Source organism: Buteo buteo, chromosome 15 (genome assembly GCF_964188355.1).
Source record: "Buteo buteo chromosome 15, bButBut1.hap1.1, whole genome shotgun sequence".
Lineage (NCBI taxonomy): Eukaryota > Metazoa > Chordata > Aves > Accipitriformes > Accipitridae > Buteo > Buteo buteo.
Genome location: NC_134185.1, coordinates 26,051,048 through 26,534,427, shown reverse-complemented (window position 1 = coordinate 26,534,427; position 483,380 = coordinate 26,051,048). Strand labels below are relative to the sequence as shown.

The 483,380-nt window shown below is 42.2% G+C and overlaps 5 protein-coding genes and 1 long non-coding RNA gene across 9 annotated transcripts; 1 reads left to right on the top strand and 5 right to left on the bottom strand.

Moving 5' to 3' along the window:
* Nucleotides 1-11,801: 11,801 nt before the first annotated feature.
* Nucleotides 11,802-24,426, bottom strand: LOC142039653 (uncharacterized). Its single transcript, XR_012652997.1, has 3 exons — nucleotides 24,252-24,426; nucleotides 19,889-20,020; nucleotides 11,802-11,938 (listed from the first exon to the last, which is right to left on the bottom strand). It is a non-coding gene; the product is annotated as an uncharacterized LOC142039653 (long non-coding RNA).
* A 23,074-nt stretch (nucleotides 24,427-47,500) lies between these two features.
* On the bottom strand, nucleotides 47,501-301,324 carry SLC35F1 (solute carrier family 35 member F1). Its single transcript, XM_075046836.1, has 8 exons — nucleotides 301,008-301,324; nucleotides 153,908-154,083; nucleotides 101,181-101,308; nucleotides 89,165-89,324; nucleotides 83,710-83,866; nucleotides 78,829-78,881; nucleotides 72,752-72,906; nucleotides 47,501-51,703 (listed from the first exon to the last, which is right to left on the bottom strand). The coding sequence occupies exons 1-8, from the start codon at nucleotides 301,208-301,210 to the stop codon at nucleotides 51,479-51,481; spliced, it is 1,257 nt and encodes a 418-aa protein (XP_074902937.1). The 5' UTR covers nucleotides 301,211-301,324; the 3' UTR covers nucleotides 47,501-51,478.
* Nucleotides 301,325-357,550: 56,226 nt separating this feature from the next.
* NUS1 (NUS1 dehydrodolichyl diphosphate synthase subunit) lies at nucleotides 357,551-375,243 on the bottom strand. Of its 2 annotated transcripts, XR_012653071.1 has the most exons (6): nucleotides 374,579-375,243; nucleotides 365,211-365,333; nucleotides 362,640-362,792; nucleotides 360,225-360,400; nucleotides 358,513-358,612; nucleotides 357,747-357,783 (listed from the first exon to the last, which is right to left on the bottom strand). XR_012653071.1 is itself a non-coding variant. In XM_075046835.1 (5 exons), exons 1-5 carry the CDS (start codon nucleotides 375,000-375,002, stop codon nucleotides 357,693-357,695), a joined length of 891 nt encoding a protein of 296 aa, XP_074902936.1. In that variant the 5' UTR covers nucleotides 375,003-375,229; the 3' UTR covers nucleotides 357,551-357,692. The 2 variants fall into 2 exon arrangements, 1 of the variants encoding a protein (XP_074902936.1); XM_075046835.1 differs by lacking the exon at nucleotides 360,225-360,400 and having other exon boundaries at nucleotides 357,551-357,783; nucleotides 374,579-375,229.
* A 2,060-nt stretch (nucleotides 375,244-377,303) lies between these two features.
* On the bottom strand, nucleotides 377,304-396,248 carry LOC142039652 (nephrocan-like). The gene is made up of 4 exons (XM_075046396.1): nucleotides 395,891-396,248; nucleotides 387,211-387,355; nucleotides 381,338-382,239; nucleotides 377,304-378,082 (listed from the first exon to the last, which is right to left on the bottom strand). Exons 1-4 carry the CDS (start codon nucleotides 395,911-395,913, stop codon nucleotides 377,635-377,637), a joined length of 1,518 nt encoding a protein of 505 aa, XP_074902497.1. The 5' UTR covers nucleotides 395,914-396,248; the 3' UTR covers nucleotides 377,304-377,634.
* A 792-nt stretch (nucleotides 396,249-397,040) lies between these two features.
* Nucleotides 397,041-425,138, top strand: GOPC (golgi associated PDZ and coiled-coil motif containing). 2 transcript variants are annotated; one of them, XM_075046830.1, is made up of 9 exons: nucleotides 397,041-397,441; nucleotides 410,970-411,134; nucleotides 413,687-413,710; nucleotides 417,434-417,609; nucleotides 417,893-418,058; nucleotides 419,288-419,383; nucleotides 420,218-420,382; nucleotides 421,067-421,247; nucleotides 421,769-425,138. In XM_075046830.1, exons 1-9 carry the CDS (start codon nucleotides 397,163-397,165, stop codon nucleotides 421,885-421,887), a joined length of 1,371 nt encoding a protein of 456 aa, XP_074902931.1. In that variant the 5' UTR covers nucleotides 397,041-397,162; the 3' UTR covers nucleotides 421,888-425,138. The 2 variants fall into 2 exon arrangements, with proteins under 2 accessions (XP_074902931.1, XP_074902935.1); XM_075046834.1 differs by lacking the exon at nucleotides 413,687-413,710 and having other exon boundaries at nucleotides 397,051-397,441.
* Nucleotides 425,139-434,655: 9,517 nt separating this feature from the next.
* DCBLD1 (discoidin, CUB and LCCL domain containing 1) lies at nucleotides 434,656-483,043 on the bottom strand. Of its 2 annotated transcripts, none has more exons than XM_075046829.1 (15): nucleotides 482,731-483,043; nucleotides 466,748-466,960; nucleotides 456,385-456,522; nucleotides 455,767-455,818; nucleotides 454,971-455,040; nucleotides 453,127-453,260; nucleotides 448,347-448,387; nucleotides 446,847-447,062; nucleotides 445,985-446,115; nucleotides 444,034-444,181; nucleotides 443,829-443,945; nucleotides 442,220-442,310; nucleotides 441,147-441,196; nucleotides 439,441-439,560; nucleotides 434,656-437,018 (listed from the first exon to the last, which is right to left on the bottom strand). In XM_075046829.1, the coding sequence occupies exons 1-15, from the start codon at nucleotides 482,972-482,974 to the stop codon at nucleotides 436,501-436,503; spliced, it is 2,283 nt and encodes a 760-aa protein (XP_074902930.1). In that variant the 5' UTR covers nucleotides 482,975-483,043; the 3' UTR covers nucleotides 434,656-436,500. The 2 variants fall into 2 exon arrangements, with proteins under 2 accessions (XP_074902930.1, XP_074902929.1); XM_075046828.1 differs by having other exon boundaries at nucleotides 454,971-455,043; nucleotides 482,731-483,042.
* Between the last annotated feature and the right edge of the window lie 337 nt (nucleotides 483,044-483,380).

Genomic DNA, 483,380 nt, shown 5'->3' with positions numbered 1-483,380 from the left:
GTTAGCACAAATGGATGGATGGTCAGACGGAGCAGTAGTTCAGGCAGTCAGAAATCCCTGCTGCATGAAATTCTGCAGGTCAGTATAGTCCAACACAACCAAGCAACATTGACTTCCCTTCCATGTCAAGTTAGTGCAGCCTGAGCAAAAGTCAAAGGTGAAGGGTTTTAATCAACGTAACAGGAGTCTTCACAAGTGCCAAGGGAAGTGGGGTCACCCAAAAAAGGGTTCTGTTCTGACAGCTCTCTGTGAGAAATCTCAGAGCCTGTGTGGAGCATCGAGTGCAGAATGAACTTTGCGTGTAGAGTGGTGTTCCCCTCTTCCCCCTTTGTCCTGCATCATGCAGAGCACAAAAGTTGACGCTGCCTCTTCTTTTCAAAGACACTGGGAAATTCACTTTAATTGGCTAATGCATTATATATGGTAGAGATCACTTGCTTCTCTCCAGCCTTGTGACTAAACACTGAGTGATGGGCTTCTAACTCAATTAAAAGCATTCTGTGCCCTGCGTAAATGTATGTAAAGGGCTGCGCAGATGCCAACTTTCCGTAAGATTTCTGAGGGTGACCTTTTGTGAACTGCTCGAAGTCAGGTTTAGGTTTCAAAGTATCATGATTAAAGCACTGCTAACAATAGTAGTGGTAGAAAATGTTCTGTTGCCTTATACCACAAACAAAATACAACTCCAAATGTGGATAAAAACAAAACCTTAAACAGTAACGCTGGTCGTAACACTGCAGCATCTTGAATGAGGACAACTCGCAACAGCTAAATCTGCAGTAGATCGCCTACATTATGTAAATTAAGCAATTCTGCAGGATGTGCTAGCGACACTGGGTCATTTGTTTTGTAAATGAATGGGTTCGGTATACTTGGAGAATTTCCAAGTGGCAAGGGAAACCGTATACTATGAATGATGATACTTAATTACATTTTAGTATGTGCATATTTCTCCTCCTACTTTGTGTGAGTTACCCCCCCCCCCCTTTGGGGGCAGCTGCTGCTTTTCTCCTCCTTTCCTTGGCGTCGCAGGTCTGAATTTCATGGAGGTAAAGGCATGCTTCAAGTCACAGAGTTGAAGCCTGCTCAGTTTGTGGGGAACCTGATAGGTTCAGCTAATGCTTTGGGGCTCTTTCATGAGCGGTTTGGCAGCTCCCCTGAAGAATGCAACCCGTGGGTATTAATAGACCAGAGAACTGATTTACTGGTCTGTGTACCTGTGAAGGCATTTGCCTGGAGGAAGGCAAAAGGAAACCATTGTCAAGTTCTGGTTGAGAAAAGTGGTATCTCTTGTCGAGAGAGTGAATTGTAATGCTAAAGGTTGTGGTAAGAGAGTTTTCTGACTGAAAACCCCTCCTCAAGGGGGAACCGAATAGAATGTAGTATCCAAAAAGCTTGTCTCCCCTACATTAAAACCAGAATACAGGTAGTCCCTGACTGCCACGAAGGTGACAAAACCCCCTCCCAGACGAACGTCTTGCACCGAGCTCTGCGGTGGCCGCAGGTGCCAGACTGGAGGGTATTTCCAAGCCCCGCTGCTGTCAGCCTGCGTCGGGGCGAGGGTCCAGCCGTACCCTGACCCAGCGCAGGGCCGGTTCCCCACTGCCCTCCTGCCCGCCCTTGGTCTCACGGGCACAAAACTGGTCGCGGTGCTCCAGCGTGGGCTGAGCCAGAGGCCAGCTTCTCCTGGTTTCTCAAGAAGCCAGCTTGCCCTTTCCAGCACCAGCGGGATCCAGCTCCTTGAGGATTTTGGCTAGCTGTGGCACAGGTGCTGCAGCCTCTTGCTTCGATCACAGAAAACATAAACCTTACACTTCCTACGTTAGCACAGGGAGGAAGAGGCAGAGTGTGAAACCAAATTAGCTTTCTGCCTGTTCCCAGGACGGGCATACTGAGCCAGCAAAGTGGTTCAAAATGTCTGCATCCGCGACCGACCACTTTCTCTGATGAGACAACAGTTCCTTATACTTATCACTTGTCATGATTTACTATTAGGGAAAAAAAACCCAAACCTCTTTAATCATTACAGTTGAAGGGGTTAAAACTTTTTTTTTTTCTTTTTGGCTATTGATTCTCTGGTGACAAATTAATTGCTGTTCTTTTTTTCATGGCTGGTATTTATGACTCCTGTGTTGTGGAGCAGGCATATCACAGAAACTGATTTTCTGAGATCTTGAAGCTAATGCAGTAATTGGGGCAAGGACTCATTACACTCTCTGTAATCATCCGCTTTCATTCATTTTATTTTGCAGAACTCTGCAATCGCTTTCAGACTTTTTTTGAAGTTTGGTTTTGTATTTCTGACCGTAGGGGTCAGGTGTGTTAAGTCTGGGCTCGGAGCTGGGGAGGGCAGGGAGGAAACACCAAACTGTCTGCTTAGACGTGGCCGTTGACGAGAGCAGGACAGCGCGCCTTTCTAAAGGCAATTTGGACAACAGGACTTAATGGACTCATGCACTTTCTAACCTCCTGCTATTTTTGCTCTAGTAATGGTTAAATAGGACAACGCCTAATTTATTGTCAGTTAGTTCGGGGGGGGGAAATCCAGCAACAAGGAGGGAGATGAGTGAGCGACGACACAAACTTTTTGAGATGATCCGTCTTCCCCCAATGCCTGGACTCTTGAGCTGTTCAAGAAGCTGGTCTTGTGTTGGTGCATTTGAGCCCCGTGCTTTAAGGTGGCCAAAAAGCAATGCCTGTGCCTGGGGCAAGCCCAGGGCTGCGGGGCAGCCACGCAGCGGGACAGGGTGGGCCGGTGAAGACCCTCGGTCCCACTGGAAACAAATCCTACCCGAGACAGAGTCTCAAGTCTGACACTCGCACCCCAGCCCAGTCCTTGAACGCCCCACTGGGGCACACTGGTGGCTGTCGCTGTGAGCGCAACCGCCCGGCTCTTCAGTCAGTTCAGCCGCTTGGAAGCTCCCACGGGATTTCAGACCGAGCTTTCTCCTCTGCAGGCTCAGCCATGGCATGTTGATGGCTCTCACCTTTCCATTACTCCAGACAATTCCTTGTTGTCCTCTTCATGTCAGAGCTGGGGTGGCAGGACCCGGTTTCTGGACCCTTCTTTGGTCAGTGACTCTTCTATGATAAATACGATTTACTTGCAGGTTAAAGCCACGAAAAGGTCACCTCCCAGAAAAGTCATCCCTGAAGTAGTATAACAATGACTAGAAGATATCGGACTTCGGCTGGCTGCAGTCTACCTTTTGCCCCCCTCGTGGGACCTCATCACTTTGGAAAGAGAAAATAAAGGTTACAGCTGGGAGGGAGCTGGCACAGGCGTACACCCCGCTGCAGGGAGCGCTGCCGAAGGAGGGAACCCTGCAAAGGGGTTTGATTGATGGCATAATCTGATCGGCCCCCAGACAGGCTTCATTAGACAAGCCGGTGACAATCAGATCATTAGTTACATTATCGCCCGCTGCCTTAGTGCCTGTGAAATAGCAAAGATAAGTAATAGGATATTTTTAGTTTAAATTATGGTTTGAACATTTTAATTAAAAGCCGATTATAATCAATCTGTTTCTAACACCCTTTCCCTCGCCCTCATTCATAAAAATCAATTACCACCATGACGAGCCACTGAGTGAGCCTGTCCTGCTCCCGGCCAGTGGCAGCTTCAGAGCCTGGGTTTGCCGCTGCCCGGGTGGCTCCATGCACGGAGCCAGCGCAAATTGTGTGCACAGGCGAAACTAGTCACACAGGGCAGGTTAAAAACCTTCCCGGCGCTGGGTATGGCCCAGCATGGGGTGCGTTGCAAGTCATTTAAGCAAAAGCGGTGGTCTGCTCAGACCCTGGTATCTCAGACATCCATTTGTGTCTTGGAGGTGAGAGGAACTGACAACACCTAGATTTTCACCAATTTAAAAAACAAAATTGTTTTCTCAAAGCACTGGCGTTTTCAAAAAGTCCCAAATCTTCCCCAAAGTGCTGCTGCAGTGGCTATGAAGTCAGCACACAAACTACCCCATATGGCTGAGAGAGCAGCTAACAGCGTGGGGATCCCAGGCAGCTTAAAACTAAATATGTGCAGTGTGACTCCAAAATACATTGAGAATGTGAGAATAAATACAAAACTGACCCTTTTTTAAAAAAAATTAACCTCAAGTCATTGGCTAAACTTTGCCTTGACCTTCTCAAGGCTCATCACTGATCCCAGTCTGCATAAACAAAAGGAGATTTTGGCCTTAAAATACCTCATTTGGGAATTAAACTCTTTCAAGCAGCTCTGGAGTCTGAAGCAGAAATGCTTTCTCTGCCAAAGAGAAATCAGCAATTTTAACTGAGGCTTTTTCTTAATTGTTAAAAAAGAATGGGGGGGGGGGGGGTGCTGGATGCTCAGGAGAGCACCTGAATTATGAGATTATGGTAAAACGGGGGCAAAGCATCTTGCTGAAAGTCAGAGGCCAGCCAAAGAAGAGTAAATTTCAGAGGAGGCATCCTGCCCGTGACCTTCAGAAGTTTTGGAGGAATTTGAGCAAGCCAGCTGGCTGCATCTCAAGGGATGCTTGACCGTAGGAGTGCAGGACAGTACTGCTGCTGCAAACCCTCCTGTTAGCCAGGAGCATCTCCGGGAGCAGGTTGGTGCGGGACGGAGGCGGGAGGTACCCGGCTGGATCAGCTCGGGCATCTTTTTGCTCCACAGGGCAGGAGGCACAAACCCTTCTGGTGAGCATCCAAGCTGGGTTTGCAAATTCCCATGCCCAAAGCAAGGCAGTTAGGCAGCGCGACACTCAACATGGACATACCTTTATGACTGAGACCATGTGCTGGGTAATGGAAGAGCCAAAGCTGTCTGTGGTTGGGAATTAACAGCTTGTTTGAGTGTTGCAATTTCATGTAGTTTTCTAAAGCCCCAGTAGATTTGTTTGTATAACACAGAATTGGTAACAAAAGCCTCTACTATTTCCACAAATGAAACAAACTTAGATTGTTTGTAACACGCATTGCAAGCGGTGACTTTACAAAGCAAAAGAGTGAGTCAAAGACCTTGATCACATAAAGTAAGAACATCTAGTTCAGGAAAGAAATTCATGTCTTTTTTCTAAGTAAGCAAAGAACTACACTGTTACAGGGTACAATTAACTGACAATTGCAGTAGGACCCATAACCCATCAGTTTGTCCGTGAGGATGTTATAGGAAAGAGTGCTGAAACCCTTCCTAAAGTCAAGGTGATATCACCCATTGCTCTCCCCTTGTCCACCGAGCAAATAATTTTGTTGAAGTCTCTCAGGTTGCTCACAAATTATTTCCCCTTCATAAATCCACGCTGACTACTCCCAATCACTTTCTTGTCTTCAGTATGTTCAGGAACAGTTTCCAGCATAACTTGCTCCATCACCTTCCCAGGGGTCAAGGTGAGACCGACCAGCCTGTAGTTCCCTGCATCCCTCCTTCTTGCCCTTCTTGAAGATGCCAATGACATTTGCTTTCTTTCAGTCCTCAGGACCCTCTGCCACGACTGTCCAAAGATTGTCAAGAGTGGCCTCACACTGACATCAGGCAGCTCCCTCAGCACTCCTGGGCCCCAGGATTTGTGCGTGCCCAGCTTGTTTAAATGCCTAACCCGAGCCTCCTCCATGGTGAGTAAACCTCCATTGCTCCATGTGACAGTGAACAGCTCCCAGACCTGGAAAATAACTCATCTCTGCCAGCTGCCACTGCATTTAGTGCTGCTCTTCACTTGTTTGTGTACATCTTCCATTCACTCACAAGTAAGTCCTTCCCCAAGCTCTGAGGGTGGCAGACATTGCTCCAGTAATTTAGCTCATTCATTTATGTAAGTTAAAACTTCAATGCATTTTGCAGGCGATAATGCTAACATGGTTTTTTTCTGTCTTTCAAACAACTTGACCCCCAAAAGTGAAGTAAACCACTCTGAAAGTTCACTGTTACTCAGAACTTAAGCATGCGTCAAGTAAAAAAGCCACGGAATTCGAAGAGCTGTGGAGGCTGGATGTATCACCTCTGCGCTGATGACGTACGCCTTTCCCTCCCCATTTTGCCAGCGGTCTCTTAGCTCTGCTCAACGCCGGAGCGAAGCCTTTCTGTACCTTTGCAGGAGATGCACCACGTTGTGGGACCCTCCTGAAACGATTTGCAGCAACTACATTTCTGCAAGGAACTTTTTTTCTTTCTTTTAAGAGACAAGAATTGTGCTTAGTGTATACGAGGCAACTTAATGAGAAAAACAAACCCCAGTGTCGTCTTCCATTGCTAAGCACCAATTCAACCTCGCTCACGCTGAGAGCTGGCACTGTGGGGTTCTCCCAGCACGCAGCCCAGCCTGCTAGGTTGAATACACAGGAATAAGGTGAATTGTTGCTTCTCTCCCCCAGCCTGGGGTGGAGTGATTAAGGAAGCAGTAAATCAAGCGTTCACTGCCACGCCACCTCACCGCTGAGCACTTGTGGGCTCTTGATAAAGCGCTGTGGTACAGAGCTCATCATCGGGGCTTTCTTCCACTCAGGAAGAGTTCTTTACATCTGCAATTCTCACCGTTGCGAGTCAATTGCTGGTTATTAACATGTAAGCAAGGAGGCCAAATTCACGACGGATCAGACACAGCAGATAACAAAGCCTGTTTTTTTCCTGAAATTTATCCTCCCAGATTTCAGGCACGAAAGCACATTTGATTGCTTTTCATGACCTTGTTACGTAGGTCCTTTTGAAACATCACTTGCTAGAAATCACACATACACACACACACAGAGCCCACTTTGCAGCTTGGTTCCCTACAGGGCTTGGATTATTTGCATTCTGTTAGTGCTTAGCCTAACATTTCACCATGGCCATCTACAGTCGTCTGAGGGAAGGACCGGGAGGTCTGGATGGACTCTGAAACACAGAGCCAGGGGAGCACAGAGGAGCTGCTGAGGTCCATGCTGTCTCCGTGGCAGGAGAAAAGGGACGGGGAAAGTCCTTCGCCCAGCGATAGATGGGTTGCACCAGAGGAGCATGGCAAGCAGGCAAACCTTAGCTCTGCCTTGGGCATCTGGAGACAAACCATTTGTGCAGCAGTTCAGCCTCAACTGATTGAAACGAGGATAGAAGGAGGTTTGACGGTGAGGCAGTCTGAAGCTGCAGTAGTGACATTTTCCATTTCTTAGGTTTAGGGCTTCACACAGATGTCCAGCAAGAATTTCTAAAAATATCATAGCACCATAGTACTATTATTTATGTGCACATTAATATAAAGCACAACACGGTTTCTGTTTAATTAAAGCAAAAAAAAAATCTATTACATAAACTGACCTTCTAAAAAAAGAAATTAATTAGCCCTGCACTTACACATTCTAAATCTGACTTCTGAATGCTTTGAATTGTTTCGGTGTACAGAGTGAAGAATTTGGTTCTTCTTGACACAAACTAACCAAGAAGAGGTCAACCTTGCATCTGTGGCATGCCTGAAATGTATTTCAGAGGCACCATGTCCTGAAAATAGGCACAAAATGCCCAAATGTGGTGCTGCCTGTTCTGTTTGGGGTGTGCTGAAGAGCTTTGGGCAAGTAGCTCCATCTCGGTGCCTCGGTGTATGTGTATGTCAAGTGGAGACTGCACAGGCTCCTTTGGAAAGCATCTTGACACCTCTGGATGAAAATTTCCAAAAGAACTAAACAGCAACTCCATTAATCAGCATTTGCACATAAGACTGTGTATGTTAAATTAGATGCTAAAAAAAAATCAGTGGTTTTCAATCTACCCACAAAACTGGGATACTATACCTGTCTTGAATCCCCTACCACCCCACGGCAATCAATCAGTGAACCAGGAAAACTGTCCTACTCCCAGAATTGAGATTAGTTGAGCTGCACAAAACTAAATCCGTTCCTCATACAATGCAGGTGGGAAACCCTTTAAAAAGTTTTCTAACTAGTACCCCAAGGGCCAAATTCAGCCCCAAAGTTATAATTTCATTTCCATACAGCACCATTTCCCTGGATCCACAGGTACTACTGCAGGAAGACCCAAACTATTTTTCCCTCCTTCTTCTGTGGACCTAGCACAGAACGTAAGTTTTCTTTCGTCAAGTGCCAGATCAACCTGTTGATCACTGAATTCCCTGGGTTGGCTGAGTTCCCTGCGCTGGGGTCCGCTCAGCTGCGGTTCAGAGATCGTCACCCCGTGCTTGTGCATTGCGGCGGAGCGTTGCCGCCTCACGTCCTTGCAGAGGAATGACCAAGAGAGCGGAAAAAACCAGCGCATCGCTCAGGCATCTGGCTTTTTTGGGAAGCGGTCCCTTGGGAAGCAAGTGCCATGGGAGAGCATCATTCAACATCGCGGGGTCTGCTCGGAGTTTGCCTCCCGCCCGCTGCCGGCAGCTGACGCCGCCTTCGCTGCTCTCCCTTCCCGTCCATCTGCCCCTGAATTTACAGACCAGTAGCTCCCAGCACCCCTTCCCGGCTGGACCCCGGTGCTTTTCCTCCCTGTCCTGCAGTGCTGGTAGTTCCCCTGGCACCTCCTGGTGCCACTCGCCGCTATGACACGGACACGGGCGGTGGGTACCACCGTGGCAGTGGCTGCCGTTGCACTCCGGTGTTACTTCGTGATTTAATTCTCCTAATTGAAAGGCCCCCACTCGTACGTTCAGCGGTCTGTCAGAGCTTCAGGCCGCATCTGTGCAATGTTAAATGGAAAATGAGCTAGAAAATGTTATGCAAAACTCCAAAAGCTCAGGCAGAGCTGTTTGATCCTTTGACAAACAGCGGACAGATTACGCTCTCTCATTTCCAACCAGGAGAAGGAACATCAGAATTGCAGAAATAAAGTAGTTTCACAAGGAAGAGTCCTGGCCAAGCAAACAGAGATTTGCAGCACCGATGAGGACAAAACGTACAGAACAAAATATACAGGATTAGTTTAAGTGGATAGATCTCGGGACTGTGACAGTCACAAGTGGTGTATTTACAGTGCTCTCTATTTCCTTCAGATTAAAAAGGAAAAAGCAGTTGACTTTGTCCCCTTGCTTTGCACCTGAGTGCCAGCTGTGGGGGATCTCAGCCCCACTCCATGGGATCTTAGCCCCAGCCCCCTGGGAGCAGAAGGCCTGTCAGGAGGTCCTTCTACCTGCATATCTCAGTGCATTTTAGGGACCGATCCTTAGCTGTGGCAGATGAAGAATTCTCTCCCTGCTCTAAGCTACATTTCCTACGCTCCCCGGGTAAACGGCTGCTGATGCACCTGGAGCAGCAAATGCTCCCAGGCATCGGCGAGCCCTCTCTGCGCAGAAGCAGCACACCTAGCAGGGGTTTGTCCCCAAGGATGGGCAGGCAGCACCCTTCATCTTAGTCCAACAGCCACGGTAAAAATATTCTTCAGCCGTGACGCAAAGATTTCCATTGCCACTTAGCAGCGCTTTCCCGAAGCGTTAACAACCCTCGTCACCCTCGCGATACAAGGGAGCACGGCAAAGCCTGAGCGCACATCCAGTGCCTCGCCTCCCGCGGATCGCCCAGGTTCCCTGCCTCTGCTGCACTGCAGGAGCTAAGGGGAGAGGTGAGGAAATACTTGGCTTGGTTTGGCTGGAGCCAAAGAGTGGAAGGGAGCTGGGTGAGCTCTGGCTGCCCACACCTGGCACAGACGAGCCGAAAGCAAGATCAAAGCCAATCCTGACTTAAATCCCTGCGCGTTCTGCTCTCATGCACCTTCTTGTCCCATCAATCACTCTTCCACCCACTTGACGTTTTGCTAGCTAATGAATAATGTGTCTGGCCTTCTCCTAAGGCAGATTCAGCAGCACAACCCTTTCCAACTATGGCACGCAGGGGCAAAAGGCGACGCTGTCACAGTCCATTTCAGAAACAGCCCAGAGTCTCTGGCTGAAAGCAACACAGGCTCCATTCAAGTAATGGATTCTCCTTTACAGAAGCAGGGGCAGCCTTGAGGAGCACGACTACAGAAAGGGTTATTAGCTAATCTAGTGATGGACTGCATCTTCAGAATGGCGATTTTAATTTTTGAATGCTTTTGGTTCAGCATTCAGCGATGGCACCCGTCACTGGGCTGCCCAGCGAGGAGCCTGTCCTCACCATGGACTATGTGTGTACCATTGCTTGTTAAAATGGTAACGGCACGTGAATACTGACCAGGAAGAAAACTTACTCTGCAAGTGAAATAGTAAGTCATTGCAAAAGAAAAACTGGAGAAATACAGCTCCCTCATTCAAACTGCTGGCAGTATATGCCATCAAAGTCTTTCTAACAAGCAGATCCTATTCTTTCTCCAAAGGGAGAAAGGGAAAAGGCTAGAGAGGTTTCATCCAAAGCATCACTAACACAGAGATAACCTGTTCAGTACACGTCAGGATTGCTCATGCCTGGGTACTTCACTATGGCTTGGGGAGAGCTTCAAAGCATAAGGGACCTTCCTGAGATGCCCCCTGTCATTCAGGGAGTCGTCACCTGTAAATAAGCACATTGTGGGAGAGGAAGGGAGATAAAGCAAAAGGAAAAAAAAACCCCGAAACAACTAAGTCCCAGAAAAAACTTGAAATTTAAAAACCCACATCATGGATGTTATGAGTCCGGTGTTTTGAAAAACCTAAGGCTGAATATGTGAATGCGGGGATTCCCACAAGCAGTATCATTTTGAACACACACAGCCCTCCTCTGGGCAGAAAAAAATATCTTTGACCATTGGGCTGGCTGGAGGCAGCCACGAGCCTTTGGAGTAGGACCCTTTCCCACTGCTCAGTGAAGTGTAACGAAGGATGAACTTCAGAGCGGGAGCACAGTGAACCTGGGGCACCGTCACCCAGGGGAGGGACCACAGCTCTCCCAGCTGGGATGCGGGAACGCTCACTGCCACCATCAGCCCTCATGCTGGCTCGTTCCATCTCGCCCAAATGTCAAAGTCCCTTTCTAAGATGACCTTTCTCTAGTCCTTGTGGTGCCTCCTATTACAGATAGCTACAAAGGGCACTAAAGTGAATGGCAAGAAGTCTTCTTAAAAGGGACTTTCACACCGGGACATGTTTGAAAGCAGCAGCGATGCAACAAGGAGCTCCCCTGGCCCGCGGGTTTTCCACCTCTCTCTTGCTCTCGGTGCGGACCTGTGCCGTCTGTCCAAGCTCTCGCGTCTCACCACGTTTCCCATCCTCATCTGAGCAAGGCCCCACGCAGGAAAGTGGAAACGCTCGGGATGGTTGCCAAACTACCCTGGATATGACCTGAGAAAGTCGTTTCTTTCCCGGACCAGTGCGTTCCCCACCACACTATTTTCCTGTGGTCGAAAGCTGTTTGGGAGGCCCGGGGGGGCCACGAGGAGCCCCCCCATCCCCTCCCTGCCAGCTCGAAGCCCATCACAGCCCAGGGCTGCTCTCCTTAACTCACAGAGAGACTCTTCAGGTGCCTTTGCTTTCTTTAAATAAAATCCACTATTCGTGCACTGTGTTCCCTGTCTCCAATTACCCGCTGCGGCTCTCAGCAATTATTCTGAAGGCCGGTAGCGGTAAGCATACTGCTGTGTACAAGAGGAACAAGGCTCAGCCTTTCGACTCAGCCGCCGGGTTTATTCCCAAGCTCTACTTCATACCATCAGCCGGGGCGGCCCCTGAGCAGGGCAGGCACGCTCGCAGCACAGCCCTGGGGAGCAGAGACGGATTTCTGGTCTCCTTTTAGTCAGCAGCACGGATGTGGCTGTAGAGACATCTTTGGGAACAATGATAGTAATAAAAAAGATTCTTTCTGCAGCCTTCAAGCTTCATTTCTGCTCTGCAATTTTCCCTGAGTACCAGCAAAACTGTTCGGATGCCTGGACTCTACAGTAGAAAAGGGCTTGGATCACCGTTTGTCTTGGATGAACATTTATCTTTATTAGTGATTTATCACCAGTCACTATTTAATCACCAACAACATTTACCCTAGCAATGGGCACATCAGCTACATTATTAATGTGGTAAGGAATTCGGTTCCTCCGTTAGCTGTTCTGTTTCTCCTGCAAAGACAAGAAAAAAAAGAAGTATTTAAAATCAGCCTTTGGTCCCAATTTTTCTCCATAATAACAGCTGCAAACTTGTTTATCTTGACAGCAAACACGGGTGGTGCAGGTGGCCAGGCTGATCTGCCCTGTGCCGCTCCCAGGCTCCTGCTGGTCTCTGGCATCGACCGGCGGAGCGGGGAGATACACAAACAAAGTTTCCTCACGATGACACCAAGTCAGCGCTTACTTAAGGAAAACTGCCCCATTCCTGCCGGGAATTTCTCTTGGCTGGAGACGGAAGGCACAAGAGGGTTACACATTTTACCAAAACTTAGGTTATCGTATAGAGGAGAACGGTCCCATCTTGGTTCTCCATAAGGAAGTCCAGTAACTTCTAGAGATGTTTGGCACCAAACACCATCCACCCCACCCCCTGGCCCACGACCTTTTTGGCAGGGATACTCAGGGACCCCTATCGTTTAGCAGTACTGAAAAAAAATCCACATTTAATTGCAGTAGGCTATTTATAAACCTGCTCTTCCAAAGCAAGATGTGCAGGGAAGCAAACAAAAGGAGTCCCTGCTTGTGCCTGGGAGGGTTCGGTCTCTCTTCCATGAAACTTCTGAAGACAAACGATTTGGAAAAAGCCACACAGGTCTCAGGGGACCTTGGGGAGGGCAGGAGGAGCTGGGCATCCCACCTAGCTGGGCCAGCACAGCTTCTCCTCGCGCTGCCCTGTCCCGGCTGTCCTGCCCATCCCTGGGCTGAAGGGCAGAGCCCGTGTCCCCGTCGCTCCTGCCCACGCCACCGCTGCTCGCTGGGAGACACCGTACCCGGCTCTGGGAACACACCGCCTTTTGGGGTTTTCAGGAGGGAGTGGGGAGCAGGGAGCAGAAGCAGCTTGTCAGGGCTGTGCCTGGCACGTACACATTCGTATAGCGAACACTGCTTCTCCCTCACCGAGTTTTTAACCCTGCCGATGAGACAGGGGGTAAAGAAGGTCGGTGAAGGGCAGAAAGGTGTTCCTCCCGCGGGGGTGAACACAGTGCTCTGCTCTCTCAGAAAAAAAGATAAATAAACTCAACATTTGTGCAGGATGACCCAAATTTCTCTTCTAAAATATGCATGAAGCTTTAATCTTTTTCTTTCCCCTGACATATCATTTAAATTCAGAGCAATGGAGGTGTCTGTATCCTGACAGACACTCAGCCCGTTTCATTCAAGGTATTCATAAAATATTTCACACACTAAGGATGGCTGTCACTACAAAGAGCAATTCCTACATAACCACAGAAGTTATTGTGATAGCATTGCAATTCATGTATTATTTCACAATAATTTATATTTTCTTGGCAGGGCAGAAGATGCTAAAAGAAAAAAAAAAAAGTAATATCAAACAGGAGTACAAATGACTTCACACTAAGTACCTAAGCTTCCACCCTGTAAGTTACCGACAAAATATAATCTGTTTGTTCTTCGCATCCATATTGGATGCTTCTGTTTTCAGCCACCGCTCGAATAGTCCTGGAGGTAGGGACGGGTTTGTGGCTGCCCACCTGCAGCAGCTGAGTGCAGAGAGGCAGCCGCCCTGAGGTGGGCTCCCCTTCCAGACCTGGCAAACCTTGTCTCCTGGACCGCACTCACGGCTCCTCCTCAGCTCAGCTAATCACTGGTTCGCAAACTCACCGGGGGCACCAGAGTCGTGATGGAGTCAAACCCACTTTGACTCCCAGAGAAGCCAGAACCCAAGTGTTCCAAGTCCTGGGCAAGTGTCCTCTAGGTTGTTACGAGGGAGGAGGAAACAGGGCAAAATGCATAAAGCCAAGCCCTTGCCTCCTTGCTAAGGAGCTACTCTGAAGACAGTTTAAGACGGGCAGAGGTGTCCACTGTGAGGCTTTCGATCAGGCAACTGGTCGGATTTACTTCCATGCCTAGGACAAGGTTAGCAGAAGACATCTGAGAAATCACGGCTTCAGATTAAGTCGGTTCATGGCACTTACTCCATCTGTGGCCAGTGGAGAGAATTATGCCCCTAACATGAGGCTCTCCATCACTCCTCATAGCTTCCAGGTGCTCTGAAATTTCTCCGTAGATTACCCACATTACCTGGGCAGCAGCCACATTTTTCAATCAGTGGAGAGAGAAGCTTTGAACTGGTAAGTGTACCTTGACAGGTCTAAGTCCAGGCTTTCTGGGCCCCACACCCATGATCATAAAAGTCACATAAAATCCATCAATTTCAAATCTGCTTGCCTCAGTGTAATTAAAATGCAAATCTCAGCAACACATCTTGGCTAGACTAATGAGTTTCTCTTTCAATCACGCAACGATGCCATTCTTACAGAACAATTTGTTTGACACAAAGCACACAGGCTCTGGAGACCTCAAAATCTACCAGCACTTAAGCTTATGAATGATAAAACTGCCACATCAAAACATGAGAAATTAATTGCTACTAACAGCAGGACTTGTCTGATGTACTCAATTAAATCGTACATCTTTCAGAATAACATGAATTGCTCATTTAATAGACTTTTACATGGGGCATAACTGTAGCAACACCTTTAAGACCTCAAACATTTGCAAGAGCCTCAGAAAAAAAAAACCAACAAATACGAGCTGAAACAATATTTGGGACACGTGAGACTTGGTGAGATGGAGTCATTTTAAATGACCTTTCCAGTCTAAACAGAACCAGAAACAGCGAATTATTTTTGTTTTAACTCATGACACCAAAAAATTGAAGTGTCTGAATCACTAAATATCAGCATTTCAAAGAGTTCACTGCAAATAAGAATAAAAAAATCTGGCATATGTAATACACTTACAAGTGTAATACATTATGTATAAATATGCAATCTAAATACATGTATATGTACACATATATAGTGGTAATTATGCATGCACAATAATGTTTAATGAAAAAATCGAGACTGACAACTTGTGACATGATTCAAAGATTCTTGGCAAAAAGTATAAAGATGCTTGAGTACCTATACAAAAGCCAGGGCCCATTTGGATGTTGGCTCATTCTGTATTATCTATATGGTTATATCTAATAGTCTCTTTCTTATTGTAAAGCCAGCACCTCAAATGCTCTTGAGTTTCTTCAATGCAAGTTCTTTGCACCTTATCTTATAAAGGACTGAGCCACACTAGTAGAAAAACTGACAACAAAGTCTCTAACCCAGTGTGGTTGATATCGCTGCAGGTCTTGGAGAACCCAGAGAAGAATGCAGCTCCCCTCGGAAGTCACGGTACAAACCCAGCCAAGACATCCCCCAAGATGAAGCGCTAATAAACCAGAGACAAGACAGCAAACAAATGGGATGATTATACGAGTATTCACCATATACAGGAAAGACAGAGGCAGAGCTCTTTAGCTGTTGCTTAGTGCACGCCCCGTGTGTTAACCTCCGTGAAGCCATCTCCCCTGCCTACCTGAAAAGATACTTGCACTGACCGTCATTTGGGGCGTTTCGTGAAGAGTATTGCCCAAATGGGAAATAATTTGCTGTCACACAGCATTCAAGGCACGCCCTGTGCTGAGATTTAGAATGTGTCCATGAAAAGGACTTTGAAACTGAGGATGGAATCAGAAGAAAAAACAACTGTTAAGTTATGCAGAAATCCTTGATGGAAAAATGCTAGGAACTACATTGTTCAGTAATAGGCTACCAAAGCCTTAGAAAACACTGCAAATGTGTCCTACAAGTGGGTTCTCTACTTGATCTAATGCTCCATGGTCATTCTTTATGAAGACAGGGATGGAGCAAACAGGCAACAGCAATCCCGACCTCCAGGAAACAACCTACCGCAGGCACAGAGAGCCTGTGGGTGGAACTGTTATGATGCTAAAGAAATGCTGAACAAGACCAATGGAAATGCTGCCATAGACTTCCCAGCTACCACCTGTGTTCGAAGAGAAACAGGACAGCTGTCAACCTCTGGCTAATGAGCTGTTCACATCTCACAGCAGAAGGATGGTGTATTCTTCAAGTTCCACTTCAAAACTTTTGGGACTTTTTTTGACATCTGAAAGGCAGAAAATAGATCAGGGCAAATTCACCTATGGTGTAAGCCTATTTATTTCGCTTGATTTACATTAGATATGAAATTGGTTCCTACTGGGATTTTAAATGATGATTAAATTTGAAATGTCACTATCAGGCTTCAGGAAAGTGAGAGCTCCTGCAGTTGCATACGGCCCATGGAAGGAAGTGGTGCTGAGCCACCTGGAGAGCAGCCATCCCTCTTCCTGAAAGAAAATCATTAAATTCTTCGACCAGAAGCTTATCACGTTACCTGACTTTTAACAGAGCAACCTGCTAGGTATCGTACTTTGTCTCCCTGAGAGCGGCAGAAATTTGGCAGTTGCCAAATTTCATTACGGCAGGGATTAGATGGTTGGACCTTGTGTCCAACGAGCTGTAGTGTCTATACGATACCTGGAACAACCGCTGCTCGAAGGAGTGCAGTAATTTCTGTCTTCAGTGCTGCAGCCGGCTGACAGATTGCTGACACAGCTCCAGATGTCGGCAGACAGCTGTTCAGGTAGTATAAAATGTGTAGAGGTTCTTGTGGCTTGAACATCTTCTGCCCCCATGTCCACCCTTGTCCAGTCTCAGCCAGGTGGCTCTCACCACCTCCGTGGTGTTCATCGGTGGCACAGGTGGGAAGGAAATACAGTTTTGACTTTATTTAGACAGTTGTTCAGCAGGGTCTGGACTGGAATAACCTTCTTCGCATTATAAATGAGTCATTATCGGGGCAAGGAAAATACTAAGACCTAATGGCTGTCACTCTGTACCCCCAACCTTGCCGGAAAACATGTTCTACTTTAACAGCAAATGAAAACAATGATAAACCTTTAAAAATTTGATAAAATTCCTGCCTTTACAGCCCTATTAAGCCACTGCCCACCCTAAGCTTTTCTGACAGGCAGTATTGGAAACTTGGTTTCAGCAACTCCTTTTCCAAAATCAAAATTAATCGCCTTTCTTGTGTCAGCAGACGGTTATGTTTGCCTCCCACTGAAGATGAGAGGCGCTTCGGTGTGAACGCATTTCCCCCAGGCGATAGCACTGTGGATTTGCACTATGCTCCGTATTTCATGACAAGTGCCCAGTCTCACTTGCAGTGCAAAATTGGTGAGTGCTTAACAGTGACCCACCTTGCCTTTACCGTGGAGCTGACGTGTGTCTTGCAGAGCAGCTCAATGCAGCGTGGATTCAGATCTAAGCTTACTCACAGCTTCTTTGTTTGCGTTTTTCTTTCCTGAAAGCTATTTTAACCTTGCTGAATGCTGATCAACAGCAGCTTGGGTGCTTTCTCCCCAAGCGCTGGGTTGCCAGTAATGAAACGTTTTGGAGGCACAAGTGCCCCAGAAGGCCCCCACTGGAAAATGGGTTGTCTGGGAAAGAGCACCCGATGGGCGGGTGGGAATGCTGGGGGCATGGCAGTAGAATGCTGGGGGCATGGCACTGCTCCACCGAAGTTTGGGCAAATAAGTTTGCAAAACATACTTAGGGACTGACAAATGATAGCATCAATATTTGGACTGGAGGTTTGCAAAAAGTGCTTCAGAGTTGGTCCAGTGTTGGCCCTCATAAAAATGAGCGCTTTCCCATGAACCATGATAGGAGAGAACTCTGAGGTTAGTGCTTAGTTCCTCTTGAAACAGTCCAGCACCGATGTTTGATACACTGAAGTATTATTACTGCACTCTCTCAAAGAGAGGTACAAAAGTGCATAAAAGCAGGGATAAATTTGTTTCTGGAGACATATGCAAATTTCCAAGGTGGCAAGGAGATCAGTGGAGGAGTTAAAATCAAAACGACAGATGAAAGGCAATACAATTCTATCTTATTTTGTTTTATTTAAAGGACTAGAATACAGAGGAAATCTTGTTAAGAAAATAAGGTAGAATGGGTAACTGCAAGAGTCAAATCTTTAGAGAGGTATTGAGAAAATTTAGATTTGCCTATTTGGGAGCACAGAGCAAATAATAAAATCACAAAATAATAGAAGAAAATCAGGAACATTGAAAGGAAATCAGCATGGCTATGTGCAAGGTGAAAGACATTACTAAAAGCAGGAAAATATCTTTACAACACCACCCCCCAAACCCCATGGTGTCTTTCTAATGAGGATTGCAAACTCTGGCAGTACACAGGCTAAAAATGTGCAAGGAACAGCATGTAAAGGGTATTAAAAAAAACCCAAACTGTTTTTAAACTCATTAAGGTTAGCACCTAGATGACATGCAAATGATCCACACGTGATAGAATTTCCTGCAGAAAATAAACCGTGGACAAACACCTAAGTGAATCTCTTCACATCTGCAATTACCATTAAGTAGCTTGAAGAAGTTCCGGTGCTATACCTACTCTCTCTTGCCCACCCCCCTGCCTTTTTTTTAGTAGAAGCCACAGAGGATCTCTCTCCAGATGCAAAATTGGCAGAAGGGCTGTGGAATAACGGACAAAGAGAAGGGGACGTGAACAAGCAGTAAATGGACAGAACGAATGGTAGTGCATGGCCAGAGCTTAACTGCATTCTCAAGAAACACTGAGATAAAATAGCTGAACCGCTGCCAGCGGTGCGCACCCTCTCACCTGGCGTCGGAGGGAAGGGGAAGGTGGTAACGTGATGACAAGATTCCTAAGAGGTGCCAGGAAGGTTGGGCCAGTGCAGACCAGGGATTCCCAACTGACAGGGAAAATGTTCTGTGCTGTAAAGAGCAGCACCGCTGAGCACATGGGGCACGGCACGGCAGCAGCGTGGAGAAGACTCAGCCTGGATTTTGTGAAGGGAAGCTTTCCTCAAGAGAGTAAAAGCCCAGACCTCCTCGTCCACCTTCTTGGGCCAGTTCCCTGGTTTTCAAAGAGGCTTTCTCAAAGTCTCCAGAGCTTCTTAAGAGACTCTGGTGCCCCGGTGGTGAATGGAAATGGCCTCACACAGATTGACAGCTCGTTACAGGATCAGAAACAGAGAGCAGAATTGAACAGATTATTTACAGAGTAGAGTGAGATCTCACACAAATCTGTGCTCAAGCTGATGCGATGCAACATATCCACACATGACCTGGGGTGGGGGGGCAAAGTTATAAAGGTTTTCTTCCAGTACTAATTTAATCAAGAGATTAAGGAGGGTCAGGCAAAGAACTATAGAGGACTTTGTGATACTGAACAACTGTATTATGAAACAGAAAGTGAAGCGCAACTTCCCACTAAGATGTCAGCTCAGTAGTAGTGACAAAAAAAAAAAAAAAAGAAGAAAAGGAAGAAGAAAGGAGAAGGAGGAGAAGGAGAAGGAGAAGGAGAAGGAGAAGGAGAAGGAGAAGGAGAAGGAGAAGGAGAAGGAGAAGGAGGAGTCGTTTGGAACAAGATACAAACCCAAACATACAGCTGGGACCCTGGGTACATCTGTACCCTGAGTGCTGTAACGAGTTCGTCTCAAAGTACCATCTCAAAGATGGTGAAGGAAAAATGGATGAGTTCCTTAGAAGGACAGTCAGATGTATGGAGCAGCTTTCAGGTGAGGAATAACTAAAGCCACTAAGACTCTTCAGTCTAACAAAAAAATACCCCAAAGCCCCACAAAATTGCTTTGTCTATGAAATTGCAAGTGTCCTAGAAGAAACAAGTAGAGATATTTCCCATCCTTTCCAATACAAGTAAACAGGGCATCAAGTGACACTAGTGAGTGTCAAGTTCAAAAACAAAACAAAGTTGAAGAGGTTGATCCACACACAGGATGGAAAGAAGATGATAAACTCCTTGTTGAATGACATTGTGGATGCTGAAAAGCTTCTTTGGGCTCAAAAGAGCACCTGGAAAATTTGATGGAAGAAAAAATCCATCAGAACTTATATAAAAGTCACCACCTCTTGCTTAAAGTTCTCCCATGGCATTTCTGCCCATGGCTAAAAATGTGTTCAGGGAATTATTGCTTCTGGCTTACCTTGACCTTATCATCTCCTCTAGGCATCTGCTGCTGAAGGCAGGAAACTTGGCTATGGGTGTCTTTGCTCTGGCCAAGAAAAGCCTTTCTTTTTCTCTGATTACTCTAGCCTACAGGAAACACAGTACAGACCTGTACCAAGAGGAAAAACAGAGAAATGTGTAAGTGCAATTGAAGAAATCTTTTACCCCAGTGCAAGACAAAAGATCTCATTGCATCCGTGTATGAAACACCATGTAAGCAGTTTCTGTTTGCATATTTAATCAGATTCTGTTTTCATCTTTCACTTTGGAGTCTCAAAGGCATTACTAAATTTCAGATAGGATGCTAATCACTGGAACCAGGTATACGAGCACTTTTTTTCCAAAAATGGATCAGAAACAAGCACAAAGAAGGCTAGAAGAGTGTATTAATTATTCTTTCCAGTGGCAACCTTATCCAGAAGATGTCACCAGAACACAAGTAGTGCTCAGAGTTCCTAGAACGAGGAACATAAATGGAATGACTTCAGACTTGTATAAGAACCACTGAAAAATCAAGAAGGATGTTGAAAGAATACCTTGAAATAAATATTACTTCTTTTCAGAGAGAAGATTAAACCTTCATATCATCACAGCAAGAAGGTCAGCATATGGATGAAATTATGTACAAACAGCAAGTCACGTAGGCAAAATATCATGACATTGTTTTGAGCAGAGACTGAATTCTTGTCAAAATTCTTTCCTTATATTAACAAAGCACAGGCATAGCAACCAGAAACCCGATTGCTCTATTTTTCCACCCTTGCTGAGTCCCTTTGCTATTTGTCTTCTCTGCTTCCTTCTTATCGATACCTTACTTCCATCGGGGACTTGCATGTTAACAATCTGCTCCTATCTCAGCTTGTGTGTCTCTACTGTTAGGGAGTATATCCACACACATACTGAATCAATACCTAATTGCTGCACTATAACGATCAGCTTCATGCTTCAGAAGATCATATTCACCAAGTTTTTTCCTTTTGCGCTTGCACTGTGAATTTTAAAGCACCGAAGATCACCTTTGACTGCAAACAAAACTGAGTAAAGAAAGAACAAAGGGATTCATAACCTGAAGGAAAGGAAAATGCATCAAGTGCAGCAACTAAAAACATTAGCGCACAAAAACTCAGAGCTACTCTAGCGGCACCTGTTGTGTGATAGCTGAACCCATCCCAAAGCAAAAACCAGGCGGTTAGTTATGGTCAAATCAGTACCTGGAGCAAAGTCTCTTAGTGCTTTAGTCTAGCATGGCAGAAATGTTGCCACTGCTGCAGGCTCAAGCAGATCAGCGATCAGCAGCTGATATCTGACAGGTAAATATCACTTCACTTCTTTGTGACAGCTGAGTGCAGATATGAGCCAGCATGGCTCGTGTTGACTAACACGCCACGGCCCAGAAGAGATGCTATTGCAGGAACAAGGTCAACATAAAGCACACAGACCAGAACATCAGCCAGCAGGAATTGTCCTGAGTCTTGAGGTTTGGGTTTAAGGGTTCCCTTGACCCTCTCTGGCACCAGGCGATAAGCCCCATGCCATCATGTTTATCCTTCTCTAAGAAGAAACAAACAAACAAATCTACCTGGTAATGGTAAACCCCACAGATTCTTTAGGACTGACAACCTATTAGGGTGTAACATCTTCTGAGTATCACTTTCCACAGACCTCCCTGACGAAGGTGTTCTAGGAGCAATAACAGTATGTATCACAGGGCTTTTAAACTCAATAGCTCTTTATTCAGATGTTATTTGTACACGTGACTGCCCAAACAGTTTGCACCTCTTTGAGCATGAAGTTAAAAATAACATTTGCTCCAGTGGTATTTGCACTGTTATGGGAAAAGGTTTTGTAAGAGGTTCTCCTAGGAGATTGTGCATAATAGTTGCATAATATGAGAAATCACGTTTTTATAATGTCATTTGACAGGTTTAGCCTAATCTCTAGGAAACTTAGGCTGATGGGAAGTGTAACCTTTCTGATTCTGTATTAATCAAAACAATGGAATGAGGCCAGGTCTACACTAAAAAGAAAAAAAGTTTCTGTTACCTTGAAATCTGAAGGTATTTCAGCATGGAGTTCCAGTGTCCTGAAGCTAGCTGTAGTCTAGACAGATTTCGTTATATGCTTCTATATTAGATGTGTATATATGTATACACACTATTAGGAACAGTCCATTTCTGTAACTAGATTTTCAATCTGCCTGATGCAATAAGCAAGTCTTCTATAAAAATTAATATTACTTTAAAGTCTGGACATCTAGCACCTACTAAACTGAAAAGTTTTTCAATTTCTAAAAATTCATAAAAAAACAGTTTAGCCAGTCATGAGGTGAAATGAGAACTCCTTTAAAAGTGGAATTTATTTGAGGTTCAAAAAATGAACAGCATGCTTCTTGGCTGAAGAAGTTCAAATTAGAGAGTCCTTTAAAAAAATCAATGCGTGCAACCTAGCCTTGTTGCTTGTGTCTGAACAATCAAATCACTGTTTTGCTTCAGATAAAGAGAAGCAGTTTCCTTAGCAATCTCTGAAAGTTAGAAAACACATCAACGGGAAAAAAGGTTTACCTGCTTAAAGTAGTAATAAAAATGCTGTTCTACTTCACTAGCATGTCAGATCCCAAGTCACGACTAACAGATGAAATCAGCATCTTAGACACCACACAGTCCGAGCTCCCCCCCAGGGAAGAACCTCAACCAGGAGAGAGGGTCGGGAAGTTAAAAGCGATCCCTGCAGAAGTCAGCTGAGCTATCAAGGTAATTCTCCAGTGCTTGTGGGGAGGAGCTGCCTGGTTCAGAGACGCCTTTTCAGAAGGCTCTCCTGATTTGCCTGTCTCCATAAGAAGAGTTTGCTTTCTATTTTTCTGAGTGAGAATAAACAGGTGGAAGGAGTGGGGCAGGTTGTTGTTTTAGTGTAAGCTGGGACATCAGGTCGAGTTACTGACAAAGATTCTTTTTTGTCAGACATTAAGACGGCATAGCTTTTTATAAGGGTAAGTTTACATCAAAATCTAATGCCTGATTAGACATGATTTGGAAGACCAGGCAATGTAAACAGGCATCCAGCCTTACTGGGTAGAACAAAATGAGAATTTCAGGCCCTGGGAAGCTCCGTTCGCAGATCTATCAGGCAATGAATCATTGGAAATGCACAGGCTTTTTTATGACAGAAATCCTCCTCCATTCCATAAAACCATTTCTTGCTCTCTTTTTCATAGCCTAAAAGAGGATGCTTGATAATAAACACAATTCTCATGAAGTTGCTGCTGTTTGTGCAAAACCTTCCTGGTTTCACACAGACTTGGACAACCAGTATGGTTAGGAAGTAAGATGTTGGGACCAACCAGAACCAGCATGGTTATCAACCGGATAACCGATGAGATCTTTGCAATTTTCAACTTCAATAAGCTTTCAGTACATACTTCTATAAGCAAAGATACAGAGATATGAAAACAAGTCAGGAGATGCTGAAATCCACTTTTTCCTCTTTTGTTATTTTGCGAGTAGATCCAGATCCTATTCTGTGTAGACATCACAGTTAGGCTTGCTGGTAGATCCCAAGCAGAGCATTTACCATCCTAACACACATTTTTGGGGAAAAAAAAATGCTTCCGAATGCAACAGTGAGTAACCTGAGCTACTGTCAACTACAGGCAATTGAAAAGTCACATTTTACTTCACATGCTGATCATTTAGTCTTCTGTATTTTCAACCTGTGCTTAGCAGTATTCACAGGTTGTCATATACATTGCAATTAAAAAGAAGACATAGTTATGAGAAAATTACTAGTTCTTCACATCTATCTTCTATTCTGTACTGTTGTCTATATTGGTAGAGAATACAATATTACATATTGCTCTTTTATCAGATTTCATCTTACAGCACTTGCTGGTTTGGATTTCTTATATTCTGAGGAGCTACAGTCATGGAGTTTCTGTAGCTGGTGTACCCACAGCACTGACTACTTAAAAATGGGATGGAAAATATAATTAAATAAGTGTAGCTTCAATTTAATTCAGAGCCCTCCTTCTTGAGGAGGTTACATTAAAGCTGAATTCCATTTCTTCTCTGAGTATTTCACTGCAGGCAACAAACCAGAAGTGTTAGTTCAGGAGCTACACTATCGTGGTGATGGTGATCCACTGCCAAATTTGGCGCTGATGCCACGGACAGAGATTCAAGCTGACACTAAGTCACAAGGTCTTTTAAATTAATTTGGCTTCAAACATCAAAAAGGTTTGTCATCACTTTCCTGTAACACAAGTACAACAGCCTGGCAGACACAGTAAAGGCTGTGGTATTTTTCTCCGTCAGCCTGGTTTCTCAATGTTCATTTTTCAAACATACCTCCTTTATCTGTGTTGCTCTGTTGGAGCTCTTTGAGGATGTAGACCCTACCCAAAATACAGTGGGTACGAGGCTGGGTGAGCTTCTCCTCCTGGCAATTTGCTTCCTTAGCTGAGACTCTGTATTAGTGATTAAAAATAGCAGACTTGAGGGTAATTCGAGACGAGTCTGTATTTCACTGGCAAAGAAGAATATTGGCCGTGTCTGTGATGAGATGTGGCTCTGACAATCGCCACCCCAGCTGCAGCACTTCTAACGCCAACTTTTTGTCCTTAAATCAGGAGTTTCTCAGGGGCAGGTAGGTGTCTCCTCTCAAAGTTCAGAGAGGAAAAAGAATTCTGAACAGCACCGTAACTAATTAGAGGCTACTGTCAGGGAAAACGGAAAAGAAGGTTGACCGAGTTTCTGTGACCATTCAGATACTTAAGGATTTGCTAATTAAGAGGCTGGATAACTCACAGGGTTAACCTGAAGTATATAGTTAAGTACATGACTGCAGGAAAGCCTGTATCATCAGCCACTCTGAGACACTTGGAGCATCTTGTATTTACAATGTTTTGTGGTACAGAATTCTATTTACTAGTCTGAACCCTTAGCTTATTTTATAAGCAAGTCAATGAAGAAACTTAGATTTTGATAATTTTCTTTTAGCATGAATGTAGGATGGTTTTAAATAAATCACAGTAAGTAGGAAGGTATTCGATAACCTATAGGTTTAGCCATCTCAATTTATATGTCTGTCTTGTTTTTTTAAGAAAACCCAACAAAGTAGAAATATGCAGGATCATTCCTTTTTATCTGGTAAATGACAGCATTGTTTCATATAAAAAAAAAAAATAAAAATCGTGCTGATCAGCCACCCACACACTTTCTTTAAAGCTCTCATAAATTGGATCAACATTTAGAAAGCATAGCAAGTACTCGCATTTAGGTAATGTTATAAAAACAGTCAAGTTACAATAGTGAATATGTATCCTTCCTTTGTACGTTAGCTTCCCTACGCTGTTATGATGTTACGAGATGCTGCTCAGCAATACAAGAACATGATTTTCATGGGAATTTCACAGTTAGAAATCACCTCTTTCTTTACGTACATGAACAACGCAGTTAAGCTGGCCCTCTCCCCAGCACCAGCGATTCACAGAGCTGCTCCCTCATCCTGCCTCTGGTTACGGTTACGCTCCAAGCCCAGCATCTGCATCTCCCAATTAGCCATGAGTCCTGTGCACGGTTGGCTTCTTGGTCCTCCCACGCCTCAATTTAAACTAAATTGGATCCTGACATGCCTTGGGAACAGCTACAGCTATTGCTGCACCATATCCCTGCTTCGTCCAAAGTTCATTGCTTTATCAGTGGTATGCATCCTCTGCTTCCAAGAAAAGACAAATTAAATAAGATAAAACACCAAAACACACAGTTGCCATTTCATCCTTTGTCATATATAATGTAGGTGCATGAAAACAAGCTTGGGTTGTTTTTTTTGACTTGGTATTTCAGGGAAGAGTCACTGTGAACAGACAGAGTGGGCTCTCATTCTGCTGCTCTGGCTGTGGCTAGTATTTAAAGTTTGCGTAGTGTTCACATTCTTCTACACTTATTTTTAATGTAGCTGTATTTTGAAACACATACACATGCAGAAACTCAAATTTAGGATGATCTCTTTATTATAAAGAAGCTGGCCAGATGCATTATTATCCTTTAAAAGAACACCAAGTCTTTAACATTTACCCTCTTTATTGCCAGTCCCTCCTTAGCTCCAGTCTGATCTTCTCCACTCGTTGGGATGTTTGGGTCAGGGGGATTGCCGTGAATTTTCAACAGAGCGGAAAGTTAGCAAGTTATCGTGATCTTGTTACTACTCCAGCTGAACCCCTCCAAGCCAGCATGGGTAACCCTCACAAGATGCATTGCCCAGGAACGTGAGCTGGCTACCTGCTTCTGAAGCATCCTAAGGAGAGCACAGTCTGCCCAGGAGGCCGCCCATGGCTGGCCCAAAACCCGAGCATTTTTGCAAATGGAAAACCTAACACATAAACCGGCATTAGCATAGGCAAGAAATATGTCAATCAACTTGAGTCTTCAGCTACCTCACACTTCAAAGCTGGGATGCGCACGTTAAAACATCGGACCTACTGCAATCGTCTGGGTGGTCGGCTTTCCACTGATGTCCTTGCAGTCCCCTCCGGAGCACATTGGCTCCCAAAGGAGGGCAGCCAGCAGGGTTTTGAGTGTAGTGAATGTTACTTTCTAGGGAGGCAGAAGCTGAAAAGGTTTATAGCATTCTCTTTCAGCTTGCATACCGCTGCCGTTGGCGTCAGAGTTGTTGGTGAGCGATCGTTGCAAGTCGTAATTCTGATTTCTTTGATCTGTATTGTCTGCCTGCATAATCTTCAGAGGCTCTGAGACAGGCAAACACGTGCTCTGTGAATGAGCACCCGCAGCACGCAACTTTGGGTGGTTTTTTTTTTTTATTCCCTCAGGGAATGCCAGGGCAAAGGGACTGGCATGGGCCAAGGTCTTTGTAACCCTTCACGCCACCAAATTGGGGGGTAGCACACCCTTGGCTGGCTGAGGCAGGACAAAGATGAACCCTGGGAGGAGAGTTCCCAGGACTGCAAGGCTTCCTGGGGTGCAGAAAGGACCCCTCGCTCCGCACCCCCCAAGCAGCTCTGGGCGATGCTGTTCTTCCTCCCCACCACCTGAAAAGGCGCATGAAGGCTTACACGACTTGTAAACCACATCTTGTGAAAGTTAAGGAGCTGCTGTGGCCACGGGCGTGTTCTCTCTTTAAATAGAAGTGATGATGCCTGCAGTGGGATGCTGGATCCTATTATCTGCACTCAAGGCAACATCTACCCACTCATTAAGTGGCCCAACAGGTTTGGTCTGCTTGGGCTAAGTGGGGACCATGCAATTCATTTCACTCAGAAGTGGAATTTAAAGCAGAGTTTAAAACTGCAGACCCAGAAAATTGATCTTAAAAAACCGCTCAACTCTGAGAAGAGCTCATAAACCTAAAATTAAAGCTTTAAAATAAATGCAAAAGCCATCATCTACTGCATTATGTTTCTCAGTTATACCAATTTAAAATTTTCACACTGAGATAATCTGAGTAGCCCAGCTCTGTGTCAGTAATATCACCTATGCTAACACCCTGCAAGCACAGCAACAAACCCTCTCAGGCAGGAGGCCAGGTGCCAGCACCAGCTACTGAACTTGAAATCAATTTTTTCTCTCAAGTGTAACTTTATTCTTGTACTCTATGAATACATCACTGTGTACAGGGACAGCTGTACACACATTTTACAGAGATAAGTAAGATGAAACCACTGACTTAATAAATTCATTTTTTATAGATGTACAGTATTTCTGTGCAGCTGTGTAACACAGAGCAGGACTGAAGCAAAGTAATGCAAAGCAGGAAGAAAGTAAAGACAAGGAGACCTTTAAGATCTGTTACGGTTTCTTGCTCTGAAAAAGGAGCCCCATTTTTTTCCTGCAAGTTTATTGTCTCAGTGAGGGATTGCTTTGAGGGTTTTCACCATTGTTGTCTCAAGGGGGTTGACTAGAGGCTTTATTTCTTCTCCTGTCACCCATGCAAGCAAGCTGGTATTTGCATCCCTAGTTCTCCTTCTTCCATGTCACAAAGGTTTAGGTTTACCTGGTCTTTAAAAAGTGCCCCAAAATAAGCTGGACTTGGAATATCCTTTGCAGATTCCAAAAAAAGGAAAAAACACAGATGAACTACATTATCTTCTGAGTTAATAGATGTAATTCTTTCTGATATTGAATTATGGCATATGAATTCGCTCACCAAATATTTACTTGGAATTGGAGGGGAAGAGAATAAGGAAGGAAAAAACATTTTCAGAATAAAGAGAGCTGACTGCAGATGCCAGCAGTTAATGCTCTGCTGGCAGCAGGCTGAGGTATCTGCATTTATTCTAAAAACTAGCAAAATATGAATAACCAAGTTCTAATGTACCACTGAAATAGTAGAAAATATCCTCTTGTAACCTTCTGTTTGTAGTCATATCATTAATAATATGAATACCTATCTTTTCACTCATATTAGACCACTTGAGCCCGACCCAAAATTCTTTAATGTCCTTCTTTTGCCACAAGAGTTAGTTAATGGCTCCCTCTAACTTCAGGGTCACACATCTCAGCATAGTTCAAGATCGCGCTTTCAGCAGAGGTATCCCTCGCAGGAGGCAGATCTGCTCACCGCTGTGACCATTCAATGATTTTGGAACAAGCAGAGGCGTTTAGGCAGAAGTGCTGTGGTCGTCTTGCTCTAATGGCTTCGTTACCTGGCACGATGCCTGGCATCTTTTGATGCCTCGTTATCTTGTAAAAGCAGAACAGCTGCACACGTGGTACAGTTTTTCCAATGAACAAGTCACAAGACTCTCAGAGATATAACTGGCGAAAGGCTGTTGAAATGCTCTTAGAATTATAATGACAACTTATCAATGCTTGGAACAAAATCATCCTTTTACTGATTAATTCACAGGCTCCGGGAAGAGTGTTTGCTTGTGAAATCTCTTCTGCCTTTTTGGTTTTTTTCCTTCCTTATTTTCCATTGGTGATCTGTAAAAAGGGAATGTTAAGAACAGCACAGCCATGGCCTCTTCTGAATTTAGCTCTGTTATCAGATAGCTTTCTTGGGAGACTAATAGATAAAAGCAAAACATGACTTTTCTCACCAAATAACAACTCCTTTGACATGCACAGTTTGAGAGATAAGCTGCCTGTCCATGTCATCATCTACAGACCTGTGATCTTTATACTACAGCTCTGTTGCCCACTGGGTAGCCAACTCTAAAATGTGGGCAGCAGCCTACCTGTGACCATGCAGAAAAGGAAGCTCTTTAGGACTCTTCAGCTGAGTAGAGATTCCCTCACCTGAGAGCTGGTAATATAGAAGAGCTCCAGATGAAACTGCATTTGGCTTTTATCGGCAAGTAATAGTGAGAGCCTGTATTTCAACCAGTAGCTAGTAATGAAAGATCCCTTACTCAACATCAGGCAAAAATAAAGGTCTGAAACCACGTTGTTTGTTAGCAGATATTCAGCTGATGGACTACACCCTCTAAAAATTATGCTCTAAGAAAACAGAGATGATAAGCAGAGGAGACTTAATATTAGATAAATTTACACATGGAGCAGAACTTTCCTATCCTCTCCTGAATCACACTCTCCGAGGACATACAATTCCACCTCTTTCCAAAATAAGCTGCAACACAGCTTCTTTCAAATAAAGGAATGACTCAGAGGGAGCCGCTGTCACCACGTCTGGCTGCGAGTCCTTCAGAAGTCACAGTGACACCCTCTCTGGCTTTGAACACTGGATGACAAAAGCCAGAGTGATCTTCACACTTCAGGCTGCAGAACAGCAGGTGGTTTGCGTTTGTATTTAACCCAAGTGGTACAACGGCAGGGTTTATGTAAGCTCACACAGCTGATAATTACAAAGTCCCCTATGGTAAACCAAAAAAGCCCCAGAAGCCACCCCTCCCTGTCAAAAACCCGCGACAGGGAGTCTGTGCAGAGCAGCTCCTGTGCTAGAAAAGCCCCGTATCCTGAGACCTGGCCCCTGCCAAGGCTTGCTCTGTTCGCAGGGAAATCACCGGGAGAAGGGAAGGACACAGCGACATGGTTCTGCGAAGGCAGATTAGGGACTAAAAGAGCACTAAACCAACGTTTGCCTTGGCTGGAAGTGTGCGGTAAAGACAAGTCTCCGAGTTTTGTCTGTGCCACTCCTGCTTGTGTCCCGCAAGGGGAAGTAAGTCCCTCAGGCCAGTGCTCTATCACAACACTACGGTTACCATAAAGTTATCAGAAGTTTCTTGTTTTCAGTAGTGCTCTTCTCTTCAGGTCCAGCTACAAGGCAGGGTGAGTGCTGGCAAGAGGTCGCAGCATCTAGAGGGACTCTTACCTCCTTAAGGAAAGGAGCCCAGTACCTGTTTGTCAGCCTTTTGAGGTTACATTTCTAAGCAGAGACAGAAAACACTTTGCCCTGGCTCCCCAGGACAGGGATGAACATTTCTCAGTGTTGAAACCTCTGCTTTACTTGCTGCTCTGGTTACAACTTTTCATCTTTTACCCTACCTGAACCAGAAATCATCTACCGTCCCCACTCAGAGCAGACAGTTTATGCAACATCTTTCCCAGTCTAGGCACTTGGTCCACAGAGAAAAAAAACCAAACAGAGATGCTGACATCCAGAGACAGCGTGCACAGGTCATAAAATACAAAGCCCTCTGCTCTGTAACTGGTCACAAACTGGCCATCACGTCCTGCATGTAATCTCTTCTGCTAAGCTCCCAATCTCTTTTGGTTTTGTTCCTTTTAGCAATTGACTTCACTTGTTATTTCAGTTACAAATACTGAACATTATATTTTAGTTTCTTTGCAGAAAACCTTCTGCTTACTGACCATTATTTATCAAGCGTAAATTGTCTGCAGATGCCCAGTATGTGATTATGAAAGATTAAACAAAGAGTATGGGAACAGCTTTAGGAATCCCAAGTGCCAGTGCTGATGATGCATACAATCACGGCTTTATTATCAAAGAGAGCACAACATCAGTTTGAATTTTGAGTGCTGCACGGCCTCAATGGATTTTGCATGTTACAGTAGCTTTCTGCTGGTGCCTCACAGTGGTTCAGGAAAAAAGGGGATACTTTTCTCTCCAGCAATATTTGCAAAGAAAAATGTACTTGGTGCTACATCTCTTCCCTACTTAAAAATCCTCTGGCAATTACTAAATACTGGAAGTATATTAGAATTTTTTGAAAACAGCAACACCCCACTAAAAAGTGTTGCTTGTTGATACCATTCCCTAAATTTAAAGGGCTTCCTTGATTTCTAAATTCCCAGTGATCTTAAATAAAGCCATCACCTTTCTCAACATCCAAGCCAGGTCCCTAAAAGGTGAATAGCACTGTCACAAAAAAAAGCCCTATCCCTTCATAGATGAAAAAGCAAATAACTCTCCCATCTCTAGGATGAGCGACAGTAATTTCTCCCCAACTGGTTTGCTCATTATCTTTTCTGACATCCACACAATGTGGGAAGCTGAGCGCAATCAGTGCTGCTTTTTGCTGAGTTATGCAGCAGCTGAGTCACTATGGAACGTGTTGGCTCACTGCTCACCTTTCATTGGTTCCTTTGACATTTTGGCGAGGTAGATTTTATGGAAGTCCTCCAAAATAATACATATTGGGTGAAAGACTGAGTCTGCAACTGCTGAAAGGAAGGTAGAGAAGTTGCACTTTCCCTACAATGGCAGAGCTCATAGGAAGGCAAGCTATGCTGACACAAATGGGGTCATCTACAGCTTTTTGTCTGTTTTACCTTTTTTTTTTTTCCCTGGCCTTGCCCTTCCCAAATCTTCCTTATGCAGCCTTTGAAAAGGTACAATAGAATGATACCACACTGGTAATAATTAGAGTGTAAGCAGATGTACCAAGCTCTTTCATCTCAAAGTTGTTTCCAAGAAACTGAGGTACATATTGATTAAGATCGTAAATTGCACACTCTCATTTGAACACTGACTGTACAGTTGAGAAGGCAAAGGAAGTACTTTATGTACTAAAAATCAGTTTTGTTTACTTACACTGAAAAATACATTACCCCAAAAGACATCTTGCCAGTATGAGTAGGATGCTTAGGTTTTCAGTCCCAATAGACCAGCCATTGGCTTATTTCTAAAGAGAGATGGTCTGAAGAGTCCAGGTTGAAAAGACTTAGGTGTGTAGCTCCAGAAACAGCTCTACACATTGAAAAGATGCTTACTAGAGTCTAAGTCTTTTTATCTTTTTAGCAATAATTAACCTCAATAAACCGCAGGAGTTTTTCAACTTGGTAAAACAACTCAGGCGAGAGTGATGTGGCATTTCTAATATGGGAAGGCAAATATTGTATTAGGATGTGAAATGTGGTGAACACCATGCACATAATCTGGAAATCACAGCTAGGTGCTGACTTCTAATGAGGTTTTTGCAATTGTGCTAGAAGAGGCTTCCCCAACAAGGGAGTAAAAATCTGAGCTGTTTCACTTCTTAATAATACGTACCACAACTGTTAGAGATAGCTTCTTCATAATCTAATATTTTGACAGCCGTAATCTTGGGATAAACAACTCTGAACATAATGTGATTAGCAGCTATAATTTCCATTTGATGTGAAAGTAATAACCTTAACTCAAATCTAAACCAGAAAATGAGTAACTATGAAATTCTCAGCCAGTCAGACCTGGAGATAAAGTTAAACAGAGAGTACCCATCTCCATTGTGGAAACTGTCTGAGGGTCTTGAGACTGACTCCGTTGAGCCCCAAGAAATACCACTTCCAATAAAGCCAATCTAAACATCTCATGTCAATTTAACTGTAAATTATAAAGAGTGCTTATGTTAGCGAATAGCGAAGAATTTTCCAAAGCCTCTGGGTTTTTTATACTGCATAGGAAGAACTGATTCCTGAGTAACAAATATGTTATTATTGCCAAACAACACTCTTGGATATCAGAGACAACAAGCACCTGGTATGTTATTGACAGTGTGTTCTAATCAAAGAGATTTTTCTTCTCTTTTCTTTTCTTTCAATTTTTATTTTTGATGCTTTTTCTTATGTTGCTTTAAATACCCTAGGTAATGTGGCTTCTTAATCATGTTTTAGGAAACCATCCTAATTTGACAGGTAATAATTACAAATTTACCTGCAGGCTAAATTTTTTGTTAATTAGTTTAATGCCATTGATTTCAGAGTATCATCTCCCCCCTTTGAGTGTCAAGCCTTTCAGACACTCAGGAAAACTCACAGCTATGGACAGATAGCGTTATTTTACCTACTTGTATAAAGCCTTTTTTTTTTTTTGCACAAAACCAATCTTTCCACATTTCAGACATTCCTGACGGTCCCTCTAGGCTTCTTACCCTTCTGCAATTACTCAAATTTGCCAGAGCCAATTCTTTGGAAGTCAGAGATCAGAGCCTAGTCTTGGTGCAGCTGTACATAAAGTAGCCCTGGCTGAACTCTGCTTAATCACACAGTGCAGCACACATCTGAAGAAGCTAAAAATGTTTCAGAGATTTTTTTCTATTATTACTTCTTTTATCAAGGTGAATTCTTCTCACAGTGAAGAATTTTTTTTCCCCTCCCCAGTTTTTCTCACAATCTGAAATTGAACAGAAAATTTTTAGTCTCTGAAAGATGCAGTTGCTATTGTGGAGTGAAATTAAATAGAACTCAAAACTGAAGGGTGTGTACTGGAAAATAAGATCAAAGACAAACATGAGGAATGTACAAAAGGTTTCCAGTGGTCTTATATGCTTCGTTATGCATTTAATATAAGATTGCAGAGAGCAGTTCAACCCTCAATTTAAGAGGTCCTGTGCGAGCATCAGCAAAAGACAGTTGATCAATTGTCCTGAATATGCACTGTAGAAAAGTGACACTAATGGCTATGACAAATTGTTATCTAAGGAGACTGTCAAAAAAGCTGACTCAGGACCAAAGCCGTACATAACCCTGCAAAGTACTCTAGACACATAGGATAAATTAATCTTTATTTAATAAAGTCAAGCAGACAGCTCCAGTAACACCACGTTCCTACGCATCAGTCATCGAGCTTTTCGGCAAGCCACAAGCATTGTTAATTAAAAGACAAAGAACACAACCGTTTGGCAAGAATTACTTTGAACAGTTCGGGTTACAGTTGCGTTGTCCTAGCTACTGCCACCGTTCCCAGAGCACACATCAGAGCCCTCTGGCTAGCGGCGGTATGCACGTCGCGACAACTTCTGCCTTGTACGTTATGTTCAGCTCTTTCTCTTGCTTGCAAGGGCTCATTTTGCTGTGTTTTGGGGACCCCGTTCCTCATGACTGGGGAGCCGCTGGAGTACAGTATGTGCAAACCACAGCCAGAGAGGACTGGTGCATCCCAGACCTTCCAGCCACGGGGAGCTGATGTGTGGGTAGGGCGTACCTGCAACCAAAGCACTTCTGACTCCCAGCTCGGATGTATCCTCCTTCCACCGCTTCTTCCCTTCTGTCTCTTTTTTCATAGCATGCAGTTTTATTCTCACGTCTCCTGTTGTTGTCTCTGTCTCTTCATAAACAGTTGTGTGGTGTTTAAAGTGTACATGTTGAGCATGTGTCCATGTAGTGGGGTACTGCATATACTTGCATGACTGAAGAGGGGAGACATATATATATATATATACACACACACACACACACCCCCTCTTGTATAAAGCATCTGCTCCTTGCCTTATCCCATGAGAACCAAGACAAAAGTCAGATGCTAGACATCGCATTGCATGTAAATGCAAGAGGCCGTATTTTCAGGAGCTGCTGTGTATGTCTGAGGTTTTCTTACATATTTAACATTTAAAATCAGTTAGAAAAATAAATTTTGTTGACTCACTTATATCTAAAAGTCTATTGTCAGAGAGGCTCTAGCTACTTCTTTCACTTTTAGAAAAGATTCTGCACCCAGGTACTTCAGTTTTCTATTGCATTTCTGCTAAAACCAGTCATATCTATAGAGCACTAAGGCACTCATTCATGAACTTCTTAAGGAATAAATCTTCTGTTTGAATAATTGCAAATGAAAAGTTAAATCCTGAAATTCAATTGCAGTCAGAATTTTCACTGCAGGCCACGATGTTCTAATAAGCTGAACATTAGAAAAACAGAAAATCTACATAGCAATGTAATCTCTATGGAGAAAGGGAACTTCCGATTCAGCACAAGCATTTCTCTCTTACAATTAAGCATATCTTGTTGGAATTTGTAATCCCCCATTGTAACCCTATGTTAACTCTTTTGACAGAATGAATAGTGTTTTCAAGACATATGTTTTTGACATAAACCCAAAAATATACAACAACAACAAAAAGAGAACAGATGAAAAGCCACCATTTGATCCATAGTGAAGAATGGTCCCGTCACAGCCACTGTGTGGTAATCAATTAAAAGTAATACAGACAAACTCAGATTTAACCCTCACTTGCCTGCCTTTAATCCACAGGTAGTTTGAAAAGGTTTCAGGCTGAATGGCTGATAGACAGAAGTTTACAGAATGCTTTCATTAACCCACGACAGTGTCATCAAACTACATGTTTTCCCAATGTGAGGTAAGAAGATGAATAGATATTAAAGTAAGGGAACTGAAAGCTGTTGCTCATTCCTTTTTGTGGCAGGAGCCGGAAAAGTGTTTTGAATGGAGTAACTGCAAGAAATTTATAATCTCAAATGCTGTTGTAGAAAATAGAAAAACTGAACTATAGCAGCAGAACACATCATGGCAATTTCTCTGTGCTGGTTTTGGCTGGGATAGAGTTAATTTTCTTCATGGTAGCTGGTGTCAGGCTGTGTTTTGTATTTGTGCTGAAAACAGTGTTGATAACCCAGGGATGTTTTTGTTCCTGCTGAGCAGGGCTTACCCAGAGCCAAGGGCTGTTCTGCTCCTCACCCCACCCCACCAGCGAGCAGGCTGGGGGGGCACAAGGGGTTGGAGGGGACACAGCCGGGACAGCCGACCCCGACTGACCCAAGGGACATCCCAGACCATGGGACGTCATGATCAGTAATATAAAGGTGGGGGAAGAAGAAGGAAGGGGGGGATGTTCGGAGTGATGGCATTTGTCTTCCCAAGTCCCCGTTACGTGTGATGGAGCCCTGCTGTCCTGGAGATGGCTGAACACCTGCCTACCAGTGGGACGTGGTCAATGAGTTCCTTGTTTTGCTTTGCTTGCATGTGCGGCTTTTGCTTTACCTATTAAACTGTCTTTATCTCAGCCCACGAGTTTTCTCACTTTCACCCTTCCCATTCTCTCCCCCATCCTACTGTGGGGGAGTGCGCGAGCGGCTGCGTGGGGCTGAGCTGCCGCCTGGGGTTAAACCAGGAATTCGCTTCCCTGCCCCCAAGCAGATGGACCAAGCAGAAATAGCGAGTTCTGGGGAGCAAGGTAAACATGGAGAGATTAGCTGTATTAATGACTTTTGTTTTAAAGTATTGGAGTCTAAAATAAAGATGCTTTATTGCTGTTGGGATGAGAGTCCGATTCTTACATACAAGGACTCCAAAACCAGGGAAGAGGATTGTCAGATATTTTTTCATTTGTAAGCCAAAACCCAGTCTAGTAGACAGGAGCAGTGAATGCTCTAAATTGATGGGGTGAAGCAAATGTGGAAATTACTCATGATGAAAGAGACCGTAGCTGCTTATACTTTTAATGTTTCACTGAATTTTTGGGCTTGTTTTAATAGCTGGAACTTCAGGTTTGCATTTTAGTACAAGATAAGGAGAAAAAAATCAAGCCTTAAAACTCATATAAACAAAATTCCTATAGCTCTTAGAAGGTTTAGAACTAAGACACACAGGAATGAGGTCTTTAAATCGTCTTTTAATCACTGCTTTTCATATCTATAGAACAATAATAAAAGTATTGGGGTTGAGGGAAAGGCTGTATTGTCAAGTTGCAAAAGGACAGCTTAAGAAAGGTGGGTTGGAAAGAGACCCAGCATAGATCTTTTCTACCAAAAGCAGTGTTCAAATTATTTGATTACTGTGGAAAATAAGGTCAGAACCAGACTTATTTCATTGGAGGGAATGGAGAATTAATGCTACACGGGACAGGACACTGGATAATGAACATTTCCCTCTTCACACGTGAATACCTATGGTATACGTATCTCTTTTCGACAGCAATTACTTCACCTATTTGAAACAATATCAGCTTTGAAAGAGCCAAAAAGGCTGCTTCCAGGGAATCCACCCTCTGCTCAGCACTAAGACTGCGGACCTCTTCCCCAGGCAGACTCCTGGGGACTGAGCCAGTGTTGAGCCACTACTTCATACACACAATCGCAGCTGACCTGCTGCCAAGGGATACTAATCACTTCATTTTCCAAATTATCTATCTGCATAAAACCGCAAGTGTCTCTCTTTTATACTTCAGGAAAAAAAAGTAGTTGCATTAGAAAATTATGAAACAGATGCTAGAATTATTTATGCTCAAGAAATAACTTCCAGAATTTTAAGGTTTTTGGCCATGGTGACTTGTTTCAAGTTTGTGTTGCCATCTTCTTTAAATTTTTTTATAGGCCCTTACAACAGGGGAAATATAAGCCAGTCAGGTAAAAATCAAAACAAAACTGAAAGCCTGTACATCTGGTTTATGTCCTGTAGTATTAAATATTCATATACTAGCAAAAGGCCAAATGATCAAAACAAACCATCATAATTGCAAAATTTAGCTCTACTTCTCCATTCAGACTGTAGGCACAGAAATATTTGTAGCAGAAACACCAAGATTTGTCTGAATGTGTCTGTGTGTGAGGGCACCAGAAGAAAATGAAGGGTTAAACCAAAAGCATATAGCACTAGATAACTGAGTCCATGGGGGGACAGCAATCAGAGTCGTAAAGACAGAGGACTGTGTTGCCATCAGGATGCAGGTCATCTCATCTAGATGTAAATGAGATGATGGCACCAAGGCTACATCACATGTGCCATTCCCACCCCTGTCACCCAGCCAGAAGTCCAGTTATAGCCAGAAAGATACCTAAAAGAGGGAAATAAAGGCAACAGGCAGCAACTGTGCCTAAGATCAACAGAAGACAAGATAAGCAAGGTTCAGAGGCGAAAGCTCATCCCATGATAACTGTTGAGTCTGCAGAGGCACATCACGTCTGTCCAGAAATGAGGTTTCTCTCCTGAGAGATGTGTTGAGGAGTTGGAAGCTGCAATCCTAGTTCTTGGTGTTGTTCACTACTGATCTTGGGTGGCACGTGAGTACCTGGGTGTGAATGAGTGCAATCCGTGAGGCAGAGAGTGTGACTGGTGGCAGCTGTTGTTTAAGGCATCTCCTTCCCATTCCATAAGGTCTTACACAGACTTCTCTTACATTAATTTACTTCAAGATGTCAGGTACTAGAGGATTGTTCTACTTGAAATGAAAGACTTGACTAGCTTCCTTATACTAAGGAAACCTTAAAAAAGAACCCCAAAACAACATCCACTTGCCTGACGCCAGCTGAATACACAACACTTCAGTGATAAACAGTGAGAAGCCTCTGCTGCTGGAGACACTTGTGCTAATTACTTCTCCCCCTGCTTATCTGCAGCAGAAGCAAAAAAAGAAGTGGAATTGATCTCTTAAGTGCTATGCCCAAAGAACAACCTTTAAGGAGAAACTACTTTAATTAAACCAAGACGAGCAGCAGCATTTCTTCAGGACAAAACTGCACACCCATCGAAAGGAGCAGCAGCTTCAGGACTGCAGAGTTCACAGTAATTAAGAGCAGAGATGAGCAGCTCCAGTGGGAAGAGACTGAGCAAGGCTTCAGCCACGCTGTCACCCACAAAATAACGTCAAAGAGACCAGCAGACAGTTTAGTCTGGAGAGAGAAGGCTGATCTGAACTTCAGAGGAAGATTTGGGAGTCATTAACATTCACCTGGCAGATGGTATATGAACAAGTTCACCCGTGAATAAGATGCAGAAGGAAGGGAAAAAGCAACCAAGGAATTAAATTCTCTAAGCCTTAGAGGAGAGCTGGAGGGGGCACGGTTAAGAGCATTCAGAGGATAAATTGTAAAGCTGAGCAGAGACAAAAGAGAAGAATGACAAATTCCTAGATCTCAGGGGAGCATGCAATTGCCAGAGAGACGTGCTGGATGGTGTCAAGGTGATTGCCAGTAAAATGGGGAGACAAAGTGCAGGATCAGAGATGTGTTCACAAAGATCTTCCCCAGAGCTGGGCAGGAGCCATCCTGAAGCTTCAGCAACATCTGGCAGCTGGGCAGAAGGCAAGGGGATTAGCTCCTGCCCAGCCAGTGTTTGCACAACACACCTCCAGAAAAGGTCAAAATTTGCAGCTGTCTGTTATCAAACAGCTTTCTGTTGAAGTTGTTCCATGTGTACGGATGCCTGAAGGCATCATCAGGGGATGGAGATGGGAGGGTGGCATCCAAAACAAGAAAGCCCATTTAAAGAGAAACATCAGTTGACAGCTCAGGAGAGGAATACATTTCAAGGATAATCTGTCTGTGCATATTTTCAGCAGTTCTCTTTTCTGCTTAAATGCAAAATCTATTAGGTTGCTCCAATTTTTAAATACAATCCATAGAACACCACACATTCATTGGAGAAACAGTTATAAATGTGGAAACCTCAGTAAGAGCAATTCAGCGCTTATGGCATCAGTTTTAAATAAAATGGCATGTTTAACTTTTAAGAGCTATGCCATATAAAATTGGGAAAAGGACAAATGTATTTCAAATACTTACTCCCTTTATCATTTTCAGTTGTGTCCTTTAAGGGCTTTTAAAAGTATAGGACTTTTATATCCCAAGTATATTCCAAACAGAGATGTAAATATACAGAAAAAATTGGATATTAAATCACGGCAGGATAAATGATTAAATCATCACAGTGGCAAGACCCAGAAACAAGACTTGGCTCTGCTGTCACTCAGAGTTAGCACTGATCACTTGCCTCAGTAAGAAGAAAGTGCGAAGGCCAAATGGGCACGGTACAAGTGTCGGCCACGAGATACAGGGAGCAACACTGTATATACAGCTCTTACATATAGCTCTGCAAGCCTATTAGAAACATTCAGATCTAGTTATAAGTACCATTTTTCTCCAAGTGACAAGTCAAAGTCTTAGACTTTATAAGAAACAAAGGAAATATTCTTAACAAAGAAAATATTCTTTCTTTTGAAGCACTACTGGGTAGCACAAGCATCTACAGTATGCAAATAAGCATCACCTACTACATCCTCAGCAGGCTGAAAATTATTTTGCCTCGTGTCTAGGTAATATAAATACAAATAGTAGTATGTTAAATTGCTAAAGTGAAAATCATCTTTGCATATGCAAAGGCCAGGTAACTGATTGTGTTCAGGTCACCAACTCTAAGTGAAAAGCCCCTACAGAAAGATTTGTTCTGTGGAGCTGTAGATAAAGACCATTCCCTCAGAAGTTTAGCAGCTCCCATGGAAGATGCACTGTCATCCCCAGTGATGCATCACCATCCACCATCTCGTCCCCCAATAGCAGATGCTATTGCAATCCGGGGACAGTTCTGCGTAGATGTCTTCCATTTGGGGATTACTCCTTCTGCACTCTTCAATGGATGGTGTGACCATTCGGTTCATTTTCTGCACATCACACCTTTCATTTCATGGAAATCAGAATGCTCAAGCATTTTAGCTGTGTTATTTTTTCAAAATGCATTAGTGACAATTACAGATTGAAACAGTTCTTGGTTAGTGATTACAAGCTTCTGTTCAGTGTGCTCTCATATGTGCTGCTTCTCTCTTTTTTCTTTATTCTCTTTATCAAATCTGTATCAAAATGGACCCCTTAGGCTCTGCTATTAAAGACTCCGGCACATCACTATGCCTAGGGAGAGGAAGACCCAGAGCAATTGTGGCTTCACAGCTATATGAACCCACAGTTACAGAGGCAAAACTGTCACACAAGAGGCCCACAGAGCCCCAATAGTTTTTCTTCCTTTTTTCTCTCCCCTTGTCTTTTCTCTTTCCTGCAGAATGAGCAGCGAAAGAAGTGACACCTTCATTTCCTAGCTCTGTTACAAGCCAAGCGCGAGGCAAGTGGGAGAGGAAATGTTGAGCATAAGAGCTGGGAGTTGCTTTTGTCCAGAAATGTTGATATAACAAGAATGAGTTATTTTATAAGTCTTAAAGTTCTTCCAAACAAAATATTTTGAAATAACCAACAGAAAGTGCCTGGCACTTCTCATTAGATTAAAGTGTCAGTAGCAAACTCCAGGCACTCCTCTTACAGCACCTCAAATATACACTTAGCAATTGGCGTTCAGCTTGTGCAAAGAACAGTCAGAAGACAGCCAGTATCAACACGGTGAAATACAGAAAAACAAACTAGGGTGGGTTATTTTCCCTCTGCTCAGCCATACTGACCACCTCTCATGTTCACAAAGAGGACACCTCCCCAGAATACAAACATCCAACACAGCAACAACGTCCCCTCATACGCTGACGTATGTTTTTAAAAGTCACTTTGGGGTGGGGGCCATTGATAGGAAAAAAAAAAAAACCAAAAGCAAGGCAACTAGAATACCTTGCCTGACAACAAGAATAAAGTCCCCTCCCACACTACCATTCTTGTTTGAGAAATTTTTCTTCTATCTTGAGTAGCTGGGAGGGGTTGTTTGTTGGCTTTGGCAGTGTTTTGTTTTAGGTACGCACACATCCAACACAAGCACCGCAAGATACAGCTTCTAAGGAGGAGCCACCTACAAATGCAGCTCCTTTCTATTTCCACCGTGATTTCGGAGGGAGGTATGGGAGGTATGGAAATGGGAGCCCCCAGGCAAAGCGCTGCTGCGTGGGAAGGCAGGCAATGCCAGAGCACCATGAAAAGTTGGCAGGAACAGCTAAGAGTAGACGTTCCAACTTTCTAGTGTTAGCAGGAGTCAACAGAAATGGCATTGCAGCGTGGAAGAGACCTGTTGCTTTATAAAATCAAGAGAAGTCACAGCTGGCTGCCCGCAGCAAAGGGCAGACGCTCCTCTGGCAGCGGTGAGGGCAGAGCACGTTTCCCCCACCCTCACTGCTGATGGAGGGGAGAGCTAGAACCTTGGATTTTGCAGCATTTGGGCAGCAGGCAGGGCAATGGACCCCTCTCCCACCCCCCTCCAGCCTCCCAAATATCCCCCCAGACCATGGCCCCTCTGCTCCCAACCTTTCTTTCCTTCACAATTCACGTTCCTTCTCCAACCCTTTTCCATCCCAAGAGACCCCCCCCCTTCTCTCTCTGCCCATTATCACCAGTTTCCTCTCTTCCCCACCACCATGGCTTTACCTTTCACGACGGTGAGCCTTCTCCCTCACCATCACGGGGGCTGCAGGGGTCTGGACCTGGCCTCGCAGACACCTTCTTGCCTGGAACGCTTACTATGTGAGCGAGGTGCAGGAATGAATTTCATGTGACTGAAAGTCTCCTGGGCTGCCAAAGCCTTTTTTTTTTTTTTTGGCCTTTTTGTATCTGCGTTTTGCTTTAAGTCTCAAACATTGATGTGGAAAAGATTTCTTAGTGCCATATGTGGGCAAAGAGCATGGCAAACTCACAAGGAAAATGCACAAGTTAAAAATGGGGTCTCTATGGTATTTTTTTAATGAACATGTAGCTTCTCCCTCATACTTTGTGATGCACACTCAGGGCAAAGTCCATCAGTATTCCCTTACCGTAATAAAATACCTGTGCTGTAGCTGGCAGTGGTGTTTCCCCTTCCACAGTAGTGGAGACAAGCCCTTGCTAGTGCAGCTGCTGCAATTACTTTAACCCAGTAGCTTACAACGATAATTAAAATAATTAATTTAATTAATTAATTAAATCAATTAAAGTAAACCTGTGGAAGGTGCCAGACTGCTGGCTCTGCTAAGCACGGCCCAATATCTAGCCACAATATTTGAACTCGAGTAGCTGTAGCAGCCCAAGCTTTCTCATGCCGTCTTTGAGCACACGCATCCTTCCCTCCCACAGCCAGGGGAAATAAAAAGCCCTCGGCGGGGTCTGTCCCTCCATGCTCTTCATGAAGTGAGGTCTGCAGTAGAAGTGAAGTTTAGGTTTGGGGGGCTGAATATTCACAGTCCTGCTCCCAGCCTGTGGTAACAAATGCCAGCTCAGCCACAGTTCATGTTTGCACCAAATGTTGTACAAGGAGAAAAGAAGCTGTGAGCTATCACAGTTATACCTTGGATAAACCCTGCTCCCCCTCCCTCCTTTTTTTTTTTTCTCTTTTCTTATTTTTTTTAAACAGAATTCAGCCTTTCCTTGGTGTGACCAGCTGCAGAGAGGCTGGAGAGGAAAACACAAGCTGCAGGAGAGAAGCCTTGGGCAGAAGCAGCCAGTCTCTATGTATGTGAATGGACTGCCAATGCCATCTCTGTAAATAATGTAAGTAATTAAAAGCTGGAGAGGCATTTGCTTTTTATGTTTGTCTTTTCCATCAGGAAGGGGTGACGTGGGTTACTGTCACTCGCTCAGTCCAAATGTCACTTCACAGCCTGAAATTATACGACTTCTTTTGTTACTGACTTGTTAGAGCCAATGACTTCAAGGATACCTACAGTTCATTCTCCTCCAGCCACCCCTCAGTTTCAAAGTCAGAGACAGCTTTAGCAAGCAAGTTTTCACCTTCCCTGTAAGTCAAATGGCAGGCAAAAGCACATCATTGGTTTTCAAATCTCTCATGACTGTGGTAGCATCCTATATTGGCATACCATTGGCTGAATATCATATAGTAGAATAAGGGGGGGCATTTTAGATTTTACAAAATTTCTTTTTAATACCTCCCATTGCAACGGAGCAGGGCTGGAATCTGACATTCATACAGATACTGCAAGAAGCTCCTGCTCAAACATTCTGCGACCAGTTGCCCCCTCCATGTCGAGGCCAGAAGCCCATTTTGGTGGTCTACACAAAAAACAAAGCAGGCAGATGTCTGTCCGAGAGGTCAGCGAGCAGGCAGGGGACCCACGCTGCGGGGGCAGACTGGGAGGGAGAGGCAGGACAGCTAAGGGTCTTGAAGATGCAAATGAATTCATTCAGGTCAGGGATTCAGAAGGTAGCATGACTAACTTAGAGCAAAAGGGCAGAGAAGATGAGCTTAGCAGTTGTCTTGGCCACGTGGAGGTTGGTGGATGGCGACTTGGGGAAAAAAGATCGTCAGACAAACTGCGTAACAGAGCACAGGTACTAGGGAGCTCGGTGCTATCCTCTTCTCCTTCAATACCTAGCTGCTTCACTTTAAAACCCTGTTTCCTTTTGTTGTATGTTGTATTAAAGCCCAAGACTAAAATAAAGACTAAAATTTGGGGTTTTTTTCAAATGCTTTGCTGGCCAGCGTGGCCTGCTTGCAGTGCCGCAGCACGCCCTGCCACAGGAGGTGGGGAGCTCCGAGGGTGCAACGACAAACACGTCCTGCAGCACTAAAGTTCCTCATCAACTTGGTTGTTAAATGAATTCTGCTGAATGGAGGCTGAAGCGTGGAAGATCTGAGCTGCAACAGTTTTAAATGAATAAAGTTATCATCCTGTTTTGTGGGTGCTCCGTTTTCCCTATAATTAAAGTGAAGGCTCACAGAGGAAGTATGGGGACGTAAAGACTTGTGAAATCCACTCCAGTGGTTGCATACGTGTGTGACCTATTTAGCATTTGCAAATCTTTTTAATGCCAAGAACTACATTAGATAATTCAAGCCAAAGCTCACAGGGAGTCACATAATGAGACGCTTCAGATTATTGTCGTGATTAGTCCGTTCCCTTCCCCCTTCTCACTTAGGAAGTTCATTTAGGCAAGTAGTCATTTTAAGAATATGCAAACGCTGATTGCTAGTTCGCTATGGATCTGGCAAAAAGCCAAGCTTCTGTGATGCTGGCTACTATAGGCAGCGTGAAGTTAAATATGCATGACCTCACATAGCGTTGATCTATGGGCTCGCAGCCGTTCTGCACCTGTAAAAATCCAAGCCTACCAACTAGCAGAGTCACTATTCTGTATGCAAAGTGTCTCTAGCGTGGTAGTTGAATCACTTAGCATTTCAGTGCTCAGTGATCATGTAAACTCAGCACATGTTCATTATCTATCTCTGCTTTGGTCAGGTCTTGAATAAAAAAAGTCCTTTATTTATCCGTGGTAGATCCATTACTTTGCTTTTCACAAGGATGTACATTTTCCACATGGGAAGGAGGGGAAGATTTCATACTGACAACTTTGCAGTTACGTTAAAATTGGATGAATCCACTGCTATCAAGAGATGGGGAATAAAATGCAATAGTTAGTATAAATAATGTATTTGGCAGCAAGGAATTAATAATGCATTATTAACATCAGGGTAGCACAAGGCAATTGCCTGAGGGCATTGTACATTATAAGGAGTCACAAAAAAGTCAACTATAGCTCAAGGTTATAAATCAGCATCTAAGTAGAATAAAATTTATAAATCCAATAAAATCAGCTTCACTTAGTCTCAATTTACAAATATTTGTATAGTATGTAGGATTGACAGTATCTGTATTCTTAAAGAGGTTCTGCAATATTAGACTATCCATAAAGGGGCAAATTCTGACCTCACGAATACCAGAGGAACTCACCACATCATTTTCACTTAAAAATGGAACTTATAGGATAAGAAAAAAAATGCCCCCAAATAATAGCAAATGTATGCTTTTACAACAGAAAGGACTGCACAAAGTACTGACTTTTCACTTCAAGCTTCAAGATTTACTTTAAGCCACGGTTTTTTCCTCTGCCTCGTTGCTGCACGGTAGCAGCGGTAGCGACGGCTCCTCCGAGCCGTGGGAAATGCCGGTGGGAGGCAGCGCAGTCGTTCCTCCCTGCACCCAGCGGAGCGACCTCATGGGACCACGGGGCACCCACGGCGTTTGCCAAGGCTGTGGAGGCTGCTCCGTGCCACCCAGCCAGCGATGCGGCCTGAAGAAACATTGTGGGCCTTCTACTAAAGCTGAAATACCAACTGCAATGCAAACTTACAATGCCTGAGGGTTACAACTGGCTTTTTGTGGTTAATTTGTGGGTTATTGTCTCCTGTTGGGGGCTCACAGCCAGCCTGCGACTAATCACTGATTAGGGATCCCAGCCCTATGGAATAAGCATCCTCCATATAGCAGAAATTTTTATTAACAAGTACCGCAGTCCATGACCCTGCAGTTCAAACTGCACGAGGAGGATGACATGGCCAATGCTCTTACTCCAATGTCATCACCACGGCCGTGTTGTTAGCATTTGGTACCCGCTTTGCAAATGCTGTGGGAACCGGTCTGTGGCTGCACAAGCAGAGGTGTTCCCATTCACAAAGGTTTGGCATATTTTTTGTCTTAAATTGCAGAGCAGATTTAACAAAACAACTTTATAACTGTAAAAAGCATTGCTTCCTTATTTGTGTGCCATAGCATATTGCTGTTAAGCATTCAGCTCTGGATTTGTAGTATTTTGGAGAATTCATTCTAAATGAACAAAACCGAAGGGAGACTGGTAGGTTTAAGCTGACTGAATGTCCTTCAGTGTTGAAACATGTTTGATTTAAGCACAGAAAGATCCATTAATGCCTATTTGTGATCTATTTTTAGAGTAATTCCAAGCAATTACTATTCATATGACTCAAGCACCCAGGCTGAATTCTAGCCAGGCAATAAAAGGAGATTTTTGTAATGCCAGAGAGACTCTTGAGCAGATTTGGAGGAAAATAACAAAGCAACAGTTAGCATGACGCAGTCATGCACACTACCTCAGTTTGTGGAGCTCTTGATAACTTAGGAAACATTCGCACTGGAAAAATCAGACATAAACCAGCACATTGCCGCAGCACTGCTGGCTTTGTCATGTCCGGGACTCCATGTGGTTATGGTGCAGGGAGAGGCTGGAAATGAGCTCACCAGTCTCCATTCTCGTTTTTTACTCTCAGCAATGAAGCATGTGAGAAATACTGATGTGAAGTTTCCTGCAGGGACATCAGGCAAAGAGAGATGGACAGACGCATATGCTGGCACTCTGAGAGGTGAATAAATGTTCACAAAATCCCTTGCTCTCCCACACTCAGGATCTTCCTTTCCTTTCTTCCCACGTGGACTTTAAACAAGCCAAAACCCTCATTTTTTTTCTTTCCCCAACAAAACCTCATTTTTTTTTCTTTCCCCAATTCTGCTCCTCCTGACACTCCTTTTTCCCCCTGATGTCTGATTTTTGTCTCCATCCTTTCTTGTCCTGTTTCAGGACCCTGCTGGGAATAGTGCTGCAGCACAGGGCAGAGCAGCCGGGCGGGAGGGCTGGGCAAGGCAGCCGCGGTCACTCAGTAACCTCTGCCAGATAAGCGCTTCAACATCACACACGTGTGTTGCCCCAGATTAATTCTAGATGGATTAATCATTTCTGGAAGGCAGTGGGGGAATGCTGCTGTGTCCAAATGAGGGCAACGAATAGCAGGATACCTGAGCTAGCCATTGGGGAACGGCAGGTTAAGACAGAAGGTGCACAAGAGACCCTTTATCCTTCTGGAGCAGCACCTGGGGGCCAGCCAAGATACCGGAGAAGGTCTAATGGCACCTATGCTTAGACACCTTGGAAGGAGTTGTAGGTTAATCACCTCACAGGGGAAAGAAGTCCTCAGCACAGCAAAAAATTATGCCCTGTAGTCAAGATTTGCACTGTAGAAAAATCATTTTAGGCTAGGAAAGCAGAAAGGAAAGAGGCAAGGAAACTAATGACCCCGCTTTCATAAAGCATTTATTTTTTTTTTTATTTGAAAACATTATACAGGCATTACATTGCCACAGCCAGTCCATATAGGTGCATGCAAATATCAAAATGGAGAAAGGTTTGTTCAGCTTTTCGATGCAGGATTTGGGGTTGGGATTTTGTTTGCTTGGTTTTGGTTTTGGTTCTTCCATCTGCGGTGTCAAGATTAGTGTGCTTTATTATGGCATTTAACAATAAAATCCTACCCATGGGGTAAAATTTATATTTGTAGCTAGCTCAGGAATACTAAATGGTTTTTAAAAAAAGGAAAGAAAACGATACTACACGCTTGTCAAAATGTTAATAGCACAAGTTAGCAATCTCTACACTATACATTGAAACTTCTTCTTATGACACAGTGGTGCAAAATTTTCAATTGCTTGGTCTATCGTTGTGTGTTTCGAAACTTTATAGCTGGAACAAAGACAAGGTCTGTCTCCCAGTGAAGGTTTTCATCCAGTAGCAGAAAATGACATCAGTCTTGCTAAGGGCTGCTCAGGGCCAGCAGTGGAACAGACTTTCGGTTCCTTCCAGTTTGTTCAGGCAAGGAGCCATACAGAGCTAGAGCTGTCCTACGCCACACAGAGAGTAGCTGCCGGTTAGATAGCCGAACCTTTGCTGGTGCGTGCCGAGGTCTCAAACTGCAGAAAACAAGCGGGTAGAAGTAATGTTTTCCTTTCCTAGACCTCAGGTTTTCAGTCAACAGTTACTTGTAAAGCTATACTGCTGTTTCCCTTTGAGGTCCATCCAGCACTAGCACGCTGGTGCTTATCCAAGTATCCCCCTCGTTTAATGGGAGACACGGACGGCGAAGCAGCCCCGCTTTGCCCATCAAACTCCTCCTGCGCGAATAACGCAGGGGACGGTGGCTGGGCGCAGAGCGCACGCCGAAACTTTCGTAACTCACTCTCGTACAACTGAGCCTTTTAAAATAGCCTGTAAAAATGGCTTCAGATGGCACCTCTCAGCCACCCGTGGGTCGCAAAGCCTTGTAAGTAGGAACTCCCAGCCCAGGGACCCGGCCGGGAGATGCCTCCTGCCCAGCTGTTTCTGAGAAGACTCTAACAAACATCTACAAGTTAGTGTCAGAAAAATGAGGAGGGGGAGGCGGAAGGACTACAAACATTTGGCTTAAAAATAAATACTAAAAATGAAATTAACCAAAACAATTATGCAAAAGGAAGGAACTGTAAACATGAAACAAACACACACGCACGCGATCCTCAAGGTTCTCAGACCAACACGGGGACTAATGTTCAGAGAAAGGTATTTAATTGGTATAAAAGGTAGCAAAAAAGACTGAGATGACAGGTGCCCACCAGTGTGCCTCTGGGTACCTGAGGGAGCCGTGGCGGTTGCAACCAGAGCCCCTGCTCCTGGGGAAAGGACGAAACCCACCTCCAGTCGAAGCTCTCCCAGGGCTCGACCCGAGGACGCCTGCTGGCCCCTGGGCACGAGGGCTTCACCCGACCATGCGCTTCCCACCTGGACTTCCACCCCACAGACCTTACCCTGAAGTATCAGGTAATCCTTCTTGTGTGGCTTTTAATTTTGTTTTCTTTGAATCCCGTAGGATTTAGACTTTCCTTAATATCCCCAGAATACGGACTCTGTTTCTCTGTAGGAATCTTTTTTTTTTTTTTTTTAAATCCTCAATGGTTTAAGTGAAAAAGCTTGGAAACATGAGTGCTAAAATGATTAAATAAACAGAAGGCAGGGGAAAAAAAAATCATACATTTGTTATGAGTTTAAAACCAAGCCATTTTAACCGAGGTTTTGGGCATGGTTTGGCAATACTGCAGACCCTTCCCCCAGCTGCAGCAGGATTGTGGCAGACAGCCTAAACACGGTGGGACAGAAATCACCTCTTCTTCTCATCCACGGCAAGCATAAGATACAACATACTTCTGCTGTTCAATAGCGTTTTGGCATTTGCCACTTCACGTATATTATGCGTACATACTTCTCCCAGCCTGCTTCAGGGAAGTCCCTTCTATATTAAAGCAGAACAGGACTATAAAAGATGAATGTTACTTCAGCAGAAATTCATCCTGGTTGGTTGAACTGTGTGGCCTTTCTAATCTCCAGAGTACAGATTGATTTTTTTTTTCTTTTAAAAATAGAAATAGGTAAGTTGTATTTTTCAAACATGAAGCCCTACATTTTTGCTTGTGACAGACTTCTTCAGCAGAATAACATTCAAATCAAATTTATCTTCTATGCCCACAAGCAAAATATTCATCAACCCTGCCATAAACTCCATTTTCAAATACAACGAATGTATACGCACTTTTACAGCACTATTGTGTACTTCGTAAACTCCTTCCTTCTGAAGAGCCTGAAGCATTTTAAAATAACTTGGTCCCATAGCACCCCTGTGAGGTAGGTAAAATATCATTGTTCCCATATATACAGACTGGGAAACTCAGCCACACAGAAGGTTAAGTCATGCCCAAGGATCACGCAGAGATGTGGCAGATCCGTGAATAAAACCAAGCTCTCCTGGATCCCTCTCCTACCTGTCAGATGTAAGATCATCTCTCCTTCCTTAAATTAAAAATAGATGATGGATGTTTGATGAAATAATGATTTCCTCTTATTGGGCTCTCAGAAGAGCAAACATACAGGCAGAGATGGATTTTTCATGGTGGTGACTAAGATTTCCCCTTTCTGATAAGGCTCCTGGAGCAGAAGTACAGTTGTGGAACACACTCTTACTATTTTCACATGTCCCCAGGAATGTAAGAAAACTGCTGAATTCTTCTGCTAGTTTTGTAGTTAATGAAAAATAATTGCCTGCACCCTGCTGATATGAATGCCTTTATGCTACTGCAGCAACACCAGCAGATGGTCCAGTCTTTCTGCTCATGAATTCCTCACTTAATCTTCCTGATTTTTACAATTTGTGGGTTTTGGGGAAAAACTGACGCATTTCTAAATAGCTATTGTTAGCATAATGAACCACAGGAGACTAAGCAAACTGGAACAGCAGAAGGCGCCCTCGATGCACTGAGTATCTAAAATAAGTGCCCTGATCCACATGACATGTCATCTTACCATGGAGAGGTACAATACATAGGAAACTAGAAAATGCGTTTTTCTTTTTACAGATTAAAATTTAAAAAGTAAGAAATCTGTGTTAAGTCACGACTACAGAGAAACTAACTCCCTGTCACCTGATGCAGAACCTCAGCCGCTAGGAAATCTGCCATGGATCATAGAGAGGTCAATGCTTGAGTACTTCACTGCTGCAAATATAGAAAGGCTAAAATGCTCGCCTTATACCTATTCCTAGAATAGAGACGGATATTGTAAGTTGTCCCTTCTCTGGATTCATGGAACAGATTACCTAGAAAGGGCAACTAGACAGATAGCACAGATGAATTCATTGTCTTTCCCTCACGAAATCCAAGGTGCTAGCAAAAATGTGTCAGGGTGTTGCTACCACGAGTAACCCATCTATTTTGTGCAAACAAACAAATCTTAGAGAGAAATTAACAGTGACTGCACAAGTGTATTTGCTGTAAAAAGGTGGCTTTTCCACAACTGGTGTGGCTTAGGCATAATATCACTCAGTGGGTGCAATAACACCCTTCTATGAATTTCTTTTTGTAATTTCAGCTTAGATATTGAATATCTTTCGAAGGCAGTTTGACATTAACCGATTCATACACAGCAGTTTGTATTGCAAACATGCTGCTCGTATCATAAACGAGGGACTGGCATCTCCTTGCAATGAACACCCTGGAACGAGTAGTTTGTATTTTTATGAGCTTTCCTTATTTGCTACCTTGCAGCTCACCGGTGTAACTGCACCTGGTAAATACCTTTCTCTATGTACAATACAGAGATAATGGATATACGAGCTCCACTGAATCATCAGCAGGTGATCAACAGCCCTGGGTTTAAGCGACTCTAACGTGAGGCTCCTCTTCTGTCTCCTGCCCCAGGCTGGTGTATGTTACTGAAGGCTCCAGCTGGCCGGTGGCTGGCAGGTCTACAACAGGTCCTGAAGGGTTCCGAAACTGCTTGTACACCCGAGGATCCTGGGCTACGTAGGTGGACGTGGAGGAGTAGAGCACCAGCCCAACAAGGATAGTGAAGAATGACAACAAGTAAAGTCCTGAAAACTAAGCAGAAATAAGAGTAGAGTCATTAGACACAGCGCCGGTTATCCCGAGCTCATGAAGACCCACAGACACGGGTAGGCACAGATCCTTGTTTTGGCACGCACCGCACGGAACAGACCTCCTATCACTGGGATGTCGACTTTCTATGGGAATGTCTCTTTGGAAGCCGATTTGCTCCCATCAACTCCCCTGTCTTCCACAACCAACCAGTGCCTTCCCATGGCCCAGGCATATTAAGTATTGATCAGGTGGGACTTGGGAAAGCTGGGCTCTGGTCACAGATCCAAAGCTGATTTTGTTGTGCTTTTAGACAAGCCAACCACTTCTCTGAGTCCAAGTTTCTCTAGCTCCAGTGTGGAGTACTCTCATCTACAGCTGTCTGACACATAGTGGACAAATCTGCAGTTAATTACAGCTAAACCACACATCTGTGAAGTATGACATGCTGTTGGTAATACAAAAATATAATTAAATAAACATTTAAATATGCATTTAAAACACATATATTTTAAAGAAATATATATTTTAATAAAGGCACTTAAAAAGCCCACCTGCAACTTCCCTTGCTTGTAAACAGAAAGCAGACACTAAAAGATTTAATGTGAGTTTGGATAGGATGAACTTCAGCTGTGACACATACTCTGGGTTGACCTCAAGGAGTTTGGAAGTATGTATGGAGGGCAGTTAACTGAAAGCTCAGGTACCCATATTTTGGCACACAGCTCCTCTAGATCAAAGGTCAGTCTGAATTTTCTGACATAGCCAAACTCAGTGTGCCTGGACTAAAAATACAACACAAATAGCCTTTTTGGCAATACATTAGTCCTTGCAGATAAAGGTAAAGGCAAAAGCAGGGTTTCAAAAGCACAGACCACTGGATATCAGCTTTAGATACTGGGTTCCTCCTATGGGAGACACAAAAATGCCTTTAAGCCCGTATGACTTGTCTCCCAATCCTAGACTACAAATAATTGCTTTTTGCATGCTGTATGTGAGAAGCCATGAAGGACAAATTGCAGACCCAACTTGTTGGTGGGGATACAGAACCGATTTGTATTCAGTGGGACTTTAAAAAGTGCCTGTATTCTGCAACTGTCAGGGATCCGTACTTGAAAACCAACAACTGGCTGCAACCTGTTATTAGCTGCTCTTCATGAGGTACTTCACTATTTTACATGTTTTTTTAATCCTGACTATGCTTTGACAGATGCCCAATTTGTTTCCTCTGGATCACTTTAGCACAGCACAAAACGGATAGACTGGACTATATTACCTTGGAAGCTTTTTAGCAATCTGCCTTTTATATTTAAAGAAATAATCATTGTGGAGAAAGTAAATTTTACTTAAGCTAACTTTGTAGCTATGTTAATTCGTTGCCATTTAATAAACCTATAAAACCTGCGTCCAACTTCCCGCCTGCGGAAGCATTTGGCTTTTTTACAGAATGCACAGTATCTTTGAAAGCTTTGGACATACGACCCATGGTGATATATCTGTATGTGTTTTTGTTTCCCACAGCTAGTATGCAGGTTTTAGAGGGAAAGGACCATAATGGGGAGAGTTCAAAGTGTGTCAGAAGGATTACAGGGTAGGAAGAGTTCTGCTTTTCATCAGCTGTTAATTGCTTTTTCCCAGGAGTGTCACCAGGTCTTCACGTGTCATCTGGCAGTATGATTTGATGTAATCATCCAGCTGTCCCACCAGCCGCAAAGACAGTGTCGAGCCTCTCGCCCTGCGACTGCTGAGGGATTCCTCCCATGTGCCAAAGCTCTGAAAGGACTGTTTAGGCTTAGGTCTCCCCCATGTGGCAATCAAATCCCAGTCAATCGTTTCAAAGCATTTTCCAATTGACTTTTTTTCCCCATTTTCAGTTCAATTTTGCTCTCAGCACTTCCCCCCCGCCTCGCATGTGAACTTGGGTACCACTTGGCAGCAGTGGACTTGACTAAGCTGAAGCAGAACTCAGGAGCCAAATGAATCCAGTTTCCCAAGCTGGGAACTAGTTCCCTAGCTTCCCACTGTCCCTCCTTCCCACCTTATGCCTGAATTTCTCACCCCGGACAGCCAGCTGGCTTGCTCCACTATATAACCAGAGTGCCAGCCAGATTTGTGATTGCCTTGTGTCCTGCTGTGAGGAATCTGTGGGTCTTCCAGCAGCTAAATGTGCCCTTTTTCTTGCTCCAGCCAAAACCAATTCACTTTCATTTTAGTTCGTGGCTCCAGCTCTACCATATCCCCTTCCTCCCGGCCATAGCTCTCGTTCCTCTCTCAGGGGCTTCCTGCCAGTGGGCTCTTTTGCTCGATAATATTCTCTCCACGGCAGTATGTCCCCCAGTGGCAGCTCTCCAGCCTGGGAGAAAGGGTTTGGATGAAGCTGGGGGAAACCTAAACAAAGGCCTGTGAATCATTTGTCTTTGGTATCTATGCACAGCTAGTGCAAAGAGACCTGGATCCTGACAGCCCTATAACAATTCCAACTTTACCTTCCTTAGAAAGAAGTTAAGGTTCAGGCTGGATTGTTTTCTGCAGCGGCTCTCTGCAGCACTGAAGTAGAAGGGTTGTTAGTAAGGTTAATATGGGAATATATACTGTAGGTGTATGAGAAATCTCTGGGTTTTGTCAATACTCTGTCATATTGACCGAAAGTCCCTTGAAATCAATGGGTATTTTCCTCCTATTAAAACAGCACTGAATCCAGCAGTGTGATGGGAGGGTGCAGATTTAGTTCATCAAATACAAAATCTGTTGTTCACTGTACTGTGTTCCTCAGACTCTAGCAGAAATCTTTGTATTTTATTGAAGATAGGACTTCCAGGTACACTCTACTGCAATGTCTACACGTAGGTTTTGGAGTTTTTTTATCTCGACCTGCAAACCTCGTATGCTGAGATTCACTATTAATAGACAGCAAAAGAGACACATTCAAAACCAGCAGAAAGAGCTACTCCCAAGAAATGAAGTGAGAGAAGGTAATTTTTCATTGCTACCCTCTACACAACTGCAGTACCAAACTGCAGGCCCTCAGGAAGCGTGTAATTCCTCTCTGGGTCTAAAAAGCTACTTGAGAATGATTTTGTGCTTCATTTTTCTGACTTCTCTCTCAGTGTCTACAGAAACATATTTCCTCTAAGAAAAATATTTTTAAAATATCCAGATTTGTACGTCTCTCCAAATCCCACTTCCCTCCATGCTAAACAAGATAACTGTATGCTGCTCAAAGAGTAACATGGTCAGAAAATGTTTAGCTCAGATTAGCTAATGGGTGTCACACACCCTAGAGTAAGCAACCAAACAAATAACTCATGTTTCTAGATCATTAAATAATTTTACTATAGATTTTGTATCTACACATATAGGTACATATGTATATAAGCTTGTTTATCATGTAGTTTACTGAGATACCAGATGACTTCGTGATTAAATCAATGATCTAACACTCTCGAGACCTGGGATTGATTTTCAGCCTATGAATTTCTTTTCTGAATCAAAATGATTTTAGATGACCCTCAGTTTCTTACGCATTTAAGAGACAGTAACACTTGGTTACTGAATAAAGATGGGTTTACAGACTAAAAATGGGAAATAGGGATATCATCCTCTGAGGAGAAGGCAGAGACCTCCTTTACAGAGGAAAACTAAGTGTCTTAGTTACAACGACATTTCAGATTTCGTCGCTGACATGAAAGGCATCTGCCAAAACTTACTGAGCAGTCAAATTAAACAGCTAAATCAGCCCTACAGATCTCACCATGGCTGCTCCGCTCTGACATCTGGGTGTCTATAAATGCTTCCCCAACTGTGAGTATTCAATATGGAACATGCAAGGACATGGACATGTTGGAGCGAGTCCAGAGGAGGGCCACAAAGATGATCAGAGGGCTGGAGCACCTCTCATATGAAGACAAGCTGAGAGAGTTGGGGTTGTTCAGCCTGGAGGAGAGAAGGCTCTGGGGACACCTTAGAGCAGCCTGCCAGTACCTAAAGGGGGGCTACAAGAAAGCCAGAGAGGGACTTTTTACAAGGGCATGTAGTGATAGGACAAGGGGTAATGGCTTTAAACTGAAAGAGGGTAAGGAAGAAGTTCTTCACCGTGAGGGTGGTGAGGCACTGGGACAGGTTGCCCAGAGAGGCTGTGGCTGCCCCATCCCTGGCAGTGTTCAAGGCCAGGTTGGATGGGGCTTGGAGCAACCTGGTCTAGTGGAAGGTGTCCCTTCCAACCCAAACCATTCTATGATTCTGTAATTCCGTGACTTCGAAACATTAAAAAATTAGGAAAATGTAAAACATGTGTCTTCTCTAGATGTTATTGAGAACCTGTGGTGAAAATAGCTTACAGTAAACTACCATTAATTTTCAGTGAAGCTAAACATACAAAGCAAAACCTAGACAAATGTAACAAGATAACATGTATAACAAGATTTTCTCAGTCCATCAAAAGCCACACTGATTCTGGATGAGTGGATGTTTCTGGTATTTATTTAAGAGACATTCCTTAGGGACCCAGTACTTGAATGCCTTCCCCCAGCCAGGCTTAGCAGAAGAGCTAATGACATCTGATGGCTTTAGCTGCAGAAGCAGGGGTCTTAATCCTCGCTCCGATATGTGCTACTGCAGAACCCTGCCAGAAAATCACTGCAGCAGCAGTAAGGTCTAGCTGACCACAGAAAATAAACGGTGAAATCAGTCTGACTTTGTCATCCATGCACAAAGACTTTTACATTAAAAAAGAAGAGAACCCAAACACATCTGCAGTGTTGTTTGTTTTTCTTAAATAAAATACCTTACAACAGTGCTACATACAATTGTGGATGAAGTTTACAAAACCCATTTGAAATTTAGTTTATATACAGTACTTTTGTTCCAAGTGTATCAAAATTACGCATTTTGGGAGTAAGTCAAGTATCACAAGATTTCTAAAATACAGAAGATGCACATAAAAGCATTGGAAAACTTAAGATTTTTAAAGATCCAGCATGAACTATTAAGCCTTTCAAAATTTGCTCCCCACTAGTTCTTATTCTCTACTTCTATTATCTCTCCGTGCAAAACTTGTCTTTCATATATCCTTAAACCATTATGGCTAAACCACGTCTATTATTTCCACTTGAGATTCTTACGCATTAAAAGTAATCCACTTCAAAAGGTAGGTGCAAAAGAAACTTCTGGCTGGGGAGCAAACAGTGCAGCTGATTTCATCCTCTTGAATAGTGATAAGACAGTAAGAGTAGAAGAAAAAAAGAAAGAAAAACTGTTCAGAAGGCAGTACATTCATGCCCAGGTCTGGAGAGAGCGACTCGTTCTTCAGTACACAGATTATGACTTTAGAAGGGAAAGCACGAAGAAGGGGCATAGAAGAACGGCTGTATCACAGCGCGGAAACGCTGCGCTGACTGACTGACTGCTGCAGAGGGAATTTGCAGACAAGTAGTTCTGCCTGTCACAGATGTCCACATCCACTTTACCACTGACACGAGGGCAAAACAATATCCAAAGTGACAAAACGAGACAGATGTGAGTCTGCAGAGAAGCCCACACAGACAAAGAAATTCAATGATTTGCTAATTTTGGTTTTTCACTCAGCTATCATGATAATGATCATGACCATTATTACAATGGTTATGAAAATGCAAATTCTCTTTTACCCGGTCCATTGAACTGGAAATAGTCTGCCGGAGCAGACTATTGGAGCTGCGGCGCTCCAGTTCCATTTGTATTTCACAACAGCAGCTGTAGACTGAATCTCTTGGTAGGTAATATGAAGCCCAGCTCCTAGCCTGTGGCAACCCAACTGTGCTTTTTAAGTCTTTAAAAGGAATTTTTCTGTTATGGGACTAATTGAAAATTTAGAATTATCATGTTTCATATATTCAGTGATAAAGTATGAAATGGAATAACTACCTTTTCCCTTACCTCGTCCAGAAATTCTCCACATTTTAACAAAAATGAATAAAGAAATCAGGTCTATAAATTCAAATTTTAAACCTTATAGAGAAGTGATCTCCTCAGAACCACACTGATGAAGAGGGACAAAAAGGTATGTATCAAGCGGAATTCAGTTAGTCCCCTATTTCTGTTGACACCCTCCGTGCTCTCCAGACAGGCGGTTCCCACCACCGTCTTACTCCAATCAGTGGGTCTGTGCAGTCTGATGAACCTCTCTGTTTTCCGAACTAATTCCGTTTGTAGCATACGCTGCACAGCCCATCAAAGCTAAGGCCAACAGGGGTTCCTGCACCGACTTATGTCTCTTCCCCCTGGGTAATTTCACACATGAGTACCTGAGCGGGCTGAGCGAAGGGAGTTAAAACCAAATTTCTCTCATTATCTTTTATATACCAAACAGACATTTCCACTCGGTTTGATGAATTGATGGAGAGACTGAGCTTCTTTTCACACTGTTTTCTATTTTCCCCTCCGATACAGCAAATGAAGTTCACCGTGGCCAAGCGCAGAAGTTGCGCCGTGGGATGCACCCACTCTCCAGCCAGGAAGGGTGAGGGCTCTCAGAGCTATGAATTCACACGGTGCTTTCACTTGCATAGCTGGATACCACAGACATATTACTTTATTAATAGGAACGGGAGCCAGCGCCCAAGTCATAGCTCATAGTGCTCTCTGGCAACTCCCTCAGCTCAGACCCACGAGGACCTGGCCAGATTTGTCTTAGGTAGGGACTGTGACTCACTCAAACTATTGCTGACTATTTTTGTTCCAGCCTGCGAGGAAGATGTCCATTTGGGATTCAGGGTCTGCCCTGCTCTTTGTCGGGAGAATGATCTGCTGGTTTAGCCTCAATTACCGCTGTCTACCTTCAGGGGTGAAAGAGAAAGACCCGACCTTTGGCTGATCACTGATCCCAGGTGGGAGTTATGGGCAGAATATTTCTAGGAATACGTAGACATCTTTCCAAACGGACTGCAGAACTAAGCTTTAGGCAGGTGATGCTACATCTTTGTCATCAACAGAAACTGGGGCAGCCACCAAGAGTGAAACACAGAATTTTGTAAATCCCAAATGCAAGCAAACACCAGAAGGGCTGCTGTGAGTTTTCCAGACTGTGTTCGAACAGATAAAACTCATTCACCTGAACCTTTCTATGTCCTGCCAGCTCTCTCAGATCTTTAATCCAGAGATCCTTAAAGGGACCCAAACCACTGAGATTCGGTTTAGCACGCCTTCTCAGCTCTCCAACTGCAGAAAACTGAATGCCCAAGCCAAAGCGTTGGTTCTCTGGCTGAGAAGGGTACCAAGGGGTGCTGGCCAGCCTCAGTAACAACGATAACTTCTGGGCAGTGAGTCTGTCCGCTACCAGCAGGATTGCATTGTCTTCACACTTCAATGACCTCCAGCTATTTCCAAGGCAAACTGTGAGGATATATAGTCTTAAGTGATGACTTAAGGTTCTGTCTTGCCCTCTTAACTCAGCTGGGATGCAAAGTGAAATTTGTAGCTAGTTCCTCCACATCTTTTTTTCTTTTCTTTCCTGTCCATTGGCAGTCACGTAAGAAGGTTTTCACTGGATGAAGCTGCAGGGCATGTCTCAACACATCATTGTTACTCATGCCAGCCAGAATCCAAAGCAAGAAGCATCTGGCTTGCTTCAATAACAGTGAAAACCTGACATTGGCTTCATTGCCATTTGGTGAAAACAAAGAAGCCAAAAGAAGTTTTGCCTCTGTCCTTTCACGCATGAGAGAAAGGCCAGACTCCTCAGTTCCTGCTGCCTGCTTGCACCCTCAATATGCTGTAACCCGGATGAAATGCTGCCCGATACTATGTCTTATACTGAATCGCAAATGTTGCACAGAAATTGTGATGTGAAGTAATCATATGACACATTTTCTGTATCTTCCAGTTGATTCTCAAAGATCCTGTTCTAGTGTTTGCATGTTTTACTGTAGGTAAAACATAGTGGTCTATGCCTTCTGTCTTCTAGCAGCACCCTCTTTTTCAGTCCTTGCATGGTATCTGCTGGTGGGCACAGTTTAGCTGGTAAGACAGTGGTGAGTGGAAAGTCTTAAGCTCTTAGATGCTGAGGTTATCTATATGGGAGAAAAATGAGGAGCGGGTTACCAGAAAACTGTCACCACAAATTCTGTTAAGATTTGGGAAACTTCATAGTTTTCCTGGAATTAATTGGTGGCATAAAACAAACTTATGGAGAAAACTGATTGCATTTGGAGAAAAATCTCCAAGGTTGATGTAGGCAGCTGTAAGGCAAATACTGGTTTTGCACAAATCTGCATGATTTCAGGCTTCACAAATGATATCATTTAGAAAAAATTCATAATAGGCTGTACCTTCTAAATACATGCCTGTCAGGGCAAAACATTTGTGTGAAATGGCTTATCTTCCTTTCCCGGGTGCCGGGAGAGATGGGAATGCTGCTTTTTCTTCTGTTTCCCTTTGTTGTCTCTGCCATCAGATGTGAAGAAAAAATGAGCCTGTGTTCAGTACCCCTGCGGTACCAGCAGTCTGTCTAATTAAAAAGTGCAAGGTAGAATGAGTCCTGCAATCTGTTTTAATCTTATCTTATCTACATAGGAAAGAGATTTTTGTGTGACGTTAAAACACTTATATTACACTGCTTTAATTTCCTGTGAGCATCCTTATTGTGGGATAAGGGGGCTTCGTTTCTGGTTATTTTATATCAATCACTTGGCAAGACAGTGGTAAAGCAATTATCCTTTTAAGTGCTCTTAATACAAAAAGGAGAAGCACAACTATAAAAATAAAAACAATTTCCCCTCCCCACTTTTACCTTTCAATATTCTTTGCTGGTTTGCTCTATCAGCTGTCAGTTGCCATGAGTCTTTCTGGTTTTGCGTGTAAGTATTTAATACAGTAGCAGCTGTCTGCTGTACTCGATTCTCTGTTACTGTGTATGAGGCTAATTGTGTTCAGTGTGTTCAAAACCAAGGTTACAATAAATGACTCATCTTGGACCCTTTGTTTATATTTTTCTGCTGAATCTAACAATATATTCCCGCAGTAATGTTCTTCCAGAATGGCGTTCTTTTCTCTCAGCCATACAAACGGGGAGCGCTCCTACCCTGAGAAACAAGGAATACGCAGCTGCCGTTACCCTTACCACGAGTGACTATGTAAGTTGTCCGGAGGGAGCGCGATACGGCTGTTTCGCGTCGGGGTTCTCTGTGGTCTGGCGCGTTTGCTGCAGGCAACGTGAGGCCAAACTCCAGGGGCTCCAAGAGCTCTCAACTGAGTCAACTCACAAGACAGAGGCACCAGGGAATCAGAACAGCGAGCACGCCCTAAGCTGGCAAATCCAACTCCCCATTACCGCGTACAGTCAGACCACATATTCCATCTGGCAAACACGCCCCGTCCTCCTGCAAGCATTATTCAGGTTTTTGGCCACTCCCCCCTAATCTACTTGAAGTCTGTTCTGGAACCTCCCTGCTGTGATAGCCAAAAAGTCCCCCTAATTTCTATTCCAAATTTATGCATTCTCCATTTCTGCTCATATGTTCTTATGTCTTTAGCTCGAATAATTCTCCTTTCCTCCCTCTGAATTTATAGATTAATTTATATATGTTGAGCTACCATAGTCCCTCCCAGTCCATCAGAAATCAAAGCTATGTTACATACAGCAAACATTTTTTAGGATTTGCACATTCAGTACGTTGCTAGTGGACACATGCTTACCCAAGGCTTTGGAGCAGATAAGAGAAAAAGCTCTGTTTGGCTCTCTTGAGCTGACCAAAACTCTCTGTAGCTGCAGCTAGCAAAGTGCTGTCCTGACATGGTAAGTTGTCCTGTCCTACGGCATTAGCACTTCTCCATCAATACTAGAAATACCTAGACTGACCCATTTGGAAACAGCTTCGTCACAACCCTGCTCAAATTCCTCCCATCTGTTGCCACAGACGTTAACCTCACACTTTGTGCTTCATGGCATTTCTCAATGTCATCCAGTTTTTGTTGCCTAATTATTTTAATCCTTCTTCCTACTGAGGGTGCCAAAGCTATTACTACAGTCACTACGCAAGACTGGTCTTCAGACCAACTCTTTGGGACCTCCATCAGTGAGCTCCTTCTAGTGAGCTGTGTCTCTCTCGGCACGCTGCCTTGTCCTTTATCTTCACTAGCCAGTTTCTTACCTAGCTTCCAGTCTCTACAGTGCTAATCCTGTTCCTTAGCTTAACTGATAATTTTCTACACTGCATCGTACGAGAGCCTTACAGATTAGATCTGCCATTTGACTTTTGTCTACAAAAATCTGTTAAATTATCAGACAGACATCAGGTTTAAATTGGATGATTTACCTTTTGTGAACCAGGTTGCATTTTATCCAATTTTCCTTTTATCTCCACGTCCCTAATCATTCCTCCCTGGTGTCTACTTCTGATTTTAGTTTATTGCCTACTTCATATAAAATCCTTCCAACTGTCTATGTTCCCAAGCTTGAAAGTACTCAGATTATTGTGTTCTGTTTCTACTTCTGATGTAGTAATTTCTATTTCTATTACTTATTGTGCATTGTCTTCATATTTAACTCTTGTCCTTACTGAATGTGACAGAAGGTCCCAGTTTTGTTTAGGTGCCAAACTACAGGTTGTTTAATTTTGGCCTCTGCTGTCTTTGCATAGCGAAACTTTCTTCTCTTCATATACAAGAACTTTTTGCTGTTTGTTTCACTTTCTTCTTCATTGCCAAGGTCGTTTTATCTTTTACAGCAATTAGACTTTAATCCTTTTCTATTTCACCTGCACAGTATCAGTTTTCTTTTGTGATTATTTTTTATTCCTTGTTTTCTCTCTGTTTATTTCTAACAATTTTTTTAAAAGGATGGTTTGTCCAGTTGCATCCGGAGCTTTTCCCTACAAGTTCTCCTCTTGTACTTAAGATATAAAATCCAGATTACTTTAAGTCAAAGCTATTTTAAATCCCCTTCAGACCAATTATGAGCCTTTTAAACACCTGAAAGAGCAGGTACTCTTGCTTGCTAAACTTAACACATGCAGGTGGTAGGAAAAACTCCAGAAGTTTACTCCAGTTAATTAAGGTAAGTTGCTTAACAGCAGTGCTGATGACAAGCTTTTACCCCATATCACGGGTTTGAAAGCTTCCAGTTTAGTGGGAAGGGGGAGTTTAGACATAAACAAGATGCCTTTTGAAGACTTTCTAGCAGTTAATAAAATACCCTACTGCTCAGATTGAAAGCACATAGAAGTGATGTCTTCTGACTGATGTTAGGTCTGCCTGTTGACCCATTCCTTGATTTTGGTAGGAAATAGAAGGTAATTTGGATGTTTAACCCTGTATGTCTGTAGCATACATCGATTTGGCTGGTAGGAGGCACAACTGGAGTAAGCGCTTCAATCCAGTTAGTTAATCAAAACAGATAAATTAATTCATTCCCAATTTTACATATGTTTCTTCCTGGTGGCTTATGGACCATGTGGATGGCCAGGCATAATTCTTAACACACTTCCTAAATATTCTACCTTCTTTTCTGGTCACTTCTGGAAACAAGGACTTGCTCAATTCCATAAGAAATCTCCAAATCTATAATGCAGTTCTTGCATTTAACCCTTGCCATTTGCTTTCAAAGATGATTCCATCTATATCTCTGGGGAACTTCTAGCCTTTGCTAAGGTGGAAATTGCATTCAATTTGAAGAATCATAATTTGAAAATCGTTGTAGATTTTCAGTAACTGAACCTTATTTAAGCTTTTGAATGCAGCTGCTGCTTTGCTAATTCATGACTTCTTTTTTGGCTGTCTCCTCTGGGTTGCAAATTATTGCTGAGGTAGGTAACTCCACACATTCATTGTACTCTCTTGTCTTCAAAAGTATGTTCAACCTGGGAAATGCTGAGGTTTTCATTTAACCCCCCCCCCCCCAAATAATTATGAAACTAAGCCTTTTGGTCTTTGTTTTCATATTCACTGAGTATCATTTAGAAAAAGTATGTTGTCAGTAAGATCCAGTTCTTTTAATAGGATGCCTTTGTTATGTTTTTCTGTCTGCACTTTTTCTTGTAATAAAGGGCAGTATTTGTTACAATATTTTTTGGTTTCTGCAGTTCATTCAAACTACTTCCTTGTTCTCTGTTGTTATGCATTTGTATTGCTCCACTCTCCCCAAATTTCCTTTTTCAGCCTATGGTCACCAGCACCTTTAAAACCCACATGGTTTTGTTGAAGATTTATCATTCAAGAGTTAATTATTTCCAGTAACAGGAAGATTTCCACTAATATGCCTGCACTTTCATACTGGGTAAGAATTATAAGCAGTTCGCCTTTACCTTCCACATGACTCCTCTACTTTTTCCAAAACACTATTTATTTCCTTCAGAGTGTAAGAATTAAACTTCATAAGGTAGTCTGTGGTATATTTAAGAGATCTCTGAACAACTTTTTCCTTATATTGAAACACAAAACTAACTCAAACAAGGTAGTGTGAGATGACTGTTATTTGTCTCCAAGTGCTCAAAGCCCATGGTTATGATACTTGGCTTTTTGCATTTCTTTACATTAATAATACCCAATTATTAACTCCAAATGAAAATGACAGATGGATGGGGGCCTTATGCTAAACTTAAGGATACCATTGCATGTTCTACCAGTACAATGCTGTTGCCTCCCTTTGGCTCCTATAGTGCTCGTGTGTCTGGAGCGTTGTTGGGCCCAGGGGCAGAGGTGGGACCAGAAGAGACTAGTGGGATGGGACAGCAGTGACTTCAAATTACATGCAAAACGAAACAGCATTCTGAATTACACCCCCCACCCCCAATTCCCTAACCATTTCTCACTAGTTCCCTAAACACTGCTCTCCCTTACCTACCCCTGCTAAGAGAGCAGTGAAGACTTGGGGATGATGGACTCAGCATTCTGCAAGGTGTTGAAAATTCAGGTCCCACGACAGTGATGTGAATTACCTTCTTCAAGTAGTCAAAGTATATTCCTGTTTATTTACCCATGTTCAACTCATTCCCCAAAGACAATTCTTTGTTCAAGACACTTAAGAAAGACTATTTTATAATAACTGAAAGCAATACCAACCCTCAGCGTAACGTCATCCTTATAGAGAAATGTCAATGTTGGAAACTTACAGTCCTGTGGTTCCTCTTCATTTTGTATAAAAAATTAGAGGAAAATAATAGGTTCTATGCTAGGACTTAAAACCTTTGTTCATGATTTTGTTTGAAAAATAACAACTTCTCACTATAAGGTAGGTAAACGACTTTCCCAGTGCCTTGCAGGTCAGAGCACTTGAGTGGTTCATTGCAAGCAAGTCTGACCACCATTTGAAGTAGATTACACAGGCAGATATACCGTCTCTTTTCTTTCTCTGGGGACTGCCTGTGAACAGGCTGATTTTACACATTTGTTTACTACAGTTAACATTTACATTCTTTTTTCATTTCATGTAGTCTTTTGAGTAGGCAATATCCATCAGGCAATTTGCTATCCAATATGACCAAAGGCAGAACTCAGTCACATAGTGGTACTTTTTTTTCCCTGACTGGTTGGATTGTCAGTTAAACAACTTCTTACTTCAGTCTGAAATTGGTTCTACTTAGTGAGTACATGAGTTTCAACTGGTATCAAACACCTTTTATACAAATGAAAATTTACTTGTGTACCTACCTCATGCACATATTTTAGAAGAGTATAAATGTGTCAAATTGAAAAGCTCTTTTGAAATTGCAAACAAATCTTTTAACATCTTAACACTTAAGCTATGCAGGAAGATGTGATACAGAGACATAAAAAGATTTGATTCAAAAGTTACACACAATAAAAAGGGGGGAGAAATGGAGAAAGAAAAGAAATATTATGACCATCTAATCACTGATTACAAAAAACCAAACCCCATACTTTGAGCTGACAACCAGACGTGGAGTAGCAAGGCACAGAACAGTGCTGTTGTCAGTAAACCTTGTTAACCAGGCATTCACTAAGAATACTAAGAAATCTAAATTACACAGTTAAGAGAATATAAACCCATGCATAGGTAGGTAGATCAACTCCTGGCTGTTCTCTTGCTGTGATTATGAACTAGTTCCTTGCTAGGAAGTCAAACCGTTTTTCTGTAATTAAAGAAAAGAAAAAAAATTCCTAAACTGAGATGCAAAATAGAAACTGACACTCTTTCAAGAACAGAAATCCTGCATTTGCTTCTGTTATGAAACACCTAAAGCTGTTGTTTCTAAAACAAAGTATGCTTGCTGGAAACTCTGGCAACTGCTGACTGCAACTGCCAGGATTATCTCCACGGCAGATGCCTGGAAGCCTTAAAAACTCCTTCTTGGGGTTCTGGGCTGCCTGATGTAGAGCTGAGATTTGTTCTCTGGCTTCCAGAATCCATGAGCTGTGTAACTCATGTTTTCTCGTGTCTGAGATCTTCCAGTCCTAGCATACCTGGTTGAATACATTGGAAAACGTGTGCCGCTGCAACCTCTTGGATGAGCAGGCAAAACAACAGTCAGGGTCTGAGAAATGCCAGCTTGTGTTTCCTTAGGAGCATACTGAAAACGGGATGTTTTCACTTAGCATTTCTGTTTTGATAATTAGGCATTTCCAGCAAGAATGTATTTTGCTAGAAGACTCCTAACCAGTTCTGTTGTGAGCAGTCTTTTAACATGAGACCAAAAAAAAAAAAAATCCCAAGCTAAAAGCCCTGAAAACAACCTACTAAACTTGACATTTATGATGAGCTAGTGTCTGAAAAAATATAATTGAAATTGAAGCTTTCATCATAACTTCTGCATACGAATGCCACATCTTTTACACTCTTTTTGATGGCTCCAAAACAGTGAGTATCCATGTCTCACTATTCATGCTTTGCAACTAATGAATCTATTGCAAGATAACACTGTGAAAGGAAGAGATATCCTTTTAACAATGCAGTATTTTCACAAAGCTGCCATATCAGTGCTGTGTTGTTAAAAATCTACTGTCAGACTGTGCAACATCTTGGTGGGAGTCATTTCATTTTCCAGCTTCTACTTTTTTTCGTCATTTTACTTGATAGCTTTTGTATTCTACGGCATCCTGCATCCTCAGACAAAGGGTGAGTGGATGTGGCCCTTTCTGTCATGGGAACGTACATTCAAGTGTGACCAAAGACACAGCTAACTCCTTTCCACCTAAAAGTAGCTCTTCAAATACAGCTGCCTAACTATTTTCTAATTGATTATAATTTGGAGGAGGAAGTTTAAATAAATAAATAAATTAATTGAAAGAAATGTGAGAAAGAGGCTTTTAAAAATCCACTTAGATTAAAGGCATGGAGACAGTACAGCTTCATGGGAACAGAGCTGTTGAGGGGGAGTCCCACTGTAAGAAATGTAGTACTCTGGGAAAGAAAGGGAAACGTGCACATAGGTTTCTGCACATTACCAGTGGCATAAAGAATTAACTAGTAATATGATTTATCCTCATTATTATCAAGGGCTTAGAAGCCTTCACCAGGATAAAGGTCCTGTGAGATTAAATTCCATTCAGACAGAGAGTTTATGGGTCAAGCAGCTTGCATATCCAATTTCATCAGGAAAATATCCAAAAGTATATGACTGAAGAAGTAATAATGTAAAAAATAGTTGTTTAGCCTGCACTGCCTGCTTTACTAGAAATAATGATGCACCACTGACAACACCACTGTCAAAGTTTAAAATACGTAGGTGTCAGTCCCCTAACAAGTGCAAGCAAAGAAAAGGATCTTAATGACTTCAGCTTATACTAGCAGATAAAAGTTAAAAAAAAAAAAAAAAGTGAGAACATCATTTGAAGTATTTTCTCAGCTTGGTCAGATGATTGGGAAAAGTCTCTCAGGTGTTTATGGATGGCTGCCAAGTAAAAATCAAACTCATAAACAAACAATCCTCCCCCAAACCAATTCTACCTCCTGCTCCCAAACCACAGACTTCATATCCATCCTTCACTAACAAAAAAAAGGACTGTCTGAAGCATATAGAGGCACAATAAGACATGGTCTTTATCTCCACAGTCATGAAACTGAGTTTTTTTAAAGATTACTCCTTGAGTGGCAGACTTTCCCAATTCAAGAAAATGAACTGAAGCCAGCAGAAGAACTCATACTGGCTTCAGTGCTTTGGATCAGGACGGTAAAGTACATGCTTTTAATGGAGGCTCCTAATTCTTCTCCTTTGTTTCCAGTGAGGACCAAATTTTCATCTCAGTGAAGCCTACATAAATCCCCAACTTATGGGCATTGCTTAGGATCTGTGCTGGCAAAAATGAAATTGGAACCTATGGCCCCCAACTTGTACCCTCTCTTCTCCATCATGTCAAAGCGCAGACTCCTTCATGGCTTGTTTCTTGATGTAATGGGAAGGCTGTCATCTGTTCCCTTCCATTGGAGGGACTCTGCTGTTAGAATTAGCATTGAAAAGTCATTTTTAGAAGCATCAATAAGTATCAGCAAGTGAGGTTTCAGCTAGCATCATTTCAGATTTCTGGTGCTGAAAGGTTTCAAGAATTATATTTATCTGTGTAGCCAAGTCCTTTGTCACAGATACTCTCCACAATTCTAAATCAAGATATATGACTTCCTTGATTTATTATGAAATATATGCATTTTCTTCATTTGGAAATTGCTACTATATACAGAAATTCTGAATATTTATAGCTGCCACTTGGATAAAATAATGAATGAATTTGCCAAGGCAGAATGTAATTGATTGTGCTTGGCTTGCTAGGTAATGATACAATATAGTGTGACTCGACCTGCTGGCGCAGAACACAATCAGTATGCATGCTCTAGCTTGTGGAAAACATAAAATAAACTGCTTAGATTATTTAGTGAGAACCCAATTTGATTAGAATGACTAAAGCACAACATACGGCTTGCAGATGAAAAGCGTGAACTTTAAAAATTCACAGAAAAATAAAGCTAAGGCTGAGACTAAAATGTAAAAAAGAACATCTCCTAAGTTATACAAAACTTCCAACCCTGTACACCCGCAGAGCTGGCCCTGAATTTCCCAGCACCGCTGGTGTCAGTGTACCCATGACGGAGAACGGCTATTGCAGTCTCTGACAGGGCAAGGGCAGTCCTGTTACTCAGAACATTAAATTTCCTCCACGCTATGCCGAGGCATCTCTCTGCACAGCATATCTCACATGGCTATCGCATCCTTCTGTCTGGTTCCAAAGCTGTTTACCGTCATGTCTCTATACAGAAAGCATGGGTGAAACCCAACCGGGAAAGCAGCCCCTCGGCTCTGCTGTGCAGGCACGTTCCCCACACCGGGGGGGCACTGTGGACTCCCCCTCCCTGTGTGGCATGGGAAAGAGCCTTACACAGGCTGGCTTTAGTACTCCGAGGAACACTGAAGTTCATAGAAACCAAGAAATCAAGGCAAAGCTCAAACCAAAAGAGGAGTTTGAAAGACAAGAGGTGAAGATGGATGTGATAGTACAGGATTCATCATCATCATCATCATCATCATCATCATCATCTGTTAAGTTTTAGGACTCTGACAGCCTTTGTTTTTCAAAGCAGGAGATAATTTAATTGTGCTTAAGAAGAAGGTGAAATGAGAACAGATAGCTAGGAAACTTTTGAACATCAACACTGAATAAAAAATAGCAATATGGTGAGAATTTAAAAAAAGGACTGAAGATATGGAGTTGTATACTTAAATGCTATGACAGTGGGCAATACTCAGCCACCAAAGAGGCCAGACACATTTCCCCATCCACTGGAATATTTGGAATCAGTTATTGATTACAGAAGAACTAAAAAGAGAGTTTTTATTTGGGGGATGCATATAATTTTAAGAATTATGCACTACAATCTAATAATCTATCTCAAATTGAAAGTCATAAATCATTACATTTTAATACAATAACACCTTGAACAATTAACATCTTGAATTACAAGTATATCACCAGAGTTACGGCAAGTTAACATGCTGTATTTCTAGCTTCCACAGGCCTGGGAACTGTTCAATGCCCTACAAAGACATCTGCATATGGGATAAGAATATAAATGCAGCTGTTTATAAACTCACTGTCCTGCACATCATGATGTTGCAAGTCTATATTATAAAAAAAATGAAATGCTAAAGAGTCAAAACACTTCAAACGCAATCTTCTCCTCAGTTTGGTTTCAGAGGCTCTGAAGCCCAGTTAAACTCATTTCCTGCATTTTCCATGGATTTTCATAGATTTACTGCTACAGGTGCAATAAACCTGTCTGGTGATAAAAGTAGCGGTACAGGGAAAAAATCATAACTGTTTCTTGAAAGCCTCATAAAATTATATTCTGCAAGGGGCACTAAACCACTCAGTTGATCCTAATTCAGCATAAAACCATTTGCTTCCCAGTGAAGTGGGGCTGTGCCCATTGGCCAGTGCAGCAATAAGCAGAAGTTGCTGCGTATGTGAAGGAGATGTACAGCTGGGCTGGGAACGACACGGCTTTTTAGAGGCTAGGAAACAAGCAAGTGTACACAGTCTTAGGAGGGGAATTAATTTAGATCATTTAATGTTAACATATTAGACTTCATTACTGAGCGCAAGTTGCACGTTTCACAGTTCTACTTCCTCGTGTAAAATGATACCTGATAGTAAACCAGAAAGAAAAGGAGGAGGTGATCTGACTGAGGATAAAAACATGGTAACGAAAGAAGTAATCAGATAACTAAGTGGGCTTTTAAATCTAGATGCTCTCTGAGTATAGACTCTCTTTTCAAATTTCTTCTGCAACGTAAATTTGAAGGGTATGAAAGCAGACATCGACAGCTTGGGAAGTTGATACTACATTTGAGGTAAAGGCTCTTCCACAAAGTCCTGACAAAGGTCTTCTCCTTATCAGTACTTCAGCTGGGAAGAGCAAAGGAGAGCCGCACATGGGTTATATGGATTGCAGGTTAAGTACAAACCACAAAGGAAAAGCAGTGACGAAAAATGGAAATACAGTCTTACTACCCATGGGGTAAGAGGCTTCCTGGAGGAATGGAGAGACAAGAGCATTGCACCAGGCGCTGGAGGGACCTCTCCTGCTTCTCAAGTTGAAGGGACTATCTCAGGAAGGATGAAACCCAACCAGATGAGGTGCGGAGAAGGGCTTGCTCTGATTAGTGAACTAGGGGCTGAGAGGGGATATGACTGCTTTCTGTCGAAGTGCCAATGGAATAAAAGGAGACTAAGGAGGCAGGGGCATTCTTCATGCTATGGGATACTCTTGGCAGAAAGATGAGTGGACCAAAACCAGCCACAAGTAAATTTATGCTGGAAATAAGAAGGCTTGTAACTGTTGGAGTAGTGATGTTCTGAAACAGCCTCCCAAGGAGAAAAAACCAAACCTAAATAGGCTGAAGTAAGAGTTTGATAAGAGTTTATGAAGAAGACTGCATGACACAGTTAACCATAGGAGAATGAGATTTTCAGTTTTCTTATCAGATGAGTAAGGGGCAGAGGGGACCACCAGCTTACTTCAGAGGTGGAACTCAACCAGTTTATCAGGACAGATGATGAGACCTTGCTTTCAGCCAGAAAACCTTCCAGTTCTGAGCCTTCTCTTCTTGAGCACTTTATCAGTACAGGTCTTAAAGGGAGGCCAAGGTACCGCTGCGGTTGAGAGCTGGCATGCACTTACTGTAGCAAGACAGGGCATCGATGAGGTTAAAAATTCTGCCTTCCTGGCTCTGCTAACGTACCCAACAATTAGACACTGGGAAGAACTGAAACCTTTTATGCACCTTCTGCCTTGCAGGTGCCTGAAGTTTAAGGTTTGCATTTGCAAAATTGCCTTTTTAGTTAGGTTTGAGCAATGCTGAGCACGAAGCTGTCCAACCCCTGCTGCCTTTTGAGTCTCTCCCTCTAACAGAGTTTGATTTTGCTAGAACACCACCACCACTGTTTTCAGAATTAAATTTGTCTGTCTTTTACTGTGTAATATAGCCATTTTTCTTAGAAACAGGGGACTAACATCACTAAATATATTTTGCTATGCGTATCAAATAATATTATTAACAGGAGATAACAATTTTCAGCTAATACCGAATGTCAAACACTTTGGATTTGAAGTGTGGGGCAGAAAGAACGAGAAACCAAATCACCATGAGACAGACCTGTGAAGCAGCAGACAACTTCTACATTGTGTCCTCAGTCAAATTTTTGTCTCTACACTTGCTTTTCTTCTGTCCACAAAATTCTTAAAGCCATAAAACCAAAATAAAAGGCAATATCGAAAAACAGTTTTGTGTTGGCCTCTTAAGCTTTGAACTTTCACTGTCTCGTTCAGATTCATTCAGGTACCATTAGTATCACAAAATCTGATTTGAGCTGGTTAGCTACTCAGAATTTTAAGGCTTTCACTTACCTAACACTTCTCTGGGCCACCATTTTAGCTATCAAGTAACCTCCCTCTTATGAATAAATGATGGTACAAAGCAATTGCCTCCAGCACCCTGATGCTATTTTCATATGATGGAGACTGGGGGGTATATTTGTGAATAATGAAGTGCCATTCCTTGTAATCAGAGACCAAATGTGTGCCTGTACAACACAATGTTTTAAATATTAGAGGACCTGAGAGGTAAAAGTTTAACTTCAACACAAATCTGCTGCACATTTTGGCATTTACGCTAACAGGCAAGACATTGGTTTGGCTGACAAGAAAGGTGTAATTCACGTACAATTATGAGTTATAAATTCAGAATCAGCATGAATGAAACAACCTCGCTCCCAGGCAAAAAAAATCTATGACATTTCTGGAAGAGTCTTCCCCTTCATGCTGCCACCCTGGGTCTGGTCACAGCAGTTGGAAGTTACCTCTGATAAGTAAAATGAAATTAGTGATACAGTTGCTGATGAACAGGTACTCAAATCTTAAAACTCGTAACAACAAGACCAAATTACCTCTCTTTAAAAACTGGAAATCATAAAATAAAATTGGTTTTGGTGTGGGAAGCCTGAAGTATTAAAAAAATCTGCACTTTTCCTGCGTAGCTCTAACAAAGCTTGGAGGCTTCTTTTGTTTGTTCTGCACTGATGGCTCTTCAGGCACACTGCTATTACCCAAATACATCTCTCATTTCCACATACCTTGTAGTGGAAGAGGAATAATCCACAGAAGAGGCTGTACAGGTCAGCCGTGAGTAGGGAGAGGTTGACGGCAGTAGCACTGGTTTTCTTTATGACCACTGGCATAAAGCTGTAGAGGCCAAACATACAGGCACTAAAGCCAACATACAACAAGCCTGTGGAAGAGAAACAAGAAGCAACGTAACCTTTCATAGCCTGCAGAAATGGCTCGTGTTGGGAGGAAGAAGGCTGTGCTTTTAGGAAAGAATGAATAATGCTTTTTTTCAAAGAAACATGGATTCAAATTATTAAGATACACATATATATAGAGAGAGACTATGAACATAATTCTAAATATATAAGAAAGCCAGTGAAAACCATATCAGCAGCGGCCGCGAGGTCCTTTCTCTGTGGTCTCCATGATAGCAGTGCTGTTTTAAATTGGCGTCTTACACTACTGGTGAATACCTCATGTCCAACATAAATTTGGATGAAATGATGCACATCAGACCTAGTCTCTTAAGGAGCTGAATATTCCCAACACCAACTGAGTTCAGCTGAGTGGGATGGAGCACACAGTATTTTCTGGGACCCCAAAAATGAATGCAAAAGTATTTGCAGAGGAGTTAGTGAGCCAATGGATGAATGCATGAGGACAGCACTCAAGTGACAGAGGTCCTAGTTCTATTTTGCCACTAAACCTGACAAATCACTTCACAGTTTTGCACCTCTGTTCCTCTACCCCTTTTTGTCTGCCTTCCTCAGTAAAGCTTTCCAGAGCTAGGACTCTTTCTTGCTACATGTTTACAGAGTGCCTCACACAAATTAGATTGTTAGACACTAATATAATAAAAATACATTACAGTAAAAATCTAATTTCATTTAAAAACCTAAATAACTTACTGGGAAAGAATTCATTGCTTCAGTTATTACTTGATAAATCCCAAGGCAAATTAATCAATATGAAGTTAAAAAGCCAGCAAACACTTCACTCATCTGCTCTCATGCAAACAATATTTCTTATGCTGCCGTATGCTGCAGAATTCCCAGCTGATATGTGCACAAGCCTAAATTTAGACTCACGCCAGCTCTTCAGAGCATGTTGTTATTGACTAAAAGTTGCAGAAAATCTGATTGCCAAAGTCTTGAAAGGGATTAGAAGGGGGGGGAAAAAAGCCCATATGATTTGTATTTGCTTGCAGATCCACTTAGTTAAAAACTCTTTAGAAAAGCTATCTAAATGACAAAATCAGCTGTAATAGTTTGAGTCCTTCAGAAGCATCTGAAGTGTACATTCATCTGAAACAAATACAGCAGTCACAAAATGTCAGTGTCCATATACCAATTGTTATGGCATGATAATGAATTTGAATTTATATTCAGAATATAGATAATCATGGTAAGAACTTCTTTTACTAACAGGTAGCAAATTTTTAAGGTATGCATTGTATATGGGTAACAACAGAACCAGTCTTAGTGCTTGAAAGAGTTGCTTTATGCAAACTCTGCAACTCTTCTGTAGTAGGCAAATGACTGCATCAAACAGAGCGTAGTTTTGATCAATGAGAAATTGTTTGCATACATGAGCATTAAGTCAGCTTTTCTTCCAGGCTTAAATCAAGAACAGGTCAGGCACAAACCCCATTCTGCACCCGAAGTCAGCATTCTCAAAGTACAGTCTGCAAGTCACCAGCTGGTCCACCAAGCCCCTGCAAGTCGGTCAGGATTTAACACACTTACTCAGGTGCTTTGTTGGGTTATGGTCTCAACTAACAGTATAATTTTATGGTACTGCCTTGGTGTTCACATTCTTTGGCAGCCAACTACATGCACTTCACAGGCTGCTTTTCCAAAGGGCATTTCAGTTCCAGTGGAAAATTGCTTAAACTGTAGCTGTCCTATCAGAGGTGACTATAAAGTGGCATTTCATTTACATCTTAAAAATGCATGTAATACCCACCAGCTGGACGGCGTTTAGTGGTGACAGTAAGCAAACTGGAAATAACATCCTATGATCTTCAGATATTGCTTCTCAGAGGGCCAGTGTTCAGACTAAAAATGTGATTTAAGTCAAAGGCTTGGAGCCGCAGCTTCCTCGGGTACCCCTGCAGTGCAAACGGCAGCGGGGGGAACCACGACTCGTGCTGCCGCCCCCGGTGCTGGGACGGGTGTCTAACCCGGCACCGAGGCACCGGCACCGACTGCCCGTGGCGGGATCTGGAAGGAAGCGACCTGGTAAGTTAGGAGATGCTTTTGTAATGATCTGCTGATCCGCTGGTCTGTGTTAAACCCTGACAAGCTCATCATTTGTAACCGTCTGCTTTCAGACGTGCTGGCATTGTCCTGAACTGAAGGTTTACTGCGCGTGAAGGCAGCTGTGGGTGGGATTCGTGACACCTAGCTCTGGACGCGTACTGCGGGCTGGTGGTCAGTGAGAGACTGGGAAATTTTAGGGTGCAGATTGTCCAACCTCTTTTAGACACCAGCTTTAGCATAGTATGATTCCTGTCATGCCTGTTTATTGTTGCTGACGATAAAGGGACTCTATTTATCTAAATCAGATGTCCACATCCCAGGTATCTAAAGTCGGTGGAAGGAATTCCATCTTGTCGTCAGCGTTCACCCTGATGGGTAAGGTCACCAGTTTTGCCTGGCTGGGTGTGAATGCCTCGTAAGTGTCTGAATGGGGCACTTAGGATCACAGGACTGTGGGGAGACTCAGGCTGGAAGTAAGCTCAGGGGTCTCTAGCTCAAACCAGGCTCACCTGTGAGATCAGACCAAGTTGCTCAGGACTTTGCCCAGCCTGGTCTTGAAATCTCTGAGGATGAAGACTACACAACCTCTCTGAACAACCTGCTCCACTGCCTGCCTTTCCTCAGTGTGAAGAAGATTTTCCTTTTATCCACTCTGAATCTCTCATTTCAGCTTCTGCCTGTGTCATGGTTTAAGCCCAGCCAGTAACTAGGCACCACCCAGCCTCTCGCTCACTCCCTGCTTTCCCAGTGGGACGGGGAGGAGAATCGGAAAAAAAAAAAAGTAAAACTCGTGGGTTGAGATAAGAACAATTTAATAACTAAAGTAAAATAAAATGTAATACTAACAATAACAACAACAATAAATAATACTAACAATAATTATAATGAAAAGGAATATAATAAAATTAAATAATAATAAAAAATAAATCAAAAAACCCAACCAAACAAGAAAAGACAAGTGATGCACAGTGCAATTGCTCACCACCCACTGACTGATGCCCAAGCAGCGATCCACTCCTTGCAGCCAACTCCCCCCAGTTTATATACGGAGCATCACGTTCTATGGTATGGAATATCCCTTTGGCTAGTTCAGGTCAGTGGTCCTGGCCACGTTCCCTCCCAGCTCCTCATGCACCTGCTTGCTGGCAGAGCATGGGAAACCGAAATATCCTTGACTTGGGATAAGCGCTACTTAGCAACAACTAAAACATCAGTGTGTTATCAACATTGTTCTCACACTAAATCCAAAACTCACTGTACTAGCTACTAAGAAGAAAATTAACTCCACCCGAGCCCAAACCAGGACAGTCTGTTGTCTCTCATCCTCCTGCCATGAACAGCGGTGAAGACCTTGGCTCTGTCCTTTTGATAACCTCCTTGTAGGTAACTCCTCAAACCCTTCTCTTCTGCCAGCCGAACAAGCAAGCCCCAACCCCTCAGTATTTCCCCACTTCTCTTAAGACTAGGCATCTTCACACAGATGGGCAGGATCTGCCCCCAGGGACTGCTCTAAAGTAGCCCAAGTACCACCAAGACTAACATGCCTTGGCAATATCAGTTTTAGTTCCTGAGCATGCTGGTTGGAAGTTGCATGTTTTAGCCTTCGCATTTTTACTCCAAAAGCTATCATCGTGTCATTGGGATGAAATGGATTCAGTTACGATTTTTCATACTGCCTTCTTAGAATGAAGACCATTCAGAAATATTCAACCCCCCTGTAACAAAGGACACTTCCTTGGAGATTCAAATTGGCTTTTCTCTTAAATAAAACTGATGTTAGTTTATTTGTTATTATTTCATCTATCACTCTACAAAATGTGTCATGATCACATATGAAACCACTCAGTCAGAACAGTATAATCATTCTTCTTTCAGTCAGGTTGTCAGCAAGTATTAATACTTAAACCTTCAAAGATTCAAACAGAGCTACGCTGATTTATACGATGTGTGAAGATGATGTTATGTATCAGGGGAATTACCAAAATTAAAACCAGGAGGGCCACAGCCTGTTTTAAACATGATAGACGTAACAGATTGGCTTTAGATCTTTATATTCAAAAATCATTTGCATTTTACATCAGTTGAAAGGTAGCTCATCCATTCTTAATAGCACAATTATGGCAGATGGCAACAGGCCACCTTGAGTTATTTATTAGCTTGCCTGCTGTGACTTTATCACTACCATTCAGAAGGCTGATGATTTAACTCTGCTGGACTGTAGGTTTGAGTCTGTCGCAGTGGATAACTATTCAGGACAAGGCTGTGAACACCCTGACATAGATTTGTCAATCACTACTTGACAACCTTGTATCCCTGCCAATGCAATGGAAAGCATACCAAGTGCAGTGGAAGCCAGGGAAGAACACACTGTCACCATTTAATCCATGTTCAACTACACCGCGTTTCCAATTACTGCTTTAACAAAACAAGTACGTATCTATGATGCTCTTGCTACGATGATCTCCTCCTTATGAAGCGTAGGGACTCTTCAGAATTAGCGACTAACTTTCAATGACATTTTAATGGCATCACAGATCAAGTAAGGCTTTATTTTAATAGCACATTTCACTGATATTGAGTTACAACAGAACTCCCATGGAAGTATATATGACATTTACACGGATAGTAGATTAATTCACTATGACCATTGCTAGTTCCATCAGTACCAGATTAATTATGTCCCTGAGCTCCTTATCATGAAGTATAAACAAACACTGATGCAGTTATGCTAATTATCTCAGATTAAAGAAGGCCAATACACTTATAGTATGTAGTTGAGTGTGTTTCTCCATGGATACTTTAAATTGATTTGTCATTTAGTTTCACCGCTCAACCATCAAATCTTCAAGACTTCTAGGTGTGGTGTTTTGTGAAGGATGCACTGGTTTTATTAAGGTTTATGATGATGAGACGAAATGGTGAACTAAGTTTAAAGAAAACAACAGTGTATTCCATAACTTCTATCCCTTGTCCTCAGGGATTCCCCTCATAATCAGTTGCTTTTGCACACTTTTGAGCTGTCATTTCAACGTTCACTCTAAAACTAGGTAACAAGCTATTGTCAATGGATTGCCAAAGTTTGAATCCCCTGCCGAGTACATCAGCTCTATTCTATTGGTTTTCTTTTATTTCTGCTATTGTCATAAATAGCAAAAGAGTGATTATGGGACTCTCCTAAATGTTGATTTGCTTTTAAAGCAAATAATTTGTTGGACTAAGTAGAAGGGAGTCTTAGATCATAAATTCAGCTTCCAAACTGCAAGGGGAAAATGCAATCCACTGCATAGCAGAACACCGCAAGAGCTTCATTGTGCACGATGCTACCTAAACTTGTCTAAAAGACACATCTGAGATATTCCACCAAGACTACTTGGAAAGCAATTAACCATTTGCATACAGAAATGCTCCCCTTGGAAGTGAGTTTATGAGGCTATAATATGCACTGCAAGTACTTTTTTAGTTTTTTTTGTTAGGTTCCATTTTCTTTCTTTGGCATTCATTGAAAAGGTTTGGCTCTTAATGACTACCTCATTTATTTGTCCCAGTGTTGCACTGAATCTTAGGACTGGAACCCCATTATTGTTTTACTTCACGGCTGTCTGAATAATTATCTTATGGCATTCATATGCTTAACCTAATGGTGCAAGGGAGGCATAATACGGCAATGGGAGGACAGAACACTTAAGAAAGGTTACGAGGCATGTGGTTCAACCTTTGGCAGTAACTGGCGGAAAAGTCACAAACATTGGCTCCTGTGAAACTTTGTGCCTGACTCCCCAAACATTGGTTGTCTCCACGCCTCTTTCAGCAACTATTTTCAATGAAGTAAAGTGTTTTCTTACCTATTTGCCAATCCCAGGGAACTTTCAACAGCTCTTTGTGTTCCATGATTGCACTATAAGAGAAGAGAAGGCAAAATTTGATGGAAGAGAACAGAAGTTAAATTACTTCCACTCATTCAATTCAAATGCTGGACAAAACAACATAAATAACCTCATAACAAAAAATCTCTGTAGGAACCAAATGCAATCAGACTTTGCTAATCCACTCTGGCATTATCCCTGTGCCCGTGTATTTGAAAGATCTTCAGAGCAGTAATCAGACGTGATAGCATACAATTTCCACTGGTTTATTTCCAGCTCTCCATATACCTGCCCAAAGTGCCCATCCCCCTATATGTTCAATCCTCTTCTACTCTTCCGACTTAACATTCTGAAAGCTTTTGAACTTTAATGATTAATAATGTATCTGCCTGAGTTATTCACCCTTCAGAGCAGCTCTGCAGTGTCAAATAAATAGATATCACAGGCTGGCTTTGGGGAGAATACAGTGATTTGTTACACGCTGAGAAAGATCAAATAGTCACAGCAATGAAAGTCAGGAAATAAAGCAAAGGATGGGCCAAACCTTCAAACTTCCAACATCTTGTAAGTCTTGCATTGTAAATTAACATCAAAATCCCAGATCCAGAAAACTCTAAGGTGGCAACATGTCAGCTCTTCCCAATCCAAGCAAATAGACCTTTGGAGATTAGGTATCCCATGAGCTAGGTCTTCAATCAGCTAACCACTTTCTCTGATCTGTGATTTCCAGATAGCTCCTGCTGTGCAGAACTCTGCATGCTAGTCTGGACACTATTTTAAACAAGTATAAAACATGGAATTACACAGATTGAAAAACAAAATACCTAGTACAACAGGTGGTATGTGGAAGACCAAGTCTAACAGTAAAACTGCAGGAACTCAGTGCCTTCTAGATTAATCTGGTCTAGAGAGTTGCATCCTGGAAATTCTAATTTGCTTGCTGTTGGTGTGTGGCAAATCCAATACCGTGTACAGAACAATAAGATTATTTTGTCTGCAAAATAACTAAATTATAAGTGTCTTTGCATACATAATGCACATATCTCTTTATCAGCACTTCCTGAAGAATATCATGAAAACAAATTGCAACATCTCTTGTTCTGGCAAACGAATTTTGATATAACTTAAATGTAGGAACATCGCTTTCATATTATTGCCTATCCGATACAAAAGAAGTATAAAACAATATGCTATGGTCTGTGATTCATTATGATCTGTGAAACAAACAGGGGTAAGAACAACTTTGCCAGAAGTTGCCATTTAGTGATGCCAGATTCACTGAAGAATTGGAACCACAATGATCTTTGAAAGGTTGTGGTGATTAGAGGGGGTCCCTGATGACTGAAAAGAGACAAATTCAACATCCAGTTTCAAAAAGAGCAAAAACTACAGCCTTCCCAGCTTTACACTAACCTTTGGGAAGATTATGTAGCAAATCTTCCCAGAAGCCATTTGCAGGAAATGAAGAAGACATGACTGGAAACAGCCAGCACAGACTTCTAAGAGCAAACCATACCTGACTGCCTTCTAAGATGACATGACTGGCTCAGTAACTAAAGGCAAGGGAATGGATGAGAGGATGAGGTGTAACCTACCTTGACTTTAGCAAAGCTTCCAACGTGATTTCCCAAAAGATCCTTAGAGACTGAAGAGGTATGGACTGGATGGGTGGACTACCCACAATGTAGTCTGAAGAAAAGGGCCAAGAGAAACCTCGTGAAGTTCAAGAAAAGCAAATATGAACTCCTGCACGTGGGGTGGAATAACCCTATGCAACAGTAGGGAGCTGACTGGATAGAAAGCTGCTTTTTAGAAATAAACCTTGGAGTCCTGGTGGACACCAACCTGAACATGTCAGCAATGTGTCCTTGGAGCAGAGAAGGAAAGAGTCTGGCCAGCAGGTTGAAGGACATGACTTGTGATACAGCAGCTGGAGTACTATATCCAATTTTGGGCTGCCCAGAATAAGACAGATATTGACAAATTGGAAGGAGTACAGTGGAGCTCCATCACAATGGTCAGGTGGCTGGAGCACATGACGTAAGAAGAGATCCTGAAACAGCAGGGTTTGTTCAGTGTGAAGAAGAGAAGGCTAAGCCGGAGGGGAAGGAGGACAGGACAATAAATTTGCTGTCTCAACCACCTAATGGGTAGTTACAGAAAAGACAGAGTCAGACTTTTCTGGGTAGTGCACAAGAAAAGAATGAATGACAACAGACAGAAGTTGCAATGTGGAAAACTCTGACTATATATAAGGAAAAAAAGTAGTGGTCAAACACTGGAACAGGTTGCCCAGCAGGACTGGCATTGCAATTCTTGGAGATATTAAGAAGCCAACTGTAGAAGTTCCTGAGCAACCTGACACAACTTTAAAGTTAGCTTTGAGTCGCTTTGAGCAGGAGCTTGAACCAGATGACCTTCAGGGGTCCATTATGAAGTAGGTTATTCTATGATTATGTGATTCCATCAGACAGCATCATCTCCATTTGCTGCGTAGTTGCTATATCCCCAGCTCTTGTCAACTAATTTCTTCTCTTGTTTTCACATACAGTTCCCCCCTGCTTTAATCACATTCAACCCGCTAAATTTCTCTTTCCACCATGCCCAGGTAGTTAGCCAACTCTTTCCCTTACTTCACTGTTTGCCCTGACACCTTAGCCCTTCATTTGCTGTCCAACAGGCATTATCTGGGTTATTTTATGTTACAGTCTAATATTAAGCACTCTTGCTAAACTGATCTAGAAAACAACAGCCTACTTGTTGTAGGTCCTCTTGGAGACACAGCCCTGTACTAGAGCTGAGGCATGAACTAACATGGAGCACCCACACTTATGTAGATATTTGTAAACACACATGGAAAAAAAGGCAAATAACACAGCTTTTTGTTACTACATTATTTTGAGATCAGTGCATGTCAATAAAGGGGACATTCACTTGCGGGTACTGTTTTGTCTTTCCTACATTCAGAGTAGTCCTACACACTTTTCGATATTTTTCCCTTCTTCAGAATTGTACTGCTCCTTGTAAATCCTATGAACATAAGACTTACACCTCCAGTGGTATTAGCACACACATTCCCCATCCTCAATCACTTTGTGGATGCCAACCAAACTTTCACCAGTGCTGTGTCTAGCATGCCGGGAAATGGCACTATTTCTGAGACATTCCTTCCCCAGACTACTCCAGTTTACAGGACCTAAAGGTCCTACATTGCACCAAAGTGGCCAGTAGTGTTTCAAAGAAAGAGTCTGCAACTGTAACATGGGGAGCTGGCTTCTCTTTGAAACAACTGGTATATTTAGTCAGATTAAACCTCTGTGAACACTAACTGTGTGATGTCTGCTCTTCATTACAGGTACAGGCAAGAAAATGCTGGATTGCTTCATGGAACCATGTAGCAGAAACATTACTGGTCTCTCCCAATGTGCAAGCTTTTGCACTTTGTTTAAAAAGTACATATATGAGCTAAACGTGGTCGGGTCTCCACAAAGTGCCACAAAAGCACTAGCAGCAAAAAGCTGCAAAGGCTGGTGGAGAAAACCCTGCTGGCGAGAACTTTTGGGCCAAAGGTTGACTAGAAAAACCTTAGGGCTTTCAGCAAGGAAATGGTTTCTTATTGTTTCCTTCCAGTTGTGTCCTCTGTAAATAAAGATGCCTTGTTCCTGCACCAGTTTCTTCTCCCCAGCAAAACAACTCACAGACCCTGAATTGTGACTAACTGCTTGGGTCAAGAGGGGCTAATGGTACTATAATTAAATTCAGGAATACGAGACATGTACATGACAGTTTACACACACAGAGCAAGACAAGGGCACTGCTTTGATGCCCTCAGAATCAGTTAGTACCTACCCATCATGAACATGGTAGGTAACAAAAATGCTTTAGCCACATGTGCTTTAGGCACATTTATGTGCTCTTGAATTCTGTATTTTTAAAAAAGGAACTGCTTGTATGGCAGCCACTTAATATAAATCATTTTAAGTCACGTGTTCAGATCCCACATAAACATAATAAGCTTTCTGGCTTAAGAAATAGAACTAATTAAGTGGGAATTGATGGGTTATTGTTTTGACCAGTCTCTGTTCTTAGAAGCTAAGTAGCTCAGATGCGCAGGGAAGCAACATGGTTTTGACTAATAATCAAAAGTTATTCTGTGTGACAAGCACCAGTGACAGATCTGCATAAAATGTGGCAATCTTGCATGGTGACTTTTACTATACTTTCATCAGTCACAGTATTACAACACTGGAAGCTACCTTCCACCTCTTAGGCTTGCAGGTGAGGTGCTTATTAGGTACATGTGGATATAGACAGGACTCAGTAGGTCCTGAAATCCATGTGACAATCACATGAGTTCTAAACATTTTGAAGCAAAAAGGCCAGTTTCTCAAAGGCTTTTTCATTATTTCTGCCATATCATAATGTAGCTACACAGAATGAGCCAATCAGTAAAATACCTTCTGACTGGATGTGTTTTCTACCTGTTTAGAAATCTAAGTGACTTTTTAAAAGTTTGAAACACAACCAGAGAGAGTTCTAGATTTTGTTATTCACAGATCAGACCAACATGTGAAGTGTCCACTTGTCTTCCAGCAACAAGATGGTAGGATGTGTCTTCTACTCCTGCCTCCCCACGCAACTACTCAAGGACACCAGCCCTTGAACTAGAGTACTTTGGTATAAATTTGTGTTATTCAAATCCACTGATCTGAAATATGAAAACCAATGCAAATTCCAGAATTAGAGGGTATCTACTCTCCACAGGAAAAGGCTACCTTCGAAGAGAGGGTGAGGGTACCTCAACGGAGGCCACAGCTGCACTTATTTGAACGACCTTGGGGCTCAAACCTGCTCACTTACAGCTGAATTCCACTGAAGAAGGAGCCAAAGAGTCCGATCATGCCCAGGAATTCCACTCGACTCAGATTTCGGACAATATACTCCTCACAAACGTTCGAGATGCCGTATAGCGTTGCTCCGCCCAGTACTAAGAGATCCCCTATCAGTTTATTTTCACCTAGGAATAAACAGGGGAAAAATCAGAATGTCTCAAAACAACCATCTTTTGTCTAGAACCATTGCAAGTTCTTCCCTATAGATTTCAATCCTCAGTCACTAAGTAGCCCACATCTGGGTTAATAAGCTGAATGCAAATGTTCTGTCATTTTAACAGCTTCCATTCAATACCCCAGCAAAATCTAGCAGAGGCAAAATGAGAGTATTATCCTTGCTGTAGATAAGAGAATCTGAAAGAATCTGAAAAATTTGTAAAAACATATAGAAACCAAGTGGCATTCTTCAGTGACTAATCCTTTTTATTTTATTATTATTACTTTTTTTACAGAAAGAATGTGACTCAGCTATATAGAGCAGTTTGCATCTCATCTTGTATTCTTACTGGTCTAAAACATGTCCAGTATTTAGATGTGAAAACAACTGAAAAATTCCGTGTACCTGTGAAATGAGTGAAGAAATCATTACAACACCAATACTGACCCCATTCTCACATGAAGTTGTTTGACAAGAAAGAGAGGAGGAAGGATGGGGTGTAGACAGGGCGATGATAATGACAGATTTTTAAGAGGTTCAATTAACATAGTAGTACCTAATGCATGCAATGAACACCAAGATGTATTTTCAGTACCTCCAGGTATATATAATCACTAAAACATTGTATTATCAAAGACTGTTTGAAACCTTTTTAAGTCTTGGAGGTTTTTATTATTGGCGGGTCAGGGAGGGCTGCAGGGAGATCAAGCTCTGGCTTGAAAACTGAGGCCCTGGCATTGCAAACTGATGCATGCGATTCCCTCTGCACATATGGCTTGTTAAATGATTTCTACAAGAGCTACAGCTTCACAAAGCTGTCAGACATTGCTGCAGAACCATATTCTGAAGGGCTGGATATAATGGAATTTCCTTTGAAAAGGTTCAGTAGAAATGCTGAAGTACGAGACTGGTTTTTTTTTTAAGAAATCTAGTTTTCTTTTAAAATACTTCTTGATTTATTTTTTTAGTTCCTGCCTTTTTAAGTTTTATTATTATTGATTTGTAAATTACACACTGCAGTAAATAAAAATGGAAGCCAAACATTCTGAATGGTTCAAAATTATCTTTTCTACATTTTTCTTTATGGAGTTCTTTTAAGCCTTCAGTTTTCATTCTGAACTACAGCGCTGAAATTTCCAGGGAGATGAAATTTATGAAAATGAGAAAGGCCATAAGAGGAGAGACCAAGGGTTCATTTATCCAGCATCCTGTCTCCAACACTGGCTATAAGCACTAGAAAAGTATAAGTTGTTTAGGCACAAATAGGAATGGGGTGAAGTTTACAATACTCACAGCAATGCTCTCTTAATCTCCAACATTTTTTCAGCTCAGAGGAGATGTGGCTTCTGTGTGTTTAGCAAACATTACTCGATTTCTCTTTCACGTACTCATCCAGTCTCTCACTGAATTTCTGTTTTGCATGTACCTTGACTGACAGCATGTTTATATTTGACCATTTATCTTTTTAACATTTGGTACTTATTTTCCTTTTAGCCTTCTTCTGCAATCAGCCACGGAAGATGCCCTTAATTTAAAATAAGCATCAGCACTTTACAAAACCTCTTCATACCCCTGATGCATTTGATGTTCCACAGTGGCTCCAATCATCTCTCACTGAGCTCACTCATTTGGTATTTATTACAGCTACTCACTGACACTTCGGGGAAGTACTGCTGAAAAAACTTTTGACCTTAGAGCTTGGCTGTGCTGAACCGCCGAGACAAAAATATCATCCTTTTGCATCTGTGAAACAAAGACGGCTCAGAAGCTGAGCGTTTTCATAGAGATGGGATGGCCCCGAGCACCACACCGCGACGGCTCTCCCCAGAGCACGCTGATGCTCGGAGCGTGAGCCTCAACCTTCATGGCTTTCCCAGAAGAGGAAACCAAGATCTGGTCAGAGCACGGTCTGCCCAGCCCAGGACCCTCTTCTGGCACTGGGCAGCAGAGGGTGGCTGAGGAGAGCATCAAGAAATAGGGAAGAACAGTGGGATTTTTATCAGCTGGTTCTCAGTAGATTAGGGATTTTCTGAGATGGAAGTTGCATTAGACCGTCAAACTTAATAGATCTTGAGGGATTCTTCGTTAATTTGTGTAGTCCGTCTATTTTTGGCCTACTATTAAAAAGTAATTAATGGGTTTAGCTTTTAAGCCTGATACCTCAAAATTATATTGGGCATCCCATAATTTTCTGATTGTGAGAAATATTTAAGAATCACTCTGTATTGACCCTCTCCATACCACTGAAGACTTCATGTCCCTTTATCGTATTCTGTCTCTTTCTTGCCTTTTCTGAAAGATGAAAAGTCCCAGTCTGCCTACAGTCTCTTCATCCTGAAGCCATTTTATGCCTTTGAACACCTTCCTCACCTTTCTCCATTGCTTCTATAGGCTTATTTTCTGGTCATTTCTTTTTGAGATGCAGTGACTAGAGGAATACATGGTACTCAAAAGGTTAGTGCATCAAAACTTTATATACTGCCATTAAAATATTTTATACTATATTTTTTGTTTCCTTCCTAATAATGCCTAGCATCCTGGTTGTCAAATGCCTTTTCTTTGCTTCCTCAAGAGGCTGACTTCGGAACTTTCCCCCAAGATTGACATATCCTAATAGACATATTTTCATGGATGTAAAATCCACATGCATCTGCTGGTTTCATTGCTAAGGAAGTATGTATCAACTGACTAGAGGCATTCTAAAGACTTTTAGGTTAATACAGTTGTCCTTGACAAATTTAATGGTGTAGGTCATTCTTCTGAAGAAACACAACGCATAGCTTGGTAAAACACACTTTGCATTAATCATTCTTAGCATATTTAATGTTCTCTGGAAGCAGAAGTCATACAGTCCAGAGGGGAGTTGATCTTTTGGGGACTAGTTATATAGTACTATAGCGTATCATAAATCAATTAAATATGAACTATGTCTGACACGATTTCTTTTCACACTCTTACTAGGCCACTTTGCCACATTTTTACCTTAACCGCCAGCATTAAGAGGTGTTTCTCTTTCTTTGCTTTTGGTTGTAATTACTGATGATCGTAATATCTAAAAAGCGGTCTCAATGTGTCCCATCTTGGACTAAACGTACACTCATATACGTAAGCTAGAGCTGTGAAGTGCTTTGAAAAATCTGGGTGAAGCACTTAGACCTCTGGGTATTACAGGAGCACAAGTACCAAGGTACCTCAGGGTTATTAGTTCAGTAAAGTGTTATTTTAAGGTATACTTGGCATGTAAGGTGATAGAGCACAAAGTACTTGATAATAATTGCTTTCCCCATTGAGTAATGTGCAAAACATCAGCCAGGATACACTAAAAAGAGGTATACTACCATATATTTATTGGAAGTTGAGAGCATGCCTGTGCATTATATCTAATTCCTGCAGATAGTTTGGAAAATACCTGTTAATCTCACAGTGATGCATTTTAAATTCATGTTCCCTTACTGCAAGAGTTGGCAGGCTACACTGCTGTAGGCAGTAGGTGCCTAGCAAAGCCTTATGGCACTTCTAATACAGTAAATAGTACGGTCAACAGGGGCACACAGGTGTCAACAGATCTTGTCCCCTAAATATAGGATAAACAGAGGAGTTTACAGAGGACTAGTACAGCATCATTGGTTTTGGTGTACTCCTTTCTTTTGTTTGCCCAGTCCTAGGAAAAATCCTATAAATGGTGTGGAACCCCTTAATGAAGAGTTTCAAGATTTTTTTCTTTTGCTGCCAATACTTCTTTTTATTTGTGGATTTTTAATGTATAGTTCTACCCCTTCAGATAAATTAAACCAGCTCATCTATTTTACTCTGTTAAAGACAACATCATTAATAACATAATTTTGCCACTTAAAAATAAAAAGGTGCAGTCCTTCTGTGTAGCAATAAGCATGGACACAGTTTTTCATGCGTAGGTTGAATTAAAAGGCAATAATGCATGTTAACAGATTTTTCTGGACAAATTACCTAACAGCTATACCCTTGCTTTAGTAATGAATATGGTAAACAATATCTAATTATTGCAGTTGCATGGCAAAAAGTCAGTGTTCTTCAATCTGTTCCTTGACCACTGAGGTCCATTGCCCCACATCGTCCTGCTGATCTGCAACTCACCCGTGTTAGCATGTTACTCTCTAGATTACTGGGACACGGGATATTTCCTCTGGAACCCAAGGTTCAAATCCCAATCCCTCTGAAATCAGTCATTCCCAGTGCAGTTTTGGCTGGCTGATTTCATAGTACAGAGTATATTGTTTCCTTTTTAGCTGGGGCAGGGCTATTTCTGGAGGAGACCTATGAACTAAAAGTCTCCTTTTAGGATAAAGGACAGGGATAGAAGGGGGCAGGGAGATATGGTGAGTACTGTCACAAACTCCCTTGTTTTATATAGTAGCATCCTGGCAAATGCAGTTCTTGCAGCACTTGCATTTGTATTCAGAAAGCTGAGTCAAGAATTTTAAATCCCAGTGTATTATGCTCAGCTCACAATTCAGTGCTTTTAATTAAGAATGAAAACTGTGCCTAATTGACAATCTTTGAAAAGAATTTCCAGCCTTCCCACATCATTTGGGTTGACACTAGAGAAATCAATGTGACAGAGGAAGTTGATCGATGAAATCTAACTCTGTCTGGTCTGCATTAATAGCTACACACACATTATTCATATGATGCCACACATCAAAAAGAACATTTTACACACAAGAAGGTTCTTTTCAACAATGATGCAGGCAAATCCCAAACCTTTATCTGAGACTGTGTGCAAAACTCAATTGCTACAGTTAATATGTAGGTTCAGTGTCTTTTAGCATCTACCCAGCGACCCCGCCTCTGGACAAAAAAGGAGCAAAGTGGAGAAGTAAGAGTACACAGTGGACGTGAGAGGTGCTTATGACTCAAAGATGTAGCCAATTTGGAAAGTAAGCAGCTGAGGTTTGCAGTCAAACAACTAAGCCAAACCAGAATGAAACTGCAAGTATTTCGCTTGTCCCCCCAGCCTACATAGACGGTAACCTGCGTTGCAGAGACAGGGCCCATGCTGCCCATTTGCAGCAGTGTTGACTTCTAAGCGACGCCCCATTTTTGCTCTCTGTCCCTTCTGATGAATAAGCAACTTTGAATGGTGTGGTGCTTTGGATCCATGAAGGCATAGGGATTCTTGGCGATTTTCCTTTTTTTTTTTTTTTTTTTTTTGTCCCAATCTGACATGTTCTGGTCAGTGGTTTCTCTGAACGGAACTTGGTCATACAACCCATCCGTCCTTACTCACCTGCTCCTTGCTGTCTCCCAACGAGGACATCTGCTCCTGCCATGCAGCCCATGCCCAGAATGCAGACCACAATCCCAATGAAATGTACTGCCTTGTATCGTACCAGTAAGAAGAACCAGGAGAGCAGTATCACCACTGGGATGACAAAACAGTCTAGGAGCTGTCAAGAGAGAGAGGAAAAATCAACACATCAACCTGCTAACACTTTGCCCTAAAATACTAGGATAGATTCCAGCAGAGGGGAGCAGGGTTTAGTTAGTAACAGCACATCCTACAAGACAGAAAGTGTATTCAAGTGGTTATGTCATCCATCAGACAGAGGATAAGACTATTCTGTTCATGACTGTTCCACAAATTCAGGAGAGCTGTTGCTCTATGGTAACACCCAAAAGCACTGCCTTGCTCTTGGATTCAGATGCATATTTCAAATCCATGGGAAGGAAACCTGGGCCAAAAGAGAGTCACACCACTCCATCTGGTCCTCACCTCTGGTGATTAACGGACAAAGACTGAGGGCGGTTTTCCTGCAGTCTAGACATATGCTTTAATTCAGTCATTTCAGGTCCAATTAGCAGGAATGATCATAACGCACAAGTTGACCACATGTATTAAATCTGGCCATATAAATCAAGGGGTTTCTGCATGCAGAATACTTATGAAAAATCTGCCCCCTGTGGGGACTGTTAACTCCTTGAAAATACAGTCCCATATGCCTCTGAAGGAAAAAAAACCCAACCAAAACCCACCATGCCTGCAGTGCAAGAAACTCAGTCTTCTTGCCAATAGACCCTGGGTAAGAGCTTTCTCAAAAAAGTGTTATGAAACACAATCTTTAACTGTTTTTTTTCAGACACCCAGCAATAAACACAGAGAACCCGTGATAAAAAAAGAAACACACCAAATGTTCGTGAGAGGACCTTGAGATTTTCAAATTAAAATTTATTCTAGAAACTACCAGTATGTCACCAGGAAACAAAAATCCTGGGTAAGAAACACTCAAAGAAATGACTTTAACTCACAGTTTTCTGACCTCATCACAGTTTTCCACTACTTAAAGTGTGGCTACAAAGAAGATGGAGACTCTTTCTTCCCCAGAAGCCACATAGAGAAGACAAGGGGCAATGGGTACAAGTTGCACTGGGAGAGGTTTCATCTCAATATAAGAAAGAAATTTTTTATACTGGGAACAATCAGTCAGTGGAACAACCTCCCCAGGGACATGATAGAGTCCCCATCACCGGAGGTTTTTGAGATGCGGCTGGACAGGGTGCTAAATAATCCCATATAGGCTCCCTTTCCCACAAAAGGTTGGACCAGATGATCTTTGGAGGTCCCTTCCAAGACGGGCTGCTCTATGAGTCTCACTTAACTGGTAGTTGGTGTCAAAACAAGGTGGAGGAGAAGCTCACATGGGCAGGCACCTGTATCACCTTGGAGAAAGCAACCAAAATCTGTCATCAGTAAGAGCCACCTTTACCTGGCTCAGTGCACATGGCTTCCCTTCCACGCTGTCCTTCTGGAGTCACCAGTAACCAGTAGGTTCTATCAAGTCAATTAACTCTGCACTGGGGAAGAGGAGGCACCCTTACACTTAGAGCTGGACGTGAGTAAAATAGGACCAGCCAGTGGTACTGCACAGTCTGCCACCGCCTTCCTCAGGTGAGCACCTGAGATTTGAGCACCCTCTTCCCCATACATCCACAGACACATACCACCTCGGAGACAACTGTGCCCAAGACAGAGCAGAAAGCCTTATACAACAGTTAAGCACAGAGGTGTTTTAAGAAACCACTTATTAAGTAAGACGGTAAGCATCTCCAAGCATCTTTCCAGTTTTTTTCTGTGCAAAGGTAAGTGAACCCCAGCCGTTACTGTACCAACTATTCGATTTTGTAAAATCAGTAGCTTCAGTCACTCATGCAAACAGGATTTAAGACTAGATTTAAGAATATGAAGATGTCACCTTTAAGCCACTAATTACTATCTCTCAAGAGACACAGAGTGACCCAGTGGATAGTTTTAACCCCTAACATCTGGAACCTCTTGCCCACCTTTACACACAGGACATGACACTGCCTGTTCATTGTGGGACAGGAGCTCTGATGGGGGCTGCTTTACTTACTCTGGGCTAAGCACACAAAAAGAACATTTTCTTGTGAATATGAGATATATTATGTGACTTCAATAGCCAGTTTTAAAAACTGTTCGTACCCACAGCATGTGGACTTCAACATATAAATTCCCACTAACAGTCTTTTAGGGGAAGATTTTAAAAATTCCTCTTATTCCATAAATATTTAAATATACCTATGCTTTCAAGTATGTGAAGATGTGTCTTTTAAGCACTAACATGAAGGGATGCATGAACAGAACCTGTCACAAACAAACAACACTGACAGCAGCTGGAAAACGCCCCTTTGGGGCTGGTAGTCCAAGGTCTAATCCACAAATCGCTATTTGGAATACTGCAGCATCAATAGATATAAACATTAAATGTAGGTAATGTTCATTGACATTATACAATTCTTGAATTGTGCTTTTTTTATACCTATAATTAAACAATGGGGTAGACAAATAAATTGGATTACTACAATACAAGCAGTAAGATAACCCAGTGTATATTGCTTAACTATTTTTCAGGTACTGCTTTACATTTCATTTCTCTGGGAATAAATTCACTCTGCCTTTCTTTTTTCCTCAGATAAACCTGTCTAGTAGAAGAAATATGCACATATATTCTACAAAAAAAACATGTGCGATTGTGGATTACCTGATCTGCAATAGGGCTTTCTTGTTAATTTTTTTTCCTTGTTTTTTCTTTCTTTTGTTTGTTATTAGTTATTTCAGCTAGTCATTATATCTAATTGTCATTTTTCTGACATAAAGCTTTTACAATAACAAAGATAAATTTTGCTTAGCTTGAATTTCATTTATAATACATAAAGGTCAGTTGTTTAACAGTATTTCCCCAAGAATCATCTTCAGTGTTTTCCTTCTTTTTAATTGCTTATTCAAAAGGTACTGCCTATACCCTGTCATTATGTTAAATTAATGAGTGACCTGATTCTAATCAATGTTCCTGTTAATCACAGAAGTTATCAGATGTCGCTAAACTAAAAGAAAACATATTTCCTATTTTGCCATGGGAAGATAATACAACTGATAGGAGTGTGTGGTGCAACCAGGTTCTTTGCCACATTTATCTGTGGTTTTCTTCATCACAGCTCTGAATTGGGCTGCTTTAGAAGACAGGATAAAAAAATATATAAACTATTGATATACCATCCTACAGAAATGCCTTTCTATCATAAAAATGCTGTGTTGTTGTAGAGGTTGAAGATTATTATTTGACCCTAAAAGATATCACACTGCATCTAAGTCTGTTGACGATACACAATGTTGAAAAGTGTTTCCTCTGATTACTTGTTTGTTAAATTACGTTGACTCTGTTATACTTGTGAATCATAGACAAATACTCTCTTGCTAACAGTAAATACCCAGTCTCTGATCTCACAAATTCAGCATGTGTTTGCACATCTATAGCAGCAATGTACTGTTAGTCACTGGAAAGGAGAGCTGGCAAGCTTTAGAAGAAAGGTCTGTAATATAGAGGGTGACCTGCTGATGTGCAGCGATATCAAAAAGAAAAAAGCTGGTCAGCAAACTCCCTATGGGAGCAGCTGAGCTGAATCTCCCTTTTTAAACATTCGTTGGATTTTTTTTTCCCCCAGTTATAAGCCCTTTTTTTCACATTAGGGGTTTCTCATTAGCGCTGCCCTCCAGCAAATTATGCGGAGAATCAGCTGCACTCTCTACTCAGCCTACTCTCCAGAGCAGAGGGATCACTAAAATCAGCATTGTATCCGTCCAACCCTGTATGGTCAAGTACATGTGTTGGCTACTGAATTTCAGCATGCAACCTGCTAAGTTTAATACAACAGCAAGTGCTATATCCAGTAAGAGGCACACCTTCTGACACTTGCTTTGTTTTTTTCAAAGGAAGAAAGGGTTTGCTGCCCATTCGAGGGCTCTTTCTATTCCAGTTTTCGCACTACCTGCACAATACCACACACACTTGATTCAGCTGTACGAAAGCAGCCGAGTTGTGAACCCTCCCAGAGCTGGCTGCCGGCTGCCAAGAGAACTGCGTGGCAATTACAGTATCTTGTGACTGAAACCTTCTGCAGGGAAGGTGTGGATGCTAGTAGCATTTCTGACAGGGTTATTTCAAGCAATTAAAATAAAAAAGGAGCATTTTTTTTACCTTTCGTGTTTCTATTTGCTATCTCATCATAACTTAATCACTTTCTTGCATGGTTTTTATATAATCACGGAATTAATTTAAAAACTATTAATTTTTTCACCCAGCCAAAACGTAGGGTACTTCAGGTAGGGAGACGGATGAAAGAATCAGTGATGTCATTTGTTTAAAAAATGTAAAAATGTTTAATTTCCATGACACAGAAGAAATAAAAGCCAGAAGACTGAGTGCTGCCAGTCTGAAGCCTCTTTAAATCAGTATTTTGCCCACAAGATTTCTAATTTTTTTCTTGGGGCCACATGACCGATGCTTCTATAACTGTTCCTATCGGTTTCTTTAATCTGTTCTCGGGATTTTCTCTTTTTCCCTGCAGATGCAGAAACTCCCTCAAAACTTTCACTAGTGAAAGACCTTCACCTACATCTGACTTGCACACACCAACACCCGAGATGAGGATTATCACAGCTCCAGCTTTCTGTGTACATAGAAGGAATTCAGCGACTTCTTGAAGTTATGTTAAATGCAAAGTGGTGGTCACATCCAACCCACAGTTCCTCCGCTTTTAACTCTCTACACATGGACACTATTTACTACCAACACGAGTGACTACATCTTGACTCTTTTTTTAAAAAAAAAAATTAGGACACACCTCTTCATCCTCCCCTCTCATTAAATGCACGCCAGCAGTGATTATGCAAGATCTGCTCAAATACCAGGAAGAGTTACCAACAAACTGACCGCTGAACTGGCCTTTCCTGTAATTGCTTTCCTCCTCTGATTTTACATACTACTGTCAGAAAAAGATCATTCTAAGACAGCAGACAGCTCTGCCAGCAGTCACGTGTTTCTGCAGAAAAAAACTATTTTCTGTTTTGCTTTAAGTAAGATGACTGGATATGGGCTCTGAAGACCATTTTCTCAAGGTTAATTATTAGAAGCTTCTCCATGTCACCAGCTGCTGTAAGCTATGCAGGGGATTATATTTTGGCCTAGGAAAAATCATGGATGTGTCCTGCAGAAAAACTTCTGCTTTTGCATTTCACCTGCAAGAATATGCAAAATGGGCACAGAATGCCAAAATCTCTGCTCTTCTAATGGGCACAGGTCCACTGACTTTAATGAGATTTTGCATATTTATGTTAGTAAAAAGTTTGGCTCAAGGTGAATTTTGCCATTAGAGGCAGGAGCTCTGGATGCTGAGAGCTCAGTTGACTCCAAAAGCCTGTACAGAGACTAAGGATGCTGTAGGGGCTGGTTTGCGAGCCACAGGTAACAGTTAAAAGAAAAGAGCAACTTGAAGTGCAATGATAAATCAGATGCAAGATACACCCCACAGACTCTCAGTATAAATGTATGGCATGCAGCGCTTCTGCACAATGCTGATCTGCAAACCTTATCAACATCGCAGTATTCCCTCACTGCCCTGAAGCAAAACAGGAAAGTATGGTCAATCTTACATGCACAGGATGGGGGCAGGAAGGGAAGGAGTGGTATTTATCTCTGGTTTTGAGATATTTCGTGTTAGTGGGCACTGGACAAGATGGATCAACAACTTCAATATTGCACATCCCCTGCTCCTCACGTCCTAGATTTGCTTCAAAATTATCTCAAACCTTCTGCCTCAACAAACACTGAGTCCATAGGGACCAAGAACAAAGCAAAGTCTATTGCCATCCAGCACTCCTATAATAAGCACTTACTGCTGACTCCTTTCCTTTTCTGGTGGCAGTTGTTCAGGTATGAAAACTGCCAGAGGTAATTGGAAGTATGATGTACTGCTGAGCCTCACAGTGATCTAAGAGTAGCTGAGAACATCAGCATCGTAGTTTTATTGTCTGTCTCCTGGTGTCTATAAATCCCAGCTTTTACTACCTTTGTTTTCATCATGCCAATCAAAGGCTTGATTGCCCAAGGAATAAATTACCAGATAAATTGCTAATTGGAAACATAGCTCTCTCTTTGACAGTGCCTTATTTCTTGTGACATCATATGTATATTCTACAGTACCACTTTGCAAGGCATTGCAGAAATAGTCCAGATTTCTATGTGATGTCATACCACAGAAAAAGGATAACGACCTCTAGAGAGTGCCACGCAACAGTGTAATGTGCAGGTGAACAGAACATCATATTGCAGAAAGGAGAGCCAATTAATGTGGGGACGACGGGGAAGAAGGGAGAGGGCAGCCTGCCTCTTAATGCAGCTTGATATGATGAGAAAGCACTTACCTGGCAGCAAAGGTTACAAATATTAGTATCATAACAGGCTTAGTGGAAGACATTATGGGCTTGGTAGGATGTACGTGTGCAGTACACTGTAAATGCAGTACAGGGAAGTTGAAGTCAAAACGTAGTTTCAAACAAATTAAATATCTAGATGTAAATAACTGCAAGAACTTCAGAATCTTTTAATTCCCTCTGGGGGAACTAATTTTGTCTGCTGTGTAAAAGGTGTCTCTAACAGTAGTTAAAACACCCTTCTTGAATAGTTATTAAACTTACCACAGGCCTACGCCAGGGTTGTTTTAAAAACCATTAGGATAAATATGGAAAGAACTACCACAGGCAGTCCTGAAAGTTAAGGGTATGGTTTTTAAAAAAAGTCCATGGGATCAGGTGCTAGTGTACATGGGAACGTTTAATACACTTTCTGCATTTGCTACACCTGACGTGCAAGAAGGCTGCAAAATCTAGTGCAAGTTAGATTAAAGCATCAAAGAGAAACTAAAGATCATTTTGCAAGTTTTTTGCCATCTGGGAATCAGGACACATGCGTTTGAGAGCATTAAGAGTGACTGATCTCTGGCACTTCTTGAAATATGTGGGTTTGGATATCAAATTGATCCATCAACAAACTACTGTGCCTTTTACCTAGTGTATACTCAGTTTTTAAAGGTACCCTCTAGAGAACAGTGTTCACTTACTACTAGCCTGAGCATTTTCATGGCTGTGGGAAGCTTGAGTTTCAATTTCCCCAGCTAAGATGGAGTTAACTCAAGCTCTTTCTGTGGACTACTGTTCTAACAGTTATGACTTTATGTAAAAGGTAGCTTTACCCCTGCAATTTGGAAAGCACTCCAGGCTTTCTGTAAGCACTTGAGGCATGCTCAGATCACATCAAACAAATTGAGTTCCTCAGGGTACTTTGATGTAGGCATACTTAGCTTTTGAATCTTAAAATGGAGGCAGGTATTCAGGCATCTGTCTCCATCAATACAGAAGCACTCTGGGCATGCAAAGAACCAGAACTTAAAGCTACCAAAGAAGAAGCAACCTGAGAGGTTCAAACACACATTCTCATGTCCCAAGATTGTGCTCTGAGCAGCAGGTTAGTACCCACAGACCAGGGGATGTTAGATGTCTATGACATTTTAGGTATGTACACAATTAGGTGTGGGTTTCTTGGATTGTTCTATTAAATCTAGTTGCCCCAGGATTGCACTGCAGGTACCTAAAGGGTACTTTGCATTTTATCCTTAGCAATTGACCTACACCTTGATGTCTGATACATGAACAGTGTATTGGTTTTCAATCAAATTTTTTTATGTCACCTAGTTTATAAGGGAGGTCTTTTACTTTTAGGTTTGGGGTGTTTGTTTTGTTGTTGGTTTTGTTTTTTTTTTTACAGGGAAAATGATGTGTTTCTAGGCTTCACAGTACTTTGTTTTTATGTTATGATGGAGCCGAGTGCCACATTCTCAGACAGTAATTATAGAGTACATGAGGATTTGAAATAATCAGAAGCACACCCAAAAGTAAAGGTTAGGTACCATATTCATTTCTGATTTTTGCCTTTGTGGCCTCTTTCACTGTGGTTCTGAAGGCATCTGGTGAAAGACGTATAGGAAGGTTTATTAGAAAATTCTGTTTTCCCAGACCAAAACCAAATGGGAATTTTAAAGGCAAGTATAGGAAAGACTCGGGTGTGAAACAGTGGGAAAAGTAGGCATGATTTTCAGTCTTTTCCAGGAACCATGATGAGATAATGTCAATTACAAAAAAAGATGGAGTTATAACTAGAAACTTTGAGAGTCCTAAGAGTTTAAAGCTACTCAGCAAACAAAGCTGTTGAGTGCTTGGAATTTTTTGGTGAAAGCAGAACTGCAAATCAATTGCAATAAAGGTATATTTTTACAGTTAAACTTTGGCTTTTTGCTGGGAGCAGCTTAATGTTTTTTGCCTAAAAGCACCACAAGCCCAGTACACTCGCATGTTAGTTTTGCATGACAGAGCAAAGATATCATGTGGAAAAAAAGTATATGGTGTAAAACTGATTTCCTACTGAAATGGTCCATGTACTACCACTATAAAAATACTGCAAGATTTCTCATTTACTGAAGTGACAATTTCAAAACCTCTTATATAGTCCCCGACAAAAAAGCCTTGGTGTAAAACCTGTTGAGAATAAAATCCCCTGGAATTGACTTGAGTGGCTTGATTCTCAATCAATGTATATATCGGCATAGCTCCCACAGCCTTCAGTCAAAGCCATGCTGATTTGTGGCAGGTAGCAATGGTCTCGGGTCTCAGTTCTAAAAGGATCCGAATACTTCTTGCTACGCGTCAGCGAGCATTTATGGCCTCAGAGGTAGTGCTCTTGCAGGATCAGGCCTTTCAGAAGATGCTCTTGAGAGAGTGGTCCTGCTTGCTTCTTCAGAAATCAGATTCTAGGAAAAGCTTGCTTTTTTTCCATCTTTTACTTTCCATTTCTTCAGTCTTCATTTCATCCCATTATGCACTTTGACCAATGCTGTTTCAGGCTGAATAATCCCCTGAGCTTCTTCTGTTTCATCTTTAAATGAAATAGCGTGTTGTTTGGCTACATTTCAAAAAATGTGTCATTTGATTCAACATCTTAATGCACTACCTCATACTCGTCCCATTCTCACTGTATCTTTGGCCTTGCCTACACTTAGAAGCTCATTCAAATTAAGGCATGAAGTGAATTTAAAATGCAACAGGTATTCCCAGTCACACCATGTGTATCCGAGCAATCCAGGACAACTATGGGAAAAGGAGACACTTCTTTCCTTTTACTCCTGGAAAAAAGCTTGACGGCATCTGAGCTTCTCTCTCTTCCTTCTTTCAAGCTATGTGAGAAAGAGACCTGAACTCCGTTGTAATCTTTTTGTGGAAGAGGTCTAAAATGGACATGACACTGTCTCTGCCCTATGACAGTTCTCCTGTTCCACCCTTCCTCTTTCTCTCAGTCTAAAAAGAGACCGTGGCTCATTTCAGCTAATTCCCTGCCGATGCACAGGCAATGCCCTTGAACTCTCTTGCCTGCTCCCTCCTCACACCGTAGTTTTTGATCTCTTACACTAAAGGCCGTGCTCATTGCAGAAGAGCAGGAGGGTTTGCATCTTCTGGAATCGGTGTTTCGTGGGTCCTGCCAGATGAACCTCTGATACGTGCTTGTTGGTGGCTGTGGGAGACGGGATTTAATGACCTGGATCATCTTGCTCAGTCCGCTATTCCTACTTGCTATGAGTGCACACGCAAAAGAAGCAATTCAGCTTTTGCTTTTCTCTTTGAGGCTTTTAGTAGCTATAAAATCAGACAGTGTGAGGTTTATGTGGATTTATGCTTTGCTCTATACTGAGTAATCTGATTTGGAAAAGTGTTAAAAGCAGTATTACATTGTCTGGGCACGTTTCAAAGAATTCTCAAACCAAGATTCTGATGGCAGAGTCATTTGTGAATATTTAGCATCAACCTCACATTCAGATTCCTTGAATTCAGTTTTCTTCTGGTTTTGCTTCTTACTCAGCTAAACAAGCTCAGTATTTTCCAATATCACTTTTCAACTATGGAAGAAATATATTCCTAATTAGCTTTGATTCTGCAGAACATTAACTGGTGCTCCTCTATTTTACTGGCTCTAATGTAAACTTCAGGCAAGTAAGGTGTAAAATACACTGAACGCTACCTAGTGTTGCCCAGTTATTTAGAGACAGTGTAAAAAGGGAGTAGGTTTGTTTTTGAACAAGTAGCAATGAAGTATGCAATGATTTCCCAAGACAGACAATTTCCAGTCTCTTAAAAATGTTTCTAATATTCACTTCTCCACTTAAATGGGAAGAAGATTGATTCTTTTGTGTTTTGTATTTAAATTATACAGGTTGGATCTTTGGAGAAATTGCTACCCTAGCTTTTGTTCACTGCATGTATAATTTTTTAAGGGAGAGTACACTTTCTGATAGCTGCAGTTAAGCTGTTTATATAACAACACATCTAACTGCTTGCATTAAAGTAAGACTTCGTTATAACTACATTCATTTTACTTAATGACAACTTTTACACTCAGATCTAGTTATGGAATCCTAAAAATCCTGTATTGGGTTTGTGTGGCAAGGTTTTGGTAGTGGGGGGGGGCTACAGGGGTGGCTTCTGTGAGAAGCTGCTGGAAGCTTCCCCCATGTCCGACAGAGCCAACGCCAGCTGGCTCCAAGTTGGACCCGCTGCTGGCCAAGGCTGAACCCAGCAGTGACAGTGGTAGCACCTCTGGGGAACAGATTTAAGAAAGAAAAAAAACCCCACAATTGCAGCCAGGAGAGGAGTGAGAACATGTGAGAGCACCAGCCCTGCAGACCCCCAGGTCAGTGCAGAAGGAGGGCAGGAGATGCTCCAGGCGCCGGAGCAGAGATTCCCCTGCAGCCCGTGGTGATGAAGACCATGGTGAGGCAGGCTGTGCCCCTGCAGCCCAGGGAGGTCCATGGTGGAGCAGATCTCCACCTGCAGCCCGGGGAGGACCCCACGCCGGAGCAGCGGGATGCCCGAAGGAGGCTGTGACCCCAGGGGAAGCCCACGCTGGAGCAGGCTGTTCCTGAAGGACTGCAGCCCACAGAAAGGACCCACGCTGGAGCAGTTCATGAAGAACTGCAGCCCATGGGAAGGACTCACGTTGGAGAAGTTCATGGAGGACTGTCTCCCGTGGGAGGGACCCCATGCCAGAGCAGGGGAAGAGTGAGGGGTCCTCCCCCTGAGGAGGAAGAAGCAGCAGAGACAACGTGTGATGAACTGACCCCCATCCCCATTTCCCATCCCCTTGCGCTGCTGGGGGCGAGGAGGGAGAGAATTCAGGAGAGAAGCTGTGCCTCGGAAGAAGGGAAGGGTGCCGGGAATGTGTTTTAAGATTTAGTTTTTACTTCTCATTATCTTACTCTGATTTCATTGGTAATAAATTAAACTAATTTTTCCCCAAGATGAGTCTGTTTTGCCCATGACAGTAATTGGTGAGTGATCTCTCCCTGTCCTTATCTCGACCCACGAGCCCTTTGTTATATTTTCTCTCCCCTGTCCAGCTGAGGAGGAGAGTGATAGAGCGGCTTTGGTGGGCACCTGGCCTCCAGCCAGGGTCAACCCACCACACTTTTGCACTGAGATCTAATTTTGGAATCCTAAAAGAAGTGCTTGTATTTTTTCCAAGTACAACGTAAAGTGAGAAAACCATTTCAGCCCATCTGAAAATATTTCCTTAAAGGACCAAATTAAGTAGATAATGCCATGTGATTATGAATGGTTTAGCACAGGAAAATGAAATGAAAGCCAGTATGTTTTTGTACGGTTTGGAAAACACTGAGTAATAAAAATAGTCCAATATGAAAAAATGTGTCTTATGAGACAGCATTAAAAAGTACACAGAAGACAGAGGCAGCGACGAGCTATTAGAGCACTGATGCCAATGGACACTGCACCATTGACCCCATTAGGCCTATTATCTTACCACAAAAGGGAAGATCCTTTGAGTCCTTACCTGTACACTAGTAAGAGTGGTGTATTGATAAGCTTTGACTACCAGGTAATTGGCTTCTATATCTATTATCCCCAGGATCATGTACTTCCACCATCTCCTTTTCAAAATTGCCAGCAAGTTTTCTTCTCCTGTGGTAATAAACAAGAAGAATTATGTAACAGAGTTAGGTTTACATGCACAAAATACCTGCCCATCAAGAGAAATTATCTAGAAGATCTCTCGCATTTACAATATGCAGTTGAAAAGCACCATATATAAAAAGGTACTGCAAGGAGGTGAAAACTAACACACCCTACTTGTCTCGCAGATATTAAAACAGCCAGCTTGGTGAAGTAATATGTGAAGGTCAGATTGTCCCTTTGCTTAAGATGTAAACAACAACAGGAAAAACAAGTGCAGCTTGGGCAGACTGTAAATGTGTTCTTGGTTTTACTTTCATATATACACATATAAAATGCTAAAGAACAGAGCAGTTTATTACATACATGTATACTTTCCATACATACTGATAAATGTTGTATCACACATGATGCAAGAGGGTTTTGCCAGAGCAGGAGATTTCCAATATTTGCAAATATGATGGAATATTAGAGCAGGAGAGTAACAGCATCACCTTTGGGCAGAAATCAGATCCTGTTCCAAGGACGGTTATTACAATCCTAGAGGTTCAAAATATCAGACTTGTTTACAGAAAGGCTGCACTGAGACAAACAGATTTTACGTGACAGGTTGCACTGCTCCCAGGATCAATATCTGAAGGAGGCAGGTTTGCTGCCTTCTACAGAAGCCCTGCCAATCACCCAGTACTTAATTTCCACCACGTGAAGACTGACAGTACAATACGGCCTGCAGATCAAACCCACAACCTTCAAAAGGTCAAAGCATTCCTCACGCTAGGCTAGGGATTATTATTGTTCCCTGCTCCAAAGAAACCAGCTCATTAGTGAGGGTGGGCAAACCTGTTACTTATTTGCATTACAGTAAGCTCCAGACATGATGGGATGCCACTGTGAAAGGGGCCGGACATACCGACTGTGACTGAACGCAGTACGACTGGAGGTCTTTAGGAGTTTGTAGCCTAAACTGGGATCCAAGTAGGGTTGACCTGTACTGCCAAGGTACCATAAATGGAATTCAAACTGTCTTGCAAGTTAAAAAAACAAACCCACTGTTCTGAGATTTGTTTGTGTTGCTGCAGCCTTTCTAACTGCCTGTGATCATCAAAGTGAGTGGTGGAAAATACAGAAGAAGAGGAACATTATTGTCAATTGCTACCCAAACTTGCCCAGGCTTCCCAATTCTCCCTCACCTTTTTCCTTCATCACGGGTGTGTTTGCTCTCTGGTTCAAACAGACCCGGTGATATATGGGCTGCCGTGCCATCAGAAATGGCAGGCTCTCTATAGCACAGGAGTATCTCAGATCTTATAAGATACAATTACAGAAAAATGGATAATTACTTCAGAAGTTGATTCAGAAATCTTAAGAGGTTAAATCTTGGCCCCACTGAGAGACTTGAATGGGTATTTACCTGAACAAAATATCTGAAATATCTGAATCATCTGATGTTTGTTCATTAACAGATGCTTACATATACACACTTCCAGTGGGATATTATTAGGCAACAACCTAATTATTTATTATGGTGATAATGACACTGAGTGCAAAACTGTAAATGCTAAAAAGCTTTCCTTCCTTCCCTCCCTTCTCTTTTTCTCTATCTTTCTCCTTCTTTCGGTAAGCAGCAGAGAAACAGCAGAACCAAGGTGGTGAGTAGGCTAATTACCTAAGACCCTAAATAAGGAGTCAGTACATTCAACCATACCACACTTTCCTGTTACCATCGACTCACAGGACAACTCATGAAAAAGAAAATCCCACCTTTCAGGCATGAATTATGACTACATTTATGTATTTGTTATGATTATTTGAGCATGCAGAAAGAGGAATATTTTAGATCTTATTTTTAAATACATTCAGGAAGGTATTTTCAAAAAAGCATTTGAGATTAGATGTCCTAATTCCTACTAAAATCAGTGTAAAACATGCAGATAGGTCCTTTCCAGGTACCGAAACTATATCTCTAATTTTTATGCTGCCCAGACAATACCTTTAAAACGCCAACTGGAAAACATCAATGCAATGGAATGGCATGGTTAACATTTCAGAGTGATTTTTCGTTTCAACTGTAAAGAGAAAGTTTAAAATCAAAAGACATCAAACTGCAGTCTCTGTTCCAATAGCAAAAATCCCACTTGGATCTGGTTTTGTTACAGTAGGACCTTGGTGGTACCTACAAAGCAGGAGGAAGCAGCAGGCTCAAGAACTGCACTGGCATTAGGTTGCCTGAGCAAGGACACACCTCGAGGATCTTTTGGTGTCTTTGGTTTGCCAGTGCTCGCTTTCTCCAGCTTCAATTTCCAAGCACAGGTCACTGTACTGCTCAGATGTGGCCAAATAAGATAGCTTTAAATACAAATGTATGGCCGTGACTTCTGACTAAGGGGTAAAGTCAGAGTTTCCAAAGATGGAAATTAAATCTTCTACAATTTTAACTGACATACATGCGTCTCTCTTTTGCTTTCTCAATCCTTTCTTCGTTAATGACAGAAATAAGAAAAATATTTGGCAAGCGGTATTTTATCTTTGATATACAGCTCTGAGATATTCCAAACTGCAAAAGACCAGTTTCAGCTGAGAAGGTTGGGCAAAGCAAAAAGCAATGCTGAAATGAATTTATGCAGGCACTATACAGCTCTGATGAACACTGGTTTAGCTTCACAGCAAGTGTCTTTGTCTTGCCCAGTGGAAAGCAGAGAGATGTACAGGCGTTCAGCATGACAGAAATAAAATAGAGAATTTGTTCCTGGAAAACAATCTTGTGCAGGAGCTACAACTTTCTCTGTGGAACATACTTAGTCTTCGCTTCCCCTCACTTGCTGCATCTCCTGTTATTTAGTGTGTAAGAAAGGTCTGGCTTCTGACCAGGGTCCCTCTGCCCACATTATTATTATCATTTATCATTAACGTATCAGTTGTGCAGATCTACAAGCATTAGCAGAACTGACAGACCCCATTTGAGGGTATATCTGAGCAAAAAGCAATGCACGTTCAACATTGTTAATCTGGGGACTGTTATTTCTTTGGCATTGTCATCACAACTCATAGCAAGGAATGAAACCCTTCTAAAGTGGGAGACTTTCTGGGGAGAAGGGCAGGAGAAAGAAGATGATCATCTGCAGTGAGTGTTGGTCCAATGCTACGGACAATCAAGGAAGAGGCAGGTGGAATCCTGGTTTTGACATGGGCCTGAAATAAAGCCACCATATTCAAATGTCACATTTTTGCAAGAGTGGCCCAGTAGAAAGCAGCAGTGGAAGGCAGCCTGGCCAGCAGTCACAGATGGTATCCTCAGGGAATTCAGACAAGGAGAAGGGAAATGGGAGTTAGGGAGGCAAATGGGAAGCCTTACCTTAACCTGGGGAAACTAAAATGAGAAGCAGAGGGAATCAAGAGCTTCATTCAAAAGTCTACATCCTGAATAGAAATAAACATCACCTTTGCATAAAAACAAAGTGGGGGGAAAAATATCACACTTAATTAGGAAAAAAAGACACAACCTGGTTTTTTTTATTTTCCTTGATGACAACTCAAAGCAAACTAATTATGCAGGTCTTTTGAGTTGTAAGCGTTGTAGGCCAGAAGGACCGAATGTAGATGCCGACACCTGAACTAGCTGGTAAGGCATTTTTAAAGCTTTTTTCACCTAACGTATTCCAGGTGAATTGTTTAGGATGAGATAATCAGTGTTTTGAAAATAAACATCTCTCCCACTGAATGTAAGGGGAAGAGAGATTATGTCAGGTCATGTGTGTTTGTTATTATCTCAATGGGACCATGACTAAGGCCTCCAGCCAGTCATATAAACAAATATTAAACCATGAAGTGTTCAGGTTAGCTAAAAGGCAACATTTCCAGTGAGCCAAAGCACATATTGATGTCAGTGAACATGCATTTATGTGAGTGCACACAGTAATGCCATCTTCAGACACTGCCATCTTTTGATGGAGATGCCCTTTCAGAAAACAAACCCCTAACTTCTGTCAGCATTTGAGCTTTTGAAAATGTAAGCCTTCATATTCAGTCTAATCCAAATGCAATGTAGATTTAAAATCAAATTGCATGTTAAGAATGTTTTGAGATTCAGAAGTCTAACATACTGTTAACACAGAGAAATACAACCTCCTTCTCTTTGCCCTTTCTAGAAGGATAGGTTTAGGTTTTACATTTTTTACTGATTTTGCAGTGAGACACACACTTGACAGATATATACAGAGGAACTCTCAGTGTTTGGAAAAAAGCTACAGCTTTGCCTCTGCTGGCTCAAATTAAAAATCAACAAATAAGCTGCTTGGTAGAAGAGAAGATTTTACATCATATAATAAGGGTTTACCCCTGGGGGTTACAAAATTAAAAATAAATTAGTGAGAAAATTAAAAGAGGCTTTAGCTGTGCAGTGTCTACCAAAAATACATATATACATGTGCAAAACCCTTTTCACATTCACCCACGCAGCCGCAGAGGTACAATAAAAAAAACCCAACAGCCATTAAGACAGCAAATTCCCAATTATTTGTGTATGGGCTTGGGACACAGGTAGAATAACAGCACTGCTAGACCAGAAAATAAGCATATTGCTTCTCTTTCATCTGCTGCAGTCTCTCTCTTTTAGTTCAGATGACAACTTGCTATTTAGATCAAGATCATCAAAGGAGCTGCGCTCTCCTTCTGCTTTATAGAGCTCAGCAGAAGGGATCTAAACACGTGCAGGAGACTTGCAGGGGGGAGGCAGAGTGGAGAGGGAGGGCTGCCGGGAACGCCGGACCGGAGTGCCAGAGACAAGTGCTACATGGTACAGAAGCAAAAGTCTCACAGAGGATGAAAATTATGCCAGAATTTACTTGTTATCACTTTCTTTGAAACAAAAGGAATCTCAGTTACAAAGCACAATTACAGGATAATTGTTTCTTTTTCATTTTCACCCGTTACAGCGAGTCTTGCAGATACAGAACTTCACCAGTACCAAACGTTGTTTCTCTACAGCCTTTGAAGTCATCCAGCCCTGCCGCAGGACCAGGGAAGGAGGCAGTCGAATGGGGTAACACTGTGTAGGGGTAACACAGATCTCTGTACTCCTACGCCAAGAGGTTCCCATGCCTGAACGATTGAAACTTTGCATGTCTCCTGCTTGGTGAAGTTGCTGGTTCAGGGGACTTAAAGCCTGTCGTAGAAGGTTTGCAGCTCTCCACAAAGCTCACGAGAACTGTCCCTCTTCTGTGTGGCTTTAAATCCTCAGACCCCAAATGGGTTATCGCCTCATATCTATTTGTATTACTGATGACTACTTTATGGTAATACTGTTGCCTAAAGGCAAAACACCACCACTGCTTAATTATTTACACAATAAATTTGTTTTACAGGAACGCTCCTCCAGCCTGGCTTCACAAAACACCTGAATATACTCTGTTCACCTTACGGATGACTGCTTATAAGCTGCACTGCTTTTGTCCTATACTACCTTTTCAGTAAGCCTTTTGGGAGACTTAGATAATCTCAGCTCCTTTTGCCTCCTCAGAACATCTGATCTTATCCAACCTGATCTTATCCAGAGCTCCCTTCTGCTTCCTCTGCTGCAGTGGGAAAACTGCGTAACCCACAGACGTGCCGCTGGTGGAAGAGCCCCGAGCCCCTGCTGTGGGTGGCCACCGTGCTCTCCAGATGCTGGCCACGCGTTCCTGACGCTTGCCCTTGTGCCAGCACCGGTGCTTCTGGTGAACCAGGGCACAGAACTGCCTGGAAACAAAGATTTGGGGTTTTCTGGTCAATTTTCAGACCATGTCCTGAGCAGTCTGTGACCAAATTAATGTTAGTCCTGTGGGAGGTGAGAATCGAGAGCGGATCCAGGCAAGGGACAACTATCCCCTTCTCTGACACAGGCTGAATCGTGCATGCGTCCTACCCGCCCCAGGGTGAGGGCAGTGATTGAACAGACCCAGCACCACCCTCGCTGCGGATACGCGGCGCACAGTGAGGCTGCAGGTCGTCCTGCCGCGCGCGTGGAAGCAAACCTGCAAGGGGCGATGCTGCTGAGGTGCAACGCGGTCCCAGGACACGAGCTGGCGCGCACGCCTTGCTGGGGGTGAGCTACGTCACGGCAACGTGTCTTCACCTTCTTAGGAAGTAAATCTTATGTACCAGTCACAATCAACAGGATTTTTCAGTTTTGAAAGGGTTCTATTTGTTTTCGTTGTCTGCTTCAACTCCGTAGTGTTTGACCATCTACCTATCATACTAACATTTATTTGGCTGGCACTTTGGAAAAACGTACTTTATATAACCTTTGATCTCCAGATTATCACAGGAGTAACACAAACTGAAGGTAAGGTTTGTACCCTTCTGTCTGCTGCTTTTGTCATTTTGAGCCTCCTCTTTTCTATAATATGCTTAGCCTATTAACATGACACAACATAGCTTTCCAGTTACTAAATTACAAGCTCATCTGAAGTATTTAGACTTGTTATTTCCTTTTAGAGATTTTGCAGATCAGTCTGGTTTCACCCTGCATGTAAATCGTAACAGCTGAAGTCAGATCTAGGAATTTGAACATGCATTTTCATAAAATATGAAAGGATTAATTGCCGGTGCCTTGATTTTGATCCAGCCTAAGCTCTGTGGCTAGATCTGATAACCTTCAGATGTCTTCTTATTTCATGAGATAACTGCTCATACAATTTACTTTTAAGAGTAAATTACAACTAGAACTGCAACAATAAAGTAGCTGGCGATTTTGCAGAAGCCTCAGTTTCTCTCCACCTGCCCGCCCACTAGATTCTATACATACAGTTTTTCCCTTGGTGGCAGATACAATGCTGTACGCTATTGCCATAGGTTACTGCAAGAAACAGAGCACGTCAAGAACCATGTAAGACCTGAAGAAACCTCTGAACAGTGTACTGCTTCAAAAATCAGACCTCTAAACTCCCAGCCCTTTAAAATGTCAAGATAAAAAACACTGTGATGCCTAGCACACAAATTTTTCATTTAAGTTGTTTTATCTCCCAGCCTAAACTTGGGTAAGCACCCTTCTTGAAATGGCAGACGGTGTCCTGGGAGAAGTACTTGCACCTCTGTAATGCAGAGGGACATGAGCACATCGAGGAGCCAGAGCCTTCCCTCAACCCCGAGATTTGATTATATCCTTAGGTCTTCATGCATGAAATTTTCAAAATTGATTTCTGATCTACAGTACTCTCAGATTTAAGTTACCTCTGAGCTAACACTGTAGTATTCCAGCTTTTAGGGTTAAACCTGGCTCACTCTCACACACAACTACTTCAAAACAGGCAGCTGGACTAGATGATCACTGTAGGTCCCTTCCAACCAAAATATTCTATTCTATTCTAAACCAATCCTGTTCCTTTACTCTGTAAGCTCTGCAGTCAGGCCCTTTTTTCATTCTTTATCCTATTTTATCTAGTATGAAGCTACTTACAGCACTGCAAAGAAAGGTTTTCAGAAGAAAGAAAAAATCTCATTTTCAAATTTACCAGAGTGTTAGTGAAATTAAAGAAATTTGTATATATGTCTGTGTATCATTTATAAATGTGTAATTTGCATGAATAATTTATCCTCCTGGATAATCTTGGGCATGTTAATCATATTCACAAGACTTACTTAAAGTCAAATAATCTTAAAAGAAATAATGTTCATTGTTTAAGGCAGAGGAATCAGTTAGGGTGCATGAGCTTTCTTTTTTTTTTTTTTTCCCTTTCATCAACTCATTACAAAAAGTTGGTCCAGCCACCTACCACATTTTTTCCCCCAGCAGACAGATATGAATAATGAATTATCTACTTATTATTCGTGATTCCTATAAAGTATATTCCCCAAAGCATGAGATTTGCCTGAGATAGTAAAAAAAAAAAAAGACACAATGCAAATTGTCATTACTATTAACCACCCATAGATCAAACAGATCCAACTGAAGCTGAATTTCTAGCCTTGTCTTTAGAAGACAAAAACAAGAGGATAAGGAAGTCAAGGAGTGTGTATCTTTCTCTGTTCCCTATCAATAACGTTTGAACACACTGATCCAATTTAAATCTAATCTGACGGAATGCAAAGACACTAGTTCCTATAGGTTTATCGTGAATAGGTAACTGAGCAGAAGAGAGAAAACCTAACATTGCTGCCACTAAGTATAGGCTTGGAGGTGAACTCACTACTTATTAGACACCAGAGTCTGGACTCTGCATCTTTTAAGCACCAGTTCATTCAACAAGAGACATAAATCCCTAAGAGATCAGGCGATGCCGATTCTGGGGCTCACCGAACCACTACCTAGTAGCAGCTGCTGGCATGAAATACAAGGCAGGACTGTATACAATATGTGGTAAGCATGACGGAGAACCTGCTTTCTACAGGCTATGAAACCTAAAGGTATCTACAAAGGAAGAAATCTGTCTGCTGATGACTAAGAGGATAGTACTATTCAGATGAAAAAGGCTATTGGTTAATAACTGAAAATGGGAGTCTTGACTTTTGTGGTATGAACACTAAGGGCGCCTACGCACTCCTATACTGTGTACTGTGGCAATTCTTGTTAGTCTAGCAAGAGCTAAACTAACATTTAAAAGGACATTTTCAAGTAGAATAAGATGGGAAGCTGCTGTTAAAGAAGCACTGCTGGCAGAATTAAAACTTCACCTGGAGTCAGTAGCGTTAACTGAAAATAAAATCCCAATACCCAGCATTATTTCACGTCATTGCCCAGGGCCAAGGGGAGAGCTGAAGAGTTCAGAATACATTAGGGCTGGCTGGCTCAAGATAAATATGGCTTTACAGATGCTCCGTGATCTCTAGAGGTACTTCAGTATTCTTCTGTGTTAAAAGGCTGCAAACATGCACTCGGTCCTCTTGGAGTATCTATTTGTGGTAGCAGCCATGGGAAAAGCTAGCAGAGTTATTCCCCTTCTGGGACTTTCCTCACACCGCTGTTGGTGAACTGGAATAAAGTTTGCTAAAATTCCAAATTAAATACTAAATATTATCCCTGGAGGAATATAGAAGCTTTGGGAATGTGTTGCCATCATGTGTTATAGTAAAAGCCTCACATCAGAACAACCACAGATGATTCAAGAAATGCCACTAATTACACATGAAGCAGAAAGTGTAGGAGCTGCCACTTGGTTAAAGCAATTGTGGGGCCGGTCCAGGACACTTCTAGTCTCCATGGTGACCCGCAGCAGAGGCTCCAGAGAAGCATGCAAGACGCACCAACCCATTGTGGCTCCTTCATTGTGGGCCACAGCACGAGCACCTTGTTTTATGCACGGCAGTAATTCCAAAAGGCATGAGTAAACCCAGTTAAGAATAGAGAAAATGCAGGCATGAGCACATAGAAATATGTGAAACACAATGGCTTCAAATAACACGCAGAGCTGGTGCATTCAATAATTTGCCTATTTCATGATACTTTCAGGAGTCACACACACCAGAAATCTCAATGTTGCACCTATAATGCTCAAAAGTACTTAAACCCCCCCCCCCGTTTATATCCTTTACAGCATGACTACTGATGTATGTTACTAGAAGCATAAAACATCACTGAACCATGCTAATTAATTGGCATAAGGCATCACATAGCTGCCTATTTATAGGCAATTCTGCTGAAGAAACTGGCTATTCATTATTACTAATCCTGAATGAGTTACCCAGAATGACCATTAAGATTAGAAATCAGGCCAGATTTTTTTTGGATGATGAGCTGTTTGGATCAGGTGATATTTTGTTGCCAACCTGTTGTGTGCCTAAAACAATGGGGTCTCGATGTGACCTTTGGAAATTTAGCAATATTAGCATCAGACAAATAGGTCAGCATTATATATCCCTATTATATCTACATAAAGTATCAAGCAATCTGGGGACAACAGGAATGATGGAGAGAAGCCCTCCATCCTGGGTAGTCACCAGGCATGCAATGCACTCCCTTCCTCCTGAGCTGCCAGAACTGGACTAGAAAAAACTTTGAAATGGAGCCAGGTCTCCAGCATTTCTGACAAGAAAAATACAAATTTTCCATGATTCAAACTCTGCAACAAGACAACTTGTAGGTTTATGAAGCACCTCTAGCACACGTATAGTCAGAGTAGTACATTTTTGTGTATTTTTGCCAGCTTTCACAAGCGCAGTTGTCAGGATTAGCACCTAAGTACAGTCATACCCAGAAAGGTGGAGAGCGGCTCAAGCTGGTGCAATACAGTTCAGACATTGTTTTGCTCTAGGTAGAACATTAAACATTAATTAATGCTCAGTGTGTACCAGCTTAGCTTCAGTAAATCGGTCAAAGCAGCTTTGTAGCAAGGACTGAACCTCACCTGGTCTTGTTTTTTGAGCAAAATAATGACTGGCATACAAAATGATAACAAAGACCTACAGACAAAGGAAATTTTGTGTCCCTGCCTAGTGTAGTCTTAAGCTAGACTATGAAGTCTGAAAAATACAGAATCTAATTATTGTAGCTGTGCAACCGAAATAATGAGGAATTTGAGACTGGGACTGATAAGCAGTTAGATGCTATGCTAGCAAGCTGGAGGTCTGCAGTCCTCCAAAAGTCTGGCAAAAATTACCTGCAGTGCGATGCACAAACTGAGAGATATTCAGTCAGTGGTATTATAACCTGAATTATGCATCTACTGCTACTGATGACTGGAGATTGTGTGCATGCTTAAGGTATTGAAACAGTAATTAATGGAAGATAACACGTATTATCTTTCCGTGGTAGAAGGTGATCGTCAATAAAAGTATGATAGAGAAATCCAGGATCTCATCAAATATATACAATAAAAAGTCGTAGTTTAGATCCTCAGGTATCATGTAGCAGGAGAGCTAATGCCACTGTGCTGCTGTTTAATCACTGAAAGACTAGTATTACACTTGCTATACTACCATAATAAGAGAAACTCCAGTAATTCATCCAGTATGAAACTGAACTGTGCATCTTGGAAAAGCCAAGGGTGGTTTTAGGAAGAACTGGTGCCAGGGGCAGAATCTGGAGCCAGCACGTAAGCAGGTGCTGCCCAGAACCAAGTTTGGTGCCCACTGGGGTCCAGTCCCAGGAGAGCTGGAGTCCTGGGAGGGCAAGAAGAGATCAGTGGGGTGGCAGCTGCTGGAAGAAGCAGCCAATCCCCCCATTTTGGCTTCAGGATAAATGCAAGTAAATCGCAATGGTGTATTAAGATCCCTCCTGAAATAATCAGCACTTGGTGTTTGTCACCTCCGCCAGTCTCGGTCATTTTCTGTAAACTCTCCTGTAACATGCAGTACTGCATCACACGGTGCTCAGCAGGGCACCCCGAAAGTTAAACGTCTTCCACTCCTCCCCCCCAAGAATTCAAGAGACCGCGTAGCTGAAAACACTGCTGAGAGGTACGCAAAGCTGACACAGGAACTGTGAGGAGTAACTGCTCCTCTCTTGATCGCAGCTGATTGCCACAAAGCTCAAAAAATCTCCAGCAATAAACAGCAGTGGTACTCGCAATGAGCAACCTTATTACAGAAAAGCGTTTCCTTTACATGAATCCTGATTTATAAGCAAATTGCTGGTACCTCACTGGCGTTTACCCTACCGTGTTGCCTGTGCTTTAACAGTAATTGACACAGTAGCTTTTCCGCAACGTTGAGAAATAACAGCTAATTAGAAATATGCCCGAGTCCTTTTTTAGGAGGGGAAGTACTAATGTGTTAGGAAGATATTCTGGCTGATAACTGCAACATGAAGTTCTATACTGTGAAACTGCAGGGTTAGAGTAAGAGGAATTTGCATCATGTGCAATTAATATCCAAGCAGAAACTCCATCAGCTGATGAGGTATCCAACCATTAATGCACGAATTATGACCATGTATCACACCTACAGGATGCCCCCTTACACATCCAGCTGGTTAGTTACACCAACAAAACCTTTACTATTTTACCATCTACCATTTTGTTCAGGAGCACATCTTCCTATGCTTACAAGCATGCATATCTCACTCAGACACTACTGATATTCTTCGACAATTTCATCGATCCAGTTGTGAGAGAGTCATCATTTTTCTCCCTTTCCCCCATTCCACAGTGGAAGCCCAGGGGCAGTTCAGTCGTGCAACAACTGTTCAGCACGTGAAAGAGAGGGACTCAATGCACCTTCCGAGCACAAGCTGCTGATAAAAGCCACAGAGCACTGAGGGTTGCAAAGCCCAGAGAGAGAGTATTTTTGATATTTTGTACATGAGAGTGTTGTACTGATGCATCCAATGCTGAGCAATGCGTCAGCACAATGCTTCAAGAAGAGAAAACCATCCCAAAAGTAGGGGTCATCACCATACTAATCCCTTTTCTTCAGAAAACTCATCAGCACAGGCACAATGAAGGTGTAACACACAAGATCAGGCAGTCAGAAAGCCTGAGCAGGCTGTCTGACCCTCTCGGAGAAAAGATGTTACCTCATTTTCAGTGGGGAAGACTCAAACTTCGTCATAAAGGCCATGATGGCTAAGTATGAAATCTTGTTTGCCAGCAACAGTAAAACAGCCCCAGACTGTGAGAGAAGTAGAATAATAAGCTTTCAGAAGTAGAATAATAATGCAGTTAATATGATAATTCCCATAAAACACTGGGTGGCATCTAGCATCAAGAAAACCTTCTTCTTGTAAAGAAAACCTGGATGGATTTTTTAAATGGAAGACAGTTCACAGGTGATGAACTTGCACGTGAACTTGACGGGAAAAGGAGGTAGTAGCTGCTGCTGACCCCTGAAATATAGAAGGGAAAACCAAGGGTTCTGTAACCCCATCAACAAAGAACGAAGGCACCACTGAACATCCCAAAACTGTTCCCATTCTTTGATACTTAAATACACAGTCATAATTTTTTAGAATGATGACCTTAACTTTCTGCAGCCATTTGTCCAGTGAGTGCAGCCTGGGTGAGGATGAGGTACACCTACTTTGTGTGGTGTGGTAACGGTCCCATGAAGCGCACGACAGCAGAGAGGCAGGGCGCCCCGTGATGTGGAAGCAGCACTGGGGGTCTCCAGCTTACATCCTCTAGAACAGACCTGGAAATTGTGAAATGCATTCCTGCTGTGAAGGCTCAGCCCTTTCAGCCAACTTTACCGCCGACAGTAAGACGAGCTATGTAACGTGAGCACAGGTTTCAGGTGAAATTTATGCAGGGCAGCCCAGGTGAATTAGATCCTTGGGATATTCACAGCTGTGGGTTTCTAGCTGCAAGCACCAGGCTGAACTCTTCTAGTGAGAAAGTGCCAAAAGGCAATTAATATTTGATGGCATAAAATTCAGCATGCCAGACAGATGGCAAAGGAAGAGAATGAAAGGAGCACTTGGACATAACTATGCTGCTTGGAAATACGCATTCACCTGTTAAAACCATACATGCAGTACCTGCATAGGAAGGGGTGCTTATCCACTTTGCTAGCAGTGACATTGGGCTTACGCAAGAAGTAGAAACAACCTATAAAGATCTGTGAGCCCCTGTGATTTATAGGATGATCATGAGATCTCTATCAATCCCCAAGCAAGTATTGTAGCTGACAAGTAGCCACAAGTGCACTAGTAGGCGTTCAAAAAGCCCTTCTTTTTATTTTGTTTTCCTGCTCTCCATTCCTCTCTCTCTCTCACTCTCAAGATTTTCATGGAAAACCACAGACAGCCTTTCCATGATCTTATGGAGTGGATCAATTTATCATTATGCTCTTTACCATCTTCCATGCGTATGCAATAACACACACATATCGTCAGTAATTTCAGCCTGGCAATATTCAGCGTTTGCATGGGAGATCTCTGCTACTCCTAAGTCAGCTAGAAGACAACTTCAATGGGATGATTTAGGCCTGTTTATGGCATTAGTAACAATTTGTTTTGGTTTTAGGCATATAGATTTAGCTTTGTTTTCTATATAGGAGTAAGTAACAAGCCATTTTTAGTTTGAAAAATGGAAACCATCAGTGCTGTCTTGTGTTGTGACAGGAAAAGACTACAGAGCTCTCTTGACAACCTCTCCTTCCATTTTTCAGTCTCTCCTTACGCCCTGCTCTATTTAATGTTGCTGAAGAGGAGTGTATAATATTTGGGCATAAAAATATACAAATCCTCCTTTGGGAGATGATGTTCCTTTGGATAGAACAGGTCAGTATAGTTCATCTACATTAGGACCACGGTATTATATGATTACATATCTCACCTTTACATTGGTATCCAACACACCCATTATCATCCTGGAAAAATAGCTTTACACAAACAAGCAAACAAACAAACTCCTCCAGTATGTTAGCCTAGGAAAGCATACCCTAACAGATGAGCAAGCTATACATAAACATGTATGTCACAACCATACCCACTCAGATTTATGCCCTGGAACTTACACGCCACACAAACAATACCATATGCAGATATTTTCTTGTATGCTAGTTTAGTCAAGATATTGAAATACATAGGCTCATGTACTGCCAAATTCTGAGTTTCTTAAATACGTATGATCCATAATAACTATTCAGGTCTGCTGTGATCTGTCTTACACATCTCCTCTAAAAAATTCCTGCTTCAAAAGAAATGATTGCATTTATAATTGCACGATGCAATTACTTGTTCGATCCTCTGCATGCCGTACACGGACACGCACCAACAAGAGCCATACGGGCACAGTTACTCACCCAAAGAAAACGAGCACAACCTGCTTCAGTTTCAGTACTTCTGTAATTCTAACTCTCAGCTACCGGATTTGAACCATTTAGTTTATGTTTTTGTCTTTCCCTCCCAAGACTAGCTGTAACAGAGCCGTCTCTTCTCTTGGCTGGCGCTCGTCTGAGTAGCTGCCGTTGGGAGACAGGGAGGAGCGAGTGTGTACGTACCTCTGTGTGCACGCACGGACGGGTTACCACAAGCATATTTCTGGTGAAGGAGCTCTTCACACACGTAATACTGAGGGCATCTTCACATTTTGTCCTCTTCCATCCTCCTAAAACAACACTCATTCCTGGAACACGTGTCGGTGCAGCCCAGAAGCAGCAGAGGAGTGCAGCGACAGACCACACTCCGAACTCTCTTCCAGCCGCTGCTCCCTCCTGCATCCCTCTTTCCTCCCCTCACTGCCACGCAGCTGATCATCTCTCCTCTGACACTTGACAACAATTCAGGGCCCTTTCCAAAAAATCAATTAAAAAAATGAATTTTCCAGCCAGCAGGGGTCAAATGACTCAGCTACTCATAATATCTTTAGCACCCGGAGCGCCGCAAAGGCTCTGGCTAATCTGTCACCCCTATCTTCCTCACCAGTGCTGCTGCTCTTGAAAGTCAGAGAAATACTCTTAGCCCAAGCAATAAACTCAACACAAAAATTAGGATTTTGGTATGTCATTTTAAGGGCTACTTTAGAGATACATGTGTTTACTTTCACCCCACTGCAAAATACCAGTAAGTGCTTAAAGAGCACGATACACGACTGGACAATAAACCTTCCATCACAAGCCTGCCTCTCCCTCGTCTGTAGAAGAGAAAATGTAAGCTGAAAAAGAAACTACAAGACTAAGGAGTTGCAGCTGGGACTGGAGCCGGGGGCATCAAGTGGGGAGAAAGCTCCTGCATAACCATGGGAGTACCCCCACACTAACCCAGCACGCCTGCAGTATTTTTATTCTTTACATTTCTACTTCAGTAAAAGATAGTGGGTTTTCCCTTTCCCTTAATCGCTGTTTCATGCTGTAGCATGGAAACCTGGGGTTTCCCACACAAACTTTATTTAGATGGGAGTGGAAGGAGGTGAAGGATAGTGCCTGTGATCTGAAAGGTGACTGGTGTGGTAACTATACAGAGAGAACTGAAGAGCTACATTTTAAACACCGCAGCATATTAATACCACTACCTTCAGTTGAACCACACTCTAACTTCACCTCACTAGGTGAATGCAAGCTTTCCTATCTAACTATTCCTGCTTTGCAACTGTGCTTTTCTTGAGGCCAATCTGGACGTGAGCAGGGGGGAGCCCCAATTCCCAGGCTGACGGTCTGAAAAGTAAAAATTTCTTGTTATATGGGTCTGAGAAATCCTGATTGGGGAAATGCATGTAATGAAACCCCCTGACAGGTGAATTTCTCAGATCATGTCTCTTATAAATATTTGACAAAACATACTCCAATTTTCCCTTTGCCATGGTCTGGTGTCTTCTCACGCAACACCTGTCCCTGTGGAAATCTGTCCCTCCTGGTTTTCCAGCAGTGACTGCCTGAAAAGGCCATCAACCTGAAGCCTTTCACTCCCGGAGGGTTTGAAAAATTTTTCTGCTATTTCCTGCAATAGGTGGAGCTTCTGATACCAGGTTGCCAGCCCAGTGCACACTCTGACAAGGGTTTGCTCCGCAAGTCTCCTGCTCTTCCCCCCTGCAGGTCCCACCGCTGCCAGTCTGCTGGAGCTGCCTGGCTCCGTGCTCCGTGAGACTCCTCTCCCGTTGACTCTCCCCAGCCCCCCTTCCCTGATTTTATTAATGAAACCTCAAAAAATGCCCTTTTCTCATGTGCATGTTTAATTCCTCCTCACTAGACAAGCGAGGCAGCTCACGAGCGCTCACGCCGGCGTCCCCTGAGCTCTCGTTTCTCGTCCAACTCCATGTCTAGCACTCCAACAGAAGGCAGAGATTGAGAAGGGGAACAAGTGCCTTCCCAAATACTGCTATGCGTGCTTTATAGTTTTACCTTTAATGTACCTCCTTGACCATCAGCCTTAGCGTCAAGGTGCACCTTGAATGAACTGTTGTCATTTATATACAAGCTGCCACTATAGCTTAGCTGCTCTTTAGAAGGACACAGTCAGCTCTAACCACAAGTCATATTTAACGAAGGAAAAGATTGCAAGAGTGTGTTAGCTTCCCTTAATAACATCTTTCAAAAACCGCAGTGATATTGCTCTAAGAAACCTTTTGTACTTCAAATTCTCATCAACTCTACCAGTCCTAAGAGCATTAGCCAAAGTTTGAGCAGTTCATCATCTCCGTTACATTCATTTACATGCTATTGGGCTTGACACTGGATAATAAGGGCTTATCCAGCAATACTTCACTTTTTGATCCAGTAAATTCACTATAGGCCTTATTCTTTAAAGATTTTTCTTTTTTTTTTTTTTTTTTGCCACCAATTGCCTTTTTCTTGTAGCTCGCAGCAGCACTGGTTTTTGAATGTAAAATAGTTACGGGAACATTGATCTTTAAGTTATTAGGCTTCCTGCTCCAGTTGCCTTGACCAAAACCTCCCTCTCCAATAACGAAAGGACCTTCTGTTTCCTTCAGAGGTGGTGTGAAAGCTATTGTACATATCACTGACATCAATCATATTTCTAGTGTTTGGTCTATTATCACCTAACAAAGACAGACAACTGGCAGTTGGACCAGAAAAGATCCCAGGTCATGTTTTCCCACCGGGATTCACACCCATGTATGGTCTAATTTAGCAGCATGAACTTGCCACGACACACGGGTCCCCTCTGAAAAATGTTCATCTGAACCCTTAGAAACGTTTATGGTCTGTTTGCTGTTCACCAGCTGCCTGCACCAGGCAGGGGGGCTCATGCTGTGGGCATCACCAGCGTTCGTGGATACTAAAGGCAGTTGTTTAGGCTCTGAAAATTAATTCGGTAGAAAAGGACAACATTGTTTTAGGCATATGGCTGACATTCACTTCTCCTCTCAAGACAGATAACCTAGTAACTACGCAGAAGGCATTTAAGAGCTTCCTCCCTTTGTGTTTTACGGAAAACAAACATTTTAACATTACTGTAATTATTGTAAAACCTTTCTATAAAATGCACACCAGTATATATAATAAAGATTGAGTGAAAGGCAACAGGCCATTTATCTAGCTAAATCTGCAAAATTAAAGTGCTAGCTTGTACTGAATAAATATATACAGAAACACTGAGCCTGGGCTGGGGCATTAATTATTTTTACTGCTATTAGTCTGCAGTGCCATTTGTGCGACCAAGAAGTGACTTCTGGCTTTCTGCAGGGCACTGTACTAATTTATCTGATTTTTTAGACCACAGCAAGGTCACTAATGTCTGTTCCCCATCTTTCAAGAACGTGAGCTCTCACAAACAGCTGCATTGAGAAGGAGTGGAGCTGAGCTGCCAGGCGTGTGTATTGGGCAGAAAAGCAGGCAGTGGTGTGAGACTGGGATTCAACGGAGTGCTTGGCTGTGAAGGCAAGCGTACGATCAGTCAAGTAGGCGGCGAACAAGATGCCACATATTTTCAAGTATCATCAGCACTATTTTACACATGAATGGCTGGAAGATAAAGTTTAATTAGGTACGTATACAAGCAACCATGACAGTTATCATCTCTATACTGCAACTTCTTCCACTTAAAGCACATTTTGCAATGCAGCTAAGGATTTCTTAACTAACTAACTTCCTAATGCCCTTAACATCATTAAGAGGAATACCAAGATTAGTGGCAGCTAAAAACCACACTTAAAACTCATCCAGGCAGAAGTGGGCCTTTCTTCAGAGGCTTCCATACACTGAAACATTCAACACAGGGGATGTTGCCCATGACAATAAAGGTGCATGCTCTTTTTCAGTATGTTACGTGCAGGACTGTGCGAATATGGATTATCAGCAAGTTGTGATAATTTACCATTTATTTGTTACTTCATTCACTAAAATCTTGCTCCTATTTTCCCGAGATGCTCTGATGTATGCTGTGCTGCACCTGGGTAGTAGCTTACAAAGTAATTTTACTGGTACACAGCAGACTATCCCAGGGCAAAGGCAGAAAACAAGAGATTACTTTTTTCTGTTGCCTTGATATGGCTGCATATGTGTCCTGGAATAAAATGCATAGCGCACATACTGTTGTACGTGGATAAATATGGTGGGAGCGATCATACCCCTAACATAGGACTGAGGGTCCCTCACCTTAGTGTTCTTAAGCTGACACTCGCACCACAGAGATGTAGCAGGGAAGTAGGCTGTCGAGTCACCTTCAGCCTCTCACCTTCATCCTCTTTCCCCACAGGTATGTTTGAAGGAAACGGGAAAGCGATCCCACATTGGTTACATGCTAGAATATAAAACTGAATGGGGGGGGGAGAAAATGATCTAGTTTTTATGCTTGTCTTTTCTTTTACAACCAAGAATTAAAAAAACATTCAGATTATTTCACATTTGGAACTGTAATGTTAAAAAAAAAAGGCAAGCGAATTGCACCTGCTAGGTCAAGCTTCCCATCCACCACCCCAGAAAATCACCAACCCAAATGTCACTTGTCTGTGTTGGTTCTCACAGAAGGCAAACCGTATGTTACATTCCCAGTGTCCGTGCATTTCTGCAGCTTCTAAATAGCTGGCTCCCCCAAACTGCTTTTGGCCAGATTTTGGTTCTCTTCCAGCGCCGAAAGGCAGAGGGTAGGAGATATCCTGCTGTTACTCTCCTTTCATTTAGAAAATGGAGAGGTTGTCTGGCTGCCAACCTGTCAGTGCAAATAAGTCCCCTCTGCAGACCTTATCAGATGAATCCCAGTGTGAAAACTTTTTACATATGAATTGCTTTGGAAGGAATGCTCGACTCTTTTCAGAACAAATACGGAAAAGAACAAAATAAAGGAAATGAAAAAGTAAAGAACCTGCACTGAAAGGTCACTTCGAAGGGACAAAAGTCCACACGGCTTCTTTCTCCTGTTCTCTTTCTTTCTTTGCACTTGGCGCCCCAGCATCTACATGCTGCTCCCCTAACTGCAGCGGGCTTAGTCACCACAAGCCTCATCAGTGTACGATTAATTACTCCTGTTAATCAAAGCTGAAAGGCTGAAAGAACTAGAGCGCCCAGCAGATCGGTAATGGAAATTGGTGCTCTCATCAGTGCCAGAAGTCCACTGACAGCCTAGGTGAGCAAAGACGAGAACAGCTCATAGCTACCGGATTTTCGGCAGCCTAGGCAGAACGGCTAGGTGAAGGGAGTGTCAGTCTGTAGGAGAAGTAACGCTTATCCTGGAAAATCACCAGCACCATCAATGGTAGCCAGGACTGTTGGTTATATTAAATCAATATTGTTAGTTACGTTATTAAATATTAATCTGAGATATAAAAAATGGGGGGTTCTTCTGGCTCTGCCAGAGACAGATGGTGTAATCAGATGCAAATCACTCCGTTTCAGTTCCTCTCAAATTCCCATCTGTAAACCAGATAATAATATTTCCAACCGTCCACCTTTTGCAAGCTCGTCTCTCTAGGCAGGTTCCCTGGCCACCTCTCACATTACATATGTGTAGCCTCCCGGGGACTGGCACCTCTAGAAACCGCTGTAATGTTAGAGATGAAGAGACATAGCATGGAAAGGTCACACGGCTTGCACTGAAGCTCTAGGGTCTCACCAGCTTTTGGTGGTTGCAAAAGGGGAACAGCTTGGGTTGGAAGAGCAAAAGGATAGATTGGATCGCTTTAGATAAATTTGTCTTAAAATCAGCTGACTCTGAAGAGCAAAAGGATAGATTGGATTGCTTTAGATAAATTTTTTTCTTAAAATCAGCTGACTCTGAAGAGCGCTGTCCTCGGCTGCTAAAAAGAGCTGTTGAGACAGCCACCAAGTTGTTATCAGTTCTCTTCGAGGATTCATAGAGCTGAGGGAACGGAATGCAAGGATGGGTGACAGTGACATGGAGCTGTCAAAAACAAACAGCGTAAGACGACGCTTATTTCTGTCGCAGGGGAAGAAGCGTTAGGGGCAGGGGGGAGGCACGGGGCGTCACATTTGCAGATCTCAGCGAGGGTCCTGGCAGTGTCACTGTGCCACCTCTGGCCTCTTCCAGCGCCTGCTTGTGGCACTGCTATGGGGAGGGGGCCAGGGGACCCCGGGAGCAGGGCAAGGGGCTACAGCCCACGCTATGCTCTCATCCAGCACGGCGTGCCCAGCTTCACCCACTTTGCCTTTCCCGGCTTCTTCGTTTATGTTTGACGAATACAGGGCTACAGATAGATACCCTAGGTACACCATCCAGTAAAACTACTTGCAGTAGTTGAATCAGAGCACCTTGAAGCAAGATCGGGCCACTAGATAATGAAACGCAACAGTCACAAGTATAGACCCTATAATTATAATTCTGACTGCGTTACCCAGCCTTTGTCAGAATTTGCCATTCTTTGTCATTGCCTCTTTGTCATTCTGGTTAAGAGTCAAGTGAACCAAATGGTTGAGAACTGACAGGTAATTCAAGACCTCAAAAGGGAGTGGCGGACCTACCCTGAACACCTGTGTGAAGAGAAGAGTTAATGCTGCTGAGGTCCATCATATGGTTTGTCTCTTGTTAGGGAAGTCGACCTGAAATAATAGTGGGTCAAAAGTAGAGAAAGCACATGTAAACATTTCCTCCACATGAACAGAAAGGGCTTTGATAAGGGCGAAAGGAAAGAAGAGGTAACAATTTCCTGTTAAAAACAAGCACGAGAAAAAAATGACAAAAGGAGAAACCTCAGGAACAATTAACAGGAATAATTAATAGAAAAAGTGCAGGCCTCAACTGAGGTTCTAGCTAAACTTGTGCTTGAGTGATACTCTGACCTGGGGACAGGTATGCATGAAAGAACATAGATGACAAGTGGGATTAAAACATACAGAAATGCCAGCTCAGCACATGCATCCTTTTTCTGCCAACAGTACTTTACGCACTCCAGAATACTACTGAAGCCTAAACTGCTGAGTAAAGTTAAGCACATGGTTAAATGGCTTGCTGAATTGAGATGAGCTGATGAGATGTGATCCCAGAATATAATAACTGAAGGACAGGGAAACTTTAAGTTTAGGCAGTCATAGATAAATCATGTTCTTCATGCTCTTGAGAGATTCCTGTACCGTGTTCATTTCTGTCTTCCTAAGTACAATTCTGTGATGATAGAAAAATAAAAAATACAAGGCAGGACCACACTCAGACTCTGGGACCGCTCCCTTTCTCTCAGTGAAAAGCCCCTGCGTGTAGGCATTTCAGGTACCAGTAATTCAAATCCATTTTCCCAGACGGATGGTAAGCCAGGTGAAGTGACACTGGCTCAGCAGAAGGCCACCGGGCGAGGTAGTGCCCAGCACGGATTGCAGCGTGGTGTCCCATCCTGAGCTGTTGGGACAGCTTGGCGGTACCACCCCATCGGAGCTCAGACTTAGAGTCCAGCTTGCTTAGAGGGCAGCCGTGGATTTTCTTGTGCATCTCTAAAGAGCTTACTGTGTAGCAAGTAAATAATAATAGATTTAAGTAATAATAGGAGCTTGCTAATACTGAATATGAGGCTCTTGAGTTTTGCAACTGATTGAAGTCTCTCACCTGTACTGAAGTCAAACATTAAGCCAGATTTTAGCACTATTACAACTTTGAAACACAAAATAGAAAGTACTGCGTCTTGAGCAACCAGCCTGACAAGTTACTGTGTAGGGAGCAAAGTCTCTTATTGCTACACAAAAAATCAACTTCCCTTTAAGCTCAATAGCAGATAAAAGTGATTTGTGTTCCCTAATTTGTTTTGTTTCTCTGGACATATTGCCATTTTGTATTTTTCTATTTGATCGTTGACCCTTTTAAGGCTGGCTTACTTCTTTCTGGTGGTTTATGTTAATTTGTTACACTGTATTTTTCTTGGGTAATAGTTTAATAAATTTTTTAAGAAGCTAGTGATTGACACAGATCATGAGGCAGTAGGGAGATTAGCTTTCTGCGGCAGTCGTATGCTCACAGCGACTTACCCCATGGTGGGGAAACTGCCCAAGCAGAGTCAAGCTTGGACAGCGATGGACAGCAGTAACACTACAATAATGCCTGTTGATGGTGGTAACTACAGTACTCTGGGAGAGAGGAGCCTATGCTTTCCAGGATTTTGTGATCTCATGGTGCATTCTTAGCCATAAATTATTAAGAAGTTGTAGAGAAAGAAAACATGAGAGAAGGGACACTGTTGATGGGTTACTGTTACTTTCTTTACTACGGACAGCCCTGTCCATTAAAATAGAGACTTGATGCTGAACAGAAACAAGCAAGCTGATGTCTGTAATACAGTAACTGCCAGCATGGCATCCACTAGGAATTCATAAATCCGTATGTACGACATCTAAATCATAAAAGAAAGATTAGTTTTCATCGCATCTCTCCTAACAAGATAATTTCAATGGCTAATTATTTGCTAGCACATTTGCCACAGGCGTCACAGAATTTACATTACTTCTTTCAGCCAAGACTCTCACAAACACATATGGCAAGCTTTGTACATGATACTACATCTCATCTGCAGGCCAGGATGGGTAAGAACAAAGCTTTCAGAAATAGCTATTGATGTGGGGTGCTAAAGCACTCAAAAATAAGAGCATGAATACTTGCAGGTCAATGAAAGAAAATTTTGGCCACCAACACAAGTCATTGAAAAAAAAATGCCTGAGTGCAGGATCTGAACTTGAACTGGAAAGTCTCAGTGATTAAATGACTCCACAGCAGACAGGGTCAAACTGTTCCTAGTCCCCCTCCAAGGGAGAATGACTTTCCCTTCTTTGGGAGGCCTCTATAAAGGACACGTGGGAGATACAGGACTGATCTCTCACCCCAGGGAAAGACAGCAGGAATGAGGAGGGCTGTGGTGTGCCTACACTGATGTGAAGCTATGGGTCTGGTCTTCCAATGCATGGTGGGGACCACTAAACTGGGAAAACACCTGTGACACTGTCTTCATAGGAGGATGACTCCCAGTGCAAAGGCTGTGCCATAAGGGTATGTCATCCTTCAGCAAACAGCACCTTAACCTGCCCAAACAGGGCCACTTGCATTGCTCTCCACCCCTGCTGTCACTCAGAGGCTAAAGGAAGACTCTCACCACTTCTGGGACGTGACAGCAGCAAAGCAAAGGAGAGGACATCTGTTTTCTTTTGCGAGGTATTGGCTAGAGAGGAAGAGAGCAGCGAGCACCAGCTGAAACACCTTCACATCAGGACATCAGCTAGCAGCCAGCCTGCTTCAGCTCTGGTTTTGTGACTGGACCTACCCACGGTTGCTCCATCTGTACTTGTTTGACTGCCCATTTGGCTCATCCCAGCGTTGCTGCCCAGACTTGCTGCCCGTCAGCGAGCACTGTGCTGGGAAAGCACCAACTTAAAGGGATTTTATTGAATTTGGCAGGATTACAATGCAGGTACCAGTGAAGAGGAACTCAGCACCCGTCTTCTTTCTACCATTTACTGTATTTATTTTTTTCAGTTTATCTTGGTCCTACCTGTAGCTGTGACTATTTAGATACATTTACAAATGCTGGTCCAGACTTTCAGCCAGCCCTTTAAGACCTAAAGGGTTATTCCAACCTAATACAATTCTCCTTTCTCTATAGAAAATGATGACCTTCTATCTGTTCACCTGATAATTGTGACACCATAAACCACTGTAATTGAAGTCCAGGAGCAAGCCTGACACAGAGATCGGCTTTTGTACTCCTCTCTGTCAAGACAAACTACAGAACCAGAGACCGGTTTTGCAGCTAAGAACTAATGTAATTTCTCCACTGGTTCTGTCGTTCTGTTCAACGCTATGTTTCCTTAACCTGTATTAGATTGTTCAACAAAATGACTTCTCTTAATGGTGTCTGCCAGCTAACTGGTACCCAGACCAAACTTCCCCTAGCAGAGCATCTCTATACTCTGTGTGAGCATTTAATCAGTTCTCCAGCCCATAATGACAGCGTACCATCAGTTCTGGTACCCCAAATCTGACAAGTTTCTGCAGTTAGAGAAACCTTATAAATATAATGCATTAAATATAAGTGGTGAGATCCAGAAAATATTGTGCAGTTTTTTGCTCCACCATCTTGTTATTCCCAACCTGGAATGCTATAAAAAGTGATAGCCGAGCCGGTCCCCTGTGGGACTGCAGTCTTTAATTGGGAACGGGACCGCTTTCCTTCATAGCTGTTCTGGGAGGAGAGAAAGCCCCAATTCAACTCTTGCTTTTCCCCGACTGAGCCACAAAGAGAAGGGAGCCAGGCTAAACAACAATAGCTTCAATCAGCCACACACGCTGATTTTTTTGCTGCACAGCCAGAAGAGGAGGGGTCTGATTGGCATTCAGACTTTGCAGCATCTCACTGTGGGAGAGAGGTCTTCTGCAGTCATTACTCTCCTATGGTGCTTGTTATTGACAGCACTTTCGACTGACTCTGGCAGAGAATAAAAGTATCCCTCTCAGTAATATCATTCACTTCCCCCGCTTGCTGTTCCCCCTCTCTGTGCCTCATCCAGAGCACATGTGCAGCTGACACAGAGTGAACACGGTGACCTCCTCTGAATATGCATAAATGCTAAGGATCGCCTTTTTTTTGCTCTGCTGCCATGGCTGACTGAAGCAATAGCTTGGCCAGTGTTTTGCTTATGAAAGAGTGCACTAGTTTGCAACTGTTAGTCCACAGATGGTCAACTTCTGAGTCTGGCACCCAGACCTCATATTTAGTCTCACAAGTAATTTAGAAAGCATATAGCTAAAACTAATGAGGCACTGAAGTTCAAATAACCTGCGCCTGCTTTTATTTTCTTACCACAGTCTGGGAGTTATGTCAATATGTTGAGCATGGAGTAAAGACGATTTAAGGGAAGAGAAGATTAATGTTACCAAATGATTTTTTTAGAATTTAGCTCTCTAGCACTTGGCAGTCAGAGTTTGCATGACTGAATTGTACTAGATGTAAACACAGATTAAAGAACAGGCTTTATGCCCACTGGAGCTATGTAGATCCAACACTGCTGAACTTCTGTAGGTTATACACATGAAAAAGGGGGATTCGCCATCTCCGTTCCTTTAAAATCACAATGGGGGCTCCTTGCAACAATAAGAGTAAACATAATTAACTTTGCTCATAATTGTTGAGCACAATGCTCTTTAGTTGCTTTCTGCTTTTTAGCACTTATGATCTTATCTCAAAGCATTTTCTTTGTCCATGAAAAGTTAAAGGCTCGCTTTTTAGTTTTAAGAGAAACTGGCATATTATTTAGACTTTCAGACTAGAATTTTTCAAAATAAACATGAAAGTGATTAAAATACCAGAAGAAAGAGTACTGCAGAATATGGAGATAGCTCTGCTGAGGCTTATTTGCTTTTCTGCTAGTGATTGCTGGGAGGAAGACAAAGAAAATGGACAGTGCCACTGTCTGATGAGTACGTTTACACAGGATTTACTTCAAGGACCTTATAACATAGATAGATTTCAATTAATCACAGACAAAATTTTAAGAAATCAATAAGTCAGTGAAGTCTTTGGGAATGTCACTGTACTTTCATGATTCATGCTCTGCCTTCCTTGCAGAGTTCAAACCATTCTTAACTCATCTTTATATTGCTCTCCTCCCCCTTTTATCAGAGAAATTCCTACATTCTTACATTCATTTCATTTGTCCTTGTATTCCTACTAGTAAGCTCTCACTGGCTGTTGGCCACCAACTCCTTGCCTGTTTTAGCTGGAATAAAGCTTCGTGTAACCTGTAATCACCAGTGCCACAAGCAAACAAGGCTGCAACAGCTTCACTCTTCTTGGGCCTGTGATGCTGATTGTTTGCAACAGGTCTCCTGTAAACACCACCAAACACCCACTCCTCAGCCAATACAAACCACTGCAGCTGAATTGGGGTAAGTGTTGATTTACACTAGTTAATTCATACCTGTCCTGAAGTCCTAAACAAAAATCCTCCTGTAAGCAGCCAGAATAACAACCAATTTTTCCCCTGTAGAAGCTTAAAAAAAAAAAAAAAAATCTAGGTTTTCATTATAACTTTTTTGTCATTACTGTCAAAACCTTGGAGCTTTTCTAAGGAGAAGGTAGTTTAACAGAATCAAACACAAGAATATCACAGCCCACAGCAGGGATGAACAATCAGAAATCATCTCTGGTCAGTATTACTGCTAATAACAGACCCGTGTCCTAAAGAAATGAAAATAGTTGGCTGCCTGGTAAGAGAACGAGAATGAAGCAGGCAGATGGAGAAAGGGAGGAAAAGAGGGGAAAAAAAAAAAAGGAGTATTTGTAAGGGTTTGTGTCTGGAAATGGAGGTAAGGAATTTATCAGCACTGAGATTTTCAGTGAGCTTTTAGCAAACCTGCTTCTATCTCACAAGTAGTTAGATAAGGGGAAAAACCCAACTGAATATAAAACCCCAACTTTGGTTGTTCTACTAACAGTTCAGTGAAAGAGGAGTTGCTGGAACAGCTTTGTTCTCACAAAAGAAGTGAGGATCTGGTTCTGCAACTGTGACCCAAGAGACAGTTGTCCCCAGAATCAGCACTGCAAGGTCCAGATGAGATGCCTGAAGTGTCAGCCATTACTTCTGAAACACTTGGGAGCTTGGAAAAAATTAAAAAACAAACCCCTAATAAAATAAATTAAAAGTAACAGACAAAATCTTTACAGATAGGAGTGTTACCAATGCTAAAAGTAATTAAAAACTTTAATAGAGAATTCAGTATGTATTCTGCTGTAACCATTACACTGCCTTAGAAATCGGTGTGGTACAGCAGCCATGTAGCATTTCCTCTGCTTTGAGGCAAACAAAGAAAAAGAGTGTATTAGTGCAAAGTTCTGTAAATAATCCTTGAGAAGTGATAAGAAATTAAATAATTCATGCTTTAGTCCATTGTTAAGTATGTAACCCAAGGGCATGCGATGTCATATCATGCATGGCTGCACAGCACGCGAGTTGAAAGAAGCTGCTTGCAATTTATATTTATGGAAAAATAATGTATTACAATGCAAAAAGTTTAGAAAATTATTTTGCTTTGACACTGCACTCTGAAGTGTGTCTAATTTTCACTATTTTGATGTAGCCTATGATTTAAATAAGGTGATGAATAGATTTTTTTTTAAACGTACGAGCAACCTTAGACAAGAACAAAAAAAGATTTTGTATTGAAGAAAAAAAAATTAAAATTTCAGGAAAAATTTTTAAGGCTATTTGGGATTGAAGAAAACATTATTTAAAGTGTTTTGATTGTTAATTTGATCAAGCATTTTAAAACACAATTATACTATTTTTAAAAAGTAAAGCCTTTCACATTTAAGAAACCAGAGTTTCATTTTGAAAAACATTGAAAGAGTACTCTTGGACTTTTAAAGAATTACAGTGTGAAACATTTGAGAAAAATGACAAATTCCTAAAACATTTCACTGCTGCCAAGCAATATTTTCCTTGTAAAACACTGAATGCACAAAACCATCCCTTAGTTCTACTTACAATTATTTGATATTTCTCTTAACATACAGTTTCTGGCATCAATTTATTTTGCTTCTGTTGCAACCTCCATTAAAGCCTGAACCCAAGCACTCACTTCATACAGCAAAGCTTGAAAACATGGTTTACATGCATTCTAAAAGTTAAAACCTGCTATCAACCAAAAGGCATCCAAAATGCATTATTCTTAGAATTCGGGGGGGGTAGGGGTGTGTGTGTTTGGTTTTTTGTTTGTTGTTTTGGGGTTTTTTGAGGTCAGTTGCACGGTATTTGAGAAGTTAAGGCTGACAAATCTGGTACCATAAACAGAACAGAAATATAAATCCTCTGTTTCCCCAGGCTATAAGTAAGAGTTACTGCGTAAGTGAATTATACCCTGAAGTTTCTAAGAGAAACAGAAATAAGCATCACCTTCCTAGAAATCATGACCTTTGGGAGCATTGGTAGTGATCACTATCGTATCAATAAGTTTCTGTACAGTAAGAACTTTTTCAGGGGACAAAGCTAAATTCCAGAGTTAGTTCTTCAATTCATATTTTAATCAAAGAACTCAATGAAATATAGAGAAGTGAAAAACAATTTGTAGGTATATAAATAAAATTTGAAATGTAATCTAACAAGCAATACAAACAAAACAGATCTATAAAATACTTCTTCTCCTATACAGCTGCAAAAGCAATTTTGGTTTTTACCAGAAGGAAATGAAGGAGCTGCTATTTAAGGCAACACCTGCTTATATCTTCAAGTGCAATTTTTCATTTGAATTGTTTCTAGTCACAGCTGATTGTATTCAAGCACACAGAAGTAAATTAAACAGGTGAACAGAAGTAACTCAGCCTCCAAAAATCAGTATGTGCAAATTCTTCTTGTAATTAGTGTTAACTGGGGGGGGGGAGGGGGGGAAGGGTTGGCTGAAAGTGATTTTTAAATCAAGGGTCAAGACTATTTGTTGCCCAATGAAAAAACAATCATTATAGGATAACTGTGATCACTTCTATGATGAAGATGAGTAAGCCAAAACTCTGAGTAATCCCTGTGAACAGAGCAGCTAAAGAAAACTAGTGTCAATAAATGATCAACACAGCTTTTAATGAGAATGTTAAAAAACAAACAAACAAATTTAAGGCCTTTTTTTTTCTTACCTAAAAGGGACAGTTCTTCTCTGCTGAACAGGTGATTAATGGACCTGTCACTAGAAGATGAAGGCTGCATTTTGGTAAAAGATACATGAAACCAGGCCTGGTCACAGCCTTGGGACTGCCTTTCCTGCTCCCACGCTGCAGGATCCTGCTGACACATATATCAAATAGAAGATGAATCTTCTTCCTGATAAGAATAACCCTAGCTGATCCCAGACTTCATGCAGGAAGAAAAGCGCAAGCACCAGGAAAGATGGAGCAAGACTGAGTTTGCCACGGGACAGCTTATGCTGCAAGGAAGGCATCGTCTTCCTCCGCTTCGATGCTGGGAAGCAGCAGGGGTAGCTACAAAGTTCTGGGAAACTCTTCTAATGTGAAAGCTTCTGGATTCAAACTTCTCCTGCCTTAAAGCCCCCTTACTGGACACTATTTTGCCTGTGTGGTGTCATGTGCTTTATAACTCAGGATGTGAAGAACTCTATTGTGCATAACTATCTTATTATACAATTACATCATATAAATTTGCACTGCAGTAACACAGAAGTCAAAGTGTTTTACACCATTATTTGAATAGCCTGCTCCTTTGCATTTCAGACATACTTGCATTCCCTGTCTGTTAGATTATGACATATTAATCTATTTTTGAATAGAGTATTTCCAGTTGCTTGGTCAAACAAGCATTTTTGACATCTATTGCAAAAACAAATGCACTTACTTTTTTAAATTCTAGTATTTATCTGTTGGATAAGCAACATTTCTTAGATGTCTATAATCTAAATTTTCAATGGGAATAGCAAATTTTATTGCTTTAGTCTCAGAGAGCTTTAACTGATGGGACAGCTGTAAATGGAAACCCATGCATAGAACCTTATGCCTAGTGGAGCTAGGGATGTCCAACGATCCACTACACAGACAAACAGAAAATGCTTTTTTCTCTGTGCTCATAAAAATTCATAGTATATTAAGCAGCTATTCTACAACCGAACTCCAAAAAGAAGCTGCCAAACTGCAAACCATTAATAATCCTAAAGGAAAGTTTCAGAATATTCTTTGCAATGCAAATATGCATGAACTGTAAGTCAATAGTAACTGTCTTGTGGCGTCTGTCCGTTCCTGTTCGTAACCATATCGCATCTGGTTCAATTACAGCAATTGCTTTCATAGAACACCTGTCTGAGAAACAGAGCTGGTTTTAATAAGCGTTTTGTCTTGGAAAACTTAAATGGGCTGCTCTAGTTTGCTCTTCATTTCATCTCCTCCACTACTTTTCATCTCTCAGCTTAGAGTAACTGCACCACATAAGCTTATGGAGAGAGCTCACTGTCTCTCTCTCAACCACAATTTGTTGACTTCTGTATTGAAGGAAACTCCCCCAGAAGTGCCTAAAAACAATTAGGGTATTGGCTCTATCAGGAGGCCCTGAGGAGTTACAACATATCTTAGCATGAGATCAATTTATGGATACTTAAGTTGTAATGAACCAGAAATTGTAGAGAAAAATAAAAAATTTAAAAATCTTTAAGCTTTTGGAGCATGCTTTGAAATGAGAAAATTTCTGTCCTATTTTCCAAGCAGCAGAGTATTCTATGATTGAAGAATAGGCTTGTTTCTTGAGAAACGCTAAAAACTGCTTTAAAATTAAATCATCCCATGTAAAAGCCCAAAAGCAGAACTATATTAAGCTTGGAAACAGCAGGGGACAACCCTCCATCCAGCACAGAACCAATACTCCGTAAGAGCTAGAAAACTCTAGGTAATAGAGATGAAGGACAAAATTTGATCTTTAGACAAGCTGTCAAACAAAAATCTCATTAAATCCACAAGCACTGAAAGAGCTTGAACAGTAGACATCACGGCAGAGGAAGAAATGGTACTAACCGCAAGAATCCAGCAAATGCACTGAAGTTAAAAGTTCAACTTTCCCTTACAAATTTGGCTGTGATAATACCGACCATGATGTGTTCAGAAGACTAGTAGCATCACAAATATATTTATGTTTTGGATTTGGCTTTCTGATTTTTTTTGATGCAAGTAGCAAATCTTGACTGAAGAGATGATGTCCTTAAGAAACATGTACCAGTAGTTTCAAATACCCAAATAAAATTAACCAAGATTAGGAAGTGCTGAAAGGCCCTCAAGTGTGGAAGGCAGAAGGAGTGTTATGAAAGCATTTATGCAACTAAGCAATAACCTCGAAAGTCAGAAATCTAAAAGACAGTGACTATGTTCTTTGATATATTTATCACAACCTTGTGCAAAATACTGTAAAGATGGTGCTATTAAATATAACAGAAACTGAATTCTCACACAGATCTGTGTTTTATCTGGGAGATTTAGAAGCAGTCCTGAGGGGGCTATGTTGGAAACTGCTAAATAAACAGCCAGAGATGAAAGTCAACCGCTTGCTTCTTCAGACAGTCCCTGCTTCCTAACTTTCCTTGAATAAAAGTTACAAGAAAGTTCTCATCATTGAAATTTCCACTGGACTAGTTAGAAGAACTGGGCTGTTAGTGGCAAATACGGCTTTAGCTCAAAAGGATAAAACAAAGAAAAATATTAGAAATTGCCCAGATTTTGAGGCAGTCTCCTCAACGTGGGTAAATTAAATTTACTGCCTAAACACGAGTTTTGCCCTTGAAGCCATCTCACCCCGAGCTGTGAAAAGCAGAAAAGACGCTGGGCGCTTAGGGAGGCTCCACGGGAGCTGTTGTATTTCCACCCCTCAACTAAAAGCGACCTCGGAGGGGTCCAGCCTGTAGATCCAGGCAGCAGCCAGCCAGGTCCCCGGGAGCAGGGGACCCTCCTTCCCTCGGCCCCTCTTGGGGGGAGGCAGCGCTTGGCCCCGGCGGTAGGGATGCAGAAAGCCGCCTCCGAAACTGCGGCTCGGTCCTGCCCTTATGGGGCTCGTACAAAATGGGGGGGCCGCTATCGCCTGAACTGCAGCTGGGGGTGCTGTCAGGGGTGGTGGAACAGATTGGGTCCTCTTCTGTCTCTCACCTTTCGCTTTGTTTCAAACATGCCTTTAATTTCCTTTCAAATTGAGTCATCAGTAGTGACTTCTTTTTCCTCCCTGAAGTAGTTAGATTATTAATGTGGGAAGAATGCCCAAGACCCATAGGCAGTCATTCCAGGCAGCTTAATTAAATTTAATTTTATTCTGGTTGGACGATGAGCATTGACCAATTTGCTTGCAGTTAGCTCCTGGCCTGTTTCACTCCTTTCAAATGCCTGCTCACTAGCACAGTGAATCTTCCTTTGGCTATTAACGCTACAGGGAAATACCCATTTTGTTTTTGTGAACACCCTGTTCTCACCGGAGTTAAACAACAGCATTGAGGTTGGACCCGCTGACTTGCAGTAGAGGTCCAGAAACAGCTGGAAACACCATGAGATGGTGGTGTGGGCCAACTGGGCAGGACGCTGGAGCCGTGGAGTGACGCCCAGCGGGAGCAGCCGTTCCGACTCCTCTCCACAGGGCGCAGAAGCAACCTAGAAACGCGTTGCAAAGTGAGCTACGCTTTCCTTAACTGTGGGACATTTCTCCTTTCTACTCACCAAGGTACTGTAAATGACAAACAAGTCGCATCTTCTCTTCCCTAAAATATCGTCCTGATCATAGACTAATATTAATTCTATAAAACAGCACGGAACACAAGGCAATAAGGAGCCAATTTGAATAATCTCCTACTGAGAACACCATAACACTGGAAGAAGCAGCACACCTTTGATTTGCAGAAATAGTCCCCAAACTCTTTGAATCCAGTTCTTCCTTGCTATTTATTGCCTAATTTACACCTGTATTAGCACAGAAGCCAGCAGAGTCAGATTAGAGAAAGTAAGAGAAGAACAGGAGTTTTACGACCTTGTTTTCCATTAGAGAACCCTCTAAGGAGAGCATGCAAGTAAGTACCCACAGGAGAGGAAAGCTGTAGGATCCCCTACTTTTGTTCAGAAAGAGCACTCACTAGAGAAGACTAAAATGCTTGGCTTTATACAGTGCCCTTAAGCATTATTACTTATTATCATTTATGTGATTACAAGCTGTGTTCACAGCAATAAAATAAGGCTAAGCTTGGGTAGTATTAATAGCCCAACTAATTACACTACTATAAAAGGTTTATGGGTGGTATAAATTTCAGTATTATTACTACCATGCCATGACACTGGCTTTGTCTAAAGGAAGGCATTACAAAGCCAATCTCCATGTGCTCTGTTTTCGCTCTAATTCATAAACAATTAGTGAAGACAATAGGATATAGGAACATTCCCACCTGGCTGTAGGGCCAACTTAAGTCATGTCTAATCCTGCAGCTACAGTAGGAAAGCATTATCACTCTGGATTCCTGTTTGAACATGGAAAAGACCAAGAGGTTTTTTCTCATTTCTACGGTCATTTAAAATTCCAGTGGCGTTCCTTCAGCTGTGCCCAACCTTGTCAGACATCAAGAGCAATCTGAGATATTCAAGGGGAAAATTAAAAACTCTCTAATCTTCTACTTTGTGAATTTGTTCTTACTAATAGAGAGACATGACCCTACTATTATCTAGACTCGGAAATGGCAGAAGATCTCTTTAGGCAGGATACACACCAGCTTAATGATATTGCTTTGTGGCATACTTCACAGGTTCTACGTCATATTACAGATAAATTGAGAAATCTCAGAATGATGCTATTTGGTTTTAGCAAATCAAGATTCTTTTAGCTCTTTGAGCAAAAGAAGGCAGGAGAAGGCAAAATATTATGGAAGTGAACCTCAAGGTTTATATGTGGTATAAGAAAGAAGGATCTGAATTTGTTGAATGTTGTTCTACCACTTTCTATACCAAAACAGAGCTGTAAAAAATGGATAGTTGCTATTTCATTCAGTAGGGGAAGCAGTCTTCCAACAAGCTAGGTATACTTGCCAGTGGGGCATTTGAACCAAGCAGAAAGTGTAAAATGGAAACACAGGACTGCCTCTTGATCGGGTGGCTTTTCTTCCACGTTACCACGGCAATTGAGCTTTCTAATAGGATGGATTTAACAAGGCAACTGGGAACAGCAGGGAAGGAGGGGCTGCTCACTTACTGGAGTCAGAAGACGAAAGGCAGTCTGCCAAGGCCAGACAGACAAATATTGATGGTGATCATCCAGAATCAGGAAATGAGGATTCATCTGTTACTGGAAGGAACACATTGCCACATACTGCTGCTGAGTGGGAGGGCGAGATGGTACAGTCATTACAGCTGGTTTTAGAAATGAACGACTGGGCCCATTGCTGGGGCATCGAGCCACTAAAGACTGAAAGGGAGCTTTTAAATTGGATTGGAAGTGCATGTCATCCAGCGCATAGCTGCATCCGCGTTACCCTTTGCAAGACTAAGGCTGCAAGACCTGTAGGGGCTTCTGGTACCGGATTCCTGCTGGAGTGCTGGGCGACCCATAGTAGTCATGTGGGAAAACGGGACTATTCAGTATGTTCCTAAGAGTTTGTTCTACAAGATAACCGTCAAAAGTGGCAAATAGCATCTTGTCCTCCTCGTGGGCTGTACTTGATGCCAGTAGGCTTTCTTCCTTTAACAAGTGGAGGGAGCGGATGCTTTTGGTGGCATGGGACTCCTCTGCGCTCAGTGAAGGCTGTACAGGCTGTTATCCTTCTAAAAGCCAGGATCAGTGGGCAAACTGCTATGCATTGGGCATAATACTAGCAGCACTGTTCACAATAATATTTTCTCTGGTTCGTCACTACTTTCTCTTGCTCTGGCTAAGAAAAGCACAGGCAAATGTTGCCTCTTCTTAGGAGCCACAAACTTCTGAATCTATCCCTCAGGCATGTACTGCTCTCAGTACAGCCAACCACAGACATCCAAAAATTTCTTTGAATGAGATATCTCATTCAAAATTTGAGAGCGAGCTTTGAGAATCACATTATGCTGAACATACTAAACTTGAGATTAAAAATAAAAAGAATTTGAGATTCCATGTTTGAACACTTTTCTTTGCAACCGTGTAAGAAACATAGTTCTCGTAAAACTCAGAGGAGATATTCTTAGTTGACAAAACTAAATGAAGGTTTTAAAGAAAAAAACAGAGATTTATTAACATGAATCCCTTTAAATTACAAAAGTGGTCTATAAAAGTTGGCAGCACTATTCTGTACAAAGCACAATCTCTGGCAGTTTGCTTCACTACCTCTGCTGATTTTCCTTCCTGTCCACAGCAGAGAAACAAGAATAAGATTACACTTTAAACAACTTCTTCAGTGTTATACACTGAATCAAAGCTAGAAATAGAATTTTGACACTTTAAATGTGTTGTGTAATATATTTGAACATATGGGATCTAAAATAAAATAGCTTTTAAAGGCACTCAGCTACCACAGTAATGGATGGATGGACAGATAGATAATCGGTGTGCTTTTGATGTGATTTACTGCCTTCCAGGAACCTCTGCTCTCCAGCATTGAAACTACAAATTCCCTAAGACTCTGTGCTTGACTAAACTCTAACCACAAGGGGCATACCTTTCAAATATAACTTCATTGGTTTTATTTCCATGGCAGCAGCTATGAAAAGGTTATCCTGCTCAGACTAACTGCACCAATTTCATTTGTGATGAAATGTTTAATCATCAAATCTCTATAAGTTACTATTTATATTTACTATAATTCAAAAAGATAGAGATGCAAATTTGACTGTGTTCCTAGAGCACATAGCTCAAAAGCTGATCAGAATCTTCTGCACTAATAAAATGCCTGACTTCAAAACAGTCTATGTTTTCTCAGAATTCATCTGTATGAAAAATTCTCATTACAGCTTAAACATAAATCAAATCCTTGTGAAATTTCATTCAACTTCTGCCTGTATTTTAGATATGGATGTAATCCATTATTGATATACTGAAAATGCAGCTCTGTAACAGAGAAACACCTCGTAAAATGCAGGTTCTTTTCCTTTTTCTCTTGCTCTATACTACATACTTCTCTATACTATGATTCTTTCAGACAAAAGCCCTCAGAAATTACCTCAGAATTCAGTCTTACTGTCTCATCTCTTTTGATAACAGCATGCCTTGTACAACCTGCTATTGCTGCTCTGATGTTCATTTCATTTCTCTGTCTAAAAATAGTAAATAAGTTGCATCCATATGAAACTGTATCAGAATAAAAATTGTTCCTGACATGTTAACATGGAGTAGGTGGGAAAGAAGCTATCGCCTGACTCAGAATCAAATGCATCATTTGAGGATAGTTTCAAAGATGTGATCAATTGAGAAGCATTTTCCATCTATAGGCAATATTTGGAATAAATTCCAAAATGCTTACAGAATAAGGCAGAGAAGCAGAGTGGAGCTTAATGCTACCAAAAGGACTCGGTAAAAAAGAAAATCAGACCATCAGAAACCAGAAGAGAAACAAAGCTTTGGATGGCACTGATAGTAGGGACAAGCAACATAAAAATAATTTTGGTATGACAGGGAAAAATGGAATCAGCAGGGAATTCCTCTGATCACAGATGCAACGCAAGGCTCTCAAATTAAGTAGAGGATGAGAACTGCTGTTCGCCAGGCATGCTGACTCACTCAGCTTTCTGCAAGCCTACATCAGTGTTTTGGTCTCAGCTCCCACTGCTCATTACAGCTTTGTTTTCTTGATTTACATGTCTGTCTGTCTGTTCAGGCAAACCCTTCATAGATTTCTTTGTATGCAATCTCCAAAATTGCCCAGAAGGCTACATGAAGATCATATTGTATTTATGTTCTGAACTTAAAATAGTAAATCACTTTCTGCTGTACTTTGCTTTCTGCCCAGTCCATCCAAATCCTAAACGTAAATTCCATGTTCAAACTCATGGCCATCTCTATTTTAGCCTTAATTTCATTCTGTCTTTTCAACTGCAACTGGACAAGATCAAAAGACAATTTTTCCCTGTACAATTTTTCTCTGAGGGAGCCAAGGCGTTAGAAAGGGGTGCCATCAACTCTTGTCCTTAAACTGAGCTACTGCCAAAAAACCCCCAGAGATTTGCAGTTTGGATAGGGATGGTCTGCTTTGTAATAATATAAAACCCAAAACTGACTGTCCGAACAGCCAGCCACCATGTAACCATCTGGAGCCTGTGCCATCAGCAAATTCAGACATCCAGAGTGTATGGTACCGCAGCCTGTGCCCGGTTGTTGGGTCTGACAGACATAAATCACAGACACATCACAGAATGAGATTTCTACTTCCACATGCTGGAACCAAAATCATTTCTGTTCCTCTCGGCCATTTCACCACTGGAAAGAGTGGCAGTTCACAGCATTGACAAGAGTTGATCACTGAGCAGTGTCACTTTGTGACTGGTGCCATTCTGAGTGGGGAAAACCAAGATCAGTTCCCCAGGAAATGTCCTCGAGGAACTACTCCACTGAAGTGCTCCTCTCTGCAGTCCCTTTCTGCAGAAGTTCCCCCAGAGAGTCCTTTTCTCAACCATACCAGCAAAACCAGAGTTCCAGCAGTGATATTTCGGTGATATCCTCTTCGCAGTGACATACAGCTAATTGAGTATCACTCTCCCATGCTGGGAACACTTGATGACTAGAGGGGAAGAATGACCTAGGCAGGTCTTGGGAGGGACTTGGACAGAACTGGTGGAAACACTCCTGTGTTTTCTTTACTCAGCAGAAAATGCTGACCACAATCTGTGGGATGCCTGTTTTGTGACTGTACAACTCAGCCACAGGTGCCTGCCACGCACCTATCAGCCTGGTGCTTAGGGCATAGCGAATGACCCAATACAACAAAAATAATCAATCCGCTTGTTAAGGATGGTCCTGTAGTGCAGGGGCAGTTTCCAGAGCAAACGTGCGTGTCCTGAGCTTTCCCACCTTGCTGATGTCTGCCAACTTGCTGATGTTTGCCATATTTTCCTTACCTACTAGATGGTACCCTCCTTTGAGAGGAAGCACTGTTTGTTCTTAGACAAAGATTTACAGAAACATAAATCGCCCAATCGAACCCCTTGCAAGATAAACTCTTGTATCTGTGTATTCTCTCTAGAAGGTATGTTTCTAACACTAGTTCTTAGAACTGGTTGGTGATTGCTGATGTGGTGGTTCAATTGGGTCGCACAATGTTCGCTGCAAGTTTAACTTAGGAGGTCTTTTTACTTTTTATGATCATATACTTTTCACTAGGCGATATAATTTTGGAAGAAAGTGAAAAAACCCTTTCTCACAATCCTTTAAAGCTCTGAAATACTTATTATCAGTGTACCTATTAAAACACTTACTGCTTTGAAGTTAGCAATGTTAAAAGGTAGTAAAAATAATGTGTAATGAAGAAATTAGTTTACTAAATTCCTTGAAATGGAATGGTTTATTCCTGAATGCCACTCTGCAGCTAAACTGTTGATATGGGATATGATTTTCAGCTGAAAATCACTATCAATAATTTGCTCAAAACTCTTCACTAAAGACATAAATTTTGGCTTCTACGACTAATTAGTTCCAACCTAACAAATATGAAGCTTTGTCTGTGAGGCTGCAAAAGGCAATGACAAACATCAGTGCTATTGATCCTGTCATCTGTTACTTCTTAATTCTACAGCTCTTTAGAACTGCCAATAACTTCTCTCTCAATACCCAGGTTTTCATGAAAAATTCTGCTTCTTTTCAGTGTTGCTTACATCTATAACCAATAATCTGTCAAGTCCATTAAATACTTTTCAGTACACAACAGATTAAATTCAAAAAACATATTAAACAGAGCTCAAGGAAGTACAAAATAAAAGCAAGAGTGGCAGATATTAATACTATGACAGATTTTTTTTTTAAGAAATATACTCAAGCAGATTATCACTCAATATTGTCATTAACAGAAGATAGACTGTTCCCTCACCAATGCAGGATTAGTGGAAATTATGGAAATAAACACAAGCCTCATCAAACGCATGAGAAGAAATGCCTCTGCAATGAATATGACAGAGACAGCTGACAATGAATTTCCATTTTTATTCCACTGTTCAAAATATTAAGAAATAAGGAGATGACATTTCGTCACATTACTGACAAAATATGAAATATATTAACAAGGACTAACCCCCCGAGTCTTTTGTGAAAATTGAGAAGGAAAGTTGATAGAACCTGACAATTTGCACTAAGCAGCTTCCAATTAGGAATGAGCTGCTGCTGTACTATCAGGTGGGTATGTAACAGAAATTGAAGGCAACTGTGAAACTTTTAGGAAGAAACATCCTGTTTAAATTTGAAAGATGTGATTTTCTTTGTTGTGTCAGTTGGCTTTTGTTTATTAGATTGTTTAACTTAGAATTTTAGGTGCACGCATTTATTAACATCTATTTAAATGCTTGTTGTGTACATTTGCTTAGAAATCACTATTGATACAAAGCTGTGCTTTTCTATAGAAGTTTGTTGACACAGCACCTCTACATTTTAGACCCCCCCTCCTTTTTCCATGGAGAGGGCTATCTCTGTCTTTACTGCTTGACAAATGAAACGAGCACCTTGCTTTTAAATCAAGATTGTTTTTACATCTAGACGATTTTAAAGAAGAATTAATCAGCTGTAAAGATGGCATGTCTTTATGCAGCTTTAGGCAGGATACAATCCTTATAGACAGAGACACTGAAACAATCTATGTCTGAAATGAGTCAGCCCTGCTAGAAATGTGTCTATCGTCAAGGCATACTAATGGTGCAATTCTTTCACAGACGCTCTGGGAGTTCCTTACAATCGTGCATTTCTGTTAATGGAAATGCAAACATATACAGCAAGAAGTAGGTGTGTATACATGTCCAAACTTCTGTGTTGCCTTGTATCTTACGTTTATCTCAATGGACTGCATTGGAAAAGCCTTGGTGAGTGTGATCTCTATTTTGAAAAAGGATCCTATTCAGCAGTCATTGTATCATTGGAGAAAATACTATCGTAAATACTGTCATTTGTCTTCTTAAAGGCAAGCTGTTCTGAGATATGACTTGAATTCTCTCACCTTGAAACAACACCACGTTTTTTTCTGCAGTGTGCCATATCCTTTAAAGAAAAAAGAACCCTACTTTCTTTTTTATCAGTTTTATTTTGCTCCATACTTCAGAGAAATATTCTTCTGATAAAGACAGCCTATTTTATATTTTCTAAGCAAATAACAACAGAAGAAACAAACACATTCAAAATCCTTACTAAATTAGAAGTGACTGAATTCCCACATTCCTAATACCCCATTCACCAAAGAAAAAGCAGGTGGTTTTGAGCGTGCAGATCTCAGACTATCACACGGTGCAGATCCACAAGCATTCCCATGCAAATCAGTGTTACAGCTGCAGTGTGGGGAGAAAAGTTGAGAAAAGTTTTAGAGTCTTGCTTCTGCTCAGTAACTTCCAGCGATTATTGATTTCCCTATACATCCTCAGTAGGGCACTTTCCCACAGAGAGAGGCAGAGTCTGATGTAGGAAGAGGAAAACACCAGTGGGAAGAGCAACATCTCACTTGGGACACGACAGTGATGTATACCAACCAGATTATCATCTAAACAGGAACTAAAATACCAGGGCATACACTTGTTGGTACAATGTGCTTCTCCCTTGACATGATTTCTCCACCTTGCCCACCTGACAAGCTGTGGCTCCTCACATACCAGCGTTCAGGAGTGCACTGGGGCAGGACCATTTCCAGCCTCCGCTTAAAAAAATGTTGCACACTCAGATTTCTGTCTGTGCAGCTGCCTCTGTAACTTCATCTCCTGCCAGCCTGCTGCCCCCTCAGCTAGCCGGTTTTCTTAGAAAGCACTTGACCCAGTGATTTCAACCCAGTGACTGCTGGCTGCCGGGCTCAATGGCCCAGTCCATTCAGACCTCTTCTCTCCAGGGACCAGTTCCCAACAAGCATTTCTACAACACCAGGTTTGGCTCAGTGATGAGGGCATAAGAAATGCACTGGAGTCCTTCAAATGTTCCTGCTGCTCTCTTCAGCTTTGGAATACAGTCTTAACACAAAAGTCTTAACACAAGACATCTTTTGTCGTAACACAAAATTTAACCCACGGTTTCGGCATGCTGTTACAAAATACTCCATAGGATCGTTCATCAGTGTCCATGCGTTCAAGAATTCACTTCAGGGCATGCTTGGGAAGAGGTCACTGGCAACTTGGTTCACATGGAAAGCAGGGTTATTGGCAACCTTCTGTCCCCTTTATGGCATTTCATCTCTTTGTACTGACATAAAAGCTGTGAGCGGACATGAGATGTCCCTGGTTACACCATGGCCTGTTTCCTATCATACATCTGTCCAAGTAAGCATGAAGCCTAGGGCAGGAACACCTGAAGTTTACTGGGTACTTGAGATGATAAGCAATATAAAATAATACTAAAAATAAATTCTACTGATAATACATATGGGGTTTTGGATACATGTATATATATGTGTGCGTGTGTGTATATATGTATGTATGCATGTATATAATTATATGTGTGTGCATGGAAAACCTCTTAGGATCCCTCCATGAGGTCAAACCACTACAGGTCCTTTAAAATGGAGCCAAACCTCTTACGTGCCAAACACAGGAAATAAGGGCACTAGCTAGTTGTTCCTCTTGTACGCTAAGCAGCTGAAATCTTAATAGGACACTCAAGAACACGTTCAAACAAAAGATTTCAAATAGCAATGAAAACAAACAGCAGATATCATAATTTATGGTCATGAACATGCAACTCCTTCACTCCTTCATCACTGCTGCAAATCAGTGCAGATCCAATTCATTAAAGCAGTGACAGTCCACCTCTACCCTGGGGTATTAAAACCTCCTCTAGAATTAAACAAAACAAAACCAAGTATCAGATCGCAGACAGATAATCAGAGGAGCATGGACAAATTATATTGCGTAAATATTCTAGTAGCTGCACAGAAGCAAGTTCATGAATATTTAACTCAGAAAAGGTACAGATGCATAATTTTCCTTTGAAACCTCATTTGCTATGTTTCTGTAACAGTTACAAAAATATCCCTGTGAATTGACTGTCACTGTCAGATAACTGAAAACTAACGGATAAGTGCTCCTCTGAGACATGCACGTGGTCTCTCCCTCCTCTGTGTATTTGGAGCGCTCACTACTTCTGTCAGCAAAACTCCCACCTTCCCTCAAAGACTCCTCCTCCCATCAGGGAAATGTGTGCAAGAAATGGAGGAGGCTGCTAAATGGCATATATTATCCTTCTCCTTTTCTCCCTAACGCTAAATCCGGAAAGATAAGGTAGGGAGAGGTTCTAACAGGGCTGGTCGCTAATGACCCTGAGCTGCTCTATTCCGTAGTGACCTGAGTTTAAAGCATCCTCAGGGTTTGTGAAGCAAAGTTGCAGCCAAAGGGAGACCTAAGCCAAAAGGTGAGTCCCCAGGACCCTGAATTCTGAGCATCTTCCAGAAGTGACTCGGTGCTTCCGCCTGGGCTCGGTGGCTTATGAGCAGAAGGGAGAGCATACAGCACAACTGCAGCTTTTACATTGAGTGCTAAATGTGTAAACAATTTTTCAGATGAAGCTGCAATTATTATTATAGCACTGTCACCCAGAAATGCAACAGAAGTTCCAAGTAACCATATGCCAATGGCTAACAGCTCAGCCAAATACAAAGGAAAAAACATGCTTACAAAATGGTGGAAAAATATAGGATATTTGTATATTTTTTGCCTGAAAGATGTATTTAGTTATAACAATAATTAATGGCTTACCCTGGTAATAATGGAGATGATGGAAGAGGAAATTACTGCTTGTGTTAAATCTTGGTTGAAAATAGAGCTTTTTCGCACTAGCATAACTTTTTATTCCCTTGATTCATGTTGTCTCATATTGCTTATTTTAGAAAAGGCAGTTTAGTTAGATTAAGTTTTATAGCTATGGCTGTGAGTTACCTGAAGCATCACATATGCTCTTTGCTCTTTCCAGTGCCATCTTGTTAACAGAAGCTAATGAAATCAGAAAAAGAAATTGGAGAGGTGGACTATTTCCCATGTAAGAGAAATATACTGCACGTCCAAAACTTCGGAAAGGATGTGATCTTCATAGGGACTTTGCTGCCAGTCTTGTGTACAGTTTACAACTGGGCTCTGCAAAATGGGATGCTGCTGAGTCTTTGATTTAATGAAAACTTAGGAAGGCAATCCAATTCACTGCAGGGACCACTTTCTTCTTTCATTATGATTCTTTTTTAATGAGAAAGACGATCGCACGGATAAACTCTATTCCTCTGAATTTTTACACTAATTACATACAAAGCACCATTCTGGCAGAGCGGGACTTATCTCCTTCAGGCAATACAGTTATCATCTTGTAACCACACTTCAAATCTCCCGTATGAACGCTGGAGCTACGTGTGCTGAATGTGGATCCTGCTACCCTGGCTAGCTGCTTGAATTGGTGAATGTTTAAATATTCAATAAATCACAGGCAAATACTGATACTGCATGAAGTAGCAGAGACAACCCTTGCATTCTGCTTACAGCTGTAGGATCAAGGGTACACTATTGTATCAGAACCATTAACTTTCCTCATTGTGGTGGGAAGGGATGGTTGGTTTTGTAAACAGCACTTGAGATGTTTATGTATTAAGAAGAAGAGCCAGACGCATATACTAACACTACAAAGGACAGTTATCCCTTAATTCTACAGAAAATCAACTGTTTGTGATTCAGCTCACACCCTTAAGAGACAATTTATTATTTGACATACTGTAAGGCAATCTAGGCTAGATAGGGAGCTGCTTTACCCTCAGATAAAATTACTGAGAACCACATTCACCCCTGCACAGTACTCTGATACTGTGGACCAAATTTCAAAGCTTGGTAAGTGCTCGCTGCCATGGTATCTGAGCACTTCCAGGACCGTACCATGCAATGCCTGGCTTCCACATGCTCAGAAGCCTTGATTCTTTTACCTACAACATCCGTGCCCCTAACTGAATCTGTGGTATAAATACAAACAGAGGTAACGGCAGCTACAGAGATGGGGATGCAAATCAAGCAGCACGATGCACGAGTGCTCAAACTGCACTTCCTCAGAGCTTCCTCGAGCCGGCCCACTCATCATTCTAGTGAAGAGGTTTATCTTCTCAAACAGGTACTCACAGACTTGTGTTCAGACTAGCACTGTGTTTCAAAGGCTGGCGTGGCTCCTGGAAAAATGTGCATGGAGGGAGCTTCATAGGCTCAGCAACAAAATCTAAATCCTGATCCAAACATAAATGCAAATATGTGGCAGAGTTGCCCCAAGTCTCAGATTTAGGTGCTGGAATCACCAAGAAAAGCATCACAGTATAAAATGCCATACCGTGATCATTTTTTTGTTGTTTGTTTCTGCTAAATTCCACTAGCTACCTGTGATGCTGCAGCTGTGAGCTGAATAATTGCATCGCCTCCCATTTTATTGCATCTGTGGATTCTATTTATGGACTTACTGGCATGGAATGGCCACATCTGGCTAAATGTTCCTAAACTGTATGTACATTTACCTCCAGGGTAAAACTGCCTTATTCTCAAGTAGTATATTCAGTATAGACATTGCCTCACAGCGATGATGCAGCGTCTTGATGCAAACATGGTCCATCACCCAGGACTTCAGCCAGCCTAAAGCTTGGCATCCCTTTTACGCTCACTGCACTTAGTGCCTGCAAGGTTTGCTCTCATAAAATATGCACCAGTCTTTGAACCATGGTGCAAATCTGAATGCTGTTTCTAGAAGAAACTGGTTGAGGGCATAAACCTGGCAGCCAGAAACATGACCGGGTCTGAACTTCCCGAACTGAGAGTGACCTGAGCATCTGTGTGTTGAACTGTCTGATTTGAATCCTCCAGGCACTTCGTTGCAAGGAGAGGTACCCCTCGTTCACATGCAACCTTAGTAGAAATTCTCCTCTCTGTGCAGACAAGACCTCTCATTTCTTCATTTAGGTCAAGAGGATGGTAAGAGATCTCCCTTTCTTTTTGTCCCCCTGTCTGCATCAGCAGGCATAGGAAAAATGAGGTGCTCCTGTCCTTTCGCTTGATGCCCTCTTGCAGCTTCTTTTGTCTTTGATGGCACAAAGGATACTTCTTTGAGCAGCAGAGCTATTTTGAAAGCAACTTAGTAAAACCAGAGGCATCTCTGGACTGAATGAGGTGCATCAGGGATCATGAGATACTACTACAGAGAATGCTACAGCATGAATGCTTGATTAGGCCTGGCCTTTATTGCTCTGGGGTCATCATGAGTGTATTAGTGTTTGCATCATTAAACCATGACACACAGTGTTCATGCTTAACTGCTGCCACCTGCACCCTAAAGGAACAGTATTTTCCAATTTTCAGTTTGTATGTGCTGTGGGATGTACATGATTTATTCCAATGATACGAAGCAAGAGGAGAGACTGTGCTGCTTTGGCCAGGATTAACAGAAGGACACGTATTCTGTAACACAGGACACGTGTTGTGGGTTCGGACAGCAGGTGCCTAACTTAACAATCAGGAGCACAGAACCGAGAAATAAAAACACTAGAAAGAAAGGGATGAGGTTGCTTTTGTGCCTTTACCGGCCAACACATTTTCACTACGTTTGGGGCCGGGATTCCTCCCTGTCAGTGTTTATTCATACCTTGCTAAACAGCTGGCAAAGCAAAATGCATCTGATGAAAATGAAAATTGACTTAAGCCCTGAGATGCCTGGTCCCTTGTGTGGGTGGAAAGGAGCAGTAGGGCCAAAGCAGAAAGCGTCTGTCTGCTGGCTAGTGTAACAAGGACAGCTGACAATGAAAAACCCTGAGGACTGAAAAAACCACCCAACCTCTCCACTAGGAACAGCAAAACAAAACAGAGCAAAGGACAGAAAGGTCAAGTCTATTGGTTTTAACCCTGCCTTTGCATCACCAACATGGTCTGTTTTTTACCCTGCCTTCCTACCAGCTATGTGGAATAAGTCATACTCTATTGAAATTGCATCTGCTTCTGTATTATGGCTAAGAATGTGAGAAGACTTCATTGGACTGGGAAGGGAAATTCTGTGGGTTTGGGAAGCTATCATAAAGAATAGGATCCCTAAGTCCTGTATGGAAACTATACGTACAGGAAAAGTTTAACACTTCACTGAATTGTAACATTCTACGGAGTAAAATAAAGGTTCATGCAGTAGAGAGAGCAGCAGCGTTCAGCATTTTACAGCAGAAAATTTTTAAAACTCAGTTGAAAGTAGAGGGAAAGTTCAAACACAAACACAATGACTATATAAATGGGACTGAACAAGAATCTGGCTCTAGTCCTACTGTTTTTTTCTAGCTAGCTTGCTGTGGTGTCCATGATGTGATAGGCAAATACCGAACACGTCACACGTCATAATTCTTGCTCCTGTGAGCATGCTATCCAAAACAGAAAATTGCACATTACAAAAAAGATCCCCGCAATTTGAAGTGCCTGTAAATAGCCAGCATTCTAGTTTCATTTCTCCTAAAGTACAGAATTCCCTCTGAATATGAAAAGGGCTTTTCAAAGCCCAGACAAAAGGACTGTGTGGCTGACCATTTTCATAATAAACATATCCCACACAGTTTGGCATCCCTAATTAGAAGCCCAGAGTAATTAGGAGAAAGTGCACTGCAGATTGCAAAGCACAGCACGGCAGGGAGACTCTGCAGTGCTGCCATAAGAATACCAAAGACCTGAAAGATCATTATTTTTCACTGGTCCCAAGCCATGCTCACCGACGTATTTCATTTTTACAACCCAGGGTTAGCCTGGCCCCTTGCAGCGGGCTGGGCCAGCTTGACATGCCTTCCCCCTGTGCTTCAAGGGGAGCGCTGCTACTCTTTGCGCCGTGCCATGCGTTCTCAGGCCAGCGTGTGGGCTGGGTCGTCGCCTCGAGGGACCGAGGACCACTTGTGTCGCCGGCACAGAGGACCATAAAGCTGCTTGGCTGTAGCTTGCGCAGGTTTTGTTCAACACTGGAGGGATCACCGAGCTCTTTGTTCTACAACAGAGGCACGACCATACTTCAGAAGCTGAACGATGATGAAATGCATCTGTTCTAATCAAAATCACTCCCTGTCATCCTCGGCGAACACAAAGTCCTGTATTTCTGAATGCTTCTCGTTGAAAGTGCTGATGGGATCGACGTCTTTCCAGAAGACATTTCATCTCAATGGTACAACGCATATTGCCCAAAGTACATTATATCTAATATAGTTTGATCAGCTTATATCATGTACTCTCTTTGTTTTCCCGGCATGACATTATAGGCAGTCGACAAAAAAAAAGGTGTTAATATCGAAGAAATTCTGGTAGATCTACCTAAGTTAAGTGCATAATACTAGCTTTGTGTTAATATAACATTGCTAGTGGAATGAAATTGAGTAAAAAAGAGACATTTACCCTTTCTATCATTCAATAAATAGCTGACAAGCACGGCAATAAAACAGAGCAACTCCTATATTGTGCTCTACTTTTCTTCAAGTAGCCTGTTTCAGTCAATTTTGGGGAAGTAGCAAGGATGTTGGGGCGGGTTCATGTATCTAAATGGAGATACGTATTTGAATAACAGATGAATCAGGAATTTACATATGACTGAGATACTAATGTCATAAACCAATCCTAGATAGAAATGCATAAAAAATGATATTCCAGTAACAGGACTGCAATCCTTAATAGTCTCACAGGACTCTCTAGCTGATTTGGGGGCACAGATCACATCTGATGATATGTCAAATCTAAGACATTACAGTTACTCTAGGGAAAACCATATTTCCATTGACATATGCTGTAACCTCATCACTTAGCCTAGATGCAGAATTCATCCAGACATACACAAATTCATAAAACCTTTTCTGAACTAGCAAATTATTGCCAGCCCTCAGTAATGGTGGGCTGAAAATACTTGGTAACTTGTTGCACTAAAATTAAAGGAACAGCTTGCAATGTGGAGCCCTGCTCGCTGTGCCCTTAAGGCTTCATGGTTCCCTTCTGTTCAAAAGACATCTTTACTGCTCCCACTTTTCTTGTTTTCCAGAATAACAAAAAGTAGCAGTTTCATATTTTTTCTTTTTTTAATGATGTCTAGTAGATGTGTTGTTTTCATTTGTAGCATATGTGAGGTGGCTTTTAGAAGTAATTTATTTTTGGTGGCAAGCTGCTGATGCTTGCACCCATGTTGACTGTTAGTAATTAACACCTTCTGGTCCACTATGGACAATTTCCCACTTACTGCTTTTTAAGGTGTTAAAACTAATCTCCACCAGCTCTACGTCCCATAGCTCCATTTCACTGAGAGGAGGCTTTTCTTCCTGATAGCCAAGGCTTTTCCTTTCCTCAGTTAATAACAACACGCAACCCAAAGGAGTATCTGGAAGCGTCCTGACAAGATTCTGTTAAGCAGAATCCTCTGCCGACAGGGATACTGAGCTGAGATAATATGTGTTAAAACCTTCTTCTCAGCTCAGAGGTGTTACCACGGACAAATACAGGTTTTGGCTGTGAACACAAAAGGCATGAGAGGAAGTTACCTCAAGAGAAAGAACTGAGGAAGTCCTTATTACCTATTAAATTTTTGGCATATGAGCCAGATAAAACATACTGACAGTCATTGCCTCATAATGCTGCATTAGTGACATCAATTTTATAGCATTGTTCTCATACAAAGAAAACTGCTAAAGTATTATATTCGGACCTCAGCAGTGGTGCATTAATGAGCATTGGACTGGAAGCTCTAGTGGATACGTATTTGTGGGTAAGTGGCTACAGGCGTCTATGCATGCCTGAGCGTGGGCATTCCTAACCGTGAAGAACCTCTGCACTCACCTCTTCAGGGAAATAATAGGTTCAACTTAAATTTACATATAACAACAAAAAAATTAAAATTAGCATTTAAATATCCAGAATAAAAGAGAGAGTTTTCTAGATACCAGAGTCAACATTTAACAGAAACTTTAGAGTTCAACTGGCAGAAAAGGGGGTTAGATTTTGCATCAGAAAAATCCCAGTTTGGCCAAATTCTTTCCCTTTTCATGACCACTACCTGAGCAGTATCCACGTTTTAAGGCTCATACGAAAATCTCACAACAACAGATCTCCTTTAACACTTCTGTCACTGCTTATTTCTGGTCACGAGCACAAAATTGCAATAATGATGAAAAGCCTTGCTCACATGGACTTCACTGCTTAAAACTCTTGAGCCCACTTTTACTGCCTTCAAACCGGTTCCCCATCTACAGCTACAGGACAAGTTTTTCCTTCTTTTTCCTTTGTTTTTTCCTTTTTTTAACATGGGAATGAAACTTAAAAGTACTCAGAGATTCTGGCACCTGCAGGACTTGTGCATCTCCTATACTGTCTGATCATGTGTGGATTCATTGCAAGGTGGTAGTCCTAATTTTTGCACTCAATAAAGGGCTGTGATAAAATTCTTTTGGAAGAAACCATCTTGATCCACAATATAAAAAGTAGTGGAAGCTGCTGGTGTCTATGGACTAACTTTAGCTGCTGGAAGCTGGGGATTCACTGCAGAAGGATTTAGTCAGAACAACTCAGGAATCAGGAGTTTTAATCATCTGCTAATGATGATTTTCAGAGACTACTGCAAATTCTACCTTTTCAGTATCACTCAGGAAGTTTATACAGGGTGAGAAGATGAACAGTGAGTTAAGGCTAAGCCAAAGGGGATCCACAGTAAATCAAAATTTGGAAGAAGCCTCTAAAGAAAGAGGAGTTCCTTTATGTCCCAGGAAATTATAGTTTTCAGTCCTACAGTGAATTAAGGGTGGTTTTGGCCACCTCAAGTGACGCCTCCTTAGCCAGTACATTTCTGCAAAAACACCAGAGATTAAGAAGGCAAGCAAAGAATAAGACAAAGGGATGCAGTTATTTTTGACTACCAGCCAACTTATGATGGTTTGATTTCTGAAGAAGAAAGAGGATAATTTAAAGAATCTTAAATCTTGCATACAGAGTAAGAGAACCACACTTGGAAAAAAAGCCATCTGATGTTCCCAGCACTCAGAACAGAATCATCCCATATAAAATTAATATCATTATTATGTGATTTCCATCTGTTAACGAAGCCAAACGATTAGAGTTGCTAGAAAAACTGCCTTAGTGGAACAAACACAGATAATGAATTTGAATAAATACACAAGCAAAAAGACAATGTCAGGCTCAATGACTTGGCAATATTAAATGCCGAATAAATGAGTTGGCTGCGTAGTGCTATACCATCCAGCAGGAATGTTTTGCTGAGTGCCTGGATCATTGCTTTCATCACTTCTGTAGCCAATTTTGTTCTGGATTTTTTTGGACCAAAATGTCTTTCTTTTTTTGACAGCTCCTTTTCCAGACTATTCCACTGGTACCCTTTATGTTGTGCTCTGGTTGTTCGTATGGTCCATATTCAACCGCAGGCCTGTTCAAACACATTCCCCAATCCTCCTCACTTGTCCAGAAAGTATTTTTCACATATTCCTAACACTTTCCTCATTTGCTTCCCAAATCTATCTTACTGGCACAGCAGGTAGCTCTGACAAACTCTCTTTAGCCCACAACTGTATTTTTAAACAGAAAATTATTTACAAAAATAAAGTACAGTTTTAATACATATTTTTGTATGTGTAAAACGGAGCACTTGATAGCATTTTTGAAATGTCGATATATACCAGGTGTCAAACGTTATTCTAAATAAACCCCTGTAATGCACAGCAGTATGCTGGCCCATATATCCTCTCACAAGGTAGCATTTTCAAAAAAGTAAAATCTATTTAAAAGTCATAGAGACTTGGCTTCCACAGTATCTAAATCAGTCCCAAGAAGGACATTTCTGGGACAGAACTTGTGAACATCTAGGCAATCCTACACTCAGAAGAATTATTTTTAAACACAGTTCTCCAGAAAGATGCTACTAATACAAGTTTTAAACCTTTTGCAGAGCAAAGCACGTGGTGATGTTTTCCCCTACACAAACTGAAATACCTACACAGCGTAACACTGTCTGAGCAATCTCTCCTTATATAAGAGCTGACATTTCCTCCGCAGATTGGCCTTCATTGCTTCTGAAAAATGTCAATGGAGACCAAGGTTTATAAAACTTAAGTTGTACATTTAAGCGCTTAGTGCTGGAGCACAGCAGTATATTTTTGACTGTTCATTTTTTGCATGGAAACGAAATCCTTGCTGGTTTGGAACACTTTATAGTATTGTACCACAAGACCGTACTGTGAGTGAAGAACTTAAGCTTCAGGGTTGTTCCCAAATCATTAAAAGATGTAACATCAAAGAACAAACCAAATATATTTGTTCCTGTAAGAAAATGTGAACCTCTCAGTATGCTGATAAATGTACCACAGCTTAATACATTTTGTAGTTCTTTTTCTCCATAGAGACCTTCCCTCCTTATGTCAGGAGAGCCGAGTCAGGAAAGCACATGATATTTTTGCTCTTTTATTTTGCTTCTAATCCACGTGTTCTGTGAAGGTGAATAAATAAAACGACTACAAAAAAAAGAGTGGGTGAGAAATGTTCTTACATGCATTCACCTCCCACACCTCATCTAGACATGAAATCTCAAAGGGAGGGATGGGCAGGAAAGGCACAACCCCCCCTATATTATGCATAGACTGTCGAACAGAGGATCATTTGATACACAGTACCAAGGTGTACTGTGATGCATTTCTCACTTTGGAGGTCAGATTGGTTACACAGGCCCTGTCCCAAAGCAGTGGCAGGGCTATAAGGCTGCTCTGCCCACACAGCACCCCAGAGAGACAGCATCCCAAATTCCCTCCCTTCACCTCCTACTTCCCAACGGCTAAAAATTGGCTGCTATTTTTTTCTGACAGTAGGTGAACAATTGAATTGCCATGATCAGCAACTAGAACTAGCAAGCTCTTCTTTCCTTGCATCTGAGCTCTCCTTAGCCCATGTAAGATGTAAAGCATACTAATATTTCCCAGCAAGGCATGCAGTCAAATCCAAAACAAACCCCGAGTGTGTGGTTGTGGTGCCAGAGAGGCAGGTGTAAGAGGAGCATTCCCATAAGAACAGTTAGGAAGTCAAAAGCGCTGATGTTTCTTTTTGGTTTTAGGTAGCACCATTATCCTCGACATCTGCTGATTCATTCTTTGCTACTGAAGATTTGTTGGGTTTTTTTCAGTTCATCCAATATGTATTGCTAGGTAACGTAAATATGTAACAAAAGTTAATGGGTTATGTGTCTAAATCACATTGCTTCTTGTTCTGCAAAAGCCTTTATCCTCGCTGTTTTCTACAAAACAGTTTCAGAGGCACTTACCTTGTCTGACAGCTAGCGTTGTTGTGTAGACCAAGAATAGAAGGATATAATTGAGGAAGCTCTGAAAAACAGGTGTGTTGGCATGGAAATCTTCTGACAAATACTTGCTCGTGAGACCAATGCCACAGATAAGGAGGGAGAGTACCTGGCCAAGTGCCACAGACAGCAAGAGATCCCTAAAAGGAACGAGAAAAACACAGACATAAACCACTCGGCCTCTTCATCGAGGAGGAAATGCTCATCCTCCTCCAGGAATCATGTTCGACAGAGCTACGACATGGGAAGAAACATGATGCTTCAGTCAATGAGGGATCTGCTGGGTGTAGCCGACAACGTTTCCATTATTTCTGCTCTTATCACCGGCTTAAACATTGTCCAAACACACCAGCTTTTATTCACATATTAAGCAACAGCAGATGGTACATCTCTACCATTTAATTTTGTATTTCACATTTCACAAAGGATAAATGATAGTTTAAACCAACCAAAATACAGCACTGCTTCCTTTGAGTATCTTCCCTAACAGAAAGACCCAGCAGTATCATTCAGACAGAGTGGGAATCACAGCTCTTCCCAGACTTAGTAGCCACAGAGAAAAAGCAGAGAAAAGATTTTATTGTGTTTCACCATCAATGTCAATCTACCGTATAACTTCCTTCCCCTCATTTCACTTCCATCTCATCATACAAACTATTCTTTCCATCCACCATGCAAATATATGTCTCTTTTCTTTCATCTTTGTCACAGCTTACTTCCTCTTCTGTTTGGCAGGAGTGGGACATTCCACTTTTTCCCTTCCTGTCTCCTGGTTCTTAGAAATGCATTTTCTCGTTTGGCTTCTTGCTTTAATCTGTTTTCCTTGACTTCGATCGCCAGTCTCCTCTGCATTCCCTTATAACAACATTCCCCATTCTCTCTCCCAACAGGTGTCCGATAGTTGCTCCTTTTGTGCATGTTCTCTGTCTTCCTATAGTTTTCTCCTCTTTACTTAAGAAACCACTATATCTGAAAGCCCTTTTCCCTTCCAACTATCTTCATCTCTTTTACTCTTCTCGCAGAATTTATTACCTAAGCACACAGCCCAATTCAATCCAAACAATGCTCCTTTTCCATTTTTTCTCACCGGATCTCCTACACCCACAGCACAGGAATATGTGTATTTTTTAAATTACCCTTAAGAGGTTTCCCAGATTCCCCACGTGTCAGTACTTTCATGCTGACCAGGCTTGCTCCACAGCTAGGCTTTCCCATGCAGAAGCTGAAATGCAAAAGCGTTGGCCTGGAAGAGGAGCGAGCACGACGACTGCAAGGGAGAGCAAAAGGACATCCGACGGGGACATTTAGTCCAAGCCCTGCCGGCTGCTGTCACCAGCCCCCAGAAAAGAGGGGCTGTAGGTCCCTGGGGAACCCACGAAGGAGACAGGAAGGCGGGAGAGGAGCACGCTCTGCGGCGTCTCGTTAGAGCCTGGTACGAGGAAAGGGGATTAGGCAGTCCTAAGGGAGTAGAGGAGGGAGGGCAGCACTCAGCTGTAACAATACTTCATGTGTGTTCTCCTCTGCCTGACAGTTAAAAAAAATTACTTCAAGGCTGCTTTGCTTTCCCTGACAGATTTCCCTGACCTCGGCTATGCGTATTCAGTAGCGATGAGCATCTCTGCTCCCGCAACAAGTTTCCTGGTAAACTCAAGTGTCAAATTTGTTTCCCTGTTTCTCATAAACAATCCTCCCACTAATGTGTCTCTGTGTCAGTCATGGCGTGATTCAACCAAACAGACAGCAGAAAGCAGAGGGAGCTGGGTAGCTATATTCAGCTAACATACCTTGCTGACAAACAGCCTGACACAGATAGTAAGAGAACAAACTTTATTGTGCTAAACCGCGTGTTTTGACGGGAGACTGCTGGATAAGTAGCAAGTAAGGCTCCACAACTGCTGCCTCCACTTTCACATTACTCACTCTACTGTGAAACATAACCATGGGAAACAAACATACTCCACAGAGATGACATCTGAGACTACGATGCGAACGTTGCCAAAACTATGGAGCCTCAGTTCCTGCCGTTACCTGCTATGTGGTTGACGTGGAATAGGAAATTTGAATAGTGACGGCAATTTAAATCCACATATTAATCTCGTAAACTTCATTTAGTTGGATAGTGTTTCCTACGTCCTTCTCCTGCAATGAAGTTTCACACAGGGCTGTCCTCTCGCCTACTGCAATTTTTGTAGTTTTATTTCATTAGTAAATTAACGGTTCGCAAATCTGTATCTCTAAATGTGATGCCTGCTTTACACAGGATGCGGTGGTTATTAGCTGTTCTCTATATCTCAGCTATGCCCATGAGCTAATGTTGTATTACATCCATCATGGGACTGCATCTGTTCTGGAAAGAAGCATCTTGGATCCTACTTAGATTAACAGAAAGCTCAATATATCCTCACTCATGAAAGGATTTTCCCAATAATATATTCCTTGCTCCATATGGCAGTTAGCTGTTGGACATCACTAATCATTACATTTTTTCAGACTGGTGGGAAGTTTGATGAGGTCTTATAAAAGGCATAACTTTTTTATCTCAGCTCTCTATATTCAGGTGTGTCACCAGGCCTAACCAGGCAGTACTGACTTTTGTATTAAAAATCCAACCAACAAAAAATGAAAAATACTAGGTAATTTTTCAAGGCTGTATATAATAACTATAGCCCTCTCTGAAGTACATTTTGATTCCATCATTGCCATTTTGCAATTTATAAAACAGACATATTTTTTTCATAGTTGATTCTTTGGCAAGTCATTCAACCACATCTACAAGTGGCAGTTTTCCTAAAGAGTTCAAGCAGCTGTCTACAGCCTTATACATATATATATATAGCCTGTCGTCAGCTTCTATGTTTTACATTTCATAAACATACAAACAAGAAGGTAATTCAAGGTAATTCAAATATTATGGTCTTCTTCCTAAGCAGTCATTTAGAATAGCTATGTCTTCTGTCAATTACAAAATATGTCAAAAATTCCATTCACTATTATATTACTGAAGTCATCAATGAAGACAAAGGGTAATTAGGAGTTCAGTAAAAACAGACATGGACAAGAATCAAGACTATGAACCTGAATACCTCCAAGTCTGTAGATAAAGGTTGGATGTGGATCAGAGTAAAATCTCTGTAGCTTGAAATAGCCTTTAAGTAAAAATCGTCTTTTGAATAACAACAGAATGTAAAAAACAAAGAAAACTACTTTGTGGAAGACCAGTGCAAGCAGCACTGTCAGTGCCACCGGCTTTCAAAATACTGACTGCATGAATGATATTGGAATACGTACTGCTTGTCTCTTGATTTTGCCACACATTTGGTATTTTTTAATTATGTAAGAAAACTCATCCTGAAATCAAGATGTTGTGTTCCTCTTTCAGTCAGAACTTAGTTAAACATTTCACAGATGATGTATGACATAGAAAGATACATGTCTTCTTTTATTCTAATCTCGTCAGTGCAGAGTAGCGTAAGTTAGATGTTTAAGCAGAACTAATTCAAATGTCCATGAAGTGCTCAGACTTCAAGCAAAGATGATCCATTTTACACAGCATAGTTATTCCTAGGACTGTTCATGCCCACATTAAACTCTCCTGCCATACCTAAAGGTATGTCGACTACAGGCATGAATGACATGTAGCAGCACAGAAGATTTGGTATGCTCCCCTTGTCTCATCACTGTGGGCTGCAACAGACACTAACCACTACCATGGAAAACAGGTGAAATGAACAAATAAGAGAAATCAAAGCACAAGATCAATAAAATGCTGATTTTTACCTTGGATGAGTGGAAGAGAACAACCCATCTCTCTCCAAGCAGAAAAGTAGAAACAAATCTTAAATTATTTGTTTTAGTTAGGGACAATGTCAGCAGCAACAAAAAATAGTACAAAGTTTGGATAACCCTAATAACCAATGTAAGACACCTGAATTGTACAGAAAATGCCTGGTAGCATTATCTGTATTTAATTTCTCCTGCCAACAATGATCTAATAATACAAGAGTCTTAGCTCCTGAGCCTTTAATACCTGGATAAGAATAATGACATACCCGTTCTTTTTTAAGAAGAAGCAGCAGCAAGCAAACATTAAAAAGAAGCTTTCAATGGCTGTGGAAAACCTACCACTTCCTTTAGACAGAGCAAAAAGCCACTAACTCACTAGTATCTTTCCTAAATATCATAGTACTGTTGAAATATGCAACATGGTTCCTATCTGCAACACCTTCCCTGTTGGTTTTCATACCTTCCACCACTCAAAGACTGGCAAAAAGGATGATTTCCTCCCTAAGCCCTTAGTCTATCATGCTGGCTTCAGTAGGACGTTCATTCACTAAGGAAGCAACATTCATTCCTACCTTGAAGAAAAGCTGTATGGTTTGAGGGCCCTCAAACAGAACACCAAAAAGAGTCTCTACAAAAAGCTTTATAAAAGTGAGGTTTTCTGCCTTTCAGGGTCCAATTTCTCTTTAGTTGAGTGCTATTCTATTTCTCTACTTGTGTTCTATGTAAATCAAAATAAAGCAATTCTTCAAAAATCCCATTTTGACTCACTAAGATCAACAGCACCTTCTTAAGCCAAATTAAAACAGGTGAAGATCTTCAGCTTGTCTCTAAACTTTGATCTCATGAACACAGAGAATCATAGAGTCGTAGAATCACTTAGGTTGGAAAAAATCTTTAAGATCATCAAGTCCAACTGTTAACCTAACACTGCCAAGTCGACCACTAAACCATGTCGCTAAGCACCACATCTACCCATCTTTTAAATACCTCCAGGGATAGTCAGTCAACCACTTCCCTGGGCAGCCTGTTCCAATGCTTGACAACCCTTTCGGTGAAGAAATTTTTCCTAATATCCAGTCTAAAGCTCCCTTGGCGCAACTTGAGACTATTTCTTCTCATCCTATCAATAGTCATTCACTAATACAAAGCAAATAGAACACATTCTTCCCCTGTAAACCAGCAATTTAGGGCCTGCTCCTTGATTTTTTTTGCTTGAATTAAAATCCTTCATTGGAACCAAACAAATTCATTTCACTGTAGCCATGCTTGCTAGTTAATCTGTCCAACACTTCCTATGGAGTCAGATGGGTATTGTGAAGAAAGAAGTAAGTGAGAATTACTCCTAAACCTCCAGGTGTCACACTGCTAGGCATGTATCATGGGTTTTTCACGATATCGTAACAGAAATTAAACAATACTTCTTTATCGCCTCTTTAGAAGTGGAGCCAGAAGACAAAGCCTCTTCTTCACATTGGGAGCCATTTAATTCTGTTTAAATGCCTGGGCTGGTAGCTGCTGTGTATCATTTTCACTTGTTCCTCCAGGCATGTGGAAATTTCTGTTACTTGAGTTTCTCCTTGTTTATCAGCCATGATAATGCCATAAACTTCTGAAGGCAGACATTCTCATCAAAGAACTCTGAAGTTGGTGCTTGGTTCCTAGCACATACACACAGGCATGATATAAAGTATTAAACAGCTATCCTCAGGTTCTCCAGTAATTATTTTTCATAAAGTTAAAACATTTACCTTTGACTATGAGTTCATTTCCATGTCCTCCCCAGAACATTAAAACTCCATTCGCAACACAAAATCAATGCAATACAACATTCAGAAGGGGCCACACAATCACAGCTGCTGTATGCTGGAGCACCAGTGACATGCAGAGTGTGGCCAAGTGATTTAAACATTCAGGCCTGTTTTATTCTGACGCTAAATCCTGTTTTAAAGCACTCTCCATGTCAGTTTTCTTTTAACTTAATTGCTTTCTCTCCTCTCTTTTGTACTTTATTTGGCCTCTTTCCCCCGATAGGTCCCCACTGCATCAGTTAAAGAGTACCTCAGAGGGTAAGAACAGAGACTACCGCTACTTTTAATCTCTAGCATGAGGTGTGTTAATCCTTCAGCATGCCACAGGCTCCAGCAGATGAGTGATTGGCAGTCTGTTCCTGAGCTGAGATTTCACTGGAGGAACACATCTGTAAAGACTGCTCCATAGCACCGTTAGAGCGGGCCTGCAGGCAGGACCACGCTTTCTCCGTGGTGGTAATGACTGCTATACAAAGTTATCACTCCAAATGTTCCAAGTGTGTATTTAAAAACAGAAAAAACAGATACACTTCATTTAGAGACTTATTACTGCTATGCCATAGCGAAGTTGATGATGTCTGTGACAGCATTGTGATTTTGCCAAGCTTCTTCACTTGACTGCATTTTAGTGTGTTTCTATAAAAGCGCAAGGAAAAATAAAACAAGGTCTTAAGAACTTTACTTTGATTTAAAGTGAGCTGAAGTTATGCCCCTGTAAGAATCCAGTCAAATTTATTTAAATCCTTAAAGGTGGATGTGGAATCTTATCTTAAACACCTATCCCACCTACAGAAATGGTTGACACACATTACCGTAGGAAAAGCAGGAACCGCACACATGTCAAAACCTCCAATTCCAAAGCCGCCCCCCCACCTCCCCTGGATGTAGCTGCTTCCACTGTGGCTGAGTTCTGAAGTTCCCACACCACCCCGCATTTGAACGGCTGCTTAATGAGGACTTCGACATTGCTTGCTTATTTTGCTGTTCATGCTTAATGGACACCGAGGCAGCTTGTGAAAGAATAAATTAATAATATTTGGTAAAACTTTTTTTCAGGACAATCAATTGAACTCTCATTGAAAGCAAAAGCTGCTGATTTTCTAATAGGTCTTAAGGATATGAAGCCTCTTATCAGTCCTGCATTGCTGTGAAATCGATTGCATCTAGAGAACACGATTCTACACTAATTTTGCATCTTTTCTTATTTTCCTGTTATTCTGACATGTCTGTTACACAGGGGAGAAATTCTACAAGTTGGTACATGCAACCCTTCCGTCCTCTCTGCCTCTCTCAATAAGGTAAGGCTTACAGCAAGTATCTTCAATTAATGCATCAAAGCTGCTGCATGCTGCTTTAGAGCAATTTACAGAAGTTGTCACAATATTCTATAATAAAACGTTCATAGCACTGAACAGCAACCAAGTTCCCCCACATATATACTGATAATAACACCATTGGCACATGTACCACGTTTATTCTATTAGTCAACTATTCCCATAGTGTATGTTCTCCACAATCTTACTAGATGGTGTCTCAAGAAAATATAATGGTCTTGAAGGTCTAAACAAAAGATTTTTTTAAATAATTCTGGTAAGGAAGAACAAATCAACCTAAAATATTTTTAGAATATAAGCATCAAGCCATTGTGCAACAGTGAAATACCAGAGACTGAATCCCAGCTAAACTCTTATACTGCATTAGAATATGAGTAACTCTAATATTAATGTACAAATCAGAAAGTGAAACCCACGCAACACCGAGCCTATCCATCAGTTAATTCCTACTGAGTCACTATTTTGAAATCTTCAGCTGCACTTAAATGATGTATAGGCTTTGTACTGGAACTCGGCACAAAGGGTGAATTTTCTACGTGGTGAGTTGCAGAGTACCTCAAGCTCCCACTGATGCTCCAAAAAATGAAGATTCTCTGCAGTATCTTGAGAGGATTAGCTCTTTATTTTCCAAACGTGAACACTTTAGTCTCTATGAGAGGATAGTACTGTGGACTCCACACATCTCAAATCTGCAGGCTGGTCTGAAAAGCTCCAGGCCTTGACCACCCTACGCCTATTTTTTGAAGAAAACCCAGCAGAGGAGTAAAGCACTACCCAAGAGTTCCTCATCCGTTTTCTGCTCCATATCCCAACTAAGCTAAAAAAGACATGGTTTGTTGTTGTTTTTTTTTTTAACCAAGGCTTTGAGCCCTTCCAGGTGGGCCAGAAGTACCAGATCAATTCCTTCTCGCTGCAGTTAAAAGTCTCCATGCCTTAAGCTGGGGAGAGGAGGGGAGCTCTGTGCCTCCTTGGTCTCACCACCCTCTCTGGCCACCTCCCCAGCTCCCCACCGCCTCCTCATTCACACTGCAGCTCTAGACCAAACCCGACGGATAATATTTCCTCAGCGTAGCGAAGCTCCATATTGCACGTTCACAGTTACCCGTGACGTTTCTGTACCAAGTCACTGACTTGGATGGGCCCCAAAGGAGGGAAGCGGGGTTGCTTTTTCCTTCAGCGGCCCCAGGGAGAAGGTTCTGGGGACGGTAAGGAGAGTCCCTGCACGAAGCCGAGCTCATGCGGCGTCCCAGGGACGGCCGTGAGGAGCAGGGAAGGGACAACCAGACCTGGCCACGCGGCTGGTGCTTCCCAAGAGCTGGAGAAGCCCCATCAGTCACCGCCTCGACTGGAAGGACACACGGGGCCGGGGAGGGCTGCGCGCGTTTCTTAGTCTTCTTTTGGCTTTCCTAGTTGCTTTGAGGTTTTTCTAGTTAAAGCATTAAGGTTCTAATTTTTATTCAAACACAACTGGGCTTGAATTTAAGAGTGTTTTGGGGAAGCTCACTAAAATTCAAGGTCTAGGTACATCTGGCCCAAAGCTGTGGCTGACTCAGGCTCTGCTGCTTTTAAGTGACAGCTTGAGGGAGCAGCACAGATTGCTGGCTTCGGATGACAACAAAGCAGAATCATATTCAGCAAGTCTTGGGAGTCTCTGGAGCAGTTTCTTAAGATGAGGTCTTACCTAACAAATTTCCCAACTCTTGTACATTGCCAATTACAGCAATTCTTGAAAATGGCTTTCATTTATTATAAGCTTCTACCCCAAGTTCACACACACACACATGTGCTCATAAATATGTGTGGTTTACAATTCCTTAATAAGAAAGGAACTGGAATTTTTAAAAGATTATACTTACACATATAAAACTTAACCCTGCACTTAATGTTTAGCAATAATACTGCTAAGTCAATCTGCTGCACTGACCGTTAAGTGCAAAGAAGGCACTTTTTTTTAAATTTTGCAATAAGAAATAGATTTTAAAATAGCAAAGGAAAGCACAGGGACAAAATTTCCATGCTATTATCTTGACGAACTCCAGTGGTAAATCATTACAGGCAAATTGGAGGCAGGGGTGTGTGTTTGTCCAACTTGCTAATAGTCAGCTTCATCCTACCAGTGAGCCAACAAAGAAAAAAAAGCAAGTTTATCCTAAAAACATGCCTAGGTTTTGAAACAGCCAGCTGTCTTCCAAACAGCAATTTCCTAGCGCTTTTTCAGCTACTAATCACAGGACTTGGAGCACCACAGGCTTTTTCTCTTTAAGAATGAAGGTCTCTCCATATACAGTTCTTGGCAACTTCCCACTCTAGGGAGCACTGGATAGACTGAAAACATTCTAATCTTTCTGATGGAATAAAAAATATAATTATAGATGACCATGTGACAAAAGAATTGTATTTCAAGTTATTTTGGCCACGTAAACTGACTGAAGCTAGCTACAGCCCATAAACTTTTATAAATTGTCACTGTCTACCCAAGTATGACTAGAGAAATTAAGACTCCTAGATCTAAAGATTTGATCTAGATTGGAATAATAAATGACAGAAGTAACTTTCCACACAAGAGCTTACAAAACTAGTTACAGACACTAATTGAGGAATACAGTACTTTTAAACAAGTAACTCTACTTCCATAATTTTCCAGAAATTAATTCAAAAAGTGATATTTCCAGTCTTAGAAATAGAACAAGGGACTCGAGTATGGATAAAGAGTGAGCTGTAATTCCTCAGGCTAGAACTCCATATGAAATGTGACAGCTGCTGAAAATATGAAAGCTAGGCAGTCATTGGGCTGCTGATCACCGTCATTTTTGTAATTCAAGAATAAAGCACACAAATAGATGTCTTTTTATGAGATAGATATTTGTTCTTACTCTGTTCCAAATGCACCAGTTTGAGCTTTCAGCTGTTGGAGGTAACTGGGATGTGGTAGAACTGATGGCTGCCTCTTGGAGAAAACGAAGTTCTCTATCAAATTTCATTAGTTCATCTCACTTGCAGTGGTTTTTATGCCTGAGGCTCAGGACATTATAAATACAGTGATGAATGTCTTTAGATAATATGAGAAACAGTTTTAAAAGTTTCAGTTCAGTTAAGATCATCATTAGCTCCCAGTTTTCTCAGAGGAGCTGAGAGCCTACAGTAACAGACCTGGATGATTCCCAGCATCAAGAAAAATAGCTCACTAGTGCCCTAAGAAGTACAACATCACTTCTTATTGCTCTCTTGCTATTACTGTACAGTGTTAATACAGTTTAAACTGATGGGGGTTTATGGACTAAGTCTTACAGCTATTGGGAGACAGTTGATAAAGAAGGAGGTGAAAAGCATTACAGCTTCTGCTATACCCCTGCCACTGATAAGCCAATCTTGATTGAATGCTCTGATGGAAAAAAAGTTTAAATGACTCAAGATTCCTCAATTGATAGATGCCACTGTAACTTAATTCAGTGTTGTCAGAAACAAGAAGTACAGGCTTGGAAAATTAGGCAGAGTTCCTAGAAAATGGTATGTATGTGAGTCAGTATGATGGTATGATGGATGATTTCAGATTTTTCCTGATGCTCCTGAAAATTGCAAAAGTTGTTCCTGAATTTCTGTCCTTGTAAAATGCATAACTAAGCATATGCACTTCTGCACATCCACAATTAGGTCCTAAATCAATTATAGTATATTTGTTTCTCCAATAAAATTAGAAGTTAAAAATACGACAGGTATTAATATTGAAAGTGCAAAGGTGCATCTATGCAGATCATGGCTGGCTTCTGGAGAACTAAAACTAATTCAATTATTACAAGGTGTAGAATTTTTTCTTTTTTTTTTAATATCAGCACATCTGCAAAATGCTGATATTAAATAACAATGACTGTTCATTCTAAAGAGCATTTAATATCCAATGTAAAAGTTTAATTTAAAAATCAAACTGACTTGCCTGGATTTTGCAAAATCTTTTGCTTGGCTAAAACTAACTATATATAATGCTTCAGAACACAACTTTTTTTTTTTTTTGCAACTTTCTGGAAATTATCAACAAAGTTTTCAATAACATTGAAACATAGAAGAACTGAAAAATCCCTGCTTCAGTGGGCCACATTTTCTCCCCAGGTAGGCATGTGCAATTCCCATAAATTTGAATCTTTACAGCAAGTTGCAACTATCATCTACATACTTAAAATGCGTAAAAGAAACCTTATGAAAAACGTCCTTAAATTGGCCCCTGCATATTGGCCCCTTAATTGCACCCCTGGTATAGAAAGACAAAGGATACCCACATTAGCATTTCACTGAGGATGGCACTGAGCTGCTGCATGCTTCCCAAATCTTCAGCTACTTCAAAGCAGAGACGCTCATGTGCCTGTGGCTCGTTCTGACTTCAACTCTTCAAGGCCCTGACCTTCTTTCACTGTTTTCTATATGTGGGTTAGTATTGCTGCTGCCTCATTCTGCAGCCCCTCAAGCAGGAGTCATGCTCAAAGTTGCTTGCTCATGGATATTACGACGAACGCAAGAACGTTAAAATTTTATGCATTTTTTTCCCCAACAGTTCTTTAATGCACGGAGGCCAGGATGTTCTCCTTTTGGGTGAGTGCCTTTCTCTACCCTCTTCTTGCCTGTGAAGCTTGCATACTTAGTTTCATGGTGGCACAACTTCATTAGGGAGGAACAGAAAACAGCCCCATCAGATCTACCTCTAATCTGGTGGTTCATACACCACAGGAGGTAGAACACGTGAATCGGAGTCCTCAGAACAAGACTACTGAAGCCACTTAGGCAAACAATTTAAGGGTTCAGCTGTTCCACAGAGCTGGGTACCAGCTTCTGGAAGAAAAGTTTGCGCTCCAGCTCCAGAGGAACTTTGGAGGCACAGCTGGAGAGTGAATTCCTGGTTTAGGTAGGTAACTACCCCAGGGCTGCGGCAATGAAGGATTTCAGTAGGCTGCACCCTTCCTGGCCCACCTGGAGCAATTCTGAGTGCTCTTCTTACAGGACTTGAAAGGTGTTGAGTTTCCTTCTACATCTGCTACCGGTCCTTTCTAAAAACAAGGTCCCTCTAAGGCATTTCAACTTGGGTGCCCAGAACTGATACAGTGATAACCCGTACTTGCTTTCACAGGTCCTCTCTGCCTTTCTACTTCTGCGATACCACAGGTCTGCAAGGAAAGGAAGCACTCGGTGAAAGGGGCCACTGCAAAGCCAACCTCCCCAAAGTGATGTGAATTGCAGGTACTTCTCCCTCTCCTTGCTTTTGCTTTTGCTGTTTTCTCACTACACAGCAGTGATGGCCACTACCCAGCCAAAACTGCACGGGAGGTCCAAACTTCTGCATCTGCGTTTAAATTTCTATTCCATAAAATTCAAAAAGAAAAAAGATATTTTGAGCGGAAATTACAACTGGAGAGAATTTACCTCCTGCTAAATGAAAAGCACAGTTATCTGCAACACAAAAGTTCTTCGTTTTTAGGTATGAGTGCGATGGTTCTGGCTTACTGCTCTACCCCCAGGCTCCAAGATAAATCTCTCCCTTCCTCTCTTCCTTTCAATTTGGTGAGACAGCATGACTGCCTCTGTCAACACTGTAAATTTACTACAGACCTGACACACAATGATGGAACAGGCTCAGCTGTAAAAACATAAGGGCACTGATCTCATTTTTGCTGGTTTTAGTAGCGTTTAAAATCGCAAGGTGTTGGAAATAAAACACAAATGTTTGTGATCTGGGAAAGTGTCAGCTGTGCATTTTTAGAGGGTCAGGACCAAGATATTCCTGGCCTACAGGATCCTGCTGTGGTGCCAAACGTACGACCAAAGCCACTGATGACCTAAAAGATGAGAATGATGACTCAAAGTAAAACGAAACATGTGAAGAAAGGGGAGCTGTAAGGTCCTCTTGCAGGAGATAAACAGGGTCTGACATCTTGACAGAGCATTGATCTGCCTACACTCCCTGCCTCCCAGGTTGCTTTACTGCGATTTCTTCACAATATTAGCATCTATATTTCGGATACGCAAGAAAAGAAAACGCAATCATGCACAATAGATATTCTTAGTGGGATTTGGGTATATTTTTGCTTTCCCAGCACTGAAGCAGTGACAAGCGGGCTGTAACCAGGCCACCAAGGGTCTCCTCAGTGTGTGTGGCCGATACGCCATCTCCTTCCCACACACAGGGCGACGGCAGGCCAAAATGCACTCCTGAAGCGGGAGAACATAGATCAGAATCGACATCCAGCTGCAGTAAATGAGATCAGGCTCATGAGGCTTTCCCAGTTACGCTGGGAAGTTAATCAGCACCACGCTACTCTCCTGACAGCGGTGGGTATGGCGGAGGCATGGGTCTCTTCTTCCCCTTATCCTTCAGGTGTGCCAACCTGGAGAATGGCACTCCGGTATTATCCCCGGGGTGGCTCTGCATGTCGTGCTTCCCCAGCGGCACTCATCCTGCTTCACCCTCCTGCACAGATCAGAGCAGCCTGCACGAGCTGAAACTGCCCTCGGAAGCAGCCCGGCCCCTGTGAAGACAGCCACCGAGGATGCCGTTCCAGCTCCAGCATCGCTCCAAAATCATGGCTTCTCACAAATGGAATAAAAAGTCCATTGGGACGCAGGGAGGTTTCCTCACAGACCAGCTGCTTTTCTTCAGCAGAGGATCTTTCACCTCCCAGCCATTTACAAGCATGGTCACAACCTTCAGCTGATGAGTTTATTTTATTTCCCTTCCCAGCACAGCTTAGACCTGTGCTTGGAGCGAAGAGAGCAGGGGGTCAGTCTGACAGTTGAAATGAAAAGTGTGAGGAAAAATCAGGGATTACATCATTTTCTGTGCGTGAATGACATTTGAGACACTCTGTTCTAAAGCTTTACACAGCTACTGTTACAAAAATACATGCATAAATACACCACTAGCATTAAAAAGAAGAGGAAGAATTTCTGCGTTACTCAATAGCAATTGCTCTCCAGAAATCACCCCTCTGAAAGGCATCTAAGGCTGTAGGTGTAACTGATGGATGAAATCCCAGCCTTGGCTCTCTGTTTCCTTGCCTTTTCGAATTGAAGTTACCCATTAAACAGGATTTCACTGTAACAATATGTATTTCATTTTCCATTGATTTTTTTTTCTAGTCAGAAATAAGGGAAATGGAGAAAAGGCAGAAATCCTCTCATAAACCGCAGAAGTGAATCAAATGACATACCCATCACATACAGCACATGCGCTGGGTCAAGGGATTACATTCATGCAGGCCACACCGCAACGTGATTGCAAGTATCTTACACGTTGCTTTTGAGCAACATGGACTTGTTAATTTATGTGTGGAAGGGTTTATCTGACAAGGGCCACATGGGGCTGTAAAGCACCTAAATACTTCATAGATGTAAAAAAAGAAATTAGCTTTTCATTTCCTTCCTTAGTTTACTTATGGATTAAACTAAAATTGAATTCAACTGGAATTAAATTATTCTGTATAAGTCAAATGCTTTTGTTTATGAAGCCCAGTTTGAACGCACAGACCCATACTTATATCTGATTTAAGCAGGTGCAGCTGATCTGGGAGCTCCCAGCACCGGTGACCCGAGGCTGAGACAGGGCTCACCATGACTTGGGAGCACACTTTCCTAAGGCCACTGCACTCAATCCTCAGTTTCCCACACAGAAATTTGTCTGTGAGTCAAAATATCCTGGTGGCCTGCCCAAGCAGGAGCAGGGAAATCCAGAACAAGACTGAAAAGTTGTAGAGACTTGTGAAATAGAACAAATATGATTTACCCAACGGGCCATCATTCTGCTTTTTCAGATTCTGTTCTTTACAAAGATTTATTTTCTTGGGAAGACACATTAAGAGGACATCACAGAAGACTTTTTGCAGCTGCAAGAACATCTTTACCAACAAACCCCAAATTTGGCATGACAACGGCCCTTCACATGTTCAGCTTTACATTAAATTAATGAGGAGGATTTTTTCTCATTGTGACTGTTTTCCTATTGCTCCCGAAGTCTGATCATTAGGCCAAGTGCCTGAACAGACATCAGAGGGCTTTGCAGGGGAAATTATCTGAACAAAACAGTGGCAGTCAATGAGAAAGTTTTGGTATCGATGGCCATCAAATCATGCCACATTGCTGTTACAGCTTCCTTACTGCATGCATCTTACCATGCAAAGGTAGGTAGTATATGGCCCTTCAAACATGAGAGCAATCTGAGAACCAGATCCTGGTTTTTGCTAGTTTTCAGTTTACGCTGTTGGGAAGTATGACACTTCACCTGTGTGTACTGTACAACTATTAGAGGTACAGAATATCATCACTATCATATTAAGGTGTACATATAAATATTTTCATGCTCAACTAATATGATCATGTATATGCAGGCATACTTGAGAGGTATCATGGGACCAGAAGAGAGAGATTAATCTTGTAATTAATTGTGTGCTTGAATTTAATTTATATGCTTTTATTATTTAGTACCTGTGTCAACCACTTAATTTGCCTGCAAATCATTTTCTTATATAATATTAATGGAACATGCTATACTGAAATTCATCAAACTATGGAAATTAGAGATTAGGAGGACTCATTATATCATCAATTTATCCTCTTCTAGTTTTAAACAGTTCAAGAGCTGTGGCTTTAGAAACGACTCCTTCAGAAGAGTATTTCAGTTCAAGAAAGTGCATTTGTGACAGAATGGACAATGTTTTTTCATAGTCAGAGATCAGAATTAAAAATCTGATCTACACTGGGGAACAAACTACTTATGGGAGTCTAAACGTCATTTCTTTCCTCAAACAAGACTGTGAGAAGAATAAATAATAACAAGAGTAATATTCATTTCAACACAAACCTTGCACAAAGGTCAATGTTTTTACAGCTCTGTACATATGACATCCTGAGCAAATGAAGATCGTGAGATTTACACTATAATAAACCTACAAATTTGCCTGCACAACCTGCTCAAAACAATTCATGCCCAAACATGGAGATGGGACTGCTTGGGGTGCTGACTGAGCACAGGGAGAGATCAGATCAATGAGAAACATCAACGTAATCGCTTGCTTGATCTTTGCTAAAACGCTTGCTTAATCTTTGGGTTAGTCTAATGAATGTTCAGGGCACTCCTGGACTACTCAGTTGGGAGGGTGCACTGCCGTATTTCAGAAGTGAGAATGGCTGGGAGTTGGCACTGTTGCGAGAAGGGGAAGAAATTGGTAAGAACAACCTGTCTACAAGGTCCTTGGGGGGTCATACTGGGTCTGGCTGGGATGAACTACCTTTATCTCGTCCCATGAATTTTTTCATCTGACCTTCTCCCTCTGCCCTGCTGAAGAGGGGGAGTGAGAGAGCAGCTTGGTGGGCACCTGGCAGCCAGCCAAGGTCAACCCACCCCAGGGCTGGAGGAGATCTTGTTGCGGATGGATGTGGGAGAACACTAGGGAGCCTCACACAACCACGGGAGCAAAGTCCTCTCACCCTGAGAGGCTTCTGCCCTCCCTCTGCCTGTGCCTGACGCTGGGAACTGGGAAGGTGGAGCAGCAACCATGCTGAGGCCGCGTTACCTGCTGAGTTTGTGTCACAGCAGTGTCAAGCAGTGAAAAAAAAAGCAACCCTGCATCTTCTCACCCTCTGGCAAGCATCTGTTAGGCTTTCTTTCTCTGACTATTTTTGCAAGGCCAGGCAGAAGAATCAGTCCAATAGTCCAGCCTGGCTTGTGGGATAGAAATTATGGCCCTTGGTCCAAAGGTCTTACCCTTGCAGTGGGGATCAGGAAAAACAGGCAGAGGTCTTTAACTGCGGGATTTTTTCAGCAAGGTCTATTCCCAGTCCTACCACAGACATACTGTGGATATCTTCAGCTCTCCCTGCTTCAATTTACTTTTCAGTAATGACTGTTGTATCTGTCCAGGTTATAATATCTCAGAGAAAAGAGTCTCATATATTAAACCGGCACCTACCAGAAAGCCTTCCTTTATGTAGGAAGCAGAATAGGAACTGAGAAGTAACTCAAAAATAGAGTTTCCACAAGAACACCCAGTGGAAGGTGCCCACCAGTGTTGGTGGTTCCACTCCTCCTAACTCCTTGTGGGCAAGACCTTCTCATCCCTCAAAGAAAAGTGTATTATATTGTCTCTTTGTAACTGTGGTTTATTTTTCACAATTTTCTTGGAAAAGCTAAAGCCTTAAACTTCCCTTCTTTCCATTTTCAGTGAACCTTTTGTTGTGTGACGGCTTTTGGTTCTTTGTAATAAAAATGCTTTCACTGCCTGGTTATATTGATTTTCAGATTCCTGAAGCTTTGTGCTTTCCTTCTTCTAAGGTTTTGCTGACACAGCTTATGCTGAGTCTCACAATCCCATTCCTCTCTGCTCCTGACTGAAGAAACAGTTCTGAAAAAACTGGATGAAAATCATCAGGCATTTAAAAATGATGCCAGTTCAGCTCAAGCCTCCTATTTTGTCCATTCTTTTCATCTCCTTTCTCCTGGCATTTCAGGACAGGAATTGAATGCAATTCAGAATGTGTGTTTTAAAAGCAAACCTCTACCTTTGCGAACTTGTTCTGCAGACAATTGGCCTGTTGCAATAGGACAAGGGGTAATGGTTTTAAACTAAAAGAGGGTAGATTTAGACTAGATATAAGGAAGAAATTTTTTACAATGAGCATGGTGAAACACTGGCACAGGTTGCCCAGAATGCTTGTGGCTGCCCCATCCCTGGCAGTGTTCAAGGCCAGGTTGGATGGGGCTTGGAGCAACCTGGTCTGTGGAAGGTGTCCCTGCTCATTGCAGCGGGGTTGGACTAGACAACCTTTAAAGGTCTTTTCCGACCCAAACTATTTTATGATTCTATTCTATGATACAATTACGACAGTTACAGTTGTGATATATACACATGGGTGTTTATAGGTAATTTTTTTTTCTTATAAATATACAGGTACTGAGGTCAGAATGTAACTTGCAGGAGAAATTTACGTTGACAAAATTCAATGATGGCATGTCCAGTCTCACTAGAGGTGGACCTGGTGCTATGTCTCTATTTCTTACTTCGATCAATTGAAAAAGAACACAGAGAAAACCAGATTCTTTAAAGTGAAATCTGAGTCAGGCTTGAAAGCCTCAGCAGCCAAACATTTTTCTTGTCATTGAGAATTCCCTGGAGAAAATGGCAATGCAGACTGCCAGGGTAAGTGCTTTTTTGTTTCATTATCAAGCAAACAAACATCAGGCATAGTTTCATACCCAAAGTACACAAGGTTCACAATTTGAGAAGAAACTCCCAGAGAAGAAACTTCTTCATATGTCAGCTAACTCTACATCTAGTACCAAGAGATAACATTTCCATATTTTCATATCTCAGTAGGTTTTCACTGACTACCTGCTAGTGAGTCCTCTCAAACTCTCCTCCTGCACTTACTGTCTCAGAACTTTCAATGTTCAATGTAATATTTAATCCTAAGATCACTTTTGAGAACAGTAAACCATCATAGCAGAGATGTAGACAAGACAGAATGCAACCTCCAAATTATTCTTAAATTATTTTTTCATAATTCCTATCTGTTGCTTCCTTAAGAATTCTAGTACTTGCCTGTTTGAATTCCTTCATTTTTTCCAACAAAATTCTTTTGATCCCAATTCTAGCATTCAGACAGCTTCACATCAAACAGCTAACCTGAGCAGTACAGGACATCTAGAAAAATACACAGCTTGATACTTTTCATGCCCTGATATTAAAATTCAAATGGAAACGATCCATTCATGCAATCTAACCCTGGGTATAACACACACCAAAACGCTCTACAGAGCAACTCCAGGATAGAAATCAGTACTTCTTGCACAAAAGCCTCTTTCAGAAAGACATCCAGTCTTGTTTGACTTCAGGGCATGGGAACCCGTCTAATTCCTAATTAAGTTGCTTGAAGAAATGCTTATTTGGACCTTATTTCTAGCATGATTTTTTGTAGTTTCAACTTTCTACCACCAGGTCATATTATGGTTTCAGTCAGGTATCTATTATAGAAAAAGAAGTTAAAACAGGAAAAAGAAAAAATCTAGGTATAAACTTCAAGTTTAGCTGAAAAAATCAGAAATATAGCTCAAAATACACTGAAGGAAAAACAAGTTTCTTAGAAGAGCTTTATGAGGGACCAGCAGCTGGCTGAGCATGTCACCAATTGTGCTCGGTGCAACCTGGCATCCTGGCTAAGCTGCCTCTGGCTGGGAAGCTACCACAGAATGGTTTTTGCAAACAAAGGTTTTTCTAATGAAGCTGTCTGTTACAGTTACAGCTAACATGTATGAAAAGAAAACTAAAATGAATACAAGTACTGCAGGTAATTATTCTAACTTTTTTTTTTTTTTTTTTTTTTTTTGCATTTGAGTAGTTTGAGCTGTGTGTAAGTTCCAACAAAAGAACACAGATAAAGTAAGCTAAAATGTCAGCAGGGATCCATGTGACCATTTAGTTCAACCGCCAGCATAACACAGGCCGTGAGACCTCCCAGAATTAATTCCTGTTTGAATCAGAGTACATATTTTATAAAGGCATCCAATATTGCCCTAAAAATGTCCAGCAATGGAGAGACTTGACAAGTTGCTCCAGAGATTAATTACCTAACTATTAAAAATCTGTGTCTATTATTTCTAGGAGGAATTTGTCTAGCATCAGCTTTCACTCTACCAGTGCTTCCTGATGCTCTATTACCAATTTTTGCTTGACATAGATAAGTCACCCTCTAGTCTTATTTTAATTTAATTAAACAGGTCGAGCTTCTTCAGCCTTTCCCTATAAAGCATTCTTCCTTTTAGCACTCTTGTGGCTCTTCTCTTAAACTTCTCTAGTTTATCACTATTCTTCAATCTTGAACAATAGAATGGGACACACTGTCCCCAAACCGGTCACACCATAACCAAGAAGTGTGCTAATGTAGTCTCCCTCCTCAATATTCCCTTGTTCACATATCAAAAATCTCATTATCTCTTTTGCACCACAGACTCATAGTAGGAGGTCACACCCTGCTAATTCCACACGCAGTGTCTCAAGTACTGTTACTGCTTCCTAGGATAGAGTCAACAATCCTATCAGCATGGCCCACAGGATTTATTCCTATATATAGTCCTTTTACTTGGCCTTATGCAAACTCCTACTGCTTTCTTGCATTTTGTCCACAGCAATCAGGGCAGACCACTCTGTACAGCAACTTGTTCTGTTAACTATTACCACCGCCTTTAACTTTGCATCATCTGCAAGTTTTATGTGGAATATTTTTTCATTTATTCCACAACCACTGACAATAATGTAAAATAGCATGCAATTTATCATCCTGTTTGTTTAAGAAACTTATTTAGGTTTAGAAACTGCCACTAAGCCAGTTTTAAAACCATTTAATGTGTGTACAATGTTGATTTTGGGTCATTCTACTTTCCTAATCAAGATGTTGTGTAACAACAAGTTGAAATGACTGAGAAGAGTTGAAATACACAACTTCAAGACTGTCCCTAAACTAGCAACTGCCTCAAAAAAGGCATGAAGCTATTTTGACAAAATGTATTCACCATAAACCCACATTATTTAGAACTAATTATTTTAATGTTTCCTTACTATTTGATTAATCAGATCCCAGATCTGCTGCAATTTCAGAACAATGGCAAGGTGACAGGACAATGAATATTTGGATCACCTGTTTTGCCTTTAATAAACCAGTACAACACTAGCTCATTTCCTCTTTTCTGAAACCTCCCCACTGCAAACCAGCATTAGCAGCACACAGCACTCCTCTGGATGCAGACTGCATTAGCTTGCAATGCAGTTAGCTTCAGTTTTGTATCTTCCTTAATTACTGCTAGAACAGAAAGTATTTCATCGTTACCATACAATACACTATCTGGATTTTTCTCAGAGTCCTTCTACTTTTCTGATTTCTCTCTTGAAACAAAATGAACAAACAACTCCCCCCATCCCTGCAGGACATCACCACCACCGACCCCCAAGCAAAGCCAAACCAGTTCTCCTCCTGCTTTCCGCCTCCCCTCCCCTCCCACGCTTTCTACAGTCCTCAGCTTTTGCTGCACACAAATTCCCATCGGCTTTCCTTTTCTCTCATTGGTTACCCATTTTAAGTCTTTTTGTTGATTTTTTAATGTAGTCATGAAAGCACAACTGACTGGAAGGTAGAATATTTGGGGTGTTCTTTAAGAAAAGAGGTAGCCAAAGAAGACCAGAGAAATATCTGGAGAATGTTTGCACTGAATCAGAGAAATCCATTCAAATGCAAATAATGCCGAGACCAGTGGCATTTCTCAGCTCCATTAAATATCAGGGAACTTTCAACTCCTAGAAAATTTCACTGTAGTTCAAATCAAATTTAGTTTCACTGTTACCCATCTGCCCTGACCTTTCACTATATGGACTGATTATTGTTTTCCAAAACACAGTTTGCATAGGGATGAATACTTTGCCATGCTGATCAGTGGGAACTGTGCTTCTACAGCTCAGACTTTGAAGTTTTTCAAGATAGGGAAGAATAACACTTTTTAAATAATTCCCCACAGTAGATAATGAATGTTATAACAGTGAGAAAGCTTATTAGAGTTATGTGAGTCTAATTGATCTGTCCTGGTAATAAAAGACTCATTTTCTTTTGGCAAACCAGAGGTTTTGCACCTGAACATGCAAGAAGTCTACACTTTAAATCTATTACAAATGAAAAAAATCATCTTTGCACAAAGAACCAGCATAATTAGTTTAAAAATACTGTTTGAGCCATCAGAGAAGGACTTAAAAGGAAATTAATTGCTGTTAAGTCCTTGTGAGGCTCTTCATGCTATAGAATAAAATCTTGGTTTTCCTGAAATCGGTAAGAGAGAAATCAATACTGACTATTGAACCACAGGTTTTTAGTTCCTTATTATAGCCCACATTGCCTTTTGAATTTCACTGTAACAGCTAGATTCAAATTAAAATCATTCTCCCTATTGCTGCACTGAAATAACAGTTGTATTGCTCTTTAGTGATGCAAAGGAATAAACTTATCTTCACTATTAAAAAGGCTGGCACATTATCAAACAAAAATGTCTGTCGATTCTGGTTTAGTTTTCCTGTAAAAATAATGGCTTATACTTTGATCTTTGAGAAAGAGTGTGTAGCAAAAATGAGAGCATAGTTTATATATTTTTACTGAGAAAGCCACAGAATTATAGAAATGATGATTCAAAGGGACCTCTGGAGGTCATCTAGTCCAACCTCCTGCTCACAACAGGACTACCACCACCAGCAGATCAAATCAGCCTTGGCTTTGCTTATCCTAGACTTAAAAACCATCGTGGATGGAGATTCCGTAACTTCTCTGGATAACTTGTTCCTGTACTACAGTACTCTCCGGGCAAAGAAGCGTTGCCTAATGTCCAGTCCAAATCCGCCAAGCCACAACTCATCCTACTGCTGCTTTTTATGTTGAAGCTTGAGTGATTCCATGTACTAGAACCAAATCCAGTGCCTGATGTCACGGGGCACTGCTTGCCATACTCTCCTATATAAGTCAACGGGAAGTAAAAACCACTCAGGCTGTTTGCAGAAAGCGCTTGTTTTCTCGGTGGCTTTTTCCATAAAAGCCTTCTCATGATTCAGCAGTATGTATTCAGCATGAATAATGCAGAGGACTATCAGTCCCTATTTCCACAACAGCTAGGTATAAGCACGACCTTCCCCAGTCAATGCAAGTCAAGGCTGCGCTACGGGTAAGGTGCAGGGCTGGGCTCCATGGTTGTTCTGAAATGGCTCAAAAGACTGACAGCTGTTTTCATTCATTCAGATTTCTACAAATAATATCAATTTCTTCAAGCGTAAGGCAGAATGTTACAGATGTGTCATCTTTTGAAACACAGGTATGCGCTGTTCATCATTCAAAACGCAACTTACATCCCACTTGTCTTACTCATGCAAATAAATGCTCCTGATGTAAGTGAGTAAGTATGGCCCTATACATGCCTTATTCTTCACTTTCATCGCTCTTAGTTCAGCTTGCTGGCATGCACTAAAGGAAAGAAATAGTATGCCAAGATGTGGAAACCCATAATCTTGATAAAGAGGATCTTGTTCAGCTTCTATGGGAAGTTTAGCTGATGGAAAGAAAAAAGAAAAAAGCTTCTTTATTCCCCCCCCTTTTTTTTTTAAGAACTTGTGCCTGCTACAAGGGTATACAAGGCTAGCAGTAAATGGTGAAAAAAATAGCAAGGAAGTGAACCAAAGGGCGCCCATGCAAGTCTTACAATGCTATCATTTAGAATGTAATTAGAATTATTTCTATTCCTGATTTCAGCAGTCCCAGGAAGCAAATTTCTCCTCTTAACACTCGCGGCTTTTCCAAAGGCTACATATACATACAAAGAATGTGTCACTGCAGCCTGGGTTGACAGGCCTTCCTCAGCCATTACTTCCTGCTGATATTTTGTCCTCCATTTGTAATAAGCATGCTTCATCGGTCAGCCCTGAGCTGAACAAAGATAATGAAAAGAGATACGCTTGCAGGGCAACTTTAACAAATGTTAAATCTTTATTTATCCTAGGAAAGGGTGTTGAAAATGAAGGCAACAAACATTATGAAAGGGTCTTAAAATGGATGTGATGAAATGGGGACTCAACTCAGTCATTCGTGCCTCATCACTTTCAGTAAAAATCTCCAGCACAGGGGAGGATGAAGCCCAAATGGGCATATCCCTGTCCTGTTGGGTTATCTGCTCCAACCCCTTTTCCAGTCCAGGAACTTTATCCTCCACTCCATGAGCACCATTGTGAAAGGGGCCACGACCCATATTTTCTAAAGACAAGCACCGCGTTCCTGCCTCTCTTTATCCTCTTGACATTGGGTCTATCTCTAAAAGCAAACATGAAGTGACTTACCAGACACAGTGGAAAAGACAGTTGATTAACCATGTCCTGGATAAATTATCAGCAGCAGCGAGTGAAACCCACCTGCATGTACGAAGTCTATAACCCAGCTGGACTTCCGAAGTGTGATTTGAGTGGTGCCTAGGCTTTCTGACTTTCTTTAGCTTTTCAAACGGATGCTCTAGTCCACCTTAGAAAAAGTGAACAGACTTTTGAGGAAATTGCCAGTTGGCAACTTGTGAGAATTAGCAAATGAAACCGAAACACTCCCTGCGTGATGTGATCCTGTGCAGCTATAAAGCCCTCTCCTTTTGGGGAGCAACAATAGTTCTTTGTGTGGAACACAGCAATAGTTCAGTGAGCAAAACTACAAATTTTCCTTTTGCTCTTGGTGAAAGGTAATGATTTTACTGGATGAACATGCCTTTGACATTTTAACGTTTAAGAGAAGGAAGTATTTGCATATAGCGTTCCCCCCATTTTCTCTCTGGTTGATGCTAAGCTCTGGCGTCCCCCTCCTCAGGCAATTCTCAACACCCTTCTCTTGCCTCACCAAAGTCAGTTTTCCCATGTTGTGATCTGCTCATCAAAGCACGGCTTTCTGGTCTGAAAAGGGAATCTTTCCACTCGGGAAAAAGGATGGTAATTACATTAAATGAACGTTAACTTCTTGCTAATGAATGCATTACATCTCTCCTAAACATTTCTGGAAAAAGAAGCAAGCAAAGAAACAAAAAATAATCAGACATGCCATTCATTTACCAGAAGTATTAATTACAAGTAATTAGAAAAAGTGACTCATTTTTGATGTATACAAGATTCCTAAAAAGAAATACAAAGGTTTCAGCAAGAGCTGAATAGATGTATCTGTATCAAGCAGATAATACTGTGTAAAAATACAATATTACATATATAAAGGTTTTAATTTTGAAGGGAAAAAGATCCAGTCTTGACTTTTAAATTCCCAGTGATAGTAATCCACAACTGCCATAAACTGTATCAGTATCTCATTGTTTTCACTGTTCAAAAGATATGTCCAAGATCTAGTTTGCATTTACCCTGAATCACCTGCTTTTGGATCTTGTCCACCCTTGCTAAACCAAAGATTTCCCCACCATTTATTTCCTGCTGTCTAGGTCTCTACTTACAGATAGCCCCTAAGTAGGTTATCATCTTTTCACTCTACGGCTTCTCCCTTCCAGCATGTATCAGGTTAAATAGTGAATTAAGAAAAAATCTTCCTTTTTTTTCCCTTTGAATGCTATTGCAAGCTCCCACAGAATTCTAGCAACATCTTCTACATTTAGACTACGAATTTCCGCAGTTGTTGAGTCTAGGCGAAAATTAAACTGAACTAATCTAATTCATCAAACCTCTCCCTTTAATATTTCCCAGTCTTTCTTTTGAGCCTTTTCTGAGTCACCTTCACTGCATTGAAAGCCCGGCTGAGCTGTGGCCCAGCTCCCAGCTGGTGGATGTGGCTCTGGGACTCACAGCCCAGCCTGCCGCTCTGGCTTTTCCAAAATCCCTGTTTCACTGACATCCCTGCATGCCCTGGGAAGCTCCAGGTCTCCCCATCTCCTAACGACATTCGGTCAACATGCACACTTCTTCTTTTTTTTACTGCCGGATCACCCTATTACTAAGGCCCACGTAACTTCCCAGTTTGCAAGTATAACTCTTTTTAGCCCACTGGAACACAAAATACTTTCAGCAACAGCTGAGGGAAACATACGTAGGTATTAATCACTTCACCTTATTAAAGTCCATTCACATTAACCACCTCTAATGTGAAACCTCACAGCTATTGAACAGCACTGGGGAGCACTACAAAACCGGATCGGAGAGAAAATGTCCGGCTACGCACATCGGGAACCGTAGGGAATTCAGCAAGCGAGGCTGCAACGTGGGACGGGACGTTTCTGTCTGCCCCAGCCCTTGTATTTTCTTCAGCAACAGTGGAGGAATTGGCGTAACTCCCCAAAAGGTAGCACCCAGGCACTCCTACTTATGCGTACCGATGAATCTTTAATGGCTGTTCGCCCTTTATTGAATCTTTAATGCCAGTACGTATAGCATAACCAGAGAGCTGGAGCAAAGCTGCCAGGCTACTTTAATCTTTGCTGCATGTGAATTTTCTTGATACCCACCAAACAATAACAGTTTATGTTCTAATATTGTTGTACTTTAATTTCTATGTACAGGAGAGAAAAACAAATGAGGAGACTGGGGGAAAATTGCACTTACAAAACAAATTTGACAAACTCAATTATTTTATTATAATACACTGTTGCAGCATAATTTTGCCTTGGATGTGACACCAAATAAAATATCACTGCCTAGCATTGCAAAGGGGAAGCAGGAGATCCTTTTATTGGCTCTGCAATTCCTTAGGGCTTTATTCACTGTGTGAAAAACCTGCTTTAAAATGGGATCACTCTTTTCCTCAGAGGTCCTGGTGGGAACAGTAAATCTCTTTTACAGAAGTGCAAGATGAATTCCCAGAAGTGTTAGAGACAGCTCAGAAAATGCAGCAGGGTACAGTAGCATATCTATTTTTTAAGTTCTTAAAACACACGTACAGCAAAACACTATACACCAATTCATTGTAGATTCATACGCATACATTTTAAAATGGAGAAGAAATGTGGAAAACAGTGAATAATGTGAAATGCAAAAAGGAGGGAAATGCAAAAATCTGTGGAATCTTTTCTATCCTTGGTGGTTAATTTAACCTCACCATTTATCTCAATAGAAATGTTTTGTATTTTAAATTAAGTATGTGCTTCCAAACCATGTTATATTTAAATGTACAAGAGCGAGGTTCAATCAGGTTACTGACAGCGTTGCTGTGCTTGGCACTGTGACTTCCCTCCATTTGGAAACATTTATTCTATCATGACTGCTCAGAGAGAATGGAAAGGCATTATCTGACATAAAGATATCTACATTTGATCCTCAATAAATTTGAAGGAATAGGGTTTCTTTTCATGGTTCATTGCCTTTATGTGAGAGGTTGGTTTTCCGACATGCAGTTTTATTTGTTCAGCAGTTTAGGATGAAAGAAACATGTTAAACCATCCCTAGAGAAAGATGCACACAGTCCCTGAAAGGCTTCTCCTGTCATATGCTCTGCCCCGGAGGAGGAATGAAGTCTGCAGGATGAAGATTTGCTTTTGAGTCCTAACTGTATACAGCGACTCTCCTTTGATAACTTACCAGTAGCAGGCTGCATGCTTTGAAATAGTTTCCAAAGACCACACGTACTTGATGAATGATCACAAAAGAGTTTATTAATAGACTTGGCTGTCAATGCTCCCATCTTCCTACAACCATCCCCTACGTGTTGCACGGGGACACTGTTTTGGGAAGATCACATAAACATCCCTGGGCCTTTGTCAGCTAAAACACCACTAGTTCCCTGCTTGTTTCCACCTTTTTTACCCCTCAGCTTACCTGCCTTCCCCACTATCAGTTACTGTCAGCTTGGCTGCTTTGAAGTTCTGTACTCAAAGCCCTGGAGACATGAACAAATATTTGTATGTGCTATCAATAAAATTCAATGCTGCTTTTTTGACCACTATTTATCAAGCTCTCTCCCTTATGCTAATGTAATCTCTCTGCTAATGTTGCTGTGGAGGTTTTTCCCAATCTTTTACAATCTCTGGATTTGTTTGATCATGTCTCTCTGCTTGATATCAAATATAATATATATGTGTGTGTACATGTACACTGTATATAAATCCAATTTATTTTCCCATATTTTGCAGTCCAAATCTCATTATTAAAAAGACCAGCATGAATCTCTATTCACACTGGGACCAGAAAAGACAAGACCCAAACAACTAAATATAGAAGAAAAAATAACTCTTAGCTGAAATATGCCAATAGACCAAACTACGGTTTGAAAATTTCACTTTAAAAATCAGAACTATTTGTAGAAAAAAAATGCTATTAATTTTATACTCTGGAGAAAATTATTGTGATACGTGTTATGTGTAGTTCACACATTGAAAAAACGTCGCTTTTCTCTAGGGTACTCTCAGGGCAGTTCAGGGATGGATTTCAGTGGACAGCAAAGGTACATTCATGTTGGTGGCTAGCACGGCTCCTAAAGATCCTGCTTTTTTTTCCAATTTTATGAACTATAACACTGTAGGCCAGGCTTTTAGGCTTCATGTGTAAGTGATCTACTCCATTAGGTACATTATCTCAACTTCAACCAACTTGAAAATTATGGTTTCTTACTTTTGTTGACATAGTAATTGACCTTGAGAGGCAACACTTATACCTCGAGCACATAAAAGATTAATGTAATGATACTTCTTTCACGCACTGCCAACATGTGTATGCTCTGAAGGACTCGCAGGTGGCTCTGGACCTCAGCAAGTGTACGTTTCCTGCAGTCACCATTTAATTTGAAAGAAATAAAATCCATGTCAAATTCCCTATTTGTTAAGGAGGACAATCTTTGGGTTTCTGGTGTCATCCATTCCTGTTTAAAATGGAAAGGCTTGAACAAAATCTGAGATTTTTTTCTTCTGTAAGAAGGGAACACAATTCCCCTGGTGACCTGTCCTATTAGCAAGCGTTGAAACTCTGCATTAAGCCGTAGAGGCTCTGCTCTCACAGTGGGGCTGACGTTGCTCATTAGCTCTGCCCTGGGCACTAACAAAGCAGGAGTAATTCCCTCAGTGGGGCAGCCAGGGCAGCTGAGGGTCTTGGGAGAAATCCTTTGGGTCAGAAAGTTTAAGGTGATAGTGTATGCAGTAAGGATGCTGTAGGGTCTCCAGATCAGGTCTAAGGAATTATATTTGTATATCTAATAAGCAGGATGAGTCAAAACTGAATGCTCTTATTCAAACTACTCAAGACTCAGTCCACTTCCCACTCGGCTCACGTGAAGTTGGCTACCCACCTCCTCATTTGTTTTCAAAGCTCTCTAGGCAACCTGAGTTCTGCATTTAGGTAATCCCTAATTTACTAGTTGCCTACCTGCAGTTCGAAAAGTTAAAAGGTTAGAGCATACGTCTGTGATGTGACAGACTGGAGTATGATTCCTCACCTGCTTTGCTGCATCTTCTTTCCAGGACATGGGCTTCTACTGTGCTATGTGGAGGCTGTGGCATGATGCAGCAATTAAAGGCACACATGGGGAAGACTACAAGAAAGAGAGCTTAGAGAGTGATAGGAGGTTAGGGCATTCCTTTGGGTATATAAAAATTTCAGTCATATGAGGGGTTGTGGGATTTCTAAGCCACATTTGAGATTCCTTTTAATGTGATCATTATAACCCTTCCTCTCCACAGGTAGCATGGCATGTACTGCACTGTTCCTCACAAAAATAAAACTTTTTTTCTCCTTTCTAAATACATATCTCAACCTGACACGTATTCCAGGAAACAGAACTGCCTTTTTATTATCCAGCCTCCAAAACAATGTGTTTTCTCCTTTCTCCTGTTAATGGAACTTGGAAATGAAGACTTAAACAACGATATGGGAGAATAACATACCAGAAGAACTGAATAGCAAAAGATCTTAAATTTTGTCTTGTATGGTTGGTATATTACACAATAAATGCTATTTGTACATCCAGACCACTATACTTAGCTACGCAAAAAAATTTGCAGTTTGAAATACATTTGACAGGCAAGAAGTAAGATTTCACTTTAGAAATCTAGTATTCTGACAGCTGTGCACAGTAGCCTCATTTAACACACTTTTTAATTGTCATTTTGAAGTCTCTGCCCTTTATTTTGTCTGTGAATGGCCAGCTTGCTTTAGAAGCTGAGCACCAACCTTATTCTTTTCTTTAGCCCTTTATCTATCTAAATCAAGAATTAATTCTACGTTCATTCTGCTCCTTCTTTTGGCTGATTCATAACTGGTATAATTAAGCAATAAGACATGGCAGAAGTATACCCGTGGGTACCAGTATCACACCACGAATGGCAGGATAAGATATTAAATTTTAACCATCCAAGAAGTGCTGCAATTGTCCAGAGATATTGTTTGAATTTCCTGTGCTATTATTAAGAGGAAGAATCTACCAGACATTGAAAAAATTAGGAAGACTGGAAGGTTTGTGTCATATCCCTTCACAACAGGTAGAGATGACTGGGTCAACACTTTCGGAAGAGGCGATGGGTGGCCTGCCTTTCACTTGTGTCCAGCTTAGCCTTTCAGAATTTCCACAGAAATCCTCTGCTTGCACCTTCTCTCAGAAGCCCACTAGAAAGTCTCACATTGGGCAGATGAGACTGAAGGCATCCACGACTGTCAACAATCAAGTTTTAAACTCTGACCAAATATTTCAGCTAAAGCATTAATGATGGGAAGTAAACAGCTTCACAGGACACAGTGCTTCAATTAATCTTTCCTTAGAGTTTCACCCCAGTCTTCCCACATTGCCCATAACAGTGGTGATGCAGTTTCAGCACTAGACAATGCTATGGATGCTACAGGCACAGCATCCCGTCTCACAGCCAGTGGACCAGCTTATTCATTCCTGAATTATTTCCAACTGTGTAAAGAAGGGTAGCTAGGCTTGGATCCACTTTGGGCAAAGGCAAACTAAAGATGGTGGGAGGCATTTCGGTGCCAAACAGGGGCTCCACATGCATCTGTGTACTGGCAGGCATGTATTTCTGTGGGCTATTGCTATGTGGCAGTGCTGCCCTGGGAGGGAGGGGGTCTGGCTGCAGCCCTGGGGTACCAGGGGTCCCTGCAGGCAGGCAGAGGGCAGGCAGGCTTGTGTGTGGAGGAAAAGGAGCATTCCTGCTTCTGGTAGGTCTCCAGGCAATAACACAACTTTATGAAAAGGGAATCAGGGGAGAAAACTTCATTTTGGCCAGCTCACGGTGACAGCGAGCCCAGAGTGGTTTTGCCTAAGAAAGGGAGGACATGGGTGGGCAGGAGGGGCCTGGGGTGCATGTCCTGATCTCTGTTATTTGTGGGAAAGGAGGTATCAGTCTCAGTCCATAAGCTGCTCTCATTTTCAGAGCACTAGCATTGAGCAACCCTTGAGCCACTGCACGAGTAACCACAGAGAGCAGGCACTTGTTGCTGACCATTTATTTTCTAACTGAAAAAACCAGCAACAACAGGAAAGCACAGTCACTAAGTCTTCCCAGACCAAAATTTCGTCATGTTTGTTCTCATACAAAACCTTGGCTTCTCTCCACTGCTTCAGTTTCTCCTGAAAGCAGCTATTTTTCAGAAATTCCTCCCTATTTCCAGTTTAGCATTACATCAGGTTTTATTGCCTTTTAAACGCAACCTATTGTTAAATTTCTAAAGCCCAAACTCTCCGAGGTCCTGAGATTCATGGCCAATACACATTGCCACTATTCAGAAAAAGCTTTTAAAAAAAGCATGCTGTATTTATTTCCATAGTTGTGTTATACAGGTGTCCAGCAAAGAGGGACTCACTTTCTTCCCCCACCTGGCAGTCTCCTACTGATCTACAGCAGCTCTGGCACTTGCAACTTGACAGCCTCATCTACTCACCGAGACGGTTGGATTTTCTCACCGCATCCCCCAAAGAAAATCTTGCAGTAGCACAGAAGATGGCACTTGTCAACACCAAGATAAAAGATCCTGATGATGAGCCAGATTGCACTCAGGCATTCAGACTAGCCAGAAGAAAAGAAAAGGAAAAAAATACCCACCCAAGAGACATTCCTTTTCAGGATCTCACAGCCAAAGCAAGCTACAGCAGTCAACATTGCAGAAACGTTTGCTTTGGAGAGCTGGCATGTAGGTAGGCATGGGGGAGGGCCCTGACTTCTAAAGAAACAAAGTAAATAAACAACAAATACCACTTAACATTATGAGAAGCATAATTTTCATAGTATGGGAAAAACATTGTATGTTCACTAGAATTTAGAAAGCAAAACTCATTTTTTCAAATAGAATAGGAGTTGGCCAAATATACTTGAATGTGGACCACCAAACTGGTCATTTGCAGCATGTAGACTAAAACCAGTCTAATCAAATAGCTACAGACTGAAGGAAACCCTGAGTAGTTGTAGGCAACTAAGGTTCATTTCAGCTGATTCCTGAAAAACCACTTCCCATCCTTCCATATTACATATGAGCTGACAGTATATACATGCCAAAATACATGCCATGCATGGTATTTTTTATTTGGTAATTTGGCCTTCTCCCAGCACATAAAGCAGAGCTAGTAAGGGAAAAGAAAGATAAAGGAAGAAAGGCAGCCCCTGTTTTTTCCAATCATGCAACATCCTCAACAGGGTTAACAGGACAGAAAAAGAAAGGGAAAATTGGGGGAAAAGAATAGGAAAAAGCCTTACAATGGTCTTGTGGTGCCCTCCCGCTATTTTAGCAAGGCTGCAAACAGTTCTGCTTGTGGCAATAGCACAGCCCCACTGATGGACAACAGCCCTACCTATGAGCCACCAAGCTACAGACCCTAAGTTAACTGTTTGCACTATACCAGTACCCAACAGAAGAGAAGATATCATGTACAGTGTAGAAAATCCAGTAGCCACTGACTGACAGCAAACAGCAGGGATACAGTGCCTAGCAAGAGGAGAAACAAGTAAAGATGAACTAGGAAGGTGACACCCTGGTCTTCTGAAAGAGTGTTAGTCCTAACTGACTGGACACATCGGTCTTGAGAATCACAGCAGGCTGTCAACGGACACACTAAAAGCCACGACATTTGTAGTTGTATTGCCCTTGGCAGGTGCCATCTGTCAAGTAAACAAGAACGGAGACAACGAAAACATAGACCACAGCACAGCTACGGGGTGGTTATGATGGGCACTGGCACATCACGAGCAGAACTCCTCTTGTGCCACCGCGTGTTAGGACTCTGTGGGTTCCTCACTGCGATACACCAGCTGAACCTTGCTCGCGTATGGCAAACAATACACATTGCTGACATAATGAACAGGAGAAGAACTGCATGAACGGTGCCTCTGCCCTGCCTTACCGTCCTGCTCTGCTGCTTTCTCTCACAGCAACATTTCATGGTACGTCCTAAGGGTCAGCCGAGTTCATTCTGGCAATGCCTCCTGTTCTTAATTCAATCTGATCCACATAACACCTGCAGCAAATTTGTGACTAGACTCTTTACTTCGTTTCTGATGCCTTTATGTTGCTCTGATGGCAACCAGGAACCACCTTGGCTGCACATCCCAGTCGGAGCACTCCTTAAGACCAGACAAGCTCTCTGCCCAGTGCTACTCTGCCAGCTCTCGACCTCTGCCTCTGCCCCAGCGGTGTGAACGCAGCCTGTTCAAAACCCCTGGCTCTCCACCCCTTTATGTTGTTCTCTCACGGCTGCAACTTCATTGATGCTGGAAGCCTTCCTCCAAGTTTTCACAAACAGAAGTTAGGGGACAATCATATCAGCTATGGACCAAATTACATAGAGCATAAATGGCATTATTTATCCAGTAATAGTGGAGAAGCATCAGATAATGCTAACAGAGAATTTGGTTCTCCATACAAAGCTATAACTGTAATCTAGCATCTGTCCAGATTTTAGTAGGCTTTGATTTGGACTTCCATTGCATTGCATAAATGGACAGCACTGTCCAAAGTCTGCAGTCTCCTTACAGTTCAAATCCTCATTTTCCAGACACAGAAGATTAATTTCACAGGAGTCAGAGAAATGTTCTTTCTGAGCACTTCCGCCTCACACTTCTTTTTTCAGGGACCATTCAAACAGTCATTTCAGCTACCCTAATATCTACAATGACTCTACAGAAGGAAGAGGAGGACTAGGAAAAGAGATTAAAATAGCCAAGTAAGAAGGCATTACAAAGCAAACCTAGAAGTCATTAGGCAATGCACATTTGGGAAGACAATGTAAGATATTTGCATTTTTACTACCCGAGTGGGGGTCTTTTCACAACCCTCTCAGACTCCCCTGCCACGTGGCCTCTCCTGTTGGGAACCATTTCCACAGCTCGGTGGGCACCTTCCACTTCTGCTCTCTCTGGGCTTTACCCTGCTGGTGCAGAGCACGCTGTAACCACAGCTTACATCTCCCATCCCCGGACTTGGTAATGGGTGGAATAAAAGATGACCACAATTGGATCGCTTTCTCGCTGAAATGATGAATAGGTTATTATTTAATTAAGAACAGTGCATTATGTTTTTAACAATGAAACTTTACTTCATCTTGCTCTGTAACAGAGAACATGTCTGTGTAAGACACAAGAACTGGAAAGGAGGTGCTGAATGTGTGAAGTAATTGGTGCTTGCACCCAGAGGCAGCAGGAAAAGTCTCGCGCATAACAAATTTAGCATTCAGCACCACTTAATTTTCTCATCCTAGCTAACTGCAGTCAAAAGCAATGTACAGGCAGCTGCAGATGCTCCAAGTGCAGGCTCCAAAAGATATGAAGTGGAGTTGTGCAGGCTCTGAAAACAACATGTCCAAGAGCTGGTAACTGTGAGTTCTTCTTGCAGAGCTGTAGCTATTTTTCTACCTAACAAATTAAAGGATTCTACTTGTGTTATCAAGCAAAGCTTTAAAAAAATAAGCTTTAATTCACATCGTGTCTTTTAAAATTTGTTTCTACCAGATACTCATTTCAACTGTGCAGCTAGTATCATCAAATAACTTTCCATTTCATAAATAAGTACATACAGCGTTGCTATTGCAAAACCCAATCTGATGATAGCCAAAGGGATTATAAAGACCTCGCAAAGAAATCCATCATTTAACATAAAATCATTTTTTTTAATAACTGTTTAATACAAAGAAACAGAATAAACTGGGTCCGATCTTCTCCTCTGCTTCCAGAAGCAAAGCATGCCTTTGACTACATCTCACCCAGCTTGTATGAAGAGACACTTCCCCAAAGCACCGTGTCCCGCTTTCATCTAGAAGAAACTCTCCTACGGATCATCCAGATCAGACGAATGAGATGTGTACAGACAGGAGAAACAGATGTGGGTAATCTTCTTTAGAGCGTTCTCTGCCTTAAGACAATAGATTCTTAACTAGATATTGCAGCCCGAGGAAATAACCGTTTTGAAGCAATATCCAGCTTAGGCTCCATTCTTTTACTTCTGTCAGAAAGGGCAGCAGGCCATGTACATCAGGGTGGTTGAAAAATGGGTTTGTAGGAACAGTGTGAAAGGGCCAGAGATGTTTAGTAGCTTGGTAGATAAAGCAGAATTTTGAAAGCTAAGAGACATTTGGTCAAGTCTCATCATGGAGAGTAAAGAATGGAGTCTAAATACTTCACCAGCTACTTCATGCCCACCAAAAAAAAGAACTTAAGGGAGATACTGTCTCTGGCAGTTTACTGAACCTAAACTTCAGTGCGTTTAATTTCTGAAATAAAACTATCTAGTTGATAATTCCAACAGAATTAATGAACCGTTTTGTGACAACTGAAACTGCATTTTTGACAAACTTATTATTCCCTTCCTCTTCAGTGTTAGGCAGCTCTGATTTGCATGCTTAAGGATCACAGGTCTCCAGAGCCAGAATCAATGGGATTTGAAGGCTTCATCCAACACCTACAAGCTGTGCATATGTGCTAACACACAGGAAAGGGAAAGGAATAAGGATGTGGTTGATTATCCATGCTGCTAGGAGGGAACTTTGACTCCCACTTCTTCAGGGCAAAATCCAAGAGTTTCCAGTACTTCTCTAAGAGGATTTGCTTGACCCATTATCATTAATAAGAGATCATTTAGAAACTGAAGCTTTCTAGCGTCAATCCTGCTCAGACCACTATAATGGAAGGATTATCATCGACTTCAGTAAGAGCAGAATTAAGTCTTCTGTCAATATAAACATATTTATTCTATGGTAAAATTTTTTAATTCAAATTTCTATGCTTATCTAGAACATACGGATAAATATTTTTATATATGAAACACCTTCCAACAACAAAAAAAAATGTAAGTTCTTGATATTAGTAAGATATGACGTGGTTTGCTATGAAAATACTGCAATGTAGTATACACACATGTACATATATGTGCATGTGCATGTATGCATGTATATTTCACACATCTTTGTTGCTGAAAATGAGTATACAAGGTCCCTATGCAAATAAGCACACCACGACACCCATCAGCATTACTTCATCATGCAAGAACCAAAACATCAAATGGAAACAGATTTTCATTTGTACTGAATAGTGATTTTTCAAATTTCTTATTTGCATCACCATCCTTTTTGGTCTTCCCTAGGTCAAGAATGCCAACCCAGGATTCCTTGGTTCCTCTCCTCTGCCGTTTTACATGCTGACTTGGTCCCTCATACGTGAGAAAGAATAGAGTGTGGCATTGCACTGGATTTTGAGTCCAGACTGAGGCCAGACCCCAAGACATGCCTGTGTGGCACCCAGTGCGTTTCAGTTCAAGGAAGGACAGAGATAAGCATCTGCTGCTGCTGTGACAGATTCTGGGTACCCGGACACTTACCCCCCATCAATCAAAACACCTACAACTCCTCCAACCTGTCAGCAGCTCCCGCCACCAGAAACACTGACAACACTCCCTTCTCCTCTATAAATGCCTGAACTAGATTATCTTTTTTTTTTTCCCATGCCAGAACTCTGCATATGGATGACTCAGTGCTCACGGGCAAAAGCACACCAGCAGCTTGCTTGTGGTGCTCTGAGCTGCCCTAAAACTTGTGATCCCCTGCTCCACTCTGGAGAGCACAGAAGGAGACAAAGAAAGAGGCTCCCAGCCCCAGAGCTTCCCCGACAGACAGCCTGCAGTCCTTCCTCAGAGATACCCAGCTCAGCTGGAGGGTCACTGGACATCTGTAATTCTTCCTGCTGCGCACTAGATGCCACTACGCAGACTGTTTTTAGCAGCCAAACAGCCATTGCCTTTTCTCAGGCAGCCATGCTCTTCCTTTTAGAGGTCCCTCATTACGACTGGCTTGGAAGTTCAACACACTTAGCCTAGCAAAACTCTCATGAGTTAGGACATGACTATCATTGTTTTACAGATGGGAAACTGGGGTAGAGGGACTACGGCATGATCTTGTTGGGCATGGCAAGGCTGACAGAGCATGGGTTTCAGCAGCAGCCACCTGCATTCACCACCAGACTGAAGTCCCATCAAGCAGACCTCCTGGCTCTCTCCCTCTGCCACTGCCGAAGCCAGATACAGATAGGAGATCAACCTGGAGGCGGAGAGGATAGGGAATAATAGTCACAGTAGTGGCAACAACAGCAATGTGACCGACCAGCTAATCGCAAATAAATTCAACATTACATAGAGGTTCCCATGGCCAGCCTCAGTTTCTCAACGTCCTATTGCCTGCTCAAGCTCCTAGGCATCTCCTCAGGAACCACGTCCACAGGTCTCACAGCCAGGCAGCCTCTTCCCTCTGGGCACATCACCACGTTCCTTCAACAGCAAAAGTTTCTGGTGATGAGGAAGGAGAGCAGCAGGAGAGAATTCCTAGGAAAGCTAGAGAATCTTCATCACTCAAGGTTTTTAAGAGCGGGTTAAAGGCAGCAGCAGCAGGTGTCCCCAGATTGTGACACTGCCCCCATTACAAAGCAGCTCTATGGCCTGGGAGAAGGAGGAGCTACTACTGCTGCTAGTGGCTCCACGAGGCAGATGAGGGACTGGGAACCTCTGCAGTACATGATCTCTCCCAGCCTTACTTTCCTTTGATTCTGAGAACGGATACACAGATCGTGGAGGAACATCAGTTCCTCCTCCTCATCGCAGATTTGCTGACAGGACACTGTCTGACCCAGCCACGGCAGCTTCTCACTGATGCCATACAGCAATCCCAGACGCCTTCCAGCACACCCTCCCCTCCAGTCTGCCGCGGTGGACTCTTCTGCCTGAACCTACCCCAGAAAGACATGCTAAGCCTCGTGCATCTCCTTCTCCTATGCTTGACACAGTCAGTGGCGGAGCACGTTCACCACTAGCCAAAAGTTGTGTGACATCTTATTTATAATCTGTAATGTAGCTCACTGGAAACAGCTGTTTACAGCTGTGAGTGACAGGGGGCCACCGGTACTTCAAGGGCTGGTACCACTCCCTTCATCTGCTTCAGCAAGAGTGCATGAGCCTTGGCTGAAGGGGGTAGCTTTAAAAACACTAAGCCCTGCCTTCTACTCTCCACCTTCCAGCACAATCTGAGCTCTTGGTTTGGGGAACAGGCCAGAAAACATGTCTGTGCATTAACTCGGTGCCAAGAAATACAGCAGCACCCCCAGCATCAGTCGCGAGCATTTGCACACCTGCGCGGGTTTTTTATGTTCGTTCTGCCAAGTGAGCTCATTCGCAAATTCTGTTTCTACAGCAGATTTTACTGGCTTTGAGGAGCTGAGCAAATAAAATTAAGGACTCTGACAGAAGCAGGTTTCATCCCTAGGCAAAGCTGTGTGAAATAGGAAACAACCGCAGAGTCTAAATTGAGGTCTTCCTTCAGGTCTAAATCAATTAACCACAAGGTCTGTCAGAGTTAAAGCTGTGTTACCAAAGATTCAGCTACAATAAATACTTGTGTCAGCCCTTTCTTTCCCAAACAGTGAGTTTTTAAAAAGTACTTTTGTGGCCGTGATAATTTTCAGTTCTGCTTTTTTAATTTCTGCTTGCCAGCTGAAAAGTCTTGATTTTTTTTTTTTTTTGCTGTTGCGTGAATTTTAAAGTTTACCCTCACCTGGGCAGCCACCAGGTTAGGTCTCCATAGTGGAAAGAAGGCCGGTCCAGGAGGTTGCGGAGGCTGAGGGCACAGCATCACGCAGCCATCCACGTCAGTCTGGGTCTGGGCAGCTGCACGACCCAGGGCTTCGCTGCCGGTGGGTGAACGACCCTCGCTGCTCCTCGGACCCGGTACAGCAGCCCGTCCTCACGTCGCCCATCACGCTTCTTCGATCCGGTGTAATCAGTCACTGCCCTCGCCGCTGCGTTTCCCCCCAAGACCCTGCAAGTAGCTTCCACCATCCATGGGGAAGCCCCGAGCTTCCCCTTCCCTCCTGAGCCCACTGGAGCGAGCGGTCGTGTGCCGGAGCCAAGAAACTGGTTGTGCTGGGGCACACGCTCAGCGAGCCCAGCAGCGAGGAGAGCCGTGGCTGGAATAGCTGGAGGAAGCGCCGGATTGTCCCTGCCAGCTCACACCGGCCTGGGGCTGTGGAACAACTGCCATGAGTGGTATACATCCAAACCCTCCACGTGGCCACAACAGGGTTTACATCTGTACGCTGGAATAACTACCGCGTCATTGGTAATTTTTTTCTGATTATTATTAAAGCTTCTACCTGAGTGTTATTTGTTGATTTTATGAATTAGCATATATTGCATAGCTGGTGTCAAGTATTTCTGTTGTGGGTTTATCAGCTATCACTTGCTGCCAGCTGAATAATTCTGTAAGTGAGATTTGTATAAACTCTCCCATGTAAGTAAATCTACACACAAAAGTGTCGCTCGATGAAAGTGTTCTCTTGCTGGGTAGGTAAACCGTGTGCGCACACCTATCTGACATTCAGGCCATAAACAGCCCTTGCTGCTGCACACGGATTGTGGAAAAATACAAAGTAGCCTGCAGGAATGCATGTAGTATTTTTTTAAATCTATAGAAGAAAGAAGGCAAAGGAAACTGGGAATGCCTGTAGGCAAATATTCTTACATAAAACAGAGTGAGAGAGACAGAGTAGCTACTAGAACAAGAATTAGAACAGGTTTTCTTATTCTACAGCATTTCTAATGCCAAGCATCCAAATTATATGTTATACCACCCAAAACCAGGGTGACAAGGTTAGTGGGTCATTTCTTTAAGCACTCTTGTAAAATCTCTAATTCCAACCACACAAGAAAGGATGAGTCCAGACTTCAGAATATTATATTCCCTTTTCAAAAATAAAAATAAGAATCTGTCAGGTTCCTAGTTTTCCAAGTTTTCTTGAAAATAAGGATGTAGACATTTTCATTTTAAAAAATGAAAGCTAAGATCTCCTTTGAAGCCTAGTATTCCAGCAGCTAAGGCTTAAAAAAAAAAAAAAAAAAAACCTACACGATAAACATTAACAAACCTATAAATAAAATATCAAGCATTAGCAGACCATGGACCACAAGGTTTTTCCCTTTTTTCTTTTTTCCAGCAGAGCTGAATGTTCACCAGCAGCAGGCCTCGGGTTCTGCACAGTAACACCACACAAAGCTTAAGTGACCTTCATCGCCATTTGCGAGGCAGTTGCTTGGAAAGAAAAAAGGAGGGTGGAGGGCAGAGAGAAATGTAATCACGGTGGTGCTCTCAACTGGGTGAACTTCTGAGAGCTGCAGACAGTGAGCGAATTTACCTGCCAGGTCTGGAGCATGCTACGCAACACCACCAGGTCTCAACAGAATGTCAACTAAGCCCGTCTGAGTCTGTAAGTCTTCAAACTTACCCCAAAAAAGAGGGACTAAAATCCTAAGTATTCACAGCTAGGAGGATTTTCTTCCATAAGACAGTCTTAGAGTGTTTATTAAAAAAGAAGAATAATGTAAGTATTCCACCGGTACTTTGAAAAAAGGCATCAGTTTGACAATATAATGGTATTTCTCTCTTTGCGCTGTGAGAGCCCAGCAATTACCTTTGCTTTCTTTACACACCAAATAAAGGGCATGATCAATTAGAGGCTGACTCAATTACAAAGAATGAGTGAAACGTGATTTCAGATACCACATTGGTCCTTTTGTCCTCTGTTAATTTGGGGGGGGGTTACAATGCCTTCAACCTTGTAAAAAAAAGCTACACAAATTAAAGGAAGAAATGGCTGACTATACCGAGGGAAAAATGAAAGTAATAATATAGGGAGTGTAACTCACCTCCCTACAAAAACATTACCATAAATACGTCTCTCAAAATATGGAAAGTTATAAACTGCAGAACATGTTCTACTTACATGGAATGATTGCTTTCCTGTCTGGTATTAAACTTTTTGTTTTCATGCTGTTGGACAAATTGAAAAGCTATTTGTTACAGCAAGTCTCTAAAATAAGTAAATTTATTACATTGACTCAAGAGACGAGGCAAGCAGTAGCATACTAACTCATCTGATTTAGGATGTTCCAAAAATATGCAACTAACATCTGCTGATAATTCAGACAAATCCTGGTAGAGGTTGGAGAGACATGTAAGAGACTTGGTACTGTCTGTCACGGCAGATGTCCCACTAATACATGCTGTTCACTTTTCTGTGTCTCTGTCCTCGTTTTTTTTAAAGAAAATAAGTTTTCCTTACAAAATCTGGACTAAACCAAAATTTACTCTTGATTCTACACCAAATATTCAGGTATCCATATCATGCGTGGGCACAATTACTATTTCTTTAAATAACTGAGAGAATATTATTACAAATTATCAAGAACAAGAAAACATTCTTTGGTTAATAACAAGAACTGTTATGTATCAAGTCACCAGTACATGTTGGGTCTATGGTATAATCACAGATCCTCAGGAAAGTACCTTCAATATCAGTCAGTATTTATTGTTATTAAATCCAAGTGAATGACTAAGGTTTGTGCATGTTTAAGTGTTCTGTTGAGCAGGGAATAGCTACCAAATGAGGAGCCTTCAAAATAACCAATTAACACAAAAGTTGTTGCTAAGTTATAAAATTGTTGCTAATCAGATAAACAGCTTACAGATGTAGCAGAGACAAGTGTAATAGTTTACACTCATGTATAATGAGTGTGCTAATGCTTAGCACACTTTAAAAGAGTAGTCCATGCATACACAATATAGCTGCTAAATCATTAAAGTATGTATATATTATAGAAAAAATACTGAAGGTGGAGATGGGATCCTCTTTATGATCATGCCGTCCAAGCTTCCCTACTGCCTCTCCTATTTCAACACTTGACTACTGCAGTTAGTGAGAAACTGCAGTTGGTCAACAGGAAACATACGATTCCGGAGAAAATGGCAAGATTTAGGAATTTGGGAAGAAATGTTCAAATCTCAGAATTTTCACACAGCAAATAATTGCAAAATATTCAGTTCTGAACCCACAAAAGTGTTTCATATGGGCATGTTCAGTACTTATTTTATAAAAAAATACTGTAATATGATTTATCATAACATTACAGCTTACATGCGCTGACTGAATTTCAAGGAATGATTTGACTAATTTATTTCCACAAATCCAAATATCGTTGACATATTTCTACAAAATGTTTTAGTAAACTTGAATAAGGATTTTCTGTTGGTAAACCCCTCTGCGAGCTGGTTTGCAGGCAGTTGCAGATGGCACCAGGCTGGCTTACAGGGCCCAGGAGCAGCACAACGCCAGCATACGCAAACCTGAAGTTTCCTGACCATAATAGAGTGTCCCCAGACAAATGCACATGAGCAAAGATTTTAAGAAAATCTGTAACAGCCTGCTTGAAAACAAGCACTACCAAACAAAAACCACTCTCATCTTATACTCCCAGAGCTCATAATTGATTTAATCCGAAATTTCCAGTGGTAGTTTATCAGTGCTGCTCTGAATATCCCAGACACAATTCAGAGTGCCTTTTGTAATGTAACCAGCTCTTACAGAAGTTTTACTCTGTGTTTTGCTGCGTGGCAATGCTTTTAGCCCATGCATCTTATCCACAAGTACCAGCAAAGGCAGATCAGCCCCATTTAAAAAAAAAATGCTGCAAACACCGAGTGGTGGACTTTGTATAAACCTTCGGTTACCGGCTGTAATGCATTTTAAGCATGGAAATGATTAGGAGTCTAGGCAAAACTGAAGGGCCTCCACCTTCTTCTCAATCACCATTTCAACCACAGAGCAAGCACCAGCATATGCTGCAAGCACTTCCACGGTATTTCAAACCTGGCTCAGCTTCTAACAGCTCAATTAGGACCAGAAAAGCCGTTATCAATCAATCAGAAGAAATACCATCATGGATTTTGATAGCTCCCTCCAGCAGGTATCTGGTTTATTTTACTTTGGCTTCCTCACATTTTGTAGTCCAGCAAGGGCATGGAGGTTACTGTGGACGACGCACAGGGATACGATATGCAGGTTTGGAATCACCTTCTAATATTTGCATTTAGATTCTGCAATGTAAATGCCAGCTCCAGCATGAGCAAGACTCAGAAGAGAACCACAGTCCTTTCAGGTGAGACATCTACGGCGGCCAGGCCACAGGTCAACGTATTTCTTCTTTCCGAAAGCATTTTTGAGAGAGACCAATTTTCCAAGCTACAGTCTGCAATGTCCACAGTTTCAACAAGACTTCCAAGCTACTGCAAGAAGAGCTTTGACAATTCTCGCACTCACTGTAATTTTATTCACTGATTGATCCATTTAGAGCCTAGACTTACTTCTCTAAGGACTGGCTGTACTATAGTCTTCTCTTTTTTAATATCCTTATAGATGTCCCTTGCTTTTTTTTCTGTTGCTATTTAAGTGAACACACATGAAGAACAAGCCTTCTACGCTGCTGACCTTGAAGAGGGTTTTGCATAACCATTTCCCTTAAAAGAAAGGAAAGAGAAAGACTGACAATCTAAAAAACAACCCTACCAAATAAAAAACCTGACAACTGATGACATCAGTGAAATCCAACCGAGTGCTTTAAAATTCCCAGATGTCATCTGACAGTGCTCTTCTGAACTCAGGTCAACACAGACGTGTATCTCTGCTTGTTTTACTTGCACAGGTCAAACCCAAATTAGAAGCCACCTTTTTAAATGATCTACCAAGACTCATATAGGAGTATCTTCAGTTGGACAAAAAAAATTCATTAAATTCTATCAAAAACAATATACATTGTAGAATAAAGTTCTTTTCACTTCTGCCCTGTGAAAGGCAATGCAGCTGTTTTCTTCTGGCTAAGTATGCTGTTGTGTAAAGAAGAAATGCATGTCTGTATATAGGCCCCAGTTCACCACAATATTCAAGTACATACCTAGTTTATAATATTACATTAGAAAATCTCCTAATTAGACTTTAGAGGCTTCATGCAACCAACCAAATATACAAATTAATATATATTATAAATGTACACACATACACACACACAAACATACATACTCTGTTAGTCGGTGTTTTCCTGTTGGTGCTATTTGCACACCTAATTATGGCATTAATCATCTTAACATTTTCATTACTCTTTCTAGTGCATACTAGGCTGCAGTCATCTAAGTCATACAGCTCCTATAGGAAAAATGTGGTTTATGGGACCACTGTCTCCAGTGTACAGTTTAATAATGTTAAAAAGATACCAACATAAAATTAATGACTAAATTTTTCATGAAGGAAGCATTACATTTCCACTTAATGGAGGTTTAAGCACTTATTTCTCTATTATTACTATATTGGTGAAACTAACGTTCAGTAGCCCGTTGTATGATCCGACAGAGAATCCAAATTACTATTGGCGCTAATGATAAATATCCTTAGAGAGTAAATATCTTCTGAATGCTGTGCCAGTTCTAATCTGACTGATTGTATTTCAGCCAGTGTAATGAAATCTCTTCTGGTGGTGTCGGAAAGAAAAGGATTAAATGAGACTTCAGCTACTTTTCTGTGTCAAAGGGAATATTTTCAGGCTCTGTATTTTCAACTCACTACAAAGTGGAAGCTTCCTAACTGGCACTGGTCTTCAACGTTGACACACCTAGCATCAAACCCCTGCACATTTACCCTGGTGCAACCACACAAGCAGTCGAGAGCAGCATGCTGCAGTGAACCACGGCCGGCTTCGCTGCGGTACTCCTTCCTACTAAAGGGCAGAGCAATCTGTTCTCAGCACAATACAGAAAAAAGCCAGAAGGATCCAAGCATGAAAACAGTGTTTTCACTTCTTCTGAAATACACGTGGCAAATGTTTTACATTTCTTCTATGTTTCATCTGATGAAACTGAAGGTGTTTTAGATATCCATGTTGCCTATGTTCCATCATGCATAATCCAACGATGAGTGTTACATAAAGGGAGGACATTTTTCTTTTCTTTTTCCTCTCTCCTGTTCCCTTCCATGCAGTGTAAGAAGAGCTTATCCCAAAAGCCTGAGAAACCAAGTCTTGCATCTCCCAAGAGGAGGCACAGCTTGGACAGCATGTGCACAAGCTTCCCCACAGAGTCACACCAGGGTGCTTCTGCTCTGGAGGGATGCAGATATCCCCTTTTTACCTCCTCATCCTTTACCATGAAAGCAAAGCAGGTTCCAGCCTCCTTAGCCACTTCAGTTCCAGTTATTCCACACATCCCTACATATGTCTTATTTTTACTACTCATTCCTGTATGTCTAAAATCTACCCTTCCCCCACACACACTGCTCACATAGCATCTGCTCCCATTTAGCCCTTTTTCTTTCCAAACATGATTTCTGTGACCTTACGGCCTTTCTAATTCCCACATCTTGCCTATGTTATTCATAAAAATAGATTTTCTCCATAGACATCTTGCCTTTTGCTTTGCTCACATTACCTCCTCTTTCTTCACCACTCGCACTCCTTATCTTAAAATACTCTCCCTAAAATTTTATATATATTTTCTGAACACTCCTTTTTCCATCAAGCTTTTTTTGCTCCCTGCCAGACAGAGAGGGATGCTGTCTTACGCCTTTGTTCTGCACATTTCCCCCACTGCAGTCAGCGTCTCTGGTGCTGCACAAGTTGCTTTAAGCCACTATCTGTTTTCTCCTAGAATTGCCTAACCTCCACCTCCTCTAATGACCGCAGAGCCTAGACGACTGGCAGATCAATCATCCAGCTCTAGCTTCTCACTTGCACAAACACCCTTCAAAAGAAAAAGTTTCCTTTCATTAACTGGGATAATAGTTTCTGGCACAAACACTTCACTATCCATATCTCCACCACCTTGCCTCCGTGGTGTCATGGTTTAAGCCCAGCTGGCAAATAAGCCCCACACGGCCGCTCGCTCATTCCTCCCCTACCCAGGTCCTTGAGCAAAAACAATCCTGTGGGTGGGTTTGCCTTTCCACGAGGCAGGACTAACCCAGACTGTCTTCCCTAACATGTTCTTCATATGCACTACGGGGACTTTATCCCCTTATACAGTACATGTAAGTTTTGATCGGGCAGGGTCAGCTCAACTGGCAGATCCTCTGGTGTTAATTAACCAGCTGGCTTTTGCTAAATGTGTATCCTAATGCTTGAAGGTCCCACTCCCCATTGCTCCGAGCGTAGTCTTTAACAGTCTGTTGTATTGTTCCATTTTCCCAGAGGCTGGTGCTTGGTAGGGGGTGTGATATACCCACTTAGAATACTGTGTTCTTTGGCCCAGATGCCTATGAGGTTGTTTCAGAAAGGAGTCCTGTTGTCTGACTCAATTCTTTCTAGGGTGCCCTGTTGCCATAAGACTTGTTTCTCAAGGCCCAGGACAGCGTTCCAGGTGGTGGCGTGGGGCATGGGATGTGTTTCCAGCCATCTGGTGGTTGTTTGCACCGTTGTAAGCACATGGTGCTTGCCTTGGCAGGTTTGTGGGAGTGCGATGTAGTCAATCTGCCAGGCTTCCCCAGATTGATATTTCAGCCATCGTCCTCCCTACCACAGGGGCTGTAACTGCTTGGCTTGCTTAACTGCAGCACGTTTAACATTCATGGATAACCTGTGCAATGGTATCCATGGTCAAGTCCACACCTCGATCGCGAGCCCATCTATATGTTGCATCTCTTCCCTGATAGCCTGAGGTGTCACGGGACCACTGAGCTATAAATAATTCACCCTTATGTTGCCAGCCCAAATCCACCTGACCCATTTCAATCTTAGCAGCCCGATCCATGTGCTGGTTGTTTTGATGTTCTTCAGTGGCCCAACTCATGGGTACATGAGCATCTACGTGACCTACTTTTACAACCAGATTCTCCAGCTGGACACCAGTAGCTTGCCAGTGCGGCAGCCCAGATGAGTTTATCTCTGCGCTGCCCGTTGCTCTGCTTCCATTGCTCCAACCACCCCCACAGGGCATTTGCCACCATCCGTGAGTCAGTATAGAGACAGAGCACTGGCCACTTTTCTTTTTCAGCAATATCTCATGCTAGCTGGATGCCTTTCACCTCTGCAAACTGACTCGATTGACCTTCTCCTTCAGTGGTTTCTGTGACTCCATACCGCAGCCTTCCACCTCCGATGTTTTCCACAAATGCGACAGGACCCGTCAGTGAACAGGGCATATTGCCTCTCAGTTTCTGGCAGTTTATTATACAGCGGGGCCTCTTCAGCATCCATCGCCTCCTCCTCTGGTGATATTCTGAAATCTTTGCCTTCTGGCCCGTCCGTGACCACCTCCAAAATTCCTGGGCGACCGGGGTCTCCTATGCGAGCCCGTTGTGTGACCAGTGCGACCCACTTACTCCATGTGGCACCAGTTGCACGTTGTGTAGAGGAGACCTTCCCTGGGAACATCCAGCCCAGCACCAGCAGTCGGGGTGCTAAGAGGAGCTGTGTCTCAGTACCAACCACTTCTGAGGCAGCTCGAACTCCTTCATATGCTGCCAATATCTCTTTTTCAGTTGGAGTCTAGCGAGCCTCAGATCCTCTGTATCCCTGACTCCAAAACCCGGGGGTCGGCCTCGGGTCTCCCCGATGCTTTTTGCCAGAGGCCCCAGGTAGGGCCATTCTCCCCAGCTGTGGTATAGAGCACATTTTTAATGTCTTGTCCTGCCCAGACTGGCCAGAGGGCTACTGCATGAACAATTTCCCATTTAATTTGTTCAAAGGCTTGTTGTTGCTCAGGGCCCCGTTTAAAATAATTCTTCTTCCAGGTCACTTGATAGAGAGGGCTTACAATCAGACTGTAATTTAGAATATGCATTCTCCAAAAGCCCACAGCACCTAAGAAAGGTTGTGTTTCCTTTTTATTGGTTGGTGAAGACATAGCTGCTATTTTGTTCATCACATCTACTGGGATATAATGATGCCCATCTTGCTATTTTATTCCTAAGAGCTGGGTCTCCTGTGCAGGTCCCTTGACCTTATTTCGTTTTATAGCAAAACTGGCCTTCAGAAGGATTTGGATTATTTTCTTCCCTTTCTCAAAAACAATTTCTGCCGAGTTGCCCCATACAATGATGTCATCGATGTATTGCAGGTGTTCTGGAGCTTCACCCTTCTCCAGTGCAGTCTGGATCAGTCCATGGCAAATGGTGGGGCTGTGTTTCCACCCCTGGGGCAGTCGATTCCAGGTGTATTGGACGCCCCTCCAAGTGAAAGCAAACTGTGGTCTGCACTCTGCTGCCAAAGGGATTGAGAAAAATGCATTAGCGATGTCAGCTGTGGCGTACCACCTGGCTGCCTTTGGCTCCAGTTCCTGTTGAAGTTCTAGCATGTCCCGCACGACAGCACTCAGCAGCAGCATGACTTCATTCAGGCCATGACAGTCTACTGTTAGTCTCCACTCTCCATTAGGTTTTTGCACTGGCCATATGGGACTATTAAAGGGTGAGCGAGTTTTGCAGATCACCCCTTGCCTCTCCAGTTGACAAATCAGCTTATGGATGGGAATCAGGGAGTCTCAGTTGGTGCGATATTGCTGCCGGTGCAGCGTTGTGGTAGCAGTTGGCACTTGTTGGTCTTCAACCCTCAGCAACCCCACAACTGAAGGGTCCTTCAAGAGACCAGGCAAGGTGGACAGCTGTTTAATTCCCTCTGTCTCCAAGACACCTATACCAAAGGCCCACCGGTACCCTTCTGGGTCCTCAAAATACCCCCTCCTGAGGCAGTCTATGCCAAGGATGTACAGGGCCTCTGGGCCAGTCACAATGGGGCATTTCTGCCACTCATTCCCCGTTAAGTTTACTTCAGCTTCCAATACAGCTAGCTATTGGGATCCCCCTGTCACTCCAGAAATCCAGATGGGTTCTAGCCCTTTATAGTTTGATGGCATTACGGTACGCTGTGCACTGGTGTCCACTAAAGCCTTGTACTCCTGTGGGTCTGACATGCCAGGCCATCGAATCCACACAGTCCAATAAACCTGGTTATCCCTTTCCTCCACCTGGTTGGAGGCAGGGCCCCTCTAATCCTGGTCAGAGTATTCATTACTCACTTTTTGTAAACATGAATCACAAGTCCCATCAAGAGGATCAGAAGTGAGATCAGCCCTTCTACTCTGCCTGGGGAATCACCTCACTGGAAACTGGAGCAGCATGGTTCCAAGAAGAATCCCCTTTTGTGATTGTTTTTCCTTGCAACACATGTACCTGTGCCTCTAAGGTCGAGGTAGGTTTTCCATCCCACTTCCTTTTGTCCTCTCCATGGTCACACAAGTAAAACCACAGGGAACCCCGTGGTGTGTACTTTCTATATCCTCTCTCTTGGGCAGAGGAATGCTCACTCCTAATAGCTGAGATACAGGCCCGTACAGGTGGGCAGTAGGACATATCCTCTTGGAATTGCTGGAAATCCCTGGACAGTTTCTCCACAGCCGAGACACAGGCCCATACGGAGGAAGAGAGACTTCCTTTATATTGCTGGAGTTGGCCAGCCACTTCATCCACCATTTGCCCCTCGCTTTCCTTCCAGGACATTACTGCCAATGAGTTGGCATACGACAGTGGTGCACCTTGTAGAAACTTCCACCACAGGAGTTGTGTGCATCTGACTTTGTCTGGATTTGTGGGCAACTGCTCATTATCCGGATCATTATAAACCACCTCCAGCACAGATAATTCCCTCCGGTAGTGGATACCTCTCTCCATGGTGGTCCACTTGCCTGGGTGACATATAACATTTTCCTTGAAGGGGTACCTTTCCTTCATGCCTGACAGAAGCTGCCTCTAGAGGCTGAGGGCTTGTGTCTTTTTTCTGATCACCTTGTCAACGCCACCTTCCCTAGAAAGGGATCCCAGCTGCTTGGCTTCGCTACGCTCTAATTCCAAACCCATAGATTGGGTGCGATTACTAACAAATTCCAAGAGAGGGCGCCCGAGGTACGGGCATGACATCAATGCCATGCAAATACCAGCTTAACCTCATGACCCGTGATGTAATCATAGCTTAAATCGACATTACCCAGTACAGCAAAATGATAGTCCTGATCACTCTCCCAGAGGTGATAAACATCACCACAGGGAATACACAGTGCATGTAAGAACTTACATAGCACCACCATGTGAACAAATGAACCAACATTGTGCCCAGTGATGATTTAACTAATATAAGAAATGAGTATAACAAATTTGTTTTAACATTCTCTGGTCAGATCTGTCATTAACTCAACCCTTCAGGCCCTACGTTGGATGCCAAAAAGGACTGTCGTGATTTAGGCCCAGCCGGCAACAAAGCACCACGCGGCCACTCGCTCGCTCCTCCCCTACCCTCAGTGGGATGGGGAGAGAATCGGAAGAAAAAGTTAAAACCTCATGACTTGAGGTAAGGACAGTTTAATAAGACAACACAAGGAGAGAAGAAGTAATAACAACAGTAATACTAATAAAAGAATGTATAAAGCGAGTGATGCACAATGCAATTGCTCACCACGCAGAACCCAATGCTCAGCCCGATGCTGAGCCGCGATCTCCCGAGCATGACATCGAATGGTACCAAATATCGCCTTGACTAGTTCGGGTCAGCTGTCCTGGCTGTGCCCCCTCCCAGCTTCTTGTGGAAAATTAACTCTATCCTAGCTGAACCCAGGACACATGGCATCTGCCTTGGTTGATCCACAGTGCACATCAAACAGGGTTTGGGTTTGGTTTAATGTTCTGGTTGAGGACGCGGGTTAAGAAATGATGCAGCCCCCATGGGTAAGGGGCAGACACCTGCAGCCAGGGTTGCGGAGGACCGGGCACTCCTCCTCAGGGAAAAGGGAAAGCCAAGCAATGGGAGTTTCTCAAACTGCCTTCATCCCCAAAAAAAATCACAACAGTGAACTGCTGCCTAAGTCACCAGCTCAGTTTTCCATGTAATTTCTGGTACTGTGTAATACTGGTGTTTGCCCATGAGGCCAGTGTTGTGAAGCAGAGCTAGTGAAATCAGCTGTTTTCAAATAACCATAGCTGCCAAAGCTCACCAAAAATCTGAAGCTAAACTAATTTTGATTTGAGAATGACCCCTTCCTCTTCCAAATTGAATGCAGCAAGTCAGCACAGCTGGCCACGACCATGGCACAGCAAAAATCTAGGCTAGGATGTCACTTCTTTACTGACAATATTTTAGTTAATGCCATTTAAACCTAAACTTCTAGTTGTTGAAATATAAGTAAACTTAGAAGGATGTGGAAAACTAACCTGATACTTAACCTGCTTCTGATAAGCTAAAATATTGGCCCAGGGCAGTAAATGGATGACAACCCATCGGCCAGAACAAAGGCAAAAAACTAGACAGAGGGACTATGGGAAATGGTTTCTTGGCTTGCACACACACTTACAAAGGCCTAGTAGAAGGAAAAAATGCAGGAAAAAGCTATTCCTACACATGAATTTGCAGATTTACCACCTAGTTTACCACATTCAAAGCCTGTGATTCCCCACTTACATTTGTAAACAGCCCAAATGTTTTTCATGACATGACAAATATTTCCTCCAAATTTGCATTCTGTGTCTGATGACTTAAAGATGCTTTTGAACACAGTGACACCTCCCACTCTTTCTGTTAAATATTTGCTTTTATATGACTTGTTTTAATGCATCACATTTCCCCACATTGATATTTACAATTTTCCTGTCACTGACTTAATCACAATAATTTATTTCAATGGTTTGGCCCAACCTAACATTGTCTGGGATCCAGTCTTGCAAGAAAACAGAAAGCCTTTACCCATATTGCTCATTCTTTTTCAAATGGGCAGAGCTGTACCCCTTCATAATTACCCATTCATAGAAGGGCTTATATACTTGTGTCATTAATAACAAAATAGAAAGTTTTCATTGAATAAAATGTGCTGATTTTTGATCAAAGTGCCAGAGTTAATGCCAGTGCCCTTAAACTGGCACAAGAGACACACTCCATCACCATGTTCTGGGAAAGTTGGCTTAAGCAGAAAAAAAAATCTTTTCCCTCCAATTTAAATTGGACTCTTTCCACTGACTTGATTGTACTGGGCTGGATTGTACAGCTCCCCAGAGGCTGGAGAAGAGTAAAGAAGGTGTCTATCATGCCTGTCATGTACAGTTAGAAACCTGAGGATGAAAACAGGCAGTGACATTGTACTGACTGTACAGCCCCACTCAACAGATGGGTCGTAGTCTTGCTTCATATTTTTCACTTTTAAAAATTAACATTTTTATATCAGAATTTAAGAGAATCCCCAAGGCACTGGAGAAATTAGCCATTGTTCATTATTTTATCAAGTTATAAAAAGAAAAGAAAAAGATCTTTGTGGCCAATTCAGGATGCTTCAGCCAGGCTGTAAAGCGAAGGGTCCCCTGAGATATTCCTTTGTCTAACGGATCATTTGCTTTGTGTAGGATTCTTCCTCACAGCATGGAGCATGCAGCCCAGGATCCCCTTTCATTCTTCTTGACTAAACCCTAAGTCAGCCCTCGCTCCATGACAGAGCCATAGGAAGTATAAATCATTGCAGAAAACAAGAGGTAATTATCTGGCAGCTTAGTTACCGGTGTAGATGTCAAGTCGCAACCCACTTCCCAGATGTCCCTCTGCCACTTGCCCTAAGCATGCATTCCTACAATAAAATCAAAGACTTTTAAGTCCCATCAGAGCACTTGGAAAGCTAGCAAGCCATGCGAGACTGCCTGCAAACTTTACAGGGTCCATGGGACAAACAGCAACTGTAAGATGATAGTTACAATATCTGTAAGTAATAAGGATGAGAATTTCCTCTGTAAACCAGATATACACACCACTAGCCTAGTCTGAGCTCTGAACTAAGGGTCAGGCTTTTGGGAATGGTTTAGGACTACAACACAGTTCTCCCACTGAGAGAGAAGAAGAGAGAAAGAACAAGCTCTGCAGTGACCGATGCTCCCACACTACCTACCGTAATGCTACTTAGGTGCTGAGGGTGTAAGGACTTAGGTAAAGCGGAATAAAACATTCTCTGGACTTCTGACAGATTTGTGCCCATGGATGCTGGAAATGGCTTAGCTATGGACCTTAAATCAAGCAAAATGAGAAAGCCAAAAATGAATGGAAAACAGAGACGACACCTCTTCTTTCCTGTTGATGCAGAGCAGGCCCCTGCTCATGTCACTCTATCCACAGCAAGACTGTCTTCAGTGGGAAGTAACCGGAAGATCTTCAAGGGAGGCTACTGAGAGTATGAAACAAAGACTGGAGCAGCTCTGAATGGGAAAAAGAAAAAAAAAATCCCCCCAAAACCCCAACTTTCAGTCAAGAGTTCCACGTGTGTTCAGGATATTGGAGACAATTCAATTTCCTACATTTGCCATCACTCCTTGTAAACACTTCCCATCCAGTCCTCAGAGCAGTGCAATAGGAAGCCAGCACAGCCACGTCACCTGACAGACCAAAAAATACTTTCTGCCAAATCAGCCATCAGCAGCCCTGGTGAGATGACTTTTTCCCCATTTTATACCATACAATCTACAATCTCTGCTCCTAAAACTTCAGACAGAAACTGCAAATTTTCTTTGCCACGCATCCTAGCAAGCCTCCACCAGCAATGACTGTCTGATCAGAAAGGGTACCACTATTAATCACAACAAAAGTATATCAGGCCAGCTGACAGCAAGGCTGGAAGAAAGAGCAATGTCCCAACCATGAAATAATACAGCAACAAATTTTATGTATGGTTTCATTTGTTAAAGTCCTTTTGCCTGCTAGCATTTAGACCTTTTTCTCTAGCTTGATTTCTTATAACATGAGAATATGTCTTCAAATTTCAAGGTCAAGTGGAATGCGGTCTATACATATTCTTTGTGCTGGGTTCAACCTGTAAAATTTCTCTACTGTGGATACAATTACACCAATACAGGTTATCCCCTTTTTTGCATGCTAAAATATATAAAACACTTTTGTAGTGGCATAGCTGAACTCACATAAGGCAACAAAAACATTTAATCGTATCCATACTATATATTACTGTCATGAACTTAATTTTGTAATCACAATGCAAAGAAATAAATTGCAACCTTTTTTTAAAACCAGAACCATTTATGTGGTTAGACAAAACCTCTCAAAGCAATTAACTATATGGGAAAGAATTGGATTATTAGCTTGAACAAAACACTTCCAAACAAAATTATTGTCTACAGTAACTTCTCTCCCCTACTTATTAGAAAGATGGCAAAGGGAGGAGCTGGATGAACACTGTTTCTGGATGTGGCTGATCTCCTATACCTCAGAGGCAAGGAAAAAATTGGCTGCAGAGAAGCAACCTAGAAGAAAAACAATCCTTGGGCTTCCTGTTTCTGAGGGCCATATAAAGGCAAATCTCCTCTCAGGCGTAAAGTCTGCCGGGCTCTGACATATTTCTACTCATGGCCAACTGGCCAACTCCCCGGGAACGGCGGCCGCCTCCCCGGCGCCCACATCCCCGTGCACCCACGGGGCCGACACGGGCCATCGCTGCCCGCACCTCTCTGCAGCTCCGCAGACAGACCATGCTGGCTGCACAGCTACAGCCTTGCAGTGGGAACACAGGCTTCAACCTTACATTTGTAAAGTGTACAAAAAGCTTGACAGTATGCTCAAGGAAGAGGAAAACCTTTAAACTCTGTCACACTCTGGGCAAGGTGCTTTAAGGGTACCCGGCATACCTCTGTAAATAGATTCACCGCTACCTGAGTGCCTCCTGCCTAGAGAGGAGTTATCGCGAGATGACATTTAAGACAGAGCAGCTCAAATACAGCCAAGGAACAGCTTAGGGATTTGACTACAAACTGGGGAACAGCTAGAAAAAAGGAAAAGCAGCAAAATCATAATGGAGATCAACCTGAAACTCAGATGTGATGCAGTGGCTGTGCAGATTTCTTTCTTGGGGCTTGTCTCTCTAGGGAACCAATCTCAGCACATACTCCATCTTTCCAAATGTAAACTCGGCGAGCTGACCCCTTCCCATGGCCTCCATTTATCAGTCACATCCTACTTTTTGGAGTGCTCAGTCTGAGGAACTTTCCAAGCAGATCTAGATCTCTGACTTTTCTCTTGCTCCTATTCAACTCATCAATATGAGCTTATACTGTCATCCTCTGCCAGACAAAATGCCAGGGAAACATTATGTGACATGACCAAAAAAAAAACCCTTGGAAACTCTTTTGGATGCAAATGATTCCTTTTCAACTTGCTTTCCTGCCTACTAGCCTTGGTTTCACCCAACATCTGTCTTTCCCATGCAACGCAAATATGTCACTTAAGGCTCATCTGGAAGCTGTAAGCAGCTCCGTGCAAAGTCATTCTTGCACAAATACGTTACAGTTAATCCCATCACTGTACAAAACGTAGCCTTAGTAACCACTTATGCACATCTTATAGACGTACACACTTCTTATTGACTGTACGGTTTTCAGTTTGTCCCTAGCATTGCAGAAATTCAAAATGTGACACAAACATGGATCTGAGACTGGGGCTACAGGGACTGAGCAAATCCCTCCCTCCGTGCACAGACAGCGTTAGGGGAGTCAGCACTAGTTTGAATGCTTTTCCCAAAGCGCTAAAAAGAGAAATATTCCAAGACAGTTTTCTTCTTTCTCTCTAAAGGTCCCTTTCTTATGTCTTTTCATAAAACCAGAGGAAATACTGATGCAATGCTAGGGCATTCACTGGGTACCAAACATGACTTAACAGTCCTGGGGAAGTTTCTCTGAAGTTTTCCTTTTTTGCAAATAGTATCTTTTGAGTGCTTTATCTGTGCATGTCCTCATACGGAAGTCTTTTTTGCTGTAAAGATATTCCTGTTCACTCTTTGGGGATTATTTTTTTTAAATCTCAAGTTAATTGACTGCCAATTAACTGAAGCTATTTAGCGTCTTTGAAAAAGCAAGTCAGAACTCTCCCCAAACATTTGTAACGGGCTACAAATATTTGTAGTCTGGCTTAATCTGATCCCTAAAGTAAACTAGAAACATTTGTAGTATATGTTTTAAGATTGCACTAACTCATAGTTGACAGAGGGGTTTTCACTTTCTGGAGAAGCTCAGCATCGAGTTGGGTTGCCCTTTGGCTTTTTATACTGTGGATTTTTGTAAAAAAAAACAGTAACAAATTCCGAAGTTCCAGCTCTTGCGCCTATGCCTACACAGCTTTCTCTAAATAGCTTTTTCATTTAAAAAGCGCTGGAATTTAACTATAATAGATCCCATACCTGACCAAAGATAATTTTAAGGATCTTAGACACGACAATAAAAAAAATATCAGGAACCTGAATAGTGCAAGATACAGGGAGTATTTTTAGGAGTACCCATAAAACAGAATACATCATGAATATAAGCTACAACAGAAGTATTTTGTAATTTGTAATATTTGATTATATGCAACTCGTAGGAACTGATTATGAACACCCATTCCAATGCTCTCTACAATTTAATAATGTCAAAGCAGGAACATACGCAATCTCCTCTTTTGCTAGAATTTCATTACCATTTATGCTCATTCAGGCTACACATATGTTTATTTACTTGACTGAAGAGAGGCATCATGTGCGTTACAGCAACTAACTTCTATCATGTTACAGACTCAAATTGCAAGAAACTCTTCCTCTACCCTGACATGAACAGACACTTTTTTGTCAAGAAAGTAATTTAAAAGGGTTCATACAATTTTTTGTTTTCTTTTTTAATCTATCAAAAGTCTATCTCTTCAACTATAGCTAATGTATAAAGTAACTTCTTCAAGTTGAGAAGCATAATCGCTTTCTTGAATGCAGTAACTGGGCAGAAGAATGGCCAGTTAAAGTTAACTCTGATTTCTTTACGTGGGTGGGATCCATCTTATCCTTGTATCACCTAAATGTAGTAATTTAAAACTTCAGTAGCTAGTTTAAGATTGCTGTTTAAGTGCTTTCTCTCTATATAGAAACACATGTATATCCCTATCCATAGAAAGTAGTTGATGAGGTATATCACAAACCAAGTAGAAAAGGATTTCCAGAGAACAGGTATCTACTCAGCTTTGCATATAATGGTTTCTCTGAATCTGAAGACTCTGATGTGCGATTTGATTAAATGAGGGTTACTTGCAATGACTGGCAAAGTAGAAATAAACAAACTTCTAGCTTTACAGTAAAACTCACCAAAATGCAGCTGTATTTAATTCATCGTGTGGGTTGATCTACTGTTGCTTTGAGCCAGTGGAGTGATAGGAACATATAATACTTAGAACGCTAGACCAACCTGCTTAATGGGTACAATCTAAGCATCTATACTCCCAGACGGCTGGTGGTTTTTTTTTTTATTTTCCTATGAATTCTAGCCTTATGCTATTACTGATATGCTTTTAGCTGGAATGATCAGAGGATATGTTTGAAACATACAAACTATTGGTAAAACATCGATTTCAAGCTCAATTACTCTTCCTAACAAGAGACTGTACATTTCCCCCCCATATTGCATTTACTGTAGTCATCTGACAATCAAATCACGCAGGTCTTCAGGACTGTTTAAGATTTACATTTGTATGTAGCTTATAAATGTGTGGCCCATTTTAGCCAATAATGTCGTAACAAAATGACTTTTCAGAGACCAGAATATTTTCTTGCTAGCACATCTGATTGACATAACTCATACCCAGACATCTCACTTTCTGACAATCCAGGCTTTCTGTAGATACAAATGTTAGCAAAGCCTTGGAGTTCCATAAAACAGAACAGACACGTGAAATTGATTTCTTGTGTTCCTGCAAACCTGTTCTTCTGTCTAAAGCTTTCTTTGCCCCAGACAGTAACAAAGCCCTGTAAGTGAATCTAGGTGTATCTCAGCATATAAGGCGAGAGCAGAGTCTGCAATCATCTCACTAATTGCTTATAAAAACCTTTATATCACAATTCCGCCACAATATGGGTCGATAAGAAGTGCAAAGGTAAAGCTGTTTCCAACTGCAGGGAAAACATCACTAGTAGCTTCTGTTACAACCCACAGAAGTTCCTGTTGTAACCAAACAACATTAACATCCCTTCCAAGGAACCTACTAATACCTCCTTATTTGTTTAAAATCCAGGTGAAAAATTTTCTGGTCCTAGAGTTTTATCATTGTTCACATTTAGCATAGCTTTGAAGAATTTGCCTTCCAGAATTTATCATAAAGATTTTGTCAATATTTGCAAATGTCCCACATTGAGACACGTTTGTATAACTTCTGGTGGGCTATCTGAAATACATAGGTTTTCACCATGACCAAGAAAACCTAGTGAATGTGTCTGTTTGACAGACATACCTGCATTGATAAATACATGCTATTACATTCAGTTTAATGGAATCTCTGAATAAAACTAATGTATAGGTTAATGTATAGGTTAAAAAAATGCATGCCTGTAACATGCTATTACTCTGCTAATTTCAGGAACTCAGATAAAAATTGTCCATTAATACAATAAACAGCAAAGCCAAGTTTCTGTTTGTAATGGTTAGTTTTGCTTCTAATAATTACAAGCAACTGCCATGTGAATATTTTAAATTTCCTAAATAAATATTTTTTGAAAAGATAATACAGGAGCTCAAACAAGGAGGAGAATCCTATGGTCTATTTGCTTTTGTTAAAACCATCTGTTTGCAGATGTTTAGGATTATCGGTATAACTTTTGTTACGATCAGCAATGAAATAAGTCAGTAGTTAAAAATTAATTCTTGACTTTATTTACTGAGCCACTAAAATACAAGGAACCATCTACAGCTGAAACATGTTGCAGATCTGCTCCACAAGAAGTGATTTACAGCAAAAGCTGTGCGACCCGTGTGACCGGTGCGCCGGCCCATCATCAGTTCTGTGATACTGCTCCTCTTGCCTTCAACCTGTCCAACCCCACGGCATTGCCACCACTGGAAATAAGCACCAAGCATCTGGCCAGACATCCTCTGGTACAGTATTTAACTGCCACGTTGTTTTTGGTGCACAGACATGTGCATCACTATTGCATAGTGGCTGTCCTTGTAGATCAGAAAGCAAGGGACAGAGAGGGTTATTAATGGGGTTGCAGAGGTAGACCCACATATCTGCTCTTTATTGCTCATCCACACACATGCATATCCTGGAGTTCAGCACAGAAAGGGTTATTTGACAAACTGCAAGGCTCTGGTATCAATGTGGAAGTTTCACTAATCTTAGTATGGGATAGTCTGAAAACAACCATAAAGCCAAGCTTTTGAGGATGTCTGGACTATTTTCTTCCATGGAAAATTTCCATGGTGGTATTGACAGTCATGTTTTCTTGCCTCTCCTTTCTTCTTATTTCTTAGACAAGAAGATAGTGAGTTACAGCCCTAGCAGCTGAAGAACACTGGTGGAATGTGCTTTTAACACACTGAAAGATAGATGGAGAAATGGGATGCCAAGGCTGATGATAAATATCCACCTCTTATGACAAAATAACTGCTTGCTGTATTGCGTATGACCGATATGAGACCCACAGAGAGAACCTCAGAGATGGATGGTAGGAAGAAACAGGCAGACTAAGGTGTTTAACACCTGCTGCACAGGGGTTTTTTAATCCTACAATACATACCAGAAGATTTAGGCTATGCGGTTTGGGGCCATGGCTTTAATGAAGACTATGCTGTGATAGTCTCCAATGTTTTCAGGAGAACACCCACACGTTCCTTGACAGGTTGACGAGACCCAGGAATTCCTAATCAAGTTCCTCCCTGGTGGCACCACAGATGATAATGACAGCAGTGGCAGGACCTTCTACCAACACGCAGTCACACCGATCGTAGGAGCTGTGGAGCCTAAAAGCACACATGGGGGTCCTGTGACTACTCCTTATGCTGTTAACACTAACGAAGTTTTTTGGCTCTGCAGAAAGGAAAGTCAGCAGAACATACGGCAGAGAAGTTTGCTTCAAGCTACTCTAGTATCTGGAAAGGCCACAGCAGCCTCAGTCATGAGTTGTAAAGAAAATATAGACTTGTCATTCTTTTTAAGTGAGAACATCTGGAGATGTCCGATATAATTATCTTTTTCCTGGTGATGAAGCACAAGGTTAAGTGGCACAGCTTAACAGCTGATGTGAGCAATTTGTGCAGCCTGTAAGAATTGAGCATCCAAATGCAATAAACAATAGGATGGGGAAGGGCTTCTTAAATGCCTCCGTGAAATAAATAAGCTATAAATGGCACATTTAAGAAGCGATTATTTCTAACCAGGCCAAGTTAAGCAATGACAGGAACCAGCTTGAAGAAAAAATACAGAAGTACTAATTTGTTTTTGATAATTGAAAAACATTAATTGCCTCCGATTTCTGTGCAAGTAAAACCTGATGTTTTCCCTGAAGCAGAGGGAACCTCTGCAAGGCAGAAATGCTCAAATCTTAGGTTGGCCCTATCCAATCCTGGTGTAACTAGACAGCCATGAACACTGCTCCCATAACCCGGCCGCAATTCCCAGCCTCTCCGAGGGCAGCAGGGGAGGTCCCGGCGGTGGTAAGGCTCGCCGAATCTGGTGCCCGATAGAGGGGACCCTGCCCAAGATCCATGTCCCCAGGTCCAGGCAGAAGCCAGGCTGAGCATGCATTCCCAGTAGGGCACAGGCGCACATATTCGCACGTTATATAGACATATATATGTGCGCAGTCACGCACATCAACTCAGATCATGAATACAGTACTGACGCAGAGACAAACAGCTCTGACAGCCTGGCCAGACACGAGCGCTAACCAGCCGCTTGTTTACATGTGACCAGCCCCTTTTATATCCTTTTCCTCCAGTTTTCCGTGCTTGTTCCTGCCCCAGCCGCCCCCTTTCCCCATCTTTGGTAGTCTCCCCCAAGACCCCACAGTAAGTCCCCAGCAGCCAGCACACAAGCAAGGAAGCCGACACCCACCCAGAATAAGTCACTGAAGGAGAGGACAAACAGCAAGCGGGAAGGACGGACGAGCCACGCAGCCGGGGAGGCATGGAGGAGCCGGCAGATGCACAACAGCTTTGTCAGGAACGGGATGTGTGACAGTTGCCGTGGATAAGCAACTCCTGTTTCCCAAAAAAGGCCCGACAAACCCATGTTTGTGGACAGAGAAAGAGGAAACAATACAAAATAACTTGAGCAAACCTGTAAGAAATTTTGAGCGCACACGAGGTCTTGGTTTAGAACTAAACTTACTTAAAAAAAAGGCAGTTCGTGAAAACAAAAACACATTTCCAACTAAACCATACCAAAAGGTTGCACAATTCATTCCCCTAAAAAAATAAACAGAAGGGCTGTCAGCACGTCTAAACTATCAGCAGCTTCCCTTCATTAAATCTAATTGCTACGCATTAGCGATTCCAATTGATGCATAGATGATGGAGCCTCCAGCCAGTCTGGAGCAAAGGCAGATTCCAGGCATCTACTTACACTCCCCTTTGAAATAGAAAAACTGGTCGCTGATAACATCAGCCTTCCCCAGTATAAGCTAGGCCAACTCCATACTTGGTGGCAAATAAATAAAATTCAAAGAACACACAGAATTTATAAGAAGCAAACATCCTTCACCGATGCTTGGCCAATGGAGCAACTGGAGATGTTTTAATAGCTGCTGGTTGACATTTCACAAATTGATCGGTACGTAGATGAGACAGCACTTCTTTCTGATTTGCAAGTATCGGGTGGTTTTATAGACTATGCACACTGCATGTACAGACAATAAATTTACCTTTGAAATAGTATTAATGATCTGATATTAGAAATATTTATCAATAATCAACCAGCACTAGTGAACATACAGTGAAGAACTGCTTATCTTAAAATTTTAAGCCTGCTCCTTTGTGCATCTGGAGAGTATTAGTTAAGGAAATTATTCCAGCATGCGCTTAAATCCCTCTGAAGTGAAAAGAATATAAGTGCAAGCTTAAAGTTAAGTGAATACTTACGCAGCCTTCCTAGACAAGGGAGTGCAATTGGGGCCATATTCTTTAACTGTATGATCCTATATTCCTCCAGTGTTATGACATTTCTTAACAAGCTGATAACCATCTTTTTGTCACGTGTACTCTTTGGCTAGAGTTGAGCATAATTCATGAAAGTAATCTCATCCCACAGTTAATTTTACTTACAGGTCCGTCTATAAATTAATGAAAATTAAAGTGTTGCTGCAGGTTCGTTGCACACATAGCCCACTTTGGCTTGCACCCCTGAATTATCAGCATTTTACACATAGGGCTCTAAGATCCATCTATCAGCCCCTCTGATCTGGGAACTTCTGCTGTCAAAAGACCTGCAGGTGCCTCGCTCCCGAGAGGAACATCGACTGGATCCACACACTGCAACAGCTTGTGTGGTACCAGCTCTCCTTCCGGGGGATCACGAACGCCTGCAACCATTTTTCTGCAATTTACCTTTTTTCACACTAGTTTTTGATCACGGCTATCTCACCAACAGCATGTAACACTTCTGGCCTCTGTTTTAGAAAGCTGATTTCCATTCTCTTTCACCCCAGCCTCTTAACATCTCAGAAACAATGACCTTGCTCACAAGAAGAATATTCTGCAAAACCTGCACACACACGTGTGTGTATATATATATACACACACACATATATATAACCCAAAAGAAAATCATACAAGAACCAAAAGATACCACTCAAATGGATCGAAGCTATTCTTGTATCTGCCTTTTGCACAGAGAGGTGATTAATTTCTATTTGTAGAATCGAGGCAACTGGCTGCTTAACAAAGGAAGCTCAGTATATTAAGAAGCAAAGAAACAGCAAAAGCAGTCCTTGAACCTAGTCTGCTGCCATGACCAGCTGAAAAAGATGAAGGGATGTTTCTAGGTCTACCCAGTGACTAATAAGATTCATCCCACTGTTACGCAGATCGGAGGCAGCAGTAGCGACTCCAGAATTTCCAAGCGCAGTAGGGCTTTCAGGCCAGCAAGAACAGGGACACTTTCCCAGGCTGACATACTGACCACTGCTGGGTTCACAAGAACAAACAGTTTTCTTCTTGAGCATCTGAGCTAATCTTTGCTTCTCTGGCTGAAGCTATACAAAAAGCAAAGAAAACAAAGATAGATGGAAATAGCATATGCCCTGCCATCATTCATCTTACTCGGGGACTACTATCCGGCTTAACTAATAAGCATCACCAGCTCCAAACATTAACTTCTGCATCTTTCAGCAAATGCTTTCAACTGCTGGTAAAATTGGGGCAGAATACAGGTTACTGGTGAAGAATCCTTCCCCTTGGGCAGCCCCCTCTCACCTCCAGGCGGGTCTTGTCCTGCTCTTGGGACTGGTCCTAGTTTGGGGCTGCTCTTTTCTTACGCCGCAGTCATGCATGAATAGGGGCCAAACACAAAGGTGGCATTGTATCAGCTTTGTTGGGGAGGTTGTAGCCTCTCCTTCCTCCTCCAAGTCATCCTCCTGACGCAGGCAGCTCGCTGCAGCTGCACAGGAACACCACGTTACGGATGGAGTACTTTAAAAGTTCAAAAAATAATTCCTGTGAGGAGTGAGTAATTGTGTTTGAATCCCAACAGAGTAACAGACAGGCTGAAGCCGGACGGATGACAAGTAGATCAGAGACAGAGCAGTCACGACAATACTATGCTAGTGAAAATCGGAGAACCTAGACAACGTAGAATATCTGCAGTCTGGGGGAGAACGAGGCGGGTTTTTTCTCTCCTACACAGAGCTAAAAATACCTGCACCCAAAGCACACCAGCCAAGCGCTAACTTTTTAATGAAGTCCTCAAAGCCTGCTGATAAACAGGCTCCAGGATGAAGAGCACTGCCGTTAAATGAAAACAAAAGGCGATCAGCCCATCAGAGAGTCAGACCCAAGGCATTTCATATAAGCATCCCAAAAGGCATCCACTCAAAATTCAGAGATTACTTTTGAAAAATTTTGAAACAAACCATGCCTCGCACTTGAGCAGGTAATTGCAGAGCTGCAGACCATGCCGTAAAGATCTGCTGGACTTAGACCCCCATCACTGTTTTGAAAGGCTGGTCGCAGATTCGGTAACTTTGACAGTGACTTCGCTTGAATTGCACATTCTGGAGTTCAGCCTCCTATTATATTTTCATTGCAGTGAAATTAAATTAAAACCGATCAAACGATAGCTGAGGATTACAGTCTATTTTAAGAGGCTGTTCTTTCACTTTGAGCTAAAATGAAACATTGCCAAGGGCTGGCAGAAAAATAGCAAAGAAGGAACATGATTAAAAAGGAAAGTATTATTACAAAGACAAATGGACATTTTGCACGTCGGCTATTAAAGATACTTAAAGATCTTATAAAAATAATGCACTGAGCTTCGGAAAAGGTGTTTTCAGGCTGGTGTATGGGATTACAAAAAGGCACTGGAGCTGTTAAAGTGGGAAAAGCCTTCTCCTCTAGGCAAGGGAAATGATGAGAAAGGCTTTGTATCATGCCCTGCTGCCAATCCCTCAGGGCAGAGAGAGAAACAACCCTAAATGGCAGCTCTCACCGAGGTGTCAGGGGCAACACGTCTTCACGCTTCACTCCCCCTCTTAATTCTCACTGGCATGACCCATATGTCGAGTCTCCGTCTGCATACACATACACCATCCCCAGTCCCCCCATACGGGGCAGGAGGTGAACAAAAGGCAGAGCTGGTCCAGAGGGCTGGAAACCTCTCTCTCAGGGCAAAAAGTAAGAAGCAGAAGCAGCTTGCTTTATTTCCCTGCTTTTTGAAGGGCTGTGAAAGTTAAAATTTGTGTTAAAAAGAACACGGGATTTTCCACTAATGCTTAAAGAAAGTTCGTTAACACCCTGCATGGCAACTCTGCTCACGGTATTTTCTTTGGATGACAAATCCCAATAGCAGCAAACTATGGTTTGACCTTGTTTTTTTCTGTTGCTGGTGCACTTAAACATGAAAATCAAGATGCCGTTTAAGTCAGGTAATAGGCCGTGTTGCAAATCGTGAAAACAGGCTTTCAGGAGGCAATTTTGCTGAGTTTCTGATGGGGTGTGCAGGTGTCACCACCGATCTGCCCCTGGGGAGCGGGGACGGATGGCAGAGAGCAGAGCTGGAAACCGCTGCATCACAATCCAGCACGCTTGCACCATTGCCAACATCGCATCACTTATTAAGATAAAGAAAACCCATTTAGCTGACATTTGCTTTGTGTGCCATTAAGCCAGACTTTGCCTTTGCCCTCACTCGCCCACTTGGCAGGTACGTTCATGCACAAAAGGGTACAGACAGGCAACCCACGCTGCGGCAGCCTTTCCCGGGGTTTCAAAAGGAGCTGGGCCTGGCACTGCCACCCCAGGTCCTGTTTTATTCCAACTTAAATGTAAATAGCTTTTGCTGCGTGCCCAACTGGCACGTCCTTTAAAGTTGCGACAGGGGTGGGATGGGGGTGGCGTTTGCTTTGCTAAGTGAATTAAGCGGTTCTGAAGAAGCCAAATTTGCAATTCTGAGAACCAGACTTGTGTTTAACTGCAGCCCAGACAAGGGGAGCGGGAGGAAAGCAGCCTTTCCCACACCTTCTCCCAGCACTGTTGGATGCCAGCTGGAGGGACCACGCCGGCCAGGGCGAACGCTGCTCCTGCCAACCCCGGTGGCAGCTCAGCACCAGCCGTGACAATGCTTTTTGTCATTTATACAGCGGTCCTGGAGCAACTGGGCTGGCTGTCACCTACTCACTCGCCACCAGACGTTTAACAGCTGCCTAATAACAACCATCTTTGCTCATTACTGGTTTAAACCAGGAATTCAGAGGAGAAGGCCAGAGTGAATTACTACCTCTCTGAACTAGACTGCCTTCACCTAATATTATTAAAGCCTTATGTGAAATAATACAGGACGAATTGTGAACCTTTTTATTGGCTTCTGGGTAGACAGCTTTAAATGCTAATCGTAGCTAATTAAATTACTTAACTTCATTTGCCTCTGCCAATGGGCCATGTGATAGGATGACTTTGGAAGACAGTTCTCTTAGAGGCTGTGGCTCTTTCATTTTACACCGGGGCAATGTTAATCACCAGAAAATGCAATTACCACATTATTGCTAAATCCATATGTATGAAATAAAATGAACTCCAGCAATGGGAAGACACGAAATATCCAACTTCTTGAATAATGACAAGAACTGCTATTTAATCTCCTCTGCACACCCTCAACTCTTGGTTGGTAAGGCTGACAGCACAAGAAGAGCATGTTTATGACCAAACTAATATTTATAACACTTATTAAAAGTCTACCACTTATCTCCACATCCCAGAGAAGTATCCAGTCAAAAAATTGCTGGCACCATCTCAAAATTTCAAAAGGTCCACACCAAGAACAAACACTGGCACAGAAACTCCTCTCTGCAGCAAGACTTCTTACACTCTGCCTCATCACACAAAATATTTTTCACATCTCCACTCTACACCTGGAGTTGCTGAAGCAGAGATGTGAAATCGTTTCTCCCTAGCTATTGATAGAAAGGCTATCGGACTCTAGACTAACTCATGAAATCTCGGGCTCTGTTCCTCTTGCACCTTTCTCCCACATAATACTGTTATCTTTCTGCTGACCGACACCGTGTTCAAAGCCTGAAGGCCAGCCTCTGTATCACTGGCCACCTGCACGCTTTGGCTGCTTTCATGTCTTCTATGCTAGCAAGCCTGGCATTTGAACTACAACAGGGCAGTTAAAGCACCACCACCACTCTGCATTTATAATAGCGTGAAAATGATGACTCTTTTGAAGAAGTCAGGAACAGGAGTCCTGCGTAGATCACTGGTCAAAAAGTATGATTTTGAAAACGCTAAGCGACCAGTCACTGAAATTTATCACTCAGTTTCCAACCCTGGCAACAGCCTGCTAAAGAAAATATCTTCCCGTTGCAGCCTAGCACGTTGGCTACACTAGTTACAACAGCACAACGCATCATTCACGTGCTGGAGGCTCAGTCCCTCTGTCTTTGCTGGGGTCAGCAGCGTCCCCCTAAGACAGCCTGCTCTAACCACTTATTTTTAACATCAGCATTTGTTCACACCTCTTCCTTTTCCCAAATGGGGCATTTTTCACATAGTGATTGCTTATTCAGTTCTCCTCTCAGCTTCTCCTCCCCACTGCTGAGCCCGGCTTCAGCTGGTCTTGCAGTTCCTTTTCCATTCCGTCTGTCCTGTATCCTCTGCAATAACTCTTACCTGCACTATAATCTCATATACTCACTATAGCCTCGCGTCTGTTAAACAACTGCCCGCAATGTGAAACACCAAGGCCTCAAGCTCTGCAAATGATGCGATTAGCACTCAGCCTTCCCATGCTAACAGCAGGATTTGTGATGCTCTGACTCCATCAGTTTAAGAAAGCAATTTAGAAACCTCCCGCTCCTTTCCCCTAATGATGCAACGTGCTCAGCCAAAGCCAGTGGGGCTATGCTATAGGCTGCAAGTGATGGGCTGGCAGGGATGTTTCTATTCAAAGGATATGCAAACATACTCCTCCTAAAAGGAACGTATATATACCCATGTCTAGCTTTCCCTTTGGGCCATTTTAGGAGGGCATGCAATTTTTACGATACGTGTCCCGCAGAAAGAAGCAGGGAAAACATTGGAGTGTTATTACTTTGTGATAACTTACTAGCCAAGAAGACTGAAAAAAACTCTTTCTGACAATATGTCACCACGAGGCACTTTTAATCAAGAGCGAACTGACTAAAACGTTCAGCCTGGATTAAAAACTGCTCTTTTGCCTTAAATACACAATCAATCAAAGCGACACAATTACCTGGCCTGAATTAAAACATTCAGTGATTTGTAGCTCAAATGCAGACAACTCCGGAAATACAATTATCCCTTTAATATTCAGAACCAAAGCAAACCGCTTCTGAACGCTTAATAAATCTTCAGATGGAAAATTTAACATTCAGTAACATGTTATATTGGTTTTGCTCCCAGTTTTATAAGTACCAATTTGTCTCTTCAAAAAGAAAGGCAAGACTGACAGCATTTCTTAATTGAGTCAGCAGCTTTGCCAAAACACTCCACACCACTTCTTAACACGGGGTGGGGGGGAACAAAACAGCTTCAAACAGAAACAATCATGCCAGGCAGACTTTGAATGTACAGTCTGCACTGCAAAGGCCAAGGAGAAATCTCAAGGTCCTCACAATCAGTTGAGGACTGAGTAAAAACTTGAAGATCTGGTGCTATTTCATTCGCATACAGGGATATTGTCCAGAGCAGAGTAAGGCAACTCGGCTTGGGTTTGGTGATATTATCCCATGAAGTTGCAGAAGAGAGTTGTGTGCATTAAGGTACTATCGAGATATATGCTAATTGTTTAAAATGCTGTATATAGCTTTTTTCGTCCATTATTTCTTGTTGTTATGAATTATAAAAAACAATAGTCATTGCTGCAAATAGTTGTAGTTAGGGTAAAAAGATGCATTCTTGCCTTCACTGCGTAATTAACCAAATGTTCTTTCCCTGTCAACTAGAAATGAAATCATGATCATGCAGACTACTAATAAGCATTAATAAAGAGATTAACTGTACTTAAATCACTAAGCTCAATAAAAATGTTAGCTTCAGTTACACACCACAGACCGTACATCGCTGTCACAGGAAGACAACCAGTTTACAAGCTGCAGATTAGAGAATAAGGTACCAAATATTATTGTGATCAGATACAGTCCTCAGCCAGAACACAGCAGTTTTATATCAGAAATGGAGTTTTAACTGAGAGCATTTGAGTAAGTTTGTTTTCAAATTTGTAAAATTAGAATTGTAACACTTGACTGTAGCAGCAATAGAAAGATGTCTATGCTTGTACAGCAAGATCGTGCTTCTGAAGGAATAACAATCCCAGACGACGAGATGTCAAAGTGAGTTTGTCATGTTTTAAGATCTTCTTTAGAGTGAAATCTTACCAGGAGGGGCTTCATTCACCAGTGAGTACTACTCCATCATCATGTTATGCCTCTTAATGAGCACACACAAATTCTCAAATGGTGGCAGCTAGGCAAACCAAAAGGGAAAAGAGAGCATAACATACCTGTACTTCCCATTTGTACCACACCATTTCTGATTAGAAGCCAAAACTTCAACAGCTGCCGGTTCAAGCAAGTGAGAAAGGGGGAAAAAGAGCCTTGGCTGCAGATGAAAGTGAACCAACTCCACCCATGGGTCCCAGGGAGCTGGGGGGGATCTGTTTCATCCTGACGGGATCAAACAGGACACTAGGCTGCCTTTGCACAGCAGCAACGCTGCGACACGATTTGCATCATGGTGCTGCAGCTGAAGATGCTGGGGGAAAAAATAGGCTCAGTACTAAGGTGTTATTCAAACCAGTAAGTTGTAAGGAGATTTACCAAATGCAAAACATTTGACAATAACCCAAGTTAGCAGCAAGAATGAGGGGCAGCAGCCCCAGAATATACAGAGATGTTTCTCTGTGGGTGTACAAAACCTTTAAATTTCCAACAATAACAGTATGATGGGCGTATCTTCTCTTAGATGGATAACAGGTCATTTAGTACACACTGTGTAGAGCAAATGTTGCATGGACAATCTTCCCTCCCATTTTGCAAACCAAAATATGACTTTGAATTTCAGTTTAGCTATGTAATTCATAATTTAGCTGAGCTGTAGAAAGGATATGATATATCCATCAAACCTTAACTTCCTTCATGCAGAGGACCTACATAAGACCTGATGGCATATATAAATCTCACGGTGTTTAAAGGCCAGCTTTAGAGCTGTGGCAAAGCTTTTTTAGCCTAAGTATTTTTGCTATGTTAAAGTAACGCTTAGCGTGTAAAAAGCTAAATTAGTAACCCTTGTAAAAGTATATTCTATTTAATGAGATATTTTGTAATCCAGTGCTCTTGCACATACATACTTACATAGAGTAATAATCCTTTCCTTTCAAAATCTAATCCAGAATTACCACCACATAATAGTAATCTTTTAATTAATGGATTCTCTGGGATGAAAAAAAAAATTGGGTGGCAGGTATAAATGCAGAGATAGTAGGTACCCAAGTTACTCAAGAGCTCAATAAAAAAAAACAAACAGGATATAAGAAGAGAGAAACCAGGGCTAAGCACAGGAGGGATAAGGTGATTTTGTTTCTGTGAGAGGCACTACTATGATCAGTGCTGGAATGCTGTGCATCCTTCTGCTACGTATCTTCTCCAAAGACACAGAAAATGTGGAAAAGGCTGTATGAAAAAAAAGCCAGTAGAAAGGCTACAGATCTTGGAAAATACCTCATTGTGAAAGTGTTGCTGGTTTAGTTAAAAAAAAAAAAAAAAACAAAAAAAAAACCCCAAACCAGTTACAATCTATAAATACCTTTATAAAAAGAGAGACTATTGCCTGGCAAAAATATTCTTTAACTAAGTTGAGAAAGCGCGGAGAAAAGCTAGATAAATTGATACTGGAAAGAAGGTGCAAAACCTAGCTGCAAACAGCTGAGAAAGGCGGTACATTTTCCATCTGTGCTGTTTTCAAGCCAAAGCCGGGCATCCTTCTGGAAAGTATTCGTGCCTCCAAATCAACTTTGGGCTATCCCAAAGAGAAAACCCGGCAAAGTGTTATGCTTTGTCATTGCACGAGTTTACATCTTATAGCCCTCCCGCGCTGAGCACCTCGAAGCAGATACCATGGCAGTGCCTCCCTGCGTACCGCAGCGCTGGCAGCACACATTCCCCATCAGCAGAAGCCTAAAGCAGCTGAGAGCCAGTTAAATGAGTTAATCAGGTAAAGAGAAACCCAACAGCAGCTCTGTAACTTTTTAAAGGCTTTTCAAGTGAAAACATCTCTTTTCAGTGGCTATAGTAAGTCTTTTACGGTCAAAATAGAAAGGGTAACAGTCAATGACACAAATTCCTTATAACAAGTAGATAAAGAGCATCTAAATCCCACTCTTGGACAAATTCATAGATTCAAAATTTATCTCAAATACAGGCATTCTTCACATGTTCTGTATCTTTTTATTCTTTCATGGGTATGTATTATCAAAACTAGTCATAGTATGGAAAACATTTCCATGCAACTTTTTAAAAATACTCAAACAAACTTTACTCTGAACACCTGCATATTTTTATTCAAAATTGTTCAGAATTTTTCTTTAAATAGCCTTCCTCTTACAGTTTTCAGAGTTTTTTTTATACTATGACCGCTATTAATAATTGTAATTTCTATGGCTAAGGAAGAACCTGAAAGTCTTAATCAGATTTCAGGCAAGGTAGTTGCTGTTCTGCATCAAAGACATTACAGTCTTATCACTGGTGGTATAATTGCCTTCACTGCTTTTTGTTCTGCTCTCTACTATAATAGCTCTATGCTTCATTGACCTTTGCTTATTTTCATAAACTGTACTAACCATTTCCCGTTATTTGCTCCTCTATCGCCACATTAAAACAATTCAAGAATATTAACTAGTGAAGCACAGGCTGCCTTTGCAGAAGTCATGCTATTTTGACCTCATCTTATCATGATTTTCCAGCTGCTTGATAGCAGTATTTATTTTTTTTCTTTTCCAGTTTAATCGGTTTGCCAGGTACTGAGATAGGGCGTATTGGTTTGTAATACCCTGGATCACCTTCAGTGCCTATAAAGAATACAAACACCAGCATGCTCTTTGCCAGTGCTCCAATACACGTTGTTTTAATCAGAAACGACACAATTTTAGTAGTCAGCAGGAATACTCCCAAGGTATGTTTTGCCAAATCCAGTGCAAAGGCGAGGCTGCCGCTGCTCCATGCGTCCGTAGCAGACGTACATCAACAGCTATCGCTACAACGCAGAAAAACAGCTCAGAGAAACCGAGGCTGGACCCAACAGAGCACCCAAAATAGAGGCTGGAGCCTTGGCAGCGGAGCATGACTCTGCCTTGGGTGGGCAGTGCCGCTGATGCCCTGCGCCTGCCTGCACTGCGCTGGACGCAAGCCCACAGGCATTCACCAGGGCACCGCTTCGTGATGCTGCTCTACGTGATCCAGACAGTTACAGAAATTGTTGCTATCGCGTTTCATAGCGCACTTTCCTTTAAAACTGAGCCAGGACTACCAGCCATACATAAGTGTCTTCAGACAGTGGTGCTGCTACCTGGACCGCAGAAACATTAGCATCTTATAAAAACATAGGAGGAAAAGTCCCATACTGCTTGTCATTTTTAGAAGCTTCTAAAAATAAGCCGTGTGAGTTGCTGAGGTGGAGATCTAGAGAAAGAGCAGCCTGCCTGTTACTCACAAGTGAGCCCGCCAGACACCACGCCATGGCATCTGCTCGGCACTACCTGCAAAAGGCGACACGGCGAACGTGTCTGAGCAACGAATTAAAAAAATGGCAGGTTAAACTAAACATTTATCTAAAGCCATTTTCTTTTCCAGTTTGGTGAAGAAATAAAATATTATTCTGTAGCTGACCTGAAATATTTTTTTTTCCAGTTGGGTAAGCTAAATCACAAAAGAAGACATTATCCCTAGAGCATTACTTTAAGAAATTTTTTGTGTGAGATATCCCTGCCAAGTTTCAAGTCTCTACTCCAGACCCAAGAATTACAAGACTTTTTAATAACTGTAAAGTAGTATTTCTTTCTAAATCTACTCTAAGATATAGCTGAGTGGCTTTTGTAGAAGTAAAGCAAGCAGGTATTCCTCTCCTGAGAACTCCCTCTTACCCCTAGAACTAGGTCCCGCAGACAGAGGCAGTCAGATGGGAGTACTTCAGCCCACCTGGTCAAAAGCTATAGCCTAGTAGTTAAAACCAACCTAAAATAAGATCTTAAAATTGAAACCATTAGGTAATATCAGTTAGAACTGTCATGAAACATGATATGTAAAAAAACCCCAAAAGCTCATAGGAGAGCAATGGTTTCAGTGGAGTGGCAGTGAATTACATGAGCCCACAATGTGCCCCCAATACACAGAGCAACCGTAAGGTATCCATCACCTGACAAACCTGTCACACAGTATTTCTGCAGCCTTTAGAGACTGGCATACTAGACAATCATCCAAAGATTATTAGAAGAGCATGACAAAAATATTTCTGAAAGAGATAACAGCATATATTGAGCAGCTCTTTTTAAAGTTATCAAGTTAATCCTTCTTTTACTCCAAAAATCCCAAAGAATCTAAACCAACAGAGAAACATTATTCTTTCAGGGCACATTCATAGAAGGAAGCTATACAGGCTACGCAAAGAAGAATGATCTAATTAATACGGTTAACTTCTCATTTGTTTTATATTCATAGGTTTTAAAGATGGTGAAATTTATTCTTCCTTCATTTGTTCTTTTATAAGACTCCAGAGGATGATGCTGACCTTCTGAGAGATGTGTCATAGCAGGGTTGTTACCACTCTTCTTCATTAAATGTTGTAATGCCTGACTGATTTTAGCAATGTGATGGGTACATCCAGATACGCAGCACCTCAGTAAAATCAAATGATGAACAAATGCAAATTTACATGGTCAGGTGTCTAATATGTAAATGCATTTGTTAACTGGACTCCATAATTTGCTAATGGTATGCAGTCATTAACAATACAATCACAGGAAAAAATAGGCATACTAATTCATCAGGTAATAGTCTGTAAAATAATTAGCTGCTTCATAGCATTTTAAATGAATGCACTCAAACTCCTTTAAAACCTACCAAACAAAAAACCCCAAACCTGAATCTTTGTGTGCCCTAAGAGTATGTATTTGACCACAGCTTTATTTACTTCAAGCAATGAAGTTACATACATTCATACCATTAGAAAAATGTACTGGATATCTTCCTCACCAACCCCTTAAGACAATTCAGAAGTCTTATTTTGAAAACCGTGGTCTCTCTTGTAGACACATTTTTCACCCACCACTCTGGACCATTAGTAAGCTGCAAGCGTAAACTGGTGCAAGAGCAGCTATACATACCTGAGAAGAATCTAGTGACAAAATGCTCAGCTGTGCTGATTTGAGCCTACAATTTACACATCGAATTTAAAGTATCTGTATCAATGACAGGGTTACAGGTTATGCCTACAAGCCTGTTTAGTTGCCTGCCTACCTTGGAAAACCCTCCTTCCCGTCGCGTCCAGCTGTAAGAGACTTAAAACCTCACCACACAGCCACAACAAAGCAAGGCACGGAGCAGAGCAAGATCAGTCACTGAGATTAATTCTCCAAGCTGAGGTACTAGTGAGAAGAGTGAAAAGGTCACTGGGGCATTATACTCTCTCCCTGTAGCTCTTCTAATCAATCTAATGGAAACACAGTACAAACATGTTCAGGATGCACATTTTTTCCAAGGCGGCGCTTGCAGAACTGATGCAATTTTATGTCTTTGCAATTACAGTATCTGCATTGCAGACTGATAAAAGTTTACAACATCAAAAGTGGAACTAAAGCGAACTTTGTGATTTATGTTCCCACCTGAGCAGCAGAAATTATGCAAGCACACCATTATTTCTCTACATTGGAGAAATACATGTCAGGGGAAGGGAGGGGAGAAATCAAGGGATCTTTGGGGTGGGAGTGCACACCAGCCATCAGGAGCCCTTCTCCTACTGGAAGGGGAGAAACAAATGATGAATCCACTTTGAGTAGTATTACCTGGAACATTTGGAAAAAAAAAAGGAGGGGAGGTGGGGTGGAGAAATCAAAATCTCAGTCCTACACCTTGGATGTGTCCTGTATGGCTTATGCAGTTTCTTAGAAGACCGCACTTTGAAAACTTTCTTTACCACTGCTTATATGAAAATTACTACAAAGTTGTGTTCAAGAGACAGGTGAAGCTATTTATTCTCATAACTTGTTTTTACTGCAAGTGTTCTCTGCAGAGAACACACAGCTCATTTTTGTAGAGCTCAAGCTAATTTCTTACATACGTTAAGAATCTGCTCTAAGGCAGGAATGCTTTCAGGTGAGGCGGGCTATATGGGAAAGATGACAAAAGTCTCATGATACTGCAGACTGTTTCAAGTGTTAGTTTTTAAAGCACTGGTGTACTCCAGGCACTCTTTTATGGTGTGCTGGGAAAGTACAAGTATTCATCACAACACAGCAGGAGTCAGTTCTAAAGCCAGGTACCTGACATTTAATCCCGCCAATAAAATGCTGCTGGTGCACAGTTTTTAGGGCAGCCAAGTTAGCCGATAAAGAGTCCTTTTCATCCTCTGCTGTCTGTAATTACTGCATCCCCGTCAGGAACAAGCAGTGCAGACCCTGTCCTGCACATGCGGCAGTGCAAATAGTAAAGGGTAAATTTAGTAAAGAATACCCAATTTAAAAGCAATCACCTACATCAGAGAAGCTATAAGGAAAACAGTTTATTGCTATAGATCAACAAACATTATCGCACCTACTTAAGTGCAACTCTTCATCGCCAGTAATTCAAATCTTTAGCAAAGTAGTTGCTTAATAGCAACTTCTAGCAGAAACAGAAAAGGGAAAGAGAAGGCAGAAAACAACACACAAATGCAGAGTCTGGCTCTTCTGCAGATGCGGTGTGTGAGGAGGCTTCTGGCTCCGGTTGCAGAGACCTCCACCGCACAGCTTCTCCCACACTTCTGCAGTGCGCAAGGCTGGCTGCAGAACTGAGCTTCATAGAGCTAAGGCAGAGAGAAACAGCCTCCAGGAATTCGAAAATGAAAGCACTGAATATAGAAAATAAAAAGGAAAAAAGAAAAATACATCGTTCAAGAACTGTGGTCAGTCTTTTACAGCCCCACCCTCGAAATACAAGATAAACAGAAGGGGTCTGCTGCAGCCTAGAGAAACCAAGTGTAGAATAAACACGTCTGTGAAACTGCAATTTTGGTACTTTCGTGCCACTGAATACAGGCACTATCAAGGCCATAATGAAGTGAAAGCACTCAACTTAGCCAGTATCATTGCTCTTTGCAATAGGGACCCAGAAACCTGCCTTTGACCTATACAGGAGCATGAGCCACTCCTGTAGCTCATTAAAGGCATGCAAAGTCTGGGTCAACAGGGTGACACTGTGGTGAATTTGTTAATGTCAGACAGGACACTAACTCAGATACAAAACAACACTCTCCAGAATGTTTAGAGCATTTAGAAATTTTAGAAGCCTTTGAATGCTTTTGATTTGTACCTTCAAAAATACCAGAATCTGTTGCCAGGCTTTCAGCTGGGCTACCTGGTCACTTTAAGATTTAACAGGAGAGCTCCAGGAACTCAGGAGAACTAGTCTAAAGCATCATAAAGCACCAGAAGGCATTGTCTTGCATAGTGGACAGAAATTTATGGCACAGAAAAACAGAAAACTTATGCCAGTAGTGAAAATTTGGTAGGCAAAAAGATCTAGTTTATCAGCAAACCAACCAGCATCTGTTGACCCTATTGCGCATCCTTTTAACAGAATATAACGAAAACCCATCAACCTATGCCCAGAGCAGGTACCCCCTCCCATGAGGCTCACTAACGCCATCTTCCATCTTCCTTCCTATCACCCCCAAGCAAATCTGAACTCTTGGGTCAGTAAGGTGTTATTGGTTTGAGTCTTGCAAGATGTGGACAACCAGCTGTGGTAGAAGAGCTGTGCAGATAGTTGGTATTTCTCCCAGTCCTGAGAAAATTAGTTTACGAATAAACTTTGCTTACGGTCTCTGAAATTTCATTTTAAGAGCACCTGAATTCTCATTTAGTCAAAGGAGCCAGATGTATTGAGATCCCAGGAGCTAACGCAGTTCTGCAGTCTGCAGACAGCTGAAGAGTCTGCTGGCGGACGCCACTGGAGACATGAATGCATCATCCACAATTTTCAAGGAAACATAAATCACAGCTTCACCAATTTTAAATTCAAAGAAGACTGGGGAGTGGGAGAGGGGAAAAGGTGACCTGAGAAGGAAGGCAGGCAAACAAACAAATTAATATTTTAAACCTTATAGCAAACATGTCTTCAAGTATCCTCACATCACATGACAATTCTTGTTTCAATGCCAATGTATTACTTTAATGAAGATTTGTCCTGACTTTTAGCCACCTTCCTGGGTAGCAATCTGAACAGCAATCCCTGTGTAGGTTTTCCATCAAAGCACTACACCAAAATATTTCTTCCTCCAGTTGACAACATGGGTGGCAAGAACAGTAGCAAGGCTCTGTATGTATCAGTAATTTAATTGCCGAGGAGCCATCCATCCATCACACAACTGTTTGGCTGAACCCTCCCAACAAACGAGCTGCATTAATCCATTTCTGTGATGCCTCACGCTGAACAGCTCAGCATAGGCTCCAACACAGCACCAGTTGTCTTTGCCAACTTCCATCACACTTGGCATTTTATGGATGCTTCTCTGAAAGTAATCAGTCAAAAAATTTGATAAATACGTAAGGAGTCTCAATACAGCAATTGGGACCAAAAAAAATTCAGATAAGTTGTACTTGTGGCCTTCAAGAAGATGTAGCTTCTCAAAAAAAGTTATTTTAAGTGCCCAGCCAGTGGGAGTCAGGAGTTAAGTCCATGCAGTATCTGCCACCAGCAGAGTATACGCTTTTATGCAAAGAAAAAATGGTAATGCCTTAGAATGCAATATATGAAAAAATTGCTTGGTAATGTATGGGCCCTGAGAATGAGAAGGCAGAGGAAGAAATGTGTTGCCTGGAGGAGGCCAAAACTGGAACTGCTCTGCTGCTTAGAGTGAGAATGACAAATCTCATGACAAGGACGAGCGGCATCATTTGCTTTAGCCCTGTACTGTTCTTAACCTGAAAAATAATATTGCATCAGGTTCACTAACAGAAAGAATGCGTTGCAAAGACATTATTCAAGTCTTTTACATGCTTATCTGTTTCTAGCTCAGTCTACAGATAACACTTATGAAGATGATAAATTACCAAAAAAAACTTCAAAACTTTGGAAGGAGCAATAGTATGAGTTAGATACCAACCCTATGCAACCTTGACAGTGGATGTTGACTGATCCCAAGTGCTTCACCATAGAAACTTGACATTTTCTCGATATTGGAAAGATTTTCATTGGACTTTTTTTTATTCCTTTAAGATAGTAACACACTATATAAAAATAAGTACTTGAGAAAGTCTTAGCAGGATCAGAACCTTGATTTCTTTTTACTCTTTTTTTTTTTAATCACTACACCACTTTTCCTATTTCATAGAAAAAAAGAATATTTATATGCAAGGAGTCAAGAGTATACTTCTAAGTTGTCATTGGAATTCCTCCATTATGATCCATCAGTTTTAGCAGATAATCTCCATTTCCATCACGGCTTTCCTGCACATTCCAGCAGCTTGGCTGATTTTGTCAGGCATGCGACAAACTGCATTTATACACATTCTTATGTAAAGAAATTTCTCAATGTTTACCAATTTAAAGTTTGAGGAATGCGAGTGTCCTATAACTTAAGAGGTAACAGTCCCCCCATCTCTGTCCACCCAGACAAAAGTGTGAATTCAACATTATTTCTTCTGATGTACCACAAGAATGGAAATTTTCTGTTCCAGCAGATTTATCACTAATCTTTGTCTCTTTCCATTTCATCAGAACAATTGGAATAAAATGCAAGTCAGACTTTCGCTATTACTTTCAGTAGGCATGACATTTACAAAGCAATTTCCATTAGGTGCTCCTACTCGTGTATTGGTAATTTCAAAAAGAAATCTGTTTCAGATTTAAAATTTCCATGGTTGGTTTCTGCTAAGAGTTGTATTCTTTATTGGAAAATCTGGAGAGAGAAACTGTACCGTTAAGAGGTGGGGGGGTTCTTCAAGCCTTTAAGACTTGCTGAACAAACTATAACCATATTTCAAAGCATAAATCATCTGACTTCTGAAGCTTGGCATGCTGAAGCTTTCTCCTCAAAGCCAAACCCGTTAATCTTGCTACAGCCTTGTGTGACTGAATGAGAAATAGGAAGGATCCAGACATATCCCTGTCACCGCACCCCAAGTCTTGCGTGGCCTCTACATGCGGTTGCCAGCACCACTCTACAACACAGGGTCTTGGATCCATCCTCTGGACCCGCCGCGGAAAAAGAGAAATGACTGCATCAAAGACCAGCAACTCCACACGGTATTTCAAACAGTCAAACCATCTGAAATTATCTGATTGCTGCCCTAACTATTCAGGATGGTGTAAAGAGCTAAGTCACGGTAAGCACTTCACGTCCTTCAAATGCTTGGATCACTATAGGGTAGTTCTAAAACTTATATCAGGGATAAACATGTAAGTTCATTAAAAAGGAGTGAGGTTGTATGTTATTCCTTTTTCCAATATTCTACTCATCAAATACAGTATTGACAACACTTGGGTGGTTTTTTACTGATCAGAAATTAAATAGAAAAGGAAGTGTTAATATAATCTCATTGAAAGTCAGAAGTGTCAGAAAACTGTTAAATAACTGTTCTACCAGCAATATTAATTCAGCCTTATTGTGTATATTTAATATTTTTCATCTTGTTTTTTGTATTAATTATAAAGCTTAATATGATACTACATTTTACACCATTTAACAAACAGTGTGAAATATGCAGTACGTACAGTGAGACAATGGTAATACTCTTGCTGGAACTTTTACTTTCTGATGTTTGGTGACTTGCCTTTTCACCTCAGTGTTACACTAACAGTTTAATATCACTACCGCTTTGAGGCTGAGCAGGTCCAGCTCCAGCAGCTGTTTCTTGTAGAAACAGCCCAATTTCTGACCATTGACCAATGCTGGTCATTCCTGAGCCCTTAGAGCAAATGCTCAGCCACCAGCAGACTAGGGCTTCAGCCTGGATCGTGTCAAGATTTATGCATCTAAATTTAACTGTATGTCTTCTTGCACTAGCACTGTTCTCCTATAGGTAAGCATATACAAGCTCAAGACCAAGGGAAGGTAACCTCAGTTTTGAGGAAAATCAAGAGCTGATGCCGATTTTAATTACTTTCATTAAGATTATTGCTAGTGAACAACAAAGCAACATTTTCATCAAAATCCTTAACAGAGTCATGAGGGAAAGAATTTATCTCTAATCTATGATTTGCTTTTTATTTCCAAGATACTTATGAAATTGATTTAAAAATCCAGTTAAAAACTAATCCTTTCCAAACATGCCACAGCAATACTTTGCAATCAAAGAGTACATCAGGCATTAAATGAGGGCTATATGAAGCAGATGCATCAATTTCAGAACAACAATAAGCATAAAGGAGAATACATGAAATGCAAATTATTTATATTGAAAATATAGTATATAAACTATTTTTCTGGGATTGCACAAGAAAAAAAGAAAGCAAATCTATTTACTGCATACAAGTGGCTAATGAAAAAACGAAATTAAGCTTATTTCAGATAGTGGATTCAATTTTTCCTGTCATCTGGCGCCCAGCCTACTAAAGATGTGTCGCTTTAGTTCAAAGCCTGAGCTGTTGAAGCAGATGGAACAGGCACAAACCACTCCCAGCCCATTATGTCTTTGGTGCGTTGGCCGTGCTGGTTTATGGATGGCTGCGCTTGGTTTCACAACTTCTGTGGATGCCACTGTTATTACTCTTTGCAAAATACTAATCTGCTAACAGCAACGACTGCGCCCTACTGCGTTGGTCCCAAGTTGACGGTGGACCATGAAAGCCTTTCCATCTTTTGACTGGACATCCCTGAAACACCAGATAGTAAAAAGTAAAGATAGAAAAGGTTTGTTAAATAGTACGGCTTGGCATTCTCTCTGATACGGTGATACACCCAGGGATATAGTTATAAGCTTTATAATAAGATGTTTGATTTCCTGATACCCAGAAGCAATTTGGGAAGTAACATGGCTCCCATTTTGGAGGGGGTGGGGGGAAGAAGTAACAGCCACCAAAACGCAAAGAACAAGAGAAACATGATAGAAATTGAAGACTTTGCAGAAAACCTTACAACTGGCAATGCTGCCCATTAGAGAGTGTAGAAAGAGCAAGCCCTCCTCAGATATCCATTAGATCCTGTCCATTAGACCCTAGAAGAGCAGTCTGTATCCCGAGAAAGAAATGAGAAGAGTGATAGTATGACCAAAAAGGTGTAAAAGTTCATGAAAAGTGCTCAGTATTTGACACGGGCTGTCTGGCAGGAAAAAGGAGCCTCACCACTGTCACAAGGGCAGCAAACCCTTCATGGAAAAAAGCCCCGTGTAATAGAGTCAGACTCCTGGGAAAGCCATTGCTGCTAGCAGAAGAACAAAACCAGGAGCCCTCCTGTCATTCCTTGAGGGTTTGCAACAAACATATGGACTTGCATTTGCTCATTTGTATTGTGAATCTTAGTTGAATATGCAGATTGAGTGTCTATGGATTTTTATGAAAGGCCATCATTTTAAGCCTAAGAATAAACAATCTGGGCTCTTTTCCAGTAGATTTGAATTGTTTATTTTTTGTAAGAAGGAGTCTCCCCTTCGGGGGAAATCAGTCTTGGCCACAATACCCACAGGCAAACCTTCTTAGAGGAGTTTTATGCCAGGCTGATCAACTTTACCCGCAGTGGCTCCTGGTAATTTACTAGAAAAAATTAGATATTTCTAGGACTATATTTAATATTTCCACTTGCTAGAAACCATCCAACATTGAGTGGAGGTCAATGAAAACCAACTCTAAACTTCAATACAACTTGTGGATAGCTATAAAAAGTGCAACCACTCTCACCTGTGACTGAACCTCTTCTCTTTTAACATGGAAAGTTTCCTATGGCCTCAAGCAGATAACCCATCCCCATGAACAGGGGATAGACTCAAGTCACAGTGTTTAAAACAGGAGTTTTCTTTCATTTCTCATTTAGCATTTCAGATTGACAGGCTTGCAGCCAGCCACACCACAACGCTCCCTAACGAGCAGCCAGCCCCGTGAAGCACTGCTTTCATGGGTGTTCAGTGCTATCAGCAGGGGTGGTGGCTGGAATCAAATTCCTGTGATTTAAATTGCTATCTGCTTCTAAATTACAATTTGCAGATCCATATGTTGTGACTCATTGAGAGCTTGCTAAGATATTATCAACGTTAATGAAACTCAAAGAGGCACACAGTAACAGATCTAAGCATTGAGAGACACAATTATCCTCTACATAAGGGCAGGTAACTACTTGTAAGCCCACCCTTCACCTATGCATCCTTCTTCACTAAGCCCATAAAAGTACTTGGTAATAAAGCTTCTGGAAATGTGCATGTTGCTTTAAGTCCCATTATTGGAAACAAATTTATTTTATTTTCAAAATCTGTATAATCTTATGTTCTCTTTTCATTCTTGCCAGTATTTGAAAAGTACTTGACACTATCAGCTCTTCATAATTTTGAAAGACTACTCAGAAATGGTATTGTATCATACATTTCATTCTAGCATTAATCTGAACAATTTTACCAGTAGCTCAGTAAAATGCTTGAAAGCAAAGTAGGTTTTTTTGTTGTTGTTTTTTTGTTTGTTTTTTTTTTTTTTTAGTTTAGACTTGTCCTCTTTTTTTGTTTCTGATAAAACCACAATCTGATCAACTGTTGCTTTAATTCTTCCACTTTGGTTCTCTGCCCACCCACCCCACCCACCCCTCCATATAATTGCTGATGCTCTCTGATTTTGCCTATGGAAGTATGTTGTTAGCTTTCTGTACTGGGAATAGTTGGAGGAAGAACATCTTTATTAAAAAGGGAGACTATTTGTTCTTTCAGTGAAAGTAGGAAAAAAATCAAACAACCTTCCATAAAAACTAATAGAGAACAGCATTAACATTATTGATACTTGGAGAAAACTTAAGGAATGATAGAGAAAAATGTATAAAGAAGGCCTGAACAATAGAACAAAACAAATAAAAAATTATTTTCTTTTTCTTTTGCCCACCACTTCACAATATCTGTATCATTAAGAGTATTAAGGGCCTTACGATGGATTCCAGGACTCTTGCATGTAAATGAGATACTCCAATATACAGAAAATAGGGAAATCATTTACTGTACCCTCAGAAAAATGTGGAAAGTGACTGTGAGCCAAGGGATTTTGGGGGGAGAGATATGCTGTCCCCTTTTTGCCAACACAGTAACTGTATGAAAACATCTATGTAAACTGTGATCATCTTTCCAATAAACAGATAGAAGACAGACATCACTGGGTCGAAGAGTATAAATTAGCTTTAAACAGTCTAGGTTGTAAAACTGAAAAGCCAAATCCTTAACATCATGCCTCCCCAAAGCAACATTTAGTTCATCGTTCCCATCTTCATTTGCTAGCTCCATATGCTGGCTCTCACTTTCCAGATTTCTCATTTTCACCACTTCACGAGCAATGTCTATAAACGCAAAGCAAAATCAATCTGAAGAAAAACCTTGAGTAGCTGTGTTTACCCAACTCCTTCAGCCCAAGTGAGAGACCAAGTGATGGCTTTGAAACTCGGGGACGCAATGGGAAAGGGAGGAGGGCTGAGCTAGTTGGCACTGCTTTTAGGGAGCACAGGCCAGCCTACCCAGTGACAACACAGCGACTTCTTCCAAGGTGACCAAGTGGGTCACCTTCCCACCCTCACCCACTAACTATGTGGTGCGCGGGAGAAACCTGGCTGCGTGAACTGCAAAGCTCACACGTGGCAAAAATACTTCCAAAACTGACAGAAAGGAGAAAAAAGATTTTACATTTTCTTACCTCAGATTTGGTGATTTCCAGAACTAAACAATGAAAAAGAAATAGAAAGAGGATATCTTACAAGGCTGATTTTCCACCAGTATCTTTCTTTTGTTTTGGAAGCAAAAAGACAAAAGGGTCTCCACAAAGTTCTTGAGTTCAGCTATGAAGCGACCTTCTGAATTTCACTGATGTTCAGTTTTATCTGGGTTCCTGAATTACCTCCAAAATTTTAAAGTTATACTCACAGGGCAGAAAAGATAGTATTATAATGCCTCTTTTCTTCAGTTTCATAATAAATAAACAGGGCATTTCAGCCTTTATGTGGAATGGGAAGATCCTATTAAAAATATTTCATGTTCACTGCATCTTAGTAGACAACTATTTAGAGAATCAAGTTTAACCTGTAGTTTATAAAGTGCTAACTTTTATAAAAGTACTTTGGGATCAGCATGCATAACACGATTATGTAATAGGTGTTAAGTTAAAGCAGGAGACATTTGCTAAACGACAGAACCAAGAACAGAAGCTGGATCTTGGCTCCTCCATCCCAACAACCAACCTTAACCATTAAGTTACAGAAGCAGCCTCTCCTGCGGGCTGCTGGGTGGCCCTGCTCTAGTATGGGACTACCAGTGGTCAGGCTACGCTCCAGTAAAATAGATCTGGGTTCCCTCAGGCTGAAAACCACCCAGAAGCTTCTCCCTCTGAGCTTTCTGGATCATTATCTTACTACCTTAACACCTGACTCCATGGCAGTCGAGTCCAAGTTGCTGCAGCTGCTGTTCCACATCCCATCCTACTTGGCTGAAGGAAGCCAACAAGCCTTTCTGATAGCTGCAGGAGAATAAGGCTGTATCCTGGATGGTTGGTTTTGCCTAATGTAGGATTGCTGCCTACTGAAGGACTTTTAGGAGCAGAGTGACATTGCTATGTAACACAATACCTACCTGTCACTATTCATTTAAAGAAAACGATTAGACAGAAATGTCATACACCCACAAGCTGCTTCAAAACTCCTTAAAATTCTGCAAATGCTCTTTTTACTTAATTCTAGCATGTTTTACTTTATTATTCATGGGCATCAATGCTCATTTTAGGGCATCAATGCTCATTTTAAGCGTTCTATTAATTGGAAGTCCAAGCAATCGTCAAGGAAACTGTAATTTTGATTTATGCACTGTGGGAGTTTTCATTTTCAATTCAGCCCTTGATTTAGTGGCAAAATAGGCATCTTTCTGCAGGAAATGCAATACAAAATAAATCTTTGTTAAAAATGATAAAACCCATATCCTGTAGCTTAGCATACTGCAATAAAATGAGGTGATTTTAATGGCAGAAAAATTACACACACACCCCAACCAAAAAAAACAAAAACCAAAAAAGCAAACTCCATATAAGAAAAGCAGAATTTGAGAAAAATGTTTTAGATCTGCACCATAAGATTAAAAATCTGCAATGAGCCTAACTGCCACAGCAATCGTACGCTCCGAACTGATGTATCACTCTAGGCAAAGGAGGACAACTACTGCTGTTTAAGCACACGCAGCTGAATGCCAAAGGCCTGAATTTAAAGAGCGCCTTGTGGGCTTCCTTCTTCCCTGGAGTATTTATAAGGGGTGCTTCAGCGTTTTATGCAGCGTCCCCTTCCACTACCCAGCCCTGTTGGAAGAGGGGAAACAACCACCGGTGCTGCTTCCACATTCAGGGGATGGCAGCCACGAACCACCACGCTCCAGGTCAGCGTTGCTGCTTACCTGAAAACCTACCAAATCTAACTCAGCCTTAAGGGCAGCCTGAGATGTAAGTACAAAACTGCCTTCATTAAACAAGACATGCCCACAATAGTGCCTTGCCCACCTCTGCCTTCTTACTAGTTGCCTTTCCTTAAATTTCTCTTTTCAAGCTGCGGTTCCTGCTGCGAGTGCAAATACATCTGATATAATGGTACGTTTGTATGAGGGATGCTACCGAGTCCTAGGTGCCCTTCGCTACAGCATCTTGCTTGAGGTACTGCTGTAGACAAACCTCAAGATTCAGAGACTTGTTTAAACTAAGTCTCAGTTGCACAAAGTAACATCACGGCTCACAAGGATTAAACAGAACAGAATTCAATTCAGCAAGGATTTAAAATGCTCACAGTTTTGGAGCTTTCCATGCAAACACAAGTGTAACACAGGCACCGAACACACACACGCACACAGAGGGGAGGAGGAAAGGACCCCCTTGGATGGCAAGGGCAGGACTTAAAACAGCTCCAAACCTGACAGTTACACTCGTATGAAGCCAAAGTAACTGCACACAGAGCAATCACACCAATCTGGGGTCGGGCCAGCAAAGTAAACTAAACCTTCCCGCACATCAAAACTTCAAGAGAGTGGGGGAGCACTACTGTGACCTCGGCTGGCTCTCCAAGAAACGTAAGCAGCAGCCTCCAGGCATCCAGCAATGTGCAGGCAGCAGCACGGGCACCAGCCAAACCAGCCCAAGAACAAGGAGCCCCTGCCTGGACAGAGGGCAGAGTGCGAGGGACCGCTTCCAGTCCTCCCGTCCACCACCAACTCCTCTTGGAAGTGAGAGCAAAGGGTATGCAGGATATGGGTAGCACAACTGGAAAGGTTCACCTAACAAGTTTTGAAGAAGATTTCCATTTCAGTGAACATCTCCAGCCTTTTTTTTTTAGATCTGTCACGACAACACAATCATCCTTGAGAATCTTTTGCCTTATGATCTCCACAAATTATTTTTAACACTTACCTACAAAAGTGAAATGATTCCTTCATCTCTATTTGCATAGCCTTTTAAAGTGATAAATCCTTTCCTGACAGGCTTTCAATGTGCAGTAAATGGAAAAGACAGAGTCGGACTTAGGTAGTAGTTATTACTCTTTCCTAAAGCATCTGTATCTTTTTCTTAAGAAAAACTCATGCCAAGAAACAGATCCAAGGGGAACAACAGGGAAACCCCAAATATATAAAGATGCTTCTGATGCTTTCTTCAGTTGTTGGAAAACCACAGGGATAGCACAAGATCCAATTAACCACTGTAAGATCCCAGCTTTATTTCCCTGGCTTCTGAGAACATTTGGCCAACTCTTTACAGATTTTCCTGCAGGAGGCAAATCTTTCATACGAGTATTGGACTGCTTATATCCCCACTGAGCTTGCCAAACTAATACAGCAAAGCATTGCAAGGTTAAACATGCTCTGCTTGGCTGAGCTGTGTTCCTATTAGACAGATACTAAAAAGAGAAGAACTTAGTGGAATAAAATGAGAACGTATATCAACACACTAACAGTAGTCAGCAGATGGATTAGCTTCACAAGGCAGGACTAGCATACAACAGTGACAAAGATGAACGTCTTGTTCTCCAGCCTTGAAAATACCTTTCAAGATGACATGACAGGAACTGTAATGGTAACCTTTCTTTTACATATGTGTATATATATACACGCATGAAATGCCAAAGGAACAGGGCTCTACAGATGACCTGAAAACATTTCCAAATGCTGTGGAGGAAAGCAGCCTAAAAACAAAACAAAAAAAATTGGGGAACTAAGGAATAACTAAATGAGGCAGCAATATGGGAAAAAAGGAAGAGACGACAAAGTAGAAGAAAAAGTCCCTCATTCCCTCAGCCTTAAAAACCCATGTCTTTATTCCAGCCTTTTAACATATTTAAATTTACTTCAAAATTACATATTTTGTATCAAAAACTAGCTGTCTGCATCAGCCCCCATATAGATATATGTCAAGTCAAACAGGGCTTGGTTCATTACAACTGGCTGAAAATCCACAAACTGATCATTCACAATAATTGATTTGCAGTGACTCCAATCTTTGTAACAAACGTGGGAGGATATTCAGAAATGCTGACTCTAGCCTCCTAAACCTGATTTTCCAAGGTTCCCTTTAGTAAATGGAGAGAGGGAGAAGGTCTTCTAGAGGCGATTCAGAGCAAAACCTTAACTCAAGGTGTGATTTCACCTTCTGCTCCTTCTTCTCGTCCTCCTCCCTCACCCCGGACCTGGCACTGGCGCAGCCGTGGAACAACTCAGACCAACCAGCTCATCTGGCTCAACGCTATGCACCAAGAAAGAAAGTAGGGGTTTTCTCTCAGGCAGTTGCTTGCTCCAAAACACTCCCTAATACACAATTGGTAGATTTACAGTCTTTTACCTAATAAAAGATTTTTGTTAAGCATTTAACATCTTTTTTTTAAGCAAACATCAAAGACAATTACTTGTTTTGTTTTGAAATGGGAGACTTCAAAACGAATCTTCTCCCACAGTTTTGGTTTCTGTGATTCAGCATTTTCTGATAAAATTTTCTGCTGGAAAATTCCTGACCAAAGTTATTTTAATTGTGCAGCCACCCAGTTAATTGCTGCATGAACACTTGATCTGAACCGCAGCACCCTATTTGTTTCATAGTTTCTTCACTCACATGCTGAGAGGTTTGATAATTTATTACTTAGGCAAAACAATATTGACTTATGAGTGTGGATTAAGTGGTATTACAGCATCCTTAGTTGCCAAGGTTATTGTTGTCTTTGCTGTCAGAACTGAAGAGCAGTTGAAGCACTCCCTCCACCCCCCGCAAACCCACCCAAAACAAATCTTGCCAAATGAATGAAACGCATCAGTGATCCCTGGATAAGCACGTGTTTCTCTGGGACAGAATCACCTCTTCAGTGCTCCTTGCCCCAGTATAAACAAATCTAATTTTAATCAAGTGCTAGTGTCATGAGGCAGCAGAACTTAGTCAAGCAATGAAGTGGAGAAAATTAGTTGTACTAACAACTAATGTACACATGAGTTTCAAGTAGTCCTGCACAAACTAGAACTGAAAGGGCACTGGGGCAGAAACAACAACATTGATGTCTGACCTGGCATATTTAAACAAAGAAGAGAATTACTTTACTGATCCCCACATGATATTATTATTGCATTACAAAAGTACAGAAAAGCAAGAAAAAAAACTGCATAAGGTAGAAAACCAGTGCCTCAAAGGGCCTTTGTGTGTACAAAGTCTTGAAAACTTCTATTAAGGTCACACAATCAATATAAAAGTATTGACAGCATAGTCTTGGCAGTTTTATACCACAGCCTAAGTTAACTTTTCCATCACTGGCTCTTTCATACTCAAGATTGTGTGTGCAAAAATACTTTCCTGTATTCAGAAAATCCTAGATGCTATCTACTATCTTATACATTGCCTTGGTTTTTATCATAAATTACAGAACATGCTGAGGTGTTCTGCAACATTAGTGCGTAACACAGAAATGGCAAGGCTCAGCAGGTCAAGTTGAGAGCTAATGGAATATTAGCAACTGAGGTATCTCATACATCTCCCATTTCACATGGGTAGAACTCCCTGGAATTTAGCATTTTACAAAAGTGCCTAGGAACTCTACTATTGGAATAATCTCTCACCGTAAGATACATGGTATGCATAATCACCTTTTTCATATCTAATGCAGCATTTTCGCTGCTCTGCTCTACCATGCCTAACTGTTGCTTTCACCAAAGGAAAACACATGACAGAAGCAGCACATTGTGCTCTTCTGCTGCCCAGGGAATGCCTGAAAGCAGAACAGCAGCCCTCCCTGTTCATTAAGCACGTCCTGCATGCGTGGAGAGGGAAGTTAGCCATCAGACAGGGTTGATGAGGCACAGAGAATGCACGAAACTTGGCATCTTCCATACACCACGTATGCAGGCTGTGGTTCATGCAGACCAAGGATGCAGCACTCCAAAGAAAAACGGGAAGGAGGGTTTTAGCAATAAAAGCATCATAAATATATCCATTAAGCAGCTCTCTCCCAACAGCTCTACGTAACTTCTACATATTGTTGTCTAAGCTAATCTTCTCCATGACTGGGGCTTAAAACTGTCTTAGCATCACTTATACTACTGTAATTAGGACCTCTTTTTCAGGATATCATTTCTGCTTCTTCAGACTCAGTCAGATCCACTTACATCCACTCAGTTACATGTAACTTCTGCCACTTCATCCGTCAACTTTGAATCCAGCACAGTCACTTGCCTACTTCTGCATTTAAATTGTGGTTGGCCTTCAATTTCGCGGTGCAAGTAGCCACTTGTTCCTTGCTGTGGCTCACATGTCTCATTTCTTCTTAGAGTACAACAGCTTCAAGCAAAACAACATAAAAAGGGTTGATTTCAGGCACTTCAGTCAATGAGTACCTTCTACAGAAGAGCACTAAAATAACACCACTGGACTAAAATAACACCACTTTCACATTAGGACTAACACAAAAGCCTACTGTTGATGACTGATAGAAATGTAATTAGTACGAGTTCACAGCGTTGCTTAAGTCACTATTATTTAGAAGAGCCCTCTATACTTGCAGTTAGCCTTTTCACATGCTGTGAATTTGAGAACCGGTAGTAGTCACCAAAAGAGGAGTGCCCCAGAATTGCTCACAGGCATCGTATGAAATCAGGGGGATTTCATCAACTGGTAACACACCAGGCCCTACTGCTGCTGAGAGATCTGGCAGCCAGCAAGCTCTGTTTATGACCTGAAGCTTTGTAACATGCTGGGAAGTGGAGTGGGGGGGGGTTGAGGGGGTGCTCTAAAAGAGCACTGCAATTTTGGCTCATATTTTACACAGCTGTTGAAGTACTACTACACTGCCAAGCACCACAAGTATGGGCAGATACCGCAGCAGGTGTCAAATTCCTTCTGCATCACCTGAGAAGAGCAGGAGTGCATCTCTGGAAGAGCTATGAAGACCAGCATTAAGTACCACACAATTTCATGGTTTCCTAGTTATTGTGGTGATAGCCACGGTTGTTGACAATCTTTCCAACAGTATTAAAGGTGTTAATTATAAAACCTTCAGAAAAGTTCCTGAGAGAAAGCCTGATGATAACCCACAAAGATTCTGCATCCAGAGTTAAAGGTAGGAAAAATAAAGAATAGTCTTCAGGGTAAGCAAAAGCATATTCCAGAAATTAGTGACGTAGTCAGACTGATGATAGCATTTCGTTAGCCATGTACCTTTGCTAATGCAAACACAAATCATAACTCAAAGTTGCCATTAAAATTGAGGAAAACACTAGATTTTTTATGTCTTTGCTGTGATTTCTCTGTTTCTGGATCTTTGTTGTCATATTCAAAATGTGCCCCATCTTTCCAAAACGGTGCTTCTGAACCTCTAATGACTCTGTCTTTGAAAAAAAATCAAATCTAGAGTGGAATTTTACAGGACCCTATTTGGTATAAGGAATGTTACTTTCGTTTTTATCTTAATGGTTACATTTTTATGGCACATCAGCCTAGTTCCCTTACGTTACTAATCAATCTGCTTCTAATTTACATCATAGCATACATACACTAAAATATACTCATGAGTGAAATCAGAAATTTGGGGTTTTTTAGGCATTACAAAGCAACATACAGAATAAAAACTTCTATTGCCTGAAGAATGCGACTCTGGCAATTCCAGCACTATTTTGAACACTTTATTTCTTTTTTCTTCAGGGAGTTAATTTTCTATTCTCTTGAGACCTTATACACACACCCCAAAAAAAGTCTTCCCAGTACCCTTCTAATTTTACGCTATTTCTTTTAGGTCTTTAATGACCTTTGATCCTATTACTCATGCAATGTTCACATTTTATTCTGGTGGGATATACAGCATTAAGAAATGTTTCTGCACTCCCCCCGCTTTCCCCAAAGAAAGGATTCTACATGGTGAAAAGGGAGGACAATCTTGTGCGAGACACTAGGGCTAGCATCTGCCAGACCTTCCTCTGTTTGCCATCTACATCAGATCACGAGGGAAAAGGTTTGGGGTGATGGGCTGTTAGAGCAATGAGCAGTACATGTCTTATTTTATTAGCCCTTGCTGCCTGAATTTCCAAATGCCTTCTTAAGGATCTTGGACAAGAGACAGTTATGTGCCAAAGAGAACTGACCAAGAGAATGGGCATCTTAATGGAATAGGGAATACAACATGAAATACTACTGAACCAGAGAGAGAAAAGATGTTTACCAGAGTATTGGGTTTTGAAATCCCACCAGATATCTCACTATTTCTAACTCTCCAAGCTACAATGGCAGTGGTTTGGTTTTTGTTTGGATTTTTAAAAAAAACACAACTGTAAATTAAACAAATAAATGATACAAAATCTCCAGTTATCACAGCATTCATAACAGCTCATCGAACAGAGCAGTCATGATGTTCTGGTCCTTCCCATTCAGACAGATGAGTGGGCACTGCAAACACAGGAACAACATATCCGGAAGGCACAGCAAGTTCTCCTGGGATTTCACTGACCACACACCAAAATCCCAGGATGGGGATGTAAAGTTCTGTAGTGCAGAAAACCTGGAGGCAATGCTAGTTTGAATTAAACTGACATATTTTAGATACTTATGCAAGTATAAAATGAAACAGTTTGGGGATTTCAAAAACAGGTCTGCACTTCTTTACTTGTGATGGTAAATTTAATACGAATTATTTTCTTAGCACCCTGAAAGCTCAAATTGTTGATAGGGGAGGTGGTTCCCTGGGAAATAGCATGCAAAAGGGTAATTATATGACATCTCACCCAATATGACCTTGAGATTCAGAAGCCATGAATCAGTTTCACACTGCCCTGTTCAATATTTTTTAAAAGTTTTTTCTGGTATGGCATATACTGAAAAATTGGCACCTGGACAAGCATCAAAGTCTCCCAAATTGGGGATTAGAGTGAGCTCATCCCATCATGGTAAGAACTAGTCTTTGTTCTCAGTGTGACATCTTGCATTAATAAGAGATCATTTTCTCACAATCACCACCATTCATCTGGAGTGCAACAGGGGTCTGCATCGAACAACTCCTCATTGAATTGCAGAAAACAGGGAAATAACTGCCGAGTTTTCCCGGTTACGCTATTGATATTTAAGTGCCGTTCTCTGTGGGGACGTAACAGCTTAACTCCAAAGAGGCTGTGACCTATTTCCATGATTACTGCTGCACTAATGAACAAATGGTTTCTAAAAGGACATAACTGCACCACAGAAGTTTGGAGAAAGATGGACACTCCCCAGACAACAGGCTGGGTTAGATAAAACGTGTAACTCCGGGAATTAGCTGCTCTAATTCCATACTGAACAACAAAATAAATGCTTGTGTACACATCCACAAACAAATACTTTCACATTGATTCTCTGTTTTAGCTCTGAATCCTCTTGACTTTGAAGCTATTCTGACAGCATCTTAGCTTTGGAGGAGATGGAAGGGTGAAGATCTGAAAACACATATATTGTCCACATGCCCAACTCTACTGAGGCTGTAGAGAGTGAAAAAGAAGTCCATCCTAATGTAAAACACTTCCTTTTCATGAGACTGTGCCTTCAGTGCTATTTCTGTTTCACTAAGGAAAGCTTAAATCATAGACAAAAATCTCATGTTCATTGAGAATCTGCCTTTTCACCCTATTTGGCATCAGAGGTGGCAGGACTAAAAGGTCAGCAAGATCATGGAAGCCCATGAATGAATTTAAAATAGCACTTGAGCTCGTTCAGGCTCTGAGACCTTTGTTTTACACAAAACAACCATCCAAGTTGCTTTATTCATGAGAGCACAGTTACATGACGCAATTCTTCATCCCTAAGAAATCATATTCAGTCTCTCATCACTGTGGATTGCATTTAAACAGTACTAGGTGGGAATCCAGCTCAGTCGTCTATGTGAAAAGCCACTGTCTCTTTTGAGAACATACATATGTAAAAACTCACCGATTCCTAGAAAGTTTGCAAGTCTAACTTGAAGGAAAAGAGGCCCCTCTGCTTCTAACAACTGACTGAGCTAAACTTAACACAGAAGCACAACAGACAAGACTCTCTGCTACATGAAAGATTTGCTCAAAACAGCAGAAGTGATTCTACCTCAGTACATGACAGAGATCAGATCGGCTCAACAGGGTCCTTAATGATCATTTGCCGAGTGAATGGCACAAAAATGCAACCAAGTCCAGCTGTGCCCTCCCTAGCAGGGAGAACTCTACACAACACATCATTTTTAAGAAGCTCATTACATCAGTTTCTTTCCTTTCCCTATCACCGGCACATAGATTTCCAAAGCAATCTACATCCACAAAAGATTAAAGGAATAGATATTAACTGTTTTAAAACATGAGAAAGAAAAATTTCAGCCCTGCAGAAGTTAAGCATCTCATCTAAGATTTGCATGTGGGCTTACTCTATAGTTCATGGATAAGATGGGCACCTCCAGAGAGATTTTCATCTTATTTGTCTTGCACAGCTGTATCCACCACTGCAGAGAAACATCCTGGTTCCTCACAGATCTCCTCTGTTTTGACCAGATCATCTATCTGGCACTTCAAAAGCCTTTCCTGCAGAAAGCGGTGCTAAAACTGGTGTGTTCCCCAAGATGCCATGGTTCTGTTGAATCAGCACTTTCCAAAGAAAAAGCAGTTTGTGAAAACATAAACCAGGTCTCCTCACTTAGACTCTTCTTGCCAAGGAACTAAATCAGCAAACCTCTACGAATAGCTTTGTCAAGGAAAACAATTTTAAAAGGGTATTAACAGTTCAGAGACAATTCCCTCTAATCACATGTTTCAACCATCAGCCTGCATCCATTGCTGATATTTTCTGCATCCCAAACAAAGAAGTCTTGCTCACAAAGCAGCCACAATCTCTTTGCAAAGTGTCCTGCAGTAATTCATAGCCCGGGGATTAAGACACTTATCATAGATTATTCTGCCCTGCTGACCTAAATGCTCCTTGGGTCATTTACTGGCTAAGAAGGAACAAGGTTTGGAAGCAAGCCCTGAGCAACTTTCTCTCTCGATGGTAATGGATTAGTTTCAAAGAAAAAATGAAGAATATGCAACTTCTGTGTTAACCAGTGGAGGTCTGTAGATGCTAAGCCCTGGAACAGGTTGTCCAAGGAGGCTACGGATTCTCCATTCTTACAGATTTTTTGATCTGAACTGCACAAGGCCATGAGCCACCTGCTACAGCTTTGAAGTTAGTCCAACTTTGAGCAGAAGACTGGACTAGAGACTGTCAGAGGTCCCTTTCAATATAATATTTCAATATCCTATAAGGTCTTCCAAAATCAAGTTGTATTTTTTTATACACATTCTCCAATTTGATTTTGTCACTGGTGGGTGAAGCAGCCAGTGTTACAACAGTTAACTAAGTACTTATTTATTTGCCTTCACCTCCATTTACATTTAAAATCATCTTTCATTGCTGCAGGGGGAGGGGTATAAAAAAATAGCTTATAATATATGAGAATAAGACGCATTAAATTTTGTTTTTAACCCATGGAACTTCATGAATATGCAACAGAATTTCTTACTTTGAGCTTTACGGGTTGAGAAAAGTATAGCATATTTAACTGAAGGATAGCCAGCTAACATATGTAAAAATACATCTCTATCAATATTGAATTACATATTATTTGTCACAAAAGAGACTTCGTATGTGTGGATTTACCAATAACTGCCTTCAGCAATTATACCAAGCATAGGGACGTTCAACACTGCCATCATTATATACCGCCTAGTCTCCTGAAAATAATTCCCAAGCTACATGTGACTTCTGACATACTTTTTCCTAGCTTTGACCCCTAAATAACACAGAAATTGCACAAAGATTGTATGTGCCCTTAAATACATTATACATGAGTACTTACAAGACTTCAACTGAAGATGATTACTCTTGTGTTATTCTCAAACTATATTCTATTAAATACATGAAACACTACAAATAAAAGTTGTTCTCTTACACTAGATCCAAAACCAGGGCTTATAAGTACGAGTCATGGCTCATCAGTGATGTGTTAAATAAATTACAGTAGTGCTTTTAAAGATACTGATAAATCTCTTAATTGTTAGTGTTGTATCTTATCTATGCCCACTCAAACTTTGTGCCAGAAAGTATCCTCCCAGCCAGGCTGAGTAGGACCCTTCATGTTGTTTTCTTTTTGTCTGTCTTTTATTATAAAGGAGTGATCCATTCTTTAAAAAAAACAAGAAAAAAAAATCACACTTTTTAATCTAATTACTTTTTATTGCAGTGCTCTAGTTAATTGGTAATATCCCTAATCTCTCCTGCAGTTTTATGTGGCACACTTATCTAAAGTTTATATTATTCTTTCTAAGAAATGTATGTACACTGTAAATTCTTTGTGATAGGTCTGTTTTGTCTGTGCTTGTGCTATGAAGCTGTGATTTTTCTGGACCCTCTAGGTGCTATTGTAACACAAATGTTAAATAATATTCCAAATGTTCCACCCTGGTCATACTGAAGCTGACAGTTTTCAGCAAAGATTCTGGAAGGCTTCAAGATTTCTGATTTGTAATAAGTCTGTTCAGAGTTGTATATGTTCTCACCTTTTTGTGCTCTTTTCCTGCAATCAAGATACAGAGCATGTACGTGCATATGCTGTTTAACAGAGTAAGTCAACAGAGCTGAGCAGTTCAAGCTTCCTCCACTGTTTTTTAAGTAGCCAAAAAGTCAACAGCCAGTGTTCTTGGCTGCTCTTTTGGGCTCCCAGATTCTGGGATGTTTTCTTGCTAAATGTCAGACGAGGGAGACACAACTATACGGGAGCTATTTCAAGACAACTTTTAAATTCAGTGGTGATAGAGAAGTACTTTTAAGGAACAATTCTTTAAATCCTTTTTTTTTCTTCCCCATTTTGCATGAAAAGCATCGATCCCACAGGTCTCTTCTCTGCACTGACTATATGGAATAGGCCAGACATGAGCGCAGATGTAGGTGTCTACCTCCATGCTGACAATTCCCTGACGCTTCTGCTAGTCTTAAACCATGTGTTAGCCCTCCCTTCAGAGAAGTGTTTCTCAGCTCACAAAGGTGATGAAATAAAACCTTCCAAGGATGGCTGCAACACAGAGAAGTTTTGGCTGACTTTGCAGTATGCTGGCATAGAAGAGTACAATTTTCCATAGTTACTGATACTTATTCCCATGCTGCCTGAACTTGCAATTGATTGCTCTTTCTAGAAATCATCTGCCACACGGAAGGAAAACAAAGAACTTCAAATCATAGGTTGTTTGACAACACCAATGCCTCAATCTCATGAAATAGTAATCCCTTAAGCATTTTTCTGACCCCATTTTCCTATTTCTGTTATGAATTACCAGGCGGCAGACAACCTTTGTGACCCTGGACTCAGAATAAAGGGATAATGCCTAAATGTTCCCAAGTGACTGGTGGCTCTGGGTGTCCGTCTTGAGATATGGGAACAGGGACAGACTCTGATGAATCGTAAGAACTGATGCATCTGAAGTCACTGCTCTTTTCTGAAATCCTAGGCCATAGCCAGCTTAGCTTCTTGGCACATGTGCACACCAAATGTTCCTCAGTGTACCAAAGTTATCTTGATTTCGTTCCTGTCTCGTTGCACTCCATTTTACATTTGTGCACTGTACTCCAGCAGTGCAGCACAGCTAATGGGACCACTGTAGCCAAAAAGTGACTCTCGCTGCTTCCTTTGACCAAACCCTTGCCCTCATAACACCACCACTCATTGTTCGTTTGATCAAAATCCATCCATGGAGTTTGAAAAGGTGACAGCTGCTTTCAGTGCAGCACACAAACGTAAATTAAACAAATTACGTGTTCAAAATCCTACAATAACAAAACCCTTTATGATGGAGAAATTCTCCCCTTCCAAACCAGATTTAACAGCCTAGCGCAACTAAGGATAAAACAAACAATGTAGCAAGAAGAAAATAATTTCGACCTTTCTTTAACTCTTACCACAGTGCTGAGGGTTGTACTATAAATCCCTGCCTTGAGGCCAGTTCTGTTAGAGCAGAAAGATGCCTTTCCCTTGTCCTTTCTGGGCCCAGCCCCCTGAGACACTGACTTCAGTAAGAGCTATTGGTACTCAGCAGGAATGGGCTTTTGTTAATAAGTGGTGGAGAAATACAATCCTAAATCTAGTAACTTTGCTGCCAACTAAGCGAAGGCATTAGCACACTGATTCAATATATCCAGAGGAGCTGCTTTTAAAGTGCCAGTCCACTGGGACCTTCTACCTTATCCAAAACCCCGCCTTTGATCCTAATCCACCTTCTTAGCTGCTTCTCGTATTCCTTCTTCCCACCATGTGTAAGGTAAATTCAACAGTGAAAAGCTACATTTCACTCCTCACATTTCATCTGCTGTTCCCAGCAATATCACGGCTGTCCCTTTTACTGGTTTTGCTCTCGCTGAAGTCTCCAGCAATTCCTTGAAATTCGAGGCTTCGACTTAGCCTCCATTCCCCTTGGCCCATTTATGACTTTCAGCAGTTCACATTCAATACAACATCCTGATTCACACCATCTACTCTCCTCCTGCTACTTCAGTGCCAGGGTCTTGTCTAATGATTCTCACTACACTTCTCCAACTTCCCCATTGCTTCCTCCATTTCCTTCTTTACCCCTATTAAATCTGGGATGAATAGTACCCATTTTATTTATTTGGTTTCCTGTGGCAGTATGCTATAAGGCTGTTCTGTTCTGTGCAAGTGGGATGCAGAAGGAGAGGGTCTCTGCCTGCCTGCTCCCAGCTGCGGCACGCTGCAGGGGGTGGAAGTCACTGGTGGGAGAGGGAAGCTGTTCCTTCCCCAAATGCAATGGGTCATGCTAACCTGGGGGAAACCTTCCAAACCACGGGACAGGGAAAAGTAAGAGACACACAGGAAGGAAGGAGGAAGCCGGGTGAGCATCAGAGATCATGTAAAGACAGAGGTTTTTCCCTAGAGCAGTGAGGAACTCTGTGGAAGCTATTCAAACCAGAAAGTCACCAAAATGAAAAAGACTGACCCTGCAAGGACAGGGTGAGCAGGATTTGTTTTCTTGACCTTCTCTTTTAATCTGTTCCTATTCAGAAGTCACCATGTTAACAGAGTTAACTGCACCCTGGTCACTTTTAATATCCCTCAAGTCAGTATGCAGGAAACCTTCTTCATGTTCTCACCCTCTTGGGTCCACCACATTGAGGCTGTACCCAAACATTGCCCCATTTCTCTCTGGAAGATTAATTCTATCCACCAAGTCCCTCTTCCACTAATTTCAGTGACCACTACTCTCTCTTCTCAACTTCAAATCTGTTATTAAGACCCTCTTCTACCATGTACAAATTAAAATATTACACATGCAGCAATGTAAATGTATCCATCTTGACCCTTCCCACTCTATACATTGCTCTGTAGAACACAAGTCGTACAGGGAGCAAGACACTTCCATTTAGATGTCTACGCATAGGTGTCCACAGAGGTACGCGTTGTCTACGCTACCTTTATAATCGATGCAGATCTAGTCAATAAAATCAGTGGAGCCTAGACATGTTTAAGTCAACATCTAGGGTACGATCCACTTGTCATAAACATAGTAGACATAGACAAGTCACTAGACATAGCTGCCTAGTGTCCTATTCATTAGAATACCCATCCTAGCTCCCAGCTGCCTGTCCAAAAGGGCATGGAACAGGTCTACTGCAAGCCTGTATGGCACCTACCTGCCCATGAAGATGTCGCAGATTCTCTAGCATGTCTCAAATACCACTATACATCTATGTTTAGGCAAATGAATTGAGTTCCTACTGGTAAATAGCTGAACCACTGTTCTCTAGGCTTTACTGACCATACTGACTGGAAGCTTAGGCACCCAGTACACACTAACACTCAATATAGGTGTCTTCACCTCAACCCAAGTCATACCTGCTGTGCTCTCCAGGATGCACTGGCAGTGCTTAGTGCTTTGTGACCATCACAGGGATTCAGCAAGTAATAACAGCAAAGAACATTTACCCTTCTTTCATTTCACTATGCAAACATGTACCTGTTAATCTGAAAATCAAAATGAATATTTTCTAAGTATCTATCCTGTACCTTGCTCATTAGATGAACAGGACATGGGGTTTTGCCCTCAGTGGCAGCAAACTTCTGAAGCTGCCTGTAGAAAAGGATCAAATCTTGCAAATCCAGAGTGATAAATAAGTCACTTAGCTTTCTTTGCATGAATGGATTCATTATGTGCAGATGTTTGGTGTACTTCTACAGGTTTTTACAGAAGAACAAGTAACTTCATTATTGTGTTATTTGACCAGAAATGAAGCATGGACTAATGCCATCTGAGAAAAAAAAAATTAAAAAAATCCTGTGTTGGAGTTAGAACCTTAGGTGAATATAAAAGATACATGCAAAATGAGCAAGAATATACCTGGAGATGCTAGATGACTCCTGTGACGAATAACAATTCATCAGAAAATAAGAAACTGAATTTTTCATTACACTGCTGTCTCTATATTATCCTTTAATCTGCTTTGGCAATTTTACTACAACATCCAGAAAATCGCTTTAAACTGTACTCTGATAGATCCTCTCCAAGACGAAGAAAAAAAATGAGCACAAACTATTTCATTATAGCAAGCAAGAAGCTGAGCATCCGTGGCAGTTTTCTAATTCCGTTTATGCCTTGGATTAAAAAAAAGGGACTCATGGGAGTACTTATACTGGCAGCTACAGGAAAAAAAGCTAATTATAAATTGTATCTCAATACTTTTGTTGAGTTATATGACAAAGAGTTCCTTATTTTCAAATCTTATGGCAGCAGAGTACAAAAATCCTCTTTCAGATACTACTGACATCCATGTAAGTTAGACAAAACAGTAACTTGGAAGCATCCCCATGCACTAGCAAGGAATCAAACTACAACCATAAATTTCCTAATTTCTTCAACAACAGACATGGTCTAAATAGAAAAACATTTTTGGGGGCCAAAAATACCTCAAACACTGCAGAAGTGGTGGTAGGGCAAGGTAGTTGATGAAGAAAATGCTTTATGGCCTAAAAGACTGGTTAATCAGCAAGTTTTTTGTTAGGAGGGACATGCATCAGGGAAAGCAGCAGCACTTTCTCCCTACTGTCAGGGCACAGCGGTGGCCAGGGTCTCCCCTGGGGCCAGGAACAGTGGGAGCCCCTGCCCCAGGCAGGGCTACCACTTAAAACTTTCCTTGATTAGTCTATGATACTAATCCTGTTGAAATATAGCGTTTCTAAATGAGAGCAAGTAGGAAATGCTTTTGCTGCTAACAATCAGACTGAACCCAGCAAAACTGAAAACTCCAGTCAAGAGCATATAAAAAAAAATTCATTTTTACTTTATAACATTAGTAAAAGTGTAATGCCATGTTATCACAACCGGTACAGAGTTACCATGTTGTGTGCATCCTACATTTGAAGTTTGGGTGCCTCAGCAAAAGACAAAGAGCATAAATAGAAAAATAATCCATTACAGATGTTCAAACCTGAAACTCTCGGGGTTTGCAGCAGGGCATTTTGGTTTGCAGTTCTTCTATTTGTTTGCTTATTTTGGCACACGTTTCGCTGTAGGACTCTACAGAGTACCAAAAAGCAGACATGGTGATACTGCAGAACAAGATAAGGGCAGGTGTTAAATGGATATCCTTCAGCTATAGCACAGGGCAAAGAACCAGCAAATTTATCCCCAAATCTATGTACATAGCAAGTTAGCCCTACTTACCTTCTGGCCACCACCACTTTCTGGCATTGTAAAAGATTTGCAATAGATATTCACTGCAGTGATTACCTCTCGATTGCATGCAACAGGTACACTGCCTGTCTACCCAAATACTCCAGCTAATCTATGCTCAACCTAGGAAAGCACCAAGACTGCGTTTCTGTTGAAGGCAATAGATCCAGTAACAGTATTTAAAATTAAGAAGATGCTTAAAGGGCTTTTGGATTCCTTCCTACTAGAGCTTCCTATCATCAGCGAAAAAAAAACCCTCAAACAACTGCTAAATCAAAGCATCCAATGTAAACAAAATTCTACTACACAGTAGTTTGTTTCCATAGCACAAGTCATAGATGAAAAAGATACTAATTACAGCACTAGTGCAGCTGTATTAATTACAGCTGCATTAATTAGAGCAAATTTCTGTAATTTAACTAGGTTGGCACTTAAAAGTGCTTGTTCAGTTACGATACATTTCAGACCTTTGTCCATCTCTCCTCAACAAGTTGGTGAACTTTTAAGTTAGTGCTGCAGGAGTTATGCAGGTGTCCATTCAAAGGAGGTGATGTTTCTTAAATGCTATGGCTTCAGCTGCCCTTGTGTTATCAAGAGAGCTAATAAAACTGCCTAGCAGGCAGAGCTCAGCCTGTTTGAACTATTGCCTGCTACAGCCCTCAGATCCTAGGATTTTGTTACTTGTTTTGGGCCTGCCCTGACAAGTGTCAGCCTACAACATTCTCCATTGCTAAAAAACCTTTTAAACTCAAAGTTATAATTTCAACAACCACCAAAAAAACACAGTTTGCCTTTACAGGCTGCATGCAACAGGGCAGGAGAAAGAGAAAACTTCTGGGTCAAGATTTCTCAAACCCTGAGGACAATGCTGAGTTTTTAATCAGCTCATGCTCATATTAAAATAACCCAACACTGCAACAATGGAGACCTTTCCTATGCAAGGATGGGGTAAAGGAAAAGCGAGCAGGAGCCAGACCTCAGGACTTAGTTCTTTACATGCAGTCAGTGCCTTTCTGAGATTTTTACGTTCCAGGACACTCATGCCTCAGCTGAGGTTCTTGCCAGCCCAGACACTTTCACTCTAAGTTGAGGTACTTAAAAGACCTGCAAGTCTACCCCACATAAAGGGAAGAAAAACTGAAGAATAATCAGTAGGATGAAGCTTTTGCCTTCGATATTGCCATTCCACTGAAAGAAAGAGACAGTCATATCATGTTGCATTTGCACCACAACACTACTGTTGGGATACCACAGTCCCATGATCAAACAGACTGTGCACAAAATGGAAGGAGTAGAGGAGAAAGACCACAAGAGAGAAGATGGGAAAAATGCAAGGATGCTACACAGCAGAACAGCACGTCTTTACTTGAGGTTGGGATGCCAACTAATAGCATGGCTTTGCCAGATGACTCCAGTTCTAAGTTAGCAAGCAGCTAATATGCTCCTCTTAGCAACTTGAGATTTAGGTATATAAGCAAAGCATTTAAGGTCTAGTAACGCTCTGTATTAATAAGGGAATGCAGATAATATGTTCATAAATATCATTAAAAATTTTAAAACCTCTGAATATCTAAACGGACATGAATCACAACATACGCAATCACCCTGCTTCTTTAAAATTGGTGGTTTACATGGGTGTATATTCTCAGATGAATTTTTAACTAGACTACAATGACCCAAAACACAGAAAATTGTGAAGACACACTCATTTTTAAATGGCACGTAGCCATAAGATAATCTAACCAGATTTTTGCAGGTTGTGATGACTAATTAAATAAATGTCACTGTCTAGAGGAACATATGTTAGCAAAAACTCTGTGCATGAGCGTATATGTGTGCATGTGCTAGTGTGATACCCAAATTCAATTAATAGGTCTCTACTAAAAATATGTCTATACAACAAGAGAAAGCTAAGTAAAAATACAATCTCAGGCTTGACTGAAGAGGCAGTGAAGAGGCTGAAGCTGTGGAAATGGAATGAAAACAGAGAAAATTATTTTAACTCCAAGTAAATAAAACCTCAGACCAGGAAAAACTCACTCATAAATATTGTTACTGATATCACTAGAGACAAACTTTGCTTAACAAAATGATGACATAAATGTAGAAAACTATGCTGTGCTCAAGATACATACTGGCCTGAGAGGAAATAGCGGTTGTAGTGAAGCTGAAGACATAAATTGCCTGCATGTGGCACACAGCCTACATGCACATTGATTACCCTCCCATACAAAATCAAAAAATGCATTCCTTGCATGTCAGCCAAAATGCACATCACAGGACATTCAGAACAGCATAAGTGATTCAAACAATCATTTACATACATCTCAATAGGAATTAGGTACCCTACTCCCTTACATTAATGTATATTGTTATGAAGTAGTTTTCATCAGTGGACAACTTAATAACATAGACATCTGTCTACTGCAGCCCTGATTGTCAGCATTAACTACAACACTTAATATTCTACAGATGATATGCTGTCTGAGTTGCCGAGAGCAGCTGTTAACCGCTGACATGGCAATGAAGCAGCAGATATGGATATACCACCTGCTGGTCTGCTCCATCTTAAATACAGGTAAGACTGTCATTATCTCCTGAACAGTGACCCAGAGATAATATTCATCTATGCTGTCTGATAGCTTAACATTGCTTTAGATTTGAGTTCCATTATACTTAAGGGAAGATAAGAATAAAAACTCCCTATCCCAATATATTAAAAAGCTAATCATGAGTTTATACTATTGTTAGCCACATAAGTTAGATGAAAACACAGTATCAGGCTCCTGCTACCAAAACCGACTTGTAGCTCCTCCTGAATTGGCAGCACGAGCCACTTGCTTTTTCCATGTTGTAAATCACAGTCAACTAACCAAGAAGCCTTCAGGTCACTCCATCTTGCCCCAAACCACAGAAAACTTCAGCTATCTCTCCCTAATGAAACCTAAATGTTGCACTCTCATTCCTTAAAGCCGTAATCGGGGCAAAATTTTATTGGCAGGAATCAGCTCAGGGATAACAAAGCCTGTGCAAAAAAAGTATAATGATTAATGCTTGTCAATCATAACATAAATTGGCAGCCCACAGCTCCAGGTGTAAAAATAATCCACATTACCTGTTTGTGATGCACAGCTGGCTAGGTGATTTAGCTTCTAAAATCAAAACTATACATTGACTTTTGGTTTTGTTATAATGATTAAGTCTTCATCATTCAACATCCTAAACTAATTCCATTCTAGTGCTAATCTTGCCCATTCCCATGCATGGCAGTTTAGTGGCCACCTTTTTTTTTTTTTTTTTTTTTCTCTTACCTTCCGTTGCTATTTTTCCTGGATTTTATGAAGGTCTTGACACTGAAGGCTGTGACATCAGGGGTCGACATCAAAACTTCAGCTCCGTAACACGTGGTTTGTCTCCAGCTATCTTTCTTTTTCCCAGACAGTTAGCAATCTCTACTAGTAACTCAAACTGAAACTTCTGCCCAGAAGAGATTAAAAGAATGAAGGGGTCTTCAAAATCCCTAGCTGAGAAGTAGGAACAACCATAGTGTTAAATTTCACCTGCATTCCTCTATGAAAAAAAAACCTCAAATGGCATTATGGTGGAGATGGCTTTTCTGCATCATAAAGGAAGAAATCTTTGTAAAACAAAAACCATAAACACAGGGTGAGGTAAAAATTTCTATCTTAAAATTTGAGATTCTCCATTTTAAAGACTTTATACTGCTTCTGTTTGTTGTCAGGACATATCAGGACCTGAACTCAAGTCTATTATGGTGAATGATGCCTGACACCACAGAGTTTCAAATATGGCATGACACGGTGCAAGCAAAAGGGGTAGTTTCACCTAGCGGTGCCGTCAACACATGCTGCATTTCCAAAATACACCTAAGTTACATACATAGGCCTAAAGAAATAAAACCCCAAAGCAGAGACCGAGAACTGCTGCTCATGAGCAGTATCCCAAAGCAGAAGCTGATTTCAACAGACCCTTTCTGCAAGTAGCTCGTCAAAAATTGCCCCTAGTAAAATGAGAGCAAATGCACAGAAATGATGAGGCTGACTCTGGTCAGGAAAGGAGTGAGGTCAGGTTGCTGGACGCAAGGAGGGACAGCTTAAGGAGATCTGGAAAAGTCAAAAAGAGGCATCTCAGATAACCAGGTGACCTGCGTAACAATCACAGCACTTGGATTCTTGTTTTAAGAAACTTATTTCTGACCAACTGGAATTCAATCACAACACAAAACCAGTCAGAGCTTCCATCTCATATTCGTATCTTATGGACTAGATATGGACACATTTTCCTTTATTTATTTGATTATCTGTGTCACTCATAGCTGTTTATTGATACAGAAAAAGGAACTTAATATTAGCACATGCTCTCTCTCCCCTACAGAAATGAGAAGAATCCTGCACTCAGCGCTGCCAGCCTGCTGCCTCAGACACCCAGCAGCCACAGCATGCAATTACGGGTCGGTACAATAGAATGTGCAGAAACTCTTTATATTGCTGTCACCACCGAGACTCCAGAGAAATTTAATCTCAGGCAGTCTAAAGAACAGAGAACTAGAGACAGTCAACTAACAAACAATTTCCTATCAGCATCAGTGCAATTAATGCCTTGCATCCCAGACATTTATTACAGGGCAGAAAAGGAAAAACTAACAGATTTGGATTTTTTTTTTTACTTCTGTAAATAGCACTAGTTAAATGAAAATAGAAGAAAAGATTTAAAGGGTAGTGTTCTCCTTTTTTGTTTTCAGTATAAATGCCAGCAATTCATTAAAGAATATGTGCAGGGAACCAGAGACGAAGCATTCCTACAATGGGAGTAAGTGAACAGGAGCTAAGGTCTAGTAATTATATAGGACAAGGAGCCCTTTCACCTTTCCATTTTATGGCCCATTTTATGGCTTTGGCATTACACAGGATACTGCTAAAAGGAAAAGAGAAGTGGTTATACCTACTACTTACTTAAACAACCCAAGTTACCTACATAATACTCAAGCCCTTATTTTCTCTCTCCTTATTATCCTGTTGTGACTAGAATTCTCCTATTCTGAATTCACGCCAGGGTGTTTGTACAGAGCTTTATATAGAAAAATCAAGCCACTACATACTGCACAGACTTTCAAACAATACTAAGAGATCACTTTATTTCTAACAGCAGTAGAAAGCTTTAGTACTTGGCAACTTGCTTGGCAATTTAGTGGAGTATCTGATCTGCAATAGTTATTTTGGAATACTGTCGTTTTTTCTGAAATGCATCCCTCTATTATTAATTAATATCCAAAACTCCAGTTGTGTTTTTCTTACACAGTAATGAAATACTACAGAGTTTTTTGTATCTGGAATAATTTTATCAGAATATTTATTCTGGAGTAACTATTTCAGTAAGTTTCTGATTGAAGACAAACCCCTTTGCTACAACAGTGACTGGAGCTCCCCAGAAAAGATTATTTCTTTTTGCATTCAATGTTCAGTTTTTCAGCAATTATGATTTTTAAGTGAACTATAGCTTCAACTGAAATAATAAATAGGACAAACAGGGTACTGAAACTTTCTAGCCACAGAAGAAGTGCTACTCTGCAGCACAAGTAGCATCAAAACCCCCTTCCCCAGCGACTGGCTAAATCTCTCCTAAAAAGAGCACTAAGAGCCGCTTCTGTTGGGTGAAGGTATCACAGACTTTATAACCTTTTAATTAATGCGTCAAAGTCTCAACATCAGATTCTACATTGCATCAGTCAAGACAAGCCAGCCCATGTTGCCTTGCTAGCAACTAGCCGAACCAATTCACTGCACATAAGGTACTCCTAAAAAAGTTTAAATTTTACTATTTAATTTACCTATACTATTTACTATGGTATAGGTAACAAACTTTGAGACATCTCCTCTGTATTTAAAGACCTCAGTGCCATGCAGGAAGGCAAGAAGGATACTGAACACAGGACTTCTCTGAAGCACCCAACAAAGCAAGGAACTTCTCAGAGGTCAGAGATGAAATATATGGCACTCTCCTGGTGCAAGTCTCACTGGCAGGCTCTTCTTTGTCATCAATGCTCCAGAGACTGCCGTCAATTGTCATGACAAGAGCATCATCACAGAACATACTGATTACACTTCATTTTATATTGTTACATGCTTAAATAAGACCAAAAAAAAAATTAACCCTATACAGTGTAACAGCATAACTGATGAGGCCAAATAAACCATATACAGCCAGAGATGCATCACTGAAAAACTATGAACATCAAAATAATAAGTATCATCAGAGGAGACAACCCTTCCTTTGCTGGTTCAGACATAGCTTTCAACCTCATTTCAGTAGACGACATCAACTTAATTGTCCAAGCTGCTGTTTCACACTACACTTGACGTCTGACAATTTCATTGTTGAAAGTTATACACATGAAAAATACAGAACTGTAAAACTACTGTTATTAAAAGTTATTATTACGGAAGGCATGATGCCACAATATGTTGATTTTCATGTAGGAAAATTTTAATTTGCATGTCCCATGTTTTGGAGGTTTGTTAGATGTAGCCAAGCCCAAATCAGGGGCTGAGAGGCACAGCTGTAGAGAAAGAAAGAAAGATTAATCCAAGGATCCATGCTTTGTAATGCAAAGTACAAGAGCAGCTCAGAATAAAGTGATCTAGTTGAAAATGTCCCTGCTCATTGCAGGGGGGGGTTGGGCTAGATGACCTTTAAAGGTCCTTTCCAGCCCAAACCATCCCATGATTCTATGAAAATGCAAACTCATATACAGTTAGTTTTGTTATTTAGATGGGGATTAAATAAATCAATTTACAGCCTTCCAAAACTTTACAGCCCACACAAATGAACATATCCTGACTTAAGATGTCAAAACTCAGCTGAGAAATCTCTTTGAGATTTAAGAAAGCTACAAACTTTGGGAGGTTATCTTTTCTTTTTTTTCCTTTGCAGGTAGTAATATTTTTAGGAAAAGAGAAATACATGCTGAAAGATTGTTTCTCTGCAAGAAGAGGACCTTTGAATAGAGAGTGAAATTTCCAAAGGCAGAAAAGGCATCAAGGTGCCTGACTCTCAGTGAAAGTCAACCGGAACTGAGTGCCATATTGTCATTTATGTTTTATTCTAATGAAAAGCAAGAGCTTAATTATAGGTAGTCATGGAGCACCCTCAACCTTCAAACTGACTTCAGTGAGGGCAGGAGGAAGAGAACAGCCTGACCAGGCTTTGAAGTTATAACTGCCATCCCCAAAACAAAAAAAATAGATAGCAGAAGTGTTGTGTACAATGCAAACTAAGTATTTTCATGGGAAAATTAATTATTGTGACCCCAATCAGTAATAATGGTCACCTGATCAGAGGAACTCTGCCCTCCCCAAACCAATCAAGCACATGAATAGTAAATTAAATTCTAGCTGCTGCAATGTGCAAGTGACCCCCCACTTGCTGGAAAGCGTGCTATACCCGAGTGTTTGCAGTAAGTATCACTGTGAGAGTACCAAAGCCCTATATTCACAGGAAAAAGCATATTACTGAACTTGGTTTTCAATACTCACTGTCTCTCCCTGCAAGCAAGCAAGCAAAAGTGGTCAACATCAGACCTTTGTCACTCTCTTTTCTTTTTTCTGACATGCTATGAGCAAACCACAATGCTTAAGTTCTTGCACTAACACAGAGCCGGCAGTGCCAGCTCTCAACTCCAGTCAATAGGCAGGCAGGCTACTCTGAAGTCCCTGCACCAACCAATTTGAGATGCATGAGCTCCTGGCACCAAAATAATTATTTCCTCAGAGGTTCTTATTGTCTCCAGCACGCCATGAATTCTGTTCAAGTTCAATGTCAATTTATCACTCTACATTACTGGCGGCAGCTGACATCATGGGTGCAATTGTTAAAGAAAAGGGAAATTATTTCTGCCCTCGTACATTTAGATTCTCTCCCCCCAAATAAGTGCAGCGAAGAGAAAAAGCTTTGAGCAATCTGAAATTGCAGAATGCCTCTTTCTATAAAAGCACTGCACTTGTCCAGCAAACCTCTCTTATCTGCCACTGCTGAATAATATCAGGTACTAGAGAGACTGAAAAGGGAATAGAAAGAGGAGGTATGACCTGCAAAAATGTAGTAATTTTAGAGTACAATGTAGGGGTTTTTTCCCCCTCTAATATGCAACACTTTCTGTGGGCTTGATACAGCGGGGTGCTGAGCGTGCCAGCCCCTCTCTAGCAAAGCATGGCAGTATGTGTTTCTTATTAAGCAGAGCCAGCCTGGCACAAAATAAAGTGCTCTGCTGAGGGGAGACCAAACTGCCAGCACCTCACAGGCTGGAGCCCACCAGCCTCCATGTTGTGATCCTGATACATTGCATGACATGTCATTTTGCTTGCAAAAAAAATTTCTTTTTTTTTTTTTTTTTTAAGTAAATGGCATAGTAAATTGGCTTAAAACTAATGAGATCCCACAAAAAACAAGGGACTGTTTACACAGGGTGTGTTACTCTGTGTCAGTACAGAAGTGTTTTACCTTCATCTACCATCAGTCTTCAAGTCTGAGTTAAAAAGCAACTCAAAAAGCCACCATTTCAACAGAAAAAAACAACACTGAGAGACAAGACTTGTTTCAAATAACCGCTCTGAAAGTTAGCATTGCTATACTCTTTTCCAAAGCAATTAAGCAACTTTTACTTAAAAGAGATGAATGAGTATCAGGCAGGTGTTTCTTCATAGACTCCAAAAATTCTGTCCCTGCCGTTGAAATCTTGCAACCTGTTTGACAATATGGAAATCTTCCAAACTGGTGTAAGCATGCCCTGGCAATGCACGAGATGGAGGGGGGTTAAAAGTGACAAGACTGAATTTTAATCACCACTAAAAAGGAAAAACAACAACAAGTATTTAATTCAGTATGCTGAAACCTGCAGTGTGCACAGCACAACCCCACCAGCAAGCAGCTACAGCCCAGCTGGTGGTACCAACTCTTCTCAGTGGTGCCCAGTGGCAGGACAAGAGGCAGTGGGCACCTACTGAAACACATGAAACTTCTGAGGAGAAGACAACTTTTTAATTGCCAGAGTGGTCAAACACCGCAATAGGTTGCGGAGACATGACAAGCTTACGTACCTACTCATAGTATTATTAAAATTTGATCAAAGGATAAATTTTCTCATTATTTTTCAAAACTGGATAATGTCATGAATGGCACAAATTCCCTTCCATTAGGAAGTTAACCTCCATGGTTTTAGAAACTTTAAAGATGTTTCGCTATTTATTGCCTAAGCTAACTTTCCATGGTTTGAAAGCATTTCTTCCCTTTATGTTCACTCTGGTTAGATTCTTAAGACACAGCTTAGCCTGTAAGCATCAAGTTTTAATAGCCTAAGAGATGTCCACCCCAACTCTGTATTTAGCATTACTAGCTAAAATGCTAAATCCATAAGCACTTGAATGCTTGTCACTTTGAATCCTGTACGACTCATCCTTTAAGGCAGCCTCTGACGCCCCAAACTGCCAAAACACTCCTCTGCCATCCTGCAATCCCCTCACTTGCTGCATGTTTTCCAGCTTGATACTGGGACAGGGTCGGAAAGGCAGCAGCAAAGCTGTAGTACAGTACCCTGATGTGGTCCTGAGCAAGTCCTTCTGCTTACTGATGGGGCAGGGAATTTGCAGCACACAACTGTACAATCAGAAGCTCTGCTGTAGTAGAAAGGGGAAAGCAAACTCAATGTTTACAGGTCACTCATTCCGGCAACAGATATGCTTCACACACAAGCCTAACAGTATGCTCCCACATGAGTGTTTGCATTTAATCATTTAGATTTCCAATAACAAATTCCAAACGCAGAAATGGCCTAGCTGGGCATCCTGCTATGCTGCTACGGTTCACTGGCACAGCGGGAACTTACTGATCTGCCATTTGGGCTAATGAAGTAACTGAAATTAGTCATAGGTTGTCATTCTTGTGGTGGACCAGCACTGCAAAAAGAAAGCCCTCTCTCCCATGAGATTTCAAGTTACTTGTAAGCTCAGCAGCTGTGAGACCCAGGAAAACCATGTCCTCTTCCAGACCTGGACAACAGTACTGCCATGGCAACGTATCCTTCTGTCCACACCTGACAAGCATAACTCCTTCTACACTCTTACCTTTACCCTGTGTCCAGTCCATCTCCTCCTACCTGTTGTTGGATCTCTGTCCTTTCCCACTCCTTCCCCCATATCTCTGATTTCTCATTTTCATACAATCTTCCCAACAAATTATCATCCCTGAGCAGCACAGTCTGTTTCAGTCTTGCCCTCATCCTCCCAAAAACCAGTTTCTTCTGGTCTTCTAGATCACAGCAATGACAAAATGATAAGAGTTTTTGATTCTCAGAGAAGTAAGGAGTTGGGTCCACAGAACTGCTACCTTCAACTTCTGGAGGGCAGACTGGCTTGTTTAGGAGCCTGGTTGACTGAGTCCCTTGGGAGGCAGTGCTGAAGGCAAAAGGAGTCCAGGAAGGCTGGACATTCTTCAAGAAGGAAATCTTGAAGGTGCAGGAACAGGCTGTCCCCATGTCCTGAAACACAAGCCATCAGGCAAGAAGACAGGCCTGGCTGAACACAGAGCTTTGGCTGGAACTCAGGTAAAAAAGGAGCATTTATGACCTTTGGAAGAAGGGGCAGGCAACTCAGGAGGACAACAAGGATGTTGTGAGGTTATGCAGGGAGAAAATCAGAAGGGCCAAAGCCCAGCTAGAACTTAATCTGGCTACTGCCATAAAAGATAATAAAAAAATGTTTCTATAAATACATGAGCAAGAAAAGAAGGGCTAAGGACAATCTCCACCCTCTATTGGATGTGGGGGGAAACACAGTGAGAAAGGCTGAGGTACTTAATGCCTTCTTTGCCTCAGCCTTTAATACTAAGATCAGTTGTTCTCAGCCCCCTGAGCTGGAAGACAGGGACAGGGAGCAGAATAAGTCCCCATAATCCAAAGGGAAACGGTCAGTGACCTGCTACACCCCAGCCAGCAACTAAGCACCATGTAGCCACTCACTCACTCCCCCCCACACAGTGGGATGGTGGAGAGGTTCAGGGAAAAAAAATGAATAAAACTCGATGGTTGAGATAAAGAGAGCTTAATAGGACAGAAAAGGAAGGGAAAAATAATACTAATAATAATAGAATATACAAAACAAGTGATGCACAATACAATTGCTCACCACCTACTGACTGATGCCCGGCCAATCCCTGAGCTGTGGTGCCCCCCAGCCAGCTCCCCCCGGTTTATATACTGGGCATGATGCAATAATGATATGGAATACCCCTTTGGCTCGTTTGGGTCAGCTGTCCTGGCTGTGTCCCCTCCCAGCTTCTTGTGCACTCCCAGCCTCCACCCGCAGGGCAGTATGAGAAGCTGAAAAGTCCTTGACTTTGTATAAATACTGCTTACCAACAACTAAAACATCAGCATGTTACCAACATTATTCTCATCCTAAATCCAAAACATAACACAATACCAGCTACTAGAAAGAAAATTAACTTTATTCCAGACAAAACCAGAACAACCACTTAGACACACACAAGTCTATGGGGCCAGATAGGACCCACCCAAGGGTACTGAGGGAGCTGGCAGAAGTGCTCACCAAGCCACTTTCCATCATCTATCAGCAGTCCTGGCTAACTGGGGAGGTCCCAGTTGACTGGAGGTTAGCAAATGTGATGCCCACCTACAAGAAGGGCCAGAAGGAAGATCCAGTGAACTACAGGCCTGTCAGTCTGACCCAGGGAAGATTATAGAGCAGATCAGCTTTAGTGCCATCACACAGCACGTACAGGACAACGAGGTCATCAGGCCCAGTCAGCATGAGTTTATGAAAGGCAGGTCCTGCTTGACCAACCTGATCTCCTTCTATGACAAGGTGACTCGCCTAGTGGATGAGGGAAAGGCTGTGGATGTTGTCTACCTAGACTTTAGTAAAGCCTTTGACACCGTTTCCCACAGCATTCTCCTGGAGAAACTGGCTGCTCGTGGTTTGGATGGGCATACGCTTCGGTGGGTGAAAAACTGCCTGGATGGCCGGACCCAAATTGTTGTGGTGACTGGAGTCAAATCCAGTTGATGGCCGGTCACACGTGGTGTTCCCCAGGGCTCGGTACTGGGGCCAGTTCTGTTTAATATCTTTATCAATGATCTGGACAAGGGGATCGAGTGTACCCTCAGTAACTTCGCAGATGACACCAAGTTGGGTGGGAGGGTTGATCCGCTTGAGGGTAGGAAGGCTCTCAATGGGCCAAGGCCAACTGCATGAGGTTCAACAAGGCCAAGTGCCGGGTCCTGCACTTGGGTCACAACAACCCCACGCAGCGCTACAGGCCTGGGGAAGAGTGGCTGGAAAGCTGCCCAGCGGAAAAAGACATGGGGGTGCTGGCTGACAGCTGGCTGAATATGAGCCAGCAGTGTGCCCAGGTGGCCAAGAAGGCCAATGGCATCCTGGCCTGTATCAGAAATAGTGTGGCCAGCAGGAGCAGGGTGGTGATCGTCCCCCTGTACTGGGCACTGGTGAGGCCGCACCTCGAGTCCTGTGTTCAGTTTTGGACCCCTCACTACAGGAAAGACATGGAGGGGCTGGAGCGTGTCCAGAGAAGGGCAACGGAGCTGGTGAGGGGCCTGGAGCACAAGTCTTATGAGGAGCAGCTGAGGGAACTGGGGCTGTTTAGTCTGGAGAAAAGGAGGCTGAGGGGAGACCTGATTGCTCTCTACAACTGCCTGAAAGGAGGTTGTAGTGAGGGGGGGGTTGGTCTCTTCTATCAAGTAACTAGAGATAGGACAAGAGAAAATGGCCTCAAGCTGCACCAGGTGAGGTTTAGACTGGATATTAGGAAAAATTTCTTCACCAAAAGGGTTGTCAAACACTGGAACAGGCTGCCCAGGGAAGTGGTTGAGTCACCATCCCTGGAGGTATTTAAAAGACAGGTAGACATGGTGCTTAGGGACATGGTTTAGTGGTGGACTTGGCAGTGCTAGGTTAATGGTTGGACTTGATGATCTTAAGGGTCTTTTCCAACCTAAATGATTCTATGATTCTATGTTCTTGCTATATCTGAATTTGGAAACCTCTCCCTCTACACAGCCTAAGTCCACAGTGAGTCCTAATGGAGGCTGCAGAAGACAGACAGGTCCTCTGTCCTCCATTCAGATGCATAAATTGAGCCCTAAGACAGCCCATGTAAGCTGCAGCTGTAACCACAGGGTGACTCCAGGTTAGCCCACAACTGGAGCACATCCAGTATAAACACAACCCAAAAAGACTCTGCTGAGAATACATTAACTGCAATTTCTCAATGCAATGTAATTATACCAAATGCCTAAGTGTGAGAGATTGACAGATGGCACACACTGCACCTCTTCCCTTGGAGTTCAGGGTTTATATTCTAACTCTGGATGTAACACTGGTTTCAAACAAAAACAAAAGAAGGAGGCCAAAAAAAAAAAAAAGAAAAAAGAAATCACCAGAATTTAAGGCAAACAACATGCCCTTCCTCTGGTCATATTTTCCAAAATTGTAAATTTTGGCTTAAGCTTAGAAAATAAAAATCAGAGACATCCACTGTGCACCCTACCAAATATGCCACCCTGGGGAGGGCAGGCTTACCCCAGGGCAGCAAGGAGCATCAGAAGGCAGCACAAAGGGGGACGGTGCCAGGTCCCCACCACGGGGTACCTGTGGCCTCTCCCCATCGCACAACCCCAGCCTGGTAGAAGTTCTGCCTGCTAAAAAATAATCTTTATCTTCTGGGTTGTTTTTTTTTTCCTCATCATACTCTGCGCTAGTTACAGCAAACACACTGGAAGAGCGTGGTAAGGAGCTGAAGCACAGCCTTAAGGTCTGGGATTCTTATGCGAACGTGGTGGCAACATGGAAAATTTATCTGCATTTCTAGAACTAAGTGGCTAGCCCCTCATTATGACAGGGTTGCTACATATTCCTCAGACCCAAATATGTAGGATTTTGCTTTGCTATACAATAGCAAATGCATCCCTTTGTTGTTTCTCTTTTTAGTAGTTATAGAATTAGCCATAGGTGCTAAAGCATCTTAAAAACAAGCAATAAAATGAAATATAGACAAAACCAAAATACATATATGCTGTTGTAGTACTTCTTCTTGAAGTAGTTAATAATGCCATTTCTCAGGTTAAAGCAGCTGGGAAATATTCCATTCCCCACCAAATGAAGGCTTTTGCTGCATCAGCTTAGTTTAGTCATAGCCAGGCCTAAAATTTGCAAAAAAGATAACTGCATAACAAGGCAAATTTATGTCACAGAAAAGGTAATTTGCAGTTACATGTTATGTTATGGAAGAATTTTACCTTGCAGATGAAAATAAAGTTACAAATACATCAGCACTCCAAGATTGCAAGTCAGGAGGACCCTTATGAAAGAAAAGCAAAGACAAGTCAAGTCTTCAGACTGTTTGAGAACTAGCTGCTTTCTGAAGAATAAACTGTACCTCTACTACATACAGAAAAACACCCCAGTACAGAAAGATATTGATGACTTGAAAAAGTTTATTTGAAAACTTGAGGCTTGATCTAATGTGGGACTGTTCTTACTGTTTTTAAAGCCAAGGCAACACAAAGGTCGGTGTATAAAAAGATGACTGCACTGCACAGAAAAGGAGCTAAAATGGGATCTCCATTGAATACGGACTTTTATCTCTCTCTCCATCTAGATATATATATACACAAACACTGCATTTCTCCAACTTTTTTCATCTAAATAAGACTATAAAATATACAAAGAAAAAGTAAAATATAGGATATACAATAAACTCCCACAACCGCAAGATGTAAGATGTATAAATATTTACTCCTGCAAAATCTATTGCTTCTCCTCACGACAGCCTTTAACAGAAAGCTGACATGCATTTGAAATATGCATCAATGAAACATTTTGGTAGTAAAAGAAAAGGTCAAACCAAAGGAAACGCTATGGGAACACATACTTAATATATCATTTTCACCTCTGGGTAAAAATAATGTGAGAGGCTCAGAAGTAACTGGAATCAATGTAAATCAGCTTTGCATTGTGGTTTGTGCAACACTTTAGTGTGTACTGAGGGAAAAAACCCTACTATTTTTACCAGATATGCCCTAAAGCACAGTTTAAGATGGTCCTGAGATTAAAAAAATTGAAGACTTTTCATATGCTATTGACAGGCTGTGGGGGGTTTTGTTTGTTTGAGGTTTTTTGTTCGGGGTTTTTTGGGGGAGGTGGGGGCTGGGGGTTTTTTAATGTATAGGATAAACCTCCAGCTGCATGGATGTCTTGCTGGCTAGAAACGCAAGCATTCTTCTAAGCTGGATTGTGTGACAGCTGGCTACACCTATTTCTAACGCTCGCCTCTAAGATAAAATGCAAATACAAAATCTCCTGATTACTTATGAACGTTAAAGAAACCATATAATTTTGGGCTTCAGTAGTCTATTGGCTTGGAGTCCTGGCCAAAATCCAGCTTTAGTAATTACTTTGAGATGCATCCTGTTGCCCTTAAGCTGCATTCAGCAATGTTAACTTGTTTTCATTTTCCTCCCTATGGTTACAAAGAAAATAGTGTAAATTTTGTGTGCTTGAGAGCACTCTCACAAGAGAGCTTCCATGAAGTTCTACATGTATATGGAGAGACCCTCCTCCAGAAACCTTTCCATCAAATCCATAAATTACAAACAATAAAATCTTGAGTAACCCCACTTCATATCAATGATTAGAAGTATAATCAGTCTTCCTTAATATGACAGAGGAACACAGGCTGGGAGACAGCTCTAGCTGCTGCTGGTGGCCTCTGAATGCTCCCAGATGGACAGGGATTATATTTATCATCCAGACAAATGAAAAAATAAATCATTTTTCTCACCTGCGGTGATATAAGCTACATGCTTCAAATGCAGAACGTGTAGTTTAGAATACCTCTGCCTGCATTTTAAATGCACTGCTGTTACAGGAAATCTGCATCATGAAAGATGCAAAAGAAAGACTGATTGTTCATTGTTTTTTGTTTAGAAATTACTATTCTTAAAACAGCTTGGTTTTGGTAAAGCAAAGAGACACGTGCAGGAGTATGAGAGTGACAAGATTATGAGAAATTCATTAATTGAAAGGAGAGAAGTGTGAAAGCAAGCATGAAGATGTGAGACGGCCACAAAACATGCTAGAAAGGACTACGGAACCTCAGGAGAGGTAGAAAGCCAGGCACAAAGGCAGGAAAAGAGCACACAGAAAGCAGTTCAAGACTGGGAGTTCACAAGACAGGCAAAAGGTACAACATTTGAAAGAAAAATCAGAGACCGAACATGGTGCCCCACACTGCTTCCAACCTACCACTGAGCAGGGAGGACTCCCAAGGAAGGTTCTCCTCACTGACCACTGGACAAGCTTCTCTCTTAGCAGGTGGGTTTCCCTGACAAATTAGGAGTCTAAGTGACTGATCCAGTCTTATTTATTAGCACCCTGACAACGGGACATCCAGCACTTGCAACTTGTCCTGGCTGGACCCTGGGTGCAAAATCACTTCCTCCTACACCGCAGTCACCGCTGGAAAAGCAAATCCCACTGCACCTGATCCAAACGCCGCTGAAGCTAAAGAAAAGATGGCTGCTGATCTCTGTGGCTTTATGACCACAATGAACAAAATCTGAAAAGCACAGGAACAGCAAGATACCAACTCAGACCCTGCCCCAGGCTCCTGTCCAGGCAGTGGGACCTGCACCCCTTCCCAGCTGCCTGCCCCGCAGCACTGGCTGTGCCACCTCTGCAAGTCTCTTCAGGTGGTCCTGAAGCTGAGCGCGCTTTAAACTCTTACCTTGCACAAAAAATAAGACATATAAAAGCCCTTTTAAATTCATCTTGCTTCGAAAGAGAACTGCAGGGCATTTTATAATTAGCTACTAACCCCAGGAACCAACACTACTGTATATCTAGGCAAACAGGGTGGGTTTTTTTATGGAAAGGCCAACTCTTCAGAAAAGGTATCAGCTAGAATAAATCGCCATTCCCCATTGGTGCAGGCTGATTATCCTGATGCCTCAGGATTTGTAGCAGCCTGAAGACCTGCATTAGCTACAGACCAAGCAACCTCCGTGCCCGGTACCTTTGATGCCCAGTAACAGCATTCAGCATTATTTCAGCCACAGCGAAGCACAGCTTTGGAGAATTCACAGGACAAAGGAGCAGTGGGAGGATACTGGATAGGCAAAGAAACATCCAGTTCATAAAGGCTGATAGCTACTGCAATATGGCAAACACTTCCTGCACACATGATTCTTGCTTTAAAAGCTCAAAGTCCATCTTCTCTGGTACAAAACACAAAATTAAACATAGGAAGAAACAACAAGGGGAACTCAAAATTGTCTTTTCAGATTACAAATGGTTTTGACGTGGTCATCAATGGCATTTTAATAGCATCAAAACCCAAGCAAATCACTTCTACCACTAAAAATTCCACAAAGCTATACTTTCAGGTGTGTAATATTTCTTAGAAGTATTATTTGCCTTTTATTCCTCTGTCAGCATGCATATCACTTCATCAGCCTCCCTCCAATTTCCTTTCCCTCTGGAAGAGAGTACTTCCTGTCTTGCCCTAGAAAATATGAAACCTTTGGAACAGAAAAGCTCATTTTTCCACTTCATCAGATGCTGCTGCTGTTCAAACTCATCTCAAGAAATAGCGCCTGTGTTCGTGGTCTGCACGCTCTCTCATTTTCCCATGCCAAGAAATCAGCTATAAATGCCAGAGACAGAATTCCTTCCTGCTTCTGTCCAGTTCACGTGAAAGTCAGCTGGAAATTACCACTATAGCTGTTGTGGAAAATCACGTAGAAAGCAGTAAAAAAAGGGTGATGCCAACTTCAGTAAAAAGAATCTCTGTTCTCCTATGTAGCCCTTCGAGATTCAAAAAAAAAAAAGAAGAAAAAAAAGCAGCCATGGCAAAGTTATTTTAAATTGCAAGTATAAATCAGATTCAGAATCCAATATAAGCCATAGCCCATCTGTGTCTAACATCAGAGGCTCAGTTATTTTACTGCTTTTTGCTAGGGATGCTGCCCTCAACAGTTTTACAGGTCCTCACCCACTGTTTTGCTCTATCTGTACCAGTGCAAGCCTGCTCACATCACAGCATCAAACTCCAGCTCCCACTATAGGTACCAGTCACCCACAGCAATCCTGAACAGCACTGGAGATGTTTTGTTTGCAGGAATTGGACCTCATACACCAGCACTGAAGCCTGGCAGCACATGATTCCCTAACTTTGACCCACCTGTTGATTCACAAGTGCCAAAAATAAAAGACATGAAGAGCAGGGGCAGGGAGTTCAAAGCCACACCTGGCTGCCATTTGGACAGACAAGCCTGGAGAAGGCACTTCAGAACATGTGCATACGGAGTGCAGATGGAAGCAGCAGCCAGTTTCATCTTGTAAAACCTCCTCAGGGGAATGCTGATCCCCAAAATGATATACTGGATTATTTAGGCTTCCTTTGTGATCTTTACAGTACCCAAAACATGTATGCAGGCACACAGAGATATGTTTAGTCATTTACTGAGTACATCCAGGTGTCTACAGTTCACTAGTTAATCCCTTCAGAGAAAAGTCTTTAATATAGGACAGCTTTCTTTTCAGTAAACTTTACATCATATGATCTGTATTCAGTAGACAAGAGCCAACAAGTGGACCAAGTTATAGTCCTTCTTGAAAATCACAACTTTCTACTTAGGATACTTAGACAATGTAGAAACAGTCTGATCTGTTGTGCCTCTAAGTCAAAGATTCAAGAAAATCCAATTTGCAAAACTGGAAAACGTATTAGGATGTAAAGAGAGTCTGCAGAACTCAAGATTTCTCTATATCTAAAAAGAGAATTATTCCCAGCCCTGAAACACATCTCAGGTTTTGCACAGTCTCAATGGTTTTTTTCTTTAGCTATCAACACTTGCAGCCACTACAGTGTCAGAGAGCAGGAGACCCCACCTCCCCTCTACTGACTGACAGAATTAATTTGACCAAGTTGACTTATTGATTGCATGTTTTCTATTCTTCAGATATTCTTTTTTCTTGTAGGGACATCAAACTATTAGAAAGCCTTTTGCTAAGTGTATTTGGTGAGATAACAAACCCTTATTAGAATCAGCTATGTTATTGCAGCTAAAGACAAGGGAGGTCCTTGCTTTCCCAAATTTATAGTTCTATAATTGAGTATGTCAATTAAGATTTAACCAAGATTTAGCAGGCAGTAGCTGAGGGTAATTACTGCAAAGTCACCAAGGTAAAGATATGTGCCTTTATTTTTCTAGAAGCTGAATTAATTTTATCTAGCCATTTTGTACAGCAACAATCTTCTTTATGCAACTTTTCTGCTTATTTGCAAGATACCAGACTTTACATTAGCAGGCCAGAGGATGGTACTGTCACTCTATGGAAAACTTTATCTTCTTCATTGTTAAGAAAACCCACCTTTTATTTGTCCATGGGAAATCTGAATGTATTTATTTTCCTTTTCCTACTCTGATGCTGACATTTATGGTACCACAATTTCAAGTTAGATTTCCCAAACTGGGGTCTTCTTCCTAAAGATAAGAACGTATTAAGAGTTCTGAAACTCTTGGTAGGAGATACATTTCTGAGCGTTCTAGATGACACTAACAAAACATTATTTTAAAGGCTTGATCCTTAGAAGTGACCTCTGCTCTGCCTGAACTAAATGGGGTTTGAGAGTGTGAAACATTTCCTAGGAAGAAGACTGCATCTCACTGGTTATATGCCAGGCATCTATCAAACAACATATTGATATCAACATGATGATATCAAATGGTGATGATACATTAATATCATATTGACAACAAAGACAATTTCAGATGTGGTATCTATGGGTTACAATGGACTATCCATGCTCAGTACCACCTCTTCCCAATGTCGACAATTATTTTAACAGGGGAAAGCAAAAGCAGGAGAAAGACACTTTCCTCGTGCTCTGTTGGGTGGCTCCATGGCAGACTTGCATTATTGAAGTAGGAAATATTTCTGTGTCTTATTAGAGGAACACTTGAAATATGGCACATTGCCAAACACAAGCTGTATTACAGGACATCTGTATGTGATTTGTGGTTTTTTTAAGTGTAACACTCAGCCAAGTTAGACCAAGTTTTCATAAAGCAAGTAGATGGTGTCCCTCAGCCTCCACATCTACTCAGTGTTAAGGTCTCACTGAAAGCTCTAAAGGGTTCTGCTGATATGAAACCTTCATTAAAGTTACAAGAATTATTAAGTGACATAAGTCTAGTACCCACTGCTGCTTCTCCATAATACAGACACTCACCTAAAATTACCCAAAATTGATAGGAATTAAAGCTGAAGGAACACATTACGAATTAGCAACAAGGATTAGGTTTGACAGCTTTCCACAACTATCAGTGTGAATGCTGCAGAACTGCCCTGGTGTTATCTAGATAAGGATCTTTCCAATGCTGTCTCCAAGTACAAGGCAAAACATGGGATTATTTTTACAACTGTTCAGAGTGGTAAGATTGTATTAGCTGTACAACAGCCCAGTATTGTCACACAGCACAGCAGCATGAAATATAGCAGAAGTACAGGGGCTGGGAGAAGGAAATCGATGGGTATTTAAAACATCATTTAGTTGATTTACCTATAGCATGAAGCACTGTCATTGAAAAATCTCTCATGGTGATGTCTCTTCTCCAAATAAATGTCTGTACCGAGGAGATTATTTACTAAAACGCTTTTAAATGCTGCCATTAAAATCAACACATTAAAATCAATTAAAAGGCTTTCTAAAAACACCCATCTTCTCTCTCATTTCCTATGCTCTTGCCAGCATCATTCCACCCTTTCATACTCCTACTAAGCAAACAAGGTGTTTTTCCCCCAATCCAAATAGCACAGAAAAGACCATACTCTAGCAATTACAACACGACATCAGAAACCTTAGCACTGCTCAAATGTTCCCAGATAGTTGTATGTGCTTTCATTTAACTTTAGTGCTCTGTTGCATAACATAAGTTTACCTTGCTTATATGTTGGGGAGGAGGCAGACTGAGTCTCGATCAGATAGCGTTTGTCAAGGATTTTTGATTCCCTCAAAAAGAAAAAGAGCAACCTATTAATATTAATTTAGGAGTGGAATCCATCCCACCTAACTTAAACCATTAAAAACTACCTGTCTGGTCACTTCTCACTCTTTCACAAAGAAGAGGGAAAGGTGCATTCAGAGGACAGGGACCTATTTAAGACAGGACAAGATATATTCTGGGATGACCCATCTTCCTCCACTGAGCACAGAGAGAACGTGTATTACCAAAGGCTCAGTCTAAAGACAGCCAACATCAGGCAAAATAAACCCCAATCTACATTGCGATGAATAAACCATTCTTTATACATAGGTTCACTAACAAATCTAACCCTGTGTCCATGAAACCTGGCAACACTTGATGATCATTGAGGTCTACGAGCAAAAAATTGCAGAAGTAGCATAAATCGTTTAGGAGCCTAAACCCCATTTTGCAAAAGATGTAGTGCTGCTTAAGCTCTCACACAGAGAATACAGAAAGTTACAAAAGTGGGATCTGTGACTTCCCCACAGGCCAGATTATCTTGTCAAATTTTAGAAACACACATATATTTATTAAACATGTACCCAAACTCAGAGCTTAAAAGAATATATAAATTAAAAGGGAAAAAAAAAGTCACACTGGCAATTTATCAGTGAAGATTATTCACTTTTTAGCACTTTCCAGCTTGCAGAAATAACTCAGGCTCCTGGTTGTGACAAGCCTGCTTTGGGTAGCAGAGCCTGCTTAGGTGAAAAACACATTTGCACCAAGAGGAAAGGACAGCCAGTGGATGGCTACATCATGGTTGGCATCTTGAGATAGCCAAAAAGTGAGCATATGTTTCCCCTCCTCTTTTTCCTTCTCCACCTTTTTTTAGTTTGGCTAACCTTCGGGGAACCAAAGTTTTCCTTGTCTCTTCCAGCATGAAGACATCTACTCTAAGCAGCAGCTCTATATCTACAACAAAAAAATGGCTACAAGGAAAACTTCTCAAGCCTGTATCCATCAGCATCAGGAGGCTGAAGGTCAAACAAAGTATCATGCTTTCAGGCACTACAGCAGAGAAAAAAAAAACAAAGAGGAAGGGAAGGAAAAAAAGAAGGTGCAAGCTCTGCATTATTTTTCTGCTTAGCCCATGAAAAAGAAGCAGCTAGAGAATTCTCAAAGGAGCAAAATTTAAAATTCATTTTAAATCACAAACTAATTTAACAGTTCCACTTGTAAATCTCAGAAAATCATTATGCGCTCAGAGTTTGTGTGGTAATTTGAAAGACATGCCATTCCCCATTCATAGCCAAGCAGTTGGATTATCTGCTTTAGAAGAAAAATTCCACTCATTCACAGCCTTGGAGTGCAACTGGGGCTTCCATAAGAAATAATAATTAGAGCAGGGAGAACACTACCTCCAGCCAGTGCTACTCCGCTAACTCAGTGGAATTTCACCCATTTATTCTAGATGTGATATTTGCTCTCAGGCCAGCAGGCAGAGAAGTATGTACCTCACACTCAGTTTATTTATTGTTTGACTACCAGCAAATAGCCATTGTTTCACATATGTGTTTGGGGAAACACCAAAAAAAAAAAAACAAACCCACACAACAAAAAAAAACCAACCCACCACTTTTTGTTTGTGGGGGTTTTTTTCCCTCTTTCAAAGCAGCCTACAAAGTGCTGTTTCACCTCCTCATGTAGCAGGTCTCAGCTATGTTTCTGCTTCCAAATGCTCACAGTTTTATGGAAAAGTCGTTTGGGCCCCCAAATTCATGCAATGTTTTGTGGCAATATGTTACTTTAACACGAGACTTAAAATCTCAGAGTGGGTCCCAAGAGGCAGCTTCCCGGCAGCTTAGACTAAGCAATAGAGAGCCCGGGCAGCGGAATTTGGCGGTGGCCAGCCCGTTGCGGAGGCCTGGATGCACTCGCACAAAGGCATCATCGTTCTTTCAGGCTCAGGTTTTATCAATGAACTGAGCGGATTCCAGGCGCTGTTCCCCCGTTGCCTAGCGGAGGGACACTCATTGAGGCTTTAATCACAATTTAGGTGCCACAAAGGAGGGGACCAGAAGACCGCACCGCACAAAGCAGCCCAGCAGCACATCAAAGGAGCGGGAGCCATAGCCGTGCCCAGTCTCATGTACGCTCTCCCACCCAGCAGCAGCCGCCAAGAAGGACGATGCTGCTCTGCTCCCCATCATGGGAAACCCCCCCGTAAGAGGAGACCAGCCGCGGTCTGGGATGTCGCTCCGATCCCCATCACTGCTCGGAGGGGAAGGGCATGGGGAGCTCTGCGGGGGGGACACAACCAGAGCCCACTGTTCAGGGTCTCGTACCTGCCTGTGCACAGGGAGGATGCCGGTGACAAATTATATCCCTCCACCGAGGGAAACAATTAGAAAGTGGCACGCCATAGTGATATAGTAAACCTCAGGTCTGAATGTAAATCCTTCATCCCTTTCTTTAATAACTCCGAAATTGCAGCTTTGACAAAGAGCTCAAAAAAAAAAAAATTACAGAAATGAGACAGAAAGGATATTTTAGATCATCTGTGCCTCCCTCTTCCTCCCATCAGCAGAGAACGATTTTCTCCACATGGGTTTGGAAGGGCTTTGTGATTTAGTTTGGATATCTCTTTTTCCATGAAAGATTAGTTCACATTCAAATAGATATCTCCATTGAGTCCTGCTTTCTATTACCCAGCTTTTTTATCTATCCCATTAGTCCTAATTATGTCTTTTTTGAGATGTCCCAAATGCCTTCTGCTACAGCACAGAAAATAAGTAAGACTTTGAGATTTTGTCCCTTAAAAATGAGTACCACAGAGGTTAGCTAGCACATGTTCTTTCACATCCTTCAGCCTTCCTACCCCAAAATGAATATAATCTCTTTCCTAAGAGCACACTGCAAGACAACACAGAGCTAGGACTTAACAGAAAAAGACGGTATCGCAAAAAATTCTAGCAAAGACAACAAGGAGAAAGTTTGATGAAAAACTATGGAGCTTTTTAGAGCTAAATTACTCTCTGACATACTGGAAGGTGCAGATCTCCTTCAGTGCATTTCGGGACTAATTTTCATCCTAAATCAGCCAGCAAAATTCAACGCAACATATGGAAAAATATTATTTTATTTAGGAAGTTAATAAATCTTGTGTTAAGCTTATTACTATAGCCCAGGATGAACAGGCAGGTTTTGTGTTGAAGCTGGTTTTCGTGAGTATGCCATGCTGCCCTACACAGATACCAAAACATTTGAGAATTATATTCCTTCTGATTTCTTTACCTTCTTCAGACACCACACAAAATGCAATTGTTGATTTTTTTGTACTTCTGGAGGGCCAAACTCTTCAAGCTTTACAAGAAAACTCCTGTTTTTCTAACACACCCTCCACACTGATCTTTATTTTCTATATGCTGAAGACAATCTTTTCCAAATATTTAAGACTTAAATTTCAGGTTCATTAACTGCAGTTAACATAAGCTTGTCAACAGTTGTCTCTTTGTCCAAGTAGCACTGCTTGCTGTAGATTTCTATACCCTGAAATCTGAATCTCAATCTTTTTCGCTTGTCTGGGCTTATGAATGCATATATTAGGCTGTCATATCATGGCCAGACCACTGCATTTGTAGATGGCCGTTCTGTCTCTGACAGGGGAGAAATCTGTGTTCCATCACCTAAGCAGTAAAGATACCAGTGCCTCAGAGACACAGAACTGAGATATAGAACAGAAGTTTCCGCAAGTTAAGGAGTACATGGACGTGCTGCAAAGGACACAAGCTGCAAAGTAGGCAAAGAAAGGTACTTGCAGACATGTTTGGATCTGAGGCTGGACAAAAACCTGCCCAGGTTTGTTATTACTGTTTCCAGGTCAACTTTAAGACATAAAAGTTCTAGAAGTACTATGTTCATAATATACTTTACTAACTCTCAATTTTATCTCTGTTAAGAAGGTACAGTCTATTTAAAACTATGTTGGAGGCCATTATTGTGACAAGCAATTCCAATGCTAAAAAAACTGAAGAAAGGCAATGAAGCTGTCAGCAGAATGGCTTTTCCCATTTTGGGGGTTGAAGCATGTGTGTTTATGTGGTCAGTTAAATCAGTGAAGTATTTCAGATGCAATCCTAGAATACCTACCTGGCTAAGCTCAGTATTAATTTAAAAAGTCATAACAGTCAAGCGATAATTGTATATAATCAGGCCATGCAAGTAAATGAGGCGGCAGCTTATTTACAGAGACTATTCCTTTGGCAAGAAAGCAAGCATTACCAAAATGAAACTAATAGAGAACTCTGTGACAATATTATACATAATTCGACAGTGTCCCAATTACATTGTCCTTTTATGTTTTCTTGTGCTGCAGCGAGAGATGGAAGATACTCATCCACACCTGTGCCATGGCCTGTATAGCCTCTTATTCTTCTTTACCAGGGCTGCTCCTCTCCCTTGCCAGCCTGTATTTACAATACAAATTAGAAGCATTTATAAATATCTTCCCTGATTTTTCATTAAACAGTCCAAGTCTCCTGATGTAGGGCTGGTGTTTGCATCCAAGGGGGAAAACCAGAAGCAAACCAGGGAAATGCCTTGCTCGAGAGACAGGGACTCCATGTCAGGACGTGGGTTAAAACTAAAGAGGCTTTGTTCTATGTTCATACCGTGACGTTCTAATTATCCCACTACAGCATTAATCTTGGCAGCTAAAAATAACATAACAAGGATATACATGAAATCAGTTAAAATTGCTCTTCCACTAGAGGCGATGCTGTGCCTCACATGATTTTCTCTGCGGCTGGAAGATCCATAGCCCCAAGAGCGTAACACCAGAACAGCAACTCAAAGCCCTGCATGTGGTGATGGTGAAGCTGCTGCCACAAAGACATCATTTCCAGTCCAATGGTTATTGTCACCCTGAACAGTCTCAACCACAGAAATCAAATCTTAATGTAAGTTTGTATTTATTTTTAATCAGACATGATGCTTTTGTGAGACACACTAAACAGATTAAAGCCATGGGAAAACAGACCCAGCTCACTTCAGCTCCTCAGAGCCCCTTCAAGCCTACACATGTTTAAGTAGAGCCAAATACCTCCACAAAAGCCCAGAGAAGTTGGGGGAGAGGATACAGGCTAGCGACTTCTCCTAGCAGGCACCAAAAAGCAGTTGTGCTATTTCAGTCTCAAAACCCTGAACTACTTTCCCCAAGAGACCTGAGCATCTGACCCTTGCCTAAGAGTATCTTCTTTTGTGGCAAGGGCAAGAAGAAGCAGCAGCCAAGCTGGGGAAGCTGCAGGTGAGGGGGTGAAGAAAACAGCAGCCACACAGGGAACAGAGAAAAAGGAACAACCGACTAGTGCTTCATAAAACCAGAGCACTAAACAGGCAAAAATAAAATAAAATTGTTTCTCAGCACTGGTCCCAGGGCAGGTAAAGCAGGCACAACACTGCGGGGCTCAGTTCAAAAGCTGCCCCATGCGAGCGGTGCAGGGCCATGGCTGGCAGCAGCGACAGAGGCAGCAGCTCCTGCCATGCACCACAGTGGCTCTGCCAGCCGTCTGGTGGACCAGAGGTGGTGAGGACCCAGGGCTTTTAGCAGGGAAAACTCAGGTATGGACCACTGGACATGTGAGACTGAGGTCTCTCTTCCCACCTCACTAACTGCACTGTTCTCCACCATCCCCAGCACAGCTCAGCTTCAGCAGGTGGGAGACTGGGGGAGCAAGTGACTGCCAGCTCGCTGACACCACACCAGAGCACTGCTTTATCTTACACCACCAGTTGATTTTCCCCTCTCTGTCATACATCATTCCAAAATTGGGACAGGTGTCTGTCAGCTCTACCGCATTCAACAAGCGAGCCCCTCACAAAGTAGCTTGCTCACTTAAGAGATGCGAGCAAGGTCTTCCTCCCCAGCTGCATCGGTTCGGAGGAGCCCACGCACTAACACCAGGCCCTGCTGGCTGCTCTGCTGCAAAAGCTGCTGGGAGTTACCAGGCTGGAGAGGACAGGATGGTATCTGCTGCTCTCAAAGAAGAGAAAGAGTTTCTTCTTTGCCTCTGCTGGCAATGCAAGAAGCTGTTATACATCATTCTGCTGGGCTTCAGGATCTAGTGACTGAAGAGAACATTCTCAGCTTTCTGCTATTGTGCTAGGATATCTGCTCCTGGCCCTCCACCAGCCTCTCTGTACAGTCCCACTGGGACCTGGGGGAGTTTCACCTAAGAAAAGCCCTGAGAACCTGGCCCACCAATTCCACAGAGGGGAGTCCTGGCAATGCAACAGATGGAGAAAGATGAAAGGAAGTTTTCAGGACTTCTGCAAGATTACAGGATGACTGCTGAATACGATGCACGGCACAACACCAGAACCTGTATAATCACACTGATGTATTCAAGACAAGCACTGCTTACATACACAGGGCTGCCTGGAATATTTTCAGTGAAGCAAGAATACCATCACAGTTTTATATTGCATTAAAGGGTGGCGGGGAGGGGGGGAGTAAAAAACCACTCCTTGTATTGGAAAAAAAAAATAAATACTGGCTTCAACAATGTTTCTTGAGAACTGAGCAAGAGGCTACAGTCTGGTAGTTCTGGCAGCAGCATGGATGTGGGCGTACCCAAGTTCAAACCCTTGTTCTGCTGGATCTTCAGAATCATCCTGGATGAAGAGCCACTACAAGTATGGCAGGAACTGAAACACGCTCTATCTCCCATCCCCTCCAAGTCCTCTCATTGCAGATGCCAAGAGCGGGCTCTGACTGTCAAAGGCAAGACAAGGAAGGAGAATGTTACCTTCTCTGACTAGTACCTCCAGGACTATTAGCAAGGAGAACAGGTACTACCCCGAAAACACCATCTGCCTTGGGGCCTTTCATGAGCCTCTGCTGAGCAGGAACAATGCAGACCTGGAAAAGGAATTTCCACAGGCTCCATGAAAAGGAAGGAAGGAAGAGAAGAGAATGCTCTTTATTTAACTGGTTCTTATTCTTCCACACAGGAAAGCTGATCCTGGGGGATACAAACTGAATAAACAAGAGCTTAGCCTGCAGTCCTTGAACAGCAATCTTGCACACTTTCAGTTTAAAACTCTTTGATAAGGGGTAAGAGCTACAAAGACATACACTGTGGGTTGGGTCCATTTTGATTACTTCTCCTCTAGCTGCTCCAGCTTGACCAGTCCTGAAAGATTATACTGATTTGCCATACATCAGATGAAACGGGACTATTTCTTCAGCCACAGTTTAATTATCAACAGTAGTACCTGATGCTCCTCGAGTACTGAAATACCAGAAATAGAGCAAGCCAGTAACATGTTCCTATAGTCCTGTAAATTGTATATTCCTGTGTCTGTGACTAGTGGGACTAATCACCCAAAACCAGAATATATAGCATGCACTGGGTGTGCACAACTATTAACGTTACTGATAATCAAAGTTACCTAATCTATTTTACCACAACATTTGACTCTAATCTGGCATACCAAAGAATGCCAACAACTTACCCACTATCTCCAGTAAAAGTAATAGCAAGTTTCCACACACATATGTTATGTATACAAGTGCGTATGTACCAAGGTGACATTCACTAAAAAAAAAAAAAACAAAAAAAAAACAAAAAAACACTGTGCTGAATCGTACCTATCCCTCTGTTTAAGGCTAAGAGAGAATATTGTGCATTTGATAACTTATCCCTTTAAGCTTGTTTCCCTTTATGGGGTTTGTTTTTGGTGGTTTTTGTTTCTTAGAAGCAATATTAAAGGTAACAGAGACTTTAATGCCTCCAAGGAACAAAAAAACTTCTCAAACTTCTGGACATATTTTCCAACCATTCTAATAATGTACTGAGGAAATTAAGACTGCTTTTCAAATGAACAGGGCTTTAACCTACAGGAAGACTTTTAAGAAGTATTTGTGTTCACCACTGTTCAGGTTTCTGGAATAATGACATAGTAAACATCTCTTATTTCTCTCCCATTACCTATGCAAACAGACAAATACAGTCTTGCTGTAGCTGGTTTTCATTTCCATCATGGTTATATAAATTGATACAAACAGCACAGTAATTCCCCATTGTTCTTTTTAAGCCACAAAGAAAAAGCCAAAGACATAGACATTAATTATCTGGTGTAAACCTTCAGATAACAAATTAAAAAAAAACAACCACGTGCACCTCTCAAAGACTATGCTTGTTACATTTCCCAGGCATTCACAATCTGCTGGTCACACGAATGGACAGAGCTGGAAGCCACCACATGCCCATCTATTTTGCAGTTGCTCTTCACGAAAATTCCCTGTGTGTCAGCAGACTGAGGAAGGTGAAAGCCAGTCCAACAGCCAGTCCAATACCAAGTTATTCTGGCTTTTTTCACGAGCAGAAAAAAAAAAACCCTCTCCATCCCATCTTTTGGGGTAAAATCAAATAGGAAGGTGCCCAAGAAGCAGCTTTAACTAGTGTTCCAGACAGTTCATGGGGATTTGTAGTCGACACCAGCCCTTAAAAGCAGCGATTAATTGCTATGGCAACCAGGGCATCCCACCACACGCACTTGGGCTGGGATACAGGGACTGCAGTGTGCCCTCTCACCCACACACGCATCTCAAAAGGGTGACGGGCTCCTCGAGGGGCTGCATTGTTTGGGCGCAATTAATCCTTTATAATAGACCCTCTTCACTGGGAATGGGGGACTCTGCCCATACTCCCCCTTCCTTTACAGGAAATCTTGCAACTATGGTGCTGCTGGTGCTTTGGAGGGAGGCTGCACTCATACCACAAGTCTTTCATACAAAACAGATGTCCCACCTCTTTCAGTACATTACCATCGCTGCATTTATAAAAACAATTAATGTGTTTATACCATATCCACACATGCAAGCTAGTTCATTGCAAGACACACAGCAATCTCTGCCTACCTGAAATCAGAGCAGAGCCATAATCATTAGGAACATCCAAAAGGCAAGGAAACAGGTCCGTCCTTCCTCCCTCCATGACAATTTATTTCTATGTCACAGAAACATACTAAGACACACAGAGAGACAAAATAAGCTGGAGAGTTTTGTTGTGTTGTACCTCTCCACTACCAACAACTGGGATTCAAGCACTGGCAGAATTTACCTGGAAGCTTCTTCCCTGGCTTCCTGCTCACCCATTTTGGTATCAAACCATGATCAGCTGTATAGTGCCCTGTGGCACTATTGGGGTTTTTGTTGGGTTTTGGTTTTTTCTTAAAAAAAAAAAACAAAAACAAAAACAACAGAGCCTGTGTTCCTACTAATAGAGACCTTCCCAGTCTGAATGTGATTGCTTGACTAGCCTGTGGGATTACCAGTGTTCCCCCCGCCCCCCCCCCCCCCCCCCCCCGCCTCCGCTATCAATTAGATACCAACCTGGATTACATTTATTTACAAACTGTTAAAGCTTTAACTGAGAGCAGGAATGTGGCAATACATTGGTTTAAGCATGGTTTAAGTGGTTTAAGCTTCCCCAAAACAAGATCAGCCCCAGCAAACAATCCAAGTTGGTATTGGACAGTAATCCAGGGGGTAGAGGGGAAACACAAACCAGAGAAACTCCTGCGTTGGAGCATAAGCCAGAAAGAAAGGAAAATACCACAGCTGTCCCATGGTCAAATTTGCTTTCAGTACTGTCACAAAAAAATACTGATAACACCCAGACCTGTAAACAATGACACATTCAGTTCCTCATCTGGACAGAAACACAACCCTCTGACCTGAGTCATAAAAGTGAAACCTCCTAAAATTCCACTTCAGGGATCAGAAAGTGGTCATCTACCACTACTCATAAAAATAACTTGCCGAGAAACTCAAGCACAACCTCATATATGCTGAAAGCTGGATACACCGCAATGCCCCTATTATTTTTTTTTTTTTTTTAAGAGAAAGTCACAACCTAAAAAGGCTTTAGGCCCTGATCTGGAATTTCTATTATCACTTCCATTTTTTTTCAATAGGATCACAATGATGGACTGAGCAACAGGAGATGTTCTCTGTCTGAATTTGTTAATCCCGTATTTCTCTCCAGGCACAGCATACAGCCATACTGTTTTATGCTTATTATCTACAATACCCATTTTTCTCCTTACCTCTGTCCACCTGTGCTTTTGGTGCTCTAAATACAACAGCTTTACCTGCTGCAGGAGAGGGTGTTGTGAAGCGATACATCGGAACTGTGCAGCACCTCTCCACAACAGTACTGGCAAGGGAGACTATAACAGCACGCTAGGATGATACAGGATCGATTTGGGAAGCAGGACTTACAAAAAAACGCTCCCAGAAAACTGCCTTTCTACATCAATACAACCTGCCTACCCAGAAGGAGCCCTGCTGTGACCACTCCAGAGGTGATCAAATTGGTGGATGTTTTGCTCTTAAGAAATATTTTCAGTAACTGAAGCCATGGGATTGCTGACCAGAGTGCTCCCTCAAAGGCATGGCTTTTGGGAAAGCAAGCGCATGGCTGCTGGCTCTAGGGAAAAACAGAAGAGAAAAAGAGAGACTAGCATGTGGCAATAGGCCTCCAAGGTCACATCAGCAAAATAAAAACAGCTATTCACAGTGCACTGTATAGAAGGCTGTAATACAGCACACACTGTCACAGAAAGCAGGACAAACCTGTTCAGTGGCCACTGATCAATTGCTATTTTTCTAATCATCAACAGAGCAGTTACTGCATGCCTTGCCAGAGAGACAGAAGTGAGTCTTAAAGCCCACAAGGGCACTACCACACACTAGATAGATACAATGATTTTAGACCTACTGAACATGCACCTCTTTTTTAGTTATTGTGGAAAAAAAAAAAAACCAACAGTATCAAGGATAAACTGCCTTCCTTTTCCTCCCTGGGTACAATCACATCACTTCCCCCCTATTTAAGTGAGGAATTGGCTACAGCTGACTGTTTATCATCTGTCCACACCCACCACATCTCACCTGAGGTCATCACTGCTCTTCTCAGGAACTTCAGCACTAGGATTTATAACAAGAGAGAGGGCAGGACAGCAGGAAGCTAAGGAACCCTGGCAATAAGCAGTTAGCTCAGGCACAGTATTACAATACAGATGAGCCAAATAAAAAGCTTGTGACCATAGAAAGAGACATGTTCCCTTCCTTCTTTCCAGTTTCTTTTACCTCCAATCCCTATTTTCCCCACCTCCTTTGCCCCTGCTCCTCCCTGTTCCCTGCTCACAGGCTCCTTCCTTTCATCAGTCCAGGCATTAGTCTAATCAAAAGCTAGCTAAAGACCCAGCAACAACAACCACCTTTTCCAGCCAGGTTAATTCTCTGCTATTTTAGTGAGATGACTGTGAGATGTGACAGGAACCAGATCTGGCTTAGCAAAAGCAGAAGGAGCAATTTGGCCAGGAGCAAGGAAGAGACAGAAGTGAGACCTCCTTTTGGCAGTTCGTGAAACTGTGACTTAAGAACAAACTCATTCCTCAGCCTTAGCTCACATTTATCTTGCCTGGTTCTGTAAAATGGCTGAGAAGGTGAATCTTTGCATCCGGTAATTCACTACCCTCTCCTAACAACTTCTAGGTATTAATTCAGGAATGGCTGATAAGGAAATGGTTTCCTACCACCACCAGCTTTTTTTTATTTTTACAGTCTCCTATTAAACCAAATCAATATGTGTGTGTGCATGTGCATTGTTCACATAGTGCCATATATTCATGTTGTAAGTATCCCAAATAATAGTGTCAAGATGCAAATCTCAGAAATTATTACAGGCTCATCTCTAGCACATCTTTAGCTCCTTCCCCCCTGTTAGCAGAATTTCACACACAGTGTGGTGAGCTTCAGCCAGGATCAGCTCTTCACCAAACAATCTCTCTTATGCTGCCATATGCACATCTCCAATGAAATCAGTGTAACATCCCTTAGGAAGCAGGAAGGAAGGTTAGCTCATTAACACACCTTCAAACCCCTGTGATGGCAACACCTTCTGTGTTTGGGTAACACCGTTTGTGGCATCATCTCCAGTGTCAGGAGAGCTTCCACAGCCCCCGCTCTGCTTTCTCTCCAGACACTTGTGCCCACCCCTGTACCAGCCTCTTCACTGTGCTAGTCCATGTATTTGTAGCCACATGATAAATTACGCTGGAGAGAAGATCCATCTGGAAATACAAACCAACAACAACAGAAACTCTTTTCCATTTTTTTTCCCCATCTGAATCAAGCCACCAACCTGGCTCTCCATGCCACCATGCAAACAGCTCCACCAGCACAACAAAAGAGGGAAGAGGCTGGGGACAGGGACAAGAATAAGAAGGAGTAGCTGGGATTGGAGCAAGGAGCTCTTCTGCCACCTGCCAGAGCCCCCGTCTGCAGTCCCAGCCTCATCCAACACCAGTTTCGGTGCCATACCACTGCAGGTGCTCTCGGGAAACCTCCCCTTGTATTCAGACAGCAGGTACCTCCGGGAAGTTAGACACCTTTGAAAAGATGCCACCCCCTTGTCTCCCAAAGCCTACGTGTATTGTGCACATCAGTCATTTTGTTTCTTGGCAAACGTTTGCCCATAAAGTTTCAGAGAAGCACTACAGTAACTGCAGACCAGATGCTTCTGAGTACTACGCTGTATTTTATAGCACTGTATAGCATTTTACAAGCATTAACTAATCAACAACTCTTCCAGGTAGTTAAGTTTAATTATCCCCATTTTACAGGTGCTGAACCAGACCCAGGGAGGTTGAGAGATTTGCCCAAGGCCGAAAAACCAATTGGTGTCCAATCCTGGACTGTAAATCAGGAGCTACCTTATGTAACTTCTTCCCAGTCCTTCCCCTCATCTGCTGCTGCAATACAAGCTTCTCCTGAAAACAAAACAGGCTAAAGTCCACCCCTCCCTGCCCTTCATTGCAAGGGTTGGTCGAGATGCTTTTTGTCCACCAGCTCTCCTGTAACCTTTAGTCGAGCACAGTCAAGATGGCACAAATCATCACGCTCTGGCTTTCGTCCCAAACCCCATGACTGAATCGGGCAGGCAGTATTCACAGGGCATCTCCTCATCTTTCTAACTCTGATGCCTACTTCTGTGTCATACTTATATATGATGGTTTTGTGGGTGGTTTTTTTCCCCTCAGTTTCCCTTTATCACCTGACTGGTCTTTTTGTGCCCGCTGTTCTTTGTTTATCAGGCTTGAGCTTTTAATACCCAGCAACTGCAGTGGTGCACAAGCAGCAGCTACAGTAGCAACAGTTAAGTACAGACCAAAAAGTAGTGAGATGAGCAGTATACTGAGTGGATACAGCAACTTTTACTGGAAAACAACAAAGAAAAGCTGGCTGGAGATGCGTTAGTTTTAAGGAGCTTCACCTTACAGACTACTGGATGAAACATTATCTCTGTGCACTTGCAGCTGCTGGAGATTTCTCCACAGAAACGTTTGGTGAGCTGCTTTGGATGGCATTTAAAGGCTGGGCTGAGGTCAGCCGGTCTCTGCAATTCTCTTCCTGAGAGTTACAGAACATTTCTGGTCCATCCAAAGGAAGGAAGGATAGTATCTCCAAGCACCACTGGCGCTGCAATGGGAACAGAAATGCCAGTGTTAGGACTGCCTGAAGACCGATCTCTCCCTACCATCAGTGCTGTCTATCAGTCTTGAACTGGCAGCGTGGGCAGAGGTGACCAAATAGCTTTCTCTCCCCATACTTCCTCTGGCCCCGGCCTCCCTCACTTCCCACTGCGAGCCTTCAAGCAGGTCCTCTCTGATGCTTATGCTCTGGAAGAAGGCGAACAAGCCCCACATCAGTTACCCATTTTGGCTGGTCTTTGCTACAGCTCCTCAGTCAAACACCACTGCTTCTGAAAGATAAAAGCACACATGGCTGCTGCTCAAAGGACAACACTCGGTAGGCCACTTAGTTATAAGTTACATTTGTACCTTTGTTCCCTCTCCCAATTTGGGCCTCCCACGCAGAACGGCAGCCAAAACCCATCTCAAAGATTAGGTCTGGTCTCAGAGCCCTAATCTTGCAAACACCTAAGTTGCTGACTAGTCCCAATGACTAGAGTATGGTCTTGACTCGTTTGATGCTTCATGCGTGGCATTTTGCTCAAACAGAGCCCACATACATAGAAGAAAATAATCACTAAAGGACAAAGAAGAAAGACAAAGTTAAAATTGTCAGAGTGCATGCAGCTAAATACTCTCAAGTGCAATGGTATTTTGGATGTTAGTAAGACCATTCATAAATGAGAAAAGAAATTGGTATTGATTCTATGGGCTCATTTCTCAATACATCTATAGGTTGTAAAAATGTGGGAATAAATCTAATAAATTAATCTAGCTGAATAATAATAAGTTCCATTAACACGGTAATACCTACCAAATCGATATGTATGAACAATTTCAGACATCACATTTAACAGAAATTCTTCTACAAGTTAGAATGTGCTAGAATTTATTTATTTATAACGGGATGTTAAATTTGAGTTAACTTGTAGTTCATCCTAAAAGATCTCGCATACTTACACATACACACACACACAGAGTCCTTTTTTCAAGTGAATTATTAGGGAATTATTTGGTGTCTTAAACTCAAGCAACCTCTTTAGGGCAGGAGAAAGTTTGAATCCCAGAGATTTCACTTCGTTAATATAGATGGAACGTAACTCTTCTACTACTGGCAACCCTCCAACCACTGCATGGCACTGCATCTCACCCTGACCACTCTGCCTCACTCCTTGAGTGCGTTTCTGCTACCAAACGGTTGTTCTGATAAGATGTCACCTTTTTCTTTAAATGAGAGAAAACCTGGAGTTTTCCTTTTCAATGCCAGTAAGCGATGCCTTCATACATCACACCACCTTGCTCCTGTGCTTCCAGATTAAGTCCTCCAAATGTCCTAGACTCTAGTGAATCTCTTCAAAGACGTGATTCCCCCCCTCCCCCGCCACAAACTGGACCCAAAAAAACACTGAAGTAGACTGTCAAAAAAATGTTGGTGAGCACTAAATCAAAGCAAAGCAGCTTTGGTAGAAGAACCTGAAGAGGATGCAACAGAGCAAGGTCTCCAGGGCTATGCACAGGTGTTGTCCATTCTGGGATGAGCTGGACCACACTTCTGCAAATGGTGGTCTCTAAATTCTAGAAAAACAGTCAGTTTTCTACAAAGCATCCCCCTCAGCACACCAGGCACCCAACAGTGGGAGTCAGGTATCCAAAATCTGACTGGAAGTTACCTGTGCATATCAGGTAGGTCACACAGGAAAAGGAGGCACTTCGGTCTGATCGTTACATACATTTGGGTGCTGGCTTTTTCCCCACCACGTTAGATAAAGCTGGTTAACTTTTTCTGCCTGACAGTACTTAATCCTCGTATCAGCCAGTACTTAATCCTCGTATCAGCCTGATGACAATTATATCTACAATATTAAAGTTGTATTTCCTTCAAGTATCAAATCCCATACCCATTAAAATATTTTCCAGCTCCCTGCTCGACTCTTCGCAACCTACTTGCTATTTGGTGTCCTTCCTCACTTTCAGTCTGCCCAGGACAGTCCCTACAGACCTCAATATATTGGCAGCAGGGAGTTAAAAAAACATAACCAAAAGCATTTAATGTCTGTAGCAGCAGCAGAGAGAGAAAAGGAAAGGAGCAACAAGAAAGAAACACTCTCTCAGTTTCATTACGGCGCTTGCATTCTAGTAAGAAGTTATTTCAGAAGGTAAATGGCCCAAATCAGGTTGCAGAAGCCACTGAAAACACAGAGCTATATAAACTCCATAAAATAGCTGGGCTTAGAATAATCACAAGGTAATTCATTTCATTTTATTAAGCATTTTCCAGCATTTGTCTCATCACCTTAGGGGGAAAAAAGGCAAAGATCCATGCAGAAGAAGAATATTGCACCCTGGGATAGCCACCGAGGCACCTGGCTAGACAAAGATCCAAATCTTGGTAAAAACCAGAAAGCATAGGGTAGGGTACAGCTTATGCCTTTACCCCTCTTGAAGCATTAGGCCCCTACCTGTCAGTGACTCACTTCAGGCCTCCTCTTGAAGAGTTAGACATCTACCTCCTCTCTTCAAAAAAGGCAGAGAGAAGTCCCCCCACTTCTATTTTGCTTCTTCCACTACTTCACCACCCTCATTCAGCTCATCCCCCTCAAACTCCCCCTTCCACTGAAAGGGTCTGAGCTAGCAGCCCCAAGGCTACATTAAGGATCAGGATGTTAGTTATTGGGCTGGAGAGATCCAGGAGTGGAGCTGGGGAGCTCTCTTCCCCTTCACTGAGGTTGATGAAGAGGTATCAGAGCAGGAACAGACTCTGGTATCTCCCTCCCATGCCGCCGGTGGCTTCCTCTCCATTTCACCAAAGAGGGGGAAACATTTAGTCCCCTCTTAACTCATTTTCCATTTTGACCAAATGGAAACCAGAAAAAGTCAGGTCACATTAAAACACTTGCCAGTTGAGAAAACTAATGAGAACAAATGTGGCACAGAAGACAGCATCATTTTAAAATCAATGCAGCCCAATAAAAGACAGTGAAGCAGGCTTTTGGATACATGCATGACAGTTTCTTTCACAAACTAACACCTGAGAGAGCTACGTAAACTAATGGCCATCACTATAAACGTCTCAAATTTTGTTTTCGTTCCATCATCAGCTAATACTGGCTTACAGGTTGCAATTAACACCAGGGCTCGGGAGGCAATAATTATGGTCTTGCTACTGGACATAAATTACCTCATTTATCTGTATTAGAGATGCAGCAATCTGTTTCAAGCATAGTGTGCTTTCATAAATGGACACTTTGAAGTCTGAAATGCCTTGGGAGATGACCTGGGCAAAAAAAGCATCTTCTAGTTCCAAACTTCTAATTTTCAAAACTTCTCCCATTTTGCATTAGGACAAAACTATGACCTTTTGAAATTCTTGATCCCAAGAGAACCTCACAGTCCATGAGTTCACAGCAGCCCTCGGGGATGCAGCAAAGCAGAGTTAAACCTAGTCGCCTACGTAAGTACTCCCATCACCAGATTACCATGAAGTCTTACTCGCTCTCCATCCAAAAAAATCTAGTCTGGACACAAGAAACCTTGCTGCACATGCAGTCTTGAGAAAATCCAATCCTTCTTGCCAAGGTTTTGACTCATCTACGTTTTCTGACAGGAAAAAAAGCTACAGCAGAAGAGAAGATTTGCTATCCAGCTCCTAAGTTCCTACATGCTGCCACAGGTCAGACCTATCTGAAGGTGGAGCACGGCCTCCCACATCACTACGGGAAAAGGCACTGTAAGGAAGGAACTCACCACCACCCCAAGGGGAAATCAAAATTCAGGGCCAAAATGACTATATCGGCTACAAACAGAAGGCTGGCTTAATAAGCGTCACTATTTTTTACAGTGGCACCTACATGGCGTCATTTGTGGACAGACCTTTCTGGTGAGATCAATGGCCATCCACCCCATGTAGGAAATTATTTGGCTAGCACCATGTACCGTGGCACATCCCAAAAAGCAGGTACGCTCCCTGCAGAAATACAGCACAGTATTGCCACACAGGTGCTCTCACCGAGCTCAGCCAGGCTGTGGGGACGCTCCCTCCTCTGCCTCTTGCTCTTTAGTTCCAGCTGTACCGAGGAGAATGTGATGCATGGGAGTCAAACGCACTACCTCAATCACTTGGTGTCTCTGAGAAAAATGACGGAGAGTGAATACATATTGAAGAAATGGTTTCTTAAATCACAAGAGAAACCAAGTCAGAGAAGGCTGAAAGACAAGCTTCAAAACTGGTGTGTTTTCAGTAAAAATCCCAGAGAGACAGATGACAGACGTAAATAAGCAGAGACAGGTAGATTAGGTGGTTCACAACATGAATTTCACAACCACCAATACTTACACACTTTACAGTCATAGCAATTTATGAGTCCCCATACAGCTGTTCTTGCAACAAGTGATTTCAGCTTAGTTTGAGCTCAGCTCACAAGGCTTTGAGCATGAGTCTTCTGTTGTTGTTGGGTTTGCGGGGCGATTTTTATAGTTTTTTTAAAGTCGAGCTTCTTCAGCAAGTTCTTTTTCCTAAGCTTTCCTGGTTATTAGCCCTAATCAGTATTCCAGTGCTGATCTGTAAGGCTATCTGCTGACTTAAAGGAAGGGAACACCTCACTAATAGCCCCAGTGTTTCCCTCTGCCTGCAGAAACAACCGATAAGGACAGAGACTCTAGCCATCCCCAAAGAGACAGAGCCACAAAGAGCCCTTCTGATCGCTACTGGCATCTGGCCTTCCCCTCATTAGCACATTAAAGCTGCTCTGTCCATCCCATAAGAGCCACTCTGTCCATTCCTCCAGCTTTCTCTATGGAGCCATTTACAGTGCTGCTCCTTTGAAACCCCCCTAGTTCAAGAGGCAGTAACCCCTTCCCAAAGCCCATGGCACAGCCACTGTCAAAAATTCCCACTTACAGACAGGCACCCAGTAAGTACCGGCCTTCTGAATGTCATAGGTAGACAGAAGACACCCACGTATTTCGCCTTGCCAAATTGCCTCTCCTAGGGAAAGTCTATTCCTGATCAGTATGTGGGCAGCTGGGTTTAGATTACAGGGCACTTACCGTATCAAATCACTCCAAACAATTCCTGTTTCAGAATAGGTCCAGCAAGGCTTGTATCTCCTAAGCTGCAAATTCTCAGGAGCAAAAAAAAGCCAGGCAAGGGGGACAAAGCTTTCCAACTCTGACTCCGAAACCTGTTAGGAAACCATGCTCAGACGCTTTGAAACCACACTTGGACAGACTTCCAGTACTGGCTACAGCAGCAACATGGAAGCTTTATGTACCTTAGCTCATCTTCACTCCTAAATCAAAGCACTTTAAGTGTACTATGGCATGCCAGTAAGTGTGTCTTCACTGAAATAAGTTGTTTGGAGGGAAGAGGAAGAGCATTTTTTCCTCCCATTTTACAGGTATTTCCCTTATGCACCCATATTATCGGGAACATAGCTAATACACAGAGGTCACTTGCTTTCCAAATGGCAATTACAAGTAAACTAATGAGAAAAGGAAACAGCGGACAATTTTACATCAGTTGATTTCTATATCCTCTGCCAGGATGCTTTCCTACGGGCAGATATGACCTTCCCACTTCCCCAGCCAAAAAGAATAATACTAACAGGTACCAGAAAGCCAACCTAGTTGCTTTTTCTATGCTCTGAACTCACTTTCTTTGACTTATTTCAGAATGGTATAAATATTTTTACCTAAAAGGAGAGCTACAGCTATCTGAATTGGGCTCAGACTCATTCTTCTACAGTCACTGTTATTCTGGGTGGACTTTGAGAAGCTATTTGTACTTTTTAAGAATAAAAATCCCAAAGGAAGCCAATCCTTTTGTTTTGAAGAAGAAAGCAAAGCAACTGAAGGTTATGAACAGTCACTCTTTTTTTGGATTCCAAATATGATATCTTTGATCCTTGACTTGCTTTTCATTAAGGAAAAATGCCATAAATTATTTGGTTTGTTTGCCTCTCTGATCAGTCAACTGAAAGATGTTATTGCTTTGGGGCAATGAAATACGTTGACTCAATTTCATTATTATTCAGTTTCAGGTTCTTTTTAGTACATAAACTCCCTCTGTCTGACTTACTGTGTGGATAAGCGTTATTAGGAAAAAAAAAAAACATTGGGTTATAGCTTTTGATACTTGCACTGTCATTTAAACAGCTCTCATCTCTGAAGAGTTAGTAGCCTTGACACACGGTTCAAGTTCAAAGTTAGTCAGCTAGTGGGCCAAATTCTTCCTCAACTTCATTATCAGGGATGAATTGGGCCTGTAACATACTAAAAAGGCAAAAGTTTTACTCAGACTGTATCCAGACAACCAGGCTTTCTGACAAGGAGAATCCAAATTGCTTTTCTTCATGTAATTTTGCCCAATAAATCACTGCCTAACTTAATGAATTACACTTATTAGCAGCATTATTTTTTCTTCCTTTTCCTAAGAAAGGTAGTGGTAATTAGACCATACACTGGCTTTATGCACAAGGCTCAAATTTATCTGATAAAGTGAGTAAGTGAGCAAAGAAGTAGAGAGAGACTTGTACCGCTCCAGAGAAAGCTTCTGCAATTCACTAGTGCAGAGAACATAACTACAAAGCTGTTTAAAAGATGGCATGGGACTGAGTGCCTGAAATTACTCTTACACCATTTTCTGATATCGAGTTGAATAAGTCTCTGATATTCTGATACGATTTTTAGGAAACTTCTGAAAAATACAAAGTCCCATTTAGCAACAGAGAGCAAGAAAAAGCACAGGAAGACATCCTTGAAACAGCAAGATAAGGCACAGCTAGATTTTATAGCAAGTATTCCTTAAGAAAGTACTAAAAGAGAGAAGTGGGTAAACCCAGAATGTGCCATCCAGCTTTCTAAAAAAAGGAGTCATCAAGGAAAGCAATACAATAGCAGGGTCTTAGACGTGACTTTGGAGACCTGAGTTTATTGACGCGGCTATGGTATTTTTTGTTTCCTGGAATAATCTCATTTACTTAGGTAAAATAACTTTGTTATAGTATCTAAAGATATTAATGCATTTTCCTTGCAGAAACTTCATTTTCCCTCCTTGTCCTGGTGCCTAGGACTACAGAGATAATGTCTATGTATAAGCAGGTACCTCATTTGTTGGCTCTCATTCAGATAAAGAATTTGCAAGAATCTCCCAAGGAGATCATTTGGCATGTTTCAGCCCCTGTGTTTCAGCAATGTTTTTCTCTGTCCAGTTCCTCTAAAGTGGTGATAACCAGCCCTCCCAACATGAGATTGACCTGTAAATTAGTTCAAAAGGCTTCAGGGGCCACAGGCAATGTTAGGCAGGTGATTCTCTGCTCTCGACCCTTCGGGTCACCCAGAGAGTGCAAGGAAGGGAGATGAGCCACCCCTCTGTGCTGGGATACAGCCAGACAAAGCGAGTTCAGACCTACCAACAGGTATCTGAAACACGCAGGTGCCGGGGTGGAGGCACAGAGAACCACAGAATTCCAAACCTCATGATTTTCTCCTTTTTTTCTTGGTTCCCGCTATAGGTGGGAGGGAATGTGGAGCAGGTGAGTCACTGCTTATTAAGTGGCCCTCCACAAGCAGACAGAGTTGGTGGAGTCCAATTTTGGCTTCGCAGAGGCTGTAGGGAAGCAAGCAAGCAAGCAGCCATCATTATTCTTTCTCTCCCCTGCAACAGACCAGGGCAAGGTCAGCCAGGGACACCTGCTCAGCAAATGTCACAAGGAAGGCACCAGGCAGGGCCCTGCAGCTGGGATTCCTGGGCCACGGGTGTGAGTCACAGGTCCAGGAAAGTATTCGCAGTAGGTAATCACCACGACATTTCCTCTTAATGCAATGGCAATTCACAGGCATCCTCTCTGGACTTCAAGGATAAGAGGAAGCTTGTTCCTGTTGCAGCAGGTCCTGTTCACCATCACTGGCAGCTCAGAATTTATATCCAAACTATTCCAGTAAATCCCACAATTTCATTGAGCATCTCCAGTCCTCCATGATTCTGACCCTTCAGTTTTGTGTTTTACTTGGTTTTCTCTTACGGCCAACTTTTTCACAAAGTGCAGTGTTTGCTGTGATCACTGAAATAGATTTTTACTGTCAACCAGCTCTGCTTTCAGTATGTTCTCTCTCAAACACCCTGGAGGGGTTGTTCCAGTGTTTCTCTATTACCTTGGAATCTATTGAGTGAACAAGGAGGAGAGGTTGGAAGGTGAAGTTAAAATAAGTTTCCATAGCTTGTAAATTTTAAGAGGAGCCTTCGAAGGCAATTCAGGAATCACCAAGTGCCTGGGTGACCAAACTACTACATATAAGGTGAGAGAGAAATTATGCTCAGTTTCTGCCAGTTTGAGGTTTCCCCATTCTCCTGCTGTCTTGTTTCCTCCCTGACCATACTAGAGTCTGATCCCTCCCAGGGGACAGACTTTTTAGCAGGGCCTGTTGCAACAGGACAAGGGGCAATGGTTTTAAACTAAAAGAGGATGGATTCAGACTAGATATGAGGAAGAAATTTTTTACGATGAGGGTGGTGAAACACTGGCCCAGGTTGCCCAGAGAGGTGGCAGATGCCCCATGCCTGGAAATGTTCAAGGTCAGGGTGGACAGAGCTCTGAGCAACCTGATCAAGTTGAAGATGTCCCTGCTTATTGCAGGGGGGGTTGGACTAGATGACCTTCAAGGGTCCCTTCCAACCCAAACCATTCTATGATTCTCCCAGCTACACAGGTTTCTGGCAACCCCAGCTGTTGTCAACCTTTCTATTTTGTTCGTCTGCCTGAGGAGCCCCCACTTTGTCTAGCAGAAAACAGAACCCCATGAGCTCAACTCAATGAGTCAATCAGGAACCTTTCACAAATGGATCTCAAGGAAATGGTGCACACAAAGTATAGACAGCACAGAGAAAGTGCTACCCTTTTCCAGTAGAAAAACATTAATTGAAGAAGCCAATGCTTGGTTTGTTCTGGGCTCCTCCTTCTTTAGGGATATGGCATCCATATTTCTTCCTTCCCCTTACACATTTGCAGGCTATTGTTTCCATAGATGATGAAAACATAAACATTGTGTCAAGATTCATTTCACTGCACCAGGATTCATGTCACTGTATCAACAGAAATGTTGCATGAAAGCCATGACGCTACACAGGCCGAGTCATTAGTTCCCATGTAAAGTTGAAGGAAACCTAACTAACTCGGGCAAAATTTCCCTTGATACAGACACTCTGAGATAGTCTAAGGATTCTCTTACACAAAGCAAAGGCTGCCTTAAACACCACAGTAACAGGTCTTCTCCCTCTCCATAAATCACATAAATTTGGAAAAATTTGACTCTCGTTTCACGTTTGAGGAGGAGAAAAGAACATGTTCACAAAAAAGCGACTGAGCTGCTGCTCATTAGCGTCCTCCTCTGGGCAATGGGAGATCTCATTTCTAGATTCAAGTCTCCAAATCAGAACAGAGATTTGAACTTTGGTCACGAGAGCCAATTTCTATCCTTTTCCCCCTTAAAAAAAACCTCTAGATATTCTCATTTCAATCATATATTTATAACAATAAATATTGATTTGACTCTTTATCTATGGCTGAGAATCATACATATATATATATGCACAAGCATGGTAACTGCTTGAACGATATGAATTAATCCAACACCTCCTAGCCAAGAAGACTGGGGCCAATGTGATGGCTCCCCAGAGGTCACTGTTACCACCCTTGAACAGGAGTACCTATTGCTTTTGTACCTGATCCCCCCACCACATCTTCATACATGTCTTGCTGCCCCTGAGAAAACTTCTATTCTCTAGTGTCTTATTTCAGGACTGACACACATCTCAGGATGACCAAGCAGAAGGCGAGCAGGATTTTGCAAGCACGGGACACCTAAAATGACATAGACCATTGAGTTGAAGAATTGAGTGAATTTTACTATACTGAGAGTTGCAAATGCACACGTACAAGAAAATGTGTAACTGAGTTTGAGCTGAAGCAGCTCTTACTTGTTTCGACTTCTTTTCAACCCTTCTTGTGCTCGAATAACAAAGGATAAGTACTTCCTCCCTTACTGATGCTTTTGAGGATCCTCCTAGAATGGTAACAGTTAATCAACTGCGTATAATAGCAATGATCTGTGAGCAGTCAAATACCGTCAGGTATTTGTAACAAGGATACAAAGCAACAATGGTAATTTCCTAATGTTTAAAAGCTTGAAAGGGTCAGCGACCTTCACCTTCAAAACTAGTATATCCAGACAGAAGTGCTGTTTTTCTTAGTAGCTCATGCATATTGCACGTATCCAAAACTAAAGCGGGGACATCGAGGCCGACACTGGTACGCACCATCCCACTGCCGCTCACAACGCCGCAACTGCTCTATTTAGCACGTAAAAGTCATTAGGCAGAAGTGATGGCTTCAGCTGGCTTTTCAGACAGGAGCCTGGAGGCTCCTTCTGGAGAAGCGCAACCAGTTAGGCTCTGGATAGACTCTGTTTCGTAGTAAAAACCTCAGCCCTAATCAAATGCAGCGCAGAAGAAACAACCGGCCAAGAGGAGAGGCGTAAAGGATTTAAGTAAGATGGTTCCAGTGTTTTCTTGTGCGTTCGGCGAAATAATTTACCCCGGGGACCCTGCAGTTCTCCTATCTTGGCACTGCCAATTCCGAGCCACACGCACAGCCGAACAGACCGGCGACCGTCTCGCCGGCATCCCGCTCCCGCAGCCAGAGCGCAACGCTTCCCCCTCACCGCGCCAACCTGGTCGGAAATCGGGCAAAAATCCCACACGGGGCCACCCGGCATCCCCCCAGCACCAACCCCCGCCCGGCCGCTGCTGCGGGGAGCCCCGCCGGGACGAGCTGGGGCGGGGGGGGACACCACGGCCGCCCGCTCCCCGCCGCCCGGGCTCCAACTTCCCCGGCGGCGCCTCCGCCACCGGCCGGGCTGCGGCAGCGGGGACGTGGGCTCCCTCCTCCCCGCCGCCCCCCCTCACCCCGGGCCTGTCCGCGACGGGCCAGGAAAGCCGCGAAGCCGGCTGGGGGGCCCCGCTGCGGGGGTGTGCCTGCGGGCAGGGCAGGTGCGACCGGCACCGGCGGGGAGGGAACGGGCCGGGGCCGCGCCTCACGCCGCCGCCTCAGAGGCAACAATGGGCCGGGGGGGAGGCTCCGAGCCGCCGCCGCCCGCCAGCGGCTTCGGCGGGGAACGGCGCTGCCAGCCCAGCCGAGCTGAGGGGAGCCGCGCTGAGGGGAGCCGAGCTGAGGGGAGCCCAGCCGCGCTGAGGGGAGCCGAGCTGAGGGGAGCCCAGCCGCGCTGAGGGGAGCCGAGCTGAGGGGAGCCCAGCCGCGCTGAGGGGAGCCGAGCTGAGGGGAGCCCAGCCGCGCTGAGGGGAGCCGAGCTGAGGGGAGCCGCGCTGAGGGGAGCCGAGCTGAGGGGAGCCCAGCCGCGCTGAGGGGAGCCCAGCCGAGCGAGCCGCCCCGCCGGAGCCCCGGCGTACCCCCCTCCCTCCCCGCTCCACCTCGCCGAGGGGGCCGGTCCGGGGCTCCCCCGACGGCCGCCCCCGGCACCTCCGCGCCCCAGCGGGGCGGGGAGCCGGTCCGCGCCGCCGGAGCTCCGGTCCGTCCCCCCGGCCCTCACCTGTTCAGCACTTTCCTGATCCTCTGGCGCACGCTGGAGGAGGGCGCGGAGATGCCGCTCCTGCCGCCGCCGCTGCCGCCCTCCGCCGGCAGGTTCTCGATGGTGGCCACGACATGGCTGGGCTGCGGCGGGTGGTGCGGCGGCGGCGGCGGCTGCGGCGGCGGGGGGTGGCGGTGGTGGCGGTGGCGTTCGGGGGAGAGCATCGCGGCGGGGCTTGCGCCTCAGCGGAGAGCGGGGCTCATCCCGGCGGGAAGACGGCGGGCGCTGCTGCTGCTGCTGCTGCTGCTGCCGCCGCCGGCGCTGGCTTCCCTCGGCTTCCGGGCAGCGCCAGACCCTCGCCCGCTCCTCCCTCACTGGGCTGCCATGCAGCGAGGGGCGGGCTGCCGCCGCCAGCGAGTGCCGCTCACGGTCGACGAAGTGGCAGCAGTTGGGCGACCCTCCCTCCTCCTCCTCCTCCTCCTCCTCCTCCTCCTCCCTCTCCTCCTCCTCCTCCCTCTCCTCACACCCCCCGCGCCCAGCCGGGGCGCTCCCCCCTCGGCGAAGCCGCCGCGCCGCCCTCGATCCCTTTTGTTCCCCGCTGCTACCGCCGCGGCCCGGCCCGTCACGGCGGCGGAGCCCCCCTCAGAGCCCTGCGTGGCGGCGCCCGCCCTTGCGCGCCGCCGGCCGAGGCCGCCAGGGGGCGCCGCCACCGCCGCCGCCGCCAGCAGCAGAGTCCGCCGCTGCCTCCGCGGGGCGCTGGGAGCCGGGCGGGGTTGGCGGCCGCCCCCGGAGGAGCGGCGGTACGGCGGGGGCCGCGACGGGGTCCCGCCGTTGTCGTCGTCGTCGTCGTCGTCGTCGTCGTCGTCGTCGTCGTCGTCGTCGTCGTCGTCGTTCCCCGCCTCCCCGCCCGCTGAGCGCCGCGCTAGGTGGGCGAGGGAGGGGGGGGGAAGCCGGGGCCAGAGCGCTTGTTTCGCCCCCAACTTCACCCCCGTGAATACTCATCGGTTGTTTTTGGGGGTGTTCGGTTGCCTTTTTGGGGGTGGGTTGGTTGGGGAGTGGGTTTTTTGGGCGAGTGGGCCACAGCTGGGCAACACGGCACCTCCTGCGCTGGCCGGGACGGCATGAGCACCCCGGGGCTGGCACGCGTTTGTCCTCGCGGCCTGCGAGCCGGAAAAAAGCGTAAATCAAAACCGGCTCTGAACAGCCCCCCGTGCTCGGCGTAGTGGCGGGGAGGCACCGAAGGGACAGTGGGAGGGATGGCGGTCGCCGCAAAGTTCAGAGCTCCGTACGTTTTTCGTACGGACGGCGCGCTTCAAGTTCACGTTGGGCAAGGCTTGTTCCAGACTGTTGGGTCAAGCCGCCTTCCAGTACGGGGAGTCTCTCTGAAAAGAAATGGAATGAACGTGGTTTTAATATCTCCTATTCTAAAGACTAAGATATTTCATTTTAACAATTGAATTAGGCTCGGAGGAGGTAAAATGTATACCTACCTTTTAAGTTGATCATGTCGCTCTGAAATGTGTTACCTGATAATTTTGCCAAGTCCTGTAAGCGAAATAAATCTGAAATTTCACCTTTTCCGTTCAATTGTTCCCCCCCTTACTTCTTTTTGCCGAAGATTCTTCCCCTATATTCCTGTTTGTCTGAACCTTACACAAAGCCATGAAGGTGAGAGGAACATTTGTAAGAAGCGGGGAAATGTGGTTATAAAGCTGTGGAGTGTCCCCCAGGGAAATCAGATAGATGTAATACTCGAAATTTCTCTTGCTTTTTTTTTAATGACTAGGTTTCGGGTCGGTAGTGGCTGTTTATAGGAACTATTCCGTTTGCTGGTATTAATTTTTAATACGTCAGTTTACTCTGAGTACCTCAGCAGCCTCAGTCTATCAGGTCTTCAGATGAGATCCAGTGGAGCGTGTGGCTCTACCAGAGGAATGCTTTTGAAGACGGGGCTCGCTCACTCGAAATCCTCTAAAGTTCATTCTCCGTTCTGGGCAAAAAGCCAGCTGTTTTCAGCGCGAGCCGAACCTCAGTTGAATCGGATTATGCTACTAAGAGATTCTCCTCTCTCCTGTTCCCCCCATGGCAACCACATGTTTCCAGAAGTGGAGAGAAGATGAGGTTCATTCTCCCCGGCAGCAGTTGGAAGTGGAAGGGACGGAACCTCCCGAGCCGCAGCGTCCGCAGCCGCGGCAGGACGAGGTTCGCTGCAGGGCTAGCCGCCCGGCGCAGCCATCGCCGCTCTGTGCCATCACCGTGTGGGCCCAGCCGTAGGACCCCCAAATCACACCCTCGACTCAGTCCCGTCTACCTCTAGCACTTATTTGTTAACGTTTCCACATTTCTCCAAACTGCAGCTGGATGGCAACTGCAAATATTCTGGAACTACTCTCTGTGCCATTATGAGAGGGTTTAGATAAGGGATGTGTTTCCTCCGGGATGCTCAGCAGCCATTTCAGACTAATCTGACAGCTGAGTGGATCGGAACAACAGTGTTTGTCTAACTTTATTCCTACTGATTAAACCAAATGAATGCATACCTGAAGTCCAATTCGGGATCTGCCGAGAAACGGCGGGGGCTGTAGGAAGCTCCTGTCCTCAGGACAGCCCCCTTATTTAGCAGCCCCCCTTTCTACCGATGCAGAGGGAAACAGTAGGTCTGTGCAGACAGCCCTGCTGCCATCGTGATGAATGGATTTCTTGCACACTCAGGTCTATCAGGAATACGATGCCAAACGTTTGCTGTGTCCAATAAAATTGCTTCCAATGACTTTTCAGTTTGTCTCACTATCGTACCACACGCGTAGCGTTATGCCATCCCATGTCTTTCTGCATTTAATGTTACAGTTCACTCATGCAGGTTTTTTTCCATGATTAGACAAAATTACTGGGAGGAACAATTACACTGGATGTATCCTGTTTAGTAGTATCAGCAGACTGACTGCATCATACAATCAGTAGTGACTGATTGAGAACGGCGTTTTTTAATGTTTTAATAATTACTCAAGATGCTGTTCATGTGGCTAAATATCCCTTGCAGTCTGAGCACTCTTGGCCTGGTTTCAAACACAGTGCTAAGCATGTTCAGCTCCCTTGTAGCTGTTTCTCAGTGTGTTGACATTCAACTACGGCACGTCGCATCTTCATTAATGTAACACTCAACTGGATTAATTTTACCAAAAGATAAGATTAGAATTTGTACAACTGTGAAAACAAATTTTTTCTTAAGCATTTCGTCCCCCTGATTAACAGGTGAACATGCTAGTGGTTGGTCCGATGACTCCTTTTTGTGGTTTACGCTGAAGAAGTGTTTTGCCTTCTAGCATTAAGTCTGGTTTTAAGTCTAGGTTTTTCCAAAATTGTCACATGAGTTTAAACCCAGGTTCTTGAAGGCGCTGAACTGACTCAGCCTTTTTGGTCACCAATGTCCTTCATAAATAAAACGAAAACACCTCTCCGTGGCCACCTGAGTTCACTGGGGACCAAGTCAGGGTTTTTTTTTAATTTCTGTCATAAATGTGCACAAAGCTGTTGCAACAGCAGCCACGCTGACTGGCTAACGCACTGCCCGGAGGCCTGGCTCAAGCCTAAATCCTAGTGCCAGAAGCCCAGTCCTTAAGCTCAAAGTGGGGAAGTCCTCTCCTGGGGGTAGCCGTAGCTGTGCTCTGACCCCACTCGAGACCTGGCAGGGCTTGCAGCGAGACCAGAGGCTGACCAGTAACTAGAGGGAAAACGGGGCACCATAAGCAGGGGAGCAGTGTCAACAAATGAGAAATTCTTATAAAGATGTGCACATCCATCTCCAAGTAGGTTGAATGCTGGATGTGGGGACTTGGGCTCTCACCTCAGCTTAGCCAAATTTTAGAGGGTTAAAACTCGGTCTTTCCTATTCCAGCTGAGTCTCCTGGAATTGCTGAAATTGCTCTTCTGCAGTACTGTCGCCATCCCTTGGTCCCCAGCTGATGAACAACTCTAAGAAAAGAAACCCCAATTCCAGCTCTCACCTAAGATGTGGAACAGCTGTGAGTGTTGTATTCCCAAGGATATTTGGCTTGTCGTGGGGATTCAGTCAGGCCATCGGCCTCTTCCGTCACATTTTTTCAGGGGTGGGAAAACTGAGGTACTGAAGCAGCTCTGGCCAAGACTGGATATGGTCTGTCGCTTCTCAAGCAAGCACCAGGGCTACCAAGAGGATGAGTCGTGATCTCTTTTTTGTCTGTCAGAATGTCTATTCTATATTTGCAGATTGATTTATATCAATATTATACTTTGATTTATTAATATTTACATTTTAATATTTGGCATAATATTTTATTTATATTAAATCTTTTTATTTGATATAAACATTGCTTGGTTATTATTAATAAATCAAATATTACATTTGTATTTGATTTTACACCTGGAATGAAATAGTTGCAGCTGGAGGGAATGAGAAGACCTTTTGTTAGTACACGCTACTGCAACACCACAGGGGCAACGTTAGCTCAGAGACAAGATTTATCCCACTTGTTCCTGCATGGCGTTCCAGAGAGGAGTTACTCATGTGTCCGGTGAGTTTGAGTTGAGCACTGTCCTGAAGCTGTAGCGCTTCTGCCTACCTTATTTAAAAGTAGTCCAGGTATCTTTACACGTAGTGCTGCATAGGGCAGTGGTGACAGCCTTTGTTATGGTGCTTCTGGGGGACAAGCAACAGCCACAGAGGCAAGGTGTTGGTTTGCACAAAAGCCCTTTACTCAAAATCCTTCCAAGCCTCTTCTCAGGCAAGTTTTTATTACGAGAATCCAACTACTCCAGGCACCTCTCAGCACCTGAGAAAGGCTCAGAGGAGCACCAAGCTTCCAACACGTGAGGCTGACTGCGAGAAAAAGAAGCAAGGGTAGAGCACGGCGGCACAACCTTCATGTTATCCCTCAGCCTTCGCGCTCCAGTGTCCCATTTCAGCACCACCGTTGCCACCCACCAGGTTGTTAGAGATAATGAGAGCCTCACAAGTCAACTTCTTAGGAGATGAGAAGTCAGCAGTTCTGAATCTGAGCGTAGCGTGTTTATTCATACGCATACGCTGGTGGATGAAAAGCTATGGAAAGGCAACATAGCTGTAGGGAATCTCAGCACGCAGCCCACGTACGGTTCCTAGACAGCAACTCTGCATCTAACAAAACAAGAGGAGAGCATGGAGGCATGCAGTCAGAGCTGCTCCTCCCGCTGGTTCCTCACTCCCTCGTGGCACAAGCAAGGTGAGACACCCCACCTGCTTCACACAAGGGGTGAGGGAGGTTGTGGGTAACAATGCCTATTTTTCACATCCACCGTAACAATATTTTATATTTCTCATTAGTTGCAGGAGGGAATATACCAACTGACTGTAATAATTTTTGCTCTTGTAGGGGAATATTTACACACACACACACACACATACAGAGGGAGAATTACATTGCAATATCATTGGAGCCTGAGACCAAGCAGCTGAGTCCATATAAAAAAGATAGATTATACAATACAGAAAAGGTAAAATTAAATAGAATTTATTTGTTTCCATCACCCTGGGTGAGCAACAAAGGCACAATAAAAAGTACAATAAATAATCTGCGAATGCCTTAGCTTCCAATAGTACCAGGTTCACAAGCAGTTCAGAAACAGAACATCTGGGATAGCTCAGTTTCTCTGCAGGAGGATGAGGAGAGCTCCCGTCCCACATATGATTCACTCTTCTTCAAGATTTCGCTTGCTTCGCTGCTGCAGCTATCATTTCAGCAGTCTGTAGTAGCCATGCAGTCACCAGTAGCTTTTAGACAGTTGCAGACATTTACCTACTTGTCCTTTTCTTAATCTGCATAAAAATAAATGAATCCTGCAGAGGTTAATTAAGAAGCGTATTAACTTTCCTGCTTGTAGCATAGGTCACTCACAGACTCAAACTTCAGACTGGAAAGAAAGCTGAATCGCAAAAGAAAGCAGCAACAGCTCATCAGCTCAGGAAGGTGCAGGGAGGCAGACTGTTATTTCCCTCGTTGATATTCAGTACCGAAAAAGCAAGCAGGAAGAAGTCCCTAATCTGCTAGCAAAAGAGAAATGAACTCATAATAGTCCTGTGATGCTATTTTTGCACAACCCAATAGCATTTTTGATCCAGTTGTTCTTTTCAATAAACCACATTACAATTACTTTTATTTGGTTTCTTCTGTGCTTCCTCTCCTTCTTCATTACATAATCAAATGTCAGCCTACAGTATACCCTGATTTAAGTGCCTCTACTTGTCCAGAAATAACAAGTTTTTTAAACAATCCTGTTCTTCCGTGAAACAACAATAACCCTTTTCAACCTGTTACTGTTCAGCAATCCAAAAACATGATACACAGATGTGAAAAATCCAACCAATTCCTTTTGAGATTGAAGAAACAAGTCTTGAGAAGTCCTTTTCAGGAGGAATATGACAATCTAATATTGCTTTACTTCTTTACTTATCTGTACTTTTTACAAAAACCCTCAATCTTGCAGACTTTGTGCACTCGTGCATCATCCCTAGCTCTCGTGCCCGCACTTGGGAAACCCTTTCCCTGCCACGTGCAAAGGGCATTCCTCCTCCAACTGATGCCTTGGAAAGGCCAGGCTGCAAAGGAGGGCTCTTCTCTGCCTGGGGGACTCAGGGAGCAGGTCAGAGGGATGCTTTGACCCATGCCTTGGGAAATATTTTGGGGACCAACACAGTAGATCTAGCCATTCTATTTGTCTAGGAGCATCTGTTTCCCTGCCTTAGGAATGAACCTTGCCCATGTCCCTCCTGCCTTCCGAGGTATCAACATGTCTAGGTCTCTTATTGTGAATTCAGAGTGCTAGCCCGAGCATAACTAGATAGATTCCCTAAAATGGGAAGGGAGACACACTTCATGGCAGAGGTGGTTTATTAGCCCATTTGCAAGCCAGATAATCAACAGTCTGACAAGGAGAGGACTGGGTTTACAAGAGCGAAGTTGCCCTTGCACTAAGAGCCATTTCATTCCTCCAGTTTCATCACACCATTTCCATACAGAGATAACTCAGTGAAATGTAGAGACCTGTGATGTGTAAGAGGTCGTAAAAGGTGATCTTGAGGTCCTCCTGGCCACGCACTCTCTGAGTAAGTGGCATCCAAGCAAACACTCAAGGTGAGGGGACAAAGACATCCTGCCAGACTCCAGGGCAAAGTGACACAGCAGTTTTGCCGGGCAAGAATTACATTTGGAAAAAGGATTTTGACATCTAAAGAAATTCACCTCGGGAGAACAAGAGTGCATTTTGTCAGGGAGGAAAGCCATTAGGCGGACTGTGGAGGAATTAAAGGGACTTCCCAAACAGCAAATGTGCTAACCTCTAGAGAAAAACAACCATACATATTGTATGCCTTGGTGTTACTATAATACATTTCATTGACAGACTTTTGTCCTAGTTAATAACGCTTCACTTTCAGAGGCCTCTGGCTTTCTAATTACTGCTGTCATAGCTCCCCAAGGAAACAAAACGGCAGGGCTGAAAGCTAAATCAAACCTGAAGGAGATGCGAGCGAGACCCCGGGGACTGCAACCCAGCCCTGACCGGGGGCGAGAGCGCCGTGGTCCTCCCTCCTCCCCCAGGTCCGTGGGGAGAGGCGGCCGGCCGCGGACACGCTGCAGGAGGCAGGGGCAGAAGGGTCGTGCTTTCCAGCAGTGGTCGTGACAGCGCTGACAGGTTTAGCTTTTCCCTTTTCGCTTTATCTGCACGGTCCGGCCGTTCGAAATGGTACCGCTATGACCACATCTGCGTCTTCGCTGGCACTGCCTGCCCTTCGTGCTCAATTCAGCCTTCCCGTGTCTTCACTCTCTGGCCTTGCGTACCTCTAGTCCCACTTGCCTTGGCTCCTGCTGCACAGAGCCACCTTCTCAGAGCTGATCCGTGTATCTGTGACAACACAGCAACATTTTAATTAATTCTATAGGGGGAGGAAGATGACTGACCTTTGCACTGCCTTTCCTTCTGCTTTTTTTGGTACGGTATTTGGATCTGCTATGTTGAAGGCAGAGTAGGCTGTTGGAAGCAAAAATGGTTTTCTATCATTTCTAACTTCCTGACGCCGCCTGGGATTGTCAGGATCTTGGTTACACCTTGAGGCTGCCCTGGAGTCTAGGATATACAGGAAAAAACATGCTCTTTTACTAGTATGATGATGCTCTAAAGACACCGAATCACAGCATCTTTAGGGTACAGGCTACAACAAGAACTGCCAGGTGCTTTGTTAATTCCGTCAAGCAGTGGCACAGTCTGCCCAGGATGGAAAATCTCCGTCCTTGGGGGTTTTCAAGACCCAGATGGAAAAAGTCCTCAGGGACCTGGTGTCACCTCATGGCTCACCCTGCCATGAGTAGGGGGTTGGACCAGAGACTTCTTAAGCTCCCTTCCAAGGAGAGTTATCCTACAGTCCTACAAATTATGATTTTAGTTGTGCTGAGTTATATTTCAACAATATGTGCATGTGTAACTGTGGGGTCAGAAAACTCCAGAAGAGGAAATACCTGGGAAGAGTAACCTTTTCACCATTTTTTGCTTTGTTAGGGAAAAATTACAGAAAACCACAAAAGGATGAGGATCTATAAAGTGACTTATTCCCACATGGCATTATACAAGAGCGAAAATAAAATGAGTGCAAATAAAGCAACAACAACTTTCTTGACCAATGCAAATTCTTTATTACTCAATTTTATTGATAGAAATAGTAGAGATTCAGCTCTCTTACCATATTCTTTGCTGGACTGGAGAGACGAGCACCTCTTGGGATTATTGCCTCAGCCAAGAGTCAAAATTTATATGACCAGCTGGCCATTTAGAGTATCCATCAATAGGTAACAGCTAATAAAAACAGAGAAAAATCAGAATACTTCTTTCAGGAGCAACAGTGTTTGGGGATATTTATTATTGTTTTCCAGTGATTCTTTATGTCTGGTACATTTTTGTGAAATGTCTTTTTTAAAAATAAAGACTGATCTCCAGATGCTAACGAGTTCTCCTTGTCAAAGTGTAAAGTGCATTTCCATGTTAACTTTTCTCATGTGTCACTCTGTTTTGCAGGCCTCGTTGGCAAGACACAACTGTAATTCTGCAAGTGAGTGAGAGGGGGAATTGTTGTTGGGCCAAGTCCAAAGGCTACTGTTCTGAAGGCATTAAAAATAAAGATAAAATAAATACTTAGCTTTTGGGGACAAGAAAATCACACCTGCTAGTCACATTTTACAAATAGGTCAACTTTGGGGGTGATTAATGGAAGTTATCATCAGATTCAAGGCTTTATTCAACTGTTATTTATTATTTTATTTCTGATTTACTGAAATAGCAGCAGCAGACATGATTAACAGGACAATTGATGCTTAGGAAGGTATCACCTAATGAGGTCATTATGTCAGCATCATTAGCGGTGTCCAGGATAAAGATGGATACATGGAAAGTGGAATTATTTCAGTGGTTAATCCTGCTTGATTCCAGAGGTTAGATTTGACGATCAGAGAAGTCATGTCCCACGGTACCCTCTACAGTAAGTTTTACAGTCTAAGAATATGCTAATGGTTCGTGAAGGATTCTCTGAATGAACACTGAATTTCAAAAAGAGATATGGAAACCAGAGTCTGGAGGCAAAAGCATTGGCCCACAGTCAGCTCTTTTTGCTGACTGGGATGCTTGGTCCTTTTGACTTGTTCCTTTTAACTTGTTCTCAGAGCATGTTCAACTTGCTCCCAGGCTAAACAACAGATGCAGGACTTAGGTGGAAAGTTTACCTGGTTCCAGACTTTTGCTGCAGGTGCCTAAACTGCTCTAGCAAACACAGGTTTTCTTCTTATTTCTGTGCACATTTGTACCTAACTCCAGAGCTGGAGCCCTGCCCTGCTCAGCACTTTAGATGAAGAGCAGAGGAACAGGATGAAGAATGTTCTTGTCCTGATGTACAGGCAACCAGGATTTGCTCTTTACTACACTGGGATTAATGAACATGCCTATCATATTCTGGAGAGTATTTAACTGGCATGCCAACTGAAGCAAGAGCTATCCTCAGCGATAAGAACTACTTAGCAGACAGATATAATGCCTGTGTTGAAGTAAAAGCAAGTAAATCCCACCATAATATGCTCCTGTACATACTGTGAAATCCTTCTCAAGGAAGCAGGGCCTGGGTAACAGAGTTTAAATCCAGTTGAGATGACTGGGACTGCTTTTCAGCTTTCTCTGACTTAGTAACCCAGCACAGGAGTACTGGAGACAAAGTACCAGAAGGGTGCTAGACATGCAAAACACTTCACAGCTGGACTTGAAGGCTGACTCGTACCCATTAAGATGTATTGCCTGACAGCTAATCCTGTAAACTACTGCCTACTGTCATATGAAAAGCCTGCCAGATACTGCTGGTCCTTCTGCTTGCTGAGTCCTCCCTCTCCTTGGACAAGCACAGACTTGTGCAGATTCAGATTCAACTCTCTCCACCTTAACCTGTTCAAAGATTTTATCAGAAAGAAAAATGGGCAGCAAAGCTACTGTTATTGCAGGGCAAGTGTCCTTTCAAAGCCTATGAAATGCACAAAGACGTTTCAATTTTTCCAGCAAAGACTTTTAGCAAGGAGTGGAGATCTGTGACACAAAAACAGGGCCCACCCTGTGCTTGAGACCCTCTGAAATTGTTCAGAGCTTTTCAAATTACAAGGAAGAGCAGAGGGGTTGACGAAGAAGCAGCCTCAGTACCGTGGTCTAGGAGCAAACAAACCACGAGACCTCTGCAGTATGGCATCTGCCTTTCAGTGAGTGTCAGCTCTTCAGTGCTTTGCAGGTAAAAAGAGAGCTGATTCTTCTCTTCTCCAAAATACCATAAATGGTCAACGCAATAGCTGGCCAGGGGATACTTATTTACTCCAGATGAGGATCTTCTGAGTCTCAGAAATCTGAATATCCAAGCCATGCCTCATGACAAGACAGCAACTTGTGCATTCATGCTGAGTTCATGGCAAACCGTGTACAAAAGCTGTACTGAAAGCAATTCGAGGAATACTATCGTAATTGATTATGGTATTTCCACCTGCTGGACCAGCTGCTAGATTTGGAGTCCCTGTGGGTGACATTCATCCCTGTATGAGGGGATGAGCACAAGAGATTATATACTCCAGTCATTTTACTTAAATGAAAAATATTGTGCAAGTAAAATAAAAGCTATGTGCCGCTCCTTCCCAAGGGCCTGGATTTCAGACAGACAGAGACACTGTCTTCGAGGCTGCAGTACTCAGAGGAAGTGTTTACACCGAGTAGCTGGACATGAGCTCTGGAGCTGTGTTTGATGGTAATGCAGCAGTTATCTGTGCACAGAACAAGGTAGAAATCTTGGCAGACCCTTTACCAGCTGTAGGGTTATGTCACACTTCAGTGTAAGCAGCTGCAGTAGCTTTCTGAAAAGCCTGGAGGGTTTAAGAGCTACATTACAGCAACAAAACATACCCAGAAAATGTCAGTGTGACAATTCCCTAGGCTTTCAGCATGAAACCCAGAGACCCCCCTGAGCATACTCTGGAAGCCCAACCATATTTTTTTTTTATAAGCCCTACCATGTGCCTGAAGGTCATCACCACTGAAGTTTCTGACACAGGATGCTCTTCAGGAGTCTTTCGTGGTGTTTTGGGATGCTTCCGCAGCAGATGAAAAGGTTTCTCCAGAAACCTTTGTCCAGAAATTGTCTGTGTACAGTAGAAATTAATGACAAGAAATGACAGCTAAATGGGCAGTGCTTATGAGATGGAAAATACAGGATTACAACTATCGTTGCTGCTCTCAGGTTTTTGTACTCCCCAAACCCAGCCCAACTGCACACGTCTTTTTGCCCATTTCTACTACGTCCGTGCCACCTTCTTTCCCTTGTTCTGCCATTTTACGTGCTCTTTGCAGCACACAACGTGGTATCAACAAGCTCCATTTTGCTCCAGCAAAGGAAGAAAACCTAAGCTTTGACTTTCATCCCTTGCCTTGTGACTTTGCCAGTATTAGATGAGTGCACTGGTTAAAAAATAACCATGATTGGCATTCATGGCAGGAGCAGAACTGATGCAAGATAAATCAATACAAACGCGGGTTAAACCAGCTTCAGTACATCTATCATAGTAATTTACATAAGTTTAAATCAATTTAATTAAACTGACTCACTTTTCTGGTAGAGACAAGGCTTTACAGTGTGCCAAATTTAATCCATTGACTCAATTAAAATAATAAAAAAGGGGTGGCTGGTGACTTTCAAGTTCAAGATGATGAGCGACTGGTAGCGTCATGGAGAAGGAGCCATATGAAGATAGCTGGATGTGCTCTTAAAAGAAGAAAATGAATCAGAATGAAGAAATCTCCCTCACAGTGCCGTGGTGTGTAGTAAGCATGATTATTCTGAACTGCTAACCCTGTGCATTATCAACACCTTGCATCTGGCAGACAGTCACTTCTGAGGAAAGCAAAAAGCTCTGCCTGTCATCGGAGACAGCATAACTGATCACTGCATATTCTTAGCTGGCCACTTATACAAAGTAGAACTTGTGGGTTTAAATCACATTCCCCTTTAAACAACTTGGTTTTAGGGTGAGTCTTGCCCCTGGGGAAGGTGGAATAATACAGCGTGTGAGTTTTACTCAAAAAGTTATATCAGTTTGGGCACCCGGACTGTTAGCTCAGCTCAGATTAGTGGGAGCTTCCAAAGTGGTAGTTAGAGTCTTCTAAACTCTCTAGGCCAGCCTAGACTTTGCTGCCTATCTGCAATACTTCCAAGAAGACCGTCATTTACAAATTTCTGTGTCATGGGATATTTTGGGACACACCAAAATGTCCACAAGAGATCTCTGTCTGAAATGCTCTTGTACCCCACAAATTGTTAGTGTTAGACTCCTGAATTACTGGCCACTACTATTTCAATAGTAGCGTGATACTTTCCTCCACCTTCTTCTACCACGCATTTTTGTTGTGTCCTATTTGCTTCTCTTGTCCTTCTTGGCAACATGCAGTTTAGGGTAAAATGGTTTTGCCTATCATAGCAAACTCACATGTAACTGCTGCCAGCTTGAGTTTTATGTGGTATGCATTTAAAGTTTTACCAAGCTTTTGCCTTGGTTGGTAAAAAAGGGAAAGGTTCCCACTGAGTGTTTTCCATTACCAAGAAATAATCTTCAAACATATTTAGAGCTTTCTTACAGTAATTTGCTGCCCAGCTATAGCAGTCCATCAAAAAGTTAGGGTTTTAGAGCTGACAGAAGACTAACAGCAAGCTACATGGGTGGGCATCGCCCCTTATAGCAAGGAGGTTACTGAGACTTGAATCCATTCCTTCACACCCAGCTGGGCATAAGAAACAATGACTATGAATTTAGAAAGCACCATCTTTTGCACCAGTTTGGATAGCTACGGCACAGGCTCAAACATTAGGGCTCTTGACAATAGCTAAGAAAATACAGCTGGAGTGTGGTTCAGTCCAGCTGGGCTCCAAAAGTTTGGACTGGTAAATTCAACCTCGAATCTGAGTATCTTGCACCGGTAAGCTCAATTTCATTTAAAATTTTGTTTTCAAAGTAGGTAGGGGCTGTTAAAAGCTGAACCCTGATTTTGTGGCTTTATGAGACGAAGTCTTTGGTGGCAGTAACAGCCTGAGGCGTTGATGGCCTCCCCTCCTCTTCCTCATCTCTTCCTACTGCTCCGCTCAAACAAATTGCTGTCTCACATGCACAGCTTTTCCCCACAACGCTCTGAATGTGATGAAGGAATCAACAGAGCTTCTCTAGGGGTGTTTTCAGTAAGTCATTTTTAAGTCAGGCCAGTTCCGCGCTGGGTTTTCATGATGGTCTGGTGCACGAGGGGATCTGGGTGAGCAGCAACAAGTGGGGCGGGAGCGCCTTAGCACTGCTGAGAGAGGTGCTGTTGGAGACTTCGTGTCATGAAACCTGGGCTGAGGAAAGGGCCGCCAAAGGGCTGGGTGCCGTCAGACTCCGAAGGCACAGGGAGAACCCGCTGTCATCCCCCGTCACTTGTGGGTTTCAGCTTTCTGCTCATTCAGTCAGAGCGGCACTGAATTAAATACTCGACTATTAAGGGCGATTGAGTGACCTCATTTGCAGACGTGTAGCTCCTACTGGTGACACATTCAGGGTTAGAAGCCAAATTTCTGGAGTTACTCTCCTAACGCATGGGGCCAGATATGGCTTCTTGCAGAACGACACCCGGCAGAAAGGGGCTTTGTGCCTGCTTCAGGAAAACCCTGCCTGCTGCCTGACGTTCGAGCACAGAGATTATCTCTGCTTCCTCACCTGTAAAAAGATAATTACACTGCCCAACTTTCTAAAGAGGCTTTGTGTCTCCAGATAAAATATACTACAGAGAGGCACTACATGAATTATTCAGGCTAAATTAAATTAATGAAGACTGTGGAAATTCAGTTGCTTTTGTTTCTTTTTTTCTGCGCTAGGTTCAGATCCTGCAGTGGCCTTTGTGGTCTCCAAATATGCTGAAAGCAGAGCACTGCTAGCTCACAGCTCTGCTGAAACTATTTTCTTCATTGTCTGAAAATATATTAATTTAATTATTGACGAGCCCATTTGTGAGAGAGCTATTGAAGCATGACCAGCTCACCACAGTGTTTTCTCTAACCATCGGCTGCCACAGGGAGTGAAGAATTAAAAGTCAATGCAATCTCTGTCAGACAGCAAGATGGATTTATGAGGAATTACAGGCTGGTTTACGAGGAAAAAATGATCACTTGGTCAACAATGTAGGATTATAAGGACAGTTCTTGCACCATCCAGGAAGGACCTAGACAGAACATGTACAATGTCACTCCAGGACGTCTTAAATCCTTCACAACAGTGCTTTTGGGTTAGCTGGGCTACTGTCCCTGCTCTGGGCCTCTCCAAGCAGCCCCTCTCCCTTCCTCTGTCCCCCAGATGCCAGGAGATGCCCCCTGGATGAAATTCTACAATTGTCACCCCAGAATTTGGGATGTGGGGCTGCCCATGCTGGAACACATAAAGATCTCCTGGCAGCCTGCAACAGCAGCTTAACTGAAATAAAAATACGATTTATTTTGCCAAAAAGCTGCACAGCTCCTAGTAGAATGGATTTAAGCGAGGTGCCTTACACATTATTTTTGTACTCATACTTAACTTTCCTTGCTGGAGCTTAGGCAGACCTGGCATTTTTTCCCCAATATGGAGAACTGGAAGCTGTCTATCACGCTTGCAGCCTGGTTCCCCTGATTAATTTTTTTTTTTTAACATATCTTTAGCCTGTCAGCTTTTCCCGTCTCGTATAATCCCCTGCCCTTTCCTGGAATCTCAGAGGTGTTAGGGGCTCCTTTGAAAGCAGGCTCGGCTACCGGAGGAGTCTCCCAGCCTGGCTGGGTAGAGCCAGACGTTGTTATCCTCACTCCTTTGAAGCCACGTACCTGAGCCTGGCTTAACCGGGTCATTATTTTACTTTTCCTTGCTCAGATCTGTAACAAGCCCTTTATTGCTTGCTTTCAATTAACTCCATGAATTCAGGCGAGCAGTGATAGGAAATGTGGGGAGAGGGCAGGAGGAGCTATACAGCATTAATCAAAGGGTCATGTGGGCATTTTCCCGGTTTGCCCCACTTTGTTACTATAAGCTTCAATGTGATCCTGAAAACGGGGATTCTTGCCTAGAGCCTATAACAAACAACCTGTCACCGCTGGGTTTCTGTTTATTTTAATTAACAAAGGGCTCATTTCTGGCTGGCACGCAGCGGAGCGGAAAGGCGAGAGGAGACCAGGTTTGGCCGTGCCACCCCCTTCCTGCTGCTTCAGTGAGGTTGGGCTAAGAACCAGTGCCAGGCAGCCCCCGCCGACCCCCAAACCGTGCCCAGGGCTGTGGACGCAGCTGGGACATGGCCTCTGTCCCGGGAAAGGGCAGGGGGGTTCATAATTCGTTGGGAAGTACCTACCTACCCACCGGCCAAGCCAGCAGGTTTATTTTTCCAGAGGTGGATCTCAGACCCAGACTTGCACTGTGCTGCTGGAAGGGACCGAGCGAGGGAGGGAAGACACGCAGCAGCTGCTCGAGGTGAGGGTTTGGCAGCCGCCAAGAGCATCCACGGCTTCTGCGCATCCACCGGCACGAAGGTGGAGCTGAGTGCAGCCTACCTAAAAGCCGAAGGAGAAGGATGAGGTTCAGGGATGCCCAGCTATCCATTTTCAGTACCTTCTCCCCTTCCTTTTCTGGGTGCAGGTGTGCTTCAGGTTAAAAGCAACCATGGTTTGGAGTAACTTTACCGAACCACTGGAAACAGGCAGACTGCCAGGGGAAGACTGTCTTGTAGAGCCCAGCTCAGGTAGGACGGCTGCCTTTCTCCACGGCAGAGTAACGCGGGGCTGCGACCCCGGGGTGGTGGGAGCACAGGCTGTGCCGTGAAGAGGAGTCGTGCCTTGCCCTGAAAAGGGCTTCACGGCGTCTCCCCACAGAAGATAACTTCTGTGTCCGAGGCCAGGCTGTGGCCTGGCTCACAGCGTTTGATGCCAGCTGCCAGCTACGAGGGTGCACGGGCTGTGGTGCGGCTGTCTGGCTGCTGAATGGCTGCAGGGGACTTTTGTACTCGTGTGCAATTAGAGAGAGTGTGTTTTCATTTGCTCTGGTCCATGGTGGACATCTCTGAACCTGCCCAGCACCTCAGCCACACGTAGCGAACCGGAACGTAAGGCCATTACATTTTTGGAAACACTATGATTTTTTTTTTTTTTTATTTCACAAAAAATAAATGGCAGCCATTAGGAATGTGTCTAGAAAACACATTTGGTATTCCAATTTTTGAAGCAAAATACGAACAAAATGGTGAGCCCGTATGGATGCTCTTGGTGAGCTAAGGGTGGTTTTTACTCTTGTTTCCCATGCAGTAAGCACAACAGAGTATGCGAGTTCCCCACTCTCATTATCTGATCGCCTCCAAAAATAGGTTCCTGCATATTTCATCTACCAGAAAACTTTGAGAGAGAGAAAAGACCTACTTTTCTTTTTTTTTCTGCCAGTTGTGCCTGAAGCCATGCAGCACTCTGAGCAACTACTGAGCGGCTTTCATACTTTTTCCTGCTTCCCAACGAGTCAGCTACCCAGACGTCAGCGCCCTGAGGGCAGCCACGGGCCTGACTGCTCCTGCCCAGCCTCTGCTGGGGCCACGAGCCCCATTTCAGCCCAGCCTGGGGCCGTCAGTCCCTGCCCCGGTGATGCCGAAGCAGTGCTGGTTGTATGTTGGGACCCCTCGGTTGTACGTCACAGCCTTGTCTCTGGTCCTGTCTCCAGCCCCCTCTCCTTCAGGTCCTGACGGGAGCCCCTGGGTGGTCCCTGGCCCTGGTTCATTGCTTTCCATCTCAGGGGCCGTTGATGGATCTTGTTATAGGCGTTGTCTCTGACCACGGTGGGACGGCACCCACCAGTGAGGGCATGGCCTGTGCTGGGGTCACCCTCAGGTCCCAGCTCATCCCCCTTTGGGAACAGCTGTCCGTCACCAAGAAGCAGTGGAAACCAGCTCTGACAATACAAGCGTGGAAAAATGATGGTAACGAACCACCTTCACCTTGTGGTATTTCTGCGTGCAAGCGGTAAGCACCATTACTGGCTCTGCGCTAAGCGACGAGAACACAACTCCTACAGCCTGGGTCATGTGCATTGCGGTGGCTTTGCACGAGAGCAAGAGGGAAGGGATGGAGCTCAGACTCCAAGATGTTCCCGTTACAGAGCCATCTCTGCTCCCCTTGGCCTGTGGTTGCCCTCTGGCTAGCGCAGCCCAGCTGCCAAACGAGCCCAGGTCAGCCAGGCTCACCGAGAGGTTCACGTTTTCTCTGCCCGTTCACCCCTTCTCCTCTGAACTCTCTCCAGTTGATCCCAGCTTTCCTGAGGATGCTTAAAAATAACAGCAATGCCCAGCTGTGGAGCAGGTCTGTCACGAGACGTGACGTACCTCCCGCACAAGGCAGCGCTCGATGGGTGCTGGGGGACGGGGACAAGCCTGTGAAGGTTGGAGTTACCTGCACATGAAGTAAATTGTTTGCATCTCTGTGTGAGCCGATCACAAAATGGACACAAATCTCAGAAACAGCTTGCAGAATACAAATAAGATAGTCATAATGATGACCGATCTTGTGACAAGTCACCTTGTTAATTCTCATTTTTCCCAAGTATAAAAATGCTGACATTTCTATCTTTTCTTTAAAAAATAGTTGCATACCTTATGAACAGGAGAGCTGAAGCCAGACCTCCATACCCTTCTTACGTTTTACTATTCATCAAAATAACATTTGGTAGAAGCAAGACACTGACAGAACACAGATTTTTATAAATATTGCCTAAACTGCACCCCTAACTTTCTCTCCTTTCCTTTATCCTCCTTTCTATTTCTTCCTTACTCTCTTCCTTTCATCATTTTCATTTCCTTCTCTTTTCTTTTATTTCTCAAAATCACTGGTCCTTCTCCTCGTTAATTTAAGCTTCTGAAATAGCTATGAAAAAGCTTTTTTTTCCCAAAGAAAAAATAAAATGCTGACATCAGAAAATAAATCACTTCTAAGAATACCACTACTAGTAGTTCATACTCAGCAATAAAAGACCAACAAGGGGCAAAAAGAAGTTAACTTTTTTAAAGTCATTAATAGAAGTATGGTTTAAAAAAAAAATTGAAAAAAATAGAATTTATATATGAACAGATATATATAAGAACAGGTAACTGCAAAATATCTACTAACTCTAACTGGGAAACAGACATCTGGAGCATCAGATTCTCAATCTAGTTCTTCCTCCTCCTTATGAAGGCTGTGAGTTAATGTTTTTCTTCAAAAAGAATTTATCGAGCACAAAGCAGATATTCAATTTGTCTTTGATTGCCCACAGTTTTCCCCACTGATATTGAGTCAGGGAATACCCAGAGGAACAAATTCAAATTACGAGGTGAAATGTGGGAAAACATAGAGAGCAATTATGAGTGAAATACTACAACTTCAGTTTTATGTTTGCAAAATCTTGTCTTTTCCAAGTTTTACTCTGAGGGTGAGATTCGCGTGACGTAGCCACAGCCCTGCAGGGCTGTCCGAGGTGCTGTGGAGCATCACGCCAGTCTCCAGCTGCTGGTCCAAGCTGTGTAGCAATTTTTGTGCCATGGCTTTCAGCCTCACGCAGAAGTTTTGTGTACCTGAAACGGCACGAGTGCCCTCTGTTCGGGCACTTGAATTGCTCCCTTAGTCTTGATATTGCAAAAATGTCAGTGGCAGCCACACACAACTCCCCACGTCAAAGGACCAGTAAAGACCAAGAAGCTCGCAGGCTTGTGTCTCTCGCCTTACTTTCCATATCGGCAAATTATTTCAATAGTGCCGTGAAGTGCAAAAGGAGACAGATGCATTATGGAGTAGGTAAGCGTAGTGGAAGGCAGTCCCAGAGACTGCACACAGCCAAGAACAGATCCCAGCCTCAGCCCAGTGCCCCTCTGAGGAAGAAGTCACACTCTTCCTGCGGTAGCATGAGCCACGCCAGCCTGTTAAGCACTACCCAAAATCCCAGAGAAGCAGGTCGACGTGACAAGGCAATGCAACCCTGACGTCCTGTTTATCTGCTAGGGGGTGAGAAAAGAGGCTGCTGCTGGTTGCAAATGAAAATGTGGTTTAGTACAACAGTACTCTCTGGAGGGTTTATTGTATTCACCCATCATTATTGGTTAGCTACATGTCCTGGCATATATTGTGTGTGCTTCAGAAAGCTCAGATTCTCAACATTTCCCTCATTCCTAACAGTTAAAACTATCTGATCCCCCATGGGACAGCTGGATTTGCAGTGCTATTCAGCAGTCACAAGTATTCTTCCTCGGCATTTCATGTAATACTGAGGGGATGAGCTACCACAATTAAATGAAAGAAAATGTTAGCACATATTAAGAAACCAAGGGAAGATGGGGCTTTCTTGTAGGATGCTCATCTGCTTGATTTTGAAATCCCACAACTTCAAAGAGGCTGAGTGGGAATGACAAACCGGAAATATTTCATAAGCCATTAGAATCCAAGTTGTGAATGCTATCAGAAGCAAAGGACGTACAGTCTGTTAATTGCAGATTAAGTTTACTGGCATAACACTCTTTCCGGAAATACTTATGTCACTGACAGAGATTAATGCTGTCTTTAACAACCTAACTTACTGGATGCCAGTTTTTGCTATTATCTGCCCAGCGGCTGCATGTCCAAAGGTGTGCCCGCCTCGCGTGGCTGCTTGCTGGACGAGTAACTCAGGAGTGGAAGAAAGAAGAGGAGAAAGTGAATTTTCAAGGAATCTGCTCAAGAATGAATTCTTCCATGATGCTAAACCCCACAGTAATCTGTGCTGTCCCCAGTGTGCCTTTACTTGAAGTCCGGGTGGTACATGGAGCCTAATTAAGCCAGCGGATGACTCTTTCCCTACCAAGTTCACTACCGTTGGTTTAGGCTGTTTTTTCTTCTAGTATTTCTTCTGTTCAAAACACTAAGTCACCTTTTTTAATAGTTTTGTTTCCATTGCCTTTGCCTTCTCCGAGTGGCTACAACACATGATGGTAAACAAAGGCACCAGTTCCCTTATAACAAGGCATTGTGCTGACAATACATTGCATTTATCTTCAGGCTTCACTGGGGTGCTTTGGGGGATGTCCAGCCCCCTCTATACTGCACTTGTTTTCTTTCCTTTTAATGTGGTTTTGGAGAGATCACTGTCCCTGGGGTGTCTATTACTCCTCTCTCACTCTTTTTTCTTCACTTCAGAATGTGCAACCCTCTTTTTTTCTTCTTTTTTTTTCTTTCTGCATTTGCCTCTTGAGAAGGTAGAAAAATCAATGGATTTGTGAAGCACGAGGTCCTTTTTTGAACAGTTTTGTGAGGTGAATATGACATAAGCAAAATAATCACTTTCTCGTGTCAAATTTGCTCAATTCTGGCTGATTACTTTTTTGAAGCTACATTTCAATACAACTCTGATCAGATCAGCCATTTTCCATAGCTGGTATTTTTGGCCTGTGTGTTATTTTAAGCTTATCATTACCAGGGGACTTGAATTCATTTGGAACTCATTAATAATCAGTATAATTCCTTTGCATTAGAAATTTCTTATTGGAGTAACTGCTTGTGATGTAAAATACAATTCCCATGAAGTGACCATCTTCGTAGATATACAGCTGGTGACGATGAATTAATACGTAACTTCATATTCAACTAATATTCCCAAAAATAATAAAAAAGCCTTAATATATTCCATGCATAGTTAATAGAAGATCAGAAGGATGAAACGTACAAGTGGAAATCATATCGTTTTCTTGGTTATCAGAATTCCCTTTTTTTGGTGTGGTACACTAGAGGGATTTTATGTTGCATATATATGCATTTTTCTCTGCACAATGTATTTTTCTGCCACGTATAATGGAGCTCACGATGAGAAACACTGACATAGCCAAAGACAACAGAGTCCTTCCCAACACTAACACAATGGCTGGCAGTTCATCATGTCTGAAGAGAAGATTTTAGAAATCAAAGACACTTGGAAGCCTGTGAAAGAGAGGGTTAAGAAAAGCAGAGCACTTTCTTCTTGGAGCACAGATTACTATCTTCTCTGTTTTTCTCTAAACTTTCACTGAGCGAATGTATCTATATCTTGACCCTCTTCACAAGTTACAGTTTTTGTAGAAATACTTGTACGCAGGCTAACAAAGCCAAGCACAACTATTCGTGCTGCTCTCAAGGGGTGTCAGTACGTCACATTTCCCTGCATAATGATGGGCTGTAGAGGGGAAGAGATTTTAAGTAGCTTTGAAAGAACGTGGAACGATTCTCTTGTTTTGTATCTCTTCCATGTGTGCAGCTACTCCACCATGTGATGACAGAAAACAAACAGAATAGTTCTGGCTAAATTTGGTGAGACTGGGATTTAAGAAAGAGCATTTTCTATAACCACACTTCCACTGATTACTTTTGAATTCTTTTCTGGAAGACGACGAGGAAAAGAGTAGTCAGCCAAAGCTGGGTCTGGAAGCAGATCCCCATCTTGGAAAGAGGGGGAGGACGGGGACAACGGCATGTCTCATGAGCAATTCACTGCCTGCTTTGCTGTCCAGCTTGATCCTATTTCAAAGGTGGCAAGCATCCGTGGGCAAAAGTTTCTTTCAAATGTGTGCAATCACCAGTAACATTTCTGTTGCAACAGATCAGGCCATTTTTCAAGCAACTCATGACTGCCTCTAGGAGTGTTTGATGACTGCTTTCAGGTTACGTCTATCATTCCTTCTACCTCCATGGCTGGATGGAATAGGAGGCTGCCATTAAGCCATTCATATTGGCTTTAAATGTGGGCATGATCCCTGGGAAAATAATTCCAATGGCCATACCAAAGTGGCAGTGGCTCTGTGCCAGGCGAAGGAGACTGCACCTCATCTGCCCAAGCCCAAATGTAATGTGGAGAATTCTCTGCAAACTGGTCATCTAAACCCCTCTTTGGCCCATGGAAACAAGTATTCTCTTTCTAAAGTGGGCATTGCTACAGAGTTCACCTCTAAAACCTCCCACCCTGGAAGCGCCAGTTTCTTTCTATGCACCATGGTGCAAACCTAGCCGTCACCTTGGGTGGGGGCAGCTGCCCTGTGGGAATACGGCCAGGAGAAGTCAGTCCCAGCCCTGGTGACAGTGCCCTGGGACCTCCCTTCAGTTTTCAGTCCGAGGAGACCAAGCTCCTGATAAAGCAAAGAGCTTCCTTAGACTCTTTCACAGCTCAGATGTACTGTGAAGAAAGAGACCTTCATCCTCCTAATGAGCAAATGTGTTCAGAGTAAATGCACTCCGTGAAGGGCGTTAATGCTTTCATCACCACTGGCTAATGAGCCTGAACTTGCACCTTGTACTAGATACTAATCAGATTCCTCTTTCTGTACTCTCTAAAGCAGTGCGGTTCGGTCTGCCAGCTGGCTATTTAAAAATAACCGCACATGGATGTTCCTATTCAATATTTCTGTCACAGGAGTTGGTAAAGGTCTGGTCCTAGGCAAGACTGGGGCCCATTTTAATATGCATTGCATTCTTAATTTCTTTTAAAGTTATTATTAACTTATTCCATTTACAAAATCAAATAATAAGCCTTTTAATTGAAGAGTAACTATTTCTTGTATAATGTAATTTGGTTTTTTTTCCCTCAAAATTTCACATTACTTTGGCCTTGGTTTTTTTGGTAATCATTTGCATAATCTACAACACTTTCAGGACTTTCTTACTTTGCATAAATCAATTTCACTTCTTGTTCACCTCATCACTTTCAAGGGGATTCTTTTCTGCTTTACTGGACTTAAATTAATCCTCTGGAGGAAGCAGTGTCACGACACGGCCAGCATCAAAATCTGCATAATGAAAGCAATTTTTTCCATTTAAATTGGCACTCAAGAATATCACTGCTCATTAGCAGACTTTAGATCTTTTATTTCATTTTAAGTGAGAAAGACAAGCATTCTTACCCTAACATGAGTTTCTTGCATTAGAATTTATTCAGAGACCTTTAAATTTATTGCAGTGCAAGTTAGGTGCCTAAATACCTTTAAAAAACAAGTCTATGTGATTTGTAGAGTATCAACACGGCTAGCAAGACCATCAAAATTGCCATGCTTGATCAGAGTGGTGATCTGTCTTGTTTGGTTTCTCTCTGGGGTCAAAACTGATCTGACAAGATGGTTGAATAATGGATGGATGTGGAATCATTTATGATGAAAGGGAAATTCCTTCCTAATTCCCGGCACTCAGCAGATGCTTTTGCTGGTGATGATATTAGACGAGGCTTAATACGAAATCTGTACTGAAACTTAGAGCTGAGAAGAGGGCTCGTTATAACAGAAGGAGAGCTTCAGAAAAAAAGCTCGTAGGCTGGAAGGGTGTGAGATGCAAAATCTGTGTTGCTCGTCTCATGGGTACTAGTGCACAGCTGCAAAGCAGCCACATCTGTTTCACTAGAAGCCTCCAGGGCTATTTAGCCCTCCAGTGTAGATGTCCTCACACTCTGCTGCTGTCTGAAGGCTTTATCATTAATAATTCTGTATTTATCTTTCACACTTTCAAAAGAAATATCTGTCTGTGGGGAGGAAGAGCTCTTCCTGCCCTCGGTCCTGTAACCCAGCTGCAGGATGGTGCAGCTTGAGCTCCTCGTGCGCGTACAGCCTTGGTCAGGCTCAAGAGCCAGAGGCTGCCCGCTCGCGGCTTGTCCCTACGGCCTTGCTTCAGGCTCCGGTATACCCGTCGTGCATGACTCAGCTAAGGCTTCCACAGACAATGCTACTGATTTAATGATCCCAGGCAATCTGCGGTCCGCACTGACCTTTTCCATTCTGTCCTGTCACATTTCCTCACAAAATACATGTTTTACTACTGGGTTTGGTCCAGTTGGCAAAAATAACATTCTCTTTCTTTGTAAGATGAAGATTATTTTCTTGACTTTGCTTGCAAATCACTCTTCCCATTTGAATATTTTACAGGATCAAGTAGCAATGATTCCTGCTTGCCTTTTGTTAAGTTTCCTGAGTTACGAATGAGAAGTTGCTTTTGTCTGCTAAACACAATGATAAAGAGCATTTAAACACTCGGAAGAAAGTATTGATGCACCTACTTCTCCCGAATAAATTTGTATTTTCCAGTCATTTACTATTTCTTTGTCATTGCTATGGTGTAGAAGGAACACAGCAGAATAAACTGAACACAGGGAGCCTCTGATAAGAAAATATAGATTTCAGGAACAACATTGAACATTATATTTAATTTAGTAACATTTGTGAAAGCCTCTTTTTAAATTACTTTCCTAGTTAGTATGTATTATTCCAAAATACATGCCTTTGATTTTAGAAATTGTCAGAGGAAATGAATAATTTTACCACAATTGTTAAATGTCTTATTTGTCTTACATATTCAGTGCCAAATAAAAAAATCTGTTTATGCAAAATTTATTTACGCTAAGTCTTGAAAATGCTAGAAAAGTGGAAGACATGGTGATCTTTTTCATTGCAAGACACATTAAACACAAAGCTTCTGTCTGACATATTTCAAGGTACACGTTTTTGTTTTGTCTTCCATCAATCTTCCCCTAATTCCCTGATCTGCTGCGAAATAAACGTAGGAGCAAAGTAAAGTGCTTTTGACCTGAGATCAGCATTATTTTCTAGTTTATTTATCAAATGTTTTTCAAATGAGATACTTTGGCTGGTCGTATATATAACTGAATAGAATTAATCCTTTTTGGAAAATGTATCCTATTTATCCCAATATCTTTTGCGAGCTGTATTTGTGAAGGCACTCACATTTTCTGCACCCAGGGACAAGATGCCTGGAGCTGGGGCGAGAGCAGAAGAGCGGGGATAGTGACAGTCCCCCATTTGGACACTGGCCGGGTGGAGAGAGGGAAGCTGAGTCTGGTTCCTGCGCCCTGTGTTGTTTCAGAGCTTATGTTGTAATTACTGAATAAGATGATTAGTGTATGTAAAGGCATGGTGTACCTTGGACATAAATCTTCTATTTCTTTGGTGACTGTGCCAAACCCTTGGCAAGAGGGGAGCAGCCATGCTATTGAAAGACAGGGACCTTGCTCAGCCCTGTGGATAAATGTCGGTAAAGCATCCATACACTGCACAGCGCTGACCTGCGGAGAGAGCCCTAGAGATGCAGGATTTTGAATACAGCCTTGTGGTCAGCTTTTTCTCTCTGTCAGCCTTGAGCACCCTCCTGCTGACAGTATTATCACTAGGTGCTCCCTGTCTAGGCTGCTGTTTTCTTAGTCCCTAACCCTCTCCAAGCCCTGCACAACAGGGAGCACAGGGCTGGCAGTTCCCCTTCATGTCTGTACTTGAAAACATTGAATTTCACTGTCTGAGAATAAAGAATTTGCCTTCTACCAGCTCTTAGGTTTTCAGCCAGAAGAAAACAACTTGACCCTTTTATGCCATTGTGAAGAGCAGATCCTTGGACCATGGGGGTTACTGCAAAACAGTAAAAAAGCCTACTGCAAAAAAGTTACGGGTCTAGTAGAACTGGAACACCTATGGTCAGGATGGAAACTCCTTTATCTCCCTGAGGTTAGCTGATCATAGTAGTTGGAAGCCAGAAAAAGATTCTGCTACAGAGCAGTCAATTATGGCAGACTCCAATATTGGGGTTTTTTTTCTTCTATTTGTTTTAGGTTTTCAAATAAAAACAGAGAGCATGCTCTTCATCCCAGGAGCTTTCACTCTAATGGGCTGTTAATGAGCTATCAATTACTTATGCAAAAGGAAATACACACATATGCACACATTACTGTTCCTTAGCTGAAGGTTTGCTGTGTTTAAATGTTGGGGGCTATACCCTCGTCACCTGGGTCACTGGCCCTACATACATCTTCGTCTGCATTCACTCTGTCACAAGGTTTAGCATGTAACACTTCAAGCAAGATTGTATATCTGAGGTTCATGGACTCATGCTCTAATCTCACGCAACATTGGCAATTCCCTGGCTAAGTTGATCCGTAGCACTTCTCTGCTATAGAGCAGTTGCAGTGTATTAATCAATCCTCAAGCCCTCTTGTGAAGCACACTAGCTGTTAATCTTATTTCTAGAGGCACCGTCTCCTTCTTGACTGTGGACTCTTGAATTACAATGGCTAAAAAGCATTTCTGTCCATTCACAAGGGGACCAGAAGCTAAACTTTCTTCCACCCAGCCTTTGTCATCCACACAGTGAGGACCGATCATTGTCATGAGCTTGACCTCATAATGAAATCGGTGACCTTGAAGGTGGCACAGGCAATACAAATCCTCTTGTTCGCCCCAAGTTTAGAAGCCGTTTGCCCGACTCCTTTGATCAGCTTCCTCATGAATGAGGAGCCCTCAGCAAGACCTGCCTGAACCACTTAAGTCGCTCCCTCCCATATGGCGCAGAGGAAGCATTTGTGTGGCCCGGGAGTATCAGGGCACAGATTGCTAAGCTCAGTGCTGGGGCTGCCATGGATCCTTTTCTTTCGTCAGGGTCCTCTCCTACATTTCCCTGCGTGTTCATCTCCCTGTTAACCCTGTAGTCGTCCCCAGGGTAGCCTCCAGCCCGGGGACCAACAGCATCCTACCACCCATCGCCTTCCCTGCCCCATCTCCTTTACTGCCAGCTGCCAGAGCTGCCCGCGCCCAGGCTGCCTACAGCAGCATGCAGAGGTGCTGGGAGTGGGAGTTAAAAAAATGACAGAAAACGTAAAACAGTATTGAAAGGAAATCTTTCTTTAAAAAATGCATTGGTTTTTCCTGCTTGTGTGTATGCGTGTGTGACCAGACCGTATCAAAAAAGCTTAACGTCCTGGAATCAGCCAGGCTGCTAAGGGTTAAAGTATTTATGAACTTGTTAAGAGGTGGAAACATGCACTGTTCACAATGTTTAATTTTAACTGCCACACTACAGAGAATCTTTGATTGCATTATCAGTTTATTCTCACTGAATGTTGGTTGTTGTATCTTTTTTTTTACAGTGCTATTTCTGTGTTAGAAAAGATATTTCTCCTAATTGACTGGAAATGGAGAATTTTAATTAGCCAACCTTCTCATGCAGAAGATTCCAGCTGCTGAAATCCTGGGCCAGTATAGGGTTAAATGTCAGTCTAAAAGATTAATGACTTAACTGAAAACATTTTATCACAGATACAGAAAATAAATCCCATTCCCAGAGAGCCACAAACCATGTGTGCCATTGAGGAAGGGAACTGCACAAACCAATAACAACTGATTGCTCCTGCACCGGCAAACGGCAGTGATAAGACAAAAATCATTACAAGGATCAAAGTCGCTGAGCTCCTTGGCCAGCACTGATGCTGCAGGGCTGAAATATGAGGTGGGCTGCCTACCCAGGGGTGACTTTCTCTGGAGACGGTCAGAGCCTGTGCCCTCAGCTGGCTTTCTCGGCACAGGAAAGCAGGGATGTGGGCTTTCATGCTGGGTTTATGTGAGTGAGAATACCCCATGCTGCTGCAGCAAGAAAACAGGTACTGGTTTTCATCCAGAGCGTAAAGCTCTGGTTTGGATTCTCAGAGGCTGCTGCCGGGATGGACGTGATGTGGACTTGGAGCTTCAGAGCCACAGCCAGCCACATACTGACGGACCAGACATATCAAATTCACAACAGCTCTGAATTAACATTTTTTTTCTTTTCATTTCCAATTTTTCCTCCTTCCTTAAAAGTAAAAAAACATCCCACCACCCTGCCTTTCCCCACATGCTTTTCCCTTCCTTGTATCATTCAGCACATAGCTGTCTGTGACTATAACAAGGTGCAGCAAACGATGCACCTATAGACTGACAGTGGCATCCGGAGAACATGCAGGAGCAAAATGGACAGAAATCTCTCCTGGAGTACAAACATTTAGCAGTTATGAGAACAGTGCACTGAATATTACATAAACGTTTGGCTGCATGTGTTTTAAGGCTTGCTTGCCCACAGATAAGGAAATTAATCTGATGTTTAGATTAGGTTCATGTCTACACACTGTAAGTACAGATTTAGTGGCTTTTGGGCCAGAAATTAATTCAAAGATGCTCAAAACCACAACCTTTAAAATGTTCTGTCTTTCCGGACTAAATCCTTAAGTTGTTAATTGTTAAACAGGCAAAACTTTGTCTCAGTGAGGACAGAAAAACATCACTCCTTCACCCACAGAAAGATGTATCTTGGCTGTGTGGGCGACTCCTCTGAAACTGCTGCCTCACTGTGAACATTGACCTGCTCAGGAAAAAAGGTATTTAAAAATAAGTCCTTCAGGGCAAGAACTGCATCATCTCACACTACACTTTCATTTTTCAATGCAAGACTGCTCTGTAATTTTGCAAAAGCAGCTCTCAGTAGTAGGAGCCACCTTTATTCTAGCAGGCTGAGAGGCATAAAATGTCCTGATCCTCAAGGACAGCCCTGTATACCAATACCATGGACATACACAAACCCTGCACCTACTTCAAAAATATTAGGCTGCAAAAACCAGGCACTGAAAAGAAGAGACAATGTGGCAGTTGTTTGGGCAACTTTAATTCAGTCCACTTGCGTGACTGTGTTACGGCACAGTCTTACACACCCTTTATCCCTTGCTCCCCTGCACTGTGAAGTGCACGGGACAAGGTAAGGCACTGATTGAGCAGGTGGTCAATATTTTATTTTATTTCCTTTTTTTCTCCAGTCTTTAGCCCCAGGCCTTGGCTACTGCAGACTTTTCAAACCAGCTCTGAATAAAGATGTGTCTTTTCCCCCCTGGCCTTTTCTTTAGCCTTCATCATTATTATTTCTGACTGCTTCAGGCGCTGGTTTGTTTTCACTGCCTTGTAGATATTGCCTCTTTTGGTGGGTGGAGGATTGAGGCATTGAGAGATCAAGGTCAGGGTGCTGTGTCCCTGACTGAGGCAGCTGGACCTACTTTCCCTTGAGCAGCACACACAAGAATAGGTCAACTGCTCGGGACATTGCTCCCATCTACTTCAGCTGCAGGTATTGTCATATCTACAATGGAAGCGAAAAGAAAAAAAAGAGCTCCAGGATGATCCCATAGAAAAAGGGGAAGGTCGAATTCCTGACAGTAGGCTTAAGTGACAGGACTTTGCAGTGATGAAGAAAAATAATCAAAAGATGCTTCAAGAATAGCCAGACTCCAGCTGGTACCGCTGCACTGTGGAGAGCCGGTCAGAAAAGCTCTGCCAGGCGTCAGCTGCTGTTACGCACTGGAGAGCGCCAGGCTGGGGCACGTCCGAGGAATTTGAGCTGTCCCAGTGCGGTGCACAGGTTTTACTTCCCATGAACAAAGCCTATGCCCCACCATGCGGCCCAGCACAGCTGGAGGGTCTCCTGGGTCAGGTCCCACCAACAGGAGATCTGCACTGCAAGGGGTAAAGGGGCAGCATCGCCTGGTGTGGGGAGGGTCCCGCTGGGACATCCTTGGATCCCAGTTCTCCTGTACTCTTTCCTGAAGTAATGAGCTCTAAGAAGGAAGCTTCTTTTTATAGAAAGTTACACAAAGGAGCTACGCAAGTTCTTTGGTTCTGCTTTTGCATCCCAAAATATACAACTTCCTTCCTGATACTGTATGATCTTCAGTTACCATACAAAAATAAATTATCTGCAGGAGAATGAGGGCAAGCTGAAAACTTATTTATCACCCAACCATTATAATGTGGTTGATGATCAAACAACCTGTGAAGCTGAGATAATTTTCTTCATCTTCAAGTAGCCACTGGAAAGCCTCATTACATGCCTGAAGTTGCATTGCTTAGCAACAACATTTCAGAAATTCAAGTTATCAGCATGATCACTAATAAGACGGTAAGCTGCAAAAGAATCCTGAATAAACTAGACGCATTTGCATTTCAAAATAAATGAGAGTAAATGTCAGATTGTGTTTTGGAGTATATGAGCTCTTCTTAGCACAGATATATTGCATTTACTCAAGCATTTGTACGATGGAGACAAATCTGAAATGTTTCTAAAATTTTATAAACACAACGTGTCTGTGAGCTCCAGATATTTTACTACTCTTCAGCTGTTAACTTTAGCTAAAGAAGTCTGCTATCAGAAAAACGTGCTGTCAAAGTATGGCACACCCAAGAACAATTAGAAGTGGTATTTTCCACAGCAGGACACGTCTATGGACAGGATGAAGATACGATTAGCATGCCTCTGTGTAAAAATGTAGACAGTTAAGAGTGGCATAGTTCACAAAACCAGAGTAAATCTGGGACTTTTCTGTAGCCCTGGATTTCTGATGAAACGTACAGAAAACAGAGCCGTGGGAATGCTCAGTGAAAGTAAAATGAACGATAGCCCAAGCCGATCGGTGACATGTCACTTTTCTCACGTGGTCCTAGTGTTGAGCTGATCAGCAGCCAAGAACAAAAGTACCTGTCAGCGACCACGAAGCAGCTGGTTTGAAGTTGTCATCATTTTGTCCCCAGAGAACTGATCTTGAAATGTTACCTTCACTCATTCACTCACAGGAATAGCATTTAGGGGAAAACCCCCACTTATTCCTGTTCCCTCTAGAGGCAAACCTCACTTACCCTGAAGGGAGAGAAGAGCCATGGTCTCACCTACCTACATGTAGCTAGTAGGTGCCTTCCCCAGCATGTGTATGGATATTCAGGCATTTCCAAAAGACGCCACATCCCACCTGTGCAAAACCTCCTCTTTGGCTGCAGAGGAAGCCTCCTGGCCAGCTTTGACTCATTGCTTCAAAATGCACTCACTGAACTAGAGATGAATTTTTTTCCTAAGAGCACCACTGGGGACAAGCGAAGCCAAGCGCAGCAGTGATGGTTCTGAGAGCGGCACGCACAGAAATGACCCTAGAAGAGCAATAAGGGTGCGAGGGGAAGCACGCCGAAAGGAAGAGTGGCCAGCATGAAGGTTACCGATGAACCTCGCCCAGCCCACCCCAGCAGGACTTTTCAGGGCACCTTCTTTCCCATAGAGCCCCTGGCTTTGTGTAGGACGCAGGACACAGGATGGCAGTATTCACATGAACAATAGTTGAAACTCTCAGCTTTATCTAGTAAATACTAATCTTTATTCATGTTAGGCCTGAACTACCAGTTTATTCACTGTGGTTAATCTCAATGATTTTGCAAGTTATCTTTCCAGAGCACTTCTGAGGTGCAAGGAGAAAGAACTGGGTAGACAGGTTTTACTGTTGGGACACTGATGCACAGAGACATTAATTGGGGTGCTCAGTCCGAGAGGTCTAAAAGGTGACTTCTCAGAGCTCTCGGCAATATGCACTGCTCTCCTGTGTCCAGAGCACGGCTCATCTCCATTATTTTGGCAGCCATGGATTCTCAGCACTTCTCCAGTCAAGCGCCAGGGTCTCAAGCTTACCAGTTAGGGATTACCTGTGAAAAGTTTGTCTTCAGAGTCTTGCCTTTACTTAATTGGACGTGTCAGATAAGCTTAGCAACAGACAAGGCTACTGCTACCCTACCTAGAACACAAGTCCCCTTTTGCACTGCTGATGGAGAGATTTTATTCCTTTAGTGTTAAGATCTGTACTTGTACAGCCCGTATTTTTATAATTCTACCCAGGATGAGTTAGATTATTTCCTTCTCAACTTCCTCCCAAGAAAAGAACAAGACTTATCCTTCAGGCTTTCTTTTAGTATTACTTGTCAGCAAATAAAGACAAATTCCAAGCCAAGTTTTCTCTAGTCTAGAGGTCATTCAGTGGGAGAGCTCTTTTCCCTGCAAGGGAAGAACATGAATCCAAATGACAGGCAAACATATCTGAAGGAGAGAAAAAGAGTTTGGCCTTGCAAAAGAGACAGAGGTAAGGTTGTTTGGATACTTCAAGAATATGAAGATGCATAGTTTAAATGCCACGCTTCTTTCAAAGAGTGTTTTCAAAACACTTTTTGTAAAGTACAGCATTATTGCTTTGCTGTAGTATTCAGGTCTTTTCCAACCTAAAGACCTAGCCTGAAGTTATTTCATCCTGCAAGCAAATATTATTTTAATTTTATATTTTTTAAGGAAAAAAGTAAATAAATGCGAACTGGTATTTCCCCTTATTTCAAAGCCTAATGTTGGAAATAGTTTGGAAAATGCTCTAATTTTGAATACTGTGAAACCTTTTGTATTTTGACACCCAGACACAGCTCTGCTAGCCTACAAAATAAGTTAAGAATGGAAAATAGCTCATTCTAAACTTCAGACGTGTTTAATGCAGAAAATAAAACATGTAGACAACCTTATAATTCTTATAAATAATGATTCTACAGTCCAGAGCAATAAATGTGAAAACTATGTTTTATGATAATGTGTTCTGCAGTGACAGTAGAAAAATAGGTCATCATTTTGAAAAGGAGAGAAGCTATCTATCATGATGAACATACTAACAGGAAATTTGAAGTAGTTTCAGAGGCAGTTAGTCCAAGATACTGTTCTTTTGACCCCCGAGTCCCCAAGCACGACACATGACTGAACAGCTTGTCCTGTCCACTGTTCAGGGAGGGTTACTACACGTGTCCATCCCAAGGCTTGTCATATTTTGTGTTAAGAATCTATCTATCTATCTGTCTGTATCGCAGAATATTGATCTGGATGCCATCAACCAAACCACATGAGTTTTACTGAAAAAGAAAAAAAGAAAGAAAGGTGTTGAAAGAACGGAAGTTACTATCATTAGCTACGTGAAAGGCATGGTTAACTGCAAGGTCCTGCAGATACAAGCTACCACAGAGCAATGAATCACGTTTTATCTTTACCCAGTTAAACACAGTTACCCTAATAGGTCTAATTAGCCAGTTTTTGAGGCAGGTAATTAACACTTTTGTGGCTGGACTACAACCAAAACCTGTGGATTACAGGGAATAGTATGTTCAACACGTACCTCTCCATTAGCACTAGGTGAAGATGGCCAAGTGTCTGGCAGAATTTGGTTTTACCTTTGTCTACAACTCTCCTCAGTGACATATTTATCTCTGCAGGTGCAGGGTGTGAGGGCAGGCTCAGTTCCACACAACTAAGGCAGGATGCTGAGCCCGTGCTTTAATAAATATTTGACACAAATCCTTTTCCAGACAGACAAAGGCAAAGGTTCCTGCATTTAATTGGTTTTCCAAATTATCAGTGTCTGATTCATTTCAGTCTGATGCTTTAATTTTTCTGTGATAATTGATTTATATGTCTTATCCACTTTATCATTAAGTTACAAAAGAGGAATTCACCAAATCTCATTTTATTATGCTTTTGTTCTACTTTTTTCCCTTCCACACTCTCTAAAGCAGCTGCTTTTCAGCAGGGAAAAACCTGCTCAGACTTTTCCTTGCTCTCAGCTTTGTTTATCTTTACCCACTGTTCCTGAAAGTGCACTGCTTACTCAGTTTCTCAGGAATAGTCTGCTTCTGCAGACTGATCTCTGCATAAACTCACAGTAATCGGCCTCCGACGGCCAATTTAACAAATTTGGTGAAAGTCTTGCATCTGAACACCAATTTTGGAATAAAAAAGTTAATGGCAAAGTCAACTAAGAGCCATTTGTTACAAAAGTAAGTAAACTGATTCCTCTTTAGTTGACTTTGCATCAAATAGAAGCCTATAAAAGGTCCAATAATAAAGTGCATGATAAAAATAGTTCTAGAAACATTGAAAAGAACGTTTCTGACCAGGAAAGAAGGGTCTCTGCTTGCTAGCAGTGGATATCTGAAGGTTGGTTGTCTCAGTCAATACTTTGGGCTTTCTTTGTATGCAGCCTTGAGCAAAGAGCACTTCCAGAGGGCTATTCACTGTCCTAGTCTCAGACATTTTTTTGTTCGGTAGCAGCAGTGTCTGCACTCCTCTTTGCAATGAAATAACTGACATCTGTTTTATTCACCCGACTACCTACTTCTGTATAAAGATATATATTAAGAGCCCGAAGGTATTCTTGCAAAGCTGACCTGGCAGGAATTTCCAGTAAAAAATTTTATAGAGGTAATAATGCTGAAAAGAGAGGCCCATCACGCAGTGGGATTGTGGCATGCCTGAGTCACAGTCTTGGTTACCCCTTCATACTTGTAAACAGCTGCTTGGTTTGATACAGAAAAATTAATTCCTAGGTTATTTCTTTAATTGTTTTCTTTGACAGTGGTTGCAATAAAAAGCTAATTTCAATCTAACTAAGGTCTCTTGAGATGGCAGGTTCCAAACAAACAAAACATGCCCAGGTTTTTGTGCATATTGGGTTTTTTCCCTCATAGCAAGGTTTGGACTTGACAGCATAATGCATGCAACACTTCTTGGCAAAAAAGGGCCTTCAGAGAGAGGAGCTTCAGGTTTCAGTTGTCAGAATTATTATGAGGCCTGTTTTCATTTAATTCAGCTTCTGAATGGAGGGGCTGGTGAGTCCTTGAAGTATGGCCATATATACATATAAGTTTAGATTTTGTATATATTCAAAAGCATATAACAAAGAGTTATTCACATGCCTGAAGTCAGAGATGGAAGGAGGAAAAAAAAAAGGTCACCAGCATAAAGTGCAATTTTAAGTGTTTTCTATGCAAACAACACTATATGATCAAAATCATCTCTCTTGCTCCATTCATTAAAGCAGCCTCTTCTTCATCTAATTCCTAAAATATGTATGTGTGGCTTGGCTCACCTTGGGCTTTAATTGTAGGCAGATACCTTTGAAGTGTCCTAGTAAAAGTGAGAAAGCCGCCCTCAACTCTCATGAACCCAGACCACCACCCAAAGTTTTTCCAGCAAGACCTGGTAGGCAGACCCTCCCCAGCATGCCAGTTCAAAGCAGCAGACTCTTCAGATGTCCTTGGCATCAGCCTATCTCCTTATGTGCCCCAAAGTATTGTCTGAAAAGGCTCCAAGGAGGAAAATAGGCAGGTTCACTGGTCTTTATAATGGGAAAAACTAAAGGAGGAAGGAGTTGGAGGAAAGAAATCCTTGAGGCCAGACTTGTCTTTGGACAAGTGTCTCTTTGGAGAGACTTCTGTCTTCTCCCAGTCTAGCAGTGGGAAAGAAATAGGCTTGAAGTAACTCTGGGACTTTCCTAACCCCAGGCAGTAACAGCAGCCAATTCAGCATTATGTTTTATATATATATATATATATAAAATTTTTCACAGCTGCAAAATGAATGCTGGGAGATTTCAAATTTCTTAGTATCTGGCCTTCAGATATTCTCTAGCAGCAGAATTCACTCCAACTTTTGTTAGCTCAGCTTTACTCTGATCTATTTAAAAGTTAAGCTAAAGAAATTTCTCTTTAACAATATACATAATATATGGATGCCATAACACTACCTTAAAATAAATATTTACTGCTTTACATCAACATTGTCTCGGTTAGGTTGAGGTGTGTGTGTTTAAGTATGGAACTGGGCAGCTGAGACATGATATAAAAATCTGACTGGGTTTGGAGGAAGTTGTTATCAATGCCAAAAGAAAATTACCTCATATTTTTCTTTCTAAAACTACCCTTGAAGACTCTATAGAGCACCTGAACATGACCACTAAAGAAAGCAAGCTGCTAATAATTTTCATTTCAACCGTTTTCTCATGGCTATCTTGTGGTCTGACTAATAGGACCCCCAGGGATTTTGGTGTTACTGCATGGATTTCCCACACAATATATGGTATAGATTTGATTTTTTCAGAGTGCAGATGGCTTTAGTTGTTAATCTCCGCAAATTCCCACTAACCTCTCATACGTGCACAGTTCTCTCCTTAAGAGTTGGTTCAATCTGCCTCCTCTGTCATTGCTCTTGCAGCAATTGGAAGATGTTTTAAGCCACTCTGGAAATAGACTTTTGATGGTGGGCTCAGTCCCAAGAAAATAAGAATCTCCTCCTTGTTTCCCTGTGTCTTTCCCAGGGAACGCAGTTTTCTGGCCAGTGAGAAAAATAATGGGGATGTGTAGGGCACAAAAATACTTCAGGAAATATCATTTAATGTTCTAGTTCCAACTTCAGCAGTGGTATCTTCTTGTTTTGCACCTTAGTCTGTTTCTTTCTCAAACAAACTCTTTTTCATTTATATTTGAGCAATCACTCCATATTACTTAAGAGTAAAATTCACTGTTTCTGCAACATTCCTAGACGTATGGGGGGGGGGGGGGGGGGGGAGGGTGTGCTTCCTTTTCTCCCTACAAGATATTTTAAGCCTTCTGCTGCAAAATTACAATTCAGATAGCTCCCCGGGAGCAATATCTATCCTCCCGTGTTCCCCAGGCACAGACAAGCCTTTCGCTATTTCACATGGGAGACTCTTGAGCTCCATCTTCTGGAAAATCTGGGACAAACTTGCTTTTCCGACCTGGTTCCCGGGAAAGCCGGGCGGGTTTGGGGCAGGGGGCCAGCAGAACCTGGCAGAGCACCGCAGGGCAGATGTGCCCAGGCTGCCACCCAAGGCAACCCCACACACTCCCCCTTGCACCCCTTTTCCCCACCTTCTCGAAGGAGAATCAAAGCTTCTGCAAGGCGTTTGGAAAATACAGGTAGAGCTCCAAGGCAGGTACCGCCCAACAGATCGCTTGGGAGAAAAGCCCTTGCGATTATTTTGATATCGACAGGGGTGTCACGGGTGGGTGGAAGCGGCCTTGCGGACCCATTGCTCTGAGTTTGAACATCGGCAGGTTTCCCCAAGCCAAAGGTGAGCACTCATAAATATCTTTAATTGCATTTCTCAGCCTGTTGGAGGTTTTCTGTGCTTTGGTTTCATTGGGGTGTAGGTGATTTAAGTATGCCTGGCCAGCGCTGACAGGCTGTTTCTCTTTGTTACAGGCGAGGCTGAAACAACACTTCAGATTATACTCTTACCTTGATCTCCCTTACTCAGCAACCCGACTTTTTGTGCTGATTTCAAAACCGCACCATCAATTCTAAGAGCTTCCCTTTTTTTCTTCTGGACCACTGCTCCCAGGCCAGAGTGAACACAGCCTCCCTCCGCTCCTGCTCCGAAATACCGCGCAGCCAAGCGATGCAGGCTGAAACGCTGGCACTAGCTTCGCCAAGCTCCACCAGGAGAAGTCCTGGTTGCCACAGTCTGCTCCCTCAGAGACTGCAGTGCCAGCAACCCTAAGCCAAAGGGAAGGAGGGGGAAGATGGTCTCCAGGGAATCCTGAAGGTGCTTTGGTGCCAGCGGGTTCCTAAAAAATGGTTGTGCTGATTGTATCGCGGAGAGGGACGTGGAAGCGGGACTGTCCTCCTCATGTATGCAATGGCCCGCACACACCGAGGTGCAGAGTCAGCCCCCAGGGATTCTCAGGCATTTTTGCCTCACAGCACTGTGTATTTAGGGGTCTCTTGCCCCATGTGCATTCCACAGGGCCATGGATGAAGTACCGCATGGGAGCACAGCAGCAGCAATGCGGGCAGTGCTGGGCCTGACGGGGAGCGAGAGGAACCAGATTTGTAGAAAACTTCTGGGGGACACAGCAATACACTCAGTCCTCCCCTTGGGATATGCTTGGAGAAATGCATTTTCATGACTACAGTAGTGCCCAGAAGCACCAAAACCTGAAACAGGGACATCAAAAAGAGACAGTTACTGCCCAGAAAACTTCAGTATCTTAGTACAGGAGGAAAGCTGGATATAATACAGGCATCCATAAGTGGAGAGATCTTACATCCTTATTAGGCTAAGCAGGGTTGTTTGAGGCCATTTAAGAAAAGGCAGATTTTTTTTTTTTAAACACTTGACTTTCATAAGGGCTGGACAGGAGCAGGAGGGGAATTTAATGCCATTAAAAGAAATACGGCTCCAAAATTCCATTGAATCCATGAAAAATTCAGGTTACTGTGGAGGTCATGTATTCCAATCTCCTGTTCAAACCAGAGCCAACTTCAAAGCTACGTAGGGGTCCCAACGTTGCCTGGGACCTTGTCCACTGAAATGTTGCAAATCTCCAGGGTCGGAGAGGCTGCATCCTGCGTGGGCCCCAGTTCCAGCATGTGACCCTCTCACCGAGACATCTGTTTTCCCATTTTTCCCATGCGTGGGTGGAAAGTCCCTTGCTGTAGCTTGTGACTGTTACCTCTGCTCCTGTCAACGTACTTCTCTGAGAAGTCTGTCTTTTCCATGGCCCACAATTAATTTGTTACTTGATTTCAGAAAGCCTCTTCGTTCAGAGGAAAGGGGTGGAGAAGTCATGGTAGCTAGGATTAATTCTGAAGAAAAAAAGGGGAAAAAACCCCTCCAAAATAAAGCATTGCTTTCACTGCCTGAATGTCAGCAACAATAACGTTTAAGCTTACCATCAGCCTCAGATTAATTCAGTGCTTTCACTCTCAACAACACTTTTACAACATTATTTTGAAAATAACTCCACTTCCACTCACCCACCTGGGGGGACTAAAGCTCTTCCGATACAGAGTGCTGACACTTGATCTGGGACTAGAAAATCCTCTTGCATTGCCGTGACTTGAACCATTCATGAACACACATGACTTGCAGGAGAAATCAGGGTGCCAAGGGGACCCCCTGGTTAGAATGCTTTTAATTTAGAATAGGTGCCCACTGTATTTACATTGGAAGTGTTACTCTGATTTAATGTGATCAAGTTGTCTTATGGCAAGTATTTGCAGAAATAGAAGTTCAATACCTGGAGTTATGTCTGAAGGCTAAAATGAAGGGAGGCTATGTTGAAAAGTGTTCATTGATTGCATGCATGCAAAAATCCTGTACTGAACAAGTCCTGGATCCCTGCAAAAGATTTAACCCATTTGCACAAATAATCTCTGCATTGCAAACACCACAGGATTTTCCTTTCAAAGAAGGGAAGGAAAAAAGAAAAGGGAAGCGGGTCTTTACAAATACCATCATACTTTGAGGTTATTGCCAGGAAGCTATTGAGAGCTGTAGGCCCTAACAAGGCAGGAAAAACCAAGTTCATCCGAGAACTGAGACACAAAACACATTGTCTCTTTTCTATTAGCAAAATGCAAGGAGCAGATTTTCCTTCCTCCCAATTTTTGACAGCTTTCCCCCAAATTAGGAGTAGCTAAACTGATCAAGATTCACACAGACTCGTCTTGGTCCCCCAAAGCATTCCTCTAACGCTCCCCTTCCCACAGGACAAGCTGCAAGCGCAGCATGCCCGGGCAGGGGAGCACGGCTCGGTGCTGGAGAAGAATCAGCGCGTCCTTTCTAGACCTGCTAGAACCATGGCTCTCACCTCCTGTTTTGCTCTCTTTTCTCTTTTGGACCCTCAGCGTTGGCTGAGTATATGTGTGTAGCCCCAGCGAAGGGTATGACCTGTAAACACAGCCGTGCCATAGATGTTATTAATAAAATGTTCTGATTTTCCCAGGACTATGGGATAAGCGAAGGCCTGGACAAAACATTGCTTAAAGGAAGGGATGCGAGTGCTCTTCCCCTTTCTGTAAGATATCCACCAGAGGGTACAGTCCTCGGCCTTATATGCGGCTGCACAGCAAGATTAGACTCCTTTATTAAAATAATAGCAGGCTCCCACACAAAATAGAAGTGTTCTTTCTCCTTCTCAAAGGCACACTGGTGCTCAAGAGCTTGGGGAACGCTGGCAGATTGGAGGTGTCAGGGATTCGCGCTGAGGAGGGCGGCCGGCGGTGGGTGAAAGGCAGAGGAAGAAAATGCCCGCCGCCTCGGCCTGAGGCGGGGTGGCCCCGGGAGCCGCTGGGCCCCGGCGGGAGCAATGGATCCAGGGGCTGGCAAACCCGGGAAGAGGGAGACTGCCTTCTGCGGCCTGCCCTGAGGGAATGAACCATGGCTCCCGCCGTTGCCCACCCGCAGCGGGGCGGCCTGGGGTGGAGGGAGGTGTGGGGAGGGCCTGCTCACGGCTCCCCCAGGGGACTGCCTTTCTCCTACAGGAACGCCGCCATCCCGTAGCGAAAACCGGAGGAGCTCTCGCCGCTCCTGCTTGTCTTGCCCCTGCCGACCCTTGTCTGCAAAGTAATGGGGGCCCTGCCCGCGCTCCCTGGGCAGAAGCCGAGATGAAAGCCATCGGCAAGGGCGCTGCCGGCGTCCTCCTCCACACAAGGGTTTCCCCTCTCCTGATAAAAACGCGGTTCCTGCTGAGGGTTCAGGCATGGCCACCCAACGCTTCCCTCCTCACCGCACCTCACGTAGCCTTTCAGGTGCGTCAGGCGGGAAGCGTGTAGTAAAGCAGCCAGGAATACAGGTTTTTCTAGCCCTCTGAGGTGGTTTTAACTCATTTCCATGACCTGGGAAGCCTTCCCACAGCAAAGGCAGGATCGCTTCCCTTGTGGACATGGAGGTTTTCTGCCTGCGTGGCCTCGCACGCTTCTAAACGCAAGCACTTTGGCGAGGCAAAGGTGAAGAATGCATTTTCTTTTCCTCACAGCATGAATCCACCAGTGATTGCTTTCCAGAAGCAAATAGACCCAAAGGAAGAGAGATTTTTTAAACTTAAAAAGTTGGGAAGGAAGGCTCCTTGCCTTTTCAGTTCCAGTGCACAGAAATATTCCCCATCGGTGATGAATAAGGTCCACAGGAGGTTTCAGCTGGCAGCTTAGGTAAAACTGCTCCTGCTTTATCTAGAGCCACAAGGCTGGAGGGTCAGGAACAATGAAAATAAAACATCTAGGCAGGGACTAATTATTTCTCTAAGGAAGACCGCAAACGTATATTGCGCTCTCTCCCCACACCCCATTTTTTTGAGAATAAGCCTTAAGAAAAAAGTGAAAAAATGGCAATGTAAAAGCAACCTCCTTTTTGCATCATTTGCAGCTTGGCCAGCCTGGAAGCACCCGGGAAAGTGCACCGCAGCAGTGATCCCACTCCCTAATACGTGTGTGTGTGTGTTTCCTTCAGCAATTCCTCTATGTGCAAGTTGTTGTTAAGTCTTCCTGGCTTTAGGGCACTGTTTCTAAGAGGCAGGTTTTCTGCCTTCTCATCTTGCCTAATGTCTTTGTTTGCTTTAACTATATAATTCTTCTCCTTTCTGCTTTGCTAGTTTTTGCAGCAAATTAAAGTAGCATGCATGCTTTCCATTACATATATCATTTCAAACATAGAAAATTTCAATCAATTTTGTACAACCTAAGTACATTTGAAAAGCAGCATGCCTCGTTTGAAATCTCATTTTTTGTGACATTCAGAAGCAACACCAGCAGTTTTGGCTACAATCCTTTTAATTACTTTTTCTTTGATTAAGACAAATTTATTTCCCAGAGTTATGTGTTTGCATAAAAATACAAAATACAGAAAGAGCATATATCAACAAAATGACACTGGTTTTGCAAATTACCCTGACTGCAAATATTTATCACCTGAACATCTGTCAGAGCTGTACTTCCTAGAAGCATTTATACTAAGTTTTTGCTTAACGCAGATGGAAGGAAAGGTGAGGAAGGGACCTTAGAGGCAAAATTATACAGCATAAGAAATACAACCTAATCAAGTGTATAAGTACATGGATATTAATTTTGTCTGCTGCTCTTTCCTAAATAATGCTCAAGGCTTCCTGTGTTTTTTAAGTTTCCTTCCTCTGTTGCCTCAATTCAAGACATTCAAGTGGAAAGAGACGCTGATAAATTTCTGAACATAATTTCAAATAGAGCTAAAAATCAGTATTTTTTTTTCCAGTGGAGCCCAGATAACAGCCAAACCCAATATTACTTTTTATATGAAAGATTCCACATTATCAAAATTCGAGAAGGTGTATGTGAGCCTGGGAAGCAGTTGTTGAAGGAGCCAGTCTGTATCCGCTCCATCCCAAACGATCCAGCTGTTATCCAGCTGACATCCCTATGGTCAAAATAACAAATGGCTAACGAGCTTTCAGCCCATGTTGGAAGTGCAATGTGCTCTCAGCAAACATCTTTGAAAAGAAGGCATTAACCAAATGTTTAGTCACTGAGGATAGGATTGTCCTAATTGAATAACATACTCAATAAGCCTTCAGGATGTTACCAGCTCTGCAAGCTACAGCTTGACATGCTCTTCTGGCTCTGGAGGGGCAGAGTATGTCAGCACCATATGCCAGGTCTTTCAAGACAAATGTTTAATAGGCTTAAGGAGATTTCTAGGTTTGCTATAATAAGAACCTGAGAATGGCCTTGCTGGGTCAGACCCAAGATAGTCCAGTACGTTGCCTCTGGCAGTGGCCTGCAGGAGGTGACTAGGGAAGAGCATAAGACCTGGGTGACTCTATATGTTACTCTCCCAGCCTCTGCTTTTATTCAGCCCCTGAGTTAAAGGCGTTTGCTTCACATTTAACAGATGTCAACAGATTTTTCTTCTGTGATTTTCCTTCTTCAAACTCCTATAGACATCTGGCATTGTCAGTTCTCTCTCTGCCATACTTGCTCTAGTGACAGGTTTGTAATGCGCAGCCTGTGCCGCCTGGGCCGGTATGGGTATTTCTGAGAGGGTACGGAGACCAAACAGCCTGCTCCTGAGGGAACAGCTTCCTAACAGTCACCTGCAGGATGATTCTGAGCATCGGAAAGGCAGACCGGTGTAGCAAAATCACCACCAACCAGGTGCAAATGCACTAGAAAAGACATCCTAGGAATAACTTCTATTTTTGTTCAGAAGGTGAATGGCCAAGCTGAGGCACAGCAAGGTCAACAGAATTGCCTCTCTCTGTATGGCTCGGAGGCAAAACTGGGCTAGGAAACGGTTGCACCCTAACCACAGCACTCATGCCCAGTGAGGGACAAGGCATGGCCATAAAAGCAAAGGATATCTTCTATTGGCATCTGAGTGCCAATAGTGGTTTTCTTTTTTTCCAAAAGCATCCTTTTGAAAGCTGAAATCCACTTTGGGCTAGGAGGAGTTTTTCCAGCATGGAGTGGGAGCATGTGGCCAGTTTCCACAGCTTCCTTTTTCTGTAGGAAAAGTAGTCCAGACTTTCTGACTCTGCATTTACAATAGGCATACACCAAAACAACAGTCTCCATCCTCCTTTATACCCACAGCAGCATTTTGCTTTTATCATAGTGTTGATTTATAATGTTAGAAATTCTAGTGTTAACACCAGGAATATCAGATATTTCCCAAGCTTCCTTAAAGACCCAGCACATTCTCCATAGCTCTGAAATCTGCCACACTTATGGAATCTTTCATTTTTCCCCAATATTTTACTATTGTGACCCTTCGTTGACCAAAACAGGGAATCTGCAGATTCCCTGCTCGGGTGCACTTGACTGAGTACTAAACTGTAGGAGCTGTAGTAGCAGTATCCAAAGCTGGCAGCTCCTTGGAGAAGGAAAGTTGCCCAAAGCACCCTGATGCTTGTGGTTTCATATTTGCTCTCAGTCTGGGCAGTGTAAAGGTACTGAGCTAAGGACAGCCAAGGCTCTACACAAAATTTTTAAAAGTGGTCAGTAACATTGACTGTCCAAAAAGGCCTGACTTTCTGGAAGAAGATGCTCAGTGCTTTTTAAAAAATGGTATTTATTTCAAGCTGGGTCCCTGAGAGCGTGAGTAGGTCTTGGCAGTTCATTTTTTCAAGGGAGGGTTTTTTTGTGTGCCAGTTCAGCATTGTGCTGAACATAAAATATGGTATTATGCACTAGTCATAGAAAAAAAATGGCATTTTAGGGTTTTTTTCCACTTCATTTATTTAGGGTGGGGGGTGGGGGGTGGACGGAGGAGTGTACTAGACCAGCAGCTTCTGTGTGGCCAGAAAATTTTCATTCTTTTGTTATTTAAATTTCTGACTTATCTCCAGACTTAACACATTGCTATACCCATCGCCACTCACAATTGTTTGTTGATAAAAAAATATGTTACTGAGCAATTCGCTTTGAACCTGCTCCTTCTTTTTTTCTTTTTAATATCACTAACTTCCATTTTTTGAATGCTTGCAGATTCTGCAGCATAGGATGTCCTCCTGTTGTCCTTGTTTCTGATGTTAAAAAACCTGTTCCATCCCTTTGCAAGTGACTTTCTTCTATCAGCCTGCAAACAACAAAAGAGGCTTTAAAGATAAAAGGAAGAGGAAGCCAGATTCGCTTTTTAATAGTCTAGGGACTGGACACTATCCCCTAGAACAGCGGAGTTTGACTGCAAAAGCCTAGAGATGATTGAATTAAGCTCACACATGTAATGTCTTGTTCCCACAGGACAGCCCCAGGTGGACTTTCAGCACCGATCTGTTGCTAAAAAGATGTATAAAAAAATGCCCAAACATGATCTGGAATCAATATGATATTATTCTTTCCTTTGCTCGCTTGCCACTTTGCTGCTTTTAGCCTGACAATACCATAACCTTCGGAGTCACCTCTGCAGACATCCTGCTCCCTCCAGAGAAGCAGTGGATGCTCTGCAGCTGTTTGCATCTTCCCTAAGGTCAGATAACAAAAGTCTCACATCCAAACATTTGTATCTTCTGGTTTATGCTTTTTCTGGCTGAACGTGGAATCTGCAGAATCTTGTGCCTTAAAAAATGGTACAGACTTATAGTGGTGATTTTAATTTCGAATGCTCCTTTTTTTCTCAGCGTACTATGGCTCAATTTGTTTGAAAGACCCTTCCTAGAATTTCCTCCTTTTAGAGGGGTGCTGGTGCCCCCCTATGTTCACATTAACTCCTTCAACATTAGCACTTCTTTCTTCACAAATGTGCTTTCTTAGAAAGCTGGGGTTTTGCTTAGCACATGATGTACTTCAACACAGCAAATCAAATATTCAAAGCAATTTTCAAAAAAAAAACCACCCCGAAACCTCTTCCACAAAAATTTACTCTTTGACTCTTTAGACATAATCTTCTTAGATTGATAATCTAACTTACTAAAGAAGAAAATGTTATTACATTGTTTAGGAATATTGCAATTCTGCATCAATAAAACTGCAGTCTTTTTTTCACCTGGAGAACTAGGCTAGGCCACTGAAAATAATTATATATATATATTTTGGAAAGTATTGTTCTAAACACATCAAAGCAGCAGTATTTATTCAGTATGTGTATACAGCGGAAATTGAAGGTGCAGGATGATAGGCTTATGCTGCAGTTTTCATTTCCTGCATAAAAATAAACTGTGTACTACAGATTAGAGAGATCAGACAACATTTAATAGATCCCCAATTCAAGAGGTGTAATGATCGAGATAAGCTGACATAATGCTCTGAAGAATAAGACTGTGAACGATTTAAGGTCAGAATAATGTTATGATAGGTGGCTCGTGGGCCTGTTGTCAGATGATATGTTCTGGCCATGGCGATTTGAGTTACCTGAGCCATCTTTATTATAACTGCAAAAAAAATGAATGTCTCCCATTCACTGACTAAATGTCAAAGCCGATGCTATCTCGTGGTGGATGTCTTACTGTAAAAGACCTGGTGACCTATATTTTCTAGTTGTTAGTTGTTTGCAAAACAGTAATCGACGGTGGAATTGATTCTTCCACATTGGTCAGCAAAATGCTAAGGACTTGAAGAGGAGATGTTCTCCTCAGGTCAAAGCAAGAGCAGATCTTTTGGGACACGGTAACTCTGGTGCTATCCTTGCAGGTTTGCCAAATATGCCCTCTTTTTTCTTCTGGATACTCTGTCCAAGCAGAATTTGGGCACTTCCACCTTCTGTCTGTTTCTTCTGGACCAGTGACCTCCTCCCTAGAGCTACTGCACAGTAATTCAAACCAGGCGCCGTCCCTAGGCAATAGGATTGGGTGTGATGCTTCCATGAAACGTCACAAAGATTTACTGTGCCTGTGTCTAGAGGGTGCATTAAGCTTCGGGCTTGCACTTCTGGTCCATGCAGAAACCATGCCCACGGAGCACAGGCAGTAGCTCTGGTACTTCCTCGGAACACCGGACTGGTTGCTCCCCCAGCCACACAGTGTGCTTTGAGAGATGCCAGGTAGGAATGTGGCAGCCCGAGGCCATCAAGGAATTTTTGCTGCCCTGTTAGTACTGTGGATGCAGTGTGAGGAAATGGGACTCCAGCTGCAAAAGTGTGACAACTCTTTTTTATATTTCTACAAGAATATATCTAATACACTTACAGGTATTGATACCAAAGGAGATTCTGTTCTCAAGATGGTGAGAAATGCAAACAACGAACAAGACAAGTTTTGTTACAAGCAGACCCATCAGACCCATTTCTATTCATGGTGCCAAGGTTTGGGATCAGATGTGCCACGTCTTTAGGCGCCTAAAGCTGTGGGAGGCTGTTGTTCCAAGCAATAGGAACCAACACCAAGGTGATCTGAAATTGTGATTAGAATGGGTACAGCTACATTAGCAAGCTCCTAAAAACTGGAAAAGGTGGATAAACCTGGCCCTCACACCAGAAACAACAACGCAGTGAGCAGTAGGGGTTGTCATGGCTCAGATGGATTTTGGCAGAGTGTTTGAAGTGCATGAGCTTTGTCTAAATAGCATTTACGCCTTCCTAAGAAATGTTTTAGCTGCATACTGCAGGGGAAAAAAAAGATCCCCTGGCACAGCCAAAACATGGTGTTGTAATACATTTCCAGGCCTTTTTAAGATGCTGTAACAAAAACAACTCATGATACCGTGTAAAGAAAGGCCTGTGATAAACGGATACAGAAAAACAGCCTGTCTGGTTTCGGGGAGCTCTGCACATTTTGAAGAATGGCACATCCTCAGAACCAGCTATTTGCCTCACGTGTTCGGGGTGGATCTGTGCTCAGCCTGCTTCATGCCCTCTCTTAGCAGAGGCTTGGCTTTTTCAGCTGGGGGGGCCAAAACCCGACCTGCCACACATTGCCGGCGGGCAGGGGGAGAGCACAGCTCCACGGCTGTGCTCTGGTGACGCTGCAGATGAGGCGAAGTGAGGAGCTGGGACGGAGGGGTCGCAGGTACAGGGCTGGGCGCTCCCATCGCTCCCGCTGGGTCCGTGCTTGCCCTGGTTTCAGCTGGGATAGAGTTAACTGTCTTCCTAGGAGCTGGTACAGTGCTGTGTTTTGAGTTCAGTATGTGAAGAATGCTGATAACACTGATGATTTCAGTAGTTGCTCAGTAGTGTTTAGACTATAGTCAAGGATTTTTCAGCTTCTGATGCCCAGCCAGGGCACCTGACCCAAACTGGCCAACGGTGTATTCCATCCCATGGGACGTCCCATCTAGTTTAGGAACTGGGAAGGGGGGGGCAGGGATTTCGCCGCTCGGGGACTGGCTGGGTGTCGGTCGGTGGGTGGTGAGCAATTGCCCTGCGCATCATTTGTACATTCCAATCCTTTTATTACTACTGTTGTCATTTTATTAGTGTTATCATTATCGTTATTTGTTTCTTCTTTTCTGTTCTATTAAACCATTCTTATCTCAACCCAGGAGTTTTACTTTTCCCCCCACTGGATGGGGGGGAGTGAGTGAGCGGCTGCGTGGTGCTTAGTTGCTGGCTGGGGTTAAACCACGACAGTGCTGCAAAGAGGGCTGAGGAAGGCAGCGGGGTGACGAGGGCGAGGGGCTGGGCAGCCCTGCTCTGCCCTCAGCCACGGTGTCGGGTCCGTCCATGCGGTGTGTAGCATCACCTCCAGATCCTGGCATCTGAGACACAACGTACAGCTCTGCCCTGAAGCCAGGGGAGGTCTCCCATGCCCCCCCCCCGCTATTTCTTTCTTACCTCCTTCATACACTATGAGAAAGAGTTAGCTTTATGAATAAAATGTAAGAGATCCTGAGGCTTGGATGCTCTCTTCTTCCTGATATTTACCTTTCAGTATTTTTAACGCAGCTGTTACTGTAATGTATTTGTAGCTTGCTGAGGGCTGCAACACCACATACAAGGAGCTTTCTAAAAGCTTGCACTTATTTTTCAAAGCTGATTGATAGTTCCTTTCTGGTGAAGATATCCTCATATATAACTCTCTGCCCTTGTTAACCCACCCTCTTGGTTTACAGCACAGCAGGGCAAAGAGCGAGTGCTGGGAAGTGGGGTAGAGCGCCTTAAGAGCTGGAAGCTGTCCTTCTGGGTTACAACTGGGATCGAAACTTTGCTGTCCACTGCCTCAGATATTTACAATTACTTTTAGCAAGGCTTTAGGAGCTGTTTCACTGATTATCTAGACAATTAATTTACTTCTAAGTCTATACATAGGACAACCCAACAACTGTGAGGAGCTTGGTGTGCAAAGTGACTTCCACCTCCCTGGTCCCCTAGAAAACCAGAACCTTCACAGACGCTAAAAAGAGCAGAAATCAAGAGCAAGCTTATTTCACATTTGTGGTCACGAGTACAATGCCAGCAGAAGTGTCATCAAGGTCTCTGAATGCACATGCCAAACCCTTGTGCAGAAAGCTGCTGTCTCTTGTGTCTGGAGGTCTCCACAAGCTGCACAAGCTTGTATGCAATGCAAACAACAGTTGCAACAGATGTTCCCATCTCTGTACGCGCCTTGTGAAGGTAAAAGATCCAGTAAACAGTCTCACCTGCATAACAATCAATCACAGGTCTTGCTTCTGCTGTAGGAAAGATGGATTAATTTGACCTGGTCACAATAAAAATGTAGGATAAACTGGGTAAACACAATCTCACTGTATTAGGATTTAAATGCCAGCACCAGTAAAATGAGGGAGAGCAGGAAGCAATACATCTCAGCAGTACTAAACTGATTATGTTGCATAACCGTTGTGATATTAATCAGATCATTTTGCACACACACAACGTGTCCAATGCAGCTGAGCTGGTGTCAGTATAAGAAGTTTTATCTTTTCACTCCTATTCCTATGTGCTTTTAAATGCATGCTAGAGATGATGTGTAAATAGAAATTTAATTTTCTTTCCTCTTTCTGTAGAAAAGAAACACCCCTCCCAAAACTTCATCTTCCAGCATTGCTGTAACCTCCCACACATTTCACATATTTTAAACTTTCACTATGAATAAAACCACACTCTCAAAGTAAGCCAACTTTTAATTTATTTTGGAAAAAAAAAAAAAACGTTCCTTAATGAGGATAGATTTCTTGATTTGGAGATGGAGAACTTGAAAGCCTTACTAGCGAGGGCTGCAGCTGCGGTACCACAGGCTGCTGACGGGAACCTGCCGCGTGGAAAGAAGCATCTCCCTGCGGCTCTGCCTGCACGGGGGGACGCTGCAGGACGAGGAGCCCTCCGAGGAAAGCCGCTGGTCCTCGGCACGTTCTCTCGTCAAGTGCGTTTGAGTCATGCAAGAGCAGGAGGGAGGTGCAGGGCCAGGGGGAGGCTGCTTCCCACCCATGCAGGAGAAGTGGGGTTTTGCAGAGGTGAGGATGAGGAGACAGGCGGTTGCGGAGAGGGGAGCTGCGGCCGGGAGACACGGCGTAGCCGTGACGGGCTCCTTGGTGCTGCACCGGCGGGCAGCACCCTCACCGCAGCCTTCCCCCGAGGTGGACCAGCCAGGCTATGCCCAGCTCCTTCCCGGGCACAAGCAGTCGGAGAACGAAGCCAACACAACCTTCCGAGGAGTGTCTGGAATTGCTCTGAGCTGGAGGAGGCTGCAGGCTTTCAGGGCAGAGATTGCCAGCCAGCTAAATAAAACACAGGCAGAAGCAGCTACACGGAGAGAATCGCAGGGCAGCGATCATCATCAGACACGCTGCTTTATGCCTCCAGAATATTCTTACACAGAGAGGCTCACGCAGATCGAACAGGGCTTCAGTAATGAGCCCAAGGGGTGGGAAACGGCCTCGGCATTGCTCGACGGTGCGGGGGAAAGTCCCACCAGTCCTGTGCCACCGTCACCGTCACCGGTGCCGAAGGACTCTCAGGGAAAGAGACGGGCAGCACGTACAGCGCTCGCCAGCGAGCTCCTCACGCAGGCGGCATAGGTCGTGGGTTGATACATGAGGGAAATTACAGATGTTTTCACCAGTTAAAACTACTTTAAAACGTATACGCTACTCTCAAAATTTGCAGGCTGTTTGTGAAAATCCGAGCTTCTGTCCAAACGAGAGGGGGTTCTGCCGGGGCTTTCTGCAGGGCAGCTCCCCAGCCCTCGATGCTTCCTCTCCAGCCCCAGAAGTGTGTGACAGTCTTGATCTGACAGCATCCACAGCAAAACACTCGGCCTCGTCTCTGAAACTTTCCCGTGTTTTCTTCCACACCTGAAAGCTGCCGGTTCAGGGTGCTGAGTTATAGCAGCCCAGCTCCGCAAGTGAGACGTTGCAGGGATGGAGCGCTGGAAAAGGACCGAGAAAACCTGAACCTCAGGTTGGACTGGGTGATCTCCAGCCATCCTCCTCATCCTGAGCAACATTTTCCTGCAATTCTGTAATTCTCGTTCCCACCTTACTCTGCTTTCTTCCAATGCCACCACGCTACCAAGAATTGGGGCCAGCACAGTACCTAATTCTGTATAAGATATTGTAATTTCCATAGTGCCAATACGTCCTCCTGGGATCCCAATTCCAAAAGCATGACTGCTCCATCGTGATAGAAAGAGATTTTATTTGCATTTCAACTTAAAATATTGCAAATTGCAGAATGACTCGTGACATCAGTTTAACAAAAACGTCCCTGCACTGCCAGATTTAGAGATGATTGAAATGATATTTTCAGACACTTTTGTGGTCACAAAAAAATATTAGGCAACAAAGTGGCAACTTTTGCAGAATTATAGAAGACAAAGTCTAATGAGAATCTTTTAACTTTGGTAGCTGATTTGGAGAGAAATTTTCCATTAAAATGACAATAAACACCTGCAGCCAAGGAGCAAGACAAGTGTTTTGTTTCAGTTTATCAGCTACTGGGCTTCTAATGTTTACAATGCAAACTATATTACAAAACCGTTGTACTATTCATGTTTAGTTCAATTAAACATTCCCCTAAAAGTATGTTTTCTATACGATCAATCCACTAGGGTCTTCTTGGTTTTTTGAGGAGGCAGTATTTTTGCAGGCCAGGGAGATATGTGTAGAAAGCAAGTGCTGAAAACTGACTGGCTGCACACGGTCGGAGAAAATATGCTGTATTAAAGCAGCAAGGCTTATCAGGGAGATGAAAGAGCCCTGGCTTGTGTTCGTATTCAGCCAGTTAGATAGTACAGCAAGAACCTCAAGGCGAATGGTTTCATTAAACATTAATTTGTGAAGCGCTTCAAAGTTAAGGTTGAGGCATGCTTCTGTATAATACATAATATTATTCATCATCTAAAAAAGTTGTTTTGGATGCAATTAAGGAATAATCCTACGGCTCTCAGCAGTGATTCAATGGAATTCAGGGAGGTCTTGCATCATTTAACACAGACAAACATACAGCAGAGGAAGGGCTTGCAAGTCTCTCTCCCTTTTAATTTGGCAGATCTGAGGAAAAGAAGTCGTGTAGGGGTTTAAAGCATGGCCTTTGATTCATTTGCTTTAGTATTTCAAGCTTATCAAAGCAGCTTAGCTCCTAGAAGACAGCTAGTTGTTTACAGTCATTCACGATGTGGTGAAGATGGGACAAACGGTAACCTTCACAGCAAGGCTAGTTGGAAAGTTTTGCATAGGATGGGCTACAATTCAGCCAATTCTCCTGTTCCTTCCTCGCTCCTGAGCCGAAGCTGCTGCTGTTGCATTAAGTGCTCAGAGCAGCAACGAGAACCTTTTTCCCAGAAAGTGCCCAGTGAGCAGAGCACTGAGGGGGCTGCAACCCCGGAGAGGACGGCACAGTTGTACAGTTGCTCAATGCATGTTCTTAACAAGAAGTCCTAAAAATCACTATAATTTCAAGAATTGCTTTGTAGGCCTATTTCTTCTAACAACTGTATTACTGACTATGTCCCCAAATTCCTTGCTGCAAAACAACTATTTCAGAATCTTATCTAGTTTCTTTACCAGACATTAACTACTGTGCACCACTGGAAGGGAAAAAAGAGGAGGAAAGATGTAGAAACTTAAATAATTTGTTAAGAGAGTAGTAGCTACTGTGAATGGGGGCTCTCACTTATGTTGGGGCAAGTAGACGAATTTTCCACTACGCAGACCACTCTAATATTCTTTGGTATTGAAATTACAAATCAACTGCAGCCAGCCACCATCACTGACTCGATTAAAAACCAGCTGAGGTAGGAGAGCCCAGCAGCACCATACCTAACACTTCTCTAGAGCCAGCTCCAGTTTGGAAACTACTATTAACCTTTACGGCAGCTTGTATCTGTGCAAGTAGTAACTCTAAAATGCACCAGAGGCACCCAAACAGCTTTTCAAGAGGCAGCTTAATGCTGGCAAGTGTGAAGCCAAGTGTAAGCCAATTTGGTGAAAAGCCATACAACTTCCTCTGCCTTTACTGTCCACTGAGTTGCATAGTAACATATTTTTGGTATCATCTAGGATATACCAAAGAGTTACTTTCAATAACATGACAGTTTTCTTACCAGGAGCTTGCATATCTAAGGAAACAGAGTCCCAGCTACACTGGGTAAGGAAGGAAGAAAAACCTGAAGGACGTGAAAACAAACAACACAGAAGAATCTCTATCACAAAATAACTGACCAAAGAATACAGTTTTTCTGTCAACAGTTGGGATTTTGAGACCCAAGTGTTAATTTGCAAGCTTACTGAAAACTCACCACTGCCTGTGCCCAGCAGGCTCGTTCAGTGCTGTGAGTGGAGCGTGCCAAGCAGTCGCAACAGTGCTCCACCACCTACTGCTTTCCTCTAGATTAAAGCACGTGCAGTTAAAGGGAGCACCGAAGTGCCGTACGCTGAACCCTGTCCACAGCAGACTGCTCATCGTAAACCCCCTTCTCTGTAACGTAACTTGTCTGCCTCTTGAGTTTTCCATTTCACAGCACAGCTGAGGTGGGAAGGCACCTCTGGAGATGACCTAGTCCAACACCCATCCCACCCACCGCCATGTGTCCAGGCAGGTTTTGAAGAAGACTCCACCACTTCTTTGGGCAACCTGCTCCACTGTCTGACCACCCTCACAGGAAAAAGTTTTTCTGATGTTTAAACGGTTTCTCTTGTACCTCAGTTTGTGCCCATTGCCTCTCAGCCTGCCACTGAGCACCACCAAGAAGAGTCTGGCTGTTTTGACTCCCCCTCCATCATATATTTATAAACGTTGGCAAGATCCCTCCTGAGCCTTCTGCAGGCTTAGCAGTCCCAGCTCTCTCAGCCTCTCCTCCAACAGATGCCCCACTCCTTAACCATCATGGCCTTTTGCTGGACTGCTCTACTAACTCCGTGTCTCTCTTGTACCAAAGAAGCCCAGAACTGGACCCAGCACTCCAGATGTCTCGCCAGATGCGAGTAGAAAGGATCGCCACCCTTGACCTGCTAGCAATACTCTTCCTAACGCAACCTGGGAGACTGCTGGCCCTCACTGTAGGCTGGCTCACGGTCAGCTTGTTACCCCCCATCACCCCCAATGCTCTTTCAAAACTTGCCCGAACACTAGCTTCCCCTTCCCAAAGAGGTCATGCTCAGCACCCAGGCATCACTCGGATCGCGGAGGTTTCTTCCACACCACAACCCCACTTCACCCGGCTCCACAGGAGAGAGCTGGCCGGAGGTCCAGCCCAGCTCATGGTTCAGGACGGACTCGGCAGCAGGGAGAAGCAGCAAGGTTTTCAGTAGCCAGGAACAAGTTTAGCAAGTTCCCAGGACAATCAAAGAGATATTTTTAAGGTAAATGCTTTACTACAAATGCTTTCGTAAGTGCTTCGAAGAAGTTGGAAGTGGTAGATAAAAAAATATTTGTCCAGTTCTTACAGTACAGAAAGCAATTGAAGAAGAGCACAAAAGAGCATGCCCTTTGAAGTTCTCTACTTTCCCAGAGCCATGTAGCAATACGAGTAAGGCTACATCTGGCCAGTCAAACCTGCAAAAGTATTCATGTATCACCATAGCCTGTAGAAAGATTATAGTCTTTTATTGATTTCTTGTTTTACAGATTCAGATTTAACTTTCAATAATAAAGTTCAATAAATTGATTCCCTAATCATAAAAACTTGTTTTACACATTATGTACAGGTACCCAGAGACTACAGCCATACAGCATGTCACAGCTATACCACAGACCTTCACACGGAACAAGCTGGGGAGAGGTGCTAACTGCAATGACATACATTCAGAGATCAAGTTGTGGATATGCACAGTGCATTTGGCACAGCTCACTGAAGATTGCCCACACAGGGACAGTAAAATAATCCCAACTAAGTGATAACATGGATTAGTTCAACTACATTAAGTCCAGGAGGAACACTTAATTCACAATTAAACTAGCCATTGGAAGAGATTTGATTAAGTTGAATCAAATGCAGCTGAACTAATCATTTTAGTTTCATTAAGCATCCCTCTATAGACAAATCCTAGACCTTGAGATCTGTCTCCAATATAAAACATGTCTTTTTAGTTGAGATATGCAGAAGTTTGAGGACTGAGGGGAGCTCAGGTATTAGAAGTATTCTTTGGCAGTTTGATACAAATATAAAAAATAGATTACTTTTGAGGACTAAACTAAGCTTTTCCCATTTTCTATCTTTTCTGCCAGCACCAGAACTGCTTCAGTGACACAGTAACACTCACATATGGTAACTTAAACACAACTTTACATTTTAATGAAACAAAATTCATATTACAGTTAAAGTTCAATACTCAAGATACCCTCCAACAGGCTATGCGCTCACCACAAAAAAGTTAAAACTTAACATTCAGTGAGAAAACTTTCTCAAGGCAATGACAGAACCCATGAAACGTTGCACGACCGTATCTTCTCTGCAATACTGTAACTGGCAAACATCAGAGACCAGTCTGCAAAAGGCAGCCAACTGTACTCTTAAGCATTCCAGCTCATATGGAACATTATTTGATGTCAAGACTATTAGTTAACTGATTAAACAGCCCCTTCTCTTTTATGAGATAAAGTAGACCACAGGTCTCTCCTGTAACCGCAATCTGATCTTAGTATGACAAAAACCTGCAGTCAAGAGTTTATGCAATCTGCTTTATAACGTTACATCAAGCTACAACAGTTAAAATACAGTTTCACAAAGAAGCAGACACTCATTTAAAATCTGGCAATTCCCTTTTAAAAGCAGTCGGTTTCCTTTCTAGTGACATGCCTATCCTGAAGGAGATAAAGCCAGACTCATTTTGAAGAGGGGAGGAAAGAAGGAAACACTTCCAGAATGAAGTGTCCAATTCTACAGCCTGCAGGGCAGAAGGCTGCAATATTAATGTTTGTCTCCAGTAATACAGCTCTAAAGATATTGCTTTGTCCAAATGCTGCTATAAAGACTTTCAATTTCAAATTACTTCCAACAATAGGAATGTAACTTGACTAGGGCATTCCACGATGAAGACTATTTAGCCAATACATCTATTTAGTTATCTCAGTTTTGAGATACTGTAGTGCAGCTTAATCTTCTTTTGTCTGCTGCAGACTCCCATTCAAACTTCTAAATGCACAGTTCAGAACAAACCTAACAAAAGGCTTAAGCAGACTCTCCTGCTGGGTACATGAGCACAACAAGCAAGTCACATTAGCCATGGAAGTGGACCTAGTCCATTTTCAGATTTTTCAGCAAGTGATGCCAGAGCCTTAGCCAGCTTGTCACCTTAAGTGAGAAGTTTATGGGGAAAATAGGTATACAAACAATACATAGTACTGTTTATGCTTATTCCCTATGGAAAACTGACCCGATGCTGAGAAGTTTCACTCAGGGCTGTAGGAATACTTTGATTTTACCTCTTAAAAAAAAGAGGGGATGGGTAGTGCTACACAGACTGCCTAATCCACTTACCATAGAAGCTTCCATTCCTTTTTATGGAATCTTCTCAGTATTTCTAGAACTTGATACCTCTTGCTGGCTTAGTCATCACAGCCAAGTAGCAGTCTCTAGTCTCAGTTAACAGAACTGAGCCCTCTGGAATTCACACATTATATAGTAAATATATGTGAAGATAAACCAGTGATTAGCTCTGAAATGCCTGACCATGAAGAATTAAAAAGAAACAAGCTGACATGAGAGTTCTTCCTTGGATTTAAGGAACTTCAGGGCATGGAACTCCTAATTATGTTGTCCTGTAGATTTCACAAGACTTAATTCTTGCATGTTCATGTCCAAGTGACGAAAAGAAAGTGAGGGTAATTCAGCTTTGAACAGCTTTGCTTGCAATAACTGTCTTTTTCATAAAGGTAATCTGTGAATTTCCCCCTCCCCATAGATTCTCAGGCATTCACACAGACTCTCTAGAAAGGTAAGACACTTTATTGAATTCGTTGATAAATTAAGAAAGGACTATGAACCAGACTTATGGGTCACAGGTGCTTGTAAACAGACATCAGTTCCTTCCCACAGAAAGCCTGACTCCATGTGCTCAGCCAGAAGTCACTTTCCCCAGCGCTGCTCACAGGCTGCATAGTGATGGAGGGCAGAGAAAAAGTCTTCATAGCTGATGTTCAGGTGGGAAGGCAAAGAACTGAGAAAGCAAGTTAGAAAAGTTAAAATAAGCTTTTATAAACACCACACAACTCATATGGCCAGTCAGGAATACCACTACCTAAAACAAGCTATTGTCTTAGTAACCTTGCAAAGTTGTTCTCGACACCATTATTGTCACTCAGCTCCACTAATTAAATTAGCTGTTAATATCTTGTCACCCTCTAAATCAAAGTCTACTCATTCGAGCACATAGGGCACTTCAAATTACTGAGAAAGTTGGAGAAGCACAGGTCTGCCCAGACATTTAAGTGCCCTATAAATGCTCTCAGATTTAAGAAATACGGCAGCTCTAGTCAGTGCAGTTATTGCCAAAATTGGAAAGTAATCCAGAGGCATGATCATCTTACACTATCTTATTTCCCTTATACCCTTAGTTTCCCTGTTAGAAACCTGTAAGCCACTCAAAATCCACACAAGGAACACCATCAGAACTGGGATTGGACCACTGAGACTAGATGGTGACAGAAGTTGTTCCTTAAACCTGAAGAGTAAAGTCTGCTGTTGCCTAATTGTGGCTGAAGGAGCAACAATGGTTACCATGTTTGACAGGCTTCATTTAACAATTCTTAAATAACCTCAAATCAATCTCCAGACACCTTTGTTTAGACAGATCTACTCTTATGGCTATTTCCATAAGGTAAGTCACAAAGACTTGTTTAGTTAGATATTATTCCAACCTGTTTCACAGCATTTATAGGCAACTCACATGATTTCTGTCAGTCTGATGTGCCATGGAAGGAATCCTAGTGTGCTGTCCACAGGACCAAACTTCAAGACTAAATCAGGATCAGGAAATCCATTTGTACCTGTAAGAACAAGTTAAATTAGCTTTCATTAAATTCACCAGAACATTTGTTTTAATTCTAAACCCTAAGGCATCTGCCTTTTCATTAAATTCATTATTTTTTTTTAAATGAAGTGAAGCTCCTGAGGACAAGTTAACAATTAAAAGCCCAGGAGGACAGACTGGTCTTGTACCACCTGAACAGGACCAACTGAGCAAAAGCTTAGGCAGCCACTGCAGGTCCAGCTGGACTGTTATTTTTATGGCAGGTAGTTTTCAAAAGACTTGGTAAGGAAGTTATAGGAACAGTTACATTGTTTTGAATAACAGCAAACCTTAACACTGCTGTTTAAACTAACTTGTTCTAGTTTTGTCTTGGCAAACTGGATTTTAGTACCACAGAACATGCTGTACCCTGACCCATACCTACTGCAGTCAAACAGAATAAAAGGACTGTTAACACACACACACACACACACAAAAAAAACAACAACCAAACACTTAAGGAGGTTCCACTGAAGAACAACTTGATATCACAGACCATCAAGAAAACAAGTTGTAAAAAAAATACCGTCTGGAGCTAGATAATTTAAACTTTTACTACAAAATTTCAGACAAACTGTTGCAGGTGACATCTTTCTGGTTAGATGAGTGAGGAAAACAGGTCACCAGGTGCCCATTCTTACTACCCATACCTTAAAACCCCAGTCACTGTCATTCCACTACTGAGAGCATCCTACTGATCTTCTGAGGTTGAAGACAATCAGTGGCCAAATGACACTGTCTCCCTTTTCCATACACCTCTGCCATGTCTGAGCTACTCCAGGCTAAAATTGACAGATAGGCAATAAGCTTAGAATGAACAGTCTTAGTCCAGCTTTCCCTGCTAATTCTAGCAAGTTGATTAGGGCAACGTGTGAAAACCGCTATAGTAGCCCAAGGGGACCCAGGAAGGTAAGCTTTCTTCATGCACCTACCTAGCTCATCTGAAAAACATTCCAGCAGTCATAACCCTGCTTTGCTATAATGCTGCAATTAGTCATGATTATTGCATGCTATTTCTTGCTACCCCTTCCATTACCCACTAATTCTACAAGTTAACTGCAAGGGTGCTTACACTGCATAATGCCTACATTTAGCAGATAAAGCTTAATACTGCCTATTTGCTCTGAACTTCGGATGTTATTCCTCAATTCTTTTCTCACTTGTTTAACAGCAACAACAAAACAAACCCCAAACCAAAAAAACTCCCAAACCAGTCAAGAGCCTTTTACAAGTTTATGTTTAGATGTAGAGGAACTTAACTTTGGGAATAACAGAACAGGAAACTAAGGTCCTATCAGATTTCGCTCCACCCAGGTTTTTAAACTGAAGCTGGAGACTTCAAAAACTTCACATCATCCCTCCCCACTGAATCACAACAATAGTAATCCTTTTACCAGAGGCAAAGAAGCTATTTTCCCAAGCCTGTGCATTTCTAAGGAAGGATGAAGTACTTGGATATGAGTGCCTTGTGCCACACTCCAAATCTTATCTCAAAGTTAAGAAAAAAAAATATATAAAGCAAAAGCCATTTATGTGTTCAGAAGCTAGCATGTTAGTATGAAAGAGCTTTGCAGGGAAGCAGTGAATACTTAGAAGTGGGGACTCTGGAGGAAGTGGACAGTTTTACTCATCAGCTGATTCAGTAGCTGAGTACTCCTCAGCTGGCCAGTTCAACAGCAGGATCTTCAACACTGCAATGGCTTTTCAAACAGGAAAAGACCTTCAGAGAGCCCAGTTAATGCTAATATTTCCTTCTTGTTCCTATCTGAAGGAAAATGAAAACATACACTGTATTACTGTCACAACAGTACTGTGCTTTCTGCATCCATTTCTCTACCTAAACATATCAAAACTACAGATACTTTACAGGTGGAAGCTCCCTCAGAGCTGCTGGAGTTACAGCACTCTTCAAGTTTAGCACACACAAGATAGAAGGATTTGGGAGCAGACTCAAAAAAAAAAAAGGCCAAAAGACTTAGACACTCAAGGAACAGGAGTATGGCAACATCCCTTCTAGGTCAGGAGTTCTGAAAGAGGAATATGAAGGAATCTGTAGAGCTGACAGTACTACCACCCTTCTCTTCCTCACACAGATTTTACAGGGCAACTTGAACAGCCTTAATTGATAGTCATGTTCTTTACTGGGAAGGCAGACAGCAAGTAGGGACAATATTATAATGCAGCTGGCAACTACTTTTCTGAAAACAAGCTGGTTAGCTGAGGCATTGCTCAGAAGAAAGTACTCTTACACCAAAGAAAACTCAAGCTGTAAGAATTAGAGCATGACTGGATTAAGAACCAGAAAAGCCACATAACAAGCTAGAACCATACCATTTTAGGACTAGACTTCAATAACTGCATCCTAAATATGAACAGAAAGTTTAAAACTACATTATCAGGTACTTAAATCAAAATGTGAAAAACCAGAATCTTACAGAAGTCACCATGAATACAAACCCTAAAAATATAGCTACTCAAGTATTGCTTTTCAGAACTCAGTCTCAACTTAGATCTGTAACTCACAGATGTTTACGTTCAATACCTTTCCATTAAGGATGCACAGAAACTAAATTTGCCTACAACTGAGTAGTTTCATAAGCTAAATAAGTCATGAAAGACTAGTTCTTCACCTTCAACTGTCCTAAACATTAAACCCAAGCAAATTAATAAGCAGGACTAGTTACAGATACCATCCTTAGTTATTAGCCACATAGATTAAACAGTCTGTTTTCAAAGTTAACGGTTTTGACAGACTAAAAGTCTAGATTTCTCTTTCTGTGCTCAGCTAGCATGCATTACTTGAACAATAAGTCTGCTCAAGTAAGACTGGACCTAATACTTTTAACATACCCAGACACTTAAATGCATTGACAGAAGATCGTGAACAAGTGTTTGAGAAGCTCCAGTTAAACATCACTGGTGAAAATACATACGTAGTATCAACTATCACCGTTCTACAGGAAATGAGAGACTATTTTAAAGAAGCAATTATTCATTTCCTTAAATTGCCTTTGGGATATAACAGGATAGATGTCTAAGTTACTTCTTCAGGTGCTTTATTTAATACATTTAATAATTCCATTACAGTGAGAAGCTATCATGCAGCATGCTGACAACAGGAATAGAATTTAGTTTGAAATTAAGATTAAAGCGTCCAAACTGCCATGGTAGTCGATATGCAAAGCAACTCAGCCGACCACCCATTTGAGAAAAATCACTCTCTGAAGTCCAATTAACAAGAGCCACAATAATGTGCCTGCAGACATCCAAGTTGAAGTGTGCAATCTGAAACCTGAACCCTGCCAAGCTAATTACAGCTACATGTATCACCTAGGAAAGCAGAGCAACTGTTATAGCTCCATAGCACCACTGGGGAGGTGGAGGCTTGTTCTAAACTACTTCTCCCACATACGAGATTAGGGCAGCCCTGCCCTTTTCATAGCTATTGCATGTAGCCATGCACTTCAGTGCGCAGTCAGTAATCTGCATGAATTAGTAATGAAGGTAACTAAACTAGTGTGGGTTATACAGCAGCAAAATATCAGCAAGTGCTCCATCATTTGCACTCAGGGTGGTAGTTAGGCAGCAGTAACAGCTTTAATTGCTGTAACTAGATCTTGAAAAGACTCTCTGCCCATACTCTGGTTTGCAGCATGCTAACTTGCAACAAGTTAACCTAAGTTACAATAGTCTAGTTTTAGGTAATCCCAGCAGTACTTTTTGAGAAAGGTCGTTGCAGAACATCCTACAGAGATTATAAACTCTGCAAAGCTGAGACTCTCCAATTTAGCTTAAGGTTTCCTTTTTCTGCTTAAAGAAAAAGCTCAAAAGGGAGTAAACCAGTAAGAAATTTTTAGCAGAAGCCTGAAAGCAATAATCGTAACTTACCCTGATAGACTAAGTATCAAGATGCATATGTTCTAAGCAACAAATATACTAGAAACAAAATCCATTATGAATCAAGTACTCTTTCCCCTCCTCCCCATACACCATGCCATACTTACTACTTAATAAGTTGTCTAACACATTCACATCCAGGTCTGTGTATGTTCTTTGCTGTTGTGCTACCAACTGACAAAAGTTCTGAGCAGCTTTTACTATGTCTGCTTTTCCATCTTCCGGAGACAGCACCTTCAATGCAGATTGGCAATTTAAAACTGCAAGTACAAAACATAGTTTAAAAGCAACAGAAATATAGTTGTTTTGAATGTGCTTTAGACATTCACAGGGTATGACTGGAAGTAACTTGTAGTTTACTTCATATATTATACAACTAGTCATAGATTTCTCTCTTCCATCTCTTACAGAAGTGGGTAAGTGTCTTCTGGACTTGCTGTATTACTAAAGCACGAGTTTAAGGCAAATATTTTGAGGAGTCTTGTGAAAAGTGAATTAATGTCAGTCTTGAAATAAGAACTCTTCCAGGGAATTTGCATTGGTTCTTACACTATCAGGCAAAGCAGTGAGAGGAAGGTGCCTAGACAGTAACTTGGGGGGTGGTAAACAATGCAGAAAGACTTGCAGTTCAGGGAAAGGAAAAAAAGACCCAATTCCTACCCTAAAACAGCTACTGTGGACATTCATGTGACACAATGATTAAGTATGCTGAGTACAATCACAGGATCTTTCAGTAGCACTTCAAAATTGATGCAAGAGTTACAATATTGATTTAGGATTGCTACAGAGAAGCTAGGTATCAGAGTTCATCCATTAATCTTTAATTACGTCTGTGACTTGAGGACATTTCACAACAATCTTACTGTCTACACTGTTGTGAGGTAAGAGTCTTCTCGCACTTCGACTTGCATCATTGTCAGTTTTGGTAAGGTACTTAAGAGGTAAATTTACCAAGGTAGCTGAAGGCTACAGACAGTGTACTAAACCCAGCCTGAAGTAACTGGGTTAAGTACTAGTGTGTGGACACATTAGACTTATAGAGAACTTATGATAGTTATAACCTAATACTTAAAAATAGCATTTCTTAAAACTGCAGAACCTGACTGCAAAGGACCACAGAATACAGTCAGAAGACTCCTAAGAACATCTAAAAAAACCTCACATCTATCCAAAGCCACCACAATGAAAATAATTGTTCCTTGATATTGTTTGATTTTTTGTATGTCCTATGTTAAAGAATATTTCTCTAACAGTATTCATAAATGTAAGGCATGTCATTTTGCTTCTCAGAAGTGAAAAATTGCAGTTTAATATTATAAACTGGATAGATGTCAGCTTGTTCAGTTCAAAGTATGAAGTGTCTGATCTGACTGTGGAGCCTTCTAAGTAAGAATGAAAAATTCTAAAGAGAACAGAAAACACCTCTGGTTTTCATATATTTCAGCACAAAAGGTTGCTGAGACTTAAATGTGCCCTTTCAGTCAGCAAGTCAGAGCAGTCTTTCAGTAGTTCATTTGGTCTAGATGTAAATAGCTGCACTTACTTAAATCAGGGTAAGTATGCTAGAGTTTAAGACACTAACAACCTGTCTTCTGCTGGTTATTCCAACCTTCACAGGAATAAAGAGAAATAATGTGAAACTTGGGTGTTTCCATGTAAATGGTAGCACCTTAGCCTAAGGTGCTTATAAGGCAAGTTAATGCTACAACATTGGACTTTCTACTGGAAAACTGGCACAAAGGATTTCGCCATCCTATCAGCCCTGGCAGGGGAAGCAAAACTCAGCCAGCAGCATCTTAAATGGAGCTAAACATATTACAGCTTGTGAAGTGTAGTCTTATTCTTAAGTCTTTGAACTATGTAATGTGATAAGGGTTGTTTTGGTTTTTGGTTTGTTTATGAGACCTGTTTAAATACTATGAGTTGCAGTTAGGAGAGCTTTAAGTATATCAGCCTATCTCTCTAAGGCAAAGGCCTGCTTTAGTAAGTACGTACTTGTAATTTACTATATTTTGAATGGACTTCCAACATTCGTGTTAGCATACCTAAATGAATACTTGCAGCAGATAGTATCGAATAAGGAACATTAATTTTGATACATACTCCTGTTTTCCACTTCCACTACATGCAAAAGCTGCTACCACAGATTTTTTTTTTTTTTTTCTCCAAACTTACACACGTTACCTTCCTGGTGTCATTATACATTGCCATGACAACCAGCAGTTTTGCTCTTTCGCTTCTTCCTCCCCACTTTGAGGTATAAGTTTGGAAAGATGGAAGCACACACATTGTTAATTTGACATCAGTTCCCTTATGCTTACTCCAGTGCTTTTTCAGCTCTCTCAGCAAAAGAATTCATCTCAGTGAAACAGTGGGGAGTTGAGCTACACTGATGCATTAAAGGGGTCATGGCACAACAGTCAGGCTAAACTGAAGATCAAGCTACCGAGTAATGATCACTATGGGAAGGAGAGCACAACACTTCACTATTAGTTAAGAACACATAAGCACAATGAAAGTTGAATACTAGCGCAGGAAAGTTGCATGTGTTCTGATAATCAGCGCTTAATGAAGGAAAAGGTCACTGTACACAGGAATGCATTTAAGTAAAAGCAGCATTATGATTTACATACAGGTGTTTACAGTCATACCAAACTCCTCCTTGCAATTCATCTTACCTTGATCAGCTTTGTCTTGATTTGCAAATTCCACTGTGTACTTGGAGCAATCCAGTCCTAAGAGTTCTTGCTGCTGTTTTAAAATTTCATCCATCAATCTTGAATTATTCCTCTTGAAAATACCTTTAAAAAAAGGTTGCATGTCAACCAACTCCTATAAAGAATGCTACAAAATAAATCTTACGCTAGGCAGGAAGAAAAAAGAATCAGGTAGTCAGTGCTGGTTTCAAACTGGAGTTCACAAGTATGATAAGAATCCAAAGCAAATGCTACTGCACATGACTAATTTCAGTGACCTTGGAAAGAAAACTCATGTGGTTTTGTTCCTCTTTCACTCAGCCTGGTTTAAGTAGCAAGCTGCAATTGCATAAGGGATAGTTTAAGACCCAGTTCATTGTCCTTAGTATGCCAGCAATAGCTTTGAGATAGTAATACCCCACCAGCACAGGGCCACCAAGTCAGATTAACACCAAGTTTCTTTCATGCCCATGCTGCTGTAGATTTGCAGCTTAAGTCTGGTACCACTTACTGCCACACCACTAAGGCTGCAGGCTAACAAAGCAAGTCACCACAAAGCAAGAGCCAGAGGACTAAATCAGCGTATCAGGCCACAGTAACTGTCCACTCTTACGCCATGGCCAATGCCATGGATTTCCTAATAAGAGGATTTCACAAGTTGTATATTCCAAGGAGTTAATGCACTCCTCAAGGTCTTTTTATACTTACATGTTTATGGTAGACACATTCTGAGTGCAGATTACAAAAACATGCTTAACCAAACATACTTGGGTTCTTGTTCTAAAACAAATTCTAGCTCTTAAGAGGGACACAACAGAACTATTTCTAATTAAAAGCCAGAGTAAAAATTAAGTGTTACAGCTTAAGTATTTACAATGCAAAAGTGTAGCTAAGCATATTTACTTAGGAACTGATAACGTTTTTATCACATTGTATTCAGAGGTTGTTACTAAGAGTGTAAGTTTCATTCAGAAATCCTTTGTGTCAAGCACTTCTCCTGGCCATTCTAATTCCCACACAATAATCTTAGAAGAAACACTGAACTTGTATACAATTTTACGATCAGGCTCACGATTCATCACCTCAACCTGATTCTGGGATTAGAAACTGCTACAAACAGCAGTTTCTACATCAGTAGTGGTCAAACAGCGTGTAAGCATTGGGTTAAGACCATAATACATTACAGAGTTAGTTTGCAACATGAAGTGATACAACTCCATTTATCTAATAAGCTAGCCTTTAGGCCTAGTGAGTTAGTATTTTTATACAGGCTTCACTAGAGGTTTTAATAGGTGGTAAGCATCTGGTTTTCCTCCCATCCTGGATACTTCCTGTGAAAAAAAAAAAACCAACTTTACTTCATTACACAAGTGTTACCAATGCTTATAACTGATTTCACATGCTGACAGACAAGCAAATCTCAGTAAGGCAGCAACCTTGATAGAAAGAAAAGCATTAGAATACTTTCACTAAGTCTAAACTAAAGTTAAATTGTTACACTTTGTGCTCCTGCTTACTAGTATATATTCATACGCAGTAGAAATTGAAAATGCTGCTTTGCATAATACTGTTTGGTACAACTCTGGTTGGATAAGTCTGTTTTGTGCTAGAGTTAGCACCGATTGCCTTCCTTACACTTAAGGTCAGCAGCAGTGCAGCTACTGCAACTGCTAATCCCACACCATCTTCAAGTAAGATCTGTACAAGGTTATGTGTGCCTCACCTCTAAGTCATCTGACTTCCATTCACTTTTAGAGATGAGAAAAAAAACTATGCTCAATATTCAGAAAAAGAGTTGGCACAATTAGGATATGCTCCCAATCTGGGAAACAGACAGCTGCTCTCTTCTTCCCCTTCCCCACCCAACACTAATGATAGCAATTCTTTTCTCATTAAAAGTTATTGCCTAATCCTGTCAAAGATTGGAAGAACAGATTTAAGAATCCACACTCCAGCATTAAAGTAAAAGCAGACATTAAGGATAACAGGTAGGAGAACAGACTAAGGTGTTTACTGCTCAGTAAAAAGGGCCATCAGATTGGTCTGGCTCTGAAGTGAAGGTCCTTAATACACACAGTGGATACTGAAGACTTGCTAGATACATTCTTGAGATTTATCTGAATATCACCAGCACACCCCTTCTGCTCTCCTCATTTATCTCACCCACCTACTTAGTTGTTCAAATCTGAGTCCTGCATTGGTCTTGGAATAGCAGTTTAACACAAACTGGAAGCTACAGTAGTTGTATAGTTGGTAGTATGTCTTTCTCGGAAAGACCTCCACACCTAAATTCCAACTGATCCACCAACCTTGACACACCTGCAGTTTTCCTGCAGAGAAGATCCTGAAGCACATCAGAAGGTAGTAAATATCATAGAATTATTTAGGTTGGAAAAGACCTCTACGATCATCGAGTCCAACTGTCAACCACGCCCACTAAACCATGTCCTGAAGTGCCTTGTCTACATGCTTTTTGAATACCTCCAGGGATGGTGACTTAACCACTTCCCTGAGCAGTCTGTTCCAGTGCCTGACAACCCTTTCAGTAAAGAAATTTTTCCTAATATCCAATCTAAACCTCCCCTGCCGCAACTTGAGGCCATTTCCTCTCATCCTATCTCCAGCCACCTGACAAAAGAGACCAGTACCCACCTCACTATGACCTCCCGTCAGGAGGATCCAAACTAACCAAAATCTTCATTTAAAGCCAGTAGCATTTGGGAACGTTATTCCTTCAGCATCTTGTCTCCCACTCAGGGCACAAGAGACTTTTTCTTACTAATGCATATGATGGCAAATACAGTCCTGCCAGAGGCAATGTACATGGGCCAAATTCACACTTGACTTTAAAAATTATTTTACGTGGTTGTGGCTCAAACATACACTCCCTTCCTTTACAGTACCTCAATAACCTATTTGTCTACAAGGTTTATTTTTTAAAACTTTGAAAATACATCCAAATTAGTTCTGGAAGATGCTGTTGCTAGTTTATACATGATAAATGCAGTAAACAAGAGTGCATGAGTAGACCAACTCACTAACAAAATTCAAGTGTTCCTAGGCAGCAAGACTTCAAGTCTTGATTCAATGCTACCTTCCAATTTCATTCAGTCTTCCACGCAAGTTGAAAGCAAGTCCATAATATGATTTTACCATTATAGAAAGTTAATATTTGACAAGAGGTCCCATAAATTTTAGCAATACAACAGCTGTTTGCTGTTAAGTGGGGAAAATTTCAGCCTTACTACTGTTTCTAATATGGAACACAAACATGAAATTGTCATTATTATTTCTCATTAGAAACAATTTTCATTTTTGAAAAGCAGAAACACTTTTGTTCAGTCAGAACTCTGGAGTCTTTGCAAGGTGGACAAATGTGTATATTCCAGCAAGTGAAGTGTTTTAAGAATTATGCATATTTAAGCACTATAATTCACAAAGCAAAGAGAATATAAAACTTCAGTTTACTTTTTTTTTTCCCCCCAACTACTGAGAAGTTGTGAGCTGTTTCCAGGGATAATTCTTGTTTTTAAAACACAAGCTGGAAACCTGCTATTGATCATCAGTTCCCATCAGAGCTGAGGCAAACCAGAAGCGTTTTAGCTTCCTGCAGTAGTCCTCCATCACACGGGTCTTTTCCAGGGCACATGCCTTTTGCTCATTTTTACAATAGTTACAAGCCATGTCCCTTTCTAGTCAACTGTGGTGTTGCAGCATTTTAGGGTTAGAGACTGACAAATGCAGTTTGTAATTATGAGGCTGTGAGTTCAGCAGAAGCAAGGCTCCAAAGTGACAGGAATTGTGAACTGGAGGGAAACAAGTGGCACAGAGAAACAGCAGGTGGTGTCAACCATTTGCCTGGCTAGACTACCATGGCCACCACCTGTTAATGCCTTGGTCACAGCTCAAAGTTCAATATTCTCACTTGCCCTCCTTTTCAAAGCAGCAGAATCTGGTAAAACACCGGATACGAGTCAGCTCTTGCTTACAAGGGAACACTTTAACCAAAGTTAAGCCTAGGAAAGAATACATTTCCACAGCATTTCAGTTATCTGCTTTTTTTCCACTCCCTGCCAGTGCCAACAAGGGAAGAATCATAAGGTGACAAGTCCGTTTAAAGCATCAAAGTACTAACAGTTTGAGAAACATCAAATCATAACCAAATTCAAATAATGTACATGCAAGAAATGGTTTTAACATATGAACAACTTCTGTCTACATCCTCACGTTGGATCATGCTGGTTGATAACAGAGGAAAGCAGGGTTTGAATCATTACACTGGACCTCACAGGATATGGAGAGCTAGAAAAATGTATTAGGCTTGTCTGCTCCAAGAGCCTAGAGCAGAATATAATCCAAGTTTGGAAGTGGATGAAGTCACTTAAGTTTCACCCACATTAAAGCCACTTAAGCTAGAGCTAACCACACGGGAATAATTCCAGTTAGAAATTATAACCTCGTACGTGACCGCTCCTCCCACGTTTTTTCTTGGAGGGACATTCTGTACCAGAAGAACAAGAGCTTATCAGCAATCAAAAGAAGAGATACTACTTTCGTACTACCCATACCTATAAGGAGATTACCTTCTACAGATTAGCATTAGTCCTTTTAATAAATGTTGGGAGGAGTCCTCAGACCACAAAACACCAAAATACAAGTGTTGAATGTGAAGTTTCACATGGGTGAAGATCCACAGCAGATGCCATGTGATACTGGTACCTCCCAAAAGTGTTGCAGTAACACAAACCCACAACATATTTATCTCCCCCAGTGAAGTAAACACACAGAACACCCAGAAAGTTTTATGGATTGATCAGATCAGCTAACTACCAAGTAATTTGGAAGAGACTAAAAGCCTACGTTTGGGGCTAATGAAATAATTTCTTTTGCTTACTGCAGTACTCTATCCTTTCAAAGAATTTCTAAAAGAAAATTGTTCGAAGTAAAGGAGTTCACTGGAAAGCTAAACCCGCAACGAAGAAACCAAAGTTCTCAATACAGTCATACTACGGGCTTAAAGAAACCTTCAACCTGAAGCATCTATTCAGGAGCCCAAAGAACTCAAATGCCAAGATGCAGCAAGCTCCCAAAATGCGCTCTAGACTTGTTCCAAACTATTTCAGGAAAGCTTCACTGATGGACAGAAGTAACGTTCAAGCAAGCTCTCTTGAGTGGCAAAGTAACTTTAAAAGAAAGTTAGAAGTATGTAACATTGGTCAAAGGCTTCTGCTCCCCAGAAGGTATTTTAATTGCTACTATATAATTGCATAATCACTGCCTTCTGACTGTGAGAAGGCTGCATTATTTCCTCAGAGATAAGGTCTTGACCAGCATGGCTGGATTTCTACCGAGTAATAGGATTGGCAGTACAGAAATGCACAGAAATAAATCCTTGATCAAAACCCTAAAATGTTAGTCAATCTGGATTTAATAACCAAGGTGCATATCAAGTTTATTATGGCTTTGTTCTGCTGTGTATCAATGAAAATTGGGAGAATGAAAAGGGCCCCTAAACATCCAAGGCAGTAAAAGCATGCCACCTTAGCCCTCCAAGCCTGCTGGGGCAGGGAGGGGGGAAAGGCTCAGTTTTGAGCACTGCAAGTCATAGCACCATATATTTATTACAGTACAAGACAGTTATGTTATGGTCCTCTTGCATTCTGCAAAGACCTTTTTACCCCAGTCTTCTGGAATACTGATCTTCATGGATTCAGAGAAGGCAGCCGAGTACCTGATCAGGTTCCACGAGAATTAGCCAATACATTTGCAATATATTGGGTTCTGTAATTGCCCATGAGAATCAGCCCAACTCCAGCCAAGTTGCCCTTACAGTTACTGGTGCAGCTGCTGTAATATATTAGTGTCAGCTGGGATGCAGCTACTTATTTTGACACCAAAGAATACAGAAACAACCTTCCATTTAGTCATTTTGTTGAAAATATAGAAATTCATTACCATAAACAAATAAACAGCTTATCTGGCACTTCTTTAAAGAACCTCATGCTTCCCTCTCTTCCTATAGAAGGGGCAATTAAGGACACATTTTTAATTTAAGCCTTCTACAGGAAACTGACACACTATTTCTTCCAGAAAACGCAACCATGGAAAAAAACACTCTTGTAATCAAAGTTTCCTGTTGCAACGAGAAGAATCTCAGTACTACAAATATGCAATGAAGGAAAAGGAAACTAAGTGCCCCTCACTACATCTAACACAGATTCAGAGCACTTGTCGTTGTATTTCCTTCCTCACCACAGCCAACATCACTGGGGAAAACATATCTTTGGTAAGTCAATAGGTGGTACAATTGTACGAACACAGAACCTTACTGAAGCAGCTCAGCAGACTAAGAGTAAGTCTCACCATGTGAGAAGATGAAAACAAGCACACAGCATAATTAAGGTTCACCCTCTGCTACTGATAAGAGCAAGCTATACCTGACTTTATTCACCTTCACTATACTAGTGTTACCGCTGAGGCTTCCAGACATCGCTATTATTCAGAACTGGATTTAGCAACAACTGCAACATCCTACTTAACAACAAGTCTATCTGGAAATGCTGTATGCTCAATCTGGACATCATAAGGAGCTTAGCACCAAAAGAAAGGCAACATATCTGCTATTACTAGAAGTAAGCATATACTCAAGCCATACGTGTGGCTACTGGCTCACTCTCTAAAACCAGTTTAAAAGGCTCAGCTGACAAGATGCTGTGCAAAAAGCAGTTGTGGCTGCTATCCCAGAAAACCCACTGAACATCCGTGAAGAACATGCACATGTAATGGCAGGCTATTTTCATCAACTCTGAAAGTTCAAAGGCCACTGGTTTATAACATTTGAGTTGCTCTGCATTGTCTTGCCTTCTTCAGTTATGTTCCAACAAGCTGTAATACATAGCTGTATTTTCAGGTTTCAAAGGTGTTAACAAAACGTTTTAACATGCAACTTTAGCATTAATGTAACAACACACAGAACCAGCAGCAAATAATCTCCAAGATACATTTTTTTTCTGAACTGCTAACAAAGACAATTGTTCTCCAAGGTTATTTCAGCTCTTCAGAGGACATAACCTTGTCATTTCTGGTCATTATATTTACAGTCTTGTAATAGTCAGTCTTAGATCTGACTGAATCTCAACACGTGTGCTAGAGAAGCAGAAGTAGCTTCTCCACAATGAAGGCATCAGACACTACGACAGCACCAGCTCCTCCCTGTCAGACAGGATCTCAGCGACAGCGGCTACCTAAGCATTGGCTGGTGCCTTCTCCCTCCTCAGTGCTGAATGGTTGCACAGTGAGCCAGCTGAAAACCAAGACCACCAAGAAATATGACTCTCAGCTGGATCTGTTCCTCAATTCAGTTCTCATACATATAATCTGTGCAGCGCAATGCAGGGATCCAAAAAGGAACTAAGCATACATACATCACGTATTAGGCAATGCTGCAGACAGCTTATTTGAGGTTTGACAGAAATTAGAGATCCTGCACAATAAAATGTCTCTCTTCAGGCCATAAGGGAAACTCACTCTTGTTTGGTACCAATGTTTGTTCTGCAGCATTTAAGCTGTTAGAATGCTTTCCAAGCTGAGAGCAAAAAATATCAACACATAAATGGCTCTTCAGAAGGTGCTGTCTTCTGTGTCCTTGAGATGTTATGCAAATATTTTATACCATTCCTTGACTTTCAAATGAGGAAGTCTTGTCCCACTGAAACACAACATAACCAAGTTCCACAACAGCCCTGCACAGACGGCCAGTTTAAACTGCTAAGTAACTGGTATTAAGCCCAGCTTCTTAAAAAGATCTTAGAGAATTTAGTGAAAGTCAAGCCATTTGAGTCTTGTATCACATATGAAGGACCAGACATGAAACAGAACTTTTGATGGCAATGGTTTTAAGATAAAAAAAAAAAAAAATAAAATCAAATGCCTATGCTCAGGGAAAGGCCTGGGTACCTCAGATGCTTTTGCACACTTGATGACAATAGATTCCACTTACGTGGGATGCAATGTTGAGTTTTTCCTGAAAGAGCACTAGACGACAACTATTACAGACTGTACCTCTAACCTGGCATACATATACAGAATTAATCTGATTTGCATGACCTCTCTAGACAGCCATCAGAAGTGGGTCAAACCTACAGTTATACACTGGTCTTCTACAGTCTCACCATTGACATCAAGAGCACAGGGATCTTCAGCACAAAGCTTTCACCTCTGGAGAGGACAGAAACAGGGCACCGTCCACCTCATGTAGTATTAGCCCTTCTGAGTTGATAGCTTGTCTAGTCTCAGTTAGAGATCATCTCTCAACAGCTGGGTAGAAAGCTTCACCTAAGAATATCTTGAATACAGATGGTTTCATCTCCTCAGTAGGAAAGGACAGGTATGAGGAAGAGAGATTTGTTCCATGATTATTCCACGGAATATTAAATCCAAACCCTAAGCTTATCTTTAAGCTAGTGAGGTGGAATCAATGTATCTGCAAGAGCAAGAGTTCAACAGTCTTACACCTGAGACCCAGTAAAGAATAAAGTCACATAGTGGATAAGAAAAAACACCAGAGTTTTCACAAACACTGGCTCGGACTTGACTCAAACATCAAGTAGCACCAGTCCTTATACTGAAGGTAGACCGTGTAATCTAATTTCACAATACAGACAGCACACAGGACGCACATGTTCATGTTTGACTACCCTTCCATCCTGTCTCATCTCATGAAAGACAGTACAGGAAAACAGACAGCTACTCTCATTCACCCACTTGTAGAAGCTCAGACAGGGTTCATAAACAGAGCTCATAAGAGCAGATAGCCTAAAGCTCTTCTAAACTAAGAGCCTGTACCCTACACGGTCACAGCTCTCGGATGCCACCAGTTCCCATCAGCCCAGGGCTGGGGACAAGGCTCTAGAAAGGCTCCACCATCCTCCCCCTCCAGCGAGGGGGCATGATCGGGTCACCCGACGACACGGGAGCTTAGGGCAGGAGGGCACTCGGGGCATTCCCCAGGCTCACCAGGAGCTCTGCAGAGAGGCCAAGGGGCTCCAGGGGACGGGAAAGGAGCTGCCAACGGCCGAGGCTGGTGGCCGGCTGGGGAAGACCCCGGAGGAAGGAGGGAAGAGGGGGGAGGAGGGAAGGAGGGGGGAGAAAGGAGGAAAGGAGGGAAGAATGGAGGGAGGGGGGAAAGGAGGAAAGGATAGAGGGAGGAATGAGGGGGCCCTGGCTCCATCCCGCTGGCACAGCGGTCCCAGGCTCTGCCTGCCTGCCTGCCAGGAGGGGCACTGCCCGCCCGGGCCGGGACTCGGGGCACCGCCGCGGTACGATTCCCCCCCCCCCCCCCCGCTCCTCACCATTGTGGTCGTAGACGCTGACATAGGAGATGCCCACCGCCATGCACCACACCACCAGGCTGGCCATGTCCGCGTAGCTCGGCTCCTCCTCGGTCACCACCAGCCCCATGTGCACCGGCAGCTTCTGCAAGGCCCGCCCGTCCGACCGCCACCTCTGCCGGCCCTGAGCCGCTCCGCCGGCCCTCCGCCGAACCCCTCCCGCCTTGCGGAAGGCGAAAGCCCCGGCGGCGGCGGGGGCCAGCAGGGCGCAGGAGGCGGCGGCGGAGGCGGCCCGGCGCCAGAGCCAGGCGCGGGGCCCGGTGCCGGTGCCGGCGGTGGCGGGGCGGCGGCCGCGCAGGCAGGCCAGCAGCGCGCGCTGCAGGCCGAGCAGGGCGCGCAGCAGGGCGTGCAGCGCGCGCCACGCCAGCCCGCCCGCCCCGCTCATGTGGGGGGGGGGGGGGCCGCGAGGCGCCTCAACCGACGGGAGCGCGCGCGGAGGGGTGGGGGTGGGGGGGCAGCGGCGCGAGACCGGCGCGGAGGGGACAGACCGGGGAAGGGGGGGGGGGGGGCGCCTCAGCCGCAGCGCGCCGCCTGCCGCCTCGCCGCCGCCGCCGCCATCCCCTCACTGAGTCCGCGTCCCCCGCCCGGCAACCGCCGCCCGCGCAGCCATCTTCCTACCGCCCCGCCGGATCTTTCACCTCTCACCCCGCCACATGCCGGGCGCCCGTTGGCCGTCAGGCAGGCCGGCGTCACTTCCTTCCGCGGGGAGCGAATGACGTGGCTCTGAGGGAAGGGACGGGGCGGGGAGGACGGGGGACGGCCCGGGGGGGCGGGGCCTGGGGTCAGGCCCCGCCTCTTGGGTGTGGGCGGGATCGGGGGGCGGGGCCGCGGCCCCTGGCGGCGGGAAGCGCGGGGCGGCGGCGTGTGAGGAGAGGCTCGCCCGGCTCCGCTTGGCTTCGGGCCGCGTAACCCTTCCTCCGGCCGGGCGGCGAGGCTGCACGGTCTGCCGGCTCTTTCGTCTCAGGAACAGCTCCCCCCCCCCCCCCCCCCCCCTCCGCGTCCAGCCCCGCGCTTTGGTCTTCTCGCCGGCGTTCGGAACGGGGGGACACATCTGAACCACGCAGAGGCAGCCGGGCCTGACGGCGAGGTGTCTTTCCTAAGGGGTGTTTCACCCTCAAAGCACGCTGCAAGCCCTCCTTGAGTGGTTCTGCAGCACAAGCGTGGGAAATGGGGGTAGTGTGGCCCTCGCAGACCTGCTGAGCGTGCCCATGGGGTGGCCGAGACAGCGAGGCCTCAGGGGTGCGCACCCCGTTTTGCGCTCTCCCACAAAACCTGCAGTTCCCTGGGCTTTTGCTGCCTTGGCTTGTAACAGCCCACGGAGCCAAAGATGCAAATCCCACTCACTGCAGGCAAAAGATAGAGCGAGAGCTAACAAGCTAGCCTGGTGCTGTCAAGACAGGTGGGTGGGCTGAAACGACACAAGGAGGTATTTAAAGTACTCTATTAAAAGAATCCACCAATATAAAATGGGAAGAAAATTCTGTATCGTTCAAATACTTTTCTTGCTCAGAAAAGAACTACTCGACCAACGTTAGCCAGAAAAAATAACACGGTCAAAACACGAGGAAGGCTTGTGCTGTTCCATAAATACCTAAATCTTTAGTTACCAAAAAGTCAGGGTGGCTGATGATATGTTAAAAAGTTAAAATGTAAAGAAAAATGAACTTGGGTCTTTCTATTCCACTAAGCTGTATAGTTTCATGTATTGGGTGCCTAAAAAACCCAAGTGTCAATTGCATTTGCATAGGCAACATAACCAAATAGTTGCACTCTTGACACCTGGCAAAACAGCCTCGGTGAATGTGAGTGATTAACTCGGTTACTGAATGCCAACAGAAGATAAAGAATAATAGAAACTGTTTGCTTTGAAAAGTAATTTGCTGGTTTTCTTACTCCTCAGTTATCAGCTGAGATTTATGAACTGCCAGGAAGGCCCTTAGATTACTATTTGTAAGTCACTGGTTTTAGTGGTCTCGGTAATCCAATTTTGTTTAGTTTTCAAGCACTTTGGGAACCACTTGATAAAATTTGTACATACATCAGAGTTGATGCATATACCATTAAGTCCTTTTTTTTGCATGCAAATGTCTAGGAGGTTCCTGCCAGTGAAGGGGGGCACTTGGCAGTGTGTACTTCCACGTGAAGTACACCTAACCCAAAAGTACACTCACAGCCCCTTGAGCTACATCGTAGTCAACTAGCTATTCAGCTACCAAAATAAACTCTTCCAAAAACTTCATCTCACTTCATCTTACCCTAGTATTTGCCAGAGGTAGAGATCTATTTCCTGAGAATCTCTCTTCTTCTGTTTACAATAGAATCAGGTCAAGTTGACCCAGGTATTTTCATTCCTCACTATTAATTAACTTTGGAACTAGTATTAAATCTCATCAACCAGGACACTGATTCTTCTCTTTTTTTTGCATTTGCTGTGATGAAGATGAGCCTTCTGTGTTTTGCATGGAGCTCAGCTAATTTAGTCTAGTGCCATTTAAAATAGTCTAAAATAAGTGAAAGAGGCAAGTATTTCAGGAAAACTGAAATTCATTTCTCAAAAGCAAGAATCTCTGAACAATCCTGATAAATTGCCCACATCAGTGTAACTTGCCATCTCGAACTGCAAACCTGTGAGTTTAAATGTGTTGAATGCCAGACTTCTAGTAATAGTATCTTGCGGTATTGCAGGACTTTATTTATGGGGTTTTTATACAACTATAAGAATGTTCTACTATAAAAAGGTCCATACAGAGTTACAGACTGCTTTTCTAAGAGATAGTAATTGTATTCTTACTTCCCTCAAACTACATAGTACTAATGACATAAAAAAAAATTATTTTTTTTATGATTTTCAGTTTACATCCTTACTATAGCCCTTCTGTCACCAGCTATTACCTCTTAGAGTACAAATTAAAGAGGAAAAGTTAATGGCAGACCAGCAGGCTGGTTGTCTGTAGAGACGCTGATGGTAGAGGGCAGCTCTAGGCAACTTTAATGTTCACCATAGATTAACCATGGGGTTAATCTAGTTCATAATCATAGTAGTCATCATCTGTGTTTACTCCAACGCTGGAGGCCTCATTGGGTTTCATTTTCTTTCTGTCCTCTTTGCCTTTTTCCATGGAAGACAGATTATCTTCACACTGCTGCAGAATCTTTTTGGAAGACATCCAACTTTCTCCTCGGCTTTCTGCTGGCGCCGCGCACTGCCCTCCCCTGACATCCGTTCCTTTGGCCACCAGCGCTCTTCTGGTTCTGAGAAGGTCACAGGTGCAGTTCCAAGGGTTTCCATCTAAATACAGGTGACGAAGACGAGGTAAATACTCTAAGACTTTGCGATCCAAGGCAGATATCTTGTTATTCCGTAAATTTAAAACCTGAAGCTGTTTCAAGTCCTTCAGCTCTTGTTCTCCAACATCCTCTATGTCATTTCCCTTTAGATCCAATCTAGCAAGGGTGTCTGGAAGTCTGAATAAAAATAGAACAGCACAAAGGTGTTATGTTCATCATATTGATTCTGTTTGTGTAAGTGGTATTTGGTGGTGGGTATTTGCCCAGGCACACCTGACGTATTAAAATAAAACTATCACTAACAAAAAAAAGCAAACTTCTGCAAAAAGATGTGGTCATGAAGTGTTCATGTCTTTTTTTTTTTTCCAAGTTATAGGAATACTGTCTATGCGCACTTGAACTGTTTTCCCAGTACTGACTCTGTTTGTGCAACTGAACTCAACAGCAGTCCTACTGTAGTGTACTATGAAGGAAGTTTCATGTTCAATTGAGTGTCAAGCTTAAAAATGCATTTGTTACTCTTCAATGCCATAAGTATGCCAACGACCAAATTATAGCACCATGAAAGATCAAAAGTTTAGAGAAGCATGGCAACACTGCTCCTTCAAGTACCTCTATATACGATTTGCTTAAAAAGGTTTTTTAGTTCATAAAGAACTAGAATTTTTCTTCCATTTTGTTCTCCTGCTCCCATCAGATTCAAACATTAATCATCACAGAAGTAGTCCATCTGATGATATCCTGTTTAGGAAATCAGCAACAGGGAAAGTAGAAGTGCTTTTTGATGGTCTTTTAAAAGAGTACTTTAGAGAATTAGAACTGGTTACATTTAAAAGAAAAAAAAGCAGTTGATAATCTCTGGATATGATACTAGGCTGGTCAGTATCATTCTTATTCTCATACATTTACAAATTTGTATGATAAGACTGTTTTATTTCACAAGTCTTGCTCATTTATGATCTTCTAATTTCCTCCTGCTGTAGTTAGTGATAAGTGCTTGAAAGAAAAGCCAGTTAGTTGGCATGGAATATTTTTAATAAAATTAATTTGAAAGTATCTTAAAAATAATTTTACTATAGTAGTATGCAAGGTGATGAATTTAAGAGTCATGGTTAGAGATTTTAAGGAAACTTATTCACTGAAACTCTGAGGGAAATTAAAAATAATACTACCAAGAGCTATTTAGAATAGAACAGCAGTATACCACAACTGGTAAAGGTTGATGTGATAGTTTATCTCAATGTAATGATATGAGATACCTTTGAAAATTTCTAAGAGGGTACACTGTGACCCTCACTGTTTTTTGTGAAGCTGAGTTTGACCTCTTAGGCTGAAAGGTGGTTGCCATATTTGTGTAAATCTCACAACTTCAGTGGGACTATTTCAAGAGTAGGGCAGTTCTGTATTGTGCTGTATTTCCTGGGAGAGATGAGAATTTCACACATTGATATGGTGAGTCACTCCACAAAATTTGATCTTACCAAATGCTTGTGACTGCAATACGTGGGTTTTGAAACCTAACCACAGGCGACGATTATAGTTGCCCAATATGACACTGTAATTCCAGAAAGGTACTCTGGGGTAAAATCCCAGTGCCACTGATGTCCAAGGCAGTAGGATATCACCTGAGATGTTTATCCAGACTGATTACAGTCTAAAGCCTGACCAGCAAGTCCTGAAACCTGTGAAGAGTCTTACTGTACTAATGTTAGACTTAGGCTTTATGGCTGTATTTTTTGATTTCAGGCTGTGCTGATCTTGAGAAAGTGATGGCTCTGGAGTACAAGATGAGTGATCCTGCTGCTGGCAGAGAAGCTGTACTCACTTGGGAGCTGACCATGGCAGCTGTACTATGCTGCTGCTGCCACTCCAGGGAGTATTATCAGACTCTTCTCTGACCCTTACCACTCCCTGCAATACTTTATGGAATATAGGCTCTTCTCTACAAGTCCTGAAAATACTTGGACCTGTGGATTATTTTCTTCTCAGAAAATAAACAAAAGAAGCTTTCTTTCTCTTCATTCCTGATGAATAACTGCTAAGACCCATTAACTGGGGCACATCATTAACTATATTTTTAAACTTCGACACTGGTGACTGAGTTGTCAGATAACTGTCAGAAGTAATACTTTTATTTCTGTATATCCATGCATACCTGGTGATCATCAGACAATTAAATTAAGTACATAAATTTTACATCTTGTCGTTTTTTTTCTTCTTTTATGTTTACAGCCTCCCCTTGAAATCTGTATTCATTGTTGAGTTGAAAATACAAGTCCCCAATATCTCCTTAAAAGCCATACTGTTTAAGGGCTAATAGAGAACTCCTTCCGGTTAATTCTCTTGACTACGAAGGCTGTAAAATAAGATGGATTAGACAATACTAAAGTAACTAGAAAGCATTAAATATTCCTGTCAAGCTAGACTGAAATCAAATATTTATACAGCACTAAATCACTTTCTGATTATAAAGCTGCTGCCAAATAGATTCAAATGCTAAAGGACCTGATGCTAAACGAATTGAAATTTTACTGCATTATTTATTTGGGCTAGTTAAACCTGTCCACAAGCCATAAAAATAAAATTTAATAGTGCAGTTGTGTTAAAGAAGTTGATGTTAATGGAATTACTTCACTATTTTTATGCCATCTTATTGCACAGCTTTTTGAAATAATAAAATTGCCACTTTATATCAGACCAGCCTCCATTTGGCTTAATATGCCATCTCTGATAATGGCCAGGGCCAACACTCAGATGAATGCGAGAGAACCTGTAAGCAGGGCATTAATGAACACTGTGCCCAAGGGATGTTTCTTCTGAGCTCCTTTGACTGGAATTTTGCTTATAGCCTGAAGCTGGAGAGCTTATATGCATTCCAAATACTTTGTAATGTGTGAATTTAATGAAGCTGGGAATGCTAATATCCTTTGGAAAAGCACATTCTTTTTGACCACACTCAGCTCCTGAAATCTTAATATTTTAACAATAATAAACTCAGTGTGGGTTGGTAGAAACATGAGCTTTAAAATTGCTGTCTTTCCTTTTTATTGAATGCTCTATTAATTTTGTGTAATGGGGGAAGATAAATCTAAGCAGAAGTATAACTTCTCCGTAATCATTCTGTTATATTCTCCTAGCAGGTTCCTCTTATTCGTGTGCTAATTAAACAAAGTAGTCTCACTGGCAGGGAGAGATGTGAAATGAGTAGATTCACTGGGGGCCACAGATGTAATGAAAACAGCTCTACTTCTATGCTGAGACTGCTAACAAGAGTGCTAATTAGTGCCAGTTATGGCAATGGGTTTATGGTATGGATAGACTTCTACCATGATTGGGTCTGAATACAAATTTTTTTCCAGTTTGGCCCTCATTCTTATAATGCAAGGAAGGAGAGATGACACCTGGGAACCAGCTGTCCTCAGATTCACTTGCCTCAGCGGAATAGAAATGAGGAGATTCTGTTCCAGTGCCAGATTTGAAAGCTGCACACACTGCTGAAGAGCTCCTGCCTCAAACACACTAACAGCGTTGTTGTCAAGAAACAAATGCTTGAGGTCTTGTAGTCCTTGGAAGTCCTGCGCTGTCACCCTTTGAATCAGGTTATTGCTGCAGTCAAGTTTCTGCAGTCTGCCGGGCAGCCTGAGTGGCATAGTGTGGAGCTGGTTCTTAGAGAGCTCCAGTGTTGTTAAGTTAGGAAGAAGCTGTGCACCATCTATTGACGTTAGCTGATTTTCTGACAGGAAGAACTCAGACAGGTTTTCTAGGTGTTTCATGTCTCGAAGTCTTATTGTTTTAAGTTGGTTTTTCTCTAATTTTAGTGACAGCAGGGATTTAGGTAGGTCAAGAGGCACTTTTGTCAGAAAGTTGCCACTTAAACCGAGAAACTGTAGATTTTGGAAAGATGCAAAGAAGTTGGTTGGGAATGAGTTCAGTTTATTATCAGCCATGCTCAGATACTTCAGCCTAGGAAGCTTAAGTGGTGCAGACACAGATTCCATGTTGTTGCCATCCAGAATCAAACTTTGTAAATTGCAAAGGGAAGAAAACACACTCAGAGGCAGAGTCGCAATCAGGTTGTTCCGAATATCAAGCACCCTTAGTTTCATCAAACCTTCAAAATCAGATGCATGCAGAGTGTTGATGGAGTTATCAGCGAGTTTTAAAATTTCAAGGCCAGATGGGAGGAAGGTAGGTATTTGCTTGAGCTGATTTTTGTAGAGTTCCAGGGACTTCAAGGTGCTCAGAGCTTTGAAAGTGTTGTTTTCTATTGATTCTGTGCCACTGCATGACAGGACCAGCTCTTCAAGGGCTGACATTCTCCTGAAGTCCGTAATCTTAAAGAGAAAAAAATAATTAATGTCATATTACACCGTCTATTTATAAATATTCTCACTGGTTACTTCTTCTGGATGCTCTGACAATTGCTGGTATATATTAAGAAACTATGTATTTAGAATGAGAAACTAAGAGAAAAGGTAACAATACAGGTGTTAACTATAGATACCTGCAGTTTGCCAGTATTTACTTCCATTTCTAGAATTTTGTTGTTTAGGTCCATATTGTGTCTGGTTTTGAGCAAACACACGTTTGAAGAAGGAATATTCCTTTTATTTCTGCCTGGTGGATAGCCTATATAAAATAGAGAGCTAATATCACCAGTAGCAGAAATCTTTGCAGAGAGTAGATGGTTGTTACTGCGCTCAACAGAGCTCGCTGGAGCAGTTTTGAGTTCCTCGCACTGCCATTTCCATGTATCAGCAGTATTGTCACTGCAGCCTGTATTCCCCAGAGGAAGTACACATAGATATCATCACCTCTCCCTACTATAAAGTTTTGGCAGGAAACTGAAATCCAATGCTTGTATTTCTTCTCTCCCCCTGCTATCTCTCCTTTTCTTTAAAGTAAAAACCTCACATACTAGGATGACCAAACCAAAGGTGTCATATCAGCTTGGTCTGAAAGTCACCTCTGTGGAACAGATTGATTTTACAGGAACTTAGTTTTTGTTAGTTGGTAATAAACAGATGCTTTACAGTGGTAAACGGAACTTAGATATTGACTGTGACTATAACGTACAGAGGCATTCTAAGTGTTTCATTATTTTTCTGCTCTGTTGGAACCTGCCTGTTTACAAAGCTTGCCATCTTGTGTCTCAAGTTAAGAAGGAAACTTAAGTGAATCTGGCAGTTTCCTCCAAGCCAAGATACAAGGAAGCAGGCAATGAGGGTGAACTCAGGAGTTCTACGAGCACACCAGTTGCTTAAACAGTAGTTTTCTGAAATTATCAGAGATGCTGCCCGTTGACCTAGATGCTTGATTTTTAAACATTCATTTATATGGGAATCACAGAAAGCTCAGAGCAAGATGAGCAGGTATTCTGCATGGGAGAGGCGGGAAGGAGTGTCCTCATCCATTTTCCCTTCCCATGTTCAATACATCTCACTACAGGTCTCAGGAGTATCACATCAGTAAGAGATGTTAAACTAACACTATAGTCTTCATTCTATTTCCCCCAGGGCTTAGTAGCTACCAGCACATTTTACTCTCATTGAGAGAAGCTATAAAGCATGTTCTACAGCATAATCCCTCATCCCAGTCAGGAATCTACATGGAAGGTAGTACAAGTCCTTTTGCAGCGCAGGTACTGGGTAGTAATTTTGTTCTATGATCCTGATTGAATACAGTTGGCTATCATACTTGTATATGTGAAATCAGCTTGTAAAGGTGACTGTTAAAAGATTCCTTCCAGCTTCATTTATCCAACTCTTGCATGTTTTTGGGTTGTATCTCTTTACCTTAGCTACAAACTTGGCTTTTTAACTTCTGTTAAAATTAGAGCACGCACATCTGTGAAAGAGGAGTCAGATTTCATTTTGCTCTGGTATCCTTAGTTGTCACTACCTTCTGATTACATTTATTCTCTCTTGTAAAGTAATTTCTGAGCATTGCAAGATTTGATGCAGTTAGTTAGAAAGTATAAGTGTGGAACCTCTATTGATGCAGGTTTCTTCATCAATCACATTTAAGCTCAAATGAGGGAAGGTACATCCATAAAAAAACCTTATATTCTCAACAGTAAATAACAAAGTTGTCCATTTTCTATTATTTCTATAAATGCAGTTTTGTAATAAATATATATTGCTATATAGCAATTACAGAATTGCATGTCCAGTTTTGGTCATGATTAGGAGGCTAATCTTGCAAAGCTTTATCATGAGAAATCCCATAGGAATGAACTGCATTGCTCAAGAGCAGAAATGCATAGTCATATGTAAGTGATAAAACAGTCTTAAGGAAATTGAAACAAATGTGAACCTTCATAAGTTCAACACATTTTCTCCTGTAAGTTCAAAAGCAGTATTTCCTGCTTTTCCTCAGTTGATTGCTGTATGTCTCTAAGAGGCTTAATTTTCATCTTATTAAGTGACAGAGAGCTACATGAAGGTCAATGTAGAGACATTCATTCTGTAATCATGTTAGGCTTCTTGATGTGGATTATTATAATTTCTATTTTCCACCTATTTGGTATGCTTTGCTAGGCTTTGTGACCATGCTGTTTTGAGACTTAAACATTTACCCATGCTGTTACAAACAACCCAGTCTTTCTAATATGAATCAAGACATATTTGAAAGCCTATCATCAGCTCTCTTTTTGCTATGAAGTGATGTTTTATTCTCTAACTGGACTGTCTGGAAAGTGATACTAATATAATTTTACATTTTAAAAAGTAGATCTCCTGAAAAGGGATCTAAGATACTGTTATTTTAATAGAAACATTTCAATAATCTTGTCATTTTTAATGACTTTTTTTTTGCTTTTAGAATTTTTGTGAACTGGGCTTTGTTATAAGCAGTTTCTTAAACCAGTCCCCTATTGTGGGGGCCAGATAAACAATTTTCTTTTAGCAGATAAACCCCGACATTAATACTGTTAGAAATAAACTAAATCTTAAAGGGAGAGTAAACAGGTTATAGTTGGTCTTCAAGTCAAGGAGGAGGCAGAAATTATTGAAAAAAATGCTAAAATTAATCTAGTTTTGTTATTATGAAGTCTGTTTATAACAAACCCTAGTTTGTAAAAATACCAAAAGCAAAAATCCCAGCCAGTGTTTTCAATGACAATCAACCCTGTCAGAACAAATACAAAGTTGATCTGGGTAGAAAAGATCTATTTTTTTTTCTTGTTTTTTTCTTCAAAACACACTGTATTTAGCATGCAAACGTATCTTCTTTTCTTTTTCCTTTATTTGCAATTTTAATAATAACCAGTGTAAAATAATGTCCAAAAGTAATTGGTACTCAGTTTGAAACAATATTTGTTTATTCTTCTGAGACGGCTAATTGCCAAACCATAGTATATGTGAATGCTTACATATACAAGTCTCTTGGAGGTCAGCTGTGGGAAGTCTAGGCTTCCATTCAACTTCTTTTTGAAAATACATTATTTTCTCTAAGATTAGGTAAATGAAGGAATTTAAAAAGCAAAAAAACCAAAAACCAAAAAACCCCTATAGAGTTCTTTTAGCGCTTCCAGACATGTAGTTTACAAGCAGAAATCAAAACCTGTTTTTACGAGCCCTATGATATGTGCCAGTGGAATTGCTCAGCTGTGTAAAATTAAGCATAAGTATTTATGATGTCAAGACCTCAGAAGCATAATTTGTTGCATGGAAAGAAAAGTGAAAAATAGCTTCACAAACCCAGTCTAATCTTAAGGAAAGAATCTACATAACTACAGGCAGATAACATGAAAGGACTTATTTCCTTTCAGTGCAAAGTCAGTAGTAGAAGTAAGGCATACTGATTGCTCAGTTGAATTAATGTATAAAGTTAAAACCTCTCTCCTTAGATGGTTTCATGCACCATTTGTTCTGAACAGTCATAAAACATTTATTCCACTACTCTATTGACTTATGTCCAACATTTAAATGCTTTATAACACCTGCCTTTTGCTCTAGTCAGAACCTAAGGCCACTTTACTAGTAACTGAGAAGTAGCTGACAGGTATGGGCAACTAGCCTAAGAAAGGAAAAATGGCTCAGCTTCCTTATCTTGGAAAGAAAATAATTGGTTGGGTTTTTTCACAGAAAAAGTATTTCTAGTAAAGAATTCATTTGACAGATATTTTGTTTAGGTAGAGCACATCAATATAGCTAAATTGCACCAATGAACTTTGACTCTTGTAGGTGTGGGAGCTAACACAAGAAAACCAGAGATATTAATAGCAGCTAAAAGAGAAGTAAACTCTTTCTCAGAGTTAAATTGTAAAATTACTAACTGTTTCTCAGTGGGCAACAGGTATCCCAGGTGCTGCTCTAAGATGCCTTCTAGCCTATTTCATTCAATCCTGAGAGCAAAATCGAAGATGCTTTTCATAGCAGTTAAAGTTATATTCTTTGTAAGAGGACAAGCATACTTAAGAGAAAATGTATCTCTTTTGAATAGAACATTTCTTATTATTTGTAGTAAATTGATACACAGCAAGCACATATAATACAGGTGGTTGTATTTCCCTAGTTGTCTATCTACAGAAGTTGAATTTATTAAATAAGTATATTTCAGGGTAGGAAACAGAGAAGCACAGTTCCAGAGTGCAATGCAAAATGAGCATAAACTGATCATGCCTTTAATAACGTGATCCAGTAATGCCTCAAGAAATGCAGAATAAACTTTTTTAATAACACAAATAGCTGGCAGCTTCAGTTAGTAGCTGCTATTGTTTATATGGGTTATTAGGTAGGCCCAGCATTGCTTTTAGAAACATCTCACACTGTGCCTTAGACTCTAACTTACTTATTCCCTCTGCCATTTCTAATAGCAGTTGTACCTGACACTTGCAACTCCAGAGGGGGAAAAGAACTTCAATTTCATTCATTAGGGAAATGATTCCAGCTACATAAAATCTGTCCATTTACTGTGAAAAAGTGTTATATTGTATCAAAAGTAGCAAAATCTTTTAACAAGTTAAAATATTACTCTGGAAGTCAATGGTTATTTGACCATATAAAAAACAAGTCAACATTTGGCTCCTAGTTGTAAATTACTATTTTTTGAGTTGCATACAAAATATCATCGTGGCAGCGTGAGCCAGTGCTCGGAGACTGCAGGATAATGAAAACACTGTAAGAATATATTTACATATCCTTAAAAGGTAAGTAAAAATAAAACCAGATCTGGCAGCATTTCATCAGTTTTTAGAAGGTGGAATAAGATTCCCCCTTCCCTTGAAAGCCACCACCATCTGTTAAGCCCAGCTTTTGGTTACAGCACACTGCAGAAAATATTTTTACTGGATTTTTTCCTACCTGGATTTGTTTAATTTTGCTGTGACTGATGTAGAGTCTCCTGGTGGTGAAAGGAATCTCTCTGGGGATCTCCGTAGCTCTGTAGCATTGCACTGACTGGGCAGGGTCACAGCTGCATCTTCTTGGGCAAGTGGTACTTAAACCACTGTGAAAAGAAAAGAAGACTAAAAGGTAAGATAAATACATCTTCCAAAACAGGAGCTCTGAAATTGTCTCGGCAACATAGAGCTTGAATTAAGCACCAAAGTCCTTTTATACCATGAAATCCGATAAAAGGATATTATGACTGTGTATTTTATCCCAGTGAAAAAACAGCAAAAACAATACCGTAATTTGCCTGGGTTAAAATGTTGGCAGGCATTACAAAGAGTGAGAAACTTAAACAGTGATAAGGTGCCTTTACATTTGTAGGTATGCGAAATTAGTGTTATTTATTACCTGACATCTAATCTGCAAACATCCATATTATCTCCAGTTTCCTAGTTTTGTTAAATGTGACACCACAGAATTAGTGGAGAAAAGATAAAGAGCTGTTTTATAGTGGGGCTGTAAAACCTTTGTATCTTCTGTGACCGAGTATTAGAAACAGTAAAAACACAACTACAGCCAACACTGAAGCTTTTTCACTCCTCCTCTTGCATTATTCAGACCCCCCGAAAACCTCAAAACTCAGGCAGCTATTATTTTAAAGCTAAAACATTCTATTCACTTTCTGAATATCTGTAGTACAGCTGAGTGCAGCTGGTTGGTACACCTTTTTTAAAGACTGGAAAAAAATCTAAGTTACTTGTGTTTGTGTGATTCCCATAAATCAAAGTTTAATTGTTCTTGTATTTGAAAATTACAAATATGAAATTCTTGAAAGCATTTAGTATAAATCAAGTGGTGGATGATCAATAGGGCCTATTTACCCCATGACAGCTGGAGAACACTAAAGTTCCCTTCAGAGTTTTCTCTCTAATTATTAGTGCTTCTCTCATATCTACTAGCTGTGCCAATTAGACATGTAAAGTTTTAAAAAGCTTACAGTTTGGCTTGCGATTATTTTAAGAACTTTCTTTGCATTGTTTTTTTCCTTTGTACTCAGCAATTTACAAAGTACAAAGCAGTGTACTTCAGAAACCTTTGTATCTTATCATAATGATCTGCTTTGCACTGTTGCCTGCTTCCTTCCATCCTCTCCGTCGTATCTTCAGTAGCAGCTAATCCTATTCCTTGAATGCAGAACTAGGCCAGTTATTTTTCCAAGCAGAAGATGATGTCAAGTTGATTTGACAAATGGATAACTGAACTGGGGACAGTCCTTGATGGGAATGCCTATTGGATGCAGCTGGCTTTATGCTGGACAATTGCCATATTCCCTCCTGGAGATCCTTCTGTCTCCTTAATCCCCTACACTGAGAGCACAGAACTGCAACCCAGCATCTGCTAAACCGAACAGCAAGAGCAGAAACCTTTTCCTAAAGCAGCCTGTCAAACTGGCATGTTTAACAAGCTATGCAGAAAAAACCTGCCTGACTTATGCCATAGTGATCAACTGAGCAAAAATGAGTGGGTGAGCAGGATTAGCAATGGTGCTCTAAAAGAAGTATTTTAATGTATCTTGATCTAGGGTTTGGTACCTGGTTTGTGGTTCTGCCTTTTTTTTTTTTTTTTTTCCCCTAAAAGAATCAAAGTACCCAAAGAAAAGCGTAAAACCTTTCTGCATACAGACAGCTACTTGTGGTTCATTTCAGCACACCCTGGAACAGTCTTTGATTGCATCTTTCCACTGACTTGAGTTTAAATGCGGAGGTCACTAAGACAATAACACTCAGGATCTTAGGTAGGAAGTTGTGTTCCTCAAAAATGTCATCACAAAGCAACTGCTTTTTGCTCAAGGAGGGTCAAAAGAAACGCAGAACAAACCCTACAGTTTGCAGTTTAGAGCTCTAGAGTACTGCAAAGGCAGTGTGAGAATGCCTTTAAGTAAGAACTATATATTGCATCTTTCCCTATTTTGTAAATTGTAAGCCACTCAGCTGATGTTAGAATTCACAGCTGTAGTTACAAGGTAACGCCACAGTAAGGTGCAATATTCTCGGCTCTGCATTTTTGAGTAGTATCTATATCCTTGGTCTTTTCAAACTAATGAAAAGAAACTTTATTGGTTTAATAGTTCATTTACATGATATTAACAACAATGATTTAATCAAGAATGATATTATGTATCCATCAATTTCTGATGTATGTCTGCTTTCAGCAGCTAGGTATTTTAAAGTAATAGCTATGAAAGATGATCTTATTAAATCTGTTCTGTACAAATTCTGACACACATCCACCAGAGCTGATGCCTTTGCTTTTGCACAAAACTATGACCTGTGGGTTTTTTATTGATTCTAGGAGACCTGATGGCAACCGAACTGACGAAGAGTCACAGGACTGTATAAGCCGTAAGCCTAGCGGGAAGATGTGAGCTATGCAAAAAAAAAAAAAAAAAAAGGTGAATAAACATTCCAGGATCTCCATTGTGGAAGCAGCGCTGCTGGCCACGAGTTGCACAGCTTCGCAGGGGGATGTTAAGAAAGTCAATCATGGGTGGCCACTTCCTGCTAGCAGTTTTTATGCAAACTCTCCACACCTTTCAATGGGGATTCCTGTGCGGTACTAATGGCTTGATACTCCCCTCTGCCATTTCTCTGTCAGAAAGAATGATAGCACCCATAACCTGCCTGTGTGAGAAGTCCCAGGGACATTCTACATGGTGTGTGCTTTAACCAAAGGTAAACACTTCAGATCGAAACCTGCTAAACCCAAAGTCCATATCAGACTCTTTTGTGTTGTTGGCATTTAATATGGACATTGGTTATAGAGTATCATAGCAAAGTAGTAAAATATATTGGACAAATTTGCATAAAACATAAGCCTGAGTTGATGGAAGTCAGAAGATCTTTCAGGATTGCTGCTTTTATTACAGATCTGAAGAAGGGCTCATAAAGGACTCTAAAGTTTGGGGTTTTTTTCCAAATATATCAGTCTAATAAAAATATTATCTTTTTGTACAAATCTTGCCTCACACAAGATTGCAGAATCTACAGTACTGGTGTTTGGGCCTTTTCTTTCTTCACCAAAGTCAGAGGTTTGACAAAAGCATACATATGTATGTCAAGACATAATTTTTTAACCTAAGATTACATTTAGAAAATCACATAAAAGTAAGATGACATTAAAATTAGAAGAATGAATCTGCAAAACTCTAGTTATGGAACATTTAGAAATGTCTGAGTTAAGACAGCCCATAAACCCCGAAGGTGGATCCCTTATAATGCAGATGTTGGCACAGACTGTACAAGGGAAGATGCAGTCTTATCACAAAAGACATGGAGAAGCTCAGCTCTTACAGTCGGAGTGTCCCTTGTCCATGGAAAGCAGAAATTGCAGGAAGAGACCGGCTTTGGGCCTGCAGAGGGCATGGGTAGGAGCTTGGTCCCTGAGGGACGTCACAAGTACAAGCAGTTTGGCAACTAGGAGCTGCTAAGTGATGGCATATGCTCTAAAGAATCCTTGGCATATTTAGCTGCCATATGCTATCAAGTCCCTGCCACTGCGTACGTGTGAATTTATAATTATTTTTTGCTGGAGGTTTTTAACTTGGATTTGGACCAGTTTTTCATAGGGACAACAAATGGCATTTGTCTGCTGCAAGAGTTACCTCCAATTAAGCGCTTCTCTCCAGAGTGGATCAGGCTGCTAAGGGAAACAATCATAACATTGTATTTAAAAACATTATGTTTCCCTTCATCATCTGTTGAAATAATCTGAACTGCTTTACGGAAATGTTTCTTAAACAAAGAACCTCAGAGGGTTACACTGAATCACGAATGTCAGCCTAGATGCATTCTAGGCAAATTGATGATACTTAATTAATATAAAGATTATAAATTTATCAAAAGTGGTTTTGTGTTTTATTCCTACAAAATAAAACTGCAAGTAGAGTTTCATAAAAACAATCAGAAGCCTGTCTGAAAATGATGTCTCAATATTCTTCATAAGCCAAGAATTTTGTGGAAATATTTTTTATCTGCTTTCACAGTATGTGGAGAATGCGCTCTCTAACTCCAGGCAAGGTCATCTTCATACACTGGAAACAGCTGCTGGATGACTTAAAGCAGATTTTTCCTCCACACAATAAGGTAGGTTTCCTTTTCTTCCTCCATGCTGGCTACACAGAGGAGATAAAAGTGATAACCCCTCAGGAATTTCTCACATTTTGCCTGTCTGTGGCACATTTGCATTCCAGAGGAACTAGCACAGTGAAACATGTTGAAAGGGATGAAACTTTGTTAAACAAAAATTCACATATCGAGGAGTTTTATGATAGTGCTGAGAGACGCTAGCCAAGATCAGATGCATCTGGGGCAGGCACCCCGTAAACAACAAATAAGCAGCACCCACACGGAGGGGGTCAGTTTAAATAATTTCATACACATATGCCACTAATGCTGCTGTTATTGGCCTTCAAAGTATTGTTGCTAATGGCATCCACTTGAGGGAGAACTGTTCTTCATTAATAACTGAGCCACAGAGAGCAGTGCCCATGAAACCACAGATTATGCTACAGTATAATGACAGTTTTCTACTAATGATATTCCAAGTTAGTCCCAAAGGGAATGAAGAAGGGGGAAATAAGGAGGGCAGACATGATGGCTATAATCCATCATATCAGAATGGATATAATCCATTCTCAACCTAGAATTTAAACACACAGGTCTTTTGTATATGAACATTCATGTAAGATCTGTAATTATCCTATGTGAGACCGTGCCTCATGCAGTACCACCTAAAAGTAAAGTGGCAGGGATGGATCATCCAATTGATACTGGAACCGTGACAATTCTGTTTCTAGAGTTTTGCACACACAAAAGTGGTTCAGGTTAGTAGTTAACAACCGTGACCTGTAAGGGCTTTTCAGAGTCCTATATGAAGCAAGGTAGTTCTGGCCCTTCCATATCCTGTGGGTGTCTTTAGCCTTTAAGAGCAGCTTGCTAGTGACTGTGCATCCAGTGGAACCAGAACGGAGCTTGGACTGTAAAAGTTGTCTACTGTTGAAACTGCGAGGCACAGTTTCAACAAGATGAGGACTCTGAAATGGGAGTTTTCTAAATTATACCCACTGTGTGCACAAAAAGAGGGTTTCATTCTTCCACGCTAGAAAAGCTGAACGTTTTTGGCATGTATGTTATCCATTTTAAAAAATAAAACAAAAAATCAGAATGAAAAGAGTTAAGCATAAGTGTATACATAGAAATAAGCACGGGAATAAGACCACAATAAGCACTGTAAAAAAGAAAAGCTGGTCCGAAGAAGTGACTTGTGGAAGTTGTCTTGTGTAAAAGGAGACCAATAAGGAGTGAATGTTCCCTCAAACTAGTAGTGAGCTACTTGTTGCACCCATGGACCCACTATGTGGACTATAAAATGCAGCCAACTATGAACTCTCTAGGCCTGCAAGGCAGGAATAACCTAAAATGTGAAAAAGTAAAAAGTTTGGGTTTTGTTAGCAGAAATTTTCTGTAATGACAACTGGAAAGTATGTTCCTTTAAGTATCAGTGCAGATGGATAACTTCCTCCTCTCTAATGTGCTTCAGAAAGGCACATTCTAATCTTCTAGTCTAACTCCTTTTTTAGAACACAAAAATCTTTCTTTACCATCTCAATTTTCTCCCATACTTTGATACTGCAAGATATTCTTTGTTTTCTCTCTGTTTCCCCGTTGGGTTCCCCACTTGTGACTGTACAACCACCCACACAATCAAACCACTCAAGATGCTTCAGCGCTAACCACACAGAAGATGGCCTTGACATGTGCACGCGCTGCAGCCTGGCACGCACAGCTGGGCAGCTGCAATTACACAAGTTTCCGGGTGAACTGACCCTCATGTGCAAACACATGTGTTTATATTGTAAATTCTTTGTGCAGAGGCTAGGTCTAACCAGAGGTTTGTAGGACATCTCACACAACGCTTTCCCAGTCTCGGCGTGGACACTAGATACCCAATATACAGGAGTGGAGATGTTGATCAAAGTTTTTGTTGGGTTTTTTTTTCCCTGTTGATTTGGGTATTACTTTGCTTTGTTTTGTATGAAAATGTGACCTCTTCATGCTTAAGATCGTTTACTCTTTAAGCACAACATAAGTTTTCGGATAATTTATCAGATAGTCCAGTAATCAGTTAAAGTATGTATGTTTAAATTTATGAAGTACTGATTTTACTCACATGTACTTCATAGCAGTGTGAAACAGACACCTCACATTCTCTAACCCTTGTCTAAAATAACTCAAATTATGTCCATAAATTATATGTGAAGGAATTAGCTGGTGATTAGCTTCACCAGCTCTACCACAGCATAGATAAGGTCAAATGAGCAGATCAGGAAACTTCAAGTCCTTTTGACATTAAAAGTATTCAGCAAATTTAAATTCTTCTTGATGTATAACTTGCTGCAACTGCTTGATTGTTAGAAATGTCTCTTGGGTGTAGAAAGGATTCTTACTGCTAGACCAGTTGACTCAAACTACTGTTGTTCTTTAAATGTTCTTCAATTATTTTGTTGATGTTATCAGGGTAGAGCATACTACAGTTTAGTTTAAATTGATTTAATCTAATTGAAGGCCAAAACTACTAACCTTTCTTAGGTTCAATTCCATAATTACTGCACAGCTTGCTTACAGAACAGAGTTACGGTTGCCTGGGGGCTTCTGGCAGGCATTTCAAGGGTAAATGGAATTGATCAGTTTTCTAGGCGACCTACAAGTATAGTTTTGAGATAATTAAATTATTCATGTGTTTACCCTTATATCAGTGATATCTGCTTTTAATTTCGACCCCTTTTTTACACAGTATTTCTGGTGAGGAATATAAATAGTACCTAACGATAACTACATTTACTAAGATTTAGTGTCACAACTGCAGATTTTCCTAGTAATATAGAGCATTCCATCTCATTTATCCATAGTCCAGCAAGTATTAGACAGATATTATGCTGTAGGTAGGCTTCTAAAAGAATTGTATCTGAGAAGCTAATCTTTTGAGTGGAATAAGCAGAGACGAAACCTTGTTTGACTTGTGAAATGTAAGGGCATGCAAAACAAAGGTAGCACTGATAAGGGATGAAAGAATTAAAATTAATGACCACAAAACTCTGATACCACTGTAGATAAAGACAATTTAAGACAGAGCTGGACCAACCCCTAAGCTAAAGGAAAAGGACACTAAAAAACTGAGAATATGTGATTCTTTAAAAAGAAACAGTCATACATAAATTACATTAAGTCTAAGTTTTTAAAGGCAGTAGTAGCTTTAGATATGTTATGTAGTAAGTATGGGAAACTTCCTTCTCAAGATAAGCAGATACTGTTCAAATGCATGATGGAGATATATTAGCAGAAAATTCTAACCTTTGGCTAAGCGATAGATTAATGTTCCATTTTAAAAAAAGGCAAAGAATGTAACATAATTCTATAGGTACTTCTCCAGTGTGATATCTACCAGAATCAAAGCCAAAGCTAACATAAAAACTGATAGCCCTGAACAATTAATTTTATTCTGTGGCTGAACTAATTTAAACAATAACATTAGTTTAGCTTTTGATACAGCAAATACTTTGATTTTCTGTCAGACGCTCGCTGTTCTGTAAAAAAGACAGTCGATACGGCTGTGGAGAATGAACGTTAGAATGAAGGTTAAGCAAATGCTCTGTTAAGCTGGGCTCACTCAGGAGCACTTGGGTGACTTTAGACACTTAAACCCTTTGCTCAGCTACTATTCTGAACACACGGATTTACTGATCTAGATTTTTTTCTGTAGGTGCATATAAAGGTGTTTGTAGCTTTTGTTTCCATCATGGGTGGGCTTAACAGTAAGAGAACCCCTGTTAGGTGCCCATTTTTTTACTACCTACCTTCAATTACAGTGCAGACAATTTGAACAGTAAAGGGCAAACGAGCATGTTTGTAATAACAATCTGTAGGCTTCTTGTCAAACCAACAATAGCAGATCCCAGAGGAAATGTGATATCTACTGTTAGTGTTGAAGTTTGCTTTTATCCAGCTCTTCTGAAAGCACAGATTCATGGAAATACAGTTCTTTCCTGCTTTGACATATCTCTTCACATTCCAGGTGAGCAGTTTAACCATTGAGCTGTAAAGTGGTATCTTTCTGTTTCTCTGTGTCCCAATCAATTATTTATGCCAAGTGGAGCGAGGAAGGAAACTCACCCCAGGATGCCCTACAGCCCAAGGGCAGGGTGTCCGGGGGTCCTGGTGCTGTTACCATTTTCTTGGCACCCACTCCTCTGCTGACCGGAGGGCCCCCATGCTTCCCCTCTGTTGTGCTGGCAGGGTAGTTTGTGGGGCCACAGAGTAGGCAGGTTTAGCATCCTGATCTGGGTTAAAATGATCCTTTTTCTCTTTTGAGGTGGAATTACAACTTTGATGCAATAAAGCCAAGCTGCATAAGATCTCTACAAGACCTGCTAATAAAGCTCCCACTGAAATCAACATCAGAATCAATTGCAGTATTTCAAAGGAGACGAGCTGTAACCAAGGTGAGTGCCTTGGAGAAAGCACCCATGTGGGTGCTAATTCCCTGAAATTTATTTTGTTTTCAGAACTAGGATGAGCTAAAAAAATGCAAATACCTTTTATATGGGTATAATTGCATGCATCAGCGCTTCTAGAGATGCAAAGGTGCCCGGGGCAGTCCTTTTTATACACCACTTGCAAGTTTGCATCTTTGCTGTGTAAGCAATGAATGTATAACTGCAAATCCAGCTGTGTGGTTTGTAGCTGCACACCATGTTTGCGAATACAGTAGCGAAGACTTCTCTTTCCTCTCCTGCTCCCACAGGAGGGGGAAAATGTGTAAATTTTAGTAATTTTCTTGGTATTCCAGCTATGGATACTCCAGTCTCTTGAACCTGAAAAAAAAAAGGGGGGGGGAAACTTTCTGGAATCCAGAAATTTTCTGGAAGATACAAACGCCACCGGGGTGTGCTGTAAGGTAAATCGCCAGGTCGAAGCGACCCCTCCGGGCCCGCATCCCGCCACCGCCTCAGGCTTGTTCCCAGGCGGGGACCCCACAGGAACCAGCGGCCAGCTTCCCCGGGGGCAGGTGACGCGCCTCAACGCCACGACTGAAGTTGAGAAGCGCTAAATGCACCGTGAAAATAACATTTCTCGTGGGGAAAAAAATCTTTCTTTAGGCCGCGCCGGGCGCCGCGGGAGTTTTTTGAGCGGCTTTTGGGGAGAGGGGAGGGCGCGAGAAGCCGTTACTCGTAGCCGGCGGGGGGGGGGGGGAGAAGCGGGTTGAACGCCTCCTGCCTGCCCTGCGGAGGCCGAACGGATCGGTGGCCTCACGGGCCGGTGAGGGCGCTCCCTGGATAACGGAGAGACAGGGCTGGGGAGACGGGGCCGGGAGCGGGGGGCCGGGACCGGTGTGACGGGTCCGCGGTTCCCCCCCGCGCCCCGGGGTGGGCGAGCCCCCCTTCCGCCCGCCTGTGGGACGTGCCCGGCCCGCCCCAACAGCGCCCCCTGGCGACTTAGGCTGAGGAGCGCGGCGGCCTCGATCGTGGGTTTAGAACTCGATCGTTGCTGCCTGCCGCCTACTTTGGAGTTGTGGCAGGCAGCACGAGCCGCGCGCCGCCGGCTCGCCGCCTCCGCAGCCGCCTGTCAGCGGCGCCGCGCATGCGCGCCGGGAACATTCCTCTCGTTTCCCTGCGTGGCTGCCCCGGTGGAGTCGGGCCGGGGCCGGGGCCGCCGTTCGCCGCCGCGTTGTGCTGCGGGGCGGGGGCAGGGAGCGGGCCGCGGGGGGCGGCTGAGGCGCGGCGGAGGCTGAGGTGGGGGGGCGCGGGCCCTGCCCAGCCCTGCCCGGGGGGCCGGGTCCTGTGAGGGGAGGGGGCGGCGGCGGCAGCATGTCGGCGGCGGGCGGCGGTTCCTGCGGGGGGAGCGCGGCGGGCTCGGGCTCGGCGGCGGCGGCGGGCGGCGGGGTGTCCATGTTCCGGTGGTTGGAGGTGCTGGAGAAGGAGTTCGACAAGGCCTTCGTGGACGTGGACCTGCTGTTGGGCGAGATCGACCCCGACCAGGCCGACATCACTTACGAGGGGCGGCAGAAGATGACCAGCCTCAGCTCCTGCTTCGCCCAGCTCTGCCACAAGGCGCAGACCGTGTCCCAGATCAACCACAAGCTGGAGGTGAGGGGAAGGGGCGAGGAGAGACACCCCCCCCCCCCGGTGGGGTGGGGGGGTGCCCTGCCGGTGTGGGGGCTCGTCCCGCGGGGAGCTGTGGGAGGCCGTGTCCTGCCCACGGTGGCGGGGAGAGCCCCTCCTGTGCCCTGTGGCTGACGGGCGCCTTGCTGGAAGCAGCTGGGGAGGGTTAACTTGGCCCCCCGTTTTGGGAGGCTGTGTCCAGCCCCGTGGGATTCGGGCCTGGCCGTGCCGGTCCTCTGGTTTTGGTTATTGTAGCGTGGGCATGAAGCGGTGCGTGCCAAAAAAAAAAAAAAAAAAAAAAAGTTTCTCTTTGATGTTGAAAGCAGCAGTCTTGAGCAACAGATGCCGCTGACTGGTCTTCTGTTTGCATTAAGTCCCTCGTGAACTTGGGAAGCCTTTTAAAAATGGGACAAAGACATGGGGTCAAGATGCTTAAAGCTTATAGTCAGTAGTCAAAACGAGGACATTGTTCCTGCTTAGAAGTGAATGAAGCAGAAAAATGGATTGGGGATGGGCTTTGACAGGTCCTCGTGTCCCTTGATACTCCAAGGCAGCCCAGGTAGCGCTCTGCCAAACTTAGTGTCAGAAAATTAATAACGGAGATAGCACGTTCTGAGGAGAACAATAACCGTCCTTACTGTTGGGAAGTTTTCTTCATGCCTAATGCAGAATTTCAGTCAGGGTTGGAAGAAAGGAGCGTCGGCCAGAGCCAAGTTGGCTGGTGCTGATGCTGCTCAAGAGGCAGGGCTGCAAGTCCTGTGACTTGTGCAAGAACTGGAGTGCTCTGGAAGGAGATCCTGGCAAACTTTATGGTCATTTTATAACTGTCCAGCCTGAGTCGTCTTTGGTTTAGTAGGTGATGTCATTTGTCTTGTCCTTAAGAGGTGTGGATATTAACTGCCTTCTTGTCTGCCTGTTTCGTATTAGAAAACTGTTGGATGTGTCTTCCCTCAGTTAGATTTTCCCTGGGCTAAAACCCTCCAATTTCTTCAGTATCTCTTGCAGGCCATGCTTCTTAGTGTTGTATTGTGTGTTCCACTAACTTTTAAATACATGGGAGTGAGGGGCAAAACTTCTTCAAAATCATGAAGATATGTGTTTTGTAAGAGCTTCAGTAGACACGTAAACCACAGAATTCAGTTCTTTCAGTACTTTGTGTTATACTTGTTATAATAAAGGAATTTAAGAGTTTTCAAACAGTAACCTGCTCCTCTGGAGGTCTGCCTTGCAGTAGGAAGTGAAGTAAGTAAATTGGCTTTGGTTTTAATCAGGCTTCTTCCTGGTACGAAGACGTTGTTGTGCAAAATAATCCATAGAGTTTAACAGAGGAACAGGATATTTCAGAGTAGAACAAAGACCTCATTAAACTAGGAGCTTTTTTCATTGCAGTCCTTATTTCACCAGAATACTCACTGTAGTGATGTTTATGGTATTATTTGTGTTTATATTGCTATGCTGTCATATACATTTTAGTATTGGGTATGTATCTATACTAACAACCTATGCAGTAGGGTTAATGGTATAGGCGTAGTAAAATAAGATTTATGAGTTTATAGTAGACAATCAGTATTTACTGTGTATTACACGGGGATGGTGGGTGTTGTGTACAGACTTGTAAAACAGATGAGTTTTCAGGTTATTTTAAGAGAATGAGTTGGTGCTTGGTAAATATTTCTTTGAAAAGCTGTTTCAAGCTTAAATATTTTGAAAGGAAATGATAAAACTCGGATCCTGAAAGATATTTTGGTATCTAATTAAAATCATCAGGGGCACCTAAGTAACTGAATATCTGTGCCTCAATCTCAAATGAGTTGAAGGAGCACAGTTAGTAGTTGTAACAGTACAATTATTGTGTATGTCTAGGTGCATGAAGTAATTGTTTGATAAAAATGATACTGAGAATCTAGAGCGACTGCTTTGGAATTGAATAAGAAGTCTTTTACTTTGTGAAATATTTTTATTACTGATACCAGTATTAGGCCTTATACCTATAAAAGAGTTTTTATCTTTCAAATAGACCTTTAGAAGGTTATAGTATTGTCTTGAAGGTTGTTAATTTTAGGACCTCATTATTATTGGAGTCATAAACTTGAAATGAAAACTGCCATTTAAAATCTCCAAAAGATGGAGCTGCTCTGTTGAGAATGAGTGTCTTGTCTTTTTAAGTGCACAGATGTCTAGCCAAAAGCCTCAGCATCCAAAATGAAGGGTACAGTTACATGTTTTGAAAGAAGTTACTGAGACTAATATGGGAGTTTAGGATGTGACCAGTGGATTTACTTTTTTTTAATAATGCAAGGTACTGTATTCATATAACTTTAAAAATTGCAGTCATTTCTTAATAGCTCACAACTGTAACTTTATCATGCTTGTACTTTTTAATGCAAAGCTTTCATCACATTCATAAAAGTGTCATTACTCATAGTTTACCTAAGTACAAACACTTATTCAAGCCAATAAATTAAATCCATCTTCAGAAATATGCCTTTATTTGGATTAAAATAATACCTTGACTGACCGTGTCAGTGGCTGTTAAAAGCTAAGACTTTACTCCTGCAGCTACGTTTGCCTGCTGTTGTCTTACTGCATGAGTGATCTTATTTCCTAAAGGAAAATCAAATTGATAATAAAAATGATGAATATAATTCTGTTGTTTGTGGGTTCCATTTCCTTGACCAGAAGTGAGGGGTCTTATAATATTACAGACAAGAATAAAGAAATGCGGTTTGGACTTGATATCAACTTTATCACCTTATTATGCATTCTCTGATTGATACAGTTGCTTTTAAGAGGCACAGCTTAGTTGATTCGGTGAATGGAAGCTCCTGCTGTAGGACTTTGGTGCAAAAAATGTTTTGGCATCATTGGTGTATACCTACTGCTAGAGAGATGAGTCTAGGTAAAATATTGTATGAGGGATGTTTCTGAATAGTGAAAGAAGCATTCCAGGAAGACGGTAGTTTCCAAAGAGGGAGTTAGCGATTCAGGGGTAAGTGATTTTTAGAAGGAACCTGGAGGCATGCAGAGGCACAGTGCAGATAAATTTACTTGTGCTTTAGGGTGGTGAAACGTTATAAACATACTACTGTGCTAATAACACTTGCAATCCTAAATTAAACTAATTAAACAAAAGGGGAGGAGGATTTGTTTTTGTATTTTTCCTGCTAGTCACAGTAGGATGGAGTTGAATTAAGTAGCTTATCAAAGAGGAAAAAAAGTGCTAGGTGATAGAAGCCACAGTCTTTTCTGAGATCAGCTTCACTTCAGTATGAACAAATGAAGAAGTGTATCTTGATGGAGGACAGTAAGGACCTTGGGCTGTTAGAACAAAAGGAGAGGACAGCCATTTTAAAGGAGATTTTTTGTGATGCTCTTTCCCAGAAAGCATAAAAAATCAGCAGATGCAGGCTGGCAGTCAGTGTGTGAGATTTCAATAGATTTTTTTAATTGAGAGGAAGTTCGTAGGATTTGTTTTTCCTGTTTGACTATCACTAGAGGTGAAGAAATTACATGATGCTGACTGTGACATTGTCTAAATGTCCATTTAAAAAAATAAAGTTCTGTATATTGCAATTTTGTAGGAGTAAAATAAGTAGGTCAATGTGCCAATGAAAACTGAGCTTGACCTTGACTCTGGCACTTTGACTCGGTCTGATTCTGTAGTTTTAAATGAACAAGCTAGAAAGGAATGTCTGGTAGAGCATGCTCTGTGTCTTGGCAGTTGTGTTAAGCCAACGTACATGCTAAAGTTAAGGAGATCATTTAAGTAGACGTCTCAGAAGTTAATCGCTTATGTAGTTTTACGTCCTTGATGAACTTGGAATCAGTAGGTTTAGAGGAACATGTTCCTATAAGCTGAATTCTTCTGTAAGTAACTTGTTACTGTATCAGCTAAAGCATTTGTAGTATTATGTAGGTAATCTGAAGATCCCTATTGAAAAACCAACCAAACAAACTGAAATCAAAAAACCTAAATGTAGGTGGCTTTATGTGCATGGTGACTTTTCATATAGTGTGCAAGTCCATCTTGTGGAGCATGCTACAGAACTGTAGTCCTGCTTTGTTGTTCAGCAGTACTTTTTAAACCAAGGTAGGTCCATACACCTTCTTACAAGGGTCTGTGTGGATTTTTTCCCCTCTCTCCTTTGCCTTGTAGTGAGAAATGCACCTGTTGAAGACCAAGATATTTCTTTGCCCCATGACAGATGTGTCTATAAAACTGGGAGCATAGTTGCAATAGCTTCATAAGAAAAGCAAATTGTTTAATTTTTTCAAATGTCATAAAAATTTCCAGTATTTACTGAGATGTTATTTTATTAATTACACATTTAACTTGGAATACCACTTCTCTTCTGGAATAGAAATCTGTTGGTACTAGATAGAATGTGTTTTTTTGGAAAATCAGTTGAATGAGATTTGATCCAGCTAATTTTGTATCTTAAATTGTGAGCAGTTTTCAGATATTCGGGAAGTGGAAGTACAGGTTGGCAGAGATTTTCCAGTTGGCTTCTATATTAAATTGTCGTTAGTTTGATACATATAACTTCTTTCACAATAATTACACCCTTTTTAAAGGGGTCACCTCTACTTAATTCATATTTTCCTGTATCAGAAGCTCTGGAATTCTATATGAGTTTAACTATCTTACTTTAGTTTCAGTCAGCATGTAGTGAAATGTTTTCCTTTTCTCTGTCTCATCTGTTGGGAGTTGCCAAAGAGTAAGTAATAGGGAACGAGTACTTGAGTTTATATTTCTTATGTTGCATAGCTAGTATGACTTTCAAAATAATGGCAATGATAAAACTACCAATATGACGAAAATGGATTTGTGTCTTCTTAATAAACAACTAGAAGCATGGGCAACCTGAAAAAAAGATCTTTGTGAGGCAGACAGAAATTTGACACTGGCAGCAGCGTACAAGCAGTGATATAAAAAAAAAAATGTAGTTTGTGCTTCTGAAGTAGGTGCAAACAGAATGATACAGTCAAATACAAAGTAAAACAGTGGCAAGAAACAGTATGTAAAGCAAAGTGAAAATGATAATATGTTGCTGCAGTAACAGGTATTTTAATGACAGAGATGAAAAAGATCAGTGGCTGGCATATAAACATTGGTTGATGTATCCATTTATGTAAATGGAAACCAAACTTTTAAGATGCTTAAAATGTATTATTATTAGGTTATTTTTTAATCGTTGGGAGGAAAATTGTGCAAATAATTACATATCCAGAATGGTCTTCAGCAGAGAAGATAAAGTATGTATGTTGTTTTGCATCCTTTTAATTTGCTGACCAGTTGTCTGAATGTTTTGTCAGGACTAGAATGGAATCTGAGAAACGGAGCAATTAATTTGTAGATGTCTCGTACTTTGTATTCTGTATGGGACATATTAAAGGTGGACTAAATTAATTTATGATTAATTTGTGTGTTCAGTTTCATATGCTGCATTTTTACTAAGTCTACTTATATAGCTACACTACTGTAGTGTTTACTTAGGGAGTCAGTAGTCATAAATTTTGCCGTTCATGTTATTAGCCACATGATAAAGACCATTTTGTGAAATTTAAAGTTTTAACTAAAAGCTTAAGTCACATATGTCAGTTTTGAGGTCACAATAATGATGAAATAAAGGCTTTTAATTTCATTTAAAAATTTGTAAGTACAGTCTTTTATAATAATTTCTTGAAACAGACTAGTAATTTTCATCATTGGCAAGTGGTAAGCATTCTTTGGTTGTGTTGAAATCGGGGGCTTTTTTATCAACAAAAACGATGGTTCCCAAGTATATCATTTATTCAGAAACTCACATTTTGTACAGTGCTGTCACATTGTTTAGTTTTGCAAGGAGCACAGTGAGATTAATAGGGCTCTGATCTGTTTCATGATTTCTCATTCAAACCAGTCCATTAAACTTAATAGGGTTGTATGAGAAATTGCAGCAAATGCTGCTTAATAGGCAGGAAGAATCAAATAGTGAAGACTGAGGAAGGATAGAGTGTTCTTGTCTTTTGGAGAGCCGTAGTCAAAGTGATGAACTGACACTGGTGAGCTAACGGAGACAATCCTTTCTTCCAGCAATTAGAGAAACAGAATACTTAAGAGTTTTGGATACTTCACATCTAGGGGCTGATGCCAAAGTTAGGAGTCCCCGTGAAAACTTACTAGTGTGTGGGCTGCGTGGTTCATAACTGTGCACGACAGGCTCTTTTGTTGTTGAACCAACACCACTTGTGTATCTGGTGTCTGTGAGTATGTTTCAGCCTCAGGCTGTAGGAGCTAACAGCTGTCACGTCCTGAAAAATTGTTTTCTATCTTGCAGTTGTGTAATGTTATGGGAACACTTAGGAATAATGAGTTCATTGTTTGTAAAGCATAATTAGGGGGGGTTTAACCTACTTTTGCCTTTAAGCAACATTTCTGTCTTTAAAAAAATGCCCCCAAAATATAAAGTTAAGCAAATAAGCTAGTGTTGTATCTTGATATTTGCATTGCGCTTTTGTCTATATACTGGGGCAGAAGCCACAGGGTAATTGCAGCATTGTAGCCTGCTCTGTTCTGTGATCCTAGATCCTTCAGCCTTTACATCAGAAGGTTAATAGTCCCAATCAGGAGTGAATGTTTAGATACATAAACACATGTTGGTAAACTTTCTGGAGTCTAGCATAAATTACATGAGGACACGCTGCTGAAGTAGTCAAAACATGTCATATACTTTATTTGTCTATGAATTTTGGTTTGATCCCATGGCAAGATTCATAGGGACCTCTCTTGTAGAGTTAGCTATTAAAAAGATATATACCGGAGATGTTTTATTGGTAACAGAATCAATGTACCTTGGAAATCTCAATTCCTACTGATTTGTGGGGAGTGATTTGTCCAAATGCAAACGTCGAGCACTTTCTCAAGTCGCTAAGACCTTCTGATTCAGGCACCCCCAGTTCTCTCCCATGATCTGTTGGGTTTCCACACCACAGCATCCTTTGCTTTGTCATCTACCTACGGTTTTGGTTAGTGGGCTGGACAAGGGGCAGCAGCACAGTCACTAGCTCAGAACTGGGTGTGTGGTGCCTAGCCATCGCGCTGTTTGCTCTTGTCTCTGGGTGGATTAAACAAACTAGCTAAGGTCTGACTCTTCCCACGTTTCCCTCCGTGAGGGCACTAATCCATCACTCTTTCCTACTGAGCAGCTGTTTTGCGCAAAACTTGTCTGTTGTAGGAACTTTAATCATACACACCTTTACCCCTCTAATGGATTTGTTTGAATCTTGAAAATGGATTAAGTTCAAATCAGCAGGGAGGGAAGGTGAAATAGGGACAAATGTACACATACTGATAAAATGATGGTACTAGACTGCCTTGTTTAGGAAACTAAGATAGAAATGATGAAATGTTACCACGGTTTGTGGTGGGTTTTGTTTGTTTGTTTGTTTTTTAATTGGTGTTCTGCTTGTGTTTGATGTTTCTTGAAGTCCTAGCTGCTGGCATCTAGAGATGATATGGTGGAAAAAAATCATCTTTCATTTAAAAAAGACAGTTTTCAGACCTTTATGAGTTTAGAAGTCTTGGTATGCAAGTGAATTAGATGTACCCTAAAGGCCTGAAATGAAAGGAAAATAAAAAAAATTCTTTAAAGGATATTTGCTATTTTAAAGGCATTTGATGAGTGCTTGGCTTATGACTTTTAGTCACTGGAGCCTGGTAATACAATGGATATTTTTCTATGTATCTAGCTTTCCTTTGCTGAAAAGTCTGTGTGTTTTCTAATATGTCCATTATGCTTAGTCTTCTTCTGAGCTAGAAATTGATATACCGAAAAGTGCATCATTACAACCCTCAAAAAGCATTCATTACACTTTGATGTTGAGGGAATTCAGGTCTTCCTCTCATTTTTATTTGGTGTGGTGAATAATGCCACTGCCTTGTACTAGGATTATTCAGACCTATGACCTAGCTTTCCAATTCAGTTTGCCTCTATTTTGAGTCCTCATGTTTGGGCAATGGGTAAGTCTTAGGTATTTTTTCCATATCTATTAGCTCAAATAAAACTCTCGTCCATACTGCAGAAATTATTGGAATGATAACTCAGAAAACAAAAAAGCTTTTCCCAAAGCTGAAAACATTGTCATTATTTTATCTGACGATGCCATCTCTCTGTTTGCCGCAGCTGTTTTCCCTTTCAGTAGTGAGAAGTAGATTGTTTCCTCTCAACATGGTATGTTAGTCACCATCATCCCACTTTTGCAAGTTTTCTCAGTCTCTGTGTCCTCCCTTTGATGCTTTAGATCTCAGAGGTCACAATATTGCCATCTTCTAATGCCTCATTCAAGCAGTGATGGTTATGAGAAGTGGTAACTTGTGGTTTTAGCATGCCATCTGTCTGCTTCCTGTTGTGCAGTTCTATACACAAATACCTCTGGTTTTGTACTTCTCTTTCATGGTACATTTATTCATCATTTCCTTCGTGTATTTACATTGCAAGTTGTTGAGGGCAAGGTCCACAATTTTAGTCTTTACTATGTGCAAACTTGGCATAGGATCTTTGAGTATGGCTTTGAGATCTTATAGAAATAAATGATTTTTGGTTAGTTATTCTAATGCTCACTTCTCTATGAAAAATGTACAGGTGGATGAATGAATATTTTTTTCTGAGAGTTCAGACCATCATATGAAAAAAATTACATGATATGATATAAAATAATTGGAAGAGACCTCGATACTATTTTGTTCTAAGGCTCCTAATGAAAAACACTAGTTAAGACTTTAAGAACTCCATGATTGTGAATGCAATCAATCTCAGCATTTAAGCTGATGCTTTATTATATTGCCAGCTTAAAATATATATTTAGCATAAGATCATTTATAACAAACACAACTTTTTGATAACTCATAACTGCTTGAACAGGAAATAAGAACTGTTGATTAAAAATAGAAGGACATTATATCTGGACTGTTTTCCCTAGGGACTTATTTTTATTTTTGCCATAATATCTTTGAATGCTCTGTGGGATAAGTATTTGTCTGTTGCTTAATGCCATGATTTGTTTTCCTTTATCTCCTATTGAAAAAAAACAGTAATTTATAAATTCTTGAGTTATTTCAGTTGAAACTTGGTTTTAATTTTGATAGGTGTAAGATCTCTGTGCAATACAAAGTACCTGGTAAATGGCAAAATATGCCCCAAAATTGAATAAATACTCAGCCTTTCCGAACAACTTCTGGTATCATCTCTGTGTTGGATTATTTGGAAGGTAAATACTGAGTTTTACTATTCGATTAATTTGACCAAGATCTGCAGTTTACTCAAATAGTAAACTTTTATTTAGAGTTTTGAAGTAGCTTGATTATAGACCAATGTGGTGATAATCTGAAGCAGTAGATCTTTATGAAATAGCATGTGTTTACTGGTACTTTGTGGAAGAAGAGAAGAAACAGACTTCTGGAATTACCTTTTCTCCCCCCACCCCAGACAGATCAGATCAGTCTTCAGGTTGGTTTGGTTTTTTTATTCAGAACAACGAGGAGAAAAAAAAGTAAGAAACCAAGAAGTATGTTTTGTATAGTTGACAGTGTATGGATTGTAATTGGGACACTAAACACAAAGAAATTAACAATAATGTGTCTGATAATTACTGATAAATTGGAGAACAAGCTTGAATGAGGTACTTTAGAAAAACAAGTGATTCTGTCAGTAATGCTGTTTTTTTGTTTTTTTTGGTTTTTTTGAGCCTTTTCCATACTGAATCATGTAACTTATCAGACCTCTCAGCAGCCAGTGTTGAACTGAGGCATTTCTCAGAACACTTCAGGAAAAGTTAGTGATAGTTGTCCATGACAAGAGAGGTGGGAAAAGTGAAGCATTGAAACATGAGGCCTGACTTTCTTTAATAAAGAAAAAATTTGGTTATTTTCTGGTTGATTTCAGTAAGTTTTGGCTTCCATTGTAAGGCCCAGACCAGGCACTTCCCATTGCCATTGGTGCTGAATTCCAGTTATGGATCTTGGTCTGAGAAAAGTGTCCAAGACTTTGGTGAGTCAGAGACAAATGAACATATCTCAAAAGGGCATTGACCTTGCCAACACGTGTCAGAATAAAAGGCAAAAAGAGCTGTGCAAATTCTGTCTCTCTCGTGTCTTATCTGCTTGATTCATCTAGGGCTAGATGTAAGTTTTCATGATTCAATTATACTTCCATGAGCCACAGTCCAGTCCTGCTACTAACCGTGTGTTGCCTGGGGCATAGACTCACAAATGAGTTAGCAGTGAGAAACTAAGGTGTTACCTTGTAGTGTGATACTTGCTAATGCGTGATAATTGCTAATCTACACAGTTGTATGCTGCCCTAAATACAGAAGAGTTCCTCTTCTGGCTGAATCACCAAGTTACTGTTAAAGGATGTTAAAAGTAAACATACTACCTTCTCTTCAACCCCTGCCCCTTATTGCTCCCCAGTGAAGGTTTCTGTTCTCTATTTGTTGTTGGTGGCTCTTCCTAATCTCTCCTAACCCTGAAGCTCAATGGTCTCCTGTGAGTGGGTGTTTGTTAATTCTGCCCCAACTGGCTTTGCCACAAATTCTATAGCAATTGCAGGTGATCTTCAAAATACTTGACAACTCTCCTTCAACAGTCTTGTTGGAGAGTACATCCAAAAAGCTGCCGATTAAAGGATTGGTACAGTTGCTTGTGCAACATTAATTTATCCTCATTGTGCTTATGCAAATTGAAGCATTATATCATCTGGCACCGTCTTTTTTATAGAACCCCTGCCTCATGCAGTGAATGGTGCTCTCGGAAGGAATGGCCGTACCGATAGGTCTTGTTTGTGCTCGTCATTTCCTCTGCTGTTTCTGCCCCTCTCTGGTTTTTACTGAGTACCTTCCAATATTGAATGTAGAGCTGTTGAACTTCCAGTAGTCTTTCCATATGATTCCTTTGTAACGAAGTGAGGGAATGTGGATAAAAAATAGTGCTAGTAAGAGTACTGTAAAGGAGGATTAAGTGAGCTGGCCAAGCTGAGAAAGGCAGAACTTCTGTGAAAAACTCTAAAGATTTGTCAGCCTTCACAGAAGTAGATCACAAGATTTGAAACCAGCTTACTGTGTATGCTTTTTGGTGTGACTCTTGTATCCGCATCTGTTCCTGGGGATAGATTTATGACTTTTCGTAATGTGTAAACAGATTACTTCCATGATGTACACTCATACCATTTCTTATTTTGCTCTCTTTATTAAAACAGCAGGATATGAATTTAAATCCTAGGTCATATGCAGAGCACTTTTTGGGGTTTTTTTTTTGTTATTAATTGAGTTTGACAGTCTCTTTGTGATCCCTTTGGAGCATCATTCATGTTGCAAAACTGGTAGCCATCATTCTCGCTGCTTTGTAATTTGCACGGTGAAATAACTTTTTTTTTTGCCAGAACTCTGTTCTATTCCTTATATGTCATTCTCTACTAGGTGAGGCTAGATAGTATTAAACTGGTGTAGTTTATCTGTTCGGCGACTTTGTGCTTCTCCAGGCATTTTGAATTAGAATGAATGAGGTTTTGTGTGTATGTATATAAAAGAGCAATAAAAGTCAGTATGTTAGCTGTTATTACCTGCTTGAAAGGAGGAAGACATTAGTGGTCTTTTTTTAAGGTAGAAGTAATATCATTATACATTTTATTATAATAATAACAACAAATAATAATAAAGTAGAAGTAATACTGTTGTAAATTATGTGAAACTGTGACTGGGTCAAACCGTGCCTTCATTATTAAGGTCTTAGTTATCTGCTCTGTACCATACCATCACCTCTTAGGCTGGTGGTATTTTCTTTCGCTAGTTTAGTTGAGGTGGGTCTGCTTTTGTTTGAGGGTGGATAATCCATAGCAGAGAGAATTTAGCAGTGGTTGGTCACTGGGGAGAACAATGCAGTTTTGTAAGTAACCCATTTCTCTAAAAATTATATGGCTTTGTAGTATTTTAAGTATCATCTTACTGTAGAAGGCAATTTCTGCTTTAGAGTTCTGTGAGGGTTTACAATTATTGAAGTTTTTTGTCATTCTGGCAGTTGGAAGGTGGAAATGCATGCAGCCCCATTCTTCGACAAAAAGTAAATGCTAACCTGATGTGTTGAGGCTCCATCTAAGCAGACAGGGAGAGGTGGTTCTGCTCTGTTCTGGGGAGTCCGGTCTGAAATCAGCAGAGCTCGTGGGCAGGGCATCTCCCACCCTCCAGTCCTGGAGATGTGGGGCGAGGGGGCATAACCACGGGGCAGGAAGGGAGATCATTCTTCTTGGCAGCACCAAGCTGGAGATTGGCTTGACCCATCTCATCAAATGGTGCTCTAATTTAGGTGCTCTGAATCACCTCTGGAAGAGCCTACTTATGTCTGAATTATGTTGGAAGCTTAAGGAGACTGTCCATCTAAATTATGTACCTAAAGTTAGACCTAGTAAGTACTCCCCACTGATAGCCAAATCCTTCCTGCCTTCTTTTTTTTTTTTTTTTTTTTAAAAAACTGATACAGACATTTTAAAGCGGTGATTTATGTAGTTGAATGGGGTGAGCACTGGCTTGCAACTTGATATTCATTGTGAATTTGGATGTTAGTATAATCTTGTTAAAATATCTAAAATACCCTGCTTTAATATAAGAGGGTTTTTTAAAAAAATTAGCAGCTTTTCCATTTTGCTTTTTATTTCCAAATTTTTGGAAGCAAAAATATACTCCGGGGATTTACCTAAAAATCCCCGGAGATCATAATCTGTGGGTTTTTGGGCAAATACTAGCTTTAAAGCTTATATAAATGTAGCTTTTCTTATAAAATGCTACTTGAACTTAAGGATAACAAGTAACTTGGTGAACATGTTAGAACTTGTTCTTCTATTCCAGATATAAACACTACATGCAAACTGTATTTAAAATGTTTCAAAACAACTTTTTTGAGAGTTAATAACTATTCGTGGGTTTCTACAAAGGCATTTTAGGGGCATGTTAATTTATGGCTTCTGCTTTGCCCACCTCATTTACTATTTCAGTTAAGCTGTTGATAACAGACTAATTGTAAATTGGGTTATTTGATTTCAGCAGTCCATTAATAATTGTTATTTTACTTTGATCAATTTTTTTTAATAAGGTTTAGTAATTTTAAAGTTTTAAATTTTATTTCCATTGCTATGGTTGTAAATCCTACATAGGTTTAATGCCATTGCCCTGTTTTGGAGTGGACATCAGCATCACATGCCATTGTCTGCATGAGAAAAAACTCAGCTATTGTTACTTTCGGCAGTGTGGTTGTTTGATGCTGGGTCTGTGGATGAAGGAATTTTGTAGCAGTTGGGGAGAAAAGCCTGCAAATGATCCCGTGCTTAAGTTGGGCTATGGAGGAACTTGTGGCAGCCTGTACTCTTAGCTGTATTACAATGTGTATAGCATATATGTACCAGCAAGTGATATATATATGTATCACAGTTCTGATGACCCCATTTAATCGTTGCTCTAATTACTATGATGGATTATATCTTCACAGGCACAGTTAGTTGATCTGAAGTCTGAACTGACAGAAACACAGGCAGAGAAAGCAGTATTGGAAAAGGAAGTGCATGATCAGCTTTTGCAACTTCATGCTGTTCAACTTCAGCTACATGCCAAAACCGGTCAGAGTGTTGATTCTGGGGCTATTAAGGCAAAACTGGTGAGTATGGTGGCTGGAATGGAGAATTATATTATACTTTTCCCTCTCCTGGCAGAAGTTCTTCCTTGGAAGGTGCGAATAAGCTGGTTACAAATTTTCACATAAAAAATGTTAGAGAGAGTTAACTTTTTCTTTTTTAAATAGCATTTACAGTTGGTTGTTAGCAAGCATTAAAAATAACATAAATAACATCAGAATAATGAATTAGAATTTAAGAAGTTCTTTTTACATAAACCATTTTTAGTGGTTGCTTGAAGTAAAATAAGAAAATATTTTGGTGGTTCATAAAGCTTTTCTGAAGACAGAAGTTGCAAAAGATAATAGCTTCCAATATACAAATACAATCAAATCTTCACATATTTTAAAAAAGCCCAAAGTGAGGTAAGTCTGTTGTTTTTATTGTAGTTACACTCTGACAAGAGTAAGAATAGGATTGGTTTGCCATACAGAGAGAGGGTAGCTGGCATCACAGTCCTCTCTCTATTGTCATTCTTTCTCTTTAATAATGCTGCAGATGCATCTACAGTGCTCTCCATTGCTACGTGCAGCAGACTGTCATAATAGAACTCAATAAACCACTGTTCATTTTGTATGATTTGGTTTTTTTAGAAACTTAGAGCTTTACAAAGCCCACCAGAAGTTAACAATAATTAATCTGTGCAGTTAGTTGGCATTGACTGATAACCAGAGTGTAGGGTGCCTTGTTACTAGCCACAGCACAGATTCAGGCTCTAATACTAAGACTTTGTAAATTAGAAAAGTAAAGTAATATTGTATAGATTGTGGTTTCTAACTGTTGGCATAAACCAAAGTCTAGCTCTCTGGCTGTTTTTAAAATTGCTTTGTGGGTTGGTTGCAAATACCTAGTCCCAACATAGGCGGAACATTAGATTAGTCTCCTCTGCTATTTTGTCCTGTTAATTAATGTATAATAAAACACAGTAATAGGCTTAAAGGCTATCTAATCTAGGCTAATCACTGAATAACAGGAGTAACCCAAATTCTTCCTGTTTCAGATCCAAAAGCTGTAATTGAATTAGAGCTATGTTCCTAGGTCCGCGTAGTTGCATATTCAGCATAAGAGTAACATTTTCTGGATTGTCTGCACATAATTTATTTTGTATTGAATTATAGCTTAATCAGGTTGAAGTTTCTTTAGAGCTGTTAATAATTTTTATGGCTCTGTAAATAAGCATTAGTTAAGTATCAGCAGCATTTTGTAAGTGTTAGGCTGCAGGTTTACATGTAGCAAAGTTTTTAAGCCAACACTTCACTGTGAGTGATTTCAGTCTCTAAATTTCATTAGTGAGGGTTAACTTCTGAGTGGCATAGAGAGTAATACTTTTAATCTTTTTGTTTCTCCTTTACCTTGTTATAAACATTTTCTAAAGATATTTTAAATCTCCATGCTAGTGACAGCAGTCTTTCTCCCACAGGTGACAGTAAATACATTTTACTTGCGTTGTTTCAGATTTTGTCTGTGTTGAATCAGCCTAGACTCATATTGTCTCCTTAATTCCATTTAGTTCCTCCTTCTTTTATTATAAACATCGGGGCTAATCTTCTGAGTTTGCTTTACTTTGCCTATAGGGATTTCATAGTTTTAATGGAGAGAAGCTCAGCTTTAAACTGTTCTAGATAAAGAAAGCTATAAAGGTCTGGGAAGCTTGAACAAGGAAAACTGAGGCTGCTTAAATGACAATAAAATGGGAAGTCTGAGTTTTAGGTAAATAAAAACTGTCGTGCTGACATGGCAGTCAGAAAGCCTCTGGGGGCAAAGGACTGTGTCAACAGAATATGTAATGGGGAAATAAAGTTTTGTACTAGTTAGCTTCCTGCTTTCTTTGTTAACAACAACCACTCTTCTTTTCTTGTAGAGTCTTAGCATAAATGTATACTCTGCAAACTCTGAAGTTGTATATAGTGGTGAACTAAGACATTTTTAAATGTTTCAGATTGCTAAGCAATTGATAACATCACATAGTTCAGGCCTAATCCCTTTTTAGGAGTGGTGTATCTGCTTAGTCCATGCACAATAACTCTTTCTTTGTAAGAGTATGAAGTTGCCTAGTTGAGTGTTTTTTCTTGAGTTTTGCAATTTGCATATCCTTTTTGCTACTTCTCCCTGTCTTTTATGTCCCTCTTGTAATATGTATTTTGTTATTCTTTCCGAAAGGAAAAAATCTATTATCTGTATAACAGATGTTAGATTACAGAATGTATTTTCTATGATAGCTTCAAAACTGCTTTCATGCATTTTGCATTATCTTGCTATTCTTTATGAAGATTCTTGGTATTTTAGGAGGAAGTGTTGTTTTCAATACTACAATAAGGTTAAAATTTTTAATAAGAGTTTTAATAACGTTCACTGCAACATACCAAAATTGCTGCTAAGTACAATTATAGCAATGTGCTTGTTCTTTATGCCTTCTAATAAAATAAAAAACCTGCTGGTAAATTTCTTTTGGAGTAAGTAATTTATGTTGTTGCATTTTCTTGAAGTTCCTATTGCCTGTTTCTCTAATTATGGAAATCTCTTCTTCTGTCTTAAGTCTGTCCTTTCAGTGGATGAAATGGTAAGTATGCTGACTGCCTTTTTTTTTTTATGTTTACAGTGCTTTTGTTTTGTGCAACAACTTATGTATATGTTGGCCTCAGAAACTGGCAAAACAGATCTGTCTTGTTCCTTTTTCCTGTCATTTGGCAAGATGCTGTGGAAAGAATTTTCTTTGCATTTTAGTTTTTCTTTTCTAGTTTTGGTGCCCTCTTTCCTAAGTCTGTATTTGTTTTATTTATTATTGTTACAGCTAATTTGGGGTGATATGTGGCAACTTGGCATTCTGAAAGATTGTTCTGGTAGTAGCTCAAAAAATGTTAAGGTGTTATACAATTTCTAAAGCATAAATACTGTACACATCTATCAATGTAATATGAAGTATTCTTTGTGTTGTATTTAAAAAAAAAAATCCTGTAAACTTCTCCTTGTTTTCCTTTTTCTCAATTCTTTTTGTGGGCATGATTTAGTATGATTTACTGGCTTGGGAAACAGCCCCAAGCATATAAACACAATAAAACATATATAAGAAGAAAAGGTGAAGCAAAGCTAACTTATCTTTCGGTCTTTCACGGTGATAGACTTGGAAGGTTTTTAAACAGCTTTTCCACTTTTATTATGCTATGTACCTCATTATCGTTACTCAGTATTTGCTTTTTGAAAAGCCATGGGATAGCTGGTAACTGCAAGCTTTGATCTTCAACATTGCAGTTGCATTTTTGGTTTAGTGGTTTTTGTTTTTTGTTTTTTGTTTTTTTTTTATACTACCAACAGAAGATACACTTTTTTCTATTTTGCAGAACCTATGCAATACTATGGACACTAGAAGGCATGAAACTATTCTGTAACTTCCTTAACTTTTTAAACATTTTTGAGACTTTTGTCACATCTCAACAGTCGTTCAAAACACGACATGTTCTTTCAGTACATCTTCAGAGATTCTGTATTGCAAACATTTTAATTTTTTTAATTCATGTGGTGATCTATTGGAGACAGTCCAGAGAAGAATAGCTTCTGGGTGTAATTTTCCACGTCAGTCACAGAACAATGGTCATAGTAATGGAGAAAATAGGAAGAAAACAACTCTATGGGATTACATTGTTCCTCCTATTTTAGATATAACATTTAAAATGCATGACTAAAAATGATTCCACTTAGAAATGTAACATTTGACTTTCTGTTTAATTTAAATGACAAACGAAATTCAGAGAAACTTGATGGAAAATTTTATTCTTGATCAGAGTTTTTAAGCTGGCTACTTCTTATAAATACACTAAAGTGTGCTATATGACATTTGCTAGCGTAATCAAATATCCTGGATCACTTCAGGAATCCACTTTTCTGGGGGAAGTTGGAATTCTTTTCCCAACTTGTATTTCAGATACATCAAGGAACTCATGCATCTCTAAAGCTTTTTTCTGAGCAGAAAACATTCTGAATAGTACATTCTAACAAATTATTGGCAAAGATGATATGAGTTTTTAGTTTATGACTTTTTATTCAGTAAATAAAGCATAAAAATATCCAGTGAGGAAGAAAATGGAGGTTTGGGTGTGAATAATATATCTTCATACGTCTGTATTAAATGCTAGTCTTTGTCTTTTTATATTTGCCAAATAAAAGACGTTCTAAAAGTGAGTACGGACACAAACAAGGGGCCTATACTATTTAGAGCACCTTGATGCAATATTAGCAATACGTACATAGCTAACATAAGTGTTAGAGGAACACTGTATCTGTATACGGACTCTGCTGCTACTGTAAAACGAGTGTTAGTCTGAACCGTGACCCTTTGTACAGCTAAAGTGTGTGGCAGTGGCAATGCCGCGCATTGGCACGCTTGAATTCTTGTAATTGCCCTTTGGCTGCTGACAGTAGGTGTGAATTAAGATAGCTCAAGACCATCATCATAATAGAGAAAATTGGTATAATTTTAGAAACTCCTATTCTTGAAATGTAGATTAGTCAAAATTCTTGGCTTAGGAGTGATCCTGCAGTTCAGAAGGGGATTTGTTGAAGAGTCATCTCACAAGACAATCCCCAACCCAAAGGCAGAGACCAGAAGTGGCTTTGTGTGACCTGTTTTCTAACGTGTATGGAGTCAAACCTGATCTGAAACTGGGTCAATATGGGAATTACAGGAAGTGAATTGCCAGCAATTTCAAGCAATCTTTGCGCCGCTCCTCCTGAGCAGTATGCTAGGCAATTCTTGGCCAACGTTTACGTATGTGTAATGTACTCTATTCATCTAACCTGATACAAGTATTTAACAGATGAAGGAGACAGTAGAGTCCATCAAGTTCAGAGTTGACTTTCTGGCAAATAGCTATAAATGCTTACATATTCCTATTGTGAAAATGTCTCTCTTTGGAAGGACCAACCTTCCTTAATTTCTTAAATGTGGTAATATTGACCATATTCATGGATTTATATCCGGACTTGGAATAGTGAATAAGCACACTCACAATTTGAGAACAGATTTGTCTTGCCAGTTCTGTAAAATTTTGTTTCTGTCCTATCGCTTCTTTAGTAGCACTTCCTGGTTTTATTTGTTTAACAATGTAGTTGGTACAAGTACAAAGAACATGTTTTTTTAGGTACTCTTAAGTGTCTTCAAAAATGCATTATGGTCAACTTAGTTTTTATTGATACTTCAGTTGACAGTCATTTTTAAAAGGAAATGGTAATAGATCCTGTGTCTCTACTGTTCTCCTGGTTTGTGATGGGGTTTTTCCCCCACTTTGTAAAGGGGATATAAAGCAAGATATGAAACATACAAGTCATCAAACGTGCTCTTCTTAAAGTAGATTTTGTAGAATAGCGATCTGAGCATACTAATTCCATTCACTCAGTGCTCTGGGTGTTAGAAAAGGTAATGACTATGCATTTTCTCTACATTTGGGATGGAGCACTGTGGGAGTAATTTATATTTCCGTAATTCTTTTTTCATGTGGCGGGGTGGGCGGGAGAGGGGGAAGGAGGATAGCTTGCTAAAAGTGTGGGTTTAGTTTGGGGGTTTAGGGGGTTTTTGTTGTTTTTTGTTTGGTTGGTTTTTTTAACAAAGCTATTTTGCACTAATTTCTCTTAAGTTTGTCAGGGAGGGCATCTTCATGTGTAGAATCTCTGGCTTTATTTTTTGTGGTCTTCAGAATCTAATTTGGAAATGTCCCTGGCTGGACATTTCTTGATTGTTTGCATGAAAATAATTGTCATTTTCAGGACATATGGGCTTACAGAACATTTCCTTGACATCATATTAAAAATGAGATTAAAATAGTTAAAGAATATTAAATTGAAATATTTCGTGGTTTTGTAGTTACTTTTTTATTTTAAAAATAGTCTTCTCTCTCTTTGTATGAATCTCCTGTTTGAACACAGGAAAAAGTAAGGATGATATTCAGACTACTTAACTTTTGCCACTTTTGTGTGATAGGGAGAAGCGCTCTTACTAATTTTCATCCATGCAGTTTGAACCAGTATATGAATTTTGTGCTAAGGAGTTGTAAGCTGGATAAAAATCATGTCAGGAGCACAAAGTTGAATGTAAGGCCTCGCTCCCCAAAGGGGAGAATGCAAACTACTTTCTGCAGTGCCAGAGTCCTTGCTTTCATTTTTTTTCCTGCATGCATGTCTTGTACGCAGGAGAGTAATTTCAGATTGTGTGTGCAGAAACAGTAAGTGCTCTTTCATTATTAACTTTGATAAAAGCTTTTCAACAATTTTTTTCTTTTTTTTTTTTGTAAAGGAGAGAGAACTTGAAGCTAACAAGAAAGAAAAAGTGAAAGAAGCTCAACTGGAAGCAGAGGTGAAGTTGCTGAGGAAGGAAAATGAAGCACTTCGTAGACACATAGCTGTGCTTCAGGCTGAGGTTTATGGAGCAAGATTGGCAGCCAAGTATTTAGATAAGGAACTAGCTGGAAGGTATGTGAAGTCAATCCATGTCCCTCAGCATGAGATTTTTTTGTTATTATTTTCTTCTTTTGCATCCCCAGAGGCAGGTCCAAAGTTAGGACTAAGTAGGAAAAGTCTCACATTTGCAGTTAATTGAACAAAAGGAAGAAATAAAAATCCTCACAGTTCTCGCACTTGCTCTAGTTGCTGCGTGACTGTGTGCTGTAGCCAGATGAAGTGTACGAGTTGTACAATGCATTGATTTTTCAGTTGTGATATAGCATGTTGTTTTACTCTCTTCGTCATTATGTAGGGTCCAGCAGATTCAGTTACTGGGACGAGATATGAAAGGACCGGCTCATGACAAGCTTTGGAATCAGCTTGAAGCAGAAATACACCTTCACCGTCACAAAACCGTTATTAGAGCTTGTCGAGGTCGGAATGATCTAAAACGACCAATGCAAGCACCACCAGGACATGTAAGTTGAAAAGATGAGCCATTTCTCCATAATTTCCAGTATTTGTTGAAAATAGATATGAGTTATTTCTTCATTTTTGTGATTGTTCTCACTTCAGTATTATGTTCTTTCCAATGTGACTTCTGAATACATAATTCTTTTGTATGCTGAAGGACAGTTCCGAGCTGAATAGCATGTCCCCATAAATGACCACGACAGATGATACAATTCCTTTGACTTACCTAGGAACACTCAGTCCTTTTGAAAACTGAGCCTCTGCTATATGTGTGTATAAATACGAATTTAATAGCATAATTTTGTTACCTGGGTTTCAAAATGTGGAGCTAACTTATTTAGAAAAAACAAGAATAACATTTTTAGGTTTAGTTTGAACTGAAATGAATTTTTAAAATTTTTTCTGAAGGCCAGATAAATTGACACTGTAAAATAATCGATTCTACCCCACCCCTACCCCCCCCAAAAGGTACTTTTAAAAATAAAACTTTTAAAAGGCATTTCACTGAGAGTAGCCTTGGTAGAACTTGCCCAACTTGACACCTGACCTGTTAATCACCCCAGTGTTCAGTGCATAAAACCAAACATTTTCAGGAAAGTGCCTTGCTTTGATCTGTTCTAAATACCTTAGTTTGTCAGATGGGTCTTACTGCTTATGTTGCTGATAGCATATAAAATACTGGTGGACAAATATGTGTATGTGTGATTTTAAGGGTATGCATAATGGCAACAGCAGCTTAACGAAAGCAAAATAAATACCTTTATTTAGTCTCTCTTTTAGTTTTGACTTGAATGGCTTTTGGTATAGTTTGTTTTTATTATAATAAAATACCCTTCCTTGGGACTGTGTTACATCTTCTATCATTCCTCAGTTTTAAATTGCAGTTTACGGCATAGAACTTTTCAGCAGTGGTCAGCATTCCTTCATGTAGTCCCTTTATATTTTTAATACCTTTTAATATCTTTCTTTTGAACTTAACTTATGTGTTGTGGATCACTCAGCACTGAAATAATAGAAATAATTATTCTCATCAAGAGTGCATAGTGAGGAATCTTTTCTGATTTCGTACCCTGACTGTAAAGGGGCACTGTAAGTTTGTCCTGCCTGGAGCTAGTCTAAAACTGTGTTGCTGATATACTGCCTGTATATAATTTAAAAAACTGCAATGCAGAAATGCATCACTTTTTGGTTCACACATTTATATTTATGCTATGTTTGGTTTTTATCAAACTAGGATCCTGATGCCTTAAAGAAGAGTCAAGGTGTTGGTCCAATCAGAAAAGTTTTGCTAGTTAAAGAAGACCACGAAGGACTAGGAATTTCAATCACAGTAAATACTTGCATTTATTTTCTATGACACAGATGAAGAAATTTAAATTCGTATTTGTACTTTTCTAAAATATGTGGATCAGTGAATGTATTGTTAGAACACACAAAAAAACCTATACGCAAATCCATAGCTATGGTCATAGAACTTGAAAACTCATTTTGGTAGATTAGGAAATAGATAACTGCTACTTTATGTAAAATTTCTGATTTCAACTTATGTTTAGGGTATAGACACTTTAGCAGATTAGCCAGTGGTGAATTTCAGGTGTGGTATGTCTGCAGAAGAGCGGAAACAATCTGAGAGCTAACTTCCAAAGCTTAGCGGAAACAATCTGAGAACTAACTTCCAAAGCTTAGCTGTTGTGATTGTAACTTTTAAAGTATCAGTACTGGCATCTTACACCTAACAAAAGCTGTATTAACTTTTTACAATGAATTTTGAAAATTCTGACTATTATACTTTTATTCTAAATATGAATATTGTTTCTTGCACATCAATATGGTGCCTGATATGCTTTTTTAATGAGGTTTTGATGTTGTCTCATCAGCTTGTGTATGATTTTTTACTTCTATTATTATTCAGAATTGTCTTCTTTGTCAGTTTGAGTATATATTTGAAATTTGTCCATTCTTTTGTGGGGAGAAGAACTAAGGCAAGAATCTCATGCATTCTTCTTAAGCATTTTGTCTGAAGCATGCTTTCTAATTTTCTGTAATAACAGTTGAAATAAGTGCTTCAAGAGCAACTACCAGAATGTGAATTTTATGCTAATGGACATCTCAGTTAATTTGAAATCTACTTTTGTTTGTTTGTTTGTTTGTTTGTTTTTAATAGGGTGGGAAGGAGCATGGTGTACCAATATTGATCTCTGAAATCCATCCTGGACAACCTGCTGATCGATGTGGAGGACTGCATGTTGGTGATGCTATTCTGGCAGTAAATGGAGTTAATCTAAGAGATGCCAAACATAAAGAAGCTGTAACTATTCTTTCCCAACAGGTCAGCTGCAACCTGTTATCCATAGGCACATTTAGGTGCTTCCTGTATTCTGTCTGTTGAATGACCTTGAATTTTAATGTTTTCTGTTAAGCACAGTATTATGCTAAGATACAGTGATTCCTGAAGCTGTATCACCTTACACTTAATCCTCTTACGTCTTGCAATTTAAGGAGAAAATTGCCGGGTCAGTACTGGTTCAGTTAAACCCATGTATTGGCTAATGATTCTTTAGTAAGGCTGATGGAAATCAGCTTGTTACGTTGCCTCCCAGAAATAATTACTTATTGACCTACATTTTATTATTTTGTGGCTGGACAGCTCCGGTCAAACAATGTTTCTCATATGCTTTGTGGTCTAGACTCTTCTTCCTGCCTTGCTTCCCGTTTTCAGACAGTTAACAGGTGCACTTAATTTATCAAAAAACTTACTCATTAGAAGTCACTGTTTGAAATGTATTGGCATATAACTAAGAAATTCAGGTAACTTTGGTAAATCCTAGCTATGGAGCTGTACTTCTTTAGTCAGTAAAAACTTAATTCAAATGCATTTCCAAAATATTCAACACAACTGTAAATGTGTTTACAACAGTAACATGTATTTGTTTTAGTAACCTAGCCCATCTTGGTAATCCTGTTACGTAGCTGTGCAGTAGTAAGTAAATTTGTAATTTTCGTTGCATTTTAGAGAGGCGAGATTGAATTTGAAGTAGTGTACGTTGCTCCAGAAGTTGATTCGGATGATGAAAATGTAGAATATGAGGATGAGAGTGGACACCGTTATCGTTTATATCTTGATGAATTGGAAGAAGGTGCAAATTCAAGTTCTAATAGGAAAGATGCAAATGTGGATGTCAAACCCTCACAAGGTAAACCTAAAATATGTTATATGCAGTTTAATTCTGAAGTCTCAATATGCAAACCAATTTCTGGAAAACACTGGCTTTATATTCATTGTAAAATTAATCTGCTGTTAATTCAATTAACCTACTAGTAAGCTGTCAGCTCTTTTGGTTGGTCCCTCACTTACTGGCCTGGTTTACTTAGATACTACTGAATTCACGGAATTAATTTGTGGGATTTTTTTTGTGATTGCCTTTTCCCAAAGGTTGAAATTCAAATTTATTCTTACCTTTTCCTGACTCTGGTCTAAGAGTAATTAATTTCCCTTAACACTTTCTGTTGTTGGCTTCTTCAAATAAATTTTTTAGATCAGAGAGGTATAGAAACAGTATGACAGGAAAACAGGAACTATGTTCTGCTAAAAACCTATTAGCTCTTATTTTAGTAGTCATTCAGCACACTTCCCAGTTTCTGAAATAAGGCTCACTGATCTGTCCTTCCCAAGATTACTTCTCTTCCTTAAATAAACTTTCTTTTTAACTTGCAGTGTTTGATAAGAAGCCAAGTATTGATGGACATGAAAATGGAGACCTGGGGAATTCAGTTGAAGCTCCATTAGAAGACACTGCACCCAAATTAGCCCGTTCTGCTGAGTCTTTATCGTAAAAACAAACAAACAAAAAATTCAAGTGGACAGATCCCATCTTTGGGAACAATTGATAATCAATATTGACTGCTCCAAGTTGCATATACTAGTGTAGGTTGTAAAAGGATGATTAAATGTCAAAGGGAACTGTATTACTGTTGCCTGGAAAAAAGGCGGTTACCTCAGGGCTTCATTGTGAGCAATTCTAAATGTGGAAAACTGTCTTTTGCGTGACACACAGTAGTTATCTAACACATGGCATGTGAAATGAATTTTCTTTTAATAATAAGCACCAAAGCATGGGATTTCTAAAAAGGATAACCTCAATACATTCAACTTTTAATCTCATTGATGTCCCCATGGAAGTAGAATAAGATGTGGCCAGCTTCATTTTGACCCTTTGATGTTTGAAAGGGATGACTGATGTTCAGTTTGGTGTGAAACAAGCTTTAACTCTACAAGGATGAGGGGGGGAATTGTGCCATTGCATCCATGAGTTTTGTATTTAGGATTTTTGAACTGTAACTTTTAAAAGAAAGCATTTTTTTTTCTCAGAATAGTAAAAAACAGAGCTTTTATTTGAGCAAAGACCATCAAAACCCAAATGGGACAGTGGAGTACTTGCTAATCGTGATCCTTCAGCCCATGGTCATTTTATGAGTGAGATTTTTGGCATTGTTTTAATGAATTCACTGCCAATTGTTCCATTTGAAACTTGCTCCGAAAGTATTTAAACAGTATTATTGGGTTTTAAAAGCAAAATTAGTTTAAAAAACACTCACAATTATGTGGACCCTTTGGTATTTTTTTTCTGAGCATCATCAATTTAGTGTTCATTCTTGAATGGATGCGGTTACTGCTAATGTGGAGTGATTTGAGTTGGTCATCATTAGCTTGACCTTATGAAGTGCTGAGTGCTTTTGATGAGTACTGAACATACCCATTTCACATTAAAATAATCATTAAAGAAGTGAAAGTTGAGTGCATAGTACTTTACAGGGGGTGCTCAGAATCATACGGTGTCTGGCCCTGTCTGTGTTATGTTACGGCAGTCGTATTAACCTATAATTGTCTTACTGTTGAAACAAAATGTTACTCCTTTTTTAAGAGCAGTGTATCTTAAAATAGCTTTTGATTGGTGTACATCTAAAGGCCCACAGCATGGCTGCAAATGGGAACGTTGAGGATGGTTTCTTGGCCAGTTTCTCATATACCATTTGTAGATCTTTTGGTGAAGTGCAGCCCTCTCCACATGCAAACTCTACATTGTAATTGCATTTATTATTTCAGCATGCAGTGCCGGTTTTCCTGTTCAGTCCTCTGCAGGCTGGTAAGCTGTAATGTGAAAAGATAAGATTTTGTACATTGAGAGAGGAACTAATGTGAAAAGACATCTTTGCAAGTGTTACTGTGTAGGATGTACATACGTAAGAAAAAACCTCAAAGGCCTTTAGAGTAACATCAACTACTCTTATGTTCTAAATTGTGATGTAGAACACAGTTACTTGTCTCTCCTAGGAGCACTATATATATATATGTTTATAGAGAAAGCCTAAAAATGTATATACTTTATTCAAAGATTTTGCTATTTATAAATCCCTTAACTTCGCTATTTACACAATCGTTTTGTGTGTGTGTGCGTGCGGGCATGAGTTCCACTTACTCAGTGGGATAACATTATTTGGTTCATTTTTTATAATAGTCTTTGTCATACAGCATACTGTAGAAGGTTTTTAAAATAGTCAAAGCTGTACAGTTTTCACCAAACAGAAACTAGTATTTAAAAATAAAGCTGTGTGAAGAAGAAACAGGTCCCCAGGCATGTTTCTTTTTCTGAAGCTTCAGAAACTTGAGGGCACATGGGCTGCATGTTAGCAGATGAATCCACTGCCATAACTTTGCATCCCAATGTGTGTTTTTCCCACAGTTACTCAAGCAGAATGCACTCTGAAACTGTCTGTGGCCTGGAACACTCAATGTCCTCTCTGTCAGAAAGGATAGTTCAAAGTAATCAGCTTGTCTTTGAAAATCACTGCTGTACGAAATCTTGCTGCAGTTGTAAGAAATGAGACTTGTCCAACTAGTCTAGTAACTTTTAAAAAAGGCATTAAATTTGCCTACGGTTTCCCTTTATTTGAGGGAAAGGTAACATTTTTAATCTATTTGTTCTTCCTTACTTCTTGGCACACCTTATTTTCCACTTAATGCTTTTGATCAGTTTTAGCCTGAAGTGGGAGAATGTTTTCCTAATGTTCCTTGTCCACCAGTTTCTCATGATGCTGTGCTCCTTTCTTCATCTTTTGGAAGTTGCTGGACCGTTTCTCTGCTCTTACCTTGTCTATTTTTAATCTGTATATGAGATCAACAGAAGGAACAATTGCTGAGGAAAATGACTAGGCGTAGACAAATCAGGTAGCAGTAAATTATCACCAGATTTCCTTCCCTGCAGTTTTTATAATCGTTGTTTAGAAAGCCCTGAATGGGAGGATTTTGCTCAGACACTACCGTCTGTCTCCATGTACTCCATACTTCCTACCAGCTGATTTAACGTACTGGTTTATTGTAGTCATACTGAGATGCTTAGAGATTAATATTTAAACTGAGAAAAGTTTTGCAAGTTGAGATTTCCAGATTCAGTAGACAAATCTATATTCTCCCCTTTGTCAGTAACTGGAAGACTCAGTCCTGCTGATCCCCAGAGGCTGAATGAATTAGACTTGGAAGAATTTCCAAGGAAAGTCAGTATTCCGACTTCATTTTTATTTTTTAAAGTGTAAAATGATTTACTTGTGTGTGTATATATATTTTTACTTAAAAAAATAAAATGATATTCTAAAGAGAATTTTGCGATTTTTTTCGGAGTAGATAATTCCTTGCCTATTAAAAAAGATCTTCAGTGAGACAATTGTATTTTAAGCTAAAGGTGGACAGTGTTTGTTGGTGTCTGGGACCAATGTTAATTAAAAGCATGTAAGTTAAGGAAAGTGCTTTATGGCAATAAATTTAACTCTGATCAAAGGCTGTATGTAGTATTTCCTTTGTAGAAGTGTATTCTTGGCAGTGAAGATGGTTTGTATCTGTCTCAACATATGTTAATCTACAATTGTATCAAAAAAAATTCAGGTATTTATTGTATCTGTCCAAACATTATTACATCATGGATTACTCTCACTTCTGTAGCAGATAGAACATTTTGCAACAAATGTATACATCTAGTTAAGCTGAATATAATATATTTTTATTAGCCTGTAAATAAATATACTCTTCTGCATTGCAGTGATTTCTGCACCTAATTCAGACTGATACTTAATTTTCTTCTGTTTTATATATAAAATACAGACACCTAACCCTGTGTGTGATCTTTTTCTGTTAGCGTGTAGTCCACACCTGGCCAAAGAGCTAATATGAGGAAACCCAAAACTACCTAACATGAAGTTTGACACTAATCCAGTCTTGGCCAGCAATGGTTAAGAGCAAATTACATTTTTAAAAAGATAGAGTTATAGGACATGTCTCAAATTTCATTGAGATGCTTTTTCTGCTGAATGTTTTTCAATAAAAGAAAAAAAGGAAATATTTGCAGTGCCTGGCTGTATAATAATACCATAAATATTCTGCAGTCTTTGACTAAGAAGAGCTGTAAAGACCCAGACCTGTCAAAGGATTAAGTCATTTGGGTAAAATTGTGGAAACTACCTTTTTTCTTTTTTCTATCTTATTTTTGTTTGTTTTCCAAGCATTAGGAAGAATAAGTATATTCTGAGTTTTCCACTGAAGTTACAAAACACTTATCTTCATGTTATGATTTGTAGTCTTGATATTAAAGTCTTTTTGTTCAGATTTTCTTTTTTGTGTTTTAAATAATATTTAAAAAAAAATTAAAATCTCTCATCTGTACTTCAGTGGTCATCTTGCCCTGAAGCATCAAGTTCATCTGGATGAACAGAGAGCTTAAATGAAAGGTAATGGTACGGTAACTGTGGTAGTAGTATAATTATGGTAATTTAGGATTTATTGAGAATGTGTGAGTAGAGGACTGTGAGGGTAGGAACTGTCTCAGTAGACAAGGCTGAGTCATGTTGGATGAAAAGATGTATAATGCACAATTGGTGAGAGCTAGAACTGCAAGTACTTATTTTTTAGCCCTGTAAAATCTTTAGAAGGGTTTAGATACGGGTGGCTTCAGCAGATGGAAGGAAGAGGGAAAGGAGAGAAAACTTACACTTATTTGAGCTATCTTAAAACAAGCAGAGGATTAGAGGCAGCTATCAATGAAGATGAAAACAGATGGAAAGAGCAGAAAAAAATAATTTTGTCAGCTGGGGTCAAGGAAGATAATTCAGAATTTCTTTGTGGCCCAGTGCCCGACTGAAGGACGTCAGAGGCTGCTCCCAGTGACCGCGGTCACTGAATAGTCCTCTGCGGTTTTTTCCAGAGATCCACAGGTGACAGAAAAGAAGAGGAGCACACCCTGACTCGGCATGTGTGTAAGGAGTCCATTTTTGCTGGTTAAAACCTCAGCTCAACGACCTGAAAAGAAATTTACGTGAAATGTTTCAAGCTTGCCTTTTGTCCAGAGTGTGTCTTTTCCAGTACAAGGTAATTTCCAGTTCTTTAGGAGTCTCACAGAACCAGGAGCTGAGAAGAGGCAACCATGCTGACTTTGAAAGGGAAATACTCGACCTCTTTGGTTTTAATTTTCTCAACAAGGCAGTTGTTGCTTCTTATGCCTCCGAGTAGCCTTGCCTGACCTGTGTTTTTGCCTGGTGTACCCCTGCCACAGGCGTTTTGGTGTCTGCCCCTGACACCCACACCTTGTTCTGCACGGGACACCAACGGGGCTTCTAAGCCAAATGGCTCAATAAGGCCAAGCAGTATTTTTTCAAGGGTTTTCCCTTTTAGGGGAAAATTGGAGTCTCTCGGGTAAATTTTTTCACACGCTTTACAAGTGTTTAATTCAATTAGCTGTCAAAATTATTTGGTGTCTCTTTGTCAGCCTTCTGCTTACTGTGCCAACGCTTGTTTCTCCCAGCCGTACCGTGGGGAAGCATCGGAGCTGCCAGTCTTTTGAAGGTTCTGCAGGAGGATGCAGTTCCAGTCCCCCGGGAGAGGTATGTTAGAAGCACATTGATCCCTAAAAAAGAACCCAGGAAAATGGGTTAAAGTTGTGCTGTTTTTTTCTTTGTAATTTGGGAGACATCTGGTAACTTTTCTGTTAAATTACAAGTCTTCAAAATGTTAACAAGTGTATCTGCAAACCTCTGTAAGTTGTGTTGATTAAATCTTAATTTTCCTATTAACTGTCTAAATATTTGCACAAATATTAATTCTGCAAAATGGAATAAAGCAGATTGGCATGGAAATATTTTTTCTAATGATATTTCATTTGCTGTTGTCCAAGTGTTTACGTTTGTTATGAATTTCTTTAGGGGAATGGAAGCATTAATCACGCTGCTGAACTGGAGTGGTTATGTATTTGGTCCACTGGGCTTACGCTGCTGGAAACGTCCTTGCCCTGAACACTTTTCCTTCCGACAAGAAATGGGGTGTCCCTCTTGGAACAACCTGTAGTGAGTTTGCCGCTGTTGACCCTTCTTCGGCTAAAGGTAGGGAAAGAGGGCTGCTGTGGGTTGCCCATGCTGATCCTCTTACAGGATCAGAGCCTTTGGGTTATATCCGCAAAAGCACCGATTCCTCTTGGTTTAATTTATAATTTACGTGGTTGTTTATGGTTCTGTGGGAAGGGATTCTCAATGGGCGCTATGACTTAAACCCTGCAATGGGTACGCACCTCAGCTGCTGAGCATTGGCACCTTTGGGCTTGGAATTGAGGAATGGACTTTTTATATATGATAAATGGAGATTTTTGTATAGCTGTCAAGTGAGTGTTACTGCACAGTTTCCTATTTATTTGATCTTCCTTTTTGTCTAGTGTGACAGTTCAGGTGGTCTGCTAATTTATGACAGACATGGGGTGACATAAGACAACTCAGGGAGCTAGAAGAAATTTTTCAGATCTGTTGTGCTCCTAAAGTGGTTATTTTAAGTCCAGGTCACATATTACTAACTTTGAAACTGGTTTTATTTTAAAATGAAAGACATGGCACTTCTACGTCTTAGTAAGTTAATGTGGTTGTCTTGAGTGATCTGGTTAAATAGACAAGTGTACTTCGGGCTATCTCAGTTTTATGCTGTTTTCAACGCCAAAACTTGTCTATTATTTAGTAATTGCAATTTGTGATCAAAATCCTGAAGTTTTTAGTGCTAAGTATTTGCATTTGTATTTAATGCCAAAAGGGGGCAGCAGCTTCCTTCAAATCTTCAGCATTAATGCGACTTGGAGAAAGAACCTATTGTTTTGTAGGTTGGTTGTTGTTTTTTTTTTTTTAATTAAAAAAAATAGAAAGACTTTATTCATGAGAACTATTTCTAGTAACATGTACTCTTAACATAACAAACATCCAGTCTAGTTCACATCCTGTAGCAAGTACTTTGCAGGTGACACATCTTACGGTAAAAATTATCCTCTATATCAGTGTAGCATATGTACAAGCACACATAAACATAGCCAGTTATAATTTCGTATAGTTCTGGATTTATGGCTTGTTAAAAAATACATAGATATCCCCATCAATTACATTAAAAATGAGTGCTGTGCTCTTTTACAAGCTCACACCCAAGCAGTGAAATTTTTTATCTTTGTGGGTGGGTTAAGTCTTTCCAAAAGAGGGGACCAAATGTATGAATAAAACATGAAATGAGATATTGGATATGTTTGTAAACGCTCCTGCCTGCGCTTTGCCAGTGCCCTTCAGCGATGATAAACAACCAGCCTTGTCGCATTCCTGGGTTCTTTGCTGGAGCAGAGGCTGCCCATGGTCATGTCACACTGTGGCAAGGAGAAGTGAAAAAAAAGGTGATGATGATTACATTTTGCTCTAGTCTAGTTTCAGACAGAAGCATCTTGGTTAGAGAAAAGAGGAAGGTCGGTTCACATTGACCCATCATCACCTTTTCTCTGCTGCTGTTGGTTTCCAGCGACCACCAAATGATAGTGCAGTCTCCAAACCCTGTTTGTTGTCGTTAACCAAGTGATCAGTGAACTTGGCAGCCAAATGTTCTGTGGCATAAAATATTTATGTCCTTGATGCTGGTCCTTGTACAGTGACATGATTGTACTATTAATGGGGGGATGGAGTGTGACCCCATCTGTCAAAAAGTTACCTATATGAATGAAATACTTACCGTAAAGGGGTATCTTTTATGAATGTCATCTGCCAGGTATTTGTAAGATAGTAGGAAAGTTATTGCAGCTTTTTTACCAGAAGCGTGGCTCGCTTTGTGTTGTGGGGTGTCAAAAAAACCTTGTGCTGCCTTTTATGACGAGATGCTGAAAGCACTTGGCTATCTGTGGAAGAGAATTTGCATGAGCTGTCCACAATCTTTCCGCGTCCACGTATGACGCTGGCGTTTCCATATAACAGGCATGCTTTATCCAGGTCACCTTATTCAAATTTTATAAAACTGTCTGTCAGAACAGATGGTGTCACTTAAGGATAAAAAGCTTAGCCATAGATGTGAAGAAAAGCTGCCTCTTCAAGTGAGGTCTGCTAGTTCGTCTTAGTCCTTATCACCCCTGTCTTCTGTCCCTGCATGACAGAGGACTTTTTGCCGGTTTGCGATTGGTATTTTCAAAGGCCGTTACATTTTGGGGTGGGCTTGATTTGTTGCTACAGCTCTGGACAAGTGGCAGCATATCTGTGTGTCTCAGTTTGCCCATCTGTGAAATGGTTGCCTGGGCCACAAAAATAAAGATGCGTAAAATACGTTTGTAAAGGCTGAGGTTTCTAATACACGCTCAAGGTGTTAAATCGTTCAGACCAGAGGCTGGGTGGTGGCTAATGTAACTTACTGTCTTTTTACGGTCTTTTCTCTCCTTCTTTTATGGCAAACATCACCACCTTCTCTGCTATCTGCCACTTGTTGTGGAGGAGGACTTCTGATAAGCTCCCTGTCACGGGTCAGGCTTCAGCCATTGCTGTATGTGCCTGTATCATTTGTATTAAATTGTTCTTGGTGTTTCTTTTAAGCCTAGAATTTTGGCATTACTTTTTTTGCCTACCTTCTGTTAGGTAACATACATGTGTTTTTAAAGTCTATTATTGTCTGTTGTCATCTGATCTGGCTGAGAGAACGTCACAGGTTTTGAACAATTTGTTATGTTGTAAGTTTTCTCGCTCCTTTTAGTAGCTCAGACTAATAAGAGGAAATGCTGAGTATTCAGGGATACTGTTCCTCTTCAGGCGAGCAGATAATGCAGGTCATCAAAGGGAGCTTTTCCAGTAAGGTCTGTTAAAAAATTTGTGTCTAGTCAAAAGTATGGATTCCTGAGGTCAGTTGAGGGTGGTTAATCAGAACACAAAAGTCTTAGTAACAGTCATATATGTCATATATGTTGGCTTATATTTTTTGCTATGCGGAAAAATGATGTTGTGCTTTAACTTAATGAAGTTGTCTCCTTCCTGGATTTCTGTTTTTAATACCTCTGACCATATAAAAATAAATGGGATGATAATCTTTTGGATGTCACGTGGCAGCTCAGTAGCTGTGTTGCAAGTATCTGAATAAATAACGAATTAACTCAGCCCAGGACAAGAGGTTACTGAATAACCTCTGCATACTGTAGATGGCAAATTTTTTTCATGACTTACAGATGTGGGGCCAAGCCTAAACAAATACGGCAAATTTTGAATGAAAAAGTCTCCAAATTCTCATGTGTAGACTATACAATGAGATACAGAAAGTCAGATGCACAGCAAGTCTGATGCTAGGCGTCCTCCTTATCATGGGTAACATGAGTTTTCCCCAACTAAGGATGTCTTCCCTCTTGTCTTTATCTAGTTTAGAAGTACTTTATCTGGTTTAGAAATACTTTATCTGACTCCTCCTTGCATGTCCTTTATGGATGGTAGGACTGTACCGGGGGCTTCAAAAAAAAGCAAGCCTCAGGAGAGGTTTCTATTTTAAGTTTGAAAGTGATTGTGCAGAAATGGCACCTTCCCTTTAAATAAGCATGTTCCTTGAAACTTATTCCATCTTCAATAATTCCTAGGCATTGCCGCTACTTCTTCATAATATTGTTAGTCTTGTTAACCCCACACAGCTATGGCAGGGTGATTTTCAGTATAGGTATCAACACCACTCATGAGTTTCAAAGGAAATGATAAATTCTGCATTCATTTACCCCTGCTGCACTACCGCAGCAGAGGTTGGAGGTCAGTACGAGCTTACATCATAGCTGATATTGGAAAGAAAAGGGCAGTATAGAATTTTTATTATGGAAAGTAATAAGGAAAAAAGGAATGCAACAACATAACCTTGTCATTCCTTGGGTGCGGACTGATTACCGGCTAGGGGAGCGCTTAAGACACCCATTCACTGAGCAAACCTAACCTGGGTTTGGAGAGAGCATGAACAGAAGAATACTGATGGATTTCTATGAGGTTTCCTTTCAGTGGGTGCCTGACCCCGCAGGACTGCTGAGAGACCACTGACTCCTTTTTGAGATGTCACAAAACTGTTCATTTTTTTGCTTTTTGTTACTTGCCCTCCTGAACTGAATTCAAACGCCCTGGAAAAAATTTACCAGCTTGCCTTCCCTTTGGCAAAAGCCAGGACACAGACAAGTAATTGCACTTCATTTAGTTTTTATTAGCTCCCTCAGTGGTGAACTTACATGCATATTTTTTAAGGTGTTGCTGAAATGCAACGCTACTGTTTTAAGGTCAAAAGATGTTAGTGTAACTTGGTGTAAACAATGTAATTTGTTATGGCAATAGTGATTCCTTGCTGTGGTTTTTAGATCCCTCGGAAATAGCAAGTGAGTCCTCATGTCAGATGATCGCCACCTGTATTACACGGGTACAAAATTGGGGCTTATGGGGATGTCGCAACGGAGCTGACTTGGGGGTTTCCCTTAAACGCTTCTCCCATTCAGCAGTGGGTGTAGGTCAGAGGCATGGGCTCTGCCAGTTACCGATACTGGTCACCTGGTTTGCTCTCTGTTGCCCCAAAAGGCTTCTGGTGCCTTCTGCAATCTTCTGCATGGGCACAGGACCGTTTTCCTCCAGTGCAATGGAAATGAGTCCTTCTGGTAATGCGTGCAGGGAGTCTGGCAATGATGGAGCGGCGTTGGGGAGCGTGCAGCAATCTTTGCCGTATGTCTGCGTGGGATAGGACTCTCCAGCACCATGGAAAAACAAATCATAAATGTTTTAATGACAGCGATCCACCAAACAGGTAAGCACAGTTAGGTCTGTTCCTGTAACGGGGCCTACAGCCTGACATTCCCATCCTGTGTAGGGAATATTTTGTGCCTCAGATGGGGCTCCACTAAAATCTGCCCACGGAGTGGAGAACTGCCAAATGGCAGTCAGTGGGAAAAATCCAAAGAAAGTCTGTATAAAAAACTCAGTCTTCCCGGGTTTTAGCCACACCAGTAAAGCAGACAAGCTGTGGTTGGAATCCAACCTCATGGGGTTTGTTTAAATAACGAAGTGGGGATCCCTGATCTAAAAACACATAGGTGCTAGAGACACCGCCGTGGCTGCTGCCATGTCAGCTCAGTGGTTCCAATACTCATGAGACGCAGGGAATGCAGGTTGGCCTCAGTGCTTTTCCTGCCTTCCCCCAGTTGTGCAGAGACTGCTGTAGCCAGTGGGCTACTGAGGTGGTTGAACCCATCCCACGGATGGTGTCTCGAGAGGGCGGTGGGGCCAAATGCTTGATCCGGAGAAAGGCAGTAGAAGAGAGCAGGAGATGCTCCAAGTGAGTGAGTAGGACACCCGTTGAGCTGGGGAAATCCTAGTTCCAGTCTGCAAGTCAAGGACTAATTTTAATCGATTGCCTGTTGGATGTAAAGATTCTGGTAGGTACTAAGGTAGGGTTTAATATCTGATGTTAAAAATCCAGCAACTGAAAGAAATAGGGAAATAATCCTTAGAATTACACTTGATAAGAAAAAAAAAGCGTTTGTACTGAGTGTTGGAAAGGTACTTAGCGGAAGAAACAGGAATTTGCAATCTATTTCCCAGTCTAAGGAGGTGAGAGCAAAGAACATTTCTATTTTTGCTGTGGTATTTTGGGAACTTTTGTTGTAGTTATTTTTCGTGGGTTTTTTTGTTTGTTTTTTTAAATATAAGGCACCAGCTGGAAATGCATGCCAAGCCGTCATTTTTGGTTTTCAGTTGTAGGTAGCGTACATCATCTTTTACACATTCTTACCTCGAGAGCCGCCTTCTTCAATTCCCTTGGTCAGACACATGCGCAGTTGCAGTGCGTGACCCCGTTCCTGGCAAAGTCAGAGGCTTGCTGTCAGCCGCAGCTGGGAGAGGCAGGCCCTTAGTGCTATAATCGGTTAATATTTAACCTTCTTGTGAACTCTGGCTTGGTTTTACTGTTCCAGCCTACTGGGAGTGCCTGCGCAGGAGAGAAGTTTGGTACGGAAACGCTATTGAAAGTTTCCATCAACCAGAGGGTCAGACTCGGCTCTCACACAATCTCTAGAGACGTTGGAGAGGGACCCAGCGTTAATGGAGCCCTTCCAAGTGTGCAAATGTCTCAAAATGGTGCTTACTCTAACGTTCACTGTGGAAAGAAGATTTTCAAATGTGTGATGTTTGGTAAGGCTGCCTGTCTTATACCTGTGACTGGTTTTGATGGTGAGAACAAGCTGGAGTTTGATGTACCAGCATGTGAGAAGCCATTCAGAGGATGAGCATGAGGATGAGCCGCCACCACTGGGAAGATTCAGGCAGTCCCCTTTCCTTCCTATACCAGGATTTAGTATCTCCACCACCATCAGGACAGAGAGGCTACTCAGGTAGGAAGTTCCCTTGCATATCTGCTGCTGGGGTCACTAGAAACTTCCTATTTCCCAGGCCAAGGTGGAGAAACTCAAGGCTTTTGATGTTAACCACGCTCAGCAGTCGCTCAGACGTGAACTGTGAAGCACCATAGCAGTGACCAGGAGCCGTGAGCGACTGCAGAGCTGCTGCGCTGCCTCCGTCCCCACCAGCACGGGGCCACTGTGACCCAGGGAGGATGGAGATGTTCGGGGATTTATTTTAAGCCATCTTTCTGCAGTTTTGCAGGGTCTCCTTGGGGAGGGGGGGCACAGGATGGAGGCAAGGTGCAAACTGAGACCCAACTCTTCATTAGGCTAAACCAGCTGTGTTAAGATGGGTTTGAACGGCGGCAGAAATGGGTGCGTGCTACCAAGAACCCTTTGACACTTGCAGCGCGCTGCAGATGCGCAAAGCACGTGGTAGTGGCATGCAAAAAGATTATTATAATAGAAGCAGCGTCATCTGCTGCCTGGTCCCGTTGTGCTGCCGCATTACCTAGGTGCCTCATTAGGTGGGGAGTAGTCCTGGTTCCTGAACACTGCTTGTCTGTAAAGTGATAAGTTGGGCTAATTAGCTGTGTGGGTGGAGTATTGGTTTCAGGCTCATCAGGAGGGCGTCCTCATCCCTTCCTCAATTATACGCATCCAGCAGCGTGTTCGTGGGTGCTTCTTCTCTAGAGCTTATGGACAGAAAAGCCAGGCTAAATGGGGCACCGAGAGAATCTTTTTTTAGCCCGTCACACTGGGGCTGTGAATTGCAGCAGCGCAACTGGCACTTTTGCAGGGCGTAAGGAACGCTTCTTTCTCACCCTGCGGGATATGTGACGAGAGTGGGCGTGCAGCAGTGATCAAGTCACCGAGTTAAGTAGCAGGCCTGTCTGACTGATTTACAAATACCAGTGTTCTTTATTTACACAGACATGTAAACAACAGAAGGTAAACAACACCGCCCAGCTCGGTCTAACAAACAGGCTGCTGCTGTTTCACTTCAGGACCTGAGGTGTTTTAGACATTTCACAGAAACTGTATTGACAGCAAACACAGGAAGGCTACGAGGTTACCTTGACTCTTTCTTCTTTGCACAGGAATCAAATGCACGGTGTGGCAGCGCGAGGGAACGGTACCACTGAGGCCACAAAACAAGCGTTTGCAAAGAACCCACCAAGAGCTTGCCTTGAGGTCGGATATGGCTGGAGTTAGCAATAGTTTTGAGTAGTATCACTGCAACTAGTCTGTACTCTGACAGCACTTTCCACCCAAGGATCTGAAAGCACTTTGCAAACAGACCACAAATCTTTGCTGCATCCTTTGCAAATTATTGCCAGTTTACACGCAAGGAAACGGAGGGCCTTCAGATAGCGACTTTCCCAGAGCTCAGGTTCTACTAGTCTCGTTTCCCAACCTTGTGCTTTAAATATAGCACCATTCTTCCTTCCCAGAAGTATATTGCTTCTTGACGATTTAGGACAAGCTTTCGAATTCAAAGTGACGCTCGAAGCACCGCAGGTAGAACAGCAGCGGACGGTCCCAGTCGCTACCAGAAGCTGTTTTGCTTCAACAACGCCTCTGCTGAAAGAGGAGCCAGCTACTGTGCGATACATTGCACCTTTCCCCACGCTTTTTCAAGTTTGTCCAAAAACAGAATTAAGGGTAACGTTAGCTGCAAAAGAAAAACTATTTGAAAACAACTGTGCTGATCTGCTGTCTTGCAAATTTAACTGCAACAGTAAGCCATACACACACTGTGTTTTACTCAGTCAAAATATTTCAAATAGAAATGTTACGCTAAACTTGTAAGACAGAAAAATACCTAGTGGTGCAATGAGGAATTCAGTTGCTGCTTTGTGCCAAGGAACAAATTTCCTTATAGGTTAGCAGCAAAAGCATCAGCTAGGGCTTGAACAGGATTTAATTCTCAGCTGTAAATTCACATTTTGGTTCCACACACATTTCCTGGGAAAAAAACCAGCCTGACAGGTGTTGGGTTTGTTGTTTGTTGTTTTTTCTGTTGCAGAGTGATCACCGTGGCTTGAACCCAAAACTGGTTTCAGCCTTTCTACCTGTTTCTAATGTGAATAGCAAGTTAGACAGGCTCAGCTCATATGCTAGGTCAAACTCAAGCATGTAAGAATTGCTGCTAAAAAAGCAGCCGGGAAGGTGGATTTGAGCACAGTATTTAAATGCTCAGCTGCCTTCTCTTGTGCACGTTATGCTTCAAGTAGTTTTACTTCTTCTACCCTCCCAGTAAGAACTACAGTGATGCCCTATCTTCAGTTATCATAGGAAAGGAGATTAACGACCACAACCGTAAGATACACGATTTACAGCTGCCAGTACAACAGCAGGTAAAATAAAGACAGAGAAGGAGGCCCGTTTTTCTTAAATAGGCTTTTCTGCAATCCTTTCAATCCCCCAGGTGAAAAGGAAACTTAAGAAATTCTCCTTAAATAAAAGCTATGTACAAATTGCACACGTTGCAAATGGAGCACTGAGATCAGTTACAGAAAATAAGATGTACAGTCTTCACTGATAACATCTCTCTTGCTATAAACAGCGATAAACAGCATATGCTTTCTTCAGATGTCAGAACCCAGCAAGACTGCAATATTATGTACACAGGGCTTGTTTGCCTTCTGCCTCCCGCAGCAGAGTCCCTCCAAACTCTGTTTTCGCTTCAGAAAGCTGTGCAGCGACGTTCCCGCGCACCGCGTCTCTCCTGCTCGGCGGATCACAAGAGAGCTGTCATTGCTGTCTGGCTGATTGGTTTTAGGCAGTCTCTGGGCGTTGAGTAACCCTCGCTCCCGAGGGCGTTGGGCTGAGGTTTCTGGTAGTCCGTGCTGTAGCTCACGGAGGTCAGAACACCGTTAACTTTGGGTTTGTCGTAGTTTATGACACTCTGGGGTGTCTGATAGTCTCCGTTCCTGTTATCGGTCTTACATGAACTGGAGAAGCTGCCGGCAGACAGGGAGTGTTTCTGAGACGAGACGACAGGTACGTTGTAGCCGTTTTCAGAGGGGAAATTGTTTTCTCTTGTTACGTGCCGCTCTATGATGGGGGTGGCATATTCGGGCTCTTGGCTGGTCAGGGGCAGAGCGTATTCATGCCGGTTAGCTCTGTGCGGACAGTGGTAGTGGTTTTCGAACTCTGAACTCCCCCTTCTTCCCTCGTCTTTGGTGTCCATGGGTCGAAAAGTAGATCCTTTCCGCGTTACCGTCCCAGTCCCAATCATGAGAGGCTGCTGATAATCTAAAAGGAAGCACGAACTGCTCAATAAAGCATAGATTGGTTACTTTATGTATGTAATACTTACGCGTAGGTGGGTATTTTATGTTGAAAAATGGCTCGGTTATTGTTTCAAATGCGTGGTTATCAGGGGTGTGAGACAACCTTTCCCCAACGCTGGTCCTGTAAGCTTCTTCAGTGAGCAAGCGTTGCAGAAGGTTGCTCTTCCACAGAGGAACTCCAACCTGCCACCTCTTTTCCTACTGCCTCCCTCCCTTTCCCCACCCACCCACCCAAATAAATTAACATCATTTCTGGAGTACACTCAAGAGCCCTAAAAAAAGAGAGAAGTCAACAAAATATTAGCAACAAACTGGACAAAGGACATTGCACGAAGATCCACAAAGGCGAAGTTCTCCAAAACAAGTGTTCTACTTTTGGAATAATTAAAATGCCCGGAGGAGTCTTAACGAGCCTGACCAAGCGCTGGCTTTATTTAAAAGGCATCTCACAGTAGCTGAGTGACAGGAAGGATGAAGTTAGGCGGAACAGCAGCCAAGAGAGTCAAGGGAAGTGTGAAAGGCGCTAAGCCAGCTCAGCGCTGCTGCGGGCGCGCGAGGGGGGACCAGCCGTGGGAGGAGAAGCGGGACCGGCGCTGCCGGGGGATCCGGGCGGTCGTCCCGGTCAAGGGGGACAGCGGGGATGGAGCTGGGGACGGGCGAACGGCCCGAGCAGGAGCAAGGAGTGAGATGGAGGAAAGGCGGCCTCCAGAAGCGTGGTGTTTGCACCTCGAGTCGAGGCAGATGCCAGGCTGAAGAAGGAGATCTGGACTAAAAGGGTTTTCAAAGAAATCCAGTGAAACTATTATGAGAAAATTCAGCGTTCTAGCTTTCTCACTTTGGTGCTAGTGACAATCTCTTACGGATGCATACGGTGGCCTGAACAGCTCTAGTAAATGACACTGCTAAAGTATCATGTTTTGATGCAGGCGTGAAGAAGTTAGCTCAGTTTCTGTTCTGGCATCGTGGTTCATCTGACATGAGCGTCGAATTCGATCCCATATGTCCTGTGAATCTTTTTGGCAGTTCCTGGCTACGTCCCAAACTTCAGCATGTAGGGTGAAGGTGTTATGATATTTCACTAAGTAAGCGGTGCAGCTCTCCCCAGCGTCGCTGCCGCCATCCCCAACAATCTCCCTCGCCCAGGATGAAGCATCTCGACTTGCTCCTGGCTGCCTTGGGGAACCAGCAGGCAGCTGGGGATTCGAAGGGAGGGAATTGCATGGAGCATGTTAAGCTATATGCGAGTTGCGCGCTCTCTGCGATTAAATTTTTAAATGGCACATTTCTGGGCTGCGTTCAGATTTTTATTTTGTGTTTCTTATTTTTAAGGAGACTGTAGGTGAAATGCTAAGGCTGGGGAGCTGCCTGGCCAGGCTGAGAGTTAAGACTTCCCACAAACACGGCAGGAGTGGAGGACAGAGAGAGCAGAGGCTCCCCAGACGTGGCCAGGGGGGCCGGATAACTGTGATTTGTGAGCAACCTTTATTCACTCCCTTTCCTTCATGAAATAAAACTGCTTTATAGGTCTCTGCATATTTATATTGAAAGTTTCTGAAAAGGATTGAAACCATCTTTGAAAGATATCCAGGGTAGCACCATATGGAATTACAGTAACCATCCATTTGTTTTTTAAATGTGTTTGCCAAATGCATTGGAGAAATTTTAAGGAATTTCTATGGTCTGGGGGCTGGAAACAGCAAATTAATCTTTCTGGAAGATTGCTGATCACTGATCCCATGAAATGGCTGGTCTCACTAGCCTCTCCAGACAGACTAAACTAGGCAGGGATAAGATGTGCTAAGAGGATGAATTAAAAAACCATCCCTTTGGGATCCAAATAGTACTGATGCGGGGATTTGCTCTATCCAAACAGTGACCTGGAGCCAAGGTAGCACAGGAGAGAAGCACTGTGGTTGGTTTTTTTCCTTCTATCTCATCTACCTGCTTCTACTTCAGGGGGCCTCGTCTCCAAAACAGTTCGGGCACCAGGAAAGCTGCACAGGGATCTCAGCACAACTTCCAGCTGGGCGTGAAATCCCACCACAAACCAACTAAGCAATTTTTCTATTTGCTCAGCAGCAGGGGGCATTATGTTTTGTTCCATTTCCAGAGACATTTGTGTTTAAATCGAAACACGAAAATTAGTCAGCAAAGGCAAACTGTCCTATCCTAGGCACATTCTTGCGGTGCATCCATGCCTGAGTGCCTTCAACAGTTACCTTCAGCTCGTAACTATTTGAGAGTCAGGAAATCCTTCCCAACAACTCCAAGAAAAAATTTCCAACATAGCTTGCATGAGAGCTGGAGCTTGTAACACTGCCGGCCCATCCCTCTCCCTGTTCCCTGCTCTGCGTGCAGAGCAAAATGAATCCATCGCATGTTACCTGCCATGTCACTGGTGACCAGATCTAGTTTTTGAGGTGTCTCCTTCTCATTATTATAGCTGATGGTAAATTCAGTTGACTGATGTCTGGTGAAGGGCTGCTTGATTTGTTTCCAACAACCTATGAAAAAGATATAAAAATAGAAGGCTTAGCAGCAAGTTAAATGCTCACAATCAGAAGACTTACCAGAAAGTTTAAGTTTTGGTGTACTCATTGCTGTCAATATATTAACAGCAGCTTGTTAACAAGCTTTTCTTGTTAAAAAGCAAGACTAAAATGGGCTGTTTGTAAAAAAAGCCCCCTAAATTTGGAGGGTGAAAGGGAAAAAGTGAATCATCAGCTGGGATATCCAAGTGAAAACAAAACTTTATAGAGGATTTTCTTGGCAAGAAGGGCTCAAACACTGTAGGTGTCTGCAGTGATGCCTTACAGTGTATCAGAAAAATACCAGCTTTAAATCAGTTACATGTTTTGCCATTGCGTATGTGGCAAAAATAATGTTTAAAATTTCTTTTTTTCAGTAGACTAGTATGGCTTCCATTTCCTTGATATCTGAGCACCTGCACTCGTCAATTAATTTGTTCTCACAACATCTTTGTCAGACAGAAAAGAAAAAAATCCACAGTGTCAGGCACTTGCCTGGAGCCTGCGACAGGAGGTCTGCGGAGAGTTGGGTTCAGCTCCCAGCTTTCTAAGTCCCAAGCCTGGGTCACGAGGGCTTAGGAGCTTGATTTATGAAGCACGCACGCAACAAATGAACTGACTGGGTAAGAGGCTATCTCCAATTTCTTGGGATTTGTCCTCATTAGCAAGTGAGAAAGGATTATGATGTGACCTTGAAAAATCATATTAGCAAATATGATGTTAAGTACAAATTAATTTTCTAATGAGGGCAAGCTGCAGTGGGTAACAGCATTCCTTTCACTGACGTCAGCATCTGCTGAGGGATGAAATTTCGGAGCTGAGCTATTGCAAGGCACTTGTCAAGAGACATGTGAATTGCTTAGTGGTTTCTTTTTTTATGGAAAGCCGCGATTCAGAAGGATATTCCTCTATAGAGTTGGTTGGCCAGGAAAAACAGCTAAACCCCAACTTCCAAGCTGACAGGAGACCGCACTCTAGAAAGCATTCTTGAGCAAGACAAAGAATGTACTTCAGCGGGGTTTTGCAGGCATCTCCTAAAGCAGAGGCCCCAAGCCAACCCCCTATATTCAGATTTTACACACAAAGTACAATTCAGTTTTGTTAGGCTTTACAAATACAGTCCCAACCAGGGAAGGCAGTAAGATGGAAATATTGAAGCCATAAAAAATTATTAGCCCTTGCTCTCTGAGAGAAAGGCAATCCCCTCTGCTGTGGGGAAGAGAAAAGGAAAGCAGCCGTTTTCTGCAAAATAGGTATTTTGGAGGAGGGAAGGAAAGGGAGGGCACCTGGGAGCACTCTTACATGCTAATTTATGCACTCTGTATAACAGATCTTTTGCTAATTGCCTTTCCGTCACAGAAACCAAATTATATTGTTTCTTTGGGCACTGTGCTAGGATGACACCGGTGGGACTATCGTTTGCCGCTTCCCTTGTATGAAGAGGTGAATTTGAACGAGGAAACGTGGATGCTATTTCATAAACATTTCATGCTTAGTTGCATAAACCCCTTCCTGTCGGCTCAATGGACAGGACAGGCGAAGGTGCGTGATTCTCCACTAACCTGATTTCTGAGCACTGGATAATCCGTAAGAAAGTCCTTTGGCTTCTCGCCTGCGGGGAGAAGAAAGCATTTATAAACATCTGCACTCACAGCATTTCAGCTTCATGCCTTAGCTCCAGCAGAGAGAGCCTTTGTCTTTAGCAGCTGAGGACGACGCTTCACTTTGAGTTCTTAGAGGCTGGTGTTTACTAGCACGTAAGGTACGCAAACCAGCGTTTTGCCGTTTCATTTTTCCCCATCTATATGCAAGTTGTGAGTGCTGGTGTTCAAATTTCTTGTGTCTGGCACTCATAAGTTTGATGCGTCCATATCTATATGTGTCACTCTAGGTTATGTTTTGTGTCTGCTCTTCTGAATTCTCTGGCTAGTTTATAGGTTTACTGGGAATCCCGGACAGAGCTGGGTACCGCTAGTGATGGAGCAACATCTCCAGAGCATTGCTTATACTTCCAAATACCCATGGGCTGACAGAAGCATTTCCAGGCTCTCCATGGAAGTGCAGGTTCATACCCATGGACATCTAGCAAGAATCCCAGTTAGCAGTGCTGCTTCCCTTGTGAAATGAAGTGGCTTGGGTTTAGCTGCTCACCAGTGTATGTGTGCAACTCCTTACACCTGGGCTCTGCTTTCAGCCTGCTAGGTGAAGTGCTCTGACTTACAGGACTGGGAAGCAGAAACACAACAGGAGGGAAATAAAAGCGAATGATCCAGATAGATAGCTCAAATCCTCCTTTCACTGAATTTTTACTTGGCTTTGGTGTGGAAACTATTCTGTCTTTGATTGCTTTACACCTTAGTATTTGTGGGTATATGTAGGCTGAAGAGTTATATTGGACTGTTAATTGGGGTGTGCAGCTCTGACCTGCTTAACCTTTGTTTTTGTCCGGTTAGGGGAGACGTACGGTAAGAAATACAATTTACAGAGACACGACATGAGGTCTACCTAAAAGGAAGACTGCCAAACAGGATCAATTTCTAGCTCCCTGGTAAAGAGGCTCTGAAAGAAGGCACATAGTTGGACGTGCTAGCTAGGTAGCCACAAATGCCTCCTATGAGAAAAGCCAGTATCTTACTTGCGTAGGGCTGCACAGATACAAATTCCAGAGAACAGGAACAGACACAGCACGATGAAGATGGGGACAATTATAGCTGTAAGTGTTAAGCCTGCATGAGAAAAAAAAAAAAAAGGATAAAAGTTTAAAAGGCAAATTACTCTGAAGCTGGTAATTTTTACTACAGAGAATACAGCAAAAGGCAGATAATCTTGCAGGAATGCTCCTTGTAAGAGAGCATGAAAATGTAGGACTATAAAACTGCAAGACCACTCCTCAGCCATACTTGGTTGCCATGTACCTATGTGGAACAGTGTTGAGATGAAAGAGTTACATATACTTTCTCAAGGCTGACGCTTGACTTAACCACTATATGCATACTTACAAAGAGCACTTCCTTCTTATTGCCTTATTTCTAGGTAACTTTTTAAAAGCCACTTACTCACTCTGTTTTCAGTTGCTTATAAAACTGCCAAATGAGGCTGCAATTTTACATGCCAAGTATCTGGCTCATGCTGAACCGGTTGAAACATTTCAGTCAAAATAGTTCAAAGGTTTCCAGGAGTGGAGCTAGGGAAAAACCTGCTTAGCCCCTGGTACATTCTAACACAACACGGTTTAGTGCAGGGATTTGAAAATTAGCAGTGGGGTGGCTCTTGTGTCGGGAGTGCACCATTCGCTATTCCTACAGACACTTACCAGGCTGTGAGAATAAGGTAGTACATGTGTCCACAGGGTATTTACAATTTAGCAGATGAAATCTCAGTAGATTTCATTTTCAGTGAACATGGATACAATTTACCCATACTGCTGCACAGATGAACTGAGCTTGCTCTTGGCAAGAGCAGTGCAGTTTTAGAGGAGCTTTTTTTCTTACAGTGATTGCTTCTTATAACCAGGGTTTAGGTTTTTTTTTACAGAGACATTCCTACAACTATCAGCTACCTAATGGGTAGCAGCATTTGGTGTAGTTGGTCTGGTAATTCCTGCCTGGCTATGCGTCCACTAAACAGTCGGTATAAGCAAAAATTTTGTTTGTTTGCTTTTTAAGATCTAAAAAGTTGGCTCCACAACATTGAAGGATGAAGACTGCAAATTCAGGGAGAAGTACTCAAACGAAGGTTGTCTGAGCCCCCGTGAACAGGGGCATTATGGAGGAGTGTTTAGTTACACAACCGTGCGCTACTGGACGCTGCTTGGAGCTGGGGACCTGCTCTGGGGGGAGTCATGGTTGTGTAGAGAGAAGGTAATTTTTGTGAGACCACTGCCTCACATATTACAAAAATTATAAAATTATAGGAAGAGGGTGAGGAAGAGCTCCTCCAAAAAATGCTGATGAGTGCTCAGTATAGTCCCTTGAGCCACCAGCCAAGCATGGCAAATAAAGCAATGTGACAGGGAAACCAAAGCCTGATGTTTCACACATCAAGGAAAACTAAGGCTTTCCATCTCTTTCTGTGCCTTAAGACAGAAAGAACCTATGCTTCCTCCCTCTTCTCTCTATCGTTAACCTTTAATCAAGTCTGAAGGGAAAATAAAAGTTTTGGTTTGTGAGAGAGCTTAAAGTTCCCTCGGGCTGGGCTGAAGACATGATGCATCCTAGAGAAAGTGCAGCGCTAGGGAGCGTTACCCAAGTTAGTTTCTTCCGATGGGATGGGCTCCGTAACAGTCCTGTCTTCCTTTCCAAGGGAGGTTTCCGTGCTCTGACTCGGTTTCTGCCACATTGAATGCGTAAATGAACTATTAGCTGCAAAAGAGAAGGGAGCATCAGCGGCACTGTGGTAGCAGAGGGGCTTTGGAAGCACCGTGCCCGGGGAGTGCTGCTTACCCCATACCTTGCATTATTCGACAACCCATCAGCTCAAGCTTCAGTGCTATTCTTTGGTTCCAAGTTTGAGGGATAATTCGCACATAGCGGGCCACTATCGGAGGGATGAAGTTATTGCGTACGATGTCACCGGAGTTGGAGTTCCCTTGGAATACCTGCAATGAAACAGAAGCATGTTGTTTGCTCCGTTTTAAAAGTCTCTTTCTTCAAAGTGCTCCTGACATCCAACTTCAAACTTTGTCATTATCCTAAAACTAAAATATATTGATAATCTGGGATGCAGCCACAAGATTTCTGGAATTGAGACCTCTGGAAAGAAATAATCTTTTTAGTTCTGACAGATATCGCATTTTGCTGTTAGCTCAGAGAAGAAAGATTATCACTGTTTCAATGCTGTGTAATTTCTAGTTAATGTATGCTGGTATAATGATATCATTTTTGATTTAATAGCACTGCAGCACCCTTACTTGGGCAACGGGATAAAAATGTAAAAAGAAGAAATTGAAGTGAAATATTTCTAGATATTTTAGTAAAATGGTCAGTTTTCTGTATCAAGCTTGTGAGGAGTGACTATTAACTACATGGTTGTGTCTCCTTTTCTATATTTCCCAGAATCAGTTCAGCCCGTGTGCAGAACAGTAGTCCTTGCAAAATTAGTTCTCGGAGATGCTTCAGCATGATCTAGGAGAACTTAAAAGCCCGATGAGGTAGGGAAGTGAGCTCAGCATATCTTAGATAAAATGCTAGGCCACATGGGGCTTTGATGGGACAGGTTTTGTCATGCACCTTAGCTGAAACTAAGATCATATATAATAATTTAGTAAGATTATTTGTATATAACAAGTCATTGTGGAAAACTGCAAACCCACAGATTTTAAATAGCCTTCACAGCTCAGCCACTACTAGGTTGATTTGTCACTTGCTGGGCCAACACCCCTCCAGTTTAACATTGGAAATATATTAAACCAGTTAACGCTGTGCAGTGAAATTCCTTGCCATACAAGGTAAGAAAATTGGAGCTAGTAGGAAATCTCTCTACAGCTCTACCAAGTTTTTAAAAACTGCTATCAGGAGTGAGGACCGGGTAGAGCCTTATCCTGGGGCAAGCTGAGCTCCCTCAGAAATGATCAGTGAAGGTCTGACTTTGAACGCTGGGGGGGCAGGGAGGGGGGCTTTGGGGTTTCTTTTTTCCGTTTGAAAGGAAACATGAGGTTTTCAGGGGAAAATGTCAGACGAACCTGTGCAGCACATCCTTTGTCTGCAGGAACTAGCTGCACTGCTTTTATCTGTTACTTGTTAAAGTCGCTCAGAGTCTGTGAAAGCTGTTGTGCGGACAGGTATTGTGGGGCAAGAGCATTTATTTTACGTTCAGTTCAAATCCTAACAGACGTAGGCTGTGCCCACGTGTGTCAGCGAGGGGCAGGGAGCGGTGCAGCCCCCGGTGACCGTAAGAGAGCCCGAGCAGAAGCTGGGTCCACGGGCACAGCTCCACCAGCAGCCCCGTGCTTTCACCCGAGTCGGTTGTTTCGCTTGTTGGGGGGCTGCGTTCACCATCCCGCTGCATCTGAAGCCGAATCTCAGCTTTGCTGGTGCCGCACCGACCAACGCTTCTGCGCTGGTACAGCGTTCCTGGCACGGGCAAGCGCCGAGCTGAGCTAAGGCTTGCCCAAACAGCCTGTTGTACAGCTTTAATTACTGTTTTTTTTTAAAAGAAGGATACAGACATACACATGCCTCCCTGTGTGCGTCTCACAACTTCAGCAAGCCCTGGATAACTACCTTGTTTCTACAAGCTCGCTATCTACTCCATGGCCGTAAATTACCCTGGTGAAGACAACCCAAGTCTAGACAAGTCTGAAACTCCTAATCATTCCTGACAGTGAAAGCCTGCCCTTCAATGTCAAGGCAGCGAACACATTTTTGCTCTGTGTTTTCCTACCCCTCCCGCTTTCCCTTACCTTTTCTTCATTGCTCAGAATCCCTTTGTAAGTTCTCCATTTCGAGTTGTTATTTTTGTAGTTCATCGTAAATGTCTTCACGTAAAAGTTGAAATTCATCACCGTGGATCCAGAACCAGTGGTCTTAATCCCTTTTAACAAAATGCAAAATACGTTTTCATTTGTTAGGTGTCTGTTTTAAAGGAACATTTTCAAATGCAAACACAGAAGCCAAAACAATTTGGAGAACTTTGCCTTCAAGGTCTTAATTTATTTTCCAAACTGTGTTGGAATTGAGTTTAAAAGTTGGGTGAAGAATGGAAATCAGTTTTAAATTGTGAATTTAGAGCAATGGAATTTTTAACAGAGCCCAAATTAATGACTCCAAAAACGATAATTGCTTTTTGATATGATGGTCCATATCAGCAGTCTTTACATCTTTAGCAGCAACTGTAATTTACATTTTTACAACTAAACCAGGAGTTGGAAACAGGCGTTTCTTTCACCTGGGCCATTGTTTCAAAGGCTATGACTTTAATGTTTCTTATTGATTCCAGAACTGCATCATGAATAGATCCTAAGCAATCGTTTAACATCCATCCAGACTCTACTGGTCCCTGCGTAAATATTTTGTTCTGAGCCTAACAGCATGTTTACAGACCAGGCATGCATGACAGTTGAGTTCAATCCTATATCCCTGTAGGAAGGCCAGTCTTGTGAATAGCCATGATTTTTTAAATAGGAAAATAATATTCCTCAATGCAGAACATTTCATTACATTTAATGAAAGGAACATTGCATTAGTGTTTTATTAGCTTTTCAGCTGCATTCAGTTTCTTCTCCAGCTGAAACCCCAGCTTCTAATAACCAGAAAGTCACATACCTGTTATTCTCTTCTTCTCTCCCAGGTCTATCTCCAACCATTCACGATTGCTGCTGTGGTTAGAGGCCCAAGCCAATCCTGGGACTTGAAGCCAAGCCTTGTTGGGAGACCACTGGAATACTTGCCCAAATTCGTTGGTCTCCTCCCAGTAGGAAGATGCAGTAACCTGGCTCTTGGAGAGGAATCCCTCTTCCAGACTGAGAGATTTGTTGCAGCCTAGGAGTCCCCACACAGACAGGCAGAAGGAGTTATTTTGTGTTTTCACAGCATATTTTTATATTAGGCTAGCAACATATGAAGACCACCCACAGCAGCAAAGTCAGATGTTGTTTAATCTAGTGCTAGCCTGACGCTATCCATTAGCTGTGGTGTTTGCCAGTCAATTTGTAGTGGATGATCCAGTACCAGAGTGCTGCGGTCCCTCTCCTTTACCAATTTAACTCCTACATACGTGACACCTTCTGACTACATCTGCTATTTTTGCCATTTTGCTTTTTAATCTCTCCAGTTTTGTCTCATTCCTGTGAAGACTTCTTATACTTTTACATTTTCCTTCTGAAACATAATATTTATGTTTTGAGATTGGCATTAACTAATTTTGCTGTACAAAACATTTCTCGGATGAAGGCACTGTACTGAAAGGATCACTTTACTGTAAATATTTCATGATTTTCACCTGCAATTAGGGCTAGGAAAGTTACTCATTACAGGAGCTCCTTGATACTGCTGCCAAGAGGTGATATCACGAAGATAATAGCTGCAGGTAAGTATTACAAACTCCACCAAAGAACCCGCAAAATTTCTGCACATCAAGGTTCTTCAGAGAAAACAGGCCAGCGGAATAAGGTTTCAATGAAGTTAAAAATAATTCCCTGGCAGTTTCAAAGGCCTATACATGCCTTACCATTTTCAGTGGAATAGTAAATGATTTTATCTCAGATGACTGAAATATAATTCAAATGAACGAGCACGAACTTTTCCCCCCTCTTTGCTATGTTTTATGCAAATGAACAGCTTGACAGATTAAAGACGCTTTTGCATCTTGGAAAGTCATAAACAAAAACTCGTTCTGTATCAGTGCAATGTAAATATATTTTCATTCCTCCTATGTTTTCGTTCTCTTCTTGTATAACGAAGACAGAATTTATAAATGTCTGCAGAAAAACTGCTTTCATTTTCTGCCACCTAAAGTACATAAAAATGGGATTATCTGATTGCCATTTTTCATATGCTGGCACCAGAAATGTAACAGCAGAATACTATTTCTGTTTCTCGTCTATGTGCATATGACCTATTCCTATTCTGTGATTTTTTTTCTAGCTCACTTCACATTCCTTCAATTTTTTTTATTCACTTGCCAATTTTTAAAAATTGCTGTCCTAAAATATCCTTCCTAGACACAGCCTGACATTCTCCTGATTACTTTTCAAAACTTATACAGAAAATACTTAAATAAAAAGGTAAAATTTGAATAGCTAAAAATAAAGCCATTATTCTTACCATTTGAAGTAAACATAAACCGCTTATCTGACAGCGAACCGCTGTAAGAAAAGAAAAAGGTAATTCAGCCTTTCAGGCGGTGGTTAGGGGAATGCCAAGGTACAGTTTCAGAATCACTCTTTATCTACCGAAATATCTCTGGCCAGAGAGCCACTTACTTTGCTGGCTGCTTAGTGACCCGAGTAAAAGCACTCCTGCACATCTCTCACCGGGACTGAATTCAGATCAGTTTTTAATGGTTTTGAGCACTTTTTATGCTTTAAAGTGACTCCCCGTCCCGTCAGCCTGTTACTCCTGCTGCATGTTTCTGCTTTTCTCCTCTCCGCATGCTCTGTACCTCTGCGGGAAAACTTTCCCCTTCTGCTCCTCCTCAGACCAGCAGCATCAGAGCATTCCCAAGAGGATCGGGAAAGCAAACCGGGGCTGGCTCTACCGGCGCTGCTCCGGCACCGGGCACAGGTCTCTTCTCACCTACAGTAGCTTAAATTAGACCAAGGGCACTGAAACCCGCGGCTTCCTATTAGTCTAAGTCCGCATCTAGTTTGAAGAAAATCCAGCCTTACGCATCGTGAAAGAGTTACATGTGATGGTGACTAAACCGTGCCGGCTCTGGCTGTTCCTGCTTGGGCTGCAGGTGTATCACAGCCAGACTGGATGAAAACTACTCCTAGTTTTAACCTGGGTGGGAACCAGTTCTGTTAGAACCACCACCACCACCTCCCATCAGGAATGGTTCTTTTTGCTCCATTAACATCTGTGGCTCCCCTTTTCTTCCTCCTTCTGACACGGGCTGCTTTGCTTCAGGAGAAAAACCTTTTCTTGGGCCGCTCCATACAGCCCTGCACAATGCAGGACAAGATAAAATCACCACTGCCAGGGAAAGCTGAGCTTTCCTTGGCCTCCCATGGAGCCGCTTTCTGAGATGCCCCTGAGGTTTCATTCCAGAAGTGATGACTCCGCCTAATGAAAATAAAAGCCTGGGTTTTAACGTGAAATTAGTTTGGATTTCTCGAAAATCTGACCCTTTCAACGCTGCTGCTGCGATTAGCTGCACGCATCACTTGCCCCTTTTCAAAAGCCTTGGCCGGCGTGACCGAGCCGTAAAACAGCTTCTGCACTTCAGCGTCAAGACAGCTCCCTTTCAGGCCGCCCTTTGTTGTTGGCCACGAAAATTTCCCCCGTGGGCTAACGGCGGTGCCCACGGCTGTATGTTTCGAGAGCACCGCAAACGGGGAATAGGAAAGCGGTCCCACGTCAAGGGCAATAAAAACACTGCTTCTTTTTGTCACTGAGGGAAAACTAATAACTACAGGCAAACGAAGCCCTTCAGAGATGACGGAGAGCACTGGGAGGGAGCTGATTTATTTGGGCATGTAGGCGGTAGAGTAGCTGGAAGGAGAAACTCAAGCCTGCCTTCCCTCCCACACCTTCCCCCCCCCCGGGCAATCCTCAGGGGCGATCAGATGTGCTCTGCTCGCTTCAAACCAGTTCGACATTACAGCCAAAACAATTTTTTGCTTTCTTAGCGAATACAAAGCAATCCGTTTCAAGAGAAAAGAAGAAAATAAAAACCTGTGGTGATCAGTAAAATCTACCCTAAACAGAAATCACAGCGCTCCTCAAATACTTATTTATGAGATAACGCTATGTAATAAAAAAAGTCACCCAGATCCCTTTCAAATAGAGGGCTGCAATTTTAGCAAAGAAAGGGAGGAGGTTAGCATTTCTAAGGTCTATAAAGCTATGAAATCAAGCTGAAATATTTCTGCTATAATTCTGCAAGTCACTGAAGAGGACAAACTAATTCAGTAAGTGGTAATTCATCAGTTTCCTAAAGTGACAGGTGGCATTCATCACACAAATTTCACTTTGTCCTTTAAGGGATGGCATCGCCCAGTGCTCCTCATTTTCCTGACAACCTTCAGGATCCTGTCTAGCCAACAGCACTGGTGGCGGGACTGCAGGGGAGACCTGTGCCGGCAGCTCTGCCAAAAAAGGATGCTGCTTCCCGTAATAAATTTCTGTTAGCATCAAATACTTCTTTTTTTTCAGAGTTGGTCTCAAGCAAGCTTTTTATAAGTGGTGCAGGTTAACCCCAAATCTCATCTTTCACAATTCACAAGCGTGCAGTCTCTTGCATTTTCAAAGACAAATGATTTCACATGCACAGACATACAGTCACAGGCCAGGTCACATTACAAAGTTAAACCCCCATATATTTGTCCTGGGGTATCAGAACTGCCCAATAAATCCGGCCACTTGATCTCCATTACAGCATTTGCGGGTGCAGGTCCACGCATGGATCATGAGAACTGGAAAACTCACAGATGCTGCAGCGTAACAAGCGCACTGAAAAATGGAGTCAGGGAGGCCAAGGTCAGCTCCTGCGGGCTGGTGAGGCAGCAAGCCGTAACTCCACCGTCACGTTACAACGCAAATATTTAACAGCTCAACGCACTCCAGCAGCAGCTTTTGATGAGGTCAGTTTTGGCTCAAGTCGCTAAATAATTTAAACCTTTAATACTGAAATCCACTGTAAATGAGAATTTAAAAACTTGAGTAAGCTTTTATGTAAGGGCGTCTAAAAAGCTCTTAAAGCACTGCTGTCCAAGCACCAATTTTTTCTCACCAGCACTGGCTGCTCCGCAGGAATTTCTTGCAGCGTGTAGGTACCCCGAGGACAGGGAAGCCATGCAGCTTTGGAAATACCTCTCATAAAAGCCTTTATAAAGCATGAAATGCATTGGTTCATCTCCTTAGTAAATAGGCCCACTGTTTCTAGGAACGCTTTTTCATGTTTTGAAATAAAAGGATTTCCCTCCAATTTCCCTCTCCTGGGATAACGGGCTCACACCAGCATTCGTCTGCGCCCGGGACTGTCCCAGCTGCCAGGAGCAGCAGAAGCATCGCGGGAAGCGCTGTGCTCACACTCCCATTTTTCTCAAAATCCGTGCCACCTAGTTTGCAGGCATCCCACCCAGTATGAGCCCGCTTACCTATGGCTCCCTCTATAATGTGTAGAAAGCGACGGTTGTCTCCTCGGAGCAACTCGGTCCCTTTGAGACGTGCACCACGCTGGAGGAGTGCCTCTGCCTGTCCCAGTATGCGGGAGAGCTACGGGGGCTGCGCTCCTCTCTCGGGGGCCTCGCGTTAAATGGGCTAAATTCGAGCCCTGGAGTCTGGCTTCAGCCTGGAGGGGCACGTTTCGGCTCTCCTTCAAGTAAATGGGACTTCCCCCAGTTGATGTAATAGAGACAAGTTTGCGTCTCTGGGTATTTCCATTACTCACGTGAAAGGTATAGGGTATTTCGTGAATGGCAACATTAAAAGGACGCTCAGCAGTTAAGGTGATGCATTAATTATGCAAACAGTGTTTTCCCCCAGCACATGTACGTACATTTGCTGTCTCATACGCTTCATTCGTTGCCCACTAGCTCTTGGACCGTGAAAAAAATACAAATGGGAATCCCAGCTGCCTTTCATTATAACAGTTCATGCGCTACCGTCTGAGTTACTCCTTCTGGGGTTCTCAAGGATCATGAACATACAAAAGCATGTAAATGGTTCTGTAACATCCTTCGATAAGGCACAAAATATTTAATTTAGGGTTTCGCTAAGCTGGCATGTGTGATGGAAAGAATTTGTATTATTTGTTTTATGGCGGGGCTTTGTGCCTGAGCTGAGCTCTCAGTCCTGCTTTGCTTGCAACAAGTTTATATTAATTTTCTTTGGCAATTACCTTTCAAGAAAAATAGAAAATATTTAGGCTTTATGGGCCTTCGGCTAGTTGTCTACAGGCTACACAGCTTTGTATACTCCAGTGCCATTATATATAAAGCATTACAATCTCTGCTGGAGTTTAAGCACAGCAACAGACCAAATGGATGTTGGGGGTTTTTTTCATGAATGAAACCATGATTGTAAAATTGTCAGGAGGGTGTGAGAAATCATGGGGAAAACAGGAAAAGAGTATTAAAAAGACATATTCCCTTAGCTCTCATAGGCTATGGGACTGAGGAGATTTCCCTTCCTACAAAAAAAAGCCTCATGTAAAATCCAGATAACATTTGAAAATTAAAAAATATAAACCAGCAGGAATGACAGAGGCAGTTGCTGGAAGGGCTTACTGTGCTGGATAGAGATTAGAGGATTTATTTCTACTTCAACAACAGTACAATTAAAAGTCAGAAGATAAGTGGTAAATATAACACCCTTGCTATAAATATCCTAAAAGGGAAAAACTCTGAACATGTCAAAAGCACAATGTTTGAGAAGTTGTTCATGAAATCCCCTATGGCTTAATGGCACTTTTTATTTATTCATTCTTCCTAGCTTTTTTTTAAACTTTAACATGAATTTATCATGATTTATTAGCACATCGATTAAAGGTGTTTGTTGCAGAACATCGTACTTTCATGTATCTGCTAACAAAGTAATTTGCAAATATGTTTTGGAAGGAATAGAAGGAAAAAAAAAAAAGAAAATACCGCCCTACATAGTATAGCCACTGAAAACCTGGAACATTTTCCTATATCCAATGCCAACACCATTTTAATAAAGCCGTAGAAACAAAGCCCCTAGACTCACACCTAACACCTTTTCCTCCCCCAAAAAGCATCCCCACCTGCTTCTGCTGATTTGGGCAGCGCACTGTGCCGGGAGGTTTGCTCCCGGAGCCAGACCCAGCAGCGGTACTCGCTGCAGCTGTACTTACTCACTGGTGCAAGGGGGTACTCACTGGTGCGAGGGGGGTACTCACTGGTGCGAGGGGGGTACTCACTCGTGCGAGGGGACGCCGTTGGCCACAACGCCTTCGTAGCGGCTGATGCCCTTCTGCTGGGTGACGCTGATCTGACCGCCCAGCTCGTCCGCGATAACGCCTGCATGTATCGCCGACTTGCACAGCAGCGAGGTCTGAAAGGCAGAAAAGCCGTCAGAAGCCAAAGCTCAGAGGATCAACCTGACAAACTGCTAATGCTTTCACTTCCAAGCCACTAGTATACAGGTGTTACAGCTCCTAAAATCCGGCAAAGGCTTAAGAGGAATAAGAGGCAGGGGAGAGAGAAGGAGCAGTGATCTTTGAAAACAAAATGCTTTTCCGAAAGTCACTTTTTTTTCAAATGACAAAGCAAATAATCTGCTTCTGAGAAGGTGCTGTAAGATTTTAACCTAATAAGTATTGTGTGACTCCTCAGGAAAACAAAGTCAAAGGCAAGGCGACTCTTCTTTGCAAAGAGAAAACAATAATTACTTGATAGACTTGCCTGAAGGCAGACCTGTCTATTACTGTGCCTTAGGATTTGAGTCATGGCATACATTAGGAGATTTGGCTATGTGTTGACTAGCTGCTGGGTTTTAAGTAGAACCCCTTTGCCAGTATTGGATAACACTGAAAAATACAGGCAGGACAACTTGAGTGTGCCGAATCAGTGGCGATAACGTACCACTGGGCTAGGGCGGAGCTGAGAAAGGCCAGTGGAAGGGTGCAGAGGAGACGTTCCCAGGGGCTGCTGGCAGAGATTGGTCTCCTTCACACCGACCCAGTTTGGGCTACTGCCACCCTGCAAGCTGGGGTGCCGGCTTGTCCCCTCCGGGGAGGGCTGGGGACCCAAAGGCAGCAGGTCTCCAGGGGACCCCCGCGGGTTCTTCCCATCAGAAAAGCTGAATCCCCCTTTAAGGTGGAGGGAAAATTTCTTTCAAAAATTCCTCAGCGCAGATAAGATCTGCATGAGGTCATGCCATGTGATGCTTTTCTTTCCTAACCACCCGAACGAAGGGGAGGAATAACTCCAGCTAATGAGAACGTACTACGGCATTTCTTCAGCTCTGCCACTTTCCAGGCTGGAGCGGCGTGCTCGAATAACTGGATGAACAGGTTAAACGTGAACACTGACTTTTTGGAAACTCAGCAACTGCTGTATTTGTGATAGGGTGGGATTTTACTTCAGTGGTATGATTAAACTTACTCCACTGTGAGAGGTGTAAAGATTTCACAGGCATGACGGGAGGAGAGCACTGTGTGATGTGAACTGTGGATAAATGCAACCACTGGGGCAACTTCTTCACTTTAGAGAACGAGCAAGAGGTTGGGTTTAAAGAACCCAAGAGGTTGGTGGTTATCAGTGGGATGTCATTAGGCAGCGTATAATATTTATTTCGTCTCAGAGCAGATTGCTGGGATACTGCAGGCATAATCTTAAAGAAAACCTGCATGTTACTGAAATGTGTTTTTTTCCTACAAGAGATAACTGTAGAAAAGAAACACGCATGGACTCCAAACAAGTAAAAGCTGAAGTCGTAGGAATATTTAGTACATCCATGAGCACTGCCTCAAGAGATACAAACCCTATGCACGTTTTTTCCAGAAAGCTAGAAACCACAAGTCAGTAGGTGTATTTGACAATCGATGGACTTTATTCTCACATAATTGTTTGGTCTGTTTGAAAAGTGTCTCCATGTGCTTTTATACTGATAACATACTCATATACTGATAATAAAAGGTATTATCTAACACAGCTGGGTAGAATTACTGACAAAAGTCAAACAGCAAAAGCTGAAACCAAGTTGTGCTACGCTTCTCTCTTCTGTCTTTATAAATTTCCCCTCATTATCCTGTGTACTTACATCTCTGTATCCTTCTCCGACATTCCCAGAGATGTCGCCTGCTATGTCTCTGCAGCCAGCAGGACAGTATCTGCTGTAGTGAGAGAAGAGAAGCTTGTTTAAAATATGAACTGGAGTGATGATACACAGAAACAAACTCGTACAAAAGAAATGCTCTCAAACCAAGAAACGTTTTAGCAGTAAGTTCCGGGTGATGGTCTGCTAGTGAGTCGAGGAGGTAAATAAACAGGCCCTTGAGTTCGTGAGCGGACTGCACACAGCAGCACACAAAGAACCCGAAAAGCAGTTTTGCAAGGGCATTTCTGTTTAATTCTCTTGTTCTAGAAATGCTACCACACAAGTTTTCAGCACAGCCCAGATAAGCCTACATGCGCATCCAGACAGCAGCCAGAAGAGCACAATTTATTACCATTTCAAATCCTATCACAAAGTTCAAGGAACCAAGAAATTATAGCTTGTCCTCAGATAATCTTGTATCAGCTAGGATGTGATCTGCTCTCAGGAGAAGCACTGGAATTTGAGGCTACTTTGAATTTCAAAGTGGAATCTCTTTTTACATATACCATGTATATGTATGCCCTAACGAGAATCGCTGAGAGCTCTGTAACTCCATTCCCGCACTTTTCCGGGCCACAGACTTCCATCCCTTAGACTATTACAGCATTGGAGCTCAAACAAATTCACTTCTCCAGAAAACCAAGACTGTACCTGCCTTATATGACATTTTCTAACATGGGACCAGAAGACGGTTACAGCAAAGCAAGCCAGAGCGCAGAGAGCTGCAAACCTTCTTTACCTGTATTCAGCCTTTGTGTAGTGGTTTGCTCGTTCCAAACATGTGATTAGATCTGTGAAAAGTTTACAAATGTCAATCCCCATGGCAGGTTGTAGAAATACAGACAAATATTTGGCTGAACATGAAATTACATTTAAAGACCTCTCTGTATAATACTTGAACAATTTTATTAGATAGAAAGGAACAGCTATGGTTTTCCCTCATTCTTTTCATCTCCCTCTTCTACTCTTCTTATGTCTTACACCTTCAACAAAGTTGCACAGACCCCCAGAATATTAAATGTAGGAATCAAATCTTAATCTCTCCTATCCCTTCATCCTATCACTGTGTGGTAGATGCTGGAGCCCAGAATACAGTGGAGCTTCAAGGAAAAGGTACTAATTTTCTTGTTCACTGGGTCTGTATTGCAAATTGTCTTGGTAAGATTTCAGCAGCTATTATATCTAGTTAATATTACAACTGCTTCTTGCACACATGCTATTAAAAATATCATGGTTCATGCTAATCTGGAAATATCTAGGACCAAACATTTGGGCTAAAGTCTGTGTGTGTAAAGAAGATAATGAAATAGGGGGGACTACACCACTAATCCTTTAGTACTTTTGGATTTCACTTTACCTGGATGATCACTGCTGGCGTAGGACAACAGAAAACCTCGTCCTGACACGTGGGATCCACTCTCAAAGTGAATAGTTGCTTCATTGCTATCCAGAATGATTTCTTTGGGGACGGGCATCACGTTACCACAGTATGGCCCTACAGACAGAACAAAGATGGTTTCCAAAGTTTAGATGACATAGTTAGGCTGGAATATTCTCATGATTAGCGAAGAGTTTCATAACACACTCATTCTCCTTCAGTACCAATCCAAATGTTGACAAAAGGGTTTTGGCTTCAGTCCTTTACAGGTACGAGCTCCAAAGTTACCCTGACAAGGAGTGGCCAGGATCCAATTGTCTCTCCATGGCAGCAAGTCTAGCACCCACGTCTCTCATCACATAATCCTTAAGAGAATGATTAATGTCCTTCGGCCTTTGAAGTACAGCATGCTTACTACCAGCAGTAACTCATTAGAGAAAAGAACAGAACATTCAAAGGCAATCCAAGGGATCTACACAGGGTCCCCCAGATAAACTCTCCAGACGCGTACAGCTCATGCTGCTGTAGCACAGCAGCCGTTCAAGACAGATTAAGATCACAAACGGGGTACTTGGTTTTCAAGGAGCCGTGTGCCACAAGCCAAATTGTACTACACGGCAGTACCACTTTAGTCAGAGAATTCCTTAATTTATTTTCCTTTTAAAAACATCATCAGACCATTGAAGTATACGGTTCAAGTCTCTAGAGTTTTAAACAAAAAAGAGAGGGAGGGAAAGGGGAAGATGAAGGGGGTGGGACAGGGAGACAAGAGCCTTGCACTTTTACATTGAATTAGATAAGAGTTTTATAACTACCAACTGCAGTATCTTGGAACAGTCTTTGGGACACTCCTTTCTTGTGACAGCAGGCCTGCCCAGAACTCTTAATAATTACATTTGCCTCTTCAGAAGTCAGTTCCCCAGGGGAGCTTTCTTCTGAGATTGCCACAGTCTTCGCTCTTGCCTTCTGTCACCACACCTGGGTGCAAACACTTACCACGGCTGCCCTCAGGCACAGATGCCACAGAAAATCCAAAGCAGTTTGGGTACACTTTTTTGAATTTATGAGGACGTTTACAGTATAAACTGCTAAGAAGAGGTTTTTGTAAATGGCAAACAGGTTTTTTTCCCAAGAGAAAAAACAAGCAAGACCCTTTATAAGCCCCCAGCCCATCTGTTCTGTTGAGGTGAATGACTGCTTTTGTGTCCTAAAGCAAGTCCTTGGGATGAAAAATGGTCACTTTGATTTTTCCTAGACAACCTCGTTTTATTAGTGGTGGCTACTTTAGGGCAACTTGGAACTGACATCTGAGATAGATACAAGAAATTACAGTCACAGCACGACACAAATGTGATGAGTGGTACCCTTCCTAGCAGGCTCCTAAGAGCTTCTTTTTTGCTTGATGCTCTTGGGGCGGTCTTTCCCAAACGCTTCATTGGCCTTATAACATCTATAAGATCAGCCTATAGAGTAGCCCAATTGGAACCAAAACCAGCCAGCTGTCAGCAGAATGGGACAAAGCAAAGGAGGAACTCTGCCTTTCGGCTTATAAAAATCATACGGCAAAGCCAGGCAGGCAGAGAAACAAGCGACGAGTGTGACATTTCCCTGGAGTACTCGTGTGTTGAAAATGACTCATGACTTAGTCAGAGAAAACAATGTCTATAAAAAGGGTTAAACAAATTGCTTAGGAAATGAACTTATCAAAAAGACAGCATCTGACACTGTGTCATACCAGACAACTGCACGAGTGATTTATTTGAGAAGGTCTTTTGTGTCAGATTGCAGTGGGAGAAGTAAAGTGCTAACTTAGATATTTTTCTTTCAAGAGAGAGAAGGGGGAAGAAGACAGGGAGGCATTGCATTTCTGCAAAATAAAACACCTGAGAAAGCTTTAGTCCTTTTCTTCTCTCAGGGACTGTCTCTACATATTTTCTCACAAGCGCTCTTTGGCGTTCTCCCTCGCAGCGATTGGCAGTGACCTGTCTACTCTGTAGGTATAATTTAGATGGCTGATTCACTCAACCACACGCTGGCTGGATCTGGGCTATGTGTCTCCTCCAGTAGCAAGTCTACATACGTTCCAGATAATTATACAAACAAATCACACATGTCATAAGCAAAAACCAATAAAATAAAATAAAAAAGTCTAGACACAGAGAGTTGTATAACCCAAACGAAAGCCAAAAATTCAGAAACAATCAGCTTAAGACATCAGCATATAACGCCTAAAGACAAGTGCCTACTGTTAAGTAATAAATCCAAGAAGGGTTACCAGGCTATGGTTATCTTCTGCCAAGAACAGTTCTGGTGTACCGAGAGACTCCCATGGGTAGCTCAAAACTAATGGGGCTTAGGATTAACTCCTTAAAGGATATAGAAGCAAGAAAGAGTATACGCTGAAGGAAGGAAAATTTTCCAAAAGTTTGTCAGTTTTCTGCATAGATTTGGGGGGCGGGGGGGGAGGGGGAACCCACATATATTAATACTACAGAACATTCACTTGTTATTCTGTTGCAAACTGAGAAAACCTGGCAATATATTTCAACACGTTTCTTCTCAATAATTCAGGTAATACCATATCAGCACTACACTGCCAGGTCTTCAGACTTGCCTGAGATCCAGCAGAGTTTATTTCCGTTCTATCAAATACAGAAATGAGTGCTAAGAGTTAGGGTTTAGAAAAAAGTATAAGCATTATCTCACCCCTCTATTGCTGTTCTTAGAGAAATCGATCAGATACTGGTTTGGCTTAAAGGTTCTTTACTCCCTGAAAGAACTAGAGACATGTGCAGCCTGGCTTTAGGAAAAGCTGTTATTCCACTCTTTTCAGTGCTTACTGTGTTTAAAATGACCAGTGTAAGCACCTTTCTAATTTAATTTACCCAATAATATTGTTTTAGGTTTAACAGCACCTCTCTTTATTTTGCCAAGTTTTTGCAGAGTGGCCTTTTTAACATCGAATTCTCATTTCCCCCCTAATCAATTTATTTTACATTGGCGGTCTTCCAAGAAATTCCCCAGGGGGACAACTAGCCATGCATAGAAAACAAAACCGATTAAGGGTCAAGACAATTCTTTGGGTTCAGTTTTGACTGATTAGAGAATTTTATGCTTTCATCTGCTTTCTAATTTTCTGGAGAAAAATAACATCTTTGTTTTTAACCACATGTACTCTTTCCTATGCACTTCCATACAGCAGTCCTCCATTTCCTTTAGTGTTGTAAAGCCAGAGAAAGGATAGTCTCCCAGGCTCCCTGCATTTCACCTTGTGACGTGCCTGAATTAGATGCCTTTTCTATATAACACAGTAACACCTAGTAGATTTGCTCTCCATTGACTTACCTATTACCTTGAATACAGATACTGTGAGATTTTATAGACATTAGAAGATTAAAACAATCAGCATCTGTAGACATTAGACTTCATCTGAAAGCTGTATTTACTAGTCCGTATTTCCCACTTGCAATTGAGGTGACAAAAATACTACTTTACCATTTACTTTTAAAACTCATACGTGCTCCCAGTCTTCTCTGTCCATTCCACCTAGGATTTATTGATTTTCCCCAGGCTATCTATATGAATACTGTACAACCATAGCAGAGAGGAGGGATGATGGAGAAAGCCTTGGTTTGTGTCTGGCATGAAAACAAGAAACTTGCTTACAGGGCCCTGTTAACTTTTACTGCAGCATTTGGACTTGACTCTCTCTGGACAAATACTTAATTCCTAAACCTGGGACTAAGCCAAAAGTTTTTTAAGATCCCTTTTGAGAACTGCCAGATCACGTTATCAGTTTTTCATCTTCTAATGTTAGTTGTGAGGTGGGTTGTTTTGCATATTCGGCTTGAAAAATGAGTCATGAATGCTGATCTCTCTCCTTGTTTCCTGTTAAAGAGACTGGGCTGGAGCTCTGCTGGGGTAGGTAGGCAGGATTATTTGGTTTGTTTACTAAGAACAAAGAAAAGAGTTCGATTTAATAAACAGATGTGCTACATGTCATGAAACTGAGTAGGTGTTCTCCATATTTCAGTATTATTACATCTAAATGCCAGGGCCTTTTCTTCTTTCAGTGTCTCATTAATGAGTTGACCCAACTGTGGTTCCGTCTGTTTGCTCCAGATTCTTTAATATATATATATTTTTTAAAAATTCTGCAGGAGAGCTATTAGGGGCCTAGGAATTTCAAATGTACCTAATTTAATATTCTCTATTATTAAACTAACATTTAATGCCTTTCGTCCAGAACTTCTGATCTGTTGGTATGGTTTAGGTGGCTTAAATCAAATACTTTTACTTTGGAATCACTGTCTCCAAGCAGTATTAACATCCTGTAAGATACATGGTAAATTGTCTTGTGGATATCCTTTGGCTGGCTCCTCTGGAGACTGAAGAGACTATTTTACGTGTTGTTTATTTTTTAAATGTTAGTAATAGTCTACTGCTTTTGTCTTTTTCATAATAGTGTTGTTTTGCAAATCTGATGATCTTTACAGCATTGTCTGGTTTTATGAGGTCTAGTTTACTTCTACTGTCAACCAGGCTCTGGCATATTTCCTGAGACTGCTTTGTTGAATTATGTTCCTTTATTTTTTCTACTTCCCTTAAGAAGCGCTGTGCCTAGAGGACTTTCTTCTCTCACACCAGCTGGCAATGCCTACACGCCATTTGTTTCTGTAGTTCTTAATACTTTCTGCCTCTTCTGTAAGGCTTTACTTCCTTTTAAAAGCATTTATTTCCCTCTTTAGCTGTTGCATGTCTGGTTCACTATGCTCATTCTGCTTCCAAATTCCTCAAATTCATTTGAAACTTGCAGTTTGACATTCGCAGAGGTCTCTAAGAAACTTGGTTCGTTTAGATATCAACTCATGATGTCCTCTGTTCAACAGGGAATCTTCTCCCTTTTTTTCTGTCTTTACTTGCAAACTAAGCCATGGCTGATGAGCAAGGTGTAGCAACGATCCCAGGGATCTGCCTCTCCAAGATTATAATTTCCTAACGCATTTGCTTGGGAAAACAATGTTTTAAATTGTGATCCTTAGAGTCAGTAGCCTTTTCTCAAATAAAGCAATTTGGAAGTACCTCAGCAGCTGGGGAAGAACAGGGGACGTGATGAACATGGACTACGCTTGTTTCACTTCAGAGCTAAAAACTCAGCCAGAGTGCAAGTCTGTCACAAACAGCTCACAAGACCAGCAAGGATCTGTTGTACGAAAACATCTGCATTCTTGAAATTCATCTCCATCCCACATTCGCACAAATGCTTCAACTTTCATAAGCAGTAACTCTTCCTCTCGAGAGAGGATCTTCGCTCCAACCCTGCCATGCACATGGATAACCAGCGTCACCCTGCAAGAATGTGCCAGGAGATGAAAAGTGCTGCTCTATGTCCTTCTTTGCAGGACGTGGGGAAGGTGGTGTTTAATACTCAGTAGATGATATGAGTTGACAGAGCAGTCAGGATGAGACAGGCCGGTTAGTCAACATTTAACTCTGTGCAACACAGCCTGACCTCAGGCTGAGTGGTAAGCATTTCTCGTTTTAGGAAAAAAGCAAACGTAACTTTCAGTTAGCGTTTCCAAAGGGTTGCCAAAGACTGCGATAAAGGAAATAAAATGTCATCCAAGTAGAGTCAGGCTGGAGAAGTAATTACAATTTTAAAAGGGAGGGTCTGGGCCACCTGCGCAGGCTGTAGGTCTGCCTGCTTGACCTCAGGTGAGATCTCCCACTTCTAACATGGCTGTGGTTTTTAGCCAAACCCAAAGGCAGAAGCACAGCAACAGTTAGGAATCATTAGTAAAGAACTGTAGCTGTTTAACAAAAGAAAAATACACAGTACACTTTGTGCAGCTAAGAGGAAAAAAAAAAGTTCATTTGATAAAACAAATGCAGACATTCTCTGTTGCATACACCTTTCCAAAGCTGAAACCTCAGGATATTGCAACCATTCACGCGAAACCCGACTGTTAGAAGAGTTTTGACTGTTAAGAAACTGCTCAACTTGATCTTCAGTGAGAACTTGTCTGGGCATTTCCCTGGATTTCCTGAAATACCAGAAACAATACTGTAATAACAAGTTTCCTTTGAGGGGCAAAAAAGAAACCTGGACACACCCTTTATTCAAGCAAGGCATCTATTACAGTACATAATAAGGCAAGACTGGTTCGATGAATCCCCTCAAGTCATAATGACAGGTAGGAGGCATCTGAAGGCACTTGGCTTTCCTGCACACCCACACGCACACGTGTGTGCACACACACACGTGTGCACAGACACACACATGCGCACACTCTCTCAGCAGCCATCAGACACTCACACATCAGTAAACGCTCAATTTGTCTAACAACTCTTAGTGACTGGGTGCAGGGAGGAGAAAGCGTTTTCAGTAATTTCTGTATTTCACACTAGTTACCGGCTGTAAATTATGCAAGAACAAGATAACTGCAGTAACTCTCCAAATTATTACTAGTCACTCAGCAGATCTGACATCCACCCCAGAGGAACACGTCAAACTCCTACTGACTACAAATGAATGGAGAAGTAGGTAGGCACTTATGTCTTCTTTATTCTCTCTCTCCAGTCAAGACTGATGATCATCTCACAAAAATAAGGGAAAAAAAATACTAAGCCATTAGTGGGAAAGAGAGGGAAAAAAGCAAGAAAAAAGGGTCAAAAGAGGTACAGAAATCTGATAAAGACCTGAAAAGAAGCTACCTAAAAGCAGTTCCTGTCTAACTTCTAAAACATTTGTTACACCTTCACAAGTAGTGCAAGTTTTGTTCTTGAGAACTACAGGGCCCACATGGTTAATCTTGTTTTCACATATCCCTTTAACTAATTAAAAAATCAGAAGATCTTATTCAGAGCTCAGTATTTTTAATATGCTCAGATAATGCAATTAACTCGAGAAGAAAAGCATTTCAGTAAAGGTTGCACCTTGTCTATACTGTGAGATCATACTTCATACTAATTTTTATTCTAGATTCCTTTTGTGGGACAAAAAACCCCCATATTTTCATCCAGTGCAAAACTATGCCTTTGAAATAGAACATGATCATCTATTTATTTCTCCTAGAGATAACACATGCAGAGCTGTGCTAATATTTAAAGGTTTGTCAGACAAAGGTGACTCAGTTTCACCAAAACTGGTGCTAGACTACCTTTGCTGACTTATGATTAATATTTTCACATCTAAGTCTGGATACAAAGGTAACAGTTTGAAAGAAAAGGCTTGCTACAGGTTCTTTCCTCCAGTGAACACTGATGAAAAAAGTCTGCAGAATAATAACCCAGAGATATAGTGTTCAGCCACTTTATGTCTCCAGTTTTAGAGCTTCATTAAAATAATTTAGTTATGATCTTTTGATTGCAATCTTGGAGAAATATAAATGCAATGGCTACCTTCAGAGGTCCATCAAAGCTGAGAAGTATCAAAGGTGAGAAGAACTGTACTGTCACGTTTGTGTCCCAGTTAAGTGGGAAGGCTTCAGTAGATGGGCATACACAACACCACTACGTGCTTTCTAGGAAGGAATTAGATTCATAGTACTCTTCTGTCAGTCTACAAAATTTGAGGAATGCCCTGAACTTAATTAAAACTTGCATTTAAGTGGTCTAATCTCTAGTCACTGACTTACAAAAGTGAAGAAATCAATGTTATGGCTAACGTAAATCAATTAATCCATTCATTTGTATATAACAGCTTCCCCTTACTGCATGGAACATAAATACCCCAAATATGAATTGAGTTACTCCTTGCTATATTGCATGAATCCCAGCAGAAGGTTGTAACGATGAATGAATCACAGTTAAATGTAAAGACAATACGTGGGAGAAATCTGAAAGGAAAACAATACTTTGTCATCTGAAGACTTGTTTACACCGATTTTATATTTACGCACATAATCTAGTGTTTTGCCTCTGACCAATTTTCTAAGCTTCACATACACTCCTCAACAGAAGTTTGTAAGCATACCGACATTCACTCGGTTGTATTCTGTAGAGTTGAAGAGATCAGCATGGTGTTTAAAACATATTTCTTTTTGGACCTTATTGTCTTATAATTGCAAACCTCTTAAATAAAGAGCAAAGGCTGCTCGACTAATTTGAAACATGAGTAATATTCATACTGTCAACTTTCATACTTAGCTTTTTAGGTTTTCCTTTTTAAGCCCAGATCAAATACAGAAAACATGCGAAGGTTAGTTTTTAATTGCTCAGATGTTTTCAATGCCTGCAAAATCTTTTCAGCTCTCCGTCATTCTGTGAAAGAATTTCAGTGGCAAAGGTCAGTATCTTCTTGGCCAAAGGGAAGATGTTGACCTGCCTGTAGATGTTCATGAAGAGGGGAGGGTTGCGAAGGGGAGATCTGGGCTCAGAAACAGCTACTTGAAAAGATGCTTAACAGACTGAATGGACTTAGCAACGCTTACTCACAAAGCTTCTTTTGCTTACATAAATGCGTATTAAACCCCAGAACTATAGCAAAACTATTGAACAGCAACGGCTGCCTTCACAGGTCCATCAAAGCTGAGAAGTATCAAAGGTGAGAAGAATGGTATTGTCACGTTTGTGTCCCAGCTGAGCAGAGAGGCTCAACTGACTCAGAGAAGCTCTAATCTCATCTGTGAGTTTCTGTGTCTTTTAAAACAGAAGCGATATCGAGGATTTATGCATGTAGCACTATTTCCACACTGTGGTTCTGCACGGATTTACCTGACTGTAGAGCAGAGACTCTGTAGGTATGCTAGTGGGAAAGTCTACAGTGAGCTGCAGACCACAAAAACCATTACAGATGGTATGTCTGCCTAAGCTATAAAACTTGTTTAATCTGATATGAGCAAAATCTGCTAATTGTGCAGTTCGTTACTGAGAATGCAAATTATAGTCCACATGCATCAGACATTGCCAATCAGGTTTGAAAATGGGTGTGGGAATACTTTAAAGAAATTCATTATATGGATTTGATTGCATAATACACAGGTATTCTGTGTTTACAGGCCAAATAACTGCAGGACTGAACTATGTTAAGATGTCTTCATGCTGACATGTAAGGAGCCAGAATTCCAATCAACATCCAAGCTTCATTTTTTCACTTCAGAAAACAATGTATTGATTTATCCTTGTCTCCTAGAAAAGCCTTTGATTAGAAATGTCAAGATAGCATCAATAAAAATTATTCAAAGATATAACAATGCAATACTAAACACCTATCTCTTACTGCCAAGTACAGACAGACTGCTTCAGGTAACCACAACTCATTACTTACAGTTCTGCAAGGAAGTAAACAGCATAAAAAACCCCAGCACACACGAACAGAGATGTTCCTTATGCCTCAAATCAAGCTCTGTGCAAGGCTTAGATATCAACGTGTCACTGCCCACTCTTAGTGAAGGCTGTTTCAAAATGTAATACCTCCCCCGTGAGAATAATAATTACCTTTACCTTCGTTTGTGAGCAAGGCTTTAATACCGTGCTTGATCTTGTCTTACCAGATGAGTGATAGGCCTATCATGCTCATGAATGAAAGGCAATCATCCCTCCTTACTACTGAGATATCTTATGAGTCCTCGTCTTAGGAGAACCACACGCTTTACCGAGCCAAGCAATGAGCTGGGTGAGGTGGAGAACCTGCAGAGGCTCTGTGTACCTCCTCTCTTTATCATCTTTTCCCACTGAATCCATTCTGCTTGTTAAGTCCAGTACGGCACATTCAGCCTCAGGTGACTGAAGGGCTACAGCCCGCTCCCAGCAGGCAAAATTTTATGAACTGTTGATTCCTGAGTTTATTATTCCTGCATTGTGGAACTCCTTGCAGCTCTGAATTTAAATTGGAGTTCTGAAAAAGGGCGCACTGACTTGAAAATCAGTTTGACTCTTCTAGAAAGAGCAGATCAAAAGTTTCAGCGACAACTGGTTGGGAAAACCAATTTGAGGAAGGCCTCAGGTTCTCCCTGGGGAGGATCCTGTTGTCGTTACGATTGTTTTAAGTGCACAGCTATAGCAGATTACTCACTTATCTTCCTGTGCAAATCTCTTATAGGAGCGCAGACCGGCTGCATGCATTTAATATCTGCAAGTATTAAAGCCTGTACATTAGCAGAGGTTATCAGTGACCAACAGCTAGCGATAATAAAGGTTATCTCCTCTCCGAGCCCTGAACTGCCTAGGAAATAGAGACATGCAGGATCACGGGGTGAGGGGCAACAGCCTCGCCTGCCCACAACGGCACGCTCGGACGCGGAAAGGACGAAGGGCCGACGTTTCTTGCATTTTGCTGTGCCGGCTTTTACTCACACTTTTACCAGTTCGTGCATCGACCACGGCCTTGTCTTTTACGTACCGTGCAACGTTGAGGAGCTCTGGATGGTAAGGTAGCTGGATTCGCATTTCTGTGATTCGATATCCAGGTCTCCAATCTTTAAGATCAGGCGTTTTCCCGGAGGCACTTGGATTTTCTTCTCACAAAGAGTGTAGTTTGGGTATGTCCCAGGATAGTTCTTGGATGCCAGGGTCCCGCTGTCTTGATACATCACCGTGTGCCCACATCCATCCCCTGCAGCAGGAGAAGAAACAAGGAAGAGAAACAGAATGTATTCCTCACTAAAAAACGTGTAAGAAAATACTGACCACATAACCATGTCTCACGTGCGCTTCCACCTTTATAAAAAAGTATTTTGTAGTACTCCACCTCAGTTATGCTGTGGTTGGAACATAGGTAACTAAAATAAATACAGTTATATTTCTTTTGTAAAGCAATAGAAAGGAGGGTTGGAAAGACTCATGAACTAAGTTGTATTTGACAGTCCTGTACGGAGCCTCTCCGGCTTTCTGCTTTACAGCCAAACCCTACTGAAACCCTGAAGATGCAATTCCACATGTACTAGATAGGATCCTTCCTTAAATAGTTTTCTCCCAATCATCGTTCCACATTTTATTTCCATAGAAACAGCCGTCAGAGAGAGGGTAACCGAACCATACGTGAAAGCACAGACATGATTTAACTACATACTATCGCAGACCTGACTCATCTTACTTTCCTGTTGGTTTTCTTGCGCCGCTCGCACAATACAAAAAGCACAGGGGATAAGGCAAAGACACAAGAGGGGCTTCAGAAGCGGGATGCGCATCGTTCACGGTACGGAGGCTACTTCACGGTAGCACGGCCGGAGATGTAAGTGCTGCTGCCTCCTTGCTCGAGGGGTGAGGGTAGGTGCCCCCGAAGAGCGATTTCGTGGCCCTGGGTAGGAGCCCAGCTCAGCTCCGGAGCCTTTCCTTGGTGGAGAGGCTTCTGAGGAGCAGCTGCAGCAGAAGAGATGACAACAGGAAAAGGCGCATGGAAATACACGGGGGGATGTGGGGACTGACATGGAAAACAGGAAGCATCCACGGAGGGGAAGGAAGCAGGTATCAGATAAGAGACCTTGACTACTAAAGGAAGCAATTTTTACTGAACTATTTAAAAGTGTCCTAGTAACTTAAAATTTGTATATTAAAGCTTAAGCCATTTTGTTCTGCTGAATCTTCCAAATAATGGAAACCATTCCAACAGTGGAACCAGTGCCACATGTACGTGCATATAAGAGGCAGTCCTCGGTTTTTGGTCAGTTAGGGCACAGGCACTCTTTACATCGGAGTCTTGTGTACTGTTATCCATTACCACTGCAAAACTGAAGCTAGTCCTAGAAATGTTAGTAAAATAAAGAATCCTGCAGAGCTGGGAATTCACAATGTTCACTTTAACTACCCCAAATTTTACTTTTGGGGATGTTTTGGTTAAACTGTTTTGGTCTGTGCATTTTAATTACTATCTGAATTTCCTTCCACAATCACTAGGAGAAACACACTTAAGGTTTGATAAGATTATTTAAAAATGAACAACTAGAAATGAAGTGTTGATAAAGAAACGTGCCATACCAGGGATTGGGGGAAAAGTGGCATGCTGTGCAAAGATAAGCTCCAAGCTATCAAACTTTTGACTTGTTACTATATAATTACACTGCCATTTCATCCAACTCACTCAACCACTTTTTCACAAGCAACAGCATTTATTTTGAAGCTTTATCATTATTACTAGCTTTGTTGCCTGCTATTTAATTTTGTTGCAAGTTCATGCTTGGAATAGAGGTGAATAGGAGACATAGATCCAAAATCATATCACCGTAAAACATATTAAATATGTTTTTTCAGATCTCCTTGTTCACATGCTTTAAAAAACATCTGTTGTTCAAGTTTTCTATCCAAGCACTATTGATTTCAGAATGCATAGGAAAATACTCAAGATAAAAGGCAAAGTGGCCTCTTGGGCAAATTGTCTTTTAATGGAAACTTTCTGCAGCAGGAATAAAAATATAAGGAGCAATACAGTACGTGAGCTATCAACTTTCTGAAACCAGAGAGGGGTCTGCAGAGGTCCAGGCAGTGTAAAACCAGATCACTTCCAGCAGGACACAGGACAGCCTTGCTGCCTGTGTAGCTGACTGCTGTGTAGTAAAAAAGAACTGCCTGTGGCCTTTAATTTAAACTACATGTTTTTAACTGTAAGCATTTACTTTAGCTGGGCTGATGAAAATAAAGTAACTACAATCTGGAGCTTGGTTTGCAACTTATCCTTATTGGGAAAGAAAAGGGAAAACAAAGGGAAAAGTTACATAACCACAACAAAATATCATGGGGATGGACTCCTTAAAATGAAAAGTCTAGTGTTCACACAGCCTTCATCTCGCTGGGCTATGTTCTGGCCTGCGTCACCTCGGTACAATGCCAAGGATCCTTTGTGGTACAAAACTCTCCTCAAAAAACCAAAAAGACATTGCTATCATGGTAAGACCCTGACAACTGTCCAGGTCAGAGAGTATTGTATTTCTGCAGAAAGTGTACGGGCAAAACTGTGCACCGGAGACGTCAGCCTGCCATCCTCCTCTGTCAAGGTTATACGAGGTCTTGTTCCCAGGGAAACTCCTTTTTTTAAAATCTGCCTTTGAGTCAGCGTTGAAACTTATTAACACCAGAACATCTTTGGAGCTAAGAAAGAATAAATGCTATTTTCCCACTTTTCACTGGTGGAGCATGGTCATTCAAACACTCCTAATGAGAGGCAAGCACAGCATCATCCTGGACCTGCAACGTCCCTTGCTGCCTCTGTTCTGCCTGCCTGCCTTAGAGGAAAAGGTCATGACAAAAGCTTGTTTGCTGCAAGAACCAAAGTTATGTCCAAAAAGTCAGACCAAGTCCTAGTAACTATTGGTTCTTACAGAGAAGCCTGACTGGAGCTCTAAATTTTGAGTTTCTCAGCAAGATTACCAGAGCAAAGAAAAATCTTACACTGAGATTTGCTGGAAAATGCATCCTAGGGAAGGAATCTGAATGTATAGAGGGAAGGTAGAATAAAACTCAGGATCCAATAATTCATTCAAAGAGAGATTTAATGACTAAATGTAGTAAAAAACTTACAAATATAACCCGACTATATACCAAGGGCTCAGAAATGGAGGCAAATTGCAAGGAATTCAGAGCATATCCCTGTTCACATTTTCAAATGAAAAATGGGAACAATACTACCATTAGTTCTGTTCTTATCATTATTTTCCACGTGAAATTTTGATTTTCAGTAGAAATGTACTGGCCAAACCTCAAACACATTGAGTTTAAAACACAACTGCTTGTCCTTATGAAAACTATGGTTTAAATACCTGACATCGCACTCTTTTCTATAGGCACAGCTCTTCTGGCTGGAAATATGTGTATTCAACCAGTCAGTTCGACACAGGATTTCTTGCTAACACTACATTTTCACTTAGCATTACTTCTGAGAACTGTTTTCTATCTTCCCATTTGGCAAGAAGCTGGCAGCCTTGCCTCCAACATCCAGGTTTCATCACTTCTCACTGGACGAGAGCAAAGCAAAATATTTAAGCACAAGGTATTCAGCAGCCAGAAAGCCTAAACATGCTCAGATTTAATAATCTCTCTCCTCAGCACCAGGAGTTACTAAAAGCACATCAAACATGCTTTGTAAACCGAGTTCCCACAGGCATTTGAATCAAGATCAAGATCGTGGTCTCTGGATGGCGGGCGCCCGCCTGTTGGCCTACGCACAGGTTGTACCAAAGATCACACAGCGTTGGAATTAAGGCTGTTTACCACAGATAAAAATAGTCTCCTACGGCAGACAATGGAAATAACTCCCCAAGAAGCGAGAACCACGACCAACACCTTCTGCCGCAGCAGCGGGCACACACCGCTTGCACCTTGCCCTCTCCACTCGCCGAGAGCGGTGCTGGCACGTAAAACCAAACCCGGGACCCTGCCAGAAGACATCGGTACGTGTCCCTGCGGAGAGGGCGAGAGGAGGTGCCAGGTAGCACCATTTCCCATCCTCAGACACGTGCACGATGGATGTGCGTGGGAAAAGGTGAAGGAGTATCTCCGAGCAGCTGCATCTGGGCTGGGTCTGACCGCGGCTGCTGGCTCCTGGGCAGGAGGGCCTCCTCCAGGATCTAACCTGCCCAGGAAGGATGTAGGTGATGAAACCGATGCCCACGAACAAGCTCCAGCCCCACACCGTGAGCTGCCCTGGACACAGCCCCTGACAGATACTGTGGCTTTAGCAAAACGGTGGTGGTCCCAGAAGCAGCAGAGTTAGAGATCTCCAAAAACGATGCTGGTTCTATCAGGTACCCTCCTGCAACCCAAAATCACCTGGCTAGGCTGACTCCCTCCTCCCGTCTCTTCCCAAGCGCAGCGTACGAGCGGAGCCCTGGCCTCTCTCTCCTCTGCTCCCCGGGCTTTTCCACCCCTTGCTCACGTGCACAAGTGGATGTGCACAGCACCTTCATCCAAGCACTCGGCACATCGCCCTCTGAGTTAGGGAAGAGGCTACAGTTTTTTCAAATAACTGCTATAAGAAATTTCCATGTGCTGCACCTTTCACGAAACATGTTTATACTACAAAACGGTTACATGGCATGATATAAAGTGCATTTTCAAACGCATCGCTACAATATCCTGGCAGCGAACAGCTGCCTTTTTGATCCTTCTGATTCACCCTCACTAAGCAATTAATAATGGACTTGGACTTACTCCAGAGCTAAAAACGTGTTATACCTAGGCATGCCCATGCACACAGCCTCTTCCACCCCGCTGCACCAGCCCCGTCAGGCACCAGCATCTCTCTCCCGGCCTCTGGCTACAGACTCCCACTATCTGCTGCCCCTCGGCTGCCGATCTCTTCCCACCAGGACAAAGACCGCCAAAACAACTTTATTTCCCTCTCCGCCTCATCTCTCCCAGTTTGACATCCTTTTGCATGCCCGTCTTCACGGGGGTGGCTGGGACAAGGAGTGCTCCCCCGCTATCCTGCGTGGAGGCCAGGGTGCAGGGCCGGTGGGGGGCTGCCCGCCTGTCCGCCTCCCTTCCCACTCCTTCCCTCGAGAGGTGAGAGCAGAAAACTGATTTTGTATACTTAAGGCTCAGATTCAGCCAAAAATCAGCATTTTCTGAAGAGCCACAGCTGCAAACGGACACAGCCAAAGCAAAGAAAACGCCTCCGAGTCAAGGGTACGGCTTTGCGAGCTCTGACGAGAAGCCCCATGAGGAGAAATGAGATTCGTCTCATCTTCCACGTTGCTTTCCCTGAAGTAATAACTCCAGCTTATTAAAAGATACAATAATAACTGAGTCAAGAAGGAGTTCTGTGCCCGTGTTTGAAAGAGGATTCAAGTTATGCATAAGAACAGATAAGTATCTAAAAAAGAAATCAACTCTTTCCAGTTAAACCTGTGCCCTCCCTGCTCATGTGGGGTAGAAGATCAGGGAAAAAGCAAGTTTTTTTGCCAGACGCCATCCAAATCTACTGGTGTGGTCCAAAAAAACATTAGGTTTACATACAGCTATTCTGACCTCCATCATGGGTTTGTACCTTTGCTGCTTTGTGGGGTGATGGAGTAAAATCCAGAGTTAAGCTCTTCATCTCTAACCTCTCCGCTGCCAAACCTGGGTCAAGAGCATCAGCTCTTCACTGCGCCATTTTAAGGGAGGAGAAAGACCACCACGCGACCGGGACCTAAACCCCTCACTTCTCCAGCGAGTGATGGAAGATGTCAGACCTCTGTGCTTTTCCTGGCAGTGGGCTCAGGCAGGTAACAAAAACGAAGGGCAACACCACGGGCCTGAGGCATCGCTGGGCAGGCAAGTACCCCCAGTTCTCCTCCCCAGCGGTGCGAGGACCCAGAGCCTCAGGCATCGTGGGGGGTGGCGGGGTGACCACACATTTGGGGATTTCACAAACCACCGATTTCAGGGCAGATGCCATTTACACCAGCTGAGCAGTTGGCTGAGCCCTGCATCTAACGAAATATATAAATCCCCAGCAGTTTTTTCGGAAGTCCAGCTTTACATTCTTCACAATATTTTGTGGATACAGCAAAACCAATTTTCAAATAATGAAAGAAACCACTGAGAATTAAGTCAAGTCTATAATCATCTGAAAAAAAACAGTGACTGCAATATTCCATGGCCTTTAAATTAGTATTAACATCTTTTCAAGGGAAGAATTCCCCACTTCGCAGTACGCCCTACTGCAAAAGGAAAAACAAATAGTGTGTAAATTTTTCTTTGAATTGCACTTTAATTTGTTTGACTCCATTAGGTTCCCAGGAAACATTTTAACCCCTGTGCTGCTGCAGTCCCTCAGGACACCCATTCTGCTGCCCAAACTAACCAAGCAGTAGCTGGGAGGAGGGCCGAGAGCAGGAAGGGAAGGTAGAGCAGCAGAAGAAACAAAGGAACATTGTGAAGTGCTGATTTCGTTGCCCAAATTATTTACTTACCAACTTCAAAGGGATGCAAAAGGAGAAGGAGGTCAAACAAACCACAGCGTGTTTTTCCCTCCCCTTCACAGACATTATTTACTGTAATGTCCCTCTTAAAGCAGGAATGAGAAAGCAGCAAATGATCTCCAATTGGTTCCGCAGTGGTTCCATAAATCACAAATTCCCACCACGCGCCCAGCTGCGATCTCACCCCCAGCCGTTTGGGCTGGGACTGGGGGCTGGCTTTCCTCAGGGTTTTCCCTGCAGTCAGCCTCAGGAGATGCTCTGCTTCAAGCATATAGGAAGTTATTTTGGAAACCAGTTGGATCGCCATCATCAAGTATAGAAAAAAATCCCTGACAACCATTCTAAGTGCCTTATCTAGCAAAGTAGCTTACAACCGTACTGCCATTTTTCAAAGTTAAAGAGTTTTTTTAGCAATTGCAGGCACAGCCATATGCCAGTAGCTGGGGAAATCTTTCCAGCTGTGCTGACCTACATGGCAGCGACTTTGCTGGATTGCCACAACCACCCGGGGCAGCCTTTCCTACCCCAAAAACCTCCCGCCTTTGCAAAAGTTTGCAAAGACAAAAACCTAGCGAGATCTGAGATTTTATTTATTTAGCTACTACAATGTCAAAAGAAAGCAGAAATCTCCTTATAAGCAACTTCTTCCATCAAAAGGAAGCCATGTTCCACTGAAGAGGGAACTTCACACTCAGCATTCAGGTTTGCAACCTTGACAAGTAGTAGAGTAGGTCTTACTTAAACTAACACAAATGTGAACCAGGAACTCACACACTGAATCTCTTTCAGTCTCACTGAATCCATAAAGCCTTGATTAATTTTGCTGCTTAATCAAATAACTTTCTGGAGAGCAACCACCTCATCTGCATATACATCTTAGGGACTTGTGTCAGGATGAAACCTGACGCTACCTGGCTACATTTACACATGAGACCTCAGTGACAAGACAATTCAGATTACCGTAGAAATCACAGTGCCAAAAGGAGAGAACAGCAGCTACAGCCTGGTAGTCCCTTTCCTATGAATTATTTATGAGGAAACAGGATTAGAAATTGCTGCATTCTGTAAAGAAGAAGGTTCTGCAACATGTAAGGGATAAGGTTTACACAAAAATGCTATGCATCATTCTTTTCTTGCTTTGTTTCTATTCAATACGTAAACAGTAGAAAACTAGGTTTGCCTTTGCTTTTCAGGATCACTATCTGGTTCCACCACAATCTGTGAAAGACAGACAGTACCAGAGTACATGTCAAAAATAAGTATGTTTTAGTCACTGCTTCCAGGACTTAGGCAGTATACCCAAATGTAGTCCTCCAGAGAAGCGAGTGTTAGCACTGGAATTTGCTTTTCAGCACTCTAAATACAGCACTCTCGAGCTTGTGGGTGTGAGAAAACTTCTATGCCTTTTTAACTGCTGCAACAAAAGGGACTTGTAATTTAAAATTTATTTATTTATTTCCTGCATAGCTGCATTTCATATTTGTCAATGCTTTTCTTTTATGGAGGTGGTGTATTGCTGCGATCGACCACCTCAACGTTTTGTTGGTCTGTGTGTTTTTCAAAATAGGTATGAGAACGGAGCTACACATGTATGGAAATTTCAAAGGAATCTTAAGTGCAGGGTCCCGTTTTTGCAAAAGGGAAGTCGATTTTTTGTTTTCTGACAAATACCCGCCTACTTTAAGATACACGTCCACATTACGCACCTCAAGTGCGGAGAAGGCGCCGAGAAGTTCATTCCCAAGCACTTGTTGTAACTGCATGCTCAGAAGGAACCTTGAAGGACTGTCAATAAATGGGGAGATGGTCATGCTCCTCCACCAGCCCCCCCCCCAGAGTAACTCAGGACCCTGGTGAAGCTTCAGTGCTATAAAGTTTACGGGGAACAAACCTCCTACATCCAGAGGTTTGTTCCCTGTCCCTCTGCCCACAGCATCCCAGCAATGTGGCAGGGACGTGGGACCACAGTGGGAGACGGACCCCCCCTCCCACGTGGGCCTGGGGGGACATCGTGCCATTAGGGCATCTCCTCGGATTCTGCTGATTCGGGGCAAACACGCAGTTGGATTTTTATTAAGGGTTTTTCAGGCGAAGTAGGAAATGCTAATCTTAACTGAGAGACATATCATATATATGCAAATTGTTTGCTCTACTTTCTCCATCTGTTTTTTTTCCCCAGGTTTTTCTCTTTGCTATGCTTTACTGGAGATTAACTTACAGTATATTGCACCGAATTTGGACTGTGTGGGAAACATATGCTGCAAGCTCAGGGCCAGACTCGAATATTGGGTTGCACAGGAATAGGAATATTCACAGCAGTGCTAGGGACTGACAAACCCACAGGGACAGGAAATTCTGAGACACCAGGGTAAGGAGAGGCTGAAGCAGAGCTGTTCCAGTTACAGTAGCAGGTGGGAAGGCAAGATTTCAAAACAGCTTTAATTTGGGTAAGAGGAAATGGCTGAACATGAGAGAATGAAACCACCACCACCCCTTTTTTTAACATGTAATTCCCTTGTTAGTGTGATACAAGTCAAGCAAGACTGACAGTTATCAATGATGAAGGGTGGTCTTTTTTCTTTAAATCAAACCTGTCCCAGCTTACTTGAAAAATCACATGGTCACTTTTTTTGCCTGTATGCCTAGGTGGAATATGTGATTTGTTAGTAAGAAAGGACAACAGAAAGCATGCCACTTTTCTCAAGGCAAATTATGCAATACCCCTCCGTGCCCCCATTATCCCCAAGGTATAAATTAAAAAATATCTCAAGAGTAAATTAATTGGTTTGTGATGGAAACAATAATTGCCATTTATTAGCAAGACGCAATTGTCTGGTTTGCCTTTTGACTCAGTCAACTCAACTTCTAGGAAACTAGCTATTTCCTTCATGGTTATTGCGCTCTAACAACAAGTGTTTCCTTACAATTCCAGTAGAAATGGAAGTAAAAATCAACTGAACTAAGATAAAGATACAGCCAAAGACCTACATCAGGCTTCTGACCTGAAGCACTGAAAGCAAGAAATGCCTTTTCTCAGTATTCTCACGCGACCAACCTGCCTGATACTTGTCATCACGGTATTAAGCAGAGCGATATGCTCAGAGGCTCCATGAACCAGGAAATCTTGTGATCTCTCTGGTTCATTGTGGTTACATATAGTTGCTGTGAAAGATATTTTAAATTTAAAAAATAGAAAGGAAATCAGCCACAACGTTACTTAAGTACTATAGCGTTGGTTGTGGTGCTGTATATGATCCACAGCATCATTTCTGTGTCTTCTGTGAACACATTAATATGAAACTGCATAAAAGTTATTTGCAAATGAATGTGAAAAATAGCGCAAAAGAAAATGTTTTATGCCACCCTGTGTATACTGCTTATACTGAAACTCCATAATTTCATTTTCTTTGACTGGATCTTTTGATTAGCAGTAGTACCAAACAATCATACTCTCAAGTTTTGACACAGGGTACAGCAGAAAGATCTGAACAGTTTTTCACTCATCTCGAGAGTGAATACCTCAGTGTAACTGCTCAATTTATTTTGATAGAATATTATTTTGCTTTCCACCTAGAGAACACGGGGACTGACTTCCATCTAAAAAAGTAGCAGATTCATTTTCAAAACACAAGCATTAGCACTTGTTGAAAATCAGTATGTTCTCAGATACCTGTTTTAACGACCACGAGTTTAACTACATCTCTTCTGTCTGTGACAAAACACCAATAGATCAGCAAGCGCCAAGTCCTTCTTGGGTTTGAAAATGCTATCACTTACAACTACCCGAGTACTCATCGCACATAGCACAACACTTCATATTACAGCTTATGTATTGAAATTCTGGTTTAAAGCCTTCAGCTCCCAGGCATTTCAACTTCAATGCCCCCGTACCGTGCTGACACGAGAAAGGTGGGATGATACAAACCCCTGGCCTTGGGAGCAAGCAGAGACAACAGGGAGGGCAGCAGCTCCCGTGTTAGCCATGGACCTTGCTGCCAAAGCCTCCCAGCCAAGGGGCGCCCACAGGATCCTTGAATTTATTTTACACGCTAAATTTTTTTTTTTTTTTTCATACCTGGAGGACAAAATGGACTTTTTTTTGGTACAAGGCCAAGGAGGCGTAGCTGACCATCAAGTCAAAGCAACCCACCAGCGCAGAACTGGTGTGGCACCAGAGCAAAATACAAGTAGTTTGGGGCAGATGCCGCACATCTCCTTTCTGCGCAGTTACTGCAGCTGCAAAAACAAGGCTCAGGCACGTAACAAAGCCATTCTGTTCAGACGGGTGAAGAAATCCACCTATGTTTCCAGTGTTTTGAGGTCTCTCCTACCACACCATGAAGAAAAGTTTTGTTTGATTTCTGACAGGACACACGGGCCTTTGTATAGCATGAGGGATCGCATCCAGAATTCCCCATGTGTTTTTGTAATTTGAAATAAAACAAATAAACACAATTTTTATTCAGTAGACATGAACATCTGGAAGATGACATCAACATGACTTCAACTTTAATGTCAAAGTGTTAGACTGAAATCCAATATCATTGAACAATTTGTGGTGGAGGTGCCAGAAACAAACATCACAGATGAAAACTGTGATGGAAACAAGGTTTCTGCAGCAGCTGAGGGAAGAAACAACATTTTAGAGCTTTACTGAATGCCTGATGAACATTGTTGTCATTACAGTAGCAGTTTGAGCCTAAATTTGTGATACTAAATATCAAAATGAAGATCCCAGTCTCCGGGGTGGCCTTGGGTCTGGGTTTCCAGCCTTGCCCTGCTTTCTCCATTTATTCTCCTGTCCCTCTTCACGGCGATCAAAACCACCTTTCTGAAGCTCTTTGGAGGTGGGCGAAGAGAGGACAGCCTGGGCACGCTCGTCCTTCCCTCTGCCCGCGGGGAGCTGCCGACACCAGACAGCAACCCCATCCCGTCGAGGGAATGGGAATAATGAGTAAGGTCGCACTGGGACTGGAAATCCCGCACAGGGAGAACGGGAGAGTGCCACCACCACCGCCACACTAAGCCTCCGCATCTCGGAAGGAAACTCCTGAGAGGCAAGTGCTGGCTACGTCAGAAGAAGAGACGGGGAGAGAGGGAATGGAAGACCAAAACGTTTCCTCCTCATAACACTCTCAGCTCCCAGGCTTAATTATACAGGATCAACAATCCTAACCATAACTACTGGCAGCCTCTCTACGTGGAAGCATCCAGCCAACCTCAAAAATGTGGCTTTAGCACTCACACGATTTTCACAGGCAAAAAAATCTGTTTAATTAGATAGTTCGTAATTTATTCTGAAAGCAAAAATGAAGCTATCTATATACTCTTAAAACAAGTCAAACCACTACCCTTTTTTTATTTAAACATCACTATTAGATTGTCCCAGTTTGAAGTTTCCTACTCCCAGTTGTAATGCTAATTAAACCTTTTGGGGAAGTTGCGTGCTCATTCTTATGCACTGCTATTAACTTTTTTTTTATTGCAGATAGTTGGGATCCAACGCCATTCCACTAAATCCAGTCAGAAGGATTTTATTTTGATTTTGTCTGGCTTGTTTTATTCTTAGCAGATGGTGCAAACCCATGTGTTGATGAGTACATGCCACAGGAGAGCATCTGAATCGATACAGCCGGCCCCAAACTACAGCGGTGTCTCTGCTGAGGACTTCAGCGCCCGCCACCACTCAGGACCACACTTCTCAGCGTGGTGCGTTAGCTCAGACGGGCTTTCAAAACTATACTACTTCTGGTACCTAAAATGGCTTTGAGAAGATACTTTAGGCATCTCTACAGCAGCCTAAGCATCCTCAAAGTTGGTGTTTTTCAAATTATTACTGTGCTTCACACGTAGCTGAAGTGGACTAAAGGTGACATGGTTTTGATAAATACAAATGATTGTATTTTTGCATATGCAAATCAACAAATAATTTGCATGAAATACGATTCAACAGCCATGCATGTTACGTGCATGTGCAGGTAACAACTTTCCCAGGGCATCTTTTTCTCCCTCCTTTTCTCCTTTTTCTCCCCGCTTTGTCAGTGAGACTCTCTGTGGCCTCCCTGTCTCTGATTCTGCTTGAAATATGTCCCCTGATAACCTAAAGAGAAGTACATATAAAGGGCTTAGAGCTATTTATAGCAAAGCCTGTGTGCCTGAAAAGATTGCAGTTTTCATGTGCTGGGTACACGCATTGCTTATGAACTGCAGCCGGAAAACCGTTGCCTCCCCTCTTTAGCGATTCCAGTCAGCATTCACAAGGCAAGATAGAGAGAGCCAAGGAAGGAAGCAGACATAAGGACAAAACGCAAACAAACTGAAAATTTACCAATCACTTATATTCAGAAACCAGGGAGGGGGTGGGGGTGGTTTACAAGATAGATTCATCTCTATCTGCATTTCAAACTGCTGGAAATGGGCATGCAAAGTGGATTAGCATGATCACACCAATATTCTTCAGTACGGGTTTTGTACAAGCCCTTGAGAACAAGCATAATCTCTCGTAATTACTGCACATGCCGTTGTCACATTAAACGGCAGCCTTGCCTCAAAATGTTTAAAAGTCTACTAACCTTCAATTCTTCCAACTGGGTATTGGGCGCAACTCGGCAGACCCAGGAATACTGCAAGCAAAGTTCACGTTCGGATGCTGATCTGCAAATCCCACATGAACGTGTTTCATTGCTGCGCTTCATTTGAAGTGATTCACATTTCATTTACCTTACAGCAAGAGCAATGGCTTAAATTTTGTTCTTAATAGGGCAAAATCCCCATTCCTCTTACGCCTTCCTACAAGCAACCAACGCTCAGGTCAGTTTTAAGTCCTACTGGCCAGAAACATAATAGAAGATGACTCAAAACTCTGAGAAGACAGACTCAGATTCAACTCTGATTTCTGCTGCCCACAATTACATGGTTCAAGGTCTTGCTCAATGAGACCAGAAGAAAAACCAGGGAACGGTGAAAGGCAAAGATAATGTGTTCTGCTTTGCCTCCCTTCTGCCTTGGGTTTGAGCCACTGGACGGAGATTTTGAGAAGAGATACCAGGTCAGGCACAGCTGTGTGAGGCTGGCAGGCGGGGAACAAGGTATATTTTGCAGCTGTCAGCAAAGAACTGGCACCCAAAACCACAAAAGAAGTTAAGATCTGCGTACACCAGAATAAAAAGGGAAAAGAAGTACCTTTTATTATAAATCCCAAAGCTATTTATTACTCATAGACAGTCATAGATGTGATATTTGTCCCCAGGTGAGACTCACTAAGCTTATAAATATGTTTTAATTAAAATCAGTTCCCTGAACTCTCAGCCTTTCCTATCATCATTCTATGAACAACAAAATCCCATGCTTCATAGAGGTCCTCGGACAACACATACACTTAACACTTTTAAGAGCAGAAAAAGAGCTGACACCTGGGCTTTGCAGTCACACTCAGATACAAGCCATGCTATGAAGTAACCAAGCCACAGTAAACAAAGGAGCCTTTCCTGAACTTAAAACTTAAATAAGAGAACAGAAGCTACAAGAGCAACTTCACCCTTGTTCTGTAGTATCCCTCAGGAAAAAATGAAGAGGAAGATGAGTTGGTCATGAAAAAAAGCAGGTTGTGTAGCCAGCTCATAAGAAGCCAGAAAAATGTACTACTTTATTTTTAAAAATGAGTATTTTTAAATCAATATATTTAAACCAGCACATCTTTCTTTGAACCAGCTGGTGGGAGACACCAGTGGTGACAAGACATGGAATTAGCTGAAACTCAAGCCTGATTTACTCTGGCACTTCTCGTGCTCCATTACAACTTTTAAATCAAGTCGAGAAGCTTGTGTAACAGGAAGTTGGTATCCACTTATCCTTATCTCCTTTCTCCACTGGTTCGCCTTCAGAACACTTAGCCCCTAATTTATAGGGTAATATCAATAAACAAACAAATAGAATAACTGCCCCCTGAAGAGAAAGGAAAGACAGGGGTCAAAACCTGTCCTGCTTTCTAGACACTGGACAGACTATCTTGTAAATTTGAGTTTGGTCCAAAGGGAACCAGGCAAAACATTACTTGTGTTTCCATGCTGCTGGTTTGATAGTAGAAACATTTTTAACATGAATACAACATAAGTGGTTTTACCAATTAATTTGGGAATACAGACAAGGGGCAGGATTCATACTTAGTGCATAGCATCACTATATGCACTAAAACCTCCAGAAACCCCAGCAAACTTATATTTCTAACTGACTCTCCAAATGACTTTCTCCTCGATATCCTCATGTACGAGACAAACATCAGCGAAAGAGGAAACAAATAAAAAATGCCGCCAAAACACTGATGAAAAGAGGCGATTGAGGGAATATTTTTTTCTTTGCTACATACATGTTCCCTGGAGCATATCAAATTGGAGTCTCAAAACGGGGAAACATACTGAGGACAGAATAGCAAAGCTGGCATGAAGCTGGCAAGTGGAAAGGTGACACAAGTCATACCAAATTCTCCCTTCTGTGGAGATCCGTATCAGATATCTCCATTAATAGGAAGTTACGGGAAAACCAGGTATAAATCAGCCAAAGTTTTTAGTACCACAGCCTGGATGCAACACTAACGCACAGCACCGGGTTCTGCAATTTGCAGCCAAGCTGGAACATTAATACGGGGACTATTAATTTACCTGAGCGTGTTGTCAGGCTCATTATGACGCTTAGTTTCCAGCATTAACTATTTTACCCGTAGCTGTCAGCGAACTCCTCTAAGATGGATGCATCAGGCCATGCAACGCCCCAGCCAAAAGGTTGCAGCTCCTCGGTAGGAGAGGTCAGCCGTGCTTGGAATTTACACAGGAAGCCTAACCGTGTGGTGTAAAGGGAATAGCAGCCTGGCCCTCCTTTTACCAAACCGCCGTCATCACGAAAGGGCTTGCGAGGTCCCCTCGAGATCCCCACGAAACTTTGTCCCGGCAGAAGTAAAGGCGTTTCTCTTTTTCCAGCCAGGCAGTAAGGCGAGCAGAGCCCTGCCTGTACCGGGCTGTGGCGGGACAAGGGGCTGCCGGCCCCGGCCGGAGCAGAGGAGGTGCTGCCGGGGACCGCGGACCGGCCGCCGCGCCCGGGGCTGATGAACCGGCAACCGGGCGGCAGCGGGAACCGGGCGGCCGCGCCGCTCCCCGCCTCCCTCCCGCGACCCGCCGGAGCCTTCTCTCCCCGCCGGTTTGTTTGAAGTCCTAACGAACGACGAGATCGAGAAAGCCGCGGTACACGCGTTTGACCGTAAGAGCCGGTTACCGCTTTAATCCCGCAGCTACTCAGACACGGGGATAAACCCGGCGAGGATTAACCGGGTCAACTATATACAGCCCGGGGAGCGGCTCAGGCGACGCTCCCGCAGAGCAACGAGGCGAGGGCGGCGGGGATCGCCCCCCCCCCCCCCCCAGCGTGGGCCGGACCCCCACCCCACCCGTGGAAGCGGGGGGGAGCCGTGCACGCCGGACCCCCTCCCCGGACTCACCCAGCTTCTCCGCCCGCAGCCAGAGCGGGGCCGAGGCTCCCAGCAGCAGCCAGAGCAGCAACGAGGGGGCGACCCGCGCCCCCCCGGCGGGGCCCACGGCGCCGGCTCTCGGCGGGGCGGGCATGGCACAACTTCCCCACTTCCCTCCCGCTCCTTTCTCTCCTTCTCCTCCTCCTCTTCCTCGCCGGGGCGGCTCCGGGACCAGCTCTCTCTCCGGCGGAGGGGGGCGGCCGCCCCCCGGCATCCCTGTCCCCCCGCAGGTGTTGGCCGGAGGCGGAGAAGGGGCCGTGCGGGGCTGCCCCTGGCCCCCCGCCGGCGGCCGAGGCTGCAGCTCTGCCGCCTCCCCGGCCCGGGGCTGGGGGTGGAGAAAGGAAACGGGAGAAAGGGAAGCGCCACTATTCCCATTGGGCTGCAGCGCGGGGTGTCTCCTCCTCCTCTTCCTCCTCCTCCTCCTCCTCCTCCTCCTCCTCCTGCCGTGGGCCGAGGGGCCGGCTCGGCCCCGCCGCCCCCCTCCCCTCCGCTCCCCCGGGGGCTGCTTCTCCCACCCACCGCTGCTCTGGGGATGCCGGACCGGGGGAACGGGGGGCTCCCCCCCAAACCCGCGCAGCCCCGAGCATCGCCTGCGAGCCCCCCGAAGTCGGCAGGCCCCA

Excerpts from the sequence above, each read along its gene's own strand:
- SLC35F1 (XM_075046836.1), bottom strand. The coding sequence starts at position 301,210 with ATGCTCTCCCCCGAACGCCACCGCCACCACCGCCACCCCCCGCCGCCG. Across the intron at positions 154,084-301,007 it reads ATCAGGAAAGTGCTGAACAG|GGATCTCTTGCTGTCTGTGG; the intron begins GTGAGGGCCGGG and ends CGTTCCTTTTAG. Across the intron at positions 72,907-78,828 it reads TCCCTGGGATTGGCAAATAG|GCTTGTTGTATGTTGGCTTT; the intron begins GTAAGAAAACAC and ends TCTCTTCCACAG.
- NUS1 (XM_075046835.1), bottom strand. The coding sequence starts at position 375,002 with ATGAGCGGGGCGGGCGGGCTGGCGTGGCGCGCGCTGCACGCCCTGCTG. Across the intron at positions 362,793-365,210 it reads TCAAGACAAAGCTGATCAAG|TTTTAAATTGCCAATCTGCA; the intron begins GTAAGATGAATT and ends TTGTACTTGCAG. Across the intron at positions 357,784-358,512 it reads ATCAGACTGACAGAAATCAT|TTCTTTGCCTTCCCACCTGA; the intron begins GTGAGTTGCCTA and ends TTGCTTTCTCAG.
- LOC142039652 (XM_075046396.1), bottom strand. The coding sequence starts at position 395,913 with ATGCAATTATACCCATATAAAAG. Across the intron at positions 387,356-395,890 it reads CAATTATACCCATATAAAAG|TGGTTTAAGTACCACTTGCC; the intron begins GTATTTGCATTT and ends TTCTTTTCACAG. Across the intron at positions 382,240-387,210 it reads GCAAAATTAAACAAATCCAG|ATTACGGACTTCAGGAGAAT; the intron begins GTAGGAAAAAAT and ends TTTCTCTTTAAG.
- GOPC (XM_075046830.1), top strand. The coding sequence starts at position 397,163 with ATGTCGGCGGCGGGCGGCGGTTCCTGCGGGGGGAGCGCGGCGGGCTCG. Across the intron at positions 418,059-419,287 it reads TGCAAGCACCACCAGGACAT|GATCCTGATGCCTTAAAGAA; the intron begins GTAAGTTGAAAA and ends TTATCAAACTAG. Across the intron at positions 419,384-420,217 it reads GACTAGGAATTTCAATCACA|GGTGGGAAGGAGCATGGTGT; the intron begins GTAAATACTTGC and ends TGTTTTTAATAG.
- DCBLD1 (XM_075046828.1), bottom strand. The coding sequence starts at position 482,974 with ATGCCGGGGGGCGGCCGCCCCCCTCCGCCGGAGAGAGAGCTGGTCCCG. Across the intron at positions 446,116-446,846 it reads AGAGAAGAAGAGAATAACAG|GGATTAAGACCACTGGTTCT; the intron begins GTATGTGACTTT and ends TTTTGTTAAAAG. Across the intron at positions 439,561-441,146 it reads ATCCAGTGCTCAGAAATCAG|GTTGTTGGAAACAAATCAAG; the intron begins GTTAGTGGAGAA and ends TCTTTTTCATAG.